Below are 576,716 nucleotides of genomic sequence, written 5' to 3'. Positions count from 1 at the left end.
TCACATTAGGTTTAAACAGCAAGGTGGCCTCAGTTTTGCCTATCTAGGAAATGGGCAAATCATACATTTCACAGACAAATTTAAAACAATTACCTGGGATCGAGTACCTCAAGAAGAGGTTTTATTTTCCTTATGGAAGAAAGAACCTTCAAGAAGTTTTGTTGTTGACTTCCATATATATATATATATATATATATATATATATATATATATATATATATATATTTTACTCAAGTTCAAAAGTTTAAACAGGTATAGGTTCTAATCCACAATCTAGCAACAATGATGAAGAAGAGAGAGAAAAAACCCCACATACAACATTTTGTTGTTTCCTGTCATTTTTCCCTTTTCCTGTCATTTTTCCCTTATTACCATCAATAACTATTTCTCAAACTATTCTTCCTCTACCATCAAAATAACTTATTTCCTAGAATCCTTCATTTTACTTACAACCTTTCTAATTCATGGGTATCTCTTCCCTGTCAAAGTGTATGGGGGGAGGAAAACATTTCTACCCACAAGGCACTACATACAAATTTAGTTGGCACTTACAATTGCCTCCCTTTATATACAGGTAAATGGGTAGAGTAGTTTCAAAAGTAATTTTGTTATTTTTGCCCCTTTGGCCACTGACAGAAAAACTAACTGTGCCAGGCTTTTATCTACAAGCAACAGCCAAAGGTTCAGGTCTAATCTAAACAAAAGGAACTCTAGTATCTTCTCCTGATTTCAAGATGTATGCTTAATACGTTTGTGCTAGATCTAGAGAACAAGGGGGGGGGAAACCAATCTCTTTCCCTTTTCTGTAATTCTGGCTCAACATGCAGTAACAAAACAAACAAACAAACAAACAAAAAAACAGAACCACGTCAAAAGAAACGTAACATTTACAAGATAAGAAATAACTGACAAATAATGAAAAGCAAAACTTATTCTAGACAAATATCCCCCCCTCTGTGAACATCTGCTATTGGGATTAATGTCAAACAGCAAGGGCTGAAATAAGAAATTATATTTAATAAGTTACAATCACATAACAGACAGCACAATAATTAGGAAAACACAGCCAATCCGTCTTTATATAAAACATAGTAAACCATAGGGATCACGTTAGACTTAAAGCATAAAACTGCTGCAGAGAAAACAATCATCCCACTGTTTAAACAGACTGGAGAAAACAATTTTAAGAAGCTTGAAAAGGAAGGGAGCTCCAAAGAAATAAAACGTTCCTCAATGGCAAGGACTGAGATAAGGAAGATATAAAACATTACATCAGGAAGGAAGATGCACACAAGTAATCTGTAGCAAGCAAGACAGACAAACACAAAAAAACCCTTAATAATCTAAATTCATATCAAATAAGGAGGAAGGGAAGGAGTTAACCCAGTACAGGAACAAAAGAAAAAGAAACCTCGACATTCTAAAAGGAATCGCTTAGTTCAAATCCTATACTTTCTATAAAAAAAAATGCTAAGAACTACTAAGAGGTGGGCAGCGCAGCTGATCCAAGCAGTTAAAAGAGGAAAAGGTAAAATCTGCATGATTTATGAACGACAGTAATGGAAGGAAAGTTCCCTTGAAAGCAAACCCACAGAAAAACTTTCATACATACACTCAAAAAAAAGCTATATGCATACAACCTCTCACTTGGGTACCCAACTCATACACATTTCTTTTATGCAAATCCTTCCTATTACCATTCTTACGTTCTTACTTCCCGGGAAAACACAAGCCTTACACACCTAGGAGTCTGACCCGTCCCTGGGCGTCCAGGTACGGCTGGTCTCGCACAATCAATGGCGTTTCCTTAGTCAATAACCGTTTCTCTTTCTCTTTTTCTCCTTTTCGCAAGCGCGTGACCGTTCCCCCCTGAGGGCCCCTCTCCTGGATCCTTCTCTTCCGTCTCAGCACTTGAATCGGAAGAGACTTGTTTCCGCGCCGGCCGAGGAGCCCCGCCTTCGGGGCTGGAAGGCGGCGCTGGCGCGGAAAGCATAATAGAACGACTTAAAATCATTCTTCTATCTGAGTCATCCTCAGAAAAATAACTTGGAGGGGGGGCCTCACCGGTCAAAGATCTGTCTTTCAGCATTGTAAAAACCCTGCAATCTCTGCACTCCCATCTGCCATAGGAGCCAGAAATGCAATTAATCTGAATGTTTTACCTCAATCCGCTCCCCTACTCCTCTTAAAGGAACGGGTTTAAAGGAGCCACTCTTTGGCTACCGTTCACCCGGTGCCAATACTGCAGTTACCCGCGGTCTCGCTACCGCACAGAGCTCAATCATCTTTCTCTTTTCAGGCCTCTCTTACGCACAGGCAAGTCCTCCTCTTGCCACAGCATACACATGATTCCCAAAGGGCTGTCCTTTACCGGCACACTCCCTTTATTTCCCATGACATCTGATAGCGGGTTTTCCTCAACTGTGCTTTATCCCCAAAATGTCAAAGCCGCCCGCTTTTATTGATAACCGAGAAAATTCTCTCGTGGCGCCTGTTATCAAATTAAGGGGTGCAATGGCAAAAAGGGGGTCCGCACAAGGGATCCCGGACGAGCCCCCAATTGTTAGGTCCAGACCCAACACGCAAGTCGCCCTGTCAACCCCAACTCGCTTATTACACCCGGGAAGAGTGCGGAGTTGAGTGCAAATGAACCCACTATCAGAGATCAAGTAACACGAGACAAAAACCTTTGCAAAGGGGACCCAATACTTACAAGCCGAAGCAGGCCAGCATGGGAACCTCGTTTATTGGTGTTCAAGGGTTTATATAGGCTTACCCCGAAGTTTACAATATCGGGTTCACGTCATAAAATACAAAAGAAGCAATTGCTAACTGTCATAGCTTTGGGGCATATGTAAGGAGGTAAAGGGGTACAGGGGGAAGGACAAAGTGGAAACATCAAGACTATCTCTTAGACTCTATGTCTGCATATTTCGCATGTCCTTGAGATAAGCACTATGCAGGAGCAGACAAAGGCAACTATTGAGGGGAGGCCCAGCTGCAACCGGGCGACCCTAAACTGGAGACAGACATGATATTACTACTGTTGGGGTTAAATTGAAATCCCCAGTGCTTGTAAAACTATAGTTCACTTGTCCTATCTAAACCAGCTTGGGCTTTATGGGAAATAGAACCAAAGTGGCCTTTATTTGACTTTTGAGATAAAATGTCGGTTTATTTCCTGGTGACCTGACCCTTACCTACATTCCAGTGGCTCGCATAATAAAAGCCGGTTTAAGCTGGACACGTCCCTACTATGCATTTCTGTATCACATTTATGCTTATAACCTTGCTTATTGTTACTAATGTGCCTTGCATAGGAATGTCAAACGCTGTTCCAATGTCCCACAAACCTTGACTTGTAAAACTCCTTTGATATGTAAGCAAAGTAATATCATGTCTGTCTCCAGTTTAGGGGGCGCCCGGTTGCAGCTGGGCCTCCCCTCAATAGTTGCCTTTGTCTGCTCCTGCATAGTGCTTATCTCAAGGACATGCGAAATATGCAGACATAGAGTCTAAGAGATAGTCTTGATGTTTCCACTTTGTCCTTCCCCCTGTACCCCTTTACCTCCTTACATATGCCCCAAAGCTATGACAGTTAGCAATTGCTTCTTTTGTATTTTATGACGTGAACCCGATATTGTAAACTTCGGGGTAAGCCTATATAAACCCTTGAACACCAATAAACGAGGTTCCCATGCTGGCCTGCTTCGGCTTGTAAGTATTGGGTCCCCTTTGCAAAGGTTTTTGTCTCGTGTTACTTGATCTCTGATAGTGGGTTCATTTGCACTCAACTCCGCACTCTTCCCGGGTGTAATAAGCGAGTTGGGGTTGACAGGGCGACTTGCGTGTTGGGTTTGGACCTAACAAAACTGTCACATATACCAATCAAGGATCTCATTCATCTGTTGTACCCAATTCAAATTGGGGACCCCAGGAAAGAGGAAACTACCGCCCTTTCTTGGCCCCTGGTTCCCATTGGGCTAATTTAGCTTAAACGGGGGGAGATAGAAGACCTGGGTTCAATAACTCCAGTAGCAATCACAGCAACTTTTCTCCCTCCCACCAAAGTAATGGCACTCCTCAGACCCTACAAGGGAATGAAGTGGTGGATTTTGGGGATCCCATCCATAATCCGCTTTGGAATACGCTTAGAAATTTGGGAGAAGATATGGAACAAAATCACAAGCAACCCACTGAAGTTTTGCTGAATGCTTTAAACAGGAGAACACAGGTACAGGCTCCAGCTATGGCCCCCTCCACCTCCTCTTCTCTTTCCACCGCCATTGCTCCTACTGCCACTATACAGCTTCGCTCGGAAGAGCAGAGGGAAGCCATACCAGATATCCACAATCAAGCATAGGGTTGCCCAGTTCCCGCTGCTCCATCCACAACTGTGTCTATGTTAGCACCAGCTTGATGAGGCAGAATGAATGCGGAGGCCACCATTTGGGAACTGGGAACGGTGGCCAGAAAACCAGGCTTGTTTTTTCCACACAAATCCAGCCTGCAAAAACCAGGAGACTTTAGTGCAAAATCTGTAGCCAGGGGGGAGGCAATTCTCTCCTAAAACAGTGTGTCATGGATCACAGTGTGAAACCCTCTTTGGCACAAAAGGAAAAGGTTTCTTTAACCAAAGAAGTTGAAATTCCAGAAACAGTTGAAACCAGGAGGACTCCAGTCTTTGAGCAAAGTCCTATTAATGTCCTGAAAGAGGAGCATACAAAAACATCTCCTGAAAGTGCTGGCCCTCGTTTAAATGCTTCAGATTTACTTGAAAACACACAAGATGTGCCCACTTCCATGAAAATAAATACTGATCTGAATGTTTCCCTTGGGTCTACTAAGTCACAGTCTCTTGTTAATGAGCATTCTTTTCCTAATGAACAATCTCTTGCTGGTAAACAGCCTTCAGTTCAAAACAAAACTCAAAGTATAGGGCTTCTAGCTTCAGGAACAGTCTGTCCAGAATTTGAATTTACTTTGAACATTAACACAAGTTGGCTTCCAAAACAGCAGCTGGTTTCTGATGCCATCTGAAATGGACGAGTTGAAAAGCCCTGCTTCCAACAGGGAGCTGGTTTCTTCAGTGTCACCCTCTCTGTGTGCAAATTCCGGCACTGATGCAAGTGTGTTATTGCATGCAGTCCCCGACAGGCTGAGTAACAGGGAACCCAGAGCAATTGCTCTGCAAAGAGGGTGTTCACCATTCTAGAAATGGAAGCACAATTGTATTTGGAATATTATATGCTGGTGCTACTAACTGTGCTTTGACTTGCATCTGCAGCAAGAGAAATCCAAAAGAGGAAGATCCCACACGTATCAGAATTAAGCACAAAATTAGGGAAAGGAATTTCTATCTCAGATTCAAATGCATTACACAAAAACGATTTGGACGCAAAAGCAGCAAAGGATCCTGTAAGCAAATCCAAGTCTAAGAAATGGGAAGATGCATGTAAGCCAATAAAGTCCGATGGTTACAGATACTGGATGACCCGTGGTAAGAAACAGGAAAAGTGCATTCAGATAGTGGGCAGACAAAGACACGAGGGTAAGACTTACAGAGAGACCAACAAAGATGTCTGCACTACTAAATATTTTGTTTATGTCCCGCTGAAGATACAAGTTCTTGTAACCAAGGAGTGGAAGGACAAACCACCTGACATGCTTTCTCCCTCCAGTTTTAGTTGTGTGCATGCATCCCAAATTCAGGACTTCATTGCCCAAGATGTAATATGGTATCCTTTAAGGATTGCCACTTCTGTCTGTTATTAAAGAATGTCTATGGCTACCAACATACAGTAAAGAGTTGCTGTTTCATCCCCATTCTTTATTTTTCATCAAGTAAATTGGGCACTGTTTAATGGTGCAATAAGCAAGCTTTCTTTTTCCAGTTTGTTAACACAAAGAAAAGGTTTGCCTAGTTTGTCTAAGCAAGTGATTAAAGGATATGACGATGTGAGAAGGGATTGCAGAGGCGTTCATGGAAGTGTTTTAAGCTTCCCTGTAGAGAGCCAGTGTAGTGTAGTGGTAAGGTGTTGGACTATGACCTGGGAGACCAGGGTTCGAATCCCCACACAGCCATGAAGCTCACTGGGTGACCTTGGGCCAGTCACTGCCTCTCAGCTTCAGAGGGAGGCAATGGTAAACCCCCTCTGAATACCGCTTACCATGAAAACCCTATTCATAGGGTTGCCATAAGTTGGGATTGGCTTGAAGGCAGTCCATTTCCATTTCATAGCAGGTAAAAGCATAGTGACATCACCTTTAATAAAGGGTGGCATGATGAATGAACCTGGTTCCCATTGGAAAGGGGTAGCTTTAAGATTGAGGCATACAGGATGTAGACAGAAGGTATGAGATACTTAGAAAAACAGTTAAAAGAATAAAGAGTCAGTTACTATTTGTGGTGGTTAAGGAATATCTTGGGGCAAATTAATTGATTAAGGTATTGAGAAAAGGAGAGTGTAAAGTTATCATATAGGCCAGAGATCAAAGCAAAGGGGGACATGAGGGTTTTACGCACACCCTTCCTACTTTGCTAGTCAGGGAACACTCAAAAGCACGGTCTAAAAGCACTGTGAGAAATTCTGCTTTCAACTTGTGAGAAGAGAGTGCTATAATCACTGTGACTGAAACATTGAAGGCCGCACTGTACATAGCAAGTTTGAAAAAGTAACAGATACCATGGACTGTGAAAAAGACAAATAATTGGGTGTCAGAACAAATTAAACCAGAACTATCATTAGAAGCTAAAATGATGAAACTGAGGTTATCATACTTTGGACACATCATGAGAAGACATGATTCACTAGAAAAGACAATAATGCTGGGATAAACAGAAGGGAGTAGAAAAAGAGGAAGACCAAACAAGAGATGGATTGATTCCATAAAGGAAGCCACAGACCTGAACTTACAAGATCTGAACAGGGTGGTTCATGACAGATGCTACTGGAGGTCGCTGATTCACAGGGTCGCCATAAGTCGTAATTGACTTGAAGGCACATAACAACAACAAAGTTATAAATGGGTTAGTGTATTAAGGATTAATGCTGCCATGCACCCAGTAATTTTGTAATGCTATTCTTCTCTTTTCTCTCAATAAATGAAAGCTTTGCTTTAGTCTGGTTTGGACCTGCATTTGTTGGGTTATACACAAACCATTTAGGCACATTTCAGGGCAAAGTGCTTGTTTTATCCCTAGCAAAAGAACCCCCTCCTCTCAAGGAGGTGTGTTGGGACACATGGGTGGCAGGTTCATACACTCAGGTTCCCAAAGACATGTGTCGTAACAAACTAGAGTTCCCAGGATTCTTGAGGGGAAGCCTCGTGCTTTAAAGGTATGGTGTGGTTGTGTCATACTATCCCCTACAGCAAGCAAGGGCAACCTCTGATCCTCAGCCTAATTTCAAAAACTCTCAGCAAGATAACAGTTCAGACCCCTGGCAAGACTAATCTATCATTCCACTACCCCTACCTCTGCAGCTCACTGGGCAGAGAGATAGGGAGGGGAGGGGGGAGAGAGGAGGTTTCCAAAAGAGTTGCTCAGCTACTATCCACACACACTTCGCCACTCTAATTATTCACTTTCACATTCTTCTGAAGAATTAGGTTTGTCTTAAGGCTTATTTATTAAACAGAGGTTCAGCTATTGAAGCAACTTTAGCATTTGCAGCCCTAGTACAAGGCGGAAGAGAGATGTCCTGGTGAGCAATTCAAGTTGCCTGAGTCTTCAGGCTAGCCAATCTCTGTCTCATGGAATGGAAGGTGTTTCACCTGAGAGATCATACAGCTGGGCTGCCCAAGGTCACACACTGACCAGCTGGCTGTGAAGCTGCACAGTCTGATGGGCTAGGTGGAGATGGCTGCTGCTCAGACAGACTCCATGACCATCAGCTACTTGACAGCTGTCCACAAGGGGCTTTGAGAGGCTGTGGCTTTAGCCAATGACATCGTGCCCCCCCCCTGTGATTGCAGTCATGCAATCAGTGCAAAGCATACATAGGAGTGGGAAGTGGAGATGTCTTTTATCATCAGTAGTGAATCACTAAAACAACAGAATAAAAGCTGCCAGAACCAAAGTAAAATCCCAGTGTTGGTAAACAATGAATTCCTCACAATGGAAATGCCTGCTTAGGTGATATTATGGACAATTATTGCATCAATTATTGCACTGGCTGCCCATTTGCTACCGGGCCAAGTTCAAGGTTCTAGTTTTGGTGTACAAAGCCCTATACAGCTCGGGACCAGGATACCTGAAAGACCCTCTTATCCCTTATATACCCAGTGGATCACTGCGCTCTGCAGGTGAGAGCCTCCTGCAGATACCATCTTATCAAGAGGTCCGTTCTGCACAACATAGGAAACGGACCTTTAGTGTGGTGGCACCTACTCTGTGGAATTTCCTCCCTTTGAATATTAGGCAGGCGCCATCTCTGCTATCTTTTCGGTGCCTTTTGAAGACTTTCCTCTTTCAACAAGCCTTTTAAGTTGAGACCTATCCCAGTCTGCATCTGTGTTGGATTTGGTTTTAATATGTTTTTTGTTTGTTTGTTTTAAACAATACATTTTTAACCCTTTTAAAAAGATTTTAAAAGCTTTTTGTAAAAAAATGTTTTTAAAGTTGTTTTGTTTTAGTGTATTTTAAGGTCTGTTTTTATGATGATTTGATGTGTTTTTAGCGCTTTTGTTTGCTGCCCTGGGCTCCTGCTGGGAGGAAGGGTGGGATATAAATCAAATCATCATCATCATCATCACCACCACATGATGGTTATAACAACAAAACCTTGCAACCGTTGCTGCAAACACATTGCAAGTGCTTCCTCTGCCTACCTGCACCATTTTGAATGTTCCGCCAACCCTACTTTGGTTTTTCCTTTAGACTCGAGGCTCTGCACTCGCCTACTCCAGGTATATTACAATGAATATTCCTATAAAAAAGACAAAGCCTCTTTCTTTCTTTCTTTCCAATATTTAATTTCCATTATGTTGGAATTGACATGTATTGAACATAACAGTGAAGTTGAAAGAAGGAGCGTTATATACCCACAGGAAAAGCCTTTCTTTGGAAAAGTCCAGAGTCTGCAAAAAGACTCACAGGGGAACTAGATGAAGTACACATTCAGATAGCATAGTTGCAACCCAGCTCAAGTTAACTTGGGCTACTACAACATAGCATACTGATAATTTGGATGCCATAATTGCCCCCTATATGATGTTCATTATTTCAGCTGGCTACAGCTGGCCTAATCTTCCTCACTCCTGCTGTGAGCTGTGATGGGTGAAAATTTCCAGTTTGCTGCTGATTCCTTCCGGGGGAGCCCAAGATGTTTTGCTGCCTGAGGCAAATGAAAATATTGTGCCCTTCCCACACTCCACCTATAGAAGCCAGCTGGACTGGCAGCTGAATTTTATTTCAACACAGGAAATGAGACTGCATATTCTACCACACCTGAGGGAAGCAGGTTAGTTTAGGGAGTGCAGGACAAACAGTGTAGAATGTACTGATGATGGGCTCAGGAGGAGAAGATGGCTGGAGGGGGCTTCCTCTGCTATTCCACAACATCCACTCTCTGAGACAGTCATTTCACTCTGGCTAATAGTACAGCTAGCCCTGGTGCCTTCAGCCTTTCTGTTTCTTCTCTTTGCCTCATGAGTCCTGGCCTCTGCAGGAGCTCTGAATGTATAACTGGCTCCCAAGTTCCCATTGCTATATATCAGAGGTGGAAAAACTGGTGGTGGCCCCTCAAATCTTATTCAACTCCAACTCCATTCAGCCCCAACCAGCATGAGCAATAGTCAGGGATGATGGGAGCTGTAGTCCAGCAACATTTGGAGGGCTACAGGCTCTCCACCCCTGCTCTATATAATCTTAACTGGGACCAAAACTTCTCAGAATTCTCTGCCCTTTCTTTGGTTAACATTGGGTTCCATCTTTCAGTCCCTAGTGGTACCCTCCAGATGCTTTGGACTAGAGTTATCGTCAGCCATAGCCAGCATGGCCAGTGGTCAGGGATGATGGGAGTTGTAATCTGGAGGATACCAGACTGGCTACCTCTGCCCTAGTAGGTAGGCCTGAATCTTAATGTGGCTTTCCCTTGCCATGATTTCTTCCTCATAGAAGGGGTATGTGCCTGAGTGAGTACAATGAGTGCTTATTGTCACATTTATTTATAAAACAAATGGGATACACTTGTGGGGAAAATTTATTACTAAAAACAAAATGCTTTAATTGATATGACAACTATAAATTCATCTTCAGTGAATGGTCAGTCAGATGGAAAATATTAAAACCTCTTCCACCTTCTGACCAACAGCTCAAATTCTGTGACCTGAATTTACAAGCAAGAGCTTCTGGATCTGATACTGCAGATGTCCATTCCAGATATCATTGGCATTTGTCAAAAGCTTACATGGGTCAGCATCATGAAAGTCAATGTTGTGAAAAAGCTGACAATGGCAAGAAGAGCATATGGAGCTATATCAAACTCTTTTATTCTTCCACGTAGCGATGTTGAAACTTCACTTGTGGGATCAAAATAAAATTGCAAAGGAATAATTCCAAGTTTCATGCTTAATTTTAGAGTCAGTCCTCAGATACAATATGCAATGTGTGCTTCTCAGTCAATCACAAAATTATTGTGAGCTGTCAATTTGATACAGTTGAACAGAAAACAAATGCAGTTCTCAGATTATTAGGAGTTGGATACTGGGAAGTACCAGTGCAGGGTGTTTCCAGGCTGTCTCTATTTGGCAAATGCAGGTGGTACAATTAAATCCACTTGATAGAATGGACTTTTTGCAACAGGGAAATGTATTGGAAAGTGGGGGATGACATTTGCTTGACACAATGTCATCCAGGGCCCGCTCCAGGTTTCTGGGGGCCCTGGGGCACAGGGTATCAGTGGGCACTTTCCTTCTCCCTTTCCTCCTCAAACTACATTCCTCCTCCCTTGTGGCCCCACTCCTTTCAAAGAAAACAAATCTTTGCCAATATTGCAACCCCCTCTTATAAAATATAAATACAAACTTTTGATTTATTTTAATTTGTTGGGGTAAATTTACCTATTTTGTAGGCCTCAGCTCCTAAGAATTTATTCTGGTGTACCATGTTAATGATAGGCAGATTATGTGGATAGTATCAGAGCCTGGGATCTTCCACAAAATGTACTGAGAAATAATTCTGATTTTTCACTGTTTCTGTTGGCTTCTCTACTTCACTGTTTTCACAGACAAAAAAGTGTGTGTGGAGAGATGAAGCCATCATTTCCTGTCATTTGCAAAGATCTTCAAATGCTTTAATGTTTTCACAGACAAAAAGGTGTGTGTGTAGGGGGGGAATGAATCCATCATTTCCTGTCATTTGCAAAGATTTTTGAACAAAGCACTTCAGATAAACATTTCATTCTCCACCAAGATTTTCTACTCACGTAGGCCAGCGGGCGGCCAGGTTGGGTCCCTCCTTAGGGTGGATGGGTAGCACTCCCTTCCATGATCCGCGGCAGCATTGGCTCCCAACCCTGCTGAGGATCACGAGAGGGAGCTCCATGATGCCCACCTGCATGGCCCACCTACCTCTCCCTTGATGTAAATGCTGGTTGCGCTACGCGCGCAAGCCTCCCATCAAACAAGATGGCAGCTGAGGTTTCCCTATGGGGCTAATGCCCCTGCCGCCATCTTGGTTGATGGCATGGATGTGCGCACATAGTCAGATCATTGGTCCGTCTAGCTTAGTAGTGTCTACACTGACTGGCAACAGCTCTCCAGAGTTTCAGGCAGGAGTCTTTCCCAGAAGGTCTCTCAGGTTCAGTCCCTGATGGCACCTCTCCTACCTGGAGATGGCATTGGGGATTGAACCTGAGGGACCTTCTGCATGCAAGGCAGATGCTGCAATGGCCCTTTCTCTGAACTCACCCCTTACTCAACTGTGCTGAGATATTAGGAGACATTCGCTTAGTAGCCCAACTACGCCCCTATCTGGACAGTGACGATCTCGCCTCAGTTGTTCACGCTCTGGTAACTTCTAGATTGGATTACTGTAATGCGCTCTACGTAGGGCTGCCCTTGAAGACAGTTCGGAAACTTCAGCTAGTGCAAAACGCAGCAGCCAGGTTGCTGACGAGGACCAATCGGTTCGCGCATATAACACCTGTCCTGGCCCGCTTGCACTGGCTACCTATTTGTTTCCGAGCCAGATTCAAGGTGTTGGTTTTGACCTATAAAGCCTTACACGGTGTGGGACCGCAATACCTTGTGGAACGCCTCTCCCGCTATGAACCTACCCATCCACTTCGTTCAGTATTTAAGGCCCTCCTCCGGGTACCAAATCATCAAGATGCCCGGAGGATTATTACTAGATCCAGGGCCTTGTCTGTAGTGGCCCCCGAATTGTGGAACAGCTTACCAGAGGAGATACGCCTGGCGCCTACGGTACTTTCTTTCAGGCGCCAGGTTAAGACCTGGCTATGCTCCCAGGCATTTTAATGTTTAATGTTCATGTTTAATGTTCATGTTTAATGTTCATGTTTTAAAATCTTGCTGCTATTTGTTATTGATTTTATTGTAATATTGTATTTTAACCTTGTACACCGCCCAGAGAGCTATTAGCTACGGGCAGTTTATAAATTAAATGAAATAAAAATAAATAAATAAATAAATTCTAGAATTAATCTTAAAACTCATTATTGCCATGTAGTACTGTTATATCAGAGCACCAGGGCAAGCGAAGGACAGAACAGTAGATTAAAGGCTGCCCTTTTAAGCAAATACGATTTTTTTAAAAGTTAAAATTCCCTTTCTCAAGAAAAAAGGCATTCACAATAATTCACCTACAATTCACCTATATGTTAAGAAGTGTGTCTACTGTACAAAAATGACACTAAAGGATACCTCCACATCACAGGGCTTGCATGCAGAGAAACCTTAAGATACTGCAGACCCATATAAACACAGATGCAAAGCAATACTCCAGTGTGCTTCAGTCCATCAGAAATCCTCATAAAAATGTCTAATAAGAGGAATCACCTTTAATGTCTAGTGCAGAATAAACATACAGCACTGGTGGAGATTTAATGCTATTGGTATTACTAATACAGAGTTTTGCATGAAGGACTAAAGAAAGGACCTTTCTAGGGACAAACTATTAGTCTCTGAACATGCTGTGTTCCAAGCATCATAAATGTACAAGTTTCCAAGTTAGAGACACATGATAACTAGGACCTCCTGCCAGACCTGGTTTCAAATCCCTGCTCAGCTATGAACCTTGCTGGGTGTCCTTGCGCCAGTAACTGTCTCTCAGTCTAACCGACCTCACAGGGGTGTTGAGAGGATAAAATGGGGAGACGAAAAACCATCTTTGAGCTCCTTAGAGAAAAAGCAAGATATCAATGAAAATAATAACAGGAGCTTCCCAGCTACAACTGGAGTGGTGGAGTGGTGGGGAGGCGGGGGGGGGGAGGGAAGAGAGAGGGAATTCATATACAAAAGCCCCAGGATAGACCTGAACAATGGTCTGTAAAAGGAGACTATTACCTTTTGCCTGTAAAAGGAGAGGGAAGCTCTTAACTCACACACTCTCTCTGATCAGTGGAACAAAGTGAATGAGGGGGTGGGAAGGCAATAATTAGTATGAAGTTAAGGCTGCAATCCAATGCATTTACCTGGGAGTAAGTCCCATTGAACCCAATGGACCTTACTTCTGAGTAAGCATTATTGGATTGCAGCCTAAGAAAACCAGGAAAGCCTTCTTACCTTCCTTCCAAACTCCACAGCCCACTCTTAGACTGCAATTCTAACTACATTTACCTGGGAGGAAGCCCTTTTGAATTCAACAGGACTTACTTCTGAGCAATTAGAATAGACATAGATAGGCTCTCTTCCAGCCCCATCCTCTCCTCAGCATTGCCTTGCTTCTGCTACTACAGGCCAGTAAGCTCCGCCCCTGCTCCCATGCCTGAAACTCAGGACAGGCGGGGCAGCTCCTTAGCAACCGTCCTGGCGCTTGTCTTCCCTGGCAGCAGAGCGGCTGAGCAGTTCAGAGTCTGTTGCTGTAGAGCTGGTGGGGGCTTGTCTGCACCACCACCCGTTGATTCCCTTCTCTGCTGTTGGCCTGCGTTTATCCCAGGAGAACCCCCTGGGGCCCTGTGAGATCTGGAGCCCTCAGGCCAGTATCTTACCCGGCCATGTGCTAGAGCACCAGGCCTGATATTATCTAACCTCCTCACAAACCAATCAGAATGAATGCTCAATACATAGCTGATGTTGCCCCTCGCAAACCAATCAGGAAGAATGCTCAAACTGATTGTCTCAAAGCTACCACATGTTAAGTTCTCATTTGGAATGCCATCTCCTATTTTGGTCACCAGTTTTGAAAAATTGTAAGGCAAACAATACATTTTAAGAGAATAAAAATGGTTTTCAAGAAGCATCACTTTCTATGTGTGCATTCATATTGTTTGTTCCAGAATCACATCTGATTGAACAGCTGCAGCAGGTTTTTGAAAAGATGAAAACATGCATAACCTGTTTACCAGAGGTGAAAGTGGAATGAGTGCATCTCTTCCTACAGTACATGCATCTGACTTGTTAATGACACCAGAGGCAGGGATAGAATGGGTATATGCTAGTGTGTCAAGAACCCTTTTCTCCTTAGCGTATTTTGTTTCACATTCAGTTAGTAATTCTGTACTGGGAGGAAATTATCCATTTTTATTGGCCTGACTCCTTTACGTTTTAAATTTCCCTTTGTTTAATTTTGCTTTCTGCTCATGGTACATATAACATGGATTATACAGGCTGATCTGTTGATAATGGAGCATCTTTGTCTTACAATTGAGGGCTGACAACTTGCAGACCATATCCTAGTTCTATATATTTTGAATATTTTTTTATTGTCTGACACTCATTCTGGAAAAGCCACAACTCTTTGCCTTTAATTCTTCAATCTCATGTACCAATTGATGACTTAGTAACTGCATGTCCTTGTACGCATGTGTTAGTTACACATGTACAGAAGGACAAATGTTTTCAGCCACGGGTAGATTGTATATACATTTACTATTGTTGTTGTTATTGTTGTTATTGTTCATTATTGTTGTTATTGTTATTGGTGTTATTATTGTTATTCTGCCCTTCCTCTCAGAAGGAGCCCAGGGTGGCAAACAAGCAACAAAGCACTAAAAACACCTATAAATCATCTTAAAACAAAACACCTTAAAACATATTTTTTAAAGTAAAGATCTTTTAAAACATCACAGATGCAGACTGAGATAAGGTCTGTACTTAAAAGGGTTGTTGAAAGAGGAAGATCTTCAGTAGGTTCTGAAAAGACAACAGAGGCGGCTTCTGTCTTACATTTAAGGGGAGGGAATTCCAAAGGGTAGGTGCCACAACACTAAAGGTCCACTTCCAATGTTGCATGGAATGGACCTCCTGAACAGAGGGTATCTGCAGGATGCCCTCACCTGCAGAATGCTGTGATTGACTGGGCATATCAGGGGGTAAGGTGATCTTTCAGGTATCATGGTTCCAAGCTGCATGGGGCTTTAAACACCAAAAAAAGCACACTGAACTTAGCCGAGTAGCCAGTTGAGAGTCAGTGTGGTGGAGTGGTTAGAGTGTTGGACTAGGACATAGGAGACCAGGATTCAAATCCCCACTCAACCATGAAGCTCACTTGGTAACCTTGGGCCAATCATTGCCTCTTAGCCTAACCTACCACACAGGGCTGTTGTGCGGATTAAATGAGTAGGGTGAGAGCCATGTATGCTACCTTGAGCTCCTTGGAGAAAATGTGAGATATAATGCATACATGATAAATACTCAGTGGGCAACCAGTGCAATTTTTTCAGCAGCGAAGTAACATGCTGGTGATGTCCTGCCCCAGTAAGCAGTCACGCCACTGCATTTTGCACCAGCTGTAGCTTCTGAACAAATCTCAAGGGCAGTCCCAGATAGAGTGCATTACAGTAATCCAGCCTGGAGGTTACCAGTGCACAGAGAACAGCAACTGTCTTACCAGCCAAAGTTGGTAAAAGGCACTCCTAGACACTGAGGTCATCCTGGACCTCTAGAGACAAAGAGAGATCCAGGAGCACCTCCAGACTATGAATCTGCTCTTTCAAAGGGACTATGACCTCATCCAAAGCAGGCAACTGACCAATTATCTGGACTCAGTAACCACCTACTCACAGCACCTCCATCTTGCTATGATTCAAAGTCTGTTTATTGACCCTCATCCAGCCCACCACCGAGTCCAGGCCTCTCCCAATTCAGACGTTACTGAGAAATAGAGCTGGGTGTCATCAGTGTACTGCTGACACACCTCACCCCAAATCTCCTGATGACTGCTGTCAATGGCTTTGTATAGATGTTAAACAGCACTGGAGACAAGATGGTACCCTGCGGCACCCCATGGTACAACTGTCAATGGGCCAAAAGATAATCACCCAATGCTATTATCTGAAATTGACCCTGGATATAGGATAGGAACCACTGTAAAACAGTGCCTTCAATACCCATCTCACCAAGTCAGTTCAGAAGGATTCCATGGTCAATAGGGTTGCCAGGCTCAGGGCCTGAGACTGATCCTGTATCTTTAGGAGAAGAGAAAGTCAGCCAAGTGCAGGTGTTCTTGCAACACTGTAATGGGAAAAACCACAAGGTGGAATTCTCCCTTCCCCCTGCACAATTTTTAAAGATACTTGTGGTCTTCCAAATGATGCTGGACTACTGACAATGTGTAGAACTGAATTAGAAAGGGAAATTAGGATGCAAATGCACATTGCTGAAAAAAGCAGTGTGGGTACTTGCATGAAAGTTAGAGAGAGAGAGAGAGAGAGAGAGAGATTTACTTGTTGTTTTGAAATCAGAAGATTGCCTTAGCACTTGGACACCAGGGATTACTTGGGCTGTTTGTTATGAACTCTATTGGGTCAGACATCCTGGCACTTTGATAACAAGATGGCTCTTATTATCTAGAAATATCCAGAAAAAAAGGAAGTGATGGAAGTCTGAGCCATCATAGGTTTCCTTGGACTTGTATGGTATGCACGTGATGCATGCTTTATGTTTTTCCTGCAGCCCTAACTAACCAAGATGGAAGGAAGGTAGGGTACACTGAGGGTGAGGAGCAGACCAAGCTAACTAGCAGTGGAACAACCTAGTGATCTGAGATGAGGCTTGCGCAGACCAGGATTGAGCAAACCAGGATGCAGAACTGAATAACTGTTTTAGATACGGTAACCTCAGGGAAGGGTTTTCCCTAGAAACAAGGTATCTAGAGTACCAGTGGTATTTAAAGAAGGGATTCCCTGTGCATATTTTGAGTGCAACTTCCTAACTCTGATGGATGCTAATGGATGTTAATGTTTGTACCAGTGGTTTCCAGTGCCTCAGGCAAGGCTCTTAAGTAAGCCAATTCAGGATGTGCCTTGGACTGATTAGTTGAAAAGTCAGGCAGAGAGGAAGATGTCTGCATTTTCTAGAGGTCTCACACTACTATGCATAACTGGGAACTGTACCTTCTTGTGGATTAATGTAAGTAGAGGTCAGTAAGACACTGCAGCTGTCTTGCCTTGCATGCCAAAGCTCTTGCTCTGCATACTTTTACAATTGGGTTGGAGATTTCAAGGTGCTAAGGATATCTGGTAAAATGACGGTAAGGCTGAGCTCCTTAGTAATAATCTCAGGCTTAGTGTCAAAGGTCAACATGCTGGTTTCTGGTCTATAGTCTGGAGAATACAGTGGCTCCTAAAACCTTCTGGCATTAGATGGCCTTCAGATCCTGGTGCCTTCTAAACACAAAACAAGTATTCCAGCTGCTAAACATTGGTCCAGGCTGAGCTGCAGGCAGTGACCAAAGACAATGCTGGAGGTCAAAGGCAAGGTAACAGAACTGAGCCCAAAGCAGAAATTAGCATCAAGGAACAACCCAGAAGTCTGGACAGAAGGACAGCTCAAAGCACCAACAGGAACATAACAGAGTGCAGGAAGACTTCATTGCTCTGGCAAGGCTTAACTGCATCTGGAAGCCCTTTTATTCAAATGGGTTTAATGGCCAGCCTGGGTAGGTGTAACCAGTCAAAGGCTTGAGTACACTTAACTGCCTAGGGAAATACTTCCACTTTCTGGCTCACCACATGTGGCAGCCACTGTCTGATATGAAAGCTCCCAGTCTGAGTCCTGACAGCATCCCATCAAACACCCCCATTTCCCCTCTCCAGGATCTCTGTCATGGTACTATGTGATGTTGTATTTATTTGTTTGTTTGCTTGTTTGTTTATATCCCACCCTTCTTCCCAGCAGGAGCCCAGGGCGGCAGGGTGTAGTTTTGTTCCAAGGGTCACTTTGGAAAATAAAAATGATAGTTGGAAGCCACTGCATCGAGTACCAGTACTTCTGCAAAACAGGAGTGGTGAAATCAGGAAAGCCAGGGACCAAATTCTGCCCTCCCCCCACCCCCCCTCCTCAAGATTTACAACTTTCAGATCAGCCTTACCTGTGATCTCCATAGCCCTCAGTAGGTAGGGCCCAAGATATCTAAAGCAGGTGTGGGGAACATTTGACCCCACCATATGTTGTTGAACTACAACACCCATCAGTCCCAGCAAGCATAGCCAATGGCCAGAGATGATGGGAGTTGCAGTTCAGCAACATCTGGAGGACCAAAGTTTCCCTGCACCTGATCTAAAGGATCACTCTCTCTCATACAAACCTGTTGTTAACTTAGATCATCATCAGAGCCCCCTCTATGGATGTTCTTTTTGGCCCGGAGGACATTTTAAATTTTGAGAGAGTGCTGGGGGCACCAGCCACAAAATGGCTGCCATGGGGTGTGTGGCATAACACAAAATGAGAGAGTAGTCATGGAGCCTTTCCCATAATGGTACTCCCATACTGGAAACCACTTGATAAATTGAATTTCTGCCTGTCATACAGCTGTTAAAGGCACAAGAACCATTTCCCCTCCAATTCTAAACCAAAGCCTAGGCTGCCATCCTGTACTCACTCACCTGGATGTGAATCCCATTAAACACAAATGTTTGTCTTGATGTTCATTATTTTTATTTTAAAAAACACAAAGAGACTTACTTCTGAGTTTACATGTATACCATTGTACTGTAAGTTAATTATACAGTGAGTTCTTAATAAGCCCATATTCTTTAGCTCCTGCACAGCAAGGGACATGCCTAAGCCTCTTTGCAAAGTTTTCACATTTGCCTTTTGGGGGAAGGGGATTTTTTAACATTCACCCACACTTACTGTGTTGTAGTATTGGCAGAAAATAATTTCTAGTCACTACCTGATCTCAGGTGAACCCAGCACAGGAAGGATGTATCCTGTTTGCTAGGAAAAAGCAAGGGCAAACTATAGAGATTCCAAGCACTTGAAGCAGGAAATGTACATTACAAAGGAGGGCGAAACACCAGGTCTTTAATATCCCAGGGATTCCTATTGCCTAGTGCCCAAACAACTTAATTATCAATCACAGCTCTGACTTTACGCATTGGCTAATAACACTGACAGGTGGGAGCAGCCAGACTGGTTCGTTTCACAGAAATTGCTTAGAGGGGTACCTGCACAATTTGCTTCATAACTTTCTTTCCAGGAGGGTTAGAGACTTACTTAAAAAAAACAAAACCTTAGATTCTGGGCTACCTGCTGGGTACGACAGCAAAGGCCATTATGGGTGCCTTGGCATCCACGGGCAATGAGTTGGCAATTCCTGCTTTAGAGTTAGGCAAGTGGTAACTGGTAATAGTGTCCTTCTGTAGTGGCATCATTGGTTGTCACATAGGCACTAGGTAATAATAATAATAATAAATTTTATTTTTCAGTCGCCTATCTGTCCGGGTTAGGGACACTCTAAGCGACGAACAACAAAAGTAAAAACAATACATATATATATCAACACAACCAAATTTAAGCTAAAAGACCATCCTTCAGTTCATATAACATACAATTAATCTGTCCCAATCTTGTAGGCCTGCCTGAATAGCCAGGTCTTTAAGGCTCGGCGAAAGCTTGACAAGGAGGGAGCATGTCTGAGATCAAAAGGGAGGGAGTTCCAGAGGGTGGGGGCCACAACAGAAAATGCCCTCTCTCTGGTCCACTCCAGCCTAGCTGTTCTCACCGGTGGGACCGAGAGAAGGTCTTGTGAGGCTGATCTCGTCAGGCGGCATAATCGGTGATTCTGGAGGCGTTCCTTCAGATATACTGGGCCGAAACCGTATAGGGTTTTATAGGTCAACACCAACACCTTGAATTGGGCCCGGTAGACAACTGGTAGCCAGTGAAGATCTAATAACACTGGGGTGATATGATCCCAGCGACGGTTATGCTTAATCAAGCGTGCCGCCGCATTCTGTACCAGCTGTAATTTCCAGACCGTTTTCAAGGGTAACCCCACGTAGAGCGCATTGCAGTAGTCTAAGCGAGAGGAGACCAGGGCATGTATCACTCGGGGGAGCAGATGAACAGGAAGGTAGGGTCGCAGTCTCTGTATCAGATGTAATTGATACCAGGCTGCCCGGCTCACTGCTGTAATCTGAGCCTCCATGGACAGCTGGGAGTCGAGAATGACCCCAAGACTGCGGACCTGGTCCTTCAGGGGTAGACTCACCCCATTAAGCACCAGGTCAGTAATTCCTAACCTTCTTTTATCTCCCACGAGTAACACCTCAGTCTTATCGGGGTTCAGCTTCAGCCTGTTCTCTCCCATCCATCCACTTACGGATTCCAGGCACTTGGACATGGTGTTCACAGCCAACTCTGGTGAGGACTTAAATGAGAGATAGAGCTGAGTGTCATCTGCATACTGATGACACTGCAACCCAAAACTCCTGATGATGGCCCCCAGCGGTTTCACATAGATGTTGAATAGCATGGGAGAGAGGATAGAGCCCTGTGGCACTCCACAATGAAGAGGCCAAGGGTCTGAAACCTCATCTCCCAATGCCACCCGTTGCTGCCTATCCGAGGTAGACACTATTTTGCCCTCTCTCCAACCTTGTTTAGTTTTATTTCCTGTTTTGGCTTTTTAGCATTTATTGAACAGTTGTTTATTGTTTGCTATCATCTTTTAAAATGTGTAAAGCTCTTTGATGGGAAAGTGGGATAGAAATATTTTAAACAGAGAATTTCATAAATACGAGTGTCTATTGGTTCTACATGACACATTAAAATACAACAAGGGCACAAACAACATATTCACCATGTAAAACTGATGAGGCACAATCAATTCCACATAAAAAATAACAAATGAATCAGTCCTAGATTCATAATCTTATTTAGCTCACTCCCCCCCCCGGTGCCTAAAGCAGCAAACATGACGTTATACTATTTTATCCTCATATATCATACCTCATGAGTTAGCTTTGGTTAATATTGGAAGCCCCTCAGTGTCATCTTTATGACTAAACTGGAATTTGAACACATGCCACTCCGGCCCATCTAATGCATTCTGTCCCTGTGCTATACTGAGATCTTCAAGAGGATGGAGTCATTTTCTTGGAGGGAGCATCCTCCTCCATCAAAGTTCTTGAAAGGAAATGGAAAGGATTATTGGAGTGAGACATCACCCCATCTTTTAGCACCTGGGGGTGTCCAATTTCTCCCTGCCACTGTCAATAACAAGGTTCTAAATCTGTCTCTTGGTTTTGTGGGGTGGGAGGATTTGCGTCAGTGGGTGACTTTTATAGCTGAGAGAATGGCAAGGGGGAGACTCCTGGAATGTGAAACAGCTGGTGCTTGAGTCATGGGCTAAAGAGGGCCTCCTTACTGGTAGTTTGGAGATGAGGAGCGGGCGGTATTTATTATAACCAGTTTTGGATACAAGGAAGGGATGAGTGGGTGGAATTGTCACCTTTTCTGGATGTCGGCAAAAGGCACTTGTCTGGAATTCACCTCTGTAGGTTTTCTGCAATGTTCACTTAGCTGGTGCCCCAAGGCAGGTCTGGTAGGCTGGGATGGGAAATGTGTGACAGACTTCCTTTCCTTCCCTGGCTTTTCCCACTGTCACTTTCTTTCAGAATCCATGAAGTCTGAGAAGGACTGTCCTAGGTGCATATTTCAAACATGTATCGAGGAATTCTATGGGACTGTGAAAGCCATTTATCTTTCCCACACCTACACCTACACACACATCTCAAAAGGCTGATTTCTCGGCACAGGTCCTCATTTGTCTGAAAAGTTCTTAAAAATAAACTAAAGCTATGCTACAAAGTGCCCAAAATTTACTCTAGATTTCCCCTTGATGTCAACCAATGTCTCTCATCTCAGCGGAAAGCTGTCAAGGGCCTTCATCTTTAATGACTCTGTAGAACTTCTTTCTTTCATTGTATGTGAGCTATGAGACTCCAAATGAAAGGAAGTACCTTAAGCTCTCATGTCGATGTGTTTGCTGTACATGAGGCAACTTTGGTATGTGGCCTGCAACGCAGCATCCTTAAAATGTGCATAATGGAGTTTTCTATTTATATAAGAAGCATGTTACTAGCACTTAGAGACAATGGCCCTGTGCAGAGGATTTGTCCTCACACACCTATTCCTTTCTCCTTGGCCTCACCCCCTCTGTCACCTTGTCCCAGTCATCTGGTCCCATTAGTCTGCACATGCTGGAGGAGAAACTCTGCAGCAGGAAACCTGCGATACTCAGGTAGGTTACACGGGTGATTCAGAACTCTACATGATAATGTGTAAGCACATCCCTACTCTTCCTTCCCCTGATATATTTGGCACTGAATGCCTGCCTGCATATGGCCAATATTGCCAAGAAAGAGAAGCAGAGTAAAACATTCAAGTGGTGAGGGACTGAACTTTTGATTTATTATTTAAGTAAATATTTCATGCTCTGGAAATTCTTAGTCCTTCTCTCATAACTCTACCTTCCTAGTACTTGCCCCTGCAAGTACCGATTCCCCGGGTGTTTCTGGACCATCTCTATTTTCAGGTGGGATTCAACCATGTACTGGCAAATTCTGGTCATGCAATTAAAGTGGATTCGGAGCTGTTGTGCAACAAACCCACTTTGCCAAAACAAAAACCAGACTTTTTTTCAAGTAGAAAAGCAATGGGAAAATGCACTGGAAAGTGTGTCATAACAGTTGCCTGACAGGATGTTGTGTAACCTCCTCACAAACAAATCTGAATGAATGCTCAGCGAATACAGATGCGGTCTAATCTCCCTGCACACTGCTCAGAATGAATGCTCAACGAACAAGTCCAAAGCAGCCCCAGTCTCCATGCTCTTCCCTTGCCTGATGTCCCTTAATTTGCATCATTCTATTCTGGTTGCATAAAGTGGGATCTCCTTAGTGCAGAATTTTGATTTCACATCTCTCCGTTGAGTGTGCACGGCCTAAGAACATAGCTTCAACTCCTTGTGTTGAAAGTTATACAGAGACTTGCTTTAAATGTCCATAGACCATTTCTTGCAACCAACAAAAAGTAAGCTGTGCTGTGCTTATAACGGCATTCTTCCCTCCTCTCCCCCCACCCCTGCCCCAAAGACTCACTGGGACGCTTTAAACCCCTCCTGCCCTTTCTCAGCAGCTGCCACATGCTCATCCACCTCATTAATTTTTAGTGGGCCTGGTCTTAACTCGATAGTGTAGCAAAGACCAAAGTATCCAGCTGGAATCAAGAATTGGCAAGAGAATAAAAGGATGTCTCTTCCAACTTGTGCTCCTACCCTCAGGCTGTTTTCTTTCCCTTCCAGCAGGTCTCATCTGGAGCTTCTGCACTCTGCGAGGAAGATAACAGGCACATGAGGAGGGCATGCTTTAAGTGAGAAAGAATTGGCATTCTTAATCTGTACTTTTTACTCTTGGCATCTGGCCACTTAGTACTTTGCTAAAGGGAGAGGGATGCCAGTTGGTGGGACAAGGAGAGAAACAGAAGCAGGGTTAGCGAATGTGGCGGTATCTCAAAAGAAAATTTAATTGGGCTGAAGAGTCATGAGAATTGAAGGTGGCTGCAAGAGGGGTTTCACCACCCAAGGGTACAAACTCATTTGTTTTTTCCTTTGTCCCAATATTATTTATTTATAAAAAATATTTGTATACCGCTATTTTCTTAAAAACACCAAAGCCGTTTACAACATGTTTAAAACAACCACCACCATAGAATTTAAAAATACACATTCAAAATACAATAAAGAGAAAGGTCAATTGTTGGGGGAAAAAAAGGAAAAAAAGGATGTTCTTAACTGCCTGCATAAGTCTGGTGAAACAGAAAGCTTTTGCAGGCTATTGTCATAGGAACATTGGAAGCTGGCTTAGACTGAGTCAGTCCCTTGGCTCATCTAGCTCAGTATAGAGTACACTGACAACCCCACCTGGAAATACTGGCATTGAACGTAGGGCCTTCTGCATGCAAAGCAGATGCACAACCCTCAGCTACAGCCCTTCCCCTGTTCAGACAGGTCTTGAAGAGTTGTGCAGCACCAGAAGACCCCCGCAAAGGGGTTTACCAGAGATGGCAGTGGGGGGAGTGTGCACAGCACAGGTAACAATGCCTCTTTCATTACATCTTTGCCTGTGGAAGGTCCCACCCTCTGCCTGTCTTCAGTCTGGGGCACACAAAACAGCACTGGCCTATTGAACATCCAGGTTGAAGGGGCCCTCCACCTCAAATAATCCTGTGGCTTGTCAGCAGCATAAGGAGGCAGTCACTTGCTCTCTCCCACTGCTCCTCTCAGCAAGCTCTTTACCCTTTCACTCCAATCTGTCCTGTGCATCTGTCATTCTGGCGCATGGAAGACAGCAACAGCATCAGCAAGGGAAAGCATGCACACCTTTGCTTTTTCCATGGTTTTTGAATGGCTGCACTTTTCACACTGCAGTGAAACAGAGGATACCAGCTGTTATTCACTCCATGTGGTGCCAGGTGGACATGAAAACCAGTCAGGCTGAGCTCCCTGTATTGAAGGAAGCAGCTGTTTGACTGAGCAGAAAGCTTCAGAGATAAGGGATCTATACTGTATGAGAACTTCTACCTAGCTATGTATCTACCTAGAGCCAATGTGGCGGAATAATCAGTATGTCAGACTAAAGCTGGAGATACACTTATTTATTATATTTATATCCCACCTTTCCTCCAAGGAGCTCAAGGGGGCGTACATGTTTTTTTCCCCTCTCAATTTTATCTTCACAACAACCTTGTGAGTTAGGTTAGTCTGAGAGACAGTGACTGTCCGAAAGTCACCATGTCAGCTTCATGGCTGAATGAGGATATGACCTCTGGTCTCCCAGGTCCTAGTTCAACATAACCACTACACCACACTGGTTGTCACTTGTGGTTGTACTGGTTTCAGTGTGTCTCCACCTCTGTTTTCTGAAACTGTGGGGACATGGTATTAGTCAAACTCTGCCCCTTTTTACTTCAAAACCTGGAAAACTGGAGATCGAGTGTATTTTACCTTCAAAAATGAGCAGCCATCAACCCTGTTGCCACTCCAGGTGTGTCCAATGGAAATGCTTTGCTATAGGCTCAGGCAAAGACAGGGATTTGCCCAATGCTTTGCTTGGGGGGCCCCTAAAAGGTGTGACATCAGCACTGGGGAAGGGAGGTATACAATATGTTTCAAACCACCATCAGACTCAAATCCACACACTTCCAGGAATCTCACTGGGCAATGTTGGAGCAGTCATAATAATGTTCATCCATGAAAGGCACACACATGCTTTCTGCTTAGTTTTTGGACATCTTTGTGAAAGGGTGCAAAACTGTTTGCAAGGAGGCAGTGTCTGCAGAAGAGGAAAGGCATCCCTTTTACTGAGGCAACCAAGCATTCTGTACTCCTAATCCAGTTGTGAAACATTGATTCACTGGAGTAGAATAGAGATATGCATTTCAGTGTGAATCTGAATATACATTCTCATCCCTGTTCTCACCCAGCTCATCTAATGGTGGTTGTTGTGGTTGTTGCTGTTATTACTATTATACCTAAATTGGAATTCCTCTCTTAGCTATATAGTATATGGTGTTTTATTTTTCAGGTAAATACAGCAAAGAGGGTCTGTGGCTGTAGCCTACAATGTGATCAAAGTAGAAAACAAATTCAAATTAAGTTCCATGGGAAGAGGAGAAAGAAAAAAGCACCGTGGTTGTGTGAAGAGCCTGGATGCATTGAGGTAGGATGCTGATAGAGAGCACGGAGACTGCAACAGAACACAAGAATGGAGACAATTCCATCTTCTTTTGGCACAGAGGTCTGTCTAGTTTAGGGGTAAGGCAATCTGTGGTCTTTCAGATGTTGCTTGACAACAAATTGGCCACAATGGCTGGGGCTGATGGGAGCTAAATGACACCCACAGGGCTACAGGCTCTCCACTTGTAATCTAATAAAGGCTCTTATCTACACAGAACCTGGGCCAAAACCTCTACTGTCTGGTTCATCCCTGAACAACAGAAATGAGCAGAAGGACATTTTAAAAAGGAGTCATGGCCACACATCGCATGAGCAGCCTCCATCCATCTGGACCTTCTGTGTGGAGGAGACAATCTGTGCAGGAAAGAGAACAGAAGTTGGAAAGGGGTGCCGGAAATTATTTAAAAGGGCAACCAGCTTTAACTAGTGGAATACTTTCACAGGAACAAGCAGCTCTATAAAGCACCTTCAGGTCTTTTGATTGAATTGGTCAACCAAAAATGACTGGATCACTTAGCAACAAAAAAGCATCTAATAGTCAACAGTAACTTTAAAAACAATCTAGCTTTTTCACTTCTTGTTTATGACAAGGATTTAAATCATATATGCAAAATCTTATGTATTTATTTATTTATCTGTAGTATTTATATCCTGCCATTCACCCAAAGGTTGCAGGGCTGGTCACAACACAATGCAATGTATAATAAATACAAAATACACAACTTAATTTTTTTTGTCAAAACCAATACTTCAATCAGTACAAAGTTAACACTTATATCTGAGAATGAAACAAAGCAGGAGCCCAAATCCTTCAAATTGATTGTGACCTTAGGTTGGAGCAAAGGAAGGTTGAGTTCTCCCTACACCTCCAACATTATTTTTGGAGGGGGGGCTATTTATAGGCGTTTTAAATGACAGCATTATTTCTCATGTGCTTCAGCTCTTAGAGTTGGATGGTTGTATGTCTAAGGCACCTTTCCCAACCAGTGTGCCTCCCGATGTTGTTGGACCACAACTCCCATCAGCCTCAGCCATTGGCAATGCTGGCTGTGGCTGATGGGAGTGATGGGAGTTGTGGTCCAAAAGCATCTGGAGGCACACTGGTTGGGAAAGGCTGGTAAGCATTTAAAAGCCTAACATTAGGAGAAACAGTTTGGTGAAAAGAACTCATTCTTATGTGAGAATCTTCTCACTATTTCTTCAAGTATATGATGATGAAGAACCTCCACTACATGTATAATTTGAAATGCAGAAGGCAGCATAGTGATAATTTAAAACATCTGCAATGCCTTTTGCACAATAATTCCCATTGCAAAGGGAAATGTGACCTTCCTTGCTAACATTAAGTATTAGTCTTGGACTGATTATTCTTTGATTCTTGGTGTGAAGGAATTAGACTTTGCTATCCTGGACTGTCAATATGGACTATGCCTTTTTATGGAATGCTGTATATCATAGAATAGTAGAGTTGTGCCTATATGGCCATCAAGTCCAACTCCCTGTGCAATGCAGGAACCCAAATCAAAGCATTCCCAACAGATGGCTGTCCAGCTGCCTCCTGAATGCCTCCAGTGTCAGACAGACCACTACCTCTATAGGTAATTGGTTCCATTGTTGTATGGCTCTAACAGTTAGGAAGTTTTTCATGATGTTCAGTTGAAATCTGGCTTCCTGCAACTTGAGCCCATTATTCCGTGTCCTGCACTTTGGGACGATCGAGAAGAGAACCCGGCCCTCCTCTGTGTGACAACTTTTCATGCACTGGAAGAGTGCTATCTGAAAGAGAACTGCCACCCCCACTAACACCACTTCCTCTTTCTTGGCAGTGCTGATAATGATAATGTTATTTGTTATTTAAATTAATTTTTGTAAATTGTATTGCTTTTATTGTATTTTTATACCTGTGTTTATTTTTCTTGTAAGCCACCTTGAGGGCCTTTGGCCAAAAGGCAGGGTATAAATAAAATTTAATCATCATCATCATCATCATCATCTCTTATCCAGGCTAAACATGCCCAGTTCTTTCAGTCTCTCCTCATAGGGCTTTGTTTCCAGTCCCCTGATCATCCTTGTTGCCCTCCTCTGAACCTGTTCCAGTTTGTCTGCATCCTTCTTGAAGTGCGGAGACCAGATTCAGTATTCAAGTTGAGGCCTAACCAGTGCTGAATAGAGGGGAACTAATACTTCATGCTATTTGGAAACTATACTTCTGTTAATGCAGCCTAATATAGCATTTGCCTTTTTTGCAGCCATATCGCACTGTTGGCTCATATTCAGCTTGTGATCAACAACAATTCCAAGATCCTTCTCACATGTCATATTGCTGAGCAAAGTATCCTCCATCTTATAACTGTGCATTTGGTTTCTTTTTCCTAAGTGTAGAACTTTGCGTTTATCCCTGTTGAATTTCGTTTTGTTGTTTTCAGCCCAATGCTCCAGCCTATCAAGGTCCTTTTGAATTTTGTTTCTGTCGTCCATAGTATTAGCTGTGCCCCCCAATATAATATTGGATTCCATGGTTTACTTGTTTGTTCATTGGGGATTATAACCTGTCCAAGTCACCTGGTCTGGCTGATTACATGACTAATAAGGGGCACAACTATCAAGGCAGTGTAGTTGCTATTGCATAGGTGTAGAAAGTCACATCCTAGTCTGGATTGTTAATGACTTCCTGTGACCTCCTGGGGTGGGGCATATAACTGACAAGGAGTTTTTATCAAGAAGTAGCCATCCTCCAGGTTTTTTTAGTTTATTTATTTATATCCCACCCTTCCTCCCAGCAGGAAGTTCAATGTGCGACTCCTGAAATAATGCTTTTAGGGCAAGATGGATCTCAGTGTGATAAGGAAAAGCTTGCTAAGCCTGGGAGATAGGCAAAAACCAAGAGGAAAGGCTGTTACTTGAGAGTAAGATTCTCCTAAGAACCTGGTGAGTTTAGGGAATGGATAGAGGATGCCATTTTAATCCAGAGACAGCTGTGAAGTAATAGGCTCAGCCAGTCTTATGTCACATAGAACCCACATCTTAAACAGGAAAAAAAAACTTAAATGGGCTGGAAAGGGAGCTTCAGAAGAAGTTGAGCTCAATAAAAGGTGAATGTAGCAGGAATAACAATCCAAGACCACAAAGAGTAGGAAGATACTGAAAACAGCTGACAGAAAGGATATGCTTTCCCTTTTCCTCACTGAGGCCTATCTCTAACTTCACAGAATTGATGAGATTTTACTTTTTCTTACATGATAATATATGCATCAGAATGCCAATACCTGAGTCTCTCAATCACAGATATATCCCTACATTTGCCATGGATATAGTCATGTGAAAGTTCAGTCACAAATATTTTACAGCAGCATTTGGACTGGGAGAGCCTGGCATCAGTAATTCATATTCTAGTAAGCTCAAGATTGGACTATATGTGGGGCTATCCTTGAAACTAGGCTGGAAGCTGCAACTGGTGCAGAATGCAGCAGCCAGGGTCTTTAAAGAGGCAGCAAAATGATATCACATATCAATCCTTACGGAACTGCACTGATTTGCACGGTTTGCTACCAGGCCCAATTCGAAGTTTTGGTATTGGTGTAGAAAGCCCTGAACCTAAGTACTTAAAGGAAAGCCTCTCCCAATGTCTGCTGAACCATGCCTTGAGATCTGCAGGGGAAGCCCTTATGGCCCCTTCAGTGATGTAGCTCACTGTGACATCAGGCAGAACCTTCTTGATTGCACCTTCCTGGTTGTGAAATTCCTTTCCTGTGCAGCTATTCTCACTGATAACTTTCTATCATCAAATTTAAGATGCAATTGTTCCCAAGCTTTGGGGAAAAGTCTCCTATCTGGAGTCCAATAATTAGCATTATGTTTGGACCATACTGGAATTATCTATGTAGTTTATATATGTGGTTTGAATAATTATTCCATGATATTGTTAGAAGAACAAGAAAACAGCAGCGATAACTGAGCTCTGTGTGAATCTTGGTTGAAGGAGCACCCTTTTCCCTGGATACAATAACATGGAGACTTGGGGTTTAGGAAAATAATAAAGCTTGAATTTATTATAGGAAATCCATACTTTAACAGAAAAGTTCCTAGTTCTAGATAACTAGAGTTGGAGACAGAAAGAGCCATGCTTGCTCTTTCATTTCAGTATGAGAGAGAACAAAGGAAAGATGTTGTCTCTCCCAAGAAGGGATGAAGAAGAAGGTTGGAGCAGGAAATGAGGTCAGCAACTCTAAGACTACCAGTTTACACCTGAAGGAAGGTCAGCACAGTTTAGGTCAGAATGACAGTCTAAGAAGGATGGAAGTTTTCCTTTTTATCTGCTCTGTCTCATGCAAACCCCCAGCAAACTGAGTTGCATCCCAACACTTTCAACAGATATAGTATATTTTATATTGTATCTTATTTGATTATTTTTGTATGCTACCCTAGGATTCTGTAGGATGAAGGGCATTTTAAAAATGAAATATCGTAATTCATCATCATCGTCAATACAACCTCAGGTATGGCCTACTTTCCTCTTTTTCTGCCTACAGGGGCAAAGTAAAAACAGCGGTGTTTAGAATGATGTTTGATTGGGGCACTCAGTGAAGTACTAATATCAAATGATTGTAGCTCATGCTTTTGTTGTGGTGTAATGCTGCTGCTGTTGTGCTTGTATTCCTCATTTTATTGGGTGTTTATGTTGCTTTAGTTGGCTGTTATACTTTAGATACAAGTTGTTAGCTCCCTTTAGGGTCCCATTACAGACAGAAGGGCAGGATATAACTAATAAAGACACAAATAAACAACTTTGAACAACAATAGTTCTGTTCAGATACTGTTAGAAATGGGATACGGTGGTGCATACAAGGTATTTTTCTGTGAAAATACTGTAAGGAAAATGGAAATGGACTGCCTTTGTTTCCGACTATGGTGACCTTATGAATAGGGTTTTCATGGTAAGTGGTATTCAGAGGGGGTTTACCATTGCCTCCCTCTGGGACTGAGAGGCAGTGACTGGCCCAAGGTCACCCAGTGAGCTTCATGGCTGTGTGGGGATTCGAACCCTGGTCTCCTTAACCACTACACCGCACTGGAGCTGTGTACATATGTCAGCTGAAAATAAGTTTCTTTGTAACTGTAACAATGTACATGTTATGTGCAAGCAGTGTACCAGGTTAAGGTAGAAAATCTTATAGAAAAATATACTTCAATGAAAGTATACTTCAAAAAAGATTGGTCTGGTGTGTTTTTTTAAAAGTAGGCCACTGATAAGGAACAGAAAAATGGGTTGATCATTAAAGAAAGTTATACTGTGCAGGTCAAAGAATATAGGAATAAAGTAAAAATTGTTAGAAGATAAAAGGACCTGGATTGATACCTAAAAACAATCACAGATGGCAAAATGTTTTGAAGTTATATTAATAAAAATAAAACATTAAACAGAATAAGTGAGGTAGCTCCATACTGAAAATGCAAAAGATAGCCTAGGTAGGACACAAAAACTTAATGCATTCTTTGGACTCAGATTTTTTTAATAAAAATATTGACAATGGTTATCATTGATGTAATAAAATTTGGAAGACAGTGGTGAAGCCATGGAGGTTAATGCATATCACAACGATGCATCCAGTCTTACAGATCATGGAGGATGACGCTCTCGATGGCTATTAGCCGTGATAGCTATAATGTATTACCTCTGGCATCAGGGCAGCAGTATGCCTCTACTCTGAATACCAGTTGTTGGGAAACACAAGCAGAAGAATGTTGTTGAGCACATACCCTAATTGTGGACTTCCCATAAGTATCTTATTAGCCACTATGGGGACAGAGCAATGAACTATTGCATTTTGGTCTGATCCAGCAGGAATCTGCTTGTGTCTTGCACATGCTTACTCGGAAGGCTGACTGAATTCATTGGGACTTACTCCCATAGCAAGTTGGGGTCGTAACCTACCCCTTAGAGGCTGCGGCCTTAATCAGCTTGTATCTTCAGGTTCAGAAACTCCTCTCCCTGTGGAAACATTAGGAGCATGTACAGTTATGAGAAATCTGAGAAAATCCAATGACTCTAGTAAGGTACCAGATGACTGGAAATTTGGTGCTGATATTTTAAGATAAAGAAGATAGTCTAAATGACTTCACAACTGAGAGTTTAAAATTAAACTTTAATATGTCAGGTCTGGTATGAATATTAAAGGAAAGAATAATTAAATTTATTACAGAAAATGGCAAAATGGATAGAGTGTAGCATATGATTACCAAAGGTAGGGCAAGCCAGATTAATCTGTTATCCTTCTTGGAGAGGATAATTTCTTCCTCTCTCTCCCCCTCTCTCTTTTGGTCCAAGGGAAATGCAGTTGATCTAATCAATTTAGATTTTAGCAAAGCATTTGATGCAAGGCCACGTGGGAAATTATTACTGAAATGGGGAATGTTGCATATTATGCATGCCATGGGGGAAAAAAAAAAGCAAGGAACTGGTTAAATGGAAGAAGCAAACATTTATGCTGAAAGGCAAAATCCTAGTTTCTTGAGAGATGAAACAAGTGGAAATTCTTATAAGGGCCCATATTACTGAACATACATTAGATGCTCAGGGAATGGCATTATGTTTATGATATCTGCTAATGATATTAAGCATTGAAGCACTGTCAATACAAATTAAGATCCTGTTGTTTAGGAGGTATTGAATGGCCTTGTGGCCCATTGGATGAATTTTAAAGAATGAAAGGTTTAGTGTTGCCCAGATACTAAATATTTTTGTTATCTGACATCTGATCTGGGCAAAATGAGAGATGAGGGTTTTAGTTAATTATGCAAGATGATTATACCAGAAAAACGCTGCGGTATTAGGCACTGCATTTCTGCATGATGGGGATGAATTCCATTGTACAAGACCTCATTGATGGTAATGCCATCCAGTTTAGACTGGAAGAAAAGAGACCAGCAGCACCAAAAAGCAAATGAGGCAAGGGAAGACCTCAAAATGGTGCTAAAAATCCAAACTGTATCAAAATGATATCGTCCTTATAAAAAAATGAAAAGTCCAACACATTTTGGTTGAAGGCAACTTTTTTCAGGGGCCATAAACAATTTGGGCTGGTCATTTAGAAGAAGAATTAATTTCAAAATATGAGCGTTTTTATAGAAGAGAAACTAGAATGATTGCAATAATGTTTCTTAAGAAGGAAAATCAAAAGAACTTGGTTAGTTTAGCTGAGTGTAAAACAGGCTGAGGGAGAATATAGCTGAAGGAGTGCTGTCTAAAATGCACTGGGGGTTATTGCAATAGAGATGGGGGAATAAGTGAGGTTAAAGGCAATTGCGGGTACAAAATAATTGTTAAAAGCCTGTCCAGGGTAGAGTTCTCAGACAGGTGGAATAAAGGGCACTGACTTTAGAGATGGGATAGGGCTCTCTCTGCCCATATGCATGTCTCCCTGATGATTCTGTCTGTGTTTAGCATGAGGAGCAGCTGAATTCCCAGAAGGTGGTTTTTGCAAGGTGGCTGCTGAATTCGGACATCACAGTGTCGGGGGAGGGCTGGGTGGTGAGATTGTTAGGATGTACAACTGTCCAGACCTCAAAACTAGGGAGTACAATCTGTAGTCATTTTTGTCTCACCCTAATTATTGCAATAGCCCAGGGCCTACCTGGAAGCACAAATGAATGAAGCAATAACTACAGACCTAATAGAAAATTTTTGTTCACCAACTGAGATTTAAACTTGGAGATAATAAAATGATACATGATAACATTTAAGGTAGATCCCAAACTCTTTATATCCACAATCCCTCCTTCACAAGAATAAAAATGCATTAGTTGTTGATAACAATAAAGTAATGCAGAACATCTCAGTACATCATATCACTATGCTAAGAGGAGAAAAAGAAGGGGGGTTGAGACAAGGGGAGCATCCATAACTTCAAGAAAAAAAATCTATTAATCAGGGAAATACTGAAAAATCTCTCTGTATCTATTCAGAATAGTCTATACTAGCCTTTTAAAATGTAATGCAAAAGAAAAACTTACCAGGCTTTAAAATATTTCCCAAAGAGATATGTAGGTAAGCAGCAGAGGCTGGTCTGTTACAGCTACTGGGGCTTAGCTCTGCCAAATGAAATGCCCAGCTTTTTTAAAAAAGTTTTCCTCTAAATCTCAAAGCCACACTCTTACCTGTCCTAAAGTCAAAATCCATTTCAACATAGAGAGTCCTGGATAATTTTCTGCCAATCTCCATGCTCTGACTAATCAGTTATCCACACCACTCAGCCAATCAAAATCCAAAAGTATTGCTATGACTAGGAGGTCCTTTGGAATGCTTTAAAAGAAATGGGGGTACCACAGCATCTGATTGTCCTGATGCACAACCTATACTCTGGACAAGAGGCTACTGTAAGGACAGAATATGGAGAAACCAATTGGTTCCCAATCGGAAAGGGTGTGAGACAGGGGTGTATTTTATCACCCTGTTTGTTTAATCTATACGCAGAACATATCATACGGAAAGTGGAATTGGACCAAGATGGAGATGTGAAAATTGGAGGGAGAAATATCAATAATTTCAGATATGCAGACAATACCATACTACTAGCAGAAACCAGTAATGATTTGAAACGAATGCTGATGAAAAAGCAGGACTACAGCTGAACGTTAAAAAGACTAAAGTAATGACAGCAGAAGATTTATGTAACTTTAAAGTTGACAATGAGGACATTGAACTTGTTAAGGATTATCAATACCTCGGCACAGTCATTAACCAAAATGGAGACAATAGTCAAGAAATCAGAAGAAGGCTAGGACAGGAGAGGGCAGCTATGAGCAAACTAGAAAAGGTCCTCAAATGCAAAGATGTATCACTGAACACTCAAGTCAGGATCATTCAGACCATGGTATTCCCAATCTCTATGTATGGATGTGAAAGCTGGACAGTGAAAAAAACGGATAAGAGAAAAATCAACTCATTTGGAATGTGGTGTTGGAGGAGAGCTTTGCGCGTACCATGGACTGCAAAAAAGACAAATGGGTGTCAGAACAAATTAAACCAGAACTATCACTAGAAGCTAAAATGATGAAACTGAGGTTATCATACTTTGGACACATCATGAGAAGACATGATTCACTAGAAAAGACAATAATGCTGGGGAAAACAGAAGAGAGTAGAAAAAGAGGAAGACCACACAAGAGATGGATTGATTCCATAAAGGAAGCCACAGACCTGAACTTACAAGATCTGAACAGGGTGATTCAAGACAGATGCTCTTGGAGGTCACTGATTCATAGGGTCACGATAAGTCGTAATCAACTTGAAGGCACATAACAACAACAGAGGAGGTCCCACCCATCAGCTGCCAGACAGAACCCCCACCCTTTTTAGTTTACCAGGCTGTGCACTCCTTTTAATGTATCTAACCTTCACTGGGCTACTTTTTGGGTAGCCCAGAGAGCTGTTCTGAGCATGTTCCTGACTCCAGGGCTGTTTCCTGCTAGACCACACCTCCAGACACTTTAAAGCACATTCTTTGTAGGCATGCAAGAGAAAGGTGTGGTTGTTAGTTGAGCAGCTTTTTCCCTATTTATTTGAATTTGGTGTGTGTGTGTGTGTGTGTGTGAGAGAGAGAGAGAGAGAGAGAGAGAGAGAGAGAGAGAAAGAGAGAGAGAGAGAGAGAGGTGGGCACAGCAGACACAGTGTAAGTCTCAATCTATCATAAATATATAGCTTTTACTTTTTATACTATTGCTTTTTTGTATATGAAGGATAGGAGGATTGGGAGGGCAATGGTGAACAGTGGAAAGCTTGCTTATGTGTTACAACTTACAACAGCTTGTGTTGCTGCCTGCCTTGTGCCGAGAGGAGATTAATACAGTCTCTAGATTGTGAATATTGTGGCACATACACACACCCATTGCTGCTGTGGTGCTGCTACATGCTGGGAGTTTGGGACCTGAGGACAGGTCTATTCAGCCTAAAAGGAGAGAGTCTGTTGTGTGTGAAGGCTGGAGATTCAAGTTCTCTCCCCGTCCCTGTTGCTGCTGAGCACAGGGTCCACCAGGCCATAGGCGGAAAGGATAGTCAGGTCTGTTCAGTTCTGGTGAGGTGAGTGAAGAAAGCTAGTTTAGAGGGAGAATCTCCTTTCTTTTGAGACCACCCTTGTGTATTAAAACCTGGTGTTGTGATAAAGCCATTCCCCTCCTGGGCTGTTCTGTGAACATTCACAGTTTGTAACTGAAGATGTAGGTGAGACCTGCTTGCTAGTTACCATGTTAAAGGCTGCAGACTACAGTTATTTGCCATGATGTGGAGAGTTGTTCTATAAATCTCTCCCCCAAGAATAACCTTCAGATTATCTGAGGGGAAACTCTGGATTACTTCACAAGGTCATAGGCATCACAATGGGGGATTCAAGTTTTCTGGAATTGCACTTCTCTAACAGTCAATGTATTTACACAAGAAATGTATTTACACAAGTGTAGTTTAGTTGCAGCCCGTCTGGATCATGCCTAGAAGCCACATGAATGCCACTGATAATGTGATACTTCAGACATTTCAGATCTATTACCATAATGTATTTGATGTTAGAGAGTCAGTGTAGTGTAGTGGTTAAGGTGTTGAACTACAACCTGGGAGACCAGGATTCGAATCCCCACACAGCCGTGAAGCTCACTGGGTGACCTTGGGCCAGTCACTGCCTCTCAGCCTCAGAGGAAGGCAATGGTAAACCCCCTCTGAATACCGCTTACCATGAAAACCCTATTCATAGGGTCACCATAAGTCGGAATCGACTTGAAGGCAGTCCATTTCCATTTGATGTTACTCCTAGGTAACTTATTTCTAGGGTATCTTGTATGTGATCTATGGAAATCCTAAGAAATCCTGGTTTGGCTGACTTTGTTTATTGTCAACTGTCTTGGAGTAAGGTGAAAAAAGGTTCCAGCAAAATCTGATTTCTATGCACACTTGCATAGGAGTAAGTTCTGTCTAACAAAGTGGGACTTACTTCTGAATAAACATCCATAGCTGGATGCTGCATGACGGTTCCCTTGCTGGGGAACATTGCTCAGACAATGGGAACATGAGCGGGAGAGCGTGTGTGTCTTCGTATAGGCATCTAGCAGGGAGCAGAATGGGCCTTTGGTCTGCTACAGCAGGGCTATTGGTACGTTTTTATGCTCAATGCTCTTTGGCCCCGCCCAAGCAGTCCCACCAAGTTCAGAGTCCACCAGTCACCACTGTAGTTTGGTAAGAAGGTATAAATATAAGATGACAATCTGATAATGGAAGCCACCCTTTATGGGTTGCCACTAATATTAGTTTTTATTATTTATTTTATTGTGTATTAAATTAATATCCTGCCCTTCTTTCCAAAAGGAGCCCCGGACGGCAATTGACAAAACAACAATAACATTTTAAAAACAATTCCAGTAGAGATGCACTTGAGGATAAAGGTGTCTAACAGGAAGAATGGAGAGAAATGCTAATATGCATTCATCATTTCTAAATTCTCTAGTAGCTATTTTGCTTCTGCACTACCTTAGCTAGGAAGTCTCCCAGAGGATTACACTGACCATATAGATGCTTTGAAGGCTGTTTGTTTAGGCAAAGATTTTTACGTGAGCATCTGATATGTGGAAAAGAAGAGAAGATTAACTGAGATTCTTTGTGATTCACCATAATACATGTGGGGCAGGAATGGAGAACCTATAGCCATCCAGATGCTGTCCAAATGCCATCCAGACAAGCTCCTATCATCATGTTAGCTGGGGCTGATGGTATCTGGAGTCCAGCAATATCTGGAGGGCCACAAGTTCCCCATTCCTGAGGACTCTAGGGTTTTAGAGCAAAGTTCTTGCTCCTAGTCTGTGTCCAACTACCAAAGCTCAGATATACAGCTGGCAGTATTCCATATGTCTAACTTTCAAACTCCATCTTCCTCTGCCTGCAAATTCTTAGGCAGCTCTAGCTCCACTTCATGAGTCTTATGGATTAGCTTGTAACTCCATCTGGGTGGACCAAAGACATACCTTTGGTGCCTTGTCAACAAGAAAGTAAAGGGAATAGGAAGATGTTAAGGGCAGAGCTTGGAAGTAACTCGTTATTTTTAACGAGTTACTTGTAATTTGTTACAATTTTAAATAACGAGTGGGTAATTCCATTACATTTGGCAAGTAACGGAACGACTAGTAATTTCCCTACTTTTCAGCTGCAACTTTAACGTTTCCACGTTAGGTTGCACGTTACTTGGGGGCGGGAACAAGGGGAAGACAGCTCCTGGCTGTGATTGGTTAACACAAGACATGTGCCTCACACTGATTGGACCTCTGCGCACTCTCTCTCTTCCCTCGTGATCTGTGCTAGGATGCACGAGGGAAGAGGTGAATAGGCAGGGCCTGCTAGCGTCTGAGAGGACAAAATGGACGCCGGAGGAAAAAGCCAGGGCAAGGACAACGGAGGAGAAGGCAGCAGCAGAATGGCGAAGAGCTGTGGAGGTGAGTGACGATGATTTGTGTGTGTGTGTGTGTGTGTGTGTGTGTGTGTGTGTGCCCCCCTGCGGCACCGTTCTCCCCCCCTGCCCTGCCCCCTGCGGCACCGTTCTGCCCCCCCACTGCCTCTCCTTGCCTCTGCCGCCCCCTCCATCAATCACAAGGCACTTCCAAAACTTCGGCCTTCTCTTCCTTCCCCCCCTTTTTGAACTCTCCCCCTTGTTCCCACGCATACTTGTGTGCTGTATTTATCCAGACAGAGCACTCCTGCCTTTTAAAATGCCGGCTAGCTTTTTATTGTATATTTATTTGAACTCCATCTTTCTTTTTATTTGTATTTTTGTCCTGTTTAATCACAAGACTGAATTGTATGTGGGACAAAAACTGTCTCAGTAATAATAATAATAAAAATAAAAAATCATTAGGCGTATAATAAATGGCTTAACGCTGATTTTTTTGTTCTTGGCAGAGATGAGGTGAGAAGTAGGATCCTTGCAGCTCCTCCTCTCAGTCCCCCAGCTCTCAAACTCATGTTCTGTGAGAAAGAGATTCCCAGTCCCAGAGAGAGACTGTTGACAATCTCTGCTAATATCTATACAAATGTACATAACATGCATCACCTGAACTCACATGATCTAGAGTTACCTTAGATCTTGCAAGATTTGCAAAAGAGAAGCAATAGGGTTTTATATTAGTTCTGATTGTCTATTGGGCTATCATAGTTTATATGTTTTTTTCATTTTCTATGGCAAAAACTCCAACTTCAGTGGAATTTATGTGATGTGTTCTAATCATTTGAATTTGGCTAATGAATGCTTTACTCTTTCATCAGAACTTTAGCAGTAGTACTAAAATATTAATAAAAAAGAAAAGGGAAAGAAAAAATACTTTACATACATCATTCAGCTGTATTGCTAATTATAGATATAGATATAAAAGATAAACGGCATTTTGTCAAAAGTATTTTTGTCTACATTTTATACCTCATCCTTGGTTTTCCAAGCTTGGCATGGAATGCTTCTCATACAGAATTAATTTGAAATGCTGCATATTTATTATCATAATCATCATATTCAAAATAAAAAATATATGTACCGCCTTCAAGTTGATTCCAACTTATGGTGACCCTATGAATAGGGTTTTCATGAGGCTGAGAGGCAGTGACTGGCCCAAGGTCACCCAGTGAGCTTCATGGCTATGTGGGGATTTGAACCCTAGTCTCATTTTGTTCTCACAACAACCCTGTGCGATAGTAGGTTAGACTGGCCCAGGCAGGGTTATTCAGTGAGCAAAAATGATGCAAATAGGATCTCTTTTAATTGTGCTATCGACCTGCTTACTTCCACTCTGACTGGGGGATCTTGCAGCATGGGGAAGAGATGGGGGCACATCACAGCTGAAGTTCACCCATATAGGAGCATTATCTCTTGTTTATTACAGAGACGCCTGTTGCAGGTTTTGCTGCTGAGAGCAGCAGTCAGTTAGTGCGGCCACTTGCGTCACAGCTTGTTGATCCTGAGGAGGCAAAACTAGAAAGTGAGGTTCAGAAAGGAGGCCCTGTGCACGAGGAGGAGGAGGGCATGAAGCAGTGCCAGTTGCCCACAGCCACATCTGCAGAACAGCAAGTACCATGGTTTGGCTTTGAGAAAGCTTGTACATTTGTGAGCCAGAGTGGGGAAAATGTTGTTGTATGATGCAATTACTGCCTTCCAAGGATCAAAAATCTGAGATCAGCTGTTTCCTCCTCATCCAATGTGAAGAAACATTTTGAGGTAAGCCTTTGTCATGCTGGTCCTCAAAGAGTGTCCATTGTCTATTTATGTTTAAATTGTGAAGTTCCTCTTCCATTTTTTCTTGGATTCATGCTTTGTTCTTCTTCCTCAGAGGGCACACCCTGAGAAGCTGAGAGCAATTGAAGAAGCAATAAAGGCAAGGAGACGTGGCCTTCCTGAACCAATGCATGACACCCCTCCTCCCAAAATGCTGAAGCAGCAGCAGACAACCCTTGAGAGGTGGGGATCTGGCAGGGAGCCTGTCACCCAGAGCAATCTCGACAGGAGAATCATTGATTTCATTGTAGAGGAGACATTACCACTTCAGACTGTGGACAAACCATCATTCATTAATCTGGTTCGCATTGGACTCCCCAAAGATCTCACCATCATATGTGCCAAGACTCTGAGAGACAGAATTGAGAAGAGAGCATGCCACATGAGAGAAACTCTTGCAAACCGAATGGGTGCTGTGGCATATATAGCAACCACTGCAGATTGTTGGACCAATGGCAAGAAGAGTTACTTTGGGGTAACAGCCCACTGGATCAACCCAACTACCCTGAAACGTGAGGTTGGGGCCTTGGCTTGTAAGCGTCTGAAGGGGCGCCATACATACGATGTCCTTTCAAAAGCACTGCATGATGTACATGTGCAGTACAGGATCCACAACAAAGTTATGTGCACTACTACAGACAATGGCTCCAACTTTGTGAAAGCATTCAGAGTTTTCATGGCCAAAGAACCAGTGGAAGCTGCAGGCACCAGTGATGATGATGGTGATAACCAGGAGGAGGAGGAGGCTGAGGTGGAGTTTGTGCCTATCTGTGAGATCCTGGACACAGGACCTGAGGCAGAGGAAGAAGCTGTAGACTCAGGAGAGGATTTTGTTTTACCACCACACCAGAGATGTGCTAGCCACACCCTCAACCTTGTGGCAACACAAGACATAGAGGCCATGCTTTCTGACTCCTCCAAAAGTAGTCTTCTTGGTCCTTTCAAGAAACAGTTTCGTTCCTTGATGGGAAAGTGCAGCAAGTTGTGGTCCAAGCAGAACCAGTCAGCCCAGATTGCTGAGTATATCCATGCGCAATGTGGTGTGTATCTGAAGGTACCGAATAAGACCAGGTGGAATTCCACCTTTGATGCGTTGAAGCAACTACATGAGCTCCTGTCAACTGTGCCACTAAAAATGCATGCCATAATGGACTGCTGCTCCTTGTCCAGGATCACAGCTGCTGAGATTGAAGTGGTACAGGAATACACAGAGATTATGGAGCCACTAGCCCAGTCCCTAGATATCCTGCAACGGGAGAACGGCATGTTCATGGGGTATTTGCTACCAACGCTCTGCAATCTGGACCGCAAGTTAGAAGGACTGGAAAACAAACCTGAGAGGTACACATACTGTTTTCAGCTGCTGAGAGGTGTGCGCGAAGCCCTAAGAAAGCGGTTTGCAGCTATCTGGGAGGACAAGAGGCTTCTTCTGGCAGCCTGCCTACACCCTCACTTCAAACTAGATTGGCTGGAATCGTGTCAGGCCACCACCCATACCAACAAGTAAGAACATTAGGGAAGCCCTTTGGGTGGATTACTCCAAGGGAAATGTTGTCTCAAGGGAGGCATCAGAGGGCTTAAGGTGGTAGGCAGGGGCTGGGCCTTTTCTTCCTGGGGCTCCTCATCACAACCTTGGGTTGCTGCAGGTAATCCTTAAGGGTCTGCTGTGCTGCCCCATGAGTGTGGTGACTTGGTCACCTTCCTACCTTCCATGTCATCATCCACAGGCTCAGGCTGGACCCTGAACCAGGGGACATGACAAGCATCAGGAAATGAAGAGCAGATGATGGTTTCCTAACATATATAATAAATAATAATAAACTTTAATTTATAGGCCGCCTATCTAGCCAGTGGCCACTCTAGGCGGCGTACAATAAAACATGATAAAATACAATAAACAATATAGCCAGTACAGTACAATGTAAAAATTACAGTATTTAGTAGATTGTTCATATTACAGTTCTAGAACTAGTTCACCTTGGAAGTCTCAAAGGTCGTAAAGGCCTGATGGAAAAGCCAAGTTTTCAGGCCCCGGCGAAATATATCTAGGGAAGGGGCATGTCGAAGATCCATTGGGAGGGAGTTCCAAATCGTGGGGGCTGCCACAGAAAAAGCCCTCTCTCGAGTCCTCACCAACCTAGCCACTTTAGTCGGCGGAACCGAGAGAAGGCCCTGAGTGGCAGATCTTGTAGGGAGGCACACTTTATGACGTTGGAGGCGCTCCTTCAGGTATACTGGGCCGAAACCGTATAGGGATTTAACATATCCTCTCTCTTTCTTAGATACACAATGGAAGCCTTGTTGAAAGCTGAAATAAAGATGGGTGTACTTAATGAGGACAGTGATCAGTCTTCAGATAAAGACCAGGAAGGAGATGACTTAGAAGATGACTTCTTTAACTTTCTGCCCCAGGGCAAGAAGTCAGCAGTGGACACTGCTGAGGAGGAACTGGTGAGGTACCTGAGGTCTCCCAGCAGGGAAGTGTCATCACTCCATGGCTTTCCACGTGTGCTGCGGTGTTTTTTGCAGCACAACACAGGCATGCCTTCAAGCGCCACAGTAGAACGCCTGTTCAGTACTGGTGGCAACGTAATGACTGTAAAAAGACATTCCTTGTCTGACATGCTCTTTGAGCATCTTGTTCTTTTGAGACATAACAGAAACATATTATAAAAGCATTTCAAGTGTAAAATTTGATTTCAAGAGTTGGGGTATCTTCATTGCTTGGGGGGATGTGAGATTCTGTTATGCCATTATGTTAATCTTATGGATACAATTTTTTATTCTACTACCCCCTGTGTGTGTGTGTTTATTTTTAATATTGTTTTAGGCTTCTTAGATGTGCAGCAGCCAAGGCCAGCACCTTGTTGGAGTTTTTTAAAAAAAGTAACTGAAATGTAATTGTAGTGATTACTTTTGAGAAAAAGTAAAGTAATCAGTTACTTTCAGAGCAATTGTAATTGTAACGGTAATTACTACTTTTTTTGGCCAAGTAATTGTAACTGTAATTTATTACTTTTTAAAAGTAATCTTCCAAGCTCTGGTTAAGGGTGAGGCAATTTACATAAAGAAAGGGATGAGCTGATGGAAAGAAAGCAGCAAGGGGGAGCATGAAGAAAGAGGAAAACAGGAAAAGTGGTACAGAACCATAGAGAAGAGAAATAGCTCTTTCATACCAGCTGTAAGGCTGGCAAGGAATCACCCACTCCAACAGAGAGCTCATGGGAATGTATAAGCAAGCAGAATACCTGGATGGAGGTCTTTCCCCACCTCTCTCCTATTTATGCCCTAGGCAACATTGACTGTAAATCCCCCTGGCCTGCCAGAAAGGAAACTTTCTCTGTCTGTGACTCAAACAGCAGCTGTTTCACATTCCAGGAATCTCCCCCTTCCATCTCCTTCAGCTATAAAAGTCACCCACTGACACAAATTCTCCCACCCCCCAAATCTGAAAGACAGTTTTAGAATCCTGTTATTGACAGTGACAAGGAAGAACTGGACACCCCCAAATGCTGGAGATGGGCTGTTGTCTGACTCCACTTATCCCATCCCTGCTCCACCAACAGAGGAAGGGAAATTGCCATGTCCCACTCCTGGAGCTGAAAAGATGAGATTCACTCAGAGGGAGAAAATGGTAGCCAGTGGAGGAGCAATGTGGAATGTATGGATTAATAGTGGGGAGCTGCCTGCTGCCCAGTGCTTGTTAAGGATGTTGCATAGCACTGTGCTCTGAGGAAAGGTACTGTGGATTTCTGGCTTTGTTGTTAGGCATGGATAAAGGGGCACATTTCTGGAGAGGGTTTGATGTTATTTGATGTAATAATATGTCCATGCTCTAGGATGGAGGCATTTTCAGAGAAGTGTTTGTTTTTATTTGCATAGAAACATTTATCCATTGAATGCATGTGCATTTCTCAAGGTGGCTTACAGTAGTTAAAATCAGATGACTGTATCCAGTGCTAGTCCCTATTGAAGTTAATGAACATTAACTCAGGTTCTTTCAGTGGGCCTACTCCAAGTATAACTTAGTTGGATCCAACCTGCAATATCCAACAAAACACAATGGAGGTAGGCGTAGCAGATTAAACAGAGTCTTCAGATAAAACATGATCTACCTGGCAAGGCAAAAGCCTGCCAGAATAATTTTATAAGGCTTCACTATCTGGCAGAAGACAACCAGAGAAAGGGGGCCACCAGTTCTCTTCCATAATGCTTGTCATGTAAACATCAAGTATATAGCAAGGGGATGCCACATAAAGTACCAATAAGAATAGCTAATCTAATGCATGGATAAAATGAAATTAGCAATAATAGCATAGCAGAATGGTAAGGAGAAAGGGGAACGGGTACTGTTTCCACAAACCTCCGTGCCTTGTTTGTGTTTAGATTGTCTCCTTTTGTGTTGAACCTTGTGTTTTCATTGATTGCCTGCAACCTTTGTGAAGACCTCCTGCTACTTTACTCTGTCTAGGAAGCTGAATCAGAGCTCCCTGAAGTCAATGGAAGCCCTTCAGGGGACTTTAGCTCACACTCCAAATCAATGCAGGTTCATTCTTTCCTCTTGAGTTTCCTGCTTCTCTCAAGTATTAGCATTACCCTGTGCTAGAAGAAATATTTGCTGTGAAGGTGAAATAAGTATGTTGTGGGTGGGTGGGAGCTTGGGGATTACTTCGCTGATTGAAAATCTTTAGAAAATCTTTTACACAGACGTTCAAACTAATTGTATCACCTTGAGGGAGGATGGGGAAAGATGATGTCCTAGCTTTGGAGCTGAGGTTTATCAGTCACCCACAAGGCCTTTGGCTAGTACAATAAATGTATGATGATGATGATTTTTTTAAAAAATAGCCTACAAGTACCTTATAAATCATGAGCTCTCTTGCCTTTTCCATATCTGTGTTTAGTGCATAAAATTCTCTGCTACTTATTTGTTGTTTGAAATCCCATATTATTTCCTTTCTTCTGTGCAGGGATATATGCAAATGTTGCATGCAATTCACCATTCAGGAATCCAAAAAGTTGTTTGTTTATTAATTTTTATCCTGCCCTTCCTCCCAGTAGGAGCTAGTTGTTCCAGTTGCTCCAGTGAGTCCAATATTAAATTCAAAATGAAATTCAAAATGGATTCCAGTGTACCGAAAAGAACAATTCATGAATAATATAGAATAGTATAAGACCTAGAAATAGGACTTGGCCTCTTTGTTAGCAAGACTCCTCTGTAGATATGTGTTTCTCATTCACATGTTCTAGCAGTCTTGTGAATTAGGATCTTAAGACATTGGCAATAGTGTTGGCATACAAATGCAGAATTAAAATATACACATTTAACACCTCAGTGGGGAATAGCTCAGTACCAATACATATCTATTGGCATCAATGGGGACAGCTCAATAACAATATGTGTGAGGGAATTAACTAAACAATCTTAATCATAACTAAATTCACACCCACACTTGACACACAACACATGAAGGAGCAAGCACACAAGGCATGAGAGGAGATGAGAGAGTTCAGCACAACTGAGGAAGACACACTAGCCTGCCCTTTCTTTCTGTCTGGGCTCACTTTGCAAACTAGGCCTCAGTCATGTGCAGCTGGGCAGAGAGGACCAGAGTATGGTTTCTTAAACAAATTGTTATGAGCATGGAATTGGATGATTTCTATGGGTCACCTTTCCAGCCTCTGATTTGGAATCCTATGCCATGGCTCTGCTAGCCAGATGAATCTCCTTTGTTAATCAAATGGAGTGGCCAGGTAAGATGATGGGCCTTTGATGGGCCTTTCGGTTGCCCCGGCAACTGGTGAAATGGGCCAGGAAGATCCTTTTGTTATTGAAACTCTTCAGGAGAGCATTCCTACCCCTTCCTGGAGCCTAGGAGAGTTTTGTGCTTGTAGTTTTAGTGTGTTCTAGAGAATGGCTAGGGCTGCAGGCACGCAGAGAGGCTATCCCTCTGCATCATGGCTATAGGATGCCCCTGCACCCAGATGGAAAGCTGAATATTGGACTGCTGATACCTTGAACCCCTCCATTGTTGAGCTCAGGTTGGAATGTGTGTAAATAAATAAACCATATTTCATAAAGAAACCGCAGTCTCTGCTGACCTTCTTCCCAAAGGAAACCAAACCCTGGATGGGCACAGGGACCCCCGAAATCTCACCGCTCGGAGATTGGGGGAGGCGCGCAACAATATTTACACACAGTCAAAGGCAGGCAGAGGGAGCAGATGTGGAGGCTAAAATCTGTAAGGAAAGGACCTCCAGAAGACAGGACAGAGAGTAAGATATACCTTTCCCAGCCCTGGTAGGCAATCTGGAAGTAGAACTGGAGCACCGTGAAACTTCTGGGTCAGGCAGGGAAACAGCAAATTCAGCAGGCAGGCCCTGAAATGGTTTCTTGGATCTCTGCTTTGGCTGGCAAAGGTCCAGGGGAAAGCAGGGAAAGTAGTGGAGCCCTGAAAAGAGCTTTTGTACCTGCTTCAACTAGTGGGGCCCTCTGTTTCAATAGACAGGGGTCCAGAGATAGTGAAGGAAAGACAGGGGAGTCAGAGCCTTGGTTCGCTAAGTGATTCAGCAAGTGATTTCAGCAAGTGATTTCAGCAGAGTGGAACAGGGTTATCAGGACCCATAACAGTGATTCAGCAGATTATTTTATAGTGGAACTGAGCAACCAGAACCCAGAATGGCTCCAGGAGTCCAGTTTTTGTACCTTTCTGGACAAAAGCCTCAAAGAAGAATGCAGAATTGATTAGATCAGGGAGGTGTTATTCCTCAATCTGCATACCTGTTATAAGTCTTATGGCTAGGGTAATGGGCTTTTCTTTTGTGAAGATAGCCGGGAGTATTCACTTTTTAGCTAGTAGAATTCCATTCAGGTTGCTATTGCCAACAACTTCTTTCCCAATGCTTTCTGGCAATAAATCGAAATCACGCCCAACTCTTGTATTGAAATTGCCCAAAAGGATAATTTTATCCTCCTTAGCTATCTCTGATAAGATGGTGTCCAGCTGGTTATAAAAAATTTCCTTGATGTCTTCATCAGCATCTATTGTTGGTGCATAAACACTTAGAATAGTTGCCATATGACTGGCAACATCCTGTCAATTGAGATGACAAACTTAACTCCTTCAGCTACTTTTCCCCTCAGGTCTCAAGCAGCCTATTTGCATAGTGAACCAAACTGAAGCCATTTTAAAAATCATATAGGCCATGCTGGGGTGGAGTGTCTCTCAGGTTTCTGGGCCAACATCTTCACTTTCAACCTTAGGTCTGTCTGTTTCCCTCTTCACATATTAGCACCCAGCTCTTTCTTCCATAGCAAAGCAAGATGCTGCAGTCAATTGTTGGTCTAGAAAATAGGCTACACCTCTCCCTCTACTTTATCAATAAGACTTTTCTACAACTGCAGTTATTTTTGTCTGAATATTGGGGGAGGGAGGAGAGATGGACTCTGGCAAGATAACACAATTCCCTCCTTTGCTTATACTAATATTTGCACTTCTATTGTTAATTTTTTTAAAATGCTTAAGTTATCCTGCAGGGGGCTACACTTTGCAGGGTAACACAGCCTTTGCCAACCTGGAGCCCTCTAGATGTTTTGGACTACAACTCTCATTAGCCCCAGTCAGCACTGGCAGGGGCTGATGCGAGTTGTAGTCAAAAACATCTGGAGGGCACCAGGCTGGCAAAGGCCAGGGTAACATAATTAAAACTGTAGCTACATCCAAATTACAGTTATACTCTCTACTATGCAAAGATATAAAAAAGGTCTGCTTGCTTTAGGACTAACGGGTTTAGTGAAAACTTTCAATCAGAAGTTTCTAAAGTGTCTCAGCACTTTCTGTCTTTTTCCTGATACTGTTCAATGTTGCTATTTCAGAGTTTGTCATTAAACTCTGTATAGTCCCTGGAATATTTTGATGATAAGAAATCTAGGCCACAAAGGCGTACAGAGGAAGAATATATTTGGTTTTGTTCTACATCTCCAATCCCTCTGTACAACCCGGTCAGCTGCAGTTCCCACATAACTATGGGACAAAAAAGTTATCCTCAGACTTTGTCAACATGAGGCTTGTGGAGTTTTTTTGCCCCTTCCATTTGCCCCCATCATCTCTGATACAGGGTCTTCCACAAATGGCAGGTTTTCTTTTGTCAGGAATTTATAATCTCCATGTATAAAAAACCATGTACAAAAAGTATGCATAAGGCCTACAATGCATGTGTGCTTGACAAAATGTGCAACACAATGAAATAGAGAGGTGCATGTTCATCACAAGTGATAGTGTACTTCATTTGTACATGTTTTCCCTTATTTGGAACTGATACCTGTTCGCCTATTTATCCTGGCATTTATTACCCACTTTTCCCCATCATCCAGAACATCCTAAAGTGTGGATTTACCCAAATACTATTCACACAAAAGTTCATGCTTTTGTTTCTAAGTGTAGCACAACCACACACACAGCTGCAGAGCATGGGAATCATTCTAGTGATATGCTGACAGAGATGTGCAAGTAAAAAGCAGCCCTTCAATCAGAAGTGTCTGACCTGTGGCCTTCCAGGTGCTCTTGAACTACAACTCCCATCATCCCTGGTCATTGGCCATGCTGGCAGAGGCTGATGGAAGTTGTAGTTCAGCAACACCTGGAGGGCCATAGGTTCTCCGTCCACAGCCTTGGACAGTGTTTTTTTTTTTAGCCAAGTGTTATACAAATCAAAATTATCTATCTTCTTCTAGTAAGTCATGGAATTGTGGAGAAAGGTATAGAACAAAAGAGGAGAGGGAATAAATGATCTCATGAACATTTACATTATTGACTAAATGAGAAATTAGTCAAATCATTAATCTAAGCAAAAAATTGCTGTGGACAGAAAAAGTGTAATCAATAATGTAAATGTGTGAGAGAGGCTTTGCATTGAGCAACAGGGGCTTTGTTTGTTTGTTTTAAAAATTGGAATATGGCAAAACTCATTGATTTTGCTGTGTAATGGGCACGTACAAGATCTGAGATGGCTCATTGTTCCAGTTGGTTACATAGACCAAACAGTTTGCATGGATTTCAACTTCATGTTCTTAATAGGATGGCCTGGTTCTCCACCAAACATTGCACAGAGAGCCATACCCTTTAGATTGAAATTGCACAATTTTTCCTAGAGTGCATGGAAAAGCAACCCTTATTGGGGACTAATGCAAAGGTCTCCAAAGTGGGAGCTATCAGAAGGAAACTGCCAGCAAGAGTTAACAGAAAGCTCTTCATTTACGGGACTGCTGTTTTGGAGTCCTCCCCCATGGGTGGATGTGCTGCAAAGGTTGGTTTTATTACTCTTCTGTTTTTCTTAATGAATCTTTAGTCAGAGAAACTAAAAATGGCAGCATTGAAGTTCATTAGTGGGAGGTGAGCCTCAAGCTTGATGTCAAAGTGCATCCTTAATGAGGTGCCTCACAACCACCTCCTTACACATTCATTGCCTCAGAGATACATTGCTGGTCAGTTCAGCCCAGTGATTTGCAGTCTTTGAGTAATAACAGATCATTAAAGCTCTCTGAAGTGTCTGATATTTCCATTATTGTTCAACTGCAGAGTCATTACCATGTAATAATCACTAATCCCTTCATTACCAGTTATTATTATTTTTATTATTATTATTTGTTAAATTTCTATACCGCCCGACTAGCATAGCTCTCTGGGCGGTGTACAACAGAGAAATAATACAACAAAGAAATATAAATATACACAGTATATAAGTAGCCAAACAATAATAATAAACAACAAACTAATGAAAACATCTCAATAAATATACAATTAAGCAATCCCCACACACTTCACAACAGTGTCTAACAAAAATATGCTGTAGTCCAAATAACAGCAAAAATGAATCTCCAAAATTAAATCTTGACCCCAAAAACAACTAAAAAACAACTAACCCCAGTAGTCTATAGACATCCCGAGCAGCAGGTTCACACGCACATACACACACACACGGTCTCTGGCCCCTTCAGCAGTTGCTGTTTTTGTAGCTGGAGAGAGACAGGGCCCTACCCTTCCAGGCCAGGTGGAAATTAGCCAGAAATGCAGGGAGCAGGTCTTGCAGAAACTCACACAGGTAGATGGTCTTTGGCCCCTTCAGCAGTTGCTGCTTTTGTAGCTGGAGAGGAACAGGGCCCCACCCTTCCAGGCCAGGTGGAAATTAGCCAGAAATGCAGGGAGCAGGTCTTGCAGAAACTCACACAGGTAGATGGTCTTTGGCCCCTTCAGCAGTTGCTGCTTTTGTAGCTGGAGAGGAACAGGGCCCCACCCTTCCAGGCCAGGTGGAAATTAGCCAGAAATGCAGGGAGCAGGTCTTGCAGAAACTCACACAGGTAGATGGTCTCTGGCCCCTTCAGCAGTTGCTGCTTTTGTAGCTGGAGAGGAACAGGGCCCCACCCCTCCAGGCCAGGTGGAAATTAGCCAGAAATGCAGGGAGCAGGTCTTGCAGAAACTCACACAGGTAGATGGTCTTTGGCCCCTTCAGCAGTTGCTGCTTTTGTAGCTGGAGAGGAACAGGGCCCCACCCCTCCAGGCCAGGTGGAAATTAGCCAGAAATGCAGGGAGCAGGTCTTGCAGAAACTCACACAGGTAGATGGTCTTTGGCCCCTTCAGCAGTTGCTGCTTTTGTAGCTGGAGAGGAACAGGGCCCCACCCCTCCAGGCCAGGTGGAAATTAGCCAGAAATGCAGGGAGCAGGTCTTGCAGAAACTCACACAGGTAGATGGTCTCTGGCCCCTTCAGCAGTTGCTGTTTTTGTAGCTGGAGAGGAACAGGGCCCCACCCCTCCAGGCCAGGTGGAAATTAGCCAGAAATGCAGGGAGCAGGTCTTGCAGAAACTCACACAGGTAGATGGTCTTTGGCCCCTTCAGCAGTTGCTGCTTTTGTAGCTGGAGAGAGACAGGGCCCCACCCTTCCAGGCCAGGTGGAAATCAGCCAGAAATGCAGGGAGCAGGTCTTGCAGAAACTCACACAGGTAGATGGTTATCTCTGCTCAATGGGTACTCAGCCATCCCCAAAGTTATAGTGCACTCCTCCTCCCCCCATTTGCTTTGCAGCAAATGTGCGTCCAAGCCCCATGGAAACAACTCCAGCCCACTGTTCTGGCATAGTTCTAAAGTAGGAAAAACCAAATCTGCCTCATTACTAATCTGGAAATGGCAATCTGCCCTAATAGTGTTCAGTTATAGTCTTCTGCTTGGGAAGAGAGCCCCATCGTTCGGCTTCTGAATCAGCCTACAGCCTTCATACCACTGCAGGTCCCTTTTGCCTGTTTTGATTCTTCTGTGAGGAATCCTCACAAACTAGCCCAGAGTGCCTACTGGGATGCCCATTCTATACTCTTCCACCATTTAGCTGGTCCTGAAGAGTCACCGGAATAGGCCTGTACCTACCCTCATGGCTAGGGTGGTCATGTGTCCTACTTGAGAGAGAAAAGTCCTCTATCTGACAGGCTGTTAGTTCTCTACTTGAAGGTACCCTCTGCTTGAAGTGCTTTGCCAGGTCCAAGTCTGGTTTAGAGATAAAGATCTATAATAAGGGAGAGGAGACCATCAACATTTAGCGCCTAGGAAGCAGAGTGAGCAAGCATACCATTCCTCTAATTACAGTCTGCACCACTGTGGTGAGACCTATGGTATTTCTATTTAAATCATATCTACTTCTGAATTTGCATTCGTACATATAAATCAGAATATGCACATTTTATGCAAACTGGCTACCTGTTCTGCCCTCTGGTTTGGTGGCACATATGTGGCTACCCTACTTTTGGCTCACAAATGGAATGCAATGTACCAAGCACACACATTGTGGGCTGCCAGATGGTTGACAACTCCTGCCCTGGCCCCATTTTTGCAATACCAGGCATGCAGGTAGCAAAAACGGGAGAAAGATAAGAAGCCAGTGGTGGGTGGGTGGCCATGCATGGCAAGTGGGCTGCATTTGGCTGGGGAGGCCATATGTTGTTCAGGTTTGCACTGGGAAACTGGTATGCAGTTGGACCTCCCCAATATTGAGAGGGGTACACACAATCATCATATCTTGTTTTGGTGTGTGATCAATTTTCTTCTGTAGTTCTGCATAAAATCTCTCCAATTCTTCTTCTGCATTTGCCATTGGAGCATAAACTTAGATGATGGTTATGTTAATAGGTTTCTCGTTTAATCTCATTGATATCACTTGCTCAGACCTTACCTTGTAGCTCCTAATTACTTATGTTACATCACTTCTCACTATTAAAGCAACCCTGTTTCTTCCTGATTTCTCATTTCCTGCATAAAATATTTTGCAGTTGCCTGATTGAAAATGACCCATTCCTGTCCATTTTAATTCACTCACGCCAAGTATTGTAATGTTGATACGTTCCATTTCTTGCTTGACAATTTCTACCCTTCCCTTATTCATGCTTCTCACATTCCATGTTCCTATTGTGTGTGTTGTACAACTTCGGACTCTCCTTTCACATCTGTGCACATCAGCCTCTGGGCTTCCTTTCGGCTTTGACCCAGCTGTGTCATTAGTCACAGCACTACTCGTACTTGTCCTTTGTACTTCCCCAGTAGCTTGGTGAGTGCCTTCTGACCTGGGGGTCTCATCTTCCAGCACTATCTCCTGTTGCATTTTGCATACTTTGTTCATAGGGTTTTCATGGTAAGAGGTATTCAGAGGTGGTTTACCATTGCCTTTCTCTGAGTTTGGATGCATCTTAGTCTGGTGTCTCAGCTTTGACCTTGGGTGCCCCTGCTAGGAGTCTAGCCTCGTGGTCTAGACTCCTGACGGCATTGCTCTCAGCTTCTACAACACTCTCAAACCCCCTCACCATGTTGAGGTGTGCATCCTAAAGGGGGACTGGCATCATGGGGGACTGGAGGAAGACTTACTGAATTCTGTGAAGCCAATAATTAGTTTCTTGCAAACACATTTTTTGAACAACCGAAAAGATGAATGTACACGTGGACATCACCAAATGGTTAATATAGGAATCATATTGATTATATAATTGGTAGCAGAAGATGAAGAAGTTCCATATTTTGTGCAAAAACAAGACCAGGAGCAGACTGCTGTACAGATCATGAACTCAAAGTATAGCTAAAGAAGAAGAACAAAGCAATCATAATGCCATAATATAATTTAAATAACATTGCAGAAGAATATAAAGATCAAATAAGGAACAGATTTGAGGCTTTAAACTTAGTTGAGAGAGAACCAGAAGAACTATGGAGTGAAGTCAAAGACATTATCAGGGAAGAATGCAAAAAGACAATACCTCTAGTTAAAAAGAGAGAAAGACCTCAATGAATGACTGAAGAAACTCTTAAAACGGTTAGGGAGAGAAGGAAAGTAAAAGCAAAAAGAGATAGAAACACAGTCAGAACCCTGAATGCAACAATACAGCGACTAGTACGTAGGGACAAAGAGAACTATTACAATAGTTATTGTATAGAAATAGAAGAGGGCAACAAAAAGGTCAGAACAAGAGCCCTATTCCAAAAGATTAGATAAATGAAAGGGAAATTTAAACCAAGAGTAGGGATGTTGAATAATCAACAGGGAAACACACTGACTGACCGAGATGAAATAAAAGGGAAAAAAGAGATGCCAGGATGACACATTCATTCACAGAGGAACCATATGATGAAGAACCAGAAATTTTAGAATGTGAGGTGAAAGCTGCTCTTAAAATACTTGGAAAAAACAAATCACCAGGAACAGATGGCATACCAATAGAGTTGCTACAAGCTACTGAGACTGAATCTGTCCAAATTTTGACAAAGATTTGTCAAGAAATATGGAAAACTAAACAATGGCCCACAGACTGGAAGTGTTGAATATCCCATTCTAAACAAAGGGGATCCCAGGGAATGCAGTACTTATCAAACTATTGCCTTAATATCCCATGCAAGTAAATAATGCTCAAGATTCTACAACAAAGGCTCTTACCATATATGGAGTGAGAAATGCCAGATGTCCAAGCTGGATTTAGAAAGAGAAGAGGCACCAGAGATCATATCACAAACATACATTGGATAATGGAACGGAGCAAGGAATTTCAGAAGGAAATCACCCTGTGCTTTATAGATTACAGCAAAGCCTTTGACTGTGTAGATCAGCCTTTCCCAACCAGTGTGCCTCCAGATGTGGTTGGACCACAACTCTCATCAGCCTCAGCCAGCATTGCCAATGATCAGGAAAGATGGGAATTGTGGTCCAACAACATCTGGAGGCACACTGGTTGGGAAAGGCTGGTGTAGATCATGAAAAACTATGGAATGCTTTAAAAGAAATGGAGGTGCCACAGCATCTGATTGTCCTGATGCGCAACCTATACTCTGGACAAGAGGCTACTGTAAGGACAGAATATGGAGAAACTGATTGGTTTTCCATCGGAAAGGGTGTGAGACGGGTGTATTTTATCACCTTATTTGTTTAATCTATACGCAGAACATATCATATGGAAAGCAGGATTGGACCAAGATGAAGGAGGTGCGAAAACTGGAGGGAGAAATAATGTAAGATATGCAGAGGATAACATACTACTAGGAGAAACTAGTAATGATTTGAAACGAATGCTGATGAAAGTTAAAGAGGAAAACACAAAAGCAGGACTACAGCTGAACATCAAAAAGACTAAAGTAATGACAACGGAAGATGTATGTAACTTTAAAGTTGGCAATGAGGACATTTAACTTGTCAAGGATTATCAATACCTCGGCACAGTCATTAACTAAAATGGAGACAATAGTCAAGAAATCAGAAGAAGGCTAGGACTGGGGAGGACAGCTATGAGAGAACTAGAAAAGGTCCTTAAATGCAAAGATGTATCACTGAACAGCGGATAAGAGAAAAATCAACTCATTTGAAATGTGGTGTTGGAGGAGAGCTTTGCACATACCATGGACTGTAAAAAAGACAAATAATCGGGTGTTAGAACAAATTAAACCAGAACTATCACTAGAAGTTAAATGATGAAACTGAGGTTATCATACTTTGGACGCATCATGAGAAGACATGATTCACTAGAAAAGACAATAATGCTGGGAAAAACAGAAGGGAGTAGAAAAAGAGGATGGCCAAACAAGAGATGGATTAATTACATAAAGGAAGCCACAGACCAAAGGAAGCCACAGACCTGAACTTACAAGATCTGAACAGGGTGGTTCATAACAGATGCTCTTGGAGGTCACTGATCAGAGGGTCGCCATTAGTCGTAATCGACTTGAAGGCACATAACAACAGCAACACACAAACCTGGAGGGAAGGAGGAAGGGAGCAAGATTGTGCTTGCTAGCCCCACCCATGCTATTGATGTGCCTGCTGGCCATTCTCACCAGCAGCCACATGCTCAGCATTAGGGTGTGAGTTCAGAGCTCCTCCACACAAGCCCAGGAACCCTGATTAGTCAAGGGAGCCCTGTGCACAAAGATCTGCATGCACATAGATTCCCTTCACACTAACTCTAAACATGCAGCCACTGGAGGAGATGGCCACTGGACACATTGGCATCAGGGTGGGGCTAGTAGGCATGATGTTTCTCCCTCCTCCACGCATTTGCTGTACATGTGGAGGAGAAGGTCTGAATAGACCTGTGGTTTAGCCTGCACATTTTATGGCACACAGAGTCAAACAGAATCCACCAGCCATCCTCCCAAACAGGGAGTTTGATAACCCTCTTGTTTATTCTGCTTGTCTGGATCTGTAAATAAAGAAGGAGGGGGTTGCCAAACACCTGGCATGACACACCACATAACCCAAGGGCTGCACTTAGTTTGGTGGGTCAAAAGTTGTGCAGGCCTGGATAATGTAAGGGGGTTGTAACTTCCTCACCATGAGGCCACCCCAGATTGCCAATCTCAAGCCTGTTTATCTGAGACCTTAGAGGATTGCATGCGGCAACCTCTCTTGGTATTTATCCAATTCCTTATTGTCTCTCTAATGTGACACTAGAACAACTGCCTAAGTGAAATCCATATGGGCTTTCTGTACTTCATTCCATTTAGTGGCTAGATCAGTGATTAGTTTAAGAAGGCTATGAGTAGGCTTTGGCCCAGCCTTTTAAAAAACATAAAGACCGTGTTACTCATTGGCTATGAAAAAAGCCTTCCACTTGAACATTTGCATTATTGACTGTGCTTTTTCTGTGGACAGCTATTTTCTGCTTAGGCTAATTGGTTCAACTAATTTCTTATTTAGTGCAAGCATATTATAGTTAGTCTCTAAACTCCTCGCCTTTACCTTTCTCCCCAGCCCTGAGACTTACTAAAGATTGATAACTTTTATTTGAAAAACACTCTTGCTTTAAAAAAATCCACATCTTTGGTACGTTCCAGACAGGCCTTCAGATTTACGTCAGTCTCGATGTTTCCATTATTCCATCTCTGTGCCTGGTCCACCTTCTTTTGAAAAGCCACTGGCTTCATGAAGTCAGACATATGAATAAGTTCAGACAGGTTCTTGGACAGGCCACACAAAGGCTGACAATGCCTTTTAGATTTTAGTCCTTCCATACCAGACACATGGGTGCAAAAGCATTTTATCTAGTATTAGGGGATGTTTGGTTTGCTGAGCTCATCCCAAAGGCTGGTAAATTACATGTAACCCCACATCCCCCAAACAGATGAAAGAAATCTAATAAATAAATATAGATCCTCATGCCCATTAAGACGCCTTTCAGCTTGTTGTCACCTTGACAACCTTCTGAGGGCTGTATTCCAGTGAAGAGCAGAGCCAGATGCAAAAGTGGGCAGAGCAACAAATGAAAACGTTACCTTTGTAATCTGTACACAATACTGCTAATTTGTACTCACTCACACACCCCTCTCTAGTCTCCATCCAGACAAGCAAAAGGCATTATCAGAGTTTATGTTCCAGCTGGCCAAAAATATTTGAGATATAAAGCAGGGCCAGTGGGAGGTTTGGCTTGGGGAGAGTTGTGAGAGCCAGACAGAGAGGCTTAGAGGGCCGCATTTGGCCTCCAGGCCTGAGTCCTCCCCCTGGTTTGGCTGCCTTCTGGGGCAAACTCCCAATTTCACCAGGAAGCCTGCCACTGATGTGCCTCAGCTATTCCTCACCCCAACAACCCACAGCTGGCTAGCTGTTCTCTCAGCTCTTAGTGAGCCTGCAGAAAGAACACCCATTGCTGCCAAATGGGATGAGTGAAGAGATGGGTGCTGTCACCTCAGAGTGAGGGAGTCCCATGGTGGTGGTAGCATCACTTGTGACTGAAAGCCTTCAGTGATATGTGACCATGAATTGCAGTCTTATACTTTCAGGCAGGCCTGTAGCCAGCCTAAACGTTTGGGGGGGACCCAAAAAGTATGGGGATTTTTTTTCTGTAATAAATTTATTTTGTGTGTGTAAAAAAAGAAAAAATTAGGGGGGGCAGAACAATTTTAGGGGGCAGGCCCCTCTAGCCACCCCCTCGGCTATGGCCTACTTGCAGGCTTCCTGTCAGCTGTGTGCCTGCTGTCATCTTGGAGGGCGTATGGGGAGGAGGAAAGAAAGGACTGTTTCCTGTGTATTCCTTGCTACAGCATTATGCCTAATGGCCAGCAGACCTCTGCAGGCTTCCTGTCAGTGTACCGTTTTCAACAAGATTTCTAGTGTGTGATCCCCTGTAGGATAGGAGTTGGCACTGCTGTACATCTGAAGTGCAGTGTGGCCAGGGGTATAGTTGCCGAGGCTCTCAGGGGGTCTTTTTTGGGAGCAGGGTTCCTATATCTCCAGCATCCTATGAGCCAATCAGCATGAAAGAAGTGTGTTCGCCACTAAGAAGAGTCTTCTAACATGCTTCCTTGTCCTTTCCTGCTGATTGGAGCTAATCAGAGCAAAAGAAGGTGACTGAGCCACACTCTTTTCAGTATCTAACACACTCCCTTTTCATGCTGATAAGCTCCTAGGGAAATCCGTTTGTTGGAGAAGACATTAACTAGGATAGAGAAGCAGAAAGCAGCATTCAAACCTTGCCAGGTTATTCTATAATTGTAGAAGGTTGTATAATCTTAGAAAGGAATGTGGCTGAGATTATCATGAAGGGACCCTGCCCTTCTGAATTTGCCGCTACACTACCAATGAACAGAAGCCAGAAGGCTGGCTTTTATGTTTGATTGGTTGTTCCTCATGCAGTTGTCCAAATCTGCAATATTTGCATAATTGGGCATTGCTCCATGAATTTCTTGAAATGCTGTACGAAGTTTTAAAAGGAATACCTAAGAGGATGACAGGCAAAACAAGAACAAAGACTCAGTTTTAATGGATTTCAGAGGGGAGGTTGAGTTAGTCTGTCATAGCAAAAAAACAATGGAGTGCTAAGGGAGTGGTCGAGGAAGTCTGGGGATAGCTTTTCTTTTTTAGCAGTAGAAGATCCACTGCTATGTAAACTTTGCCTTTTGCTTCTTGTTTTGCAAAGGAATAAATGGTCAGATATGTAGGCAGTTCAAACCCTACAATCTTGCCAAGTAAACTTGAGCTCTAGTAAGCTGCAGTATAAACAAGCCGCTAAGCCTCTCCAACTGAGAAGTCTGCCTTTGTTTTGCCTTGAGGCTTGAATAATTTTCTTCTTTAACCAGGGAGACTCACTGTCATGAAATCTGAGAATCCGTGTCCTGGAGGGCTGATTACTAAGGCTGGATTACACACTATGCCAAGTGCTATAGAAAAGGACCCCTGTGGTGACATTGCCCCTTCATCACACAATGAGAACAGCAGCCATTACTGGCCATCCATCCTAAATGCCCATCATTAAAAGGGACATTCAACATGGGTTCCCAGTATTTTAAAAACTTGTCCTGTTTGTGCTGTAACATATTTCATGGTCAACAACACCTGGAAAGGACTTTGCCGAACTCTACATACTCAATGTGGAGACATGTTCCTAGCGGAATATGACTTAGTAAATGGACCCCTTTTATATTTTAATTTGACTTTGAGTCTAGCCTGAGAGAAATTACTGGGATTGGAGAGAGCTAAAGGTGGAATGATAGAGCCATCTTTGTCCATGGTACACTTATGCTCTTATCCCACAACTGTTCTTTTTCATAGGCTTTGGAAGCTTTTGTTACGCCTCAAAACCCTGAAAAATCAGACTGACCAGAGATGACTGAGGGACAAAAGTAATGAATGTGTATATCACAGGAAATTACGCCCCTACCATATTATCTTTAATTCTGTTCGATATTATTGCCCCTCACTCATCTCTGTCATTTTTAGCCATTGTCCATCATTAGCCTGGTTTGCCCATCACATTAAACCATAGTTTTATTGTTGTTATGTGCCTTCAAGTTGACTATGGCTTATGGCGACCCTATGAATCAGTGACCTCCAAGAGCATCTGTTTAGTGCAAACAAGCAGCATTCGGCTAAAAAAAATCCTTGCTTCCTCGCCTGTTTTGCTGCACTGGGAGCAACAAACCACAGATCTTGGTTTCTCCTGTTGTTCAAACCTGGGTTTCATGGTTTGCTTCTCTCCAAATAAACTGCAAGCAGTAAACCAAGATTTACAAACCATCTGTCTGGGTCTAGACTACACAAAAAGTCAACACTTGTGGTCTGTTGCACCCAGGACAGCATGGCCAAGAGCAAGGGAGGAGTGAATGGGACCTGTCTAGCAGTATGCAGTGTACCAGCATGCTGCTAATTTGCTTTAAACCACAGAAAGATTAACTATGCTTTACTGTGACATGCCCCCTCTAGGATGCATACCTTAACATGGTGAGGGGATTTGAGAGTGCTGAAGAAGCTGAGAGCAATGCTGTCGGTAGGGGCACCCAAGGTGGAATGGTCAAAGTTGAGACACCAGACTAAGATGCATCCAAACTCAGAGGAAGGCAATGATAAACTACCTCTGAATACCTCTTACCACGAAAACCCTATGAACAGAGTATCCAAACTGAAACACAGATGCTATTGGAGGTCACTGATTCATAGGTCGCCATAAGTCGTAATCGACTTGAAGGCACAACAACAACAATGTGACATGAGAAAACCTTTGCCATGATCTCTGTGAGATATATTTATTCCTTTCTGTATGTTTCTGAGCCTTTCTGCAATAAGGTATTCTGAATTTCTTCATCATTTGGTGTTTAATGACCCTCTGTGCTTTTCCTTACACCCACCTCTGCAAGTTATTGAATTTATCTCCTCCACATATTTTCCCTTTTAGATTGGTGCTGCTACACTTTCATTCTTCCTCTGTGGCTCATTTCTTATTCAACCCATCTCAGGAGTTTGGCTTATTCACCAACAACCACCATTGTAAGCCCATGGACATTTTAATATTTCAACCTATAACTTGAGACCAATTCACATCACCAACATCGACCCTCAATATGTAGTGAATCTAGTGCCTGCTACACTATGTCTATAAGATGAAGTAGCCATAATAATATTTGTACACCATTTCTCCTAAATGCTTCATATACTGTGTCCTATCATGTAATCCCCTTGTAAGGCAGGCTAATATATTTATCCCTATATTGCATATGTGGAACTGAGTGATTGTTGTTGCCATTATTGTTTCATGGGTGAGGCAAGATTCGAATGGGGAATTTCACAGCTTATGCTCTCAATCGCTACATTTAATTATTGTCATTTGATTGTTCTACCCTGCATCCAGACTGCCATTCAGTGGAGCATAAGGTGAGTAATTCCCATCTCATTAAATGTTGATATAATATTCTGGAGCCGAGAGTCTAGATATTTGAAGCAACTTCACATGGGGCCATCCTTGCACTATGAATCTGCTTATAGGCTACTAGCTCTGAGGGAGCCCCAAAGCGGCACTGCTATGACTGTATGCTGGTGCACTTCTGCAGCTGCATTAGCATGAGGGGGAGAGTGGGTCACACTTACTATCCCTGCCACCTCTGTCACATCCTCCCAGCCCAGTCCACACACCTCTTACCTCTGTAAGGGTAAGTTCTGCAGCAGGGAGCCTGCTATAAGTGTTAAGGCTTCACACGCAATTTAGAACCCTGAAAGATCAAGGTATAGATAGCTCATATAGAGCCTACATCAGTACTGCTTATGTGCATGTACATTCTGTGAGAAGGTCTCACGAATGCATGGGGTCTGAGACTTAGCGGCACAATTCCACACCCCTTCTAAATGAGCATTGGCCATGGATATGTCATTTGTACAGGGCCTTTTCTTCAGGCTAATTTAAATTAACAAAGATTTGTCCATTACATTATAAGGTCCAATGTGGGTTCTATGCATAGACCTGGTACAAGCTGTTCTGATCAGACAGTTAATCAGACAGTAATTATTAGGATAACAACAGCACCTGATAGCCCCAGTTGAGACCAGTTCCTCAATCTCCTGCATTCTGTGCAAATGTGAATTGACAGCTCTAATGCAAAGACTTTCCTATAAAAATAATAATGAGGTCCTTTTGACTGTTTACAACATGCATCATCCATAAAGTCTACATTAGTGTTGTTTATTAAATTTTACTTGACATCCCTTATCGTTCCACCTTTTTTCTTCCCCATGATGATGATGATGATGACGACAACAACAACAATAATGATGATGTTCACTGAGAGATAGAGAATATTTCTATTATCCAACCAGGGACACCTAGTTTGCAACACCACTTTGAACAGCACTTGGATAAGCGTAGTCCCACTCTAATACTAAACCACTCAACCCAAAGAGCCATCACACAAACAAGATCTACCACCAGAGATAGTGCAGGTGATGCTAGAGGGGGGCGAGGTGAGCAGGCATGTAGTTCAACCCACTCCCATATCCATTGCTGAACCCTGTGGTTATTTGAAGGAAGTGCTTTTCTTTATCATCATCAATCAGTACAAATAAACACTAGTTCCCCAGGGGCTCAGCTTCACCTGTCAGTGAAAGAATTGGAGTGGGAGGACTTTGAAGCTGGAAAGTAACTGACCAGCTCCCTCTCAAACCAGTGACTTCCTGGTCTCCCCCATAGTTTGCCCCTCCTGTCCTTTCGTGGAGAGGATCAGTAACAGTCCTACCCCACCACCAGTCTTTGGTTTTTCCTTTTGTGGGGAAGCATCCTTTTGAGGCATAACGGGTCACTTTCAGTGTGGCCTACGCTTATTGCAGCAAGTACCTACATACCCTGCCTATGGGAGATGGGGGTAATTCCAGGGAAAGGTAGTGATGTGGGGGAAGCATTTGGGTGCAGGGGCAGCAACATTTTTATGGGCTTTAGACTGGCTTGTTGGAAGTTTTATTAAGGAATGATCTACTAGATTTGGGGATGTCACTTTTTTATTAGACACTCTAGTTAGCTGCCTTGAGCGATGTTTTGAAAGGTGGGGTTGGAATATGTACATAAAACTAACATGTGGGGGGGTTGAGCACCTACAAGATGGTGGCATAGGCTGGGAGCTCCTCAGATCCATCCATCTTTTTTTGCCCTAGACTGAGAGAAATGCTGTCGCAACAGGTCTATATATTACTGCTTCAGGAAGGGAATGCAACCAGGAGCATGATGACATGAAGAACACAGCCTGGAGTACTGCTTTAAGCCAGTAGGGAGGAATGCAATAACATATCCCGAAACACCTGGAGATGAGACAAATATGGCGTCTGCCTCTGATAAGGCTATGAATGGCTCACGAGTGGAGGAGGAAACAGAACTCTTGATGGTGATAGCAGCGGTGATAAAAGAAGAGATAGCTAAACAGTTCTGTTCACTTCAACAAGAGTTAATGTCTGGCTGGACAAACATACTAGAAAATAAATTGGGAGAACTGAAAACCAGACTGGACAGAATTGATGTAAAAACGACAACAATGAAGGAAAAAATAAAAGAGCAGGAAGATAAAATGTGAAAGTTGAAAAGGATGCAGCTAGACACTAAAATAAAGCTGGAAGACCTGGAAAATAGAAATAGACGCTCAAACTTTTGTTTTTGTGGGATAGAAGAAGAAGTGGAACAAGGGAGTGTTAAAAACTTCTTAGTAACATGGCTGACCTCTGTACTGTCTGACCTCTGGCTGAAGGAGGATGAGTTTGAATGGGTGCATAGGGCGTCGGGACTGAGAAGGAAAGAGGGACTGAGAGACATAATTGTTTGCTTTGCCAAATTGATGATGAAGGAGGAACTACTTAAACATATGAGAGAGGTTGGAGAACTAACATACAAGGAAACTGTAGTTTTAACGCTTCAGGATCTGTCCCCAGAGACCCTGCAACGGTGAAGAAAATTGAGACTATACATTCTGGTTCTACAAAAAGTGGAACTAAAATACTATTGGGGCTTCCCCTTTAAACTAATAGTTCCATTTAAGGGGACAACACACAGCAACAAACGTGAAGGAACTGAGTAATATTTTGAAAATCCTGCATTTAGAATCCCTAAGAGGAGCTGATAATGGGGAAGGGAACAATGAGGGAGAAAGGACAGAAGACCCCACTGGCGAAGACAACGAATGGGAGGTGGTTAGATGAAAGAAAATAAACAGAGAATGTCCAGGTAAGCGGAGAGGCGATATACTGTTTAACAACAACAACTACCTTGTCCACCAACATAATTTAAGAGAGATCTCAAACAGGAGACGATGAGCTAAATCACAGATGATGCACAGCATAGCCACCAGCACTTTTCTTGGACAAAAAAAAGGTTAATAGACTATAGTGTTCCCTTATAGCGCTATAGTCAGCCAGCCTTAACAAGTGGAGTGAGTATCGCAGAATAAGATAGACTGGGTAAAAAGCATGAGACTGTTCAATACTATATTATGGACCGAGAGGGTCTCCTGCCCTGCATGGTTGAGCTATGATATAATAGGTTGATTTATCTGCAGGAAGTGGTTGAGATTTAATTAAATGTTAATTTGTGTTAACATTGTACTATCTGATACCCTAAAGTTAAGAGAAGTTAGTCCCAAGATATTAAAAGAGAGAGAGAGAGAGTGGGTGTGATACTGCACACTTTTAAGGAAATTGCCACATATCAAGTTAGAGGTGTGGTGACGGAATAGGATATTGTTAGTAGGAGGGTGGGAGGGGGAGGGGGAATATAGGAAGTTATATTTTAGGAAAGATATCAATACAAGGGATAGATTGGTTATTTAAGAATGGGTAGTGAGATGAAAACTACCTCACTAAATATAAAAGGGATGGGCATGATAATGAAGCGTAGTAGGCCTCATAGATTAATACAGGAGTTGTGCCCCAGGATACTAATGCTGCAAGAAACACACAAGGGACAGTTAATGGAGGGATTCCTGAACAGTTGACACTGGAGACACAGTTTCAGGGCACAGGACTCTAATAAGGCCAGGGGAGTTATTATTCTCATTTACAACACAAGTCATTGGATTTTGAACCTAAGAGGACAGTAAAGGATGAAAGAAATATTGGGACAACAGTGCAAAGTCATGCTGGTCACATTTTGTACACCAAACGAAGGCCAAATGCCCTTCGTTTGAAAAATGTTTTAAAAATTATACAAATTCACAACAGCTGTGATAATTATGGGTGGAGATACCAGTCTTAACTTGCAAGGCATAGACCCACACAATTTGAAAATAGGGTCAGAGGAAGCCGCAATTAGGAAAGGAGGAAAGATGGCAGGGGAAAGGGACACAGCATATAGGAAGAAGGTGCACAATTTTATGACTCAATTGGCAGAGGGTGGACTGAATGAGGTCTAACCATTCAGACCTTCTGCCTGCAGGAAGAGGAACATTGCGCTGCCAGGGAGGGAGAGCCCCTCGTCATCTGCTGCTGCTGTGCTGCTTCCCTTGGCTGTCACCACCACCACCCTTCCTGCTGGACTACTGCTATTAACAGCTGCCACGCCCTGCAGGACCAAGTCCCAGGTACTCAGCCAGCTGTGGCTAACCTTTTCCACCTGTCCCTCCTTGGAGGGATATATAGGCTGGCTGGCTGAGAGGCCTGGGAGACCTTCTGCCTGCAGGAAGAGGAACATTGCGCTGCCTGGGAGGGAGAGCCTCTCGTCATCTGCTGCTGCTGTGCTGCTTCCCCTGGCTGTCACCACCACCACCCTTCCTGCTGGACTGCTGCTATTAACAGCTGCCATGCCCTGCAGGACCAGGTCCCAGCCTATTTCATTGTTGCCGCTGCACTGCGCGAGGAGAGTCTTCGGCGTGGGACATTGTCGCCGGACGTATGCTGTGTGGTGTGAATGAGATTGGTGTGTGTATGTATGTGAGTCTTTGCTTGTTTTAACTACACTTTAATTGTATTTTATTGTATTTTAATGCTATTTAATTATTTGTTCTGTTGAGTTTGCTATTTATTTCTATGTTTTTGTATTTTATGTTGCTGTTTTACTCTTATGTACACCGCCCAGAGAGCCTTTTGGCTTTGGGCGGTATAGAAATTAAATTAAATAAATAAATAAATAAATAAATAACACAGTACCCAGGGGACTTTAGTCATACTTTTTATTCAAGGCCCCATGGAATATTTTATTTGTTTGTTTATTTATTTATTTATTTATTTATTTATTTATTGCACTTGTATACTGCCCCATAGCCGAAGCTCTCTGGGTGGTTTACAACAATTTTCCCAGTTAGATTCAATCTCAGACTTGCTCTTAACAAATGTGAAACACATAGATATGGGAACTATTAAAGTCACATACCATGCCCCAATTTCAGTGGATCTAATAGAATCCCACATCTTCCCCCCTAATCTGGAGGCTACATCCCACTCTGCTGTTCTCTAATATGCAGTGCGATATGATTCAGAAAGCACTTGAGAACTATTTCAAGGATAATGAGGCAATGGAAATAGGGGAGGACAGCGGATGGGAAGCAATGAAAGCTTTCCTCAGGGGTTTGTATCAGTGAATGGAGTCACCTAAAATGGGTTAAACAACAGAGAGGATGTGAACCCAGTAAATATGAAGGAATACCAGGGAACTTTTAATTTGTCAAAATTGTCCCCAATAGAAAGAGACTCTCTAGAGGACCCAATATCTGAGGAGGAAGTAGCGATAAAGGCTTTAAAAGTATATAAAGCACCAGGACCTGATGGTTTTAGCAGTAACTTTTATAAAACATTCAAGGATATTTTGATACATCTAACCAAGCTAGTCAATACAATTGTAATAGGAGCCTGTCTACCTTCTACTTGGACTACTTCACATATCATCTTACTGTTGATACCAGGTAAACCTTCCACATCACCAGACTCATACGGATTGATATCCCTCATCAACACGGATTATAAATTCTTTGCCTTGGTGATGACGGAATGTTTTTAAAAAATGATTCTAATACTGGTACACAAAGATCAATATGGATTCATTCCAGAGAGATACAGTAGGGCCCCACTCATATGGCGGGTTAGGTTCCAGACCCCCTCCGAAAAGTGGAACATAGCATTTTTCCCCTTGCAAATGCATATAAAAGCCTCTGCCAGCTCCCTCGCTCGTCCTCCCCCTTGCTTGCTCGCCCTCTCCCCCCACCTCCCTGCTTGCTCGCTCACTCACCCTCATTATAGTGAGGGAATAGTGCTCCACTTCCGCAGCAGGCCTGCCCGCACCCGCTTGCTCGCCCTCCCCGAGTGAGGAGGGAGCCACTCTTTCTGGCGGTGACGGCTATGAAGGAAGTGAAGGAGCCTTCAGTGATCAGCCTCTGGGCAGAGAAGTGCTTGGCATCATCCGTCGGGAAGTGTGTCTGGATGCATGCCCGGGGTCACCCTTCCCCCAACCCCAAAGAAAACCACCATATTGGTGGAATGCCGAGAAGAGGGGCCCTACTGTACACTGCGGACCCTGTAAGGCGTGTGTTCAGTGTCAGGAATATGTGCAAAATAACTAAATATCCACTGGTTCTTTTGGCTTTAGGTATATATAAAGCCTTTAATAGTGTCAATTGGCAGTATCTACTAAATTCATTAGAAACTTTACAATTTGGCCCCAAATTCATTAAGGTCATGCAAAAGATATATTCACAATCCACAGCCATGATCAAATTTAATGGAATGGAATCCAGACCAATAGTAATACAAGCGGGAACCAGACAAGGATGCCCACTGTCCCCTTTGCTATTTACACTGGTAATGGAACTCCTAGCCAATAGATTATGGGCAAATCAGAAGATTAAGGCAGCTAGGGTGGAGAGAGAAGAACTTATCAGTTTGTATGCAAATGACATTATTCTTATGGTTACCAATCCAATGGAAGCACTCCTGTATATCAAGGAAGAATTAATTAAATTTGGAAAAGTGGCAGGTCTAACAGTTAATTTTTCAAAATCAGATTTACTTTGCTATAATATTCACTAATAGGCAAAAAAAAACCTTGCGGTTTAAGAGCGTACCTATAGACAACAGATATTTCTATCCAAATTTTAAAAGCAGGAAAATTGGGCAGCTATAGTGAATGCACCAGGGGAGCAGGAGACCTGACCTCCTCTCTGAGATATTGTACTGCCCTACAAATTTGTCAAAATGCAAACACAATTTGGATTGGACTTTCATAGTCCAATCCACTTCCTGTGTAGCTTGGAAGAATCTGGTGACATGTGCCTCTGTATTTTGTAAATTGTAAATTGTATTTTGGCATTATGATTCCTTTGTTCTTCTTCTTTAGCTTTACTCTGATTTTCAGTATTACCAGTTCATGATCTGTACTGCAGTCTGCTCCTGCCCTTGTTTTCGCAGAAAGTATGGAACTTCTCAATCTTCTGCTACCAATTATATAATCAATTTGATTCCTATATTGACCATTTGGTGATGTCCATATGTACAGTCGTCTTTTTGGTTGCTCAAAAAATGTGTTTGCAAGAAACTAATTATTGGCTTCACAGAATTTGATAAGTCTTTCCCATGCTACATTTCTGTCTCCTAAGCTCCATTTCCCCACAATTCCTAGTACTTCTCTGTTCCCTACTTTTGTATTCCAGTCCCACATGATGATCAGAACATCTTGTTTTGGTGTGTGATCAATTTCTTCCTGTACTTCTGTGTAAAATCTCTGATTCCTCTACTTCTGTGTTTGCCGTTGGAGCATAGGCTTGGATGATGGTTATGTTAATAGGTTTCCCGTTAAATTTCATTGATATCACTTGCTCAGACCTTGCATTATAGCTCCTAATTGCTTTTGCTTCATCACCTTTCACTATTAAGCAACCCCGTTTCTTCTTAATTTCTCATTTCCTGCGTAAAATATTTTATAGTTGCCTGACTGAAAGTGTCCCATTCCTGTCCATTTTAATTCACTCACGCCAAGTATTGTAATGTTGATACATTCCATTTCTTGCTTGACAGTTTCTAACTTTCCCTGGTTCATGCTTCACATTCCATGTTCCTATTGCGTACATCGTACAACTCTGGACTCTCCTTTCGCATCTGTGCACATCAGCCTCTGGGCTTCCTTCCGGCTTTGATCCAGTAGGATCATTGGTCACAGTGCTATTGGTGCTTGTCCTTTGTTCTTCCCCACTAGCTTATTGAGTGCCTTCTAACCTAGGGATCTCAGCTTCCAGCACTATCTCGTGTTGCATTTTGGACACTTTTTTCATAGAGTTTAAACAATAGCATCATCCATTAAAGAAATGGCTTTACAAATTGTGCAAAGATGGTACCTGACTCCTCTTCAACTGATACACATAACACACACAGGATCCCCAAATTGCTGGAGGGGTTGCAACGTCCCGGCCACATATCAGCATATGTAAAATTCTGGAACTTGATAGCAATTGAAATTCAAAAAATAACTGAACAAAATATACACCTCACAATGGAAGTGGGTTTACTGAATATGTTCATAGCAGACAATCGATCATCTCCCTGTACTTGTAAACTTTTTCTGCAGCAATCAGGACCTTAAGATGGAATGGTGCCCTGGACCGGACATTTTTCCATCGAATAAATCTGTTTGGGCTAAATGGACTCCTAAACTTGAGACAACGGCTAAGGAAACCTTACACTCAGATATAAATGGCTCTCTTCGTCAAAAAATAATAACAGAAGAAACTCAGGGGCTGAATATAATCGCACTCTTCCACGAATTGTTTATAGATCTACAAAAGAACCTTAATTCTACAGCCAAGGCATTAATTAATATTGGTCCTTTAAAATGCCCTTCACACCCCTGCTTTGACCATGAGTGTTATGCTATGAGATCTCTTTTAGTGGAAGAGTACAAAAGATATAGGACCTTACAGCTCACAGTGATCCCACAGGAATATATGGCCCTGAAGAGAAGATACAAATTGCTGATTAAAAGGAAGAAGAAACTTGCCCAAGTAGAACTTTGGAAAACTTTGATACAGGCCTCAAAAAGCAAGGATATTACCACCTTTTGGCGACTTGTTAATAAAGGATGGGCCATTAAAATGCCAATACCGGAATATCTTATCCCCGTGCAAACATGGGAGACATACTTCTATAGTATCTATACAAGAGGGCCGGGTTGCGAGCCCCCCCTAGGATCCACCTGAAAGATGCACCAGATTGGCCTCCCATTTCCTCAAAGGAAATAACTTAATTAATAGCACAGTTGAAAGAGGGCAAGGCCCCGGGGCCGGGTAACATACTGCCGGAAATATTCAAGCGATACTCGGAGTGGTGGGCACCTGTCCTAGCCACCTTATTTACGGCAATTGACCGTACGGCTGAAATTCCGGAAGACTGGGGCCTGGCTACCATAGTACCAATATTCAAACGTAGAGCATGCTCTGACCCCACTAATTATAGGCCAATCAGTCTTTTGAATACAATCAGTAAACTATATGCGCTACATCTTCTGGATAAACTCCAGACTTGGTTGGCTCAAGAGAACATCCTGGCCAACGAACAAGCGGGGTTTAGAGGAGAACGCTCCACAATAGATCACCTACTAGTTATTATCACCTGGTGGAGAAATATACATCAAAGAAGGGAAGATCGCTTTACACGGCCTTCATCGATTTCAAAAGTGCTTTTGACTCTATATCTAGAAACAAATTGTGGGGAAAACTTGAGTTAACAAATATGGATAGGCGCTTGCTAGTGTTGATACGATCATTGCACAAAAACACCAGAATACAAGTCAGATGTGATAATAAAGGTCATCTGACCAAACCAATTCCTTCATATACGGGAGTTAAGCAGGGATGTGTGTTAGCCCCCTCTCTATTTAATATGTATGTTAACTCCCTGGTTGGATCCTTGGTGCGAATCATATCCCAACCTCCTTCTCTGGCTAATAGATTGATTTCAATATTACTCTACACCGATTATGCGGTTCTACTATCATTAACACGCAGTGGATTACGTCGCCTGCTGCGCGCACTGGCAGAGCATTGCGCCAAGGACCAGTTAATTATTAATTATGACAAAACCAAAGTTCTGGTGTTTTCCAAAAGCAAGACAACATATAATTGGCAACTGAATGGATGGAAAATTGAGCAGGTTCCATCTTTTAGATACCTGGGGGTGATTTTTCAAGCCTCAGGCTCCCTGCGTCTCCATGTAAAGAATACTATGTTGGCCGCGAGTAGGACCATTAAAGCACTTCTATCCTTTTTCTATATGAAGGGTGGCCAACATATCCCTTTCTCCATCCAAGTGTTTGAGGTGAAGGTCATTGCACAAATGTTGTATGCCGCACAGATCCTGACCTTCCTAAAGGCAGCCCCATTTGAAACTATACAGACCAAATTCTTGAGGGCTGTCCTTGGGATTCCCCCATGTGTTCCAAATGAAATGGTTAGAATGGAAGTAGGCCTCCCTTCAATTGAAGTACGTATTTGGAAACTCAAGTTAAAGCTATGGCTAAAATTGCAATTCTTACCCATTGGTCTGGCGCCTCTAGTTCTACACGACACCTATATCTCAACCTGGCATAAGTCAATAATCAAGAAAGTGTCCTTGCTTGGCTTTTCGCCGGTTAATATCTCTAAACTAGGATTCGACAACGCATGGTCAAGCCTGTCCCAACATATAATGGACACAGAACTGCAAGCACACATTGCAGTGACAACCACTAAATCTGATGCTATTTCTTATGTTGGGGGTTTCACCCCTGCACAATATTTCACCACCTTGCCTACTGCTAGGCACAGGAAAGCTTTCACCATGGCAAGATTCGATGTGATGCTGTCAGTCTTACGCGAGGGTAGGTTCCGGGGGATTCCACGTTCAGAAAGATTGTGCCCATGCAGAAATGGAGAGATCGAGACAATATCTCATGTTCTATTATAGTGTCCTTTCTACCAAGATATCCGAACAGTAATCATCATTCCTATCATCCAACTGATACCTGGCTGTGATGCATTATATTATACAAGATACTTATTGCGAGATCACCATCCACAGGCTACATATGCTGTAGCTAAATTTTGTTCCTCGGCTATCATAATACGCAAAATGCAGCCTAGTTAAACCCCACACAAAAATTAGCTGATGGTTTTATTTTGTATATGTATGGTTTTATGATGCTTTGTATTGGCCTTCGGCAGCAATAATAATAATAATTATTATTATTATTATTATTATAGCGGACAATCGGGATATTAATTACAAAATGTTATTTGGATTCATGTTGATTGCAGCAAGAGCAATAATTGCATGAAACTAGAAAACACTGGAAGGCCTCACAGTGGACAAATGGTTCCACAACCTGTGGGAATTTGCTCTACTGGAAAAGTTGACTGTGAAGGAAAGAAAAAGAAACATACATTTGAAGCAGACATTTGAAGTAGCCTTTTATACTTTATTTTGCAACAGAAGAAAGGAAAAGTCCCAATCCCTTTTAGATCTTTATGGATCGCATAATACATTGTTGTTGTTGAATATAATGGAGGAAGTAATCACAACTGAAAGCGAAAGGGATATTTTATTTTGGGATAGGGAGGGGGGATGTTGTATTTGCATTTATGTACATTGTCAATTAGTTTTATTTACTTATTTATTTATTTATTTATTTTCTAACATATAAGACAAAGTTCACCCCTTCTCTCCCCTTCCCCAAGATATTTTTTCTTGTGGTCAAACATGCACAAGCAGAACCAAAATACTGAAACCACACATCTCTTGTCTTCTTAGCTCTACAGAAATAGGACTTTAATGTTGGAAAGATGATTTGCCCTTCCCACCTTCAGCTCTTTTCCTTCAAAGCCCCTCAGGGGAAAGCAGAGGAGAGGCAAAGAACAGCCAGAAAAGTTCGTGTTTCACAACATCATTTATGCCTTAACTTATACAATGGTCCTTAAACTTCATTGCTATTCTGTCTTGCTTATTCTAGGCAAGACCATCTACTGGGAGGACACTGGAGAGTTTTCAGTTCAAGTGTGCTATTTGTGGATGGCGGCTTTAGCATGTGGTAGAATCAACAACTCTGGCTCCTCAGCATTTTTCTCCATTATTTTCACTTTAAAGGTACATCATAATAACAGGGAGCACTGGTGGCACCTGAACTACAATTTAAGAATCACTGTCGTTTGTTAAGAACCACTGACTCATCTCTACTTGTCACTTGTGTCCAGATATTTGTGTTGAGCCACTCCAAAAACTCTGGTATCCAGCTCTAATTTTAGGCTCCTGAGTTGCAGAATCTCAAAAGATTAACCCCTATTCCTTTCTTACACTGTCAAACAGGTAACTGTTGGTGCTTCATCCATTCTGTTTCTCTGTTTTCCCTTTCCCTGCACTTAGAGGTTTCCCCATTGCATGCAGGCTTCCATTAAAGCCTACTGGATCGTCAGCACCTCCTCCTTGCTCCTTGTAGAGCAGGAATGGGGAGCCATTGGCCACTTGTTGTTGGACTCCAGCTTCCATCAGCCTCAACCAGCAGTGCCAATTGTCAGGGAGTTGTAATCCAGCAACATCTGAAGAATAAAAGGTATGGCAACAGTGAGATTCCCCACCTCCATCTCTTTCTGTCTTATCACTAGCAGATGCTCAAATCTCCCATCCTCGCAATCTCTCTCCCTAAGCAATTTTTTCCCCTAGGAGCCTGGCTTATTTCCAGTTTCCAAGCTCAGCTGGGAGAAAAGCAGACACAGAAGAGGGTTTGCAAGGGAGAAATAGTGTACAGTGGATGGGTGGAGCAGCTCCCTTTTGCCTGCCACTTCTCCCCTGCAAACAGCCCTGGGCCACAGCATTCACAGTAGGCAGCAAACACAAGATTTGGAATGCAATTTAGGCATTATGAGGCCAATCTTTTCAGAAGGCACTTGAAAGATACATTGAAGCAGGAAGGTACTTGGGAATCTATTAACTGCAGTGAAAATGTTGATTACAAAAAAGTGGTATGAACCTTCCCTTCCTCTGAAGGAATGGCTGCCTAAAACATGGAATCTGGCAGAAATGTCAAAGCTTACATAACATATTTGATTAAAAGATGGCAGTCAATTAGTAGATTTTTGGAGACTGAATGTTCCCCTTTTATTGACTGTCTGAAGAAAGGGTACAATTTAGAGGTCAACTGGAATAAAATTTTCTTCATTGCAAATAATTTTCTATATAGTTTGTGAAGATTGATGGCCTGTTTTCAAAGCTTTTTTATAAAGTTAAGAACTAAAAGCAAAACCTCTATTTGATGTCACACTTAGACTAATAAATATATTCCTTAACCCACTCTCTCTTATTCTTTCTCACATTGCACATTCTGAGGAGCAAACATGTAAATATCACATAAAAGCACATAAACCACCCATTCTATTCACTGCAGACCTCCCATTAGTTTTAATGAGCTGGACTGCATATTAGATTATATGCATACCTGAATTTCTGAGTGGTGAGAGATTTCATGGGTCCCAAGGACATATAGTGGAATGAAGGGCACTGGAGACTGGTGGCATTCTGTGGTATAAGGTTTATTTATACCATAGCCACACTGTGCATGTGATGGAAGGGCTCACAGTATTAACATTCCAGCAGATCCTGCCCTAGTAGCCTTCTACCCTAGCATTGGATTCTTGCAGAGAACAAATCAGGCCTTCTTCTCTGTGTCTTTCAGGCAGTCTCTTTTGTCTTTTTTCACACAGAGAGATATGTTGATGATATCAACTCTAGATGGGGGGGGAATGACACACACCCTTTCAGAAGGATCTCTAGCTATTTAGTTTTTGTGCCTGTACTTGGCCATCTCTTTAGCTATGCAAAGGCCCATTCTTTCAGCAAAAGGGTATCTGCCAGGCTAAGTGTGTCCATCTGGTTTGACCTCTTTAGCAGTCTCTTCCCTCCCTGCAGAATTCAATCCTAAAATATAAAATCACAGGGACTAGAGGGAACCCCAAAATCCCATTTAGTCTAATCCCAATCTCATTACACTATTAAAGTTCTTAGCCACTGTGCACCTGCAACACATGAAGCAAATATGCAATTGAAATACCGCCATTGGGTGTGGGGTGGGGTAGGATGCCAATAATCACTGCTGATCTGTGGAACTAGCCAAGATCTAGCACAGTCATTCCCAACCATACCAGATTGCTTACTAGTTGAAGCATTTATGAACTCCTGATTTTCAACAGCCTGGAAAACAATTGAGTCCTTCCGTGCACAACAGCTCCCTCTGTAAAATGACGTGTGTAGAAATGACTTGGAGGAAAAGGTGCTTAATGGCAGCTACCTTGCTCTCTAGAAGGCATTCCAAGCTCACCAGTAGCCTTTCTCAGAAGTATTCTACCTCAGACAATGCAGGAATTGCTGCCTTTTGCAAATGTGAGAACAACCAATGATTTCATCCAAAGATGCAATTATTTTGCGGGAGGAGAAGGAGAGGGGGAAAGCGCAGAGTAAAATCAATATGAATGTGCTAGGGAATCATCAAGAGGCTACGTAGATGAGAGCCATGTTTAGCCTACTATTAAGGGGAAGATCTAGGGACTCAGTGGAGGCTCCTCCCTTCCTGACCTCTTGGGGAACAGTAGGCAGGAGAGGTAGCCAGACATGGTGTGATCTTTCTCAGAGCTAGCCGTGGAGGAGATAAGAGAGGATTCTTATTCAAAACCTCTGTAGGCTGGTTGCTGGTCATTCTAAATGGGTAAGGGGATCTGAACCTGTGCCCCTACTCAGGCTTGTAGGGCAGAACAGGCTGCAAAGAGCCCGGCAAGTTTCACACACTCTTCTGTGAACAATTTCTCCAGCTAGGTAGGTTGGGGTACCATTGTCATCTGCTCTTCTAGCCAACCCCCACACACACACACACACGGGAAGCTCAGAGCACTGTCTGCCTCATCCCGTCCAGTCCTCTCCTCTCTACATGTACTAGCCTGCCCCTTCCTACTTTCTTCTATATGCCCTCCTAATCTGAATCTGTTTGTGGAAGCATTACATCAAACAATATTCTTGGATGTACATGTGGATCAAATCTAATAATTTCCATGCATGCACACTTTAAAAACTGTGAATTATCACATTTACTCCCCAGGGAGAGGGAAGAACATGATTCAGTGAATTACATCAGAACCTCTTCTTCTGTTTGTTTTTGAGTTTGGTTACACACAGAAACAATCACACACATGCACACACAATTTCCCCCGTGGCTGCATCTTAAGGAGTGCTTGCTCAAATGTCTTCCCATTTCTGTTACTGGCCCTAACCACTCCTCCCCCATCCCCAATAGCCTGTTTGTTGCTAATAGGCCTCAAGAGTGCTCCTGTTTTAATTCTGCCTCCATTGGTTCCTCTGTGCTTTGCCAACCTTAAGGATGAGAAGACAGAGCAGGACATAAGAAAACGGGGGACACAAACAATATGCTGGCATATTTCACATCTTACATGAGTGGGATACCTGTGCTGTCCCAATGTTTTAGACAACAACTACCATCATCCTTGGCCATTAGCAATCCTGGCTGGGGCTGATAGGAGGTGGAGTTCAATAACATCTCAAGGGCCAAAGGTTCCCTATCCTTGCATTAGTGAATTAAATTGCTGCATAGGACAGTCCTGCCTCTTCTCCTGACAAGCTCCAGAATCATCCATCACCTGGCCCAAACACTGAAGTGTTCTAGAGACATACCAGTGCTCCTGTCCCAGCCACCCCTTGTTCATGCAAAGTATGCTGAGAAAATGTAAGGTCTCAAAAGCTGGGTCCTGGCACTACCATGAGCAGAAAACAAAGGTGTAGGGAAGGGGTGCAAAATCTTTTTTGGGCTGCATGGACACATGGTCAACCCTCCAGGGACCACATGTCAAATGATGGTGAGTATTGAGGGGCCACAAAGAACCTTATGAGGGAGGCCATATGTGGTCCACGACCTGCTGGTTACCTACCTCTGGTGTAGGGCAGCGATGGTGGGAAGGAAAGAAGACCAGTTCACAGGCTAGTTGGAGAATCTTGTTAGGCCTTGGGATATATATTAATCCTTTCACTTTTCCTCTTCCTAATCTGCACTGCTTTGCCCGTTTCATGTATATCTGTTATGCCTTCACATTCACCTCCCATCCCATCATTGCTCTTCATAATTTACTTCACCCATCTGCACAAACTGCTTCTCTTAATTTGCCAACTTGGGCACCAATTGTACATTTGTTCTGCCAAAAGGGACTGTCTTTCTATTTATGCTGGGAAAGGGGTGGGGTGGGGGAGAGCAAACCACATGTAGCCTGCAAACGCCTGATGAGACCAGTAGCATACTGAAGTCTTTCCCCTCTCATACACCCACAATAATCCATGTTCTGTAAATGATACAGGAAAAAACAATAACAACAAAGTGCTAATGCCTTTAAACAAACCCTTTAGGACCAAGAGCTTCAAAAGTCACCCCTTTGGGGGGGGAGAGAAAGGGAGGGTGGCGACTGACAAAGCATTATCCTTATCCTTGGCGTTGTATAGAGGCATCCTTGTACAGGGATAGTACTTTCTGCAAGCCTGTAATGGCATCCCCCACCCCAACCTTGCAAAAGCACTAAAGCCCTGATTGAGAAAAAAGGCTAGGGATTAGACTGGAATCTATTTGAAATCAATGGAAAATCTCTCATTGACTTTAATGACCTTTGGATGAGACATGAAGAGAAGATCAAGGCTGGCCGGTGTAAAGTCAGTAAGCCCACATGGTGACTTTCCAAACTTTTAATGCCTTCAGCCACAGAGTCTGTGAGCTTAAATCTCTGAAGGCAAGCTCTTGATCCAAAAATAACACACCTTACAATGCAAAGATTTGATCCTGTAAACCTTTTTTTTTTACATCAATAATGGCTTGTGGGATCTGACTCTAGAACAAAGAAACCAGGAATGGAGAATAACAGCATGTAACCAATGTGCATTTAAGTTCCAAATGTGCCTTGAAATGTTTGGTTATCTTCTTTCACGTTGCAAAGGAGTAACGGGAATATGTATGTACAGGGAGCTACTGGTAATCTGACATGATAAAACCAAAAAGATCTGAATGGGGTGTAGGCAGTAGATTTTATTGGGGAGGAAAATATAGGTCTCAATGAATTTTGAGCAAAGTAGTCCTTCATCAGGAAAACATTCTTTCAAAGACTCTGCTTTGTTCTTGCTCCAAAAAGAATAGCTCTCAGTGTGTCTCCTACAAAAGGGCTACTCAGTGAAACAGACCAGCAGTGCACTCCTAACAATGTCTACGCAGAAGTAAGTCCTGTTGAAATCAATTGGGCTTATTCCCAGGTAATTGAAGCTTTTCTAAAGTTTGTCATGTCAATGCTGGCATCAAGTGTCATTGCAATTCCAGTTGCAATTGCATCTCAGATGTTTATCCTCTCTCCTGCCAAAAATTAAGGAGAGGAGTGTAATGTAGGCCTGCCTGTCACTTTAAGATTACCTAGTCACCCTACCTCTCCATCACCCCCAGGCACATTCTTCCCACCAAATTCTTTTTTCCCAAGTTCACAATTTACACTGCTGGGGGGAAAGCTGTTGTCTCACACCTTGGTACTCCCCTTCTTTCTGTCATTGCCACCTTGCTAGAAGTCATCCTCTAGCCCCTGGGCATTTCCCTGGCTGTGTGGCACTCCTTCTATTGGCTGGTTAAATGCCACCTGTTCATCAAGACCCACCTAGTTGACCATCATGACTGCTACTTTATGTGTGAGGAGATCATAAGCCTGTTTGTAAGTAGCTGCAATAGGATAGCTACACATGAACTGAAATGGAGGTTGGTAACAAGCGGGATACTGCAAGCTTGGTCCTGGGCCCAGTGGTCTTCAACATTTTTATTAATGACTTGGATGAGGAGATGTAGGGAATGCTTATCAACTATGCAGATGGGATAGCTAATACCCTGGAGGACAGAAACAAAATTCAGAGTGATCTTAATGGGCCGGAACATTGGGCTGAAAACAGAATGAAATTTAACAGGGATAAGTGGAAAGTTCTACACCTAGCAAAAAGAAACCAAATGCACAGTTATAAGATGGGGGGTAATTGGCTCAGCAATACTACATGCAAAAAAGATCTTGGCATTGTTGTTTACCATCTTATGAGCCAACAGTGCGATGTGGCTGCAAAAAAGGCAAATGCTATATTAGGCTGTATTAACAGAAGTATAGGTTCCAAATCATGTGAAGTACTAGTTCCCCTCTATTCAGCACTGGTTAGGCCTCATCTTGAGTACTGCATCTAGTTCTGGACACACTGCATTTTAAGAAGGATGCAGGCAAACTGGAACAGGTTCAGAGGAGGACAATAAGGACTGAAAACAAAGCCCTATGAGGAGAGACTGAAAGAACTGGGAATGTTTAGCCTTGAGAAGAGAAGATTGAGAGGAGGTATGATAGCACTGTTAAAGTACTTGAAAGGTTGTCACACAGAGGAGGGCCAGGATCTCTTCTTGATCATCTCAGAGCTCACAGAATAATGGGCTCAAGTTAAAGGAAGCCAGATTTCAGCTGAACATCAGAAAAAACGTCCTAATTGTTAGAGCTGTACAACAATAGAACCAATTATCTAGGGAGGTGGTGGACTCTCCACTACTGGAGGCATTCAAGAGGCAGCTGGACAGCCACCTGTCAGGTATGCTTTAAATTGGATTCCCGCATTGAGCAAGAGGTTGGACTCATGACGTTATAGGCCCCTTCCAACTCTATGATTCTATGATCATTTTGAAGTGACGCAACCAAATACACAGTATTCCAAATGTGGTTGCACCATAGATTTGTATAACAGCATTCCTAATGATCCCTAACAAAGAATTTTTTTCACAGCTACCACACACTAGGTCAATATTTTCATCCATCTATCCATCACTATCCTATGAGCTCTTTCCTGGTCAATCACCTGCTCAGTCACACGTTCACTGAATGCCAGAACATGGATATTGTAATGGCTGATTCAATCCTTGGGTTTGAAAGAATCCTTTCCTGTTGTTTGATTTTGCCGTATCAAGCAACCAGCTGAAATACTGTTATTTTATTACATTGCCTTAGAAAACCTTGGCCTTTGAACTACCTCCTATTTTCCCTTTAGCCTTTCTCAGAGAGAGAAGAAATATTTATTGAACTGCTATTGAATACTCAAAAATGCCAACATTTGCAACCATTTCAGACAGTCTAAGTTACTGAAAAAGGAAATAACCGTTCTATGAAATTAAATATTTGTAATGGTGAGTGGCTGAAGAGATTGACAACAGCTGCAGATTAAGAGGAAAAGAGAATAAGCTCTTCAGCTAGTGTAATTTACAGCTGTATACTTTGCAAGGTTACCCAGGAGTAAGTCCCACTAAAATAACAGGTCTTCCAAAAAGAGCTGCCATGCAGTGCACATTCCCTCAAGAGTACGTCCTGTTGAACTCATTGAGCCTTATTTCTAAGTAAATACACATAGCATCCAGCAGCACATGTGCACAGAACGGCAGCCTCACTGTCACTCAGTTGAAGTTAGAAACAAGAGTTGAATTCCTGATCTGTGTGAAGAAAGAGATAGTCTGAGTTAGGCACCTAATTGCTAATGACTTTTACAAAGATCTCCATAGCTCCCACATGGTAATGGCTGGGAACAGAGTTCACAGGGAATGGAGAACATAGAGTGGAAGAAAGAAATAGGCATGGGTGGATCTGTTAAGGAAATGTGCAAAGGTCATTGATTCCTCAGGAAAATGAACAGGAAAGAACCCTGAGGCTTTCTGGAGTGGCTTTCTTCAACCTAACCACTCATCCCTCACATTAGAGTTGAACAATGATGGGCAGAGGTGCCTCAACAGTGTTTTCCTTCACTGTGAATACTTCGGTAAGCAGGCTAGGCTCCTGCTTTCTTCTTCTAAAGAGCAGGTCAGACTTGGCAGAACTGTGTGTGTGGGATTACCTTTTCCCATCCTTTCTCACATAAAAGAAGAACTGAGACATTGTGGGGATCCCCTGTTTTCTAGTGCTAACAATGGGGTTAAGAAATCCACTAGTACAAACAAAGAGAGAGAACAAGCGCATGAAACGTTTGAAACCTAGCCTTCTCTTCTGAGTAGCAATGATTAACTCTTATTATTTAACTTTTCTGTTGCCCCCAATTTCAATTCAGTGACTTTGCATTTCTAAAAAAATTAAGCAGCGATGACCCTCCTTATCTCCTATCCTTTCTTGTCAGGGTGCTCTGATGTCCTCAGATCCTTTTCTTGAGAGGCTTGCTTCTTCCCCCCGTAAATACTTTGCTACGTGGGCACGTCATGGCGTAAACGGCAACAGGCTGGTCACCGGTGGAAAAATGCTTAAGGTGATATATTTTATTATCTGTGGGTTTAATGAAAGATTTCACTCATCAGGTTAATTGTCAATAGACACATGCACCACATGGAAAGCACCTGGGGTGGGTGGAATCATTCCAGTCTGTAGTTTCAGCCTATTATTTAGAGAGAAGTATCAGAATGTACTAACTATCCTTTGTTTTTAGTTCTTCTGTAGGTTATTGTAGGCCTTTTAACAGAGAAGAAAATGCTTTCTAAAATATGTCAGTATCTATTTCTGTCCCTTTACCACCAAATTAACATCATCGAAAGGTAGGCTACACACAAACCTATTATATCTTATTTTCCCTTTCACTCTCAGTAAACCCTCCCTTACTGCTTTACTTTGTGCTGTCTTCACTGTATTTGCCAGCTACTAGCCCCTGCTGAGCAAGTTGTTAGTCATTATCTCTGCCTCAGAATGCATATTTAATGCACTTGGAACAGGTTTTCCTGATATATATAAATTGTTCTTGAAGAAAATTATTTCTTGAGAATAAGAACTGTCATAGAAGAGTAATCCATTGGTTTTCTATACACATGTTATTTATCTATATACACTCTGTTTGTTAAAACATCTAGAAAATGAATGTCCTTGGCATGAAATGTAATTTCAAACGTAGTACTGACATGTCTAGATTTGACCCAGGGTAAAACAGATGCCAGGTCTTCCATATTCCTACAAAAATGTTGTCAATAAATAACCCTCATACTTTTTTTAATGCACAGTTAATTGGTTTTTCAATTTTTTCTACAGCAGTAACAAACATGAACAATGAAAGGAGGGGAAAACATAGCAGCAATGTCCAGTCATAATACCATTAAGAAAACCAGACATACGTTTTTGAAAAGAGAGAGAGAAGAGAAAGAAAAAATGAATAAAAATAAATAAATACATTGGGAGGGAAAGGGTCGGATAGAGAAGCGAAGGGATGGGAAGGGAAGGGAGGGAATCCGGCAGAGCCTCACATGGAGTACTGATCATGCAAACAGCTCCAATATCATCATCATAGTTTATAGAAATTAATTTGCCAAATTCATTGCCGAAATCCGCCATATAAAATGTTTTGGCGCGCCAATGAATTTCTCATTACCATCGCCTTCACCGGCCAAATTCAGTTCTTCTTAAAAATGAAAGCATTCGTAGTCAAGGTTACTTCAGCACCACTAAGAAATGAGTGGCTGGTTTTGCTAGCACTCTTCTTTGTAGAGACCTTCTGTGATTTGGGTAAGTGCATCTTGCTGTGGGGTGGTCCTGTATACAAGCATCAAACTTAACTAGCACATCGTTTTCATACATTTTATCCAAACTCTGCAGCTTTAGATGAGGTCACCAAAATCCTGAAATATGATTTTGAGGTGGAAGGGCCTTCAAAAAAAGCCCAGAACTTTAGATAATGTATCTAATGTGCAATTAACACCCAGAACAATGATCAAAATAGCGGTGTTTGGGGCAAGTTCTTATTCAAAAAATAATAGTGTTTTAGGGTGGAGACACACTGTTGTGCCAGTTCCAGTATGTCTCTAACTCTGTTTTGTGAAAATGGGGGCACACAAAGCTAGTCAAACTCCATCCCTTTTTACTCTAAACCTGGTCAGTTCAATGCCAGTGTAGTTTTTCTTTTTTTTAATCAACTTCAAACAGATTTTGCAACTGATTGGTAGATCAACCTGTTACCCTCCAGGTGAGGCCAATGGAAATGCTTTGCTGTAGTCTCAGGTAGAGACAATGACTGGCCCAACGTTTTTCTGTGGGTGGTCCTGAAAGGTCTAAAGTCAGCAGTGGGGGAGATATGTCCAGCCGAGGGCAGAATCACTTCAAATAGCAGTCAGAAAAAACATTCTTGCAGCTTTTGAAGTGACCATAGCCTTATATTTTAGTGTGCCCATAGCCTTATATTCCATTTTTCTGTATTTGAGATTTACTCAAATTTCTGATTGCTATGGGGCTATGCTTTAATGGCTAAATGAATAACCAATATATAAAAGAAGGAAGAAAATCACCAGCTGGATACTTTTGTGAAAAGCAGGACAACTTTTTACTGAACATTGAATGTATTATTGTTTACTATGCTTTGAAGAATTAGAAATACATTGTTATTATTATCATTATGATTTCTGGTTGAATATATTTTGTTGGGTGTAACACAGAAGGCTAGCTGTGTGATCACACAAATGTCATTCCACCTCTGTCAGATAATTATTGTCTATTAATAATTACTACAACTCCTGCTTTGTCAGTCCCTGTAATAATTATACTCCTATAATTAGCTAGATCCTGTAAGAAATCTCTTTCAAATTTATGCATATTTTTTCATACCCAGGAAGGATTTTGTTCCAATTCCTGAAGATCTTTCATAATTAATTCCCAGAAATAACGGATAGCTAGAGTTACAGGCCTGGTGGAATAAAAGCTGACTTTGATTAAAAAAAAGCATGTCTGTAAGATCAGTGTTTCTAAAATGGTATTTCAATCTAAGGGTTCTAATAAACTGAAAAAAGATCTACTCTTGTTATTATCAGTTTGTGTTTCAGAGGGGGACAAACAATAATCCTCTATTTAAAATATTATCTTCCATGTTGTTTGTTGTCCATTGGATGAGCTGTAACCTAAAGTCTCCTTGATTTCCACTGAGCTGACATCCTTGTTATATATCCTCTTCTCGTGTAGGAAAAGGCTGCTGATCTATATCTTTAAAAGTTACAAAAGGTGAAGTATTATAACTGTCTTTGTTGCTCTTATTTATGATGTATCCCAATCAATCCAGTCCAATCACCTGAGTCAACAAATTAATCCTTTTTTAATGGCAAACTTCTCCATATGTGTGGTGTAGTGGTTAAGGTGTTGGACTACAACCTGGGAGACCAGAGTTCGAATCCCCACACAGCCATGAAGCTCACTGGGTGACCTTGGGCCAGTCACGGCCTCTCAGCCTCATTGGGAGGAAATGGTAAACCCCCTCTGAATACTGCTTACCATTAAAACCCTATTCATAGGGTCGCCATAAGTCAGAATCGACTTGAAGGCAGTCCATTTCCATTTTCATACAAAGCATATACTCTTTTTGTTTATTCTCTCTCTTTGGAGTTTTAAATTATATATTTATTTATTCATTCATTCAATTTATATCATGCCCTTGCTCCCAGAAGGTGCTCAGGACGGCAAACAAAAAACACTGAAAACACTCTAAAACATCATAAAAACAGACTTTAAAATATATTAAAACCAAAACATCTTTAAAAATCTTTTTTAAAAAGCTTTTAAAAACATCTTAAAAAGCAGCTCCAACACAGATGCAGCCTGGGATAAGTCTCTACTTAAAAGGCTTGCTGAAAGAGTAAGATCTTCAATACGTGCCGAAAAGATAACAAGAGATTGTGCTCTGTCTAATATTTAAGGGGAGGAAATTCCAAAGGGTAGGCACCACTACACTAAAGGTCTGTTTCCTATGTTGTGCAGAATGGATGTTCTGATAACAGCGGCATCACTAGCAGGAGTGCGGGGGGGTGCAGACCTCCGGCGCACGCCCTCCCAGGTGCATGGACAGGGGTGGCTGGTCTTGCGTGTGTGTGCGCATGCACGCACGCACACGCACTCACCACGTGCTCCAGGCTGGCGGTGGGAGGCCTGTCCCGGCTTCACCGCCAGCGAGCGGGCACCTGTTTTTGGTCTCGCCCACCCGCATCTGAGGAGGAGTTGGCGCGGGGCAATGGCACAGGGCAGGGCGGCTCTGGGTGTCACCCCCCTCAGGGTGTCACCTGGGTGCGGTCCGCACCCTCCGCACCCCGGTAGCGACGCCCCTGCCTGATAAGATAGTATTTGCAGGAGGCCCTCACCTGCAAAGCACAGTGATCAACTGGGTATATAAGGGATAAGACGGTCTTTCGGGTATCCTGGTCCCATGCTGTATAGGGCTTTGTACACCAAAATCAGAACCTTGAACTCAGCCCAGTATCTGATCTTTTCTGATCTTTGGTTCCCTTTTTAAACTCATTTAATTCTATTTCCAGTTCTGATAATTTCTTATCCTGTTGAGCTTCAGTATCCCTTGTATTTTCCTGTCAACTGACAGTATTTTTCTCTCAGTTGTCACTTCCAAGTCTATGAGAAGTATCAATAATCAAAAATAATTAAATCTAAGGAACTCTTGTTGAGCACTTCATGCCATCTGCTCAGAAATTCCTCATTGGTTTTAAACATCCCTAGCTCTTTCTTCATTTGCATTCCTCTAGGGATATTTCAGATCTACTATACAGTGGAAGAGTGGAACTACATAAATCTAGTATAATTTTCTTTTCATGTAATCTTACAAACTCATTCCAGTCCTCTCTTGGGTTGGAGAAAATAAATGGATGACTTTGCTGTAATAATTCCACAACCAGGCAGTTGAACAGGGTTGAGAACTTATTGAAGCCAGAGCTAAGCTTCTTCTGGGACCCACCTGGGCCTAACTACCAGAAGTTTTAAGTCACTGCTTTGCCCATAAGGAACCGTGTCAACATTACTAAACCGTGTACTTAGGGAATATCCTTAAATTCCCAAATGACAACAAGAAATATATATCACAATGCAATAATTTGCCAAGATGCTCCTTAAAAAAAAAGGAAAACATTTTCACAAACTGTTTTCCCAACCTACAACAAGAAGACAAGGGGAAGGTGCACAAAAAGAACAATGGGGGAAAGAGGAATTTCTGGAATGATTTTTCTTTGTTCACCATATATTTGTGCTGACCTACCATTTGACCTTTCCATACCCACCAAACACTGCTTTCCCTTCATATTTTCCCCTGCCTGCATTTCTTACATCATACACAAAGGTCCTATTTGGTAAAAATATGACAACTGCTAAACAAATGTTTAAAATAATAATAGCTACCTAGGAATTGGGCCAGCTTGCACAAGGGTATACTTAAAGTTATGATCTAGTTTAGTCACTTGAAAAACACTTTCAAAGAAAGTGCACCACGAAGAAAATCGGTAATAAGGAGGAAAGTCAAAGAACTCTGATTTTTCAAAAATGTGAGTGTTGTCACTCATCTATTTGCATCCTTTCCTCCCTTCTCTCAAGGCAGATCTGTTTTCACAGTAAGGGTAAGATAAAGTGATTTTTCCAAGCCCAACCAATGAAGCTAACTTGTGAGCAAGGATCCCCTGCCCCATGTCAAAGCCCAATTAAACCGTGCTGGCTCATAGGCACACTAATCCATATCCTCCCCCCCCCAATGTGTCTTGATATATCTGTGATGCGAAATGGGTTTTTCTTTCTGGATTTTTCTAGGCTAAATAGTTAATGAATGAAAAAACAGGTGCAAATGAAGTGAAGGCTGGAGTACAGAAGGATTTCCGTTTGTCCAACAGAACTTCCCCTCCCCTACCTACATGCCCCGCATGCCATCCTCAGATCAGTCCAGAGTAGTGTTGCCAGGTCAGAAGCATCCCAAACCCTGAGACTTCAGGGGCGGGCCCTAGTGATGTCATTAAGCATGTTACATTAAGCACCAACCACAGTTGCTTGGAGAATACAGTTCAAACAAAAACATTTCTCTGCTTGGAAATTAAGATAGAAATCTTAGTAAAAGAGGAAGCCTGGGTAAAATGGAAATGCACTGCCTTCAAGTTGATCCCGACTTATGGCTACCCTATGAATAGGGTTTTCATGGTAAGCGGTATTCAGAGGGGGTAAGGAACATTTAATCTAGCCTAATTTCTTCTGGCAGGAAGGGTTTAAGTGCCCTCAAGCCAAGCCAGTCACCAGAAGGCCATTGTAGGAAGAAAGGAGCCTAGTATTGCAGAGATGTAAGATGGGAGCACTTGGGAGTAAAGATGGATGCCCCTGAAGACTGCAATTCTAAACACACTTACTAAGGGACTAAGCCCCATAGAATGCAATAAGACTTATTTCTGAGTATATATGGTTAGGATTGTGCTGTTGGTAAAGCTTGACTAGGATCCTCTGCAAAGATATCCATGTCCAAGTAGGGTTGGCAACCCCCTGCCTGGAATGCCCTGCCCCTATCTTTTCACATGGCTGATCCAAACATCTTTACAGATTTGACCCTTCACTTCAGAAAGAGGTTTGAGAAATGAGTAAGAGTAAGAAGATTCTCTAACCTTTTCTGTCTATGCTGTGGGCTGCTATAAACTCACTTTGACAGCCAACCCAATTCCAGTGAGTAATAATTGACAGAGAGAAAACACATATGGTTTGATCTACCTTCACAGGCAGCAGCTTAGGAACAACAACAATTGCAGCCACACTTCCCAGTAAGTGAATTCTCTTTTACCGCTTTTGAGCAAGAAACAAACCATCATGCAACCAACAAGGTGCATCATCAGTGAGTTTAAGGGGGTTCAGCGCATGGAACCACTGTTGTTGCTTCTATGGATGTAAGGGAGAGAGGATAAAGGTAAATGAAATGCATATAGAAAAAGAAAAGACAGTGATGATTTCCTAAATGCAATACCATACCAACCACCACAAGATTCCTAAGGCAGAAAACTCAGCATCCCACAACCAGTCAGGATTCATAACCAAAAACCAAAACTAAAAGCCAGTCATCCAAGGTCACAGAAATCCCTGTGCAGCACAACCTGACTCAGGGGCTGCAGTTAATGCAGAATGCTGTGACACAATTGCTGACGTGCATGAGACCCTATCAGCCCATAATACCTCTCCTCTGAAATCTGCACTGGTCGCTGATTCTTGTAAGAAATCAGTCCTTTAGTGTGGCAGCACCTACACTTTGGAACTCCAGAAATTGAATTTTGGACTTCTGCATGCAAAGTGTATGCGCTATCACTGAGCTACAGCCCTTCCCCTGTTAAAAAAAGTATCTTTAAAAATTGTTCTTTTCAATTCACTAATGAATGCACATCATACCTAGGACAGATCCACACCATTCATTTAAAGTACATTCAACACCCATTTGAAGCACATGAATCCCACCACAGAATCATGGGAATTGTAGTTTGTTAAGGGTGGTGGGAACTATAACTGCGAGGGGAAAACTACACTTCCTAGGATTATTTAGGGGAAGTCATGTGCTTTAAATGCGAATTGGAGGTGCTCTAAATGTATTGTGTGGATCTACTTAATAAACTTTGTCTGCATGTAAATCATTTTAATTATTTTTTTAATGGAAATGAGCTATAAAGTTTGTTGGGTGACTATGGACTACTCACCATCTCTCAGCCTGATCTGCCCTGCAGGATGAAAAAAACAGAGAGGAACCATGACCACTGTAAGGAAGAATGGCACACTTAAAATGCAGAGGAAATAATAATATACAACCATAGTGTGAAATTAGATACTTATCGGGACATAGTATGAAGAAGTATTTATATAAGCATGACTGTCTAAGATGTTTATTATTTACACAACCTGTAAAAATATTTATAGTGCAATCCTATGTTTGCTTACTCAGAAGCAAGTCCCAATGTATTCAATGGGGCTTACTCAGACAGGGAAGTGTGCACAGAACTGCAACCTCAAGTAATAAGGCACTCACGCAACCCAAAATTCAGAAACATGCCACTTTAAGCTGTTTTGCAACTGTTTTATGGTTATTGGATTTTAAAGGGGTTTATTCCTTATTGTGAGCTACCTCAGTTTCCAGTCATCAACCCTACCTTACAGTGTTACTGGGATGACTCCCCCCCCCCCCACACACACACACACACTGGAGATATATAAATACATACACCCCATATAATAGTTTATTGTCAAAACCAGTTGGGCATTGCAGAACATTTTTTTTAAAAAAATAAAATCAGTATTAGTTTCCTACATAATAAAAGCAGTGATACCTAGTAAGCCCTGCCTAATAGCTTTAAAAATAGGATTGGAGGAGGAGAGAAAGATTTACAACAAAAACACAGTCCTTTGCTATGTTCACTCAAAATCCCATTAATTTAAAGTACAATCCTAACCATGTCTACTCAAAAGTAAGTCCTATTGAATTCAATGGGGTTTACTCCGGGTATGTGGGATTAGCATTGCAGTTTTACTCCCAGAAAAGCAAGTATTGGATTGACTTCCGGGAAGGGTGACTTAGCCTGTGCCTGCTTTTGAGACGGGCTCCTGCCTCAAAAGAAGCTTATTCAGATATATCAGTCAGTTTTTTCTTTTTTTTTTGACTGATTAAACTTCTCCCGGGTAGGGAGAAACGAAGAGATTAACCTCAAAGCCTATTTTTGTTGGGACGACCAGATCTCATTAATTTATGGGACGAGGTCCAGCCGACGAAGGTGGGACGGATTTTCAACAGCAAGCTCTATCTGTTAAAGCGAACGTTCATCTTATCTTCTAAGAGAGAACGCACTAACAGGCAAGCACCCTTCTTTCTATATTTTTCTTTTACTTGACTTAAATTGTTGCTGTTTAAAAGAGATTTGCCAGATTGATCGGTTTTTGACATCTCACTGGGGAGCCGTAACTTCTCTCTGCTACGCACTAATTAATAGCTTATCTCTGTTTTTGTTGCAAAAAGCTGTCCTGGATTTGCATTCTAAAGATACACACAGAAGAGGGATTTCTATTCCAGATTTTTATTTTGAAAAATATTATACTGTTTTGAGACTACTCTCTTTTTGGTCTATTTTATTTTGACGAATCTGTTTCTTGACGATTGCCATTAATTGCTTCGATCCTGGGAACTGCATTTTGTTTACTTAACTATTGGAGAGATAAGGCTGTCTGCTCTGTTTATACTGTGATGTCACCAAGTTTGGAGTATTAACCCAATTGTTGCTGAAATAAGAAGTGGTTTTCCTATATTTTTCTTTTAAAATGGCAATTAAGAAAGTGGCTGAGAATCTGGAAATAACTATGTTTCAGAGAATAATGAATGAGATTGAGATAACGAAAATTGAATTGAGTAAAATGAAGCAGGAGATTAAAGATATAAGGGTCCCTGTGAGAGAGGTGACCCTGGAAGGGGTCCCTGTGAGAGAGGAGACCCCGGAGATTGGAATAGGGGTCCCTGTGAGAGAGGAGACCCTGGAGACTGGAATAGGGGTCCCTGTGAGAGAGGAGATCCCGGAGATTGGAACAAACGTGGAACAGGAACAAGATTTGGAGTCTATGGACTTTAGAAATAAAATCTATTGTTTGGAACTCAATGTTATCTCTGAAGAAATTAATGAAGATTCTAGAGATAAAGTTATCAATGGCATGGATTATTTTCTGGACTGGAATGATGTGATGGAGCCCAATATAGAGAAAATCTATGGAATTAACTGCAGCCATGTGACAATGGAAAAACTTTTAAGAGATGACCCAGTGTATTTTGAAAAAAAGAACAGAGATATGATTTTACAGCAGTATTTCAGCAACTTATTTAGAATGGATGGCAAGAAAATATTTGGGATAGAGGTAATTCCCATCAGACTCTTATTATATGACTATGGCTTTGACAGCAAGATTATTATGGAATACTGATAATGGAAGATTGGATATTGAAATTACTGGACTTAACAAGACTACTGAAGATGGAAGATGGAAAATGGAACTAATAGAGATAATAGAACAATGGCTACTGAAATTACTGAACCTAACAGATTCTGATGTGATGGATTAATTGAAATGTTTATTTTGACTATGGTTATGACAATAAGATTATCATAATTAGTAATGAGATGGATTAATCGATATGCTTATCTGGAAAAAAAAAATTGATAGATATATTTCTTAAAGAATTGAAACCTCTCTTTGACTTTTTGTGGAAAGAATAAAGTAATGTTTATGAGATTTGATGATTAAGTAAGATAACTACTGGAGGAAAGTGATTTTATAATATGACTTAAGAGACAGGATTGCTATATATTATAGACTTATAACTGATTTGATCTTTGACAAATGGGAAGTCAATATTTTACTTTTTATTTTATTTTATTTTTTTCTTCTTTTCTTTTTTTCTTTTTGTTTAACTATTTTTGATTTTGTTTTTTGTCTTTGAATGTTTTATGATTTTGTCTTGTATGTTTTATGAAAATCTGAATAAAAATTATTGGAAAAAAAAAAAAAAAAAAAAGCAAGTATTGGATTAAAGCTTCATATTGGGAAGGTTTTCACAACAGTGGCATTTTCAACAGCCCACGGAAATTTAAACTTCTTGGACTCCTGAACACAAGAGAGAAAAAGACTTTTGCTACTACTGAAAGCTATATACTTACTCAATTTATTTCAGATAGGCAAGAAAAAATGAGTTTTTTCGCTTTGCAATGGGGTCTAGGTACTGCCTGGAGGTCAACAAATCTCTTATCAATCACAACCCTGACTTCACTTATTAACTTACAAATGTGAAAAGGTGGGGTTAGAGCAGCCAGCTACAAGCTCATTTAACAGAAGTTGGGGTGGCTGGCTGGCGTTTTGGTGTGTTTTTCATGAACCAGACCACCTAGAAACTTAATATATTTTTTTAAATGAATGCTGAAAGTCTGGAAATTAAGGTGACTCACCTGGAGACCTGAAGAGAACCCCAAAAATCCAGAGTCTCCGGGTGAACACCAGAGACCTGGCAACCCTAATAGACTCCAATGATAATTTTCTTAAATTAATTAAAAATTAGCCATGTATGTTTTTAACTTTCAAACTCTAGAAGATGAAGGTCAGAGTATGGGGCAATATCAGTAATAGGATTACATGTACTCTGTGAACATGGCTGATTTTTAATTAATTTCAACAAATTATGAGACCACTGACAGAAAAAAGTCCAAGTGGGTCTGGGTTTTCCCCCCTCTGGTTTTACATTTTGAACTCTAGATTCTCTCTGAGTGTTTTGTGTATCATCATGCAAATGTAGAGGGTTGTTAAGCAAGTGTTTCTGACTTCAGGACTGTAAGGTTTGTAAGATTTTGTTTTGAAATAAGCTTATGGGAAGCAGCAGAATGGCATGTGGGTGTTTTCAATTTAACTTGGCAGAATGTGAAAAATCCATGCTGGCATGCATTCTTGTAGCTGTAAAATATGCATTTATATGCAAACCTACCAAATTTGCACTTCCTGAAACAATACGTGAACGTAACCCAGAGACATCCTTTGAAATTCTCACTTCTCCGGATTTTGCAGTGCAGTTCTCCAGCCAAGTAATGTGTATAAAAATGAGTATAATAGGTTAAATATGCATAAAAATATGTATATATATTAGTGAAACTAGCATGCAAAAATACATTACATCAGGAGAAAGTGCATTGCAAAATGTGTATGTTAGGCATAATTGCATATAAATATATGTATATTAGGATAAATTAGCATTAAAATACTGCTGAATTTTCATGAGACTTTTTTAAAAAAAACCATAAACTGATGTGGAAATGTGGAGAATGGAACATAAAAGAATGGAAAAATTAGAAATTGAGAGAAACTGAATTTGACAGGTTTGCCCATCCGTACCTGTGTGCCTTTTCTTTTTAGGCCACTCAAAGCCTCCTCAGCTGGTAAAACCTAATTTTGCAAGGATCCAGGTGCTGAATGCCAGGTAGCAGCAGCCATTAAAAAGACTACTGCAGTGAGGAAGAGCCATATAGCCAAAAGATGGAGCCCTCCATCCATTTCATGTTATTTTTTAAAAGTAAAAAGACAACTGCTTCCAGATTGTACTATACTTGTTTCCTTCCATTTATTGGAATGGAAGGACCTGGCCAAATTGGAGAGGGTCAATGTGGGCAAGTGAGACTGCGGCATTCCTCTCATGAGAATTCTGTCTGAGCTTGGAAGTAATCAAAAGGCAGAAGAGGAGTAGAGGGAAAAGAAAACTGTCATGTGCTGCTCGGAAGTAAGATGTGAGGCTTTTTATTGTTAGAGACTGCATATGCACAACATTTTATTCTAGAATCAAGGGAAGAAGAAAATAGACTTAGCATTCATCAAACTTGTTTTAACAGGTGGGCCCACCCCTTTTGATAATGTAACCCCCCTTTTATTAATTGCATCCCCCTTTTCTGATAGTTTGATTTTGATTCCCCCTTCCCCACTCACGTGTGGTGTTGGTGTGTTCAACAACAGGCTGAGACTGTTTTAAGCTCCCTCCACGAGATGCAAGACTTTCACCCACCCACCCATAGAGTCCACCCTGATATAGGAGGGCTGGACTCAGGGAGAGACTTACAGAGGAAACCTATTAATAAAAGGGGGTTACGTTGTCAAAAGGAGTGGGGCCACCTGTCAAAACAAGTTTGATGAATGCTATGTCTATTTTCTTCTAATGGACCCTTGACTTTTTATTTTTCTACCTAGGCCACACAAACATTCTAGACTTAATGCCATTTTTTTGCCCCTGAAAAGTGCTTATTGATGGACTGGCTTTATTCCTAAAATAAAAGCTCATTGCAGATTGCTTTCTGCATTAACCCACAATGTGTCCATTTGGAAATGTGTAGGTGATCCCAGCAATTGGGGGGGGGAGGTATTCACACTTGCCCAATGACGCTGTGAGTGGGCATATACCAAGGGAAGGGTTTTCAAACACATTTCAAGGAATTGCACCCACCTGTCTGGATGTCAGCATCTAGATTGAAAACAGCATGTTGAGGATGAGGATGAATGAGTCCATACTGAGAACTACATTTGAGTGCTACAAACGGGCGTGTACACATCTAGAAATAGGAGCAAATAGCACTGGAAGAGGTTGGGGATTAAGGCCTTTTGACTTGACTGATATCTCATCATCCCTAAACTCCCTTGTTCCACGAGGTGTTGGAAATTATTCTGCTTTTGTTTCTGACAAGTAGGAAATGTAGCACACTTCCAATACAGGGCTTTATTGGGTTTTTCTGCTCATTTCTTCAGACTATTTCTTGTTGTTATTCAGGCAAAACAACAACTGAACAAAGGTCTGTGAAGCTAAAACATGATTGAAATGGAGAGGAGGGGAAGTTTCAGTGTTTCTTTTACAGAACCATCATGCTGCCTCCCCCATTTCCCAGGCAGCCCAGGCAAAAAAGCCCTGGAGCTGCTCTGCTCTGTTTGGTGGATGTTCTGCTCAGCCAGGTTTGAGTGAAGCATTTCAAGTAGCAGAAGTACTCGGGGGGGGGGGGTTTGCAGGGTTCCACTCAGCCCTTGCTTGCGCTCTCTCACTCTCTGTCTCTCTCATAAAAAAATCATTACTTCTCCTCCTCCTGGGCAGCAAATATTAAAATAAGAAAAGCTACCAAACCAGAATCATAAAGCAATAATTAACATGACAACTGGAACAGGAGCCACACTGGAAAAGGGAATTAAAGAGCCATTTTTCCACTGAGTGTACTTGCCCAGCTGACACCCAGACAATGTCGCCTTTATGCTGATTCAAGTATACAGGTCCTGAGGTTGGAGTAGTCCTCTCACACAGCTGTTGTTTTTATCACCCTTGTTTTAAAGTGCCCCATGTGAATCGCCCATGTGAAAATTATGCCACAAGTCAAAACTTGTCCCACAAGCTGTGGTGGAGAATGTTGTAGTGGAGAATGTGATGGGGTGCCACCGTTCACTTGACCTCCAGTCAGTCACACTGCTGCTGCTTACCAGGAGGTAGAGGAGGAAGAGGTGGTGAGGTTGGGGCAGTGGAATGCCTCAGCAGCATCAATCCAGTGTTTCTGCTGGTGCATTTGTCCCACACCAACCTTGCCGCTCCACCTCTACCACCTGGTAAGCAATACCAGTGCAACCAACTTATAAGGTCAGGTGAATGGCGGTGGCCCACTGTACCCATCCACTACTGACCACTAGTAAAAGTAAAAGTGTGGCATAGTGGTTAGAGTGGACTAGGACCTGGGAAACCACAATTCAAATCCCATTCAGCCATAAAACTAACAGGGTGAACTGAACTGGTCAGTCTTCCAGCCTAACCTACCACACAGGGTTGTTGTGAAGATAAAAATGGGGAGGAGCAGAACCATGTACGCCACCTTGAGCTCTTTGGAGAAAAGATAGAATATAAACGTAATAAATAAATAAATAAATAATCCTCTCTAATTAGGGCTGTCATCTTTTTTTTCTTCCTGATCTTGCTTCTGTACTTTAAATAGTAGCTTGAGATGCAAAAATTAAGCAAACAATGCTTTATCTGGCGTGTATGTCAGTTGAAGGACATCTGCTTAATTTTTGCAGGTCAGGCAGAGTCAGTGAAAAAACTGGCAACTAGGAAGAAGCCTGGCTGGCTTTGCCTCACGTGCTGCTAAATAACCATGAAATCCTCTTGCTATAAAGATTTGTCAGCCAGCACTGCACAGATGGGAAGGAGACAATGCCACTTAGATGGTTCCTAGGCAAGGCTGTATCAGTAGCCCATTCCCCCCCCTCACTCCCATCATGAAGAGGCCCCTTGCAGTCAATGGTTGCAGAGGAGATGACCAATGCTAGGAGTCTAGGCTTTGCGGTCTAGCTATAGCAAAGTAAAGGATCCGTTTCTCCAGCTGGGCACTCCCAACTCTGTTTATTGTCACGAGTAAAACCAGCTTGCTTGTTCAAACAAGATATATTTGATTTAGGTATTTGACAGAAATTCCCTTCTCCTGGCCCTCTTTGAACAATATCAGAAATCTAAGATACAGTAGGGCCCCACTCATACAGCGGGTTACGTTCTGGACCCCCGCTGTAAAGCAGAACTCATTGAATAGAATGGTGCGTGATGCCCGAAAACTGCCGTAAAAGCGGAACAAGCGCTGTATGAGTGGGGCTTTCATCTAATTGCATCTAATTGAGACCACTGTATTAGCGAATCGCTGTAAAGCAAATCGCTGTAAAGCGGGGCCCTACTGTAGCTAGTTTCTGGCCTAGTTCTCCCTTCACCTCATAATGAATTACAATTCCCACAACCACAAGGATGTGCTGAGATCATTGGAGCAGTTGATCAGTGAAGAGTTCAATATACAATGCAGCTGTCACATGATGGCTTCACCACATCTCAACTTGCAGACAGTTGTTCACATCATCTTTGTCATCATTTAATTTCCCAAGATTTTTAAATCTTTCTTGACCTATTTGTTTTAAACTCCATTTTAACATAGAACATGTTGCTTCTTTATTTTTATTGCATTAATTTGCTATATTCTATTGTTTTGTTAAAATGGCTTACAAAAAAATTATACAACCATTCTTCCAGATTGAAGAGTGGGATATTAAATATTTCAAGCAAAATAAATATATTTAAACTGGAACAATGTTGTAAAATATTTTTAAAAATAGTTTTATATTGTTTTAAAATTTTAAATTGTGTTTTAAATTGTTTTTAAAAAGATGTGTTTTAAATTGTATTTGTTTTAATGTTTTTAGTTACTGTAAACCGCCCAGAGAGCTCCGGCTATGGGGCGGCATATAAGTACAATAAATAAATAAATAATAAATAAATCATTCAACTCAACCCACTTTCAGCAGCTCAGAAATGAGTGGCTGAGCTAGGCCTGTTTTCTTGTTCACTATTCTCTTAGTTAGCCTGGGAATCTACCCTACATTTTACAGGGCCTCCCACATCAAAAGTCCCCCAGCAGCCACATGGATTTGTATTTATTATATTCATACCCCATCCTATCCTGTAGGATGAGAAAAGCTTACAACCAAGTTCATCAATTGAACATTATATCTATCATTATAAGGTTGGCAAAATAACAATAATTAATTCCATTCCACTAGCACATCTCTTACCTCCGTATTCTCCTAGAATTCGGCTCTCTCAAAATGTACATAGTTCCAGTAATTACTCCCAACCTCCAGTTTTACACCTATGATGTTGTTTTTAATCTAAAAGAAGAAATAACCCTAAAATACACTCCCTCTTAAAAAGGTACAAGTGAAACTCTCAACAAAATGTTGCTATGTGGAGTGCTTCTGTTCTGGATACTCCATTCAACCCCCTCCCTCCTGATTATCCATGGTTTTATCCCAACAGCCAGTTAGCATTCCATGGTCACTGAGCAGTGGAGGCTGGTCCCTTGGGGTGAATGGGGCACTGCCCCACCAATCCTATTCTGCCCTCAGGCAGTCCCCACTTGCCTACCTTCTTACTTACATACCGGTCCAGGGGGTAGCCCTGGCTGTTATCTTTCTTCTCCTTAAGTCTCAGGGTTCCCTTGTAGTCCTCAGTAGGGAGGAGGATGGGGACAAAACTAGAATGAGTTGGCTCTGCCTACTGTTGACCTCCTCTGCCTTCTGCCCTACCAGTCCCAATGGGCACCAGCCACCAATGTCGCTGAGCATGCTCCATTGTCATTGGGCCTTCTGTGGAGGGCTCCTCTCTTAAGGATTTCCCCATAATTTTTTTTTAAATTCTGCAAACCTTGAGGTTTCTCTGAGCCTGCTGATACCTCCCTCATGTGTGGATGGTTTCATTTTGGCTACATAAGCAACAGCACTCACCTCTGAAAACTGGGAATAGAAGGAATTATATTTGGTCCCTCTGTTGCCTGCTATCAGAGGGAGGAACTCAATTTCATCTCGTAGAACAACAGCTAGTGGAGGAGATTGCAGTGGTGACGGATCATCCTGCTTGTTTATATATCTCATCCATCTTACGATGGAAAGATGGAAATAGCTATCAGTTTTGGTTCTCTCAGTCTCACAATTTTCTAATCTGAAATTCAGTTCTTCACATTTCTGCAAAATTTGCAATTTTTAAAAATAAAAATTCTCAAGAAAATTCTTCAGTGTTGTAGTGTGAATTTCTCCTAATAAACACATTTTGTATGCAGTTTTGACTAATGTACACATTTTACAAGCAGTTTCTCCAAGTATAATGCATTTTGTATGTTAGTTTCACTAACATATTCATTTTTATGCACAATTTCCCCTAATAGATGCATTTTTGTAAACTGGTTGGCTGGAGAACTGCATTGCAAAATTCGGATAAGTGCAAATTTCAAATGATGGCTGTGCTTCAGTTCTCATGTTGTTTCAGAAAGTACGAATTTGATAGATTCAACTTTAAATGAGGTCTTCTGTATCTTTAAAAGTTGTGCAGGGGAAAGGGAGAATCCCACCTTGTGGTTTTTCCCATTACAAGGTTGCAAGAACACCTGCACTTGCCTGACTTTCTCTTCTCCTAAAGATACAGGATCAGTCTCAGGCCCTGAACCTGGCAACCCTAATGAACAATATGATATATGTGAGAAGAAATAACCATAAGCACTCATAGAAAATAGGACATTCTAGTGAGGCAGCCAGCCTGCAGAGATGGGATTGGATGATATGTTGAAGAGTCCACCATGTGATGCACTCGCAAAAGCCCCATTGGGCTGGGCTCACAGGCAGTGCCGGATTTAGACTTGGTGGGGCCCTAATCTATATAAAGCTTGGAGGCCCTTTGTTAAAAAATTACACCATATATATATATATATATATATATTCAGTACACATAAAATTTTAAAAGCCCCCCCCAAAAATTCTGAAATTTTTTGAGGCCCCTGCGGATTGTGAGGCCCTAAGCTGTAGCTTGTTTAGCTTATGCCTAAAACCGGCACTGCTCACAGGGAAGTCACATGTGTGGCTAGATTGTTTCATTCCCAAGGAAGGCCACAGTCAGGGGCCCCCACTTTTGAGCACTGTTGTTGTTCAAACAGAAGAGCTGGAGAGAGATCATAACAAATCCTAAAAGGTGTTTAGAGAATTACGTCCCTTGAGAAAAAGTTAAGGGAAACCAGCATAATATTGAACCAGCAGGAAAAGGCAGCTAAAGGAACACATGAGAGCTAGCTAATATAAAGAGATCGATTCGCACAAGCTGAGGACAGAAAGAGAAGGAAAGGGGGAGGGGAAGAAAACTGGCTGAAGCAACACCTGGGAATGCTTAGGTTAAGTGTCCAAAATATCTGAGTTTTATCTTGAATTGGAGTAAGCAGTGGTAGTCATTGCCAAGCATGGCCTAGCTCACAGGAACACGGGAAATTGCTTTATGTTGAGTCAGAGACTCAAACGGGGTCCATTTTGGTCAGAATGGTCTACAGGGACTGGCAGCAGTGGTCTGGGATTTCAGGCAGGGTTTTCTCCTAGCCCTTCCTGGAGACGCTGGGGAATGAACCTTGGACCTTTTGCATGCAAGGCAGATGCTCCACCACTGAGCTATGGCCATCCCCAGTTGTTGTTCTAACAAAATTTTGAGAGGAGCACTTGGCTAGTCCAAACAGGCTTTTGTGTAGCACATTCTTTGAGATCAGCTGTGTTGTTGCTGATGGCTGGCAGGAGAAGGAGTCAAGAAGCCAAGGAGGAAGACCTTTTTATTCAGCCAGATCTTTTAAGTAAACTGTGAGCATTCACTGTTTTAGTGTGGTTTTTAATCTAAGCCGCAAATTGTTTTATTCGATCTCCACTTCTGCTGTGTTTTTATGTTTCAGTTGTTTTTAATTATTTGTATTTTTAACATTGAGGTCTGTTTTTACTTGTGTACGCTGCTCAGAGAATATTTACTGATGAGCAATAATTAACATTTAATAAATAATTTCTAGTCAGGGAATGGATGAAAAAAGAGAAAATCTTCAAAAGCCTGCGTGGGATACTTAGAAGGACACTGTGATTTCATTGCAGTGAAAGAACACTGGATCACCTTACAAATGTAAGAACCAGTGAATCCATGGGACTACTGCTGCAATCCTAAACACCCCACAGCAGAGATGGCTAACCCATGGCCCTCAGATGTTGCTGGACTACAACTCCCATTATCCCTGGCTATTGGCTAGGCTGGCTGGGGCTAATGGGAGTTGGAGTCCAACAACATCTGGAAGGCCACAGGTTCCCCATCTTTGCAATAGTGAATAAATCCCATTGAACTAAATGAGATTTCTTCATGAGCATTTATGTTCAGGATTGTGAAGTTAAGGCACTTAATTTTTACTGGATCATCATACCTAGTGTACCTCTCATGGGCAGGGGGTGTAGGATTTGGAGTCACAGTAGCTAGATTCAGGGGGATTCAACCAAACTAGAGCAGTCTTTGGTTATTGAATTTTATAACTAAGGCCAGCTCCAATGGGAGGTAAAGGTATAGGTGTCCCCGCACTTATAGTGCGAGTCGTTTCCGACTCTTAGGGTGATGTCTTGCGACAATTACTAGGCAGACTGTATATATGGGGTGGGATTGCCAGTTCCTTCCCCGGCCTTTCTTTACCCCCCAGCATATGCCAGTACTCATTTTACCGACCACAGATGGATGGAAGGCTGAGTGGATCTCAACCGCTTTTACCGTAGATTCGACTTCTTCCTTCCGTTGGAATCGAACTCTGGCCGTGAGCAGAGCTTTGTCTGCGTTACCGCCACTTACCACTTTGCGCCACAGCAGATCTTGCTCCAATGGAAGAACTGTTTTATTGGGGTTTAATTCATTTTTTTAATTGGTGGAACTATACATTTGGGATATTAGCCTGTGGAAGCAAGTGCCTTGGAAGTATGGCCAATATGTGTGCTTTTACATCTGGATGGATAGATTGTTCATCTGGGCATTTCCAGAATGCCCACACATTCACACACACACACACTGTGTGCAGAAATATGAGTGTAGATGAATGATGGTGGCTAGAAAAGTTGTGGGGAGGTTCTGAACCAGCTCAGCTAAAGTTGGTCACTATCAGGCCATACATGACATGCCCTGGCTTCTCTCCTCTCATTCCAGCGGCTGTCAGATGGTTTGCTTGTTCACAGAGACTGATTTCTGGAAATTCTGAGCAAGCTTAGCAGACATGCATTGTTTCCTTTTGCACACAATGTTAGGAACTTAACAGCCATGGCTGTGTACGTGTCCTGCTTAGCCAGCCAACTGTCATCAAATGCTGAAGTTTACCCTTTTGTTAAGAAGACACAGCAGTGGAATTTGTTGTCTTTATGAGGGACTTTGATGTTTTTACCAGCACTTGAAGAATTGTCCACAGCAGCTGTGAAATCAGGCTCGGAGGCATCTTTGCTATGGCATCACTGGGAGGATACCTTCACTGTGTCAATGTGACCAAACAGGAGGAGGCTCCGGAGGTTTGTGCCATGTTGTCTGTCTAGGAGCTGACATCAGAGTCATAAGGGAAAGTTAAGGGAACAGGCAGCCTGGCCTGGAATCTGAGATCACAATGATTGCCAATCATGATGAATCCAGAAGATCAGCAGCCATGAAGCATCCAGAGGGTAGGCAGAGAGGAAAGTAAATTAATAGACTGGCAACCATGCCTAGATCAGGAGGGCAAATATTTGAATATGTAATCCACTGATTCTCTTAGCTTGTCAGTCTTCTACAGAAGATGCCATTTCTCTTGTTGACATTTACTTTGTCCTCAACAGTACGGAGACCTGGAAAAAGAGGTTTCTTTACTCAAGGTGAGGTAACGTACAGGTGTGGTCACTGCAACTTGACTTGTCTTTATGCTTCTCATGCACGAGGAAGATTGTTACTTTGATGTAAAGGGCTACTGCTATAAGGCATGCCAAGCAAACAGCCAGCCTATAACCAGTGTAAATAATCCTAGCTCGAAAGGAAAAGGCAATCCAATCCAAAATTCAAACTTGATTTTTCTATTATGAGGGATATCTGTTGGCACTTGAGAACATGGGGATGTTCTCTAAGTATACAGTTTACTAATTTTGGCATAGACCCTACAGGGCAAAGCAGTTGCTTAGTTTCACTTCCCATTCTGTTTATTTGGTGTTGTTAGTTACGCCCAGGCAAAAATCAGAAGAAGCCTCATCTTGGCTCTAATAAAATTTTCAGCCCTGTCCCACTGGATGTTTGTAGAATTATTACATTTATTACATTTATAAATATGCAAACATGTTCAGGCAAACAAAATGACAGACTATCTATGCCATAGGAGGAGTGCAACAGCAAGAATAATTGATGTTCTCCTTGTAATTAAAATACATGCTGAGCACTCAGTCATCACCAACATTATTTCTCAAATGTTAAATATTGTAACAGGCATCTTTATTTGAAGATGGAAACAGATGACCATTGTTCCTGCAAATGCTCAGAAATCTGGGGATCAGGGGTGTAACTCTCTGCCCACACACCAAGTGATGACGCTCAGCTCATTTATGTATTGATTTTTAGCATTTTTAGGCCACTTTTCTGGATAAAGTCCTCTCAAAGTGGCATACACCACAAAACTGAAACCATTTAACATTATTAAAACTTTTACAATACAAACTTTTAAAATAAACAACATTTTAAAATATAAAAAAACTAGCATAAATAATTATAACAATCCAAAGCAAAAGAAAATGAATTAGTAATATGTCCAATAAAGTTGCATCAGTTAAAAGCTACTTGGAACACAGATCTTCAAATGCTTTTTGAGGACCAAGACCGAAGGATCCAGTAATACACTCCTTGGGAGGAAGGTCCACACAGTAGAAGCCACTGCAGAGAACACCCTGTCTCTGGTGACTACCAGCTAAAAGGGGTTCAGCAAGGAGGGCCTCAGTGCTTATCTAAGGCATGGGCAGGCGCAAGTAGTAGCAGCCAGTGTAGTGGGATGGTGTTGCCTTTCCGACAGCACTGAAGCTGACCAAGATGGGGGTGAGGTGGGGTGGCAGTGAGATTGGGGCTGCAAAGATGCATTGGCAGAGCAATTGGTGCATCTGCCGTTCTACCCGACTCCACCCCTGTCCAGGTAAGCTGCAGAGATACCGGTATCAGGTGGCTCTGAAGCTCTGTCCCACCAACTGATGGCTACTGAGCACAAGTAATTCTGAACCATTTGTGATGGTTAAAGCCACCAGAGGGAAGTTTAAAATGGCACCCACTTATACAAGAAGTGGTCATGGTCTGTTGCCACCTAGTGTTGTGACTGCAGCTAATAATGCAAGCTCCCTAATCTTTCTTGATCAGAACGTTAGAAGAATAAATAACTTTAGTACCTCGTGATTATGGGATAAGTTGAACTGCACTGAGTCTTCAAAGATGTGACCAGAGGCTCAGCTAGCAATACCATATGGAGAAGATTTCTTTACATATTAATGAAAAACCTTTTTGCATATGACAGCTCAATTTCCCTATGGAAAATATTTTGTCCACATTAGGGCACAAGCTTGGCTTCAACCCATTCAGTTCCAAACCTCCAAAGCACAAATTGCCTACTTTATCCCAATGGTGCAGAGTAGGTAACAATAACAGTTTAAAAACAAGTATACAGAATATCCAGTGGACAGCACATAAAAACCTATAACTAAGAAGTTCTATATCTCACTTGTCCACTGGCTTAAATTGCCACTATCACAAAACCTAAGCTTGAAATTGCCAGTTTCCCAGAAAAGTGAGTCCCCTAATCCTGGGGCAGCTGCCTTGTCTGTGGTGGGTTTTTTAAAAAAATATTTGGACTTGACATGTGCCATCTGGAATTGACACATGTAGTGCACTCAAGAGGATACACTTGGTGGTGAAGGGCTTTAGAGATCTAAATCACCTGGATCAAAGGAGATCAAAATGATTTGAGTCTCTAAAGCCCTTAACCACTAAGAGTATCGTTTTGAGTGTACTACATGTCTCAATTCCAGATGCTGAAAGCACACAAATCCTTCAGGAAGATAATATTACAAAAATTTAGCTGTAGGATCATTGGTATAATATATTCCATCCCAGTAATGACTTTTTCAAAACTTAAATCATTATATTCCACACCAGGGGCAAGCAGAAGATAACTGACGTTCACTGGTAGATCCGTTTCTAGTAGACCATATGGTTAGGGTTGCCAGGTCGGAACCATCCAAAAACCTGAGAAAATGGGGGCGGGCCCTAGTGACGTCATGGGGCGGGCCCTAGTGATGTCACGGGGCGGGCCCTAGTGATGTCACGGGGCGGGCCCTAGTGACATCACGGGGCGGGCCCTAGTGACGTCATGGGGCGGGCCCTAGTGACATCATGGGGCGGGCCCTAGTGACGTCACGGGGCAGGCCCTAGTTACATCATTAAACATGATACATTGTATCAACCACAGTTGCTTGGAGCATACCATTCAAAAAAAAATTATCTGATTGGAGATTAAAATAGAAATCTTACCTAAAATAGGGTGTTCCTAGGTCCATCTGAAGTGACAAGGTCATTCTTTCTCACAAGCTTAGGGTGATGCAAAATGGAAATGGACTGCCTTCAAGTTGATCCCAAATAGGGTCTTCATGGTAAGCAGTATTCAGATAGAGGTGGTTTACTATTGCCTTCCTCTGAGTCTGAGAGGCAGTGACTGGCCCAAGGTCACCCAGTGAGCTTCATGGCTGTGTGGAGATTCAAACCCTGGTCTGCCAGGTCACAGTTCAACACCTTTAGGGAACATTTAATCTAGCTTACTTGCTTCTGGCAAGAAGGGTTTACGTGCCCTCAGGCCAGGCCATTATTGGAAGAAAGGAGTTTAGTGTTGCAGAGATGTTAGATGGGAGCACAGATGGATGCCCCTGAAGGCAGCAACTGTAAACATGCTTATTAAGGAACTAAGCCCCATAGAACTCAATAGGACTTACTTCTGAGTAGATATGGTTGCAGCCATGTTAAACAAATTAAACCAGAACCATCACTAGAAGCTAAAATGATGAAACTGAGGTTATCATACTTTGGGCACATCATGAGAAGACGTGATTCACTAGAAAAGACAACAATGCTGGGAAAAACAGAAGGGAGTAGAAAAAGAGGAAGACCAAACAAGAGACGGATTGATTCCATAAAGGAAGCCACAGACCTGAACTTACAAGATCTGAACAGGGTGGTTCATGACAGATGCTCTTGGAGGTCGCTGATTCATAGGGTCGCCGTAAGTCGTAATCGACTTGAAGGCACATAACAACGCCTTCTTGCCTGCACTATCTAAAAGTAACGTTTGTAGGGATGAGAGAGCTGTTTTATGGCACCAACTATCCCAAATAAAAGGCACAATTCAAACCATGTCTGCTGCTACATACATGCTTTAATCTGCTAGCCCATAAGAGACTCCCATGAAAGCACTATAGTCCAGGAGGCCTCCACCTTAGAAAGTGCCCCCACTACATTCCAGATCAGTTCCAGCCTTGGGAGGGGACAACTATATTAATAGGTTGCTCATTGCTATTGTTGAGTGGCAGATGCCTACACAAAAGGCATCAATGTGCCAATTTTACAGTAGCATTAAGTTACTACAAACAAATAACGCAGCAGAGTTACAACACCAGGACTGCACACTGCACCCATGTTACTGCTCCCCATACTGGTGTCTCCAATAATCCCTTTAGCTGTTTAGAAGGCAGGTGGGTGTTCTCACTTGTAATCTGCATTTCAGAAGATCATTAGATCCAGAAGTGTAAGCTCCGAATCTTGCATTAAGATCCACAGACTACAAAAAAACATTCATTCATTCTATACCACGATTCAATCCACAGCCTAATCAATTTGGACAGATACTGAGATGGAAGGGGTATTTAAAAGCCTAAGTCTGTGGGAAAATTCTGCTAACGTCTGTATGCTGTAGTCCTTTAATCCAAATACTCTCTTAGTGCCATGGATATTAACTGAACTTGCTAAGCAAGTTACACCATGAAGTCTTTTCCCCTGCAAGAATGAGATTTTGTAGGAGGGGAGAAAAAATGACAGGAATTAAGAGATTTCGAGGGGCATGAAAAAAACTGTCATCTCCTACTGTGGCCAGGCTTATCTGTAAATACTTTTCCAATATATTTTTAATAGTACCTTTGTACAGAACAATAAATATCTTTTCAGCATTCTGGTTTTTTACCTCCAGAAAGGAGCAGCGTGGCGCCGATGGGCAGGAGCGGCCGTGATGGGGCTGAGGAGTCTGTGCGTGCGGTCGTTCCGAATCCGGTTGGGGAAAGAAGGACCGGTTTGAGGCCGGGTCGTTTGTAGGCCGTCACGCAGAGGGAGAGAGAGAGAGGGAGAGATTTGTCTTGAGTCTGCTGTATTTAGTGAAGCTTGAGTCTGCTGTATTTAGTGAGCGGCCTGCCAGCCTCAGCCGGTTCCCCTGCTCCAGAAAGGACGGCCGGCCGCTTCACTATACAGCAGACTCAAGCTTCACTAAATACAGCAGACTCAAGACAAATCTCTCTCTCTCTCTCTCTCTCTCTCTCCCCCTCTCTCTCCCCCTCTGCGCGACGGCCTACAAACGACCCAGCCTCAAACCGGCTCCTTCCACCAGCGGCCTTCTTCCCCCAACTGGATTCGGAACGACCGCACGCACAGACTCCTCAGCCCCATCGGCGCCACGCGGCTACAGCCTCCACTCACCACCCCCTCACCTGTACTTCTGTGGCCGGCAGGAGCAGCTAGGCTCTGCTGCACAGGGTGGTGGGGCGCGGCGGCGACTCAACTCCTCCTCCTCCTCCTCCTCCTCTCTCTCTCCAGTCCCTCCCTCAATTACAAAGGGCGGGAAGGCGGCCAGCCACAGCCTTCACGCATGCGTATGTCAATCACGCATGCGTGGCTGAGCGGCATGCTCAAAAGCCGGAGATTAGCCTCTTCAAAGGAATTATGGCTGGAGGCCGGAGATGGCCCCCTTTTCCCTGAAACTCCGGCAGAAAACCGGAGGCCTGGCATCCCTACATATGGTGCCTTCTGGTTGCTGGGATTCTTGCACAGAAATCTAGGCCTCAATCTGGTCCATCAAGAAACTTCTTGTGTTCTTAAGCACAGGATCAGGACCAGCCCAAGATATTTTTCTGTCTTCAGGCAAAGGACGAAATGGTACGCTCCCTCATTCTATGTACAGAACCTGGCTGGACTGGGAGTTGAATCTTATGTCAACTCTGGAAACATGAGGTCAGCAGGCTACCTTAGAAGGTGCAAGGCAGGCCATGTGTGGCACACAGAGCTCTCTCCTCCAACATCTTGCCATCATTCCCTTTGTCTTAGAGTCTGCCACCTCACCCTACCTAATGGTCGGGCCAGCCCTTCTCAGGATCACTTAACATGTTATTTATGCCTAGGGCTCTCTTGCCTTGATATTTTAAAATGCTTCAAGGGACAATGGGGATTTGAGTGAATTCCCCCTGAATTGATGTCAGATCACCCCTGTTCTGCACCAGCTGGAGTTTCCAAATAGTCTTCAAGATCAATCCCACGTATAGTGCCATAGCTCAGGGGAAGGGCCACAGACCAGTAAAAGAGCATGTAAAGAAGGTTCAGTCTTCTCTGGTAAAAAGAATCAAGGGGGAAAGGCCCCAACCTGAAGAACCACTGCCAGTCAGACTAGAATGGGTGGTGTTCAACTAAGCCCTACTCAGAGTAGACCCATTGAAGTAATGGGCTTGATTAATGGATTTACTCTGAGTAGACTTAGTTGACTACAATCCGTAATTAGGATAGATGGACCAAAGATTCAGCACAAGGCAGCTTCAGACTCCACATGTGTGCTGTGATTAGAATCTCCCTTTCTGTTTTTTAACTTAAAAGCAGCTGCAGAGAACCAGAAATTTGGTGAGAGAAGTGGCACAGTAGGAGCAGTGTGTTTAACCTTTTCCCCCTTATGCTGTTTCCACAATTCCTGAAGATGTGATTCGTTCTTCGAGGAGAAGAAAGACATACATAGTCCCTACCATGCTAATAGCCTTATAGGAAGGTAGTTTACATTGGGAAAATGGTGCAGGAGGAAAGAGTTGAAAATCCTTCCCCTTCTACAGGGGCCACGATCCCAAACAAACAAGTAGCTCCACACAGCAGCTTTGAAACGACAGCAACAAGAACAATAATGTAGAAGATCCTGATCACTGATCTCTCATCTCGCGTCCAGTTTTTGAGTCTTTGTAGCCAGATTGAAGCATTGGTATTCAGCTGGTAGAGGATCATGACTCACGACTGGAGTGGTTTTAAACACTTTTTAAAAAACAGATGGATGCAGGGGAGAACAGGAAAATCATAGAGAGAAGATATAATTTGGGGAAGCCTGCCTGACTCCATAAGGGCTGAAGAATAGACAGATGACTGACAGGTAAGTATTTATTTTGGCACCTTGGAACATTTGGCTAGGAATACCTTTTGAAATCAGCAGGATGACCCTTTCTAACTGCCAGCTTTGGACCTCTTGCAGTTTATTTATTTTATTTATGTATAAAAATATTTGTATACTGATATTTTGTTAAAAACATCAAAGCGGTTTACAACACGATAAAACAACCACCACCATAGAATAAAAACATTAAAAATACAAAAAAAACCAAAGGTCAACTGTTGCGAAAAAAGCATCTTCTGAATTGCCTGCAGAAGCCTGACAGAACAGAAAGGTTTTCTGCAGGCACTTAAAAGTTAAAACAGAAGGCTCCTGTCAAATCTCTGTTGGCAGAGCATTCCATAGAGCTGTGTTGATGACACTGAAGGATCAATTTCATGTCGATGTTAAATGAGCCTCATCAACTCGGGGGACAAGCAAGGCTGCTCCTACAGATGATCTCAGTGATCAAGCTGGGATATGAGGGTTCTGGCAGTCCCTAAGATACCCTGCACCTAAGTTGTTCAGGGCTTTGTAAATTAATACAAGGACCTTAAACCTGGCTCGGTAGTGGATGGGTAGCTAGTGCAGATGTTTTAAAAGTGGTGTCATATATTGTCGACCATGAGCTTCCATCAACAGTCTGGTTGCCATATTTTGCACCAGCTGGAGATTCCAAACCAGGGTCAAGGGCAGCCCCACATAGAGCACACTGCAGTAATCCAGCCTCAAGGTTACCAACACGTGGACTACAGACATCAGGCTATCCCTGTCCAGGAATGGCTGTAGCTGACAAACCAGACAAAGCTGGTAAAAGGCGCTCCTAGCCACAGAGGATACTTTGGCTTCTAATGACAAAGATGAATCCGGGAGTACTCCTAGGCTATGGGCCTGGTCCTTCAGAGGAAGTGCGACCCCAACTAGAACAGGTAACCTGCCTATCTTCCAGACATGCGAACCACCTATCCAAAGAGCCTCCATTTTCTGAGGATTCAAGCACAGTTTATTGGCCCTCATCCAGTCCACTACAGCATTCAAACACTGATCCAAGGCTTTCACACCCTCTCCTGATTCAGATGTTATGGAGAAATAGAGCTGCATGTCATCAGCATACTTGCTCCAAAACTCCTAATGGCCACTCCCAACAGCTTCATATAGATGTTGAATAGCACTGGGGAGACAGTAGTACCCTATGGAACCCCATAGCAAAGTGCCAAGGAGCCAAGGAACAGTCACCCAGTATTACTCTCTGGATGCGACCCTGAAGGTAATAGAGGAACCACCATAATACAGTGCCTCCAATCCCATCACACTGAGTCGGTCCAGGAGGATACCATAGTCAATGGTATCAAATGCTGCTGAGAGGTCGAGAAGAAGTAACAGGGTCGCGCTCCCCCTGTCTCTCATGATCAGGGCAACCAAGGCTGATTCTGTTCTGAAACCAGATCTGAATCCAGATTGTGATGGATCTAGATAACCAATCTCATACAGGAATACCTGCAATTGCTCTACAACCACCTTCTCCACCACCTTGGCCAAGAAAGGGGTGTTAGCAACTGGTCTATAGTTGTTACACTCCATTGGGTCCAGTGTGGGCTTTTAAAAAAGTGGACGCACTACTGCCTGTATAAAAGCAGCGAGCATCACATAAAGATGTGTTTACTATATCTGTGTCCCATTCAGTCATCCCAGTCCGGCTAGCTTTAATAAGCCAGGCTGGACAAGGATCTAATGAGCAGGTGGTCAGGCACACCACTGCAAGCATATTGTCCACATCACCAGGCTGCATTAACTGGAACTGATTCCACAACACTGAGTTCGAGGTTGCATTGGATACCTCGGCTGGAACTGCCACAATAGCAGCATCTAAATCACTGCAGAGCTCAGCAACTTTGTCTTCAAAGTGTTTTGCCGTTATAGCTGAACACCATGTGCTCCAGAGGTCTGCCCCCCCACCGAATCTGGAGTGACCAACCTCTGGACCACATGGAACAACTCAGCTGGAAGGCTCCTTGAGGTTGCAATGGAGGCTGCAAAGTAGGATCTCTTTGCTGCCCTCATCACCATGTGGTAGGCTCAATTGTGAGCCTCAACATGTGCTTAGTTGGCTCCGGAGGAAGAGCTATGCCACTTATGCTCTAACCTTCACAACTGATGCAATTGAGTTGAAGCAATCACTAAGGTTTCTCTGAAGATCTGTTGACTGAGCGGCCTTCAGTGTCCCTTTTAGGGAGGAAACCATGTCTCTGGGGTCTGCCCTGGTCAGAAAAGAAGATCAGAACCATGGGGAAGCCTGTGGGTCCCTCTCTCTGAAGACCCCCTCTGATTGGACACAGAGTACCTTACTGCTCGCACCTATCTCCACATCATTAATGAACAAGTTAAAAAGCCCAAGTCCCAATACTAATACTTGGGGGACTCCCATTTTCTACATTCCTCCATTGGGAGAATTGCCCATTTATTCCTATTCTCTGCTTCTTGTTTCCTAGCCAATTCCTGATCCATAAGTCTACCTCTCCTCTTGTTCCATGACTGCTACGCTTACTCAGGAGTTTTGGGTGAGACTTTCAAAACCTTTTGATAAATTAAGTACACTGGATCACTGACTGGTTCATTTTGATTTACGGTATATGCTCATTAACCCTCATAAAGGACTCTAAAAGGATAGTATGGCAGGACTTACCATTGCAGAAGCCACACTGGTTCTACTTCAGCAAGATTTGTTCTTCTATATGCTTGGTAATTCTGGGGGGTACTCAACTAAATAACTGCACAAGCAGAATGAACTCCACTTGCATGCCTTTTCCTCCTATCCTTCATCACACATGCCCTGCACCATCCCCAAATCTGCTTTGGAAGGTTGGGAGAAAATCCAGAACAAATTTAGAGGGCAGGGGAGGGGAGGGGAGGGGGATAACATTATGTTGTACAAAGAGAAATCCTTGCACTGATGGAACGTTCACCTAAGCACTACATTGAATACAACTGTCTATCTTTAGCAATGCTTCCCACCAGAACAAACATTAAGCTAACCAGCCTGTAATTTTCCAGATTCCTCCCTTCCCTTAGTTCTTACTTCTTGACACCACCCCCAGTGTCCCAGCTCCTTCCTTCATTTCTACTTTGCTTGCTTATTTATTTACATATTTAGATGCCACCTTCTTCACCATTCACACAGCCAACACATCAGCTCACAACAAAACTAAAAGCTCACAACAGAATAATAATTTACAGTTGAACACTAAGCAGTAATAAAACAGCCATCTTAAAAAGATGTAGATCCAAAACATCACAGCCATTACAAACAATGGCTTGACAGAATCCATTGGCATTTCCAGTTGATGTTAATTTGGAACACCACAGGCCACCAAGTCAGGGAGTGAGGCATGGAGGATCAGTAGCCAGTCCTTGCTACACAGGGGGGCTGTGTGTCCTACTTTACAGGTGAAAGTCCTCTATCTGAAGAGCTGTCAGTCCTCTATTCGAAGTTTACTTGAAGGCCTGCCTGGTCCAAATTCAGTTTAAAGTTAAAAAAACCATAAGAGCGGAGGGAGGGGCTTGAAGTTGCCCATCAATGCCTGGATAGTAGACTGAGCAGGCACAGAGATCACCTGGTCAACATCTTCCCCACTATGGTGAAACCTAGTGCGTTTCTATTTAAATGACAGCAATTGTTTATAATTTTGAAGCTATACATATAAGCATATGCACATTTTTATGAAAATCATTGTCCTCTTTTGTCCTTTTTTGGTGATGCATTTCCTTTTTGGGGGTGAGGTGTAAGTGGCCATCCTAGACAGATATAGTAAAACAATTTTAAAGGGGATGATGCCAGGGTTGAAAAGGCTGATGACCACAGACCCAGAGACATCTGCTTGTCTGTTAATTGTTTCCTGAAGTTGTCGATAATAGTATCACAAGCTCTATTAAACATTTCCTGACAATGGAGTTGTGTTTCACTATCAGTTTGCTTGTGACTGCCAGTCATGGACCTTTTGATCTATACTCAAGTTATCTGTATCTAAAGAAGGCTCAGGTCATTAACTTTTCACTAAGACACCTCACATAAGAAACATTTCGATAAGAGGATTTCTCTAACCTGTCATAATGTTAGTTCTGATCATGAATGGTCAGGGACCTGAGAGAAACTTCTCTTCATTTATTTATCCCTTATGTCCATCTATCTCCAACTACATCCTTGAATGTTTGTTTAGTGTGAGGAAATGATGCCCTGCTTCTATCAACAATTCCTGGATGTTGTTTGAATATCCTATTATGACCTGTTTACACAGTGGGACATGTTATTGCTGTTAATCATTGACAGACAGCAGCAGATTTCTCCAAGGATCATAACTGCTATATTTTCTCCAGCTGCTCTGATCACAAAAGTGGTTGCAGCTCTTACCACAGAGCAAGTTAAGCCAGTGTGATGACCTCCAGATATTGTTGGAATACAACCCACTTGGCCATGCTGACTAGGGCTATGGCAACTGTAGCCCACAGCAACTGAAGGGCACTACATTGGCTCCTCTTGCCATAGACCACCATTCCCCAGTTCACATGCCGTCTCTGTGATGATGTGTAAGTTAAAAAAAAAAAAACCCAGCTGCATACAGATGTGAATGATGAGAAGTTGGCATATAGGCCAGGATTCTCATATAAATTCCATGCAAAGGGGAAAGCTGGAGTCAGAGCCGGGTCCAGGTTTCTGGGGACCCTCGGACACAGGATATCAGTGGGCCCTTGTCCCCTCCCTTTCCTCCGCAAACCACATTGTGGCCCCACTCCTTTCAAAGAAAACAAATCTTTGCCAATATTGCAACCCCCTCTTATAAAATAAAAATACAAACTTTTGATTCATTTTAATTTGTTGGGGTAAATTTACTTACTTTGTAGGCCTCAGCTCCTAAGAATTTATTCTAGTTTACCATGTTAATGATAGACAGATTACATGGATAGTATCAGAGCCTGGGATTTTCCACAAAATGTACTGAGAAATAATTCTAATTTTTCACTGTTTCTGTTGGCTTCTCTACTGTTTTCACAGACAAAAAAGTGTGTGTGGAGAGATGAAGCCATCATTTCCTGTCATTTGCAAAGATCTTTGAAAAAAGCATTTCAAATAAACATTTCAATTCTCCACCAGGATTTTCTACTCATATAGGAAGCTGCCTTGTACTGCATCAGATCATTGGTCCATCTAGCCCAGTACTGTCTACACTGACTGGCAACAGCTCTCCAGGGTTTCAGGCAGGAGTCTCTCCCAGAAGGTCTCTCAGGTTTAGTCTCTGATGGCACCTCTCCTACCTGGAGATGCCACTGGGGACTGAACCTGAGGGACCTTCTGCATGCAAGATGTTGTTGGATTCCAACTCCCATCATCCCTGACCATTGCAGTTCATGGGGGTTGGAGTTCAACAACACCTGGAAGCCCATAGATTTGCTGTCCTTGCCTGAGTAAATATTTCTCAGAGCCTAGATAAAACTTTCCCATTGGTTTCAGTAAGCTTTGGATCACAATCACATTTCCTATAGGACTGCTCTGGGCATGTGGCTACATAGATGCTTTTGGATGCTTTTATGTGTGTAGACAGAAAAAATGTCTGCTGTTGTGCATTCCATGTGTGCATTATGCAAAGAATGCCCATGGCTCTATTTATAGACTTTCTGTCCTCTTTACATGATACGCCATGCCATCTGAAATTAAGTTATTCATCTGGCCAAGCTCCCCTATCTAAATAATGAAAGGGGAAAGAGAGTCTGGAGTAGTTCCATCATCAGTTAAATCTCTTTCCCATTCTCTTTCTCTGCCTTTGCTAAGCAAAACCAGGACCCAATGGGCTCACCTAGAGATGATAGTTTGTGAGTGACTTTCCAGCTTGCTTGCTTTGTTGTAAGAGTTATAGGTTGTTAATTATGCTTTCGGCAGCACATACGTGTTATTGCACTGCTGTAGGTTCATTTGGCTATGAGGAGGGACAGACCTGCTGATGAGAGAATGTTGCAAATTGAGATAATCAACTAAATAGAGATGACTGGGCTCCCAGGGGCAGTCTATGTTCCCATGCTTCCTCTTTGTGTCCTAACAAAAAGTGCTCTCCAAAGATCTATGTGATGGTTGATGCTGAACCCATGCATTAACCAGTGCTCTGAACAGCCAGATGGAACACACACACATGCACCCCTGGTCATACAAGTTAAATAATGCTTAATTCCATTTAGCCACCTGACCGGTTCTACTCCAAGCAGAGTGTTTGCACAGAAAGGCAAACAAGACGCTTTGTCGCCAAGGTATAATTCCCTTCCCATCAGCAAAGAACAATCCAGAGCCAGACTTATGCTCCCCTGCAGGATGTGCATGCTGCCATACTCATGAGAGGTAGAATGAATGGGATGTTATGTGATCTACATGCTAGACCAGCGTTTCCCAACTAGTGGGCCACCAGATGTTGTTGGACCACAATTCCCATCTTTCCTGACCATTGGCAATGCTGGCTGAGGCTGATGGGAGTTGTGGTCCAACAACATCTGGTGGCCCACTAGTTGGGAAAGGCTGTGCTAGACAGCGTTCTGCTGCACTGGGCATAAACCCCCAAAAAAGTACAGGGAGCCAGAAGCTGTCAAACCTCAGCAAGTTTTTGACACCGCTGGTTTGAACAGTTCCCTGCCATGCTACCAGTACAAGTTCTAGGGGGATACAGTGAGATTCAGGAAATGTGGCAAACTGAATAATTCCAAACTCTTTCACAATCTGCTGGGATGAACATGGACATATTCCTTCTGGCACATGTTATATTGTAGTTATATTATATTATATTGTAGGTACATTGTACATGTTATATTGTAGTTATATTGTAGAACAGAGTATCCAAAATGCAACATGAGATAGTGCTGGAAGATGAGGCCCCCAGGTTAGAAGGCACTCACCAAGCTACTGGGGAAGAACAAAGGACAAGTACGAGTAGTGCTGTGACTAATGACCAGGGGCGTCCCTACCGGGGTGCGGAGGTTCCCAGGCCTTCTGTGGCTGGGTGCCCCTCCGGCGCGCACCCTCCCAGGGGCATAGACAGGGTGGCTGGCCTCAAGTGCGTGCGCCCAGGCGCGCGCACGCAAGCCCAGCCACCTCGTCCATGCCCCTGGGAGGGCGCGCGCCGGAGGTCCGCACCCCCCCGCACTCCCACTAGTGACGCCACTGCTAATGACGCAACTGGGTCAAAGCTGAAAGGAAGCCCAGAGGCTGATGTGCACAGATGCAAAAGGAAAGTCCAGAGTTGTACGACGCACACAATAGGAACATGGAATGTGAGAAGCGTGAACCAGGGAAAATTAGAAATTGTCAAGCAAGAAATGGAACACATCAACATTACAATACTTGGCGTGAGTGAATTAAAATGGATGGGAATGGGACATTTTCAATCAGGCAACTACAAAATATTTTATGCAGAAAATGAGAAATTAAGAAGAAACACAGTTGCTTTAATAGTGAGAAGTGATGTAGCAAAAGCAATTAGGAGCTTCAATGCAAGGTCTGAGCTAGTGATATCAATGAGATTAAACAGGAAACCTATTAACATAACCATCATCCAAGTCTGTGCTCCAACAGCAAACGCAGAAGAAGAGGAATTGGAGAAAATTTACACAGAAGTACAGGAAGAAACTGATCACACACCAAAACATCATGGGGGACTGGAATGCGAAAGTAGGGAACAGAGAAGAACTAGGAATTGTGGGGAAATGGGGCTTAGGAGACAGAAATGAAGCAGAAATTGAATTCTGTGAAGCCAATAATTTGTTTCTTGCAAACACATTTTTTGAGCAACCAAAAAGATGACTGTACACATGGACATCACCAAATGGTCAATATAGGAATCAAATTGATTATATAATTGGTAGCAGAAGATGGAGAAGTTCCCTACTTTCTGCAAAAACAAGACCAGGAGCAGACTGCGGTACAGATCATGAACTGGTCGTATTGAAAATCAGAGTAAAGGTAAAGAAGACCAACAAAGCAATCATAATGCCAAAATACAATTTAAATAACATCCCAGAAGCATATAAAGATCAAATAAGGAACAGGTTTGAGGCTTTAAACCTAGTTGAGAGAGAAGAACTATGGAGTGAAGTCAGAGACATTATCAGGGAAGAATGCAAAAATACAATACCTCTTGTTAAAAAGAGAGAAAGACCTCAGTGGATGACTGAAGAAACTCTTAAAATGGTTAAAGAGAGAAGGAAAGCAAAAGCAAAAGAAGATACAAACACGATCAGAACCCTAAATGCAGCAATACATTGACTAGTATGTAGGGACAAAGAGAACTATTACAATAGTTATTGTATAGAAATAGAAGAGGACAACAAAAAGGGAAGAATAAGAGCCCTATTCCAAAAGATAAGAGAAATGAAAGGGAAATTTAAACCAAGGGTAGGCATGTTGAATAATCAACAGGGAAACACACTGACTGACCGCGATGGAATAAAAGGAACATGGAAGCAATAGACTGAGGAACTCTATAAAAGAGATGCCAGGCTGCTCTTAAAATACTTGGAAGAAACAAATCACCAGGAACAGATGGAATACCGATAGCGTTGCTACAAGCTACTGAGACGGAATCTGGCCAAATTTTGATGAACATTTGTCAAGAAATATGGAAATCTAAACAATGGCCCACAGACTGGAAGCGTTCAATATACATCCCAATTCCAAAGAAAGGGGATCCCAGGGAATGCAGTAATTACCTAACTATTGCCTTAATACCCCATGCAAGTAAAGTAATGCTCAAGTTCCTACAACAAAGGCTCTTACCATATATGGAGTGAGAAATGCCAGATGTCCAAGCTGGATTCAGAAAGGGAAGAGGCACCAGAGATCGTATTGCAAATGTTGGATAATGGAACGGAGCAAGGAATTTCAGAAGCAAATCACCCTGTGCTTTATAGTTTACAGTAAAGCCTTTGACTGTGTAGATCATGAAAAACTAAGAAATGGGGGTGCCACAGCATCTGATTGTCCTGATGCAGAACCTATACTCTGGACAAGAGGCTACTGTAAGGATAGAATATGGAGAAACCGATTGGTTCTCCATCTAAAAGGGTGTGAGACAGGTGTATGTTGTCACCTTATTTGTTTAGTCTATATGCAGAACATATCATACGGAAAGAGGGATTGGACCAAGATGAAGGAGGTGTGAAAATTGGAGGGAGAAATATCAATAATTTAAAGTATGCAGACGATACCATACTACTAGCAGAAACCAGTAATGATTTGAAATGAATAAAGAGGAAAGCACAAAAGCAGGACTACAGCTGAATGTCAAGAAGACTAAAATAATGACAACAGAGGATTTATGTAACTTTAAAGTTGACAATGAGGACATTGAACTTGTCAAGGATTATCAATACCTTGGCACAGTCATTAACCAAAATGGAGACAATAGTCAAGAGATCAGAAGGCTAGGACTGGGGAGGGCAGCTGTGAGAGAACTAGAAAAAGGTCCTCCAATGCAAAGATGTATCACTGAACACTCAAGTCAGGATCATTCAGACCATGGTATTCCCGATCTCTATGTATGGATGTGAAAGTTGGACAGTGAAAAAAGCGGATAAGAGAAAAATCAACTCATTTGAAATGTGATGTTGGAGGAGAGCTTTGTGCATACCATGGACTGCGAAAAAGACAAATAATTGGGTGTTAGAACAAATTAAACCAGAACTATCACTAGAAATTAAAATGATGAAACTGAGGTTATCATACTTTGGACACATCATGAGAAGACATGATTCACTAGAAAAGACAATAATGCTGGGAAAAACAGAAGGGAGTAGAAAAAGAGGAAGGCCAAACAAGAGATGGATTGATTCCATAAAGGAAGCCACAGACTTGAACTTACAAGATCTGAACAGGGTGGTTCATGACAGATGCTCTTGGAGGTCGCTGATTCATAGGGTCGCCATAAGTCGTAATTGACTTGAAGGCACATAACAACAACAACAACAATATTGTAGCCATGGAAGCTGCTGTAGCTGGAAGTAAATGTGGCAGAGGATGTTTCCCCAGATGACATGGACCTTTTAAAAAAAAATTTCTTTGCATTTCTAACATTTGTAGTTTGAATGTAAAACCTGAACTGGCTAGATTGCAGATTTCACTTTTCAAAAAATTGTTCTCTTCCACCTTCTTTACACCTTTATAATATCCATACAACCAAACAAGTAGCATGACAAAAGGCTCAAATGTATTATTAGAGTCATGTGTGAAATTGTTAGATAGTCAGCGAGCCCAGTTTTAAGCAGCAGAGACAGTGCCATTGCACCAAAGGTAAGCAGGAAGCTAACTACAGCAAGAACCCTGCCCCTGTAAAATATTTGGACAGACATCTTCCCATCTCTGCCCATATGCTGTCATTTTGCCTCCATTCCATTCTACTGCCTGCTCCTCCCTTCCTCCCATCATCCATCCATCTATTGTGTTAATTGACCCTTCAGTCCAGAATGTATTTGTGTTTTTAGCCCACCAGACAAATTAAAACTGACCATGTGACTGTCAGGACCCTTCCTGTCAGGATCCCACCTCACGTGCCACCTGCTAGGATCCCGCCTGTGGTCACCGCCTTGTCACGGTCCCACCTCAGGGTCCTGCTCTCAAAACGGTTCTCTCACCGGCTCTGGCAAAGATCTCTCAAGATCCCACTGCCAGGCAGCACCACTAGACACTCCCTGTAGAACAATATTGCCTTAGTCTCCTCCTGGCTTATTGCTACTTTGTGTCTGGGTGCACTTGCAGGCCACAACCCCCCTGTATCTTTGTGCCTATAAAGGTTACAGCCCTGGGTTGCTCTGGATACCTGATGATGTTACACTATCTCTTCACAGCTGCCACCAGCTGTCAGGACCCTTCCTGTCAGGATCCCACCTCAGGCGCCACAGGGAGTGTCTGGTGGTGCTGCCTAGCAGTGGGATCTTGAGGGGTCTTTGCTAGAGCCGGTGAGAGAACTGTTTAAAGACCAGGACCCTGAGGTGGGACCATGACAAGGCGGTGACCACAGGCGGGATCCTAGCAGGTGGCACCTGAGGTGGGATCCAGACCGGAAGGGTCCTGAGGGTGACCTTCCAACTTCCAAAAACAACTAGAAAGGTTTCCCCACCCCAAATACAGTGTGATATGCAAATGGCAAGTATATCCCAGGGTAACTATCCTTCTAAATACTGCAGGAGCACCAAGCCTTATCTGTGCCTGAGTCCCTATCTGCAATGGAAAGCAGCCAACAGTTCTTCCTTTGCTGTATCTCTAAGTTGTTTAGAGCAGGGACTATCTCTGACTTTTCATGTGCTTGTAAGAGCAGCATTTAGCACACGCAGGCTGTAAATTTGGCTGATTTGTCCATGTCACCATAATAAAAGCTAATGACATTAAGAAAAACTTTGTTAAGTGAATGAATTTACAATACACTGAAAATCAACAGTGGCTGCTATGTGAGGATGTCAAAAGTGCCATGCAAACATCAGTTAATTAAGTTAAACACCACCTTGTGTATTACAGGAGGGCATCATAAAGAGCGGGGAGGGGAAAGGGCTGATCTAGATTCTGCCCAGTGAATATGTGTCTCTGCTGATCTGAGCATGCAGTGAACACACTTCTTATTCTTTCCAGCCCCTTTGAAAATCAAAGGCAGGCAAAACACTCCCATCCGTAGCACAGGGTTCTTCTTTTTCTTCTTTTTACTAACAGCCAGCATTTTTCTTCCTCTAAAGAAAGTAAATAACTGTATGTAATAGCACTTTCCATCTCCAAATCACCATTCAAATGTTAATGTGTCCATAAGCAGTATTAATTTGTGGCTGAGGAACATTCAACCTACCTTGACTACAGTGAGGAAGTCTGATTGCTTAGAAAGCTTTTAGAGGTCTACCGTTTGGCTCCCATGTCACTGAGTTGGTGATGAAAGAAGCTTCTGTTAAGAACAGTGGCTGCACCAACCACTTTTACTAGGAAATGCATGTTGATAAATTATTTGCAAATGGCTACACATTTTGTGACTAGACTCTTTAGGACCTACAGAAGAGAAGGGTATGTGAGCCAGCGGGGAAAGCAGGGGCACGCCAGTGGTTTGCCAACACTGGCACATCTCCATTACAATCCTACATGTTCTGTTTCTTCACATGCTCCTTGTCCCTGTGCAACATCCATTATTATATATTATACTCAGTTAATGATACAAATGGACTTTCTCTTCTCAGGAGAACTGGACATTTCTTTCTAAGGCTGGCCTGGCCAAAGTTACACATTCCATACTTATATCAAGAGCAAGCTATTTCAATCCACTCTATGTGGGGATGCTTTCGAAGAGCATCTGGAAACTTTGGCTGGTTTCAAATGCAACTGTGAGACTTCTGATCTGAGCCAATTATTCAGAGCATGGCACTCCTCTTTTGTACCAGCTTCTTTTCTTCTAGGCTCAATTCAAAATTCAAAATGTTGGTTATTGCCTTTGAAGCCCTTAAGAGGGGATGGCTAACCTTTTTTTTTTTTTTTGCCCAAGGCTGCATTCACCCTTGGACAACCCTCTGGGGGCCACATGCCAATGATGGGTATTGCCAAAATGGTTTAACACAGGTACAGATTACAGCCTCCCCCTGTGCAGATCAGAGAGAAGGGGTTACTGCTCCTCTGCGCTCACCAAATGATTGATCTGATGACTGGGAAGGAGTCAGTTTGCGTCGCCATCAAGATGCTGGGCTCTATCCACCCCAGCCCTGTGCCTACTTGATTTTTTTTCTTTTTGCTGCCAACACCAAAATCAGTGGGGTCCTGTGGGGAACAGCAGAAAAATGTGCTGGGGGGGCTGGATCAGGCCCTCAAATTTGGAATTAGCTACTCTTGCCCTAAAGCTTTGGGACTAAAATACCTAAGGAATGATCTCCTGCTACATAAGCCTGTGTGCTGCTGTCTGAGATCATCTCGGGAGGACCTGTTGTGTATGCTGCTGCCATCTGAAGTTTGCTTGGCAGGAATGTGCAATAGGGCTGTTTCTGTTGCTGCAGTATGGCCTGCCCTAGGAGATCTGTTTGTCAGCCTTGCTCCCTGATGAGTTTTCACTTCAAGCTGAAGACCTCTCTGTTTCTGCAGGCCTTTGGCCTGCCATGGATTTGATTTGGATTAATTTTTCTCCCAGACTCACTGGTGTTGTTATATATTACCTGCAGCGTCCAATTTATTTTTTGCTTGTAAATGGCTGTTTTTATTGATTTGCTGATGTAGGCCACCTTGAGTGTCTTTAAGTGAAGAAGTGAAGAAAAAAGGTGGTATATAACATAAATATAAAATGGATTTTTTTTAATAATTCCTCATATAATAGGTCAGTAGCACCCCACAGGATCCCAAGAAAGGTATAAGTCCCTTGCCCCACAAAACTAAATGCTGATTGTAAAGCCAGAAGCCAATTGATGAAGCTGCAGTGGCTGCAGTGTTGTTTTAAAGTTTTTTATTTGCAAGTTCACTGTTGCTTAATTTGCTGCTGTACCCATTATTTATTGTTTTAATTGTCAAGTGATTCTGTAAGCCACCTTGGGGCACATGCAAAAGGCAGGATATAAATCTGTAAAATACAGTAGGGCCCCGCTTTACAGCACTTCGCTAATACAGCGGTCTGAATTAGACGCAATTAGACTAAAGCCCCACTCATACGACGCTTGTTCCGCTTTTACGGCGGTTTTCTGGCATCGTGCGCCATTCTATTCAATGGGTTCTGCTTCACAGTGGTTTTTACTTTACAGCGGGGGTCCAGAACGTAACCCGCAGTATGAGTGCGGCCCTACTGTATAAATAAGCAAGCAGAATTTCTGCCTTTCTGTCTTTTTCTGGTATGACAAGGGCTGCCAAAGAAAAGTGTTTAAATACAGCATTCCTTGAAGTTGTGATGCCTGAACTAAGTGCCATACATAATGTTTGAGTGTGGGGGTGATGTTCTAAAATGAAGGATGTTTCTGTTCAGAGGCTGTGATGTTCTGCAATAAGGAGCAATCCTTTGAAACAATGGATAAACTGCAGCGTGGTTTGCTCCTCTACAATACTACTGATGTTTTTATGTTCCTAAATACTATCCTTCTATGCTTCAGAGCACTCCTGACTATTAAATTGGTACAAATATCAAAGAAGCACACTTGGGACAATTGCTTGAAGCTTTAATGTTGTTGTAACTTTTCCTTGATAGAGTAAAACACTACCTAAAAATGAGGTTTCAATTTGCCAATTCCAAATGTATTTTTCTTTAAAAGGAAAAAAATCATGAGCCTAGTCACAGAAAAATCTAGCGAGCTGAGTTAACCTTCATGCCTTTTTCAGATCTTTTCCTCAAGATGAGAGTGGATGTTTTACTTCTGAAAATTATAAGCTTAATCACATGCAGTGGGTTTATAACCTCCAGGTAAACCATTCCAAGCTTCAGAATATTTTTTAAAACGTTGTTCAAACAACTTCCCCTCCCTTTTTTAATTTATTACTTTGAACTATTTACTGCTTGTTCTCAGGCTGGAAGGAAGTTGGGTTTTCCGTATATATAGTTTGAAGGAAACTTGGCCAGATAACTGATTTCTGAGTCATCTGACTGTGTGACCCTCTCCCCTTAGTAATTATCACTCATTAAAAATGGTCTGAAGCTTCCTGCCTCTGTCCAATCTCCCCTTTCCTGCTTGCACTCAGTTAACATCAAATAGATTGTTCTCACCCTGCAGATAGCCACCAGTTGTTTTTTAAAATGCACGTTTTTCATAATGTCAGCCTGATCTTACACATATTTACCCAGATGCCTGGTCTGCGCCTGCAAGAGCATAAGATGGGAATGAGCTGGAAGGATGGAGTGTACCACTGCAGACTGCAAGTGGGGGAAATCCAGTTTTAACTGTTCCTTCATGTAAAACAGGCAAACAAACAAGTACCCTCACTGGAAATATAAAAATTCTTGCAAACTACTATGCTGGTTTTCTATATGCAGGGAGTTTTTCTTTTTTAATATCACAGTATTTTTTAAAAAACGAGATTACCCATTTGCATCCTGAAATGGTATAGCCCATTCTATCGCCTTCACATTCTGTTGCCTCATTTAACTCTTATGTGTCCACTGGGCCGACTTCAGTTGACTTTCTTCCTAGTTAAAGGTGAGCATAATTCTGCACCTGTGCAGCACACAGCACAATGTTAAATATGTTTACTCAGAGGTAAGTCCAGCTGTGTTCAGACAGGTTTACTTGGTATAAAATATCTATGTGATAGCTGTCTTGAAAATACTTGGATTAGATTAACTGAGAACTGATTGACTCAACCCACGCTTCAAAGGATCGCAAGAAAGCAGTGAACTGAGATGTAGCAGACCAATGGTAAGGCCAGTTCCCACAGCCAAAGGGTCAACATGAGCTGTTTGCCACATCATCACCATGTGGAAATGGTTGTATGAAAAGACCAGAGCAACAGTAGAAAAATGACTTATTTGTATACTTATATGTAGAAAGGTTAGATTATATCATACCAGCACACATAGGAATCCTATGTTCCCACATGAAGGGTTATTCATGGAAAATGTTAAATTCTAATGCCTCTTAAATCTGTAGGATCAGCAGAGATTAGTGGATACAGAGGCTCACTGGGTGAACTTGGCCCATTCATTGTCTCAGCCTAACCTACCTCGCAGGGTAGTTGTACAGATAAAATGGAGGGATAAGAATATGTAAGCCCCCTTGAGCTGCTTGTGAGAAAGGTAGCATAGAAATGCAATAAATAAACAAACAATTTTGCCACAACCTATGTGACAATACCTAGATCTTATGTAGCAGGTTAAAAGGTACATTTTCAAGGTAGCTGAATATCCAAGATAGTTGGTGCCAACTGGAAAACTCCCAATTTCACTCCCACTCCTCATTGATAAAAGAATAATAACATCCCTTTCATTCTTTCATCTTTTGCAGGCTTTATCTGTAAAACTGCTCAAACCCTTTTTGGTAAAATCATTTTCAAAAAGTGGGAAATGGCTTATTTAATACATTTTTAAATTTTAAATTGTTCATTTAAATCTGTCTCTTTTTCATATTCACACACCCCAAGGGCAAAATTCAAACTCAGATAAACGAAGCAATACCTTTGGCACAAATCTCAGTGAGCCAGAGTATAACCTTTGTGCTGGGGAACCCATTTCCTAGTAAAATATGTGTGATTTTTTAAAAAAAAGAATGACTCTTACTAGAAATGTTTGCAGATAATCTCTTCCCTATATATCCCCCTGCATACACACAAACAGCTTTTGCCAACCTGGCACCCTCTAGAGTTTTGGACTATATTTCCCATCCATTCCAGCCCGCGCGGCCATGTGTCTGAGGCTGATGGGAGTGTAGTCTAAAAAATTTGGAGGGTGCCAGGTTGGCAAAGGCTGGAGTAGACAATACTGATGTAGATGGACAAACCTCTTATGAGGCAGCTTCTGATGTTTCTATGAAATGTATTTGGCAAGATACAGACACATAAGACTGTAATCCTATGTACACTTATGCATAAATCCATTGAACACAATGAGACTTACATCTGAATAAGCATGCATAGGATTGAGCTCCACATCAATGAAAACCAAAGGCTACAATTCCCTGGACACCTCCCTTTATTCTACATTGTTCTGTGTGTGCTTTGTTGTAATGAATGGAGATTATTCAGCAGGAGATGAATAAGTGAATTGCCCCATGGATATTAGGCCTGGGTTTTATCTTAATTTTCTAGATTTGCTTAACTAATTCCATATTTCACACTGCAGGGATGCCTGCTTGGATATAAGCTACAGCGAACTCAGTAGAACTTGCTTCCAATTAGTAAACATGCACAGGTTTGGGCTGTAACCTTGCTATAGATTAAAATTTTACACTTCCGTCCTGCGTAGTGTTAAATGTTTTGGATCATTGCATTTGTATATTTATTATTAGTGTTACTATTATTTGGAAGGATAGGTGACACATGAAAGAACCAAGGCTTGATGCCACACTGTTTCCATGCTTTGGTGCTAGGGCTGAAAGGCTTTACAGATCGACAGGTACCACTCAGTGAGATAGACAGGAAGGAGCAGATATTAGCTCTCAGGCTAGAACGAAGCTTGCCACTTTGTTGGATGAGGGAGGGGGGGAAATTGTGCTGTTATTTGCACTTTCACACCTATAAACCTTAGGTAATGGTAAGCCTCATATATGTAGCCACCTAGTGGTGGGAAGCAGACATTGCTGGCAGAATTGACGACACTGACTGATACTTAACACTATGTAGCTGGGTAGGGCTCATTTATCTGTTTCCTTGTAGAGGTTTTTGAGAAGCAGTTGAAGTCAAATTGATAAGGACAAAATTAATCAGCTTGTAACACTTGTGGTGTGCCTCAAGTACCAACTGCAGTTATTCAAAAACTACAGCTGCAAGTGGTGCAGTTAGGAAATTTTAGACTATGAGCGTCATAATCAGCAGTGGACAGAAGACAGATAGAAATCCACTGGTAGATCTCTGGGTGATTTGCAGATCAGCAAGGCCTTCTGACTCCCAATTGTTTAACATTAGCACCAACAAAAAGAGCACTCCTTCCCTTATCTAAATTAAGCTGCTGAGCTAAAGAAAGCTTGAAGGAAAACCAGGAGTGGATTTTTGTGTGGCAAAAGCTTGTGTGAGCTCAGCTCTAATACTGAAAACGAATTCCTGTGTCAAGCATTCACTGAAGATGGGCCTGTTCCTTAATTCTATGTTCCCCCAATCTCACTATTTTGCCCCTGGCTCCTCCAGTTGGCGGATTTTAGGACTCTAAGAAAAATAAAGTGGATCCTGCAAGCCTGAAATCTGCTCACCACTGGACTTTATGGGCACGCACGCACGCGCACACATATAGACACACTTTGATTGATTGATTGAATTGATTGAAACTTTATTTTTACCCCACCCTTTTTCCAAACTGGAACTCAGGGCAGCTTACAAATAGAACTACATGTAGTTAAAAACATAGAAAAACATACAATTAAAATACAATTAAACTATGCACAACCTTAAAACTGTAAAAGGCACTTAAAAATCTAAAAACAATTTTAAAAATACAAATAATAATATAAAACAATAAAACAAGCCTTGTAAAGCCCAATCCTAAACACCTTCTATCCCAAAAGCCTGTCGGAATAAAAAAGTCTTTACTTGCCGATGGAAGGATGGCAAGGAGGGGGCCATTCGTGCCTCCCTAGGAAGGGAGTTCCAGAACCTAGGAGCAGCCACCGAAAAGGCCCTATCTTGCGTCCCCACCAATCGCACTTTGGATGGTAAAGTGTGTTAGTTTACTTCAAAATGTAGAAAGCCAGCCCTGCTGCATTTGGGATCCTGTTGCTTAGTGGGGGCCTGGACTTCTGCCCCAAAGTCCTGTCAAAGTCCTGACCTGAGAGTAGGATTGCAGCCTTCATTGCTGTGCAGTCATAGAGTTTGTGGAAGCTGGTTGCTCTGATGTCAGTGGGGCAGTGAAACTACTCCGGGTTTTAGTCCAAACTTTCATGAAGCTGTGTTTTCAGCATCTTGGACAGCTCCTTGAAAGTTTGGAATAAAACCCAGAAAAGATTCACCTTCCCACTAACATTGGAGCCACCAGCCTCCACTGAAAACAGTGAGAACAGGATTGAGATTTTCCTTCATGTACAATTTTGCTCACTTTTTACAGTTCCTGAAAAAAAGTCAAACAAGGCCAATACTTGCGCTCCTTCAGAAAAACCAAACAAACAAACCATAAAGCATAGAAAGAATGCACCAGCTAGATGAAAAGGGGCTATGATAAGCAGGAGGCAGAATTGTTTGATAAGACCAGTTTATTCAGAGAATACTTGACATTATATGCAGAGGAACACAGTAATCCTAACCACACTTTGTAGAGGACAAAGTAGAGGTAAAGATTAGGGACTTTCTTCCCTTTTTAATAAATGAAACCCTAGAGGACTGGTTTTCATCTTTTCCCTATTTGGTAGTTTCACAGTTGAAGTTGCTGATGGTTGCAGACCAGGGACCCTGGGAGTGAAGCTGTCCTGTTGGGGCTTATTGGAGCATCAAAAGATTCCATGACCCCTGTGTGTTTGAAGAAACCAGGCTCTTGTTTAGATTGTTGCTTAAGGCTTCCTCGCCTGGTTTATTACTTCCAGTTACTGGGCCAAAGACAATAGTTAGGCGCACTCAGTTAGGTGCAGACCTCCCCCTCAAAGTTACAGCTCACTTTTGTGTCTCCCTCTCAGGCTTCTGTCTCCTCTGCCTCACAATGGAGCTATTTTCCTGGCCACAGTGTCTCTTCAGTTTAGCTCTTTATTATTTATTTATTATTACATTTATACCCAACTTTCTTCCAAGGAGCTCAAGGCGGTGTGCAAACATGGTTCTCTCCCTCCTAATTTTATCCTCACAACAATTCTGCAAGATAGTTGGACTGAGGGACAGTAGCTGGCCCAAGGTCACCCAGTGAACTTCATGGCTAAGTGGGGGTTTGAATTTTGTGGCCCTCCTCTTTCCAGTACTTACTTCTCCTGGCTCTAGCATGGCTAGCTTTTATTTACCACACCTCCCCCAGACATCCCACTCCTGCGAGTATGGGGCCATTGGTAGCTTCCAGACTACCTGCAACTGAATCCCATCCAAAAGTAGCAACAGCCTGGAAGTGCTCATCCTCTCATCTTCTGCCTCCTTTTTCTCCCTGTCTCACTCCACTTACTCTCTCTTGGACTCTTCTCCTTTGCCACCCCCAGCTAGGGTTGCCAGGTTCAGGGCCTGAGACTGATACTGTATCTTTAGGAGAAGAGAAAGTCATCCAAGTGCAGGTGTTCTTGGAACATTGTAATGGAAAAACCACAGGGTGGAATTCTCCCTTCCCCCTGCACAACTTTTAAAGATACAGACCACCTCATTACAGGGCTGCAAGAACACCTGCACTTGGCTGACTTTCTCTTCTCCTAAAGATACAGGATCAGTTTCAGGCCCTGAACCTGGCAACCCTACCCCAGCTGCCTTTCTCTCCTTCCTATTACTGCTTACAAACTCGTTGTCTGGCTCCATTCTTGTGGCCACATTCCAGTGATTTTGCTGGGCTACAGACCCCCTCTTGCTGTCTCTGCTGCCTTTTCCTGGCTCCCCCAGATCTAAGCCATCACTAGGCCAGGTGATCGCCCTGTATCCCACTGAGCCTCACTCACTGGGACCCAAACATATTTGGTTGCAATCCTAACCGTGTTTCTTCAGAAGCAAGTCCCACTGAATTCTATGGGGCTTACTCCAAGGTAAGTGGAGTTTGGAATACAGCCTAAGTCTCTGCATCACCCTGATAGCTTGCCAGAGGAGGCAAGGGCTATCTTGTTCTCTGCTGCACTTCAGTGCCACCCCTGTGGCTGGCCAGAGGGCAGTCGGCACTGGTAGGTACTAGCTTAGCAAGGGCCAAGTGATTCCAGAGGCTAACACCTTCCTGGTGGAACTGTAAGCTCTTACCTGACTGCCGTCCCTGCCTGGTTAATACCAGGTTTACCTCTAGTCTGCCATCCCTGACAAACAAGATACTAAGGCTGTAAACACACTAGTCACCAGAACATAGCGTTTCCATTAGCCACACCTGGAGGGGGAACGGGCTGATCTGCTAATCAGCTGCAAAATCTCTTGGAAGCTGAATTTTTAAAAAACCTCAAGTTGCTCCCACCAGGTTTTACAGTAAAAAGGGGCGGGGTTTGACTAGCCTTGCGTGCCCCTATTTTCAGGAGAGGTGGAGATGCACTGGAACTAGCAGAACAGTGAATATGTTTTTACCCTAAGGTGATTGTAAGAGACAAACTTTCCTTAAATGTGTCTTGTCTGTGGCTCTGGAATGACCACATGGATCTCTGTGTCAGGAGTGTGAAGTCAACATTCAGCATTGCTCTGATTTTATTATGACTGCCCCTTCAATTGTATGAGCCCTTTTCTTTCCACCAGGAGTTATTGTACACTTAATAACATGGCTATCATTTGCAAGAGATTAAGGCATATATGAATCGAAGTCTTATTAACAAACTCCTCCTGTAACAGGTCCCACACCATCAAGGTTGACTGATTCTCCATCAGTTACGGTCTTCATACCTTATGGTTTTATTTTCTTCTGATAGATTTTCATCCACTTTGATGAAAAATGTGTTTCTTCTCCAACCTTTTTTCAAACAATGTCCTAAATTGTATTTTATTATTGTAAACTGCTCTGGAACCTGTTTGGATGAATGTTAGCTTAAAAATTCAATAAATAAATGTAGAAATAAATGCTGCTGGCATCAGAACAAGCAGGACAATCTCTGTAAAAGCTTGATCAAAGCTGTTTCCTCCTTACAAGAACTCAGCACCTTTGTGGGTTAAGTTAATTAGAGTAAGCAAGAAATATTTTACAGCACTTATTAGAACTTAGAAGCATTATTGACCCACAACAGAAAGGTTTTCTAGCCTTAATATATGATGCTATGGACCCTGCTAATCCCTGTTTTTTGGTTTTAACATACCTTTGAGCTTGCATTCTTCATTGCTGTTGCATCCTAGTAATGGCTACCGGTTGTCTTGCGTGATCATCCATGATCCAAGTCTCTTTGCTTTTCTGTTCCCAGCTGATAGAGGAAAATGTTTATCTGTCCTTAAGATGTATGACCTTCAACTTTCATTCTATTGAATTTATGTCTGATTTTATTACTCCAGTTCTTCATAAGGTTATCCTGTTCATTCTGCAGAACTTCCTGGTGAATGTCTTGCCCTGGCTGTGCCCCTAGGTTGTCCTGGGTTAATTATCTTGATATCTGCTTTGTGCATGCAGGTGCTAAAGGAAATTGCAGCACTTTAATACTTCCCAAAGGGAGCCTCTGGTGATCAATCTCTGCATATAACATTGCAATGGTGAAAATTATTGTATGGGTTGCAAAGCAGTGAAAAATGATGTGTATTTCTGAAGAAGTGTGGAGAGTCTTGGATAAGATACAGTGTGACTTAGCTGTAGCAAGTGTGTGGGAGCAAAACAAGTTTACAAAGTGTAGTGGAGAAGAATGGAGCACTGGTTTTCTTGCCAATAGTTTAATAAAAGGTTCCCACATAAAAGGTTCCCCATTGCCCTGCAAACAAACAAGCCCAAGATCCAGGTATGTGAGTGCACGCCACATGGAGGGTAAAGACTGAGCAAGCTATTCATCCCCATTTAAATGAGACTATTTTCTCATAGCCCCAGGGAAGGAGGCAAGATCAATTGGCAAACAAATTTCTATTAAGTGCACTTGCTGGAAATGTTTATACGTTGTTTCTGAAAAATACTGAGTTTGCTGAAACTCCAGCCCAATGTTTAACAACTCGTGTTACATTAAATGCTGTATGTGTGCGTATTTGGGCACCTGCTGTGTTTAGCAGAACCTAGCATGCTACAGGCCTTCCTTCCTACCACCCATTTATTGGCATATGGCAAACCTATTTGGGGAAGGCAGGCAGATCATCTGGTTTCAAGCCAACACAAAAATAAAATATCTGTAGAAAGGCCACCAAATGCTTGTTCCAAATGAGACTAGAAACACAAGATGAAGAAATGAAAGAACTCTACAGTATATGTTTACTTCTAAGAAAAGAGCATCTTTCAGTCCATCTTATTCCATTTTCTAAGATTGAAAAATGAAATGGACTGCCTTCACGTCGATTCTGACTTATGGTGACCCTCTGAATAGGGTTTTCATGGTAAATGGTATTCAGAGGTGGTTTTACCATTGCCTTCCTCTGAGGCTGAGAGGCAGTGACTGGCCTAAGGTCACCCAGTGAGCTTCATGGCTGTGTGGGGATTCGAATCCTGGTTTCCCAGGTCATAGTCCAACACCTTAACCACTATACCACACTGGGTCTCATATTATTAACAATAGGCATTTCTAGACTGTTGCTATTTTGGGGTGGATTAAAGTAGATTTGGTATTTGTGCACAATAAACCTGCTCCCCCTCCCCAAATTGGAGTTTTTATACTGAGAAAAACTACAGGAGAACGCACTGGAAACTGTGGGATAACACTGGCTTAATGCAATGTCATTTAACCTCATTGTAAACAAACCAGAATGAATAATCCAATTTTGGGTGTTCAGGATACATGACCATTTATCTCATTGTATCCTCACAGCAGCCCCCACGAATTCAGTTAGTCAGAGGGACAGTAACTTGGCTGCCACTTCCAGAGGAGTAGTTGTCTTACTGTGTTGTAGCAAAAACAACAAGGATTCTGTGGCAGCACTTTAAAGATGAAGACCTTTATTATAGCATAAGCTGTTGCTGACTAGAGCACTTAATCAGGTTAATAAAGTGTTATCTTCAGCTAGCATTTATTTATTCAAAGCATTGATACTCTTCATTTCAGCCACACAAAAATCCACTCCTGGTCTCCTCCCCACCCCCCACCTCACCAGCTTTCTTAATTTGAGCAATATAATTGTTGGGGTATGTGTCATTTTCTGGCCTTGGTTAAACATTTGGAAGTTGGAGATCCTTGCTATCTATTTCAAGTCACTTGAAGATTTACCAGTAGATCCCAATCTACTTTCTGCCCACCCCTGATCTAGAAGATTCAACTATACAATGGGTAGCTTTTGGGACATGAGAGAAAAGACACCATCTTCTGCAATTAACTGTGCATGTAAATCATATGTACAAATAGTTACAGACTTATTCTCTCACTGTAGATCCTTGTGTAGCCAAAATAGCACCACCCCAACACAAGAGGGGGATATCAACAGGCTTGGGCAAACCCCAAAGTTTGGTATCAATATATGGACCTCATACATGTAAAGCACGTATTCTGCTGTTGGTAAAATGATTACTGGAACTGAGCAGATGAGGACCCTGAGACTGAATTTGATCAGACCTGGCTTATATTCAGGATATTTCATCACTACAAGCAGTCACATAGACACACAGAGAGAAATTCCAGATGAGAAGATGTGGTTAGGCTGTAGCTGCAGAAAGATGCATACTTACTTGGGAGGAAGTTCGCACTGAATTCAGCGGGATTTACCTTGCTGTTAATGTCCATAGAATTAGGCTATAAGGCTATTGTGATAAGAAGGACTTACTTTTGAGTAAATATACAAAGGATTGGGCTATATAGGTACAATCCTACATACAGACTGCTTAATTTGCATTGACTTTAAGCAGTTTAACAATGTGCAGAATTGCAGCTCAAGGGTCTATTCAGGTGTGCAGTGGACTTGTTAATTTTTAATGCTGGGCCTGTCAATCACCAGCATTTGGACACTGGGATATTACCTATCAATAAAAAGGTTCCTACCACTGGTATAAAATGATTGCAGAAATATCTGTACCTCTTTTTAACATGATACAACCTTTCATATGAAAAACCATGTGTAAAATTTGGAGGGTTAAAAACAGTGACTGATAGGAGGTGGAGTTGACTGCACCATGTCCTCATGACTATCAGTATTGTTCATGATTACTATTTACACAGTGTTCAAATCTCTTCACATACATCATCTAAGTACTCTTTTTATAGCAACCCTGTCAAGTAGCCAGTACTGTTATCCCAGTTTAGACTGGTGGTGGAAAAACTGACAAATGATGGCTTGTTTAAGGCCACCAGGTGAGGTTTTTCATGGATAAGCTGAAATTTGAACCAAGCACAAATCATCCAAGGATACTTGAAATTTGAACCAAGGATCAAATGGTTAGAGATAAAGTTTGCAACCTCAACCCAACAGGTACATGCATGGAATTAAGGCAGGTTGAACTAAAAGGACATTTCCAAGTGAAAGGTTCAGAATGGGATTGAAACTAAAGCACCAAAGGAATATGGGGTGCGGCGGGTACAATTCCCAGTCCTCAAGGCCTTCCTTTCTCTGGCGTCCCTTATACGTTGTACTCTTATCTTGCATGTCAGTGTGTGTGATATATGACGGATATGGCCTGCGGGTTGAATTTCCTTTTGTTTTGTGACAGTCCCTTACCCAGCCCCGCTTCAAATACATTTAACAAATGTTAAGCCAGCAGTAAAAGAGTGGGGAAACCGTATGTGTTTACTTCCTCAAGGAAATATATACTAGTGTGCTCTAACACACAAGCGAGCGTTAGAATTCATTCATCCACATCAGAGGGCGAAAATCCAGTCCTGGTCTTAACCGAGATTCCGTCAGCCAAGAAGACCTGCGCTTATTATGAGGTCTGGGCGATGCTGCTTTGCATTCTCTTAATTTACTAAAAGAATAAAACTAAAACAAACCCTGAACTGGAGCTGCGTGCGCACTGGAGCCGACTGTCGGCTCAAGGAGAGCTACAGTTTTGGGCGCACTCGGCCACTCAAACGGGAGGGACGGAGGCGGCTCAGAATTCAATGCCGACGTCCCCCAGAGCACAGCCTACCTAGACTTTGTCGTGAAATAATTCACAGTGAACGGTTCAGCGAGAGCAACATTTTCTGTGGGGTGGGGGAACGAAACTTGATCACAAGTACCTTTGAAGGCCGGCCACATGTGGGAAAAGACCCGAGGAAGACGAGGATTTTCGTGCCTACCGGAGTAGCCCCTTCTGGACAGGGCGAGACCCAGAAGTGGACTTTCGAGACGTACTATAGGAGAAGGATCAGACCTGGATTTTAACCCTACTGGGCGGGACTCTTCCCTAGCCACATTTGCTAGCTCATGCAAGTCACCCCCGCTTTAGCTTTCGAGTGGGCCTTTTTGAGGCGTGTTTGCGCACAGCACACCTGCTTACAGGCACATTTAGCACACTAGTGGCTTACCGAAAAGGCACCCAGCCCCTTCCATTGTGAACCTAGCAGGGAAACAATGTTTTCCCTCTCCCCGCTTCCCCCCTCTTTTCATCAAAGTGATTTTGTGTGTGTGTGCTGTCGGGTTAGCAGGGAGTAAAACTGCATCCCTCGAGGACGCGCGCGCAATCCAAAGGTGCATCCATCTCTCGCGCTACTGCTGCGGCTCGTTACCCTGGGCTGTCTTTCTTTCTGTCTGCCTTGCAATTTCCTCTCCTACCAGCAGCGAGCAGCAACTGGACGCGTGTGAGAGGAGGCGAGCGCGAGACGCGCGCGCAGTCGGCCACACAGGCTCGTGGCGCGAGAGAGCGCGTACGCGGGCACACACACATCGAGGGGAGGGGAAGGGCTCCAGAGGCTTGGTACGTTCCTGTGTGGACGAGAATCAGTCAGCGAGCCCAGGAGCGGGAGGGCGAGCCCCTGCCATTAGGCACCTCGTTCCAGTCATTCGCCTCCCTCCTCATGCCGGCGGCTCCCGCTCTTTCGCAGCCCGTCGCCTGGGTCTCCAACCTGTTTGTGGAGGTCACTCTTGGGCCACCAGCAGCCTGTGGCTTCTTCCCTTCATCGCCTCCTCGCAGCGTCTGAGGGTCTTTCCTCTGGAGACACGAGTCGGAGCTGGACAGTGACCGAGGAAGCAAGCCCCGGCGCCCCGCACGGTTTGGGACTTACAAGCCATCCATTACCGCCCCATCTCACACCCACCCACCCCGGAGGGATTTACTTTGTCAGGAGGAGCCCGCCGGCTGTGATAGCCGAAGAGATGTACCTAGACCCAGAGGCGAGCAAAGGTAAGCGCTACCCTCTCTCCCTTCCTTCTGCACGTTGGTCCGGGCAAGGGCCGGCTCCTTGTGTATGCAGTGCCCAGCGCTTACTCTGGACTGCAAGTGGGCAGAACCGCCGCCTTTGTGTATGCGTGCGTGCGTGCGTGTGTAAGAGAGAGAGGCAGGCAGGCGGAGGTCTTGGCGCTGCTCCGCTCACCTGAGGGAGAAGGAAGGAAGGAAGGATGCCTGTGGCTGATTTGGCAGGCAAATCGGGGGGGGGGTCGGCACTTCGCTAGGAGGCAAAGGAGGGCGGAAGCGTGTTTGCAGCTGCGGCTGCAAAGAACGAGGGCGGTGGCGGGAAGCGAATCCTGAGGCGATGAGGTCTCCTGTCCGAGCAAGCCGAGACCAGAGCTGTGGGGGGTTGCGCGAGCCGATGGGGTTGCACGGGGGGGGGGTTTCCAGGGCGCAGGGCTTTGGCGGACACAGCCTTGGTGGGAACTTCTTGCGAGAACCTCGCTGCCGCCTGCTGAGGAGGAGCCGAACCAGCCCCGCGGCTGGCTTCGCTTCCGGGGACTTGTAGAGCCTGAGGAGAGGGGGCAATTCGATGTGGGACTGTTGTCGCCTGTGTTTGCTGCGAGGGGAGGGAAAGCCAGGCCACGGAGGCGCCCCCGCGCGCTTCGCTTCCCACTGTCTAGGCTGCCTTTCCACGCCTTGGTCCTTTTCTCCTCCACCCCCCCCCCATTTCTGTTCCCTTCGTTCGGTCTTCTCCGGACTTTACGGAGTTTCTCAGCTGCCTGTAGTTTAGGCAAAAAGTCGCTCTCCGGCTGCCGCTTCTCTTCCTCGGTATGAGTCACTCGTCGCTGCCCTCAGAGCCGCCGCGACGGAGGAGGCACCTGCTGCTGCTCCTGCGAGAGAGAGCAGTGCAACCTGATCACAGTCGCGGCGGAGCCACTTCCCAGCGCCCTGCCGGGGCGGGATAAGAACGGCCCTGGCCGGCAGCAGCTCGTTTCTTCCAGCAACATGTTTGCTGCCGTCCTCGAACACTTGCTTTTCTGGAGGAAATGCAGCCGAGGTGGTTTGTTTTGCTGAGCTAAGGCTGTAAACATGCAGCTTTCATGAACCGTCAGTGTGCATAAATGCAGGCAACAGGTACATTTTTATTCTGGAATCGCTACCAAATCAGCCTTTGGTCCTGTATTCACAATAGATGTTAAAATCTCCCAGGCATGTGTGGCACCAAGACTATGGAAAGCCTGCACTTTCTCTGTTACCTTGTGTGTTTCCTGTGTGTGGGGAGGAGGCGTTTTAAGTAACAGCTTTGAATAAGCTCCTTATGATGTGGTATTGCCTTCAAAATCCTGGCGCTTGATCAGGGGATGACTTACTAGGATGCAACAAAATATCAAACCTGGAATGGTTATTTTCTTCCCTGGATGCTCTTGTTAATATACTGGCCTGATTTCTGAAAGTGTCATGCAACCATCTATGAATCCAGTTAAAACTTCTGGTTTATGTCAGCATGCAAAAAACCTAACCTCACTTGTAAAAGCTGCCTTTAATGGTTCATCCAGTTTAATGCAAGTCTCCCAGTTTGGCCAGTTTCTACTGTTCCAGAGGATTGGGCATTATTTCATTGTTACAAATGAGGCTTCTCCCTCATCTCCTCTGTGTAGTGGCTAAAACATGTGTATTTGATACACTCAGGTGGATAGATATGCCAGCACAGTGTAGTGGTTAGAGTGTCAGCTCAGGTTTAAGGGGGGCTTGGTTCAAATCCCCCTTCACCCACAAAGCACATTGGGTAATCTTGGGCCAGCCACTATCTCTTAGTCTAATCTACCTCATAGATGGATAAAAAGTGTGGGCATGGGAAGAGCTATGTATACCAGCTCCTTAGAGGAAAGGTGGGATATGAATGTAATAAATAGATTACCAAATGCTATGTATGGAACCTCCAGCGGCCAGGACACTATACCTCTGAATGGTTAGAACAAATGTGAGGGATGTTGACCATGCCATCTGCAAGCTTCCCAGATGCATCTGTCTCAGAGATGGGAAACCTTGCCCTCCCCCAATGTTGTTGGGCTCCAACTCCCATCAAGCATGGCCAATGATCAGGGATGATGGAAGTTGTAGTCCGGCTACAGGTTCCCCTAACATAACTGCTCACTGCTGGAAAATAATGCTGAGCTACATGGACCTCTGACTATTCCAAAAAGGCTTCTTTTATGCTCCCATTTAAAAATTACATTTGACAATTAGCCTTAGCAATATTTTGTGGCAAACATTACCAGAATCTAATTATACTGTGCCAGGAGTGTTTTATCATTTTGAAGGTGACAGTCTTTTTCTTTTGTTCAAGTGCAGGGTAGAAAGGACAACCAACATACATCAGCTAGAGTGTTTTATATATACCATTAGAATATTTTTTCACATTTTCCATCTTATTCTCACTAGTTTATTTTTCACAGCTGCATTATATGAAGCGGAGAAGTATATGAAGCTGCCTAGCACTGTCCACATTTCTTTGCTCATTAAAGAGCCAGTGTAGTGCAGTGATAAGAATATTGGACTAAGAGTGGGAAGACCCAGGTTCAAATCATCACTCAGCCATGAAGCTTATGGGGTGATTCTGAGCCAGTCACACTCTTTCAGCCTACCCAACCTTAATTAAAGGGATGGGGAGGGGATGTACACTGCCTTGAGCTCCCAGGAGGAAGGGTGAGATAGGAGTATACAGTAATAAATAAATGGCCACGGCTACTTCTACTATGGGGAGTTTTTGCTATGGAAATTTGAGACCCAGTGAAGGACTTCGAGCCTTTCATCCCCCCTGCCCTGCTCACTCACTTTCTTTCACTCTCATCATTAGCATCAAATAAACTCACGATGAACGGTCTCATTCCACTCTGCTTGCATTTCTGTGATTTTTTTCTTTACCATTCAGCTACATTAACAAGAGTATGCCCATATTATCTTTACCCTGCCCCCACCAATTACCAATTAGAAAGGGCGGACTCTGCCATAGCTGTTCCATGGCACTAACAAGCTCTGTACAAACCTTTTTCAATATGGGTGATTGGTCCCATCACTCTTCATCTGTGACCTTCATTGAATGCATGGGCAGCTATTACTTATTAAGAGCCATACTGTCAGGCTCATCAGAAGGCTAGATATAGCCTGACAAAGAAATTGCCATGTTGGGTCCAGCCCATAATGCCATTCTCAGCATTCTGTCTATCCACAGTGGCCACATACATACCTCCAGGGAAGTTCATGCATGTGATGTTTGTTCATCCTCAGCATTTGGTTGTCAGCAACTATGTTACTTTTTAAAATTTAGATTGTTTCTACATCCTAGCTTCCACACATTTTCTTTTAAAAAATACTTTATGTTGGCAGCTCTACAACTTCCCCACATTTCACTGACTGATAAAGTATTTCTCTGCCAGCATCCTTTTAAAAAACCAGCAACATATGCATGCATCCCCCACCTCACTCAGGCATATATCCAGAATCTTCTGCAGTAACAGAGAATATTCTGCACTTCCTAAATTACCAGTATGCTGTGTTCTTGCACTTTGTTTTAAAGAAGCTCTGTAACAGCACTCTTTATGCCAGGGGTCATCAGACATAATAGCACTGTAGGGGTCCTACTTTGTATCTTACTTATGGGTAAGGGCCACAACTCAGTGGTAGAATATCTGATTTGCATGCAGAAGATCCCTGGTTCAATCCCCAGCTTCTCCAGGTAACACTGAGAATGTTCCAGGCCTGTAGCCAGCCTAGATTCAGAAGGGGTACCAAAAAAAGTGTGTGGGGGGCAGATTTTTTCTGTAATAAATTTATTTTTGGAAAAAAATAGGGGGAGGAAAATTTGAGGGGGGGGGCTAGCCATGAAGCTTATGGGGTGATTCTGAGCCAGTCTCATTCTTTCAGCCTACCCAACCGTATATGCTACGGGTTTGGAATGGTCAACGTCTGAAACACTGGAGAGCCGCTGCTAATCAGGGTAGACAATACTGAGTTGGACTAATGGTCTGAATGAGTATAAAGCAGATTCCTATGTTCCTATTAGCATAATACTTAATCCAGAGCATCTTCACTCTTTCTGCATTTTATTCTGTGACACTTAGCATTGTACAACATTCCCAGTTTGATCATTATTTTCCAGATCCTTGGGCTCCCCTAAGAGTGGCTGTTTGCTAAGTTCCAGAGCATACTCTGTGGAAATGGCACTTTAGTCCTAAACGTGTTTATTCATAAATAATCCAATTTATTTCAGAGGAACATCCTTCCAGGAAAGTGTGCTCAGGGTCATAGTTTGAGTGTTACCTTAGCATAAAAAGAGCATGGGAAGGAAAACAGGGGAACAAAGTAACAGACATTCTATTCCCACCCTGCCCCTCCATTCAAAAAGATATACTGTTGATACTTATTGCACATTACTCCTTGAGAGCTTGGAAATTGCGCAGGAGTGAGTCAAAATTAAGATCAAATAATCTTCAGAAACATGCTACTCTACCATATAATGTGATCCAAATAAAAGAAATAATCTAAAACATCCTGTCAATACAGTTACTAAATTAGAAACCTGTAGGATACTAGATGACCTGGCCTATGCAGTGAAACCCCCAGCTGGTCTTTGGAGGAAATAATTGGCACATACAGGAGAGTACAAAAATCATAGGCTTAGAGAATATAGTCAGTGTGCCCTATGCATCACGCCACGCTCAGCAGAATTCCATATTATATGCTATGCTGTATTCTAAAGAACAACAAGAGAGGGTTGTGACATTGAAAGAATTTGAACCTTCTGTGTAGACACAAAGGTTCTCATTTTTTATGTGCCCCAACCCCCCTTTCTACAAATCCTTATTAGACCTGTACTCAGTTAGTACATGGGTGTTCTTATCACACCTCATACTTGAACACAAACCTTTCTATAGACTCTTAGCCTGTTCCATTAATTCTAGTCCTCTCAGGCATGCAGATTCCGTGGCTGCAACTGAAATGAATGGGTTCACTTGCATTTCCCAGAAATTGATTTAGCTGCCTTCAGGTCTTGGCAGATGGTTAGTGTTAGTATTATTAATTTAACTGCGCTCCTGTGCTCAGGAATACTTACATTTAATGTACAAGATTTGAGTGCTAGCAGTGTGGGTGCAATGCAAACAAAACAATGATACATTCCCTCCTCATTAGGAGAGGGGGAGGGCTTGACTGAAGTACTGGTAGCAGGAGGGAAGCTAACCTGTAGCACTCCAGAAGTAGTTGGACTCCAACTCCCATCAGCCCCAGCCAGCATGGCTTATGGTCAGGGATGATGGAAATTGTAATCCAGCAACATCTAGAGGGCCAGAGGTTTCCCACTCTTACACTGTAGCAACAAATAAGAGCACTGACGGACTTGATGGCAATGTAAAGTGGACTTGTGATGGTTCAGGAAAGGGTGTGAAAAGAATAGGGTGTAGAAAGGATTTAAAGGAGACAGAGTTGTTTGACTCAATAGATATAGAGAGGGACAGGGAATCCCATTGAAAAAAAATATAAGAAGGGGTGGGGAAGAACTAACAGCAGATTAATATATGATGGAGAAAAAGAAAGAAAATGGGGCTGTGGAAAGAAAGTGTTAAAATGTGGAAAGTAGGAGCTGGAAGCACATGCCACATTTAGTTCAGACTCCTCTTTTAGATTCTAAGGCTGTGAGCACACTAGTCACCCACAGCAAAGTGTTTCCATTGGCTACATTGGGAAGAGGAACAGGTTGATTTGATGATCAGTTCTGAACTCACTTTGAAGCGTTTTGTTTTTTTAAAACAAAAAAATGCACTTGAGCTGATCCTGGCAAGGTTTGATGAGCGCTGTGTGCCCCAATTTGCAGAAAATAGAGGTGGAGATATGCTGGAACCAGCACAACAGTGAGTGTGTCTCTTCCCTAAGATGACGCAGAATAAATGGTTAGAAAAAGAGATGGTAATAGCAGCAGCACTGCTGAACCGTATTCAAAGAACTTCTGCTTCAAATGGTGTCATTTTGGTGCCTGTGTGGTTTATAAACTGACTAGGGCCCCCTGGATAAAAGTCGGTGTGATGCACTATTAATTATGATTAAAAAGAGAAACAATGTAAAATGCAGATACCCAGCAACAGGGGGACATATGAAGTTAAATGAGAGGTAAAGGCTAGGGAGTAAAGAAACTTTTCAGATGTGCCTTGCGATTGTATCAAGAAGGGCTTTCCCCAAAGGTCCTCTTCAGAAGCCAAAGAGGATGCCAAGAAAGGCAGGTAATGGGACATCTGAACACTGAGCACAGGTTGCCATTAGGCAAACCACTGAACACTTTATAAAGTGGCTTGAACCAGGGGCATGCCAAATTCCAAAGTGAGCTGGAGACAGCAGGTTTAGATGGCTGGTTTGCCTTCACCACTGTGATGTGCAGGCTCCAAACAAGCAGTTAGCCATTTCCCCAAATGTTATGATGCACTCCTAAAGGGGCATGATTACTGTTTATTATGGATTAACTAACCTAGAATAAGCACTTCCTCCATGCAGTTGAAAATATTGCTTTGTCCTAGGGGGACCACAGATTATCAGTTTTCAAATAGTAACTTATCATGTTGGGTGTATGACCACTTGGTTCCTCAGTCCTTTGTGTCACCCTGCAAAGTAGTGTGGAAAAATCTATCACTGTCCTACTTTCCCAGAATCTTAATTAGGTGCCAAAACCTGGTCAAGCTCTTCTCTGCTAAGCAGGGTGATACTGATGGCTGATTTATCAAGTAGTTATATGCACAATGTGATAAATTATAAAAGAGTTTTCTGTGTCCATCCCTAAATTGCCATGACTGTGTGAACAAAAGTGGGGTTAAAGAGCAAACAATGTCTTCAGGGATTTTGAGGTTCCAGGGACAGGTGTATGTGTGCGTTAAGACTGCATAAGAACTGGGCTCACGCTGCACAGCACAGATTGCTCATCTGTCTGCAAGGGGCTGGGTCTGTGGCAGCTAGTTTTCAGGGATAGAGCATGAGAAGGTTTGCTGCCCCGCTGGTCCAGAAAATGATGAGTGGAGAAAAAAGGCAGCAAGACGGCATCCTGTGGCACGCCTGCTCCTATTCAAAGTTGCAGGCAATGGAGTTTGACAGCCTTACCTCAGGACCTCTCAAGGAGCCAGAGACTTCCTCTCTTTCATCCTTTGTTGCTTTCAGTGAACTTTTCACTATCAGAGGACGCCCCTCGGACTAAGACCGTATGGCCATTCCTTGCCAAGGCCATCATGCCCTCCACTTCAAGAGAGGGCCGATGGGCTCCAGAAGGCGGGGAGTCAGACTCTCCTTGCCATATAGTAAAGCCTCGTGTGCCCTGTCGCTGGCGGCTCCTGGCGAGCCTCTGGGATTTGCTCTCCCTTCCATTGCGGCCTCAAGAGTTGTCTGAGAAGACTCACTCGGCAACCGAAGTAATTGCCCCTCGAGAAAAGAGAAATAAATAACTTTTAACTCTCCCCGTTTACTTTTCGGGTGGAGGAAAGAGCAAGTGTGGCAAGGGAGGCCGAAACAGGAGATTGGGGAGGAAGGTGATCCTGAAGGCTCGGAGCCAGGTTGTTTAAAAATAAGATGAAACGACATCAAAAGTGTTGCACCAGCCCGGAGCCTTTGTATCCACAGAGCGGTCTAGCTCTAAAGTTACATGAACCACAGCTCGTTGCCATTCGGGGGGGGGGAGGAGTAGAAAAGACGCAGCGCCTAGGCAGCCGTCGCCACCACAGACAAAAGAGCGACCGTACGGGCCTTTCGGAAATTCTGCGCGGCTCCCTCGAGAAAAGACATTGCTATACTTGTGCGCGCGCACCGTCCCTCTCACTTCCCTTCGGAGCCTCTCCAGCCGTGGGCAAAATTAGCCGGCGTTGTAGGCACGGTATGATCGACCCACTTTCTCCCTCACTGAGTGGCACGCCCTCTGCCGCTCCCAACAGCTGCTACCTACGTGCTTTTTGGCAGTAGAGACGTTTTAGCCTTTCCTTTCACCCACACACGGTTGCTCGAAATTGGCTCCCGAGTGACCAGAGTGCTAGAGGCCCTCTCTCTCCATCATACTCCTTCCCTCTGCTTCCAGTTTCAATCCTGTTCTCTTGCATACGGTTATCTAGAGCTGATGATGGCGCACCTCAGTCCTTTTTTTATAGCTACGCCCTCTTGCTATGGTTACACCCCTCCTTCCGATTCCTGGCGGCTAAACTCATTCCTTGCTCCGCCCCATGGATCACCCGCCCAACACTACATTTATTTGGTGCTCCTCCTTCTTTATTTCGCTTCTCTGGACAACTCTACTTGAAGACAGAGAAAAGATATAGGCGAGCAGACCTTTTGTTTGGAGCTGAGCAGGAGGAAGCCTCTCGCCCGTGCCCGGATTTTCCGGAGTGAAATTGTTGCATCACGGAGACTGCTGCCTTTCCTTCTTGTCCCTTGTCTAGATGCCGCCCACTGGCTATAAAATTCCTCTAATGCTGCTGTCAGGTGCTAACTGTCTCCCGGAATAACTCTCACACCGCGTTTCCCCGCCCACCAGCCCCCTCCCTTGCCTAGAGGCAGGTGAGGTCAGGCTGCTGAAATTAAACCCGATTTCGGCTAGGAATGGGCAGCCCCCTCCTCCAGATAGAGCCTTCGATGTGGTGGGTGGGAACTGGAGATCAGATGGCTCACTCCCAATGGGGGGGCAGGGAGCCCAAGAAGTAGCTGGAGGATGTAGTTCCACGGTCTTATCCCACCTTTAGTAGGAGAAGGGTTTTTATAAGGGCAGGCAGCAAGGCTGCCCCTTAAGGGACTGTGTTCAGAAAGCAGAGAGCTAGGGAAATGGAGAAGCAGAAGTGGTAGGCTGGACCACTAGAAAGCTACTGACCAGCTTTGTAGACACCTCACTCTCCCCTTATAAAAAAATAATAAAGCAGGAGTTGTGAAGTCCCTTGATAGTGAGAGATAGCTGGTCCTTGTAGGGAAACAGGTGGATTGTTGTTAAGTTCCATGAGGGCTGCTCTTAAGGTCTTATGATGGTGGAGTCAGTTTCAGACATGTGCTGGGAATCTATGGACCACTTTCCGTCTACAGTGCTATATTTGGAGTGGAGGCTGGTCCATTGGGGCACTGTCCTCCAACCTCAGTCTGACCTCAGCCAGCCTTCACCTCCATGTCTTCTTACTTCCAACAAGTCCAGGGGGTAGCCCTGGCTGTCTGCTTCCTCATCCTCCTTAGTCTCAGTGTTGCTCTTGTAGAACTCAGCATGATGGAGACAAAACTAGAATTAATTGGCTCTGCCTGTCATTGGCTGTGGCTCAAGTTACTGCTGGGCTCCCTTCCTTCTGCCCCCCCCAGTCCCAAGGGGTACCAGCCACCACTGCATAGTTGAATAGCTTCAAGCATGAGAATGATTGGGGGGGGCAGGAATCATAATTGCCTTTACTTTGTGCCTGTCTCATATACAGTAGGATTTTTGCATCTCCTCCCCTAGAACATCTAATCACAGTTGTGGTCCTGCACCAACATTTCTTGTTGTAGCTCTGAGTCAGAGGAAGCCACGCACCACACTGAAGTGTAGACTTCAAAATATAGGCCTATTTCCCATTGTATGGATTAACGGGGAAGAGGTAGAGGGCCCTAAATGAAATCTGAAAGCTCCATTCATACTCTTTCACTGCACTACCCAATCTGAGGCAAATCAAGCCCTTGTAGTCTTCTTACAAAAGTTGCCAAAGGGGCTGACATAAAAGGCAAATCTCAGCAAGACTTTCCTTGCATGTCTTCTTACTTACAATCAGTCCAGGGGGTAGCCTTGGCTATGGTCCCAGGCTATGGTTTGAAGGCACATAAGGCCAGCTCCCTACTGAAGACAAGACGGGTCAGGTCTGGTCAGTGCCTGGATGGGAGACCACCTGGGAACCATATGTAAGCTGCCTTGAGTTTCAATAATGAAATAAATAAATAAATAATAGCCCTGGCTGTCAGCATCCTCAGGCTCAGTGTTGACCTTGCAGAACTCAGTAGGATAGCGAGGCATTGCCCCTTTCCACTCCCATAATTCAAGCAATGATGTTTCTCCAAGTGAGTTGGTCAGATGTGTGTATAAGATCCAGAATCTTCAATATCTTCAGAATCAGTAGAGAATCCCCACAGACCATCCTGTGTATGCAATAAATGTACAGATTAGTACATACACAACAAGGTGATAATCACATGAAAAAATTGGTGACATTAAAGCATACATTTGCCACAATTCCCTACCTGTGGTTGGATGAACCCTCTCTCTGTGTGTATGCCTGTGAAGTTTGAGCAAAATGTCCCAAAAACAGTTAAGCAGTTGTTTCCCCACTGCTATTCCTCCATTCATGCAGCCTCCTAAGATTGTTTTGGGCTGCTGTTGCTGCTAAACATTATTATACATGTTAATAATAAAGCTGCATGTAACTGCATGCACAATGCCTAGTTTGGACCTTAGTAGTCCTGTTCCTCGATGCTAGGGATTTTCTGTCAAAAGGCACTGTTACCTGCATTGGAAATAGGTCTGAACTCACGATGATCCCTGGCTCCAGCTTGGTTTCAGAATCAAGTACATGTTAAGAACAGGAGAGGTGGTAGCTTGGGTCAGCAAGATTAATGTGTGTATGGGCAATGCGATTGTGCTAGCTGACCCCAAAGGTGACAAGGAGCCCTGGGTGTATATAGCCTTTTTTGCCTTGTGCACCTTGGGCCTGTGCTTGCAACTTGAAACCATAGCTGCTGCAAAGCTTCTAGCCAAACATGGAGACAGTGTATGTTTAGTTGTGTACATATTGGGCCTGTCCTCTTTACCTCCATATACAAAGGCTGATGGTGGGGCCAGCCAGAGAGATTCTTCTGCATCTCCATGTCTTCAGGAAATGTGTGAAGGGAAGCATCAGTAGAAAGGTGTAGATAGCTATTTAATACACATAATATAGTGAAGTATAAGTGAATGCAATGGTTGAAATATAAGCTGGAATCCAAAGAGCTATTTTTGGCATGTTGAAAACATTTTGGACCCCCCCTTCAAATATCAGATCCCTAAGCCATATCACAGGGGAGGAGAACTTGTGGGGCTACAGATGCTGTTGGACTCCAGCTTGCAGCAAGAAGGAAATTATAATGAAGTGCAAGAAAAAGAGCAAATGAGCCAATCTGGTGCTGCTTATGTTGACACAAAGACGTGTGCTGGGTTGAGTGTAGAGATGGGAGAACCAGATTCAGCTCAATGAGTGACTTTGAGCAGAGCCACTATATTCATTGATCATCTCATGTAAGAAGATTCATGTGTGCCATTATGCAGTACCGGGCAATGTCTTCAGCCTGAAGACCAGGTGCTCCCCAGCCAAGATGCCCAGCTGCTGAAACTCCCATCTCCACATACCCATTGTGTTTGGCATCAAAAACTTTGGCTGTGAAGAGTCTGTCCCCCCCCTCCCTTCAGTTGAAAACATCTAGTAGGTACCCCTCTCACAGGGGAATGAGAAGTCATTCTGGAAGTTGTCTGTAAGGTAAACTTTCATTGCCTTATGGTAGAGGTGCCTGTCAGGTATAATGTAAAGGAGGTGGCTTGAAGCTTCCAGGTGGGGCTTGAGATAAACCATGTGCTGCTGGTTGGCTATCCCTCTTGTATGAAGGATTGTGCAAGTGTTTTCTCTGGCACAAGTAAATGGACTGACAAGCTAATGCACATAGTGACAATCATATTTGCATTCCTGCAAGCAGGGCCGGTGCTATCATTAGGCCAACTAGGCAGCCGCCTAGGGCGCAGACCTCAGAGGGGTGCAGTACTGACCTTTGAGGGGCACAGTTTTATACAGATTGGTTTTTTTTTTACCCTTGGAAAAAATGCAACTAAAATAAATTTAGCAGTTTCAAGTTTTGTGCTTTTCATTTTTTCTGCAAGACATCTGTTTTTGAAAATTGAAGTTAGCATTTTTGGGGGGGAGGGTGCAAGTAGTTAGCCTTGCCTAGGGTGCAAAATAGTCTGGCACCAGCACTGCCTGCAAGGGGAAAACCACATACTGTCCTTCATATATTACAACAGAGATTGTCATCACATAAAGAAAAGTAACAGATGAAATGTTTCTCGCAGCCAAAGTTACAAATTTAAATAAGATTAAGTACTTTCTGTGTTTGAATGTGCTATAGAAACAATTAACCATCATCTCAGGGTGAAGCTTAATAAATTTACTGCCTTGCTAAATTGTAAGGCTCCATAGGAATCGGCAACTAAAAGCAACCTCCACTTAGGCTGTCCTTATTTTTGTCACAGCTCCAGTCTAAGTTTTTGCGGCTCTCCTTAAATTCATACCCAGATCTGACAGCTTAAAAAAGCATGAGTCAGATTACTTCAAACCATAAGATTTAGATTTGTGTAACACTTTTTTCTTTTTAAAGATAAATGGTTCCATTATTTCCTTGGTTTGTGACCATGGCACATGCTGTAGACATGCTTTCTTTGTAACTATAAAAGGTGCACATTTTTGCTTCAAAAATTCAAGATTCTCATCCTCCAGTTCCAGAATCTGAAAAGTTCCTAAACCTCAAGACTTTGCATTTCAGAAGCACTATGGTTGTGGTAGAAAAGCACTGTGCAGACAGATGCTTCAATGGTCCAGGTCATCCTTACTTCAGAGGTGGGACACCTAGGCTTCATCAGTGGTAAACATTTGTGTCGGGATATTTATTTATTACCTTTGTGTCCCAACATTTCTGCTAGGAGCTCAGGGTGGTTAATCTGAGGGATGGTGACTACATAAGTGAGAATTTGAATTTGTGTCTCCCTAGTCCAGGTCCAGCACTGCATACTGTATCGCAGGATAGGATGCTCCTTGCTGATTTCATTTTCCCAAAGTGATGAATCTGGTGTTTAACCTTATTTCACCACATACCATGGTGGCCTCCGATAGCCTCTCTCCCCATTCCATCTGTTTCCTCTTTGTCCTGATTTATCCTCTTCTTGTTTCTTCCTCCGTGTGCCTTCCTGAGAGTCCTATCTGTAATCAGCTTGTTTAGGTTTGCAGGAATCAGGACAGACAGGCACCCAGGTGAGATTGCTACTGATGACGCAGAATCAGAAGGATGCAAGACAGGAGGGAGAGGTGACCTTGAGTTAAGTTAATCAAGTCTGAGTGGAAAGTGGCCAATCGCATACAAGCAGATAAAGTAGGACTAGTGCAGGAGTCTGAGGAGATGATGGAACAGGCATGAGAATGGTCGCTGTCTGTGAGGCACTGTTGCACCCACTCATTTTATTGTATTTTTACAGCAGCTACATCTGTGTTGGAGTATTATTAGCTTTTATTACTGCATGATATTTACATGACCAAAACTTGCAGCCATTAACAACAGTGATGATGATAATGATTCTGTTGTAAGGAAAGATGTTTCAAAAAACTTAAGGTGCTTATTTATCAATAGTAATAAATGTTTGTACACACAATACAGCTTAATTACCATGGATACCATTTCACTAGTTGGTATGTGTGTATGTGTTCATTTTTTAAAAAAACTCCTGTAGTTCCAGGGGAATTATTTCCATCCACATGCAGAAGCACATAATGACTACTCTGGAAAGCTACAACCCTGTTCACAGGTATCCATGTGTAACTTACACTGGCAGCAGGAGTAAAGTTTCAAAAGTCCTTTTTCAGTACAACCAAAGATCTTGAGTTAGAAACAGAGAGAGAAGGTATGCTAGCAACATACATATTTTTCATAGTCTGGCTGATACTGAACAAGAACAGGTTTACAGAACATAGAAACTACTCTTTGGAACTGGGAATAGATATCTGAGTCAGAAGTTCGGAGGAAGGTTGCCAGGCAGAGCAGCTGACCTTGCTCCTTATAGTATATAAGAGAGAGTGCAGAAGCGTTTTCCCTATCTCAAATTAACATCATGAGCATATGGAAATTATATTCATTCATTGTGAAGAACAGACATGAACAATAATTGCATTATGTGGTTGCCTAAGCACCTAAAGTTTGATGACCTAGGTGAGAAACAGAGTCACAAAGCAAGGGAATTACTTTGAAGCAGTGTTCTTAAAGCCTCATAACTGAGCTTTTAAGAACCTTGATTGTGTGATTGGCACAATGGTATGTGTGATGAGTGATCTGAGAAAGATAGGCTGAGCTATGCTCCAGGCTATTTCTGGGGACACATGTGGAACAAGGAACAGTTTGGTTTATGAGATTTATTCATTTTATATTTATATCTTGACTTTCTATGACAGACACACTCAAGGTGTCTTACAATGTTGAAATATAGGGTGATAGTCAATGCTAGTCCTACTCAGAGTAGACCCACTGAAGTTCATAAACATGACTTGCAGAGGCCTACTGGGATAATTGACTCCAGTAGGCTTTGTTGGTGGGCTCGTGTTGGGTCCATATCAGGTATTTTGGAGGAGTTTTAGCACGGAGGAACATGAGTGATGCCACCCCAATTTCAGTGATCATGGGTAGAGGAAAATATAGCCATGGGGATGTGGTGAATTACCATAGAAGATGAGGGCAAGGCTATCTGCGCCTTGTTCCTTGCTGCCGCTCCTCTCATGGATGGGTTCCGAGTTGCTCATCTGCTGTGCCCACTGGCCTGTGTGTGGTGTTGTTTAATGCCAGATTGGTACACAATAAGACCACTCTCATCCATGATTTGATTGTGGATGAAGGTGTTGATTTGGTGTGCATTACTGAGACCTGGGTGGGGGAGGAGTTGATCTGACCCAACTTTGCCCACCTGGATACTCGGTGCAACACCAGCACAGGCTGCAGGAACGGGGAGGAGAAGAGTTGCTGTGGTCTACAGAACTTCCATCTCTGTCACCAGGAAACCACTCTGTCTTGGAGTGGGCTGTGAGGGCCTGCATCTGATGTCAGGCCAAGGAGACAGTAAACTAGGGTTGCTGCTGGTGCATTGTCCACCCTGCTGCCTGGCAGCTTCTCTGACTGAGCTGGCAGAGGCTGTCTTGGCTGTGGTCCTGGAGGAGCCCAGAACGATAGTGCTGGGTGATTTCAATGTCCATGCTGAGGCTGTCTCTAGTGTTCCAGCTCGGGACTTCATGGCCTCCATGACGGCCATGGGGCTGTCTCAAGTTGTTACTGGCCCAACACATAGGGCAGGGCATATCCTCAACTTGGTTTTTGCTCCAGATGGAGGAAGGAGTGGTCTGGAGATGGGTGGTGGTGGATGTCACCCCATTGTCATGGTTAGATCACTTCCTGGTGAAGTTTAGACTTATGGCTCCGATCCTTCCCTGCAGGAGTGGTGGACACATTAAGATGGTCCGCCTCCGGAGCCTAATGGAATCCACTGGATTCCTGAATGCCCTGAGGGAGTTCCCAGTAGACAGAGCAGGTGACCGTGTTGAAGCCCTTGTCATGCTGTGGAACAGCGAGGCGCATCGGGCTCTTGACACAGTTGCCCCCAAGCACCTTCTCCAGCATTGTGGAGCCCAGCTTGCACCTTGGAACTAAGGAAAATGAAACAGGCTGGACGACGGCTACATTGCAAGTGGTGAAAGACGTGCTCTGAGGCTGATGGGGCATGAGTAAAACATCCTAACTGTGCCTAACTGTGTGGCGGTGAGGGTGGCGAAGAAGGCCCACTTCTCTGCCTCCATCGCATCCTCAAGTAGCCGTCTGGTGGAGCTTTTCCATATGTCAGGAGTCTGTTGACACTTTGAGGGTAAAGTTGCTCACCTCCGTAGCAGTCTTGATGCCCCCTCCACATCTACTGTAGTCCCAATGAGGTGTCCAGTGCAATGTCTACTGCAACTTCTTGGGAACGGTTTCAGTTGATGCGGCCTGATGATGTAGACAAGGTGCTTGCGATGATGCGGCCAGCAACGTGTCCTCTTGACCCTTGCCCTTTTTGTCTGACTGTGGATCCAGGGAGTAGTCAATGCATAATTGTGGGAGGGAGTGGTTCCAGCTGCCTTGAAAGAGGCGGTGATCCGACCACTCCTGAAAAAGCCCACCCTGGACCCATTGGTTTGTGACAACTACTGACCAGTTGCAAATACCCCCTTTTTATGAAAGGTGATTGAGAGGGTTGTGGCGCAGCAATTGCAAGTTCTCTTGGATGAAACAGATTATCTTGACCCATCCCAGTCTGGGTTCAGGCCTGGTTATGAGACTGAATCGGCCTTGGTCGCCCTGATGGATGACCTTTATCGGGAGAAGGACAGGGGGAGTGCGACCCTGTTAGTCTTACTTGATCTCTCAGTGGCTTTTGATACCATTCACCATTGGAGGCACTGTTTTACAGTGGTTCCGATCCTATCTCCAAGGTCGCTCTCAGAGAATAGCATTGGGTGACTTTCTTTCGGCCCCTTGGCAGTTGTGCTGTGGGGTGCCGCAGGGTACCATCTTGTCCCCCATGCTGTTTAACATCTAGATGAAGCCCTTGGGAGCAGTCATGAGGAGATTTGGGAAAGGTGTCAGCAGTATGCTGATGATACCCAGCTCTATTTCTCCGTAACATCTGAATCGGGAGAAGCCGTGCAAGCTCTGGACCGCTGCCTGGACTTGATGGTGGGCTGGATGATGGCCAATAAACTGAGTCTGAATCCTAGCAAGATGGAGGCACTGTGGGTTGGTGGTTCCTGAGCTCAGATAATTGGTCAGTTGCTTGCTTTGGATGGGGTCGTACTCCCTCAGAAAGAGCAGGTCCATAGTCTGGGGGTGCTACTGGATCCATCTTGTTGCTAGAGGCCCAGGTGACCTCCGTGGCTAGGAGTGCCTTTTACCAGCTTTGGCTGGTAAGACAGCTGCGGCCGTTTCTGGACTGGGATAGCCTGACCACTGTTGTCCACACACTGGTAACCTCTAGGCTGGATTACTGTAATGCACTCTATGTGGAGCTGCCCTTCAGGTTGGTCTGGAAGCTGCAGCTGGTACAAAGTGCAGCGGCGAGACTGCTCACTGGGGCAGGGTATCGCCAACATGTCACCCCGCTGCTGAAAGAACTGCACTGGGCCAAGTTCAAGGTTCTTGTTTTGGTGTACAAAGCTCTATACAGCTCAGGACCAGGATACCTGAAAGACCGTCTTACTCCTTATATACCCAGTTGATCACTGAGCTCTGCAGGTGAGGGCCTCCTGCAGATACCATCTTATCAGGAGGTTTGTTCTGCACAATATAGGAAACGGACCTTTAGTGTGGCGGCACCTACCCTTAGGAATTCCCTCCCCTTGAATATTAGGCAGGCGCCATCTCTGCTATCTTTTTGGCGCCTTTTGAAGACTTTCCTCTTTCAACAAGCCTTTTAAATTGAGACCTATCCTAATCTGCATCTGTGTTAGAATTGCTTGTTAATATGTGTTTTTTTAATAATATGTTTTTAACCTTTTTTTAAAAGATCTTTTTAAAGCTTTTAAAAATGTTTTTAACATTGTTTTGTTTTAATGTATTTTAAGGTCTGTTTTTATGATGTTTTAAAGTATTTTTAGCATTTCTGTTTGCCCCCACTGGGCTCCTGTTGGGAGGAAGGGTGGGATATAAATCAAATAATAAATAAATAAATAGACTAACCTGAAAGTGACTGGCATAAATGATCAAGGCTAGACCTGATTTCTCCATAAAAGGGCATAGCTGGCAAGCCAGTTGTAGTTGATAAAAGTCAACCTTGTCCACCGCTGTGATTTGTGGCTTGTGACAAATTGATCCAGGAGACCTCCACCACTACCATTAAGCCGCAAAGATTCTGCTCCGGGGGAGTGCAACCCCATCTAAAACAGCCTGGAAAAAAACTTCTAGGATAACTAGTACCGCTAGCCAACTGTACCCAAATGATTGTAGCAAATAGCCTACATGGGTTGTTTGTGTTTTCACAATTTGGACTCTGCCTTTAATCTTATTTCTGTGTAATTCTGTCCAAGCTTCAAAAGGAACAAGCATTTTTCTTAGTCTTATGGTGCTACACAGTGACTTCAGTAATTAAATAAGCCTGAATCCTTGGGGCTATAACAGGATACAAATCTGAAATAAATAAAGAAAAGTGAACAAATCAAAATCTGAACCACATGGTAGTAGGGGATCCATTTGGGAATAGCCAGGCAATGAGTACACACCTTTTCTTTTTCTACTGTGTCCTCAATACAGTAATTCATGCTCTCAATTACTTAAGTCTGTCTTTCAACAGGGTTCTCAGCAGTGATCCCCATGGCTTGCAGAAAACTCTCTACTCAGTAGGTCTGAGCTATTGTGAGTTTTTAACACCCACACTCAGTTCTTGACATTGGCTGAATAAAAAGTGCTGATTTGATTGCATTTGGTGTTTGAAACCCTAACAGTTCAGAGTTTGGTTAAGAGTAATTACCTTCTCTACCTCAACCTTATTGACATGGTATCTACTACAGTGCAATTTGACGTTATACTATGGCACCTTAGTGTGGATGGGCATAATGCCGTTCTAAGATGGGGAGCATAAACAATGTGAAATTAGTCATCTGCTAGGAAAGTCTTAGTGAATCTGTGGCTGTTAACTAGAGTCAGAATGGGCTATGGAAACCAGAATAGGCATTTATTCAGAGCAGTGCTTTGGGACATGAGCTCAGTCTTGCATCACTAAGATTTGGGCACTGCTCTGGGGTATACTGTTCAGTGTGAGAACGCAGTATTGCATCTTAAGTGTACCTGTTGTATGTGTGTTGATGCACAGTGGCCACTCAGTTTATTGGGACTATCCAAGCACAGAGGAAAGATGTGCTTGCTAGCCAGTCTTCCTTAGATATTTTTTGTTGCCATAGCATCAATTACTATTTGAGCAGAATCCAGCCATATTGATGGCTAAAGATCCTAATGTAAAGCAGAAGGGAGAGGTTATTAGGGTTGCCAGGTCAGAAGCATCCCAAAGCCTGAGATTTCAGGGGTGGGTACTAGTGATGTCATGGGGGCAGGTCATAGTGATATCATGGGGATGGCCCCTAGTGATGTCACAGGGGCGGGCCCAAGTGATGTCATTAAGCATGATACATTAAGCATCAACCACAGTTGCTTGGAGCATACAATTCAAACAAAAACATTTCTCTGGTTGGAAATTAAGACAGAAATCTTAGCTGAAAGATAGAGCCTGGGTAGGAAACATTTAATCTAGCCGACTTGATTCTAGCAAGAAGGATTTAAGTGCCCTCAGGCCAGGCCAGTTACCAGAAGGCCATCGTAGGAAGAAAGGAGCCTAGTGTTGTGGAGATGTTAGAGGGAGCACTCAGGAGCAAAGGTGGATGCCCCTGAAGGCTGCAATTTTAAACATACTAAGCCCCATAGAACTCAATAGGACTTACTTCTCAGTAAAGGTTTGGATTGTGCTGTTGGTAAAGCTTGACTAGGGATCCTCTGCAAAGATATCCATATCCAAGCAGGGTTGGCAACCCCCTGCCTGCAATGCCCTGCCTGCACCTTTCAACATGGCTGCTCCAAACCTCTTTACAGATTTGACCCTTCACTTCTGAAAGAGGTCTGAGAAATGAATGAGAGTAAGAAGATTCTCTACCCTTTTCTGTCTACCTTGTGGGCTGCTATAAACTCACTTTGACAGCCAATCCAATTCTAGTGAGTAATAACTGACAGAGAGAAAACACACATGGTTTGATTTACCTTCACAGATAGCAGCTTGGGAACAACAATTGCAGCTACACTACCCAGTATGTGAATTCTCTTGCCGCTATTGAGCAAGAAACAAACCATCATGCAACCAACAAGGTGCATCATCAGTGGGTTTATTCCTATGAGTAAGGCAGAAAGCATCCCACAACCAGTCAGGATTCCTAACCAAAACCAAAACTAAAATCCTGGCAGCCAGTCAGCCAAGGTCACAGAAATCCCCATGCAGCACAACCTGACCTGGGGCCCGAAGTTATTGCAGAATGCTGTGGCACGACTGCTGACAACAGTGCAATCCTATCAGCACATAATACCTCGGCTCCGAAATCTGCACTGGTTGCCGATTTGCTACCAGGCCAAGTTCAAGGTGTGCTTTCCATGCTACGGGTGCCACATAGTACTTGTTTTGCTCTTGTAAGAAATCAGTCTTTTAGTGTGGCAGCACCTACACTTTGGAGCTCCCTGCCTATTGACATTAGGCAGGCGCCTTCATTGTACTGTTTTCAGCACCTGCTAAAAACATTCTTGTTTAGGCAAGCCTATCCAGGCATGTAGAAGCTATTGCGTTTTTTATCTGTTTTTAACTCATTGTTGGTTTTATTATTTTGGATGTTTTTAAATACTTGTCTTTAACTGTTTTTGCCAATAATTTTATTGTTTTAATTCCTTCTGTAAACCCCTTTTAGGTTTTTTACAATAAAGTGGTATACAAATGTTGTAAATAAAATACATAAATAAATTTTGGAGTCACTGTGGCCCTTGGGTCTCTTTCCACTTTTAGGAACAAAGGAATCTACTTTATACCGACTCAGGCCATTTGATACCATCTAGCTGAGTACTGGTGACATGGACTAGCATTGGCTCTCCAGGATTCCAGAAAAGTCTTTTCCTGAAATTGAATTTTGGATCTTTGTTTGCAAAGCATATGCCCTACCACTGAGCTACAGCCCTTCCCCTGTTTAAAAAGTATCTTTTAACATTGTTCTTTTCAATTCACTAATGAATGCATACCATACCTAGGACAGATCCTCACCATTCATTTAAAGCACATTCAACACACATTTGAAGCACATGAATCACCACAGAATAATGGGAACTGTAGTTTGTTCAGGATGGTGGGAACTATAACTGTGAGGGGAAAACTACACTTCCCAGGATTATTTAGGGGAAGTCATGTGCCTTAAATGAAGAAATATTTATATAAGCATGACTGTCAAAGATGTTTATTATTTACACAACCTGTAAAGATATTTGTAGTAAACTGCAATCCTAAATTTGCTTACTCAGAAGCAAGTTCTGTGGGATTAGCATTGCAGCTTTAAAAGCAAGTACTGGATTAAAGCTTCATATTGGGAAGGTTTTCAAAACACTGTCATCTTCAACAGCCCAGGAAAATGTAAACTTGTTTAACTCATGAACGCAAGAGAATTTTAGCATGTGTTTTTAAATTGTTTTTTAAAAATGTGTTTTAAATTTGTATATTTGTTTTTAATGTTTTTAATTGTTGTAAACCGCCCAGAGAGCTTTGGCTATGGGGCGGTATACAAATGCAACCAATCCATCCATCCATCCATCCATCCATCCATCCATCCATCCATCCATCCATACATACATACATACATCCATCCATCCATCCATACATACATACATACATACATACTTTTGGTACTGGTGAGAGCTATATACTTACTCAGTTTATGAGATTTTCAGATAAGCTGGAAAAAACAATCATTTTCTACCTTTGCGATGGAGTCTAAATACTGCGTGGAGGCCCAGAAATCCCTTGTCAATCACAATCCTGACTTCACTTACTGGCTACAAACCTGGAAGGAAGGGTTTAGAGCAGCCAGCGAAGAGATCATCTCATGAAAGTTGTGGGGGGGTGGGGTGGCGGCTGACATTTTGGTGTATATCTCGGGAACCAGATCACCTAAAAACTTTTTTTTTTAACGAAAGCTCAGTGTCCAGAGATTAAGCTGACTCACCTGGAGACCTGGAGAGCACCCAGAAAAGCTGGAGTATCTGGCTGAAACCCAGACATCTGGTAACCCTAGAGGTGATAAAGGAACAAAAGTATAACAGTAAGGAAGTTAGACTGATATACATCTTGTCCATCAACTTTGGCTCCTAACGTACTGCCTTCCAAGGGAAACAGAAGCAGAGCTGGTTTAGACATCTGAATAGATGCTTTCCCCCCTGTTCATGTCTTTATGTATGGGATGATATAGAGAAATGTTTGGTTGAACAGAGCTGTGCATATGCTATAGACCAAAGCCATCTGCAGCCATTTCCATTATAGTAACATGCTGAATTGTGGTAAACTATGGTAACAGAAATCACTGATACTCAGTGTGGCTGTAGACTTGTGTAGCCCTGTTCATGTGATCCCATACATGGGGAAGGTTCACACAAGAGGGCAACCAAAGAACAAACCAACCATTTAACTAACTGAACTGGCATTCAGAATATCTGTGCTTGTATGAAAGTAAGAGCCTGCTGGATCAGGCCAATGGTCCATCTATTCCATCATCTGTTCTCACATTGGCTATTGGCCAACCAGATGTCCATGGGAAGTCTCCAAGCAGGACCTAGGTGCAAGAACACTCTCCCCTCCATTGGTTTCCAGCAACTGGTATTCAGAAGCATGCTGCATCTGACAGTGGAGGCAGAGCATTGCCATCATGGCTAGTAGCCATTAATGGCTTTATCCTCCATGTATTTGTCTATTCCTCTTTTATAGCCATCCAAGTTGGTGGCCATCACTGCCTTTTGTGGGAGTGAATTCCATAGTTCAGCTTTGTGTTCTGTGAAGAAGTATTTTTTTGTCTGTCCTGAATCTTCCAACATTCAGCTTTAGTGGATGTCCACGGGTTCTAGTGTTGTATGAGAGGGAGAAAAATGTTTCTGTATCCAATTTCTCATGCCATGGATAATTTTACACACATTCATTGCCCATTCTACATTTTCTGCTTTGTTTTTTCGCTTAGAACCACACAGTCATTCCATATGGTGAATGTGAATTATGATAAGGTAGGAGCAGAGAAACAGAGCACCTCCTCATTCAACTTCCCTACAATCTCTCACCATCAGATGGTTAATTCTAAAAAGAGAGATGTTGGGCCTGAAGTGTGTCCAAAAGCCAAGACCTTTACTTAGAAGCCCTGCTTTCTAATCCCAGATGCATAGGCGTTGGCTGTAGCTGCTGAGGGATGAGGGAAATGCATTTGGCATCAGCTCAAAGACATATTCTCATTGCTATTATTGGTGCATGTGTTCTAAGGATGTGTCCTAGCATTCAAAACAGGTTTAGGAGCTGAGGCCTAGTTCCAAATAGAAGTCCTGTCCTGGGTTAGATTTTCCTTGCATAAGAATCAGGAAGTGATTCATACCTTCTGATTATGATTCTTCTACTTTTTCTCTGTCACCATAAATGCATATAAATAATTGAAACCCTTGGAGGCAGAGTGGGAAAGTGACTTTGAATGCTGTTGAGGTGTGAAAGCTGGTCCAAGGCAGCCACCAGTCTTTGGCACTTCCTATCTCACATCCCAAAATACAGAAACTATTCAGAGGGTTGTTGCTGCAGAAGGACTTCACTCAAGAAGAAGCCTGAAAAGATGTTGTTAGCACAGGAAGCAATTGAGGTGGTGAAACTTGCTTTCCCCCTCCCACTGTGAAACATACAGAGGATTAGAGAACTGCTTTAAATGTTTAATGAGACTCTGACCGAGCAAAGCTGGAAGAACCACAATCAGAGAAACTGTTCTCTCATCTAGGGTCGCTGATTTTACACATATCTCGCTCCATGGCAGCACCAAAAGTCCTTCCCTCATGGGAATAAACACGTAAGGCCTACAGGAAGCAGGAATATTAATATTCATGATGCATGGAAGCTCCCCAATTGCACTTAGGTCTGCAAGGACACTAACAAATGGAGCCCTCTGTTGTTGTCCTGTTCTGAGGCAGCAGAGCTCACAGACACCCAGCGAGACCCAGGCTGCGGTCTGGGGTGATAGTGAGAACTACGATCGATAAGAAGATCAGGTCCAGTACGAAACATGCCAGCAGCGATAGGAGACTGAGTTCAAGAGAAACCAGAGGGTCAGAAACAAAGCATCTCTCTAGGCCAGTGGTTCCCAAACCTTTCCTCCCCATGTACCACTTGAAAATATATGAGGGCCTTGATGGACCACTTAATGATTCTTCTATCTGTTGTAGCACTTGTAATGTGTTGTGCTAGGTCCTGTGTGATTTTTAATTGTATTCTTGTTGCTTTGTTTATTTCTGATATTATATTTGATTGTATTACAAGTTGCATTCCCTACAATTCAAATTGTAATACAATATAAAAAATAAAGGAAGCAATAAAAATACAATTAAAAACTAATCTGAGTATTTAATATGGCCATGGTGCAGACCACCTGAATGGAGCTTGTGGACCACTGGTGGTCCATGGACCACAGTTTGGGAACCTCTGCTCTAGGCCCTCCCAGGCTTCAGCGTCTTGCTTGAGGTAGTGAGAGATCTTTAAAGGGGCAGCCTCAGTGGTGGAGGTTGGTCCATTAGGGCACCATTGCCCCACATATCTGAATCTGCCCTCAGCCAACCCCAACCTATCTTCCTTCCTACTAATAACCAGTCCTGGTCCTGGCCCTAGCTGTCTGCTTCCTCCTTTCAATTTTGACCATGTAAAACTCAGCAGGGAAGAGAATGGGGATAATGCTAGAATTAGTTGGCTCTGTGTGCTGTTGGCTCTGTCTACTGATGGCCTCTATGCCTTCCTCCTCAATGCTCAGGCCCAGTGCCAGCGAGCAGCCAGGTTGAGCACTGGCCAAGGGCCCTTGGTGCTGAGAGGGGCCCCTGCTGCTGGGACCGGGTAGGTGTAGCTCCTGCTTCACAATTCATGCTAGCATCAGGTCATGGAGTGTATGCCCTGTGACCCCATGCTGGCATGGATTACAGAGCAGCAGCCACTTTCCTAGGTAAACCCCTGCTACCACTGGTGCAGGCTGGCCACACAATTTCCTGTGGTGCTACGGTACCACATCAATGTGCTTTTTGTGCATGTTTGCCATCAACCAAGATGGCAGTGGGAGTATCAACACCCCTACGCGATCTCGGGTGATGGTAGGTATGCATGCGCAACATGCTAATCCGCGGACACAACCGGGCCTATTTAAGCCCCCTATGGTGGCAGCAGTACTGCCTCCACCTTCAAGGGCCCCTGCAGCTGGCCCTGTCAGTTCCCAGCAGTCTCATTGGGCACCAGCCACTACTGGGCAGTGTATAAGCCTGAAACAGAGCACATAATTAGTTCTCCATGACTAACTGCCTGCACCAGTGAGTGGGCTCTGAGAAGTGAGAGGTGTCTCACATAGAGGGGTTTGGTTCCTTGGAAGAGTTGCGCTCAGGAGGAGCTGCTTCTCAGGGTCCTAGTTCAAGGGCCAGAGCATCTGGTGTCTCCAGACTAGCATTCATGGGTTTGGTATCAGGGACTGGGTTTTACACCATGGGTGTGACCAGCTCATCTTTTTTGTTTGTGTCTTGGCTATTGATCCAGGCTGGGAATATAACAATTGCTGCTGCTGCTGTCCTACTCACTTCCAGGACTCTTTTACTCCCACACCTTTTACAATTGTTTTGTTTTTTGTAATTTTGTTTTTACCTATTGTTCAGTCTTGGGTGTCTTCAGACAGAAAGGGAGCATAAATAACAATTATTTTTATTATGTACTATAATTTAATACTGTCACCTGTAGTTTGATGATATAGAGCTTGGCATGGTGACATCAAGAGAACAATCTCTAGAGTGACTCTTTCCTCTTGCCCTTCTAAGGCACCACAGTGTAGCCTAGGATCACTTCTTAATGGCATTCTCAGCACACATTTCAACAGTCCCAGGACATGTGAGTGCTGAGTCAGATTACATGAACTTGCGCACATCCAGGAGAAAGGACAAATAATCTTTCCCCATATCAACATGAAGCAGTGTTCTGCCATAACATTGACTGGAGAACCATGTTGAAACTGAATGGATCCTACAGGTATTTGGCTGTTTTTACAACACGGTGAATGTTGGATGAGATTCAAGCATCTGTCTTGCTGGATGTGTGACAGCTGAGGGAGCAGCCAAACTTATGTTGTAGCCTTAAGAGTGGGTTCCATATGGATCTCCAGTATAAAAGATACCTTGCAATGGAAGTATATGGCTCCATCCTGAGTCTAAAGGGCTCACTATAGCAGATGTGGAAAAACTTTGGCCCTTAACTTGTCGCTGAACTATAACTCCTGTTATCTCTGGCCATTGCCCATGTTTGCTGGGCCTGATGGGAGTTGTAGTTTGGCAACACCTGGAGGGCCAAAGGTTCCCCACACCTGCCGTTTGAGCACTTCTAGACAACCTGTTTATGGAGCATTCATCCTGATTAGTTTGCAGGGAGATTAATTGATCACAATTTAATGAGCATTCATTCTGTTTTGTTTGTGGGGAGGTTAGATAATGTTGCATCAAAGCAAGTGTTATCCCACACTTTCCTGTGCATTTTCCTGTCACTTTGCTTATAACGAAAAGTCAACTCTTTTGGGTAAGTGGGTTTTCAATTATAATTCTGCAACCTGAATTTGAATCCCTACTGAAAATAGTGATATGCTCAAAGATGTGTCCTACTCAGAATAAACCCATTGAAGTTAGCAGACATCACTAACTTAGGTTTATTAAGTTTTGTGAGTTTACTCTGAGCTGAATACAATCCAAAGGCTGTAATCCTGTGCACACTCCATCATCTGCTGCCTGAGCCAGTTATCACACTGCATACTGGTAGGGCTGGCCTTAATGTGGATACTACTTGAAACAGTCCCTGCTCTGCTGCCACCATAATGTGTAGTGCTATTCCCTGTGCAATTATGAGTGGATGTATTTTTCACCACACACCAGGTGAGAACAGGGACTGGTGAGTGTGCTGAGTTGGGAGTATCAGCTGATTAAACTGTGATGCAGGGACTGGAAGAGTTTCATATGAATCAGATTTCATTGGGAATTAGCCCCAGAGTCTTCCACCCCTCCATACTATATCTCAATTTTGATATTATACAAATACACCAGCTTGTCACAAGCAAGTATGAGCCCTGGCACACCCCTTCCAACAAATAAAACCTTGCATCTCTCTCTCTCTCTCTCTCTCTCTCTGTGTGTGTGTGTATGATTAGTATGATTGATTCCAATTTATTATTTAAGCCAATGATCATCATGTCCACTATTCGGGAGACATTTAGTGTATGGAGCCAAAGGTGACCACTATGTAGGCAGCTAATGAAGTCACTTGGGGTGCAGTATTATTAGGTGCTAAGCCAATGAAGCAGTATGCAATCTAAGAGGTGCAATTTAGTTCAGCGAGTTGTATATCATCCAGGGGAACCATTTCAAAAAGGCAAGAAGAGAAATATTTCCTCTCCAGTGTTTCAGATCAAAAAGGGCTATTGTTTGGCATGTGTTCAGAACATTGCTACATTTATTATGAGGTATAAAAAGGAGCCCTAAACAAATGCTCTTATATTACACTCATTTTTGTAATTTAGAATACATTTAAGAGTTGGCTTTTAAATCTTGTGGAGATTCTTCCTCTTACTTCTAAATCTGAAATGGTGCCCTCAGCACCAGCATCCAACATGGCAAAGGATCCTGGTATCATATAGTATAGCTACTACACATACTGGCCCTATATGGTACAGATAGGTAGATATGTACAAGTAACTTTGTATTAGCGTCACTGTGTGTCTGGCTTCAGCTGGGCCTGGTTGTGATGTTCAAGCTCACCTATTGTATTCATGTAATGTTTGCATTCAGTTGGCCATTGCATAAATGTAAATGTTGCATTCACAGTGCATCAAGCTCCAAAATCTATAATGAAATATGAGCAAATTGAGCATGCAGTGCTAACAATACAAACAGTTACCCTTATTTCTGCTTACAACTTGTCTGCCTGTGTGTAGAACTGATCATTTAGTGTAGATTGGTTACCCATTAACATACGTTAATCATCTTGCCATACTAATAGTCAGATTGGATTTTTGCCGTTCTTCCAGTGCATGTTAATGAACTGAGTATGGAAATAAATTTGGGTTAGTGATTGTGTGTATTCACTCTGGTCAGGTGTGATGTCACAGAACCAGGTTGCTTGTTCCAGTGGAATTTTCTCTCTTTTCAATGAAGGCTCAGATCAGGGTATGACCATTGACAGCAGGGGTAGACAATCTTGTTCTGTTAAGAGCCTAATTTTTTTGGGGGGGGGTAATCTGTAGGGTCCCATGTGCCTGCAGTGGAGGGACTGTCTCCTTTTCTTTCTTTCTTTCTTTCTTTCTTTCTGTCTGTCTGTCTGTCTGTCTGTCCGTCTGTTCAGTGGGCTGCCAGGGGATGGACAGATTTGTAGAGGCATTTGAAATTAAGTCAAGGGCCACATGCATCCATAGGGCTACAGGTTTCCCACCCTTCATTTACAATATATAGGTCCAGAGGGATTTTTAAAAACTGAGTCAGTCTCTAAAACTGACAAACAGCAACTACCACTGCTCTTTTTGTTTATTTCATAGTCAGAACAGAACTGTGAGGTTCTGCTAATAGCCTAGTACTAGGTAGTAAGGCTGTGTGGGTTGGCCAGCTAATCCAGAATAATCTGTTAGAATCTTTACATTTAAAGTGGGAATATTTTAATTAAAACACAGAACACTGCAGGGCTTAGGCTGGAAAGCAAAAGAAAATTAAAATGCATTTCTAGATAATTTACTTTGCTTCTTACACCTGATCTTACTTCAAGCAAGCTTTGCTTACGCTTACTTTTCCAGAGATGATTTCAGGATCTGCAGTAGTTACCAGAGAGCAGATACACCTGGCAGGATCCCCTATCAGACAAATGATATATGGCATCCTGACTCCATTCAGGATGATTGCAGGGATCAAAGCAAGAATCAGAGTATATCTCTGTCTATATGTGTGCATTCTTCCAAAGAGCTCTGTATATAGCAAAAGGTGTGGAAGGAGAGAAGTCCTTACCCCTCAGGTCTCTAGACCAGGGATGGGGAACATGTGGTCCTCCAGATGTTGTTGTACTCCAACTCCCATTATTGCTGAGCATTGGCCATGTTAGCTGAGACAGATGGGACCTGGAGCCCAACAACATCTGGAGGGCTGTAAGTTCCCTGTCCATGCTTTAGATCCATATTGTGTGTCATTACTAATTACAAGTAAATATAAATGAACCAGTCATGGGTCTTCATTTGAAACAACAGTTTCCTGGTGAACTCCAACTGAACTCAGACAAGTAGACTGAAATATACAAATTCTTAATGGATTGCTAACTAGGAACATAATGGTCCAGCACAAGATTATTCACGAATGAAAGGAAAAACTTAACTAGTTTAGGCTGTCATGGAAAATGTGCAGTTTCACAACTCTTGCAGTTCTCTTACAGGAGTCCTATATGTTCTCTGCACACAGAAGGCACTGACCAATATGGCATTCTTGTGTCTAATACAATAGATTCCTAATATCATCATAATAGACTACATATCGGTGATAGGTGGTTGTTCTGAGGCAAAACAATCCTGTTTGTGCTGTGAACATAGGGCATTGGGGAATAGTCAATTGACTTGCAACTGTATCTTCTAGCTGAGTCCAGCTGCATGCTACAGACCTTTGGCCCATGATGTGTGTCCCATAGAGTTGGCAAAACTATCCCAGTGTACTTATGGAGATGTGGAATTTTGGCTGTAACACTCTGTGCATTGTCTATAGAACTCACTGTTGATTTTCTAATGATTTGCACCTTCATTCTCTACTCTTCATTGATGTTGTATGCCACTTAACAGCCTGAGAAATAGTCTGAGAATGGCCTTGTAAATAAAAACAAGAAGGGTGGATGGTGGACGCAAAGGAGAAAAGCAACGCTGTCACACTATCATGTTTTTGTTTTCCCAAGGCCGTATAGGCTTGGCCTCTTTAGGTAAGCCAAGCAGCTCTGAAAGTCCTTCTATGAACTTTTTTATTTCCCTCTACATTTCAGCTGTAAACCTGTGTCTCTCAATCCCACATCTTTCTTTATCCATATACTCTGAACTCCACTACTCTCTCTCTCTCTCTCTCTCTCTCTCTCTCTCTCTCTGTGCAATGCATCCACCTTCTTGGCTTGTTCCCTGCTAAGTACTTGCAAGTCCCTCTTATTAGTCCTGCCCAAATGAGATCTAAACTATAAGAAGCAATTCGAGGAAAGAATCAGAAACCATAGTTCAGGCAATTATGTGATAATCAGTCCTAAGGTAAAGTTTTCTCTGAATCTTTATTGAAAGGAGGGGCCCACATGAGGCCGTTTCCCTCCAATAATTCCACTTTGCCACACAGTATTTTTCACACTCAATATTTAGCGTAGGGCAATTTGTTAGGTATACAGCAATGAATAACCCTACTTTCAATGAGGAATAAATCTCACATATAGGGAGCAGATCCAGCTCAGTTATACACCTGTGAATATTTAAAAAGGAAAGAATTCTGGTTACTACCCTCCCAGGTGAATTACCCATTATTAAAAGTCATCTATAGCAATTACTCTGTGTAAATCAGCTGGGTTATATTCCCACTCTAGAGGTGTTCTTTTTTTGGGGGGGGGTTACCATTACATCTAGATAGACTTGTCCAAGACAATGTCTAATCCCTTTGTTTAATCCTGTTAATCTTTGGCTTCAGTGGTGAAGCAATCAGTTCTGCAAACTAATTATATGTTGTGTGAAGAAGTATTTTCTTGTATCAGTTCTGAATTTACCACTTTGCATTTCCATTTAATGTTAATCAACAGTTCTTTAGAAGGTGTTAAAAACCCTTATTAGGAACAGAGTCACTTTGAGGTAATAGCTGTAGCTGTTGAAGCTTTTTAAAGACCAAACAAAGTCACATGCAGAGAGAAAGGATAGAACAGCCAAGAAAAGAAGAGGCAGCTTCTGGCTTTCATGTTCGGAGTTGGTAACTGCTGGAGAAAAATCCCTGACAAAGCATGTATTGCACAAAACCTTAATAACCATTCAAAGTCCTAGCAAGGTCAGATTGAAGCATCATTTTCAAGTTGTCTTTTGGTCTCAGCAGTGTTGCAACAGGAAGTTTATACAGGCTATTGTATCCAGACTATTACTGAACCAAAAGCAAAAGGACAGGCAAAAGACAGACCATATGAGGTAGAAAAGAAGGAAATGGGACAGGAACCAGTTGACCAGGGGCTTAGTCTTGTGGCCATTTTAAGTACTGTGATGTAGCTTGACTGGATGCACTTTTGACTGTTTTTATCCTGGACATGTGAGCAAAGCATTCACATGATTGTCTTGATTCCAGATTTTCACTACTCTTCCTCGTTTTACAATGCCATCACTCAGTCCATTTAAAGATGGTTATGAAAGGATGCCTTATACTGAGTTAGACTCTTCTGACAGGCAGTGGCTCTTCAAACTATCAGGCAAAGGTCTTTTCCAGCCCTGTTAAGATCTTCTGTTTAACTAGACCTTAGATAGCTGGACTGAATCTGGGGCTTTCTATAACAAAGCAGGTGCTGTGGTCTTTTCTGTAAGGTACAGCATCGTGTTCCCATCCCCATCCTCCATGGCAACAGGGAAGATGCAAGGGTTTTAAATAATAGATTTCTCACACACCCAGGGTTGGTGCCAGAGGGCAGCCAGGTTGGGCCCTGGCCAGGGGCCCCTGAAGGGCCCCTGCTTAGGGTGGAAACACAGAGAAGAAGCTCCCAGACAGCACCCCAATGCAGACAGTGGGGTTCAATAAGTCCACCCACCGCACCTACCTCTCCTGTCAATGTGAATGCCGTGTGCACTGTGTGTGCGTGCTTGCCACCACCCAAGATGGTGTCAAGGGCTTTCCTAAGGGGCTGACACCCATGCTGCCATCTTGGTTGATGGCAGGCATGCGTGCTATGCAACATGTAATTCACACAACACGAGAGGTAGGTGGGGCATGCAGGTGGGCTTATTAGCCCCACATTGACTGTATCAGAGAAGTGTTGAGCTACAGCAGCATGGGTCCGGCTGGTGCCCATGGGCCCAATCATTCCTGGCACTGGCCCTGCACACACTAATGGCATTTGCTGGTCAGGCAGGGAAAGAGACTCATGATGTAATGGAACCATCTCAAAATGCTGTGTTGTATTAAATCAGTAGTCTTCAACCTTTTCAGACCCAGGATGCTCCTTCAACGCAAACATGCCTTTGGAGAGCCATTTCCTAATTTTCTACCATATAATGTATGGTGGTAGTACTGCTGTTGGAAGAACCCACCATAGATCAGGCTGCAACCTGGTAGTCGGTCCTGACTCACCAGTTGAAGGCCAATGTACTAAATGATATGGATGGTGTGTGATATGCATGAGTGTAAAGCTCACAGTGAGGGTGCTAACCTCCATGGTGATTGTAAAATTTAAACAGGTTTTGTTTTGTCATTTTGGATTGCAGACTCCTTAGAACAGCCTTTCCCAACCAGTGTGCCTCCAGATGCTGTTGGACCACAACTCCCATCAGCCTCAGCCAGCATTGCCAATGGTCAAGAAAGATGAGAATTGTGGTCCAACAACATCTGGAGGCATACTGGTTGGGAAAGGCTGCCTTAGAAAGTTTTCATTCGAAATCCATGCAGCATTAGGTGTGACTAGAGGCTGAAGATCCTACCATTATGAAAACAACTAATTTGGCATGCTCTTCTATTCTGTTCTGGCAGGTGGCATTTTTCAGATTCAAAAATGAGATGCCAATGGCCAAGGCAGTAGTCATGAAATGAAATATCTTTCATGTCTCTTGCAAAAACTTCCTTAGGGAAGCTGTCAAGTTTGCCTAGTAAAACATTGCTCTAAAAGCACAGGGGCATTGTCCAAACAAAGTTAACTTAGCAGAACAGAGATCTGAAGGATTACTAGAGTGACATAAGCAGAGACCTTGGTGGTGATCATTATGTTTCTCTGTTTAAATACTCTATGTGTGCTTTTGCATATATTTGTGTGCCCTCACTGAGAATCACATGCACACAAATACATGCCAACCAATTTTATTTAAGCTTTAGATAACCTGATAAACTTCTTTCACCTGTCATATGAGCAACATGGTCTTTCTCACCTCCTTATATTTACTAGTTAAACCCAGATCCCAAGCCCAGTACACTGTAGTGATTTCTGTTCAGCGAAATTAGCAATACTATTAAGGATATACATACAGAAGAATGAGTATGTGGAACAGTCAAAACATGAGCCATTTCTCTAATGAATGAACTGGTGGTTAGTGAATGCTTTGTCCAACCCATCAGAGTGAATATATTTTGGCCATCACCCTCAACTAGCCTTCATATAGGTTGGAACCATGTCTTATTAGAGTGTTGTGCTATGCTATGGATTATTTCCATTGGCTCTCAGCCTCAGTGTTTAATCTATGGTAGGGATGGACAGATCAACCTATTTCCATCCCATGCTAGTTTAACATGTGCTCAATCACAGGTATGTTCTGTCCTGTTTTTGCAGATTTAAAGAAAAGCAAAAAATATGCATGTAAATCGCGTGCATCTTCTATGAATTTCTTTTCCTAAAATATGCATTTTGGTATGCTTTTCAATGCATTTCCCCAATAACATATGCATTTTGTATGCATTTTTGAACAAAGCAAAATTCAGTTAAATGTGCAATGTGATTGATAGCTTTATTCCAATCTTTATATGAGTTTGGGAATGGTAAACTAGGTCAGTTTGCTTTAGAATGAGAACTAAATGAAATTCTGTTCCATCCCTAGTATATAGAGCACCAATGTGTTTTTACCATGTCACACCATCCAGTAAGCTTTGTTTCTCTTGTTCTTGTGCTCTGTGTTAGAGTTAGGGCTGGCAACCCATTTCCAGGGCAGGAGCTAGTAGTGGGCAGAAGAGAAGATTGCACGGCTTATAAGCCTACAGGAAAGTAGGGATGGGCTATAGCATAGAACCAAGTAGACAGGACATCTTATTCCTCAAAGGTTTGGCTGGCAATCATCATTGTAATAGTATCTGCATTGTTCTTGTTGCATTGTATTTTTATTGTATATTTTTTACTGGTTATTTCTTATGTAATTTTTTTTTTGTAATCTGTTTTAATATGTTGTTCACCACTTTGGGGGCCTTTTGGCCAAAAAGTGGTATATAAATAAACTAAAAACTAAAAACTAAACTATGTACTGGTCTGCCTCATTTCTACCACAGAAATGTGACTATGGACACTCCTTATATTAATAAAATTGTGCTGTCTGCAGCATCCTGTGTTACATATAGATGAATCGTGCAACATTGGAAATCAATGGCTGAACTGCATAAAAATGTTGCTGGTATGGAAAGGTAGCTGGTATGGCCAGCGTGGGGGGCGGGGGAGAGGCAAAACATCCACTAGAGATAAGCTGCCACTTCTTTGTCTGTGTTCAGCTGTAGGCATTTAGGTGGATTCAAGTCTAGTATAGTTTTTAAGATGGAATCCCAGAACCTAACAATTTTAGGGTCCAAAGGTACTCTTCGTCAGTTCTCTCCCCTGCCCTTTAGCAGCGCTAAGTTCAACAATGAGTGCCGTATCTACCTTCAATGGCTGATTGGTGCCTGAGAGCAACGCATAAGCAACTGCCTTTGGCTCTGGAAGTGTTATGACCCAGGACAGGGAGGGGCTTCAAGGAGGTGGACTCTGACTTTGATGACTGGGGTGATGACTTGAGGGAGGAGGGCATGTAGCACTCCCAGTTACCTGCCCCCCCCTGCTGAAGTGTAGCCTGAGCTGTCAGAGGCTGCTCCTTTGGACACTTCCCCTTCACCCATGCCTGAAGCGCCGCCTTGCCAACTTGTTGATCCCCAGCCAGGCACTCAGCTGCTTCCCACACCTGAACTGACTGTTAGTCCCCATCATTTGGACGGGGAAGTTGAGGTCCAGCCCCCTCGCCCCTTTCCCGGCAGCTTCAGTGGTGCAAAGAGCAATGGTCGGGGTTAAGGAGGAGCTGTCATTTACGCGCAAAAGAGAAACCTACTTAAGTGGGCGCTGAGGAGGGGGGAGTTGCTGTGTCAACGTCTGTGGCTGCGAAGACATCCTTCGTCAGTGTTAGAGAGGGAATTAGTTGCTAGAAAGCATAGTTAGATGAATGAGTAGAAAAGCTTTTGACATAACTGTAACCTTAATAAAAAGAGAGAAAACCTCACAGAACCGTGTGCATCTGCATCTCTCGGCTTCAGACAGGACAGTTTGATGCAGCCACATCCTTCTTCCTCTGACGCCACCATGACCAACAGCATGGAAGCAAGCGGCGGAGCAGGGGAGGACCTTCACCAAGCCATGCAAGCCGTGTTAACCAAAGTCCAGAGCCTTCAAACTGAAACCCAGTCTCTTCGAGCTGAGAATCAAGCCTTGCACCTTCAAATGACTCAGTGGTGATGCAGGGACTCCCCATGCAGGGAGGCGCCCAGCCCCAGCTGGCACCTTGAAGCAAGCCTTTGGTGGGAATGCCAGCCCACTATGGGGGAAAAGTCAAGCAATTCTCCATGTTCTTAGCCCAGTGTGAACTGTACATTCAAGTGTGACAGTCAGAATTCCCCAACAATGATGTGAAGGTGGCATTCATCATCAGCCTATTGGAGGAAGAGGCTGCCCAATGGGCCACTCCATTGCTGCTTCGAAACAATCCTGCCTTGACCCAGTATACTGCCTTCGTTAACACCATGGCCAAGATCTTCCAGGACCCCCAGCGCAAGGAAACAGTGTCCAGGTAACTGTGGCACCTGAAACAGGGAAAACACTCAGTTGGAACTTACACCAACTCTTTCCACATCCTGGCTCAAGAGACAGATTTCAGTGACCGTGCACCACCCCCAGACAGATGGACAGACAGAAAGAGTGAATGCTACTTTGGAGCAGTATCTTCATTGTTATGTAAATTACCAGCAAGACAATTGGGTGACTTTGTTGCCTTTGGCAGAGTTTGCATATAATAACTTTGTGCATGCCTCAACACAGCAGACTCTGTTCTTTGCCAACTTGGGATATCACCCGTGCACTTTTGCCCATCTCAGCACTATTCCGGCCGTACCAGTGGCGGCAGAGTTCGTGCAGGAACTGCAGGCAATGTAGCACTTGCTACAGGATGAGGGCTACCAAACTGAAGCTTAACCCAGACAAGACAGAGGCACTGAGTAGATGGTTCCTCTGTCCAGACAAGTGGTAGTCAACCTGTTCTGGAAGAGGTTGCACTTAAAGGATCATGTTCATAGTTTGGATGTGTTACTGTAATTAGAGTCACAAATAGCCTCTATTGTACAGATTGCCTTTTACCAGGATTGCCCCAGTCCTCAAAGTCAGAGTCCCCCTCCTTGAAACCCTGTTCTGGGTCATAATAACATTCCCCCTCCCATGCCGAAGTTCCCCCCACCCTGGGGGTTTGGGCTTGTCTGGATAAGCTTTATGAAACTCTCTCACCAAATACAGCATGTGCACATCAGTCATTGCCTCCCAAGATCATTCCTCTGGAGTGTACCCCAACCACTGGATCAAGTACCACCTCCCCCCTGATGGTTGATGGTCAGGAAGAGTATGAAGTGGAACAGATCCTTGTCAGCACCGAGGAAAGTTACAGGCAGGGCTTACATAGGTATCACTGTTTTTATTATGTTGGAAACTAATACTGATTTTATTTTTTTAATGTTCTGCAATGATCAACTGGTTTTGACAATAAACTATTATATGGGGCGTATGTATTTTTACATCTCCAATGTGTGTGTATATATGGGAATCTTTCCAACAACCCTGTGAAGCAGGGTTGCAGTCTGGAAACCAAGGCAGTTCACAATAAGAAATAAATCCCTTTAAAATCTTATAACCATACAAACAAGTATAAACAGTTGCAAAACAGCTTAAAGTGGCATGATTCTAAATTTAGGTTGTGTGACTGAAGTTGCTTATCACTTGAGGTTGCAGTTCTGTCCCTGTTTGAGTAAGCCCCACTGAATACACTGGGACTTGCTTCTGAATAAATAAACGTAGGATTGCACTATAAATATCTCTGCAGGTTGTGTAAATAATAAATATATTTGATAGTCATGCTTATACAAATATTTCTTCATTTATCATATTTTTGGGGTTTGGTTAGGAATCCTGACTGGTTGTGAGATGCTTAGTTTTCTGCCTTACTCATAGGAATCTTGTTGTGGTTGGTATGGTATTGCATTTAAGAAATCATCACTGTCTTTTGTTCTTCTTTTTCTGTTTGCATTTCCTTTACCTTTATCCTCACTCCCTTTCATCCATAGAAACAACAACAGTGGTTCCATGTGCTCCGCTCAACCTTCTTAAACCCACTGATGATTCACCTTGTTGTTTCTTGTCCAATAGTGGTAAAAGAGAATTCACATACTGGGCAGCGTGGCTGCAATTGGTGTTGTTCCTAAGCTACTGCCTATGAAGATAGAGCAAATCACGTGTGCTTTCTCTCTGTCAGTTATATTCACTGGAATTGGGTTGGCTGATAAAGTGAGTTTATAGCAGCCCACAGGGGAGACAGAAAAGGATAGAGAATCTTCTTACTCATTACTCAGACCTCTTTCTGAAGTGAAGGGTCAAATCTGTAAAGAAATGTGGATGTTAAAAGGTAGGGGCAGGGCATTCCAGGCAGAGGGTTGCCAACCCTACTTGGATATGGATATCTTTGCAGAGGATCCCTTGTCAAGCTTTACCAACAACACAATCTAAACCATATCTACAACAAATTTTATTTGCGGTCATAGACCCGACAGAGCAGCAGCAGACATAAAACAGGTAAAACATACAATAAGTAAAACAATAGTTAAAACCTTAAAAATCTAAAAGACCAGGATATGGTGCAGTAGAGGAGGAGGAGTTTGAGCACCTAATCTGGACAAAGTTAAGGAACTTGGCAACAGATTTGGTCATGAATTTATCAGAATCAGACAGCAGCAATTGCACATACCAGTCCAAAGACCTGCCGGGGAAACGATTAATTATAGGATAAATTAATCTATCACGTTCAGAACAATAGAATTTACAAACAAAAAATACATGGGCCAAAGATTCAACTTCATTAAGGGAGCATGGGCATAGACAATTTGCTAAGGGGATTCCTTGAAAACGGCCCTCTAAATTTTTTGGCGGAAAACAGTTAAATCTTGCTCTAGTGAATAGTAAACGGAATTTCGGAGTTGTCAGATTTGTCAGGTAAGCCGCATGAGCAGGAAATGAAAATTTCAAACTAAGGGACAAAGGAGAGCAAGCAGAGTTTGCTTTGGAGTTGGAGTATTGTAGATCCATGTCTTTAATGCGTTGCTCAATAGCCAGTTTAGCTGAATCCAGTCCCAAAGAGGCCAGGAGATCTAGAGAGAGGCCAAGGAGTTTTAATTTTTCCTGGAAAGTCTTGGACCAAGAACTCGTAAACGAGTCTTTCCAGATTAAATGCAAATATCCCATAGATGGGTCGGCAAAGGCCACCTTAATCCAAAACCTAAAGGCCAATAGCCAGGCCGTGCATTCGATAGAAGGAAGGCCTGCCTCCAGACGAAGGCCAGCGGCCGAGGCACATCTGGGCATACCAAAAATAGTTCTTAAAAAACAGGATAAAACCAATTCGACCTTGGCGTTAAAACCTGTAACCCAAACTGGAGCACCATAGAGAAGTTGGGTGAGAATCTTGGCCTGAAAAACCAGGATTGCCAGAGGGATAAGCCGCCCTCCCTTTGTAAAGAAAAAGCGTAGTATGGCCTTAGAAGTGTTTAACGCAGATAATACTGCAGAGCGGATATGGGCAGACCAAGAGATAGATGAGTGAAATAATACCCCCAAATATTTGAATTGTCTAACTTGCTCTAAGGGGTGGCCCATAACCCTCCAAGGATGAATTGACGTGCGTCGGGAAAAAACCATTATCTTAGATTTAGTAAAATTTATAGTCAAAAGATTTTCCTTGCAATAGATCATAAATATGCATATGAGGCGTCTCAGGCCTATGTTGGATATGGACATTAAGACAGCATCATCGGCATGTAAGAGGAGGGGGCATGTAGTGCCGGCTAACTTAGGGGAATGGAGATTTTTTGACTTACAACATTCACTTAAATCATTTAAAAATAGATTAAATAGAGTCGGAGCTAAAATACATCCTTGTCGGACCCCGCTAAAGGCCAGAATAGGTTTTGTCAGGGTACCATCGGGGCCACATCGGACCCTAAGCGGCGTGGTTTGATATAAACGGGTAATGAGGAAAAGCAGCCGTTTATCAATTGATGTTTGGTATAGCTTGGACCAGAGTTTACTGTGTGAGACTGAGTCAAAAGCCGCCTTAAGATCTATGAAAGCAGCCGATAAGCCGTTGCCATGGGGGCCAGAATATTTCTCGGCCAGGTGATGTAGTATAAGGCAGTGATGAATCGAGGATTTCCCCTTTCTAAAGCCAGCTTGCTCGGGTCCTAGAATATTCTCATCTTCGATCCATGACAGCAATCTGGCATTGAGAAAGCTGGCATATAATTTGCCCACACTAAACCATATCTACTGAGAAGTAAGTCCTACTGAGTTCTATGGGGCTTAGTCCCTTAATAAGTGTATTTAGGATAGCAGCTCTTCGAGGATATACATCTTTATTCCTGAGTGCTCCCATCTAACATCTCCACAACACTAGGCTCCTTTCTTCCTACAATGGCCTTCTGGTGCCTGGCCTGGCCTGGCCTGGCCTGAGGGCACTTGAACCCTTTTTGCCAGAAGCTAATTGGCTAGATTAAATGTTCCCTACCCAGGCTCCATCTTTTAGCTAAAATTTCTATCTCAATTTCCAATCAGATAAATGTTTTTGTATGAATTGTATGCGCAAAGCAACTGTGGTTGATGCTTAATGTATCATGCTTAATGACATCACTTGGACCCGCCCTGTGATGTCACTTGGACCCACCCTGTGACATCACTTGGACCTGCCCCATGATGTCACTTGGACCTGCCCCATGATGTCACTTGGGCCCGCCCCCAAAATCTCAGTGTTTGGGATGCTTCTGACCTGGCAACCCTACTTGGCACTCACATTCATGACTTTTTGAACTCATGTACAGACCTTTTCATTCTCTCAGGTTTTTAAATGTTGTTTTAACTTTTTAATATCATTTTAACATCTTTTATTGATACTAATTATTTGTTTCTCTGCTGTTATGATGATTGGTAGGTTTGCCCTATAAGATGTTTTAATTCTCTGCATCTTGGTTTTGATGTTAGTGCTGTAATTATGTTTGCGTGTGTGATTATTATTCTTTATTTTGACTGTTTTTTATTTTGTTTGAATAGTTTGTCCCCCAGAAAATCCCAGTTATGGGGCAACTCAGAAATATAACAAATAAGCAAACATATATGTCACCTAATGTTGTTAATTCTGATGAGTATTTTACATGATCACATATAATAATCGTTCCTTGTGGTGATTTTAAACTATAGTGTAGTTTGTCATTGAGTGTTTCCACAGCCAAAAGGTGCTTACATTTGAGCCAATGGTAGTATCATACAAAACAAATTATCACAGAATTGATACTACTTATGTATTTAACCTCTGTAAAGGGAGGATATCTGATTACCACCAGGAATATAACAACTGTTATAACTTACCTGATTGGCTCCTCTGCAAGTATATATGAAACTAATGGAGAATGTGTCATTCTCTACTGGTGACATGTTACTTTATGTATGAGATCAAGCAGTAGTTTCTGCTCATTTGCACTGCTTGTGCTAGCCTGTGCTTCTAGCTGCAGACTGTTTTTTTGTCAGTAACTCCTTCTGCATTTTAGCTCCTTCAGAAACTGAAATATTCTTTATGCCATCACTGGGCAGACTTTAGGCTTGCAGGATCTACTTTGTTTTTACTGGAACCCTGAGATTTGCTAAATGGAGCCGGGGACAGGAGAGATATACTTAGAAGTAAAGAAGTCTAAGCCCAGGAATTTATTATGAGTGCCAGAACTGAATGGAGTATGTAGTCCTTCCACATACAAATCAGCTCCTGTTTCATCCCCCCCCCAAAAAAAACTCTTTGTCAATTTCAACAATGTAATTTAGGGTGGGGAGCATCATTGTTGTTGTTGCCATTGTTAAATTACTAAGAGTCAGAAATCCTTCTGCTTTGCTTCATATCATCCAGAGATCTGTCAGTAGAACCCAAACTATCTTGTGCCCGCTTCTGCTTTAGACATTCTGTACCGAGTTTCTGAAGGTGGTTGATGTGCATATGATACGATACGTGTGACTGTCTGAGTCTGTAGTCTGTATATTCTGCAATCTTCAGCTCACAACCTGCTCTTTGAGCTGTCAAGGAGGAGCTATTGCAGGAGTGCTGCAGATCAGTGCACATGCATGACTGAATTCAAAATGCCAGTGATCTTACAGATCTTACAGTATTTGATTTTTGTAAAAAAACCCAAACATAAAGATCACCCCACAGTGAGTGGCTCGGGTTATGTGTCCTGCCACCTGTGCAGCCATGGGCATTCTGTATAGTCCTAAGGAGCCCAGTTGCCCCCCAGCTGGCAGTTGCAGACAAGGAAGGGGCTGGCTTGTACAGCTGTGGCAAGCTGAGCAGGCCCTAGCCAGCTGGGGAGGACTAGCCTCTGAGGGAGGCAATGGTAAACCCCCTCTGAATAACGCTTACCATGAAAACCCTATTCATAGGGTAGCCATAAGTCGGGGTCGACTTGAAGGCAGTCCATTTCCATTTTTTTCTACATTCCACATTTTGTGTTAAAAGGACAAAGCAAGACCATATGAAGTTGCCATGCAAGCTCAGCTTTATCACTCATCATGCCCTGTAAATGTTTAGAGAGGAGTGTTATAATTCTCAAACCCAGGGGAGCCAGTGTGGTGCCCTCCAAATGTTATTGGTCTACAACTCCTATCATGTCAGGTCATTGGCCATGTTGACTGTGCTGATGGAAGTTGTAGTCTAACAACATCCGTAGGGCACCACATTTGCTACTCTTGCTCAAACTATTCCTTTTGTTTGCCCTTGGCATGTCCCAGTAGGAGCTTTGCATGCCTCTGTTTTAATGCCATAGCACACAACCAGGAAGTGGAGAACTTGGCAGTATGTATGTAAATACTATTTTCAACTGGATTTTGCGAGGTTCAAATGAAGTACTATCTTGTAGAAGAAGTGGAGTTCAAATTAGACTTTCCCCCATTTGAAGCCTGCTGTCCATGCTGATTCCACCATACTCCTGGGATGGTGAACTATATGGCTTGTGAACCTCAAGTGCAATTGTTGCACCTGCCCAAGAGACTAGGGTACCTAACTGCAGACCAATGTTTTTATGGCTGGCAAAATTCTTCCTGATATTTAAACTAAATCTTTCCTCCACTCGTGTAGCCCCCCTCTCTTTCACACACACGCGACACACACACCATGACTACAAAGAACCTGGCTATCATTTTGTTTATAATGACCAGGGTATATTTGAAAGGTATTTTTGAATCCCCTCCTCAGCTTTCTATTTTCCAAATAGACCCAGGTCATTTGTTCCTTCCGCTGTTGCTCCCTTCCTTACTTAGAATCATCTTTGTATGTTGACTGTGTTCTAAATCCTTTGTTATCTCTATTGCTCTTCTCTGAGCACTCTGGGTAAATTTGTAGGGGAGTGTGTTTGGAGACCTAGGGCTGGAGGAAGAGGGTCTGTTTATTAATTTATGTGCAGAGATTGTCTCTTTTCCCTTCTGATTCAAGTGTAATACACATGCCTATATATGTGGATATATGTGTGTACATCACTCTTCCTGCTCTAGGAAAAGTTTGGCTCTATTGCAGGACCATACACTGCTTTTATGGATTTTGTTCTTTAAACAGGCTTTGGGAAGGGGCAGGGAGAGACTTCATTTTATCCTTTTCATCTCATTGCACAATAAAAGAGAGCCAGAAAGAATTCAGAGTAGGTTGCAACACTCTCTGCTGGTTGGGTATGCGAATATGCTGAGTCTGGCAGTATCATTACACCCCTTGGTGACACTGTAATCCATTCCATATACGTAGCTTTGACAGATTTTAATGAAGATTCTTTGGAATCACGTGTGTATAGCTGTAGGCTGTTTTACCTCCTGTTTGTATTGCACAGGCACTGAATCTTAAGAAGAGTTTAATTTCTGATATATGCTTAGCATACAGGAAGTGTTCTCTTCAAAATCTAGCTCTTAGCATAACCTGTACAACTGGCTCACAGTTTTTACCACCCTATCCGAGGGGGACAGTGCCCTATTTGATCTGAGAGTGTGCCACAGAACCTTTTGAGCCATCCCTCATGATTCTGGAATGCTTTCTTGGGGCATGTACATACTGTATGATAATGTGCAATTGGTGCTTGATGCAAGCACCTTTTTTGTGTGCTGTAGACACAACATCACCCCCATGTTATCCTTGTCCCACACAATTTGTTGATCTAAAATGCATTGCACTGGAAAGGTTATAATCAATTTTGTGCTGGATTATAACCTGTGCACTGCATACATGTGTATACAAAGAGAGCTTTCTCAGGTCACCTCCTACTGGGGCAGACCTACTGACGTTGCAGGGCTGTGCCACTCCCCCTCACCATGTTTCACTTGTGTATGAATGAAACAGGCAAAACAGGAAGCAAACTTATATATGTATAGTGAAATATATCCTGGTATATCAACACACCAGTTTCCAGCTCCTCTCATTCGAAAGACTGTGATTAAAAAAAGGTCTGTGGAAACACTAATTGAGGGAAGTGGAGTATGAAAACACACCCGCCTGTGTGTACAGACAACAGAGATAGCAGCTGCTGCTTTACATGACATTATCACATGAAGGCATGTACAATTGTACAAAAGTACACTGTAAAAAAACAACCAACCGCTATGAATTTCAAAGGCTATGTGTATACACAGCCTTGGTTTACTCTGGGAGCTGATTATGCAAAAAAAATGTTCAAGATCCTGGACTTGTGCACTGCTTCTAGCAGTGTTGACATCAGATTCTGGGGGCTAAGACGCACTCAGTAAACCGTTCTCTGAATGGAATGGACCAACCTTCTTGCTGCTGTCACCACTGCCCACTCACTTGCTGTCTCTCCCTCTGGCTGCAATCGTAGGAGATAGAGATGGAGCCACACCCTGCTTTGGCCTTACCACCTCTGATCTAGGGAGAATTGGAAGCCTGTGTACACTTTGAGTGGCATATTCAGAAGTGATACTCAGAAGATTTTGCAGAGACCTGTCTAAAACGGTTACCTGTAAAATGTGGTACAGCTTGTGGGTAGTGAGACCTTTTAAAACCCTGTCAACAAATCCCACAAAGAACCTCCTGAGCAGCTTCTCCAACGCCATTGTTCACACCAGAAGCCACATGCCCAAGCAGTTATTTACACAGATAAGCTCTGTAAATAATACTTGCATACTTTGTTCTTGTCAGTGAGCAGTGTTAACTATAGAACATAAATTCTTCAAGCTCCTACTCCAACTTCTTCCTAATTATTCCACAAAGTATCATTCAGCTCATTGATTATAGAAACGTTGATGTCCTTGGTCTCTGTCACATAAAAGACTTCTCTTAACACTTTTAGAGCCACCTCACATGCCATATCTTTGTCAGGCAAAAAATGTGTGCACCATAATTTGTGAAGCATGAACAAGTGTTGAATTTTGAAACAACTACATAGGTTAGGAACCTGAGTGGTAAAAGAAATATCTGTATGGCATTACACAACTGGTGGAATACACATTCAGATCCTATCTGTTTATGATGGTGTGGGGGCAGGAAAAATTTCTGTTTTAAATAACTGATGGAGATGTGGAAGGTTGACAAGGTCACTTTAATTTTATGTTTCAGGGATATAATGTTTAATATTTAATTTCATGTTCCAAAAATGGATAAATGAGCAGCAGGGGTGACAAAGATTCCCAAGCAACACACTATCGCCTTTCCTGTATTAATTCACCAGCCAGATACATAGTACAATCCAATGCATGTTTGCTGCCTTAGAAATAAATGACATTGAGTTCAATGGGGCTTACTCTTAAGTATAGACAGGATTGCAGCTGCAGAGGTTAGTCGTCGCCATCATTGAACTACTAGTCCAAACTGGCAGCTGAACCCTCAAAGCCTGCTCTTTAACCACACACTAACTTTATCTGATACCTCTGCAGGGATTATACAGCCACAAGAGTAGCTGTATACTATAGCCAGCATGGACTTTTTGCATTCCGCAATGTTAAATTAAAAATACCCCCATGCCATTCTAATGCTTCCCATAAGCTCATTTTAAAACAAAACCTTGCAACACATAATAGTCCTGAACTCAGAAACGCTTGCTTAACAACCCTCTAAATTTTCATGGTAATATGCAAAAGAGTCAGACAGAATTGAGAGTTCAAAGTGTAAAAAGAGAGAAAAAAACATAACCCTTTTGAACTTTTTTTCTGTCAGAGTTCTCATAATTTCTGTCAGAGTTCTCATAATTTGTTGAAATTAATTAAAAATCAGCCATGTTCACAGAGTACCTGTAATCCTATTGCTGACCTTGCCCCATACTCTGACCTTCATCTTCTGCAGTTTAAAAGTTAAAAAAAATGCCTGGCTGTTTTTTAATTAATTTAAGAAATTTTACCTTGAACTCAATGATAATGTCAGGCATGCTCAGTAAGAACCAACTACCAGTGTTCTAAAAGCCAGACTCACAGCTGATTGGCTTGGCTAATCAGGGGACCACACCAACATCAGACCTTCATTTCACTTTAGACAGTCATGGCTTTCCCCAAAGAATCCTGGGAAGTGTAGTTTGTAAAGGGTGCTGAGAGGAGACTCCTATTTCCCTGACAGAGCTCCAGTGGCCAGAGTGAAGCTCTGTGAGGGGAACAGGGTGTCTCCTAACAACTCTCAGCACCATTCACTAACTATCTTATTCTGATGCATGACCTTTGATGTTTTGATGAGACATTTTGATGTCTCATTTTGATGCACAATCCTTGATGCAGGTGTTAATATTTTTCTAGCCCTCCAGGAGATGATTTGTACAATGAAAGAAATAATTTATAGATGCTGAAAACCCTTGGCCATCTCAAAACTAAAGTACATGTGACCAAAGCTCTGCATCCCCACCAAGAAGAATTTCACCAACAAACGTGTCTTTCTTTTGAGAATTTTGGAGTTCAATATCATTCAAATTCATTATTTGATGGAGAAGGTTTTAAAAAGGGACATCTGAAAGGGGATTATTTGTACATTCTCCAGAATATGCTGAGAGTCTTGCTGCAACCCCTTGCTGCTGCCACCGGTGCTGGTATGCCGTGGCTCACCCTCATCCAGCAGGCGGCGGGTGCACCTTCTCTGAGAAGATCTACGTGGCCGCCAAATGGGGTGGGGGGTGCCGCTGCCACCGCCATTTACAATTACGGCGGTGGAATGGGGAACGACATCCAGGCCATGACCCACCCTGCTTCTGCAGGACCGGCTGGTGCTGGGGAAAGTTTACTCACATTTTGCCATCAGAGAAGCTGATCAGAAGTTCAGCTGAAGGTGTCGGACTTGCAAGCATAGAAGGAAAGAGAGAACCAACTCACAGCTTTGTTGGGGGCAACCTGTTTCTGCCACTCCAGGCGCCTGCACCACCCTGTATTTTTACTGGAAGTTGTAATAGCTGTTTTTAAAATAATGTTATCTGTTATTTAATTTTTGTAAATTGTATTGTTTTATTTATGTATTTCTGTACTTGTGTTTTTCTTGTAAGCTGCCTTGAAGGCCTTTTGGCCATAAGACTGGGTATAAATAAACTATAACAACAACAACAACAACTACACTTCCCAGGATTCTTTGAGAGAAGCCATGACTGTCTAAAGTGGAATAAAGGTCTGGTGTGGATGTGGCCAGGGACAGCTTTGGTCTAAATTTGGGTGGGTGGCTACATGTGCCTTCTGTAGAATATAAAGGTGGGGGAAATGCTGAAAAATAATGATACTGTTCACAATGTTTTCCTTTTGGAAAGGAAAGGGGCTTCCCCTCTGCCCAGTACCCACCCACCAAATCTCCTCCCCCTCCCTCCCATTCCTGCCCTCCTCCTCCCCTCCCTGTCTCTTACCCAGGTCAGTTTCACCTATCCTAAGCATCATTCACAGGAGTAAATCCCTTCAACTAAAAAAGCATGCAAATGATCAAACCCGCCCTCCCCTCCTCCTATCCCAGTCCTCTTGCCCTCTCCTTCCTCCCCCTCCCCTTCCAATCCCCTCCTTCCCCCTCCCTCTCCTCCTCCCCCATGGTCAGTTTTGCCTATCTGAAGTTTGATTGCATGGGAGTAAATCCCTTTGAACTCAATAAGCATGCAAATGATCAAGCCTGCCTTTCCCCTTCTTTCCCTCTCCTCTAATTTCTTCCTCCTCCCCTGCCCACTCTAGCCCTTTCTCCCTGCCCGCCATTGTCAGCCTTACCTATCCTAAGCATGATTGCATGGAAGTAAATCCCACTGAACTCAATAAGCATGCAAATGATCAAACCTACCCTCCTCCTACCCTCCCCCTCCTGCCTGCTCCCATTCCCCTCTTCCCCCTCCCCTCCCCATCCCTTGTGGTCAGTTTCACCTGTCCTAAGCATGATTGCATGGGAGTAAATCCCACTGAACTCAATAAGCATGCAAATGATAAAGCCATTCTCAGCAAACTTGCACAGATTCCCATTTCTTACCTCCCGCATTAAAAAGCAGAGAAATTAACTAATAACCAGAAAACCTTGCGGTTTAAGAATGTACTTATAGCTAACAGATATTACTATCAAACTTTAAAAAGCAGGGAAATTGGGCAGCTAATGTGAATGCACCAGGGGAGCAGGAGACCTGACCTCCTCTCTGAGATATTGGACTGCCCTACAAATTGGTCAAAATGCAAAAACAATTTGGGTCCAATCCACTTCCTGTGTAGCTTGGAAGAATTTCGTAACATGTGCCTCTGAGCATACGATGAGTGGTGGCAACACCTGCAATCAGCCCAAGTAATAGAAACAAGACATGTGTTGTGCTGATCTTGTTGTAGCAGGGAGGAAGCAACAATATCAAGGCAGTTGATAGAGGTCAGATAGTCACTTTAAATGTTTGATTTACTTTGCAATTTTAGTGAAGTTTCCTATAGTAAATTTCAGAGCTTGGAAAAGTTACTTTTTTGAACTACAACTCCCATCAGCCCCAGCCGGCATGGCCACTGGATTGGGCTGATGGGAGTTGTAGTTCAAAAAAGTAACTTTTCCAAGCTCTGTAAATTATTCTCTTTTGCTTCTCTTTCTGTGAATATGTAAAGTACAGCAACACATTGCAGCACTAAAAAACCTCCAAAAACAATTATGGAATAATGGCACTGACTATTTTGCAGAACAGTCTCCAATGGACATGAGGAGTATCTCAGTTTGCACAAGTTAAAACAGTGGGAGGTGAAATATATCCTAGCAAAATTCTAGGTGTGCTCTATGTTTTTAATTACCGTGCCCACCTTTCTTAAGTGGAGTGGTTTAAGCATAGCAGGCTGAAAACATGCATCTTGGGCAGGCCAAGTTTGTTTTTTCCAACAGCTAGAGTCATTGCTTAAGTAGCAACATATTGTAATCAGTCTGATTTTACATCAAACTGCAGTTTCAGATTCAACTTTTAATACACACAAAAAGAAATCGAACATAACCTCCAGTTTGATACACAAAAGGCTGTCTTCACCATCATATGACATTGAGCAATAAAATTGCTTTAATAAATGCTTTAATAAAAATAGATTTGACACAGATTTCTAGGATGAATAGTGAGAGAAATATAATTTTCTAGGTTAGATTTTCTGTAGAAACAGTAGTAACACAGGAAAGAAGCAAAGTAAGAAGAACACCAACAAACATACAAAAATATCATTCTCCATCTTTGGAGATGGCAGGTGTTACCACCACTCACCATAGGCACATGTTACCAAATTCTTCCAAGCTACACAGGAAGTGGATTGAGCTGTGAAACCCAAATTGTGTTTGCATTTTGACAAATCTGTAGGTCAGTCCAATATCTCAGAGAGGAGGTCAGGTCTCTTGCTCCCCTGGTGCATTCACTATAGATGCCCAATTTCCCTGCTTTTTAAAGTTTGATAGAAAGATCTGTTGGCTATAGGTACTTTCTTAAACAGCAAGGGTTTTTTTGCTATTATAATGTATAATTAGCTAGTAAAGGTTAATAAGTCAATTTACTATCCAATTTATTATGGGGTATCTATTAAGTGCTGTGGGATCTTTTTCTGGAAATAGCTACAGTAGCTACAGGGGAATGTTCTTCTGTGAAAGGACATTATTATTATTATTATTATTATTATTATTATTATTATTATTATTATTATTATTATTATTATTATTTATACCCGTCCCTTTTTCCAAACTGGAACTCAAGGCGGCTTCCAGATAAAAATAAGTACATATCATTAAGAACCTATAAAAATATAAAACATATAAACATATAAAATCAGCATTAAAACAGGATTAAACTATTAACATATTAAAACCAATTAGATATACTCTTAAAATACTGCAACCCAGTTTAGGAGCATACAAGTAAAACAATAACATACAGCATCCTCTTCAGTCACTACCCTTAAAACCTTCAGTTCAAAAGGCCTGCTGGAAGAAAAAAGTCTTTAGCTGTCGGCAGAAAGACTGCACAGAGGAGGCCATTCTTTCCTCCCTAGGGAGGGAGTTCCAGAGCCTAGGGGCAGCCATCGAAAAGGCCCTATCTCGTGTCCCCACCAGTCGCACTTGTGAAGGTGTTGGGATCGTGAGAAGGGTCTCCCCCGAAGATCTCAGGGCCCGGGCAGGTTCATATAGGGAGATACGGTCTGACAAATAGCCTGGACCTAAGCCGTATAGGGCTTTATAGGTCATAACCAGCACTTTGAATTGTGTCTGGAAACAGACTGGCAGCCAGTGGAGCTGTTGCAGCAGGGGAGTTGTATTGTCCCTGTAACCAGCTCCAGTTAACATTCTGGCTGCAGCTCGTTGCACCAACTGAAGTTTCCGAACAGTCTTCAAAGGCAGCCCCACGTAGAGTGCGTTACAGTAGTCTAAGCGGGATGTAACTAAGGCATGTGTCACCATAGCCAGATCAGACGACTCCAGGAACGGGCGCAGTTGGCGCACTAGTTTTAACTGTGCAAAAGCATTCCTGGCCACCGCAGAAACCTGGGGCTCCAGGTTTAAGGCTGAGTCCAGGAGCACACCCAAACTGTGAACCTGCGTCTTCAGGGGGAGTGTAACCCCATCCAGCACAGGCTGAACCCCTATTCCCTGATCCGCCTTTCGACTGACTAGGAGCACCTCTGTCTTGTCTGGATTAAGCTTCAGCTTGTTCACCCTCATCCAGTCCACCACTGCTATCAGACACTGGTGCCTGCAGGGAGAAGGAGAACATCGCCACCCAGGGAAGGAGAGCCTGCTGTTGCTGCTGCTGTTGGAACATCACCTCCACCACCCTTCCCAGTGGGACTGCTGCCTGGCAGACGTGCCTCCTGCAGGACCAGGTCCCAGGTACCCAGCCAGCTGTGACTAATTGCCATCACCTGTCCCTCTTTGGAGGGCTACATAAGCCGGCTGGCTGAGGTGGCCTGGGAGGCCCAGTGCCTGCAGGGAGAAGGAGAACATCGCCACCCAGGGAAGGAGAGCCTGCTGCTCTTGCTGCTGCTTTCTTTTTATTTATTTTATTTTATTTTTATTGTATTGTATTTTTATTCTATTATTTTTATTTTTATTTTTTATTGCTTTTAGGGAGTAGGCCTGCCTGTTGGCAAATAGAAGGGAGTGTGTTGTGTGTGAGTGTGTATGAATGTGTGAATGTGTGAATGTGAAAGTGGGGGAATTATATTGATTTAGTTTAATTTAAATTAATTTATTTTAACTAATTACAGCTGTTATTGGGTACGGAGGCGGGTCTCCGGACAAAATGGTTAGGGTGGGTGACCTGTTGACTGGCAGATAGGGATAGAGGCATGTGCAAGCCAGGGAGGGAAGTGGGGGGCCACGTTATAGGAAGTTTGGGCGGCAGGCGCTGGAAGGGTGCTATTGGCAGACCATGCCGGAATAGGGGAACACGGGATAGATGCATTATATCCATCCCATGTTCCGGGTCTGCTCAGAACCAGATGAAAACTGGGGGACGCAAGGTTCCTACCGACCTTCGACTGCTGTTATGTAATGCCAGGTCTGTGGCTCAGAAAACCTCACTCATTCATGATATGATCTTGGATGGGGGGGCAGACCTGGCATGCATTACGGAAACTTGGTTGGACGAAGCCTCTGCTCCCATTCTTGAGGCCATGTGTCCACCAGGTTTCCGTTATGCACAGCAGCCGAGGGTAGGAAGGCGGGGAGGGGGCGTGGCAGTCATATACCGAGAGTCCTTGGTTTTTGCCAGACCTCCTCTCCATAGGACTCAATTTGTTGATTGTATGTACTGGAGGTTGGGCCCGAAGGGCAGTTTAGGGATCCTGCTGGTGTACCGCCCACCCCGCTGCACAGCAGACTCCCTGGCCGAGGTGCTGGAGGTGGTCTCGGCTGTACGGGCATTGTCCCCAGAATTGTTAGTGCTGGGTGACTTTAACGTGCATGCCGAGGCCACTCTCACTGGAGCCCCTCGGGATTTCCTGGAAACCATGGCTTCCTGGGAAATGCACCTTAGTAATACTGGGCCCACCCATGTAGCCGGTCATGCTCTCGACCTTGTATTTGTCCTGGGAGAGGAGAGAAGTGGTCTGAAGTTGGGAGTGGTTCATTCCACCCCTGTGTCATGGTCAGATCACTACCTGGTAAACATGGACTTCTCGATGCCATGCCCCCTCCGCAGGGGTGAAGGACCTATTAGAATGGTCCGCCCCAGGCGCCTGATGGATCCGGATGGATTCCTGACTGCGCTAGGGGAATTGGAACCTGCTGAAGGTCGCCTGGTCGAAACCCTGGAGAAGGAGTGGAATGATGGGATCACCAGGGCATTAGACCGGGTGGCTCCGAAACGTCCTCTCCCCCTGAATAGAACTCAACTAGCACCATGGTATACACCGCGGTTGCGTAGTTTGAGACAGGAGGTGAGATGACTAGAGCGCCGGTGGCGGAAATCTCACTCTGAAGATGTCCGGACACAGGTTAGAGCAGCAGTAGCTGCCTACCAAGTGGCAATAAAGGCAGGAAAGAAGGCTTTCTTTGCTGCCTCTATTGCGTCTGCGGAGTGCTGTCCCAGGAGGCTGTTCCAGGTGGTCCAAAGCCTGGTCGGTCCAGTTGCTCAGGAACCCTTGGAACAGTCAAAGGCCTCCTGTGATATATTAGCAAAGCACTTCGCTGACAAAATCGAACACTTACGGAGCTCGATCCCGTGCGCCGTGGATACAGTGGATGAACCAGAGTTGGCCAGTTGCATGCCGGTAAGTTGGGATCGGTTTCAGCTTCTCCCTTCTGAGGATGTGGACAAGGTGCTTTCATCTGTGAAGCCTACCACTTGTCTAACTGATCCTTGCCCATCTCGTGCACAGAGAAATTGGGCGAGGGGATCAAGGCGGTGGTAAACGCTTCCTTGAAAGAGGGTGTGATGCCATCAGCCTTCAAGGAGGCAATTGTAAAGCCCATCCTGAAGAAGCCCTCCTTGGATCCCCAAGTTTTCAATAACTTCCGCCCAATTTCGAACCTACCATTTTTGGGCAAGGTCATTGAGCGAGTGGTGGCCAACCAGTTGTCAACACACCTGGATGAAACGGATTACTTGGATCCATACCAATCGGGTTTCAGGACTGATCACAGAACTGAAACAGCCTTGGTCGCTCTGGTAGATGATTTGAGGAGGGCATTAGATAGGGGAGAATTCACCTTTCTTGTCCTCCTCGATCTCTCAGCGGCTTTTGATACTGTCGACCACGGTATCCTTTTACATCGCCTGGAGGGATTGGGAATTGGAGGCACTGTATTACAGTGGTTCCATTCCTTTCTCTCCGATAGGTACCAACAAGTAGCATTGGGGGAGGAGGTTTCAGACCCTTGGCCTCTCAATTGTGGTGTGCCACAGGGCTCTATCCTCTCTCCCATGCTATTTAATATTTATATGAAGCCGCTGGGGACAATCATCAGGAGATTTGGGCTGCAGTGTCACCAATATGCAGATGACACTCAGCTCTATCTTTCGTTTAAATCTTCACCAGAGTCGGCTGTGGAGACCTTGTCCAAGTGCCTGGAATCCGTGAGTGGATGGATGGGAAGGAACAAGCTGAAGCTGAACCCCGATAAGACCGAGTTGCTACTTGTGGGGGACAAAAGAAGGTTGGGAGATGTTGACCTGAAGTTCAATGGGGTGAGTTTACTCCTGAAGGACCAGGTCCGCAGCCTTGGGGTTGTACTTGACTCCAGGCTGTCCATGGAGGCTCAGATTTCGGCAGTGAGCCGGGCAGCCTGGTATCAACTACACCTCATACGAAGGCTGCAACCCTACCTTCCTGCTCATCAGCTCCCCCTGGTAGTACACGCCCTGGTCACCTCTCGTTTGGACTACTGTAATGCGCTCTATGTGGGGTTACCCTTGAAAACGGTCCAGAAATTACAATTTATACAAAATGCGGCGGCTCGACCACTTACGAATAGTCGCCGCCGGGATCACATCACACCAGTGTTGTTCGATCTACACTGGCTTCCAGCTGTTTTCCGGGCCCAATTCAAGGTGTTGGTATTAACCTTTAAATCCCTATACGGTCTCGGCCCAGTTTATCTTACGGAGCGCCTTCAACGCCACCAATTATGCCGCCCGACAAGATCAGCCACTCAAGGCCTTCTCTCAATCCCGCCGACAAAAACAGCTAGATTGGCGGGTACAAGAGAGAGGGCATTCTCAGTGGTGGCCCCCACTCTCTGGAACTCCCTCCCACAAGATCTCCGGCACTCCTCTTCCCTAAATGTATTCCGTAAAGCCTTAAAGACCTGGCTCTTTCAACAGGCCTTTGGGATCTCCGGGGAAGGTTAATTACTGTGACTGAAATGCCTCCTACCCTGTTTTAATATTGTTGCTGCTGTATTATTCTCATACTGTTTTTTATTGTATTATTGTATTTTATCTCATTGTGTTTTAACTGTTTTGTACGTCGCCTAGAGTGGCCTTTGGCCAGATAGGCGACACAGAAATTAAATTTATTATTATTATTATTTATAGAACCGAGACAGTTTCCTTGGAATTAGGTGGAAAGGGGAAGTAGAGTTGGGTGTCATCTGCATACTGATGGCACCGAACCCCAAACCTCCAGACAACCTCTCCCAGCGGTTTCATGTAGATATTAAATAGCATGGGGGACAAAACTGAACCCTGAGGGACCCCACAGGCCAACGGCCAAGTAGTCGAACAGGAATCCCCCAGCACCACCTTCTGGGTTCGCCCCTCCAGGAAGGAACGGTGCCCCCAAGTCCCATCCCGGTAAGGCGACCCAGAAGGATACCATGGTCGATGGTATCGAAAGCCGCTGATAGGTCCAACAGAACCAACAGGGACACACTCCCCCTGTCCAGTTCTCTGCGTAGGTCATCTACCAAGGCGACCAAAGCTGTCTCTGTCCCATAACCAGGTCTGAAACCAGACTGAAATGGATCTAGATAATCCGTTTCATCCAGGAATCCCTGTAGTTGGGAGGCCACCACACGACATGGGATTGATGGCCATCTACAGACATTATTATCCTGGAGCATTGGGAGTACAGTGTAGTGGCCATTTCTTTATCTGCCCATTAGCAAAATTTCTTTTCCAATTCCAAGATGCTCTGTATTTCTTTTCTCAGTTGCCTCACTGTTTCCCAAGAAATCTGAATCCTGGCTGAACTTAACCGAATGCTTTCAATGAGGTTACCCTCTGGGAGAAGCAGCAGCAGTGAGTGTTGAGAAGCAAATGCAGGCTTGGGAGCAGGAGCATGGAAATATCCTCCATTTGCTTCTTTCACAGGAAGAACCGCAGGAGGCTGTTATATGGCCCAATTATTGTCTAATTATATAACACTAAGGGACAAGAGAACAATGCCATGTGCTGGTCTTAACTATTCATTGCTATTCTCTGCCCCGTGTGGCTAACTACAGAGCCTTCAAGCCCCCATTGGAGCCTCCAAGCAAAGATCAACTGGGTTTGTGATTCTGACTCATCCTGGGCTCTATTCTTCCCCCTCCCTGCCCATCCTGCTGTCCGCCAGCTCCCAAGAACATTGATGAGAGGCTCCGCAGTGACCCCTGGCATCCAGCAGCACTTTGAAAATCCTTTTGTGGTTTTCTTAAGTGAAAACTAAAAGGCACCACAAAGTAATGAAGCCTATGTGTGTGTGTGTTTCTGGAGAGGGAAGTGGCATTGTGGCCTGGTAACCATAGTGCCAAGGCCTCTCCTGATGGGTAATATGGGCAACGTAAAAGGCGCTCTAATGAACATTCTTTCTGCCTTAAAGCAGTGGGAAGCATTGCCTGCAGTTAATGCAGCTGCCTTGCTGTTCTTCCATCACCTCTCCTCCCTGTGTAGCACAGAGGGACTAGGCCTGGGCCAGTCAAGAGAGAGAAAGAGTACACAGGCAACATCCATTGGAATGCTGGCCTGAAGTGGGTTGCTCACTTATTAGCCTCATGGGAGGGGAAATGGGGTGGGTGGGTGTTTGTATTTTTCACAGACCCTTTGAGAGTTATAATCTTGGCAGGTTTCAGAGCTTCAGAGACAAAAACCTGGTCAATTCACAGAGATAAATCATGACACTTATTGTGCAAAGGGAACAATCTTCATAGGGATATGAGCTAGGATTTGTGTTGCAGAAGAGGAAGAGACCGGAATCATCATCATCATCATCATCATCAACTTATCCTTAAAATAACACTTTGAGTTGTTCTCTGCTATTTCCATTTTTCAGATGGGAAATTGAGACTGGATCACTTCTCCAAAGCCACTGTCTAAGCAGGAATTTTAACCTAGTACTTCATAGCCACTAGTCTATGTAGTCCACCAGTGATCTGCCTGTCACTTTTCCTCGTTTTGTTTAGTCATCAATCACTTTACCATACAATGCACTGAGGCAATGGTGACCTTATTTTATTTGGCTCCCAAGCTTCCTGAGGCTGCCCATTCTTCCATCTCATCAGAGTTCCTTCCTTCCTGTTCATTTGCTCCTTATTTTTTCTGGCTTTTAAATGTGTTTGCTCCCTCTTCTTTATAGTTTCAGAACAATTGGAAGGGACAATATTTTATTTGATAAAATTTCATAAATTTTATTTGATAGATATCATAGAACAATTGGCCATAGAACAACTGCATTTTTGGTAAATTAAAATGGTGGGTGGCCACTGTAGATGGGAGCTAAACTTGTCTCCCATTCAGAAATGGGACTGCCACCTGTCCAGTGCTAAAATGTCTGCCTATGGCCCAGCAAGGTAAGGCACTACAGCCAGGGGTGGACCAATGAGGGCTCTTTCTAAGCTGCTGGGGCCCTTAGACAGTGCCCAACCTGGCTGACCACTGATGCTGAGCCTGGGCTCCACCCATCATTGTCTCTGGTTCTGTTCACTACCATAGCCCCTGACATTACCCCCTCAAGGAATGAAGCCCTTGACAGAAAAATGTTGCCCTTCCCCTGCACTGAGGGATTTTTGTGAAGATTATCATATTGGCAGTGATGAAGCCTTTGGCAATGATTGGTTCAGTTGTCTGCCTGTCACAAAAAGAGCTGGTCAACTGAAGAACCTCTGGCAATGATTAGGTCACTGACCTGCTTGTCACAGAGGGGCAGGGCAGTTAGAAAGACACTGACAATGATTAGCTGAAGTTCGCACATAGTCTCACATATCCTTCATACACTAGCCAATCACCCACTCCCACTTTCATGAATGCTACATTTTCTTTCTTTGGGTCTGATTATATTGTCATTCCTTCATCTTGGCAAGATATGTTCCTTGTCCCCTTCTTCTAATACTTTTATGTAATATACACCATCACTTTATTTATTTATTTATTTATTACGTGTATATATCGCCCCATAGCTGAAGCTCTCTGGGCGGTTTACAGCAATTAAAAATAATAAAAACATACAAATTTTAAAACACAAAAAACAATTTAAAAACACAATTTTTTAAAAAAGAAATTTAAAAACACTTGTCATAATCTCAAGGATTCCACGCGTGATCCTCAAGAAGTTTAAGTTTTTCTAGACTTTGTATTTGCGTATGATGGAAAGCATGCTAAAGGGCTTGAAGGAAGTGAAGAAACAGCTGCCCAAATTCGTAAACTATTTCAACTCTCATTATTTTAAAAATCACTCTGGCAAGGGCTGACTCATTCTTCCTTGTCTGAGGGTAACAGTTTCAGAATAAGGACATTGAAGAATAAGAGTTTGGATTTTTGAAGGGTAAGAGTCATTCAGAATAGATTAGAGACTGAAGTGTAGATGATGATAATGGGGTTTCTACATTCTTTACTCATATGCATATGTTAATTCATTTGCTTTACACAAATGTAACACTTGTCCATTGAAGCTGAACTAAAACAATCAAAAAGTGTGCATGTGTGTGTGAAATGAGATTTTAACTATTTAACTATTCAGATGTCAACTCTTTTAGCCTAAATCTAGTGTTCACCAAATATAGCTGCTGTGCTCTTGAAAAGAATATGCAGATTTATGTTAACTACCTAAAACTAAAATATGCAGATTAGCAGTAGCCTTCCATATGATGGCATGAGGTTACTATGCAGCCCCCAGCATTGAATAAATATTGTCTACCTTTTCACCTTCAATTTGTACTTCTCATGTTCCCTTGTGTGTCTGTGTCTGCCACTCTCTTTTTCTGCCTTCTTCAGTTTTCACTGCTTCTATGACTGTTGCTTTATTCCACCTTTAAGCATGCACACTCAATCAGCCTTCTTTTGCTGGTGTCAGAGCTGTTGCTTGGGCCTTGTCTGGCCTGGAGTTGGGCGTCTTGTTTGATACTCAGCATGGGATGGCCTGCTCCATCTTCAGGAGAATGCTGCATGTCCCAACAATTCCCTTTGGTGAGCGCATGGCATACCCAGAGCTGTAGAACAAAGCTCTTTCTTTTGAAGTGTACCCCCCAGCTTTGGAGATGTATTTGAAGTTACCTGAGCTTTAATGACAGGTTTTTGAAATTGATCCAAACGGACAAACACAAGCTGATTCCATACTCTGTGAGTCTGTCCTTGTCAGCCTCTGTCTCCCTGTTGTTTCCTCAGCAGGCAAACTCCCCTGGGGTTTGAATGTCCTTTGCAAAGGTACATTCAAGTGGACAGCACCACATGAAAGGCTACTATCCTGCACAGGAAAGAGAAAATGTGTGCCTCTGGGATGGGACTTAATTAGCATCTTTGGGGACTTGTGCCCACAACTCAGGTTTGGTTCCACATTCAGAGTGGCCCAAGACAAACCACTTCAGTCCTGAATATGGTGGTAGTCTGTGCATGTTTTCTGGTGAGACGTTCATTGTGAGAGTAGCCTTCTGCAAAGAAAGCATTCCTCTGAGGGAGGCAGTTGCTTGGAAGTAAAATGTCTCCATCACACTCTGTATTTGTGATTGTAAATTAAAGTCGTCAAGCAGGAGTACTTTGCAAAATAATATGTACATTTGGTTTGTGTTATACATACATACTACTAATGTGTGTGCATGACAGAGAAAAATTAGTACCGCAATCCTATACATGTATACTTTGATTTCAATGGGATTTATTCCCAGGTAAGTGTGTATACTGTTGCAGCCTGAGAAAATAGATGTTTGAGGGCCTTAAATATTAAGTTTACCCATGCTGACTTATGCAATTGAATGTAACCTCTGTGTATGTGTGTTTGACTATGTTTATTCCTGAAAGGTATATTGCATACAGAGGTTTGGAAGGTTGTCCTAGGTGTGAGCATGTATGCCTAAGGTGAGGCCTTTCATATACAGTCATTCCTGGCTATATGAATTATTGTATAAATGATGTATACAATGTACAGACCAGTGAAGGAGGGGAGATTAAATTATTATTAGCCCATACTGAAATCTAACAGGTGGTGTTAGTTTGTGTGTGTGTGTGTGTGTGTCTGTATAAGTATATGTATATGAATTTGACACAAAAATGGGGAGCTTGTACTAGTTGTACCCATACAGTATATGGGATTCACCATTAACCATGTGCAACATGTGGTTGTTGTAGGCGTGTGCGTGTATAGATCATACAAGGATGGAATCCAAGAGTCGCATAGAACAGGAATAAGCCAGGCCAGGCAAGTTTCTTTTAAGAGTCTTTACTAGGCAAAGACATTAGACACAGTTCTCTTCACAGACAGTTTTTCCCCCACACTGAGTTTTTTCCAAGCATCCCACCTTATCAGGCTTCCCAGCCAGCTACTGACCTTGGCAAACCTGGTGCTCTGTTCTCACAGCTTAACCCTTCTGCTTCAGGTTTCACTCTCTTTGCAAAAAACCCTGTCTGTGAGTCTCACAGCATGCTTCACTGACCAACAGCCCCCACCTGAGACTCACAGATTACAAAACTTCATTGTTCATTATTACATTTCTACAATATTAACTTTTCATTACAATACATATCAGTACATGGTTTGTTTTCTTACAGTTTCTATTTACATTTTCAGTTCAGTTCTTGTTTCTTTATTTCTTTATTCACACAGGTTTTACAGAGTCATTTTATTTCACTTTTATTTGATAATACATTTATATATCATTCTTCAACACAAAACTTCCACATGAGATCCATTGTTTCTTTATCTATTGGTCCTTCTTTTTCCCATTCTACTGGATATTTATCTGTCTCATTATTCTGTTGTGTAACATTAAATGTGAGTCTCTGAGGTGGTTGACCCTTCGTTTTTCTTTCTGATCTCCTAACATTATCTATTTCCATTTCTTCCTCACTCTCTATTTTACTTGGACCTGCACCTGTGTCTGCACTTGTACTTGGCACTTCTGTATCTTGCATTGCCATGTCTTCACTTCTCAGCCTTTTTACAGTACGTTTGCCACCGTGTATTAGATCAGTCAATGCAGTTCTTAATGGAATTTGCTGCCCAAAAGGAACATCTGCTGCTTCCTGCTTGCTTGCACTATCAAGTATAACTGTTTGACTGTCTCTCCAAGGTTTATCTATCACCTTTATGCTTCTGCTTAACACTACTTGTTGTTTCTCAGGCAACCAAACTCTATAATATGAATTCTGAAATCCCAAAATGCGTCCTGCCTGAGCTCTTGCGCCTAATTTACCATGTCTTTTCTGTTTTGCAACATGTACCCAGCATTTTGCCCCAAAACGCTCTATGTGTTTCACCCTGGGCTTTCTTCCAGTCAATTTCTCATATGGAGACATGCCTATTGTTCTGTGCATGAGACGGTTCTGAATATAAACAGTGTACAGAATACATTCACCCCAATAAGTGTTATTCATATCTGCATCTGCTAGCATGGCTCTCATTGAATCCTGCAATGACCGGTTCCTCCTCTCTGCAGTTCCGTTGGAGGATGGGCTGAAGGGAGCAGTGAGACTCTGTATTATTCCCTTCTTTTCCAAATATGTTTTAAATGAATTACTGGTAAATTCTCCACCTTGATCTGTCTTGATATTTTTGATAACAACCCCATATTGTGTCTCTGTTCTCTGTATAAATGCCTTCAATTTCTCTTCTGCTTCACTTTTCTTTTTCAATAAGAACACATGTGTAAATCTGGAGAAATCATCCACAATCACTAAATAAAACCTTGCTCCACCTTTTGAGCACTGGAAAGGTCCAGCCAAATCCACATGAATGAGCTGATAGGGTTCAGTGGTCGTGCTTTCACAGCTCTTATTTACCGGAGTCACAGTCATTTTTGTTTTATAGCATACTTCACACTCATCCACATGCTCACAATGTGTTAATTTCAAATCTTGACTATGCTTTGGGGTGTTTTGTACCTTTTCGAAATGTGCGTGTGCTAATTTTCTGTGCCATTCATGTAAACAATTATCATGTTTATCTTTATTAACTCTTATCCAAGCACACATGGGTTTATCAAGATTGCACTCAACCATAAACATTTGGTTCTGTAATTTCCCTTGCATGCATATTTCACCATCCTTTCTCACAAAACATCTATCCCCTTCAAATGTAACTTTACAACCTATTTGAGCCAATTTTCTTACTGATAGAATGTTATATTTTAAACCAGAAACCAATAATACATCTGTTAATATAGTTCCCAAATTACTCAACCTGAGCGTGCCTTTCGCAATTGCATCCTGAGTCGATCCGTCAGCCAGATAAATCTTCTCCTGCGCCGGCTTTGAAGTGTAAAATAAACTAGAGTCTGTGATTAGGCAATTAGATGCTCCACTGTCAAGAAGCCACTTAGAGTTAATTAGTTTATTGTCCTCCTTAGTAACAAAGTTCACGCTTGTTCTCTGACTTCCAAAGTCCCTGTTATTTCTCTTCTTTAAACAATGTCTCTGTATATGTCCACGGGACCCACAAAAGTAACATATTTTATTCTCTTGCCTGCTTCTTTGATTTTGTTGTTGTACAGTCACAGTCTCTTTTAACTCTGTTTTCTTATTCTCTTGTCTTCTATTCCACTCTTGTTGAAGTTTCTGTTCTACAAAGTCCAAATTCAGATGTCCGTCTGGTAAGCTTTCCAGGCTTGAGACCGGGACATCCCATTTTTGATCAAATGAAGATAACAGGATATAGACCATCTGAATGTCACTATGATGTACTCCTCTATCTTGCAGCTCAGCATTTAATCTACGAAATTCAGCCAGATGCTCTGTCATAGTCACTTCATCTGTAAAACGCATCTGATAAAGTTTCCGTGCTAAACACAGCCTGCTCCCAGCAGTTTGCTGCACATGAGCGGCTCTTAGCTTCTCCCACATCTGATTAGCTGTCGGCTCATTACTCACCAGCAACAGTTGAGAATCAGACAGCCCCAGAGTAATAAAAGCCTTCGCTTTCTCGTCTTTCTTCAACCACGCTGCTGAAGGAGCTGCCGGAGGGGGGTTTTCTACAACATCATTCAACTCTTCTTTAATCAGAACTGCTCTCATTCTCCATTTCCAGCTGGAGTAGTTTACAGCATTCAGTCTCTCCATCGGCATCCCGGATAACAAGTTTACAGCCATGTTGTCCACTCTTACTTGCCTCTTACTTGCACTTTGTTTCTCTCAGCAACAACGTCACGTCAACGGCTCTCGAACCCGCTACCTCGTATGATAAGCTGGGCCCATAACCCCTGTTGGCGTGTGCGTGTATAGATCATACAAGGATGGAATCCAAGAGTCGCATAGAACAGGAATAAGCCAGGCCAGGCAAGTTTCTTGTAAGAGTCTTTACTAGGCAAAGACATTAGACACAGTTCTCTTCACAGACAGTTTTTCCCCCACACTGAGTTTTTTCCAAGCATCCCACCTTATCAGGCTTCCCAGCCAGCTACTGACCTTGGCAAACCTGGCGCTCTATTCTCACAGCTTAACCCTTCTGCTTCAGGTTTCACTCTCTTTGCAAAAAACCCTGTCTGTGAGTCTCACAGCATGCTTCACTGACCAACAGTTGTAGCAGAGTACATAAGAACATAAGAACATAAGAAGAGCCTGCTGGATCAGGCCAGTGGCCCATCTAGTCCAGCATCCTGTTCTCACAGTGGCCAACCAGGTGCCTGGGGGAAGCCCGCAAGCAGGACCCGAGTGCAAGAACACTCTCCCCTCCTGAGGCTTCCAGCAACTGGTTTTCAGAAGCATGCTGCCTCTGACTAGGGTGGCAGAGCACAGCCATCACAGCTAGTAGCCATTGAAAGCCCTGTCCTCCATGAATTTGTCTAATCTTCTTTTAAAGCCGTCCAAGCTGGTGGCCATTACTGCATCTTGTGGGAGCAAATTCCATAGTTTAACTATGCGCTGAGTAAAGAAGTACTTCCTTTTGTCTGTCCTGAATCTTCCAACATTCAGCTTCTTTGAATGTCCACGAGTTCTAGTATTATGAGAGAGGGAGAAGAACTTTTCTCTATCCACTTTCTCAATGCCATGCATAATTTTATACACTTCTATCATGTCTCCTCTGACCCGCCTTTTCTCTAAACTAAAAAGCCCCAAATGCTGCAACCTTTCCTCGTAAGGGAGTCGCTCCATCCCCTTGATCATTCTGGTTGCCCTCTTCTGAACCTTTTCCAACTCTATAATATCCTTTTTGAGATGAGGCGACCAGAACTGTACACAGTATTCCAAATGCGGCCGCACCATAGATTTATACAACGGCATTATGATATCGGCTGTTTTATTTTCAATACCTTTCCTAATTATCGCTAGCATGGAATTTGCTTTTTTCACAGCTGCCGCACACTGGGTCGACATTTTCATCGTGCTGTCCACTACAACCCCGAGGTCTCTCTCCTGGTCGGTCACCGCCAGTTCAGACCCCATGAGCGTATATGTGAAATTAAGATTTTTTGCTCCAATAGGCGTAATTTTACACTTGTTTATATTGAATTGCATTTGCCATTTTTCTGCCCATTCACTCAGTTTGGAGAGGTCTTTTTGGAGCTCTTCGCAATCCCTTTTTGTTTTAACAACCCTGAACAATTTAGTGTCATCAGCAAACTTGGCCACTTCACTGCTCACTCCTAATTCTAGGTCATTAATGAACAAGTTGAAAAGTACAGGTCCCAATACCGATCCTTGAGGGACTCCACTTTCTACAGCCCTCCATTGGGAGAACTGCCCGTTTATTCCTACTCTCTGCTTTCTGCTTCTTAACCAATTCCTTATCCACAAGAGGACCTCTCCTCTTATTCCATGACTGCTAAGCTCCCTCAGAAGCCTTTGGTGAGGTACCTTGTCAAACGCTTTTTGAAAGTCTAAGTACACTATGTCCACTAGATCACCTCTATCTATATGCTTGTTGACACTCTCAAAGAATTCTAATAGGTTACTGAGACAGGACTTTCCCTTGCAGAAGCCATGCTGGCTCTGCTTCAGCAAGGCTTGTTCTTCTATGTGCTTAGTTAATCTAGCTTTAATAATACTTTCTACCAGTTTTCCAGGGACAGAAGTTAAGCTAACTGGCCTGTAATTTCCGGGATCCCCTCTGGATCCCTTTTTGAAGATTGGCGTTACATTTGCCACTTTCCAGTCCTCAGGCACAGAGGAGGACCCAAGGGACAAGTTACATATTTTAGTTAGCAGATCAGCAATTTCACATTTGAGTTCTTTGAGAACTCTCGGGTGGATGCCATCCGGGCCCGGTGATTTGTCAGTTTTTATATTGTCCATTAAGCTTAGAACTTCCTCTCTTTTTACCACTATTTGTCTCAGTTCCTCAGAATCCCTTCCTGCAAATGTTAGTTCAGGTTCAGGGATCTGCCCTATATCTTCCACTGTGAAGACAGATGCAAAGAATTCATTTAGCTTCTCTGCAATCTCCTTATCGTTCTTTAGTACACCTTTGACTCCCTTATCATCCAAGGGTCCAATCGTCTCCCTAGATGGTCTCCTGCTTTGAATGTATTTATAGATTTTTTTGTTGTTGGTTTTTATGTTCTTAGCAATGTGCTCCTCAAATTCTTTTTTAGCATCCCTTATTGTCTTCTTGCATTTCTTTTGCCAGAGTTTGTGTTCTTTTTTATTTTCTTCATTCGGACAAGACTTCCATTTTTTGAAGGAAGACTTTTTGCCTCTAAGAGCTTCCTTGACTTTGCTCGTTAACCATGCTGGCATCTTCTTGGCCCTGGCGGTACCTTTTCTGATCTGCGGTATGCACTCCAGTTGAGCTTCTAATATAGTGTTTTTAAACAACTTCCAAGCATTTTCGAGTGATGTGACCCTCTGGACTTTGTTTTTCAGCTTTCTTTTTTTGTTGTTGTGTTAGGTGTGTGCATAAGGAAAACCCATCTGGCTATAAACTTGCCAGTGATTTGGAGGAACTGAAAGCACCATGCTCTAATTAGTGTGTTTATTTTTGGGTAGCTCAGTAAAGTCAACAGCAAGCAACTTGGAGCCTAGTGGTTTCGATTTCCCAGATGAGATTGCAGCTCTCTGTCTGTGTATAACTGCGACAAGTATGTTTACAGCAGCTGTGCAAGTTCAGGGCTTCAGTAATATGTATAATAGTGGGCATTAAGCAGGGGCAGAGGAAATTTGGCATTACCCTGTTCCTTAATCCCCTTTCCCCATTCATGCCTTCTTTCTTGCTATGTATATTACTGCAAATGCTGATGAATGGGTGCAGCACTATATGGGCTATCAGTGAAGGTCTGGCAATCAGCACATGAACCATGCATCATTTGCTATTTGTGACCAGCATTTGCACTGAAGGAAAGACTAGAAATGCAAGTCCAAGCAGAGCTCGGGTTACCTCTAAGGTTAGGAGGGCAGAAGGTCTAGACATTTCCGCTCTGGGTATTTAGCGGTTGCAATGTTTGGCTGGTTCTCCAGATATGTACTGACAAAGCTACATTCTCAGTGTCATGGACTAACAAGAGGAGGATTATTGGCATGGGGCAAGATTCTTATTACACGCTTACACCAGCAAATCAGCACAAAATCCATTGATGTTGGTAGGATTGAATCACTGTTGTTGGATTAGAAGAATCAGTGAGTCAGGAACCGTAGAGACAAAGGATGGAAAATCCTGGAGCTGCATCAGTATTATGTTAGCTTCTATTTGTGCTGCAGGTTTTCAGCCAAAAGATCATGAATAGTTGTCAGGAGAGAAAGTATTTCATTTTCTATCATCTGCTGCAGGGGTCATGCTTATTATTTGCATCTAGGAACCTGCTTTGACAGCTGTGCTCATCTGCTGTATGTTGTTTCCTATTATGCATTCTAAGTAGCAGAGCAGTTTAGAGCACTAACCTGGTGTCTATCAACATGATTTCCAGGCACATTATACAGCAGTAGCTGTGTGGTTAAAATATCTGGATTTTTCAGCTACGTTTATAGAGTCACAATTCTATTATGATGTCCTATTAGTATGGAATTTGGCATAGAAAATATACCTGGCAAAAGGTATAATCTGACCAGAAACTCAGAGAAATTAGGTGAAGAATGGCCATGTTTATAGCTGTATGTCCTATTGCAAATACTGGTGAATAGCTTTGGCACCACAGGAAGTCTTGATGTAAGTCTGTAAAGCAGTACATGAACTATGCTTCATTATTTGTTGTTATGTGCCTTCAAGTCAATTATAAGAGACTGTAAAAATGTGTTTACTATTTACATGGTGTGGAAATTAAATCAGGTGCTTTAATTTACAGTATGAATGCTCTTTTGGTGCATGAGTGAATTTGTAAACATTTTCATTCTTAAATGGAAAGTTTTTTGATCCTAGAATATGAACAGGTACCAAAGATTTTTTTTAACACAGCAAGGATGGAAAAGGGTATTTATGTGGGGCTGTGTATAGTTTTTACTTAACATTCTTGTATCATCCAGGCTACGCTGTTAAGCTACTGGAGGTGCGGGGATAGATGACTGAACCAACATGCTTTTCCAATTCAGACCTAGTGTGACTTTTGAAGCACAAGAACAGAAACAGGCAGTGATAAAATGTGACTTACAATAGTTTGACTATTCTGTACCTGTATCTCTAGTTAGTTAGCAACTGTTTATACTAGTTAGCAACTGTTTATACTCTTTATGGTTGCTGAATTTTAAAGGGATTTATTTCTTGTTGTGACCTGCCTTGGTTTTCAATTGGCAATGCTACCTCACAGGGTTGTTGGGAAGACTCCATATATACACACACATGAGATGTAAAAATACATAGACCCCATATAATAGTTTATTGTACAAATGAGTTGGTCATTGCAGGACATTTTTTAAAAAATCGGTATTAGTTTCTTACATAATAAAAGCAGTGATATCTATGTAAACCCTGCCTAATTGCTTTAAAATAGGATTGGAGAGGAAGAGAAAGATTTACAACACAAACACAGTTCTTTACTATGTTCACTCAAAAGTCCTATTGACTTTCAGCACAATCCTAACCATGTCTACTGAAAAGTAAGTCCTATTGAATTCAGTGGAGTTTACTCCAGGTATGTGGGATTAGCATTGTATCTTTACATCCAGAAAAGCAAGTATTGGATTAAAGCTTCATATTGGGAAGGTTTTCAAAACACAAGAGAATTTTAGCATGTGTTTTTAAATTGTTTTTTAAAAATGTGTTTTAAATTTATATATTTATTTTTAATGTTTTTAATTGTTGTAAACTGCCCAGAGAGCTTCGGCTATGGGGCGGTATACAAATGCAATAAATAAAACAAATAAATAAATAAAAAATAAAGATTGGCTTTGCCTTTGAAATTAACAATCAATTTGCCATCCTGCTATTGAAGTATTCTGGCAGACAAACAAAGCCAACCCTGATGGATTTGTTCCTAGCCATAAAGCTTATGGAAAACATCTGTTTGATATGTGCCTGCATTTCAGCTGCTATTGTTCCTTTCATGTGCCAAGCCACAGTAAGAAAAACCTGCTAAGGAAAAACATGTATTTTGAGCCTGCATGTTTGCTAGTCTTCCTAAACCACATCACCTATGGTAATGATATTTCTCTTGCGGGAAATGAAATTATTACTATAAATAACCCACTGTAGTCTATGATAACTGTCCTAAAGCTACATGGCTCTTGTAGTATGCCTACTTGTGTTGGTTTCTTTTAAAAAGATATGCTATGGAATTCCCCATGGCCTTTGCATCTGAAATCTCAAGCTGCTGATTGAAGTGAGTGAGAAGCTGTCTTTCTAATTTCTTCAGGGAATCCAGCTGCAACAATGAGCCATATAAACCTCTCTTGTTGCTAATTTGGTAATATAACTGCTCAATAGAAGAACTCTGTACCTTTACCTTACTGTTGAAGCTCTTATCATCTTGACTCATGACCATATGTATATAAATAATATTTATTTGCTTATTTTTCTGCACACTTGTTTATCCTTTGGTACTCTTCTGTTGTCTAATACATGGTTTAGATAAATTACTCCTGGTTTTGCCAGGGAGGAATTCAGTGGCTTGGCCTCATTCTTAGATATCTTTCCTCTTTGCCAGCTTAGCACTGCCATAGCTTCAGACAATATAGGACAAGGATAGCCAACATGGTGCCCTTCAGAAGTTCTGGACTACAACTCACATAATCCCCAACTATTGATCTGGGACCAGGGCTTATGGGAGTTGTAGTCCAATACATCTGGAAGGCACCACTTTGGCTACCACTGTTACGGGCTGAAAGAATGTGGTGCAAGTTGTAGGTACATGCTGCACCAAAACAGTTAGTCAACTTCAAGCAGTGGATCTAAGTTTCCAGGTGCTTGCATGGATCCCAGTACAAGCATCTAGTCATGAAACAGCTTTTCAAGAAAAAACACACCCACTGTTATTAAGGTTAAACTCACACATCAGATATTACTAGTCACCTCATAGTCAGCTTGATTTCCGAAACTGACCAAAACAAAGCATCACAGAGCAATCCTGCTTATATATATATATTTGGATGGGATGGGCAGGTGCCTGTCTGAGCTTTCTGCTGACATGAAGGGTGGCTTCAGCCAGAGAAGCAATAAAGCCACATTCAGGTGACTTTAACATCCACCCACACTTATTTTGTAGTAGTATTTGTAGAAAATAATTTCTTGGTATAACCTTGATCTCAGGTGAACCCAGCACAGGAAAAATGCATCCTGGTTGCTAGGAAAAAAAGAAGGGCAAACTGAAGAGGTTCCAAGGAATAGGAAAAAAGACAGAAGCAGGAAAGATGCACTAAAAGGAAGGGCATAAACACCATCTCTTTAGGACTCCAGGGATTCTTACTTCCTGTAGTCCAATCAATTCACTTAAATCAGTCACAGTTGTGCCTTCACTCATTGGCTAATAACACTGACAGGCAGAAACAGCCAGGCTGGCTCATTTCACACCAATTTATAAGGGTACCTGCACATTTTGCTACCTAATGTTTTTTCTAGGAAGGCTAGAGACATGCTTTTTTATTTAACTGAAAGCTCAGAATTGTGGTTACCTGCGGGGTGTGCCAGTGAAGGCCTTTGGGGCACCATGGTGCCCATGGGTGCTGGGTTGATAACCCCTGCTTTTTGGTGAGTATAGGATTGCACCCTTAATCATATGTCTCTATCTAATCTGTTTTTGAAAATAGCTATGGAAAATTGCTACATAAAAGTCTGATCCACATTGATAGAGAATAAGCAAATTTATGGAAAATTCAGTACCAAATACAAATTGGGTGGAATTCTAGCACATCCGTACTTGTTATATATGAAGAACTTTTAAAAATATTATTTGTGCATTGCTTGATTTCCTTTTATCAATTGATTTTTTGTTTAATTATGTCCAGTTATCAATTGACAATTTATTTTAATTTTCTTTTCTTTTTTGAAAGATTGAAGGTTATGAAATTTTCATTATTTCTTGTTGATTTTTGCTTTTGGTGTCTAGTTTAGATAAGAATTGCAGGTATCATAGTTCATTTACTGATTATTATTGGTTATTTATCTTTGCATTTTTAAAAGTATCTGTTATTTGAACCTGATTGTAGTATAGTATATTTCCATTTACAAATAAGAATTTTGGGCTAGTTCCTTGCTAATATCATTGACAACTTTTTATACATCTCCAATAAATCCAAAGTAGGGCCAGGTGAAAGACCTGGCAATCTAGAAAATGAAAATAAAATTATGTCTGATTTTAAATAAACAAGATGGATATTTATTTGTTTGTTTTAATAAAATTTAAGGACCACTTTTCACCACCAGAGTGGTCCCAAAGCTTTTTACAATGAAAATAAAAAACATAACCATAAAACAAAATACGTTTGAACATTAAAACCAGTAGCAGTGCAATAATACATATTGAACTATATTAAAACTTAAGAGCAGATTCTACCAAGCACCCCCTCCCCCGCCTCAAGCCTGGAAGAAGATGTGAATTTATATTAAACAACAGAAGGCCATCAGCGATGCAGCTATTAGTGCTTCAAAGTAAAATGGAGATTTGGCTCCTAGGTTGAGAAAGCCAGACCTCTGATGTGGGTGACCTCAGAATATATTGTAACTGAGCATGGGTGAACTTGTGGATCTTTAGATTCTGTGAATAATTATATTCACCACAGAGTTACACCATGCTTATTCACTCCAAATAGACCCAGAAGGAGGTCTGTTTAGCAGGCTCAAGAAGATAGTCAGCCATTTGGTTTTCCAAGATGTGTTTTGTTTTCTCATCTTTCACAATTACATGGTAGATAAGAACTTTCAAAGTTATTAGAAGAGGCAACTGGCCTTTCCTATCAACAAGACAACCTTCTTTATTCTTTAAATTGGCCCAATTTTCAGAATTGGGAGGGCGATATCCATATATAAGAACTGTAGATATGGAAACTATTTTTTAAAAATCTCTTGTCACAATGAAAGATACATATTTTATTCAACACTTCTGTTTTGAAAGATGACCTTCAATATTGTCAGAACAAAAGCTCCATAAGAATCAGCAATCTTGATTTTAAAATCTAGTGTTAAGTCTAGTGTTAACATTTGGTGATTAAAAACAATCTACTATTTTCTTCCTTAATGACATTGGGTGAAACATAACAATAAAAAAGTATCTGCTCTATATTCTCAAATAATGATGCAAGATATTCCAGCGATCCTCCAAAGTAGCATCAGATCCACTCTATTGCCCAGTTTGGCTATCATGCAAAACCATACAAAACAAACAAGCCATAATTAAGATTAACCCCTGTTGTTGGTCCAGACAACACAACAAGCTGTGTCTAAAGTAAACTGGAAGTGATGGCTTCTAATTTGCTCTTCATTCCCTATGTGCTCTGTTGACGTGAGGCAGAGTTTGGAAGCATTCACTTCTGATTTGGATTAAGCACATGTCATGTTGTGATGTTGTCTGAACCAGCAAACTGTGTTTAGTGTTAACTATAGTTTGTTTGAAACCAGCCAACATCCAACCATGGGTTGGCTTGCTGAAACAAACTGAAATCAGAAGCAAAAGCTTCCAGCCTCCTCTCACCAGGGGTGTAAAGGGGAGCAGAGAGCACAGGAGCCCAAAGCTTGTTACTACATGTTTTCATTATGCTAAATGATGATTTAGTGTGACATGTGAACACAGCCAATAACTTAAACTGAAACATGATTCCCATATCTTTGCAAACTTAGTGGGTGTGGCTAAACTATATTTGCCTTAAACCTTGTTTTGATTGTAATGTTTTGTTTGAGGAATCAGTAACTTAATGTAAATTTGACTGGAGCTGGTGGATCATGATTCTGGGATTAAGGCTGCTGAATTTGTGTCCTGGAATGTTTGGAAATAGAGTGGAAATGCCAGTCTAGGGATTTTTCAGTTTATTCAGTAATTATCTTTTAAGCTATCTGGAATACAGAAAGTGATCATTAAATTAACTGCTTTAGTTGAAGTTGGTGGCAAAATTCGGGTCGCAAATTACAGTATGTTTTTAAGTATGACTTTAGAGTCAAGTTCAAAGGCTTACTTTAAAGTTGTGCTCTACATAAATCTTGCACTGGGAATTTAATGGGCTCTACAGTGTCCTAGGTAGCAGCCTCTGTAAAGATGAACTTTTAAATTCTTGAACATATGAACATAGGAAGCTGTCTTGTACTGAGTCCATCTAGCAGTTCATCTAGCAGCTCAGTATTGTCTGGCAGCCACTATCCAGGGTTTCAGACTAGGGTGTTTCCCAGACCTGCCTGGAGGTGCCAGGAACTAAACCTTGAACCTTTTACATGGAAGGCATGCATTGACCCACTGAGCTGTCGTATAAAGCACATCTTCACTTACTCTTTTTGCTCTGCTTTGTAGTATTTCTGAACATTCTTGTATTATTTATGTGTGTGTGTGTGTATATACACTCACACACCAATATATTTTGTTTGCATATTCTTTTGTTGCTATGGCCTTTGGCTAATTTACAAACTACTACTATATCTATACTGCAACTCCCCTGACCTAAGGAAGAGGCTTCTCTATTCTTGCTAAAAATTTGACCTCAGGACAAAGCTAAGTGAGTTCTCTCTGGAAACCACATTCTTCCTGAGAGCATTTTTGAGCCATTGTGTTTTGGGCAGAGGTACACAATCATAGTTCAGTTTGTGGAACAGTCCAGCAGAAACCAAGAGTTTGCAGTGTGACCTCCATTTCAACTTGCCAGACACTGCCTCATGCCTGTAGCTTTTTCACTTTGGGCTATGATCTTGTCATTTATCATAAACTTAACAAGTGAAAGCCTCCCATCATGAGATCTCTAGGGGAAATTTGAGTGCTTCAAGAATTAGTACTGGTGCTTCAGGTGATAGCATTATTTTCCTGGCACTAATGTGCTTCCTTTTGCTTGAATTAGTGCTTGGAGTAATTCCCAAGAAGAGAACTAGCCACCAGGAGAACCTCGCTTTTATGGTCAGTCTTGTTCCTTAGGTCGACATTAACTCTGGAATCTTAGCTAAATACACATGCAGCTATCTGGTCATGAAAATTCCTCAGAGGCTTGGTTTATTGACTAAAAACTGTTTGAGCTGCTGTTTCGATTGTGCTTCACATGGAGTGGGTAGCATTTCACTGTTGGATCAATCATGTTCTGAGTTCCTATGAGATGCTCGCTCATTTTGTTCTTAGTTTAACTGCAGCCGGCAAGATGGCAGAGGAAGGGGCATATGGGACAATCACTATTGTATTTGTTGCTGTCTCCAAGAAATGAAGGTCTTGTCTACACTACAGTCTAGCTCAAATATTCAAGATGTTCCTTTGCAATGGGCATACAGAGCCTTTGCGTCTGGCTATCTGGTCTCTTTAAATGCTGCTAAAGTAAAAGAGAACCCTATGTTTACATAGCAGTGAACTATCCCATGCGAAAATGGGTCTTCCAGACATGAGTGGAGTGCTGAAGAACAGGACTTTGATTTCTTCCAAATGTTGAATTATGGAGGGAATTGCTCATTACAAATTTCCTAATGAGGTTTTGAGAGCCTGGGCTTTTGCATGTGAGATGTCCAAGGAAAAATGTAGTCTCTGTGCAAGCACCCACAAGCAACAGAAGCCAGAAGGAGAAACTGATGCTCTTTCAATGCTGCCAGCTCTTCAGAGCAAAAAAAAGACAGCCTCAAGTATAGTTCACAGCTGGAAGTGTGCTCTAAAGAGTGCTTCATATCTGCTGGACTTTTGGTGAATTTAGCATGCTTAAAAAATATTGAAACAGCAAGGGTCTTTACAACAACTTTATGAAGCAGGTCACTATGAATCTCATTTCTCAGTTCAAGGATGGAGATTAAAGAATACTGACTTGCCCAAGGTCACGAACAAATCCATGGCAGAGGTGGAACTTAATTTTACATCTGTCCAAGTGCAAGTCCAACTCTATAGCCATTAGACCTCCACATGTGTGGCTAAGAACCCTAGATTTCTAGCAGGTTTGAAAGGCCAATTTGCTTCTCTTTTCTGAACATCAGGCTTTGCTGGGGAAGGTGCCACAGGGGAAAGAGAGAGTGGGAAACAGGAATCTTGTATCCAATGTGAGCAGAAAGGAAAGTGGGATGAGATCAATGTGAACCTGAGATAAAAGGTTATTAGTATGACCAAAAGACCTGAGACTCCTTTCTGTCTGTTAGGATGGAAACAGCTATGCTGTCAGACAGGGAAATATTCTGGTTGAGGGGCCACAGGGGTTACCAATGTAGCACCTGTGGATTCCATGTTCTTCATTGGTACCCCAGGCACGGGGCTCAGGCTCTGAGCTTTCAGTTTTGAAAAAGTAAGTCTCTAGACCTCCTAGAAAGAAATTTATGAAACAAAATATGCAGATACCCTTCTAAGTGGTTTCTGTTCAAATGAGCCAGCTTGACAGCTCTTGCCTGTCAGTATTTTTAGCCAATGAGTGAAGTCACAACTGTGATTGGTTATTGAGTAGTTTGGACATGAGGCAATAGGAATCTTTGGGATCCTAAAAAGCTGCTGTTTCCATCTGTGCTTTAGTGGCCTTTTCCTGCTTCTCTCTTTTTTTCTAGTATGCATAGAATCTCCATAGTTTGCCCTTCATTTTTTTCCTAGCAACCTAGGAGCTAATGTCCAGGCACTGTACAATGGTGTATATGTCTACTTCAAAAGTACGTCTCTTGTGCTTCATGGGGCTTGTTTACAGGTAAGTGGATACAGTATGGCATCCTACTCTTTGGTTTAGGATTGGTACATGGAAAATTGAGTTCTTGTTCTTTTAGCAGCTGTATCTCCACAACAGGGCTTGGAAAAGTTACTTTTTTAAACTACAACTCCCATCAGCCCCAGCCAGCCTGGCCACTGGATTGGGCTGATGGGAGTTGTAGTCCAAAAAAGTAACTTTTCCAAGCTCTGCTCCACAATCAGGACCAGCAGGATATAGTTGAGTTCTAATGGTAAGTATGAGGGGGTTTGGGAGGGGCAGGGGGAGCAGCAATGACTGTAGTCTCTAATTTTGTGTTATGTCATGCCACCCATAGCAGCCATTTTATGTTATACCATACCCCCATGGTGGCATGTTGTGATTAATTATCACAACACTCTCCCAAAATTTGAAATGTGCCCACTGGTCCAAAAAGGTTGACCACCCCTGCCCTAGACAGTGATGCAGCTGAGGAAGAGAGGGAATGGTTTAATTTAGCAATGCAGAAATGCCTTCTAAGGGGGTGGGGGATGTTGGGAAGACAGGTGACCATTTTCACTTGAAGATGTAAGAAATACATGAGACTCCCTTTGGGGATGGTGGAATGGGGACTGGGGCAGGAAATGATTATCAGATAATGCCTTGGTCCTTGACAAGAGAGTGTATATGGAGTCTTAATCCATAGGGTAGAAAGAAGTACTAGGGGGCAAAATGAGCCAGGGTTTCAGATTACAACACAATTAATGGTGCTGATGAAAGAGGCAAATCTGTATCCCTGGTGGCAATGAAAGGGGCAGGAGTGAGAATCTAGTGTGTCCAATTAAAGAGTTAACGGTGTGCAGAAGACACCTGCCCTCTATGTCCCCATGGAAGAGGAAAAACAAATGAGCTTGTTTTAATAATCCCTCTGGCAAACATATACCAGTAGAGAGAAAAGAGTACCTGTCATCTGTGGCCTCACCCAGACTTTCCACATAGGAGGGAGAAAGGGGAGGGTGACGAAAGGGCTTGTGTCTGAGCGCATGTAAAACATTTTTTACTATGCCCTACATTTGCAAGCCCCCTCCTGCTGCAACAAGCTGGAAAAGCAAGTGAATGAAAAAGTGTGGGGACTGTAGCTGCCATTGCTTGCCTGAAGCTATTCCTTGGGTTGTGTGAGTGTGGAGACTCCCTGCTGCTCTCTGCATGGTCTTATGCAGGATGGTACTACGTATGGCTTGCTGCCCTTGTCACTCAACTCACGTCCCAAGCGGTCTCTCTCCTGCCTTTTCTGGAAATCCAAGAGGCCTAGTGACCTGTATTTCTGCCTTCAGACTGAGTTGTGGACATGTCATCTAAAACCCCATACTCCTCTATCAAGTGCATAGAAACAGGAAGATTAGCTGTTGGAATCTGCCCCAGAAACTGTAAGAGACAAATTATATTTTTAAGTATATAATAATATCACAGCAAGTGTTCCAAACTCTTCACTTATATAATCTTTCCCCAACTTGGTGCCCTCCAGCTGTTTTGGACGACAACTCCCACCTTCCTTAACCAGCATGGCCATGCTGGCTGAGGCTGATGGGAGTTGTAGTCCAAAACAGCTGGAGGGCACCAAGTTGGGCAAGACTGACTTGCATTATCTCAGTAATCCTTAAAACATCTCTGTAAAATGGGGGCATAATGTTACTGCCATATTACAGAGGCAGAGAAAACAGCAGCTTGTGTAAAGTCCTAATCAGTAAGTTTTGGCTGAGCAGAAGAGATTTGAACAAGGGGCATCATAGCCAGCACACTTTCCCACTGTGTGACTCACATGTTTATGGTCCATCATGAGCCCCACCCTTGAGCCATCACCATTTTTACCTTACTAGAAATGGTATTTCTATATTATTATAATCTGTACCATCATTTAACTGTCACACAACTCAGTGTACAAAGTTCATTGTACAATTGCCTCTTCTTGCAAGAGGCTCAGTGCAAAATAGATGATACCTTGAGCCCTTTGCTTTAAATCAGAAAAATAACATGAGCAACAGGTTGAAATGCCATATTTCACATTTTGTCTTTCTGCATCTTTTGGGGAGTTGTGGTCACACTGCCACACCATCACACTACTTGAAATATATTTTAGAAGATATTTTATAACTATGGGCCACAGATTCATTAATACATGATGACCTTGTACTGACTCTAAGCTTCCTTAGAGGGACTGTTACACCAAAAGATCTGTATTAAAAACAGAAACAAATAGTGCCTTCCCCCCCTCATACTAGCAATCTGCTAATGTGTCCACAATTATTAGGTGGCCATATAAGATACAGAGGCAGTGACCTCACTACCCTTTGATATGTTTCCACACTGCCCCTGCGGTCTGTCCACACCAGGGGACAGGGAGGGGGCTGGGATGTCTTCACTGATGTAAATTGCATGGTTGGTTTCCTCACCCCTCCACCCATCCCCAACTCTTTGTGGTGAAGCTTTCATCCCTCCAATCCCCCCCCCAAATCATCTTCATGCAGGTGGTCATCTGCAGCCACAAGCCTATACATCTTCCAGATACAATGGGATAGACAGATACACATACATACACACCTTCCCTACTCCACCACATCACCTTTATAAAAGCCAGCAATATTTTTGTGTGGTGAGCAACAGCTAGTGCAATCAATGCACTCGTGGGCAGAGAGGGAGAGGGTGTAGTTGGCAAGAGAGATGGGGGCAGCGGGGAGGGGCTGCTTGTGCATTCTGGGCTCCAAATTGTTCAGACCGTCCTACCTTCTGAGTAGGGTTGCCAGGTTCAGGGCCTGAGACTGATCATGTATCTTTAGGAGAAGAGAAAGTCAGCCAAGTGCAGGTGTTCTTGCAACACTGTCTTCTGTATCTTTAAAAGTTGTGCAGGTGGAAGGGAGAATTCCTTCTTGTGGTTTTTCCCATTACAGTGTTGCAAGAACACCTGCACTTGGCTGACTTTCTCTTCTCCTAAAGATACCGGATCAGTCTCAGGCCCTGAGCATGGGAACCCTACATCTGAGGCTTCTGCCTGGAGATAGTTCACAGCTTTGTTTCTCTTAGTGCTAGCACTTTAAATTATCAAAGTGAGTGAAAGGAGACATATCCCCCCCTTCATATTTGCAGAAGCTCTGATGGGCACAGGTAAGCATGGATTTCTCTCCCCCCCCCTTTTTTTTGTTTTAAGGTTGTAGTCCCTCACATTTACTTGGAAATAAGGCCAGCTGAAGTGAATTGAGACTTCAATTGCAATCCTAACCCACTTGGCAGAGAGGAAGCCTCATTGAATTCGATTGGACTTACTTCTAAGTAAACATGGTTAGGTTTGCAGCCTTAGTTCTGAATCAACAGGAAAGCAAAGGTAAAGGTGGCAGGCAATAAGCAGGTGGGTGGGTGAGATGCTCCACCATGATACACATCTCTGTTAACATCAAGACAGGGAAATGTTTCAATTGTACACATTTGGGATTCACTGTGTATTGAGTAAACCTAAGCCAGTGTGGTGTAGTGGTTAAGGTGCTGGACTACGACCTGGGAGACCAGGGTTCGAATCCCCACACAGCCATGAAGCTCTTTGGGTGACCTTGGGCCAGTCACTGCCTCTCAGCCTCAGAGGAAGGCAATGGTAACCCCCGTCTGAATACAGCTTACCATGAAAGCCCTATTCATAGGGTTGCCATAAGTTGGGATCGACTTGAAGGCAGTCCATTTCCATTTTCAAATTTCCTAAGTTGAAGTGAAGCTGGCTTAAGGAAAACTGCATCAAAACACACTATTTCAGAAGAAAGTATGTGATACCTGTGGAGCATGGGTAACTTCATGTATACACGGATTCAAAAAACGGGTGGGATGCACTGGAGCCAGAGTAAATGTGGTAAGCCTAAGACCCACACCCACCCCATACTTCTAAGGGCAGATAGCCCATTTGCATGATGAACCCAGTAATCCTTGGGTTCATTTTGAATCTGGGGGCATATGTGGAATACAGAGACCTTTCATTTCTTCCTAGCCCTTAGAGTTGTTGCCTAAGGCAATGATGGTACCAGTGTACTTGCATAAAGATAATTGTTGTTTTAAATTATTTATGTGTGTTGGTACAGAACATATAAAGTAGCATAAACACAGGTGTTTGAAGCACCCATATTCACAAATGAGAAGTTTCTCATGTACGTGGCACAGGCACACAAGTAAGCTAGATGATCAGAAATTTCTTTCCCAAATAACTGCTTTATTGCCTGTTCCCTGTTTGCAATAGTCTCTGCTGATACCCCATTTTCAATAGTCTTTGGGGCTGCCAGGAGCTCTGGAAGAAGATATATTGTTTAGCTTTGCTCTGTACCGAGCAAAGTTTAGCTGCTGTGCTTTGTTACTCCTGAGCTAGCACAGGTGTGAAGGATGTGAATTCACAGCATGCCAGCTGAAATCTAAAAATATACCCAGATTTATTGGGACAACCTTAACAAATAAGGAAGAGGAATTTAGAGGCCTAGAAGTAGGCGTGCAGCAGCCTCTAGGGCCTTCCAGCATTAAGACATGCTTTAAGTCAAGGCCAGCAGTGAGAAGCGGGCACATCTGTACTGAGGCAACATTTTATTTGAATTTCCCACACTGAAGAAGCAGGACAGCTTAACATATTGAACAGTCATACAGGCTCTAGCACTGCAACATCCAGTAGTCCCAAGAAGCATCGAGACGAATATGCATCTACTACAGTATAATCGGGAATGTCTTACTATGTTTTAAAATAGAGCAAAATTAAACTCAAAATAAGGTCATCTAAATCTGTAGCAAAAGTAAAACCTATGACCTGCGTAGATTATGCTAGTAGACATGTTCTGCATAATTTATTTTGCTCTTGCAAGTCATTGAAATGAACAAGGAGCTCTACGATGCATTGAATCACTGCCCCCTTGCCACTGGAAGCTTTGCTCAGCCACCCTTAAAAGGTCTAGAAACAAAACATTCAAGAAAAGATCTCTGAAAGTGGAATTATGCACCATTTAAAATGGAAATGTTGGCTTTTGCAGTGTATTCTTCTGTGAAAGTACCTGCAGTTACTATGTCATTTCTATTAAAAAGTTTTGTGTGCAAAATGTTTTTCCTTCCTGATGGAAAGAGCCAACCCAGGCATGACATGGGAGATCCATAAATAGAACCTCCCATAAATATTTAAATACTTTAATAGCAGACATAGGGAATGGGGGCAGGGGTGCAATATGGTTTGGGACCATGATGGTGGAGGAAGGGGGATGGATGTTGGATGGATGTTAACACTTTCTACATGCTGTTTTCTTGATGAAAATGCCCCCAAAGCGCCTTTTTGTTCTTCAAGGCAAAGCATACTGATACGCATATAATACCTCTCAGTTTTGCTTGCATGTGTTGGGAGTACCCTGTGTCTTTATTTTCCTTTAGATTGTTTCAACACTGTCAAGTAGGTGATTGCTAAGCTATTCCCATTTTATAGAAAGAGGCCTGAGGCTCCAAGAAGCTGCCTTTTACAAATACAGTCAGGCCCCGCTTATATGGCGGGTTCTGTTCTGGACCCCTGCCGTAAAGCGGAAAACGCCATAAAGCAGAACCCCATTGACTTTAATGGGCTGCATCGCGCGAAAATGATGCGAAAACGTCGCAAAAGGGGGAAAAACCCTTTAAAATTGAAAATGAAAGGCACCGCATCAGCGGAACGCCTTAAAGCGGAATGCCGTGATGCGGGGCCCTACTGTACTGGCCTTGTCCTTGCTAGGTCCAGCTGTGTACCCCTACTATACCATTTTATCCTGACATGGCAGTTCTCAAAGCAAGAGACCAGCCTCCTTCAGGAGATGCAAGTCTGATCTCTCTTCTTGCCTCCCGGCATGGCACAGCAGATAGAGCAAGTGCAGACTGCCATAGCTCCATATCCTTTGGTTATAGGGTTGCCAGGTCAGAAGCATCCGAAACCCTGAGATTTTGGGGGTGGGTCCAAGTGATGTCACGGGGTGGGTCCAAGTGATGTCATTAAGCATGATACATTAAGCATCAACCACAGTTGCTTTGCGCATACAATTCATACAAAAACATTTATCTGATTGGAAATTGAGATAGAAATTTTAGCTAAAAGATGGAGCCTGGGTAGGGAACATTTAATCTAGCCAATTAGCTTCTGGCAAAAAGGGTTCAAGTGCCCTCAGGCCAGGCCAGGCCAGGCACCAGAAGGCCATTGTAGGAAGAAAGGAGCCTAGTGTTGTGGAGATGTTAGATGGGAGCACTCAGGAATAAAGATGGATATCCCCGAAGAGCTGCTATTCTAAATACACTTATTAAGGGACTAACCCCCATAGAACTCAGTAGGACTTACTTCTCAGTAGATATGGTTTAGATTGTGTTGTTGGTAAAGCTTGACAAGGGATCCTCTGCAAAGATATCCATATCCAAGTAGGATTGGCAACCCTCTGCCTGCAATGCCCTGCCCCTACCTTTTAACATCCACATTTCTTTACAGATTTGACCCTTCACTTCAGAAAGAGGTCTGAGTAATGAGTAAGAAGATTCTCTATCCTTTTCTGTCTCCCCTGTGGGCTGCTATAAACTCACTTTATCAGCCAACCCAATTCCAGTGAATATAATTGACAGAGAGAAAGCACACGTGATTTGCTCTATCTTCATAGGCAGTAGCTTAGGAACAACACCAATTGCAGCCACGCTGCCCAGTATGTGAATTCTCTTTTACCACTATTGGACAAGAAACAAACAACAAGGTGAATCATCAGTGGGTTTAAGAAGGTTGAGCGGAGCACATGGAACCACTGTTGTTGCTTCTATGGATGAAAGGGAGTGAGGATAAAGGTAAATGAAATGCAAATAGAAAAAGAAGAACAAAAGACAGTGATGATTTCTTAAATGCAATACCATACTGTCGGAAGGCAGAGCTGGGGTCCCAATCCCGGGGAGCTGGATCCTGGAGAGGATCCTGGATCCTCAGAGCAAGAGGGGAAAGAGGGAGGGCTGCTCACAGCCGAAAAGCGGGGAGGCAGTTTACCATCAGCCCCTCCCCTATCCCCCATCCTGGAATCGGAAACTTCAGAAGAGGAGGGGGTGATGCTTCCCCCCTCACCGCGCACACGCAGACAGCTGAAAAGACAGGAGAGAAGGGGGGAAGGTGGGCAGTACCTGAGGGGCAGTTAAGGAGGAGCGAAAGATTGCGCGCCCGTTTGGCCCCTTCTTAAAGAACAGGCGGGAAGAAGTCCCTTGCTCTGTCAACTTTCTCCCAATGCCGCAGGACCTGTATCCCTGTATTGCTTCATGAGAAAACGCAGTCTTTGTTTGGACATTACCCTAATAAAACACGAATTAACTACAGCCGTTGGTCTGGTTCCTGAGTCACATCCTGGGCCTGACAGCTTGACAGAGCCACCTAAATCACCCTCAACGCTCTCTTCACTTGACTGGGACAAGATGTCAAAGGGAGCAGCGGGGGGGACGAACCCCACTTCTGAGACGGAAGAAGTGGAACTCTTGAGGACTAAGGTAGCTGATTTGCAGACGGATGTTCAAGCCCTGCTAGCAGCAGTCAAGGTGCTGAAGACGGATAATCAAACCTTGAAGGCCACGATAGACCAGATGCGAACAGCCCCTCCAGCTGCCGTAGTAAAGGTTCCCATTGGATTGCCCCCAAAATACGCGGGACAAAGTGATCAGTTGGCAACCTTCGTGGCTCAATGTGAGTTATATCTGGATGTCAGGCACACGGAATTTCCAGACGATGGGGCTAAAGTAGCTTTCGTGATTAGCCTCCTGGAGGGAGAAGCAGCAAAATGGGTGACTCCGTATCTCGTGAGAAAGGATACTGTCTTAGGAAGGTACAGAGGATTTATACAGGAGATGACCGAGATGTTTCAAGACCCGCAAAGGGCTGAAACAGTAGCGCGGCAACTAGGCGCTCTGAAGCAAGCTAAAGGGACTGTTTCCGAGTACACTAACGCTTTTAAAATTCTGTCCCAGGAAACTGGTTACAATGACGCCGCCCTGATATTTATGTAACGGAGTGGATTAAATGCTGAAATCCTGGATGAGTTGGCCAGGACCTCCCCCCCGCTGACCTACCAGGGCTCATCCGGCTATGCCTACAGATAGATCACCGGATAGAAGGAAGGCGCCTGGAAAGGAAGCAGGAGGTCCCGAGATACTCAGCCTTGGCATCCCGCAACAAGACCCTTCCCACTGCAGGGATGGCAGGTAATGCAACTGAGGGACAGGGAGGGGCTAGGCCAAGACTGTCTGAAGAAGAAAAGGAAAGACGACGCCGGGAACGTTTATGCTTTTATTGTTCAAAGCCGGGCCATGTGGCCAGAGACTGTGGACTGAAAGGGGGGAAAGCTGAGCCGTCGGGAAACTAGAACACCCAGTCCACGTGCAGGCCGGTGGACTGGGGGCAGCGTTGTATAAAGGCCCCCCAACGATCCAACCTCCCTCAAAGGGGGTGTTGGTCTTGCCTATTCGGATTACAACTTCCAGAGGAGTGGTGTTTAATTCCACTGCCTTAATTGACAGTGGAGCCTCCACAAATTTTATTGATGCAAAGTTAGTCAAGCGTCATGGAATTTCCCGGTGGAAACTGGACGCTCCCCTAGCTGTGGAGACTATCGATGGGAGACCCCTGAAGTCAGGAGGGGTGACACAAGCCACGGAGGAAGTGAAACTTCAAATCCCTGGGCACGAAGAGTTCATTTCGCTATACGTGTCAGATCTCTCGAACTTTGAGGTGATTCTGGGAATGCCCTGGCTAGCAAAGCATGAACCCAAAATAAGTTGGAAGGAGGCGGTGGTGTGGTTCACCTCACAGTATTGCCAGGAGAACTGTCAACCTGAAGGAATCAAGAACACCCTAGCGGGGGCAGTGCAAGAGATCGAGCAAGTGACCCTGCCGCCAAAGTATGAAGAATTCAAAGATGTGTTTGATGAAAAAGAGGCAGAGACTTTACCCCCCCACCGCCCTTACGACTGTGCGATTGACCTAGTGCCAGGAGCCAGCATCCCATCAGGGAGAATCTACTCTCTCACAGAGAATGAGAGGGAGGCCCTGAAGGAATTCCTGGATAAAAACCTGAGGCGAGGATTCATACGCCCCTCACAATCCCCTGCTGGAGCGCCACTATTGTTTGTGAAAAAGAAGGGGGGGAACTCAGACCCTGTAACGACTATCGCGCATTGAACCAGATCACCATCCCCAACAGCTACCCACTGCCCCTGATCTCAGAGTTGCTGGACCGACTGCGCTCTGCAAAAATCTTCACGAAGTTGGATTTGAGAGGAGCGTACAATCTGATCAGAATGAAGGAGGGAGATGAATGGAAAACAGGATTCTTGACCGCTTACGGACAGTATGAATACCTGGTCATGCCGTTTGGGCTTTGTGGAAGTCCAGGAATTTTTCAAAAATTCATGAACGACGTGTTTAGAGACTTGTTGGACACGTATGTAATCTGTTACTTAGATGATATCCTGGTGTTCTCAAAGAACCAGGAAGACCACGACCAGCATGTGAAGACGGTGTTGAAGAGACTGAGAGAAAATCACCTGTATGCTAAATTAGAGAAATGTGGATTTGACCTCAAGTCTCTAGACTTCCTTGGATATCGAATCTCAGCGGAAGGCGTGGAGATGGACCCAGGGAAAGTAAGCTGCATATTGGACTGGGGCCAACCTGTCACCAAAAAGGATGTACAACGGTTTTTGGGGTTTGCCAATTATTACAGAAAGTTCATTCCAGGGTTTTCCAAATTAACAGCTCCTCTGACTGACTGTTTAAGGGGGAAGAAGAAGTTTCAATGGACAGAGAACGCCACCGAGGCCTTTGAGGAGCTGAAGAGAAGGTTTGCTACTGAGCCCATTCTGCGCTTTGCTGATCCGAACCGCCCTTTCGTAGTGGAAGCAGATGCTTCAGATTTTGCCATCGGGGGGGTCCTGCTACAATTAGACTAAGAAGGGAAGGAGCTGCACCCCTGTGCGTACTTCTCTCTGAAGTTAAAGCCTGCAGAGAAGAACTACACAGTTTGGGAGAAGGAGCTGCTGGCCATCAAGGACTCTTTTGAAAACTGGAGACAATACCTAGAGGGGACCTCTCATCGAATTGAAGTGCGCTCCGACCACAAGAATCTTGAAAGCCTCCAAACCGCCAGAAAGCTGAACCAGAGACAGATAAGATGGTCCCAGTTCTTCACTAGGTTTAACTTCCAGATTACTTACCATGCCCAAGCCAAAAACCAGAGAGCGGATGCCTTATCCAGACAGCCACAATACAAAGAAAGTGAATCCGAGGACCAGCCTCAGTACGTAATCCCGCCAGAGAAATTAACGTTGGGAGTATGCCAGCCTTCATGGGAAGAGGAACTCAAAAAGGCACAACAAGAAGATGCAGACATGCTAAAATATCAGCAGGAGACGGGACAAGGTCAAGACTCAGAAGTAACCTTTCACTGGAGAAATGGACTGTTATGGTTCAAAACCGCCAGATATGTGCCAGAAGGGGAATTAAGGCTCAGAATCCTACGCCAGTGTCATGATTCCATCACAGCGGGACACTTTGGGATTTACAAGACCATTCAGAACGTGGCCAAGGACTTCTGGTGGCCTAAAATGCGTCGGGATATTGAGAGTTATGTAAAGTCCTGCTCTGTCTGTCTGCGGACAAAAACACAAACAGGGACACCAGCAGGACTGTTACAACCGTTGCCTGTCCCACACGAACCCTGGAAGGACCTCTCCATGGATTTTATAACTGATCTACCCAAGTCCCAAGGAATGACAGCCATCTTAGTAGTGGTGGATCTACTTACCAAAATGGCACACTTTCTTCCTTGTGCAGGGGCCTTAGAGGCTAAAGAAACGGCCAAGTTATTCATCAAAGAAGTCTACTGGTTGCATGGATTGCCAAACAGCGTAGTCTCAGACCGAGGAACTCAGTTCACAGCCAAATTTTGGAGAGCAATGTGGAAACAGTTGCAGACGGAATTAAAACTCTCCTCCGCCCATCACCCCCAGACAGATGGGCAGACGGAATGCTTGAACGCCGTTTTGGCAAGATATTTACGAAGTTATGTGTCCTATCAACAGACTGACTGGGTATCATATTTGCATTTTGCAGAGTTCGCCTACAACAATTCTCTGCACTCCAGCACTCAACAAACCCCGTTCTTTGCTAATTATGCATTCCATCCTAAAGTCTTTCCAAGCAGCTCAGAAGGAATGCTGGTACCGGCAGCTGAGAACTTCCTTAAGGAATTGCAAGCGGCGCAACAGACACTGAAACAGCAGTTAAACGAAGCCAAAACGGAGTACAAGCGAGTTGCTGACCTGCACAGGAAGGAGGGCCCCCCCCTTCAACCGGGAGACCAGGTATGGCTGTCCACCCGCTTCCTCCAGATGCCGGGCAAATGTACAAAATTACAAGACAAGAGGGTGGGTCCTTTCGAAATAGAAACTCAAATCAATCCCGTGGCGTACCGACTGAAGCTGCCTGACACGTTTAAAATACATCCTGTGTTCCATCGATCCCTCTTAACGAAAGCCGCCCCTCCCAGTGAGTTACGGTCGGAGGAACCTCCCAGAGCTCCACTCCTGGTAAATGAGCAGCTTGAGTTTGAAGTTGAGGAGATCTTAGATTCCAGGATCAGACGCCACAAGCTGCAGTACTTGATTCACTGGAAAGGCTATGGGGTGGCTGACAGATCATGGGAAGATGCAGCTGATGTGCATGCTCCAGAATTGGTAAAACTTTTCCATCAACGTTTTCCCCACCGTCCCAAGCCAGACAAGGGAAGGGGGGCACAGCCTGGGAGGGGGGATGGTGTCGGAAGGCAGAGCTGGGGTCCCAATCCCGGGGAGCTGGATCCCGGAGAGTTGGGAGAAGAGTATTCGGATGGATGGCAGAGGGAAGGGGGAGGAACTTCCCCCCTTTGGAGCGAAGACGAAACAGAGGAACTGCCAGTGATAAGGTCGCTTAGCAACGGGGAGCCTGAGCCCTCCCTGGACATTCTCACGCCTCCCCCTCTTTCAGGCTCAGAGCAAGAGGGGGAAGAGGGAGGGCTGCTCACAGCCGAAAAGCGGGGAGGCAGTTTACCATCAGCCCCTCCCCTATCCCCCATCCTGGAATCGGAAACTTCAGAAGAGGAGGGGGTGATGCTTCCCCCCTCACCGCGCACACGCAGACAGCTGAAAAGACAGGAGAGAAGGGGGGGAAGGTGGGCAGTACCTGAGGGGCAGTTAAGGAGGAGCGAAAGATTGCGCGCCCGTTTGGCCCCTTCTTAAAGAACAGGCGGGAAGAAGTCCCTTGCTCTGTCAACTTTCTCCCAATGCCGCAGGACCTGTATCCCTGTATTGCTTCATGAGAAAATGCAGTCTTTGTTTGGACATTACCCTAATAAAACACGAATTAACTACAGCCATTGGTCTGGTTCCTGAGTCACATCCTGGGCCTGACACATACCAACCACAACAAGATTCCTATGAGTAAGGCAGAAAACTAAGCATCTCACAACCAGTCAGGATTCCTAACCAAACCCCAAAAATATAATAAATGAAGAAATATTTGTATAAGCATGACTATCAAATATATTTATTATTGACACAACCTGTAAAGATATTTATAGCGCAATCCTACATATATTTATTCAGAAGCAAGTCCCAGTGTATTCAGTGGGGCTTACTCAAACAGGGACAGAACTACAACCTCAAGTGATAAGCAACTTCATTCACAAAACCCAAAATTCAGAATCATGCCACTTTAAGCTGTTTTGCAACTGTTTATATTTGTTTGTATGGTTATAAGATTTTAAAGGGATTTATTTCTTATTGTGAGTTGCCTTGGTTTCCAGACTGCAACCCTACTTCACAGGGTTGTTGGAAAGATTCCCATATACACACACACATTGGAGATGTAAAAATACATACACCCCATATGTTTATTATCAAGACCAGTTGATCATTGCAGAACATTAAAAAATAAAATCAGTATTAGTTTCCAACATAATAAAAACAGTGATACCCATGTAAGCCCTGCCTAATTGTTTAAAAAATAGGATTGGAGGGGGAGAGAAAGATATACAACACAAACACAATTCTTTCCTATGTTCACTCAAAAGTCCCATCAATTTACAGTACAATCCTAACCATGTCTACTCAAAAGGAAGTCCTATTGAATTCAATGGGGTTTACTTTGGGTATGTTTACTCTGGAAAATCATGTACTAGATGATGATGATGATGATTGCATTTATATACTGCCCCATAGCTGAAGCTCTCCGGGCGGTTTACAACAATTAAAAACAAGTATACAAATTTAAACCATGAAAACCCATAAAAACAGATAAACAAGTTAAAAACACATGTTCAAATGCTGTTAAAACGCCTGGGAGAAAAGAGGGTTAAAGCTTCAATTTGGGAAGTTTGCAAAACACTGCCCTCTTCAAAATTTAAACCTGTCTGACTCCTACACACAGGAGACAAAAAGACTGAAAGCTTATTTATTCAATCTGTGAGATGTTCAGAAAAGCAGGAAAAAGCATGTTTCTGAGTCTTGGGCCAGTCACTGCCTCTCAGCCTCAGCGGGAGGCAATGGTAAACCCCCTCTGAATACCTCGTACCATGAAAACGCCGTTCATAGGGTCACCATAAGAGTCGAATTGAAGGCAGACAATTCAATTTGACTCTACATTTTTGGCTTTATCATTCCTTGTCAATCACAACCCTGATTTCTTATTGGCTAAAAACCTGAAAGGGAGGGGATAAGAGCAGAACTTATAGCAACTACAAAGTTGTGGGTGGGTTGGCTGACGTTTTGGTGTGTATCTCTGGAATCAGACCACCTAGAAACTTAATTTTTTTTTTAAATGAAAGCTGAAAGTCCGGAGGTTAAGGTGAGTCAGCTGGAGAGCCAGTGGGAACCCCTCAAAACCAGAGTCTCAGGCTAAAAAACAGAGGCCTGGCAACCATATTTGGTTATGAGATGGGATGGGATATGCTTGCCACTTTAATTCTGGGGGAAGGAACTGGCAGAAAAATACAACGCAACAGGCACAAACTGTTCCTAAGTCTGGATCTGTGAAAGTTACTCCCAAAGAGGTGCAGCATGTTTTTGGGTGAGGGCGGGGGCTTCTGACTGGGATCATTATGGTACACTTTTAAAACCCTTTTTCTAAGTGGATTTTAATGTCTTTGCTCATGTACTCCCTAAACAATGAGAAATCATGAAACTTGGTGTACTCAAGGATAATGAAAAGAGGTGCCACATTTTAAATTGGCACTGGCCAAGATACAATAAGGGTTCATTAAGAAAAAATTATGTACGAATAAATTTATGTATGAATAAATGAATTTTTAAAATTACTTTCTTTTTTGTAATAGTTAAACAAACAATAAAAATGAAGCTGACAGTAGGTTGAGTAGGTTTGAATACACACTGCTGTATCTTTCTGAGTGTAGAGGAGCAGAGGCTGTTTGGGAAGATCTGCGCAGGAGAGCGTTTCTGGCTTCTGTGAGAGAGTTTGGAGAGGCTAAGAGATCTTTGCCTTGCTGCTGCTTTCCCCCATCCCCACTGGAACTCCCCAATGTTTCAAACTGGCTTAATCTAAATAACAGAGATTAGACAAAACATCACTTTATGAGTATATAGTCATCTACATAGCCTGTTGTGAGTAGAAAGCAGCATTATTTATTTTATTTTATTCGCTTGCTTTATTATTTTATGAGGTTTCTATATAAAGTTTGCATCTCTGCTATCCAGAATAAGCTATCGGTTAGATCTCCCACACTGTGGGAAATTATCTACTACTATCTACTTCCATTACCAGCACTGACTTATGCTGGTGACCCTTAAAGTGAAATCTTGCTGCTTCAGAAAATACCATGAAAAACATTTCTCTTGCAATTTAACCCATGCCAAGGGCTTAACCACTTCATCTATTTGTCCATAAGCATACTAAGTGTATTGTGAAGGACTTTGAGAAGTGAAAATATTCAGTGGCTATTTCAAAGCCTGTGGTGTCTCATTGTTCACCTTTGGGTAGAGAAAAAGAGTGTTTTTTTATTCCCTTGACTTTGTTGACTTGATGACAAGTGTTATAAAACAAATTGCAATGCTACGCATTTCAGTATTTACATGAGCTAAGGATCTTCAAGGCTTCCATTGGTATGACTGCCTGTTTCTAAGCCAGTGGCGTGTTGTTGCATATTGTCAGGTTATTGGTGACGTCTCTGTCACTTCTCTCTGAATTCAGGTAATTTTTCCTGCCTTCCCACCTAAGGGAAGGTTGCTCACTTTGCCCAGTAATCGTTCAGGTATGTCTTGACATTTTGAAAAGTAGCACAGAAAGTGCCCCTGAGTTTTAATCTCTTTCCTGTCACAGCAATTACTGAATTGTCCTTCACTTAGTTTCCATTGAGTTGAGTGTTCTCCCCAGCCGCCCCCTTCCCATTTCTTTTACCCAGTTTGTCATCCTGGTGTCTGTCAGTGATGAGGACCTGCCTTTATTCAATGCATCTTTTTGTCAAAAAGTAATATATGTAGAATGGAGTCTCTCTGTAAGGTCTTGAACACTCCTGATTCAAGAGTCCTTTTTCACCACCACCACCCCAAACATAATGTGCTCTAGGCATGTAGACTCAGCATTGGATTCTGAGCACAAAAGCCTGGATTAGCTATATTCAGTGCAATCCTGTGCATGTTAACTTGGAAGTAAATCCCACTGGGGACTTTGAAGTACGTGTGCATAAGATTGCTGCCTAATGATTTAACTATATACTGTTTTGTGCTCATTAACAGTATCTTTGTGCGTGTTTATAAATGTATACTTTGCACTGGTATTATGAGAGTGCAGAAATGAGTGTGCAGGCCATTTCAGATTCTTAGAGGATCTGTCCTGTCCTACATTTTCTTCCATACACGCTAAATAAACAAATAAATGGGTTTCCACACTCACCTGAACAGATGAGTAAGAGTGCTTCTGCATCGACTGTGTATTTGCACAAAATGTGGTTGTTATCCCACACTTTCTATTGCAATTTTCAAAACACAAAAGGTCTGATAAGAAAAGTGACAGAAAATTGCACTGCTGGGAAGTATAGTATAACAACCAAATGTTGGCAGTGCTATATAGCCTCCGCCCACTCATATCAGCATGAATGAACAGACTGTCTTGATTGAAGCTCCCTAAGACCTGGAAGAGCCACCTGACCACTGTCCCCATCAACAACCTGAAAGGGAGATCTTCACAATACAACAGAACAGCATGGCTCACAAGAAAACTAAAGCATGAACCCTGACAAACTGGGGCAATTACCTTAGAGCTTTCCAGCCTGACAAAGGTACTTGTCCTGTTTTTTGTAGTGGACTCCTTTAAAATTCCCTGCTGCTCAGAAAACAGCAGTTTCATCACACAACAGGGAGCCAGTAGCAGTAATTCAACTAGTGGGAAATTTTAACAAACTGTAAAGTTGGTTCACCATGATGAAAAGAGTGGCTGAACTGTTGAAGATTTGGGGAGTGTAATGAGGCGAAAGGAAGTAAACCTGACTGTGTGTGTGTATGTGTATGTGTTGGAGGGGTAAGCAGTTCTGACAAAGTTTGCACACTTGGTAACCCCTTGAAATTACTTCATGTGTGGTCTTCCTTGGTAGCTCTCAAATTGTGGTGAGCCAGTCATCTGTGCCTACTGTCATGTGCAGGATCAGGCTTTCACATGCTTGTTTGAGGCACCATACAAAAGAAGGACCGAGTGGGTGGTCCTGGCTGCACATGGCATAGGTAGATGTCTCACTAGGATAGACTATTTGCCATCTATCCCATGATTGTCTATTCTTACTGACAATGGCTGTTCAGGATCTCAGGCAGACAAGGGTATTGCCCATCGCTTTCTACATAAACCTTTTAACTGGCAATGACAGGTATTGAACCTGGGACCCTTTTTCATGTAAAACATGTACTCTGCCACTGCCTGAGCAATAATCTCTTTCCTAAAGACTACCAGTTTGCTATCAACAGGGAACTAATGTCTGCTGTCACTGATGAGGACCTTCATTTATTCAACGCATCTTGTTGTCAAAAAGAAATGTATGTGGGGTGGAGTTTCTGTGGTCAGTCTTGTACACTCCTGTTTTAAGAGTCCCTTTTCACCACTTTCCCTAAACATAATGTGCTCTAGGCATTTGGATTTAGCATAGGATTCTGAGCACTAAAGACTTGATTAACTATATGCAGTGCAATCCACTGCATGTTTGCTTGGGAGTTCCACTGTGTTCAATGGAGACTTACTCCCAGGCTCAATTTCAAGAGACCACCATATGCCCAACAGTAATTATTATTATTACTCACCCTTCACCCAGGGGTCCCAGGGCAGATTACAACAATTTTAAAACACATAATTAAAACAGTTAAAAGCAACCTATAGAACATCACAGAAAATAGGGTGGGTTCTGTGTTCTGCACTCTAGGATGATCAAGAAGAGATCCTGGCCCACCAAGATGTGGTGTCCAGAACTGGATGCAGTATTCAAGATGGGACCTAACCAGTGCCAAATAGAAGGGAACTAGTACTTCATGTGATTTGGAAACTATACTTCTGTTAATGCAGCGTAAAATAGCATTTGTCTTTCTTGCAGCCACATTGCACTGTTGGCTTATATTCAGCTGTGATCAACAACAATTTCAAGATCCTTCTCACATGTAGTATTGCTGAGCAAAGTATCCCCTGTCTTATAACTGTGCATTTGATTTCTTTTTCCTAGATGTAGAACTTTATACTTATCCCTGTTAAATTTCATCCTGTTGTTTTAAGTCCAATGCTCCAGCCTATCAAGATCACTTTGAATTTTGTTTCTATCCTCCAGGGTATTAGCTATTCCTCCCAAATTTGTATCATCTGCAAATCTGATAAGTATCATTGCACCTCCTCATGCAAGTCATTAATAAAAATGTTGAAGAGCATTGGGCCCAGGACCAAGCCCTGCAGTACTCCACTCGTTACCTTCCCCCCCTCATTTGAGAAGGAACCATTGATAAACACTCTTTGTGTACGATTCTGTAGCCAACCATGAATCCACCTGATAGTTCCATGCAGCCCACATTTAGCTAACTTGCTAATCAGAATATCATGGGGCATTTTGTCAAAAGCTTTGCTGAAGTCAAGATATGTTAATTCCACAGCATTCCCACAGTCTATCAGGGAGGTTACTCAATCAAAAAATTAGATAAAATTAGTCTGGTAGGATTTGTTCTTGACAAATTCATGTTGGCTTCTACTAATCGCTGCCATGTTTTCAAGGTGCTTACAGACTGACCACTTTATAATCTGCTCCAGAATTTACCCAGGGATTGATGTCAGGCTGACTGGTCTATAGTTTCCAAGATCCTTCTTTCTGAAGATGGGACATTAGCCCTCATCCAGTCATCTGGCACTTCACCTGTCCTCCATCATTTTGCAAAGATAATAAACAGCGGTTCTGAGAGTTTTAATAAATAATATAAAAAGCAAAGACAGCCATGTTGCCCCACAAGAAAAATTCAAAAAATCCACAAAAGGTCAATACTGTTATTTAGCCAACTAAAATGTCATAAAATGTCACCAAAAACTCATATAATATCTGTTCCCCTATCCATGCAGATCCAGAAACCAGCTATTACCCAGTCTGTCCTCAATCCTTAGGTAAAACATGCAGGTTTCTTGATTGGTAAACAGAAAAACAGAGTAACTAGGTAGTTCTTGTCTTAACAAAAGCAGATTTTAATGTTAGGTAGTGTGGTGACAGGTTGTTTGTTTGTTTTTAAATGTAAATAGAAGACAAATTGGCTAGCTTTATCTTGCAGATGGAGGGAATTTCCCTCATAGAATAAAGCTCCATTTTCAGGCAGGGACTCTTTTTTTCTCCAGCTCCTGTTTTCCACTTACCCAGGAACTATGCAGTTCACCCAAGGATGAACAGACCAAGGTAACATCTGGTCTTTGTATTTGGGTAGATAGGGAACAGCCATTGTATGTTTTCGCTTCCCAAGAGGCTTCAGTGTGACCTGATACCTGCAGGTATTGCCACCACTCACCATATGCTCAGAGGCACATGTTACCAAATAATTCCAAGCTACACAGGGAGTGGATTGGGCTGTGAAAGACCAACCCAAATTGTGTTTGCATTTTGACAAATTTGTAGCTCACTACAATATCTCAGAGAGGAGGTCAGGCCTCCTCTTCCCCTGGTGCATTCACTATAGCTGCCTAATTTCCCTGCTTTTAAAAGTGTTGTAGAAATATCTGTTGGCTATAGGTACGTTCTTAAACCGTAAGGGTTTTTTTGCGTATTAGTGAATTTGTCTGTTTTTTTAATCCGGGAGGTAAGAAATGGGATCCTGTGCAAGTTTGCTGAGAGAAGGGATTGATCACTTGCATGCTTATTGAACTTTTTACTCCCGCAATCATGCTTAGGATACGTGAAACTGACTACAGGGGAGGAGGAGGGAGGGCACAGGAGGAGGAGGGCAGGTTTGATAATTTGCCTGCTTATTGAGTTCAGTGGGATTTACTCCTATGCAGTCATTCTTAGGATAGGTGAACCTACCATGGGGGAGGGGGGAGGGGAGGGGAGGGGGAGGACGAGGAAGGTTGAAGGAGAGGAGGAGGGCAGAGGGAAAGGAGTGAGGATGGGAGCAGGCAGAAGGGGGAGGGGAGGTTTGATCATTTACATGCTTACTGAGTTCAATGGGATTTACTCCCCTGCAGTCATGCTTAGGATAGGTGAAACTGATCACAGGGGAGGAGGAGAAGGGGGAGATAGGACTGGAGGGGGGAGTGGAGGGGGAGGCGGTCATGAAGAAGGGAGGGATGGGGGAGAGGAGAGGGGAGAGAGAGTATGGGAAGGGGAGACGGGGAAGGGGAGAGGGAGGAGAAAAGCATGTTGGATCACTTATTTATTTATTTAAAATTTCTATCCTGCCCTTCTACCCCACAATGGGGCACTCAGGGCAGCTTAAAATAAAACAACACACATACATAATAAAATTATACAGTATAAAAACACAAGATAAAACAGTAAGTTAAAATACATAAAATACAATTATTTAAAATACATAAAATACAATAAAATACAATAAGCATATATATACAAACAAACCGAGAAACCTACATGTATATATACGAGTACATTTATTTATTTATTTATTGCGTTTGTATGCCGCCCCATAGGTGAAGCTCTCTGGGCGGTTTACAACAATTAAAAACATCAAAAACCAATATACAAATTTAAAAACACATTTTTAAAAACCAATTTAAAAACACATGCTAAAATGCCAGGTGCTGGTAAAAAAACACTGTTGGCGCCAGAACCTCATCAAAAAAATAATTCCATAATTTGGGGTCCACTACTGAGAAGGCCCTCTCCCTTGTTACCAGACTCCCAGCTTCCCTCTGAGGAGGCACCCAGAGGAGGGCCTTGGATTTTGAGTGTAGTGTACGGGTGGGTTCGTGTCGGGAGAGGCGTTCCATCACGTATTGTGGTACTAAGCCATGCAAGGCTTTATAGGTTAAAACCAGCACCTTGAATCAAACTCGGAAACATACAGGCAGCCAATGCAAGTGGGCCAGAATCAGTTTTATATGTTCGAACCATCTGGTCCCTGTTACCAATCTGGCTGCTGCATTTTGCACAAACTGCAGTTTCCGAACTGTCTTCAAAGGCAGCCCCACGTAGAGTGCATTGTAGTAATTAACTTGGGGGTTACCAGAGCATGGACAACTGAAGCCAGGTTATCCCTGTCCAGATAGGGGCATAGCTGGGCCACCAACTGAAGTTGGTAGAAGGCACTCCGTGCCACCGAGGCTACCTGAGCCTCAAGTGACAGAGATGGTTCTAGGAGAACTCCCAAGTTAAGAACCTGCTCCTTCAGGGGGAGTGCAACCCCATCCAGGACAGGTTGGACATCCGATACCATCCGGTCAGAAGAACCACCCATTAGCAGCATCTCAGTCTTGTCTGGATTGTCGCAGCCAGACACTGGTTCAGCACATTGACAGCCTCACCTGAAGAAGGTGAAAAGGAGAAACAGAGATGCATATCAGCATGCTGATGGCAATGCACTCCAGAGCTCCGGATGACCGCACCCAACGGTTTCATGTAGATGTTGAACAGCATGGGGGACAGAACTGACCCCTGTGGAACCCCATACTGGAGAGTCCAGGGTGCTGAGCAGTGTTACCCAAGCATCACCTTCTGGAGGCGACCCGCCAAGTAGGAGCGGAACCACCGCCATGCAGTCCCTCCCACTCCCAACTCAGCCAGTCTTCCCAGAAGGATACCATGGTCGATGGTATCGAAAGCCACTGAGAGATCAAGGAGAATCAACAGAGTCACACTCCCCCTGTCTCTCTCCCGACAGAGGTCATCATACAGGGTGACCAAGGCTGTTTCCATGCCAAAATTAGGCCTGAAACCCAACTGAAATGGATCCAGATCGGTCTCATCCAAGAGTGTCTGGAGCTAGCCTGCAACCACTCGTTCAAGGACCTTGCCCAGGAATGGAACATTTGCTACCGGCCTATAGTTACTAAGATTTTCTGGGTCCAGGGAGGATCTCTTCAGGAGTGGTCTCACTACCACCTCTTTCAAGCAGCCAGGGACCACCCCCTCTCGCAGAGAGGCATTATCACTTCCCTGGCCCAGCCAGCTGTTCCATCCCTGCTAGCTTTTATTAGCCAAGAAGGGCAAGGATCCAGCACAGAAGTGGTTGCATGAACCTGTCCAAGCACCTTGTCAATGTCCACAAGCTGTACCAACTGAAACTCATCCAAGAAATCAGGACAAGGCTGTGCTCTCGATACCCTGCTTGATTCATCTGCTATAACACTGGAGTCTAAGTTCTGGCGGATGCTAAAGATTTTATCCTGGAAGTGCCTAGCAAATTCATTACAGCGGGCCTCAGATGGTTCTACCATGTCCTTGGGGCCAGCTTGTAATAGCCCCCGGACAATTCTGAAGAGCTCCGCTGGGTGGCAGATAGATGATTTGATAGTGGCAGCAAAATAGTTTTTTTGCTGTCCTCACTGCCCCTAAATACAGCTTACCATAGGCACTTACCAATGTGTAATTGCATCCACCAGGAGTTCATCTCCATCTGCACTCAAGCTGTCTCCTATATTGTTTCATCGCTCTCAGCTCTGGGGTATACCATGGAGCCGTACGAGCTCTACACAGGAGAGGGCACTCAGGAGCAATCATGTCAACCGCCCGGGTCATTTCTGTATTCCACAGTTCAACCAGGGTTTCGATGGGAGCACCAGCCCTATCAGCCGGAAAACTCCCCAGAGCCCTTTGGAAACCATCTGGATCCTTTAGTCTCTGGGGGCGGACCAGCTTAATAGGTTCCCCAACCTTGCAGAGGGGGAAAGCCACTGTAAGTCTAAACCTCAGCAAGCAGTGATCTAGCCATGACAGAGGGACTGATGTAAGGCCCCCCGCATTCAGATCACCATCTCCATGTCCAGTTGCAAAAACCAAGTCTAGAGTATGCCCTGCTACATATGTTGGGCCAATGGCATGTTGGGACAGTGCCATGGTTGTCATGGAGACCATGAAATACTGAGCCGCCCCGGGAAACAATAGTAAAAACCACAAGATAAAAATTTAAAAATAAAAAATGTAGAGACAGTGTCAGACTCACCCCTGAGACCCTCTCTAAGGCTGTCTGGAACAAGATAGTTTTTACGAGTTTCCGGAAAACCATAATGTAGGGAGTAGAACAGGCTTCTTGAGGCAGTGAATTCCAAAACCTAGGAGCCACAACTGAAAAGCCTCTCTCATGTGTGCCTGTCAGTGTGACATCTTTAGTCCCAGGCATGCAGAGGAGACTAAAGGCAGATGATCTTAAATCCATAAGCAGGAGCATATGGGCGTGCTTACTGAGTTCAATAGGATTTACTCCTGTGCAATCATGCTTAGGATAGGTGAAACTGATCATGGGGGAGGGAGGGGGAAGAAAGGAGAGTGGGAGGAGGGAGGTGAGAGGGGAGGGGAAGAAGGGAGAGGGGAGGAAGGAGGGGAGGAGGGAGAGGAGGGAGGGAAGGGGAGGAGTGGAGGGGGAAGGAAGGGGAAGAGGAGGGGCTGAAGGGAGGGGATAGGAGGGAAGGAGAGGTTTTGATCATTTGCATGTTTATTGACTTCAGTGGGATTTTCTCCTGTGCAATTATGCTTAGGATATGTGATACTGACCTAGGGGAGGAAGGGTAGGGGTAGGGAGGAAGGAAGAGGAGATTGGGTGAGTGAGCACTGGACAGAGGGAAAGCCCCATTCCTTTCCAAAAGGAAAAAAATAACAGTATAATTATTTCCCCCTACCTTTTTATTCTACAGCAGACACATGAAGTCTCCCATCTAAATTTAAACCAAAGCTGTCTCTGGCCACACCCAGACTAGACATTTATTCCACTTTAAACAGTCATGGCTTCCCCCAAAGAATTCTGGGAAGTGTAGTTTGTGAAGGGTGCTGAGAGTTGTTAGGAGACTCCCTATTCCCCTCACAGAGCTACAATCCCCAAAATTCTCTGGGAAGAGGGACTAACTGTTAAACCACTCTGGCCATGACTGTTTAAAGTGGAATAAATATCTGTCATGGGTGTGGCCCCCTGATTAGCCAAGCCAAAATGTTGTTAGTCTGGCTTTTAGAACACTGGCAGCCTGCACTATCATAGGCTCCGATGTTAGTTTTCTTAAATTAATTAAAAATCAATCATGCACTTTTTAAATGTTTAAACTGCAGAAGATTAAGGTTAGAGTATGAGGCAATAAGATTACAGGTACTCTGTGAACATGGCTGATTTTTAATTAATTTCAACAAATTATGAGACCACTGACAGAAAAAATCCAACAGAGGTCTGGATTTGTTTACTTGTGTTTTAGACTTTGAATTCGGGATTCTCTCTGTGTGTTTTGTGTATCGCCATGAAAACTTGAAGGGTTGCTAAGCCAGCATTTCTGAGTTCAGGACTTTAAGTTTTGTAAGATTTTGTTTTGTAACTTATGAGAAGCAGCAGAATGGCATGGGGGGTATTTTCAATTTAACATGGCAGAATGGGAAAACTCCATGCTGGCTATAATATACACCCAGTCTTGTGGCTGTATAATATCAGTTGATTTCTATGGTGCTGCAGGATATGATTCAGTGCAGATTCTGAGATCTGTATCCATTATCTTGAAACTTTTGAGCACCTTGCATTTTCACTGGGATTATTTAAATGGTAGTTTTTCTGGGTCTAAGCTGGGGTTCTATGAAATGGAAATGGACTGCCCAAGTCGATCCCAACTTATGGCGACCCTATGAATAAGGATTTCATGGTAAGCAGTATTCAGAGGAGGTTTACCATTGCCTCCCTCCCCAGCTGGCTAGGGCCTGCTTCAGCTTGCCACAGCTGCACAAGCCAGCCCCATCCTTGTCCGCAACTGCCAGCTGGGGGGCAACTGGGCTCCTTGGGACTATGCAGCTTGCCCATGGCTGCACAGGTGGCAGGGCACGTAACCCCTGAGCCACTCACTGTGGGGTGATCTTTAGCTGGCCCTTGACACCCAGGAGACACGAGCAGGGATTTGAACTCACAGACTCTGGACTCCCAGCCACGCTCTCCTCCCCAAGCCGAATATGTTTTCTTTTTTTGCAGTGTCTGAGTTTGGTCTTCTAGTGCTTTGTGATGGTGGTAGTCCATGTTGCTTTGACTGACATAACAGCAGAATACCGATTAGCTGCAAGAATTAACGTAGTTCTGTTCAGCAGCGAATACTGGGCAAAATCCTTCCTATGTATACTTAATGCTTGTTTGCGGAACTGATTATACAGAGTCTCCCATCTGGTTTTGGCTTCTGTAGGAGCAAACTGGAAATCAGCCTTTGCCTCCAGGGGTTTGACAAGGGCTGCCAAATAGTTCACACAGTAGCTTGATCAGAGGGATGTATTAGTCTAGTGGTTTCTTTGTGGCAAAGGAGGCACGCTGAGTCTTCAGAAAAAAAACCAGGCATTTTTGTATATAATACGATGGCTAGAAATAAAGGCCATGTTTAAATTCATGTGTTCCACAAATAAGATAGTGGTGGTGGTTATTTCTGAATGGCTTTTTTTCTGAGAGTGAGCCAGTTCTTGTGTTGCACAGAATGGTGGATCCACAAAGCCTAAAAATGTATTGTGTAGTAGATGGTCTTAATAAACACAAAATAAAGGAAGAGGATACCTTTTTACTGGACCAGCTTTTGCTGATAAAGAAGCATACAAGTTCTTAAATTGCACAAAGCTCTTAATTGGTTTGCTAATTCTGTCTGTTGTTAACATTGTCACTAATAGGTTGGACACAACCAATTGTGTTTTGTGGGTTTTGTTTGTTTTTGATTTTTCAGAGAGCTGGAAGAGTTATTAAAGAGGTATCATGACCAGAGCACTCATTCCACTATCATATCTATTCACAGGTTTTGCAAGTTTTTATAGTGCTTCAGAAATCTGAAAAAACTATTTAGAAATCTGAAAAATCTATTTGACCTGAAACGTTAGTGGAACAAAAGAATTTACAATGTATACTCTTGGAAATTATGGCTTTATCTTCCCAATTTCACCTCTAAAAAGCCTTTGCCTGTTGCTAGCCTCAGCTATGTTTCCACTATGTTTGACGAAGATTTTGTGCTTTCATATTTGATTCAAATGTTGGCCTTATAAAATATATCATTTTACCTGCTCTGTATTTCTTTTTTTGTGGGACTAACATGGTTGTATAAGAAAGTTTGGAATTCTGTTTAGGAAGATGAGGTGATAATCAGGTTGTCTGTATGGAGCTGGCATTTTGAATAAGTTTCTGAACTAGTAGTTGAGGAGTCCAGGCACTCTTGGTGACTTCAAGAGTGGATTATTGCAATGCATCCTATGTGGGGCTTCCCGTGTGCTTGACCCAGAAACTGCAGTTAGTGTAGAATGCCGCAGCATGGATGCTGACAGGAATGAAACCCTGTTATCCTATAACACCCCTGCTCAGAGATCTGTACTGGTTGTTGATTTGTTACCAGGCGAAGTTCAAGGGGTTACTAATGGTAAATAAAGTCCGTAACAGCTTGGGACCAGTTTACTTGTGGAATTGCCTTACCCCATAAGTGCCCACTCAACCACTTGAATCGATGGAACTGGCACTGTTACAGGTGCCACATAATATTTGTTTTGCACTTGAAGGAATTATTCTTTTAGAGTGCACCTTTGGAAATCCCTGCCTGTTGACGTCCAGCAGGCACCTTCCCTGTATTCTTTTTCAGCGCTTGCTAAAACATTTCTGTTTAAGGAAGCCTATCCAGACCCATAGATACTGAAATCTATTAATCTCTTACTGCTGTTTTAATTGTTTTTAAAATGTTTTTGATTACTTGTTTTTAACCTTTTTAATGATAATTTGAATATTTCTTATAAAGTGCTTAAAGGTGGGCTTTAACCACTTAAAAGTGGGCTAAACAGTATATAAATTCTGTTAAATAAAGAAATAGTTTAAATCAATGTTGTTAATAGAGTTGTACTGATTTGCCCTATGTGAAAGTCCTGTTGTTCGTACATTGCAAAAGAACTCCACACAGTTCACCCAACCGAACTCCTGATATAACATCATATGGAGACCCACATCATGTGAACCAAGTCTTCCATGAATACAGCCATGGTTTCCCAGCAATGTATCCCACAATTGTTGCAGCACATTTTTCACCCGTCTTAAATCCCAGGGCTATAGCTACATCCACAAAAGGCTCAGTTCTCATGTTAAGGTTCTTTGTGGGGATGCACCATGGGGAACGTGTGATCTGGCCCTTAGTCTCAGATCTCTGTCAGATAGTACCTGCTGCTCTTTATGGGAACTGAAGCTGGAGACTGTTTTTAGCTTTGCTTTAAAGCCAGCTGCCCTGGAAATTCTTTAACTGAAGGTTGGAGTATTAATTTTAAAACAAACAATCTGCCCACTTGGATAGGCAGGATGTTTTTGATGCATTTTAGATGAAAGAATGGCTACATTCAGTCCCTGTCTCACTTGAAGGCTTCTGTCTTTGTCAGTGTCTTCTGATATTGATTCTTTGTCTTCTGAAACCTTATACCACCAGGCAAAATGGGATAAAACGAAGACAATATGGATACAAAAAACACCACTCATTTGTGACAAGAGTGCATTATTTTTATCTTTCAAATGCTAGAATGTTGAAGCATTTTTTAAAAAAAACTAGGGCAAACCTTTTCCCCTGATTTCACCTTGTGGCAATTTTGTATCAGCTGCTTATCAAGCACAGACAAATTTAGTCCCATGAGTAATGTGCTAATAAGCATTTGTATGGCAAGCATGGGCAAGGTGCTTCATTTTTCAGAGAGGGATCCAATTAGGTTCTCATGTGTTAAGTCATTATTGGTCAGAGACTCTATTATTCTTTCCTGGAGGGAATCTACTGCAGTTTCGCAGTACATACAGTAACCTGTGTGCATATTTTATCAGTATAGAGTATTCATATTGCAGCCACATATGTGGGATGAAGGCCATGTTGTCTTGGAAGCTGCACATTAACACAGAACAGTTCTTAAAGAGCTAGTGATTTGAATAACTGTTTGTTCACATGTGTATATTTGAGGCAGAGGTAATTGTAATTATCTTCTGGGGGGAAAAGCCCTGTATTTTTTTTAAGTGTTCACAGTGCACTTATATAATGTACAAGTGAAATCTCTGGTAGCCTTTTCATGGTTATTTAATTCATTGGAGAGAAACCTTTTGTTATGTTTGATATGTTTATGTGCGTTTATGTGTGTATTTGCACATCATGTAGAAAATTGTAACAAGGACATGTTGGTTTATGAACTTATGACATATAGAATCCCCAAAATGAAGCATAGCATTGCAGCAAATCTAAATAGAAAGCAAAAGAGTAAGAATGCAGCTAAACTGAACTCCATAATTCATAGAAAGATTTATGTCTTTTTTCTTAAGTTTTACTACACTTTCTTTGTTTGTTATGTGCAGTTGTTACAAGTAAATGTCTAGCTCTCAGAGGCCCAGTTCACACCATGCTTTAGTATAATGGGAGCCAGCCTGCCTAAACCTCAGGGTTACACACTCCCTCGTCCCCTCCTTCGTTATATGTGAGAGGAGTAGATTGTAAGCTTTCATTGTAGAACAGAACCACTGTTCTCCATGAAGTCAACCCTCAGAAGAAAGCAGTTCCCTGAATGCAAAATCTCACCTGACCCACACAGTCACTAAGTGCTGATTCGGATGCAACATTAAGCCAGAACATCTATGGTTTGTTTCCCTGCTATAGGAAAGGAAGAGTGAAGAAGACGAACTTCAATTGTGTGCACCCACATGCAATTTGTTTACAGTCTAATTTGCTTGTAGTTAATGCCCTTAGTGCTGTGTCCGAATGTGGCCAGATGTTCCACCAGCTCACTTTATGCATGACACAATGTTTGTGGAAACCTGCATGCGTTAACACTCCAGGTGTTATGTTTATTTTATTTATTATTTATTATTTTATTTATACTCCGCCCTTCCTTCCAGCAGGAGCCTAGGGCGGCAAACAGAAACACTAAAAACACTTTAAAACATCATAAAAAGACCTTAAAATACATTAAAACAAAACAACGTTAAAAACATTTTAAAAAAAGCTTTAAAAACATCTTTAAAACAAAAGGATTAAAGATATCAAAAGACATATTAAAAGCAATTCTAACACAGACGCAGACTGGGATAGGTCTCAACTTAAAAGGCTTGTTGGAAGAGGAAAGTCTTCAAAAGGCGCCGAAAAGATAGCAGAGATGGCGCCTGCCTAATATTTAAGGGAAGGGAATTCCTAAGGGTAGGTGCTGCCACACTAAAGGTCCATTTCCTATATTGTACAGAACGAACCTCCTGATAAGATGGTATCTGCAGGAGGCCCACACCTGCAGAGCACAGTGATCAGCTGGGTATATAAGGGGTAAGACCATCTTTCAGGTATCCTGGTCCCGAGCTGTATAGGGCTTTGTACACCAAAACTAGAACCTTGAACTTGGCCCAGTAGCAAATGGGCAGCCAGTGCAGTTTTTTCAGCAGCGGGGTGACATGATGAGGATACCCTGCCCCAGTGAGCAGTCTTGCTGCTGCACTTTGTACCAGCTGCAGCTTCCAGACCAACCTCAAGGGCAGCCCCACATAGAGCGCATTACAGTAATCCAGCCTAGAGGTTACCAGTGTGTGGACAACAGTGGTCAGGCTATCCCGGTCCAGAAACAGCCGCAGCTGTCTTATCAGCCAAAGCTGGTAAAAGGCACTCCTAGCCACAGAGGTCACCTGGGCCTCTAGCAACAAAGATGGATCCAGTAGCCCCCCCAGACTATGGACCTGCTCTTTCAGAGGGAATACGACCCCATCCAAAGCAGGCAACTGACCAATTATCCAAACTCGGGAACCACCAACCCACAGTGCCTCCATCTTGCTAGGATTCAGACTCAGTTTATTGGCCCTCATCCAGCCCACCACCGAGTCCAAGCACCGGTCCAGGGCTTGCACGGCCTCTCCCGATTCAGATGTTACAGAGAAATAGAGTTGGGTATCATCAGCATACTGCTGACACCTCGCTCCAAAGCTCCTGATGACTGCTCCCAAGGGCTTCATCTAGATGTTAAACAGCATGGGGGACAAGATGGTACCCTGTGGCACCCCACAGCACAACTGCCAGGGGGCTGAAAGACAGTCACCCAATGCTATTCTCTGAGAGTGACCTTGGAGATAGGATCAGAACCACTGTAAAAAAGTGCCTCCAATACCCATCTCATCAAGTCGGCCCAGAAGGATACCATTGTCAATGGTATCAAAAGCCACTGAGAGATCAAGTAAGAGTAACAGGCTCACACTTCCCTTGTCCTTCTCCCGATAAAGGTCATCCATCAGGGTGACCAAGGCCGATTTAATCCCATAACCAGGCCTGAACCCAGACTGGGATGGGTCAAGATCATCTGTTTCATCCAAGAGTATTTGCAATTGCTGCGCCACAACCCTCTCAATTACCTTCCCTAAAAAGGGGGTATTTGCAACTGGTCGGTAGTTGTCATAAACTAATGGGTCCAGGGTGGGCTTTTTCAGGAGTGATTGGATCACTGCCTCTTTCAAGGCGCCCGGAACCACTCCCTCTCGCAATGATGCGTTGACCACACTCTGGATCCACTCGGTCAAATCCCCTCGGCAAGCTTTGATAAGCCAAGAAAGGCATGGGTTGAGAAGACACGTTGCTGGCCACATCATCTCAAGCACCTTGTCCACATCATCAGGCCGCATCAACTGAAACCATTCCCAAGACGTTGCAGCAGACTTTGCACTGGACACCTCATTGAGGACGGCAGTAGATGTGGAGGGGGCATCAAGACTGCTACGGAGGCAAGCAACTTTACCCTCAAAGTGCCTAGCAAACAATTCACAGTGGGCCTCCGAAGGGTCTAAAACTCAATTTCCTGGAGTTGATGTCAACAGACTCCTGACAGTACGGAAAAGCTCCACTGGACAGCTACATGAGGATGCGATGGAGGCAGAGAAGTGGGCCTTCTTCGCCGCCCTCACCGCCACACAGTAGGCACAGTTATGATGTTTTACTCGTGCCCGATCAGCCTCACAGCCTGTTTCATTGCCCTTAGCTCACTGGTGTACCAAGGTGCAGACCTCACTCCACAATGCTGGAGAGGGCGCTTGGGGACAACCGTGTCAAGAGCCCAACGCGCTTCACTGTTCCACAGTGTGACAAGGGCTTCAACAGGGTCACCTGATCTATCTACTGGGAACTCCCCCAGGGCATTCAGGAATCCAGTGGATTCTATTAGGCTCCGGGGGCAGACCATCTTAATCTGTCCACCACCCCTGCAGGGAATGATCAGAGCCATAAGTCTGAACTTCACCAGGAAGTGATCTAACCATGACAATGGGGTGACATCCACCCCCCCATCTCCAGACCACCCCTTCCTCCATCTGGAGCAAAAACCAAGTTGAGGGTATGTCCTGCCCTATGCGTCGGGCCAGTGACAACTTGAGACAGCCCCATGGTCATCATGGAGGCCATGAAGTCCCGAGCTGGAACACTAGAGACAGCCTCAGCATGGACATTGAAATCACCCAGCAATATCGTTCTGGGCTCCTCCAGGCCCACAGCCAAGATGGCCTCCGTCAATCAATCAGAGAAGCTGCTGGGCAGCAGGATGGATGGTACACCAGCAGCAACCCTAGTTTACTGTCTCCTCGGCCCGACACTAGGTGCATGCCCTCACAGCCAGCTCCAACACAGAGTGGTTTCCTGGTGACAGATATGGACGTTCTGTAGACCACAGCAACTCCTCTCCCCCCCCCATCCATGTAGCCTGTGCTGGTGTTGCACTGAGTATGCAGGTGGGCAAAACTGGGTCAGATCAACTCCTCCCAGCTCACCCACCCAGGTCTCAGTAATGCACACCAAATTGGCACCTTCATCCACAATCAAATCATGGATGAGAGTGGTCTTATTGTGTACCAATCTGGCATTAAACAACAACACACACAGGCCAGTGGGCACAGCAGATGAGCAACTTGGAACCCATCCATGAGAGGAGCGGCAGCAAGGAACAAGGCGCAGATAGCCTTGCCCTCGTCTTCTATGGTAATTCACCACATCCCCATGGCTATATTTCCCTCTACCCATTATCACTGAAATTGGGGTGGCATCACCCTCCGTACTCCTCCTAAACACCTAATATGGACCCAAAATGAGCCCACCAACAAAGCCTGCCGGAGCCAATTATCCCAGAAGGCCTCTGCGAAAATTGGGAACAGTCATACCCATTCAAACTTTTTCACACAGGGCCCATCTACTCCTCCTCCTGTCTCACACCCAGGGAGGGCCAGCCTTCTGCCAGTTACAGACTTTCACTCTGAAGGCACCTGGTGACTTTCTCCTAGCATTTAGTTCACTGCACAGGCTCTCACCCTGCGCAGGAACCACACGCTTTCCCCACCACCAATCTCCTGTACATTGGTTTAACAGAAAATTAAAACAAACAAAAAATGAAGGTAATAGAAGAGGGTAGTGCCCTCGCCCTCAGGACTCCCTAAGGGGCTCCCCAAGGGCAGCCGAGCTTTTATGCCTCCTGACCCAGCCAGCAGCTGATGCAAGAGGCTGCAAGATTAACTGCAGCCTCTCTCTGGAGCAAGGGTCAGGCAGGGGGTCCCAGTCCTTACAGCACTTACCAGGGACTTCAGCTGTCTTGAGAGACAGCACCCCAAAGGAGCAAGCAGCAATCACCCAGATGCTCAGATACTCACTCCCAGGGCAGGTCTTCTTCAGTCCCCTAGTTCTGCAGCTGTTTATATAAAACCAGATCTCGAGGAGGGGGCAGGGAGCCCAGTCTGAAGCCCTGAAAAGCCTCTTTGGATCATAATCATCAGGTTTCTAGTGAGATTTGTAAAGTTCCCTCTATGGACTAATGCTTTATAAACTCGAAATAACTGAATAAATAGCAACACCACACTTCTATAGTTTCAGAATAAAGGCACAGAGAGGGGTAGGCAGGAGGAAGGAGGCAAATGCAGCAAAATTCCCGTCTTCTGTTTCCCAGTGGATGCCCTTTCCTTTCACCAAGCCTGTGGCAAGTATCTGGGTGGAGCAATAGACGAAACAGCATAAATTGGTTCAGCAACATGTTTAACGCACAGTCTCTTCTCTCTTCACCTTACCATGTTTTCCTCCTGAGTATCCAAAGGCCCCAGTAATTATGTGGGTTCTCTGGGGTTTTTAATTGTTTCCCCTAGAGGAACTGGTTGTCTTTAATCATCTTGTTGTTGTGTTGTTCTTGAGTTTGTGGGGGCGTCTGCCTCTGCATGGCTCTCTTCAGATGTGACCTGCCTGTGTATAACTGAGCTGGATTTTTATTCCCTGAGGATGTTTTCTCGCATAGCTTGCCAAAGAGAATTGTTGCCAATTTTATTCCAATTTGTGGCAGTTTTTCAGGTCATTTTACTTTTCTCTTTCGTGAAACCCAAGAATGTGGTTCCATAGAGAATTTTGAAAATAAAGCTCACCTGTACGCACCTCTGTTAGGTATGCTTAAAACCATGCTGACGGTAATACACCCTTAGCTGGAAACTTGTCTTTGCAGTCATACACACCCCACCATGCTAAATGCCGCCATTACTATACTGTATATCATTCTCAAAGCTGCAGGGTAGGGGGTCAGGCACATAAACTGCCTAAATACAGCTTTATTGGACCCATCCCAGAACATGTTTCCAAAGCCAGAGCTTAGCCTCAGAGTGTCAGAAATGGAATATTAATGGTTTGGGGGTTTTCTTTTGCATTGGTATCACCTGCTGAAAAGAGGATAACTTGCCTCAGCTACTCTTGTTCCTCTACAGGGAGAAAGAGGATGAAATACAAAACAGAATCCTTCTGAAACACAACCTGGTCCTACCTCAGTAGAGAAATATAGTATATCCCCCAGCTAGTTTTTGTTTAGTTTTGTTTTGTTTTTGTGTGACCAGGTCACTTTCACAGCTAGTAAAGTGGAAGGACCAGCTATAGTGCTTAATTGTTTTCACTAATGCTCATCTGATGGAGTTGCAGGCTTTGCAGTCTGCTCTAAAAGCTCCCCTAAACTCTAAAACTTGAGCCTCCAGTTTGTTTTTTGTTTCTGTGTGCAACAAGGCTGGAAAGTAACATCTCTGAGCATGTACTAAACACAGGCTGAATGTAAGCTGTGATTCTGTACAAATGAAGCAAAATCCAGAATTTAAGGAGCTGATTTCCACCTACTCAGACAATCTAATTTAGTATGTCAGGATTTCAGAGGGAAGTCTTTCCCATTCCTTCCTGGAGATGCCTGGGCTTGAACTGGGATTCATGTTGGAGGTGAACCCTTCCCTAAGTTCAACTTCTCTTGGCAAAAATGTGTAGCTGTACCATCTTGACATCCTGAAAATCTCAACATCGCTTTTAAAAAAAACCCAACCATGTTTCCAGCCTTTATGGCTGTGAAGATAAGAACTCAAAATATATAGACACTGTCTGGTGAAATTGCAGAAGCCTGAATCAGGCTGAAGATAGGGCCACTGTCAGGGACCAGGTATTGCCCATTTTCATGACTATCGGATGCAATATAAATTAGGCACAATCAGCAAATGTATGGAGATTTTCTTAAATTGCCTTACACAAATTTCACATTTCATCTTATGTGGGGGGTGAATAAAATGTGGATCACTTAGGTGCAAACCTTTGATTTTTAATTTTTTAAAAGAAGAGAATATGTGTGCAACATGTGCTGGGGAGTGGGGAGACCAAGGTTTTGATGCCTGAAGGAGCTTGTGCAAATCTGCATGCACGTACTACCCGCTGTGGTGGTAATTGCATGCACGGGAAAGCAAGAAGAAATGTGTCTAGGAAGACACAAAAAGTTTCAAGTAAATAGTTATTATCAATTCCCCTTTCTCCTCTCCCCCTCCATTTCTAGCCACCTGCTTGCAAAGATATCTGTAAGGATGAGTCTAAAGGAATGCAGGATGCTGTTTAAAGAAGCACTGAACAATGAAAGACAATTTTGAAAGGACATCTAGTTGGCTGTGAGTTGTACACTGTGGTAATGATGAGCAAATCCACTACTAAGCTTTTGCAGAACTAATGAAGCAGGTAATCCAGTCATCAATAGCAGGCAGTAAAAATGGAATTATATTCCATCAAAAGACCAAATAGCATTGAATACTGATGAAAGTGCTACAGGAAAATAATAGCTGTCTCATGCTGTTCAGCTTTTCTGCTGTTCCCCTGCCTCTTTCTGTTCCTCCCACCCTTTTCACTCACTTGCTCTTCCCTGTCCCTTTCTATTCCCCTCTCCTTGTGCCTCTGGATGACAGTGGCACTCTTTTGGGTCACTCAAGGACACTGCCTGTGTGTCTGTGCTAGAGACATATTGTGCACAGCAAATGGGGGTTCTTTGAAAAGAGGTCAAAAGCCTTGTGCAAGGAACCCTGGCAGGGATCTGACATTCACCTCCTATCACATTGCAGTAGGATCTGACCAGTGAGAAGCTCATAAGCTTCTTGGAAAAGCACAATAGTTATTCTTCTGGTTTTAAACAATTTTACTGTTTTCTCCTCCTATTTAACAATTAAGATCCACACATTAAATATTATACATTAATATGAACAGGTATGAACAAGCATTGGGATCCTTTATATATTAATATAATACATTTAGTATTCATATATTTTAGAGAAACATTATAACTATTAGGATGTACATTCTCCCTAATACCGCATATCAGTGTATGACAGTATCTGTTACTCTGCTGGGCTAATGGAAATTCTAATAAAAAATTCATATACACATATATATATATATACAGAGAGAGAGAGAGAGATGTGGGCACCCTTTAAATCAGGGGAAGGGAACTGGATCCAGCCATTGAGCCAGATCCTTATCTCCCCAACCCCCTCCCTGTGGGCCATGTTTGTCAGGACTTCAAAGCCCCATCTACCTGTCAGTCAGCTGATCATTGAGGCTTCAAAGCTCCACACACAGCTCTATGCAAGCACAGACAATCTAGCTTGAAGGGACTAAAGTGGCATAGAACCTGGCAAGAGCAGCTTCAGCTTCCACAACAATAGAGCCTGGACATGGAAAGACTTTATCTTGGCTAAGGGAGTGGGATTTTAGGCTTATGCCTGGGGCCTCACATCTCCAGAGTAAGCCATTTTAAAAAATCATATGCTACAAGTGCTCAGTAGCTTCATCTATTCAGGTTGGTTACCCCAGAAGGAGAAAAGTCACTGAAAAGAAGGTTAAATGATGCAGGGGTGTGTGTGTGAGAGAGAGTGGGGGGAGAGAGAGGAGGACTGAAGCTTCTCAACTCCACAGTCCTCATCAGCTGCCCAGGTAGCAGAGGAACCATTGAGGGTCTGGCATTACGATTAATTTTGCCTTGACTGAATGGACGTAGGGCTGTATTGCAGCCAACTAACCTAAATCATATCACCAGGCTGCCACTAAATCTGATGCCCAGGCACGCGGTAGCCTCTGTGAGCTCCCAGAGCCTCCTGTCTCTCACACTCACACTCTGATTCTGTCTGCTTCGGCAGATAAAAGAAATTTATTGAGAGAGTCAGAGAGGGAAGGGAAGAGAGAATAAACAAGTGCCTTATTTATCATGTGTGCTCCTCTCAACGTGTCCGCGTGCACAGTGCCTCTGCCAGAAGCAATTACTATCCAGGGCGAAAAAGCCCAAACTGATGAGAGGATCAGTTTGGTAAATGAATCATGGCATGGTGCTCTGAACCATACTCATGATCTGCCAGCCAAGAGGGCTGAGGTTGGGATTTCAGAGGCTCTGCAAAGAATGGGGCAGGATTGCACCAGCTAGCCACCACCATTAATAGTGCCTGCACTCTTGAAAGCCTCAGAATCTTTGGCTTTAAATAATATTTATTTAAAATATTTATAGGCCACCTTTAAGGGCAAAATCTCTCAGTATGACTTGCAAGACAAAGAACACACAACAAAACAGTGTCCCATTCACTCTGTCCATTACCTTATCACACAGACCTGCTGTGTTCTCGTCTTTGCCATTCTTCTTCTGCCCTGTCCCCCAGAACAGGGGACTGTTCTGTTGGAAGTGGGGCAAGAGCAACTCCTGTTTTGTTCTTTTGTTTATGTTCCAGAAGGGAGATAGAGTTAGGGTCTTCCAGATGGATAGGCTTGATTACCTTTACCTGTGATGCTCTGACTAACTTCCTTCCGTCGCTAGACTGATACGTCTTCAGGGAAGCTTACCTGCCCCTCCCCCTTCCGCCCTTTCCTCTCTTTCCTTCTCCGACTGTCCAGGAGAGAGGAGACACCTTTGTCTCGGCTCTCTCTCTCCTAGCCATGAGAGCAACTCCCAAGCCTGGGTGTTGCACCTCCAACTTAGTTAGTTAGTTAGAACTAGGTTTGCCTTTCTATCTACTATGTATTTCTATAAATAAAGTAGCTTTTCTTATTTCACTGAGTGTTAAGTCTCAGTGATCCTGATGCAGGGTAAAAGCCTGCTTTCTTAGGTAAACACACACACACACACACTGGCACACTTGCATTTCAGACTGCTGTTACTCTCTGCTGTGCATAACTAATTTAGCACCAGCAACAAGGGTTATGGGCCCAGCAAACTAAGTTGAATTGTAAGTTGTGGCTGGAATCTATAAAAGGCTAAGTGCTGTGTGTGATTTACAAAGGGGACTGTAAGTTATAAAGAAAAGCAGAACAAAAGATTTATTTATTTGTTATTTTATTTATACCCCACCCTTCCTTCCAGCAGGAGACCAGGGCGGCAAACAGAAACATTAAAAACACTTTAAAACATCATAAAAAGACCTTAAAATACATTAAAACAAAACGTTAAAAACATTTTTAAAAAAACTTTAAAAACATCTTTTAAAAAAGGGTTAAAGATATTAAAAGACATATTAAAAGCAATTCTGACACAGACGCAGACTGGGATAGGTCTCAACTTAAAAGGCTTGTTGGAAGAAGAAAGTCTTCAAAAGGCGCCAAAAAGAGCAGAGATGGCGCCTGCCTAATATTTAAAGGGAGGGAATTTCCACAAAAGATAGGAAAGGATGGCTGAAATATCAACGCTTGAGAGACGTATCCCAAGGCTTGAAAAGGATAATTATGCAGTGTGGAATTTGCAATTCACTGCACTCCTGGAAGGGGAAGATTTGAACAGAATTCTGACTGATCCTGAACCCTCGGCGGAGGATGAGACTGCTACAGCTTCCTGGAGACTTAAGCATGCAAAAGTGAAGTCTCTGCTTATTTCTGCACTATCAGATGAGGCACCAAATGTTTGCATAGGATGTAACAATGTAAAACAAATGTGGGAGAAACTACAAGAAGTATATGATAGAAAATCAAAGAACCACATAATGTATCTTTACAAGGAGTTGTTTTCTCTGAAGGAGTCTGCTGAGAGAGGCAGCCTGAATAAACACATAGAAAATTTTACAAGGTTAGTCGCTAAACTTGAGAGATGTGGCAAAGATCTAGATGATGAAATGAAAAAGGCACTACTTTTGAGCTCTTTTCATCAGCATCATAAATTAATTTCCTGTGTGCTAGAAAGTTCTGACCAAAACATGGGTATATCATATTTAAAAGACCAGGATTTTAAAAAAGACAGGAACTAGAAACTGTGTTGTAACAAGCAAATTTTACTATGGGCAGAAACAAACAAACAAAGGGTAGCAAATCCATGGAAGGGCACAGACAAACACAGCAACAGGGGTCTCATATGCAAAACTCCAAAGCAGACAGCAGTGAAGCCTGACTTTAAACAAAGGCAAGCTGAAGTGAGAGAAGCCCCTAGGCAGAGAATGTCAGGCTTAGGTGGGCAACACAGCCAGTTCCAGACAAGACTGTTAGGAGTTAAAGACAGAGTGAAGCCGGTAATTGACAGCACTTGGCAGAAACGCCCAAGGTCAGGCTGCAGCTGTAACTGATAAGTGAAGCAGCAATAAAAAGGCTTCAATGAGCACACAGAGGTGTGGGGGTAATAGGAAAGCATTATAGAGCTGGTTGGTAAGCAAGAGACGGAGCACGGTGTGAAAACAGTAAAGTTTTGTTTTCTTAAAGACTTGGCTGATGGTCTATTATTTCGGTCGGCGACTGGCACTGATAAGCAAGCTAAAACGCTACTGGACTCTACTGGTTATACTGGTAAATTGGTGCTGCACTCTACAGAGAAAGCCAGGAACAGAGGCTTCAAGTTACCATGTGTCTGATGAGAGGAAAGATGATTGCAAAAACAGATTTTTAATTGATTCAGGATCCACCTCTCATCTTGTAATTGATAAAAACCTGTTTAAAAGTTTTAAAAGTCACAAGCAAATGTATTGACAGCATCTGGACAAATATTCCTTTGTAAAGGAATTGGTACAATGGAATTGCTTTGCAAAATGCCAGATGGCCACAGACTATTTGAACTTAAAAACTGCCTATATGTTCCAGATTTTAAAGACAACCTAATAAGTGCTACTAAAATAATGGAATTGGGAGGTGAACTTTATATGAGTGGAGAATTTTGCAATGTTCTAGATGAAGGAGAAATATGTTGCACTGCAAAATTGAAAGATGGACTTTTACATTTAGAATACCTTGAAGCTATGCATAGAAATGTGATCAAGGAAACCTGTAACTCTGAATGTTTGCATATTTGGCATAGAAGAATGGGACATGCCAACTTTCCCAGAGTTACTGTCCTAGAAAAAGAGAATTTGGCAAGAGGCATTAAAATGGGGCAATGCAAATGTACACAGACATGCGAGTGCTGCATTAAGACCAAGAGTGTGAAACCAACATTTCCTAAGAAAAATGAGAGGAAAACCAAAAGGCCTCTAGAATTAATTCACACTGATCTTTGTGAATCAATGAAAGTGCCATCCCAGGGTGGAAATTTATACATGCTGACCTTTGTAGATGACTACTCCAGGTATACTACAATGTACCTGCTAAAAGAGAAAAGTCAAGTACTTCAAAAATTGAAAGACTATGTCAGAATTGTGTCCAACAAATTTGGCAGAATGCCATAGATCATAAGATCTGACAATGCAGGAGAATATGTGTCCATGGCTATGCAAGATTTTCTCCATGAGAAAGGCATAGAGCACCAGACTACAGTTGTCTACAACCCAGAACAAAATGGGGTTGCAGGACGCATGAACTGGACTCTTGGACAACTTATTAATTCCTTGTTGGAAGATGCACAGTTACCAAAGAAGTACTGGGGAGAAGCTGTGGTTACTGCCACCTACCTGCAAAACCGACTTTCTGCAGCTGTGACCAACAAAACACCATTTGAACTATGGCATGATAGGACACCAAGTGTGTCTCACCTTCGTGTATTTGGGTGCAAGGCGTTTGTGCACATCCCAAAACAAAAGAGATCAAAACTTGACAACACTGCCAGGGAAGTAATATTGATTGGATATTCTTCAACGCAGAAGGGATACAGAGTAATAGATCCCCAAACTGGCGAAGTTGAAGTATGCAGAGCTGTCCACTTTTATGAAGGAAAGTGTGCACACCGACCAGAAGGGGCACCACACCAAACAGATGACAGTGAAATGGAAGAAGAAGCTGAGTTATTCTTCCACCACAGAAGGTATAACAATAACATACCTGCAGAGGAAGGCGAGGAGTCTGAGCCACAAGGGGCAACTGAGCCAGAACAGGCATCAGAACCAGAAGGGGCTGTGATGTCCCTGTATATATAATACTATAAATATGGTAAGTGCGGGTTTATTAGAGTATATGTGGTAAGTATACTAAGTGAGAGGGGGGAGTACATGGGTTGGAAGGTTGGAGAATGTTGTATGATGGTATAAATGAGAGGATGACAGTTGAGAGGGGGTTCTTTTGGTTCTGAGGGTTGGAGGGTGGATTGGATTAGGTGGGTAGTGAGGCAGAATATTGATGACTTAGAAACATAAAGAGTAACGCATGTTATGAAACCACATACTTGTTGACTATACCTTTAAGTAATCTTGTTATTCCCTGTGTATATAAATAAATATTTCTTGGTTTACCAAAACGCCTGATCCTTGGCTGGGCTTTCACAGACCAGAAGGGTGGGCAGGACATATACAAAGGTTGGGAAACAGTATTGATGGTGGCAGCTGTGAAGAGATAGTGTAACGTCATCAGGTATCCGGAGCAACCCAGGGCTGTAATCTTTATAGGCACAAAGATACAGGGGGGTTGAGGCCTGTAAGTGCACCCAGACACAAAGTAGCAATAAGCCAGGAGGAGATGAAGGCACAGTCTCAAGGCAATATTGTTTACAGAGAGTCTCTGATGGTGCTGCCTAGCAGGGGGATCTTGAGAGATCTTTGCTAGAGCTGGTGAGAAAACCATTTTGAGAGCAGGACCCTGAGGTGGGACCGTGACAAGTTGGTGACCACAGGAGGGAACCTGACAAGGGCAGCCAAAGCACCAGCACCCAGACGCTCTGAATGCACCAACAGAGATGTACCAGCAGACAGATTTGCTTACCTTGTGAGAGATAAACTTCCAGAACCAGAGACCTAGAAAGAGATTGATGCCTTACCCAAAGCTGAAGCTGAAAGGTGGAAGCAGGCAGCCAAGAAAGAGCTGGAAGCTCTACACAAAAATAAAACTTGGACACTGACCAAGCTTCCTCAAGCTACAAGTGGAAATTCAAGAAAAAGCCAAATGCTAAAGGAAATGCTGAGAGATACAAGACAAGACATCAGAAAATGTTTGTATATCAGTACTGTTACCAAGCCAGATGTGGTGGTAGCAGTGGGATACCTGTGCTGAAAAACCAGCTCACCAACTAAAAGGGACTGGGAAGCAATCAAGGATGCAACAGACTCTTGGAGTCAGAAGGGGTGAGTTCACGCACCAAGCACATAGACGTGAAGAACCTACCTACTGCAGAGGACTACTGCAGATGGAGTATTGTCCAACAGAAGACATGACTGCAGACGCTCTCACGAAGGCGTTGGGCAAAGTCAGACATTGCAAGCTGCAAGACAAGATGAACCTCGTGGGCTGAACCAAACGCTCGTTGAAAAGGGGTGTTGGCAGTGGGGCAAGAGCAACTCCTGTTTTGTTCTTTTGTTTATGTTCCAGAAGGGAGGTAGAGTTAGGGTCCTCCAGATGGATAGGTTTGATTACCTTTACCTGTGATGCTCTGACTGACTTCCTTCCGTTGTTAGACTGATACGTCTTGGGGAAGTTTATCTGCCCCTCCTCCTTCCACCCTTTCCTCTCTTCTTCGACTGTCCGAGAAACAGGAGACACCTTTGTCTCTGCTGTCTCTCTCCTAGCCATGAGAGCAACTCCCAAGCCTGGGCGTTGCACCTCCAACTTAGTTTGTTAATTAGAACTAGGTATGCCTTTCTATCTACTATGTATTTCTATAAATAAAGTAGCTTTTCTTATTTTGCCAAGTCTTAAGTTTCAGTGATCCTGATGCAGGGTAAAAGCCTGCTTTCTTAGGTAAACGCGCACACACACTGGCACACTCGTATTTCAAACCGCTGTTACTCCGTGCTGTGCTTAACTAATTTAGCACCAGCAACATGTTCCACCCCAGAAGGGGATGAGATACTCTTTGCACATTCCATTTTTAGGTGTGTATGTAAAATATTTTAAGCATACACCTAAAAATGTGTAGTGTCACCAGGGCAAACACATGTCACAAATGCATGCATCATGCAGGCATAGGTAGCTCCTTCCTGAGTGTACACTCAGTGATAAACCTAGGTTTACTTCAATGTAATAAAATGTGGAATGGCCTTTATAGATGAAGATCCAGTAAGTATGCACTGATTGCATCACACTAGCATCAAAAGGCACATTGAGCTCTGTATTCCATGCTCTCCAGCCTCCAGGACCCTCTGCTCCCTTCTCTCTGGTATGACTTCATAAACATACAGAAATAATCACTTTTAAAATAATTGATAATGATGATGATCCACCTTTCAAGGGATTCAGGGTAGTGTATATGATTCTCCCCTTCCCCATTTCATCCTCACCAAAATCCTGAGAGGTAAGTTAGGCTGGGAGGCAGTGACTGGCCAAAAGTGGGCTGGTGAGCTTCATGGCTGAATGGGAATTTGAACCCTGGTCTCCCAGGCCCTAATCAAACTAATTACCCCACTATACTGACTTAATGTTGCACTCACCAAATAACTACGTTACCATTACATATCAAACACCATGACATAGAGCTTTCCTGTCTCCTGACAATTCCCCCAAATGTAGTACTTTTCAACAGAATCAGTTCACATGCTTTGTTGCCAGTCATCAGCTGACATACATACATGTGTGAATCAGCCCTTGCAGTTAGCTTTTGGCCATCTAAGGTTAATAGGAACAACCCAAACATGAGGACAAATGCACTAACATGTACCCTTCCCTGTTTTGCTTCTGCACAGCTTCCCTTTCTCTCTATGCTCTTTCCTTTGCTCTCTGATGTTATGTCACTTTTCAGTTTGCTCTGGAGACATTTATGGGCATATGCGACTGTCTGTGGCTTAGGAGGTCTGAAGTTGTTACTGTCTGTCCTTTGCTGCAAGGCTGCATGAGGGCAGCAAAATGTAGGCACCCTGTCTCTGCTAACAGCTGTTCACTGGCACAAGTCCCATTTTGACCCTGGCCAGAGCACTTCCAGGTGTTGCCTGTTTTCAGCTGGTGTAGACCTTTACAACACTTTGTTCCCAGAGATTCAGCTTCCATACTCCATGGCTCAGCCTTTCAAAACAACCTCTTCTGAGGATCTGTTTCTCTCTGGTGTTCCAGCTGGGGCTTCTAAGGCCAAGGCTATTTTTTTAACTCTTACCTTCCCAATAGGATTGTTAACAATCATAGAATCATAGAATAGTAGAGTTGGAAGGGGCCTATAAGGCCGTCAAGTCCAACTCCCTACTCAATGCAGGAATCCAAATCAACAACTCACTTTGTAACTCATTTTAAAGCCAGCTTTCAAACTGAAACAAGCAAATAACTATAAAAAAACTGCACCAATGTATATGTGTCTATCTGTATACATATATACAATGGCAGTGGCTGGTTTTCTTTTCCTGGAACATACAGAGAAAATGTAAGATGAACCCATTTATTAGCGAGCTTCTATTTGTCATAAAAGTGCACACATCTTTGTGAATTACACACTGTCTTGATTTTGATTTGTGTTAACCCAGCAATAGTTCTTTATGCCTAAAAAAATATTATTGGAATTGTTGGCAGCCTTTCAAGCTCTGATATATAATGTCCCTACTAGCACAAATGATCATTATTGAAACTAAAGGTTCGTCTACACTATAAATTATGCTATTTTTAAAAAACAATAATGTTCTGTGCTGTCATACTTTTCCAGGAATGCTGGCAACTGAACTCTTGTATAGCTGCTGAGATGTCTGTTAGCAATAGCTGAGCTCTCCTAATTCCATAATTCTCAGAGTTTTGAGGGGAGTAGGAACCACAGCAGTTAAAACAACTTCAGCTTGTTGTATAAGCTGAGAAAGTTTTCAGTGCAACAAAGAGTAGCATTTCTCTAAACCTGTGGCAGGAGATGCAAACACAAGTACATTTAAAATATTTATAGTGGTTAGAGTGCTGGACTTGGGCATGTCAGGACCTGGATTCAAATCTTACCCTGAGCTCATGTGGGAGTATTTATGACTTTGCCAGCCAACAACATGGACACATATTTTTCATCTCTAAGAAATATATAATTTTGTTCACTATTCCTTGCTTCCAGAACGTTCTGGACAGACAGAATCCTTTTCCTGTTTACTTGAAAAATGTTTCACTTTGTTCAGTTGCCTTACTTTTCAATAGGTGTATATAAGCTTACAGCCTTAGCGCAATCCTAACCCCCAATTTGCTGGCTACAGGAGTTTAGGATAAAGCAGAAGTGCTCTACCACCACTGAAGAGGCTCTGCATTGGTGGGTAGAGCCTCCACCCTGCTGGCCATTGGTGCACCCACAGGAAGTTCTGTGCGTATAAATCTACCACTGGCTGTGTTCCCAATGGTGGAAAGGGTGCAAAACAGATCAGTGTGGGGGCCGGTCAGAGGAGGCCTAAGATAAACTAAATTCAAAACTCCTGCATTTCCCTGAGAGGGCCCAGGAATCAGGCCCATCAACCACTCCTACCTGGACCTGGTGTTAATTTTTCTGCCGCTGCCCCCCCACCTCCCACACTGGCCAATGGAAAGCCAGTGAAAGCCAACAAATCTCTGGAAGTGGCAGATCATCTACTATTTCAATACCCCCCATTTAGGGTTAGCCATCAAATAAGTTATTTTGCTTTCTATCCGTGCAAAGAGAGAGCTAAACAGAAAACTGTTTTTTGTCTTTAAGCCAATAAACTTTCGCAGTCCATGTGGGCTATGTGGCCAAAAGATTTTGGATTTTTCTCCTAGATTGTATAAAGCTATTTAGCAGCAAAACAAAATGTTTTAATGGTTACAGTAAGCGGTTAATACACACTCTTGTTTGGGAAATATATAAATTTCAAAATGGGAAATATGTTCAGATCAATGATTTAAGATATCTTGATTTATTATATTGCATTACGAGTGGTTATGGTTCAAATTATTGATTACTTAAGGAGACCCATTGACAAAAAAAATTGAGAATCTCTGACATAGAACACAACAGAAGAAACATCCTCCTTTGACCTACAAGATAGCCCATCACATAAAATTATAAGGCTCACTTTATGCTACCCAGGCAGTAATGAATATAGTAAGCTATCTTTTACCAGGTTAGACCATTTGTTTGCTTATTGTCTTCTCTGAGTGGCAGCACAGATTTTTTCTAATTACCATTTTGCTCCTTGATCCCATTGAGAAGTGAGTTGTTTTTATCAGTTCCACTGAAAATACCAACAGTTCTTGGTTATGTGCATTCTTATGTGCATTATTATGAATGATATAAAATATTACAATAATATATTATATGCATATATGCTCCATGTTTCTTAAAGCAGTCAAAACAGAGATAGATGCAACAATACATATAACTGTATAAGAATACTTAAGTTTATTATGCTGTAGAAATATAGTAATGCATGGGACCTGATTATTGTATATTTATTATGTATAATATATGTTTTTCTCTGTGTGTGATTTTGCATATAATTAATCAGGCTTTTTAAAAAAGCAGGAGTGGCTCAGACAGAAGTTGGTACTCAGTGCAAGAGGCAGTCCAATGCAGGCAAAGTGCAATCAGGATGGAACTGTAAAGTTCCATCAGTAAATCTATTTAAAAATGATTCCTTCTTCATCTCTAATAATGATGGGCCCCCAATCTTTGCATGCCAGATGGTAAATGCACAGCCCTCTCCTCAGTTGCATCCTAATATGCAATATGCATATGCCCCACACTTTGCTTAAGAATTTTCTGTCCCGTTTCTGCATCAATCATATGGGTGGGTTGCTCCAATCAGATGTAAGTATTTTATAAAATTTGACACAAGGGATTATAATATGGGAAAGAGCAGCAAAGTTCAGGTCAAGAGTTGAGTCCTAATGTGTTGTAGTTCATAGGTTTATTTAGCAAAACATTAAGTACTATTTTTGTACTCTGAGCTTGTGCCAATGTCCAAAATGGACTCCATAGTATATGTATTTTTGTAGTGCTCTGTTTCATATATATTTTTGTAGTGCTCCATAGTATATATATATATATTGTTGTGCTCTGTTTTCACTCCAGCTCTACACAGTAGTGACTTGTGCAAGGCTACCTAGTAAGCTCTGAACCTGGATCTCCCATGTCCATGCTCAATACTCTATACTGTACACTGAACCTCACTGGACCTCAATAAGTTTCTGATTTTTCTCTCTCTGCTCAGCATCTCCCCCCCCATTCTGCTCTATTATCTTGGCATTTTATATGCCCACTTTCTCACTGCTGTTTTCCCACATTTATTTTCGTTGTTGGTACCACATGTTTCTCTAGTCTCTTTTTGATGCCTTGTGGACACCATTTCCCATTTGGGCTAGTGGACTCTGTGCCTTCATCATCATTAATGTGCTAGATTCATAGTGTGAAATGCTATACCACACACCTGATAGTCTGACAAGGTGCTACCAAATGGGGCAGTGTCCTCAATTATAAGCCCACCCATTTTTTGAATAAAATCTTGGTCCTAGTTTCTTCCAGAACTGGAATGGGGTCCAGTGGTAGGTGCTGGGGACCAGCATTTTCTCTAGCTAATAAACTAGCGCTAATTGACTGGAAAAATAATTTAGGATAAGGGTAACTGTTGGAATGTAGCTCTGCTACTGCTTGGTACTACTGTTTAATGCTCTTTAGCTGAGAAAGTAGGGCAGAGTCTAATGGGGGCAGACTCAGGGTGGGACTCAAGGACCTTTTATGGAAATAAAATTCTCATAGCTTCAGCCTTTAAAGTAGCCTGCTCCCCTTATCAAGATCTCTCTGGGGCATGAGTGTTGATTGCAGTGCCACAGAGAAGATTCCCATGGTAATTCCTGGTATCCAATCAACTGTTTTTGAAATGAGCCCATGGTTATACCTTTTGGAAAAAGTAAGATGGGAAAGGGTTGGCTGTGCTACATTTCCAGAAATTAACTATGATCAGTTTCTAACAGAGACTGAACATCCTGCTTATGGGATCATCTTGAGAGAAAAGTTGCTTGCTAAGCAGTCTCATCTAATTTTTCAAAAAAAAAATTCAAAATCTTGGGACTACTTCAAAAACATCTAAGAAACACCAAATGCCTCATGAGGGGTTAGCCTTCAATAGCTGAAAGTACTGCCAGTTGTCTGAGTCAAAGTATAGCGTGGGAAAGTTCTGTATTCTAGTCCAAACTTATGATTTTAAAGCTCTTCTGGAGAAGGAGAAATGATGAGCCCAGTGTCCAACTGTGGAAAGAGAGCTGCTACATCAGGGGTGGCCTTCCAGATTTTGTTGGTCTCCAACTTCCATCAACCCCAGCCAGCATGACCAATTGTCAAAGATGATGGGAGTTATAATCTAGTGATATATGGAGAGCCACTGTTTTCCCATTCCTGTGCTACATCATGTCAGGCTAAGGTAAACTTGCATGGGATGGCTATCCTTCTGTGTTACTAGTTTTAGTGCTGTTGTAGTTCAGCAGTGGAGTCCGGAGATGAAGAAGGACTGCAGGAGGGTCAAAGGACAAACAAAGAGGAGAGTGGAGGGAATAATGAATTTTAGGATGGGTCAAGTGGATGAAACCAAGAAGAGCTTTGGGTGGGGGGTAGTATAGATCTCAGAAGGATGATAGAACAAACATTTCCAAAGCAGATATATGGGAAGAAACCAGGCCAAAGGGTGATGGTGGTAGAAGAATCTTAGAAAGTATGTACATCAGGGATAGCAAACCTGTGGTCCTGCAGATGCTGTGGAATTCCACCTCAGGCAGCATGGCTAACGGTCAGATATGCTGGGAGTTGGAGTCCAACAACGTCTGCAAGGCCACAGGTTCCCTGTTCCTGCTATTCATACTTACCTGGCATATCCATCATCATTCATTCATCATTGTCGATCACTCGTGGCCGAGTAAGATTGTCTTCCAGGGTAAGGTCTTTAACAGTGGGTCCATAAGTGACTGTGGAGGCCAATTCTGGACCCACACAGCCTCCCACAGTGAGGACATAGGTTTCCAGATGGAAGATGGTCACTATGAGGATTTGCTTGACATGCCTTCCGCTTGGCTCATTTGTCCCTTTCGCCCTGTACCCGTGCTTCTTCAAAGTCCATAGCACCTTTGATAATGGCAGACCTCCAATTGGGACACTCATGGGCCAAGGCTTCCCAGTTCTCATGTTACATTTTTTAAGATTAGCTTTGAGAACATCTTTAAACTTCTTTTGCTGTCCACTGATATTCCGTTTTCCATCTTTACATTGGGAGTAAAGTAGCTGCTTTGGAAGATGGTGATCAGGCATTCGAACAACATGGTCGGTCCAGCAAAGTTGATGTTGGAGGATCATTGTTTCAACACTGGTGGTCTTTGCTTCTTCCAATATGCTAACATTAGTCCACCTATCTTCCCAAGTGATTTGCAGAATTTTCCTGAGGCAGCGTCGGTGGAATCTGGCACATATCCACCTGGCATACCCAAAGGCATATCCAGTTGAACTCCGTGGGACTTATTTCTGAGTAGATGTGCATAGGATTGCACTGTTAAACATGGTATTTAAGAGGCTATTTAAGCAAAAGTAATCATTGCATTGTTATCGAGCAGGAAACACCTAGGGAGGGAAATGGGTTTATAGGAATTAGCTGGAGGACCAAAATATTTGGAAACAGAGTATCGATTCCTTTCTTGCACTTCCTTGCCAAGTCACTTCCTCTCTATCTTTGATTTGTGTGAAAAGCAGGAACTGTGTCTCCCTGCTCATCCATTTATATGGATTCATGAATTCCATTCTGCCTTCTCTCTTTCTGTAGCTCACTCTCACTGTTACACCATGGGTTGGAATTCCCTACCAGCAAAACAGCATATCTTCTCTTACCTTCCTCTATCTCCACTATAACCCCTGCTTCTGTGCTGGTTTGCATAAGGGAATGGAAAAGGAAGCAGAGATATCTTTGGGCTTCAGAAGTACTTCATTGCAGGGAAATCTGAGACAGATTGCCTTTCTATGTCCTGCATTTATGTTGGTTGCTGTCTTTTGTGAAATGGGAGTAGCAGAATAATCTATGTACAGCCTTCAGAACAAATACATAAAACTTTGTGAAAGTTTACCGCACATTATATCTACATCTACACACACACACAAATCCACGTGGATTCACATATACACACACACACAAAGTGAAAGATTCAGCCTTTCGTAACATTTTCTGTTTCAAGATATTACATGTGTGCTTGCAATATGTTCCAAAACTTCAAAGCAGCCAATGGGAATATTAACCAGCATCTCATGGTCTAAAAGCACAGGGCTGCACCTGCCACATCATTATGCTGCTTCTGAGCTCATCTGTATGAAGGTGCTCAGGAAATCTGGGTCCTTTTTTTTTCTGGGTCATAACCCAATAAAGGCAGTAGAAAGCCTTGTAAACATAGCAATTCCTTAGTGATAAGTAATTAATTTGAAGAGCTCTTGCAGATCCAGGTTGTAACTTGGAACACATCCCACATTTATGTTAACTTGACTGAGTCACTAGCAGGGCTGTGGAGTCGGTACGCCAGACCTTCGACTCCGACTCCTCTATTTTTCTACTGTCCGACTCCGACTCCTTCATAAATGGCAAATGTATATTAACTAGTAATAACACATTTACTGTAGTAAAATAGTAGCACAAGGCATTTCATCACCACCACGTGAATCCAGAGCTTGGAAAAGTTACTTTTTTAAACTACAACTCCCATCAAAAAGTAACTTTTCCACGCTCTGGATTCACGTGGTGATGATGAAATGCCTTGTGCTACCATTTTACTACAGTAAATGTGTTATTACTAGTTAATATACATTTGCCATTTATGAAGGAGTCAGAGTCGGAGTTGGTACATTTCTAACGACTCAGACTCCACCCAAAATTGCTCCCTACTCTGACTCCACGACTCCGACTCCACAGCCCTGGTCACTAGGATGCTCCAGATTTGTTGAAATGCTCAAATCACAACAATTTGATGTCTATGGCACAAGGGAAGATGCATAACTCCATGAGTGAGCACAAATCTTGCATGTAGAAAGTCCACCATTCATTCCCAGCATCTTTATTATGAAAGATCTCAGGTAGCAGGACTGCGAAAGATACCTGCTGGAGGATCTTGGGAAGCAATGGATAGACGACTAATGTGGTCAGTCTGTCAGCTACTTATGTAACTCAAACAGTAGTGTGGCACCAGCTCTGCCAGCCAGTTTGCTATTTGCTTTCCTTGCTAGTATCCACCAAAGCTGAGAAATCATAACCTATGACTTGGTATATCTAATTAAAAAAGGCCGGTGTTATGATACCTCACAATACATTGTGGCACTAAACAGTTTATCCAGAGGTTATGTTATGTTTTATTTCTAGGCCACTTTTTGGCCAAAAAGGCCCCCAAGGTGGCTTACACACAAATAAAAAACACAAATACAAAATACAAATAAAAACAATACAATTTACAAAAAATCAAACTAACAAAATTATAGTATTTCTAAAAAGCATCAATAGCTATTCAAAAGCATTCATCTTCCTGGTAAAGTCCCCAGAAAAATGTCACTGAGAGCAGGGGTGAGGGGGCAAAGCAGGTGGGAAAGCTGCCCCTTGATGGTCCCAGCACAGGCTCACCCCTACAGCAGTTCCCAACTTACAGTTTTTTCCAGCTTGGAGTTGCAACAGGGATCCAACAAGGGCTTATGTCTACCCTGCCTGGCCTTTCTATATACTCATTAGGAGCATGCCTAATGTGGATGAAGCTAGGAATTCTTGCTTTAATTATACCACAAACAGGAAGCTGTCCAAATATGTGTACTTTGGGACATCTTCACATTGCAATTTTTTTTAGGTCTATACATCTAAAAAATTTATACACCTAAAAATATGAATGTGACAACTGTGTATGTAAACTTTGGGATAGACCATGGCTCTCTGTTGAACATATATGTATTGATAAATCTGGGTTTACCACCATGAAGCATCCCTTAATTATTTCCCATGTAATAGTGCACCTTGGTGCTTTCTCATAACTGGGAGTAATCAAGAACGCTAGAGCTACCTCTCACTATATCTTTAGTGATCTTCCTCTCCTTGTTGCTAGTAGGAATTGGACCCCTGTTTCTAACAGGAACACAAATGGCATCTGTACTAGGGTAATGGGGAGGTAACCCATCGAGGGTTAGCCAATATCTTCCCAGCTGACCTCTAATTTGCTTCAACTCCTCTTTAGCCAGGGGTTGCATTAGATCTTTGCAGTCCCCTGTAATTGATTTTTCTGTTAACGAACATCCTGGCCTTGGCCCCATTAATACCCATCTGGAGCTCATGGGAACAGGAACCTAACAAGAGGCAATCCAAGGCCAATTAGCACAGGTGGCCATGCAGCTCCATTAAGGTGGACTGCAGGGGACACTTTCCCACAGTTAGTGGACAGTAAGAGTCTAGGGAGCTAGGCAGTTAGCTTAGACTGAGCATTCCTGTCTGCATGCATTTACATGCATTCCTGCAGCTATAGAACCCTACACAGGTTAGACACTGGCTTCCTACTTTGAACCAGGCAGGAGACCGAGAAAATGTGACTATAGCACAATTGTGGGGCAAGGAAACAAGGAGTCAGATAGTTGGCAACTGCAATTTTTGTCATGGTCCATATTTGAGACGATGAGCCTTTAAGGCTCACTACTTTTAATTTCTCAATTAGAAAAAAATAATGCTAAGTGAGATAATAAGTGAATGACATGTCACGGCTGAGCTGAGATCACAGCTAGACTGAGCAGCCTTTAGGATTGAGGCAGGAGCCACAAAGCCACTGAAGAAAAAGCCTCGGGGGGAGGTGAGAGGCATGTGCCTTTGAGACAATGAAATGGGGGACAGCATTACTGAACCCTTCTTTTCGCTATCAATGTATGCTGCCTAAAAATCTTATAAATAATCATATTCTCTCTTCCAACTCTCAGAACTGAGCTTCCTGAGGGGCACTTCTGATACAAAACTAGCCCAACGTCAAAGCTTAGTGCAATACCGGTCACCCCTCCTCCCCTCAGCTGCAGTGTAGCACAAGACATGTGCTTCTCCATGCAGTTGCCAATAGAAGAGTGGAGCCAAATATGGGGGGGGTGACCACTGATTTCAAATGTGTGGTGTAGGCGTGAATATTTGTATTTTTTAGTGTATGAGTGATTGTGTGTGGGTGCAATATATGTGAGTGTGAGGGAACTTGCATGTGTGTGTATGGGAGGAAAGGAGGCAGTAATGTGCTACTGAGAGAGAAAGAGGGGAATATAAAATCATTTTGGATTCCAAAGTCACGGGAGCATTAAAGCCCTGAATTTAGCAAGCACTAGCCTACTCCTCTATGAAAACCAAGTAGGCTACCACTTGCAAATTCCTCCCTCCAGCATTTAAATATTAAAAGGCATCTCACAAGACAAGATGAATGAGTGATCTGTTTTCAGAAATTACTTTAAGTCAGCCATCCCCCCAACTGAGCCCAGTGTGACAGTTTGATTTCTGGTGCTGCTAAAAGACATAACAATCTCTCTTCATTCTACTGCAAATCCTCAGTAAAGTAGAGGAAGGATCAGTCTTTTGAGAGAAATATTATGAGAGAGCTCCATTCCACAGATGTTGAGGGGCAGGCATGAGAAATGCCGCTTTGTCCATTTGCCTACTAACACAATATTCAAGTTTTCTGCCAGGGCTCTCCTCAATCAGAGCAGTGCTGTGAGTGCTAGTTGTAAAGTAGCACTACAGATCCATCTCTCACCTGTCTTTCAACCATCTTTTAACTCATGTGTTCTGTGCTCCCCACTTAATCATCTCCGCTGTGATAGTGTCTTTGTTCTCACTACCAGAGCTTGAATCATTTCCTTGCTGTCCAGTGTATATTGGTGTTGCTGACCCTTGCACTTTATTTCTCAACTGCAACCAGAGGCCAAGATTGAGGTGTGACATACTTTGTATTATTATATGCCACCTATAAACTTTAAGCAATGTTCAGAGTTTGTTGGTAGGCTCACAGTCAAAGTCTATACATTCCTGCCTACTGTAGGTAATTCTCAGCACCATGGAGAGCACTCAGAAAGTCCATTACGGGTAAGAAAGAAACGTAAACATAAATGACTTTCAAATGAAGATGCAGTACCTGACTTATTATCAAGAGTGGCTGGCTGGGCTGGCAGACAAGAGGCTGGCAAGCCATCAGCTCAATACTTTTATTTTTATTTGTTACATTTATATCCTGCCTTTCCACCAAATGGTACTCATTTGCCATTCAGAGAGGGCTGTCAGCCAGATGAAAATTTCAGGAAGACACAACAGGGTTCCAGGCAAAGCAAAGCAGAACTTTGTGTGAGGCAAGGTGAGGTCAGACCAGATTTTCAGGAACCTGTAGATCAACTACACAGGAACATGGGAAGTTGCCATATACTGAGTCAAACCAGTCACTACTGGTCCAGCATATATCATTGGTGCGTGTGCTTCATATATTTATTCTGGGGAGTTCTTTGGACTTTCTGTTTTGTCATTTATTACCTAGATTATTATGTATTTTTTAGTGTGTGAATTCAGTGTGATTATGATGATGCTCCTCAGTTATATCCACATTTTCTTCAGTGGTAAGACTCCTTTTTTTGTTTTAGCCCCAGCTTTAGTTTGCCTTGTTTGGGTGTGTGTTATAATCACTATAAACCATTTAAACTGCTATAGCTGCCCTATGAACACACAGTAGAAGGTGTGTGCACACATATTCTCATTTCTTTCCCTAATGGCCAGCGGTAGCATCTACCGCCTTCTGATGTATTCACTGTACCACTTTACCTGGGGTAACTAAGTATGATGTACATATAACACTGAGAGTGGAGCTACATTGTACTCACAACATGGGGCTGCTGCTGAAAAAGGTATCCCTGTGTCATGTTATTCTCTTCTCCCTGGTAACATGTAGGATCATTTATTCCAGATTGTGATGCCATCAGATTGTGCATCTACCTGCCCATGACCTTCTCATTGGCTGGTGGGAGCAGAGGGATGCATAATTTTATGTTTTTACGTTACTGGGTAACAGTGCAATGCTAACCATGTCTACTCAGAAGTAAATGCTATTGAATTCAGTGGGGCTTACTCTCAGGTAAGTGAGGTTACAACAGATAGTCCTAGTCATCCTGTAACTCACAGAAGGCAGGCAGGAAGACAGCTCAACAAGATAATGCCATGTTCAGCAGCTTTGTTGCATGCAATGTGTAGTTCCAAATTTAATGCCTGCATAAGCAGAGCCTGTCAGTTCTTTCCACACAGAAGGAAGGATTCTTGCAATCATACTTATACTGAGATGGGCCGCAGACAGTTTCTTAGGATGTGGCTTCAACACAATGGGTGCTGCATCACTAATATGCAATCTATTTCTGAAGTGCTGTGCCATTTAAATTTTATGAAACCTGACAAATATTTATGCAAGGCATCCCAATTAGCGGATGGAATGCTAATCTAACCAAGACATACTCATGTCAGTAAGAACTGCAAAATAAGAAGCACAGTTCTTCCCAAAATATTAGCCTTGAAGCTGAGGAACATTATATTAGGCCATAGTCTGCTTAGACAATATATAGACTATTTCAAGAAAAGCTCTCTGGGTGCAAAAACAAGCTCTTCTCAATCATTACTGGGGGAGGGAACAAAGAAAAATGGTCTGCAACAATTTTTGTGTTCAATCCTATAAAACGTGGCGCAGATTTAAAGCATCCAATGTGACATTCTTGTTATGTCAGATGTGCCTTACCTTATATGAAGATATTTGCCTTTTAAATCAAGACTTGAATGGTTTGCTAACATGTTGCAAGAATGCACATTTGTTATTACCCTTCTTGCTGTGTTAAGCATAAGCTGAAGCACAGCAGCCACAAGCAACACAGCTGCCTTTACTTTGGTAATTGTTATTCCAGCCTAGTCTTGCAAAAATTGTCATGAAGAAGCACCAGTGTAGGAAACAAGCCTATTATCTAGCTCTCCCTTGGATAATATTGCTGCACTTGAGATCCGACACCTTGAGCACATCACTTTAGACTGGGTTATAACATTGCTATTCAAAGGGCTACCAATTAGTTTCCAGGCTCAATTCAAAGAGCTGGTTTTGACCTATAAAACCTTATGCAGCTCAGGACCCCAATACCTCAAGGACTGCCTCTCCCCATATGGCCAACCTGAACCCTAGGATCATCATTTATTTATTTATTTATTTATTTATTTATTTATTACATTTTTAGACCGCCCTATAGCAATAACCTCCCAGGGCGGTGTACAGCATAATAAAACAGATTAAAATACAAAAACACAATAAAACATAATTAAAAATGTTCAATTTTAAATTCAAATTTTAAAATTTTTTAAATGCCTGGGCGAAGAGGTAGGTCTTTACCTGGCGCCGAAAAGATAGCAAAGAAGGCGCCAGGCGTATCTCATCAGGGAGGGCATTCCATAGTTCGGGGGCCACCACTGAGAAGGCCCTAGCTCTAGTTATCGTTCTCCGTGCCTCCCTATGCATTGGGACACGGAGAAGGGCCTTCGACGTCGAGCGCAGCGACCGGGTAGGTACATAGCGGGAGAGGCGTTCCGCCAGGTATTGCGGTCCGATGCCGTTAAGGGCTTTATAGGTAAGAACCAACACTTTGAATCTGGCCCGGAAACATATTGGTAGCCAGTGCAGCTGGGCCAGGACAGGTGTTATATGATCAAATTTTTTTGTCCCAGTAAGAACTCTGGCCGCAGCATTCTGCACCAGCTGAAGTTTCCGAACCGTCTTCAGAGGTAACCCTACGTAGAGTGCATTACAGTAGTCCAATCTAGAGGTTACCAGAGCATGGATAACTGTGGCAAGGTTCTCCCTATCCAGATAGGGTCGTAGTTGGGCTACCAGCCGAAGCTGGTAGAACGCATTCCGTGCCACCGAGGCTACTTGAGCCTCCAGTGACAGGAGCGGATCTAATAAGACCCCCAAACTACGGACCTGCTCCTTTAGGGGGAGTGTAACCCCATCTAGGGCAGGTCGGACATCAACCATCTGGGCAGAGAGCCCCCCCACCAACAGCATCTCAGTCTTGTCAGGATTGAGTCTCAGTTTATTAGCTCTCATCCAGTCCATTATCGCGGCCAGGCAGTGGTTTAGTACATTAACAGCCTCACCTGAAGAAGATGAAAAGGAGAAGTAGAGCTGCGTATCATCAGCATATTGCTGGAAACGCACTCCAAATCTCCTAATGACCTCGCCCAGCGGCTTCATATAGATATTAAAGAGCATGGGGGACAGAACTGAACCCTGTGGGACCCCATATTGGAGTATCCAGGGACTCGAGTAATGCTCCCCAAGCACCAGCTTCTGGAGACGATTCCTGAGGTCATCAGAGGCCTTTCTTCATGAGGCCCCTCCACGGGAGGTTCAGAGGGTGACAGTGCAAGAAAGAGCCTTTTCAGCGGTGGCGCCATGGCTATGGAATGCTCTCCCCAGAGAGGCATGTTTGGTGCCATCTTTATCAGTCTTTAAGCACCAGGCAAAGATTTTTCTCTTTTCCCAAGCCTTTGGCCCTTGGTGTGTGGGGTCTTGGCTATTGGAGACCTCTTCTAGTGGGGCAGGACCTGTATACCTGCCCTTTATTTGTACTAATTGTGTTGGTTTTAACTGGTTTTTAATTGTCAGAAGTATTTTTAGGTTTTATTGACTTTGCTTTTAACTTGTTAATGTAAGTCACTGTGAGTTACTTTGGTGACAAAAGTGCCGTAGTAGTAGTAGTAGTAGTAGTAGTAGTAGTAGTAGTAGTAGTAGGAATAATAATAACACTAGCTACCTCTGATGTAGCATTTTACATGATTTTTTAAAGTCTGTGAAAAGTTGCTCTTTTGACATCACTGTTTCCTATGGCTATGTCCATCTGAACATACTTCCTTAGTGATCCCAGTCAAGTGACCCAAATAATGTCATTAACAGCCATTGCCACCCATTGCTTCTATTGCCCTGAAGGACAAAAAACCATCTGGAAGCAGATGGGGATGGTATTCAGCATATGCCTCAACACACAGCTCATAATTGGAGAACTGTAGCAAGAGCTCCTTGTACAATTTTTAGAATAAGCATGGATGTGCATTTCATTCTGTGATTCTGTGCATACACACATACAAACTGAAGACAATACTGCTGTAGAATTGACCTAGTCCCATCTCTTCAGGGGTGGGAGTGGGATCAAGTACTTTGCCAGTGAACCCTACATTTACATTTCTCTGGTTGCCATATTTAAGTTTTTGCAGAATTCTGAATATCTTAGCGAGGACTGCTCTGGAAGTCAGCAAGGAAGGAGAGAAAGCATGGACTTTACAAGATTAAGACAGAAACTCTTTATGTGTTTGTTTGTTATATCAGTCAGCCTATCCAACAACACTTGGTGCACAGATGTGCATCAGTGATTATTGCCTAGCTGTTAACCACATTGTACCTTAATTCCACTGTGGTACAATGGTAATAAGAACCTCTATACAATAATAAGAATTTCCTAGTAAAGAATTCCTAGGAAGGGAACTGAAAATAAAACAGCAAGCATTATGCCATTATAGAAACCACTAGTGAATGAGTGCATAATTCTGGCTGACATGCCTGGCACTCTTGTAAATGCCTTGCTCACTCTGTGATATGCACAGATGACTTGGATAGTTGACATGATCGCTCCTAAGTACCCTCTCTCGCTGAACAAAGCTTGTTCATTCTCTGGTTTTCCCAGGAGTTGGGATCATTGAAGCAGATGGTATGACAGCTAGCTTACAGATGGCAGAAAACTCACTGTGAATCCAGCCTAATACAGATCAGCTCAGAGCCTACTCTATGGCAGTGATGGAGCAAAGAAGCAATACTTCTTAATCACTGTTGCATCTTCCCAGTGCTATGCAGTGAACCTTTTTTGAATCGTACAGGGTTTCACCAGGACTGGTCAAACTGAAAATCTGTTGCCTGTCTTAACAACAATTGCACTGATTCCCAGATTGTTTCCATATGCACAGTTCACAGTGTTGATTCTTACCTTTGAAAGTCATTACGTACCTTGGGACCTGGGTACCTGACAGGCATCTTCCTTCTTCCTCTTCATAAGCATGCCCGAGATGATCAAGTATGATCATCCTCCTTGGAGGCCCTTCTCTGAGTCCCCACCTTCTAAAGTGGGGCATATGATGTCTGAAGAAAGGTTGTTTCCTGTTATGGTATCCTGGCCATGGAATGCTTTTCTCAGGGACTCACTAAGCACTGACTCTGGTCTCTATCCAGCAACAAGTGGTTTTATTTATTTATTTATTTGCTTGCTTGCTTGCGCCTTTTAATGTAAACTCTGAGATCTGCTTTTATGCTGGAGCTTTATTTGTTTTGCTTTGTTAATTGAGATAATACTGGTGCTGCTACTTTTAAATTATTAATGTTGTTTCTTTAAAAAACAAATGCTTTAAAATTGTACACTACTCAGAAAGTCTCCTGACTGAAGAATAATGTGTACATATTTATAATATATGAAAGAATCTCAGAAGGATATTGAAGAAGTATAGAAGGCACAGAAAAGGGAGACTTACAGCTTAATCTTGTATGTGTCTTTACTCAGAGGTAAGCCCCACCATGTTCAAAGGGACTTACTACACGCTCAGGTAAGTGGGTGCAGGATTGCAGCCTTAGGTAGCAACCCTGTACACCAGGAGCAGCCAATATGGTGCCCTCCACATGTTGTGGACTACTACTCTGATCAGTCCCAGCCAACATGGCCAATGGTCAGGGATGATGGGAGTTGGAGTCCAACAACACTGAGTCCAGCAACCACATTGGCTATCCTGCTATACACTCTTATCTGGGAGTAAGTCTCATTGAACTCAATGAAACTTATTTCTGAGGAAGGCTGTAATCCTATAGACATGGGAGGAGGTCCCACGGAAGTCAGTGGCATCTACTTCAGAGGAGACATGCACAGAATTGTGCTGTAAAATTATCAAGAGGCTAAAGCTTTTTCCTTTTGGAGCTGTGCCTTTTTTGTTTAGAAAAAAGATAAAAGGACATATAATGAAGGTTTATAAAAGTAGGAATGGCATGGATCTTGAATAGAGGGAAGTTTTCTTTCTCTTTCAAAACACTTGGGATAATTAATAGAAAACTGATTACCAATTGTTTAGGATGAACAAAAAGAGCATTTCTTCATGCAGTGTAAGGAATGTATTATCACAAGGTGTAGTGATTGGCCCCTGAGTTAGGACTGATTCACACATTTATCTACATAACTTGATAAATGCATTGCAATCTCTTCTTTTTTGGTGACTTGTAAATTACTGTGTGAATTGTCTAAAATATTACATTTAATGTGATGTGCGTTGTTTGTGGTGTTTGATCTGCAACGAATCTTTCACACAATAAAAATCATCATTTGTTATTGCATCATCAAGGTGTTAATATGCATTTATGAACTCCCTTTTAAATGAATTTAAGCAAGGGTTAGATCAGGAGTGGGGAACCTGAGGCCCTCCAGATATTTTTAGGCTCCAATTCCCATCAACTCCAGCCAGAATGGCCAGTGATCAGAGATGATGGGAGCAGAAGCCCAACAACATCTAGAGGAGCACAGGTTTCCCATTCCTGGGTTAGACAATCCATGGAAGATAGATTTATCATTGGCTATTAGCCATGAAAACGAAGAGACCAGTCCTATTCTAAGTCAGTAAACCTCAGACTACCAAATGTTGGGTATAAGCTAGGGTTGCCAGGCTCAGGACCTGAGACTGATCCTGTATCTTTAGGAGAAGAGAAAGTCAGCCAAGTGCAGGTGTTCTTGCAACACTGTAATGGGAAAAACCACAAGGTGGAATTCTCCCTTCCCCCTGCACAACTTTTAAAGATATAGAAGACCTCTTGGAGGCCGGGCCTGGCAACCAAGAGGTCTTCTGTATCTTTAAAAGTTGTTCAGGGGGAAGGAAGAATTCCACCTTGTGGTTTTTCCCATTACAGTGTTGCAAGAACACCTGCACTTATCTGTCTTTCTCTTCTCCTAAAGATACAGGATCAGTCACAGGCCCTGAACCTGGCAACCCAGTATAAACAGTAGGGAATGGCTATCTCTATCATGCCCTGCTCTTGACTCCTTCCCAGAGGTTTCTTGCTGGCCACTATTATAGAGAGAGTGCAGGATTAGATAGTTTGATCCAGCAAGGCAATTCCTATCTTCTTCATGCTTGGTCTCCAGAATTTTGCTTCTCTTATCTATCAGGTGGTATGTCTTTATGAACAGAGACTATTTCTTTGTAGGCATTTGGTTGCTTTGCTCTCAGTTTTGTACCATCTGCCCCTTTGTTACAGTTTTTCTCCTTATTAATCAGACCCAGAGGCAGAGCTTGCTAGAAACAGGATCTTAAGAAGAATGGCGAAAGCCTTGAGATTTGCTTCTCTCACACTCATAGTCATTTGTTTTCTCCTGCCTCTGTTCCCTGGAGAAAGGGCAAACTCCCCTTCCTTCAACACATGTATTGAGAATGAGGCACATAGTGTGCTTAATTTCATTCTGCTTTTGCTGTCCCAGACCCTTGGCCTTGCTCAGTGAGATGTGCAGGACAGGCATCACTTGCAAGCAGCATAAATGAGCCCACTGAAAAATTCCATTCAGTAGTCCACCTGATTTCCCCACTTAGGGTGAGACTAGATAATTGGGAGAAAAGGGTGGCTGGAGTTTTCATGTGATGATTTTTTTATACTTCAAAAATGAGTCTGCTGTTAGAATGTCAAGCTCTTTAAAACAGCTTGGACCCACTTCATTCTCCAAGCCTGTTGTCATATACTAAGCAGGTGTCTGCCCACAAGCTGCCCCCTTGCAGTGACACTGATAGAATCATAGAACCATAGAATAGTAGAATTATACCACCTTCTGTGATCTTCTGCCTCATTGAGCTATTAGATCTAGAAGATCTGGATTCCAGCCCAGGTGAGGTCCAGTGGGTGAGTGTGAGTGAAAGTGCTTTCTTGGTATTGATATCCCAGTTTTGGAATTGCCTTGCCAGCAAAACTTCTCTGGCACCTGTTTTAATGTCCTTTCACAGCCTTTGTTTTACTTTCCCAGAACTTTTAAATCTTCCTTTAGCTTTTAAATCAGTTTTAGCTCTTATGTTTTATTCTCTGCTCTTTGTTTTTGATCTTAACTTGGAGTTAATATTTAATATTTGGGATGTTGGTATGTTGCCAGGATGAGTGAGGTTCTCCATGGGCACAATCCACGATGGAAAGGAAAGGAATGTAGCTCAGTGGTAGAGCATCTGCTTTGCATGCAAAAGGTCCCAAGTTCAATCCCCGACATCTCCAGGTAGAGCTGGGAAAGACTCCTGTCTTGAAAACCTGGAGAGACACTGACAGTCAGAGTTTACAGTACTGAGCAGTACAGACCAAGGGTCTGACTCAGTATATGTTTTTGTCAGCTAAGGATTGTCTGTTAGCTTCTGGGCCAAGTTCAAGGTTCTAGTTTTGGTGTACAAAGCCCTATACAGGACCAGGATACCTGAAAGACTGTCTTATCCCTTATATACCCAGTCGAACACTGCGCTCTGCAGGTGAGGGCCTCCTGCAGATACCAGCTTATCAGGAGGTCCATTCTGCACAACATAGGAAACGGAACTGGTGGAGTGGCACCTACCCTTTGGAATTCCCTCACCTTAAATATTAGACAGGCACCATCTCTTGTTATCTTTTTGGCGCCTATTGAAGACCTTCCTCTTTCAACAAGCCTTCTAAGTAGAGGCCTTATCCCGGTCTGCGTCTGTGCTGGAATTGCTTTTTAAGATGTTTTTAAATATGTTCTTAAGATGTTTTGTTCTAACCTATTTTAAAGTCTTATTAAAAAAGATGTTTTAAAGTGTTTTTAGTGTTTTTGTTTGCCACCCTGGGTTCCTTCTGGGAAGACATAAATTTAATAAATAAATAATAAACATACCATGTGAATCCCATTCAGAGATACTTACCTGTCTCTGTTCCTCATCTATCCCACCCTACTCCACAAAAGGCCACTTGAAAACAAAAATCAGACCAAAGTTCAGAAACAGAAGCTACAGGGTATTAGGAGTTGCAATGATGTTAACAGATAGCACTGTTGCACAGTTGTATCACTATTCATTGTGGCTTCTGTGTTGTTCCATGTAGGTGACTGGGCAGACAGGCTTAGACTAAGGTTTCAGAGTTTTCCAAATCTTTTTTTTTTTTTGCTTACCTTACAAATACAAAAGGTTATAATTAATGTATAGGCTATGAATCAAGGTGTTTTTTCTGTACACACAATGATACTTGATACTGTTCAGCAGAAGGGAGATGCTAGCATAATAAGCTGTGCATTCGTGCCAGAAAAAGGGCTAAACGCTTAAAGGAATCTGTAAGGAGTTATGATTAAAGAATAAGAGCTGTTGCTTAACACCCTTATGCTGTGCTTGATTGTTACCTGTATCATATTTATTTGACTTTAAAGTTGTCTTTGACTTCTGGAAGCCAAGAAGAGTGAGATGAACCCTTTCTCGAGAAGCTATAATGTTCTTTCATTTGTCAGAAGATAGATCCAAAGAGGTCTACTGCTGAGACATCATATCCATTCTCTTGATGTTGACATTTTCAATGTTATGCTAGCCACATGGAAGCTGATTTTCTGTAGGTGGTTTCTGCATGGATAGGTTAACATTTAGGTGGCCCAGCCACATGTGTGTGTGGGGAGGTCATATTGTACCAGTCTTTTCCACAGAATTTGCACCCTTCTGGGTGGCAGTTCCATGGCTGTGACCAGTGTGTTTGGCCCTGCATTCATGTTGCTGAAGTCACTCATGGAAAGTCCAGCCTTGCAGAAGTCACTCATGGAAAAACAGCTTCACATGTCTAGGGGAAAGTTTAAAAGGGCTTGCAGCCCTAGTGACTGTGCAGGCAAAGGCTTTTGGCTTGCTGTCTTCCTAGATTACATTCCTCATAAGTAGGGGTAATCCTTCATTTGAGGTTTGCTGCTTGGCAACCTTTTTGCAGTCCATAGATCTTGCAAAGGCTCCTCTCTCCCCTCCTCCCCTCTCTCTCACACACCCAGAGTCAAACTCACATATAAACACATGATAGAATATACTTATGAAATTGATGCTCAGAAGTCAGTTTCACCTTTATTTGTTGACTGGAATTTTTGCTTTCACAACTATTGGCTGATATGACACTTCCCTTTTGAGCTTTTCTACTCTTAGCAGCTGAAAGATTCCAAAACAATTCACTCTCTAAGATGACTTCTCCCTCCTGGTTTGCTCTCTAGCCAGAGGATGTCCCTACCCTGTTGCCAAAAATATACTGGGGGGGGGGGAAGCATTCCTGACTATTTTAGACAAAATGTTATATATATTCTATTTCTAACAGTAGCAAAATATAAATAGCTGATATGCATTAGCAAAACATTAGACCTGATTTCAAAAATAGCATGGACCTGGTAACATTAAAGTGAATGATTGTTTTGAGTATCTACCATTAGGTTATTGCAGGGCTAAACTGAAGTTGCAAGGAGAAAGTAGGTGTACTGCAAGGTATTGTACTGATTTATAGAGTAGAAATATGTCTACAAGACATCTTGTCCATGTCTTGATGCATTGATTGATTGATTGATTGATTGATTAGATTTATATCCTGCCCTTCCTCCCAGTAGGAGCCCAGGGCAGCAAACAAAAGCACTAAAAACACTCTAAAACATTATAAAAACAGACTTTAAAATGTATTGCAACAAAACATCCTTAAAAGCATTGGTACCACGTTTGGTTGGTACCATTTACTCATCAGCCATCCCAGTGTATCGGTTCAGACTACTGAGTACCACATTCACAGAACAACAAGTACCTGTGGAGCAAGTAGTTCCAGATGATGATGATGATTCAATTTATTACCCACCTTTCATTAAAAGGTCCCAGGGCGGGTCACAACAATATAAAATACAATATTAAAAACAGTTTAAAACAAATTTTCAAACACATTTTAAAAAGTTTTAAATGAGGTGGCTCATGCAAGGAAAAAGGAGAAACAGAAGAAAGCAGAAAGAAATTCCAAATCAATCAGACCAAGGAACATTCCTTCTGAACTCCAAATGTGACAATCAGTTTGACCTTGAGCAGAAGCAAAACCCATCAATTGAATCCCAAGAAAATTGTTATTGGGATCAATCCCGTGGCACTCAATATCCTGTCTCTGATTGTGGCAGTCTGAAAATAAGTAGGAAGAAGAATCTATGAAATGGAGGACAGTTTCTTGATCAGTTGGGTCACAGATATCAGAACAGAAGTTGTGAGAATAGCACTTCCAGTCTGAAACCCTGGGGAGCTGCTGAACAGAGCTAGCTGGACCAATGGTCTGACTCAATGTAAGGCAGTTGCCTATGTCCCTAATATTCTATGAACCAGAAATTTGTAAATCAGTCTACTTCTCCTATTCTACTATTTGTCTTTTTAATTTCTACAAGAATTATGTGATCTTTTGGGATTGGGACAGTATTGTAGTATGTTGCTATGTGGGATGTACATCAAGTTGGGGACCCAGGGATGATAGTACATAATGCCAATAAAACAGCAATTCTTTTAAGCAATGGATTAATGCTAATAGGTTTTAGAGAAGATGTGTCTCACAGAGGGATTTGATAAAATAGGAAGCTCCCAATAATACAATTTAATCTTGTAGAAGAGAATTGCATATGATGATCCTGAGCATTCCCTGCTATGCAAATACATTAGATGGTACATTGTTCTTTTTTCCAATGGCTCCTTAGAGGCAACATGCATGACAACATGGGTGGGTGGGGGATTTCTCAAGATAATATTGAGAGAATGGAACAGGATTTCTATAAAAGCTAGGTTTCAGTTCTGACTCTGTGATTTTTTGAAGGTCTGACCCCTCATCATCTCTCTTGGCCTCTAATTTCTTGGCCTCAGGGACTATGGCATGTGTACATTGCTGGTCCTGATCTTGACTGGAGCCCCTAAGTTGCTGCTGAGGCATTATTACATAAGTAATAATTTTCCTCTGTGTATCCGTGTGCATTCATCATGTGACCATGTAATGAAAGAGGCTTGCATGGAAAACAGGGAAGCTGTTGAGGCCACAGAATGTCTTGAGGCTGATAAAAATCTAAATTCTGATGGTGGAGACTGCATTACAAAAGCAGAGAAGATACACCAAAAGAGCTCATCAACTCTTTGCTTACTGCTTGGCGGGTCAATGAACAACATTATTAATTCTGCTTTCGATCTCAGCTTGGCATTTTGGTTAGAAAAAATCTCTTCAGCACGATCCATTCAACCTAATGCTTGTGTTAAAAAGAAAAGGGAGGGAGGGAGGGAGAGAAGTCTAATTCAGGACCATGGACAGACCTCAGTTCCATTGTCCTCCTGCCCTAGAGACCAGCTACTGATCAGCACCACGGAGAGAGAGAGAGAGAGAGAGTGAGCCAGCTTTTATTGCCTCTCCTGTGCAGGCATGGACAGTTTTAGTGAACAGCCCTCACAGCAATTTATCAGGTTTCAGGTTATAAATGTTTAAAATTAAGGGATAGTCCCAATTCCCTTCTAGGCAACAGTTGCTATGTGTGTTTTATACAAAGTCTCATTATTACTGATCAAGAATTCTGTGTGTGTGTGTGTGTGTGTGTTTTCATTGTTTCTTTAGGAAGACAAATGGAGGCATCTATGTCTGGGGCATCAGTTACTGCAACAACCTCAGATACAATTATTACTATGAGGTGGTTCACTGTATTCCTTTGTCAGGCAGTTATTTCCATCAATGCACTTTCTGTGTGTGAAAAAAAACAGAAAAATCTGTTGAGATGCATCTTACAGATCATCAACAACAATGTTGAGGCATTTGAGCACTTAAGGCATTTGTCTTCTTTCGCTCCTCTGCCTCATCCTTTCTGGCAAATTGTGTATTCCCCTTCACCACCCAACACTTGACACCATATTATAATTACTATTTCTCCCATCTTCCTACTAACCCATGACACTCCCCTTATATATGGGCATAGGAATAACATGGCCAGTCCATATGCATTCTGAATCCATCTTGCCTTATCTCCTGGGGATCACTGGAGTTGATTTCCACTAAGTGTATGCCTGACTTTCAGGGCTGTCTGCACTGTTAAAAAAAATAAGTCTCCAGCCCAAGAGATAGGCCCTTGCTACAAATTCTTGTTGTTTGTTGGGGGGGGGGTTGGTTCATTCCAGATTGAAACTGCATCTCAGCTCTCTTCTGGAAATGAATCTTAACATTGCTTCTCTGTTAGCGATTACTCTTTTTCTCCAGTTCTCCCTTCCAGCACTGATGAAGCTGACAGATCCATTTATGGCCTCTATTTAGTGCCTTTAAAATACTTTCCTTTTTCAATTACATGCAGCATCTTTTTGCCTCTGATTTATGTTCAGTTCACAAAGGTGGTCATTTTCCTGTCCATTGAGAAGCTAGTGATGCAGAGATGAATGATTGGTGTGGGAGCTGAGAGTCAAGTGAAAGGCAGCCATAAGGATTAGATACTGATATCAGTAAGTGCAATTTGAGAGAGTTGGGGGTGGGGAGGTATTATCAGTGCGGCCTAATTTAGCTCTTTGGACCTGCTAATTAAAAGAAGAACCTTGGAATTGTAACCCTTGGAATATGAATGCACTGAAGAAGATGAGAAGATTGATAATGAAGGAAATGCACCCTATGGCTTGCAAATCATAAAATGCAGACAATGAGCATAAAATACCACTTCTTTATTCTGGGGCTGCTGAAATTTAAGTGTCTGTGTCCCATCCCAAATCCAGTCCTCTAGCACAGCCAATGCTTATCCCCTGCTATGCAGGACTTAATTTAAGTCAGGGCTGAACCCTGGGTTCTGCTTTCTCTACTAAGAGTTAGCCTTAGGATTTGTGAAGGAATAATAAGGGAGAAGAGCAATGAGTATATTCAGGGCCTTACTCACTGAGTAACCCCAACAATTTTTTTCAAGTATTGATTTTCATTTGGTATGTGATAATCCAAGTTTTCTTGAATTTTTAAGCCCTCCAATAAAACATTTAATAAAAACAATTTTACCCAAGTGGCAATTTTTATGAATGTACAGTATATGTATCCTCTGTTTCAATGCAACCCATCACCCACATTAGAAAATTGGAATAATACAAGAATAACACAATCCTATGTAGGTTTGAGGCTCGTATAGCACAGTGCGGAAGAGAGCTTGGCTGCGAGTCCAGAGTCTGTGAGTTCAAATCCCCGCTCATGTCTCCCGGTTGTCAAGGGCCAGCTAAAGATCACCCTCACAGTGAGTGGCTCAGGGGTTATGTGCCCGGTATCTGTGCAGCCGCAGGCAAGCTGCATAGTTCCAAGGTGCCCAGTTGCCTCCCAGCTGGCAGTTACGGACAAGGAAGGGGCTGGCTTGTGCAGCTGTGGCAAGCTGAGCAGGCCTTAGCTAGCTGCAGAGGACTAGAGGTATGCTACAGGCCTTTATCTGAAAGGAAAATGTAAGAGGATACAAACCTTGAAAGAAGGAAACCCAGCCCTCTGAATCCCACAATATCTCATGGAAGTCCAAAAATGAATTGATGGAGTCTTGTCTAAACTCTATGGGTGGGACATAGGTAGCATACCTGGCTGAAATCATGCCTCATGCTGTAATCATGCCTCAGTATGCACAGACAATGGCATTTGATACATAACCTAGCATCTTGTGCAGAATCTTGATAACTAACTTAAAAAAAAGTCTCTTGCCCTCACAAATGTGGGGTAAAACATGTTGACAATTTCTGGTTAAAGTCAAAAGCATTCACAGGTTTTCATGAATAGTTTGACAGGATCAAAAAGCATCCCCTTTAGTGATTTTTCAGTGACTACTTTGCAAGTATTCACATGTTAGAAAGATACGTTTTATTTTTTCCTTTTGAGCCTCTTTGAGCTTATCTCAGATAACAAAAAGTGGGATAGAAATTGTTAAATAAACATTGGCATTGCTGTGAATTGACTTTGCCCTTAGTGGCATCATATAGCCAGACCTGATTGGTTACATAATGTTGTGAAGTTACATCCTATTTATTGTGTTTACCATGTGAGACGAATCCAAGTTAAAACACAAAGAGAGAGACTATAATTAGAATAGGAAGATGTTGCCAAATAGTAATGGATAGGATGTTTATTCACTCTTTAAATTACAAAATACAGTGCTAGTGAGGGCATGAGGTGAACACACAGAACAGAAGCCTGCTGGAGCTCCTACTGCTAGGCCATTGAAGCCCCTGCCACACTGTTCAAACTAATGCAGCTCCCTGCCAGCTGCTGCCACACCACTCGAGCTCCTGCCATCATCATCAGCTGCCTGGACAGGTACTCCACAGCCAAGTTGGCACTCAGCTTGGCCATGGGACACCATTACTACGCCACTCGAGCACCCACCACCTCCATCTGCCTGACCAGGCACTAGGAGTGTAGCACTTGCTGCACTTCAAACAAAAAGAAAAAGCCAGCCGGGGGGGGGGGGAGGCTGCTAAGCCAAGTACTCTGTTGTCACCAGCATGCAGCCAGACTGGCTGACCGCTGAAGGACCAGACTGGGTAGCAGCCACCCACAGAGTGAGGCCGGGCCATGTGAGGAGAGGCCTTGTATAGGTCTTCCCCAAGTCTTGCCTGGGTCCCTCTTCTGCTGCTGGGAGCAAAATGACTTGGGCCAGCCATGACCTTGTTGTAAAGATGTGGAGATTGAGCTACCTATCAAGTGCTTGAGGAATGTGGTTCAGGCATCAGGTTGCCACCTCCTAACATTAAGTAAAGTTACAAGGGCAGGTGAGGCACCTGCTCTTCCTCACTCCTCTTCTTCACTGCTTTGAATTACCTTTTTTGCCATCAAGTTAGTGTCCCTTCCTGCTGAAAATATAGGTAGTGATGTTCCCTTTCAAGCTTTTCCTCCGGGGAGGGGGGGTGGTAAGAGAGAGAGAGATGAACCCCAGATCTCCTTGTTCTTCTTGCTCCTACTCTCATTTTTCTTTCTTGGGTTATTATCAAGGTACTAAAGGCTAGGTGGGGAGGTGGCAGTGTGACTGCCACTGGAACTGAGCCAACAGCACCAGGAGAACAGACGGGATCCATTGTCTCCATTTGGTTTCCATAATTTGAGCTGTATTTCAAAATGTCTTTTTTTCTCTTCTTTTCTTTCTTTTCTTCTGCTCCTTAGAAACATGCATAAAGATATTTTAAAATATCAATTTGGGAGCATTTTGTCTTTGGGGAACAACACCCCCTCACAAGCACACACACACATGCATGCACACACAAACCCTCCCCAAAGCTGCTCTGGGCAGAGAACATTACAACTAGCTCTTTCTGCCATTGTTCACTCCGCTGCGTGCCATATGGAACAATAGTGATAGCGGACTCCGACATCTGTCACCCAGACTGAAGGCTCCATTTCCAAAACTACCAAGCCATTATGTTCAGTAAAAGCAGCCAAGCATGCAGGTGGAAAATGCTGTTCGATGCCTCAGCATCAGAGATATAATGGGAGAATAGGCTGGAGGGAACATGGTGCCAACAGATGACTCTGGAAGCTTGACTAGATATGGGGTGGAGAGGGGTGGCAATGGCAGCTTTGGATAATGTACCTTTCTGAAAAGTTTGACTGTCCCAGTAAGAACAAGCAAGTGCTTTCTGTGTTGATGAAGTTGAAGTATGCCAATAGGTGATTCCTCAAAGAATATTTTTGGAAGTAGAAATGTCTCCCTAAAAGTATCAGAGAGCATTTTCTGTTTACTTGATTGGGTTAACAAAATCATGCCACTTCATTTGGGATTGTTTAATCCAGAATAAATAACATGCCGTGATACAGTTTATATAATTGTTAGTGTAGATTAGAATTGCTGCTCCGCACACATTAAGACTCATTGTCAAGGTCACTTAAGCTGTGTACAGGTATCTTCTCAGAGAAAAGGCAACTTGCCTTTACCCATGGTACATGCTTGTTTTTCCTGCTTTGATTGCTTTCTTCCAGGGAGTTGGTCCCCACTGCCCCATTTTATCCAAGTAAAATCCCTGTGAGACAATCACTGGCTTCATCCGTTGTGCTTCATGGCTGAGTCAGAAGTTGAACTTGGGTTTTCCCACTCCTAGCCTGACCTCTAACCATTATACCACACTTAGTCTCATTCCCCCTTGTTCACCATGACTGCAACATTATTTTGAAGATTTTCTTAAAGTGCAATCATATACATGTCAATTCAGAAGTAAGCCCCGTTGAGTTCAGTGGAGCTTACTCCCAGTTAACACAGTATACTATTGCATGCACCATAGTCTCCAAGCAGTGAGAAACTTCCAGGGGTTCCAGTGCTTACCCAGGATTCTGTTTTCTTAGAATGACAATCAGTGAAGACTGTGGTGTCTTTAAGATATATGGTTTTATTTACACATATATGCAACCTGAGCATAAGATGGAAGGGCCCACAGCATTAACGGATCTTGCTTCCCCACTAGACTTACAGGGAGGCACCCCAAAGCCATGGCCTTGGATTCAGCACAGAGAGCAAGGCTCTTTGTGATTAACAAAAAACACACAGGCTACCTCCTGGCCCTAGGATTGTTGTTGTTCCTATGGCAACATATCTGCTCTTGACCAAGCCTTTTGACATGTATATCAGGTACTTGACAGACTTGGCCAGAACCCATTACCTTAAAAAAAGGCACTGGTTTGACCAGTTCAATAGATTCCTTTATTACAAATTCCATCTCTACAGACAGGATTACAGGCTTGAAGGGTTTTTTAAAAAAAGGTTTAAAACATACTAAAAAGCAATTCCAACACAGACGCAGACTGGGATAAGGTCTCAGTCAGAGCACTGCATTCATTTCTGGGCAACCTTCAAAGGGCCACATCTCAGAGACAAAAGTGAGCGGAATGACAAATAAAAGTTTTACTTTTGAACAGCAGGGTAGTTTCTATAGAGATGGAAACACCACTGTCCTCTGTACAGACAAGGAAGAAACATTAGCAAAATCCAAGTACACCTTCCAGCCCAGCAAAAGCACTCACAGAGAGTGTGAAGCAGGGTCAGTAAAAGTTGTGGCTGGGTGAGAGTTCTTAGGAGCCAGGTAAAGAGGCCTGGAGGGCCAACCCCTGCTTAAATAGAAGATGGAATTTATCCTTGTCATGTCATCAAAGGGGAAATTTCACCTTGCCTGTTGCATCTGGCCATCCAAAATGGGAGTAGTTATCACATTTGATTGAACTCCACTTAAAAAAAAAATCATGTGCTGGAAGAAAAAATTAGGTGAGCCGCGTGTTCATAAACCTTGAGCAGAGCTTGGAAAAGTTACTTTTTTGAACTAAACTCCTATCAGCCCAATCCAGTAGCCATGCTGGCTGGGGCTGATGGGAGTTGTAGTTCAAAAAAGTAACTTTTCCAAGCTCTGACCTTGAGCCACTTGTTTGTGTGTGTGTGGGGGGGGGGGTTGAATACAGAAACGTTGCTACAATGCTGTGCCTACCAACTCTTGTATTCAATCTACCTCATGCCACTGGGATTTACCCATGAAAAACTGATGGAAGGATTGTATATCCTATTTTAATAACTCTTTAATAAGCTATGTAAGCACAAAAATAGTTATAAGTATGTTAAGGGTAACAAATGAACCTGTATTAAGCAGGCTTGTCTATTTATATTTATGTCGTTTATATCCCATCTTTCCTTTCAAATACTGAACTCTCAAGGCTGTTCACAATCTGAATATAGTGGCACTGTTTACATTCAGAAGATTACACTTTTTCGAGTAACAAATTAATCTGGAATAACGTCAACAGTTACCCCTCCATTCTCAATCACTGACAAGATTTACAATCACTACTTTATTGGCAGTGCAATCCTACATACGTCTACTTAGGAGAAATTCAGTGGGGCTACTTCTAGGTAAGTGGGTATAGAATTTTAGCTTGAAACATGCAAAAAGAGTGGGAAAATCAATTCGTTTACCACTTTTCCCTGACTGGATGTATGCAAAGATGTTTAGTATGCATTGCCAACTCTTGTTTAAACAATCTCTAGTACTTTCCCACTGTGTGTAACTGGAATAAGCCCTGGGACAGTGTGGAACATGAGAAAGCTCATGCTGCCAAGACAATATAAACCGCTTCATTGTTACCAGTAGGGGTCAGTTGGCTGCTGGATACTGAGAAGCCAAGCATGCAAGGCAGAGGAGTCCCTGGGAGTTTTTATTAGCAGCCAGTTTGATATTTGTAGTTAAAAACACTCTGCTAGGGGAGATACAGGTTACAAAATTTCCTTTTATAGCCCTGTTGCCTTAAATTAAAGGAACCAAGTATCTGTCCCTCTATTGTCCCTTGAGTCTTGTGCATGCTGCTGCTTCTCTTTCACTTCCCCTGCCCACAATGCATAGAGACAGGGACAGTTCCTTCTTTTGTAGCCTTGTTGATAGATGGCCTAGTTAATATGTGTCTCTCTCTAGTAGTTTACACTTAGCTTCATGAGGAGGAATTGGCCAATAACAAATGTCAGCCTGAACGATGGATATACATAAGCAGGAGCAAAGAAGAATAGCAGCTCCCACTGGAATCCCTCAAGTACAGAAGTATTAAAGAAGGTGCAGAAAAGCTTGTTGAAACAAAAATGTTTTCAGTTGTTTCCAGAGAGTGTAAGTAGTGAGTGTCCATCATATCTCAACAGGGTAGCCATACTAAAACCCTCTCTGAGCGATCATGGAGTGGGCTTCTGATATTTCAGCTTAAGTTCTAGATAAGGAGTGGAAAACTGTTATTGTTCTGTGAACCAGATTCTTATCTGGAGTGGTCCACCATGGTGGGCCAAATGTGACAGATAGATGGGACAACCCACTTGTCACTCACATGACATTATGACACAAGATGATTGACAGGTGGGTTGTCCTGCCCATCTGCCAAAATCCCTTGTGCAGCAGTTCTCAAGCACCCAACTGCCAGTTGGCTATTGAGCACTTGGGAATCCCAGCAAGCTGATGGACAGAAAAGCCAAATCCTGCTTTCCATGCCAGTGCACAACCAGGAGTGCACTTTAAGGCTCCTGTGTATTGGCAGCTGGTCTACCTGCTGCAAACTGGATGTCACACATGATGGCAGGTGTGGGGCACCTGGGCATGGTTCGGGGAAAATAGCCTCATGGGCCAAATTCCCCATACCTGGTCTAGATTCAAAATCTGAGTCTTCAGATTGGTACTGCCAACTACCTCAATTACCACATGAAAGCTCACTGGAGATACTTTCCCATTCCTGTGTATAAGGAACATTCTTAAGCCATTTCTGGAAAAGGGCCCAAGAGCTGTACACAACAGTAAGAACGAAATAGAACCAGGTGGCATCAAGATCAACTCTGTAGGGCAATAGTGTCTCTACCCAGGCTCTGGTAGAATACCTGTTAGCAGATGTACCTGTTTTAGAAAGGTGCCCCCCATCTCTCTCTTACACACACACACACACACACCCTGTGTATGGATTGCATGTGATTAAAGTTCAGGAGTGCCCATGTTTTTGGCCTGCACATTGACTATATACTGTACAATGCATACTTGAATGTCACATCCATGTACTGGTGCACAGATGTTCAGCCATATACTAATGGATTCTGAAAGTGAACCAGTGTTGATCAGTGAAGTCTTGTGAGGCTGTCTGCATGCTTCCCACAGAGAGCAATCATTTGCTTTTACAAAGTGAGGCTGTCCTCATTTTGATGTTTTTAGCCCTGTTAGATGGCTGTTCATTTATTTAAATGATGTACTGTTCATCAAAAAGCCCCATTAAAGATTCAAGCTCTCTATATGAAAGAGTGAAAGAGCTGCTCTTACTGCTCCCTTTTCCCTGCCACCATCGACCTGTGCAACCAGGCAGCCATCTTCTTTTCTGCTCAGCTATTGAAAGCTATGCCTGCCTATTAAAACAGAGCAAAACAAAGCACCCCTCATTCCCACATAGTATAACAAAGGTGGCATTCTGTCCAGACTATTCAAATGCCGTATGTCCCATGGATATTAGTTGACCCAACAATATGTCCAGCTTTGTAGATCCAAACCAAATCTCAGATGAGCAACATATTTTGTCTGGCATCCATACTACTAGTCCATGTCCTATGCCACCTTTCCAGTCTGATCCTGATTATTGTTATTGTTGTTATTGTTATTATTATTTAATTTGTTAGTTACCTCATACCCAGTGGTAGCTAGGTGACTTAAAACACATTTTAAAAATGCACAATATGAAATGATTTAAAAACATACAATATACAAAATTTAAAACCCAAACAAAAAGGACCAAGACAGCATACCAAGGCCAAAGTGAAAGGAAAGGTCTTTGTCTGGCAGCTAAAGATTAATAGAGAAGGTGCCAGGCGTGCCTCCCTCAGGAGAGCATTCACTGCTAGGGGGCCATCATTGAAAAAGCCCGCTCTCATGTTGCTACCCTCTGAGCCTCCCATGGAGGGGACACATGAAGAAGGGCCTCAGATGACCAATGCAGGGCCTTGGCTGTTCATATGGGAAGAGCAGTTCCTGGGATATTGAGGTCCTGAGCTGCATAAGGTTTTATAGGTCAAAACCAGCACTTCGAATTGAGACCAGAAACGAATGGGTAGGCAGTGCAGCCATGCCAGAATTGGGGTTGTATGTGTGGACCAACCTACCCTGATCAGCAATTAGCCATTGAGTTCTGCACTGGCTGAAGTTTTTGAACTGTCTTCAACATATTGCAGTAGTCTAGCCTAGAGGTTACCAGAATGTAGACAACAGAGGTTAAGCTATCCCTGTCCAAATATGGGCACAACTGGGCCACCAGTCAAACCTGGTGGAAGGCACTCTGCACCACTGAGGCCACTTGAGCCTCAACAATGGTAATGGATCCAAGAGCACCCCCACACTATGTACCTGCTCCTTCAAGATTGCATGTATGACTGCTCACACCCCTATATGTCAGTTTGTTCATGAGTGTCAAGCAAACAGAGCTAAATTCAGAATAATTTCAGTATGTTCTCTCTATGATGGGTGTATCAGTATGCCCTCATGTGATCACTGTCCTACAAATAAGTTGAAATATTCATAATTGCTGCCTAATCTGCCACTTGAGGGGAGTCGTGTGGGCATCGTCAGTGCAACCAGTGATCAGGAGTGTGAATATAATGTGCCTGTGAAAAGCAGTGACATCGCATCCTGTCAGTGCTACCATAAAGGTTAGGCTGGGCTCAGAGAAACACACCACACATACTTACAACAGAGTTGGCTCTGGTTCCAATAATTTCCCCCAACTTCCTGAGGATGAATCTAATCTTAGACATTGCGAGATGGGACTGGGATAATATTAACATCAAATTAAGATCACATCTCTTTGTACTACTCAAGGATCTTCCTAAACCATTATAATTGTGAACTGGGTTATGATGGACTTCTGATATCTAGATGGTCAACATACCCCAAACAGCTGTGAGACTACAGTTCTCTCCTACCATTCTTTAACAGGGTAACCCACTTCCTGGTTTTCTAACTGGGAAAATGAAAGATCAACACAGAAAAAAATAGGAAAGCTAAGGGAAGCTGTTTTCTCCAGAAACTCAGCAACACAATAAAAGCTGCATCTGTAATCTAGGAACAGCTCTTCTCTGGTTTGGAAACATAGCTACTAGGGTCATTAGTGTAATATAGAAGGCCCTTGGGAGGCCTGATCCCTCAGGACACTGGTTGGAGAAGTGTCGATATATTGTTTAACATCTAAAATGAATAGAGTCTACAGAAAGCTCAAGGGAGGAGGCAGATAGCCATGGGCTACACTCCACATGTCATGGCCAATCAGCTCTCGTTCCAAGTATCCCTGAAGGGCTTTGGGATGAGATAATGTTCAGAAGGTGACATTTCACCCTGAGCAGCAAAATGTTTACAACGTGGACTATGACAGCTTTCAAGATGGAAGGGTGCCCAGTTGTTTTATGGATTTGCAATTTCTTTCCATCCCTGCCTTAGCAGTGATGACCCTAACCCACCCTGTAGCTTACAATTTAGAAGAGAATCAAAGCAGGCTGAAGTCCTTAATTCTTTTATTCAGCAGTGAATCAAAGAGCGTAGGCAAAGTTTGCCTTGTCTAAACACTAGCAGTACTATATTCCTGAATGTCTTATTAGTGTGTACTTGAAACCACAGGGGGAATCCTGCATAAAGAAGTTCTCTTGCTCTCTATAGTAAGTGGCTAAAGTACTGCAAGAAATACCAAGCAAATGAGGGAGTTGTTTATATTGGGCCAAAGTTCAGAATGCTGGGTAAAATCTTTGAGTTATGCAGAAATCTTCAGGCATAGGTGTTCAAAATATAAACAGAAATATTAAAAATAAAGATGCTATTCAGTTACTGTTGATGTATTGAAGATGAGTTATTTTAAGCAGGGGTGGGCAGAAAGTATATTGTGATCCACCAAAAATTGGCCAGTAGTCTACCTGCTGCCTGCTCATTGCTGACATTCTGGTAAAGAATGCTGAGCCAGGTTGATAAACACCAGCAAGACACTTCTTATATTCTGACCCAAAAATACATACCTGGGATTATTAAGTACAGATGAGTTATGCCTATGAAGAGATCCTGAGTATACACTCTTGCTTTATACATTTAAAACTCATAGGTAGACCATGGAAATTATATTTTTTAAAAATTAGACAATTCAAAATTGAAGTCAATCCACCAGTGTTCTAAGGCAGTGTTCTAAGGCTTAGAGATTATGAGCTGTTCCACATTTTATGAAGATAGCAGGTACACACCTGTGTAACATACACTTACCACTTACTAGAATGGAACACCATTACAGATTGTGTTATGTTCTGCAAGGACTTGGTTGTTGTCATATGTTGGTGACATAACAATGCGGTATTCTATATGATGTTCAAAAACTTTATCTTTCTTGAGCATGTTTACATGCCACTGTGAACAGTGACTGGCCTCAAATCTCAGACGTATGTCACATTAAAAAGAAAAATAAATGAATCAGGTTACTTTCAAGCTCTAATAATAGCAAAGAAAATGGGCAAATTTGTAGATATTATGCGCTAAAGTTTTGGGGAAATCGTTTAGATTTGGGTGACCAAGGATGGGTCAGGAATAGGTTGCCCCTGACTGAATGTATGTTGAAGCAGGGACAGTGAATACTATGGTCATGGGGCTAGTTGTGAAAGTAGTTACAACATAGGATCTACACTAAAATTCATAGCTTAATCCTATGGGATTAAGGGAGTTGTTTATAGAGTTCTGTGTAAGATTCCAAGCATCAGCTTAAATGGATAACCCATTGTGTCAATGCTGCAAAGTAGGACCCAACCCAATCTCAGCTGCCATCAGTGTTGCTATAGGTATGATCACTCTCAGACCACGTGTGAAGCATCTTTGATGCACAAGAGGATGAAGAGATGATACAATAAATATGAGTAGGAAAGGGAGACCACCAGTAAGTATTTGAATGTGATCCAAAGAAGAATTGGAGTGGTACTGGATCTATAGCGCTGATTTAGTGACTTGGAATATATGCAATGGCAAGTGGAACAGTGGTAGATAAATCTGCTTCTCCTGACATAAATTAACTAGGGAATGTATTTTCTAGTATAAATTTTCACACTAGCAGCAATAAGCACAAACGTTTGTTTGCACCATAGTAGAAAGTACCCATTGGAATAGGACGAACTAGATTGTCTGTGCTGTCATGAGACACTGGTTTAGATAACAAGCTTTATATGGTCTATTATAAAGCTCCCAAAAAGGAGTGGTGGCAATCATAGAAGGTACAGGAAGGTACAGGGCATAGGAGTGAAATGAGCTCAGCTTTTTAAGGCAAATCTGAGGTTCACAAATTGCATTGGAAACCTGCAAGTTCACAGAGGTCTTCTGCCTACCAAGTAATTACCACTTACTAGAACAGCATTGCAGATTGTGTTATGTTCTGTAAGGACTTGATTATTATCATATGTTGGTGACATAACAAGGGGCAGTTTAAGAGTAGCATCTTGATCTCAGTGCTCTGTTGTTTCATTGCTGTCTGGAGGTGGAATCCTTTAGGAGAATACTTCATCACCTTATTGAGATTTCCCTTTTGCATCAACATCAGGCAAGTCAATTGTGTATGTTTTATGTCAGGACTGCTTGCTTCAGGCAACCTCTCTGATCCTACCTCTTCCAGTCCATTCTGTTCAGCTTGCTTTTACTAGTATATAAGGCTCATCCATGCTGGAAAGTAATCAGACAGCTAGAACCACTGTCTGCCTCCTCCATTCACGCCCTATCATTGACATTTCTGCTGTGGCTGGGGGGTATGCAATTGCAATTGGGTAGGATTATCCAAGTATGAGGCACCTCCATCATCAATGACTCGAATATAACCTTGTGCTAAGTGCCAGGTATTGTGACCAGGTTGTCAGTCAACCCTGCCTGGCTTTGTAGTCTTGTAATAGGGAGGGGTCCCAGGTACTAGAACTACAATGGATGAGGGAGGGAGGGAACCAGGCTTCCCCATAAGCTGCTCAGTGTTCGCCTGCCATGCTGATGGTCGACAGTCAGTTCATTACAGAATTCAAGTTTCCCAGGTAAGAACCTGATACAGACGGTGGTTTTACTAGGCAGCAAATGGGATCTGTAAGCAAAAGGGAAAACATTTAACATTTCAGGGGCTTACAACCATTACCCTCCCTCTAAAAGGGACATGACTACAACCGTTTAAAAATGTGCTGTTCATCAGTTCATTACCATCAAGGTTCAAATATTTGTAGCTTTCCTCACAGAATCCACCCCAGTAAGCTCTAGGAAAAAACTGCAGGGAACTTTATAACACATTGATTGCCCTTCTACTGTTACTATTCTTATGGAAAATTTCTGCCCTTTAACTAATAATTTTTATTCAGAGGTAGCAGCTGTCACTGCCAATGCTGTACAGAGTCACATAAATGTCTGACCCTTTTGTGAATTTCATTAAACTTTTGTTTCCATAAAAAGGCCTATGAGTGAATTAAATATTAACTCTCATTGTTTAATATTTATACTGTGGTAGTGCTTGGGGACTGCAATTGACACTGGAGAGTGTGGCCATACCAGGGTGACTTGCTAGACTTAGAGTCTAGGCAAACCAACTGTTGATTAGCTTCAACATGCTGATTAGAGTTAGAGTTAGGGCTGCAACAGAATATAGAACAGCCTTTCCTAAGTGGTGTGCCTCCAGATGTTGTTGGACCACAACTCCCATCAACCTCAGCCATTGGCAATGCTGGCTGAGGCTGATGGGAGTTGTGGTCCAACAACATCTGGAGGCACACTGGTTGGGAAAGGCTGATATAGAGGCTTCAGCCAACATCCAGGACCTCACTAATATTGACTTTACACATTAATTCCGCACTGATGAACTGATATATAAACAACTTGCATTTCCACTTTTCCATGCCACCTTAATATCCAAAATCAAACTTGTGCAAGAAAGATGCTACTATCTCCTGGTAAGGAGCACAGGACGGGGGGGAGGGACTTTTCTGTTTTTGTATTACTTTCCCTGTCCCTGTATTTCTGTGAGTCTTTACCAGTTGGACTTGGAACTGTAGCTGCCAGCAGGATAGCTGGGCAGTTGTTTTTTGCTCTTTAATGTTGAGGCATTGACTCTAAACACCTGTGACTTGGTGAGGCAGCTCCGAGAGCTGTTGGGGAGGGCCTGGCTAATCTACAACAGTGCAGCAGGCTGACCCCATTGGATTGACCCTGAAGACACCAAAGGGGATTGTTCCTTTGGGGTTCTTACAAGAGCAAGGTTGCCATCCTATTTAATTTTGTTTGTTTTTGTATCTGAGAAAATGACTAAAATATGATTGTCTATATTGGGGGGGTTTTGCCCATGCTTGTGTGTTAGTGGTCCCATGATTAGCCAGGGTGTGAGACTGGCTCAGTCCTGTGGGTTTGGTGCTGAGGGAGAGTTACGGAGAGTTTGGTTATTTCGCAGGTGAGAGCTGGGTGGTTGCTTGAACAAAGCTATTGCTACCTCTCTTGTTGTTACTGCCTGTTTTGAGATTATTGTGAGAACCTGGAGTGGTTGTGCATTCTGGTAGGGAGTGCTTGAATATGTGTTTAGGAGGGAGACAGGACAAAGAGGGTCCACAGATACCAGTTATCCCAGTGATTGGGCGGGAGGAAAAGGCATGGTCAGATGGGGAGTGTCAGAGGGAGGCTTACAGATGCTTGTATCCTGTCCCCTGCTCTGGCCTCCCTCTCATCCTTGGAATCACTGGAGGTTCATCCACTGTGCCCAATAGCCTGGTGTTATTGAATACCAGGTCTATTCATAATAAGACCATGGTGATCCACAATCATATCATAGATGCACAGACTGATTTGGTGTGCATAACCGAGACCTGGGTGGAGCAGCTGGGTGAGCCTGACCTGACATAGCTTTGCCCACTGGGTACTCAGTACACTGCTAATCCAGATTACAGGGTTTGGGGGTGGGGGAGGCATTGCCATATTTCATAGAAATTCATTCTCTCTGTCCAGGAAACGTCTCCACTTAGGAGCTGGCCTGGAGGGCCTGCATCTGGAGTGGGCCAACGGAGACAGGTTGAGGATGCTGTCAGTGTACTGTCCACCTTGCTTCCCAACAGAGGACCCAGGACTGTGGCCCTGGGTGACTTCAGTATCCATGCTGAGGTTGTTTCAGGGCCAGCTCAGGATCTTGTGGCCTCCACGGCAACCATGGGCTGTCCCAGACAGATACTGGCCCAATGAACAGAGCAGTGCATAGTCTTGATTTAATCTTTGCCCCTAGAGGGGAGAGGGGTGGTCTTGATATAGGGTGGTGGTTGTAACCACTTCTTGGTCAGACCACTTTTTGGTGTAGTTTGGCACCCTGCTGGGGTGGGGGACCAATTTGGATGGTCTGCCCCCAGGTACTAATGAAACCTTGTAGATTTCTGAATGATCTGGGGGATTTCTCTGTGGGCTAAGACTTCTACTTTTTCTTTCATCTAAGCTAGAGCCTATGTTTCCTGAACATATGAAAGGTCGTGAGTAAATATTCTGTATCTTTTTACCTAAGAAGGTTGTGTCTGCTGTTATTTGTGCCTAGGGAAAGGTGTGGACTTGGTTTATATTCTCACTCTGCTGCTTGCGTTTATATCTCTGCTAAGAAATAGGACCACGGAACTTAGTTCCTATTTCATTTTATATTTTTAAAAATACCAAACAGGTTATGGACCCAGAAATAGTTGAGAATTAAACCAGATTTTTCGGGTTTTATTTTGAGTATTTTGGCGTATTTTGTTTCTTCCTTTGTCCTATATCAGGCAATAGTTGTCATAATCTCAAGGATTCCACGCGTGATCCTCAAGAAGTTTAAGTTTTTCTAGACTTTGTATTTGCGTATGATGGAAAGCATGCTAAAGGGCTTGAAGGAAGTGAAGAAACAGCTGCCCAAATTCGTAAACTATTTCAACTCTCATTATTTTAAAAATCACTCTGGCAAGGGCTGACTCATTCTTCCTTGTCTGAGGGTAACAGTTTCAGAATAAGGACATTGAAGAATAAGAGTTTGGATTTTTGAAGGGTAAGAGTCATTCAGAATAGATTAGAGACTGAAGTGTAGATGATGATAATGGGGTTTCTACATTCTTTACTCATATGCATATGTTAATTCATTTGCTTTACACAAATGTAACACTTGTCCATTGAAGCTGAACTAAAACAATCAAAAAGTGTGCATGTGTGTGTGAAATGAGATTTTAACTATTTAACTATTCAGATGTCAACTCTTTTAGCCTAAATCTAGTGTTCACCAAATATAGCTGCTGTGCTCTTGAAAAGAATATGCAGATTTATGTTAACTACCTAAAACTAAAATATGCAGATTAGCAGTAGCCTTCCATATGATGGCATGAGGTTACTATGCAGCCCCCAGCATTGAATAAATATTGTCTACCTTTTCACCTTCAATTTGTACTTCTCATGTTCCCTTGTGTGTCTGTGTCTGCCACTCTCTTTTTCTGCCTTCTTCAGTTTTCACTGCTTCTATGACTGTTGCTTTATTCCACCTTTAAGCATGCACACTCAATCAGCCTTCTTTTGCTGGTGTCAGAGCTGTTGCTTGGGCCTTGTCTGGCCTGGAGTTGGGCGTCTTGTTTGATACTCAGCATGGGATGGCCTGCTCCATCTTCAGGAGAATGCTGCATGTCCCAACAATTCCCTTTGGTGAGCACATGGCATACCCAGAGCTGTAGAACAAAGCTCTTTCTTTTGAAGTGTACCCCCCAGCTTTGGAGATGTATTTGAAGTTACCTGAGCTTTAATGACAGGTTTTTGAAATTGATCCAAACAGACAAACACAAGCTGATTCCATACTCTGTGAGTCTGTCCTTGTCAGCCTCTGTCTCCCTGTTGTTTCCTCAGCAGGCAAACTCCCCTGGGGTTTGAATGTCCTTTGCAAAGGTGCATTCAAGTGGACAGCACCACAAGAAAGGCTACTATCCTGCACAGGAAAGAGAAAATGTGTGCCTCTGGGATGGGACTTAATTAGCATCTTTGGGGACTTGTGCCCACAACTCAGGTTTGGTTCCACATTCAGAGTGGCCCAAGACAAACCACTTCAGTCCTGAATATGGTGGTAGTCTGTGCATGTTTTCTGGTGAGACGTTCATTGTGAGAGTAGCCTTCTGCAAAGAAAGCATTCCTCTGAGGGAGGCAGTTGCTTGGAAGTAAAATGTCTCCATCACACTCTGTATTTGTGATTGTAAATTAAAGTCGTCAAGCAGGAGTACTTTGCAAAATGATATGTACATTTGGTTTGTGTTATACATACATACTACTAATGTGTGTGCATGACAGAGAAAAATTAGTACCGCAATCCTATACATGTATACTTTGATTTCAATGGGATTTATTCCCAGGTAAGTGTGTATACTGTTGCAGCCTGAGAAAATAGATGTTTGAGGGCCTTAAATATTAAGTTTACCCATGCTGACTTATGCAATTGAATATAACCTCTGTGTATGTGTGTTTGACTATGTTTATTCCTGAAAGGTATATTGCATACAGAGGTTTGGAAGGTTGTCCTAGGTGTGAGCATGTATGCCTAAGGTGAGGCCTTTCATATACAGTCATTCCTGGCTATATGAATTATTGTATAAATGATGTATACAATGTACAGACCAGTGAAGGAGAGGAGATTAAATTATTATTAGCCCATACTGAAATCTAACAGGTGGTGTTAGTTTGTGTGTGTGTGTGTGTGTGTCTGTATAAGTATATGTATATGAATTTGACACAAAAATTGGGAGCTTGTACTAGTTGTACCCATACAGTATATGGGATTCACCGTTAACCATGTGCAACATGTGGTTGTAGCAGAGTATACTGTTGTGTTAGGTGTGTGCATAAGGAAAACCCATCTGGCTATAAACTTGCCAGTGATTTGGAGGAACTGAAAGCACCATGCTCTAATTAGTGTGTTTATTTTTGGGTAGCTCAGTAAAGTCAACAGCAAGCAACTTGGAGCCTAGTGGTTTCTATTTCCCAGATGAGATTGCAGCTCTCTGTCTGTGTATAACTGCGACAAGTATGTTCACAGCAGCTGTGCAAGTTCAGGGCTTCAGTAATATGTATAATAGTGGGCATTAAGCAGGGGCAGAGGAAATTTGGCATTACCCTGTTCCTTAATCCCCTTTCCCCATTCATGCCTTCTTTCTTGCTATGTATATTACTGCAAATGCTGATGAATGGGTGCAGCACTATATGGGCTCTCAGTGAAGGTCTGGCAATCAGCACATGAACCATGCATCATTTGCTATTTGTGACCAGCATTTGCACTGAAGGAAAGACTAGAAATGCAAGTCCAAGCAGAGCTCGGGTTACCTCTAAGGTTAGGAGGGCAGAAGGTCTAGTCATTTCCGCTCTGGGTATTTAGCGGTTGCAATGTTTGGCTGGTTCTCCAGATATGTACTGACACAGCTACATTCTCAGTGTCATGGACTAACAAGAGGAGGATTATTGGCATGGGGCAAGATTCTTATTACACGCTTACACCAGCAAATCAGCACAAAATCCATTGATGTTGGTAGGATTGATCACTGTTGTTGGATTAGAAGAATCAGTGAGTCAGGAACCGTAGAGGCAAAGGATGGAAAATCCTGGAGCTGCATCAGTATTATGTTAGCTTCTATTTGTGCTGCAGGTTTTCAGCCAAAAGATCATGAATAGTTGTCAGGAGAGAAAGTATTTCATTTTCTATCATCTGCTGCAGGGGTCATGCTTATTATTTGCATCTAGGAACCTGCTTTGACAGCTGTGCTCATCTGCTGTATGTTGTTTCCTATTATACATTCTAAGTAGCAGAGCAGTTTAGAGCACTAACCTGGTGTCTATCAACATGATTTCCAGGCACATTATACAGCAGTAGCTGTGTGGTTAAAATATCTGGATTTTTCAGCTACGTTTATAGAGTCACAATTCTATTATGATGTCCTATTAGTATGGAATTTGGCATAGAAAATATACCTGGCAAAAGGTATAATCTGACCAAAACTCAGAGAAATTAAGTGAGGAATGGCCATGTTTATAGCTGTATGTCCTATTGCAAATACTGGTGAATAGCTTTGGCACCACAGGAAGTCTTGATGTAAGTCTGTAAAGCAGTACATGAACTATGCTTCATTATTTGTTGTTATGTGCCTTCAAGTCGATTATAAGAGACTGTAAAAATGTGTTTACTATTTACATGGTGTGGAAATTAAATCAGGTGCTTTAATTTACAGTATGAATGCTCTTTTGGTGCATGAGTGAATTTGTAAACATTTTCATTCTTAAATGGAAAGTTTTTTGATCCTAGAATATGAACAGGTACCAAAGATTTTTTTTAACACAGCAAGGATGGAAAAGGGTATTTATGTGGGGCTGTGTATAGTTTTTACTTAACATTCTTGTATCATCCAGGCTACGCTGTTAAGCTACTGGAGGTGCGGGGATAGATGACTGAACCAACATGCTTTTCCAATTCAGACCTAGTGTGACTTTTGAAGCACAAGAACAGAAACAGGCAGTGATAAAATGTGACTTACAATAGTTTGACTATTCTGTACCTGTATCTCTAGTTAGTTAGTAACTGTTTATACTAGTTAGCAACTGTTTATACTCTTTATGGTTGCTGAATTTTAAAGGGATTTATTTCTTGTTGTGACCTGCCTTGGTTTTCAATTGGCAATGCTACCTCACAGGGTTGTTGGGAAGACTCCATATATACACACACATGAGATGTAAAAATACATAGACCCCATATAATAGTTTATTGTACAAATGAGTTGGTCATTGCAGGACATTTAAAAAAAAATCGGTATTAGTTTCTTACATAATAAAAGCAGTGATATCTATGTAAACCCTGCCTAATTGCTTTAAAAATAGGATTGGAGAGGAAGAGAAAGATTTACAACACAAACACAGTTCTTTACTATGTTCACTCAAAAATCCTATTGACTTTCAGCACAATCCTAACCATGTCTACTGAAAAGTAAGTCCTATTGAATTCAATGGAGTTTACTCCGGGTATGTGGGATTAGCATTGTATCTTTACATCCAGAAAAGCAAGTATTGGATTAAAGCTTCATATTGGGAAGGTTTTCAAAACACGAGAGAATTTTAGCATGTGTTTTTAAATTGTTTTTTAAAAATGTGTTTTAAATTTGTATATTTATTTTTAATGTTTTTAATTGTTGTAAACCGCCCAGAGAGCTTCGGCTATGGGGCGGTATACAAATGCAATAAATAAATAATAATAATAATAATAATAAATAGTTTTAAAAGGAGACTTTTTTTTTTTTGCTGCTTTGACTTCCCTGAGTTGTTTAGCAAACCAAAGCTCTCATTAGACCAGGAAGAATGTATCAGCATAGCAATAAAGTTTTTGCCAGACAGCCGGAGCTGACTGCTGTTAACTTTGAACAATGGAAGAACAGAATTAAGATTATTTTGGGCGCAGAAAAGGCTCTTTACTGTATTGAAAACCCTAGACCAGAAAGGGATGACCAAGAAATAAGCGTTTAGGAATACAAGGATGCTTTTGCCAAAGCCATAATTTTTTATGCGCTTAAGGATGATCAACTGATCTATGTAACAGAGTGTAAAACTGCCAAGGAAATGCTAGACAAACTCCAAACAGCTTTTGGTTTTCAAAGTTTTAGATCCTAGACAATGTTGATTCACAAGATAATGAAGCTAAAACTAGAGACAAAGAAAGACTGTGAAAGGCATATCCCTTGTACTTATTTTCAACAAGTTAAAATTGACTGGGCTTGATTTTAATGACCAACAGAAGTTGGGTTTCCTTATGAGAACATTGGGAGAGAAATCTGAACTTTTATTTCTCTTTTAAACCATGATCATGAGATTCAATTTGAAGAAGCTCTTGCAAAGTTAAGAGAGAAATGTGTTGTCCAAAGGGATTCAAATGATAATGGCTCAAATTACATGGCTAGCAGGAAGGATAAAGGGAAGGGAAAAGCCCCTCCCAAGAACCAATCATAAATGCTGTTTTTCATGTGGGAGGCACTGTCACCTGGCTAGGGACTGTGACTCACCCAAAGTTCAACAGCCAATGGTAGCTCTCCAAGTTTTAAACAAAGAGAACAAAAGCAGCATGCTTTATCAAAGGATAAGCAGGGACCTCAGAGAGGAAGAAATTTCCTTTTACTGCATAAAGGTCTTGTAGCAAATAATTATAAGCAAAAATCAAACAATTGGATTTTAGACAGTGGATGTACAAACCGCAGTTGTTATAATGAAGATTTATTTGATGAAATAAATAGTGATACTAAAGGAAGAATCCAGACTGCCAACGGTCAATATATGAATATTAATGGATCTGGAACTATTGCTCTCAAGTGCCAGCTATCTAACCAAACCATAGAAAATGTAGCAGATCATGTTTTATTTGTTCCTGAATTGAGCTGCAATATGCTTAGAGTTTCTGCATTAGATAAAAAGGTATTTGCAATACATTTCCAGGATGGAAAGTGCACAGTGACCAAAGATGAGACATTGTTTGCACTAGCTTATGAAAATGATGGTGTTTATGAACTGAGTCTTACAGCTGAACAAGTAAACACAGCCATGGTGGACAAGGATGAGACCACCCTAGAACTTTGGCACAGGAGACTGGGACATCGCGATCCAAAGGCGATCCTACAGCTACAAAAGCAGAACCTTGCCACAGGTATCAAGGTAAACCAAGAGTACCATGATAAAGCAAGCAGGTGCGTAAATTGCATTGAGGAAAAGGGTGTTAGGCCCTCATTTCCACCAAGGACTGAAAAGAGAAGCACCAAGGTGCTAGATCTCATACACAGTGACCTCTTTGGACCATTTAATGTACCCTCACTTGGGAAGAATAGATATGTTCTAATTTTTGTGGATGATATTTCAAGGTACTGTGTGACTTATTGAAGGACAAGAGTCAAACACATGAGATGCTGAAGAAATACATCTCCATGGTGTCCACAAAATTTGAAAGGAGGTCGAAAGCTCTACAAAGTGACAACAGTGAACACAAAGTTTCCTGGAGGAACAAGGCATTTTGCACAGGAGGACTATCAGTCTTACTCCAGAGCAGAATGGGATTTCTGAAAGGAGACTTAGATCTCTTCTGGAAATGACAAAATGCATGACTGCTGATGCGGATCTACCCAAAAGATTGTGGGGTGACGCGATCGTGGCTGCAACGTATATCCAGAACAGATTGCCAACCAAGGGCACCACACACACCCCATTCCAATAGTAGCATGGCAGGATTTCAAACCTGGCACATATCAGAGTGTTTGGAAGCATTGCTTTTGCCTACATAGCAAAACAAGAGACAGATGCTAGAACAGAACAGACTATTTTAATTGGCTATGCTCCTGGTAGCAAAGGCTACAGAGTTATGAACCTAAAGACAGGTGAAGTCAGCACAAGACATGTTGTCTACTTTGATGAACGAAGTAGAGCTGACAAAAGAGGGACTGTGCTAGATTTCTCAGAAGAGCAAGGACACCATGTCCAATCTCTCATAGATATGCCAGTACCCACATATGAAATACCAGTGACATCACAGATATCTGCACAACCTGGCCCAAGCCTTGAGCAAGAGGAAGAGGCACAGACTGCAGAAAGTGATGACGAGGTTGAGAGAGGCACCGACACAGATGAGAATGACGAGATGACTGGACTGGAAGATGCTGCAGAGCCAGACCAGATCCCAGAACAAACTCCCAGATCCTCATCGAGAACCAACAAAGGTGTATCACCTCTACACCTGTCCTACCTCGCAAAGTTGGCAGTACCCAGAGAACCATCAACCTGGGAGGAGATCAAGCAGATGCCAGCATCCGAGGGCGCTCAGTGGAGAAAAGCCGCTCAAGAGGAGATGGATGCACTGCACAAGAATAAGACTTGGACCCTGACAGAACTTCCACCAGGCAAGAAAGCCTTAGGATGCAGATGGGTATTCAAGGTGAAGCAAGATGCAGGAGGAGAAATTGAATGCTACAAGGCAAGACTAGTTGCCATAGGTTTCCTGCAGAAATATGGAGAGGAGTATAATGCTAATTTTGCTCCTGTTGTCAAACATAGCACGATAAGAATGCTACTAGGTGTGGCAGCCTCCAAACAGATGCACGTCTGGCATCTCGGTGACAAGACTGCCTTTTTGCATGGAGAAATAACACAAGAGTTGTACATGCAGCAACCTCCAGGCTTCGTGAACCAGAAGCAAGCACATCTTGTGTGCAAACTTAAAAAGGGCCTGTATGGACTCAAGCAAGCTGCAAGGGCCTGGAATGAGAAACTGGATAAAATGCTCAAGGAGCTAGGCTTCAAGCAAGGTGAGGTAGACCAATGCCTGTACAACAGAAGCAAAGATGGACATTTGACATATATTCTGATTTATGTTGATGACTTGGTCGTGGCAACTCAAAGAGTTCAAGACTACAGAGAAATTGTACATCATTTAAACAAAGAAGTTGAAATCAAAGAGTTAGGCACTGCAACACACTACCTAGGCATCCAGATTGAAAGGGAAGCAGATGGCTCCTACCTACTCAACCAAAAGCAAAAGATTGTTGATCTTTTAGAGACTCTAGAACTCAGAGATGCCTATCCTGTAGCAACGGCCATGGCAACAGACTTTCTTAAAGACAATGATGTAGGTGAACATTTACCAAATAGTAACAAGTACAGAACAGCAATAGGGAAGCTTCTGTACTTAACAACAAACACCAGACCTGACATAGCAAGTGCAGTAGGGATCCTATGTAGGAAAACTAGCACACTGTCAGGCCCAGGATGTGACTCAGGAACCAGACCAACGGCTGTAGTTAATTCGTGTTTTATTAGGGTAATGTCCAAACAAAGACTGCGTTTTCTCATGAAGCAATACAGGGATACAGGTCCTGCGGCATTGGGAGAAAGTTGACAGAGCAAGGGACTTCTTCCCGCCTGTTCTTTAAGAAGGGGCCAAACGGGCGCGCAATCTTTCGCTCCTCCTTAACTGCCCCTCAGGTACTGCCCACCTTCCCCCCCTTCTCTCCTGTCTTTTCAGCTGTCTGCGTGTGCGCGGTGAGGGGGGAAGCATCACCCCCTCCTCTTCTGAAGTTTCCGATTCCAGGATGGGGGATAGGGGAGGGGCTGATGGTAAACTGCCTCCCCGCTTTTCGGCTGTGAGCAGCCCTCCCTCTTCCCCCTCTTGCTCTGAGCCTGAAAGAGGGGGAGGCGTGAGAATGTCCAGGGAGGGCTCAGGCTCCCCGTTGCTAAGCGACCTTATCACTGGCAGTTCCTCTGTTTCGTCTTCGCTCCAAAGGGGGGAAGTTCCTCCCCCTTCCCTCTGCCATCCATCCGAATACTCTTCTCCCAACTCTCCGGGATCCAGCTCCCCAGGATTGGGACCCCAACTCTGCCTTCCGACACCATCCCCCCTCCCAGGCTGTGCCCCCCTCCCCTTGTCTGGCTTGGGACGGTGGGGAAAACGTTGATGGAAAAGTTTTACCAATTCTGGAGCATGCACATCAGCTGCATCTTCCCATGATCTGTCAGCCACCCCATAGCCTTTCCAGTGAATCAAGTACTGCAGCTTGTGGCGTCTGATCCTGGAATCTAAGATCTCCTCAACTTCAAACTCAAGCTGCTCATTTACCAGGAGTGGAGCTCTGGGAGGTTCCTCCGACCGTAACTCACTGGGAGGGGCGGCTTTCGTTAAGAGGGATCGATGGAACACAGGATGTATTTTAAACGTGTCAGGCAGCTTCAGTCGGTACGCCACGGGATTGATTTGAGTTTCTATTTCGAAAGGACCCACCCTCTTGTCTTGTAATTTTGTACATTTGCCCGGCATCTGGAGGAAGCGGGTGGACAGCCATACCTGGTCTCCCGGTTGAAGGGGGGGGCCCTCCTTCCTGTGCAGGTCAGCAACTCACTTGTACTCCGTTTTGGCTTCGTTTAACTGCTGTTTCAGTGTCTGTTGCGCCGCTTGCAATTCCTTAAGGAAGTTCTCAGCTGCCGGTACCAGCATTCCTTCTGAGCTGCTTGGAAAGACTTTAGGATGGAATGCATAATTAGCAAAGAACGGGGTTTGTTGAGTGCTGGAGTGCAGAGAATTGTTGTAGGCGAACTCTGCAAAATGCAAATATGATACCCAGTCAGTCTGTTGATAGGACACATAACTTCGTAAATATCTTGCCAAAACGGCATTCAAGCATTCCGTCTGCCCATCTGTCTGGGGGTGATGGGCGGAGGAGAGTTTTAATTCCGTCTGCAACTGTTTCCACATTGCTCTCCAAAATTTGGCTGTGAACTGAGTTCCTCGGTCTGAGACTACGCTGTTTGGCAATCCATGCAACCGGTAGACTTCTTTGATGAATAACTTGGCCGTTTCTTTAGCCTCTAAGGCCCCTGCACAAGGAAGAAAGTGTGCCATTTTGGTAAGTAGATCCACCACTACTAAGATGGCTGTCATTCCTTGGGACTTGGGTAGATCAGTTATAAAATCCATGGAGAGGTCCTTCCAGGGTTCGTGTGGGACAGGCAACGGTTGTAACAGTCCTGCTGGTGTCCCTGTTTGTGTTTTTGTCCGCAGACAGACAGAGCAGGACTTTACATAACTCTCAATATCCCGACGCATTTTAGGCCACCAGAAGTCCTTGGCCACGTTCTGAATGGTCTTGTAAATCCCAAAGTGTCCCGCTGTGATGGAATCATGACACTGGCGTAGGATTCTGAGCCTTAATTCCCCTTCTGGCACATATCTGGCGGTTTTGAACCATAACAGTCCATTTCTCCAGTGAAAGGTTACTTCTGAGTCTTGACCTTGTCCCGTCTCCTGCTGATATTTTAGCATGTCTGCATCTTCTTGTTGTGCCTTTTTGAGTTCCTCTTCCCATGAAGGCTGGCATACTCCCAACGTTAATTTCTCTGGCGGGATTACGTACTGAGGCTGGTCCTCGGATTCACTTTCTTTGTATTGTGGCTGTCTGGATAAGGCATCCGCTCTCTGGTTTTTGGCTTGGGCATGGTAAGTAATCTGGAAGTTAAACCTAGTGAAGAACTGGGACCATCTTATCTGTCTCTGGTTCAGCTTTCTGGCGGTTTGGAGGCTTTCAAGATTCTTGTGGTCGGAGCGCACTTCAATTCGATGAGAGGTCCCCTCTAGGTATTGTCTCCAGTTTTCAAAAGAGTCCTTGATGGCCAGCAGCTCCTTCTCCCAAACTGTGTAGTTCTTCTCTGCAGGCTTTAACTTCAGAGAGAAGTACGCACAGGGGTGCAGCTCCTTCCCTTCTTGGTCTAATTGTAGCAGGACCCCCCCGATGGCAAAATCTGAAGCATCTGCTTCCACTACGAAAGGGCGGTTCGGATCAGCAAAGCGCAGAATGGGCTCAGTAGCAAACCTTCTCTTCAGCTCCTCAAAGGCCTCGGTGGCGTTCTCTGTCCATTGAAACTTCTTCTTCCCCCTTAAACAGTCAGTCAGAGGAGCTGTTAATTTGGAAAACCCTGGAATGAACTTTCTGTAATAATTGGCAAACCCCAAAAACCGTTGTACATCCTTTTTGGTGACAGGTTGGCCCCAGTCCAATATGCAGCTTACTTTCCCTGGGTCCATCTCCACGCCTTCCGCTGAGATTCGATATCCAAGGAAGTCTAGAGACTTGAGGTCAAATCCACATTTCTCTAATTTAGCATACAGGTGATTTTCTCTCAGTCTCTTCAACACCGTCTTCACATGCTGGTCGTGGTCTTCCTGGTTCTTTGAGAACACCAGGATATCATCTAAGTAACAGATTACATACGTGTCCAACAAGTCTCTAAACACGTCGTTCATGAATTTTTGAAAAATTCCTGGGCTTCCACAAAGCCCAAACGGCATGACCAGGTATTCATACTGTCCGTAAGCGGTCAAGAATCCTGTTTTCCATTCATCTCCCTCCTTCATTCTGATCAGATTGTACGCTCCTCTCAAATCCAACTTCGTGAAGATTTTTGCAGAGCGCAGTCGGTCCAGCAACTCTGAGATCAGGGGCAGCGGGTAGCTGTTGGGGATGGTGATCTGGTTCAATGCGCGATAGTCGTTACAGGGTCTGAGTTCCCCCCCTTCTTTTTCACAAACAATAGTGGCGCTCCAGCAGGGGATTGTGAGGGGCGTATGAATCCTCGCCTCAGGTTTTTATCCAGGAATTCCTTCAGGGCCTCCCTCTCATTCTCTGTGAGAGAGTAGATTCTCCCTGATGGGATGCTGGCTCCTGGCACTAGGTCAATCGCACAGTCGTAAGGGCGGTGGGGGGGTAAAGTCTCTGCCTCTTTTTCATCAAACACATCTTTGAATTCTTCATACTTTGGCGGCAGGGTCACTTGCTCGATCTCTTGCACTGCCCCCGCTAGGGTGTTCTTGATTTCTTCAGGTTGACAGTTCTCCTGGCAATACTGTGAGGTGAACCACACCACCGCCTCCTTCCAACTTATTTTGGGTTCATGCTTTGCTAGCCAGGGCATTCCCAGAATCACCTCAAAGTTCGAGAGATCTGACACGTATAGCGAAATGAACTCTTCGTGCCCAGGGATTTGAAGTTTCACTTCCTCCGTGGCTTGTGTCACCCCTCCTGACTTCAGGGGTCTCCCATCGATAGTCTCCACAGCTAGGGGAGCGTCCAGTTTCCACCGGGAAATTCCATGACGCTTGACTAACTTTGCATCAATAAATTTGTGGAGGCTCCACTGTCAATTAAGGCAGTGGAATTAAACACCACTCCTCTGGAAGTTGTAATCCGAATAGGCAAGACCAACACCCCCTTTGAGGGAGGTTGGATCGTTGGGGGGCCTTTATACAACGCTGCCCCCAGTCCACCGGCCTGCACATGGACTGGGTGTTCTAGTTTCCCGACGGCTCGGCTTTCCCCCCTTTCAGTCCACAGTCTCTGGCCACATGGCCCGGCTTTGAACAATAAAAGCATAAACGTTCCCGGCGTCGTCTTTCCTTTTCTTCTTCAGACAGTCTTGGCCTAGCCCCTCCCTGTCCCTCAGTTGCATTACCTGCCATCCCTGCAGTGGGAAGGGTCTTGTTGCGGGATGCCGAGGCTGAGTATCTCGGGACCTCCTGCTTCCTTTCCAGGCGCCTTCCTTCTATCCGGTGATCTATCTGTAGGCATAGCCGGATGAGCCCTGGTAGGTCAGCGGGGGGGAGGTCCTGGCCAACTCATCCAGGATTTCAGCATTTAATCCACTCCGGTACATAAATATCAGGGCGGCGTCATTGTAACCAGTTTCCTGGGACAGAATTTTAAAAGCGTTAGTGTACTCGGAAACAGTCCCTTTAGCTTGCTTCAGAGCGCCTAGTTGCCGCGCTACTGTTTCAGCCCTTTGCGGGTCTTGAAACATCTCGGTCATCTCCTGTATAAATCCTCTGTACCTTCCTAAGACAGTATCCTTTCTCACGAGATACGGAGTCACCCATTTTGCAGCTTCTCCCTCCAGGAGGCTAATCACGAAAGCTACTTTAGCCCCATCGTCTGGAAATTCCGTGTGCTGACATCCAGATATAACTCACATTGAGCCACGAAGGTTGCCAACTGATCACTTTGTCCCGCGTATTTTGGGGGCAATCCAATGGGAACCTTTACTACGGCAGCTGGAGGGGCTGTTCGCATCTGGTCTATCGTGGCCTTCAAGGTTTGATTATCCGTCTTCAGCGCCTTGACTGCTGCTAGCAGGGCTTGAACATCCGTCTGCAAATCAGCTACCTTAGTCCTCAAGAGTTCCACTTCTTCCGTCTCAGAAGTGGGGTTCGTCCCCCCCGCTGCTCCCTTTGACATCTTGTCCCAGTCAAGTGAAGAGAGCGTTGAGGGTGATTTAGGTGGCTCTGTCAAGCTGTCAGGCCCAGGATGTGACTCAGGAACCAGACCAACGGCTGTAGTTAATTCGTGTTTTATTAGGGTAATGTCCAAACAAAGACTGCGTTTTCTCATGAAGCAATACAGGGATACAGGTCCTGCGGCATTGGGAGAAAGTTGACAGAGCAAGGGACTTCTTCCCGCCTGTTCTTTAAGAAGGGGCCAAACGGGCGCGCAATCTTTCGCTCCTCCTTAACTGCCCCTCAGGTACTGCCCACCTTCCCCCCCTTCTCTCCTGTCTTTTCAGCTGTCTGCGTGTGCGCGGTGAGGGGGGAAGCATCACCCCCTCCTCTTCTGAAGTTTCCGATTCCAGGATGGGGGATAGGGGAGGGGCTGATGGTAAACTGCCTCCCCGCTTTTCGGCTGTGAGTAGCCCTCCCTCTTTCCCCTCTTGCTCTGAGCCTGAAAGAGGGGGAGGCGTGAGAATGTCCAGGGAGGGCTCAGGCTCCCCGTTGCTAAGCGACCTTATCACTGGCAGTTCCTCTGTTTCGTCTTCGCTCCAAAGGGGGGAAGTTCCTCCCCCTTCCCTCTGCCATCCATCCGAATACTCTTCTTCCAACTCTCTGGGATCCAGCTCCCCGGGATTGGGACCCCAGCTCTGCCTTCCAACACACACCCACACAAAAAGACTGGATTGCTGTCAAAAGGGTGGCTAGATACTTGAAAGGGACTATGGACCTTAAACTGAGATTGCCAGCTAATAGTGATCCAAAGCTTGTGTGCTACACTGATGCGGACTGGGCTGGAGACAGCTCAGACTCCAAGTCAACTAGTGGCTTCCTGTTTACGTATGGAGATGGACCTATCTCCTGGGCTAGTCACAAGCAAGACATAATAGCATTTTCTTCCACAGAATCTGAGTACATAGCTGCTGCAGAAGTGTGCAAAGAAGCCATTTGGCTTAACAGACTACTAAAGGATTTTGGAATAAGAGTGCAAAGACCAATCCAGATGATGGAAGACAACCAAAGTTGTATTAGACTTTCTCAGATTGAGAGAATCACTCCACACACTAAACATGTAGCAATAAAGTATCATATTGTCCGTGAGTTGACAGAAAAAGGATTCATCGAGATGAACTACTGTCCTACTAGAGAGATCAGCTGACATCTTGACAAAGCCATTGCCAAGAGACTGTTTCCAGAGACTTCATGTCAAAATGGGCCTGTTAGATTCTTGCATGCAAATTTGAGGAGGAGTGTAGGAATAGGCAAACTTGCATGTTCCCTTGTAAAAGTGAGATGTTCCCTTTAAGGGATATTTGGGGAAATATCCCATGTACCTGTTTACCATGATGTAACTTCCTGATGGGTGGGGTTAGTTACCTGGCTTCCTCCTCGTTTGTCCTGGGGATTTCTGAATAATCTCTATTACTGATCTCTTTACCTCTGGGAGAGGCCACATGGCAGATGCTCTCCTGGGAGCATCATTACCAAAGACTAAAATGGACTAAGACTTCTACTTTTTCTTTCATCTAAGCTAGAGCCTATGTTTCCTGAACATATGAAAGATCGTGAGTAAATATTCTTTATCTTTTTACCTAAGAAGGTTGTGTCTGCTGTTATTTGTGCCTAGGGGAAAGGTGTGGACTTGGTTTATATTCTCACTCTGCTGCTTGCATTTATATCACTGCTAAGAAATAGGACCATGAAACTTAGTTCCTATTTCATTTTATATTTTTTAAAATACCAAACACTTGTTGAGGCCTTGGTCTCGTTGTGGGATGGGGAGATGAGGAGAACTGTTGACATGATTGCTTCTGGGGGTCCTTTTCTATTTTCCAGGGCCTGCACTGCACCTTGGTTTGATCAATGGAGTTTTGGTCAGTGAAGCAGGCTGGGAGATGACTGTAGTGCAGATGGCGAAAAATTCACTCCAAAGCTGACCAAAAGCTTGTTAAATCACACAGTGCTGCCTACCAAGTGGTGCTGAAGGCATCCTTGGTGAGCCATCCAGCAGAGTTATTTCAGGTGGTCCAGAGGCTAACAGTACCAGAAGTGGTGGATGGCCCTCTGGAGCACTCAGGAACATGCTGTGAACAGCCAGCACATAAATCTAGTGTTTAAAAAAATTGCACTGCCTGCCTATATATTACCAAGCCATGTTCAAGGTTCTTTGAACCTTACATCAGTGGTACATGCTCTGGTAACCTCGCGTTTGGATTACTGCAATGCGCTCTACGTAGGGCTACCTCTGAAGACAGTTCGGAAGCTACAGCTAGTGCAAAATGCGGCAGCCAGACTGCTAACAAGGACCAAGCGGTCCGAGCATATAACACCTGTTCTGGCTCGCTTGCACTGGCTGCCAATATGCTTCCGGGCTAGATTCAAAGTGTTGGTATTAAGCTATAAAGCCTTATACGGTGCGAGACCACGATACTTGTTGGAACGCCTCTCCCGATATGAATCGGCCTGTACACTACGTTCTACTACGAAGGCCCTCCTCCAGGTTCCGACTCATAGAGAGGCCCAGAGGGTGGTGACAAGATCTAGGGCCTTCTCAGTGGTGGCCCCCGAACTGTGGAACAGTCTCCCCAAGGAGGTGCACTTGGCGCCGACGTTGTTTTCTTTTCGGCGCCAAGTTAAAACCTTCCTCTTCTCTGAAGCGTTTTAATTTAAGTTAATTTAATTTGTAAAATTTTGTTGTAATTGATTTTTGACTGTTTTTATATGTTTTGCTGTATCATATTGTGTGATTTTATTGTATTCTTTGTGTTCACCGCCCAGAGAGCTATTGCTAGTCGGGTGGTATAAAAGCCTAATAAATAAATAAATAAATAAATTACAAGGCCTTTAACAACTTGGGCTCATTATATCTTAAGGACCACCCGTTTCCTTACATCCCAGCCTGATCACTGAGATCTTTGGGGGAATCTCCATTGGTGGTCCCCTCCCCATGGCCAGTTGTGTAGCTCGTAATGATTGGAAGCCATGCATTCAGTATTGTGGGCCCAAGCCCATGGAACTCCCATCTGAAATTAGACAGGCACCCTCCTTGCTGAGGTTCAGGTGCATACTAAGACTTTAATGTTCCAGCAGGCATTTTAAGGTATGTTTGGTTTTTATGTTTGGTTTTATGATAATTTTTTCTGGTTTTACTGCTTCTTTTTTTGAGTGTGTACACTGCTTAGAAATGTGAATAATTAAGTGGTATATAAATGTCTTCAATTAATAAGTAAATAAAAGGCAATTGTGCATGCCATATTTGCAAAACCCCTGCCCACATGTCAAGCAACAACCACTGCTTGCTTAAAAGGAGTGCTGACTCTCCCAGGGTAAACTGAACTTTCCTAACAATGTTAGGAACTTGAACCACAAATACCTGCTTCGTGTGACATCCCGTGTGATGATGCTTCCTGAATATAAGAACATGTGCAATGTCAGATTACATGTTAGTTTCCAACTGGAAGTATTGCCAAAACAAATTTCTTGCTCTCACTTACATCCTCCCTCATAGCATCCTATGAATTGAGGGATTTGGTAAAGACAAAAAAAATTGCCAGGGTATTCATGGTGTGTGTAATATATGTAATCTGACTAGATTAGGTGATCCATCATTAGACCCATCACAGTCTGAATTAGGATAAACAGAATCCATCAGTGGTTCAGGGTTGTCTTGTAGGTGTCTCACCAAGCTACCTGCAATGTGGTGTAAGGAAAAAAGGCAGAGATAGTAGGGGCAATTTCTGGTGGGCTCCCCAAGTTACCAAGCCCTAAACAAAGCCAACTTCCATATGAATTTAGGAAGCTGCCTTATACTGAGTCAGACCAGTGGTCTATCTAGTTCAATATTGTCCACACTGAGTGACAGCAGCTTTCCAAGGTTTCAGACAGGAGTCCTTCCCAGCTGCACCTGGTGATGCTGAGGGACTGAACCTGGATTGAAAGTGGATGCTCTACCACTGAGCTGTGGACCTCCTCAATACCTTGGCCCTTACTTATTGTGAAATATTTGGGATGAAACCACAATGAGTACTTGATCTTCCACTACAATAAAGGATCCTTTTTGCTTCTTTGGAAGAGTAGAGCACTGATTATTATTATTTTGCCCGAGGTCTACCAAAGACCATACAGATAGTAATAGCCCTATTTCTAATGGAAGAAAAAGATATAACTTAAAGGAACCTTCTTGTTGTATTCATTGTAGATTTATGCATGCACGGAATATGTCACAGCCTGCATTTTATAGGCATAATACTCTGCTATACCCTATCCAATTACTAATAGTTTTATAATAATAATAACAATATTTTATTTATTGTTATTCCCCATGACCATCTGTCAGGGATGCTGTAGTTGCATCCTGTATTGCAGATCCTGCATTGAGCAAGGGTTGGAGTAGATGACCTCCAAGGTACCTTCCAACTCTCTTTGTCTATACTTTCTAAGCAACTAGAAAATAAGAAAAAAATCAAATACTTTATGGTGAGGAAGGAGGGGTATAAAGATTAATGCCTATAAATTTCTTACTTTCTTATCACAACAAAGGTCTAACCTGTCCGGACTTTACAGTGCAATGGCAGGATCATGAAAGGAGTGGGAGGGTCTGAGGGCAGATAGCTAGGAGTTGAGAGTATGAGAACAGGTGACAAAACATAGCAAGAGCCTTAGAAAACCAAAAGTACAATCTTAAAAGCAATCTGCCGCAACGGAAGCAGCTAACACAAAGAATACACAGAGTTGATGTGATTTATTTAAAAGGCTACTAAATGCAGTCCTATGCTTATCTAGTCAAAAGTCAGCCTGGTTGATTTAAGCAAGCAGAGTGCAAATTGATGTAAGTGCAGTAAACTGTTTATTTGCTTAGAACAGGTCGTTTTTGGTCTGAAGGCTGTATTCATCTTTGGCCAATCCTCCAGGGACTGCATGACAGTGGGAGGTGTAGCCAAAAGTAGGTGTGGCTCTCTCACACTCTCAGTCACATGTAATACACACACATACCACACATGGATGGGAACACAGCCCCCCTTCCTCAACTGATCCATGCAGATAGCTGAGAAGGAGGTGGCATTATTATCCCTCTCTGCACATCAAGTGCTCAATCTGATGACTGGGGAGATTGTAATTTGCATTTTCATCAGGGGGTTTACACCACCCTGCCCACCCCAGTACTGTTTGTACCCTATTTCTTTATTCTTTTTGCCTTTGTCATCAAAATCAATCAGGCCTTGGAGGGCATGAAAACAAAAAACTTCATTGGGTGGGTTAGATTAGGCCCTCGGACTGCCGGATGGCTACCCTTTGTTGCAGAGTATTTAATATCCTGTTCTCCAGTCCAGTCCCCAAGGGACTTAAAGAGCAACTTATATAGGAGATTTTAAACACTGGCAACAATAAAAACAGTAAAATTATGTTCTTGCCCTTTCTAAGGACATAACAACGAGAAGACCCCTAAACTCTCTTCTTCCTTCATCCAGAATCCTTCAAGGCCCTGTTAAATATGCCATTCCCCCCACACACACCGCTTTATTGTCCTCTCTTTTTCATATCACAGGAGAAGACAAGAAAGCCATGCCTGAAAGTACTTTCCAACACAGAAGCAATGCCTGCTGTCTTTTGTAACTGCTTTCTAATATTTTTTTATATTCACCAGTTATGCTGTGCAGACCCATGTCAGTGCTATACCTGACACATTATTATTTGCTTGCTTTCTCCCACCTCCTTGGTGCATTAAGGAAGAGTCCTTGGCTGTCCACAGTGACTTCTAGATTGTTTTTTAGGGAGGTTATAATTAACTCAAAGTCTATCCACATACGAAAAGTTTAAATTGTACTTAGCTATGAGCATTTTTTGTCTTCACCTGCCCATTGTGTCATTTGCTGTTGCCTTGTCCAGTTTCTGTACTATTCTAATTCTATTCTGTCCTTCCACAGTTCTTTCCTTGCTTCTGCTAACCTGACTCATTGGGTCAGCAGCAGCATTTGCCACCTCACTGCTCACACCTCTTGCAGACTATTAATAAATATCCTTGATGTTGTTTCTCAACTTGTGCAAAGTCATGTGTGTGTGCACAACACACAAATATACTGAAATTTATTTCTAAAAGTATTTCTATACAGCCCTCTTGCAAAACATCAGGCCAATACACAGCGACATAAAAACATATAAAAGCAAAACAAAAGCAACAATTAAAGTGGCTAGCTACTCAAGAGACATCTTAAACTAGGATTTAAGATTACTAGGAGCCAACACAGATTTATGAAGAACAAATCCTGCCAAACTAATCTCATCTCATTTTTGTATCGGGTAACCTCCCTTGTAGACTGTGGGAATGCTGTGGACATAATATGTTTCGACTTCAGCAAAGCTTTTGACAAAGTGCCCCATGATATTCTGATTAGCAAGCTAGCTAAATGTGGGCTGGATGGAACAACTATCAGGTGGATCCACAGCTGGCTCCAGAATTGTACTCAGAGTGCTTATCAATGGTACCTTCTCAAACTGGGTGGAAGTAACGAGTGGGGTACCACAGGGCTCGGTCCTGGGCCCAGTGCTCTTCAACATTTTTATTAAAGATTTGGATGAGGAGGTACAGAGCATGCTTATCAAATTTGCAGATGATACAAAAGTGGGGGCATAGCTAATACCGTGGAAGACAGAAACAAAATTCAAAGGGACCTTGATAGGCTGGAGCATTGGGCTGAAAACAACAGAATGAAATTCAACAGGGATAAATGCGAAGTTCTACACTTAGGAAAAAATACCCAAATGCACAGTTATAAGATGGGGGATACTTGGCTCAGCCATACGGCATGTGAGAAGGATCTTGGAATTGTCATTGATCACAAGCTGAATATGAGTCAACAGTGTGATGTGGCTGCAGAAAAGGTAAACACTATATTAGGCTGCATTAACAGAAGTATAGTTTCCAAATCGCGTGAAGTATTAGTTCCCCTCTATTCAGCACTGGTTAGGCCTCATCTTGAATACTGCATACAGTTCTGGTCTCTGCACTTCAAGAAGGATGCAGACAAACTGGAACAGTTTCAGAGGAGGGCAACAAGGATGATCAGGGGACTGGAAACCAAGCCCTATGAGGAGAGACTGAAGGAATTGGGCATGTTTAGCCTGGAGAAGAGAAGACTGAGGGGAGATATGATAGTACTCTTCAAGTACATGAAAGGTTGTCACACAGAGGAGGGCCGGGATCTCTTCTCAATCATCCCAGAGTGCAGGACATGGAATAATGGGCTCAAGTTGCAGGAAGCCAGATTTCAACTGGACATCAGGAAAAATGTCCTAACTGTTAGAGCCATACGACAATGGAACCAATTACCTAGAGAGGTGGTGGGCTCTCCGACACTAGAGGCATTCAAGAGGCAGCTAAACAGCCATCTGTCGGGAATGCTTTGATTTGGGTTCCTGCATTGAGCAGGGGGTTGGACTTGATGGCCTTATAGGCCCCTTCCAACTCTACTATTCTATGATTCTAAACAGCTGCATAGGTCTGTCAACAATAAAAGTCTTCAAGAGATACCTGAAAGACAAAAGCAAGGGTGCCTGCCGAATCTCAGATAGAAGAGTGCTCTGTAGAATTGGACTGGTGACACTAAATGGCCAACTTCTGGTTGAGGTCAGTTGGACCTCTGTAACATGGGGAACAACTAATAGAGCTCTAGATTATCTCAGTGATTAAGCTAGGATATAAGGGCTCAAGTGGTCCCTAAGGTATTCTGGACCCAAGTTGTTCACTTGTCACAGGAGCCTTGAACCTGGCCTGGTAGCATATGGGCAGCCAGTGCAGATATTTTATCAGAGGTGTCACATGCTATCAGCTGTCTGGCTGCTACATTCTACACCAGCTAGAACATCCAGACCAGGCCCAAGAGCAGTCCTACATAGAGCACATTGCAGTAATCCAGTCTTGAGGTTACCAATGCATGGACTAAGTTAACCTGATCCAGATACAGCTGCGTACTAGACAAAGCTGATAGAAGGCACTCCTAGCCACTGAGATCACTTGGACCAGTACCTGCTCCTTTAGCATACCTGTTCCTTTAGAGGGTGTGAAAACCCATCCAGAACAGGCAACTGGCCTATCTTCTGGGAACCACCTACCACAGAGCCTCTATCTTCAGATGATTCAAACTCAATTTATTGGCTGTCACCAGTCCACCACACCATCACTGGTCCAGAGCTTTTACAGCCTGGCATCATGCTCCAAACCTCCTGACAACCACTCCCAGTGGCTTCATATAGATGTTAAATGGAATTGGAGACAAAATAGTGCCCTGTGGAACCCCCTAGCACAGATGTTCAAAAAGCACTCCCCCAGTGCTACTCTCTGGACTCGACCATGCAGGTAGGAATGGAACCACTGTAGTACAGTGTCTCTGATACCCATCTCACATAGTCAATCCAGGAGGATACCATGGTCAATAGCATCAAAAATTGCAGAGAGATCCAGTATTGCAGTAATAGTAACTGATGCACATTTAAAATAATAATATTACAGGAAGGGCACTTTGTGCATAACATGTATACATAATTGCTTATAATATAAATTGTAAATAGATAATTGTTTATACTGTCAGGAACAAGTATTTCTCTGCCATAAGTATGAAATAAAAAGGCTGTTGTTTGTGCTGTCACATTCTTTCATCAAACAAAATCTGTTTGCTCTAGAGTAATGGTCTTCAAAATTTAAACCTTCAAGAAAGTCTTTCTACATTGATGCATTTAATGCTGTGTTTTGAAATTGTTATAACCTGTCCTGGGACCTTTGGGTGGAGAGCAGATAATAAATGTTAATAATAATCTATTACAGAATCACTGCAAGCTTGCCACAGTACCCCAGTGCATTCCTAAGGATTCTGGATGATGTTTTAAAATGCACATCAAGTCACCAGTTGGCATCCTTGGGCAGCTGTCGGAGCCCCAGCACCTTGGCACAGACCATCACCAACACCTGCCCTGGGACCCTCTTTTTTAAAAATTCTGATGCCCAGTGACAGCCAACCACTATTTGAATATCCCACAACACCAGCAACATAATATCACTCCAGGGCATTGTGGGAAATTGAAATGGCAGCCACATAGCATAGCTCAGAGAGGAGTGCCACCAGTACCTGAGCCCACCAAGGGGCACTCACATGTAGGAGCTCACCGAAGGGCACCGTGTCAGAACCTTCTCAAGCCTTGAGGTGGTCTTGGGTGCTTGCCTCTGGCCTCACTGTTACCCATTTGTACTAAGACCAGGGCTATAACAGCCCCAATGCTCTCCTGTGGCTGCGTTACAGGAAAAGATGTGTAATGTTGGACAAGTTGTCTTTCAGGGAAGCTTGTCCAGCATTATTTATCTTCTTGTTGAGGATCTCCTGACAGACTTCCTAAAAATCCAAGGTTCCCTGTTACAACATTTTGAATCCACCACTCCAGTGTATCCACAATAGCTTCATTCGTAAATGCTAAGCCATGGTTTATTAAATTCGTGTATTTGTGTTATGAGTGAACTGTGCCCAGATGCGTAGCTATGGCTTGTTTACTGCCAGCAAATGATGAACTGAAGCCATGGTTTGTTGTGAGCTTACAAATCTTGGTTTAATTATGGCTTAGCATTATGTCCGAACCCAGCACTCCTCTTTAGCCATGGGTTGTTTAACCACCCCACCCCAGATACTCACCAAGCTACAAAAGCAATAGGCAAGAGCAGCTGGAAAACAAGCCAGACTTTGGAGAAACATGCCATGGTTTGTTTGATCATCTATGGGACCACTCATGGTTACTTTGTGGTTTATTAAGCAAGCTATGGCTTAGCATTATGTGCAAGTCAATATTTTTTCTATGCCAAGATACTAAATGAAACCAAGCAGCACTGTACTGCTTGAGACTGTACCAATGTTACAGGACTGGCTCTGTTTTGAAATACTTATAGCTTCAAGTGAAGAGACACAGGAAGTAATATTGCCACTTTGTTGGTGATGGGGAGCCGAGAGGCCCAAGAGGCTGGCTTTTTGCTGTGATTATACTGATTTTAAACACTTTGAGTATATTAGCTACACCGTCCCTGTCCCCTTTTTCTTTTAAGACCTGATGCAAAGCCTGCAAAATCCATACATTCTGTTCACATACTCGTTTGGCACTATAATAGGTAGTACGAGTTCATGTTCTCATCCAGTTTTGGTCCTGTGTTAGGGCTGTTGCCTGTGGACAACTTGGCAAGCACAAGTTCTTGTGAGGGTCTGACATATGTTCTTCTTGCTTTGTTAGTAAGTGTTTCTGCAAGCTGCAGAGGCAGCATTCCCTGGTCCCTTCTCACAGTGGATGACCAATCTAGTAGTCTAAACGAATAGGCTGAGCAAATCTAAGGTCCTGGGGCAGTGTACTGGAAGTCAAATAAACCGGTGCATCTTAACCAGGCCAGGGCGATGGGCCTTATTCTACAGGTTTATTTTCACCTCTGTTTCAAAGTTTCCAGTTTACCTATCTAACAAAGCAATCCTATACTAATTCTCAAAGGTTCTCAAACTTTTTTCCTCCAGGGACCACTTGAAATGTTCTGAGTGTCTCAGTAGACCACTTCATAAACAACTTTGTTTCAATGCTGGTGTCTTCAGAACCAGCTCTGTATGATGAATGTAACAGGTCCTTAGTCAGGCTGCTGAGAATGGCCAATTTAACTCATACTTTTTTAGGGAAAAATTAGTAGGCTGCACCAGCATCTTACTATGAAAATCATGTTTCTTAAGCCATGGTCTTATTAGCCTGTTGGATAATCTGGCCATGGTCAACATGGGAGTGATCTCCATTTTCAGAAAAATAAATTAAGTACAGGGCCAAGTACAGACATTTTTGTCTGTTCCACAACCTCTCTGCAGGCCACATGAATTGAGTTCTTGGACCATTAGTGTCGATGGACCAATTTGAGAACCTCTGTTCTTAATTTCAACAGATGGGCAAGATATGCTACTATGCTGCTGGAGAGGCTGCTGTATCCTATACCTGCTCAGTCTGGGAGAGAAGGGAAAACCATACAGAACAAAAAAATAAAAATGGTATTGAAATGGCAGGCGCTCCCCTTCATCCTTGGAAAGACTGCAAGGGGCTGCCAGTCAGGGGCTGTGCTGGTGCCACCACACATGGAGGTAGCCAGTGAACTCTAGTCAATGGGGGGGAACACACACAACCGTACAATGTTATACACACTGCATAAGCACAAATGCTACAACACCCCCAGCCCATCAACCCCAGTGGTGTAGCTATTAATAAACCCACTATTGCCAGTCCTCAGGCATCCCTGCAGCAGAAGTTCAAATCTCCTTGTACTCCTCACAAGCACCATTTTGGAACACAATGCATAAAGGGAGAGTCCACATGACATAGCAGAAACGTAGCTCCCTGGGCACACACAGCCCTCCCAGGAAAATGGTTCTCCCTCCCAGGAAGAAAAAGACTCTTTTGCCAAGCAGCAGAAGGGAGGGATCAGGACAGATAACAAGGGCAGACTTAGCAACTTCCAGTGGCTCACTGCACAGAGCATGGGGCTGAGAAGTAAGATATAGCAGTTCAAGTCCCACCAGTGGGAAGGGTTGAATATGGCCTCACACACCTTTTACATGCTTGGCAAAATGGGGCCATGTCGGGGCAAAGAGGAGAGCTCCCAGAACTCAAACCCACTGTGCAACCTCCATGGAGCACTTCCCCAACCATTGAGTCCCAGTAGCAGACAGGGATCAAGCACCCCATGGGGTTTATCTTCCTTACACCAGCAGCCCCAACACCTAATCATAGATGCCTAGGCACAGCATTGGCAGCATGAGCCTTAGCTGGGTGAAAACCTTCTGTTTTTACCTTCAGGGGGTCCTGGGTTTGAATTCAGGTTACAATCCAACATTAGGAAGGACTAGGTACACCTAAGCCAATCAGGCAGAGTACTGCACGGACAAATAGCCTGGCTCCTATATAGGCCAAGTAGTCCTCTTGGCTCCTCTGGCAACCCTTGAGATCAATTCATACACCCACCCTCTGGTTTGCTCAGTAGACTGTCCCTTCCAGCTAGCTTCCTGGCAGGACTTACTGCCCTGAGCCTCCTCATCCTTCCTCTTCCATATCCCCAATCCCTCCCTTTCCCCCCCCCGTCTCCCACTGACTGCCTCCCACACCATGGCAGCAGCAATCACCCCACTTGTGTACCATGAGAGATGGGACAGTCTAGGGAACCTGAATGAGCAAAGAGTGGAGGGGCTGCTGTCCCTGAGCCCATCAAGGCTATTCACTCTCTTCAGAGTCCCATCTGAGGCCACTTGAAGTCAGATCTTACTAGGGTTTGGGAAAGGGATCTCTATCCATCCCTAGCTAGAAAGGAAGAACGCATGGAGTAGAGCCAAAACTTTATTGAGCAGTATCTGGAATGTAGTGAATCTTGAAAAGCAAAGGCATACATTTGCCCCAGCAAAGCTCCCATGCCTTGGATTGTGGCTGAACAGACAGCAACATAGCAGGTACAGCATCTCTTATGGCACCAGCTCCATGGGTTGGGTTGTATCCAATGTAGTGCCAAGTAAATGTCCCATGAGTGCAAGGATTGCCTCAAGTACAACAGGACTACCCGCCCTCTCCTTCCTCTTGCCCCCTAAATCTGTACTAAAGATATTACCCTAACCCTCTGGATCAGATTTGGGGAGGGCATGGGGCGTGCACAGGGGGAGGAGAGGAGAGGAAGTTCCTTTGTGCTAGCAGTAATCTTTGTGCTGATGGGATGAGGCAGTTGAACCCTCCCCCATCTGTTGGGAACACCATTACCTGTTGCATAATTGTGTACATGGATCTTGCAAGGGTGCAGGAGCCTGTCTGGAGCAAACACATCACCAAGCCCACAGAAGAACAGCTGGTAATATCCTGCTCAGTGCTTTTGGTCATGGGATGGGCTTCTCTCCTGGTTTGCACGGAATGAGGTATGGGATGGATCCTGTACTTATGGGAGATTGGCCTGTGGACAGATACAGAGAGCAACAAGCAATAGTCAGCAGCTGAAGCACATAGTCTCTGGACTGAGATGCACAGTGGGTGTTTTCGAGGGAGTGGTGCCACCTGAGTACTCAGCCAGAGTTCATGCCTCATGAGTGTACATCCCCTTTGGGGTTGTAGTGAAACACTGTGTGCAGTGGCTTTTGTTCTGTGATCCTGCCAAGCAACAGTGCTCATCAGTGTGTGACCAGCAGGGGCAATGGCTGGAGCAGAGTGGCTGCCAACAAAGAGCTTACTTCAGGGAGGGGGAGCGCCTCCCCTGTGCATTGGAGATGCTGCTCCCCACTGTAAGGTGGAAAAGTGTTACGGCAATATAGTTCAGACAAGCGGCAGTACTCACATATGGCACGTGGGGCAGCAGGAGAGGGGAAAGACGGGAGACAGTTCTACTTTGTAGCATGGATTCTCCTTTCCCTTGCTTAACTGGGTGAGATGTTCCGTCTATGCTGATAACCTCCAATTGTAGGAATGGAATGCGGATTGTTAGGTGTTTGTGGCTGGAGTCCTGAGGCAGAGTATTTGTAAGCATTCTAGGAAGAGGTGTTAGCAATCTGCTCAAGTTTTCTGAGGTCTGGATGTTTGTGTGAAGTGCACCCTTTTTGTGTAAAGTAAGGTTTCTACAGTTTCCCAGCACCAAACGTCTTCCTTGTGATCTCTAAGTGTGCCTGACATGGGGCCAGAGTGATATAGCCCCATGCTGCATGCCCTCTCATCTGAATTATGATCTCCCTCTATGGGGTTATATACTGATGGTGGTGTGCTGTGGTTGGGTGCTGAATCCTATGCTCTGTTGTGCTTCATGAAGGGCAGCTTCTCTCTTGCACCAGGTGTGAAGTCACACTTTAGTGGGGCAGAGCTATGGTTTGAAGTGGTATAGCATGCAGTTTAAGTGTGTACCACCCGTGGGCTGCCCACCCACAACCCCACCCCATTTTAGCTATTCCACTATATCATTGTTGGCAGAACAGGTCCACCAGCAGACTGTTCCTCCAGGATATCTGGCGAGAGCTCCACTGGAATGATGGTACCATATCTTTCTTTCCACCAGCATAGAGTTTATTATTATTATTATTATTGTTGTTGTTGTTGTTGTTGTTGTTGTTTTCTTCGACATCTACTACTAAAAATAGTGTCAAGGCGACTTACAGTATAAAAATACTATAAAATATGGATTATTTATATGCTGTCCTTCCCAGTGGGATATACACAAGCTAAATCAACACTGAAGCACTCTGCAGCTTTAACCTGTAGCTTGTGCAACCTGAGGAGACAGAGGATAGCTCTCTTGAGTAGCCTCTCCTTGTGAAGAGAATAGAGGCAGTTATCATCCAGACTAGGCAAATATATACAGCCCAAAATTTGACAGCCGTGGCATTTTTCTTCTATCAAGTTTAGTAAAGAATATGAATACTATACAAAATTGTTTTTCCTGTAAGAAAGAGTAAATATATTTCTATACAGAAAAAAGAGTGCACCTTTTGTTTTTTTTAAAAACAATCCAATCTAAACTTCTTGTGGGAGCTCCCCACACACCACTTTCTATCAGACCTTTGTTAACCAGAACATTCTCACTGTGGAAGTCTTAGTCAAGCCACCTTTTTGTTTCCTTTTGGATAAGCAAAACAATTTTGCGTTCTCATTGTTTTGTGTATTCCCAAAACATTATTGAAGCTCCTCTTTGTTAAATTCTTGAATGTTGCAGCAGAGCTATTCCAGGCAGCCGTCTTTGCCAAAACTCCAAGTACGTACATTGTAACAAAAGGATTTTCCTTTTCATCCAGGGATCTCACAAGGTTAGATGTAGCAGAGTTGCTAGAAAACATATCTTGTAACTGGCCTACTGTTATGGAGAGTGCCAGGCCTAGAGGCCCAAGTGGGTCTTGAACCAGTGCCATTGGTTTTTCTGGGAGACATTCCATTCCTTTCTTCCACTGATTTTTGGCAACAGCAGGCTGTCTGGAATTGTAGACTGTCTATTCTCTTCTGATTGGCCGTAGTTAATAGAATTAAACTCTAGATAGATTCCTACAAATATTTCCCCAAGTGATCTCCTTCCCTGCTTGGACAGGCACATGACAGTGCTGGACTCTTGCTTGTTCCTTCTGTCCTGCCCTCTCTTATTTTTGTCCCAGCTTTGTCTGGCTAGCCATTGCTTCCTTTTTGAGTTAAGACCTGATTCTGTAAAAATAACAGAAATGTTTGATGTTTTATGAATAGTTGTCAGGGATTCTGGAGCTTGAGGCTAGCACCTGTTCTGATATTGAGACCAGGTTTTGGGATCTGCCATGGATTGTGAACATTTATGCCTCAAGTCTTCTCCAGGAATAGAAGGGAATTAGGTTGCTGCTGTTGGCAGGCTATAGGAAGCCTCTGGGTTGGCCAGCCCTGGTATGAATCCTTCCTAGGAGCCTGTACTTCCACTCTTTACCTGGTACCTTCTGCCTGTTACGCTTCAGATTCTGTCTTCACCAGCTCAAGTCCCCAGCTCCAGCAGAAGCTGCTGAGTTCAGGAACAATCTCATGGTAAAAACCATAACCGCCAGGTTTAGATTTGGATGCAGTTGTTCATGGATCTAGTGCAGGCACCTGGCATGGTGGGGCAAATGTCAAAGTGCCAGCAGGGCCCAGTGCTGCTACTTCTGGGCTATCAGCCTTCCATTCATAAATAATAATAATAAATTTATTTTTGTTATCCACCTCTCACCTGGAATGCGGGTCCTGAGGCAGATTACACAGATTAAAAAATACGAAGCATACATAAAACTATACTGAGATTTAAAAATATAAAAACAGACCAAAAACCCATATATAAACAAATGCAAAAAATCCTTAAAACATCAACATAATGGCATAAAGGCTAGAAATTTAACCAAATGCTTGCATAAAAAGACGGGTCTTCAAAAGCTGTCTAAAAATGGGAAGAGAGGGGGTCTTCTTATCACTCAGGGGAGGGCATTCCATAATCTAGGGGTCACAACAGAAAAGGCTCTGTTGTAGGGTTGCCAGGTCAGAAGCATCCCAAAACCTGAGATTTGAGGGGCGGACCCTAGTGATGTCATGGAGGCGGGCCTGAGTGATGTAATGGAGGCAGGCCCAAGTGATATCACGGGGCGGGCCCGAGTGATGTCATTTAAGCATGATACATTAAGCATCAATCACAGTTGCTTGGAGCATACAATTAAAAAAAAATCTGATTGGAAATTGAAATAGAAATCTTAGCTAAAAGATGGAGCCTGGGTAGGGAACATTTAATCTAGCCTACTTGCTTTCAGCAAGAAGTGTTTAAGTGCCTTCAGGCCAGGCCACTCACCAGAAGGCCACTGTAGGGACAAAGGAGCCTAGTGTTGTGGAGAAGTTAGATGGGAGCATTGGGGAGTAAAGATGGATGCTCCTGAAGGCTACAATTCTAAACACATTTACTAAGGGATTAAGCTCCATAGAACTCAACAGGACTGACTTCTGAGTAGATATAGTTTGGATTGTGCTGTTGGTAAACCTTGACTAGGAATCCTCTGCAAAGACATCCATCTCCAAGCAGGGTTGGCAACCCCCTGCCTGGAATGCCCTGCCCTTTTAACGTGGCTGCTCCAAACATCTATACAGATTTGACCCTTCACTTCAGAAAGAGGTCTGAGAAATGAGTAAGAGTAAGAAGTATCTTTTAAAATTGTTCTTGTCAATTCACTCTTGAATGCACATCATACCTAGGGCAGATCCACACCATTCATTTAAAGCACATTCAACACCCATTTGAAGCACATGAATCCCACCACAGAATCATGGGAACTGCAGTTTGTTAAGAGTGGTGAGAACTATAACTGTGAGGGGGAAACGACATTTCCCAGGATTCTTTAGGGGAAGTCGTGCGCTTTAAATGCGAGTTGGATGTGCTTTAAACGTATTGTGTGAATCCACTTAATAAATTTTGACTGCATGTAAATTGTTTTAATTAATTTTTCAAAATGGAAATGAGCTATAAATTGTAGTGGGTGACCATGGGCTACTCACCATCTCTCAGCCTATCTGCCCCTCAGGATGAAGACAATGGAGAACCATGACCACCCCAACGCATACTTAAAATGTAGAGGAAGTCATAGTGTGAAATCGGATACTTATTGGGACACAGTATGACAAAATATTTATATAAGCATGACTATCAAATATGTTCATTATTTACACAACCTGTAAAGATATTTATAGTGCAATCCTATGTTTGTTTACTCAGAAGCAAGTCCCAATGTATTCAGTGGGGCTTACTCAACCAGGGAAAACTGTACCCTCAAGTGATAAGGAACTTGTTCTTTTAACAAGCCTTTTAAGTTGAGACCTTATCCCAGTCTGTGTCTGTGTTGGAATTGCTTTTTAATATGTTTTAAAACCCTTTCTTTAAAAAAAATGTTTTTAAAACTTTTACAAATGTTTTAAAAGATGTTTTGTTTTAATATATTTTAAAGTCTGTTTTTATTATTTTTAAAGTGTCTTTAGTGCTTTTGTTTGCCGCCCTGGGCTCCTACTGGGAGGAGGGTGGGATATAAATCAAATAATAAATAAATAAAGATAAATAAATAAACTTCATTCACCCAACCCAAAATTTGGAATCATGCCACTTTAAGCTGTTTTGCAACTGTTTATACTTGTTTTATGGTTATTGGTTTTTAAAGGGATTTATTTCTTATTGTGAGCTGCCTTGGTTTCCAATCATCAACCCTACCTCACAGGGTTGTTGGAAAGGCTCCATATACACACACACACGCACACACTTGCAGGTGTAAAAATACACCCCATATAATAGTTTAATGTCAAACCAGTTGGTCATTGAGGAACATTTTTTTTAAAAATCAGTATTAGTTTCCTACATAATAAAAACTGTGATACCTAGGTAAACCCTGCCTAATTGCTTTAAAAATAGGATTGGAGGGGGAGAGAAAGATTTACAACACAAACACAAGTCTGTGCTATGTTTACTCAAAAGTCCCATTAATTTACAGCACAATCCTAACCATGTCTACTCAAAAGTAAGTCCTAATGGAGTTCAATGGGGTTTACTCCAGGTACATTGAAAGCAAGTATTGGATTAAATACTTTCATATTTCATAGCCCAGGGTCTTACTCTTGCACACAAGAGAAAAAAACCCTTTAAGCCATATTACTTACGCAAACTGCAAAATCTCAAAGCCACCATTTTCTGACGTTGAAATTAAGCCTAGGCATGCCTGGATGAACAAGTCACAACCCTGGCTTCATTTATTGGCTACAATACTGAAAGGACGGGGTTAGAGCCAGAGCTTGGAAAAGTTACTTTTTAAAACTACAACTCCCATCAGCCCCAGCCAGCATGGCCACTGGTTTGGGCTGATGGGAGTTGTAGTTAGAGCTCGGAGCTGTTATAAAGATCTGTAAAACAGATTTAACAGTTGCGTGGGGGGGCGGTTGACATTTTGGTGTATATCTCAGGAACCAGACCACCTAGAAACTTAATTTTTTTTTAAATTGAAGCTGAGAGTCTGGAGATTAAGGGGTGCTAGCCGGAGAACCAGAGGGGACCCCCAAAAACCAGAGACCTGGTAACCCTACTCTGTTGAGAGTATTTGCCAGTTGGGCTTCAGATACAGTTAGCACTCACAACAGGCCCTCTTCCCTGGCTTTCGTGTGATGGGCATGACTAATGAGGGGAAGGTGGGCAGACAGATACCTAGGTCGCAAACCATTTAGAGCTTTAAAGGTCAAAACCAGCACCTTGAATTGTACGTGGAAGCAAACTGGGAACCAATGTAGCTATTTTAGCACAAGTGTAATATGCTCAAAGCAGCTCTTTCTAGTTAACATTTTGGCAGCCACATATTGAACTAGCTGAAGCTTCCAAGTAGTCTTCAAAGGCAGCCCCATGTAAAGCTCATTACAGTAATCCAAACATGAGGTGACTAGGGCATGGGTGAGGGTGGTCAGATCTGAGCATCCATTACCAATCAGGACATGCAGCATTGCCAAACATGCATGTGGGCGAACAGCTCCACTGGCAGCACTGAGCAGGAAGTGGAGGGAGCAGCCTGATGGTGGCATCAGTGACAGTTCTTGACCCACACGCATGTGCTAGCTAGCACAACTGTATTTAGGGGGCAGGACCAGATACCATATCATGGTGGCATCAGCCAATATTTGTGAGCTGGGAACTCCACCTGGCACCACAGCCTACCCACCATCAAGAAAGAGGTGACAGGTCGGCATCAGCAGAGGATGGCGCAATACTACCAGGGCGGTCCATAGAAGACAGTTTGCCCAGAGCCACCACAAACCGAAAGTTGGGTCTGACTGCTCATTGTCATAGCCTGGCTCTGACAACAGGTTAGCTTCATCTGGGATCAGGACTCTATTAAGAATTAGAGAGACCTAAGGGCTGAAAGCTCATGTGAGGCCCCCTTCCTTCTCTTCTCCATTAAGTGTACCATTTGTGAAAGTGGTGCCCTTCTCTGTATGAGACCCTTGCTAACTTAACATCTGTTCTGGGAAAACTGATGGGAAGCATTGTTATTACAAAGCATATAGAAGAGCAAGTCTTGCTGAAGCAGAACCAGCATGGCTTCTGCAACGTTAAGTCCTAGCTCACTAACCTATTAGATTCTTTGAGTGTCAACAAACATATAGATAGAAGTGATCAGTTGACACTGTGTACTTTCAAAAAGCTTTTGACAAAGTATCTCACCAATAAGGTTGCCAGGTCTCCAGTTTTCACCTGAAGCCTCCAGTTTTTGGGGGGTCCTCTCTAGGTCTCCTGGAATCTCTGGACTCTTTGCTTTTATTTTTTTTAAAAAATTAAGTTTCTGGGTTGTCTGATTCAAAAGATATAAACCAAAATGTCATCCCCCCCCACAACTTCTATTAGTTCTAGCTGCTCTAATTCCTGCCCTTTCAGGTTTTTAGCCAATAAGTGAAGTCAGGGTTGTGACTGACAAGATTTGCTGACCCCCAGGAAACAGCTAAACTCACAGTTTCCTTTTCCTGTTTGTCTCACATCAGGAATTCAGTAAATATATAGCTTTCAGCTATATATGGGACTTGCTTCTGAGTAAACATGCATAGGATTGCACTACAACAGAAGATCACAGCATGATCTTGGTAGGCATAAAAGTGTACATGCAGGGTTTTTTTAATTACTTGCAAAAATGGCACATACATTTTGTCTTTCAAATCATTTTTGAACAGAAGTTTTAAAAAGTGTACATGATGCAGAATTGTACTTTTCTAATTAAGGAGTCAGATTTAAATTTTACTGGACGGTTGAAGAGGGCAGTTTATTTCTTGTATTCATAACCTATTTGAAACCCTTCCCAATATGAAGCTTTTCTGGGAGTAAAATTGCAATGCTAATTCCACATACCAGGGAGTTAACCCCATTGAATTCAGTAGGACTTACTTTTGAGTAGACATTGTTAAGATTGAGCTGAAAATCAATGGGACTTTGTACATAGAAAAGGATTGTGTTGTAAATCTTTCACTCCCCCTTCAAACCTTTTTTTAAGCAGTTAGGCAGGGCTTACTTAGGTGTCACTGCTGTTATTTGGCAGGAAACTAGACTTTTTTAAAAAATGTTCTGCAGTGAACAACTGGTTTTGACAATAAACTATTATATGGGATGTATGTATTTTTACATCTCCAGTGTGTGTATATGAAATATTTCCAACAACCCTGTGAGGCAGAGTTGGAAACTAAGGCAGCTCACAAGAAATAAAGCCATTTAAAATCCACTAACCATAAAACAAGTATAAAACAGTTGAAAAACAGCTTAACATGGCATGATTCTAAATTTTGGATTGGGTGAGTGAAGTTCCTTATCATTGAATTGCAGTCCTGTGCAAGCTTCCCTGTCTGAGTAAGCCCCATTGAATACATTGGGACTTACTTCTGAGTAAACATGCATAGGATTGCACTATGAATATCTTTGCAGGTTGTGTAAATAATAAACATATTTGACATTCATGCTTATATAAATATTTCTTCATATTATGATTTGATATAATATGTCTGGATTCCTGAATGCCCTGGGGAAGTTCCCAGTAGATAGAGCAGGTGACCCTGTTGAAGCCCTTGTCACACTGTGGAACAGTGAGGTGCATTGGGCTCTCAACTTGTTTGCCCCCGAGCGCCCTCTCTGGCCCTGTGGAGCCTGGCTTGCACCTTGGTACATCAGTGAGCTATGGGCAATGAAACAGGCTGGACGACGGCTAGAGCGCAAGTGGCAAAAGACATGCTGTGAGGCTGATCAGGCACAAGAAAAACATCATAACCGTGCCTACTGTGTGGCGGTGAGGGCAGCGAAGGAGGCCCACTTCTCTGCCTCCATTGCATCCTCAAGTAGCCATCCGGTGGAGCTTTTCCGTATTGTCAGAGGTCTGTTGACATCAACTCCAGCAAATGGAGTCTTAGACCCTTCGGAGGCCCACTGTGAATTGTTTGCAAGGCACTTTGAGGGTAAAGTTGCTTGCCTCTGTAGCAATCTTGATGCCCCATCCACATCTACTGTAGTCCCCAATGAGGTGTCCAGTGCAACGTCTGCTGCAACTTCTTGGGAACGATTTCAGTTGATGTGGCCTGATGACGTGGACAAGGTGCTTGCAATCATGCGGCCAGCAACGTGTCCTTTTGACCCTTGCCCTTCTTGGCTTATTGGCTTATTAAAGCTTGCCGAGGCGGTCTGATCGAGTGGATCCAGGGTGTGGTCAATGCATCATTGCGAGAGGGAGTGGTTCCAGCCACCTTGAAAGAAGCAGTAATTTGACCACTCCTGAGAAAGCCCACCCTAGACCTATCGGTTTGTGACAACTACCGACCGGTTGCAAATACCCCCTTCTTAGGGAAGGTGATTGAGAGGGTTGTGGTGCAGCAGCTGCAAGTACTCTTGGATGAAACAGATTATCTTGACCCATCCCAGTCTGTGTTCAGGCCTGGTTATGGGACTGAATCGACATTGGTTGCCCTGATGGATGACCTTTATCGGGAGAAGGACAAGGGGAGTGTGACCCTATTGTTCTTACTTGATCTCTCAGCTGTTGATACAATTGACCATGGTATCCTTTTGGGCCGACTTGGTATTGGAGGCACTGTTTTACAGTGGTTCCGATCCTATCTCCAGGGTCGTTCTCAGAGAATAGCATTGGGTAACTGTCTTTTGGCCCCCTGGCAGTTGTGCTGTGGAGTGCCGCAGGGTACCATCTTGTCCCCCATGCTACTTAACATCTATATGAAGCCCTTGGGAGCAGTCATCAGGAGCTTTGGGGCGAGGTGTCAGCAGTATGCTGATGATATCCAGCTCTATTTCTCTGTAACATCTGAATCAGAAGAGGCCGTGCAAGCCCTGGACTGCTGCCTGGACTCGGTGGTGGACTAGATGAGGGCCAGTAAACTGAGTCTGAATCCTAGCAAGATGGAGGCGCTGTGGGTTGGTGGTTCCCGAGTTCGGATAATTGGTCAGTTGCCTGCTTTGGATGGGGTTGTGCTCCCTCTGAAAGAGCAGGTAAATAGTCTGGGGGTGCTCCTGGATCCATCTTTGTCGCTAGAGGCCTAGGTGACCTCAGTAGTTAGGAGTGCCTTTTACCAGCTTCGGCTGGTGAGACAGCTGCAGCCATTTCTGGACCAGGATAGCCTGACCACTGTTGTCAGCACACTGGTAACCTCTAGGCTGGATTACTGTAATGCGTTCTATGTGGGGCTGCCCTTGAGGTTGGTCTGGAAGCTGCAGCTGGTGCTAAATGCGGCGGCAAGACTGCTCACTGGAGCAGGGCATCGCCAATATGTCACCCCACTGCTGAAAGAATTGCACTGGCTGCCCATTTGCTACCGGGCCAACAAAGCCCTATGCAGCTCGGGACCAGGATAACTGAAAGACCATCTTACCCCTTATATACTCAGTTGATCACTGCGCTCTGCAGGTGAGGGCCTCCTGCAGATACCATCTTATCAAGAGGTCCGTTCTGCACAACATAGGAAATGGACCTTTAGTGTGGCAGCACCTACCCTGTGGAATTTCCTCCCTTTGAATATTAGGCAGGCACCATCTCTGCTATCTTTTTGGCGCCTTTTGAAGACTTTCCTCTTTCAACAAGCCTTTTAAGTTGAGACCTATCCCACTCTACATCTGTGTCAGAATTGTTTAATATGTTTTTAATAATGTTTTTAACCCTTTTTAAAAGTTTTTAATGTTTTTAATGCTGTTTTGTTTTAATGTATTTTAAGATCTGTTTTTATGATGTTTTTAAGTGTTTTAGTGCTTTGTTTGCCGCCCTGGGCTCCTGCTGGGAGGAAGGGTGGGATACAAATTAAATAAATAAAATAATAAATAAATAAATAAAATGTAACTGATTTCTCATCATGGTTGTAAATTATTATTTACAAATTATTATTTCCTCTACATTTTAAGTGTGCCCTTCTTCCTTGGGGTGCTCATGGTTCCCCTCTGTTGTTTTCATCCTGAGGGCCAGATTAGGCTGAGAAATGGTGAGTAGCCCATGGTCACCAAGTACACTTTGTAGCTGATTTCCATTTTAAAATTTAATTAAAATTATTTATATGCAGGCAAAGTTTATGAAGTAATGCAGATCCACATAATACATTTAAAGCACATCCAACTTGCATTTAAAGTGCATGACATCCCCCAAGGAAGGAATCCTGGGAGTGTAGTTACTCCCTCACAGTTATTGTTCCCACCACAACAAACTACAGTTCCCAGGATTCTGTGGTGGGATTCATGTGCTACAAATGTATGTTGAATGTGCTTTAAATGCATGGTGTGTGTCTGCCCTAGTATGCTGTGCATTCATTAGTGAACTGAAAAGAACAATTTTAAAAGATACATTTTGAAACAGGGCTGTAGCTCAGTGGTAGGGCATATACTTTGCATGCAAACGTCCAGATTTCAATCTCTGGAAGAGACTATTGCCTGGAATCCTGGAGAGCCAATGCTAGTCCATGTCATCAGTACTGAGCTAGATGGTGCCAAATGACCTGACTTAGTATAAAAGAGGAAAGAGACCCAAGAGCCACAGTGACTCCAAAATGTATTTATGTATTTTATTGTCTACTGCTTGATTGTAAAAAAACCTCAAAGCAGTTTATAGGAGGAAAACAATAAAATTATTGTCAAAAAGTTAGACAGGTATTTAAAAACATTCAAAATAAAACCAACAATGAGTTAAAAACAGATAAAAAACATAATAGCTTCTACATGCCTGGGTAGGCTTGCCTAAACAAAAATGTTTTTAGCATGTGCCAAAATGAATGGCGTCTCCCTAATGTCAATAGGCAGGGAGTTCCAAAGGGTAGGTTCTGGCACACTAAAAGATCAGTTTCTTACCAGAGCAGAACAAGTACTATGTGGCACCGATAACATGGAAAGCACACCTTGAACTTGGCCTGGTAGCAAATCGATAACCAGTACTGATTTCAGAGCAGAGGTATTATGTGCTGACAGGGTCTCACATGTTGGCAATTGTGCCACATCATTCTGCACTAACTGCAGCCCCCAGGTCAGTTTGTGCTGCCATGGGGATTTCTGTGATCTTGACTGACTGGCTGCCAGGATTTCTTTAGTTTTGGTTAACAAAGCTGACTGGTTGTGGGGTGCTGAGTTTTCTGTCTTACTCATAGGAATCTTGTGGTTGGTATAGTATTGCATTTAGGAAATCATCACTGTCTTGCTTTTCTTTTTCTATTTGCATTTCATTTACCTTTGACCTTACTCCCTTACATCCACAGAAGCAACAACAGTGGTTCCATGTGGTCAGCTCAACCCTCTTAAATCCACTGATGATGCATCTTGTTATTTGCATGATGGTTTATTTCTTGCCCAATAGTGGTAAAAGAGAATTCACATACTGGGAAGTGTGGCTTGAACTGCTGTTGTTCCCAAGCTACTGCTTATGAAGGTAGACCAAACCATGTGTGTTTTCTCTCTGTCGGTTATTACTTACTGGAATTGGTTTGGCTGTCAAAGTGAGTTTATTCCAGCCCACAGAGTAGGCAGGAAAGATTAACTTCTTAACTCTTACTTATTTCTCAAACCTCTCTCTGCAGTGGAGGGTCAAGTCTGTAAAGCTGTTTGGAGCAGACATGTTAAAAGGCAGGCAGAGCATTTCAGGCAGGTGGTTACCAACCTTCTTTGATATGGATATCGTTTTAGAGGATCCCTACTCAAGCCTTACCCACAGCACAGTCCTAACCATATCTACTCAGAAGTAAGTCCTGTTGAGTTCAATGGGGCTTAGTCTCTTATTGTTTAGAATTGCAGCCTTCAGGGGCATCCATTTTTACTCCTGAGTGTTCCCATCTAACATCTCCACAACACTAGGCTTTCTTCTTACAACAGCCTTCTGGTGACTGGACTGGCCTGAGGGCACTTAAACCCTTCTTTCCAGAAGGAAGAAAGCTAGATTAAATGTTCTTTATCCAGGCTCTCTAAGCAGGTCAGAAGGAATGATCCCGTCACTTTAGCTGGACCTGGAAACACCCTCATTTAGCTAAGATTTCTATCTTAATTTCCAATCAGATAAATGTTTTTGCTTAAGTGTTATGCTCCAAGCAACTGTGGTTGGATGCTTAATGTATCATGTTTAATGACATCACTAGGGCATGCCCCTGAAATCCCAGGGTTTGGGATGCTTCTGACCTGGTAACCCTACTCACCAAAGACTCCTCTAAACTGACTTGGCATAAGAAGAGAGGTTCTCTTGTGGATAAGGAACTGGTTAAATGACAGGAAGCAGACAGTAGGAATATACGGACAGTTCTCTGGATGGAGGGATATAGAAAGTGAAGTTCCTCAAGGATCAGTATTGGTATCTGTGTTTTTTAACTTGCTCATAAATGACATAGAGTTAGGGGTGAGCAGTGAGGTAGCCAAGTTTGCTGATGATATCAAATTGTTCAGGGTGGTTAAAACAGAAAGACATTGAGAAGAGGATCTCTCCAAACTGAGTGAATGGGCAGTTAAACGGCAAATGCAGTTCAATGTAAACAAGTGTAAAATGATGCACAGTGGGGCAAAACATCTTGATTTCACATATACGCTCATGGGGTCTGATATGGCAGTGACTGACTAGGTATGAGACCTTGGGGTCATAGTGGATAGCTCAATGAAGATGTCAACCCAATGTGTGGTAACTGTGGAAAAAAGCAAATTCCATGCTAAGGATCATTAGGAAAGGAACTGAAAATAACACTGCCAATTAGGGATGGAAGGATCTGTCAATTTTGGCACTCTCCATTTTTTATTTTTCCAGTCTTAAATGCTGTTCTCCGCATTTCTGCAGCAATTTGCATTTTTTAAAAAAATCCTCATGGAATTCTCCAGCATTTTAGTGAGAATATTTTCTACTAAACACATTTTTGTATGCAATTTTGACTAATATACATATTTTTGCAAGCAATTTCTCCTAATGTAATGCATTTTTGTATGATATTTTCACAAATATTTTCATTTTTGTGCACACTTTCCTTTAATATGTGCATTTTTGCAAACATTGCTTAGTTGGAGTACAACACTGCAAATTTCAGATAAGTGCAAATTTCAAAAGATGGCTGTGTTTCAGTTCTCATCTTGTTTTGGAAAGTGCAAATTTGATAAACTTAGCTTAAAATGCAAACTGAATCAAATTTCTCCCCCATTCCTACTGCCAATATCATAATTCCATTTTACAAATCTGTGATGCAACCACACTTGGAATACTGTGTACAGATCTGGCTAGTAGCCGTGATGGCTAGGTTCTGCCTCCACTTTGGGAGGCAGTATGTCTGAATACCAGTTGCTAGAAAGTGCAGGAGGGAAGAGTTCTCTTGCATTCAGGTCCTGTTTGTGGGCTTCCCATGGGCATCTGACTGGCCACTGTGAGAAGAGGATGCTGGAATAGATTGGCCATGGGCCCGATCCAGCTGATTCTTCTTATGTTCCTAATTGTTCCCATTACTTCCCCGCCTCTATTAGATAATGATAGTTTAGCACTTGCACAAACACAAAAACCTCTAAACACCCTTCCCTTTTCTTCTATATTTTACTTCCAACAGCATGTGTACAAGGAACTCAAGTCCTGCATCTGTTGTGATGGCAAGAAATCTAACTTGACAGCATTGACACTGGTGGAGATTGCTTTGGTATAACTGTGGGCAGGAAATTGTCCATTGGTTTGATTCAAGGGTGTATACATGTAAAAAAATTATATACCCATAATTCAGGTATATTGGATCAGAGTACTAAAGGAAATTAAAACTATAACAATGTATAGCATACCAGTTGATCTTTTGGTTATTTTATTGGGTCTGTTAGATGAGGTTATATGAAATGAATATCCTGCTGGTGGAAGCTAAAATAGCAACTACCAAGATCTGGCATACTGTTTAAACATCTATAAAATAATGGATTTCCAAAATTTGGCATTTTGTGCTGAGGACTGACTGCCTATCTCTTTCCTCTTCCCTTTAATCCCTTCCTTTCCCATTCTTCCCTTCATTACTGTATTGTCCATTTAAAAATATGAAAAATACAATTTTAGAAAACAAAATAAAACTGTTGGACATGTTGCACAAATGTCAAAACGCTCAACTGGTGACACTCGGAGAATGGAGACTAGAGAAAGAATTGCAAAGACAACACATCCAACACTAGAGCATATCTAGTATAAAAAACCTGGTTGAATGCAGTTCTCTCATCGTGACACATTTAAATGTTTTTTTCTTTTCTTTTAATAATGTTATTTGTTATTTAATTTTGAGAATTGCATTATTTTATTGATGTATGTATTGCTATATTCGTGTTTTTGTAAGCCGCCTAGAGGGCCTTTTGGCCATAAGGCGGGGTATAAATTTAATAAATAATAATAATAATAATTTATTCATTAATATACTGAATGAAAGTAGCATTTTTTCTTTAACTTATATGTTAATGTTATATGTTGCCCCTCCCCCAACTTAATTTTCATCACTTCCTCAGTAAGACAGCTTAAGCCCCTGGCCCCACAATAAGACATCCTGGCCTCTAAACACAGGCATTCAAGCCTCTGTATCCTCTTCTTAATTGCTGGTCTAAATAATCTGTTGTGAGATTTAGCTCCAGCTCCGGTTGTAATAGTTTTCTCTGCCCAGTGCTGATACAAAAGTCTCCGGTCTCTAATTGCCAACATCACCCGTAGCATCTTTTTAAACAGAGGAACACAACATTGGCCACCCTCCAGTGCCCTAGTAAAGCAGCTATTTTTAATGATAAATTACACCTTTTTTGTTACTGACCCTCTTACTTTGCTCCTGAAAACCTTCTGAAAAATACCATTTGGCCCCAGTGACTTATGAATGACACCAAGCTTATGGCTGAGGAGGCAGTTTCCTTCATGGTTGCCAAGAAGAATGACCCTTTGAGCAGATGTTTTTCCAGCTTAACCTGAGAGCAGCAGGTAGTTTTTAAAACGTATGCGTGCAAAGTTATTTTGGCTGTTTTAAGACACTTGACTGGAAGGGAAAAGGAGAGATATCTCCCCCCCCCCCAAGATATTTTTGCAGGGTTCAGATCATTCAGACTTGATTTTTATTTATAACTTCTCACTTTGCAGGAGGCTGGCTAGTTAGGGCTGGCTTTCATGAATGCTCAAGCTGAAGGCATTCAGAGCAGCAGGTATTTGGCCTCTTTGAACAAAATCAGGTCACACAGTCTAAAAAAGTAGCCGCGCAAACAGGCAAACAAGCCATTAATTCTTTCTCTTTTTGTCAGAAACTGGTTGTGTGAGCCAGAATAGATTCCATCACTTTTCTGCGTTGCAAATGTTGATCAAGCCAATTCAGTTAAAGAGGCGAGAGTTTACAAATGGAAGTTCAGGTAGATATAAAATTGGTCACAGCACTGTAAATTGTGTCCCTGTATTTTATTTCTACCTCTTCCCCTGAATGAACTATCTGTCAATTGCTACTTTGCATATATTTATAAAATGCTCACTACTGTCCCTGATATTGAGAATAAATTAAAATTCTGCCCACTCCCCCATAACTGTCTTGGGTAGCAATGTAGTCTGCAGCTCACAGAAAAAGAATCAAAACAGATGTGATCTGGGTTCAGATAATTTCAAAGCAAAGTATTGTGGTAGTCACAAATCTTCCATCTCGTTGGTTGGTAAAGTACTCGGAAATCTCTAATGCATGTTAGAAATGTAAGGTTTTGTTAGAGTGCAGATAACCCATTTTAGAAATTAGCTGTGGGACTTTCCACTAGCCATAGAAAGATCTGAAGGGATGGTTGTTTTGTAATGCAGTTTCCAATCATTTGCAAAGGGTGCAGCACATATGCCCCCTGCTGTCTTCTACTAATTTTAACTGTTGGCTTTTTTTTAATAATAGTACCGAACAAAAATAGCAGCTAACATAACACCATTCACTGGAAACATTACAGCACATCACAGATTTGAACTGAGATGCATTGCATGCCCTCAGGGGAAACATAGCCCGTTAAATGATGGGTGTCTTGTGAAATGGCCATGCATATCAACTCTTACAGCCTGAGACAGGCCCTACTGAATTGAATGGGACTTACTCTAAGGCAAGTGTTCATAGGATTGCAATCTAAGCCTCATTAAACTCAGTAGGACTTACTCCTGAGTACGGGCTGGTTCCTGAATATGGGCTGGTTCTTAAGCTATGGGAGATCAGGAGCCTGAAACTTTTTTGCATTGTGACAAAAAATCAAGACGTCGAAATACTGAGTGTGACAGGGCAATAGATGTTACATTTTTGTTAGCGGTCCTCTTATTTTGCTCCTGAAAGCCTTCTGACCTCTATGATAAATACCGTTTGGCCTAGGGTTGCCAGGTCTCTGGTTTTCACCCAGAGACTCCAGTTTTGGGGGGTCCTCTCCAGGTATGTCAGCCCAATCTCCAGACTCTTAGCTTTCACTTAAAAAAATTAAGTTTCTAGATGGTCTGGTTCAAGAGATATACAGCAAAATGTCAGCTGCCACCCCCACCCCCTGCAACTTCTGTTAGAAGTCGGCTGTTCTAATCTCCGCCCTTTCAGGTTTTTAGCCAATAAGTGAAGTCAGGGTTGTGACTGATGAGAGATTGGCTGACCTCCAGGCAATAGCTAGAAGCCATTGCAAATTCTGAAAACAGTTTCTTTTTCCTGCTTGTCTGCACATCAGAAGTTGAGAGAATGTATAACTTTAGCAGTAGCAATATTACCTTTCTACAATAATATAGCAGGAAATCTAGAACTGAAAATCACAGCAGGATCTTGGTAGGCATGCACAAACAGTAAACAATTTCAATTATGATTATAATAAAAGTATACATGCAGGTTTTTTAATTACTTGCAAAAATAGCATATTATACATTTTACCTTTCAAATAATTTTTGAACAGAAATTTGAAAAAGTGTACATGCTGCAGCATATGATGCCATAAGTTTAAATTTTCCTAGGCTGTTGAAGAAGGTTTATTTGTCTAATTCATAGCCTGTTGTGAAAACCTTCCCAACTCACTTTTCTGGGAGGAAAGCTGCAATACTAATTCCACATTCCTGGGAGTAAACCCCATTGAATTCAGTAGGACTTACTTTTGAGTAGACATTGGTTAGGATCATGTTGTGAATCAAAGGGACTTTTGAGTGAGCAAAGGATTGTGTTTGTGACATAAATCTTTCTCTCTCCCTCCAATCCTTTTTTTTGTAAGCAATTAGCCAGGGCTTACTTAAGAGTCACTGCTTTTATTTGGTAGGAAACGAATATTGATTTTTTAAAAAAAGTTCTGCAATGACCAATTGGTTTTGACAATAAACTATTATATGGGGTGTATGTATTTTTACATCTCTAGTGTGTATATGGAATCTTTCCAACAATCCTGTGAGGCAGAGTTGGAAACCAAGGCAGCTCACAATAAGAAATAAAGCCATTTAAAATCCAATAATCATGAAAAAAGTATAAAACAGCTTAAAGTAGCATGATTATGAATTTTGGGTTAGTTGAGTGATGTTCCTTATCATCTGAGGTTGCAGTCCTGTGCATGCTTCCCCGTTTGAGTAAGCCTCATTGAATATATTGGGACTTACTTCTGAGTAAACATGCATAGGATTGCACTATAAATATCTTTACAGGTTGTGTAAATAATAAACTTCTTTGACATGCATGCTTTTATAAATATTTCTTCATACTATGTCTCAATATGTATCGATTTTATACTATGGTTGTATATTATTATTTCCTCTAAATTTTAAGTGTGCCCTTCTTCCTTGGGGTGCTCATGGTTCCCCTTTGTTGTTTTCATCCTGAGGGCCAGATTAGGCTGAGAGATGGTGAGTAGCCCATGGTCACCAAGTAAACTTCGTAGCTGATTTCCAATTTAAAATTTAATTGAAATGATTTATATACAGGCAAAGTTTATGAAGTACTGCAGATCCACATAATACATTTAAAGCACATCCAACTCACATTTAAAGTGCATGACTTCCCCCAAATAATCTGGGAAGTGTAGTTGCTCCTTCACAGTTATAGTTCCCACCACAACAAACTACAGTTCCCAGGATTCTGTGGTGGGATTCATGTGCTTCAAATGTATGTTGAATGTGCTTTAAATGTATGGTGTGTGTCTGCCCTAGTATGCTGTGCATTCATTAGTGAATTGAAAAGAACAATTTTAAAATATACTTTTTTAAACAGGGGAATGATTGTAGCTTAGTGATAGGGCACATGCTTTGCATGCAAAGGTCCAAAATGATTCAGTGTCTGGAAAAGACTATTGCCTGAAAGCCCGATGTCATCAGTACTGAGCTAGATAGTACCAAATAGCCTGAGATGGTATAAGGCTGTTTCCTTAGTGGTAAAAGAGAATCCTTAGTGGTAAAAGAGAATTCACAATACTGGGAAGTGTGGCTTCAACTGCTGTTGTTCCCAAGCTACTGCTTGTGAAAGTAGACCAAACCATGTGTGTTTTCTCTCTGTCAATTATTACTCACTGGAATTGGGTTGGCTGTCAAAGTTAGTTTGTAGCAGCCCATATGGTAGACAGGAAAGGGTAGAGAATCTACTTAACTCTTACTCATTTCTCACATCTCTCTGCAGTGAAGGGTCAAGTCTATAAAGATGTTTGGAGCAGCCATGTTAAAAGGCAGGCAGGGCATTCCAGGCAGGGGGTTGCCAACCCTGCTTTGATTTTGATATCTTTGCAGAGGATCCCTAGTCAAGCCTCACAAACAGCCCAATCCTAACCATATCTACTCAGAAGTAAATCCTGTTGAGTTCTATGGGGCTTAGTCCCTTTGTAAGCGTGTTTAGAATTCCAGCTTTTGGGGGCATTCTTTACTCCTGAGTGCTCCCATCTAACATCTCCAAACAACCCTAGGCCCCCTTCTTTCTAAAATGCTTTCTGGTGACTGGTCTGGCCTGAGGGTACTTAAACCCTTCTTTCCAGAACCAAGTAGACTAGATTAAATGTTCCCTACCCATGATCCCTCAGGAGGTGAGAAGGAATGATCCTGTCACTTCAGCTGCACCTGGGAACACCCTCACTTAACTAAGATTTCTATCTTAATTTCCAATCAGAGATTTATTTTTTGAGTTGTATGCTCCAAGCAACTGTGGTTGATGCTTAATGACATTACTAGGGCTCGCCCTGTGACATCACTAGAGCCCACCTGTAATATCACTAGGGCCCACCCCCATGACATCAGACCACCCCTGGCATCACCAGGGGCCGCCCCTGAAATCTCAGGGTTTGGGATGCTTCTGACCTAGGAACCCTAATTTGGCTCCATGCCCTGCCGTTGATTTAGGACTGGGGCACTAAAATAGAAATAGCCAAAAAAAAAGTTACCACCTACTGCAGTCTTGCAAACGTATACTTTCCTGGTCATGAGGGCTAAATAAGAATTATCCCCAGGTGGCTGGAAAAATTAGTTTTTAAAAATGAGCCACACAGACAGTAAAAAATATTTGTGGGCTAGTAACTTTTGTGGAATTTATTTGCAGGGCTAGCATGATAGCTACATAAAATGCAGCCCTGCCCTTAGCACTCACAGCTCCCTCTTCTGTGGCTGTAGACAAACATATTGATGGCTTCCTCTTCAAAGCTTCTAAAATATTTTTTTTAAGTGTTATCTTTTAAAACAAGTTGCACAGAATCACAAGTCTTTACTAATGGGAGATCATGAAAGCCACAGCCACTTTGCTATGCGCCTCACCTCTTTCTGGTGTGTTGTGCTTGCTGTGCATTGCTTATAGTACATTTTGATCTGAGGATTTGCTCCTTCTAGCACTAAGACCATCATTGTGTAGCCACTTCTAACAGCCGTATTTTTTATGAGTTGAATTATTGGGTAGTCTCCAAGGGATAGATGGATGTTAAAATGACAAGATGCAAAGTAGGGCCGAACTCCTATGCCTATTAAATAACTAATTATGTAGAAGTGGGAATGTCAGAAAGTGCACCTTTTCTCAGCCTGGCACAAGCTGAACCTGCCACAATTCCCTCCTCTACGTAGCTATTAAAATGATATAAGTGCTGTCCTCTGTTGCATCTATCTCCTTAGTGGGTTTCAGTTAGTTTCCCTTTTCTTCCTTTTATTGCTATTTTTTTTTTAAAAAGTCTTTGCTAACTCAAAGATGCTGAGAAAGGTCCTTGTTTAAGATAAACAAAATGCTTAGTTTTAATCATGCGGAGGAGCAGTGTTCTGTTCAAATGACTGAGTTTCTGTACCTCATTTCATGCTGCCTCATGCTCAGCCCCAGGAGATGCAAGTGACTCCCCCTTTGCTCCCACTACCCCCGCAGAGTGTAATAAGCAAGGGCTTCCCCTCCCTGCTGTCTCCTTGGCAGTTAAATTACATAGCAGTCTCCTGCATTGCTACTAATTCTACTCCTTCTCTGAGCTGATGCCCGTAATTTACAGCATGGAGGAAAAGGCACTTCACACTTCCTGCCGATACAGGTGGGAACAATGGACCAGGCAACTGTGAGGCCAGTGGCACAAATCCTACAAACTTTCAGCAGTGCTTCAGAGAAAGAAAATATTTCCTGCTTGAGGCCTAACAGTCCTCATGATGCCTAGGAGCTTGTGGGATCTTTGAAGTATACTTGGTTCTGTATCTTCATTCTAAGAGTCATACAGTTCTCTATTTTGAAGGGCTGCCAAAGGACAATCCTTTATTTGAAGGTGTCCTCTAGTTGAGCACTATCCAGTCCAAGTCTGGTTTAAAGATAAGGAACCATAAAAAGAGAAAGTAGGAGTCTAGATGTTGCCAGTCAACACTCAGCAGCACCTGATCAGCAGGCAGAGTAGGCTCGCAATTCACCTGATGTCTTCCCCACTAAGGTGAGCACTATTGTAATTCTATTTAAATCATAGTAATTATTTCTAAATTTGCATCTATACTTATAAATTACCACATGCAGATTTAATGCAGTTTGTTGCATTCTTTTTCTCTTCTTTGTTGGTGATACATAACTGTCCACCCTACTTCTCTCTGATATCTCTTTTGACCATAATGTAGCCACGATGTTGTCTGCCCTTCCAAGCCATTTTTGAGCAGGAAACTGCCAAGGTCACAGATTTAGCTTGCCAAACCTTGGTTTTCTACAAATATGTGTGTATCAAATAGATATAGAATCTATACTTGTCAATTATCATCAATCAGATACCCCGGAGTTACTTTTTTTGTAATTGTTAAATTTCTAAAGAGCAAGTGCACTTCCTTCTTCCACCATAATGGCTCATATTTAATCCTTTTGTACAGTTTGAAATGGTAACTGAAACTACTTTAGATTGTTACATCTTCTTCAAGTGGTCTTGAACCAATCAATACCTGAAAATGAAGGTTTTCCTCCCATATATGGGTGTGATTTCTCCTTGAGAGATAATAGTGTTGGGAGTTAATTGTTTGGAATCCATCTCCCCTGAAGCTGTGAGCTGTATTTTGTTTTCTGAAAAATGAGACCTGCCTGCAAATACAGTAAAAATTTCCTGAAGAAACATTGTTATTAAGAATCTTGCCCTAACTACAGGGAAGGGCAGGCATCTCCACCTAGGTCTGTGAAAACCATAGAGAGCTGCGCCCAATATAGACACTACTAGTGAGCTAGATGGACAATTGATTTGACCCAGTATAAGGCAGCTTCCTATGTAAGTAACCATGTTATTTTGCATTTATTTTCTTATATTCCTTGTTTTGTGAGAAGCAGCAGAATGTAGTAGATAGAATGTCAAGTCCTGAGCAGTTATGAAGCTCTCAAGATGGGTGAGTCTTGGGCCAGTCACAATCTTTCAGTGCAACCTAGATATATTGTAAGGATAAAAATGGGGGACAACACCATGTATGACATGACACCATGAGCTGCTTTAATGTGGTGTATAGTGCAACAGTGTCTCAGTTCAGTGAGACTTACTCTCAGTTAAGGAAGTATAATATTCTGTTTTCTTTTCCTTAAGTAAATCTTTTCCTTTAAGATTATTTGATTTGCCTTGGATTCTTCAAAAAACTCTTGTCCAATGGTGATTGGTGCCCATTGGGATTGGAAGGCAGGGAGGCCAACAGTAGGTGGAACCAGAGCCAACATACTACTGAGAATTAAGAAGGAGGAAGGACACAGCCAGGGTTGTAAGTATGAAAGCAGAGGGGCTTGGAGGAATCATCATTACTGAGATTGGTGGTGCAGTGCCCCATTTGCCGTAATGAACCAGCCTCCACTGCCTGTGAGCTTTATTGCCACAAACCTGGATAGAATGTTCTTTAGGAAATTGAACACTAAAGCTGGGATTTGTTTGTCTTGGGCAAGTGTCTAGCTTTTGGGACATAAATATTTATTCTTTATTGATAATCATTTGGTACTGTTGCTTTTCTATAAAACACTCAGAGTAGTATACAGTGAAACAATAAAAGCATATAAAATCAATAAAACCAACATTAAATTGTTGAAAGCCAAATCAAACAGCATCACAATACATTTATTCAAAATGACAAACATATTTTCATCAGCCACCTAACTGAGGCCAGGCCACCCAGCAAGCTTTCCTGCGAAAGAGCTTTCCACAGCTGTAGCCTTGTAGGAGAAACTGCCGCTAAGAATCACAAGACCTCACAGTCATTGGTCTTGGTGCCCATATACATATGTGAGGATAGAGAGAGGTTTGAATGGAAGACATGCTCCCTCCCAGAACTGTACTGGGCCTACTGGGAGCTCTGTGCTGGATTAAGCACCAATGTGAAACTTGCTTCACAGGCTGGAGGTTGACATTAAAAGAGGCATGTGGCTGCCAGTAAAACAACAGCACTTGTTTCCTCCACCTCTCTCCCCAGTAACAAGTACAAAAACAAAATGTGAGAAGTGATGTCATTGCACTCATTCATGGCTGCTGCTTTTGGGTATGGGGAAACTCTGGACATGATGATATTTTCATTATCAATACTTTTTATGTTATTACACATAATGCTGCTGCTTTCAACATCATCCGTGTGTCTCCCTCTCCAGTAATGACGGGCCTCAATGCCTCTGGTGTGTTAAAAGGCGTCCCAAGGCTAGATCTGAGTGGAAGAATGATGTGTCAGCTAAATCTACTGGTTACAGCCACACCATACATTTAAAGGATATGGCTTCCCCAAAAGAATCCTGGGAACTGTAGTTTGTTAAGGGTGTTAGGAATTGTAGCTTAGTGAGGGGTAGAGTACAATTCCCAGGATTCTTTGGGGAAAGCCATGCTTCTTAAATGTGCTTTAAATGTATGGTGTGGATGTGACCAGAATCTACCATCTCTGCTTATAAAGCAACCGTAAGAGTGTGGAGAATTGGGCAAAGGGACTAAGCCGATATGACAGCTCTGAATGAAATATATAAATTATTAATACACAATTATTGCACAGATTAATTATAACACATATTGAGTGTTATTTATCTAGTGTCCCAAGTGAAAGTTACTGAATGTAGATGGCTGTGGAAAGGTTGTGAGATATATACCTATATATATATGTATTGAAATAGAATATAATCAATAATGGAAACAATCACAAAATTTTCTACCTAGGCCTCTAAGCCAGAGTCTTAAGCCCTTATTCCATTTAAACTAGGATTCCTGAGTTGTCCAGTTGGCAGCACAATAAACACCAACAATGTACTTAATAAGCAACAGTGTACTCCTCTCCTGCACTATGCGAGTAAAGCATAATTTATGGAGCAACCCACAAACTAATGCTCCACATTGCCATAGTTACGTAACTTTAATTTTAAATAGATTTGCATTGGTTTTTCAATATTTTTATGCAGGCTAACCTACCTACCCTAGCAATTTAATAATTCTTAAAAAATAAAAGCTTTATGTTAATATTGTGATTGTTTTAATCTGAAGAGCAGTTGTATGAATGTAAAACCTCACTTTTGTTTTATATTTCTTTCATGTGCTGTATGTTAAATGTTTTTAAAACTGAGCAACTGGTAGATAATAGAAGCTTTAGGAAACCCAGACTCTCTAACAACCAAAGATTACTCATTCCAAAAAGCCTTCAAAACAGAGGTATCTAAGGGCCTTCCAAACAATTGATTTATTGTGCAGTAAAACTTGATTGTTTCAGAGATCAAGATGTCTTTTCAAAATGTAATGCAGTAGTTGTGGTTGTGGGAAAATCACATTTCTCCACCATTATTGTGTTGGTGAGGAAATGTTGCATCAGTTGTACTGGTGAGTGCAGCTAGATAGTGCTTATGTAACTGAGAATGTGACAGCTTGTTTTCTCCCTTACTTGTGTTTTCTGGTCTTGGGAAACTTTTTAAATATATATTTGTACATATATATACCCCCCACACACGCACATACACTTTCCGATTGTTTGCACACTGAGAGTGTCCGTGCTGTACCATTCAAGTGTGACAATGTTCAGTAGACTTTCAACATGGGAATAAGAGGGTAGACCTCTGCAGGTCAGCCCTCTGCGTCACCACTCAGCCATCATATAATCTTCTTCTCTTCTCCTTTAGTTGTTTAACCCCTCCAGCATATATCTCTCCTGTGTTTTTTTTTAAGTGGAGTAGATCTTTAATGGAGCAAAGCTGTTCCCTTCCCACAATCCATTGCTGAGGAACTGGTAATTGTGCTCTTTCACATTGTGTAATTGAACTGGATGGGAATTATCGCTCATGTGTTGTGTTAAAATTCAGTGTGTAAGGGGGAGGTTGTCTGAAAAGGTCCCAAATGACATTATTTATTTATTTATTTATTTGATTTATATCCAGTCCTTCCTCCCAGCAGGAGCCCAATGGACATTTGTGATCCATTTGTGATTTAATTTATAATGAGGCCATAGTAAAGCTAGTGTTATGGAGATCCTTTAGCAAAGCTCTTCGATGATACGCCATCACTCAGGAGAAGACTCATCTCACAGATGAGCAAAGAAGTTATGGCTTGTTTCTCCAAAGTTTGGCCTGTTTTCCAGATTCTCTTGTCTTGTGCCTCTGACCTTTGGTGAATGTGTGGAATGGGATGGTCAAACAAACCAAGCAAGACTATTTGGTTCAGATATAATGCCAAACTATAGTTTAAAACAAGACACAGTTTATAAGCCAACAAACAAACCATGGCTTCACATTGCAGTTTGTTGCCAGGAAACAAACACTGATTGCATGTAACCACACTTGGGCTAAACAAACAATGGCTTAGTATTATGTGTGTGGTAGGAGTGACTAGTAATCAAAATTTGTGAGGCAAATCCAGCTGAATGCCAATCCATTACAAGGGGGCTGAATACTTTGGGTCACTGCAATTGCCCTAATAGATGGCAAACTGGAGGGTGAACAAAGAGGTGAAAATATAAATGATGAGAGAAAAATTCCGTTTAACACTTTTTCTCTTTTTCTTAATCATTGTATTTGTGAGCATCTGAGTATTTTTATAAATATGTAAGCTAGTTTGAATCTAACCCAAACTCCACAGGTTAATGACATTGCGTGCAGCGAAGTATTTTCTCCCATTAGCTGCATGATTGTTGCTTTTTCATTTAATTGGGCATCTTTTTCCTCATATCAACAAAATGTGGGAACACTTGATTTGCTCTGGCTGTACTATTCATTCTTTTTCAGACCTCATTTTGGTCCCCCTTTCTCATATTTATTTTAAATAAATGAAACAAAAATAATCCTTCAATTTTTGCTCTTAAGTAGGGCTTGCTATAAATTGGACTGGTTTTGATGCCCTTCTTACATTCCTTTCCTTTCCCAGCAATGTTTTTCTATGGAATTTAGACATTCAGCCTTATGTATAGGCAAATTGGGCTTACATGCATGGCCCTGCACTTTCAGATCAGAGGGCCCATTCATTTATTGCAACAGTGTGTTAGACATTAAAAAATGGCTCCCCTGTAATTCTGCTACACATCACCTTGGTAACATACAGAAGCTCAGATGCCATGGGATAATCCAAAATATGCCATTACTTTCCACACCAGTATCAGCAGCCAGAGGTGGGTAACTCAGATGCAGGATATAACTAATCTGATTAGGGTTACACAGACCAATCTCAGTTTCTGTATATTAACAAGACAAAGCGGAGCTGAATCATAGAGGTTTTCAAAGAGTACCATGCCACACCTTATGAAATAGTTGAGAAACCCCACATTTTGTTGAATGTGGAATATAAGAATCTGAATTCTGAGAAATTTAAAGGAGTCAGTAACGGAATATCATGTTTAGGATCAACTAATCTTCACAAAGCTGGAGGCTTTCTCCTCTTAGACGTTCAAAGTAAATTTGAGGTGGGGGTGCTGGGAAGAAGTTGCTGAGTATGGACATGGAGTCAAGCCCTTCTCTGAAGCTTGTTTCATTTTTAAAATTGCAGTGGAGTTGTTTACAGTTTTGGCTGAATTAGTACAGTGCCTTGGGACAAGAACCAATGGAAGCACTCCCTTTTTGACAACTATGACAACTTGTAATTTACACATATATGACCAGAGTATCAGTCAGAACTCACCTGTTTTAAATATTTGTCTTTGAAATTTGAGCAGTTTCAAATATTTGTCTATTGCAATGTGTACTTATGTGGAGAAATGCTGTCTATATGTCTGTTTGCGCTTCGTACTTTGAAAAAGATTTCTGTGGCCTCTGTTGAAGTCAGAGTATGACTCTCACAGTTTGAGGCCTGTGCTGTTACTGTGTTCCAGGCCTGTTTAGTAGATCACTTTTAGCATTTATAGACGGGCCCTGGATCAGGTAAATTCATTTTGATGTGGGAGACAACAGACTCTGATTGGCTGGAGCTTCTAGAGTGAAGAAAGGGTAGTTGGGTGTCATTTGGGGAAATCAGTTTTGAAAGAGGTGTGAGTAGGGTTGCCTTATTGCCCAGTTAGCCGGGTTTTACCCAGATTATAACCATGCTACATAGTGCCGTCTTAGCCCATTGGGTGGCCTGATTCCTAGCTTTTATTTCAAGAAAAGCAAGTCTGTAGCCCTTGTAGATCCAGACATAGAAGGCAAAATGTGAAGGCAGTTTTCTGCGCAATCATTTTGTGAGAAATCATTCTACTCCTGCCTTCCATTGTTCTTAGCCAATGAAGGACATCAAGAATTTTAGCCTGCCTGCCTATGCAGAATCTAGGCAGTTTAGAAAACTGCACATACAGTAGGGCCCCACTCATATGGTGGGTTACGTTCCGGACCCCCGCTGAAAAGCAGAACTCATTGAATAGAATGGTGCGCGACACCCAAAAACCACCGTAAAAGCGAAACAAGCACCATATGAGTGGGGCTTTAGTCTAATTGCATCTAATTGAGACTGCTACATTAGCGAAGTGCCGTAAAGCGAAGTGCTGTAAAGCGGGGCCCTACTGTACTCACTTGATCAGCAAGTGCAGCTCTGCCCCTTATCCAGGGAGTCTAGCTCACTTTCTGGTTGAGTGAGCAAGGAGAAGCAGCCTTCATCTCAATTGCCTCTGTGTTTCAGAGTATGTATTTTAAGTGGTGAATACAGTGGGAGGGTCTGTCTGCCATCATGAAGGATGGAAAAAAGGGGTTTGAATCCACCAAATACTCCCTTCCCCAAACAAATGCTAGATATAAAAGCAAACCTCTCTGTAGAAAAGGCTGTGTAAGTATTTGCATTTTTAGATCTACCTCCCCCCCTGTTAAATAGTGCTTAATCCCAAGTAAAGTTGTGTTGGAATGCAGCTTTGCTCACCCCGTTGCCTGGCAGAGCCTCTGTTCAGCAATTCAGAAAAGGCTAAAAAGTGTTTTTCAATACATATCCTTCTTAAAAATGGCTGGCAGACATTTTCCCACCAAAGATCACCCTACTTCATTTCCTCCCCAGGGATGGATGGATGTGTGTGTGTGTATATATATATATGGACAGACTACATATATATTCGCAGTGGGGGTGCAACCTTTCCCCCCCTTAAGACCAGTAGAAATGGAACAATCCATTTCTTACCATCCTGGGAAAAGTTACTCGCTTACTATGTGACATTTTTTTCTCTTGGTGCTACATGTCTGCCCCTGGCAGTGGCTGAGATTTTTGCCATTCCCATTGCTATGCCAGGTTCTTGGGGGAAAATGCAGGCTGGGACTTAACTCTTTTAGGGGACAGCAGCAACAGCATTATTCATGTAAGGCAGAAAATAGCTGGGTGGGTAAGGTACATCCCCCTTTCTCACTATAAATTGCCTGTCTAATGCTAGCACAGTTTGTCTGTTCTCTAGAATTCATTGAATATATATTTAAAATAAAAAGAAGTGCCAGCACTCAAGTCTCCATCAAATTCCAGCCATTATCAGGGAAGGCTGTGTTTCCCCTCCCCCTGATCTGGTATGTGAGAATCAGTGTACTAAATACACTTCTCACATGCTCAGACACTATTATTTCACATAGTACAGGGTAGTATCCTAGCAGTAATGACAGAGGTTCTGGGGTGAGCCTGGGACAAAATAAGCTCTTAACTGCTCTGTCATTTAAACAGTGATGTTGTCCTAAACAGTGTGATCTGATTTAGCATGTATGTTAGATTCATATTGAGTAAGCAGCACTTAAAAAGTAAATGGAAATGGACTGCCTTCAAGTTGATTCTGACTTATGGAAACCCTATGAATAGGGTTTTCATGGTAAGCGGTATTCAGAGGAGGTTTACCATTGCCTTCCTCTGAGTCTGAGAGGCAGTGACTGGCCCAAGGTCACCCATTGAGCTTCCTAGCTGTGTGTGGATTCGAATCCTGGTCTCCCAGGTCGTAGCCTAACACCTTAACCACTACACTGGCTCTCATACTTACAAAGTACCCCATGTTAATTTTGTCCCAATAAACTGAAATGAAAAATGATTGGTTTGTAGTGATCTTCTTCTGTACCCTCCTCTATGTGACAGCCCTTCAGGTACTTAAAGAGTGCAATCATGTCACCCCTCAGCCTTCTCTTCACCAGACTGAACATGCCAAGTTCCTTCAACCTTTCCTCATAAGACTTGTTCTCCATACCGGCTATCATCCTCGTCGCCCTCTTCTGAACCCGCTCTAACTTGTCTATGTCTTTCTTAAAATGAGGCACCCAGAACTGAATGCAGTATTCCAGATGAGGCCTGACTAATGCAGAATATAGTGGGACTATTACTTCCCTCGACCTGGAAACTATAGCTCTGTTTATGCAGCCCAAAACCGCGTTTGCCTTTTTTGCCGCAGCATCACACTGCTGGGTCATGTTCAACTTGCGATCCACTACAGTTCCAAGGTCCTTCTCACACACACTACTGCTAAGCCGGGTATTTCCCATCCTGTACCCGTGCATTTTGTTTTTGTGGCCTAAATGCAGAATCTTGCATTTGTCTTTATTGAATTTCATTTTATTAATTTCAGCCCAATTTTCTAGTCTATCCAGGTCCCTTTGGATTTTATTCCTGTCTTCCATTGTGTTAGCTATCCCTCCCAGTTTCGTATTATCTGCAAACTTCATAAGGCTTCCCTCCACCCCATCGTCTAAGTCATTGATAAAAATGTTGAAGACTATTGGCCCCAGGACAGAACCCTGTGGCACTCCACTCGAAACCTCCTTCCAGTCCGAAACAGAGCCACCGACGACCACTCTTTGAGTACGGTTTTCCAACCAGTTGTGAATCCACCTGACAGTATTTCCATGTAGTCCGCATTTGACTAGTTTGCTAACCAAAAGGTCGTGGGGGACTTTGTCAAACGCTTTGCTGAAATCTAGATAGATGACATCTACAGCATTTCCACCATCTACTAGGCTAGTGACCCGATCAAAAAAAGAGATGAGATTAGTTTGACAGGATTTTTTCTTGACAAACCCATGTTGGCTCCTTCTAATCACAGTATTGTCATCTAGATAGTTGCCAATGGACTCTTTTATTATCCGTTCTAATATCTTTCCCGGTATTGAAGTCAGACTGACCAGCCTGTAATTCCCCGGATCTTCTTTTTTACCCTTTTTAAAGAGCAGGACGACGTTTGCCCGTCTCCAGTCCTCCGGCACCTCTCCCATTCTCCAGGATTTCTCAAAGATGATGGCAAGAGGTTCCGAGAGTACATCCGCAAGTTCCTTCAATACTCTGGGATGCAGTTCATCAGGCCCTGGAGATTTGAACTCATTTATATTAACTAGGTATTTCCTGACTATCTTCTTATCAATCTTGAACTGCAATCCCGACCCCTTACTGAGATTGCTACCGATGCAAGGTTGCACACTGTTCCCTTTTTGGGAGAAAACGGAGGCAAAATAGGCATTGAGCAGTTCTGCCTTTTCCTTGTTATCTGTCAACATTTTGCCATCCTCATTGAGCAGCAGTCCCACCGTTTCCTTGGTCTTTCTCTTGCTTCGAACATATCTGAAAAACCCCTTTTTGTTGTTCCTCGCTTCCCTCGCCAGCCTCAGCTCATTCTGGGTTTTAGCTTTCCTTACGCTATTCCTGCAAGCCCGAGCCGCTCGTCGGTACTCTTCCTTGGTGATGCGTCCTTCCATTCTTTATGCATGCTCTTTTTTACTTTTACCTCCTCCACCAGTCTTCCGTGTAGCCACATTGGCTTTTTCCAATGTCTTCCGTTTTTCTTCCTCTTTGGAATTGTTTGCGATTGCGCTTTTTGTAATACGTTCTTCATGAACTCCCACACTTCTTGGGCTCCTTTTTTCTTTAGTCTATCTAGCCACGGGATCCTACCCATCATTTCCCTGAGCTTGCTAAAATCGGCTTTCCTGAAATCCAAGGTCTATATTTGACTATATTCTTCTTTGGCTTTCCCCAGAACCCCAAATTCCAGCATTACGTGGTCCCTTTCCTGCAAGGTACCGACCGCTTTAATTCTTGTGACCAATTCGTCTGTGTTAGTTAAGATCAGGTCCAGGATTGCCGATCCCCTTGTTCCTTCTTCTACTTTTTGAAAGATGAAATTATCAGCAAGGTATCAAAGTAATTAGGTAAGATTATTGACTGAACTGATAAGACTGAAATCTTGATTTCTGTCTGCATTACAGGTTGTAGTGGTGTGTTCATTCTGCATTTCCTAATGGTTGGCACAGACAACCTCATGGTCACAATGTTGCTTTTAATGTTTTGCTGGCTTTTTATTTAATGCTGGATGTTTCCACTGCTGCTCTGACCTGTTTTAGGCTTGTTTCTATTTTGTGTTTTTATTATTTTTTTGTATTTTATTATGTTTTATTTTATTATGTTTTATATTCATTGTGTATTCTTATTAACAGTGTAAGGGCAGGATATAAATAATCTAAATAATCTAAATAAATAAATAAATACTCCATAGTGTTGGAAACTAGAGTCTAGGCATTTAAGGTTGAAAATGTAAGTTTTTTTAAAAAATCCTCACCCTCTCCCAGTTTTGTGTGGTAATTATCAGGCACACAAGCAAAACAACTGGACAAGGCGACCATTAGCCTGTCTAATTTGCAAATTAGACAACCCAGATTTGTAGAACTGGAATATGGCAACCCTAGGTGTAAGGCAAAACCACAGGAAAATGAGGTGAAAATGGATAGCTGAGGCCTGAGTATTCAGCTATCCTTCCGTAATGTGATAGCTATGCTGGTGAAGATAGAAAGAAGGAAGTGTTGGCTGTGTTAGGCTAAGAGGCTACCCTGTATAAAGATTTTACCAGAAGAAGGTTATAATAAGCAGGTTAAAAGTCAGCTAAACTGCCAGAAGTACAACTGGAGGAGCTTTGGTGTCAGAGGCAAATTGTACCCTGTAGCTACTAGACCAGGTTGTGAGTGAATTTGGCTGAGGTGGAGGCTTAGGCCTTTTAGTCTTTACAAACGGTCATCAAGCACATTTAAGATCCTAGTTTGAATATCAGTATACACCCTTATGCACAAAATATCCGTTTAATAAACAATCTCAGTTAATAGTTTGACTCCAACACTGGAGGCAGAACAATCTTGTGCCTAAGACTATTATACCAAGCTACTAGGAGGTTTTAAAAGCATTCTAAGGGAATGAGTGGCAGTGGGAAAAGGTCACTTTGAAGAACTCGAGTTATTGTGACAGGGAGGTGAATAGACTTTGGAATATAAAAAAGAAGCACAAATATCTAAATGTGTATGTATAAAAAGTGGTACTGAAGGAACCCTTTCCCTATAACCTACCTTTATCCATTTTATAATGTAGGACTGTTGGGGGCTGTCGGGGTGGTGGAGGAAATATTGTGTCAGTACAGTTTCTTGGTTTTCAGTCCTGTCTGAAACTGTGAAGTAGACCTCCTCCTCTGGCAGAACACATTCAGTATAACTTCTGGGGCAATGCAATTTCAAGTTGCATTTTTGATCTAAAATGTCCATGGCTTCCATTTGGCATACTCACAGTGGAAAGAGTTGCTAAATCAATATGTGTTTTCAGTTTGATGGGAGGCTTTGATACAGCATTCACCAGCAGTCCTTGAAACTCTTATCATCAGCCCAGGATATTTACATATGTTTTTATTTTATTATTTATTTATTTTTACATTTATATCCAGCCCTTCCTCCCAAAAGGATCCTATATTCTATTGCTTAGTGCAAGATAGCTGAGTGAATTAAGAGAACTGAAGACAGAATTCTAGGTGAGCAATATCATTGATGTATGTAGCCACATTATAGTATTTATAACAATATTTATTACTTTTGGTTTCATCCTTTGCTTTTTTCCTTCCTCCTCCTGCTGTGCCTTAATAAAAAAGCCAATCCATTAGGTTTTTCATGATAATGCTTCACCTTTTTCCATGAAAGGTTACTGTTAATTTAGAACACAGAGTTGAGTCTGAGTGGTTCGAAACAGTCCTTTCAGTGTGCGTTACCTTGAATTTATATCTATTGAATTTCGTAGTCTATTGTGCTGCTTCATCAGCTGGATGGCCTAAATCATTCCAGGTAGCCTGTACGAAGTACAATATTTAACTAAATAAGTGATGCATCACCTGCCAATTTCACCACCTCACCTTTTTTTCCTTTCAGACCCTATCAAAGCAAAAGAACATTCCCAGTGGTAGTTAGGTAATTTTAGACTCTGGACTCGATGGTCTTATGGGGCGACTCTTTCTTTAGGTGGTAATGTGGATTTCTTCACTCGCTTGAAAATATAGTAAGCAAAGCCTGCTAATTTTTTGGGGGGGAGGGGGACACTCTGGCTCATTGGGACCCTGAACATCTGCCCCAAAGTCCTGGCCTGATGGCAACTCTGAGTATCACACACATTCCGTTGGTCCTTGTTTGACGCTTTACAGCAGAGTGAAAAGTTTTTTCATTATCATGGCATGGCTGTTGGCCTGGTTTTAGCTGTGGACCCCATCTTCTTTGTTTTGTGAATGCCTAGAATTATTGGACAGATTTTTCCTTGTCCCTTTCAGATTGCTTATTTTTAGTTCTGTTTTGCCTTCTGTGGCCAGAAACACTGGCAAGAGACAAATGTGAGTATGGGTGACCAGATGCCAGAGAAGAACCTCCTATACCGTTAGTACCTACACAGATGAGAGGGGATTTTGACAAGTGTTGCTCATCGTGCAGCAGTGAGAGAAGCTGCTCCTGCTGAAATGCCCTCTTCTGGTCACCTCTTGATTGTATTAAAGCCCTGCACTTCTTTGCTTCTGGTCATGTTATATACTGAAAAATCAGTAGTGCAATGGCAGAAGTGCAGGGTCCTTTCATGATCATCATGCCACACCCCCAGATTCACCATCTCATCTGCATTTATGGAATTAGAGAAGCAGAATAAAACTGCTATGTGCATAGGCTTCCCTCTGCTCAGTCTCTCTGTGCCCCTGGCTAAACATGGCCAAAAACATTTTGATTTAAGTATTCTGAAATGATGCCAAATGTGGGACTTGAATTTGGGAAACCAAGATACTTTGCCATAAATCTCTTTTCTCACTTACCCTAGGAACCCATCAGCATGAAAAGGGAGGTGTGTGTTAGCTACTGAGAAGAGTTTTCTCAGTGACTGATCCACCTCCTTTTTCTCTCATTGGCTCCAATCAGCACAAAAGGTCAAGGGAGCATGTTGTTAGCTAAGTGAGAAGACTGGTTCTCACACTCCCCTTTCATGCTGATTGGCTTGTACATAGGGACCCTGTTCCCAAAAATGTAAGAGGTCTATGATCCCCCCCCCCACATGACCCTGGATAACTATACCCCTGGTACTAACAGGTAATGGCAAAGAAATGCTGAAGTCCAGCATGTTGTATGCTAAAACTCTTGAAGGGACAACTGAATTTTCTCATTTTTATTCTAGAGATGGCAAAAAAACCAACATTATCTGGTGAGAAATTAATAAAGGAAATTGCTGCTGGAGAAGGGGTTTAAGCTGAAATGTATTGTGCTACCACAGAATCTCCTTATAACAAACTGTTTCCTAGCACCTATTGAGGTCCTTTTCACACTTGCTTCTGGTGTTGATGTTGTCTTCCATTTCTGAATTTGAAGTAGTTCCCTTCAGCTCTAAAGTCCTGTATTATTCAGATGTTCTTGACTAAATGACCACTGATTTTAGACCCCTACCATATGCTAAACCCCAGATTTAAATTCATTGTGCTCCATTTTCATTTGCTTCATTTTGTCTGGCTTGTAAGGAGAACAGCCCTTAACAATTGCTGGATCTATAATTTCAAAAAATAGGCAACATTCTGGTGCTATGATGATTGTTCTGTGGAGAGTCATGCAGCTGGAGTGTTATACTAATTATGTTCTATGGTTATGTGTGATGCTCTGCAGTAAGACTTGCCCTGCATAAGTTAGGGACCACTGCTGAATCCCTACATTACCAGCTGAGAGAGCAGAACTGAAAGTATTTGATCTCTCTGCCTGAGGTCTGGCCTGCCATTGAAACTGCTAATAATTGATAGTACTTGTTTCTTTTGTTTTCTACCCCACCATTTCTCCAGAGTTGGATTGGAGGATTTGGTGAACTGGGCCCTGTCTTTCTTTAACTTTTCATTGGTTTTTTTTGTGGCAGACCAGAACATTGATGGTTTAACTGGATGATGGGGGAAACCAAGGCAAAGAAATAGGGGAATGGTAGAAGGGCAAGCAGGAGTGAGGAGGAAGAGCAAAACTAAGAGCCTCAGCAGAGCCTTTCTAGGCACTGAAAAGACTTGAGGCACAGGCCCATGACCCAAATTTGCATATGTTCATACATATTTACAGATACAAATGCAGGCCTCTAAGCAAATTAAGATGGTGGATGGCTGAGGTCTCACCAGCACTGCACCTGGCAGCATACCCAGATGCCATGTAAGCAAAATAAAAAGAAGTTTTAAAAGGGGGAGAAGGGTAGAAGATCTGGGATGCAAAAGACCCAGAGCTCAGCCTCCTTGGGGCATCTCCTAACAACAACCCTGAGCCTCAACATAATACAGAAAGAAAGGAAAACCTGTTAATAAGTCTGCCAGCTTTTTGCAGCTTCCTTTTATAGGGGCCACCTGTACAGTTAACCTTTGTGTTTCTCTTCTCAGGGGCACCTTCTCGTGAAGTCCTCCTGGTCTCAGCCATCATCACCATCAGCCTTAGTGTCACTATTGTCCTGTGTGGGATCTGCCAGTGGTGTCAGCGCAAATTGGTAAGTCATAGCAATGTGCAATTAGCTATGCTGAAAGGGGAAACACAGAACAGGTGAAAAGACCTTTTTTTTTCCTGGGCAACCCAGCTGTTTAAAAGCTTCAGCATCTCCTTGGCTAGACTATGGGAGGCACAGGCTGCAAAGAAGGGTGCTTCTAGCAGGGAGAGTCAAACAGGAATTTAATTGCAATGCTGATTGATAATAATAGTGGTGTTTATACTGTGCCCCCTAGTCCCTGCTAAATGTTTGGGGCATAACACTAGCAATTAAAGTGGGACTGTAGATCTATTCCAACAACATAAATTAATGGATCAGGAGCTATATGTGGGGAGTAGGGTTGCCAGGTTCTTGGCCTGAGACTGATCCGGTATCTTTAGGAGAAGAGAAAGTCAGCCAAGTGCAGGTGTTCTTGCAACTCTGTAATGGGAAAAACCACAAGGTGGAATTTTCCCTCCCCCCTCCACAACTTTTAAAGATACAGAAGACCTCTTGGTTGCCAGGCCCGGCCTCCAAGAGGTCTTCTGTATCTTTAAAAGTTGTGGAGGGGGGAGGGAGAATTCTACCTTGTGGTTTTTCCCATTACAGAGTTGCAAGAACACCTGTACTTGGCTGACCTTCTCTTCTCCTAAAGATACAGGATCAGTCTCAGGCCATGGACCTGGCAACCCTAGTAGGGAGAGACCAAATCAAGTAAATGAAGGACTGAAAGGGGCAAGGATGGAAATGGGAGAAAAACAGGTGGAAAGCAGAAACAAGCAGATCATTGCTGATCCTCAAAGATGGGACATGAGGGAGAGGTAGCATGGCTAGATGCAGAAGAGAACAGGACTCCAGCACCTTTAATACCTGTGCAGAACAGGGAATTTCAGCAAGTGTAGTGTAGTAGGTATAGCTACACCTGCTGAAATTCCCTCTTCTGCACAGCTATAGCTATTAAAGGTGCAAGGGTCTTGTCCTCTTTTACTTCTGGCCACCCTAGCTAGAGATGAGGTAATGACAAACCTAGAAATCTGAAAGATCACACACACACACACACACACACACACACACACACACACACACACCTGCCTCCTGCAAAGTTAGCTAAAGACAAAGATAAAAAACATTTTCTCACAATGGACAGTGTCCCCATACTAAGCCAAGGGTAATGGGAAGTTGATACCTTTCCACAATGCTGTTGTTTTGTGAAACATACTGACAATACAAAAGCATGTCATGCTTAGACTCAAACAACACAATTCACAGAGTTCTGAGTGAGCTCCACCTTTTTTTTATTAAGATAATTAGCCTATTTAGGCTTCAAGTCTGGGCAGAGAAAGTGTATGCAGAAATAGGCTGCTTAACTGTTTCCTCTCCAATCCTTTCACAGCTCAAAATCACTCTTCTCAAGCTGTCTTTTTTGGTCACAAGAGGAAAAATACAAGGTCCTGTATCTTCTCCCTACCAAGGGTAAAGTAGCAGTTTCAGGAGGGTAATTGTGAAATGAAAAAGAAATAGAGAAGAAATGGTAAAGCAGCCTCTCTCTGTGCATCCTTCCTGTATTTAAATATGCAGCCTATCCAGGGTGATTTTTGGGTTGTTGTTTTTAAAAAAATACAATGGAAGAAAAAAATCTGGAATGCTGTGTAATATATATTTTGAGCCTCTCTGCTCACCAAAGGTCTACCATCATTATTATGGACTCAGTTTCTGCCCTCATGCTTCCCAAGAGGCAGGAAATGACATATGGCACTTATACGTGAACTGTCAAACAAAGTTTCAGCTACAGTTCCTGACTTCTTGCCCTCACCCACATATAGATAACAGCAGGAGAGTCCCTGAATGACATAGGTTGTCAATTATTCTTTGGTAGAAGGCCAATCCAAAGACAAAAGTAACACAAGTTTTTAAAGAAGAACATCCCCCAAAAGGACTTGCAACCAGTGGTACTGTAGAAATCAGTTTTAGCATTGAAAGCTTAGCAAATTTGAGCTGTAAAATTCTTCTTCAGGAATATTTTCTATCTTCCTTCCTTTAGTTCTTTCAAAGCAGAGTAGATGTAATTACTCTCCACTTTCTACATGCAAGTAGAGAGAAAGGGGGGGGTTGTATCACCCAGAGAACAAATGGTGGTATTTTGAATTGGAGAAAAGAAAGAAATCCTGGTGCTAATCTGGATCCATTTCAGTCTGGTTTCAGGCCTGGTTACAGGACAGAGACAGCTTTGGTCGCCTTGGTGGATGACCTTCGCAGAGAGCTGGACAGGGGGGGAGTGTGTCCCTGTTAGTTCTACTGGACCTCTCAGTGGCTTTCGATACCATCGACCATGGTATCCTTCTGGACCGCCTTGCTGGGATGGGACTTGGGGGCACTGTGTTACAATGGCTCCATTCCTTTCTGGAGGGATGAACTCAGAAGGTGGTTTTGGGGGACTCCTGTTCGACTCCTTAGCCGTTGACCTATGGGGTCCCTCAGGGTTCAGTTTTGTCCCCCATGTTGTTTAACATCTATATGAACCGCTGGGAGAGGTTGTCCGGGGGTTTGGGGTTCGGTGCCATCAGTATGCGGATGACACCCACCTCTATTTCTCCTTTCCACCTAAGGCCAAGGAAGCTGTCCTGGTCCTGAACCAGTGCCTGGCATCAGTGATGGACTGGATGAGGGCGAACAAATTGAAATTAAATCCAGACAAGACAGAGGTGCTCCTGGTCAGTCGAAGGGCAGATCAGGGAATAGGGATTCAGCCTGTGCTGGATGGGGTTACACTCCCCCTGAAGACACAGGTTCGCAGTTTGGGTGTGCTCATGGACTCAGCTCTGAATTTGGAGGCCCAGGTCTTGGCCATGGCCAGGAGTGCCTTTGCTCATTTAAGACTAGTGCGCCAGCTGCGCCCGTTCCTGGAAATGCCTGATTTGACTATGGTGATGCATGCCTTAGTTACATCCCGTTTAGACTACTGTAACGCACTCTACGTGGGGCTGCCTTTGAAGACTGTTCGGAAACTTAAACTGGTACAAAGAGCTGCAGCCAGAGTATTAACAGGGGCTGGTTACAGGGACCATACAACTCCCTTGTTACAACAGCTCCACTGGCTGCCAGTTTGTTTCCGGTCACAATTCAAAGTGCTGTTTTTGACCTTTAAAGCCCTATACGGCCCAGGTCCAGGCTATTTCTCAGACCGTATCTCCCTATACGAGCCTGCCCAGGCCCTGAGATCTTCAGGAGAGGCCCTTCTCTCAGTCCCAACACCCTCACAAGTACAATTGGTGGGGACGCGAGATAGGGCCTTTTCGGTGGCTGCTCCTAGGTTCTGGAACTCCCTTCCTAGGGAGGCACAAATGGCCCCCTCCTTGCCATCCTTCCGTCGGCAAGTAAAGACTTTTTTATTCCAACAGGCCTTTGGGATAGAAGGTGTTTAGAATTGGGCTTTACAAGGCTTGTTTTATTGTTTTACATTATTATCTGTATTATTTTAAATTGTTTTTAGATTTTTAAGTGCTTTTTACGGTTTTAAGGTTGTGCACAGTTTAATTGTATTTTAATTGTATGTTTTTCTATGTTTTTAATTACATGTAGTTTTATTTGTAAGCCGCCCTGAGTTCCAGTTTGGAAAAAGGGCGGGGTAAAAATAAAGTTTCATTCATTTCATTCATTCATTCAACTATAGCAGACACTTCAGAGGCAAAAAGATTTTTGGAATATATGCCTGGTTTAATTGGGATGGGGAGATTCTTTCATGGACCATGTAACTATCAGTTTGTGCCTTGAAACATAATGATTTGATTACCCAGACTCTGCTGGCACCTTCTCAGGGATCACAGACCATTTCCAAACACACTCCACACATGTGCACAAACACACACACAAATACAACCTGCAGAGATGACTGGCTCAGGTAAGTTTTTTGCATGGCCAACAAAATGCTGGGTTAAAGGACATGATACTTTTTCTGCTGAACTCTGTTTTGAGGCACACATCCAATATCTCTCCAAAATATGTCACACACTCCATTACTTCTCCGTTCACACTGGTTCATAAATAATTCTGCTAATGAAATCAGCTGCAATGTAAATTTCCTGTTAATTCTGATACCTATGCTGAACAGTCTACCAGTTTATTAAATTTTTCCAGAGTTAAGAAAGAAAGAGTTAAGACATTAACTATCATGGGAATAGCTGTGCTGAGTAACAGTTCTGGGCTATTGTGAACTTTAAGCAGCTCAATATGCAAAAACAAAAGAGGCTTCATGTTCAGCAAGATGTAGTAGTATTACTGGGCTGCAGTGAGTCAAGGCCACATGATGCAGCCACTTTGCTGAAGCTAAGCAGGTCAATATCCAGATGCCTGAGAAATGCCATCTTGATTTCCATGAAGAAAGAAAGGCAGAATATAAATGTTCTAAATTAAAAATATTTAGCGTAAATATAGAATGAGGTCTGTTCATGCACTACCAACATGTAAGCCACACACATCATATTCAAGCTGGAGTAGACTGCACTTCTCACCTCACCCTCCAACAACTGTGCATTGAGCCCCATTTCTGCGAGTCAACTTCTAAAGATGAGCAATTGCTTGTTCATAAGGGCTCCACACGGTCAGGACACTTGATCGCACGGGTTCCTGCTGTTCACACATACTATTTCCCTTGCAGACAAGTGCACTCAGTACATGGTTGTCAGAGGATGAAGCTAGCACAGCAACACAGAGCCAGAGCAAAAATTGCAGTCTCACTCTGGCTTGAAACTGTGACCACCTTACATGTGAGTAACACATGTTCTATTGAAGAAGCCGGACCACTATCTTCCAAGCCTTTCAGGGCATCCTACCACTCAAGGTAATCCCTTGTAGTGAAATGACTACCCAAATATTATCCTTTGTTGTGCAGGCAATCCAGATGTCTTCTCTCAAAATTGTCTTTCTGTTACATTTTTAATGTTACATGCACTCAAATCACAGTATTTTGTACCTTAGGAAATAGCAGTTCTCTTCCCAGGTAGCACAGTCATTGCTGTGACATGTATGGTAATAGTGGGTGACACACATCTACCCAAACTCATGCCTGCCATAAACTGTGACTTTTTATTATGAGTTTTAAAGTCATATTTTACATCACTCCCCTGCTGTATCACCGCAGCATAGGAACACTCGCCTAGCCTTTAAAAAATAGCGGAATGCTCCATGTTGTAATGTTGTTATGAGCATGTGGGGGGGGTTGGAATGGATGATTTCTGTGGGTCACCTTTCCAGCCTCTGATTTGGAATCCTATGCCCTGGGGGCTGGCTCTGCTAGCCAGATGAATCTCTTTTGTTAACCAAATAGATTGGCCAGGTAAGATAATGGGCCGATCAGTTGCCTAGCAACGGAGAGTGGGTTAGGAAGACCCCTTTTGTGATCGAAACTCTGTAGGAGAGCCTTCCCCTGACTTCTGGCAGCTAGGAGAAGGAGTGTGCTTGTAGCTTTGAGTGTGTTCTAGAGAATGGCTGGGGCTGCAGGCACGCAGAGAGGCTATCCCTTTGCATCATGGCTGTAGGATGCCCCTGCACCCAGATGGAAAAGCTGGATATTGGACTGCTGATGCATTGAACCCCTCCATTCTTCAGTTCAGGTTGGAATGTGTGTAAATAAATAAACCATATTTCATAAAGATACCGCAGTCTCCGCTGACCCTCTTCCCAAAGGAAACCAAACCTGGATGGGCGCAGGGACCCCTGAAATCTCACCACTCGGAGATTGGGGGAGGCGCACTGTGAGGATCCCACCTCAGACCTCCACCTGTCAGGTCCCTCCAATCAGGATCCTGGTTTTTATTTGTTCTCTCACCGGCTCTAGCACAGATCTCGCAAGATCCCACTGCTAGGCAGCACCACCAGCCACTCCCTGTTTCACAATATTGCCTTAAGACTTTGCCTTAGTCCCCTTCTGGCTTATTGTTACTTTGTGTCTGGGTGCACTTGCAGGCCACAACCCCCCTGTATCTTTGTGCCTATAAAGCATACAGCCCTGGGTTGCCCTGGATACTTGATGATACACTATCTCTTCACCGCTACCACCATTTGATACTGTTTCTGCACCTTGGTAATTACCCTGCCCTCCCTTCTGGTCTGTGTAAACCCCAGCCAAGGATCAGGCTTTTGGTAAACCAATAAAATATTTATTTATAAACACCAGGAAATAACAAGATTACTTATGGGATATTTAACAAGCGTATGGCTTCATATAGTGTCATTCTTTATGTTTCCAGTCATATATAATCTGCCTTAATACCAGCCAAATATAATCCAACCCACAACCAACTCCAACCCACAACAACCTACCAACCGACTCAACCAACAGAACCCTTTCTCAACTGTCATCCTTTCATTTATACCTTCAGCCACTCAAACACTCAGCCAATCACAATACAGCATTCTCCAGCATTCTAGCCCATGTACTCCCCCCTCTCACTCACTCACCACATTTACCCTACAAAACCTGCACTTACCATATTTACAGTAATCAAAATACAGGGGCATCACACGTGCAACAACGTGAATGGTAACAAGTGACACAGCTTCCCTGCCTCTAACTCGTTCAATTTTGTAACCTTTCCTTTAATGTTTCAGAGGCTGTCCTGCTGTATCATTCCAATGTGGGACTACTTACCTAGCGAATAACCAAACTTTTCATTTTCATTTTATTTTATATAGTTTATTTTATTAGCATGTTATTCATTTTTCATAAATGTAACATTTTCATAAGACCTGATATACTGTTAAAACAGCCAAGAAAATTGCAATGCACACCTAATCTAATTTATTTTTAATTTAAAAAGGAGAGGAGAACAGTAGCATCCGACCACAGCGAGCCTATCACTCTATTATCCATTAAGGGTAAAAAGAGATGCATGCTGGCTTTTTTTTTTTTTTAAAGGACACTTGTGAACAAATGCAAGTTTTGAAAAATATTTGTATACTGTCTTTCTACATTACTATACTCAAGGTAGATTATAACCCATAGAAATGACAAAATATACAACGAGAATCACATTGCCATCTTATAACAATTCTAAATATAACTAAAAATAATAACACCTAAGAATCCATTTTGCATGTAGCATTACAAGATAATGTCAACAGAATATCAGCAAACAACAAACAAAATCACCCACATCAATTCCAACAAATAATTACAATTTCAAAACAACATGCCAGAGACCCTGCAAAAAGAACAAAACATCTCTGTTCCATGGGACCTATCTACATGCAGCAGGGCAGCCAGCTATGCCACCCAAACCACTCCGATCCCAACAACACAGTGTAGTCCACTACATAGATTCAGGATCAAGATGATTTTGAGTTGGCACTACAGATCTTGGTGCCAGAGCATGAACGTCCCCATTTTTTTGGTCACAGGCTTAGCGCTACAGGCAAAGAGCAAAAAAACAAGAGACCTTGGGGCTCTTTCAGTTAATGCCTCTGGCTCTCAATTAATAAAACAACCTGTGGGGTGGGAGGGCCAAGACAGATAAACTCTGCTTCTAAGTCCAAATAGTTCCACTTTTGCCTTTCCACCACTGTATTTTATATCAAGCCCTTTTCCCCGAGGTGCCCAGGACAGCACATAGCAACCTTGTGAAGTAGGGTATGCCATCCAGTGAGCTTTGTGGCTCCGTGTGAGGTGAGCCTATCTCTCTCCAGTGGAAATCCAGCCTTTTATCTGTCTCACTACATTGGCTCCCTGGTGGTGGCAGACATTCACTGATCTAAATAATCCATCTGTAGCAGCTTGGTATCTCTTAAGTTCCAACATAAAAGCCACTTCAACGCTAGTGAAGGAAGAAAAGCAGCAGAAATCAAGATCGTCAGTAAAGGGTGAGAAGTTTGTACCTTTTCAGGAACCCATGTTTGCAAATAACTCTTTGCAAGACTAGGATGTTTGTGGGATTCAGATTCACCGCTACATAGACAGGTTAGATAATCAAAACCATGGCAAGTCAAAGCCAAAGACTTGCACCATTAACGGAGGCCTGGATTTTTCTGCAACTTCAAACTCCTTGACTAATTTCCATACTTGCAGTCAAAATAAAGATTCGATCAGAAATAGTCCAATGAAGCATACAGTCAAATGAATACATGCATACAGTCACTCCATTTGGTACGTTACTAAGCAACAGAGTGGCTAATCTGGTGCATGCTGTCTACCTCACAGAAAAGACCCATGTATTCCTTATAAGATCATAGGCTAGTAGAGTTGGAAGGGGCCTATAAGGCTATCGAGTCCAATCCCCTGCTCATTGCAGAAATCCAACTTAAAGCATTACCAACAAGTGGCTATCCAGCTGCCTCTTGAATGCCTCCAGTGCTGGAGAGCCCACCACCTCCCTAGATAATTGGTTCCATTGTTGTACTGCTCTAACAGTCAGGATGTTTTTCCTGATGTTCAGTTGAAATCTGGCTTCCTGCAACTTGAGCCCAATATTCCATGCCCTGCACTCTGGGACAATCAAGAAGAGAACTTGGCCCTCCTCTGTGTCACAACTTTCCAAGTACTTGAAGAGTACTATCATATCTCCCCTCAGTCTTCTCTTCCCAAGGCTAAATATGTCCAGTTCTTTCAGTCTCTCATAGGGCTTTGTTTCCAGTCCCCTGATCATCCTTGTTGCCTTCCTCTGAACCTGTTCCAGTTTATCTGCATCCTTCTTAAAATGTAGTGCCCAGAACTGCATACAATACTCACGATGAAGCCTAACCAGTGACGAATAGAGGGGAACTAGTACTTCAGCTGTTTGGAAACTATACTTCTGTTAATGCAGCCTAAAATAGCATGTGCCTTTTTTGTAGCCACATACCACTGTTGGCATATTCAGCTTGCGATCAACAACAATTCCAAGATCCTTCTCGCATGTAGTATTGCTGAGCCAAGTATTCCCCATCTTATAACTGTGTATTTGATTTCTTTTTCCTAGATGTAGAACTTTGTGCTTATGCCTATTAAGTTTCATTATGTTGTTTTCAGCTTAATGCTCCAGCCTATCAAGATCACTTTGAATGTTGTTTCTATCCTCCAGGGTATTAGCTATCCCTCCCAATTTTGCGTTGTCTGCAAAATTGACAAACATTCCCTGCATCCTCATCCAAGTCATTAAAAAAATGTTGAAGAGCACTGGGCCCTGAACTGATCCCTGCAGTACCCCACTCATTACCTCCCCCCCACTTTGAGAAGGAACCCTTGATAAGCACTTTGAGTACGAATCTGTAGCCAACTGTGGATCCATCTGATAGTTGCTCCATCCAGCCCACATTTAGCTAGCTTGTTAATCCAGCTCTTCTCTTCCTTCTCCTTTCCCTCTTCCCAACCCATACGATAGCTCGTGATTGCTTATCTAGAGAAGCACTTGGGTCAGTGTTATGGGCACATAATTGTCTCTTGGATGTTCCTGACCTAAGTTTTTAATCACAATATCTGGTTATCACTTTAATGTTCTGCTTCAGCTTGACGCCTCCAGCTTGTCTGTTTTAAAGTCAATGGCTTTTGACCATTTTTCAGTAGAATCAGGCTTCAAGAGATTATTTGACATTATCCAGTAGAATAAAGCTTCAGGAAATACACATGGCTTCCTCCACAACATTCAGGGAGCCAAGTCAGCTGATTAAGATCCCAGCACCGTAAAGAGGCCAGTAGATATATCTAGCTTCCAAAATTTGTGGTGGGTTACTTTCTGTTGTTACACCTTTAAACAGAGATGTGTCCTCAGCACTAATTTTGTTTTCAGCAGGGAGAAATATGCTTGTGAATAAAGCATTTAATGTTGGCATGATATTTTTGTTGCTATTTGGGTCACTTAAAGACAGATACAAATGAAACTTTGAAATGTGAAACCAATTGGTTAACCATTCCCAGAAAAGCATTTACTTGTTGTCTTCTCAGAGGAACTGTAGGTCTTCCGCATGCAATCAATTATTTCGTTAATGTGGATATTCTGGGCCAAACTAGATTATGATGTATATTTAAACCAGGTGCCCTCCAGATGTTTTGGACTACAACTCCCATAATCCCTGACCAGTGGTGATGCTGGCTCAGGCAGTTAGAAGTTGTAGTCCAAAATAATTGAAGGGCACCAGGTTGGTGAAGGCTGGTTTAAATGAGATGCAGCCAGTTGACCCTGCCAGTCAGAGTAGGCAATACTGGACTAGTTGCACAAATAGTCTAACCTGGTATAAGGGAACTTCTAACATTCCTATGAAGTATATAACAAAAATCTCTTCCTTAGCAGCAGCCATTATATCCCTAATTGAGGCAGGGGGCACTTGTTGTTAGGGATATATCAGTTACTGTAAAAAAAACAGCTAGACAGGCTGTAGGGCTGCAATCATAAACATACTTGCTAGGAAGTAAGCTCCATTTAACTCACTTGAACCTTCCATTTAAGCATAGTTAGGGTCAGGCTGTAGATGTAATCATATCTCATCCCATGTCTTGAATACAGGAAACTCCTTATATTGAACCAGACAATTGGTCTATCTAGCTTAGTATTGTCAACACTGACTGGCAGCAGCTTATCTAGGTTTTCAGAGAGAAGCCTTTTCAGCCTTATCTGGAGATTCCAGAGACTGAGCCTGGGATCTTTTGCTTGCAAAGCACGTGCTCTACCCACTGAGCTAATTTAACTGTAAAATGGAAAGGTTTAAGTCATATGTTTAGCTTTAAGGAAAACTGTCCTATCACATTCAAACCCCCAGCATACCCATGTCTTTCTCATAGATATTCATGTAATGTGGGAAGAGAACCTATAAATAAGGGGAGCAGCGATAAAAGATTCCCAGATTTCAGTACTAACATCAGTCCTCCCATCCTGCCTAAATGATTTATCTCCTGCGCCTGGTTAATTCATATGTTAGGGTTGAACTAGATGTTTGGCAGCAGACTCTGTCTGGGAACCTGGTCACTGCCCAACAGCTGAAAATTGGGAAGTGGGCACAGTTTGGAGGGGAGCAGTGGGCTTGCGAAGGGATGCTTAACCCTTCCTTCACCTGACACTTCTTCCCCCAACTGCAGCAAGCACAAATCTCCTTCTGTTGAGAGAGAGAGGTGCAAGAGAGAAGTGGCAGGTGTGGAAAGGGTTAAAGAAGCCTTCCTCCTCCTCCTCCTCCTCCTCCTCCTCCTCTTCTTTTTGCCATTTTCCTGCTCCAAATCAATCCCTTTCCCCACTGCTTTTCAGCTGTTCTGCAGCAGCCTAGGTTCCCAGAGCTGGGACTGCTACTGAACATCTAGTTTGTCCATCAGTTCATGGCTGGAAGCAAAAGAAGCAATATTTACAGAAAAATGCATGACGTGATTTAGAGGGTGTGTGTGTACATCTATTGCTGCTTTCCCCGTGATGTTTGTGAGCCACCTCCAATTCTTTGGATTTGGCATGTGGCGAGGCATCAGGAAGGGTTGTTGTGAATGTCATAAATGGCACTGAAGAAGTAACCCCAAGACCCAAGAGTGACAGGTTGTCTTGATCTGAGAATGTTCATAGGCTGAGGAAAAAATCAAGAATAAGCAGGGAGCAGAAGAGTGGAAACACCCAAATGTGAATTTTGAAAATTTGTGATGTTTCCCTTGCGGTACCTGAGAGAACAACCATCACAAAGCATCCTTTGTGCAGAGGCAGATTTAGGCACAGGTGATCTAAGTGACTGCTTGGGGCACTGGGGTAAGAAGTAGGGTGCCTAAACAATGGCTATCTATTCTATTGTCCAATCTGCACCTGAAACAAATATCACACAGTTTAGATGGCGTGAATAAATACAGATTTAGCAATACTAACAAATGTACCATCTTTTATGATAGGAATAAATTACACATGCAAATTGCACATCAATTGGACTACAAATGCAATTTAAAAATGAGTTATTCAAAAGTTGAACCAATGACACTACTCATCTAGGATGCCATTTCATCTAAGGATGACCCTGGTTATAGCAACATCTTACCCTATTTCCTCTGTTTCTGTATAGGGGAAATAAGATGAATCTTTAAAGGACACTACAAGAGGTAAAGGAATAGATATTTAGAGTTAATCTTGGATTCAGAAGAGAATCGCGGTATCACACCACCATTGTTTGGGTTTTACATGTAGAGGCACAAAGGAAAGCATAGAACGTTGTGCAAAGAGGCAAAAGGAGCATCCTTGGCAAGGATCCAGGGTTTGTGACTGAGCCGATGATGATCCTTGCTTTGTAACGGAGGGAGAGTTTGTTGATGGGGAATCCTGTCAGTGAATGAAGATGTTGCAGTCGATAAGAGCCTCTTGTTGAGTGACGCTTCATCATGGTTGGTTCAGCTTTTATTTAGCTTGTTAGAAGATGTGATTATTGTGTGTTTTGGTGGAAACTTTTGTGTGGCACGAAGAGAAGTTTTCAAAATAATCTATGTCCAAGTGAATATCAGCAGAGAGGATGGGGAAATAATGGTTTGCATGTTTTACTCCTATCTTTTGTTATTGATGTTACATTCTGCCGCCTTTTTCTTTTTACTGCAAAAATAGAAGCTTTTGATCTTAAATATAACCAGCTTTTGTGGTATTGCTTACTTTTTTCAATATTCTTATATATTTAAAGTACATTTTTATAACTTTTGTAACTCCAACCCTCCCCCTCTTTCCACGTCCCCTCCACTCCAGCTGCCTTTGTTCATCCTTGGAAGCCTTCCAACTGCATGCATGTGGCCCCAAACCCCCATTTCTGGCTTCTTAAAAACAGCATGGATCTTCCCCACACACAAACACATACCTTTTATGCTCAAATTGGGCTAAACTAATTAAAATAAAGATACAGATTGCAAATCCTGTCTTTGTAAATATGAGGATCACGATGGTGTGATAAACGGCTTAAGAAGTCTGTGAGGATCTATCCAGATGACCAGTTAATTGAGCATTCATCGTGATTTACACAAAGCCTTCATGGAGGATAGATTATATCAGGTTTTTATCGGACATTCATTCTGATTTGGTTCCAAAATGATTATACAGCAATGAGCATTTGTCCTGTATTCATCCTGATTTGTTTGTCGGGTGTTTATACATCTTTGTTCATCCTATACTTTTCAATGCACTTTCCAAACCACACAAAGTCTGGTTCTTTTTTAAAATGGATTTATTGTGCTAGAGCGACAGATCCCTTTAATGCAATTAACTGTGTAAATCTAAAGTTACGGTATGCGTGTAAATAATTCCCACAAAATTATAGTCTGGAGGCACCTTGAGCCTGAGAGTAAATCTTCCCTAAAATGCCTGATACAACAAAGGAGGGTAAAAGCAGTACTTTTGGGTAACTTCCAGGCTAGAGAATTTAGCAGGTAATTTTCCAGAGGGGAACAAGACTTGAAGGATGGGTAACTTTTGGAGAACATTGTATTTGCCAAGGAGGTTATTAAGAACATAAGAAGAGCCTGCTGGATCAGGCCTATGACCCATCTAGTCCAGCATCCTGTTCTTACAGTGGCCAACCAGTTGCCCATGAGAAGCCCACAAGCAGGACCTGCGTGCAAGAGCTCTCTCCCTTCCTGAGGTTTCCAGCAACTGGTATTCGGAAGCATACCGCCTCCGACTATGGAGGCAAAGCATAGCCATCATGGCTAGTAGCCATAGCCTTATCCTCTTTTAATGCCATTCAAGTTGGTGGCCATCACTGCCTCTTGTCGAAGTGAATGCCATCATTTAACTATGTGTTGTGTATAAAATTATGCATGGCATGGATAGAGAAAAGTTTTTCTCCCTCATAACACTAGAACTTGTGGAGATCCAATAAAGCTGAATGTTGGAAGATTCAGGACAGACAAAAGAAAGTAATTCTTTACACATCTGTCATGTCACTTCTGACTTGCCTTTTCTGTGAACTAAAAAGTCCCAAATGCTGCAACCTTTCCTTATAGGGGAATCATTCCCTCCCCTTGATCATTTTGGATGCCCTTTTCTGAATCTTTTCCAGCTCTACAATATCCTTTTTGAGGTGAGGCAACCAGGACTGTACACAGTATTGCCTGAGCTATGGTCTGCCTACCTTTGGATAATGGTAGAGGGACCTCTCCTGTGCTTTTTATGACCAGAATGAAAACTCACTCGGCAAATACAGGCTGCCCATGTCAAAATTAATCATAATCCATTTGATTTCATAACAGTATCCACTAAAACTTCCTGTATTATCTCATACTGCCCTCTTCAGTCTTGCCCCATGGACAGCTGAAAACAGCTCGGCAGTTGCTTTCTTGTGGTTATTTAAAAATAATTGCTTCTTTTTAAAAAATGAGTTGTCGTCCCCGTCCATACAGGTTTTATATTTTTAGCTCAGGAAGAATATTAGGCAATAGGTAACTTTTCAATATTTGCATATATTTAAATGAATTGCATATGCAAATATGGTTGCCTTGTTTTCTCTCTAGGAAAATTGGGTTCCCTTCCCATATGCCACTCACATTCATCCTATATCTCACAGCCTCTGTTAAGATGGTTTCAGACATGCATTTAGTGAATACAAATCTGGTTTTGCATGCATGGCACTCCCTACCACACATACAGGCACACATCTAAACAGAGTTCTGGTATCATGCCTCAATAGATACCGTGCAACTGAAAACGAAAAACACTGTGCAGCTGCTCTTCAGAATCCTGTAGCAATTCTGTACCCTTTTGCTTCTTAAATTGTTACTTCATTTTTTTATTGAGTTCTATGAATGCTAGGTACTCAACCTCTCCAGCACTAGAACACACATCTGCCCTGACTTTTTAAAGTAAAAAATTATTAAATAATTGTTCCCCACAGCAAGGCTATCCCATCTTCCCCTACAATAAGGGTAAACCCCATCCATTACTTGACAACACGTACTGGCACTGGATCATGTCTAATGTGACTACTGTAGAGCTAAGAATAAAATCCAATTTTTAAAAAATAATCAGATGAAAAATCCCTGAGCTGCCCCAGACACCCCACATGACTGGCATTCAGCTTCATGCTGTGGCTTGTTTTCTCTTGAAAAGAAATCTCTCTTGGCTCATCGAGGGATTCAAAACTGGGTCAAGTGCTTCAAAGATGGCTATATTTTTTCTCCCATTATCAACACCAAAAACGCATAGATAAAAATAAAACTCTGTGGTTTTCTCCTCCCTAAGCACAGGAATATAACACATTGAACCAGGATCAGTAATAATTAAAAGGAATAAATATGTCTGGTACTTAATTTGAAGCAGTGTCTCCATCTTAATGCAAACAGCAGCATTTCATCTTAGAGCCTTGCCACACACAGCCAACCACAGTTGCTTCCTTGACACCATTCTCCCTCCTCCCACAATCTATATTGGGACTGGCAGTCAACTTATATCTGGCAACTATCTCACTCCTACAGAAGAAATGAGGCCCAGCTTTCCAGATTCAGTCTGCTTTAGTTTGCCAATAACTTAGAGAAGAGTAGAGCTTGCGTGTGGAATACATTCATGAGTTAAGCAGCAGTGATGCCACGCTAATAAGTAAAGGAGCTCATCTGGGAGCCAAATTAATAAAAGTGGCTGCCACAGAGTGAGTGAAATGAACTGTCTAGTTCAGTTTCATTCCAGTGAATGGCACATACAAAAAAAGCACCTTCATGTTGACAGGAAAGACAACTTACTCCTTTGCTTCCTCCAAATGGAGTAGATAGTGATAAGTGGCTAAAGAAAAAAATAGATGCTGGCTGAGTGAATTACTTGCTTGACAGGTAGGGAAGCAACAAGGTAGCCATCTTCCCCAGAATTGACTCTGGTGTCTTCCCTTCTTGCTAAGAGACTGCTTCTGTTGTCTACTACTCACACCCTTTCATAGTTTTCCCTTTCACTTTGCTGAGAGTGTGGTGGGGATGGAAAGATCTGTCCATTTCAGTTCTCTCAGTTTCTCATTTTTCCAATCTTAAATTCTGTTCTTCCCATTTCTGCAGCAACTTGCATTTTTTAAAAAAATCCTTATGAAAATTCTCCAGCATTTTAGTGCAAATTTCTCCTAATAAACACATTTTTGTAGGCAGTTTTGACAAAGGTACACATTTTTTGCAAGCCATTTCTCATCTAATGCATTTTTGCATGTTGTTTTCATTCATGTATTAATTTTTATGCACAGTTTCCCCAATATATGAATTTTTGTCAATATTGTTTTGTTGACAAACTGCATCACAAAATTCTATTAAATGTGAATTTATATGGATAGCTGTGTTTTGGCTCTCATATTGATTCGGAAAGTGTGAATTTGATAAATTCTGCTTGAAATGAGTACTGAATCGAAATTCTCACCCATCTCTAGAGTGTGGGTAGCTTATTAATTATTTGCTCTTTACATTTACATCCTGCCTTTCCTCCATGGAGCTCAAAGCAGTGTACATGTTGTAGAGTATTGGCCCTCCAGGCTTGCCATACCAGGAACTGCTGAGTCAACCCCAGACTGTGGCAGTTTCAATTCCAGGCCTGCCTTACAAGCAGCACCATGCTGTGGACCTTGTTCTCTGTATATAATTCACTAATAGGAAAAAAAACCCTTGTGGTTTAAGAATGTACCTATAGCCAACAGATATTTCTATCAAACTTTAAAAAGCAGGGGAATTGGGCAGCTATAGTGAATGCACCAGGGGAGCAGGAGACCTGACCTCCTTTCTGAGATACTGTACTGCCCTACAAATTTGTCAAAATGCAAACACAATTTGGGTTGGTCTTTCACAGTCCAATCCACTTCCTGTGTAGCTTGGAACAATTTAGTAACGTGCCTCTGTGTATATGGTGAGTGGTGGTAATACCTGCCATCTCCAAAGATGGAGAATTATATTTCTGTATGATTGTTGGTGTTCTTACTTTGCTTCTTTCCTGTGTTACTAATGTTTCTACAGAGAATCTAAACTAGAAAATTTTATTTCCCTCATTATTCATCCTAGAAATCTGTGTCAAATTTATTTTTATTAATTTCAACGCCTTTTTATTGGTCAATGTCATATGATGGTGAAGACAGCTTTTTCTATTTCAAATTGGAGGTTATGTTCTATTTCTATTTTGAGTGCATTAACAGTGCATCCAAACTCAGAGGAAGGCAATGGTAAACCACCTCTGAATACCTCTTACCACGAAAACCCTATGAACAGAGTATGCAAAATGCAACACGAGATAGTGCTGGAAGATGAGACCCCCCAGGTCAGAACACACTCACCGAGCTACTGGGGAAGAACAAAAGACAAGTACGAGTAGCGCTGTGACTAATGACGAAGCTGGGTCAAAGCCGAAAGGAAGCCCAGAGGCTGATGCACACAGATGTGAAAGGAGAGTCCGGAGTTGTACGATGCACACAATAGGAACATGGAATGTGAGAAGCATGAACCAGGGAAAGTTAGAAATTGTCAAGCAAGAAATGAAGTGTATCACCATTACAATACTTGGCGTGAGTGAATTAAAATGGACGGGAATGGGACATTTTCAATCAAGCAATTACAAAATATTTTATGCAGGAAATGAGAAATCAAGAAGAAACGGGGTTGCTTTAATAATGAGAAGTGATGTAGCAAAAGCAATTAGGAGCTACAACGCAAGGTCTGAGCGAGTGATAGCAATGAGATTAAATGGGGAACCTATTAACATAACTATCATCCAAGTCTACGCTCCAATATCAAATGCAGAAGAAGAAGAATTGGAGAGATTTTATGCAGAAGTACAGGAGGAAATTGATCACACACCAAAACAAGATATGATGATAATCATGGGGGACTGGAATGCAAAAGTAGGGAGCAGAGAAGAACTAGGAATTGTGGGGAAATGGGGCTTAGGTGACAGAAATGAAGCAGGAGAAAGACTTATTGAATTCTGTGAAGCCAATGATTTGTTTCTTGCCAACACATTTTTTGAGCAACCAAAAAGACGACTGTACACGTGGACATCACCAGATGGTCAATATAGGAATCAAATTGATTATAGAGTTGGAAACAGAAGATGGAGAAGTTCCATACTTTCTGCAAAAACAAGACCAGGAGCAGACTGCGGTACAGATCATGAACTCATCGCATCGAAAATCAGAGTAAAGCTAAAGAAGAACAACAAAGCACTCATAACGCCAAAATACAATTTAAATAACATCCCAGAAGAATATAAAGATCAAATAAGGAACAGGTTTGAGGCTTTAAACTTAGTTGACAGAGAACCAGAAGAACTATGGACTGAAGTCAGGGACATTATCAGGGAAGAATGCAAAAAGGCAATACCTCTTGTTAAAAAGAGAGAAAGACCTCAATGGATGACTGAAGAAACTCTTAAAATGGTTAAAGAGAGAAGGAAAGCAAAAGGAGATAGAAACACGGTCAGAACCCTAAATGCAACTATACAACGACTAGTACGTAGGGACAAAGAAAACTATTACAATAGTTATTGTATAGAAATAGAAAAGGACAACAAAATGGGAAGAACAAGAGCCCTATTCCAAAAGATTAGAGAAATGAAAGGGAAATTTAAACTACAAGTAGGGATGTTGAATAATCAACAGGGGAACACACTGATTGACCGAGATGAAATAAAAGGAAGATGGAAGCAATACACTGAAGAACTCTATAAAAGAGATGACAGGATGACAGATTCATTCACGGAAGAACCATATGATGAAGAACCAGAAATTTTAGAATGTGAGGTGAAAGCTGCTCTTAAAATTCTTGGAAGAAACAAATCACCAGGAACAGATGGCATACCAATAGAGTTGCTACAAGCTACTGAGACTGAATCTGTCCAAATTTTGGCAAAACGTTGTCAACAAATATGGAAAACTAAACAATGGCCCACAGACTGGAAGTGTTCAATATATATCCCACTTCCAAAGAAAGGGGATCCCACAGAATGCAGTAATTACCGAACTATTGCCTTAATATCCCATGCAAATAAAGTAATGCTCAAGATTCTACAACAAAGGCTCTTACCATATATGAAGCGAGAAATGCCAGACGTCCAAGCTGGATTTAGAAAGGGAAGAGGCACCAGAGATCATATCGCAAACATACGTTGGATAATGGAACGGAGCAAGGAATTTCAGAAGAAAATCACCCTGTGCTTTATAACTATAGCAAAGCCTTTGACTGTGTAGATCATGAAAAACTATGGAATGCTTTAAAAGAAATGGAGGTGCCACAGCATCTGATTGTCCTGATGCGCAACCTATACTCTGGACAAGAGGCTACTGTAAGGACAGAATATGGAGAAACCGATTGGTTTCCCATCAGAAAGGGTGTGAGACAGGGGTGTATTTTATCACCCTATTTGTTTAATCTGTATGCAGAACATATCATACGGAAAGCAGGATTGGACCAAGATGAAGGAGGTGTCAAAATTGGAGGGAGAAACATCAATAATTTAAGATATGCAGACAATACCATACTCTTAGCAGAAACCAGTAATGATTTGAAACGAATGCTGATGAAAGTTAAAGAGAAAAGCACAAAAGCAGGACTACAGCTGAACGTCAAAAAGACTAAAGTAATAACAGAAGATTTATGTAACTTTACAGTTGACAATGAGGACATTGAACTTGTCAAGGATTATCAATACCTCAGCACAGTCATTAACCAAAATGGAGACAATAGTCAAGAAACAGAAAAAGGCTAGGACTGGGTAGGGCAGCTGTGAGAGAACTAGAAAAGGTTCTCAAATGCAAAGATGTATCGCTGAACACTAAAGTCAGGATCATTCATACCATGGTATTCCCGATCTCTATGTATGGATGTGAAAGTTGGACAGTGAAAAAGGATAAGAGAAAAATCAACTCATTTGAAATGTGGTGCTGGAGGAGAGCTTTGCTCATACCATGGACTGCGAAAAAGACAAATAATTGGGTGTTAGAACAAATTAAACCAGAACTATCACTTGAAGCTAAAATGATGAAACTGAGGTTATCATACTTTGGACACATCATGAGAAGACATGATTCTCTAGAAAAGACAATAATGCTGGGAAAAACAGCAGGGAGTAGAAAAAGAGGAAGGCCAAACAAGAGATGGATTGATTCCATAAAGGAAGCCACAGAGCTGAACTTACAAGATCTGAGCAGGGTGGTTCATGACAGATGCTCTTGGAGGTCGCTGATTCATAGGGTTGCCATAAGTTGTAATCGACTTGAAGGCACATAACAACAACAGTTGAATCTGAAACTGCAGTTTGATGTAAAATCAGACTGATTACAATATGTTGCTACTTCAGCAATGACTCTAGCTGTTCGAAAAAAGAGGATGTATGTTTTCAGCCTGCTATATTTAAACCACTTCATTTAAGGCAAGGTGGGCATGGTCAATTAAAAACACAGAGCACACCTAGAATTTTGCTAGAATATATTTCACCTCCCACTGTTTTATCTTGTGCAAATTGAGACACTCCTGAGGTTCTCTGGAGACTATTCTGCAGAAGTCAGTGCCATTATTCCACAATTATATTTTGAGTTTTTTTAGTGTACATTTTGCAAAGTGTTGCTGTACTTCACATATTCACAGAAATAGAAACAAAAGAAAATGATTTCCTATAGGAAACTTCACTAAAATTGCAAAGTAAATCAGACATATTTAAAGTGACCGTCTGAACTATATCAACTGTCTTAATAATGTTGCTTCCTCCCTGCTAAAACAAGATCAGCACAGCACGTCTTCTTTCTATTATTTGGGCTGACTGCAGGTGTTGCCACCACTCACCATATGCTCAGAGGCACGTTACCAAATTCTTCCAAGCTACACAGGAAGTGGATTGGACTGTGAAAGACCAACCCAAATTGTGTTTGCATTTTGACAAATTTGTAGGGCAGTACAATCTCTGAGAGGAGGTCAGGTCTCCTGCTCTCCTGGTGCTTTCGCTATAACTGCCCAATTCCCCTGCTTTTTAAAGTTTGATAGAAATATCTGTTGGCTATAGGTACATTCTTAAACCACAAGGGTTTTTTTCCCTATTAGTGAATTATACAGAGAACAAGGCCCACAGCACGGTGCTGCTTGCATGCTGTAACTACTCTATAAAAGAGCTTGCACACAGTGCCTCAGTGCAGTCTCTCCTGGATGTTTCTGAGGGGCTGACTCTGCATATGGCCCTGCATATGCTTGTAAAGAATAAAGGCGTACCTTTTTGCTTCAAGCCCGTGTCCTCAAATATTTTCTTTAACGACCCCCAGCAAAAGATCCCAATGGAGAAAGAATTCTCCTACAGTTATGCAGCCAGGCTGTAGTTTTACTTGGCAGCAAATGGCATTACAGAGTCAGAGAAGGTACTGTGTTACTCATTGTCTGTGGGCTGGACACTTTTGAACTAGCCCAGGCCCTCATAGCACCAGCAAAACTTGCTAATACATCTTATGAGGATATCCTGAATGCTTTACAAGGACATTTCTCTCCAAAACTGTCTGAAATAGCATAATGTAATTTTTTTCCTACAAATGAAAGCAGGGCCCAACAGAGAGTGTGTCACTGTATGTTGTTAAACTTAGACACATGGCGAAACACTGCAATTTCCCCAACCTTGAGGAGATGCTGCGTGATCGCCTGGTCTGTGGGTCGCATGATGAGGGCCTGCAAAAGCGTCTGTCTGCAAAAGGACAGCTCACGTTCAAGACTGCATTAGAGGAAGCTCTGGCTACCGAAGCAGCAGCAGCAAGCACCCGAGGAGTGAGCTTGGCAAGAAACTCACCCTGTTCAGAAACCCAGCTTGCTAAAGATTCAAATCAACAACTTCTAGAGATCCACAGGCTGCAGTGCAAATGCTCATCAATCAGAGTAGGTGCTGCAGGACCTCTGAGATCCAGACAAGTTTCTCCAGTGAAATGTAAGAGCTATGGTGGATCCCATGAACGGTGTGCATGCCGTTTCAGATGTGCACAGTGTTGGTATTGTCAAAAAGTTGGGCATATTGAGCGAGTATGCCAAGCCAAAGTGGAAGCAGCTGCCCGCAGAAGTGTAGTGGAAGGGAAAACACCATCAAGGACACGAAGTAGTACCACACACACTGTACAGAAGTTTTCCACATATGACAACGCAGAGGATGTGATTAACCACATCAAGCCAGGGTTGCAGTACTCTGCCAATGTGAGGAAGGTGAAGGTGACAGTCACCATCCAGGGCACTCCATGCACCATGAAAGTTGATTTGGGCTCAGGTTATGCTATCATCTCATCGGAAACCTACCAGCAAATATTTCCTTGTGGGGGCCCACAAATTGTCCCTTTCCACTCCAAACTTACTGATTACCAGGAAAATCAGGTTCCAATAAAGGGAGTCTATGAAGTTGAGGTACATTACCAAACTTTCCATGGAACTTTACAGTTATTGGTTGCTCAAGGGCATCGCACCAGTCTCCTTGGCTTAGACTGGTTTGAGCCATTGGACATTGCTCTCACGGAGGTCCAAGTGATGTTTCTGCTTATATTGTAAATATGGTAAGTGCTGTTTATATAGAAGATATATGGTAAGTAGAGTGAAAGAGGAGGGGGGAGTACATGAGCAGTAGAATGCTGGATGATTGGCTGAGCGTTTGAATGGCTGGGAGTATAAATGGAAGAATGACAGTTGAATCGAGGAGGTTGTGGTTGAGGTGGTGTCTTTGAGAGGCTGAGAGAGAGGTTGGAGGTTTGGAGGTGGTGGTGTTGAGAGTGAGTCGGAGTTCTGAGGCAATTAGTAAAAAGTCAAGTACCTAACAGAATATAGATGAAACCATACGCTTGTGAAACATTCCTTAAGTAATCTTGTTATTTCTGATATTTAATAAATACTTACTTGGTTTACCAAAGGCCTGATCCTTGGCTGGGGGAATATACAGACCAGAAGAGAGGGCAAGGTAATTACCAAGGCTGAACAGAAACTGTATCTAATGGTGGCAGCGGTGAAGGGAGATATTGTAACAAGTCAAGTATCCAGAGCAACCCAGAGTTGTATGCTTTAAAAATAAAGATACAAGGGGGTTGGGAACAGCATAGGCACACAGTCACAAAGTAACAAGCTATAGAGAGACTTAGGCAAAGTCTCTGGGAGTTTGGGTTACAGAAAGTGACTGGTGGTGCTGCCTAGCAGTGAGATCTAGTGAGATCTGTGCTAGAGCTGTAAAGGGGTAAGAAGAAAACCTGACGTTCCTGTCTGCTGATAGCCATAAGTGACAGCTTCACTGGTGGTGCTGGGGAAGGACGTCACAGTCCACCAGATTGGTTCATCATTATGGGATAGCATGCTAAATGATTTCAAAGCTGTTTTTGATAAAGGTCTTGGGAAATATAAGGGACCTCCTATTTTGTTGTTCTTGGATCCTACTGTGGCCCCCATCCGTATGAAACCCCGTTGTGTTCCTTTTGCACTGCAAGCAAAGATTGATGCTGAACTTGATCACCTCATAGAGCAAGGCATCTTGGAGCCAGTGACACATCTTACATGGGAGACACCCATTGTCACCCCATTGAAGGCCAATGGTGGCATCCGCATTTGTGGTGATTACAAGTGCACTATCAATAAAGCCCTACATCAGCATCCATATCAAATCCCAGTGGTGAATCATCTTTTGGCATCACTTCCACAAGGAAAAGTTTTTGCGAACTTTGACCTGACCCAGGCCTATCAGCAGCTGTCTGTTGATGATGCTACTGCCGATGCTCAGGCTATCACCATTCATTGTGGATCATTCAGAGTAAAACACCTCCGGTTTGGTGTTTCTGTGGCCCCTGGAATTTTTCAGAGCTTAATGGAGGACATTCTCAAAGGAGTACAAAATGCCATACCATATTTTGATGATGTCTTGGTTGCCCGCAACTCCATTGCTGAACTTGCCTCATGGGTGCGGGATGTACTGCACCTTGTTGCTGTTGCTGGTCAAGCATTAGAAATGTGTATTTGGTGTTCCCCAAATTGAATTCCTTGGCTACAGTATTGATGCCACTGGCATTTGGCCTACCCTGGAAAAATGTAAAGCAATTCATGAAGCTCCAGTGCCCCGTAATAAACAGGAACTCCAAGCCTTCTTGGGACTCTTGATTTTCTATTACGCCTTCTTGAAACATAAGGCTACAGCAGCAGAACCATTGTATCACCTTTTTGTCAAGCATGCTGCATGGCAGTGGACAGCCCAGCATGATAAGGCTTTCCATGACGTAAAACACCTGTTATCATCTGACAGTGTCTTGGTGCACTATGATGAATGGAAGCCCTTGATGCTCACGTGTGATGCATCTCTATATGGTATTGGGGCTGTCCTGAGCCACCAACCTGAGGACTCTCATGAGGTGCCTATCGCTTTCTACTCCAGAACAATGTCTTCAACAGAATGGAATTATGCCCAAATTGATAAGGAGGCCCTGACTATTGTGGCTAGCGTAAAAAAATTCCATGACTATGTCTGTGGTTGACCATTCACTATTGCTACTGATCACAAGCCATTATTAGGATTGTTTGCCCCTAACCAGCCGACACTACAAATATTATCTCCACGCATGTTGCGGTGGGCGATTTTCCTGAACGTGTATGATTACACATTGCAACATAGGTCTGGCAGGAGCATTGCCTATGCTGATGCTTTGAGCCACCTTCCTCTCCATTCTGCTGGGGTTGATGAAACCCCTCCACTGGACATGCTGTTGTTAGAGTCATTACCGGAACCACCCCTCCATGCTGGGAATATTGCCACTGCGTTGCCCAAGGACCAAGTTCTTCCCTGTGTTCTCAACTGGGTGTGAAGGGGATGGCTATTAGGGAAGCTTGAGGGGAAATTCAGATCATATGTATCCAAACAACATGAACTATCAGTGCACAAGTGTTGCCTCCTGTGGGAAAATAGCATTGTCATTCCTACTTTGTTGAGACATCAGGTGTTGGAGGCCCTACATGTCGGGCACCCTGGTATAGTGTGAATGAAGGCTCTGGGGCGCAGCTATGTATGGTGGCCCAAGATGGACAGCGAGATTGAAGAATGCATCGAGATGTGAGAAGTGTCAGGTTTCAAGACCAGCTCCACCACATGCCCCAGTGCACCCATGGGAATCAACAAAAACTCCATGGTCACAGCTTCATATCGACTTTGCAGGCCCCTTCCAGGGACAAACTTTCTTGATTGTTATTAATACATACTCCAAATGGTTAGAAGTGGTTCCAGCATCGTCAATGACATCTCATATTGTTATCAAGACTTTACGCAGGCTTTTCACAACACATGGGTTGCCAGACACCGTTGTTTCACACAATGGGGCCCAGTTCACATCTGCAGAATTCCACACATTCCCGGATAAAGGATTGATTTGGCATGTCACTTCAGCCCCTTTTCATCCAGCAACCAGTGGCCAGGCTGAGAGGATGGTCAGGACAACAAAGGATGCATTGAAACAGATTGTAGAAGGTGACTGACGCCTTGACACAACACATCACACCTTGTGCCACAACTGGAAGGAGCCCAGCCGAGCTATTAATGAACAGATGACTAACGACTCTGCTTGATCGTTTACATCCTGACTTGACCAGACAGACCAAGGTAGTCCGTTGCCGTTCAAGAACCTGCATGGGTGTTCACCCCAGGTGACCCTGTGTATGTCAGGAACTACGGTGCTAGTGAAACGTGGATTCCTGCCACTGTGACTCAAGCCACGGGCCCATTGTCCTACAGGGCTCAGATGGCCATGTGTTACGTCAGCATTTGGACCAGATGAGAGGACGAAGGCCATCTCCATCAGTTCTCTCTGAGGATGCTGGAAATACTGAAGTGGAAAGAGAAAATGAGCCAGTGGCTGCTCCTGATGCCGGAGAAGAGCAGTTGCACCTGCACTCTGACGTGGACCAGCATCAACCAGAGCCAAATGGGGAATTAGGGGATGCACTATCAACTTCAATGCAAAATTGTCATCGATCAACCTGCACCAGGGCTCGTCCCAAGTATCTTCAAGACTATGAGATCTAGGGGGGAGGGGTGCCTTACAAGTAGCACCATGCTGTGGGCCTTGTTCTCTGTATATAATTAGTTATAGTAAAGTTCTTGTTATTGTTTAGATCCTCTGTGTGGCCTCTTTCTTCATGATAATTTTCACATGGTTCCCCTCCCCCCATCTTTATTCTCACAATAATCCTGTGAGGTAGGTTAGTTTGAGAGGTAGTGACTGGTCCAATGTCACGAAGGTGAGTTTTATAGCTGAATGAAGATTTGAACCTAGATCTCTCCAGTCCAAATCCAACATACTAACCACTACACCATACTGACAGTGTAGCTCAGCTACAGGAGCAGCACGTCACTCTGACGTGATCAGCTGAATCCACATGACCTGGTTAGTGGTCCAACAAAAGCATCATGTGGTAGCCATTGAGTATGGTTTTGGAGGGGGAAGCATGAAAAGAAATTATTCTGTGAAAGACAGCCTTCCTAGTTGCTTGAGAATGTGTGTGAGGTTTCTGTATGAGGTGCACAGCCTTGTGCATTCTCACACACTTTTATGTACAATAATTTAATTTTCCTAAATTCCTGCCACCTACCCTTCAAAAGGCTTATCTAATTATTTCTTTTGTTTTTGGTCCCCTGTATGTGTACTATTACAGGGAAGAGGAGGAGGTGGAAGAAGGGGGGGCTGTCCAGGGATCGTGGGAGAGATGGAAATAATTACAAAAGAAAACATATATGCATGCTAGCCCCTCCCTATTTCTTGCCCTGTGCTGCCATTTCACATAAAGATGTGTCTGTGTGACATTTTCTAGGCACATTAGCAGCAGTGCACTTTTGTTGGGTGGGTGGGGGTGGGGGAAGAGAGGCAATTGTACTAGGAAGCCCAGTAGCAAAGACTGATTATACATACTGTGCTTCTGAGACAGGGTGCCACGCAGCAAAATGTTTTACTGCTGAGTGGCCTAAATGAAATCTCTTTCTCCCACTTTGCTTGTTCAAACCCTGATACATTATCTCTGCCTACAATCACAGAATTATCAAGTTGGAAGGGACCTTTGAGGTCATCTAGTCCAACTCCCTGCTCAGTGCAGGATTCCTTCTGAATCAGGAGAGGTGCTTGAGGTTTTGAACCAATGCTTGGTGGTGGTGATGGTCTGGATGTGGGCCAATAAATTGAGGGTGAATCCTGAAGAGACAGAGGTGTTGTGTCTAGAATTCTCATGTGCACGAAGTGGCTTGTTCTGGAAGGGTTTGCCTTCCCCTGAAAAGAGCAGATCTATAGCTTGGGAGTACTCCTGGATCCAACATTGTCACTAGAGGCTAGTCAGTGGCTAGGAGTGCCTATTTCCATCTCTGGCTGGTTGGCCAGCTTCAGCCCCTTTGGACAGAGATGACTTGACGACAATACTCCATGCTCTGATAACTTCCAGAAGAGATTATTGCGATGTGCAATATAGTCCAGCCTGTCACGGTCATTTTTAATCGTGATTCTGTCTTCTGTGATGTTAGCTATCCCTCCCAGCTGCGTGTCATCTTTAAATTTAATGATCATCCTCTCTACTCCCTCAGCCAAATCATTTATAGCAATGCTGAGCAGCTGGCCTAAAAGAGAGCCCTGTGCTTCTCCATTTGAGGCATCCCTCCAGGCACCTAGCATAGAGCCATTAATGAGCGCTCACTCATTGGGGATGGTTGTTCAACCAGCTGTGGCACCACCTTACAATAGTATTGATCAGCCCACATTTCACCATCTTTCAGCAAGGATGTCATGGCAGACTTTGTCAAATGCTTTGCTGAAATAATATATATATATATATATATATAAGGTGGTCCAATACTGTGCCTGTTTTATGAATGGTGGGTGGGAACTGCTGAAGCTGATAACAGTGGCTAGTCTAAAGCAGCATTCCTATGTGCATTGACTTGGGAATAAATTCCTTTGATCTCAGTAGGATTTACTTCTGAGTATACGTGCATAGGATTACTATGGACATGTCTTCATGACTAAAGTGATATTTGAACAAGGCAAACTGTGATTCAAAGCCAATTATAAAAGTACATTATATCTGTATACAATATACACTGAAAGGTTATTTGATTCATACCAGTCTTCATTGTTAGGGTTTTTATGCAATCTTCTCAGTCAATTCCAGGAAAACTTAGAGCATATGGGAATTTTGAGCAGAAACTTTGGTGGTTTCCATGCAAGAACGTCCAAACGAAAATTTGGTGATCTTCCAAAAACTGTTTTGAATTATACCTAGCTTGGCTAAAACCTTTAGTCAGTCTAAGAGGAAGGAAGATTATATCTAAGGCAGGTTTCTCTGTGGATGAGCTCCCACCTTCGACTTACCCATTCCTATTCCATTCTTTATCATATGATTAAGGGTCACATCTCTTCCCAAGCACTAAAGGGTCTCTTCCAAAATGAGAGAGTTAAAGCCAGCAGTTGACACCTATGCCACCTGTTTGGAGCCTCCCAGTGGGGTCAGGAGAAGTAGCTGAAGCAGAAGAAAAGTTCCAGATTGGGCAGTTGGTATAGATACACAATGGGAATTCAAGCAGCATAGAATTTTAATGGATTATTATGTTCTTCTGTCAAGCTAAATTTAGAATCAAACCCATGAAGGTGAAACCCTCTCACCTTCTGCCAAAATGTAGATGAAACATAAGCCATCTGTTCCCAGTCAGCTTCCATCTTGCTCATACTCTTGTCTTCAACATCAGATGTTGGCTTCCGAGGCAGGCTGGAATGAGAGGAACCCAGCATTCTCAACAGTGTCTGCCTGTTTAGCTGCTGCTTATTTCTCAGGTGAGACTACAGGTTCTTTCTTTCCTTAAAGTACAGTCCAAATTTGACTACAGCACATTGTGAAAACAACCTGCACTCCCATTTAGGAAATGCATTTTGCCCAAGCAGGAACGTGTAATTTTCTTTATGTACTGCCAGTTAAAGATTGGAAATAAGATGCAGCAACTGAGAGCAGGTGCCAAGCCTCCTTAGTCCCACCAAGTACTTTTAAAGACTAGAGCTTTTGAAATACTGACTAAAGATACATCACCCCTATTGCATTTTCTCAACCCATACTAGCAAGAATCACTCCATACTCTTCTATCCTTGGAGTTAATAAGTGCAAAGATCTGGCAGGTGCTGCATATTTGGATCTTCAGGAAGGTTTTGTACCAAACCCCTTCACCAAATTCTTCTAAGGAGATGTATTGATTGTCAGTCTTGTGTGTTGCCAATACCCCTCTCAAGTCCTCCTTGAACACAAGAGACTCCTTTAGTGCAGCATGCTTTTATGGAGAGGAAAGGTGAATTTCTCAGGGACTCAGTCAACAAGAAAGGGAGTAGATTGGGAAGCATTGTGAATAAGATAAAGTTGTAACTAATGTCGCAGCTGGAAGATCCCCTGCATGCTTTGGCAAGTTGAGCATTCCAGCTATGCACTTTATATATCTAAACAAGAAGAACTTTACTTAGTGGCTGGCACACATCAAGGCGTGGAAAGCAGCAGACAGATGGGAATATTGGTTTAAGATGGGCAAAGTGTGAAAAGGGAAGGGTTATAAAAAGGGGTTTCAGAGCTGTATTTGCAGTTGTGGGATTCTCATGCCATATGCACATTCTGGGGGTTCTCATTTAAGCCCCATTCATTTCAATCAGTTGTCTGCTAGAGGAAATTCCTAGTTGATTATGCTGTCTGTCAGTGACTAACACAGGTCTTTTCTGCTCAGGGAATTGCTGAGTGTAGCCCATAAAAACTGCTATTGAGTCATGCTGGCCTGATAGCACCATGTAGCTGGGTTATTGACCCAATTAGAGTCTGCAAGACACCCCCATTGTTAACAGTAGTTAGTATGTGTTTGTATTTTGAATCTAAAGGAGACTGAGGGCTCATTTACACTAGAGTTGAACTCTGTTTTAAAGACAAAGCTTTTTCCATCATGATGGGAGTTTAAAGATCACACTTCCTACCTTTCAGTAGCTGTTTTCTGTTCATACTGAAGGGAAGGAGTCAATCACGCAGCTTCCTAATGACCACACCCTCTTAAAATCAAACTATCACTTCCTCTAGTTACCTTGGCAACCGAGCATGCTCAGTTTGTTCCAGAGTAAGTTTCATAAAAAAAGAAAAAATCCTTAAGTTTGATTATTTGTATTTTCAGAATCCAGCAGAAATACAAATATTTGTTTGAACAATGTTATGCTTTTTTGTACAAGTAATGGGGGAAAGAAAAAAAAGCACCATTTGCAGCAGGCTTGCAAAACGGGAGCCAGCAGGAAATGACATAGCAAAGGGAGGAGAAGGGAGTGGCGTGGACTCACAAAAGCATCGGAGCTAAGCGTCTACAAACCCCTAGAGATAAGAAGCACAGACTTTTTTTCTTCCCTTTTCGTATTAAACTTGGATTTATTTGCTGCGGATTAGAAGCTAAAAGCACCGGGATGCTTTCCCTTTGCCTCCTACGTCATGTCATTGCTGCGAATTAAACAGGCATGCAAGTAGAAGCCATCTCATGTTAAATCGCCATGTGAACCGGCCCTGAGTCAGTCCAGAGCATCAAAAGGATTCTTTCCCTTTCATTGCCGTACCCTGAATTCCTCCAGGCCTCCCACGGAGCTGATTAGATTGCACAAGGCATGCAATTGTTGTTGCAGGATATAAACATGCAACTGTCTTTCCTGAAGCTCTTAATTTTTATTTATTTATTTATTTATTAAATTTATTAGTCGCCCATCTAGCTGGTTGTCCAGCCACTCTGGGCGACGTACAAGATACAAAAACAATACATTAAAACATTAAAATTTAAAACCATAACAGTAAAAACCTAACCCACCCCAAAAGCCTGCCTGAAGAGCTCTTAACCCAAACTTCTTCTGCAACTTGTCCTGTGCTCACCCTCCTTATCTATTTTACATTTGTTGCATGTGGTTAAGGCATCTTTCCTTGAGGACACCCTTCTATTGTAGGGATACTAGTGTTTTTCAACACCATATGAACTATGTTTCCTTTTAAAATACAGGTTATTTTAAAAGCCAAATTATGGAAGAGTGCCTTTGTTTTTCGCTAGAATGTCATAGAATGTCAGAATATCAGTTGACCCAGAATCTGAAACCATCAACTGCTGCTTCAGATAGTAGGAAGTTGCCTTTTGATTTGTAGGCTGAGATCATATACTACATCTGCTCACATGCACCTGTTCAGTTATTGGTCATCTATTTCGTAATGCAACTATGAATAGGTATACAGTATTTAGTCCTTTTATCAGCTTGGTTCGGGGCAAAGCATTGTTAGTGAATACCTAATTTGTTTATTTTCCTTTATGCTTGATCATGTGTCCATACTTTTTCCTAAATAAGTGGCTTTTGATAAACTACTTCTGAATTTGCCTGGATATTCAAGTATTCTGGCCCCATTTTTAGAAGTCTTGTACAACCACTGGTTTACTGTGCTGTGGTGGTCTAGAGCATAAAAAGGTGGAAGAGGTATGCCCTAACTAGGTAGTGCATATGAAGCTGCTTTATACTAATTCACACTATTGGTCCATCTAGCTCAGTATTGTCTACACTGACTGGCAGTGGCTCTCCAAGGTTTCAGACAAGGGTCTCTCCCTCCCCTGCTTGGAGGTACCAGGGATTGAGCCAGAGATGTTATAATGCAAAGCAAATGTTCTACCTCTGGGTTACAGTCCTTCCCAAAACTAAGAAAGTGGTATCATAAGTATTCATAGAACAGGGATATGCATGAATGTACACCTAGGGATGGGATCCATTGGCTGGTGCGCTTTGAAAATATTCTGTCTATCTGACTGGCAGTATTAATTTGAGTTCATTCTTTGTCTGCCCTCTGTTACTTTTACTGGTCTGATTTTTTCTCTCCCAAAATATCAATACTAACATTTTGAAAGGAAATATCAATGAAAGAAGAGGAATATCAATATCAAGTGAAAGAAAGTGGCTTCATTTTCTCCCCTGTGCCTAAAAGTGCAATCCAACTTACCTTTCCACCAGGCTGTGGTGAGTTGGATGTCTCAGAGCACCAGCCTCTGCTGGCCTCTGCCAGCAGCAGCCCTCTGCCATGGCTGAGATGTGGCCCCACCAGGAGCCAACCGGCACCGCTGGGGATTCACTGAGGATGGCCAGCCCAGCAGATGGAGGACCAGTGGAAACCCCCAAAATGGGGTATTCTGGAGGCATGGTGGAGGTGGAGGAACTGTGAGGGGGGGGGCTTACGTGAGATCCTCCTCGTGTTCAGAGCCCTCCCCTGGGTCCCTTGAAAATGCTGGCACAGTAAAACAATTTTTTAAATTCCCATTGTGGCCTATGGGGAGCACTTCCTGGGAGGCCTGTTTGTCAGAGCCAGCACTTCCCAGCTGGCTTGTGTGTACAGCAACCGCCAGAGCCAGCAGCTCCTGAGCAGGAGAAGAATCCCACAGAGCTTTCTGCTGGCTCCTCCTCCACCAGCGCCCCCTCCGCTAGCTTTCCAGCACTTGGATTCCTCTGCCCAGCTGGTCAGTTTTCATGTTAGTAAACACAGGTAGTGCCTAGAACCCTATTCCAAAAGATTAGAGAAGTGAAAGGGAAATTTAAACCATGAGTAGGGATGTTGAATAATCAACCAGGGAACATACTGACTGACCGAGATGAAATAAAAGGAAGATGGAAGCGATACACTGAAGAGCACTGTAAAAAAGATGCAAGGATGACAGATTCATCCAAGGAGGAACTGTATAATGAAGAACCAGAAATTTTAGAATGTAAGGTGAAAGCTGCTCGTAAAATACTTGGAAGAAACAAATCACCAGGAACAGATGGCATATCAGTAGAGATGATACAAGTTACTGAGACTGAATCTGTCCAAATTTTGACAAAACTTTGTCAACAAATATGGAAAAGAAAACAATGGCCCACAGACTGGAAGCATTCAATATATATCCCAATTCGAAAGAAAGGGGATCCCAGGGTATGCAGTAATTATCGAACTATTGCCTTAATATCCCATGTAAATAAAGTAATGCTCAAGATTCTACAACTATGGAGCAAGAAATGCCAGATGTCCATGCTGGATTTAGAAAAAAAGAGGTATCGGAGATCATATTGCAAATATAAGTTGGATAATAGAATGGAGCAAGGAATTTCAGAAGAAAATTGCCCTATGCTTTATAGATTACAGCAAAGCCTTGTTTGTGTAGATCATGAAAAACTATGGAATGCTTTCAAAGAAATGGGAGTGCCACAGCATCTGATTGTCCTGATGCACAACCTATACTCTGGACAAGAGGCTACTGTAAGGACAGAATATGGAGAAACCGGTTGGTTCCCAATCAGAAAGGGTGTGAGACAGGGGTGTATTTTATCACCCTATTTGTTTAATCTATATGCAGAATATATCATATGGAAAGCGAGATTGGAGCAAGATGGTGTGAAAATTGGAGGGAGAAATATCAATAATTTAAGAAATGCAGACAATACCATATTACTAGAAAAACCAGTAATGATTTGAAATGAATACTGTTGAAAGTTAAAGAGAAAAGCACAAAAGCAGGACTACAGTTGAACGTCAAGAAGACTAAAGTAATGACAACAGAAGATTTATGTAACTTTACAGTTGACAATGAGGACATTGAACTTGTCAAGGATTATCAATCTCTTGAGACAGTCATTAACCAAAATGGAGACAACAGTCAAGAAATCAAAAGATGGCTAGGACTGGGTAGGGCAGCTATGAGAGAACTAGAAAAGGTCCTCAAATGCAAAGATGTATTACTGAACTCTAAAGGCAGGATCATTCAGACCATGGTATTCCTGATCTCTATGTATGGATATGCAAGTTAGACAGTGAAAAAAGCGGAAATGGAAATGGACTGCTTTCAAGTCGACAGGGCCGGCTCTAGGCATGCCGGGGCCCTTGGGCGTCAGCTTGCCCTGGGCTCTGGCATGTGTGTGCGTGCACGTTCACGCAGCCCCCCTACCTGTCTCCTGTCATTTACTATTGCCATTAACCAAGATGGCGGCCACAGTTTCCCTAAGGGGATGAAGCCTCTGCTGCCATCCTTGTTGATGGCACGCGTGCATGCTATGCGCGCACATCTCTGCCATCAACTAAGATGCCGGCAGGGACTTCAGTACTTTAAGGAAACCGCAGCCGCCATCTTCATTAAGGGCAATACTAAAAGGCAGGAGACAGATAAGTAGGGGGCGTGGGGGGCTGCAGATCACAGCGGATCGTGGAAGGGGAGCGGAGGGGCCGCTGAGGGGCCCCCTGTTACCCTGTAGCTCCAGGGGCCCTCGGGCCAGTGCCCCACCTGGCCACCCTTTAGAACCGGCCCTGCAAGTCGATTCCGACTTATGGCAACCCAATGAATAGGGTTTTCATGGTAAGCGGTATTTAGAGGGGGTTTACCATTGCCTTCCTCTGAGGCTGAGAGGCAGTAACTGGCCCAAGGTCACCCAGTGAGCTTCATGGCTGTGTGGGGATTCGAACCCTGGTCTCCCAGGTCATAGTCCAACACCTTAACCACTACACCACACTGGCTGATAAGAGAAAAATCAACTCATTTGTAATGTGGTACTGGAGGAGAACTTTGCAGATACCATGGACTGCAAAAAAGACAAGTGGGTGTTAGAACAAATTAAACCAGAACTATCATTAGAAGCTAAAATGATGAAACTGAGGTTATCATACTTTGGACATGTAATGAGAAGACATGATTCACTAGAAAAGACAATAATGCTGGGAAAAACAGAAGGGAGTAGAAAAAGAGGAAAGCCAAGCAAAAGATGGATTGATTCCATAAAGGAAGCTATAGGCCTGAACTTACAAGATCTGAACAGTGTGGTTTATAACAGATGCTACTGGAGGTCGCTGATTCATAGGGTTGCCATAAATTGTAATCGACTTGAAGGCACGTAACAACAATAAACAAAAACTGGTTGTTTTCCTTTTGGAAAGGAAAAGAGAAAAGTAGCTTTCAGTGCCCCCCATCCCTCACCTCCTCCTCAGCTAGTCTAGAGTCCTTAACATGGGTGAGATTCTCTAGTCTCTAGGCTTGCCTCTAGTCTCCAGCATACCTTTGAGGAGAAGATTGGAAGCTTTTGCTTAATTGCAGCTTATTTTGTCATTAAAACCCAACAAACTGTGATTAATCTTTGCTGTGGTTTGTTTGAAACAAGCCAACTTCAAAACATGGTTTATGAAGCTGGGGTGTTAAAAACCCCACCATAGTTAAGATTAATCACAGTTTAGCTTTCAGGTGCAAGTGGATGCAAAGTTTCTGATCTCTTCCTTCCTGCCACACCAGAGGAGAGGGGAGAGTGCAAGAGGCTGGGGAAAGGTTAGGCTTGTTCCCATCACAATTAACCATAATTTATTGTGACACCTGAATATAGTTCCTTTCTGCAAGAGCTGTGATGACTACTTTTAAGCTGACGTTAGCTAAATAGATTTTTCAACTCCAGACCTTTGACCTGTCTGTCTACCTCTCCTGCCACTTCTTCACATTAGAACTTCTAGGCACAAGCAGATTTCTACTTTCTCATGAGACTTCCCTTTCCCCTCCTCTCCCCAGCAGACCCCCTCACATCCCCAGATCTGCTCTGGAGAGTCCTCTAATCTTCTATAGCAAATTTTCGGGCACATAGTTGGTTGCAGGAGGGGAGAATTCATTCCACAAATGCTCTCAATTTCACTGATGAATGGGCACCATTGGATATTACCTTCTGAGTTTTTTTCCAAAGGAGGAAAAGACATCCATTGCTTGTGTTCAAAAAATTCATGAACAACAGTAAGCAATGTAAGTGGGGTCCACTGTGAAACTCATTTATATTTTCCCTTGAATATTTGTTTTCTCTGGTGCTCTAGCTTGATGTTGCAGAGCCACAGTTATTCAGACATGTCTGCAGTTCATAACAAAGTTCAGCCAGTGAATCTGTAAACAATGCAAGCTGGGTGTTTTTGTTTTGGGGGGGGATTTTATTTTTATTTTTTTTGCGAAATCAGGAGTAAATTGATCCGAAGAGCTGAGTTTATGTGCTTACATATAGGTTGCTGTGGGCAATGATTACAGCTTCTGTGAATGTGACCATTTTGGACAGCGAGATTTAAAAGTTGTATCATTGCTCATCTGTTGTAGCACTGAATCATCATTTTGACTATAGCAGGTGGTTGCAGGAGTTAAATAATTCCAGTAACCTTTCCATTACAGTGTATTGTCTTCTCAAATCTAAGGAAGTTTTATTTCATTCATTCTTTAATGTTATACCCCACTTCCTTTCCCAATAGAAGCTCATATTTCATACATTTTTTAGTTTAAACAAATCCAACCCTACAGCCCAGCCCAAAGTGCCCTGAAATGCAGCTGAACATAATGACTGCACTATGTTTTGTTATGTATTGTGTTAAATCATTCAAAGTTTATTGTCAGGATTTATAACTTCCTGGAAGCTTCAAGTGCCTGCCTCTGAATATTAAATTCTCTACTGAGGTTTGCCACAAGGGCTCAAACATATAATAGATTCTGTAGTCTTCATACATAGCAGATTCCAGAAATCTGACTTTCCTGGTCATCTGAATGCACCAATTATCAAAAGTTTTGTGAGATTTCTTCCAGTACCCTAGACTCCCTGAAACAAACTGGAAGAAACCCCATTTCTGTTAGGTGCACATCAGGGCTATGACCTCAATGTGTCTAAGCAGCAAGCAACTGCTTTAAGTTGTCAGCCTTGCCTCAGAATCCCTTGACCCTATGTCCCCAAGCTCATTAGATTTTCTCAAAAATATTTTGCCTCTGTGGAGTTACAGTACCAAGTAAAGTGTTAACTACTTCCCATTATTTTAATATCTATTAAATCACACAACACAAGCTGAATATGATGAGCCAAAAGTGCGATATGGCTGCAAAAAAGGCACATGCTATTTTAGGCTGCATTAACAGAAGTATAGTTTCCAAATCACATGAAGTATTAGTTCTCCTCTATTCATCACTGGTTAGGCCACATCATGAGTACTGCATCCAGTTCTGGACACTGCATTTTAAGAAGGATGCAGACAAACTGGAACAGGTTCAGAGGAGGGCAACAAGGATGATCAGGGACTGGAAACAAAGCCCTATGAGGAGAGACTGAAAGAACTCAGCATGCTTAGCCTTGAGAAGAGAAGACTGAGGGGAGATATGATAGCACTGTTCAAGTAGTTGAAAGGTTGTCACACAGAGGAGGGCCAGGATCTCTTCTCGATTGTCCCAGAATGATGGGCTCAAGTTACGGAAGCCAAATTTCAGCAGAACATCAGGGAAAACTTCCTAATTGTTAGAGCAGTACGACAACAGAACCAATTAACTAGGGAGGTGATGGGCTCACCAACACTGGAGGCATTCAAGAGACAGCTAGACAGCCACCTGTCAGGTATGCTTTAAGTTGGATTCCTGCGTTGAGCAGAGGGTTGGACTTGATGGCTTTATAGGCCCCTTCTAACTCTGTTCTATGATTTAGAGTCCAGTTTATCTTAACAGAAAGATGTTTGTTAAGGAAAATAAAAGATGTGATAGGACAAGGTTAAAAAAAGGTTGCACAGATTTTTTAGGACAGTTTCTAGCGCAGTTGTTTAGATTATTAACACATAATGGGTTACATCAAATGTTAGTCATCCTCAGAATAGACACATTGAAATCAATATGTTATGTAAGTCCATTGATTTCAATGAGTCTACACTGAGTATGGCTAATGGATTTCACCCAGTTGAGTGGCTGAGGACCTTTTTGCATGGCATCAGTAATTGCTGCAGAAGCTGATACTGATGGGGAATTTTGGGGTCCAATGGGCCGGAGGCCCTCGAGGAAGTCGAAGACACAGGCTTGCAGCAAAGGTAGGCCTTCATTGATAAAGAGTGTACGCACGGTTAGTCTCCCATGATGTTTGGTGGGGCTCTGCACATGGCACTATTCGCCTGGGTATTTTATACATTCCAGGACAAAGACATTAGCATACCCCAATCAGGGGGCTACAACTAAGCATTACATAGAGGTTACACTGCATACATTATTCTCTAGCCAATCAGGTAATATTCAATACATTTTCATACTTAGCACATTTCTGCAGTGACCTAATACATTCCAGAGTAATCCTTAAGCCTTGGAGAGCACAGGGATGTTCTATACTAGTCCTGTTCCCCTTATCTTATCTCTTTGAGTCAAGCTGTACCAGCATACCATGCATACCAGTAACAAGCAGGGAAGACAGCACCAAGGAGAAAAAGATTTAGCTGGCTTGCTAAATAATTAACATATTATAAACCTTATACCTTTATGAAAGAATATATTTTGCTTACTGTTTGTATCTAAATAATTCCCCATTAATACTTCCATAAATGGTCAGGAGATGTGCCTAGGTAACTCTCTCTCTTGTGTTCTCTGTGTCCAAGTCCATCCCAGAGAGGCATGTCCTTATTCTTTTCTAAGCCTCCTGAAAATTCCTAAGGCTAGCTGACTAGCTCTTTCTTCACAGTGACGTGATGCCCTTTGTATTCCACTTAGCAGACAGCTCACCTAGTGCTCACAATATGCAGAACATTCTTAATTGGATTTAGTGCCACTTCATTTTCCTCACATATTAAGTTCTGTGTAAGAAGAAATATATATATTGTGAATTTTGTGAATGGATGTGCGCAGATTGTGTGCCATGGATGCATGGATCAAATAGTTTATACTTACAGCATCACCTTGATCAGCACACCTGTACCAGAAGATGTACTCATGCAACCCTTCATATTTAGGTTTTCCAACTCCAGTAACTGGTGTATTGTAGTGACTACGTATGTGAACTATAAGCCAGGAAGTCTCTGGTTCAAATGTCATCTTGATGATAAACTCACTTGATGGGCTTAAGCAAGTGAATATTCTTTCAGCCTCAGCCTCTCATCTGCAGTATGGGTCTTATTGTTTAGGATTACTGAGGCTGCATTCAGACATGGGGCTTACTGCGTTGGTATAACAGATTAAAATAATAGTGCTTCTGTCCTGATTTCTAAAATTCCTTTCACACTGCAGTACCTATTGCATTAAGGAACCATAGCTTTTTTGGCCGATATACTGGTATTTCATGCAACTGTCTTTCATGCTGCTGCAACCAACAGCACCTTGTCTTTATCCCGTTATACACATGTGCACTGTAGTTCCCCCATAATTCACTGCTTGAGTTAGTGTCTGGAACAGGAGTGTCTGTGGGAAAAGAAGGAAGGGAATCCTGCTATCCGTGCCTACACCAGAATACTGGCACAATTTCATCAGGCAAAAACCAAATTGGCACATGCCTAAAGGATGGGAATGCACTGCATGTAGGGATGCCTGTCATGTGATTTGTTGCAGCTAGCGCAACGTTCCCACAATATTCTGTGTTCCCAGGCTTGCAAACAGATTTTTTCTGGTATTATCATGAAAATTAGTACTAAATTTCTACTAGATTTCACTAGATTTCTGGTACTAGCATTTATGTCATGTGAAAGGTCAAATATAATGCACAAATTACCAGGTAAGAAATCATCAGAATAAAGTGCAGTGTGAAAGCAGCCTGAGGTTGTATGTGAAATGCTCTGAATTAAAACACCTTCCATACTCAAGGTTTTGGGCTATTGATGAAGATATGTGAGATTTCTAGGCCAGGGCATTTCTAGGCAAACACTTGTTTCAGCCCTTTTGGCCTCTAAAAACCTGAAACCTACTAAGATATTTCAGTGGAAAAGAGGGAGAAAGGGAGGTGGAGGTGGAGGAGAGATGAGACCTGAGTTTTCAGAAGGGAAAAGCAAAGTTCAGCATTAGCTAGGGCAGAGCTTGGAAGATTACTTTTAAAAAGTAATAAATTACAGTTACAATTACAATTGCTCTGAAAGTAACTGATTACTTTACTTTTTCTCAAAAGTAATCACTACAATTGCATTTTAGTTACTTTTTTTTAAAAATGCCTACAAGGTGCTGGCCTTGGCTGCTTCACATCTAAGTAGCCTAAAACAATATTAAAACTAAACACACACACACAGGGGGTAGTAGAAAGGTTCGAATCCCCACATAGCCATGAAGCTCACTGGGTGACCTTGGGCCAGTCACTGCCTCTCATGAAAACCCTATTCATAGGGTCACCATAAGTCGGAATCAACTTGAAGGCAGTACATTTATTTTTTATTTTGAAGATGATGATTATGATAATGCAGCATTTCAAATTAATTCTGTATGACAAGCATTCCATCCCAAGCTTGGAAAACCAAGGAGGAGGTATAAAATGTAGACAAAAATACTTTTGACAAAATGCCATTTATCCTTTATATCTATATCTATAATTAACAATACAGCTGAATGATGTATGTAAAGTATTTTTTCTCTTTCCCTTTTTTATTAGTATTTTAGTACTACTGCTAAAGTTCAGATGAAAGAATAAAGCATTCATTAGCCAAATTCAAATGATTAGAACACATCACATAAATTCCACTGAAGTTGGAGTTTTTGCCATAGAAAACGCAAAAAATACATACCCTATGATAGCCCAATAGACAATCAGAACTAATATAAAACCCTATTGCTTCTCATTTGCAAATGTTGCAAGATCTAAGGTAACTCTAGATCATGTGAGTTCAGGTGATGCATGTTATGTAAATTTGTATAGATATTAGCAGAGATTGTCAACAGTCTGAGATGTGTGTGTGCCAATGTGTGCGTTTACCTAAGTGGCAGGCTTTTACCCTGCACTGAGATCACTGAGACTTAAGACTTAGTAAAATAAGAAAAGCTATTTTATTTATAGAAATACATAGTAGATAGGAAAGGCATACCTAGTTCTAACTAACTTGGAGGTGCAACACTCAGGTTTGGGAGTTGCCCTCATGGCTCAGGAGGGAGAGAGCAGAGACAAAGGTGTCTCCTCTCTCTTAGATTACTTTATTGCTTAACTGCATTCTGTGTTTGCCTCTGTAATTCTCACTTTTTTTTACCCACTGTTTGAATGTCTTTTGGGAATGCCTACTGATTATTTGTTATCATTTTGGGCTGATTACCTTCAGCTATTATCTCACCAAAGTTGCATACACATGACAGATTTAAAGCACATTTCCACCACCACCCCAAAAAAGAATCCTGGGAACTGTAGTTTGTTACGGGTGCTGGGAATTGTAGCTCTGTGAGGAGTAAACTACAGTCCCCAAGATTCTTGGGGAAAAGCCATGTGCTTACATGTATGGTGTCTACTGGGAGACTCTTACGGATTGATTCTATACTCCCAGAAGTAAATCCTATTTACTGCTATGGGAATTACTTCCAAGTAAGTATGCTTGGAATTGCAACTTTTAGGTCATGCTTAATAGCCACCTTGTATCAAATTGAACAGTTTCCAATCAGATTTAAATACTAACCACTTAAACTGGTCAGAGTGTCATTCCCTCTATTTCTGAAGCTCAGGCTGGATGTGTTGTTGCTTATGTAGCCATGGTATCACCATCCATACCACACATAATAAGGAGTATTAGTGGGCAAGAGGGAACCCCAAGTGTTGCAGAATACAAAAAAGTGAGAGAGAAAACAGAAAGGGATGATTCCCAAAACAGCCCAAATGAGTACTGAGCATGCTGTGTTATGGAATGCTCAGTGGCTGTGTGAATGAGTGAGAGAAAGAGAGAGAGAGATGTCTCAGCTAACTGAAAATTATAGAACAGTAGAGTTGGAAGGAACCTTTAAGGTCATCGAGTCCACACCCCTGCTCAATGCAGAAATAAAAGTTAAAGCACACCTGACAGGTGGCTGTCCAGCTGCCTCTTGAATGCTTCCAATGTTGGAGAGCCCACCACTTCCCTAGGTAATTGGTTCCATTGTCATACTGCTCTAATGACTGACAGTCCTTTTTTGAGTGTTGAAAGGTGTTTCAAATAAAATTCTAACTTTTATAATAGTCCAGATTTTTTTAATGTCCATATGATGGGCAGGCTGGAAAGAAAAATGACTCACTAAGGCTACATCCACACCAGACATTTATTCCACTTTAAACAGTCATGATCTCAGAATCCTGGGAAGTGTAATTTGTGAAGGGTCCTGAGAGTTGTTAGGAGACCCCAATTCCCCCCACAGAACTCCAGTCACAGAATTGTCTGAGAAGAGGGGCTGACTGTTAAACCACTCTGGACATTGGAGCTCTGTCGGGAGAATAGGAGTCTCCTAATAACACTCAGCACCCGTCACAAACTACACTTGCCAGGATTCTTTGGGGGAAGTCACGACTGTTTAAAGTGGCATAAATGTCTGGCGTGGGTGTGGCCACAAGGTCATCCAGCGAGTTCATGGCTGTGGTAAGATATGAACTCAGAACGTCCCAGCTGCACCCAGCATGGAACTACACTTTCAGCAAATACCAGAAAACCAACTAAATGTGTGCTGTCAATGTGCAAAGCATTTGCTGGGGTGCATTTGGGTAGGTGAAGCAGGAGATAGATGGAAGGGGCTATTTTCCATGCCTGCCACTTTACCAGTGCAATGCCCCATATTTTTCCTTATTGACCTCCATCAGCTAGGGGAAAGTGGCCAGAGAAGGGGTTGCAGATAAAAAGTTTCAGCAGCAAATTACCCCCTCTCATCACTCCTCCCTAACAAAATGCCCCCCACATCAGTAGCAGACACCAGCAGGGAAGTTCTTTTTTGAGTTGTAATTCAGCTCTCATTCTGTTAATTCCCAAACTACACCAGTTGTCATTTTGACCTACATGCATAGGGAGAAAGACAGTGTAAAGGGTGTGCACAAGGGGGAGGGGATGACAAAGGATTTAGGACTTAAAGATTTAATATTCCATGAGTAGAAAAAAATACCCTATGCAAATGTCTATATTATTGCAGAAAAGTTCAGTTCTACATATGTTTGCCATCTTTTCCTCAAGCACAACTGTTTTTGAGATAATAGCCTTATTCTCTCTTGCCCTTCACCAAAAAGCCATGTTAGTTGTCCAGTATGTGAAATGACTGCAAGCAGGTGCAGCCCAAGACATTTTGCTACTTGAAGCAGAAGAGCAAATGGTGCCCTGCCCCCAAGTCAAGGTCATAGTACCATAGCTTGAAAAGTTATGTTGGCATTTGAGGCAGAAAAGCTCACAAGTACCTCTTCCTGACAGTAAATATACAACAACCAAAAATTAAAATAGCTAATAATTTGTTGCATGGTGCCCCAAATTAGTTGCTTGGGGTAGTCATCTCTTGCTGCCTAGTGTGAGTCGCTCTATGAGAGGCACATAACTGAAGCAAAACACACAAACAGAAGTATGAGACTGCACCTACCTCCTAGTCTCTTGCCAGTTCCCAATTTTCACCCTCTCTGGAGGGGTGCAAGGACAAGCTGAGGGGATGCAGAGAGGGTGCAAGGACAAGCGGAGGGGATGCAAAGAGGGTGCAAGGACAAGCGGAGGGGATGCAAACAGGGTGCAAGGACAAGCGGAGGGGATGCAAAGAAGGTGCAAGGACAAGCGGAGGGGATGCAAAGAGGGTGCAAGGACAAGCGGAGGGGGTGCAAAGAGGGTGCAAGGACAAGCAGAGGGGATGCAAAGAGGGTGCAAGGACAAGCGGAGGGGATGCAAAGAGGGTGCAAGGACAAGCGGAGGGGATGCAAAGAGGGTGCAAGGACAAGCGGAGGGGATGCAAAGAGGGTGCAAGGACAAGCGGAGGGGATGCAAAGAGGGTGCAAGGACAAGCGGAGGGGATGCAAAGAAAGTGCAAGGACAAGCGGAGGGGATGCAAAGAGGGTGCAAGGACAAGCGGAGGAGATGCGAGGACAAGCAGGGGGTGCCAGGAAGAGCAGAGGGGGCGGGCGAGCAGGCTGAGGGAGGCAGGACGAGCGGGGGGGCAGGGAGAGTAGGCTGGAAAGGGTAACACATACACTCACCTCCACAGCTCTTTACTTCCATTCTGCTGCTTCTGCCTTCTACTCCTCCTTGCCCTTCAGCGCTGTCTGACTCTCCACTTCCTCCCTCGTGACTCCACAGAGCACAAGGGAAGAGCTAAACAGCGCAGAAGCTCAGTTTGAGGCACATATCTTGCCTCCACCAATCACAGCAGCAGATGATTTCCCCTGCTTTCCCCCCCCCAGTAACGTCCAAATGTAATGCAAAAAAGTTACATTTGCAGCTCAAAAGTAATGAAATTACCACTCGTTCTGTTACATACAAAATGTAACGAAGTTACCCACTCGTTATGCAAAATTGTAACAAATTACAAGTAGTTTTAATTTTAATGTTATAGTTAATTAATTGTAACTTCTATTAATTTTGTCTTAATCTGTTTTTAATGTGTTTTTATACTTATATGTTGTAATCCACATTCGCTGGTTTTAAATGTGGTTTTATTCTGTTGTACACCGCCCTGAGAGCCTGTTGCTAAAGGGCGGTTTAAAAGTGCAATAAATAAATAAAAAATAAATAAATAACTCGTTATTTCTAACTTCCAAGCTCTGAGCTAGGGAGATGCTATGGTACCACAGTTCCATTATCCCCTCCTATCACCACAAGCAACTCTTCTTGAATTTAAGCACACCTATTTATTCTTAGCCTATTATTTGAAAACATAAAATACAGCTCAAACTTGTAAGCTATGCTAAAATGTATGTTAGTGTCCTAAAATGTTGCAACAATTTGGGAATAAGATGAACAGTACAATCCTATGCACAGAAGAGCAACTTAGTTCCACTGGGCTCAAAGGAGCTTCCTCCCTAGTAAGTGTGCATAAGAGTATAGCAGAACAGTCTGGACAGAGAGTCAATTGTAATATGAATATTTCTCACTGATCCTGTCAGAATCCTAGGCTCAGGATTAGGATAGCCATGTGTCTTACTTTACAGAAGATAGTCTTCCATTTGAATAGCTGGCTGTTGGATGACAGTCCTCTGTTTAAAGGCATCTGTTCTTTGAACAACTATCTGGTTCAATGGTTTAATGATAAAAAAAAACAGGGAGAGCTAGGACAGACTTGAAATTGTCTGTCAACAGACTGAGGAGGCACACAGGTCACATGATCAGCCATCCCCACTATGTTGAGATGTATTTCTATATAAATTACAGCATTTTTCCTAAATCTGTATCTATATGCATATACAAATTGGTGCCATCTTTTGCCCCCCACTTTTTAGTGATTCATTTCTCTTTTATGATATGTAAGTGGCCACTCTCTTCAAGATGCACATGTGGGCCTCAGAAACCTTGTGGATGTGTTACCACATTGTTGCTGGCAGTGAGTGTTAAGAAAATGAGGGTTTTCAGCTCCATATCAAGGATTAGAACTGGTGCAAAAGCCCTGAATAAAAACATAATAATGTAAAAAAAAAACCTCCATAGTGTCAATGGTTGTTAGGGCCATGGGCAACTGCACTTGAATCTGGACCTGGAGAATATGTGCCCTAGTTTAGGATCTCTGAAGCCTGTAGCTTGAGCAGAAGTGTAAGCAAGTAGAAGGCCCTGAGCAGGCAAACACACAATGCTAAATCATGGTATTTGTACTAGGCCCTGGCCAGGCCTTCATATTACCTGCCAATTTTATATTCTATTCCTGTTTGCACCTGAAGAGGACTTTGAGTCTTAAGTGTACACAGAATCCATAATAGGTCACTAGGATAGATCCTGAGATTTCCTGTTATAGCCATGGACTCTTTGAAAGTAGCTTTCCTAGATAATTCGTTAGTTGTGTTGTTTCCAATGAAATGACTGAGTTAGTTCTCCCAGCTCATTTGGGTTCCATTCCTCACATGGAGGCCTCTACACTGCTTATGCTTCACATCTAAAGTTCTACTGGCTTCTGATTCCTGGCCCTTCTAAATGGAATACTATCTCACCACACTTCCTCACCAGCCTTGTGCTATTCAAATCACTTTGCTCTTCAGTCCATCTTATCTTATTCCATCCTGGGGTCCCTCGAGACATTCCCTAATTTGATTTTGCTGCAACACAGACCTCTGTGGTTGTACTATTGCCCTTTCTGGTTGTAATTATTGCCCTTTCACATTTAATCCACAATCCAAGGAAGAAGGATGTGTCGCTTACATGTCTCAGCCCTTTGAGTTAAGCTGAAGTGCTCACTTTGTACCAGCAGACTTGCACCAAGAATAGCATGGAAACTGCCTCCCCTCTACACCTGTGTTTTCATCTGCTAATTGTTCACTAATTAGCATTAATTGTCTCTTGTCTGCCCTAGAATCATGAAGCACATTGAACCTGCTATCAGAAATCACAACCAAGTGACCTTATTATCGGGACCCAATTAAGAACAAAATGCTCACTTCATTATCTTATGACATTCTTTTGTTACTGTGAATTTAATTAATTAGAGTTCAATTAATCCTAAAATGGCCTGGCTTATTCCCCCCTGCTGGGGCTGTGGTAATAGGGAGGCAAGGAAGGCCTTTGAGACTGGCATTGGTTTCCCTTGAAGAACATGGACCAGCACCAAAGTCCCTACCTAGTTTCAAGGCGCCCATGCTAGAAATGCTGGCCTCTCTGCTTGTTTAGAAGACATAAAGTGTAAGGGAAAAATCATATAGTGTTATGATTGCCAGTTTGTAGGCAGAGTCTTTTCCTGTAACTTTAAAATTACCACTGCATCAGGAGATGAAGCAAGTGACTTTTTTCCCCATTTTCACCCATTCCTTAATCTAACCTCAGTCTCTTGCCTGCTGTGCTGAGGGTGGAGGCCAGACAGTTGAAAGGCCTGAGACAAGACAGGCAGGAGAAGCCAGTACTACTGCCTTCTCTTCCAATTCAACAGTAAAGGGGGAGTCTCTGGCTTGCAATGTGGCCACTCTATGAAAATTTTAACAGTATTACTAATTTAAATTAAAATAAATTCTTTTTAAAAACAAATATGTAAGCAGGCCTGGTGCTAGCACATGGCCAGATGGGGCACTGGATCTCACACAGGAGCCCAGGGGGCCCTCATGGGATAGGTGCAGGCCAGCAGCAGAGGAGGGAATCAGCATGCTGGGGAAGACAAGCGCCAGGATGGTTGCTAAGGAGCTGCCCCGCCTGTCCTGAGTTTCAGGCATGGGAGCAGGGGCGGAGCTTACTGGCCTGTAGTAGCAGAAGCAAGGCAATGCTGAGGAGAGGATGGGGCTGGAAGAGAGCCTATCTATGTCTATTCTAATTGCTCAGAAGTAAGTCCTGTTGAATTCAAAAGGGCTTTCAGGTAAATGTAGTTGACTGCAATCCAATGTCTACTCAGAAGTAAGCTCCATTGGGTTCAATGAGACTTACTCCCAGGTAAATGCATTGGATTGCAGTCTTAACTGCATAATAATTATTGCCTCCCCATGCCCTTGCTCGTTTGCCCCACTGATCTGATAGTGTGTGTGTATTAAGAGATTCCCTCTCCTTTTACAGGCAATCTTCCATTGTTCAGGTCTGTCCTGGGGCTTTTGTATATGAATTCCCTCTCCCCACCCATTGCCTCCCCACCACCCCAGTTGTAGCGGGGAAGCTCCTATTATTATTTTAATTTATATCTTGTTTTTTCTATAAGGAACTCAAAGATGATCCCCTCCCCATTTTATCCTCTCAACACCCCTGTGAGGTAGGTTAGACTGAGAGACAGTTACTGACCCAAGGACACCCAGCAAGCTTCATGGCTGAGCAGGGATTTGAAACCAGGTCTGCCAGAAGGTCCTAGTTATTATGTGTCTCTTTAACTTGGAAACCTGTACATTTATAATGCCTGGTGGTAACATGGCATGTTCAGAAACTAATAGTTTGTCCCTAGAAAGGCCCTTTTTTTAGTCCTTCGTACAAAACACTATATTAGTAGTACTAAGAGCATTAAATCTCCACCAGTGCTGTGTATTTATTCTGCACTAGACATCAAAGGTGATTCCTCTTATTAGACATTTTTATGAGGGTTTCTGATGGACTGAAGCACGCTGGAGTATTGCGTTGCATCTGTGTTTATATGGGTCTGCAGTATTTGAAGATTTCTCTGCATGCAAGCCCTGTGATGTGGAGGTATCCTTTGGTGTCATTTTTGTACAACTTACACACTTAGAATCATAGAGTTGGAAGGGGCCTTGTAGGCCATCGAGTCCAACCCCCTGCTCACAGCAGGAAATCCACAGCTAGAGCATCTCCCGCAGATAGCTGTCCAGCCTCTGCTTGAAGACATCCAGCGAAGGGGATCCCACCACCTCCCTAGGCAGTCGGTTCCATTGCCGAACCTCCCTTACTGTCAAGAAGTTCCTTCTAATGTCCAATCTGAATCTACGCTCCTGCAACTTAAAACCATTAGACCTAGTCCTACCCTCTGGGGCAGCAGAGAACAAATCTGTACCCTCCTCTATGTGACAGCCCTTCAGGTACTTAAAGAGTGCAATCATGTCACGCCTCAGCCTTCTCTTCACCAGACTGAACATGCCAAGTTCCTTCAACTTTTCCTCATAAGACTTGTTCTCCATACCGGCTATCATCCTCGTCGCCCTCTTCTGGACCCGCTCTAACTTGTCTATATCTTTCTTAAAATGAGGTGCCCAGAACTGAACGCAGTATTCCAGATGAGGCCTGACCAATGCAGAATATAGTGGGACTATTACTTCCCTTTGGAAGGTCCCTTTGGATTTTATTCCTGTCTTCCATTGTGTTAGCTATCCTTCCCAGTTTCGTATCATCCGCAAACTTCATAAGGCTTCCCTCCACCCCATCGTCTAAGTCATTGATAAAAATGTTGAAGAGTATCGGCCCAAGGACAGAACCCTGTGGCACTCCACTCGAGACCTCCTTCCAGTCCGAAGCAGAGCCACCGACGACCACTCTTTGAGTACGGTTTTCCAACCAGTTGTGAATCCACCTGACAGTATTTCCATGTAGTCCGCATTTGACCAGTTTGCTAATCAAAAGGTCGTGGGGGACTTTGTCAAACACTTTGCTGAAATCTAGGTAGATGACATCTACAGCATTTCCACCATCTACTAAGCTAGTGACCCGATCAAAAAAAGAGATGAGATTAGTTTGACAGGATTTTTTCTTGACAAACCCATTCTGGCTTCTTCTAATCACAGCATTGTCATCTAGATAGTTGCCAATGGACTCTTTTATTATCCGTTCTAATATCTTTCCGGTATTGAAGTCAGACTGACCGGCCTGTAATTCCCCGGATCTTCTATTTTACCCTTTTTAAAGAGCAGGACGACGTTTGCCCGTCTCCAATCCTCCGGCACCTCTCCCGTTCTCCAGGATTTCTCAAAGATGATGGCAAGAGGTTCCGAGAGTACATCCGCAAGTTCCTTCAATACTCTGGGATGCAGTTCATCAGGCCCTGGAGATTTGAACTCATTTATATTAACTAGGTATTTCCTGACTATCTCCTTATCAATCTTGAACTGCAATCCCGACCCCTTACTGAGATTGCTACCGATGCAAGGTTGCACACTGTTCCCTTTTTGGGAGAAAACGGAGGCAAAATAGGTGTTGAGCAGTTCTGCCTTTTCCTTGTTATCTGTCAACATTTTGCCATCCTCATTGAGCAGCAGTCCCACCGTTTCCTTGGTCTTTCTCTTGCTTCGAACATATCTGAAAAACCCCTTTTTGTTGTTCTTCGCTTCCCTCGCCAGCCTCAGCTCATTCTGGGTTTTAGCTTTCCTTACGCTATTCCTGCAAGCCCGAGCCGCTCGTCGGTACTCTTCCTTGGTGATGCGTCCTTCCTTCCATTCTTTATACATGCTCTTTGTTACTTTTACTTCCTCCACCAGTCTTCCGTGTAGCCACATTGGCTTTTTCCGATGTCTTCCATTTTTCTTCCTCTTTGGAATTGTTTGCGATTGCGCTTTTTGTAATACGTTCTTCATTAACTCCCATGCGTCTTGGGCTCCTTTTTTCTTTAGTCTATCTAGCCACGGGATCCTACCCATCATTTCCCTGAGCTTGCTAAAATCGGCTTTCCTGAAATCCAAGGTCCATGTTTGACTATATTCTTCTTTGGCTTTCCCCAGAATCACGAATTCCAGCATTACGTGGTCACTTTCCCCCAAGGTACCGACCGCTTTAATTCCCGTGACCAATTCGTCCATGTTAGTTAAGATCAGGTCCAGGATTGCTGATCCCCTTGTTCCTTCTTCTACTTTTTGAAAGAGGAAATTATCAGCAAGGCCCATCAGGAATTTGTTGGAGGCTTTGTGCTTCGCAGAGTTTGTCTCCCAGCAGATATCCAGGTAGTTGAAGTCCCCCATCACTACTACTTCTTGCCTCCTTGAGATTTCGGAGATTTGTTTGAGAAAGGCCTCATCTACCACCTCTTCCTGGCCAGGGGGTCTGTAGTAGACACCTACTACCATGTCGGTTTTATTTGTTTCTCCATTTATTTTTACCCAAATGGTCTCTACTGGACCCCTTTGTTCACTCTCTAGGATTTCCATAGAGATGTATTGGTCTTTGACGTATAACGCTACTCCCCCTCCTTTTCTGTTGCTTCTATTCTTTCTGTAGAGTTTATATCCTTGAATGGCTATATTCCAATCATGGGAGTCATCCCACCAAGTTTCTGTTATCCCTATGAAATCATATTTGCCTTGATGCACTAAGACTTCAAGCTCCCCTTGCTTGTTTCCCAAGCTCCGCGCATTGGTATATAGACAGCAGAAGTCTCTTTTGTCCCGATTGGATTCCTCCGTTAATATACCCTGAGCTTTGCCGTGCCTCCCTTTCTCCCTCCCAGTGTCTGCTGTACCCTTCAAATCGTTGCGTTTACAACCCGCTGTCTTTGGATCGGTATTTAAGCTATCATCTCCATCCCCCAGAGGCTTTAGTTTAAAGCCCTCTTGATGAGTTTTGCCATACTTCTGCCAAAGAGATTCTTCCCAGTCCTCGTGAGGTGCAGCCCATCTCCTGCCAACAGTCCCCCCTCCAAGAAGCTTAGACCATGGTCCCAGAATCCAAACCTTTCCTGTCGACACCATCTGCGTAACCAGTCGTTGACCTGCAGTATCTTCCTTTCCCTTTGTAGTCCTCTATCCTTCACGGGAAGAATTGACAAGAAGACCACCTGCGCCCCCAAATGCTTGACCTTCCTACCCAGAGCCTCATAGTCCGAGGTGATCTGTTCCAAGGTGTTTCTGGCCGTGTCGTTTGTGCCCACATGGATGAGGAGAAAGGGGTACCTATCTTGTTTCCCAATGAGCCTCAGCAGGTTGTCAGCGACGTCCCGGATGCGCGCCCCAGGGAGACAACAGACTTCCCGATTCATTTTGTACGGCTGGCATACTGGCGCCTCTACCCCCCTGAGCAACGAGTCTCCAACTACTAGTACCCTCCTCTTTTTGCCGCGAGCGGTGGTTGCATCAGCCTCCTTCTTCTGGGGTGTGGAGTCTTCCTTTGCAGTCAGTGTCTCTTGATGCAGTTGAGTTTGTTTAGGCTCTTCAGGGGTGCTGACTGCTGAGAGACGCTGAAAGCGATTTGTTAGTTGCAGCAGTTCTGACTCCCTCCTGTTTTTCCTTGCCCTTACAGTGACAGTCGTCCACCAGGATTTGTTGCTGTTGCAGTCCTGTTCTTCCTTGTCACTTTCTTCCTGTACTTTGTGTCGCTCCCTTAATTCCTCTTGTGTTCTATCGAGGAAGTCCTCATCTTCTCTGATAAGTCGCAGGGTGTCTATGTGTTGCTGCAGCCCCCTAACCTTTTCTTCTAGGAGCGCCACCAATCTGCACTTGCTGCAAGTGTAATCGCATCTGGTTTCCATTAAGAAGACGAACATAGTGCACACGTTGCAGATGACAACAACTGTTTGATCCTCCTCCATTTTTTTATTTAAATTTGTGCGCCATGAGGCGCGCGCCGCCGAGCCTGATGGGAAAGAAAGTATGCAGATGAGCTGCTTACCTCACCAGAGCTCCGCCTCCTCTCTTGGTCAGCTGCCTCCCAAGTCTCTCAGGTCTTTCAGGGTCAGGAATCCTGAGTCCCTTCTGCCTTGCAGTGAGTGGTGCCGCCGAGCCTCACCAGAGCTCCGCCTCCTCTCTTGGTCAGCTGCCTCCCAAGTCTCTCAGGTCTTCTCATCATATAGGTGAATTGTAGCTGAAATATTGTGAATGCCTTTTTTTCTTGAGAAAGGGAATTTTAACTTTTAAAAATTAGTATTTGCTTAAAAGAGCAGTCTTTAATCTACTGACTTGTCCTTGGCTTGCCCTGGTGCTCTGATATAATGGTGCCACGTGGCAATAAGGGGTTACAAGATTAATTCTAGAATGCCTCCTAATATCTCAGCACAGTTGAGTAAGGTGTGAGTTCAGAGAAAGGGCCATTGCAGCATCTGCCTTGCATGCAGAAGGTCCCTCAGGTTCAATCCCCAATGCCATCTCCAGGTAGGAGAGGTGCCATCAGGGACTGAACCTGAGAGACCTTCTGGAAAAGACTCCTGCCTGAAACTCTGGAGAGCTGTTGCCAGTCAGTGTAGACAGTACTGGGCTAGATGGACCAATGATCTGAGTCAGTATAAGGCAGCTTCCTATGTGAGTAGAAAATCCTGGTGGAGAATTGAAATGTTTATTTAAAGTGCTTTTTTCAGATCTTTGCAAATGACACGAAAGGATGGATTCATCCCCGCACACACACTTTTTTTGTCTGTGAAAACAGTAAAGTAGAGAAGCCAACAGCAACAACAAAAAATGAGAATTATTTCTCAGTACAGTTTGTGGAAGATCCCAGACTCTGATACTATCCATAGAATCTGCCTATCATTAACATGGTAAACCAGAATAAATTCTTAGAAGCTGAAGCCTACAAAATAGATAAATTTACCCCAACAAATTAAAATAAATCAAGTTTGTATTTTTGTTATAACAGAGTTGCAATACTGGCGAAGGTTTGTTTTCTTTGAAAGGAGTGGGGTCACAAGGGAGGAGGAATGTGGTTTGAGGAGGAAAGGGAGGGGACAAGGGCCCACTGATACCCTGTGCCCGAGGGCCCCCAGAAACCTGGAGCCGGTCCTGCATAGAAGCCACCCTGACACATGACAAAATCAGGATAATAATAAAACACAAACTTTAGAACTAACAACCTAAGAATGTGAGATAGTGGGCTCACACAAAACAAAAGTTGTTCTTGTCTCTCACCCACTCTAATAAATTGACCCTTTCATCTAAAAATACTAAGCAGGCATCATTGGGGGGGGGGAAATCCTGGATGATTTAGCAGATTGCCTATTGGTTGCTTAAGAATTAGTCATGCATAGATATTCATCATTACTTATATTGTAGGATCAATTGCTTTAAATAGTAAATGGGAAATTGTGTGACAGACAAAGCTACACATATCTAGGACTTCAAGTTTCTGCTTGGCCATGGACTCCCATTGTGAATCTGAGCATATCCTTAAACATGTTTCTATTCACATCAGCAGAAATAAAAAACTTTCTGTTGTTTAAAAAAGTGCCAAATGCTTTCACAACTGCCCAGTTACCATCCTGACCTTTATAAAGAATGCCATATGTCAATATCAGTGAACCAAACAATCTTGTTCTGTTTTATTTTATTTTATTTCTATTTATTTATTATTTGATTTATATCCCGCCCTTCCTCCCAACAGAAGCCCAGGGCGGCAAGCAGGAGCAATGCACTTTTAAAAAAGAACACTTTGATCAGCTTGGAGCCTTTAACTTTGATTATGTCCCTTAGCTAATAAATACCACTTTACAGGAACCCTGTGCTGAGGGGAAGTGTGTGGTTAGAAATACCCTACAGGGTTTGGAGAAAGTTACAGTAATAAAATATAAAGAGAACACATTCCTTCTAGGGGATAGATAATTAAATTCCAGTGGCCTGATTTTTGGAAGTCAAAGGCACTCAGCAGTTCCCATTGATTTCATTGTGAACTATGATTAGTCATCTCCACTGAAAGTCAGCCTTCTTCTAATTTTGATTCCTCAATATGGCCTTCTATTACTTAACCCCAGAGACCCACATGTTACCTTGCGATTATATCCCTAATGCACAATGCAGGAACTCTAGTTTTGTTGAAGGCAGAGGCTGATGGATTGGAACATAGAGTTGTCAGATCTGATGCTCCACACAGATTACTGTCTAACTGACAGTACTGAAAATCTAGTTTAGTAGATATATATAGAAGCTTCTAGCCATCTTCCTCCCCTCAAAAAAAAACTTTGATTGCACAAAAATGCTAAAATAATATCAAATGCTATACCAGAGTAGATCATGACTCTGGCCTGCTGTACACATAATACTAAGCTACACCAAGCCTTAGCACGAACAAGCCATCATGCAGGTGCACAGTTTGAAAACTGCGGCCACCTCTCCTCCCCTACTGCTACTTCTATTGTGTGCCAAGAGCTAAGCCATGGTGTGGCTTAACATTATATGCGAACCCAGGCTCATGTTTTGTTTTGCTCCAAACAAGCCATGAGCTGTAACCATGGTTTGTTCTTTGTTTACCTATCGTGGGAGACAAACCATGAGTGTAGGTTTGCAGATCATGCTCAGCCAAACCATAGCTTAGCTGGTGGTAGAACAGCAGCAGCAGTGAGGGAAGAGCAAAGCAGCCAAAATTTTCTATGCACTAGCCTGCTTGCTTGTTCATGCATAGCCAGGGTATGTAATCATCCAGGATCTTGGGGGGGAGGGTCTTAGACCCTTAACCTTTTTGAGAGTATGGTCCTAGCAGCGTCCCTATGTCTCCAGCATCCTACAAGCCAATGAGAAGAGCCTTCTCACATGTCAGCCACTGAGAAGAGCCTTCTAACATGCTTCCTTGTCCTATATTGATGATTGGAGCCTATCAGGGTGACAGGAGGCAAGTCAAACACTGAGAAGACTCTTCTCAGTAGCTAACACTCTCCTCTTTCATGCTTATTGGCTCCTAGGGATGTTGCGTGAGAAGTCATTAACACGGATCTCATTTGCAACCGCACAGCAAAAAAAAAGGAGCGGAGGGGATGTGCCTGTGACTAACATGAAGGGATCCTTCACTTCTGGATTTGCCACTACACTACTGTGTAACTTAACTGTGGTTTGGCTTAGTGTTACATTTGAACAAGGCCTATTAAAAGTATACAAATGCAAATATCATATATGGAGTATATGTTTTAACTATTCCAATTTAATTATTTTTAAATGAACCAACACAAGGACATGCAAATAAACACTACCAGAGAAAAGAAAACCAGTGCAAAGATCTGGAGATAATTATACAACCCAATCCTGGTCAACAAATACACCCATTGCATTATTTAATTCAGGGTTAATATTTTTGCTTCACTATGATAAAAAGGGGGGTACAGGTAGAGGGAGAGAAAAAATTGTGTTACCGGTATCTAATCTGGTTAGATCTCAATACTGAAATTGAAAAAGGCTTACAACCTGTTCTTATCTGCCCCAGGAGAGATGCTTCTAGCACTTTTACATATCGTAGAAATTTTCCAAGAGTAGCACGAAAAGGGAGGTTTGACCAGCATCTTCACATCTGTTTCTGGATACTTTGAAGTGGGACTTTGAGCTGATTCATTCTGATATCCATGTAAAGCAATAGATTAAGTTGGGTATGCTTTAACTTGAATACCTGCACTGAGGAAGGGATTAGATTCATTGGCCTTATAGGACACTTCCAATTCTATTATTCTGTGATTCTGTAAAGTAAAGAATGCAACTGGATAATTCTGGTTTTTATTTTTGTCTGCTGCCCTTTGTATTTTAGATTGTATATTTTGTTATATGTTTCCACTTGTAAAATTGTCATAGTAATTCAATAAGCCTGTTTTGAAAATTAAAGAAAGAAAATAAAAAGGGGGGAACTTCAGCTTCCAGGGTCAATTTAAAGACATGTTACTTTAGTAAATATTTTAAAAGTTAAGGCTTAAATGGTGAGAGAATAGGTGACTGGGTGACAGGAGCCAGAGGATGTATTTATTTATTTATTTTATATCCTGCCTTTCTTCCCAAAGGGAGCCTATTATTAACAACTTGCACCCTTCCCCGCTGTGCTGTTAAATTCATTCTTCATCAACTCTGATTCTGGAAAACCTGGCATTATGCTAGCCCAGGACATTTTTGTGATGTGTGAAACTGTTGCTTGGTAATTGCCACACTGGTTCCTTCCATGCTTATATCACGCTTTGGAATCTATTGATCATTAACAAGGCTCACTACTTTTTTGTATTGCTACAGTCTTTTTGTATTTTGTATTTCTAGCATTTTTGCACATTCCTGTGTTTTCTATTCTCGTTAGATATCCTGTATACAGTTCTGGTTGTATCATTTGCTGCCCCTACTTTGACTTGGTAAATGCTTCCTCATCTGCTTAGCAGGATTTATATGCAAAGAGGAAATGCATGTGGAATTATAGCACTAAATAAGACTGTATTTCAGCCTTCAGCTTTCGCTGTAGCAGAGATAAGACTCCTCTATAACTAGCGTCCGTGTGCAGAGGACAGAAGAGTATTTTCTCATACCAAAAACTTCTGTGGAGATCACCCCCAAATTACAGTCTCTTTATACAAATATTCTACATGCAAATGGACAAAAGTTGGCCTTTTGTGCCTCTGGATAATAATCACATGCAGTGCCACTGCAAGAGAGAAAAGGGGAAGAGGTCCTACCTTGACCTCTTGCTATCCCCTTAAGAAGCAAAACCTTTCCTCCTACCAGATAAATACGTATCCTCATCAGAGCTTAGAAGCGATTAGTTACAAAAAATGAATTACTTGTAATTTATTACTTTTTTGAAGAATGAGTGGGTAGTTTCTTTACATTTTGATTGCAATAGAACGAGGAGTAATTTTATTACTTTTGAGGAGTAATTGTAATGTTTCCAGCATTACTTTTGGGTATTACTGGGGGGAGGGAGCAGAGGAAGTCTTCTGCTCCTCTGATTCATGGATGAAAATTATGTGCATCAAACTGGGCTTCTGCGCAGTGTCACTCTTCCCTCATGCTCTGTGGGTGTTTAGGAGGTGACGAGGGAGGAGGCGGAGAACGAGATGAGGGTGGAGTGGACAAAATGTTTAAAAAATGTACGGTGGTGGAGAAGAACGGAGTGAGGGAGAAAGGAGCTGGAGGGCAAGGACATGGATGAAGGAGAAGGAGGCAGCAGCCCAATGGAGAATTGTGGAGGTGAAAGATGACAACATGTGTGTGTTTGTGTGTGTTAATACTGTGTTTGCACTTGGCACATGAAGCAGCCTCCGCCACCCTCCCTGGCTACTTTGCTGCATTTGCAGTGTTTTAACTTTTTTGCACCCCAGGGAAAAATGTTTGCTTGGGTAGGTGTGCCTTAGTTGGTGGCAGGGTCCAGGAGGTGGTTGAGTGAGAGAGATGATGCTGGCTGGCTGAAGAGTGGGGTGTGTGTGTGTTGCACTTTGGTTTGACGTCCAAAGATCTAAGTGGGGGCCTTTGCCTCCCTCCCCGCCTCTCTTTCTAGTGGAGAGACCACCACTGCTATCTTATGGATACATAGCATTATTTGTCCATGTGCATTTATTTTTAATGCTGTTTTATGCTACTTAGGTTGCAGCAGCCAACGCCAGCACCTTATAGGCATTTTAGGGTTGGTTTGTTTTTAAGTAACTTAACTGTAATTGTAGTGATTACTTTTGAGTAATAGTAAAGTAATCAATTCCTTTCAGAATGATTGTAATTTTAATGGTAATGTATTCCTTTTTGGGGCCATGTAACAGTAATTGTAATTTATTCCTTTTTAAAAGCAATCTTCCAAACTCTGATCCTCACCTTCTCTTTTCCATTTAATTACAGGGCAAACGTTATAAAAGCTCCTTGGAGACAGTGGGAACTCCAGATTCCAGCCGAGGTCGCAGTGAAAAGAAAGCCATTAAGTAAGTCCCAGGAAGGATTGTTGGAGCGAATGGACTGGAGGTGCTTGGATCACAACCACTGCATAATGAAGATACTCCGTGGAGATGTGTTGGCTGTTATGCCTTCATGTAACCCTTTACTTGAAAAACTGGGCACCTGCATTTATCCTCACTGCAGTAGTCCTAAGCACATATCTCTCATCTCCTCCACTAACACATTGCTCTAGTCCTAAACATGTATGTATGCACACCACTGCAGTAGCAGCCAGTGTGGTGGTTAGAGATGGCCACCCTTCTAACACCAGCAACTCTGCAGCTTTCCTGAGCAGGATGGGGTGAGGCAGGATCTGCCAAAGTCAGGGCTGCACAGATGCACTGGCGGAAGGCCCAGAATAGCTCCACCAGTGTGTCCCTACAGGCCCAAGCTCACCATCACTTTGCCTTGCCCCATCCCCATCTAGGTAAGCCTTAGTGGGGCCGCCAGTGCTGAGATGGCTACTTCATGGCTCCACCACACCAGCCACTACAGCATCACTACACATTCAAGTACTGATGCTGCTACAGTTTGTGGAGTTGTTCTTGTATTTTCATAAATAACCTGCTCTTGTGCATACACCCTTATATTTTCTACACTAGTCCGAAATGCTCTGGCATACCTTCAAATATTTCTTTCCAACATTCATCAGAATAATACTGTTTCTATTGTTACTCTGAATTTTTACCCTGCCTAAATAATGCTGTCCTCTTTATCATTTACTCTCTCACCATGGTACTCTGACACTTCCAGGCATATCTCTGCATCCCAAAGCTCAAGTCTTCAAAAGCTATCCCTCAAAAAGGAAATCTATCCCTATTACATCTCTGCTATCCTTCCCTTTCCCCTCTCCCCCACAACATTTATTATTTTATCTCTTCTTTGACATTTCTCCAGGGCATTCCCTGTATTTCAATACATTTCAGATTCTCTCTCCTTCCCTACACGTGACATCAACAGATACAGGGATTGCCCAAGAGATCAGTAACAAACTGCAATGTTGCCTTATGTATAACCAGCCACACTTGGGGTTGTATTCAACTATGTTCTACTCAGAGTGGACTCATTGAAATTAATGAACCTGTTAGTTCTATTAATTTCAATGGGTCTACTTTGACCATTGAATCCCATCCTAGATATATACCAGTCAGAAGGAGAGTTCAACCTTTCTTCTGTCTCTGGGCAAATGATAAAAACCTGCATGGAAAAACAAGCCATTGGTATTTTCTTTCTCTAAGACTTTGGATAGAGATACACTGTTCTGCCATTTCCAGTGCATCGTCACCTCTCTTTTTTGAAAACAGAGGCACATGACACTAGTCAAACCCAGGCCCTTTTTACTGTAAAACCTCTAGGTGACTAGTATGCTCACAGCCTTAGCTGTAAACACACTAGTCTCCTTAGGCTGTAAACACACTAGTCGTCAGATCAAAGTGTTTCCATTAGCCATACATGGAGGGAGAATAGGTTGATCTGCTGATCAGTTGTGAAATCTCTTTGAAGCTGGATTAAAAAAAAATAAACACTTAAGTTGCTCCCACCAGGTTTTACAGTAAAAAGGGGTAGGGTTTGACTAGCATCATGTGCCCCTGTTTTCAGAAAAGAGAGGTAGAGAAGTACTGGAACCAGCAGAACAGTAAATGTGTTTCTACCCTTAGTCACAGGCCTGTCTGTAGTGCCAAAGTTTGTAAAATCCTCCTGGCCCCCTTTCAGGGGTGAGAAGAAAATTACAGTGGTTTGTATGCAACATAGTGCTAGGGAGATCATTCTGTCAGCACAAGCATTTCTGCCCGACAGAACTATCTCCACTCTCCTCCCCCTGCACCTGTTCTGGGTGTTTTCCTGACCCTCTTGAACAGATTTGGGGAGGAGGGGGAAGGTCCTGCTGTACCAGTGGGAATCTTTGCACTGGCTTCTGCTAGTGCAGAAGTTAGTTAAATACTGCTCTATGTACATTGATTCCTGAGCATCAATACCAAAACGCCCATAATTTCAGATTGTGGCAATCAGTTCTAGTAGAATGTGTGGCCGGCTGCATAATCTGCTTTTGAGCTAAAAAAATAAATAAATCCATTCCTCTGAAACAACTCCAAGCCACTGTGGTCTGTGGACTGATTCCAGGTTCCTTTGCAGCTGTGTGTATTCACACAAAGAAATGACTTGGTAATGAGTTGTGCGTGCAGTAGTGAACTGGCACAGAAGAGTCGGCAGTGGGACAAACTGCAAATGGCATATTTGTCCATGTCACTATGATTTAAGCCCCTCTGGGTTTTTTTCTGTTGCCTGGAAATATTCCCTAGGAGGAAGTTGGGGGTTAAGCCAAGTACCACATTCCCACCAATTGTCTGTTGTTCTTCCTTAGCCTGCTGTGAAAGGGTTGTGCCTACATTTTATTCTTCCTAGCTTTGAGATGACATGCTAGGACCTGCCCTTCTCTAGAAATACTTCTGGGTGTCTTTCTTCTCATTGCCCTATGTAAAGCATAGCTTTTCCCAACTTTGCTCTATAAGAAGTTGAGTTCATGCTATTTACTTGAATGTCTCTCCCTATTCATTATGTTTCCTTGGGACCTTTAGGATAAATATTGTTGAGGACTCAACTCCATTTTGTTTGAAGGATAACAGAGCATAAGGAGAGAGAATGCTTACCTTTCCCCACCCTTTTCTTCTTTAGTAATGTACGTTTACTTAACATTTTTTAGATATACCCAGTCTGTATTTGTAACCTGACCCTTGGATGATGTTAAAATTATATGTTACTATTCCCCAAAAATGTTTAAAATGTTTCTGGCTTGTTGGCAGGAGATGATTCTGCTCAGTTACTTAAGCTGGACTTCCTAATTCCAAATAGATACTCCTTTTTCTCCCTAAAGGGCTTGGTGGGTTCAGGGCTATAACACCCAACCAAAGGTATTCTATGTAATGAAGAAGACTTGTAACCTGATCTGACAAATGTTTACTTCGAATTACTCCCAAATAAGTGGCATAGGATTAAAGTCTGCCAGTGCAATCCTATGCATGTTTACTTAGAAGATCCACTGTTTCCAGTGGGACTTACTCTCTAGTAAGTGTGTTTAGGATTGTAACTGTAGTTACCCAGTGCTGGACTCAGAGGTTTCTCTTAAAAGCAAGGCAGTAGCACATGCAGGGCTGGCACCAGGCATAACTGGGCCCTTAGGCACCAGCCTGCTCCGAGCCTGCAGAGCCATAGCCCAACACCCACCCAACCCAATACAGGCATCATGGGGCTAATAAGCCCACCCACATGCCCCACCTACCTCTTGTGTTGTGTGAATGATGTATACATGTAGCGTGCATGCCTGCCATCAATCAAGATGGCAGTGGGGGCATTAGCCCCTTAGAAAAGCCCCTGCTGCCCTCTTGGGTAATGGCAAGCAGGTGCACACAGTGTGCACAACATTCACACTGACATGAGAGGTAGGTGCTGTATGTGTACAGGCTTAATGAAGCCTGCCCTGTCTGTAGTTGGTGGGTGCCTGGGAGCTCCCACTCTGCGATCTGCGGCAGGGTTGGGTTGCAGGATCACAGAATGGGATCGCCACCATCCTTAAGGAGCGGCCCTTCAGGGGCCCCTTGGACAGGTCTCAACCTGGTCACCCTCTGACGCCAGCCCTGAGCACATGAAGATGATGTGGCAAACAATGTGTTGGTATAAAACTTTAAATAGTTAGGTTAATCCCTTGACTCACCAATGCAGCTTACTCATACCTCAGTTGAATATGGGTCTACATTTATCGCCTCCCTTTCTTTCATATTGCAACAATAACTTAGGATGAGTTGAGATTATATGACCATTCTGCATAGGAATACATCACAATGAAGTGACATTTCTCCATCATGCTCCCATGATTACATTTTAGGTGCACTCCCATATGTGCTGATATTTCTTCTCATCTTCAGGAATGATTAAAAACTCACACTTCCTGAGAGCATGTTTAAGTATCAGTTTTGTAACATGGCTGGTGTTTTGCCTTCCAGTATGAACATACAACTAACCCTCAGTTCCTCCTGCCATCTGCCTATGCGATTGCCAAGTCAAATACAGTAAAGGATACTGTGGAGTTTGGGCATTTATTTCATGGAGTTCAGTGGTGAAGCTGAGATGTTTTGAAACAAGGGAACTTGATTACATCCCGCAGAACTATGTTGATCTGGTAAAAGGAGTGTTCCCTCAAAAGTATGCATATAGTACTTTCTTCCCTGTCTTTCCTCCTGCTGGGTGCTAAGAAGCCCACGAGTGATGATACTGAGGGCCAAACTACACATTAGGCTAAATGTGTAGCATTAAGTTACATCTATGATTTTTTCCCCTTTATTGAATGAGCATAGGATGAGCGGGTGATTGTCATCAGGACCACAGGATACAGAGGGGGGAAGTTTATTATTTTCTTCTCCAGTCATGGTCTGGGGAATCTGCTCCCTACATGCTGCTATGAAGCTTAGGAGGAAAAGCTCCCAATGTTGCTCCATACAAGGTCCATTTTCATCCAGACTGTGGTGGAGAGGGGAGGTACAGACCTCTCCTTCCCACACACTGTAGTCATTGAGGACCCTGCAGCATTAATTAAATAAAGAAAAAACAGTCATTGGTGCTTACTATGCAGTTAAAGTATCAGCTAGTTTGGCCCCCAAACAGATGGATTGGTGACATTTCTGTATGTTTGTGTGCATTTGTGTTGTGCATGCATTTTTATGTGATTCTTCATATATGTGTGTACAGTATGTAAATGTGTGCTGCATTTCATATGTGTGTGTGAATGGGTGTGTGTGTGTGTGCACAGGCATACATGTAGGTAGGTAGATGTTGCGTCCCTGGATACATGGGCCCATCAGCAGTTTGGGTCTCTGCCTTCCATACCAGATGTATTGAATATGGAACTCTGAGGCCATGTCCTTTGATCATAAATGTGTGACACTGACTGTTGCTCCCTAGCATCTTTCGAACCTGGCAGGATGTGTGTATTCTGCAGTCATTGGATGACTATGCCTATAGATGGGTCAAGATCAATACAAAGCAACAGCACTTTTTTCCTGCAGAGGAAACTGCCAGTATACATAGGAATATTTTACATTTTATATCTGCAACATTGGACTTTTGCACAGCCCCATTCCAGCATTACAAGAGGCCTCTATGACACCTCTGATCCCAAGCTCAGCAAGGCAAGTAATGTGAGGAATGAGGCTGGCAGAGATGCACAATGGAGAGGCTGGCTTCTCTGCTTTCCCACTGCCTTGTAACACTTTTCTTTGTGTTTCCATTCTCTATGAATGAATCTTGAATTCAAGCAATTCCAAATTGTTGCTATTTGGGGATGGGATTCAATCACATAATTATACCCAGGAAATAGTGGCTGCACAGTTATAGTTGATTGGGACATTTGTACAACAAACCCACTTCCCCAAAAGATCAGACTTTTTGCAGTACGGAAAGTGATGGGAAATGCACTGGAAAGTGTGGGATAACCCTTGCTTTGACACAACAGTTGTCCAATCTCCCTGCAAACAAATCAAGATGAATGCTCAATAAATAGGTCATCTGGAAGCACCCTTCCTTGAAGAAATGCAGCTGCCCTTTATCCCAGGTTTTTCATCTTCCCCCTCTTATGCATCTCAAGAGGCCAGTGGGAAGACTTTTCATCCACAAGCAAAGGAAGGGCAAGAACAGATAATGAGCAGTGAAGGGGCTGAGTGCAGGAACAAACCTTTGGTCTGGAAGGAACCTTTGATATCTCTAATAAATTTACCAAAGAACCACTTGACTTCAAAGGCTATTGTTGTCAGATCTCATATATTGTGAATCAAATGTTAGGTAGCCATTTGAGCCTCTCTAAAATCAGGAGGAGATGGTTTAATCAGGCTCTAGCTTCTGGAGTCTAGCAGATCACAAACTGGGAGTCATGACCTATTTAGAGAATATTGCCAGTGCACAGCCTCCAGCCCAAGACAGATCACCCTCCCTGGCTCCTTCTGCACAACTGAGCAGAAGATCCATGAAAGGACACACCACATCCCTCAGGCTAGGTAAGGCTTTCTTCTTGATGGCAATCATCTAGAGTCATCTTTATTATTACTGTGCATGCTCCAGGCACATCCTGGCAGGCATTGGAAAAGGATTCAGAGGTCAAACCCTGGTCAAATTAATTCTCTCCTGTAGCCATTTTCTTTAATATGGCTGGGACTAAATCCCACCGTTTTTACACCACAACACATACACCACCCTGCTATACACTTGGCAGAGATAATCTGAATAACATTCTAATCCAGCAGATAGGAACCATCTTGGTGAGTCCCTCTCCCTAACCTGACACCCAAGGTTTTTTCCTGCTTGAGTTGGGTTCTTGCTGCTTCTCTGTTTTTATATTTATCTCCAATCTGATGGACACATATGCACAGAGAACTGCTTGGAAGAGATTTCATTCACTCCCTCAAGCAGCAGCAGTGGGTCCAGCCAATGTTTTGAGACTGAGACAGAAATTTCCACTATTTTTTTTTTAATGCTGCCATTGTGCTAGGTTCTGTTGCAGCTTCTCCACAAGGCTCCATATTGAGGGTCACAGTAGGGATGAAGGGACTGGCCAAAGGATGAAAAATGAGTAGTACATGCAAAACAACAGTTATCCTTCCCAAGAGGCAAAATGGGGGCCTGAGAAGGCAAGGTGTAAGGCCATCTGATGTAAACTTCTTTAACCTGCACTCCATCTCTCTTCCCCTCTCTCTTTTTCTCTCCACCAGATTCTGGAGGTGCCTGTTCCTGTCTTTCTTCAGTTCTACCTCCTGTTCCCATCTCTCCCTTCCTGTGTGTGTTTGTGTACGTGTGTGTACATACACATGTGGGTGTGAGGCACAGAGCTTACCTTCCGCAGGAGGAGAAATCATCAGTCTAACCTTGCTGTTTCTCATTTGGGTTATTTTTTTTCCTCCTTCCTCCCCTTGCAGGAATTTAGATTCTCTCTTTTGTATTTCCCTTTTTTTTTTCCTCCCCTCATCACCGGCTGATGTAGTGATCTAGACAGAGACTTTTGGAATAACAATGACAACACAGTGCAGCAGAAATGGAGCTCCTACCCTCCCAAGGAGTTTATACTAAACATATCACCTTACGCCCCATATGGTGATCCACGACTTTCCCTCAAGTGAGTCTCTCTTTAACTGATATGATCATATATAGTGAGTATATGCACACCCTTCTTTCCCTCCTGATGTCCCCTTCCCCTTCCCCTTCTTCCCTGCTCTACCGCTTCCTCTCACACTCCACCCCCTCCCCATGGACAAATGGCCATGGAGACGAGCAACCCCTCCTGCCTTCCCTCCCTCCCCCCCTTCCCTCCCTTTAATTCAGTGGTTCCCAACTACTGGCATCTGCACTGGTACTTGTTATGTCAGGCTTGTGTGTTTGCTGCCCTGGGTTCCCCCTATTCTCTATGGCTCAAATCTTGGTCCCAGTGAAGCGTGTTTTACTGGATTCACTGGCATCAGGTCAAGCTCCTGCCTATTAACTTCTGGGATAGGCCTTATGACCAAGTGGCTGGCTTCCCTACTTGGGTTTGGACCCAATAGGTGCATTGTGGCTTCAGCCAACCAAAATGGAAGCAGCGGCAGGCACTGGCCAATAGGCCCAAAGCCTTAGAGCCTGACCACACAAACCACTGCAGTCCTGTTGTTTTGGAGGGCCTTGGCTCAGGCGTTCGGCTTGCTAGGCTTGTACGGTGCTCCCAATGGGTTGAGAACCACTGCCTTAAGCAACTCACTAAGAGAGGCCGGCACCTTTCCCTCCCTGCACCCCTGGTTCCTTTGGCTCTCCTACCCCTCATCCCCTACATTCTCTGCAGCGCAGGACGGGGTTGCCCGTTTTGGTCACCCTCTCAGCGTGTTCTCTGCATCCGCACTGTGTGGTAATGGTGATGGTAGTGGTAAGCTCTCTCACTAACATGGCTTTTCTCTCCCTTCGCCTGCACAGTACCTCTCCCAATGGTCTTATCCATTGTTCAATCCTTCGTTGTCTATGGAATAAAATAACTTTGGCTGCAATCATAACCTCACAAGCAAATCAGGGCTGCCTGCTGTCTTTGCCTGGGACAAAGGCTCTCCTTGGCCCTTTCTTTTGCAGTGCTGATGTCTCTCTTTCTCTTTGTCTGTCTGTCTGTCACTTGTCTGTCTGTCTCTCTCTCTTTCTCTCTCTCTCTCTTTCCCCCCCTCCCCTTTGCGTGACCTCCTTCTCCCTGCCGCCTGCCACCTTCCTTTCCTGACATACCGCAGTGGCTCCTTGTTGTCCAGTGGAAAGTTGGCTGCTTCAGCCACAGCGGGATTGGCAGGGGAGCGAGAAGGACGCCATGGGGAGAGGCCACAGCTCCGAGAGGACGGCATGAAGAGCAGTGTGTCTGCCCACAGCGAGCCCAGCATTGGGAAGGCGGGGAGAGGCCGATGGCAAACGGTGCAGAGCCACCTAGCAGCAGGGAAGCTCAGCCTATCCAAGTGAGTGAGAGTCCATCACAGGCCTGACCTGGCCTCAAGGCCCAGAAGTCATTGCAGCTAGGAACGGGAGTGGTGGCGGTGGAGATAGTGGTGGCAAAGGGTGGGGAGAAACCAAACCCAGCTGCCGTCTTTGTGCTGGATGCAAGCAGAGCACAGGAAAGCATAACTTATGTACGTGGCACCCTGATGCTGTGGTCAGCTGTGTGCTGGGATTAATGAGAAAAGTTCTGTTACGCAGAGGTAGAGGGCTGTATTATGCATGCACACTCCCAGATTTTATCTGAAGGTATCCCTGAGTGTATGCGTGTGTGCGCACACGCATGCATAAATAAATAAATCACCATCTGGAAAAGTATTTCACTTTGAGCAAGTGTTCTCACTATCCAACCCCTTGATTAGCCAACTTATACTACTAACAGTTCCTACCAGCAGGTTTAAATTCTTAAAAAAGGCGAAGTATAAAGGGACGGGGGGGGGGAGAGAGGAGGAGGAAAGGCAGACGTGAGGAGCTTAAAGGCTCAGGAGAAGAGAGGTATGACTCTTCTAGGACCTCTTTACCCTGGCCGTTGACACCTGACACGTATATTTTTAGGACCCATCCTATCTGGGGATTTTAAATTGTTTTTAATGTATTTTTAAATTGTTTTAACCCGCCCTGGGACCTTTGGTGAAGGGCAGGCAATTGATGATGATAGTAACTTTTGTGTAGATCAGAGCTTCACACTGGGTCAAGCTAGAGGTCTGATCATCTGCAGCAGTAGCTGCACTACTAGATGCTTCTTCTGAGTAAATGAACTGTGAACTACAAGGCAATTTCTAAGTGAACTCTCCAGAAGTGTGAGTCCAGTATGTGATTCATTCCATACCTTTTTCTCACTCAAAGATGCTTTCAGTGTCCTGAGCAGAATCCCATAACTGTCTTTACTAGTGGGCTTATCTTCCATTAAGTTTCTAAATCTTTTGATTCTACTCAATGAGGATTCCTATGTGGCTGCTCAAAACTGCTGTGGACTAAGGAAATGACTGGTAGTCCATTTGTCCTGTCTGCCACCCTATTCTTCATACCTAAAGAATTGAAACATATTGAAAATATGTTGTCAGCCACAGACCAAAAGACTGATGACTAATTCATATGTAGATTAGTCCTAGACACTGAAGCATTTCCTGATTAAATAAAGTTTTCATTGTGGAGTAAACTGATCTGTCATACATCCCTCATAATGAAGGTTCTTGTGACTGATTGTCCCTGTATCTGGCATGTGTGTGTTTTTGTGATGGAGCACTACTTTGCTTTGTCTGTCTGAGATAGCCCATTTGTCTGCTTGCACAATAGCCGAGATAGGAACTGGAAGTGGGATAAGGTACTATCCGCAGGTATACCAGAGGGAGTGTTCCTGCAGCCCTGGGACTGCTTCCCACACTCCAGTAACGCTTGACGGAAATTTATATATTCTGCTTGTTACTGGCCTAGAAGAGCCAATTTTAGTTTCCTGTTACTGAGAGCTTGAAAAGTGGACTAATTTAGGATTTGATTGAAATGAGGTCACTGCATGTGGAGAAGGAAGTGGCTGGGACAGGCCTATTTCTGCCTTGTGCTGACAGGAGGTGGGGTCAGCTTAGGGACTCAGTACTCTGTCCAAGCACGCGCATTGGTAGCAGATGCATGCAGAGCTACCTGAATAATTTTCCAAGGTAAAAAAAAAGGGAGTTGGGCTCTTTGTTTATACAGGTTTTCACAATTCCTTTTCTTTCCTCTCTCTCTCTCTCTCTCTCTCTCTCTCTCTCTCTCTCTCTCTCTCTCTCTCTCACACACACACACACACACACACACACACACACACACACACACACTCCACAATACAAAAAGATACCACCACTTTGCCATTACATCCCTGGCATCAGTACTTCTGCTGCTTTTGGTGGAAGTGGCTTTCAGCTCAGGCCAGCAGCAAGTAAGGAGTCTTGAATCTTTTTGCTATGAGGTCCTGGTTTCCATGCTTCCTTGGTTAAATCTAAGGACCGGGTTAGTTTTACCGTTTACACAGAGTGGCCTGTGAATATTTTGGAGCTGTCAGCCCCATCTTAACCCTGGGAGAGCAGCAGGGCTTGGGGAGAAGCAGAGCTGGAAAACAATAAGGCTGGTGGGTGATCAGCTGCCTGTGCACCTCTCTCCTCCTGTCACATCTTCATCCATCTGCCTTGAGACCCTAACGGTTATACCTTCAACAGCCTGTTTTCTCAGCCACCCTGTTATATTCTTATGCATGCTTCATCATGTGTTTTCCACATCCCCTTCCTGCGCACTCATTTCCCATACCTAAGTCCAGCTTTGGTTTTAACTACAGGCAGGGCTGTTCATTAATGGTGTTTAAAAATTGAAAATAAAAAGGGAGGAAAACAAATTTTCTATTATGGAAACACAAATCATGTGTTCATGTGAATCGGTGCCCTGGATGCAACTTTGCACTCTGTATTTGAACTCACCACTTAGATTTCTGCAAAAGCTAGAATTTGGGACAAGAGCAGATGTGATGTTATGTAACTGAGGGTTTGATGGGTATAGGAAGATGATGGGCAGTCATAAGGGGTGGGTGGGAAACTAGACATTCAGGGCACTGAAGCGCTGTCCCCCAATAATACGTGAGCTTTTAATTGTAATGCCACAAACATAATATGTCTAAAACATTTCTAAGCAAATGAAGGAAAAGGGCCATAGTTCAGTTGGTAGAGCACATGTTTAGTGTGCAGAAGGTAGCTTCTATCTGAAACCCTGGAGAGCTAGATGAAACAAAGGGATGACTCTGTATAAGGCAGCTTCTAAAGTTCCCAAGATATTTTCAGGAATCTAAGTCCTGCAGAATGTATCAAAATACATAACTGAATTTTGCAAGTGCAGAAAATGAACAGCCCTGGCCATGGGGCCCTTTTTGTGACTACCTGCATGTTTCCCTCCTGTGTTTTCATCTGACAATGTAATCAGCCGTGGCTGTTCTTCTCAGGTCTTTGGTTTAATGTTTAGCCGTTTTCTGCATCATGTTTCTGAGTGTGTGCTCAATCACCTGTTCTACATGGTTAGCTGTGGGGCTCTGTCATGTCTTTTTGACAATGATCTGCACTTCTTGTGTCGTCTTTCAAGCCATACGTTCTGTCCTGTGCTTCATTGCCCACAGGCTACAGATCATGCCTACAAGTGTCTCTCTCATATGTACAGAGGTGTGGCCAGTCACCATACATCAGGGATAGCCAACATGGTGCCCTCCCGATGTTGTTTGACTACAACTCCCATCATCCCTGACCTTTGGCCATGCTGGCTGGGGCAGATGCAGGTTGTAGTCTAACAACATCAGGAGGGCACGACATTGGCTACTGCTGCAGTAAAGCATAGCCACACCTGAAAACAGTGATAGTTCTACCAACACGAGACTAACTACTGTATCTTCCATCACTCTTGGGAGGATGGAGGAAACCTCACTATGGTGTACTTCAGTGCCGATTTTGAGGGCAAAACAAGACCTACATCTTTAAATGCAGGTCACACTGAACAGCCAAGAAGTATACGAAGGCAATTTCAAGCGGAGACACAGCAGGTGTGAGACCAACATGCTAAGTACTTTCTCTGCCTGTCCCCCTCCCTCACCTGTCACCGTGCAACCTGCCTCCCAGCTTCCTTTTTCCTAGCTGTGGTATGAGACCAGAATTAAACAGAGATAGGAGGAAAATGGCCTGGGGAGATGTGGGGGAGCAGTGGTAGATGGGAAGATGCAAAAATAGTATAGAGTTCCTGCACTTTTAATAATTGGGCAGAAGGGGTAGTTTCAGCTGGTATAGCTTGTATGACATTCCCTAGGCTGCACAACTATTTAAAGTGCAGGAGTCCCGTCTTCTTTCACATCTGACCACCCTAAGCAGTAGGTGGAGGAAAAATTCAGCACTCCATTCCCCCCCACCTCTTCTTCACTTGAAATCATGTGTGTGTGCACACGCATGCATACACAGAAACATATGCATGCACAGAGTGTTATAGCTCTTTGGCAGTGATGCATGTTTGAAAACAGAGGGCTGCAACCTTCAAATTTAGTTCCTTTCTCAAGCAGTTTCCCAAATTTCACTGAAAATTTCCTTGTGAAGGAAGACAATAGGGCACCTTTCAGGGACATAAATACTGGGAGGTCATCTATGCCTGGCCTAACAAACCCCAGACCTAACACATTACTATCATAATCAGTAAAACTGCCTCAGTTCTAGGGTTGCCACCTTTTTAAGGACAGGCTTGTGTGTCTTTCACTGCTGCATGATAGGCCAAAAATGCAAAACCTGAAGCCTTCTTTGGCACAATAGCAGGAAAAGCTACAGCTATTGCATCTCTGGCTATTTGCCAGCTGTTAAAGGCATAGAATTCTGTCCATAAAAGTCGGCAACACTATCCACTATAACTGTATGCTCTGGAAAACAAGGCTGCGTGAACTCAAGAGAAGAGTAGGAAGATGGTAAAGCCTCACTAAAAGAAAAAGAAAAAACCTGAGCCCTGGAGCATGCCACCAGTTTGGCCATCAGTGTCCATGACACCATTCCCAGGTTTGTTAATTCAGACACAGCCAATGGGGAAAGTGGTTGTTAGGTGTGCCGCATGTCACAGGCAGCAGCCGGGGCACCAGGGGATTTTCCTTCACAAAGCATCCTAATTAGTTCTGAAGTGAGGGTTGGTGTTCTGAGTCTCCATAAAAGCTAAGGAGCAGAAAAAGGAGAAGTCACTTCATAAGCGATCTCATACTGAGCTCAAGGATTGATGAGCATCTGTGGGGCCAGGAAGGCCACAAAATGGCTACAGGGCAGGGGCTCCATGCTGCTGGAGACTCAGAGGTGGGACTGCAACCTCCAAGGACAGTTTGTTGCTTCCAAAGGTGTCTGGCAGAGAGAGTGCTGTGTTGGGGCATCTTCTGTCTAACTCTCTGCTTTTCCTTCCTCCAATTTTGCCCTTTTACCTTCTCCTTTTTCTCCTTTCCCTCGCCCTTCACCTCCCTAAGTTTTGAGGATTCCACCATGTCCACAGCCACTACCCTTGAGTATATCCCCGCCTCAGCAGGAGACCCGAAATGCCAGCGCCCACGCACCCTCTTGCGCCAGCAGAGTCTCCAACAGCCACTCAGCCAGCACCAGAAACCCAACCACAGCCAGCCCACCACCAGCCAGAGCTTGGGTCACCTGCAGTCTCACACCACTTCCTCCACCAGTGGCAACCCCCGGGGCTGTCGGAGTGGGCAGTCACGGCAAGGGACCTCTGCTGGCTCCAAGCACAGAACAGCTGGTGGCCGCAGCCGCTCCAACCCTGGGAGCTGGGACCATGTGGTGGGACAGATTCGGAACCGAGGCTTGGATATGAAATCTTTCCTGTAAGTTTTCATGCTCTTTTCTCTCACTGTGTCTTGCACTTGTGTGTTGCTCTGTTAGGTTTGTGCCCATTGTTGAGGCTGGCAGTCGGCACCCCTGGAGGCTGTGGTTTATGCAATGCAGTCAGCTCTTGGTGTAATGCAGCTAGCACCTCACTAACTGCAAAGTCGGCAGTTTGTTTGCCTACTCCTTTGCCAGGAGCAAAGAGCCTTCTCCCCTTAGATTCCACAAACTGCATCGTTTCACAGCCAGATTCTAATCTTCTAATTGGGTTCAGTTCACATTTTAATGTCAAGCTGCCTAATTTGCACTTCCTGAAATAATATGTGATCTTAAACGCAGCTGTCCTTCAAAATTTGCACATCTCTGAATTTTGCAATGTAACTCTGCAGCAAATGTGCATATTAGGGGAAAGTGTTCATACATTGGTAAAAGTAACACAGAGAAATGCAATATATTAGGAAAAATTGCTTCTGAAACTATGTATATTAGGAGAACTGTACACTAAACTGTTGATGATTTTCATGAGGACTTTTTTTAAAAAAATCAGAAATGGATGTGGAAATGTGTCAAACTGAATTTAAGATTGGAAAGAAATGAAACTGAGAAACCAGAAATGGGCTGATTTGTCTATCCCTAATCTTCTGGTATGAGGGAGGTGAGAAGTACTATCTCAGCCCAAAGGAGGCCTCTTCCTATTTGTACATGAGGGCCTTTTTCTTAATCCTTCCTTGTTGGAATTCTTCTAGTAGTTTGCTTTGTTTAGTTCCTCAGCTTTCTAATAACATACAGTGGAATCTTAAACTGTAGCATTAGCTATCTCCATTTAACAACCAAAGATACAGCAGTGTGATTGTTATCCTCTTTGAAAATAAGAACATTTGATGTTATTTGTTTCTTGTCCTGCAGTCACTTCTGCCATGACACAGCCTTGACCCATGTCCTCTTAGCTTTTGGCACAGTGTACCTGAAATGGCATAATTTGAATATGGGGAATCCAGTCTCAGTATAAGGGCTGGATTAAAATACCTACTAATTTCTTCCAGTCCACAAGTCTGCTAGTGGATTCTTGTAACCAAGGAGTATAGGTTTCTACATCAGTTGACCAATGGTGGCGGGTGGCATAAAATCAGGTATGAATACATCACATCTCTAAATGTTCAAATAGAAATTGTAAGATGAACCCATGGCCATTGTAAGAGTTTCATGGCTGAGCAGGGATTTGAGCCTGATTTACCCGCATCCAAACCTAACACACTGCCCCCGGCACAAATTTTGTCTCTTTTAGAGAAAAAGCAGACTAGTAGGGTGAAGGAAAAAATTCTTTTTCCTTGCACTGAGGTTTTCTTTAGATCACTGCAAAGCTGACAAACCCTCATAGAAATAGGTGACGCTTCAGTTCCCCTTCACAAACAGAGGTATGGTCTTTTTATCCATTAAATCCTTGCCTATCAGCCCTTCAGATCCTCCTTGCTGTGATCTGTAAAGGCAGCTTTGTCAGAGCAGTTTGAAGTGTGTGATTTTGAATCTGTCTTAAATACTTCCCCTGTTGGTTACAGCTTCTAAATTCCAAGCACCAAGGGCTAAGCTGAAGCTGTCACTGTCACCTTATCTACGAGTAATGCCACTTATTTCCTTGGGAGAGGGGGATTGTGATGCCTTCCTTTGCCTTAATGTTAGCCAATATTTGTCCATGCTTACAGTAATTTTTCCAATTAGCCTTTTCTCTGAATGGTACATAGGTAAATTTTAAGCCTCACATAGAGCATTATGCTCTTCAGTTGCTAGGTGTTTTTCAGCATACCTAAGAAACTTGTGATAAGAATTTGGCAGGAGAGTTGTAGTGGGTCAGACACTGCCACAGGAGAACTTGGAAGATTGTAAGATTCCCAGCTCAACTTCAAATTTCCCTGTGGCCCCATATATACAACCACATACCATTAGCAGTAAGATAATTTATTTTGAATGGCACTCGTGCTGTTTTCATGTTCTTCATGGGTTTCTGTTTCTAAATCAAGGAAGTTATAAGTCTACAAATCATACAGAGTAACAGCAGTGGAATACTACTCAGATGGTAATCTGAGGCAATGCTTATGATTGTGTAACAGTCATAAATGAGGCTACTGAGAGAGAATTAGTTTTCCTTTTACTTTAGCACTCTGAGCTGTGATATTTAAATGGAGCCCAAACCAGGCTAATCTCAATAGATTTTGTGCTGCTTCCTCAGCCCAAATGGGGTGACTGCCATCATTTTATCAATAACTCTGAGGTGGGCAAAAGTACCATGCTATATGAAACAGGAATAAACTTGGGGTTGATGGAGCCTTAGCACTTCTTCTAAGTTTATAGCTTAGAGGAGTTTCCTGGCTTAACTGGCCCCTGTTTGAAAGCATTTATTTATAGAAACACAATAATGATAAGTCTAACATGAGTAATACTGGAATAAAGTGAGCCAAATGAATATTTTTTATTTAAAAGTTTAATTTAACGCATATGGAATAAAGTAAAAGAAAATAAGATTTTTTTAAAAACAGAAAAGTACATAGAAAACTGATAGACTGCTAAAGATATTTTGCTGAGAAGCAATACGTAAAAGTTTAGGTACTAGTTTCCATTGGTTCAGATGTCCATAATTAGGATCAAGCAGGCTAAGCCAGAGCCTCAAAGAAAGGTCCAACGTGGCTTTAAGCACACAACAAAGTTGTCAAGGACGAAGTGCAATCCTAACCATGTCAACTCAGAAGTCAATCCTGTTGAATTCATTGGGGCTTACTCCCAGAAAAGTGGGGTTAGATTGCAGCCTTAGTGTCCTATTTACCTCACAATGTAGGATTTGGAACCTCATTTGAAATGAAAGCTCCTCAGTGCTTTTGCATTTGCAGGTACTTTGGCATAAAAGAAGCATATGAGTAAATGTACGTTCAAGAAAAAGATTGGATGGGGTTGTCTAGTTAACAAAAATGAAATTATGGCTGCACATGAGGTCCAAATAACTAGGCAAAAGCCCTTATGTGGCAACTCCTTTATAGAAGTTGATGCTAGATATGATATAAAATCAGCAGTATGTTGGTACTTTACCACTAGTAGTAGGAAAGCAGCTTTGATCATAGAAACATTCTCTTAAGCTCACAGGAACAGTATCAGGTGCTTGTAACTGCTCTAGTCTTTGGTCATATATACATTCCCAACCAGCGTTAATCAACAGTAGTTGTATTCAGCTGTCAAACTGCTGTTGTGCCTGTGGCATCTGTGCAGCATAGAAATTAATGTGTGTCTTAATGGTATTTTCATCATTATTTGTATTTTTGGATGTTGTTTGGTTCTTTTATTGTTTGTTTGTTTTGTTTTCTTGATTTATTGTATTTATTGTATTTATATATTGCTTGTTTTTTATCTTTTTGTACACCGCCCAGAGAGCCTTCGGGCTTAGGGCGGTATATAAATTAAATTAAATAAATAAATAAATAAATAAATTAGAAACAATTCAGAAAAAAAGCTATGACTATGAGGATGGCACCTGTTTTGGAAGGCAAATAATATGAGGAAAGGCTAAAGTCACCGGATATATTTAGCCTAGTGAAAAGATTAGGGAGAGGGGGGCAAGGTATTCAAAAGAATATCAGAAGGAATTGGGAGCTGCTCAGAAGATTCAGGGAAGATAGGACAGTATGCAATAGGCTTTAGTTGTAGGCAATATTTAGATAAAACGTTGGTGAAACTATAAGAGCAGCTGAGTGGTCGAATATGAGCTGCTTAGGGAGGCTGTAGAATTTTATTCCATGGAGGTTTTTAGGGAACAGCTTGGTAGCACCTGTCAGAGCAGGGAATTGTTAAGCAGGGGCTATATGGTGTTTGTTCTTGCTCTATTTTAATAATTGTGCAAAATATGCCTCAATGCATTACATGTGAAGTAGAAGTAGCAACTGTTCTTCCTTCTTGTTTTGTGGCACTGGCAAACATACTGTAGATGCTATCTAACTCTGAACCCTAGGAAGCCGATTTGGGGAGAAAACATTTGTTCTAAGCTGCCCTAGGAGGCTTGTCCCCCTCCCCTTCTTCCCTGGGTGAGATTTTTATTTATTTATTTATTTATATCCCATCCTTCCTCCCAATAGGAGCAGCCAATCTGCAGCCCAACTTGAGCTGGGAGTAGAAAGCTTGTTTTGGATTGCACTGACATATGCATAGATGGGGCTGCACTGAAATGCTTTGGTCAAAGATCTCCAATTGTAGTTTGCAGTGCTTGATTTGTGGATGCATAAATAATATTGCAGTCTTCAGCTGAAAACTACAGACCACAATGATTATCATGATTTAATAAGGATCTATATATTGGCTCTGTTTATACATCACATTAAACTATAGCGTAAAAGATTCGATGGTTTAACTTGAACAAGTAGCATTTGGGTGCACATTTACCACTCATGACTTGTTTAGGGAAAATGAGCCATGAGCCCAGGTTTGGACTACACTTGTGCAGCTGCAACAGCAGCAGGGGAGGAGAACTGCAGGAACGGTAAACTATAATTCACATTAAAAATAGTTTGTTTTAAACTATGTCTTAATGTGACATACGATGCAAGCCACATTCTATAATTGTGCTTAGACTTGGCATGTAATAAAGGTTTCCTTGGGATGGTTCTTGCTGAAACCTAACTTCTAACAGATTCCCATATTTCTCCACCTGGCTATACTGGCTAATAACTCTTGGGGCTGTTTATTTTATCTATTTATTTACAATCTATGTAGGCTATGCCATAACAAAACTTTCTCTGGGCAGCTCACAAAATAAAATAATCATGTAACGAACAATACAATACAACAAAAATACAGTTAAGATTAAAATGCAGTATTGAAACAATATCAGTTAAGATCAGCAGAAGCACCCAGTGTAGTGGGGCAGTGACATGCCACTGCCCTCCCAACGGCAATGTTGTTGCCACTTAGCAGGACAGTGCAGGGGTAGAGCAAGGCGGCAGCATGGTCCAAGAAAATAGAGAGCAGAGAATAAAAATCTGCAAAATTCAAACAGGGTTTAAAGCAGTGGTGGGGAACCTCCAGGCCACAGGCTTAATTAGGTCATCCAGGTTACCCATTTAGTCCATTTCGAGAAAGTCTTGCCCACTTGTCCTACACATTGTATCGTATATAACATTAGGTGTGGAGTAGCTAAAGACACAGCTCCTTGCTAAAAGTGGGGTTTGCAGGCACCGCTGTCACCTGATTGATGGCAGCTGCAAAGCCCTGTGCCTTTTCAAGTGCCAACAATCACAGCGGTGCTTGCAAAGGCACAGGGCTTCGCAGTGCTGACAGCCAACCATCTGTAGATGCTGTGCCTTTGCTTTATGGTTTGATTTGAAACCACATAGGCAAAGGAAAATGGATCACCTGACATCAATGTGACATCAAGGCAGCTCTGTCCACCTGTAAAAGTATAAAGTTACAACCCAATTTCAAAGGGCGCTAGAATAATAAAGGCCTGGTGCTAAAAAGACATTAGAGAAGGTACCAGGTGTGGGTCTCTCTGGAGATGATATTCCACAGCTGTGGTACAACATCTGAAAGACCTTGTCACTCATTTTCTCCTCTTACTCTGTAAATGTGACCTGTAGCAAACTCACTTCCTTGGGTCATCTGAACCTATTTGCTCTGTTTACACCAGCCTTTCCTAACTAGTGGGCCACCAGATGTTGTTGGACCACATTTCCCATCTTTCCTGACCTTTGGCAATGCTGGCTGAGGCTGATGGGAGTTGTGGTTCAACAACACCTGGTGGCCCACTAGTTGGGAAAGGCTGGTTTACACCATTATGGTGTCTCACTGTGGCACAAGTGGTCCAGATTATGTGGGTTGATCACTGTTTGGGCTGCTATATAGATGGTCCTGTCTTTTGGAAAGGAGCCTAAAAGTTCGGGGGGAGCACAAAAAAAGTAGAGGAGCAGAAAAAAAGGTAATGAATTTAATTATTTGTTAGAAAATCAGAGGGGTGCCAGAAAAAAATTAGGACGCAAGCTCCCTTAGCCCCCCGCCCGCTTCAGAACACTGCCTGTGATGAGGTGATTGAAAATATGCAAGTTTTCATAGGTCCCCATGAGCACCATGCTATGCAGTGTCCAAGGAAACAACATGGGTGTTTGTTGGAACCCTCCCAATATGGTTCAAAGGTAGAAGAGTCTTCCTTTGGGTGGGGGGATATAAGACCTGTGTTCTGTTGAAGTTCCTCACCTTGAAGAAAATACTGAATGTGGACAAGAAGGAAGGGAATAGAGTCAGGGTTGCAAAGGAAAGGAGTCTAGCTAAAGTAGGAGTGTCTGCTCTTGTGACAAATCCATGAGGTAGACAGACATCAGACATGGAACAGCCTGTATTGTTGGGTTGAACCAAATGGTGTTTTAAATGTCCCTCAGCCATATTCTGTGCATTTGCCTGAACATAAGGATGTTGAAATCGTGGATGTGGGTAGGTGCGTGCATGCAAACCCCACCTACCATTGTTCCTGTGCCAGTCAGCCCCACCCGCTCAGTCCCCAATCTTCTCATGTTGAGTAGAGAAGGTCTGTAGGATGCTTTCACAGAAATGTCCATGGGACCAGGAATTCTGCTTTATCAGGATTCCCAGTCACACAGAGGATTCTATTCAAGTTCAAGCAAATACAAGTAAAAGTACCTTGCAGACCTCCCCCACTCAACATGGAAGGAAGGTTGGGGACCGAGTTGGTGAGCCAACTCACACAGGAACTTTGGTGAGTGGAGCTTTGGTGCACATCCCTGCCCATTCAACAGTTTGAATGTTCACATGTGAATGCTTAAGCACAGGAATAGTTAGACCTGGCTTCCTGAATGGAACAGATACTTGATACAATAGGTGATTAAGATCTGACAGAGGACAGAAATGATTCTTTAACAAAAGGCATTACTAAGCAATCAGAGATAGGGCTCTAGTTTAGGTTTCCCATCTCAAGATGAATGGATGGACTTGGGAAACAACAATTAAGGAGCAAGAGTCAATGAGGTCAAAGTCTGTGACCTTATTTGGAACATGAGTGCCAAGTGCAAAACAAGGGTTCCATGTGCAATACAATGGTGGCAGATGCTATTCCTACAAGATGCAAATGCTTGTTGATTTAATTGTTGGTGGATCAGTGCCACTCAGAAGGAGGCTTTTGTTCTTGCCAAAATTAGTAAGACCTAACAGAGGTGTGTGCTTGTGTTAAAAATTGGCAAATAGAATACTGGAATCATAGCATAGTATGGTTGGAAGGGGCCTATAAAGCCATCTATACAAATGCAATCAATCAATCAATCAATCTAGTCCAGCACGCTGCTTGAATGCAAGAATCTTAAAGCATATCCAACAGGTGGCTGTCCAGCTGCCTCTTAAATACCTCCAGTACTGGAGAGCCCAACACTCCCTTAGTAATTGGTTCCATTGTCGTACTGCTCTAACAGTTAGGAAGTTTTTCCTTATGTTCGGTTGAAATCTGGCTTCCTGTAAATTGAGCCCATTACTCCATGTCCTGCACTCTGGGATGATCAAGAAAAGATCCTGGCCCTCCTCTATGTGGCAACCTTTCAAGTACTTGAAGAGTGCTATCATATCTTCCCTCAATCTTCTCAAGGCTAAACATGCTCAGTTCTTTCAGTCTCTCCTCATATGGCTTTGTTTTGAGTCCCCTTATGATCCTTGTTGCCCTCCTCTGAACGTGTTCCAGTTTGTCTGCATCCTTCTTAAAGTGTGGTATCCAGAACTGGATGCAGTACTCAAAATGAGGTCTAACCAGTGCTGAATAGAAGGGAACTAGTACTTTACACGATTTGGAAATGATACTACTGTTAATGGAGCCTAAAATAGAATTTGCCATTTTTGCAGCCATATTGCACTTCTCGCATGTAGTATTGCTGAGCCAAGTATCCCCCATCTTATAACTATGTATTTGGGGTTTTTTTTGCTTAGGTGTAGAACTTTATACTTATCCCTCTTAAATTGCATTCTGTTGTTTTCAGCCCAGTGCTCCAGCCTATCAAGATCACTTTGAATTTTGTTTCTATTCTCCAGGATATTAACTATTCCTCAGACTTTTGTATCATCTGCAAATTTGACAACCATTCCCTCCACTTCCTCATCCAAGTCATTAATAAAAATGTTGAAGAACACTGGGGCCAGGACCGAGCTCTGCAGTACTCCATTTGTTATTTCCCCCCACTTTGAGAAATAATCATTGATAAGCACTCTTTGAGTATGATTCTGTGGCCAACTGTGAATCTACCTGATAGTTGTTCTATCCAGCCCACATTTAGTTAGCTTGCTAATCAGAATACTATGGGGCACTTTGTCAAAAGCTTTGCTGAAGTCAAGATATATTATGTCGACAGCATTCCCACAGTCTCCCATAGGGAAGTTACCCAATAAAAAAATGAAATAAGATTAATGTAGAGGATTTGTTCTTGACAAATTCATGTAGGCTTCCAGTAATTACTGCATTGTTTTCAAAGTGCTTACAGACTTACAGCTTTATTATCTGCTGTAGAATTTTCCCAGGGATTGATGTCAGGCTGACTGGTCTGTAGTTCCCAGATATTACTCGTTTTTGTCCTTTTTGAAGATAGGGACAACATTAGCCCTCCTCCTGTCATCCAGCACGTCACCCATCCTCCATGATTTCTCAAAGATAATAGACAGCGGTTCTGAGAGTTCTTCAACTGGTTCCTAGTTGAAGGTGCATAATTAAGCATTGTTGTTCATACAGAGTTCTCAAATCTCTCAATCCCATGCATACAACCTGTTGGAAGTGTGGCAAGAAGAACTCCTATTTGATTCTCTCTGCATTAGATTAGCCCACTTAAGGTAAGGTAAACTTTTCTGTTGTGCTTGCAAACAGTCCTGCACTCATTGCAGTCACCTGCTGAGCTAAGCTAAAGGAGTAAAGTAGTTCCAGGGCATGTATAGAGTGCCAGCTGAGCTGAGCTTATCAGTAACATGTTGGACTAAATGACTTTTGAGTTTATTCCATTTTGGTCCAGAATTGTGTAAATGTGCCACATGTTCTTTAATTTTACACACCTTCCTGTCGAGTAATATTGGCACCACAGAATATGCCCTAGTTTAAAACGGAAAGATATTCATATGCAGCTTCATAGACTTCTTCTCTCTTTGTTGGTGTGATTCCTGATTTATAAATGAGTTTCATTTTATCTGGACATCTTTGTTTGCACAACATTTAGTTATTGCAGCCTTAATTGGCTGAAAAAGTACCCCTAGAATAAAAACAAGCTGATCAACCCAATTGTTCTTTCTTAAGAAGCCACTGCCTTTTAGTACCACCACTCCTCCCACCCCCAGAAAATCCATTAGCTTTATTTTGTTTTGTTTTTAAACATCTTGTTTTTACATCCCTCTTTGCTTTTTAATACAAATGCATTTTTTAACCCCCAGAGCCTGTGGAAGGCTGCAATAACAAGGCTGTGTCATCCGTTCAAAGTAGCATGGAGGACTCTGTGGGTGAAAACGTTCACTGTCTGAAGCAAGGATCACAGCATTGCCTCCACTTTTTGTTTAGAATTTAAGTGTTAAAAAGTTATAAAAAAGAAAAGCAGGCCATATAGAACAAAGGCAAGGAACCAGATCTTGACATCCACAATCAGTGCAACTCCAACTTTAGAATTAGGCTGTATACACACCAGGGGGTTAATATGCACATGAGTCACACAAATGCAATTTTTTCATACATGCTTTTGTGCACTTTTATGCACACATGAGTGCTTTCAATTGAAATGTATCTTGATGTTTCCTGTGGTGCTTGATGGGGCATGTTTGCACTGTTATGTCTTTTTCCCTTCTCTCAATTACTACTTTCCCCCCCTCCAGAAGTTTTGGAAACCTGAGGTCCATTATGGGCATATGTTGTATGCACAGTTATTTGTTTACCTGTGCACCCACACCTTTTTCTTTTATTGTTTTGTCCTTGGAATAGTGCAATAACAAACTTTCAACAAAGCCAAACTTTCAAGCATACGTCACAGTGGGCAAAATGGCAATTTTGTGTTTTATTTTTTGAAATACATCTTTTTAATTTACAGATTTGTGCAAAACAGTAGTTTCAAAAATAAAAAACATATGTATGCATCGCACCCGGCTCCACCAGGCAGAAAGCCAGCTGCCCACCAAAGAGAGCTTCAGCAGGGGAAAGAGTAGCAAGCAGAGGCACTTCTCAATGCAGAAAGCCACTGTGTGTCTTGGAGAAGAACATAAACAGTATGTTTCACTCACAAACACACATGACCAAAGCAGAACAGAGAGAGGAATTTGGAGGCATTGTTTTTCTTCCCCCCCTCTTTTCTTTTCCCACCTCTTCTACCTGCAAGAGCCATTTTTACTTTTAATACTGCTGTTTTGCACAAGAGCAGTTCTGTACAAAACATCTGTTTGTTTTTCAAAAAATTAAACTACTACAAACATGCCTTCAGCAACAACTGGTGGAACTAGGCATGCCTCATCCTTTCCTTTGGGCTCATGAAAACAAAATGGCTAGGCTGTGGTCAAATGATAAGCAAACGGAAGGAGGGAGTGTGGTAATAGGCAGCACTGAGCAAAATGTCACACAAATGTTAAAAAAACAAAAAGAGTCACACAATGCACTTCATTGTGTCCACACTCAGGTAACATGTAATTTTATTTTTCCCTTTACAACATTATCTGCGGATTGGAAAAATCCAAATTAAATGAAAAAGTGCAGGCTGTCATTTGGATGAGGTTGACTTGGGGTGCATCGAATCCACTTTAAACTGTTGTGAGCACATACCTATAGTTTATCCATTACAAAACCAGTGGCATGTATAACCATCCCTTTCTTCAATATAAACTGATGGAACAGGTCCTAATCAGATTATTAATTGAATGATTTCAGATTTTGTAACAAAAATGATACAAAACAGAAGCAAGTAGCTAAATCTTCTGGTTCCTAAGGAGATGATTCTCTGAGGTGTTAGTTTTTCTGTAAAAATCAGGTCTCAAACTTTGGTCAGTCACCCGGTGATGGCTGGTGGCTGCATGTCAGTGGGGGAGTAGAATCCCCTCTGGATTACAGTCTGAACTTTCACGGAGCTGTCCAAGGTGCTGCAACTTCTGACATGGAGCCATCGGCTTCCGCTGCAGTCACTGACTTTGCATTGGAGTCTGCTTAGTTAGCTGATCAGCTGTGATGATTACCTTCACTGCAATGAGCAAGAAAATTAGAGGTTTTCTTGAAGATGCAATCTTTATAATAGTTTAATACAAATTATCTGGGGATTTTCTGGCACCTGAGCCCTAATAATTGTTGGAAGTGGGGCAAGAGCAACTCCTGTTTTCTTCTTTTGTTTAAGCTCCAGGGGGAAGATAGAGCTAGGGTTCTCCAGATGGATAGGCTTTGTTTAGCTGACCAGGAGAGAGGAGACTCCCTTTGTCTCTGCTCTCTCTCCAAGCATGGGGCTGACTCCTACACCTGGGAGTTATGCCTCCAACTTAGCTAGTTAGTTAGAACTAGGTATGCCTTTTCTATCTACTGTGTATTTCTATAAATAAAGTAGCTTTTCTTATTTTACTAAGTCTCCAGTCTCAGTGATGCTGTTGCAGGGTAAAAGCCTTCTTTCTTAGGCAAACGCACGCACACGCTGGCACACTCGCATTTCAACTGCTGCTACTCTCTGCTTGCTGTGGTGCTGCTTTTAAACAAAATTAAGCAACACAACTACACACAGCGCAACAATAATAGCACAAATCTTAGACAACATCAATGGCCCAGAGGCTTAGCCTTTACCACAAAGCCACTAGCTATGAAAATAGGTACTGTTATGGCTCCCATTTGTTCAGCATATATTAGACATCTGGCTAAAGATAAGATGCCACTTCAAGAGCATTAAATAAGATCTAGACAATACCATAAAGGTGAGACTTCTGAGGTAGAATCACAGATTTTAAATGACAAGCAATGTACCCATTGACACCTTATGCACCGAAGCTGAGTGGGTTGCTGGGCAGATACAGCTGTTTGGATTATTCAGTGGTGCTGGTAATATTCACTAAATAGGGTTGGAGAATCGGTAAAAATATAGCCGAGTTTAGCTGGGTGTAGCTTGCTCATCTTTGCTGTGCCAAGTGAATGTGTGTGGTTTACCTGAGAGGAAGCAAGTTTTAACCTTTCTTTGAATCACTGAGACTTTAGACTTGATTTCAAAATAAGAAATACTAGTTTATTAATAGAAATACGTCCTTGATAGGAAAGGCTCACATTATAGCTAACTAGCTAGGTTGGAGGCACAAGGCCCAGGCTTGGTCATTGCCCCCATGCTTCAGGGGAGAGAGACAAAGGGAAGATGCCCCCCCATTGGCTGGTCTGAGAAGAAAGGAGAGGATGGAAGTGAGGTGAGCTCCCTAAGTGTTTTAGTTTACAATGGAAGGAAGATAGGTAGAGGAACACAGATAAGGATAGGCAGTCTAGCCAGCTGGAGGACCCTCTCTCTACCTCCCCTTAGGAATGCAAAGAGAACCAAACAGGAGTTGCTCTTGCCACACTTCCAACAAATAGTTCAGACTAGGTAGAGCAATTTATTTACTTGCTTGCTTAATTTATATCCTGCCCTTCCTCCTAGAAGGAGCCCAGGGCAGCAAACAAAAACACTAAAAGCATTCTAAAACATCTTAAAAACAAAATACTTTAAAACAAAAAACTTTAAAAACATCTTAAAAAGCAATTCCAGCAGAGACACAGACTGGGATAAGGTCTCCACTTAAAAGGCTTTTTGAAAGAGGAAGGTCTTCAAAAAGTGCCAAAGAGATAACAAAGATGGTGCCTGTCTACTATTGAAAGGGAGGGGATTCCAAAGTGTTGGGGCCACAACACTAAAGGACCGCTTCCCATGTTATGCAGAATGGACCTCCTGATAAGATGGTATCTGCAGGAGGCCTTCACCTGCAGAGGGCAATGATCAACTGGGTATAAAAGTGGTAAAACGATCTTTCAGCTTTCCTGGTCCCAAACTACATAGGGCTTTGTACACCAAAACTAGAACCTTGAACTTGAACCCATAGCTAATGGGCAGTCACTGCAATTCTTTCAGTAGCAGGGTAATTTGACAATACTCTGCTCCAGTGAGTAGTTGCACTGCCACATTTTGCACCAGCTTCAGCTTCCAGACCAACCGCAAGGGTAGCCCCACATAGAGCACATTACAGTAATCCAGCCTGGAGGTCCAGTGCATAGATAACAGTGATCAAGCTATCCTCGTCCAGAAACAGCTGTAGCTGTCTTACCAGCTGAAACTGGTAAAAGGCACTCCTAGCCACTGAGGTCACCTAGGCCTCTAATGACAAAGATGGTTCCAGGAGCACCCCCAGATTACAACCCAGCTCTTTCAGAGGGCTTATAACTGCATCTAAAGCAAGCAGCTGACCAATTATCTAAACTCGGGAACCACCAACCCAGAGCGCCTCCATCTTACTAAGATTCAGGCAGTTTATTGGCCCTCATTCAGCCCACCACCAAGTCCAGGCACCGGTCCAGGGCTTGCATGGACTGTTGCAATTCAGATGTTACAGAGAAATAGAGGTTAAGTATCATCAGTGCCAAGAAGCTGCGGTAGACATTGCACTGGACACCTCACTGGGGACTACAATAGATGTAGATGGGGCATCAAGATTACTACGGAGGCAAGCAGCTTTACCTTCAACGTGCCTTGCAAATAATTCACAGTGGGCTTCCAAAGGGTCTAAAACTCCATTTCCTGGAGTTGATGTCAACAGACCCCTGATAAAACAAAAAAGCTCCACTGGACGGCTGCTTGAGGATATGATGGAGGCAGATAAGGGGGCCTTCTCTATTCTCACTGCTACACAGTAGGTGAAGTTATGATGTTTTACTCATGTCTGATCAGCCCCATAGCATGTCTTTAGCCACTTGTATTCTAGCCATCATCCAGCCTGTTTCATTGCCCTTGGTTCACTGGTGTACCAAGGTGTAAACCGGGCTTCACAATGCTAGGGAGGGCACTCAGGGGCAACCATGTTATGAGCCCGATGTGTCTCATTGTTCCACAGTATATCAAGGGCTTCAACAGGGTCACCTGCTCTGTGTACTGGAAACTCCCCAGTATAGGGTGTTCAGGAATCCAGTGGCAGACCATCTTAATCTGTCCACCACCCTACAGGGGAGAAATTGGAGCCTAAATTTACAAGATCTGAACATGGTGGTTTATAACAAATGCTGTTGGAGGTCACTGATTCACAGGGTCACCATAAGTCGAAATCAACTTGAAGGCACATAACAAAGTCTAAACTTCACCAGGAAGTGGTCTTACCATGACAATGGGGTGACATCCATACATCTCCATCTCCACACCACCCTTTCCTTCATCTGGAGCAAAAACCAAATCGAGGGTGTGCCCTGTCCTATGTGTTGGACTGGTGACAACTTGAGACAGTCCTGTTGTCATGGAGGCCATGAAGTCCCAAGCTGGAACACTAGAGGCAGCCTCAGCATGGACATTGAAATCACCAAGGACTGTTGTTCTGGGCTCCTCCAATCCCACAGCCGAGACGGCCTTTGCCAGCTTGGTCAGAGAAGCTGCTGGGCAGCAGAGTTGGCAGTGCCCCAACAGCAACCCTACTTTACTGTCTCCTTGGCCTGACACCAGATGCAGGCCCTCACAGCCAGCTCCAAGACAGAGTGGTTTCCTTGTGACAGCGATGGAAGTTCTGTAGACCACAGCTATCCCCACCCATCCCTGAAGCCTGTGCTGGTATTACCCCAAGTATCCAGGAGGGCAAAGCTGGGTCAGGTAAACTCCCAGGTCTCAGCAATGCACACCAAATCAGCACCCTCATCCATGATCAAATCTGTGGTCTTATTATGTACTGATTTGGTGTTAAACAACAGCACACACAGGCCAGTGTGCCCAGCAGATGAGCAACTGGAAACCCATCCATGGTTTGGGTCAAGGCATAGATAGCCTTGTCCTCATCTTCCACGGTAGTCCCATCACTACACCTCCCTCTACCAATGATCACTGAAACTTGCTTGGTCAACACCAGACTGCTTCGCCCCAAGGCAAGCAGGGCAAGTTTTCTTGAGATTCTTCTTCCTTCCCTTGGTAAGTTTGTGTGGTACTCTTTATGCATATGCAGTTCACATTCACAGTACATATCTGATGTATGCTTTCTCCTGTACGAGTGGGACACTTTCCCCCCTTCCCCCCAAAAAACAACCTTGGCATTTTAAAGTCAACCTTGCCAATTGGTTCACTGTAGATGAGGAAGGATGGTACCTGCATAGAATGAGCCAATCAGCAGAAGGAACCACTATTCTGAATTTATCACACCCATCTGCTAGGCAGGTGTCACTGAAGAGTGACACTGTCACTGAAGAGTGACACTGTCACATAAATGTGATTGTCACCCTTGTAGAACAGAAGGCGGCAATGACTGCATGGTGGCTGGCACCGAACAGTGCCTACAAAACAATGTTTAAGCTATTTATAGCAGATGGTTCATTGGTCTACACAGCTTTCTCTGAAGTCCAGTGAAGTGATCTGTGAGCAATTGTCAGGCTTTATTGTAAAGCCAAGGAACACCGACTTGGTGAGGGGTTTACAAAGCAAGGTTTCTCAGTGCGCTACAGACGCTGATAGCACTCTCATGTGCATCCTGTCTCCCCCATAGTCACATTGTATCACTTTAGATTCAGAATGTAGGCAGAGGCCTCACATTTGAAAGTTTTGTCATGTAAATATAATATACTTAAAGGAGGATTAGAGTCTTGCCTTCACCCTGACATACCAGTTTTCTGCAGAAAGACTTTGAGAAGGAGAAACACAAACATACGATCCACCATGTGTATTCAGGAGGGCTGTACCATTTGGTATCACACCAAGAGAGCTATAACATGTAAATGTGCTTCCTTCAAGTTGATTCCGACTTATGGCGACCCTATGAATAGGGTTTCCGTGGTAAGCGGTATTCAGAGGTGGTTTACCATTGCCTTCCTGTGAGGCCTAGAAGCAGTGACTGGCCCAAGGTCACCCAGTGCGCTTCATGGCTGTGTGGGGATTCGAACCCTGGTTTCCCAGGTCATAGTCCAACATTCTAACCACTACACCACACTGGCTGTACCATATGGTATTTTTGAATATGTAACTCATTTAGGTGCCAGGTTTTGTAAGCCGCTTAGAGGTTTTAACAATCAAGCGGTATATGAATTTTGTTAAATAAATAAATAAAATAAGAGCATCTCACAAAATGAACTCTAGTCCATGAAAGTTAATGCCATGTGTATTAGTCTTTGAAGTGCACAAGACTCTGCTGTTTTTGCTGCAACAGACTGACACAACTACAGTACCGTCTGAAAATTATTAGACGGAATGCCCTTGACCAGCAATTTGGGGGAGGGGGGTACAGTGGTTCTGTAACGGAGAGAATAGATGGCAAAATGTTATCTTGCTTGATTGCAAAATCATTTAACCTAAATACACAAGGGATGAGCAGCTAGTAGACTCTACCATTTTCCTTTCAACCTTCACAAATGAAGGTTCAAAGCAGAGAGGTGGGTCTGCATCTCATACTACCCTGTAAAGGTCATCTAGTAGAGATGACAGAAATGAAAGTCTGTCCCCTTCAGTCTGAAATTTGCAGGGTTTATTTGCAGGGTGTAATCAAACAAGCTTCCGTACTACTTTTCACCTCACAAAACAGTGTGCAGTCAGTAAAATATCTTGAAAAATAAATAAAACAATATAAACCCATTACATTTAACAATAAATATGGACTAAAACCAGCACTAGACAAACAGTCTCTAGTTTAAATCCAACATCAGGCAAATTCCTGAAGCAAGAAGCAATAACCCTATGGATGAACAATCTTACAGTGCAATCCTATATACGTGTATTCAAATGCATATGCCATTGACTTAGTTTAAATTATTCAGTTTACACATCACATAAAAGGAAGTTCTGAAGCAATTTGCAAAGATAATATTGCCTAATGCCAGAAGGATGACAAAGTCAGCACCAGGCGAGCTTCCCTGGAGAGAGCATTCCATTAGTGGGGGACTACCACAGAAAAGGCCCATTCTGTCATTGCCTTCTTCCAAACATATCTTGGAGGCTGCAATCCTATACAGACTTTACTCCAAAGTCCCACTGAGTTCAGTGAAACTTTCTTCTGTGTAGACATGCAAAGGATTGCACTGTTAATATCAGAACATACTTAGGAAAATCATAACATACACAACAGAATTAACATAGTTACGAAGTGTGAAACAGAAATAGGATAAAAAACATACTTAATAAAGCTGAAGAATAAATCGATATAAAAACATTCTGGTCACTGATCAATAAACTCCAACTAAAATGGCTGGATATATATATATATATATATATATATATATATATATATATATATATATATTTAAAGTGTTAACCTGGCATCTAAATGAAATTCTCCCTAGGGAGAGCATTCCATGAATGGGATGCTACCACTGAAAAGGCCTTTTCCCCAGTTACCAGCTACCTCACCTCTGAAGGCAGGGCACAGAGATAAGGGCTTGGTTATCTAGGGTAAATCTAGGGTAGATTTATAATCACTTTATTTCTTTACTACTTTCTCAAATTTATAACACTTAAGTGGTTCACCACAGCATATAAAAATTAATGTCACCCTAATATCCATATAAACAAAAAATCAAAACAATAAAACATCAATATCAAAATACTGCAATTAATTAATAATCCAGTTACTAGTAAGAACAACATGATGCACTTTCTGGCCTTGGTGTATGACAGCAGCAGAGTAACCCCTTAAAAGTGCTGCAGAGGGAGCAGGTCCAGACCTCAGCCACAGATGTTGGCAAGAACAGGATGGTCCACTCTCTGATCTAGATGGTAAGTGGCAGGTAGCAATATTTTCCTGCCTGGTGATGGTAATATGGTATGGCTGCATAGAAGAAATCAGTCTTTCAGATATCCCAGTTGGAAGCCATTGAAATCTGCATTAGTACAACTGTTGTTTATGGTAATCAGTAATCCTTATCTGTCTGGATCTAAATATATGGTAGGATCACAGCTACTACACATGGCAGTTTAAAGTGGATTCAACCAGAGGCCCACTGTAGACAAGCACACAGGAATTGGGCCTTTAGTGTTGTGGCACCTACCCTTTGGACCTCTCCTTAAATATTAAACAGGTACTGTCTCTGTTGTCTTTTCGGTGCCTGCTGAAGATCTTCCTGTTTCAACAAGCCTTTTAAGTAGAGATGTTATCTTAGTCCACATCTGTGTTGGAATTGTTTTAAAGATGTTTTTCAAGATTTTTGTTTTTATTTTTTTAAACATGTTTTGTTTTACACATGTTTTATAGATTTTTTAGTGTTTTGTCATTTGATTGCCACCATGGGCTCCTCCTGGGAGGAAGGGCAGGATATAACTTGTTAATACAACAACAACAACAACAACAATCTATAAGTAGTTTATTTGCAGTAGCATCCATTTGAATATCTGGGCAGTGTTAAATTAGATTATTCTGAGTCCCACCCCATATTATATCCATCTGTTGCAGAAATTAAGATCTCCTTGAATCCCAAAAACAGTCACTAAAATAAGCTGCTACATTTCTGGGATGCTGAATGAAAGCTGAAGATCATCTTGTCCAGCCCCTGCACAGAGCCAGGTTTTACAAATCTCAATAGTCTCAACTGTTATTCTCATTCAGACCACAGTGTGAAAAGCAAAGATAATAGACCAGTGTGCATCATGCCAGCTGTGTTTGCATGATGAAGTGAAGTTGCATAAAGCAAAATGTTCTTTTCAGAAGGCAGGGGAGGGGGAGCAGACTTGTGAAATCTCCTTGTGAAAACTACTCTTATGCATGCTCAGCTCAGACCTCCTGAAAAACGAAGACAATATTATCTCAGCAAAACTAATCCTTATACTCAGTTTTACTTCCATTTATTCATCTCATTTCCTGACTGTAGCAAGTTAATTGCAATCAGTCTATCCAGAAATTTCAGGGTATGTTCTAGTTATCAAATAGAAGGGTCCTGTTGATGTTGGTGACAATCAGAAGACACATTATTTATTACATTTTTGCTCTACCTTTTCTCCAAAGAGCTAAGGGCAGTATAGTGACACACACCCCTTTTATCCTCACAACCACCATGTAACATAGTTTAGGCTGAGCAATCAGGTTTGGCCCCAGGCATGCCAGGGCCCTTGGGCACCAGCCTGCCCCAGGCCCTGGCACACACACGAACGCATGCCCCACCTACCTACCTTTCCCTTGGTTATACTGCCTATGCTGTGCACGCATACCTACCATCAACCAAAATGGCAGCCGAGGCTTCCCTAAGGCGCTGATGCCTCTGCCGCCGTCTTGGTTGATGGCACGTGTACATACTACATGCACGCATCCCTGTCATCAAACAAGATGGTGGCAGGGGCATTAGCCCCTTAGGGAAACCTTGGCCACCATCTTGATTGATGGCAGACTTGCCTGCAGCACAACCAGCATTTACATCAAGGGAGAGGTAGGTGGAATATGCAGGCGGGTGTCGCAGGCCTGCACGGCAGTAGGATACATGCCTGGGAGCTCCCTCTTGCGGTCTGTGGCAGGGTCGGGAGCCAACACTGCCGCAGATCACACAAGGGAGCTCTACTCACCCTAAGGAGGGCCCCTTCAGGGTCTGACCTGGCTGCCCTGTGAGTGACAGTGACTGGCCCAAGGCCATGCAGTAAGTTTGGTAGTTGAACATGTATTTGAACCTGAGACTCAAACACAATGCTGTCCCTGCTGCAGATGTTTTAGTCGAATTAGTATTGGAGGTGGACTTTGAACCATTCTTTTCTTTATTTTTATTTTAAAATTTATTGTTGCACCACTCTTTTCAGTCAAACAAGGCTCCCAGAGCAGCTTGCAGATCAATAAAACAAGACAGTCCCTGGTGGAAGGCCTACAATCTAAAAGATATGACACAAAAGAAAGATGGATTGAGAGGGAGGAAGAAATAAGCAAACTTAAGTCTCAGTTCTTAGTTACAAGTTCTGATGAACAGCTGGGAGAGAAACTGCTTGAGGAAAGTTGGATCCCACACTGGTCTCTCAGGTGCACTGATGGCCCTCCAGTCCCATCTCTCCTTGTGCTATAGCCTGATAGAATAGTTGCTGACAGATGACTGTGAATGGAGGATCCTGGCTTTTCTGCAGATATAATGGTAGCCATGCATCTCTTCTCCTTCTCCCTCTGCTGTTCCCTGCATGTTCTACATGAACATAGGAGTATGAAGGAAAAGTCTTATTCTCTTATCATTGTCGTCTGTATGGTTTTAGTTGGAATGAGCTACAGTGAGAAGGTGAGAGAATGAACCATGGGTTACTTAGCAATGGTAGGGAGGGAATGGGTGCTGGTCACACCAGTGGCTTCATACTTGAAGGGCAGTTCATTTCTAGGAATGATACAAATCAGGCCACATTCTACAAGCCAGAGCACACATTATAATCATCATAATGATGCCATACATGTAGTAATCATCACTGTCTCTAATAAACTCCGGTGGTGAGTGCTGATAGGATTGGAACCAAAAGGGGGACACTGGGAAACAAGAGAGGAGGTATTAGGAAGCTCTGGGCGGAGCGACCCTAAGGTTTGCAAAAGTACCAAAAAAAACCCTCTTTCAAAAAATCTAAGAAGGCAAAAAACAGCCGAATGAGGACTGGGCATGACCAGTAGTTATGGAATCTTGACTACCAGTTGGAAAAGGACAGAAAGGAGGGGATGGACTGGAATATCCTGGGGGAGAGCAGGCCTGACTGGAACCCTGAACAAATACACTGCGGACTTCATATAGTACTGTTAGAAGATGAGGATACACTGCAACATGTTGCAGATCTCACTGGTCACTGCCTATAATAGTGAACTCAGCTGATGAGTGCCAAAAGGAGAAACAAGAGGAAGATATCTGCATGCTTGAGAGAATCCCATTCTTCAAAAGTACAAAACCTTTACACAAAAAGAAGGCAATGCCCTCCTCAAAAAAAAACCCCAGTGAGAACTGGCCATGTTCAGTTGCCAAAGAATTATGCCCAGGGGAACAGAATGGAGAATGCTGGTGGGATGCATGTCCATCTGTCTGCACAATGACCAGGAGGACTCCACACCTCAACATTTACTGCTGGTCCCACTTGTTCCCTGTAATAGTAAACTCAGATGGTTGGGTGCTTCTCCGTTTGAAAGCAAAACCGGCTGCTTAAAAATAAAGTAGTGGCTTCTGCTCTGGGGATGTCATTGGTCCACAGAGGTACATAAGTTTGTGGATTTTTTTAAAAGACAAAACATTGGTGGCAGTTAAGCTTGGAGAAAGAGAAAACAAAGAACTGACAAACTCTATCCCTATTTAAGTATTATGCCTGAACAAGGAATATCCGCATGTGTGGGGGACATGGACCAATGGATTTTGGCTCTGTCCTCAGCATCCCCATGCACATTGGATCTATCCCTGACTTCCCACTTTGAGCATGAAAATCTGAAAGGGGCTTCTAAGCAAATTCAGTTCCCTGATAATCATGGGAAGGTTTCTAAGTGTATTCAGTTCTAAGCACATAACATCTGAACAAGACTTGTATAAATGTATGCCAGTCAAGCCTACAGCAGACATGGAATGTTTGTGCAAGTTGAAGAGGGTGGAGGAAGAGAAGAAATTGATTTGCTCAGGCCCTGACAGCTTATAGTGTCCTGGAGGGAAGAAGGAGGTGCTTTTCCCATTTCCAGAATGATGTGCTCCTTGGATCCTGCTATAAAGCATAAAGTACTCAGGTTTGGGACTGGTAGTTCTCTAGTGCTATGTAGCACAGCAGGGGAAAGCCTAGTGCATGTGAAGAAAATGGCTCCTTCCTGAGGTTGAAGTGGAGTCATGAACAGGAGCACTCCTCTTAGGAGGTAGGGATACACCATAGCATTTTGTTGTAGATCCCACTTGCCCATTCTAAACATTATAGGGATTGGAGGAAGAATTTGCCACAGGAGTTCCCTTTTGTTATGAGAATGTGTGGACTAGCTCAAAAAGTTGCAAAATATTACTATGAGCCTGTACACACTTTTTTCAGTGAGAGAACGTCTCGTTGAATTGAGTGACACTTGTTTTCGCTTTGTAATCATGTAGGGCTTATGTGGAACAGAGAGAGTAGAGAGGCAGGGGGATATAAAAGGAGTGACGAGGAAGGAGTTTTACAATGTAATCCTAACCCTGTCTACTCAGAAGTGTCCTACTGAATTCAGTAGGACTTACTCCCAGGTAAGTGGGGTTAGGATTACAGCCATGGTCAGGAGCAGGAGAGTGGCCAACTTTTAGCATACTATCACAGCTGAAGGACTTCAGTTCTTAAGCACTTCTTCCACTTTTCATCATTTTGGCTGTCATGGATTATTTCTGTCAGTGTTAAAGCTTCCACAGAAGCTTCTTCCTGTTTACAGACTAGGCAAATCAAATGAGGCACGGATAGACTTAGTCTTTACTCAAGGTCAGACTGTAAGCCAGTAGCAGGATTTGAGCCAGAACACAGCAAGCTTCAGCTGGCCTTGTATTTTAATATTGAAGCCATGCTCCCTGTCTGATTACTATCAAAGGACCTGTTTATTAGACATCCTTCAATCTTTGGGGAGAAAGGAAAGAACAGATAATGATGTTCCTGCCCTGATATATTTGGTTTCAGCATGCTGTTTGGCCTGTCACAATTCCTGCTATTTCTTGCTCTCTCTCATTCCGCAAACAGTGTGCTTATCTGATCTCCCCCACCCACCCCTTACATGCAGCTGAACAGCTTCAAATCTAATTACACAGAATCCCTGCCCAGAGCTTTTCCCCCAGCACCTTTTCCAGTCTTCTGAGTGCACTGACCCATTCTGAATTGAGAGATGGAAAAGGTTTCACAAGGCGTGATAAGTAGCAATGCACGCATGCCAGAGAGTGGGCACGTCACACTTCGTTGGGAGAGGCACAGCACTTGAACTGCTGTGGTCGTGGCACTGTTTGTTGTTTGCACCACCCTCAACAGCCTGGAGGCACATAGCACAGCTGCCTTCAAAAAAGACCAAAAAAGAAAGCTTTCTTGCTCAGAACTGAAAATCCCTCCTCATTAGAGATGAGCACAGAGCTGACAAGGGCCATGCTTCAAAGTGGCCGCCTGTGCCCTCTTGGTGGGATTTCACACTGCCATGACATCACTTGGTGTAATAGTAGATTAAATTCACCTGAGGATTTGAGCTTGTTTCTCCATTATGCGCTGCAGGATGGATTGGGAAAATGGAATTCTACCAGAAAGCTGTAATTGTAACAGTCATTGCCAATTTGCTATATAAATTAATTCCCTTAGGGATTCTTCTTATTCAGTACTAGTCCACTTTCAAAGCTGGCGTTAGATAAATGCCCCAGCCCATTTACCTTGCTGCTTACAATACAGAATTTATGCACCATTCAGTATACATATAGCAGCAAAACAACAACCGTGCAATTGTTTCACATTATTTTCTATAGCTACACTTGTCCAAAATCAATCATCTGCAACCATTCATTGTTACTAATCACCCCACAATTCCAGTGACTTCCATATTCAGTAATAGCTCATATAGTCTCCTGGTGCAAAGCCAGCCTGCTGTTAGTTGCTGATAACCTCACTACATCTAATGGCTGTAAAAACTATCTAGCAAACTAACATTCTGTATAACTCATCAGTAAATTGTTCAGTTATTTGTGCAACACTGCTTTTTCAAGCAAGTCTTCCTGCAGCCAGCTTTGGTTTCAAAGCATAATTAACAAATAACAGCAATTAGATCACTAACCTCCATCCCTTGTACCTAACCTCAGAATCATCCAATAGTAAGCCACAATCAGTGTTAATGATGTACATATCACAAAGTTACCAGGCACTCCTGCCTTCTACAGCAAACTTTAGGCATGCTTCATCTCGTAAAGTGTTATCTTTGCTCACCTTTGTGCCTTGCATAGCAGTAGCGTCAAAGGTTAGTGCCTGAGTGTAGTACGTGGAATCACTACTTAGTGTGGAGGGGAAGTATCCACATGACTGTCTTTCTGTGTTAGACATCCATTGTTTTATTGTTAGACTAACTGATAATGGTGGTCTATTTTGAAGTTCATATTCATGTGGGCTATGGATGAATGGATGCCTTTGGAGGCTGTTCTATGCAAAAAGAAGCCACGATGGCAACTTTGCTTTGTCTCCAGGACATCTGCGCATGTAGACATTCAAAGGGCACAGTCCTGTGCAGCTCCTCCTACACAGGATCCTTGTGAATTATCTGCTCCCTGTTCTCTCTGGCCTCCGAATCTTGCCCAGGAAGCCTGTGTATTTCATGTGTGCTTTTACAGCTGATAGATATTAAACTCTCTTTTCATTGTAGTACTATCATACTGTTTTCTTGCCAGTTTCATTTCTTATGCTTTGTTCCTCTTTTTCTCTTTCCTGTCTGTCTTTCGAAATCTGTGTCCTGCTCACTGAACCTGGGGCCTCATCGCTCCCCTGGCTGGATCACCTCTGGACAGGGAAGGCCGTATGGTGGTGTTGTCCCTTGTTTTGGGGCTTTCAGAACAGGACGACTTTGCCAATATACCTGATCTACAAACCACTGGAAACCAGCAGAACCAGAACTCTCAGGGGGACAAGAGGTATGAGTAGGAGTCGGGGGCTCAGCAGCAGCAGCAAACAGCAAGAGGAATGAAAGCCTCATGAGGAGGCTTCCATCATGGCCCATGAGAATTGGAAGGCTGCTGCAGGAGATCAAGGAATCCCCTAAGTTGGGCCTGGTGCAACATCTAAGCCAGACTCGCAACATCCTTCCCTCCTGCTTGTAACCTCATTTCCTCCCTGATTGAAAATGGCAATTTCTTTCCCAAGTGCATACTTTGGTGGGAGTACATCCTCATATAAACCCTTCCCTTCCTACATCTCTACATCTCCATCCAGTTCCTTTTCCCTTCCTTTCCAGCCCCAATAAACTGTGGGTGAAGGAAAGTGCAGGGTTGGGCCAATACATTTTTCTGCCTGAGGCAAATGACACCCCCTCCCCCCTCTCCAAGTTGAAGTGCATAATACCCAAGGCCAAACAACAACTGAAACAGATAATTCCATAAGCATGTCTCTGCCTCCTTGACAGTAAAAAAAATTCAGCAATAATAAATTAAACAACTAACCATTTGCTCTCGCACCACCTACTGAAATTCTCTCTTCTGCACAACAATTAAAGATGCAAGAGCTCAGTTCTCCATTGCATCTGGCCATGATGTGGAGTTTGTGCATATATCTTATTAAAAGCATTTTCCCTGGGGGCAGGTGGGGGACTCGTAGGGTTGCCAGGTTCTTGGCCTGAGACTGATCCTGTATCTTTAGGAGAAGAGAAAGTCAGCCAAGTGCAGGTGTTCTTGCAATATTGTAATGGGAAAACCCACAAGGTGGAATTCTCCTTTCCACCTGCACAACTTTTAAAGACACAGAAGACCTCTTGGAGGCCGGGCCTGGCAACCAAGAGGTCTTCTGTATCTTTAAAAGTTGTGCAGAGGGAAGGGAGAATTCCACCTTGTGGTTTTTCTCATTACAGTGTTGCAAGAACACCTGCACTTGGCTGACTTTCTCTTCTCCTAAAGATACAGGATCAGTCTCAGGTCATGGACCTGGCAACCCTATGGGCAAGAGGGAAGACATCTAGTCTCCTACGTTCAGCAGTGAACTTCATAATGGTCTTTCTGGCCATGTTCTCAACTTTGTTAAAAGAGAAATCCTATGCATGTTTACTCAGAAGTATGTCTCACTGAGTTGGTGGGGTTACTTTTTTCCTAGTAAGTGTAGTTAGGATTGCAGCCTAAGGCAGTAATCCTGTGCACACTTACCTGGAAGTGAGCCCCAACACAGTGGAACTTTCTTCTCAGTGAACCTGCATGGGATTGTGCTGCAAATCTCTCTCACCCACAATAGAATCCATGATACCAAAAAGGGCATGAGTTGAATTTTACAGGTTTAGTTTCAGGTTAGACGGTATGCTCTGCAAACATGGAGAAGGTGAATATTTCTCAATTGCTACCCAAATGTGAAAATATTTGAATTCTAGGATTTGTACATTCAAGAGATAGCAAGAAACTGCCCAGTTGGGTCTCGGGAAACATAGTCTCTTGTGCTGAGACATGCAATATCACCTTGGAATTTCCTGCTCTTGCATGCTAGATCAACTCTCATAGGAACAAGGCAGTTCCCCTCAGTCACAATGCTGAGGGAATTCTTCTCAGCAATCCCGTAGCTAAAATGTTCCTATTCATCAAGACTTTCCCATGAGTGTCGCAAAGTGATTGGGGTATTTCATGATAGTCACGAAGACAGCTGGTCCATAAATCATGGAACAAACAAAAACCATCTCCGGAATGTATCACTGCTGCTGCCAAGCCCAGCCACATGAGATATTTGCCCTAACCCCATGGCTACCAATATGCCATTTGTGCTACACCACACTATGATGATCAGGCCTTGCTGCCAGTTCTGGAATTTAGCATTAGGATAACTAATACACCAAGGACCCTGATCATAATATGGCTTATCCCAAACCACCTGTGTACAGCACATCCTTCTGAAGATGCAATAGGTACGTTAACACTCCCAGTTTAGAGCTACACTGAAGATCTGTAGGTTGCTCCCATTGAACCAAGAATAGTGTCTCCTTCCTTGCTTTTCCCTTCCCATGCACTCTCTCACTTGACTAATGGAATCTAACAGGGTCATACTGTGTGACTCACAAAATAGTCCCTGGGAGGGGAACTGCCTAGCTAGAGGCAGAGGCCTCAAACAGTTCCACGTGTATGTTAAATTCCATCTTTTAAGGAGAGGAGGTGTGAAGGAGAAGATTTCACATGATCAGTGTATTAATTAACTGGCACCATTCCCGCCTGAAGACTATTTTTAACTTGCTGTGGCTATATTTCACTACATATTTTAACACTTCCCATTTGATCATCCAATTGCTTAGTTCATCCTTGCTTTGTCAATCTGCAATTTTAAATAGTAGCAGGTGGATAAAGAATCCCTTTAGGCCACAGCAGTCAAGTGGGAGAGGAAGTACCTTATACTGGCACATGTCCACTCTGTACGCCTCCCATCTGGAAAACTCCTCTACCTCCTACATAATCAAGCTGCCCCAGGCCCAGCTTAGTAAGGACACTCACTGTTGTTACAACTATAGTTTCAGTAAAGAGAAATCCACACGGTTATTGTATCCATCACATAACATTTCCCTAACTCCAAGATGGTCACAGACACTATATCTGTAGGAGAAGTTTTTCAGGGATTCGCTCTGAAGACCATTTCCTATTTCACTACATCAACAGATTGGAGGAATCCCACTGAGAAAGAGCTGTATTTTTATAAGCTTAATTCAAAACAAACATGGGAAAATGAAGGCTCTCCATTTTGCCCAAAGCAGGGTGTTGTTTAGAGTCTTCTCTGTCTATTGGAGACCTTGGCCCTCACCGTGTATCACTATTTGGTGCCTTTAGTTGCACTGAAGGAAGACTATTGTCAACCCTAATTGCCACACCAGGGAGGGGATTTTCATCAGGAGGGTACATGGGGTAGTCCCTCCCCAGCTGCAAGCTCCCCTTTCAAAAAGAAAAAAAAATACTCCCTGGGCAGCAACTGCGGTTAGGAAATCCTCCCATTGGCTCCAAAGGGAAACTTTTTCAAGTCTAATTGCTGCACTGGAAGGCTGGGCAAGGAGTTGTGGGTTAGATGGGGAGGCCCCCAGGTCACATCCGTCCTACAGGCCACCAGTTCCCCATTCCTGTTTTAGTACAGGAATGCAGAGAATATTGTATGCCCAGACTTCCAAGCATCATGTAACTTCACACAGCTGCAATGGGGAGGTGTTTGGCATGAGAGAGCTGAAAAATCAGAGCTCATCCTTTTATTATTATTATTATTTACACAAACATTTACTTGAGTTTTAAGAAGTTTCTCAAAAAATGGCATTATTAATGTATATTGTGGACATGACACACTGGGAAGCTAATGCTGCATGAGGTTGCCAATGCATAAGCTGAGAACTATAACATAACCCAGCAATTTGTACACATGTTCTGATACAAGGGTATGAATCTCTGCATAAAACATAATGTCATGCCTTGAGAATGTTTGGGCCGCTTCATATATAGATCCCATAGGGATGTCTGTTGAAATATGAAGCAGTATATATGTTAAAGGAAATGTAAGTTGAGCTGTTAATGTGCATAATAACCCACCATTGTGCACATTTACTAGGCCTCATGAAGAATGTGCACATTAACCTTCCATTAAGAGAGAATTGTGCACATTTCCCAGTCAAGATACATACGTAATCTGAACGGTCTGTTTTGACAGCTTTCACAATCCCAACACTAGAGGCATAGACATTGATTCAGTTCACTTTGCTACCATTAGGTAAAAAGGCATTGATTTTCATTTGTCCTCTGGACTGGTCAAGGTGCACTCAGACAAGGAGAAGCAATAAGTAGGCCCTTGAAAGTTTCCGGCATCGTATCTGTAACCATGCCAGTTTGTAGCTTCTAACCACTCACTAAACCTAGCGTTTCCACCACCCAATACAACCATTTCTGGGACATTTCTGCCTTGAGGACCAAATTAGATGTTAAACGCATGATCACATTTGTGTATCTGTACATGAAAAAAGCAGCTATGGGGGGTCAAACCGGGAGGGGTTAAAAAAACCTCTTCTCCTGTGCTGTTTTCCTGACAAAAAATCCCTACCACCACAACCACCAATGCCAAAGCTGATATTTGCCCCAGAAGGGAAACTGCTACTTGAGCTCCCAGGACAAGTAGCAACTTCAGGAGGTAATTTTCATCAGGAAAACAGCACAAGGGTAAGTTAAAGGCCCATCTATTCACACCATGCCCCTGATCTGTATCAGAGCCGCACATGGCTATTGTTTTGTTTTTTAAAAAAGATAGGCAAATGTGATTACACATTTACTGTATCATCTATTTTAAGCCTAAATCTTTGGGAACCCATCTTGGAACACATTCTCAGATTTTCTTGATAACATCTTTATGGGCAAGGTGATTAAAGATGTAATCCTAACCTTACTTACCTGAGAGTAAGCCCTATTGAATTAAATAGGGCTGATTTCTGAGTAGGCATAGTTAGGATTGCGCTCTGAGGCTTGTTTGTATGGGCACAAATCCATAGGTCCATTGTACACTGACTGTAGATTGACTTGAATCATTCTAGATTTCAGCACATGGTGAGGTGGCCTTGTAGTTGTTTCACCATGCACACAACTCACAATCCCACCTTGCATGTTGGTACAATAATTGTGGGTTGAGTGGCGGGACATGCTGTGAAGCAGTTACACAAGTGCTCCACTGTGTGCCAAAATCTGTAATTATCAACATGCTTTGTTAGTCATGTGAATTGATCTTTGGTTACAACAGCAATTATTAGCAAGGCAGGAAGTGTTCTCCTGGTCTATCTATATGAATAGGGGAAGACATAGTGCAATCAGTTTAATCTGAATATGTCCTCATGTCCTAATTGAGCAAACAACTTAATGGGGGAATTCTGGTGCCATAGGTCTGGTTAGACAAGGAAAGCTTCTAACCCTAAATGTTGTGCAGAGTTCATAAAAGTCTTGCAGCAGAATTGATGGGGATGTTAGGAGATCTGATCTGTTCATTTGTCTGTGCTTCAGGAGCTCAGCATATCTCACAGCTCCCTATTTTTTATATTTGAAAACATAACTATCTGAATCAGGAAAAGTCATGGTGACCGCCTGCCTTGTCTTGTTTCCCTGTGAGGCCTTGATGGAGGTTCAGGAAAACAACTTCCCACATCTTGGTTTGGTCCCCCACATCTCCTTGGTAATGCATTCAGCTCTGATCACATGGTGCTCCTCCCCTGATCACACAATTTCTTTCCAAACCAGTGTGCTCTCCCACTCTCTGGAGGCTGATAATGAGGGAAAGAATGATCACAGCTTAATGTATTACAAAGCCTCTTGGGATGGAACCATGGGGGGTGTCTTGGTGACTACAACCGTTCTCAGTAATATCTGAATTACTGAGACATCAGTCTCAAGTTCTGTATCTTCCCACTTGCTCCCTTTCCTGCCTTCCTTGTGGAAGCATGTCTCTACCTGTTCCTTCCTCACCTGCGTCCAACTTCTGCACATTCACTATACTGCTGCTATATCTTCCTACTCAGAGCTTGGAAAAGTTACTTTTTTGAACTACAACTCCCATCAGACCCAGCCAGCATGGGCACTGAATTGGGCTGATGGGAGTTGTAGTTCAAAAAAGTAACTTTTCCAAGCTCTGTTCCTACTCCTCTCCTCCACATTTTCCTGTATCTTACTGTTCACCTTCCCTGCCTGCCTGGCCTATGGAATGTTGATGGTTGTAAAGTGATTGCAAAGGGGCTTGTGATGCAGTCTTTTGGGGCTTGCTATGGGGGGCAGGTTTATGGTTGCATTCAAATCCTTTTTACCTCCTCTGCCCAGCAATCTTGTTTGGAGTGATCATATGAAGTTCTCATCCCATACCCCAGTGTAATATCTCCTCCTCCTCCCTCTCCTTGCACTTTCTCCTCTTCCTTCTTCTAGCCTTGCTGCTCTTGTTGCTGCCTGGCCTTTCCCCATTGTCAGCCTTGGCCAGTCCAGTGCCTTGTCCTGTGGGTGTGGTGGCTGTTTGTTCCTTACTAATCTTTGTCATGTATGTTGTGTGTGTGTGTGCGCGTGCGTTTCTCTCCTGCTACACTTTTCTCCACCCAGTTTCTGTTCTATCACGACTCAGGAGGCACCTTGCAGATCCTGGGATGGAAGACAGTCTCTCTTTTCAGTCTTTCTTTCTCTCTCTGCCTGTCCTGTGACTTCTGCATCACTTACCAACTCCCAGACAGCTTTGCAGCTGATCCAGTATTCTGGGTTTGCAAAAAATAACTCTGGATTTGTCATAACTTCTGACAGTCACACACACATTCACTCTCACTTTATTTATAACCTTTGTTTTTGCCTTCAGCTATTCTTGTCTCCTTTATCCATGCATGCATGTGCCAGTCCGTATGTCAGTATACAACCAGCATCTTTGTATGTGTCAGTGCTTCAGAGTGTAACTAATTATATCTAGAATCTTCCACTACCTGAGAGTGTGTGTCTTAGTCTATCCTTCTGCACGAGCCTAAAGTTGCCTGTGTATGTTGATGAACTATTTCTGTGTGTATTGCTCTATTTCCTGATGGGTATCCATATGTCTGGCTCTTGTGTGTGGTCTGCATGTCAGTGTGCCTGAAGATGTGCATGTGATGAGCCATTGCATTCGTTCATCAGCACATGCTGGTCCATCTCTTTGTGGTTATTATATCATTTGTGATATGTCAAGAGGTATCTGTATATAATCAATGTATTTGAGTTTTCCCTTTGGTCAACGTCTCTTTGATATTCTTGGTCTGCCTTTGAAGAATTTGTCTCTGTGTTTTTCTTAGGCTGCCCTCCCACGCGCACATCCTATAGAAAACGTCAGTGAGTGAGGTCCAGCTGACCAAATTTAAGCTGGAAACTACCCATTATTGGCTGATTGAAAATTACAGGTGTCAGCCTTATCATTGAAGACTCTTCTCTGTGTATTTGGAAACCTTGTTTTTTCCGAGTTCCTTCCTAAATACATGAAGAGAGCTTCCACATTTATTTATTTATTTATTTATTTTATTAAATTTATATACCGCCCGACTAGCAATAGTTAAAGGAGGGACTGTAGTTTGGTGGTAGAACCCACACTTTGCATGTGGTCCCAGGTTCAATCGCTGACATTTCCAGTTCAAAGAATCAGGTAGCAGGTGATGGGAAACACCTTTCTCTGCCTGAGGCCCTGGAAAGCCACTGCCAGTCAGAGTAAACAATATTGGGATAGATGGATGAACAGTCTGACCTGGCATAAGGCAACTTTCTGTGTCTTTTCAAACCTTCAAATGAATGCACATAGATTGGGGGCAGAATCTGCTACCACAGAGGCATTCCACACACATACACTCATGTACACGCAGACACATTAATTGTACATGCTAATAATATGTGGACAAGGATAGAATGACAAGCTTATGGGTAGGGTGTGTTTTTTTTAAAACCCCTTTTCACATGTTACATTGATACATGGGATGGGGAGTGATACTGCTTGTTCTGTCTCTGCTCCTGAGCTCCACACATTCATCTGACTGTCTGTAAAGAACCCACACATGGGGCAGTTCTGTCCCCATAGTTGGGAACTCTGAGGAAATGGAGACGGCAGATCATTCTTGCTCCTACCCTCCACATGTTCAGTGTAACACATAAAAATCTCCTTTTTGTATCTGTAAGTACTTCTTTGTAGTGCTTTTTTATTATCTGTTGTCTCTACAGTGCAGTCTACAAAGTTATTTCCAATTTTTCCCTCATAATCTCTTGGAGAGATAGTGACTGTCTCAGAACTACCCCATGAGCTTTATGGCAGAGTTGGGATTGGAACCCAATTCAAACACAACATTCTCATAGCTATGGCATGAACAACCTTGCCTTACTTCTAGCAGCCTACAGAAGTATATCTCCTTTACCTCCTGTTCCTTTCTGTAAGGGGTGGAGGTAACAAGCTCTCTACTTGCAGCCCAAAACCTCAGTCTCTGCTCCTACTAGGATGCAAATGGACTGTCTCCCGTTATGATGATCATAACTTTGTCATAACTGCCGGGAAATTAACACACAGCTGCATTGAAAGCTTGTTTCTGAGACAAATACTTACGCTGCAACCCCCCAGCAGTTCAAGCTACTCACAAACATACATCTCCCCCCCCCCAAAAAAAGCTGAATTCCACACTAAAAACGAAGGACAGAAGTTGGTGTTTTTCGGTTCATCATCTTCTTCACATAGACAAATTTAGCTGGATCTGGAAAGGTACCAATTCCCCAGCTTGCTATACTTGTACCCACAGTCAATGTAACATGGAGTTGTCACTGATTTATATGCCAGGGGATTGAATACCACATTTTTCTTGAGCCCGTCCAAACAGGTGTTGTATGTACTCTCCTCTGTATCTTTGTATATCACTTTTTGCCTGTGTTGTGTGCCCACTGCCCATCAGTCTGTACTACCAGCAGTCTCCAAGTGCATCCATTGCCATAATATTTCTGTGGGCCATGAGCAAGTTTATGTCTCTCCTCCTGTATGTGCCCTTTCCAGCATTCTGGAAATTCTATTTCACACCAGCTCCTGTCTCTTCCTCCCAGCTCACTTCCTCCTGAGGGTGTTCACCTCCTTATGCTAGGTGTAGCAATTTGCCTACCTTACAATTCTGAGATTCCATATTCTTATGAATGCTGCAAATACACATAAGGAGATAATTGATCTGCTTGTGACAGTCTTGTTACATTGGTATGATAGACCACTGAAACAGCACATACCAGGCTTGGATCTTCTGGTGAGCTTGTAAGACCCTTCCTGAGAATAGGGGTCAGGGGGGAGCATGGTGGAGAGGGAGACCATTCAAATTAGGATGCACAGGTGGATTGCAAACACCTGTAAAAGTCAGGGATAAATGCAGCCATAAGAACATAAGAAAAGCCTGCTGGATCAGGCCAGTGGTCCATCTAGTCCAGCATCCTGTTCTCACAGTGGCCAACCAGGTGCCTGGGGGAAGCCCACAAGCAGGACCCAAGTGCAAGAACACTCTCCCCTCCTGAGGCTTCCGGCAACTGGTTTTCAGAAGCATGCTGCCTCTGACTAGGGTGGCAGAGCACAGCCATCATGGCTAGTAGCCATTGATAGCCCTGTCCTCCATGAATTTGTCTAATCTTCTTTTAAAGCCATCCAAGCTGGTGGCCATTACTGCATCTTGTGGGAGCAAATTCCATAGTTTGACTATGCGCTGAGTAAAGAAGTACTTCCTTTTGTCTGTCCTGAATCTTCCAACATTCAGCTTCTTTGAATGTGCACGAGTTCTAGTATTATGAGAGAGGGAAAAGAACTTTTCTCTATCCACTTTCTCAATGCCATGCATAATTTTATACACTTCTATCATGTCTCCTCTGACCCACCTTTTCTCTAAACTAAAAAGCCCCAAATGCTGCAACCTTTCCTCGTAAGGGAGTCGCTCCATCCCCTTGATCATTCTGGTTGCCCTCTTCTGAACCTTTTCCAACTCTATAATATCCTTTTTGAGATGAGGCGACCAGAACTGTACACAGTATTCCAAATGCGGCCGCACCATAGATTTATACAACGGCATTATGATATCGGCTGTTTTACTTTGGTATGATAGACCACTGAAACACTGAGACCACTGACCCCTATTCTCATGAAGGGTCTTACAAGCTCACCAGAAGATCCAAGCCTGATATGTGCTGTTTCATGGAAATATGAGTGGAATGTTTCACTGACAGGACCCTAGAGGAAAGCAAATGCTTCCTTAGGTTACTTATAGCAATGCCATTTTGGGGACACAAAGGAAGCCAATGAATAAAGGGGATTTCCAGAGGCACTATGATTTGACAATTTCCCTCTGTATGGTAGAGGTAACTTGAAAAGCAGCTGCTGCTGTGTTATTATTGCCAAGATAAAATGGCACTGTGGGGCATAAAAAATGTATGATTAACCAAAATAGCATTGCCCAAACCTATATGGTAAAATATGGGATGCTGTGGAATTACTTAACTGGTGCTAACGTTTGGACTAAATACCTAGCCTGACACAGACAATCTGCCAGGATTCTGCTGTTTTGCTGGGACCTTGTGAGGCATCCCTTTGGCACCCAGCACTCAGGTTCCCCAGGTGCTCTGCATACACTGAGGCTGGCAGAGAAAGCATCTGGCCATATGTCATTTCAGAAATTGCCTGTCAAGGAAAGCAAACAAAGGTGGTTGCCTTTTGTTGAAAGGGGATGTTTGTATTTGGAGAAGGTTAATGGACTGGAGAGACAGGAAGAGAGTTTGCAGCAAGTATCAGCACAGATTCAGTCTGCAACCCTCATGAAGCTTTAGCACTCCCTGTCTGGCTCAGTCCCATGTGCATTGAGGATTGGCATAACATAGAGGTAATATCCAATCACTCAAGGTGAAAGATGGGTAGTACCATATGGGGTCTTGGAGATGGGGGAACATCTAGCCAAATGGAAGAAGCAATGATCATCACAAAACCAGAACCAGGGGGAGACCCTGAGCAAGAATGACACAACATGGTGGGTATTTTGTTTATTTATAGAGTGCCATGAAATCAATCTGCAACATAAAAAGAGGACAGACCCCCCCACTCGGGGTGATGGTGGTTAACAATCTAAGTGTCAGTAGAGGACAGGGAGAGGCAAGAGAAGGGTCAGAAGAAAGGACAATTCCTGAGTCCAAAAGAGCAAAATAAACAGTGAAGAAGCAAGAGTCAGTCAAGCTAGCTTAGGATCCTACAGGGTTAAGTGGGAAATTACATAAATGAAATGGGTAATCAGATTAGGTGGCTGTTTTTTAAAAATGCCTCTGTAGTACTGGAAGTTTAGCCCTCAATTCTCTAGTGGTCCTGTCACAACATATGTTTTCTCCCCATCTTGAATATTGTATTTCTACTGTCTCCAAAGCATAGCATAATGGGTTTCTCCTCTCTCCCCCAGGTTGCCCTCTGGAGGCAAAGTGGTGAACACAGCTCCTGTGGCAGGGCAGACACAACACGAAGAGTTTGACCATAAAACAGAGCCTCGCTCATCTGTCTCAGACCTTGTAAACTCCCTGACCAGTGAGATGCTGATGGTGAGTGCTGTCAGGTTTCCCCACTATAATAATAATTCACAGTATGCATCCCTGTAAAGATTGGAGAAAGAAAGGTTTCCATTCTGGATGAGGCATATCCATATTCCTTTTCTCTATTGCAAAAGTGCCTCCTTCTGGAAGAGGGAGGGGCTGGATATAATCAAAATGAAACAAAGGTATATATTGGGGGTGTGGGTGTTTTAAATTAATTCAGCCTCCACTCCCCAATCAGTGAACAAGGAGACCAAGACTTGAATCCAGTCTTAGTTCTTGTCCTGTCCTACACAGATTTCTTTGGAATCAGAACGGTTTATTTGCAACATTTGTATACCACCCATTAACAGTGAATTCTCTAAGAGCTGTACAATTTTTAAAAAACACCATAAAATATAAAAATACAACATTTTAAAAAGCCTGAGTGGTATAATAGAGTGCTGAACTAGGATTTGGGGGACCGGGATTCAAATCCCCATTCAGCTCTGAAGCTCGTTGGGTGACCTTGGGCCAGTCACTGCCTCTCAGCCTAATGTACCTCACAAGGTTGCTGTGAGGAAGAAATGGAAGGGGAGATCTATGTATGCCACCTTGAGCTCCTTGGAGGAAAAATAGGATATACATGTAATAAATAAAATTAAAAAACAAATTAAAATTACATCAATATAAAACCAGCAGCAGGGAAACAACAGTGACCAAGATCTAAACAGTATTACAACATGTTTTTAAAACTAAAAAGTCTGGAAATATAAACAAGGATTCACCTGGTGCCCAAAAGACTGTAATGTAGGTACCAGGCAAGCCTCTCTGGGGAAAGCATTCCACATCCAGGATGCTGCTGTCCCTAGACATCATGCGCCCAAGTGATCATCCATGAAAAGGCTCTCTCCCTAGCGATCATCCATCTCATCGGAGAAGTGCCTCTGAAGATGATTTTAGGATCCAGACAGGTACACATGGGAGGAGACAATCCTTCAGGTAACCTGGCTCCAAGCCATTTAGGCATTAAAGATTAATACCAGCACTTTCAGAAACAGACTAGAAGCCTGGGAGGATGCCAAAGCACTGGATGTAGAATGGTCATATTGGCCAGCCTCTGTTAACAATCTTGCTGCCCTGTTTTGAGCCACCTGAACTTTCCAGTCCATTTTCAAAGGCAGCCCAGGTATATCACATTATAGTAATCCAAAGAAGAGGTTATTGGAACATGAATAAGTGTAGCTGGGCTATTTGAATTTCAAACTATATGTGATGCAGGAGATCCATGATTTGATCACCCGTAGTTGTGTATTACCCTTAAACTGCTGCTGAGGTTCCAGATTTGACTTGGGAAACAGTACCTTTACACCATTTCCCCCCATCTTCACCCATCTTCACCCACCCCCTTTAGAGCTGCTTTTAGCTCTGCAGGACAGGGGGACATACACTCTGAAGAAACACAGACATACTTATGAGGTTGATCTCCCAGTTTTGTGATTAAACCATCCCAACACCAGCCATTCTGTTTTGATCCAGGGCTACATGGTATTTTAATTCCCTAGACCTTGGGGCTCCCTTTGCTTTGCATCAACAGGGCTGGCCAGCTTCTGATATTTGCCCAGGTCTAATAAAAGGAAACAAACTTTCCAGGACTATGCAACATGGCTGGTTGTATGTCAGATGAAAGCAGAGGAATAGCAATCAAAACTCAAGTCTGTTTTAAAGATTGCTAGCTGCACACCAAATCCATTATTAAAATCTCTGGTCAATAAGCAACTATATTTCAAACCTATTAGGGTGAGTTCATGTATTGATTTCAAGTAATCAAAAAAGAAAAAGACTGTTACCTTCCTGCTTGTTTTTCATTTATAGATACTTGCCTAGCATAGGAGGCAATGATCCATTATAAACCGATCCATAAAGGTATATTTACACATTCTGGTTACTGAGTAATAGATACACTTATCGCACCGTGACCTCCCTATATCACCACACTTTTGACCTCAGAGGTCAAAGAAAGATCTACTCTGGGCTGCTCTTGGTATCTTGAAAGTGTTTCTTTATATATTGACTCTAGCTCTCGCTATCCATTCCATGTCTCCTCCACTCCCATTGGGTCTCCCTGTTTCTAGCATCCCCACTCTCTCCACCCCCTTCCCATTGGATTGTTCTTGTTTGCTGGGAGTTATTAATGAGATAGCCTGCAAAGAGCACAGCAGGTGTAGAACTGCCTCCTAGAGCCATTAAATCGCAAGCACAGTTCATCTGTGGGATGCAGCCATACCTGGATGAGGAGGAGGACCCTGAGACAAGGAGTCGAAGAGGGTCCCGTCACACACATGGAATATTAACTTGTAAACTTTTGCCTTCATAAATAAATCAAGCTTAGGTCATGTGTTCCTTTCTTTGCACTCTGCACCCATTTTAGACAAAAAGTAAATGTATCTGCATGAGGATTTTAGTATGTAGGTCAACATATGTTTGCATTTTTTAATGAATTAATCCTTTGATTGTTTTTGTAGCCAGACCTCTGGCAATGATTAGGAGTTAGAAAAAGGTTGAAATATTAGCTTGCTTTGTCTTCCCATGCTGGTAGTTTTCTTTGAAAGGGGGGTATCGTGTTTGGGGCTTTTTGGTTTAGGGGGGAGAAGCAACTAACATTGCAATCCTGCTTAAGCTATGCCTGCTGAAGGGGCCAGAGGATTTGGAGGAAGCTCTGCTATATTTGCAGGATACAAGATGCACTGCTACACTGGTGGAACACACCACATACGCTGGTGGGACACTGCCAGTGCAATTGCTGTGGTGGCAAAGATACACCAGTAGTATGGCTAAAATGAGGTTGAGTTGTGGGGCATGTGGGGGCAGCAACAGGTTTATGCCATATCCTATGCTCTTCCATGCCCATGCCCCCATCAGTGACACAACTGTACACCACCTGCAGACCTGGTGGAAGAAATTTCTTTCCCGTTGATTTAAGTGGAAGGGGAAAACTTTAAAATAGCCAGCCCCACATCGACAACTGCCCTATCCACATCACCATGACAGAGCATAGTGCATGGTTTACCTCTTCACTCAATCGCAGATCATAACTCAGATGATAGGATGTGCAGCATGTCTAATCTCTCTGGCCCCACATAGAGCTCACAAAGGAGAATTCCGGTGAGGGGAACTATGGAGAAAGGGCACTTTGCACAAAACAGCCTATGTCTAGGTCACACACACAGTGATTTGAACACATTGCTAACACTTCTCTGCCTAGAACCCTTACAGGAACTTCACCTTGGGACTCTAGGCATAAACAGCAGTAACCTCCGCCCCTCCACTTGGCAATGCTAGAACAGAGCACACCACACAGGTAAGCAAAGGGGGGGGGACCATGCTACAAAGTGTAACTGCTACAACTATCTCCTATGTCTCCTCACTACCACCTTACTATACATTAGGGGAAGGGATTCTTTTAAGTCAAGGGCCAAAAATGGTTGGAAGTCCACCTGCTGACGGTGAGCAGCGCCAAAGCCAAAAAATAGTGGTGACACCCTTTTTCTCCCTCTTTCTCCCCTTCATAACCTATTTCTCATACACAAGAATTCCCACCCATCCATTCACACACAGAAACAAGCATGTACCCCATTCATCCACCATCTAGTTATTTTCTCTTCCATTCATTTTCTTTCTCGCATACACGCCATCTGTTCATCCATCCATCAACACACTCCCCTGTCCATGCACACACCCCTGTGGTCCCTGACCCTGTGTGCAAGCTCCTTTCTCTTGCCCACCTTTGAACATTCCTGGCTCACTCTCATAGCCAAACTCTCTTTTGTCCTGTTACATCATTTTCTCCTTCTGATTCTCTCTCTCTCCCTCTTTTTTTTTTATCTTGGCAGGCCTTCCCCATCCCACATTTCAGTCCTTCACTCTTTGCACCTTTCCCCAGTTGGGTTCGTCGTTCTCCCTTTGAAGAGAAAGAGACCAACAAAGAGGTAGGCAGGCAGGCAAGCTCCCCATGGAGCATAGTGGCTAGAGTATCTTCCCTAATGATGCTACTCCACTCTGCCTGTCACACTCTGTGATAGGGATGGAAGGACTGATCAATTTTAGTTCTCTTAGTTTCTCATTTTTCCAATCTTTCTGTGCCAACTTGTGATTTTAAAAAATCTTCATGAAAATTCTTCAGCATTTTAGTACTAATTTCTTCTAACACATTTTTGAATGCAGTTTTGACTAATGTACACATTTTTGCAAGCAATTTCTTCAAATGAAATACATTTTTGTATGTTATTTCCCCATATATATTCATTTTTGTGCACATTTCCCCTAATATATGCATTTTGTAAAAAAAGTATTAGTGAACTGCATCACAAAATTCACATAAGGGTGAATTTTGAAGGATGGCTGTGCTTCAGTTCTCATATTTTTTCAGAAAGTGTGAATTTGATAGATTTGGCTTTATGTGCAAACTGAATCAAATTTCTCCCTCATCCCTACCTCCAAGCTTGCATATGCACCTGCCTGACTGCCAGTCTCTCTCTCTCTCTCTCTCTCTCTCTCCCTCTCTCTCTCCCTCTCCCTCTCCCTCTCCCTCTCCCTCTCTCCACCGCCACCGCCACCCCCATGGTGGCTAGATGGCTGCAAACCAGATGAAACTACAGCACGGCCAAATAGGAGGAAGCAAATGGATGAGAGACCGCAGGCCAGATTGATCCAGGCCTGATCCCCACCTAGGGTTGCCAGGTTCACTCCCTGAGACTGATCCTGTATCTTTAGGAGAAAAGAAAGTCAGCCAAGTGCAGGTGTTCTTGCAACAGTGTAATGGGAAACACCACAAGATGGAATTCTCCCTCCTCCCTGCACAACTTTTAAAGATACAGAAGACCTCTTGGAGGCTGGGTCTGGCAACCAAGAGGACTTCTGTATCTTTAAAAGTTGTGCAGTGGGAAGGGAGAATTCCACCTTGTGGTTTTTCCTGTTACAGGGCTGCAAGAACACCTGCACTTGACTGACTTTCTTTTCTCCTAAAGATACAGGATCAGGATCAGGGATTGAACCTGGCAACCCTATCCCCACCCCTGTAATACTAGGTCTTGTCTGAACAAAATTGCTGTAACACCCTTCCCCTTCAGCAGTGGGGACCAGCGTCTCCCACTCATGGGAGGCACTCATCCTCACAAACAGGTAAGCTTTTGTTGGCAAAGGCCAGACATTCCACTCCAATGATTGCCACTGCTGGCCAAATACTGCTGGCCACTTTTGACTTGCAGGATTACAGCTCAGATTTATGGAGCAGAGCAAGCTGTCCCTGCCTGCCCTGCCCCCACATAGTTCCACTGCAATCCACAAGGGGGATGTATACTCTCAGTTACTGCAGTCTTTCCCTCCCCAATATGGGGGCGGGAGGCGGGAAACTGAGACATGAGCACATGATGAGCACTCAGGTCGCACTATTCCATCTTTCTCATTCTCTCACAAACACCATCCAAGTCCAAGGACTGTGTGCTCCAGCTGCTGAATTTGGTGTGCTTTGTCTGTCTCCCCTTGCTCTCTCACAGATGCAGGATCCAACTCGCACTCCATTCTGCAGACCAACAGGGAAGTCTACCTCATGACCAACAACAGTGACTAGAGTACTCCCAACTGTTCCTCTATGGATTTTCAACTTACTTGCTCCAGGCAGGCTCCTGCATTGTTCCAAGCCCTTGCAAGGTCCATGACAGACAGTTATGCAACAGGTGAAGGTGTTTCTAACTTGGAGCTGGCATCATGAGGGACACTGTGTCTGCTACCCTGCTATTTGTCAAGCCACACTCCAAGGCAACCCCCCACATATGTCTTTCCCTTTCAGGATCTCCTCCATCCTGGATGCTGATTAATAAAGACAGTGATTTTGCCACATGTGCTGTGTCTTTGTTGCAAAGAGGCATTAGATAGGGATGCCTTCCCTTCTCCCTGTAGGATCTGGCTTCAGCTGGCTTCAGGAAGCGACCCTTAAGGGGGGACCTGGGAGTTTCATGGGCTCAAGGCAGTGGACTGCCTACTGTCTGCCCACTTAGGTTACCTGGCCATGAGGGGACAGGCCTCTCAGGGTGCACAAGTGGCATGAGTACTACTGCAGGAATATGCAGAGACTGTGACAGCCTGTGGCTTTTGCAGAACAAGCCCAGTGCCATCTAGAAGAACATTAGTGCATTTGCTTGTTTCTCAAGCTGGTTTACAAATCCATGTACATCACTTGATAACTAAACACACATTGATTTGCAGTTCTTAATTATGTTGAAAAAATAGACTTCACTCACATCAGACACGGGCAATGTGGTGTCATGTGCTTCCCTCTTGTGGTAAAACTGGGAAGAGCTACACTACACGCAAGATGCCCTTGTGATCACAGGGGCCTTGTGATGCCTACCTGAATATTCCAGTTCTTTAAGATGCATGTAGTGCAGGATTGTGGCGCATGATGATATATAGGCAGAATTCATGCAATTTCCTGCCTGTATGAATTTTGTAAAGCATTAATGGAGGATAAGGCTATTGATGGCTACTCGCTGTGATGGCTATGTTCTACCTTCACTGTCAGAGGCAGTATGCCTCAGAATACCAGTTGCAAGTGGGGAGAGTGCTCTTGCACCCAGGTCCTGCTTTCAGGCTTCTCGTAGGCATCTGGTTGGCCACTGTGTGAACAGGACCATTGGCCTGATCCAGCAGACTCTTGTTATGTTCTTTTCATATGTTCACACACTGCAAATACATCCTAGGAAGCACTGCCCACTAGTGTGGATGGAAAACATCGAGATAAATTTCAGAGATATAAAATTGAAAGAATTAACGTGTAGACTAGGGATGCGCTAGTATTCCACCCCATTCAGATTTGGTACAGAATTTTTCATTAAGTCTCTTATTCTCTATTGTTGTAGATCAGATTTTTATATAGTGATTTTCCACAGCTATTTTCAAAATGTTCTCTAAAATATTAATATTAAGAACAAAACTTTTATTGATATTTTTGGGAGGGGAAAAAACTGATTGAAAAAAGCATCTGATAACAGACAAATCACAGACTTGAATCAATGATGGCCTGTTAGGTGACAGAATGCTTTTGAAGCGGCACCAACCAACAGAGCCCATCCCTAATGTGGACAAAAGCACACACGGAAACAGCAACCCAGGTACGCAGCTCTATTGTGGATACAGTCTACGCTTGAAAGATTGCAGTGCATAACACCTTCCAGAGGAGGGCAGCACAAAGCTTTGCTGGGAAAGGCAGAGGGGGGATATGAGGAAGCATGTTTCCAGGGATTTACCATGATGGGATGGTGAGGGCCTTGATGGAAGAGTTCACTGAAGGAGAGGGATGTCTGTTACTTTTTGTATGTGTTCGTGCATAAGTCTGCTCTGTCCATTTCTGCATAAATATGAGTGTTTTTTAAAATATGCATAAATATTTGCATTTAAATGTTTTTTAAAAAAAACATTTTTCTTTGTTATTTATGTATTTATTTTAGGCATTTCTATATCAACTGCATCCTCTTGGCAGTTCACAATTTAAAATCAATAAAATACAATCAATAGTTCTAAAAACATCAATATATTAAAATAACAAAATACACACTTCTGTTGAAATACACATTTAAAAACATGTTTTGATGTGTTCTTTGAGCCACTAACCACATCAGAACATTCAGGAACTGCAAAAGCCAGCAGACAACTTAGGTTCCCATCTGCACGTTTGTCCAAGAGGTGTGTTCAGTTCATATAAGAATTTACAAAGTGTAAAGTCCTCAAGCATCTCTACACAAGGACTTCCTGGACTGGGCCAGTCCCTTGAGGAGAGTGTAGCTTTGGAACCCACATAGGGATGAGACAGATACAGCAATGATGTGGAGAGGTTCCGAGATAGGCTATAACTCAGTCACATTAAACCATAGGTGCAAAGCACTGTGCGCAACTTGTAGTTGGGCAAATATTGCAAAGGGGCTTTGCAGGCACTGCCGTCAGCTGATTGGCAGTGCCTACAAACCCCTTTCATCCAAGCCCCACCTTTGCCTGCCCCTCATTTGATGTTATATGTTCCCCACCCCTATTCTAAAGCAATCCAATATAAACAACAAAAATGTTTTTTTTTAATCTGAGGATGTTTCCAGACCGTCAGTATTTTGTAGGAGGGATCCAAGTACATACCAGAACTAGGTTTGTGCAATCAAGGAGGATTAAAGTGTTCTGTTGCAGTTGCACAACAAATCAATTTCTTTAAAAACGTGGACTTTTTGCCATTTGGAAAGTGATGGGGAAATGTACTAAAAATCATGGAATGAATTATTAACAGGAAGACATGTAAATATCCTGCAAGCAAATCAGGATGAATGCTCATTGTCATATAACTACCCCATAAACAATTCAGAATGAATGCTCAAAAAAGACTTGATGTAAGCTTTGTGCTAGCAAATCACTAATCACTGTGTAAGCTTTGTGCTAGCAAATCTGGATGAATGCTGAATAAACAGGACATTTGGAGAAACCCTAAATGCTATAATCACATTTGTTACATATTTGTAGCAAGTCCCCAAAGACCTGATGAAATAAAAATGCCTTAGCCTATGTTATGAAAGTAGTCTCCCCATGGACCTCATAGGGGAGAGCATTGCACAGGTGGGGTGCACTGTCTATCTGTAACAGGGAAGGCTCCAGTGGAGGATCTTTTTTGTCTGTGGAATTGAGGTATAACTGAAGATCCTAATGCCTGTTCAGGGCCCAGACTATGCATGATTATATATAACTAAGTTCAACACCAGAACTTGTGTTTAGTACAGAAACAAACTGGCAGCCAATAAAATGTTCTTAATACAGGAATAAGAAGTATCTTATTGTGACTAGTACCAGTTAATACAGGTGTAGGGAACTTTTGGCCTTCCAGATATTGCTGAACTACAACTCCCATCACTCCAGTCAGCATGGCCTATGGCCCGACATGGTGGGAGTTGTAGTTCAGCAACATCTGGACAGCTACAGGTTCCCCACACCTGAGCTAATACTTATGATGCAGCATTTTGGATTAGCTGAAGTTTCCAAATTGTCTTCAAATAAATGGCCCTGTGAGGAAGCTTGTAGATCTAAATTCACTTTCACTACCACCAAAGATGTCCAGATTGTTTTGTAGTATCCTCTGCAGTTAACAGGCTCCCTAATGCATTTCTCCTGCAATCAGCCTCTTTCCAAGAACTATGACCCTTCTTGTTTTAAATAGCCTGAGTGAAGGATATTCAACCTTTTTCTGGGCATAGAATCTGTAGAATGTCTCTCCTGTTAATACAACTCTCATCCCCTTGCCCTTTGCCTCCTTTTCCCATCCATCCTTAAGCTTCATATTATTAAAGTACTTGTGGATGGTGATGCTCTTGGCTGTACTGTGAGAGGCACATAGGTGGAATGGGGCAGAATGCTATTACTCAAGCTGGAACATGCCCAGAGTGCCAGTACTAAACAATGCACAACACAATCCAGTTTGATTTTGTAGTATTTCATTCAAGAGGTGTTGTAAGCTGAACACATTATCCAGCTCAACAGCACATCTCAAGTTGTGACGAGCAGCAGAAAGACAGCAAAAAAATAAAAATAAAATATTACCTTTGTGCTTTGAGGAAATAGGGGGAAACCATGCATTTGATCCTTCACTAATAGAATACAAACACGATTGTCTTCAGGAAATAAGCACTTGTTTATTTTCACAGCAGATAGTGGGGTTCTGCACTTTAAGATCTTAGGGTCTGTTCTGTAGCCAGAAAGCTTGTCTTCTGGCAACTGGAATACATTGGAGCCAGCCTAGCGTAGTGGTTAGAATGTCAGACGAAAGTCTGAGACCAGTGTTCAAAATCCCCACTCAGTCATGAAGCTCACTGGGTGACCTTGGGCCAGTTACTATATCTTAGCCTAGCCTATCTCACATGATTGTTGTGGAGATAAATAGGGAGGAAGAGAACCATGTATGCTACCTTTAAAAAAAAGTTTTTTATTAAAGTATTCAGAATTAATCCACAACACTTCTACACATGTTGTCATGTGCCTCCAAGTCAACTACGACTTATGGTGACCCTATGAATCAGCAACCTCCAAGAGCATCTGTCATGAACCACCCTGTTCAGATCTTGTAGGTTCAGGTCTGTGGCTTCCTTTATGGAATCAATCTATCTCTTGTTTGGCCTTCCTCTTTTTCTACTCCCTTCTGTTTTTCCCAGCATTATTATCTTTTCTAATAATCATGTCTTCTCATTATGTGACCAAAGTTTGATAACCTCAATCATTTTAGCTTCTAGTGATAGTTCTGGTTTAATTTGTTCTAATACCCAAATATTTGTCTTTCATGGTATGCACAGAGCTCTCCTCCAACACTACATTTCAAATTAGTTGATTTTTCTCTTACCCACTTTTTTCACTGTCCAACTTTCACATCCATACATAGAGATCAGGAATACCATGGTCTGAATGATCCTGACTTTGGTGTTCAGTGATACATCTTTGCACTGGAGGACCTTTTCCAGTTCTCTCACAGCTGCCCTACCCAGTACTAGCCTTCTTCTGATTGCTTGACTATTGTCTCCATTTTGGTTAATGACTGTACCAAGGTATTGATAATCCTTGACAAGTTCAGTGTCCTCATTGTCAACTGTAAAGTTACACAAATCTTCTGTTGTCATTACTTTAGTCTTTTTGACATTCAGCTGTAGTCCTGCTTTTGTGCTTTCCTCTTTAACTTACATCAGAATTCGTTTCAAATCATTACTGGTTTCTGCTAGTAGTATGGTATCGTCTGCATATCTTTCATTATTGATATTTCTCCCTCCAATTTTCACACCTCCTTCATTTTGGTCCAATCCTTTCCGTATGATATGTACTGCGAATAGATTAAATAAATAGGCTGATAAAATACACCTGTCTCACACCCTTGCCGATGGGAAACCAATCGGCTTCTCCATATTCTGTCCTTACAGTAGCCTCTTGTCCACAGTATAAGTTGCGCATCAGGACAATCAGATGCTGTGACACCCCCATTTCTTTTAAAGCATTCCATAGTTTTTCATGATATATACAGTCAAAGGCTTTGCTGTAATCTATAAAGCACAGGGTGATTTTCTTCTGAAATTCCTTGGTCCGTTCCATTATCCAACGTATGTTTACAATATGATCTCTGGTGCCTCTTCCCTTTTTAAATCCAGTTTGGACGTCCAGCATTTCTTGCTCCATATATGGTAAGATCCTTTGTTGTAGAATCTTGAGCATTACTTTACTTGCATGGGATTAAACCAATAATTACTGCATTCCCTGGGATCCGCTTTCTTTGGAATTGGGATATATATGGAACACTTCCAGTCTGTGGGCCATTGTTTCGTTTTCCATATTGACAGATTTTTGTCAAAATTTGGACAGATTCAGTCTCAGTAGCTTGTAGCAACTCTATTGGTATGCCATCTATTCCTGGTGATTTGTTTCTTCCAAGTATTTTACGAGCAGCTTTCACCTCGCATTCTAAAATTTCTGGTTCTTCATCATACGTGAATGAATCTGTCATCCTTGCATCTCTTTTATAGAGTTCTCCAGTGTATTGCTTCCATCTTCCTTTTATTTCATCTCGGTCAGTCAGTGTGTTCCCCTGTTGATTATTCAACATCCCTACTCTTGGTTTAAATTTCCCTTTCATTTCTCTAATATTTTGGAACAGGGTTCTTCTACCCTTTTTGTTGTCCTCTTCTATTTCTATATAGTAACTATTGTAATAGTTCTCTTTGTCCCTACGTACTAGTCGCTGTATTGTTGCATTTAGGGTTCTGATTGTTGCTGTCTCCTTTTGCTTTTACTTTCCTTCTGTCCTTAACCATTTTAAGAGTTTCTTCAGTCATTCATTGAGGTCTTTCTCTCTTTTTAACTAGAGGTATTGTCTTTTTGCATTCTTCCCTGATAACGTCTCTGACTTCATTCTATAGTTCTTCTGGTTCTCAAACCTGTTCCTTATTTGATCTTTATATGCTTCTGGGATGTTACTTAAATTGTATTTTGGCATTATGATTGCTTTGTTGGTCTTCTTTAGCTTTACAGTACTCTGATTTTCAATACGACCAGTTCATGATGTGTACCACAGTCTGCTCTTGGTCTTGTTTTTGCAGAAAGTATGGGACTTCTCCATCTTCTGCTACCAATTATATAATCAATTTGGTTCCTATATTGACCATTTGGTGATGTCCATGTGTACAGTCGTCTTTTCAGTTGCTCAAAAAATGTGTTCACAAGAAACAAATTATTGGCTTCACAGAATTCAATAAGTCTTTCTCCTGCTTCATTTTTGTCTCCTAGGCCCCATTTCCCCACAATTCCTAATTCTTCTCTGTTCCCTACTTTTGCATTCCAATCTCCCATGATTATCAGCACATCTTGTTTTGGTGTGTGATCAATTTCTTCCTGTACTTCTGCATAAAAACTCTCCAATTCCTCTTCTTCTGCGTTTGCCATTGGAGCATAGACTTGGATGATGGTTATGTTGATAGGTTTCCCGTTTAATCTCATTGATATAACTCACTCAGACCTTGCATTGTAGCTCTTAATTGCTCTTGCTACATCACTTCTCACTATTAAAGCAACCCCATTTCTTCTTAATTTCTCATTTCCTGCATAAAATATTTTGTAGTTGCCTGATTGAAAATGTCCCATTCCCGTCCATTTTAGTTCGCTCACACCAAGTATTGTAATGTTGATGCATTCCATTTCTTGCTTGACAATTTCTAAATTTCCCTGGTTCATGCTTCTCACATTCCATGTTCCTATTGTGTGCGTTGTACAACTCCAGACTCTCCTTACGCATCTGTGCGCATCAGCCTCTGGGCTTCCTTTCAGCTTTGACCCAGCTGCGTCATTAGTCACAGCGATACTCGTACTTGTCCTTTGTTCTTCCCCAGTAGCTCGGTGAGTGCCATCTGACCTGGGGGTCTCATCTTCCAGCACTATCTCGTGTTGCATTTTGCATACTCTGTTCATAGGGTTTTCGTGGTAAGAGGTATTCAGAGGTGGTTTACCATTGCCTTTCTCTGAGTTTGGATGCATCTTCGTCTGGTGTCTCAGCTTTGACCTTGGGTGCCCCTGCTAGGAGTCTAGCCTCGTGGTCTAGACTCCTGACGGCATTGCTCTCAGCTTCTACAACACTCTCAAACCCCCTCACCTCATTAAGGTGTGCATCCTAGAAGGGGACTTCTACACATAAAGAAACAAATAAACAAAACCATTAACAAAAATGTACTACATATCAGCCCATGTGTTGATATGAACATACAAACAAAGATTTTGAGCAAGATGAGGTTATAAAATACTTACCAGGAGCAGAACAAAAACAAAAACAGTGAACTATAACCACAAATATTTTGGGAGCAAAACATATCAGAAAGATGTATGCGCTTCAGAAGGTTTTACCAATCCACCTTGCTCTGAAGTGAATGCTGTAAGAGGAAGCCATATATTTTCAAATGTATCCCATGATTTTGCTCCCATTCCACTCTTATTAGATTCCATTCAACTTCTCTACTACAGCTAGACACCATTCCTTCAACCACCATGTAAGCTACCTTGAGCTCCTTGGTGGAAAGGCAGGATATAAATGCAATAATGTAATGTAATCATGCAGCTTTCCATGCACTAAGCAAATTTATGTCAGGCGTTCCTAGGGAAGGGCAGGAAGAGACATTGGTCCCTGCTTCCCCCCCCCCCCGTGCTCCCACTTAATTCCATAATCTCCAAGGTAAAAATACAGGCATTCTTATGGACTTGGACCATTCATTTCCTAACACCAAGGATCACTGCCTGAGCATAGCATATCCCACCATTACCTCCACACTCAGCTGTTCTGCCAGAGCCATTACTCATTAGCTTGGAGCTAAGGTAGAACAAGGTGCTTTCCAGATTGCTCATAATGTGGAAGCTTTAAAATTGTTGTCCTATATGGATAAGGTAATTCCTTCAAATGCATACAAATTTACTCATTTGGCCAACAATGACAAGTGAGCTTTAAGCAAAAAGATAAGCATATGTCTGCCTGTGTGTGTGTTTTCAAGCCCAGATCAAGTTACAACTGCTCAGGTGGATCTAGGACAGCAAAATGGAATGCAACAGAGTGGGTCCTTCCTCCCACTTTGGTGCATGCATGTAGCAAGCAGGCTGGAGTGTTTGTAACGTTTCTAGCTTCACCCCAGAGCACAATCCCACAACTGGAATGGGAGGCACCTCTGCTGCATTTTGTTTCTCTGCCTTGCATCTCTCAAGCTCTCTGGGTCAGGACCTGACAGCCCTGTGGAAGCCACAGTTAATGGCAAGGCCAGGCCTACAACAAAAGACATCCCAAGCAAGGAGCATCATTGGTGATCCCTCCATTTGTTCCACTGTTTATTACCTTGTTTCTTATTGCATTTGTAGCCCATTTAGTGACTGCACAATTTACATGCATGATTTATCTCTGTCACATCAGATGATAAATTTCTATATTTGGATCTGTAAATCTGTACTTTTTCACACTATATGAACTGTTTGTAATATTTGTTTCAACTATTGAGTGGATAGCTGATTGAGTAGATAGCCCATGTTAGGCACCCAGCCTTTGAGCCCAATGTCACAAACAGTTGTCCCTGGGTTGCCTGTCCCTAAATGTGGCCCTGGTTAGTGACACAGGAATTACTCAAGCTTTGTTATTGCACCCTATAGTAATTGCATCACCATAAAACCTCTCTAGAGGTACAGGACTTTGCACAGTCTCTCCCCAGGACACTGATATTCAGCATCTCAAAAAGAAGGGGGGTAGGGCGAGAAAATGAATTAAGCATGTGCTCTGAGGAAAGACGTTCTCTGTACCCACCCTGCTGCCCCTTTAGATGAAGCTTATGTATCTGAGTGACTAATGCAAAAGTGGATCTAGGAGTCATTTTTCTTTGTGATCCAAAAAAAAAATTGTTTTCCTCTTTGATTATCAAAACCTTGGGTTAACTTCTCCTGTTTCCTGTTTATCAGCCCTTCCAGGACTCTAATAAACATCCACCATCCCTAATCTTGTCTGAGACCAAGTACCACTAACTTAACTGCTTTTGGGCTCATTCCTTTTTCAAGGTCCATCCATACTCATCCACAACAGACAAAGGCACCCATGAACTGTTGCACTGGAAAAAAGGCAGTCCATGTTGTCACTTTGCTCTCTAAGAGGTGGCTTTGGTAATGTTCAGGCAGGCTGTCAGGAAGGATTTATCAAACTGATCCTCCCAGTACTGCCAGAGTGAGCACATGGATCAGAGCCAGGAGCCATTTGAGAGATACCAATGGCAGGAAGGAAGGCTGATCTTTTCTGACAGCTCCCTGGAATTCACCAAAGCCGCAGGCAAGAAACCCAAGAGATACTATTTATTCACCTAAAATGAGAGGGATGTCTCCTGCTTTAGGGAAGGTGTGAAAGGTGCAAGCCTAGTGGGGGTTGTGTAACAGCTAACTGTAGATGCATTTTTTCTACATCAGACCATGAGAACATCGACGAGAGCTGGATAATCCACCTGCTCCTTAGCTTCTCTTACTCTCTGCAGCCCAAAGTACATCTTACAGGGAGAAGTGTGATGAGTGCTGCCAATCCACATCTCTCCAGTAACATATACTGGGGGGAATACATGTGAACTATGTAATCATATTAGGGTTTGTTTGTACTTTCCTCCCACTTCACAGTAAGCAGCAGCTAATGAAATAGAATGTGAGGTGGACAAATATTAATGATGTTCAACATTTCCAGACATCGCTTTTTTTAAAATCTACATGTCTTTGTTTTTATTATTATTATTATTATTATTATTATTACTATTATTACTATTATTACTATTATTATTACTATTATTATTATCCCACCATTCCAGTAGGAACCTGGGGCAGCAAACAAAAGCACTAAAAGCACTCTAAAGCATCATAAAAAAACTTGAACATATATTAAAACAAAACATCCTTCAAAACATACTAAAACTAAACATCTTTAAAAAAGTCTTTTTTAAAAAAAACTTTAAAAACATATTAAAAAGCAATGCCAACACAGATGCAGAATGGAACAAGGTTTCTATTTAAAAGGTTTGTTGAAAGAGAAAGGTCTTCAGTAGATGCCAAAAAGATAACAGGGATGGCGCCCTGTTGGTGCTCATTGGTGCTCGTGATTAGGGTTGCCATATTCCAGTTCCACAAATCCGGGCAGGTTAATTTGCATAGTATGTAAAGTATTTGCATATTATGCAAATATTTGCATATTAATATTTGGATTGTCCAGTTGTTTTGTTTTTGTGCCTAGGAATTACCACCAAAAGCTGGGGAAAGATGTGAGAAATCTTTTTTTTAAAAGCAACATTTTCAGCATTAAATGCCTAGACTCTAGTTTCCAACACTATGGAGTATTTATTAAGAGAATTTATATCCTGCCCTTTTGCTGTTAAAAACAGAGCTCAGCACAGCTTACAAATATAATAAAAACAATAAAAATACACAATCAATATAAAAACATAATAAAAACACAAAATAGCAACAAACAAGTAAGTCAGGGCAGCAGTACGGTTAACTATATACGATATATTTCAAAGATGTGGTGGGTGGAGAAAAACAAGAAGCCAAAATGTTAGGAAAAGGAGTCTTTCACACCACATGCTCAGTTCTAAATACTGTTGCAGCAAGTTTTACAAGTTCCTCCAGTATTCCACTGGTGCAGGCACTCAGACATTCAAAGTATCTGTATGTTTCTTAGGTTTTATAAAAGCAGAGCTTTGCTTAACTCAAAATTTCTTCTCCCTTTGATCAACCACATCTACACAGGTTCCACCTCCATACTCAAAATGAAACTAGGCCTGGAAGTGTGCAACAACCCCACACATACATTGCTAATTAGATTATCAATGCCAGGATGTCTGTCTTATCAACTACTCTCCTGCTCCCCCCCCCCCCCGGGCATCATGAAAGACCCAGTCCTGGGCTCAGAAACAAAATAAATATCTGGTCCTCTTCAAAGTATTGATAAGCCTCTTGTTTTAATTGAAATAATAATTATAAATTATTGTTCTTATCACTAATGGGAGTTAATTATCTTGCATATGCTGTTGTTGCTTCTATGGCTGTAACGGAGTGAGGTTAAAGATAAGTGAAATGCAAATAGGAAAAAAAACATAGAAGGCAGTAACACTTTCCTAAATGCAATACCATACCAACCACAACAAGATTCCTATGAGTAAGGCAGAAAACTCAGCATCCCACAACCAGTCAGGATTCCTAACCAAAAACCAAAAATATGATAAATGAAGAAATATTTATATAAGCATGACTATCAAATATATTTATTATTTACACAAACTGTAAAGATATTTATAGTAAAATCCTAGGTTTATTAATTCAGAAGCAAGTTCCAGTGTATTCATTGGGGCTTACTCAAACAGGGACAGAAATGCAACCTCAAGTGATAAGCAACTTCATTTACACAACCCAAAATTCAGAATCATGCCACTTTACGCTGTTTTGCAACTGTTTATACTTGTTTTTATGGTTATTGGATTTTAAATGGCTTTATTTCTTGTTGTGAGCTGCCTTTGTTTCCAACCCTACCTCACAGGGGTGTTGGAAAGACTCCATACACACACACGCACACACTGCAGATGTATAAATACATACAGCCCATATAATAGTTTATTGTCAAACCAGTTGGTCATTGCAGAAAAATCAGTATTAGTTTTAAAAAAATCAGGATTACTTTCCTACAGAATAAAAACTGTAATACCTAAGTAAGCCCTGCCTACTTGCTTTAAAATAGGACAGGAGAAGGGGGCAGAAAGAGTTAGAACACAAACACAATTCTTTTTTACATTCACTCCAAAGTCCCATTGATTTTGAGCACATTCATAACCATGTCTACTCAAAAGTAAGTCCTATTGAATTCAATGGGATTTACTCTGGGCATATGGGATTAGCATTGCTTTTACAAAAAGCAAGCATTGGGAAGGTTTTCAAAACACTGCCCAAGATCTGACTCCTGCACACAAGAGGAAAAAAAACTGAAATGTATATACTTACCCAATTTATGAGATTTTCAGATAAACGGGGTGAAACCACCATTTTGTTGCCTCAGGTCAATGAAACTGAAACACAATGCCTGACTGGCTGCAATCCTGAACAGGCGGGGTTAAAGCTAGGAAGTGCTGTAGTACTGTATACAGTACTGTTTAAAGAAAGATTTAACAGTCGGGGAGGCTGACGTTTTTATGCATATCTTGAGAACCGGACCACCTAGAAACTTAATTTTTTAAAAAATTAAAGCTGAGAATCCAGGCCACCTAAGGGGCTAGCCGGGCGCCGGGTGGCATGCATCGAATCCGGGTAAAACCCAGCTAACCAGGCAATATGGCAACCCTACTCATGATGCTATCAGGGTACTTATATCTGACCCTGCTTTCAATACTTTTTGCACCTGCAAAGGTTTTGGGGTGGTCATACGGCTTCATTTCCAACAGTGCATACCCTGCAACATCCTGCTGAAAACCCCTAACTTTTCATACCACAAATGTTCTGGAGTTTTTTGGTCCTGCATTTGTTGTGCTACTGCATCTTCGGGCAGCAATAATGTATCACAGAACAATGAATAAATCAGAATAAATCTGCCACTAATGCACTATTATTGTGTCAAGAACATGTTAGAAAATCTCCCTGCCGTAAAATACCAGTCTGGAGAGGCCCCAACTGAGTGTGTGGTACTTCAGAAAAGGCCCTACACAATATCTCAGTCCCAATCAAGCACAGTTCTGAGAAAAAGGAATAAGAACATAAGAACATAAGAAGAGCCTGCTGGATCAGGCCAGTGGCCCATCTAGTCCAGCATCCTGTTCTCACAGTGGCCAACCAGGTGCCTGGGGGAAGCCCGCAAGCAGGACCCGAGTGCAAGAACACTCTCCCCTCCTGAGGCTTCCGGCAACTGGTTTTCAGAAGCATGCTGCCTCTGACTAGGGTGACACAGCACAGCCATCACGGCTAGTAGCCATTGATAGCCCTGTCCTCCATGAATTTGTCTAATCTTCTTTTAAAGCCGTCCAAGCTGGTGGCCATTACTGCATCTTGTGGGAGCAAATTCCATAGTTTAACTATGCGCTGAGTAAAGAAGTACTTCCTTTTGTCTGTCCTGAATCTTCCAACATTCAGCTTCTTTGAATGTCCACGAGTTCTAGTATTATGAGAGAGGGAGAAGAACTTTTCTCTATCCACTTTCTCAATGCCATGCATAATTTTATACACTTCTATCATGTCTCCTCTGACCCGCCTTTTCTCTAAACTAAAAAGCCCCAAATGCTGCAACCTTTCCTCGGAAGGGAGTCGCTCCATCCCCTTGATCATTCTGGTTGCCCTCTTCTGAACCTTTTCCAACTCTATAATATCCTTTTTGAGATGAGGCGACCAGAACTGTACACAGTATTCCAAATGCGGCCGCACCATAGATTTATACAACGGCATTATGATATCGGCTGTTTTATTTTCAATACCTTTCCTAATTATCGCTAGCATGGAATTTGCCTTTTTCACAGCTGCCGCACACTGGGTCGACATTTTCATCGTGCTGTCCACTACAACCCCGAGGTCTCTCTCCTGGTTGGTCACCGCCAGTTCAGACCCCATGAGCGTATATGTGAAATTAAGATTTTTTGCTCCAATATGCATAATTTTACACTTGTTTATATTGAATTGCATTTGCCATTTTTCCACCCATTCACTCAGTTTGGAGATATCTTTTTGGAGCTCTTCACAATCCCTTTTTGTTTTAACAACCCTGAACAATTTAGTGTCCTCAGCAAACTTGGCCACTTCACTGCTCACTCCTAATTCTAGGTCATTAATGAACAAGTTGAAAAGTACAGGTCCCAATACCGATCCTTGAGGGACTCCACTTTCTACAGCCCTCCATTGGGAGAACTGTCCGTTTATTCCTACTCTCTGCTTTCTGCTTCTTAACCAGTTTCTTATCCACAAGAGGACCTCTCCTCTTATTCCATGACTGCTAAGCTTCCTCAGAAGTCTTTGGTGAGGTACCTTGTCAAACGCTTTTTGAAAGTCTAAGTACACTATGTCCACTGGATCACCTCTATCTATATGCTTGTTGACACTCTCAAAGAATTCTAATAGGTTACTGAGACAGGACTTTCCCTTGCAGATGCCATGCTGGCTCTGCTTCAGCAAGGCTTGTTCTTCTATGTGCTTAGTTAATCTAGCTTTAATAATACTTTCTACCAGTTTTCCAGGGACAGAAGTTAAGCTAACTGGCCTGTAATTTCCAGGATCCCCTCTGGATCCCTTTTTGAAGATTGGCGTTACATTTGCCACTTTCCAGTCCTCAGGCACGGAGGAGGACCCGAGGGACAAGTTACATATTTTAGTTAGCAGATCAGCAATTTCACATTTGAGTTCTTTGAGAACTCTCGGGTGGATGCCATCCGGGCCCGGTGATTTGTCAGTTTTTATATTGTCCATTAAGCCTAGAACTTCCTCTCTCGTTACCACTATTTGTCTCAGTTCCTCAGAATCCCTTCCTGCAAATGTTAGTTCAGGGTCAGGGATCTGCCCTATATCTTCCACTGTGAAGACAGATGCAAAGAATTCATTTAGCTTCTCTGCAATCTCCTTATCGTTCTTTAGTACACCTTTGACTCCCTTATCATCCAAGGGTCCAATCGTCTCCCTAGATGGTCTCCTGCTTTGAATGTATTTATAGAATTTTTTGTTGTTGTTTTTTATGTTCTTAGCAATGTGCTCCTCAAATTCTTTTTTAGCATCCCTTATTGTCTTCTTGCATTTCTTTTGCCAGAGTTTGTGTTCTTTTTTATTTTCTTCATTCGGACAAGACTTCCATTTTCTGAAGGAAGACTTTTTGCCTCTAAGAGCTTCCTTGACTTTGCTCGTTAACCATGCTGGCATCTTCTTGGCCCTGGCGGTACCTTTTCTGATCTGCGGTATGCACTCCAGTTGAGCTTCTAATATAGTGTTTTTAAACAACTTCCAAGCATTTTCGAGTGATGTGACCCTCTGGACTTTGTTTTTCAGCTTTCTTTTTACCAATCCCCTCATTTTTGTGAAGTTTCCTCTTTTGAAGTCAAATGTGACCGTGTTGGATTTTCTTGGCAATTGGCCATTTACATGTATGTTTAATTTAATAGCACTGTGGTCACTGCTCCCAATCGGTTCAACAACACTTACATCTCGCACCAGGTCCCGGTCCCCACTGAGGATTAAGTCCAGGGTTGCCATCCCTCTGGTCGGTTCCATGACCAACTGGTCTAGGGAATAGTCATTTAGAATATCTAGAAACTTTGCTTCTTTGTCATGACTGGAACACATATGCGGCCAGTCTATGTCCGGGTAGTTGAAGTCACCCATTACTACCACATTTCCTAGTTTGGATGCTTCCTCAATTTCATATCTCATCTCAAGGTCTCATCTCAAGGTCAATTGTTGTTGTTGTTTTATTGTTGTTGTTAATTTATTTATTTATTTATTATATGATTTATATCCTGCCCTTCCTCCCAGCAGAACCCCAGGGCAGCAAACAAAAGCACTAAAAACACTTTAAAACATCATAAAAACAGACTTTAAAATACATTAAAACAAAACATCTTTAAAGACATTTTTTTAAAGCTTTGAAGGCATCTTAAAAAAAAGTTTAAAACATATTAAGAAAGGTTTAAAAACATATTAAAAAGTAATTCCAACACAGACGCAGACTGGGATAAGGTCTCAACTTAAAAGGCTTGTTGAAAGAGGAAGGTCTTCAATAGGCGCCAAAAAGATAACAGAGATGGCGCCTGTCTAATATTTAAGGGTAGGGAATTCCACAGGGTAAGTACTGCCACACTAAAGGTCTGTTTCCTATGTTGTGAAGAATGGACCTCTTGATAAGATGGTATCTGCAGGAGGCCCTCATCTGCAGAGCGCAGTGATCGACTGGGTATATAAGGGATAAGACGGTCTTTCAGGTATCCTGGTCCCAAGGTATATAGGGCTTTGTACACCAAAACTAGAACCTTGAACTTGACCTGGTAGCAAATGGGCAGCCAGTGCAGTTCTTTCAGCAGCAGGGTTACATTTTGGCAATACCCTGCCCCAGTGAGCAGTCTCGCCGCCACATTTTGCACCAGCTGCAGCTTCCGGACCAACCTAAAGGGCAGCCCCACATAGAACACATTACAGTAATCCAGCCTGGTGGTTACCAGTGTATGGACAACTGTGGTCAGGCTATCCCAGTCCAGAAAGAGCTGCAGCTGTCTTACCAGCTGAAGCTGGTAAAAGGCACTCCTAGCCATTGAGGTCATCTGGGCCTCTAGTGACAAAGATGGATCCAGGAGCACCCCAAGCCTACAGACCTGCTCTTTCAGAGGGAGTACAACCCCATTCAAAGCAGGCAATTGACCAATTATCTGAACTCGTGAACCTCCAACCTACAGTGCCTCCGCCTTGCTAAGATTCAGACTCAGTTTATTGGACCTCATCCAGTCCACCACCGAGTCCAGGCAGCGGTCCAGGGCTTGCACGGACTCTCCCCATTCAGATGTTACAGAGAAACAGAGCTGGGTATCATCAGCGTACTGCTGACACCTTGCCCCAAATCTCCTGTTGACTGCTCCCAAGGGCTTCATATAGATGTTAAACAGCATGGGGGACAAGATGGTACCCTGCGGCACCCCACAGCACAATTGCCCGGGGACCGAAAGACAATCACTCAATGCTATTCTCTGAAAACAATCCTGGACATGGGATTGGAACCACTGTAAAACAATGCCTCTGATACTCATCTCACCAAATTGGCCCAGAAGGATACCATGGTCAATGGTATCGAAATCTGCCAAGAGATCAAGCAAGAATAACAGGGTCACACTTCTCCTGTCCTCCCAATTGAGGTAATCCATCAGGGCGACCAAGGCCGATTCAGTCCCATAACCAGGCCTGAACCCAGACTGGGATGGGTCAAGATAATCTGTTTCATCCAAGAGTACTTGCAGTTGCTGCACTACAACCCTGTCAATCGCCTTCCCTAAACGGGGTATTTGTGGCCGGGCAGTAGTTGTCACAAACCAATGAGTCCAGGGTGGGCTTTTTCAGTCGGATCACCTCCTCTTTCAGGGCAGCTGGAACCATTCCCTCCTGCAATGACGCATTGACTGCACCCTGGATCCACTCGGTCAAACCCCCTCGGCAAGCTTTAATAAGCCAAGAAGGGCAAGGGTCGAGAGGGCACATTGCTGGCCGCATAAACTGAAACCGATCCCAAGAAGTTGCAGCAGACGTTGCACTGGACACCTCACTTGGGACTACAGTAGATGTGGGTGGGGCATCAAGATTGCTACAGAGGCAAGCAACTTTACCCTCAAAGTGCCTTGCAAACAATTCACAGTAGGCCTCCGAAGGGTCTAAGTCTCCATTTCCTGGAGTTGATGTCAACAGATCCCTGACAATATGGAAAAGCTCCACTGGATGGCTACTTGAGGATGCAATAGTGGCACAGAAGTGGACCTTTGCCACCCTGACCGCCACACAGCAGGCATGGTTATGATGTTTTACTCATACACAGTCAGCTTCACAGCATGTCTTTTGCCGCTTGCACTCTAGCCATCCTCCAGCCTGTTTCATTGCCCTTAGCTCACTGGTGTACAAAGGTGCTAACAGGGCTCCACAATGTCAGAGAGGGTGCTCAGAGCCTTGTCACGCCTCGCTGCTCCACAGCGTGACAAAGGCTTCAACAGGGTCACCTGATCTATCTACTGGGAACTCTCCCAGGACATTCAAGAATCCAGTGGATTCCATTAGTCTCCAAGGGTGGACCATCTTAATCTGTCCACCACCCCTGCAGGGGAGGATCAGAGCCATAAGTCTAAACTTCACCTGGAAGTGATCTGACCATGACAATGGGGTGACATCCCCCCCCGATCTCCGGACCACCTCTTCCTCCATCTGGAGCAAAAACCAAGTCGCGGGTGTGTCCTGCCCTATGCGTCAGGCCAGTGACAACTTGAATCAGCCCCATGGTTGTCATGGAGGCCATGAAGTCCTGAGCTGGAACAATAGAGGCAGCCTCAGCATGGACAAAGAAATCATCCAGAACAATTGTTCTGGGCTCCTCCAATCCCACAGCTGAGACAGCTCGATCAGAGAAGCTCCTGGGCAGCAGAGTGGACAGTACACCAGCAGCAACCCTAGTTTACTGTCTCCATGACCCGACACCAGGTGCAGGCCCTCACAGCCAGCTCCAAGACAGTGGTTTCCTGGTAATGGAGAAGGAAGTTCTGTAGACCACAGCAACTCCTCCCCCCTGTCCCTGCAGCCTGTGCTGGTGTTGCACTGAGTATCCAGTGGGCAAAGCTGGGTCAGATCGACTCCTCCCAGCTCACCCACCCAAGTCTTGGTAATGTACACGAAATCAGCACCTTCATCCATGATCAGATCATGGATGAATGTGGTCTTATTATGTACCAATCTCGCATTAATACACCACACCCAGGCCAGTGGGCAAAGCAGATGAGCAACGAGGAACCCATCCATCTGTAATGTTTATCTGTAACATATATTTTGGACCTGAGTCATTGGTCTCCTCAGCACTTTTTGTCCCACATATTGCATATAGAGTTCCACTGTCAATGGTCTCTTCAGTTGATAGTGATGTAACTGATGTTCCAATAGTTTTTGAATGTACAAAGGTTGCCCTTTTTCTCAAAAAGCTGATTTAACTCTTCTGGAGTGTTGCTCTTGATGTATAGTATGAAGTTCCTTCAAACCTCTAACAGTACCGCAAAATCATTAAGATTGGAAAGTGGGGCATTTAAGACGAACCAAGAGAAGTCTCAGTAACCCAGGGAGAAACATTCAGACGTAATGAAACCATGTAACTACTTGAGAATGCACTATGTATTAAATATGGGGATAAACATACAGAAGTATGTATGGGCATATAATTATTATTTGAATGAGAAAACGTTGCACTCAATTTATAATTGTCCCATATTAATAACTGACAGAGCAATCCAAACCCCCTTTGTGCCGGTCTAGGGGTAGGGGGTGGAAATGAAAGGAGGTGTCCCACCGTCCACCCAGTCTCCACCAGCCTCCCACTGCCTGTAGAGTGACATTAGTGCCCCAGTGCAGATCTTCCCCTTCTGCCTGCTGAAAGTGTGGGCAGACAGGAGTGCCGCTTCCAGGATCCCTGCTAGCATAAGCCGATGGAAAGCCTAAAATGGGGTGTTCCAAGGGCAAGGATGAGCTGAGTTGGCCAATGATCCTTTGTATCTGGACAGTATCTGGTGAAGATTAGCCCATTAGAAGGATGGTGAGAAGGGCCTCCAGTAGTCGGGGCTTGGTGCACTGCAGCATATGACATGAGCAGAAAGGTCTCATAGGGAATTAGTGATTTAGCAGGTCATTCCTCCTGTCCATTTGTTAATGTTTCATTTTTCTTACTAATGTAAAGGAGGGAACCTGTTCCTCCTTGCAGTGCTCAACAAAATAAGCATTCTGGGCTTTGCCGACAAATCTACGATTCACATTCCTACCATAAGGGGCTTCTCAAACCATCTCTCTACATCTGCGTTTGCCAGCACAGTCCCAGTTTCTTGAAGTCTCTTTTTGCAACAGTGTGCCCGCAACACCAGTGGAGATGGTGTGCAGTTGGGTGCCTCCTCTTCTCATGCTTCAGTTCTTCAACATTTCCAGACATCTAATAGACTAGGAGGCAGCAGTCTATTTCTTCTGAATAGTTCCAGCCATCTTTGAAGCTTAAAGAGCCTTTTCATGTATTAAAGGGAAATGGATTGAGGGGTCTTACATTCCCTTCAGGAAAGAGGGAAACCACCCTCAGCCATGAGCAAAAGACCTAGAACAGGCCAGAACATCCAGCCCAGTTGATGTGGGTAGCCAGTGAGAGAGGTCAGATCAGGACTGCACCAGCTGTGCCTCATCCATCCTGCCCTCCCACATCTGCCTCTCCAAAGTATTGGAGTACCAGCGCTCCTTCCTTCCTTCCTTCCTTCCTTCCTTCCTTCCTTCCTTCCTTCCTTCCTTCCTTCCTTCCTTCCTTCCTTCCTTCCTTTTCTTTCTTTGCTGCCCAGGCCAGCCATTTTGTGCTGGCACTCATGGTACTTTTATCAAGATATGAGTACCAGCACCTCATTTTTTACCAAAAAAGGGCAGTGGTCAGTCTTCCTATTACCTCCATAATGCAGATAATGTCTTCCTTAAGATTTCTCAGTGAGTTCATGGCAGAGATGAGATTTGATTGGGCATTCAACTCACTTCTTGGGCTTTCGGGCCCAATTGATGGTAGAACCATGTTTGTCACATTTCCACCACATTGGTCATCTATAAAGTGGGAGGGCACTTTAACAATGAAAGAGCATATGGGAGGGGAGTGTTGAACCCTCCCTCTCCCATGGCTTGCCTCCCCTCATTTCATTGTTTCACCCTCTTTTTTCTTGCACACACTCCTTGTTCTTTTTGCAGGGATGGGGAACCTGTGGCCCTCCAGATGCTTTTAGACTCCAGCTCCCATCAGCCCTAGCCAGCATGTCCATTAGTCAGGGATGATGGGAGTTATAGTCCAACAACATATGGAAAGCAACAGATTTCCCATTGCACTGTTAAGGGAAGACCCAACCCTGCTTTATATGTGAATGGAGCAGACACATGAATTTGGTCTTCAGCCTCTACATTTTTTAAAAATAATAAAGCAAAACTTACAGCATGGTTCACATACTAGATATGCTGAGAGTGTGGAGTGGCAATTGCAATGGTAGTTTAGGACTGGGAAGATGCAGGCTAAAATCCTCACTTAGCCATGAAACTCTTGAGTGACATTGTACAATTGTCTCTCAGTAAAGCCTACATCACAGGGTTGTAGCAACTTGACTCCTGGAAGGAGCTGAAAGATATTTGGAATAGATGTAAGTCTCTAATTGCCCATCCTTCCCCTGCCATGACCCTGAGAACTCCCCTTTTGGGAGGACTTACCCACTATAAGTTCCACCAGCTGAGCCCTGACTGAGCCAGCATATCCCCGGGTGAGTCAAGGTGAGGGAGCAGCGGCGTCTCTAGCCGGAGTGCAGGAGGGTGCGGACCTCCGGTGCACGCCCTCCCAGGGGCATGGACGAGGTGGCTGGGTTTGTGTGCACGCGCATGTGTGCGCGCACTCAAGGCCAGCCACCCCATGGGAGGGTGCATGCCGGAGGGGCACCCAGCCAGAGAAGGCCTGGGAATGCCGGCGCGCCTCCCTCGCCCCACCGACGCTGCTCCCAGTCTCGCCCGCCCGCCACCTGCCTCCGAGGAGGAGTTGGAGCAGCCTTGCCAGGCAACGGCGCGGGGTGGGGCGGCTCTGGGTGTCACCCCCCTCATGATGACACCCAGGTGCTGGCCGCACCCTCCGCACCCCGGTAGTGATGCCCCTGTGAGGGAGTAATGCCAGCTCTGCCAAGACAGCCCAAGATCTACCTATTCCAAACTTGCTCATTGCAGCAGATCTTGGATTTGGATTGCACTGTTAAACTCCTCAAGAGAAATAAAAAGTTTTAAGGTTCTTCCAAAGGCCTGTTTAATGGTGATCAAATGCCATTCAGTTGCAAGGGAATTCTATAAGTGAGGGGCCACCACTGAAAAGGTTCTGTCTCTCATCCCTACCTGTCTGACTGAAGCTAATCCACTGAGGCTGATCCCAACATACATGCAGATACATACAGGTGAAGGAAGTCCTTCAGATAACTTGACCCGAAACTCTTTAGGGCTTTGAAGAGCAACACCAGCACTTTGAACTGGGTCTGGAAACTCAGTGGCAATTGGTGCAGAATCAGGGTCACATGTTCCAACCCCCTTCCCCCCCCTCAGGCAGCCATATTCTGCACCAGCTGACTGTCTACAGCAGCATGCTTTTGTTTGCCTTTGGATGCTGCACACGCATTCAGGAGCCTTTGAAAACAATAGCAGCAGAGGGTTAAAGTATTTCAGATTCAAGGCAAGCTGCCCAAAGGGGTGAGATTTAAAATTGGAAATTGTTGACCTTATTGTGGGAGTCAACACAGACATTTAGGTTTCTTATGTACCGTGGATTGCAGTCTCCCTTAGATGCTATAACTTTCAACATGCCCTTAGTTAAACTCATCAAACATAAAGCATTTTATGGTGGGGGGAACTTTCCCTGTTCTAGTCTCTTCTTATAAACCTTGGGATTCTAGGCCTCCTGTGCTGGAGCATCATGGAGCCAGACTGAAGGGGAAAGTTAGCTATATTTATTTTCTTGTATGATGTTTTTATCCCATTTTTCAGACAAATATCATCTCCCAAAACAGAGATAGGTGAATGCTAACATATACTTCTAAAATTGTCTTCATTGGTCATGAGTTAATAAAACAGGCTGAAACTATGCTGTTAATAAGGTGTGGGTAATTGTGTATTGGGCTTGTCATCTGTGTGCTGCAGCATCCAGAATTTAGGACTAGATTCAGTACAGAATTCAAAGTAACCACTTAGAAGTCTTCTGTCAAATAAGTGGTAATTAATTTTGTAAAAGTAATAAATTCACACCTTCCCTGAAATTACAGTTTGGTTTTCTTCATTTTCTCATCTGTAAAACATTGATCAATTTCAAAGGGTTGTGCGGGCAGATACAATGAAGACTGTGATGTCCTTTGCCAGTCAAGCATGCTGTAACAAAAAGTACTACAACTGGCATTCCAAAACCGCCTGTTTTAGCCCTTCTTGTTATATACAAAGAATAGGATGGAAAACTGAGACCGTTCTGTATGTGTCTTTGCATGGAGACATGCACACCCATACCATACATTTAAAGCACTCTTAGACCACTTTTACCATCATGGAGAATCCTGGGAACTGTAGTTTGTGAAGGGTATTAAGAACTGCAGCCCTGTGAGGTCAGCACCCTTCACAAACTACAGTTCCCAGGATTCTCCGTGATGGTAAAAGTGGTCTAAGAGTGCTTTAAATGTAGGTTGCTTCCATGCTCCAGCTGTTTAGCATTGCTGAACCATTGCTTTCCTGTAGTTATAAGAGGAATTAAAACTGAATTTCCATACAAGCATGAAAATAAAGCATTCTGTTATCCAAAAATGTTCTTCCCCATGGGTAAGATACTTCTATGTTTGCTCACCAGTAAGTCCCATTCAACAGTGCACCTTTCCTATGCTAATTATGTGAAGTTGTTTATGTTTTTTAAACTGTTTTAATTAAGTGTTTTTAAATTGTTGTAACCTGCGCTGGGATCTCTGGATGAAGTGCAGGTAAAAATAAGATGCTACCCGTTTGATGGTCCTGCCTGTTTTATTGATCAAAGCTGGGGGATCTCTTTGCCTCTTGAATAGCTGCTTAATTGTCACAGTGTCACTTTCTGGGGCATGGGGAGCTTTAATTGCAGGTTTCCTTTATTTTTTTTTATTTTCTGTTTTATAGCAAAATAGTAGTACTTCGTTATTTAAAATTAAACAAATTGGAGGAAATCAGTAATAAAAACCTCCACTTTCCTACCTTTGAGAGTGGGGTGATTAAGATAAGCTATTCAAGGAGAATGTAAGAGAGTATTCAAAAAACAAACTAGCCATAACCAACAGGAAGGAATAAAAAGGACAGGACCGGCAAAAAGGAAACTTTTAATTACATCACAGGAGCCCTGAAAAAACAATCTCTTTTTGCCAATCCATACTGGATAAGCTGGCTCTACAATTGCATTTTATTGCCAAGGAATCGCGAGCAATCAAGTCTAAACAAACATAGGAGAGCAACACAAAAAACAATGGACTGCAATAATTTGACAGTGGTGTCCACTAAATTGGAGAGCCAGTGTGGTGTAGTGGTTAAGGTATTGGACTACAACCTGGGAGACCAGGGTTTGAATCCCCTCACAGCCATGAAGCTCATTGGGTGACCTTGGGCAGTCACTGCCTCTCAGCCTCAGAAGAAGGCAATGGTAAACCCCCTTTGAATACCGCTTACCATGAAAACTCTTCATAGGGTCACCATAAGTTGGAATCAACTTGAAGGCAGTCCACTAAATTGTCTGTAAAAAAGTGAGTGGACAAAAGGTGGCAATTCTAGAGAAGAGTTAGCATGAAAGCAATTATATGCAGCTCTTTGCCTTCCTTGCTCTTTCAGGCAAGCTGTATATATTTTAAGGGTTCCACTTACTTTGCATATTTTCTGAAATCCTTACCATATTTGTTTGTGTGGACTAAATGCAGAAGGGCTGTTTCATTCACCATTGTATTTTCAGTTTTCCAATTATTTAGAATGATTTTTTGTAAGACTAATCAGAATGTTGATGTCTTGTGTGTTTATCTGTTGAATCTGGAATGTTTCTTTATTAGGCTGTTCTCTGACACACATACACACACTCCTCCTGGAGCCAGCTAAACTGTAAGAAAGCTTTTGGTCTTGAACTGGAGAGAGAAAGCCACAGATTCCTATGCAAGACCAACATGGGAATAATTTCTCAGTGTAACTACTGACCTGACGGCCTGAATGCAATTAAATTATTAAATATTAAGAAAGGCTTAATTAGCATTAGCAATAAAACAGAACATGAAGAGCACAGATTGAGTGGGAATGAACTGCTAGAGGACTGAAACTCATGGACCTCTGAGAATTGAATTCAGGAAGGAGCAGTCTGTGCCATTCAGAGACAAAAGTCTGTAGCAACAGTGCTACAAGCTGTTCATTTTATGCGAAGTAGCAGCACACAAACATGCAGACGTGGTATTTCCCAGCCACACTACCGAAACGTGGACATTTGAAAATGGAGAAGCTATATAGGTTCGCTCATGACTAGACAAGGGGAAACAGGAAAGTGCTGAGGGTAAAGGAGGTGCTCCTTCTGAGTCAGCATTTGGAGGTTTATTGTGAAGGCATGAACTATGTAGAAGCTGGAAGGTGAGATGTATACCAAGGAGGCTGGAGCACTGATGATAACAATGGGGTGAGGTGTTTCTGAGATGGGTGGCTTCACTCTCTACTAACAAGGAGCAGAGTAATGCTGTTTTCAGTAGAATACCTATTTCCTCTCCCTCAGACTTGCTCTCTGTTAGGCCTATGATTAAATAAATCTTGTTCTAACAATGCCCCCCCCCTGCTGCCGCCCTCTCTGCAGTAATTTCCCAAAGCCCTTTCCCTTCATACACTCCCTTACATTGGATAAATGATTTTTAAAGTGCTGTTTCTCACCTGAGAACAGCAGACAGTCTGAAAAAGCCTCAAGCTCTCTGAAGGGAAGAGGCACAGGGATTCTCTTTCCCCATTGGAGTCACTGGCTAAGACGAAGTGGATTGTAAACGAAAATGTTCTCTAAGAGTAACAACATAAATCCTTTACAGGTAATAAATAAACCATGAGAAATTATCACCAATTAATCTGAACCTCGCTTAGCAAATGCCTTTGGGTTTCTCACGTTTAAAAATTGCCAGATGTAGAAGATGAGCCACCTTCTGTCCCAGACTTTCATAGCTGCCTCTTTCTGTTTTCCCTTGTGCCACAGCTCTCCCCTGGGTCTGAGGATGATGAGGGACATGACAGCTCTAGCCGAGAGAACCTGGGCCGGATCCAGTTTAGTGTTGGCTACAATTTCCAGGAATCCACCCTGACTGTGAAAATATTGAAAGCTCAGGAGCTGCCAGCCAAGGATTTCAGTGGCACAAGTGACCCTTTTGTCAAAATTTACCTCCTACCAGATAAAAAACATAAGCTGGAGACAAAGGTCAAAAGGAAGAACTTAAACCCACACTGGAATGAGACCTTTCTCTTTGAAGGTAGGTGAAATGGTCTAGGTGTAGAGTGCCCATTAAAGAGGCCAAGGATTTGCTCTGGCTTCAGACAAGTTCCTTAATGAATCTGCCCTGTGTCTCAGTTCTACACCTATAAAGAGCAGCCATGTTTCCCTTCATTCCCTGCCAGTAAGAAAATTCTGCTCCAAATTCTGCCACTGGCCCTGGGATTGCAAAGTAGAATCGTGCTCTGGCCCCATTAATCAAAAAATGGTGGCTGGGGTATGTGAGTGTGTGTTTGGGGGCTGTTTTTTTCATTTGTTTATTTTTTGTATTCCTCTTTCAACAAGGCTTTTAAGCAGAGACCTCATCCTGGCTATTCAGGCAGGCCTATAAGAACGTTGGGGTGGATTAGTTTTTCTTGATCTTTTAATTACTGTTTTTGATGTTAGATTAATTTGATGAATGTGTTGATTGTATATTGTATACTGTATATTTTATTTTATGTAAGTCGCCTAGAGTGTCCGTTAAGTCGGACAGATAGGCGACTAACAAATAAATTTTTATTATTTATTATTATTATTATTCGTTGTCTGAATGCAAAGACAACCAATATTGTTGATGGCAAAGAGTGAAAATGCTGTTGTGCAGAATACTTGTAGCCAAAGAGGAAAGAAGGTGTGCCAGAATAAAGCAGAGCATTAGCCCGTTTAATGCAGTGCTTCTGCCTTCTGCTAACAGTTGGGGTCAGTTCACACCATAGGCTGGAAATGCATAGACTGTTAGCTTTGAAAGCCACTCATCATGCAGTGAGTCATCACGCTAATGTCACAGAGGCTTCCAAGAATACAGTGTTGACATGAGGATTCCACATGGTCAGGATAATCTATGTAAAGAGAAACCTGCCAACCCCATCACATGAAGGAGCCATGCACATCTAATGAGAACAGCCGTGCAATTGTCATGCACTGTCTGCAGTGCTACTAGATTAGGGTCACCTCCCATGTTGCTGCATTTTATTCATGGATATGCATCTGAAAGTAAGTTTTCTTCCCAAAAATTATAAGGTGGGAGAGAGTATATCTATGACTATTTATGAATGGGACTCAGACATGTCTTAGAGTGTGAGAGGAGCTTAAAATGCTTATTAATTTTTCTTGTTCTCATGAGTAAATGTAGTTATAAATATTTCCTACGGGTGATTTTTTGACATGGAAGCATCATGTGGGTACACTCCACAAGGAGCAGGAAAATATTTGGGATGAAGGGAATTGCAAGACATTTTTCTCCAAACATTTAGTCTAAAGGTCAGTGCATCTTTCATGTGGTGCCCACTTTCACATAAATAAACAAGGAGGTGGTTTTCAGCAGATAATCAGTTTTGACCAACAATGAATTTCAGACTGCACTAGTTCCTTGCACTATTTTCAGAGAAAGATCACACAAGAATGAGAGGATGCAGACATATCCTAAAGTAAATTGTGATCTGTCAAGTTTGGCAACACATCATACCATGGTCTATGTCTTCCATTTGATCTGTTTGTGCTACATACGATATAAGTCTTCTGTTTTATCTACTGTCTTGCCTCCTGCCAAATCAGATCATGCCCCTAGTCCATCACATTTATTACCCAACCTCAGGGGAATGGCCAGAGCCTTACGTTGCCATAGAGAGGCCAAAAGCCTTCACTAGTGATGTAAGTAACAATGATGGATAAGGGCTGGGATTCCTTCCTGGCCCTTACAGCAGCCAGTCAGTTTCCTGAAGCATCAGGTTTGATTAATGGATTATTATTCATTCATCTGTAATACCTACAAATGTTATTCAAGGCTACAAGATTTCCCAGAAGCATGGATGTCTTCATCTATGTATGGCCTGGACCAATCATGACCCCTTACCCATTGGCAATCTGAATACAGTAATAGATGCTGCCTAATGTAGAAAAGACCTGCATATCCAACAGAATGGCTGTTTTTATCTAAATTTAGGGTTTCATTTGGGCTCTCTTTACAGTAGTTGCCTGTGTATACTCTCTCAGCTATTAATCTGCTCATTTGCTTTTGACAGGTTTCCCATATGAGAAAGTGGTTCAGCGGGTGCTCTATCTACAGGTTCTGGATTATGATCGGTTCAGTAGGAATGATCCCATTGGGGAAGTGTCTATTCCCCTCAACAAAGTGGATCTGACGCAGATGCAGACATTCTGGAAAGACCTAAAGCCCTGCAGTGATGGGAGTGTAAGATGCTTGCTCTGTTTTGAAACAGAGAGCTGATCAAGAATGTCCGAGGTTGACCCGGTGCATGTGTTACAGGCTGGCCATATAGCTACAGTAGCCTCTGTCTACTAGCATGGCCAGAGGGTTCCAGTGCTTCTGCAATAATTGTCTTCAGGAGATACAGGACTACTATGGCCCTGATAAGCCATCGCCCATATTTCTTAATAACCATATTTAACTGCAAAGAATATTAAGGCCCTAAAGGCCTTGGAGCACAGCAAAAACAAAGTTCTTAAGCATAGTCATGAGTGCCATTTAGGGAGGGCAGGAGAAGCGGTATTACACACACTTCTGTACACACACACACACACACACACACCCCTTCATGTTTCTGATTATTTCTCAGGAACAATATGTGTCTAGACAGTTCACTGGTTGTACACAGTAAAATATTACTGTTGTAATCAATCAAATGGGTCCATACATGCCAGAGGCACAAAACCCTTTGCTTCCCAAACAGAACAAAAAAGTTACTGTCCTGTGTGGATAACATAGTTATTGTGCTCTTAAAATACACTTTTTTACAAAATTTCTTGAATATATCTAAGAGCAGGACTTATAAAATCTTGCTAGAAATCTTGCCACCTTCCCCCCAAAACCCCATGGTCTCCCTTTCTACTTCACTGAAACCCAAAATGGCACCCATGAGCATGGCCAGAACAGCTTTGTCTACCCAGGTGTATGCATTTTTTTAACCTCAACCAATGTGAACACAAGCCTGATTTAAGCAATGACTTTAGCCAGTTCCAGGCAATTTCCCCCATGGTGGAGGTGTATTTTGTGTAAGGGCGGGGGAGAAATTTGATTCAGTTTACGTTTGCACTTTTCAAAACAATACTTGAACTGAACTGCCTAATTCGCACTTTTTCAAAAAATGTATCATCCTTCAAAATTTGCACTTCTCTGAATTTTACAACGCAATTCTCCTGGCAAGTAATCTGTACAAGAATGCAAATACTAGGGTAATATATGCACTATTATATAATAGTAAAAGTAACATACAAAAATGCATTATATTAGTAAAAATGTGCTTTCCAAAAATGTGTATGTTAGGAGAAATTCCCACTAAAATGCTGATGAATTTTCATGAGGTCTTCAAAAAAAAAAAAGCAAAATGATGTGTAATTGTGGAGAACTGAACTTTAGAATGGAAAAATGAGAAATCAGAAAAACCAAAACTAGCAGTCATCCCCCCAACCCCCCCCAAAAAAACTAACAGTCAACTGATTAGCTCCTGAACTGTGTTTGAGTGATTTTAGTCCCAAGTATAGTCAGTGTTTACAGTGGGCATCAATGATGTACAATGTTGCACAAAAATTCCTCTGTCTCTACCAATTCTTCTCTGCAGGGAAGACGAGGAGAGCTGCTCCTATCCCTTTGCTACAACCCTTCTGCTAACTCTATTGTTGTGAATATTATCAAAGCTCAGAATCTTAAAGCCATGGACATTGGGGGAACATCAGGTATTGGATTCCAGCTCTTCTTATACAGTGGCAAATAGGCCTAAAGCAAACCACAAATGACCATTTTCTTACAGGTTTTTGCATTTACCAGGTTCAAGTAAACCTGGATCCTATCAGCAGCTCACCCTTAGCATGTGCGGGGGCTGGGGCAAAAGCATAGTTGGGGGGCCCCCACATTTGCTCCAGGTCACTTCTTGGTCTTGGCCGAGTCGCCGTAGGTGCACAGGCACCAGTCCCGGAACTGCCAGCCCAGCTCGCCGTCCCCGGGGCAGCTACCACTCGCTGACCTCAGCAGGAGCGGCTGTGGCAGCGGCGGCTTTGGCATGGCAGGCGGGCATGCGAGCGAGCCCCTGTCCCGGGCAGAGAAAAAGAGAGTGCACGAGTGCTGCGCCCTGCCTGGTGTGGCGAAGGTGAGCAGGCAGGGAGGGAGGAGCTGGCTGGTGAGCAGATCGCCAAGCACGGGGGGCCCCCAAAGCATGGAGCCCGGGGCAACTGACCCGCTTCCCGGTGCCTAGGGGTGGCTCTGCCTATCAGAACCTCTTTGATAGTCAAGTGTTGACTATCATAGGAGCCTGTCATAATTTATGTCCATCATCTCCAGCTGATAAAGAGTTGAAGGAATAAATGCCTTCAACCTGACCAGCTTCACCTCAGGAATCCCTGTCTCACTGGGGGGAAAGGCTACCATAGCCTACTTCACAAACAACCAGGGCAGCGTGCAGACAAAGATCCTCATTCAATTGCTTCTGATCAATGCCAGAGGAGTTCTAGAACAATGGTTCTTAAACTGTGGCACACTTTTAGGCAGTCCTCAAGCCTGCACTGAAAATTAGAAGGAAATGCTGAGGAGATGGGATTTTTTAAAAGTTTGTGTCACATGCTGAAAAGACAACTCACTTTTCAGTTTAAGTTTTAAATTTTAAATAGAAAAGTTCTTCACCTTTTGCATGGTCTTAGGACACATGATTGAGCCTTCTTGCTGAAGCTAAGCAGGTCTGGGTTTGACAGTTGCATGGGTGGGAGTCTGCCTGGGAACCCCATGTACACCAACTTGTGTTCACTATGAGAAGAAAGGTGGGATACAAATGTAATAAAACAAGTAACAATTTAACAGTGTAAATGTCTGTAATGCAGGGGTGGGGAACCTGAGGCCAGGGGCCAAATATGGCCCTCCAGGCCTCTCTCCCTCTGGCCTTGGAATCAGAGCTGACTTATCCATGAGGCACAGTAGGCACAGTGCCTAAGACCCACAATACTTCTAGGGGCCCACGGAAATGTTTTAATTTCTTTTAAAATCAGAAGAAAAAAATGAATTTTTAGTGTCAAAGAAAATATTTTAATTTTTTTCTCACTTCAGAAAAAAATGAAATTTTTAGGGCCCATGAAAATCTATTAAATTTTGCCTAAAACAGAAAAAAAATGTCAAAGTATTTAAAGTTATATCAAAAATAATTTTTAATATTGATATTATTATGGAGGAAGGCGCCCACGAAGGCAAAAGTGCCTAGGGCCCACGAAAGTCATAATGCGGCCCTGCTAGGAACCTTCCCCAAGCCAACCCGCTCACCAGCCCTGGTTCACACTCTCCTTGAGTGTTTTTGCCTGGCTGAGATTTGCCCTTGAACTCTGATAATGCCCCTTGCAAGGATAATGGATGGATGGATAAATGGATGATAGAAGGGGGTGTGTGAGCATGTGTAAAATCCAGCCTAATGTACCTAAGTAAAACTTACATTCACTGTTTTGCCCATTTTTGCCTCTGACCTCACCACAGCCATACACATGGGTCACCTCTACGTATACCTGTGGCTTCGTTGAGTCCTGGTCAGAGAGGACAAATACTGAAGTTCAGTTTTTAATATGGAAATCTTTCAAGTATTTTCCTCACGGGGACATAAAGTAACACAATGGGGTGGCTTCAAAGAACAAGGACATCAGAATAATAGTATAAGTAATGAAATTTAAAACAACTAGAAGTTCTAGAAAGTTTCTTTGCCTTAGCATGGGATGGAGATTTCCCTTATTATGATCTGTACCAAAAGAGCAACTGCCTTAGTCTTTCATGCAGCTTGTAATAGGAGGAAGATAAACAGATTTGTTAGTTTGCTTGTTTAGCTAACTAGTTAGCTCACCTTTCACCATAAAGATTTCAGAGTGGGATACCATCATAAAAATGTAAAAATACAATATCATGCAATATAATAAAATGCTATCACAAGGTGGTGTGATTGAATTACATTTTGTTGCTCATGTATTTTATCCCACTACTGCAGACTAAATATTTCATACATAAGGCTATCTAATTACATTGCAACTATTGAGTAGCAAAAACTTGTTTGCTTACTCTTCTGCATGAAGGAGGACTTCCTTTTACTAGTGAAGAGGTAGGCTCCCTGTCCTGGAAAGCTCTAGAACAGTGGTTCCCAAAACTTTTTCCCCCCTACAGACCACTTGAAAATTGCTGATGATCTTGGCAAACAACTTAATGATCTTTTTGCCTGTTGTAGCAATTTTAATTTGCTGTGCTAGGTGCTGTCTGATTTTTAATTGTATTTTTATTGCTTCTCTTGGATTCCATAGAATTCAAATTGTAACAGAACAAAATACAATATAAAAAAGCAATAAAAATGCAATTAAATCAATATGAATATTTAATATGGATATCCCACTGACCACTGGTGGAATCCCTGCTCTAGAAGTAGCCGAAGGGAAAATCAGAAATCTTGGCTTTGCTTTTGAAGCACTTCATAAGCAGTGCTATGTTGGAATGTGATGATTAAAGAATGATGGGAACTCTGGTTAAGAATAAACTCCTGAACCTGAGGGGGCTGGTTGTATAAGCAAGCAGACTAGAGACTATGCAGCTGCTAGGTGTAACAGACTGGCATGACTTTGCCACAACTAAGAGTTAGCAAATGCTAGTCTTGCCTGGTATTTGGGGCCACAAGCACTTAAAACAGAGGATAGCATAGTTTGTTTTTCAATATTGGGAAAGTGATTATAACTGGGTATTAACAGAAATAACTAAGTCAATTATCTCTCTAAATGAATTTCGCTTGAAAAGAAGTTGTGATGCACGTGAGTCTCTGGGATAGATCTTTGAATATGGGATGGTTTGGAATGGGACATTAATAAGCTGTGCATTTTCCCACATGGAAGGCAAGTGAATAGCTGGACCTTTCTCTAAAAATAGAACCGAACCCTGTAATTTGATATAGATGCTTCTTAGTGAAAATAGAAAGAAATGCTACAGTGTTAACCAGTCTTATAAGATCTGGAGCCCAAGTACTGGGGTGTTAATTCTTGGCACCTCCATGGGCCTCCCCTCTACAGTAAATAATGTTCCAGTGATCATGTCCTCTTTTTCCTGTGTCAGACCCCTACGTGAAGGTGTGGCTGATGTACAAAGACAAGCGGGTGGAAAAGAAGAAGACAGTAGTGATGAAGCGGTGCCTGAACCCTGTCTTTAACGAGTCCTTCATCTTCGACATCCCCACAGAGAAACTGAGGGAAACTACCATTATCATCACTGTCATGGATAAGGACAAGCTCAGCCGGAATGATGTCATTGGAAAGGTAAGTCATCCTCCCAGACAAGAAGCTTCTGGGGTCCTGTACTAGGCCTTTTCAGCCTGGGCAGAGTTGGTCAGTGGGCAGAATGTGAATGAGCTCTGTCAACAGGGACGTTCCCCAGCTTACACTTATAACCAGACACATAGTTCAGCAACTCATGCTAATCCCACTTAAGTTACGGTGTTCAAGAACGTGCATAAGTAGCCACAGTTGTTGCTGGAGATGTCACAAGCAAATATAAAAATCATACGCAAGTCTGCAATAGGATAAAAGCATCCAAATAAGAGCAGACTGTGATAATTAACTGATCAGCATACATGGATGCATCTTTATCATCATAAAAATGAAGTAAGTCAAGACCAGGTTTGAATATGAAAAGAAATGGTTAAGGAATTACCAAGCTGTGGTCTCCCCATTCTGTTCTAAGCTGGCGCCTTAGGAGGGCTTGCTGTGTGGCCTTTTCTCCAGGCAGGCCATTCCTAAAGAGGGCCAGCAATGGAGGAGTTTGTTCCTATTTCTGTGCTTCCTTCTTTACAGATTTGTCCATAACAAGTAGATTAAAAGTATTTACATCTTCTACCTGATCTTGTGAGAAACTTGAAAGGGAATATTGAGATTTTTCCCCCACCAGAGTCTGGCATGTTCTCCCACCATTTAGTAAAGTCAGCAGAAATGAAAAATCAGCACAAGAGTGGGGAGGATGCGTGCTTGCCCATCAGGATTTGAGGTTTACATTCCTTACTGTTCCTCCTCAATGGTGCTCCTGAATGCAGATGTCTGTTTATTAGTATTATTAATTAGCACCAATACAATGTACAGCACTGTATGTAGTAGCACTGGCACACGCATTAGCCAAAGAAGGCATGTCCCTTCCTCCCAGGAGTTTGCAAGCTAAATGTCTACAGTGTGAGGTATGACAAGAGGAGGAGAGAGATGGGAAAGTGAAAAAGAACAAGGGACGAATATGAGGAAATGTAGTTAACACATACTGATGCTTCCTTTCAGTTGGGGATGAGAATGAAGCCAAAGGCCTTGCAGATTGGATGTGCAGAGAGAGAGAAAGAGAGAGATGGAGTTGGCACCACATAGGAGTTCTGGGAGAAAGTTCAAGGCAGGAGGTTCATCAGAGGAGTCTGGGCATAGTCATTTAAGAAAGCAGGAGGCTTTCAAGCTGTTGAAGGTGGTACATATGGAAGAGTGAAAGCTGCAGGCAGAGATATAAAGAAAAACACAGGCAGAAAGATAACTGTTGGGGGACGGGTGGCAAGAAGAGGCCTCTCACTTCCTTGAAGTTTCAACCATCCTAGAAAAATTGAAGATTTCATACAAGTATAGAATGCTGAGGCCAGAGGTAGTTATATAAAAGTCTGTGTGCAGGTCTGCTTCTCTCCAAGGGGCGAACTACCAGCTACGTGCAAATGTATATGGCCAGCAGGAAGAAGGTTAAGTACCCCCTCCTTTTTCACCACCACTTCTCTGCTCTGAATTGCAGCCTCCTCCTGAGGGTGTTTTTCATTTTAAAAAATGAAATGAAATTGGGGCTCAATTATATGCATTGCTGTGGAACGTGCAATTTTCCCTGAAGCAAGATCAATTGTTTTGAAACAGTTCCTGACAGATGTTTGTCTAACACTTTCACTTTTGGAAATGGGAATGTGAAAAGCAGTGGCTGATCAATCAATGTGTGTTTGCCAGCATGATTTTTGGTTGCTCTAGCGTTTCATTGCCGCTGGTTTTCTTCATCAAGGATTTCAGCTATATTGCCTCAGAACAGCATGTTCCTTATGAACTATTGAGAAAGAAGCACCTAAGTATACAGGTGGATATATCATCAGCACAATCTTGTCTGGATCTAAAGATCTGGATTCAGAACCCAAAATCAGTAGTCAAAAAACTGAAGTGCCTTGATCCACACCTTCATGGGCACTCAGATGCTAATCATTTTCTCTCACAGGCTACATTCACATACCATACATTTATTCCACTATTATTCCATTTTAAACAGTCATGGCTTCCCTCAAAGAAACCTAAAAAAATGTAGTTTGTGAAGGGTGCTGAGAGTTGTTATGCAACCCCTGTCCCCCTCATTAATTTACAATTCTTAGAGTTCCCTGGGAAGAGGGTCTGGCTGTTAAACCACCCTGGCAATTGGAGTTCTGTAAGCAGAACAGGAGTCTCCTCTCAGCACCCTTCACAAACTACACTTCCCAGGATTCTTTGGGGGAAACCATGACTGTTTAAAGTGGAATAATAGTGGATTGAATGTATGCATGAATGTGGCCAGTAAATCTGTTTTATTCTCATTTCACTGGAGAGAGAGCTGATTCCCCCTACACAAATGAATAAACATGCAAATAACTCCTTCCTTTGAAACAAATGAAGAAACTGTTCTGGCCTGGGGTCTTTTTGCAAGGCATACTTACATGGAAGGGTCTGCAAGAGAAAGTCCCTTGAAACTGGGGAGGGGGGAACCATAAAGAATTTCCTGATAAAGAATTTATTTTGAAATCTGATGGACATTTTTTTAAAAAAGACTTCATTTTTTTTCTAAAATAAACTGCTCAACTTATCACCAAGATTAAACTTGTCTCTTTTTTTAACTTTTTGCCTTTTTCATGCTGCCTTCCCACATACACACACACACACTCCCCCCCCCTTGCTTAGGCAGTGTTGTTCCCTGTATGCATTTGACCTTATGTATCTCGAATACAGTGATAGATCCAGGGAAGATGCTGTAATTATGATAAATTGTGCAAATTAAATAAATTATCATATCCACTTTGCATGATTTATTCTTGTGGCAAATTTTGCAAGGTTTGCAAATTTTATTTTATCAAGATGTAACATATTGGAAAAGATACTAGCATAGGGCACTGGGACAAAATAGAAAATGGAGATCACAAAGAAGGGATGCAGAATGAGGAAACCTTGTTCTTTAGCCAATGGAAATACCACCATGCTCTTTCAGGTTTGTTTTTTTTAATCATTATTTTTAAACTTGTACCATTTCTAGATCTGTCAGGCACTTTAAAAATAATAGATTCTATGTTGATAATGAGGCCTATAAATGTGTTTTCAAAAAAAGGCAACATTACAATTCTTACAGTTCTTTACTAGCTACCTGGTTCTGCATTAAGAATCTAAATCCTATTGTCTGGTTCCCCAGAGTAGGGCAGCAGTTAAATTCTAGATGATGAATATGTAGAATTTATTGCATCATCCCTATGCATGTTCTCTAACTTGTTTACAACCAACACAGATCACCACATAGGATCTGCCTTGTATGTCAATATTATTCACATAAGGAGATTCAAGAAGATTTTGGTAATTTCTAAACCTGGCTGACAGCCTCATGTGGCTGAGGGTGGATGGCCAGTGGGCATGAGGCCATTCTCACACACACATGGGGAAGACATATGCAGGGAGATGACGGCTGGGAGGGAACATGATTTACATATTACAAGGACAGCCAGTATGCAGGGACGATCTTCCCCAGCACCTTAACACTCCCTGCAGCCTGCCAAACAGCTGTGTAGTGGGCTTGAGAGGTGTGTGCTATTTACATGGGAAGGACAGTGGATGGGAATCACTCTGTGCACCATCCTCCCCAATTCAGTTCTGCTTCCCCACTTTATGAAACAGCTGGGAAGGAGTACAATTTAAATGCAGAATGTGCATGGCAATTTACATGTGGAATTCAGTCAGCGAGTGACTTGGGCTTCACCCACACTGAAGGTCTGCAAGGGTCATATATGTAAGCCACAGGTTGCCCCTATGTGTTTCAAAGAAAGACTAAATTAACCAAGGTTCACATGTGTGCTTAATCCAGATTTGCTGCCACCACCCCAACAAATATTTAAATCTAGGTGGATTGGCGATACCTGGTTAATACAAATCAGGAGGATTGTGTCTGTGTACCCATTTCTTATTCAACACAGAAGTCTTTCTAATGGAACTGTTGTACCAAGCAGATAAGCCTTACTGGCACTTTACAAACAAGGGCTGCATAAAAAAATTACTCTGCTGTGCAATCAGTTCTAGCTTAATTTATCCTCTAACAATGCAATCCTATATATGCCTACTCAAAAGTAAGCCTCAATAAATTGGATGGGATTATTCTCAGTTAAGTGTGTATCAGACTGCAGCCTAAATTACAGGAAATGTTCTAACCTGGAACATGCAAGATGTAGTTGGCCTCCACGTTAATGTCTCCAACTATTTTAGCTATCAACTAGAATAGTGCGAGAAATAAGTTCTATGCTATGTACACAATCTTTCTTTCCTTTGAAACATTTCTGCTATCCTCATTTCTCTGGAGTACAGAACTTGCGTAGGATAAACTTGAATCTAATGAAACTATTTATAGTGAGGTATAAAATGAAAGTCTTGGATAATTGCAGAGCACTGGTGTATGCGGGCAGTAGTGAAACAGCTTTCAATGAAACTTCTGGGAGAGAGAGGGGGAGTACAGGATGATGTTGGTCTGGTAATCTTACCATTTTTACTCAGCAGAAGTCTTCCATTGGCTTTGGTGGGGCTGTCTGATTCTGGGCCTACTTCTATTCTTCTATTAATGGGTTCACACTGAGCAAATTAAGCTGACTTACACTGACTCAGTCCATCAAGCTCACTATGACAAGCAGCAGTTCTTCGATGACCCAGGCAAGGTCTTCCACATCACCTACTACCTCAGATGTTAGGATAGAAACTGGGGGTTGTCTTCAATGTAGCATTAAACAGATTGTTCCATCTGCGCAAGGATTTCTCCTTGCACAATGGAACAATCTTCCCCTCTCCTGTGCCCCGTAAATCTGTTCTAGTGGCTTCCATTGCTAAAAGTGGATTGGGACATGGCAAGGCATATGTGGGATGATTTGGGTGTTTGACAATCACAAAACCTCACACCCCGCTCCTTTACCAGATGTCATTCTACACCAATTTTCAACTTGGTCAACTCTCCTTTGTAATTTGGCTTTTCCTTGGCGTATATCATTTTAGCTCAATTAACCTCAGAGAATATGGAATACAAGTTTGTACCAGCTGGAGACCTGGCCTCTGGTTTAGAAATGCAAGATTACATATACCACTTTGAAATAAATTAAGCAGTTCTAAATCTGATTTACATTAAATATATGTAATTCTATTCCTATTAATGTAGTGATGACAAATTGATGCAGTGATCTTGTTGTTATATCTCTGTGCTGCAGAGAATCAATTATTCCATATTACAGGATTTTATTAAAACAAGCAACATGTATATTAAATTAAAATCAGCATAATGTCAATCCACCATCAAGAGGATGAGAATTTAAACACAGCAAAATTGTTTAGCAAAAAAAAGGGGGGTCTTGGTACCTCAGTTTCCTAAAGAATGAAAGCAGCTGCTTTTATGCTTGATGCACATGCCACACATACTTGCTTGCCACCCATTCATAATTTTTATGGATTGTTCCTGTTTGGAAAGCTTTGTCCACAGTTAAGTAGAAAATCAGCTGTGTGCATAGTCTTCCTATATTTTAGGCTGCCATGAATTAGATCTCCTAAGAAATGAACTCTCAAAGGACAATAGTGAATTACTAATGATCAACAATCATTAACAAGATGATTAACAAGAGATGGATTGATTCCATAAAGGAAGCCACAGACCTGAACCTACAAGATCTGAACAGGGCGGTTCACGACAGATGCTCTTGGAGGTCACTGATTCATACGGTCGCCATAAGTCGTAATTGACTTGAAGGCACATAACAACAAAATGATTAACATACTGAATCTTTTTTAAAAAAACAAAACATTTTTTTAATGCCCCATCATTTTTTTTAATCATTTTTTTATCCAAACATAGCTGTTGGGTGGAGAGAAGAGTAAGCAGAGGCTTGGCTCAGATTCTGGTGAGGTCACAGCAGAACTGAAGTTAAATTTCCATCTTGTCTTTGTTGTGGGAGAGAGGAGGAGAGCAGAGTTCCTGCAGATTATTTAGTCTTTTGGTTACTAAAGGATCAAGCAAATAAGGCAGGGATGGGGACCACCTAGCCTACAGGCCAAATTTGGCCATTTTCCTCCAACAACTCCCATCTGCCTCACCCATGACACCATAAGTGATCTCTGGTGTGGAGCAGGTAGAGTCATGGCTGGATTGGCTGCACAGCTCAATTGCACAGCCAATCCTTGCGGAAAGCATAGGGCTGACAAAGCCCCTTGTGCTGAGGTTCCCAAGCACCTTCAGGCTCATGGGAAGCGCTGCACAAGGGACTTTGGCAGGTAGGCAGGACAATCCACCTGTCAGTCATTTGATGTCATAATGATGTCAGGTGACTGATGGGTGGGTTGTCCTGCCCAATGGTCAAAGTTGGCCAATGTGGGTGGGAACAGATAATGATCTGGTCTGTTGGGCTAAAAAAGTACCTCATCCCTGAAATGAAAAATCCAACTAGAAGAGAACTTGCCAACAAGTTTCAGGCAGCTGCGGCCTAAGGTTCAGAATAGCTCACCGGGCGCAACCTCTGCAGCAGCAACGTGATCATAAGGAATGATTGAATAATTGCCATTATTGTGTAACCTCCAATCAAGTTATTAAGTCACATTACTTTGAGTGAGAGTCAGGAGGCTCCATTAGTGAATCTGAAAGAGAAGTTTTGGCTGTCAGTGCGGGGGAGAAGCTGACACATGCATCCTCCATGCAGCAATATAGAAAGCCAAGGGATAAAAATAACCAGAACTACACAGAGGGATTAACACTTGTTTGCATTGCCATGTAACTAATTTTGACACCTTCAACGCATTTGTTCAGCAGAGGAATGAAGGGTGGCAGCTGGTGTGGGTGAAAAGCTCCATCAAACAAAGCTATGCTGTTAGTTTCGCACTGGCAGATGCAAATCCCAAGGTGGTTTAATGGGACTCAATGACTGGAGATGTCTCTCTCTATGAGAAACCTCCTGTCCAAGTTGGAATATGGGGCTTTTGTATTCAGTAGCTGCTTGGGTTGCATTACACAGTCACATGGATGAAGCTGCTCTCTGAAATGTGTCACCAGACAGTAGTATTATTAGGAACCAACTACAGCCATTTCTGGATGAGGATAGCTGGGCTACAGTTATCTGCACACTAGCAACCTCCCAGCTGGATTATTGAAATGTGCTTTATATGGATCTGCCCATGAGGAATATCCAGAGACTGCAACTAGTGCAGAAAGCAGACTGCTAACTGACATATCTGCATGAGGCTGTATTACACTAGAGCTGCACTGGCTACCTGCTTGTCACTGGGCCAAATTCAAGCTGTTAGTATTGAGGTACAAAGCCCCAAATGGTTTAGGACTGGGTATTTGAAGCAGCATCTCTCACCGTATAATCCTGCTCAGGCTTTGAGGTCAGCTGGGGAGGTTCTGGTAGTGCCATGGTTGTAGGAGCTTAGGAAATCTGTGACTCAACTTCTGATCAATAGCATCCCAGTTATGGAACACCTCCCCTCTGAGCTTTGCCTGGCACAAACTTTAGTTATTTTTTTGCACCAGCCGATGACTTGCCTCTTCTGAAAGGGCCATCATGTGCTCATAGATCAAGACAGCTGTGTGTTAATATATATATTGTTGTTTTTATTGTTTATTGAGTTCTACATTGTTGTAGCCTGCACAGAAAAAAAAAAGTGTGATTATGAAGAGTGGGATGCAATTTCAATAAATAAATAAATAAATAAATAAAGTAATTCCTCAAACTCAGTGGATATTAGAAACATCTCTCTGACCTTTTCAATTGGGGTTCTCAGTCTATTCTGCATGGCCCTTCCTATAAGGGGAAGAGCCTGTGGTCCTTCCAGATGTTGTTGGACTCTGACTCCCAGCAGCCCCAACCAGCATGGCCAATGGTCAAATATGATGGGAGCTGTAATTCAACAACATCTGGAGGGCCACAGATTGTCCCACTTCTACAGGAGGTCTTCTATTACAGCCCCCACCAAGCAACCCTGATTAACTACTTTTTTGTCCCCTTCATTTTTTCAGCCTGATTTTCTCAAGTTACTGTAGGCAGCTTCAAGTCAAAGTTCTCCCTAGTAAAGGAAATGGAATGCCTCTTGCTTCCTATTTATTGCTTCTTACAGCTGCTTCACACAGCATCAAGGTTCTACCAGGGCCTTCACATGCATTTGTGTCCTTTCAGGCATGCAAATCTGATCATGCAAGGTCATGCCCTGGGAAAACACCATTAGCTGTGGCTCCCTATGTTTGTATGTATATGTTTATTTATTGTATCTTCAAACAACATTTAATATGCTTTTCACAAAAGTAACTTCTCATATCACCTTGCAATATAAAGTTGTTATCTATTTTTAAAATAAATGATGCTGGGACGGTGGGCAGGAAATGGGAGCGAAGTGTTGAAGGACAAAACTCTGTGTGCTACAAGGCCTACCCTGTGCCTCCTACACTAGCCTGCTGCTTTCAGGCATGCGGAGGGATGCTGTCCTGCCACCAGTGTTGAAATAAGATTTCACTGCTAGTCTCGTCAGATTCAGTGCGTGGGATGGGAGGGGCACCATCTTGTCCTTTACCTCAGGCAGCAACAAATATTTGGCCCTAATGAAATCCATAAAATGTAGAGTTGAGCTGAAAGTTCTCAAAATGCTTTTTTGGCTTGAATATGGAGGTGAAAAATCCACAGCCACCTGTTCAAATAATCCTTTGACTGCTTTCCCTCACTGCTAGCCACCGTCAGCACCACCCCGGCAAAATTCTTTCCATTCCTACCTAGACAAGAAGCATTTGCTTCCTTCTTCTGCCTTCGCTTTGATGTCATTGTCCTGAAAGCAAATCAGAGTGAGGACAGGAGCCAGAAACAATGCTTGCTGCCCTCACTGCCATCAGTAAAGCCAAATTGGACTTGACAATGGAGATGCATGAATGCAACGCCAACATTTTATTAATTTATTTGTGCTAAAAACAGCTGCAGGGGAGGGATTAAGATCATGGCTGCTATGTGAGAGACAGAGGCTGATCCTTCTGCACCATAATTCTAACCCAAATCACACAGTGAGGGAAACTTAGAGGTGCTATTAATAAACACACAGAGACAGATGCAATACAGGTGCTGCTATCTGCAGCGAATAGTAGTTCTTCGAAGACAGGGATGGAGAAGCTGCATTAGAAAATCTCCCTGCAGTAAAATACCAGTCTGGAGAGGCCCCACCTGAGTGTGTGCTACTTCAGAAAAGGCCCTACACAATATCTCAGTCCCAATCAAGCACAGTTCTGAGAAAAAGGAATTGTTGTCATTCTTGTTTTATTGTTGTTGTTAATTAATTAATTTATTTATTATATGATTTATATCCTGCCCTTCCTCCCAGCAGAAGCCCAGGGCAGCAAACAAAAGCACTAAAAACACTTTAAAACATCATAAAAACAGACTTTAAAATACATTAAAACAAAACATCTTTAAAGACATTTTTTTAAAGCTTTGAAGGAATCTTAAAAAAAAGTTTAAAACATATTAAGAAAGGTTTAAAAACATATTAAAAAGTAATTCCAACGCAGACTGGGATAAGGTCTCAACTTAAAAGGCTTGTTGAAAGAGGAAGGTCTTCAATAGGCGCCAAAAAGATAACAGAGATGGCGCCTATCTAATATTTAAGGGTAGGGAATTCCACAGGGTAAGTACCACCACACTAAAGGTCCGTTTCCTATGTTGTGAAGAACGAGCCTCCTGATAAGATGGTATCTGCAGGAGGCCCTCATCTGCAGAGCGCAGTGATCGACTGGGCATATAAGGGATAAGACGGTCTTTCAGGTATCCTGGTCCCAAGCTATATAGGGTTTTGTACACCAAAACTAGAACCTTGAACTTGACCTGGTAGCAAATGGGCAGTCAGTGCAGTTCTTTCAGCAGCAGGGTTACATTTTGGCAATACCCTGCCCCAGTGAGCAGTCTTGGTGCTACATTTTGCACCAGCTGCAGCTTCTGGACCAACCTGAAGGGCAGCCCCACATACAGCACATTACAGTAATCCAGCCTGGAGGTTACCAGTGTATGGACAACTGTGGTCAGGCTATCCCAGTCCAGAAAGAGCTGCAGCTGTCTTACCAGCTGAAGCTGGTAAAAGGCACTCCTAGCCATTGAGGTCGCCTGGGCCTCTAGTGACAAAGATGGATCCAGGAGCACCCCCAGCCTACAGACCTGCTCTTTCAGAGGGAGTACAACCCCATTCAAAGCAGGCAACTGACCAATTATCTGAACTTGCGAACCTCCAACCTACAGTGCCTCCGTCTTGCTTAGATTCAGACTCAGTTTATTGGCCCTCATCCAGCCCACCACCGAGTCCAGCAGCGGTCCAGGGCTTGCACAGCCTCTCCCCATTCAGATGTTACAGAGAAATAGAGCTGGGTATCGTCAGCGTACTGCTGACACCTTGCCCCAAATCTCCTGATGACCACTCCCAAGGGCTTCATCTAGATGTTAAACAGCATGGGGGACAAGATGGTACCCTGCAGCATCCCACAGCACAACTGTCAGGGGGGCGAAAGATAATCACCCAATGCTATTCTTTGAAAATGACCTTGGAGATAGGATCGGAACCACTGTAAAACAGTACCTTCAATACCCATCTCACCAAGTTGGCCCAGAAGGATACCATGGTCGATGGTATCAAAAGCCACTGAGAGATCAAGTAAGACTAATAAGGTCACACTCCCCCTGTACTTCTCCCGATAAAAGTCATCCATCAGGGCGACTAAGGCCGATTCAGTCCTATAACCAGGCCTGAACCCAGATTGGAATGGGTCAAGATAATCTGTTTCATCCAAGAGTACTTGCAATTTATTATTATTATTATTATTATTATTATTATTATTATTATTATTATTATTATTATTGCCCACTCTTCACCCAAATGTCCCAAGGCGGGTTACAACAGTTTTAAAACACATAATTAAAAACAGTTAAAAGCAACCTCAGCAACATCACAGAAAATAAGGCAGGCCCTAAAAATATGTATCTCAGGTGTTGAAGGCCAGGGTAAAGAGGTGCGTCTTCAGCATTTGCAGAAGTTTTACAACGAAGTTGGCAGACACACCTTGGTGGGTAGGGAGTTCCACAGCTTAGGGGCTGCCACAGAGAATGCCCTCTCCTGGGCTGCCCTCCCTGAACTTCCCAAAGGGCCCCTCTTCTGATCTCAGTGCCTGAGAAGGTCTGTAGGGAAGGAGGTGGTCTTTCAGATATTTGGGACCTAAGTTGTTTAAGCTTTAAACACTAATATGAGCACCTTGAACTGGGCCCGGAAACAAACTGGCAACCAATGTAGCTGTTTTTAAACGGGTTATATGAGTTCTAAAGGGAACCCCAGCCAGTAATCTGGCTGCTGCATTTTGGACCAGTTGAAGTTTCTGAGTCATCTTCAAAGGCACTCTCACATAGAGCGCATTGCAATAATCCAATCTGAAAGTTATCAGAGCATGGAGTACTGTGGCCAAGTCATCTCAGTCCAGAAGGGGCAAAAGCTGGCAAACCAGCCAGAGTAAGAAAAATGCACTTCTAGCCATGTTACAAAGTACCCCTAAAATCCTGCTTTTGCTATATGAATGGTAGCCTGCAAGAAGGAAAGTTCTGTTTTGACCTGGAGGGGCAAGGAGAGAGCATCCATTACAGTAATTCAGGCTGGGCGCATTCAAGCAAGCTGAGTTGCAACACCTCCTGCTAAATCCATTGACTGCTCTCACCTTCACTCTAAATCTTTGCCATCCTCTCTTATCACTTGTAAATTTAAATTTAAATAAAAGAATATCAGACTCCTTCTGGAAGTGTTAATTCAAGATATGATCACTTAAAATGTCACTTCTTCTTTCTCCCCACTTCACTCAGTAAGTAATCAAAACATTCAGTGGCATGAGGCTAACACAAGAAAATCCCAAAAGATATGCCTTCTTTATGCTACATTAAATTTTACCTTTGTAGTCCCTGTAGTACCACTCCCTATATATATGTATATATGTATATATGTGTGTATATATATATTATATTTTATATATTTTAATTTATTTTAATGTTTTTGTGATTTTACTATTTACAATTTTATTATGTATGTGTTTGGTTTTATTTTTGTAAGCCGCCCTGAATGCCCTGTTATAGGGTAGAAGGGCAGGATAGAAATATTTTAAAATAAATAAATAAACTAAAAATATGTTAAATTGCTTTTCCCCCACTCACCTCGACAGAAGAATAAACTAGGCATTTTTGGAAGCCATTTCTCAGAGATTTAGAACTAACTCTGCCTGGCTGGTACCATTCAAAAACCTTTCACGCCCAATCACTGCCAGGAATACAGGAGTTGAAATCTTTTGATTCTGTTTTAATTGTTTATTTATTTATTATTTGATTTATATCCAGCCCTTCCTCCCGGCAGGAGCCCACGGCAGCAATTGTTAAGCCCAAGTGGAGCATAAAAGGTGGTTTTTTTTTCATCTCAGCTTTTCAGGAATCTTTTAGATAAAAAAAAACACCCCATTTCTCTGCATAGGATTTCTCCTGTGGAGTTCCTTCTCCCCATCTCCATCCCTTCCCATTACTGAAGAGGAACCCTCAAATCTGATGCATCAAGGAGCCCATTGTTCAGAAACCAAGTCACACCCTTCAGCTCTGGCAAGCTGATCAGCTGGCCCAAATCTCATGGCCTCCCTATCTTCTGCTTTCAAGATTGATCAGGTCCCTATTTCTTGGGGAGACCTGCTCACTTTCTTCAATTCTTTTTTCTTGGCTGTCTCAATCAAGGCCGAATTATCCATGGTGCAGTTGGAACAACTGCACCAGGGCCATGCCTGCAAGAGGGCCCAGACTCTGAGCTTTCATTTTTAAAAAAGTAAGTCAATCTGCCTTATATTAAGGATGTTAGGAAGCAAAATGTGCAGACAGATGAACCAGCCTTGCTTTTCCTGCCTTTTCAGTGGTTTTAGTCAATGAGTGAAGTCAGAGCTATGATTGACAAATCAATAGTTTCCACACCTGGATACAGAAACCCCTAGGTCTTAAAGAGCAGCTATTTACCCCTTCCCTTTAGTTTCTGTTTCCTAGTCTATCGCTGTAGTTTATCCATACCCAACAGCAGTAGTCAGTCATGTCCAAGAACACTATGTACATTTATAATTAATATAAATGTAAATGTACTGCCTTCAAGTCGATCCTGACTTATGGTGACCCTATTAATAGGGTTTTCATGGTAAGCGGTATTCAGAGGTGGTTTTTCCATTGCCTTCCTCTGAGGCTGAGAGGCAGTGTCTGGTCCAAGGTCACCCAGGGAGCTTCATGGCTGTGTGGGGATTCGAACCCTGGTCTCCCAGGTCTTAGTCCAACACTCTAACCACTACACCAAGCTGGCCCTCATAATTAATATAGTACAGCCTTATTTATCCTAAAGGTCACCCCCCCCCCCGAAAAAAGCAATCTAATAAATGAGGAGAAAGTTTGGTGGTTTCGGGATAGGAAGTGACTTATAACGTTCTGTGTGAACAAAGTTAAGAGTTTGGCTAAATTTAACCGGAACAGGGTTAAACTTTGCACACTGAGGTTTGTGTTTGACTTCTGCACAAAGTGACAATGGTGAGACGTGTGTGTAAAAGAGATGGGTGATTTTTAAAACATTTAAGGTTTTATTATTGATTATGATTTGTCTTATTGATCTTTGGAAGCCACTTTGGAAGCCTTTTTGGCTGAAGAGTGGGGAAAAACGCTTTAGGGTTTTTTTTCTGTCAGCAGTATAGTATGCAAAATAAAAACACTGCTGCTTCAGAACAGTGGAGTTTGCCTGGTTTCTTGAAGCAATGAGGTGTGTTCACAGGTTAGTAAAAAAAAAAATACTCAACAAACCAGAACCAATATTGTTTTAAAAGCAATGGTGGGTGTGGAGGGTCCCTCTGAATAGAAGAACAACCACAGTGGATGAAACCAAAGGTCCACATGGTCTAGCATTAGGGATGGGTGAGAATTTTGATTCAGTTCACATTTCAAGCAGAATTTATCAAATTACCACTTTCTGAATCATTATGAGAACAAAAACACAGCTATCCTTAGAAATTCGCACTTACTAGAATTTTGTGGTGCAGTTCATCAACAAAACAATATTTACAAAAATCCATGCCGCTTCCCTGTAAAGTATAAATTAGCACGACAAGAGGCCTCAGATTCAATCTCTAACACCAATAATGGAAAGAACATCAAGCAGCAGCAGGCCTGAGAAACACTGACAGTCACCCATGGCAATGCTGGGCTACATGTGTCCTAAGTGTCTTTCAGTGTGAAGCAGCTCCTGTTCCTAACTAAAATGGAAGTTGTGAAGGAAGACAGCAGTGTCAAAGGAGCAATGTGTAGGAGTTGGAGCCCTGGCTCCAGAGCCAGCCCAAGACAGTTTGCTACCTCAGGCAAAAGACAAGATAGCACCTTGCCCCTAATTTCATGTACAAAAGCCAATCAGACCAGCAGGTGAATCTTAGTCGGCACTGTTTATGGGACAGCACTCTCCCCTGCACCTGAGAGCAACAGGCTATAGCAGGGCAGGACATGTGGCACACACAGTTTTTTCTACTCCCTGACTCTCAGTATGGGCTGCCTGAGGTGAACGACTCACTCTGCCTCATGGCAGGGCTAGCCCTGCCGGTGCCTTTTGCATTGAGCTCTGGATCTTCTGTCACTTACCCTCCCCCTTTTTAAACGACTTCGTCATCATCAACAACAACTTTGCTTATAGGGCTGCTAGATGCACAGTGCTAGTGAGTCCCCAGCCACCCACCATCTTAATTTGCCCAGAGACATCCAGACAAATAAATCAGAATGTGCACATTCGTGTCATGGTCCTGTGCCCCAAGTTCTTAAAGTGCCTAGCAATGTCCCTAATAACATTATCAACCACCACCAGCAGTCCATAATACTCAGCAAACAACCAGTACTTTTTTAGAACATGAAGTCTGTTGATGAAATTTTACATATTGACGAATCAGGGGGCCTGTTTTTACAGACATTTTCCCCAATGCTTTTCTTCCATGTGCTTGTGCACACCAGAGAAAAGAATTGTGTGAACTGGCAGTGCACCAGTACACACAAGCAAGCAATTTCCATGATCGTGGCAGGTCCAACAAAATTGCTGCTGTGATTGTGGAAACTCTGCTGGGTGTAACCATAATCACAGGGTGATTGGGAGTGATTAAACAAAGAAAAGCACCCAAGGAAATGTCAGGGTGCAGTGGTCCTTGCTGAGTGTCTGTAAATTTAAACCTCTGGGACAGCCCCATGCTCTCTGGGTGACTTCTGCACTCTGCAATCTCTAACCACCACTTTTCACGCATGGTGCCACCCCCTCTACATTTGGAATACTTAGTATGGGCACATTGCATATGCCAGTAGTTACATCTCCACACTGGACACAGAACCAAACTAAATGTGACAGAAACACCACTGTGGTCCATGAGTCTTCCTTATTCATGTAAGAAGCTGGGTGTGAGGGTCTAATTTTAATGTCCATAGGGACACACAGATGAGAGGAGCTGAACCCTCTCCAGTCTTACCTCCCCATGGCCCCATCAACACTTTCCCCTCAACGTGGCTTACTTCCAGCGTTGGAGCTGGAGTAAGAGAAAAGTGCCTGCAGTGACAAGTCATGAGGAGGTTACATGGGTGCTGGATTCAGGTTCCCTCACCTATTACACCCTTTTTGATGTAAAAATCAGACATGCAGACCCAATCTATATATAAATGAGGCACAGATACATAAACAAAGACTGCCCCTGTCACATCTGGTTTATCCATTAGGGTTGGAAGGATTGATTCTGATATGATATGGGCAGTTCGAAATATTATGAATGTGAAACAAGCCATTGGCTTGTGAAGGATATAGGAAAGCAATGAGGACCAAAGTGGAGGCAGGGGGAAGATGGAATTAACAAAGCTTTAGAAGAGCAAACGGGAAACCAAAAAGCGTGGGAGGGGATGAAGAAAATAAATAAGAGGATTGAATAGAATCAGCATTTGCTGAAGGAGTAAATGCCAGAAAAGGTTGCGACTGGGAGATTTCCATGCACTGAAGGCAAGAAAAGTCACCCCTTCTGCATTCTGACCTGTGTGTGATTTGTTTCCCATCCCTACTAGATCTACCTGTCATGGAAGAGTGGCCCAGGTGAAGTGAAGCACTGGAAGGATATGATCGCACACCCCCGGCAGGCAGTGGCACAGTGGCACCAGCTGAAGGCCTGAGAGGGAGAAGCCAAGGACTCGCTCTGGGTTTCAATGCACCAAGTCAACATTTATTGGCCACACTCTCACTACTTTATGCACAACAGCTGCACCTAGGTCTCCCCCGAGGGAAAAGCTTGGGAATGACCATAGGCTAAGGGTGCGAACCTGCAACATGTACTAAACTCTGGGAAAGTGGTATCGGTGCCCAATGTGCTGGTTCAGTATGCAGCAGCATCAGGAGCATTGTTAATACCCAACCTCCTGCTTTAGCCTTTCCTTCAGACTCCTTATGTAGAAGAGAGAGAGAGAGAGAGAGAGAGAGAGAGAGAGAGAGAGAGAGAGACCAGAGCAGATCAGCCCTCCAGCTGACGGTGGCCTCAGCACTGAATTGTTTGAGTTTACAGTGTAGCAATGGCACTGGCATGATGGGAGGAGAGGGGTCTGCTGCTGCCATACAAGACTTCCTATGAGTTCTTCCAGCCAAAGGCTAATTGGGATGGCACCCTATTCCGCCATGAGAAAGCTGGCCCCTGCCAGTGGCTGCACTGACCTAAAAGGTGGCATGGCAAGGAGATCACTTGCTCTGTTTCAATGAGGTTGCTTTGTTATAATTCAATAAAACTTGTAAGAGTAATAAGAATAATATAAATAATAATGCTGGCTAGATCTTTGTCCTAGCTGGGCCTCTCAGAAAAAAGGGGAGAGGAGCCATGAAGCTCCCATAGCCCCCTGTGTGTGTTGTGTGTGTGTTGTAACTATGCGTGCAGGGCATTTGTGTGTCACTTGTGTTCTCTTTCTCTCTCAGTCCTAGATAAATTGTTTCTCTGAGGGAGTTTGACTTAACTGCCCAGCAAGAATTGATGGAGAGCTTATGCCATGTGGGAAAGAGGGAGTAACAGATTTCAGAGCTTTGATTCAGGCGAACCGTGAGAGGCGAGGAAGCCATTTTCTTAACTACACTAGAACCCACAAAGCACATGTTCCAAGCTGAAGTGTCATTGTAGCACTAGGGGGAGCTTAACTTTTAATTGTCCCTTTTGCTTGGCAGAAGTAAAGGAGACATGCTGATCAGTCCCAAATTGTCTGGGGTAAGCAATTCAAACTGACCCCTTTCAACATCCCATCACCCTTGTCACACAGGGCCCTAAGCGGTTCATCTGTTTTCTCTACTCAGCCAGGCACGAGCATCCTACCCACTCCAATCTGTCATGGAACAAATCTGACTTCCCCCATCTTGATTCCAAAGCTTGTTTTCACTCAACCCATAGCAGCCCTTCCATTGGAAACAAGCAAACATCTGTATAATTTCCAGCTAATCACCTTCCCACTTTCTGTACTCTCCTACAGCTCTGCTAATGGAAACTGACATCTTACTTGGAATTCACATATCCGAAATGTAGATTATGCCAAGAGAAGCCACCACTTTCCTAAAGTGAGTATGAGTAGTTGAATACAACTTTGGGTTGTATTCAACAAAGTCCTACTCAGAGTAGAGACCTGTTGAAATTAATGAATTTCCATTAACCATGTGTAAACTTCAATGGATCTACTCTGAGTAGGGTTAGCACTGACTACTACCCTTTATGTTGGCAAAATAATCCGGTTCTCTAGTTAGAATTATTGCATGGATTGTCTATGCAATAACTCCAACTTAGATCTTGGATTTCATAGAATCATAGAATAGTAGAGTTGGAAGGGGCCTCCTATAAGGCCATCAAGTCCAACCCCCTGCGCAATGCAGGAATTCTCTTTGTCCTTGGTGCAATGTGTCACTTCTCTGCTTTTTCTTCCTCATTGCCTGATATAATATCAAGGAACATTCTCCTAGACATTTAGCCAAAACAGCAAAGGAAAGCATCTCAAGGCTTGACAGGTGGACAGGTCTGTGAGAGCTGTGGAACACTGACAAAAAAAAGTCGTGCCTGATTTCAGCTCTGATCTAGAACTTTATCTCAGTCTTCCCACATTCTTCTTGCAATCAGAGAACAAGGATTAATCTACAGAACCCTTTGTGAATGTGTTAAAGGCAACATGATTTTTTTCAGTGATTTGGTGAGCATGTTGTGGTTAATCTTATAAATAATATTTGATAAGTGCTCTAATCACAACTTGCATCCTGAGATGAGTCCAACCAGTTTTTTGGACCACTTCCCCCAACCACTCTGCACATGCTTTCTTGCCCCAAAGACTGGAATGCACTGTAGAAGAGGTCCATCTGCATGATTCAACATGAGCTTGCCACTCAGTCTTGCACTCCACTGCAATCCTTCCTCATGTGTGTGGTGGGCAGTGATGTGAATGTAACAAAACACTCATATAATCCATTTGTCATGCCGAAGACCCAAGCTACAAGTAGAAAATGACACTGGGGAACATTTGCAGAACGGGTTTGTGCAGATGGAGCCTCAATCTGAAGATGTGTTGAAATATTTAGAGCATTCATTCAACATTTTAAAAAATCACTTGTGATACATTTTTGGCTTCTAGATGTCATACATGATTGTGTGCAAGGCCAGCCCAAGACATTTTGCTGCCTCAGACAAAGGAGGAGATGGTACCTCTCCCCATTCCATATCCAGAAGCTGACTGAACTGTCACTTGGGATAGTGTCCTCCACCGTACCAGATGCAGCAAGCTAGTTTGGGGGGGCAGAACGAACATGTCATGTAATATTAACAGCTCTGTACTCCAACAGAAGAGAATGGCTAGGGGGCTTAGGAGGAACAGCTACAGGGTTGCTACTGGCAGCCCTGGCACCAACAAGGGGCCAGGTTGGGCATAGGCTTGAGGGCCCCTATGGCTCAGAAGGGCCCTTCCGAAATCTATAGGCTGGGAGGGTGGAGCTCCACAATCCACTCCAACATTGGATCACGGAGTGTGGTTTGTGGTTTGCAGTAAGGGGTTGACACACCCACCCCATCTTCAATGATGGCAGGCATGTGCACATAGTGTGCTGGCACACTGACAAGGCAGTGCAGGAGGCAGGGTAGCCTGTGCCAGCTACATCAGGGGATATTGTCTGGGAGGGTGGAGCTCCCGCTGTACAATCTGCTCCAGCGTTGGGTCACAGGATGTGATTTGAGGCCTGGGATAAGGGGTTGACGCTCCTGCTGCTGTCTCGGGTGATGGCAAGTATGTGCATGCAGCATGCTAGCACGCTGATGTGGCAATGCAGGAGGAAGGGCAGCCAGGCCTATTTAAGCCCATGCTGGCTGCAGGAGGGGTATTGGGGACATCACAACCCTGTTCTAAAGTCTGACATCTGATGCCCAAGGGCTCACACATGCCTGGTGCTGGCCCTGGCTATTGCGGCCTCCCTGTATCTGCCACCAGAAGTGGTAATCTCCGTTTGCTTAATGGTAGGGGTTGCATTGGTTGTGTGAATCAGACCTGAATTTGCATTCCCAGATTGCAGTCAGGACACACAGGCTATTGGCACACCACTTGTATCTCTAGAGTAGGGCAAGCTTGCTTGATCAAAAGGCCCAGGAAGCTGTAGTGTCTCTGTCTCTTTTCACCTCCTCAGGATATCAACCAATCATCTGCCTAGCAGCTGATTCATCCCTCCCAATGCTCCCACCCCATCAGCTCCATAAATATAAATAGGCGTACAGAGGCCTATTTGTAAGGCCTGACATTTTGACAGGGCTGGCCCTACCCTTAGGCAAGTAGAGGCAGATTTGGGAGTACCACGAAAAGGTAGCAAACTGTAAATGGTCGGATTTGTTTGTATATTCTGTTTTTGAGTTTATAGTTTGATAGTATTTAAGGAAGACCATAGACCAGGACTAGACAACTTGCTGCCCTCCAGACATTGTTGGACTCCAGTTCCCAGCACCTCTAACCATTAACCATGCTGGCTGGGGTTGATAGGAGCTGGAGTCCAACAATATCTGGAGGGCACCACATTGCCCACTCCTGCCATTGACGTACCTTCTCATAACACCAAAAATGGATAATATCTTGTCATCCTCTGCTTGTATTCCAACGTTCTTTAAACATTGCCCATTCCTATTCAAATCTATTTCTTGGGGGAGTCCTTCATTAGACCACCTAAGATCCAAGTGATTCTGTTCAAAGTTGCCAGTTCCTATAGTTTAATGAATCATTCCCTTAAGCAGGGACATTAGTTTTCCCTCCCCAGTATTTCCAGAAGGAAGACTTTCATTTTCATATCTGAAAAACTAATACCAAGCAAGGTATTCAGTTTGCATTGCCAACTGGTACTACAAACCAGGACAAGATTATATAAGGTAGTGGTTCCCCAACTTTGTTCCCCAATGGACCACTTGAAAATTGCCAAGGGTCTTGGTGGACCACTTAATAATGCTAGTCCTACTCACAGTAGACCCACTGAAGTTAAAGGACATGACTGACTTAGGTTCATTCATTTGAATAGGTCTGCTTTGAGTAGTTCTTAGTTGAATACAATGCAACATTTTTTGACCTGTAGTAATCAGAATATGCTGTGCTAGATGCCTCATGATTTTTAATTGTATTTTTTCTTTTATCTATCTACCTATCTACCTATCTATCTATCTATCTATCTATCTATCTATCTATCTATCTATCTATCTATCTATCTATCTATCTATCTATCTATCTGTCTGTCTGTCTGTCTGTCTGTCTGTCTATCTATCATTGTATTACAATCTGAATTCCATGGAATTCTATAGAATTCAAATAGTAATTGTTCTTCATAAACATGCCATGGACCACCTGAATGAAGCTCACAGACCACTGGTGGTCCATGGAACACTGTTTGGGAACCCCTGATATAAGGGAACTAGAACAATGTTTCATAAAAGTTCCACCAAATGCATTACTATGGATGAAGACTAAAGAAAGAAAATTAGAGATGGGGTCCAGTATCTTCCCAGTTTTATGGAAGATAAGGGATAAATGTAAAAATAATTTGTGCTCATCAACCTCCCCAGTTGCTTCTGTTTTTATTTCATCCATAGTTTGACAAAAATGTTGTGATAGGCCTATTCCCTAACTGGCAGTCAGGAGGAACTGAGAAATTTGCTGATCTCCAATAACCAAAAGAAGCCCATTGGTCAAATTTATTTATTTGTTTATTTATTTATTGTACTTATATACCGCCCCATAGCTGAAGCTCTCTGAGGCAAAGCTTGAGATACATAGGAGCCATATTGCATGAATATTTCAGATTAGAGACTTAAACAATTGGATCAAAATGTATAGAGAAGGATCAAGGAAAGTAACTGTGAAAAATTAGTACAGCAAAACAAAACAAAAGTCTCAAATAGAGCAAATTATTTTTCATACGGGAGAAGATACTCAGGTGGATTATGTTACAGGAAGCGGTGATTAAGGCAACTATCATAACAGATACATCAAAATACATTTGAGGTAATATTAACTAATATCCAGCATTTTTAACTTTGATAGACAATTCAGTGAAATTATGCACAACATTTTATTTAACTCCACTTAGAATTTGTAATACCAGTAATGATAACTGTTGGAAAAGCAGATCAGTTACCACAGATTTCATTCAGTGTCTGTGGAACCGTCCTGAAGGAAAAAAATCTGGCAGGAAATCGTATCTAATATAAGAAACATTTTGAAACACCCTGTTCAGCTAAACCCAAAAAATATTTCCATTCATTTATTTGAAAGACACAGTCCTTCAAAACAGGGAGAACCTGTTATTTAATATGATTCTAACAGCTAAAATCTTATATGTAAAAGTGTATTACTGTGTTTTGGCTACTATGGAGAGTACCATTTGGATGTTGTGAAAGCCCATGGAAAAACCCGGGAAAAATATATTTTTCAAAAAATTGAGGGGAAAAACAGGGAAAAATATGGTTCCCCGCCCCCTAATTTTTCCAGATTTCTTTTGTCAGGCCTTCATGTCTCTAGCCAACATTTCTTAAGCCATCTTTGCACACAAGAGCAGCTATCACTGCTGCCTAGATCGATTCCTCATGATCTTTTTCTGCATATGGCCCAGTCCCTATTACCAGAGGCTGCTGGATGACCTTCTCTGCTAATGTGAGGACCAGATGGACTCTTTGCCAGTCACTTTACCAGCCACCCTTCATTTTATTTTTTGCTCAGGCTGCCCATGTCACAGGCCCTTCATTTACCCTTGCAGAGCACAAAGCTAGCAAGCATTGTCTGGTTTCAAATGAGAGGTTGTTGCATGGTTGGTTGTCTTTTGCCAGTCAATAAATTGCTCACTTGATATGCACTCCGAGGCCTTGAGATGATATATGGGGTAGTCAGTCAACAATATCAGTCCCCTTCTCATCAAGAACCATAGCAGATGAGATATAGATTCACTAATAGGCAAAAAAACCTTGCAGTTTAAGAATGTACCTACAGCCCACAGATATTTCCATCAAACTTTAAAAAGCAGGGAAATTGGGCAGCTATAGTGAATGCACCAGGGATATTGTATTGCCCTACAAATTTGTCGAAATTCGAACACAATTTGGGTTGGTCTTTCACAGTCCAATCCACGTGCTGTGTAGCTTGGAAGAATATGGTAACATGTGCCTCTGCGCAGCATATGGTGAGTGGTGGCAACACCTGCCATCTCCAAAGATGGAGAATTATATTTTTGTATGTTTGTTGGTGTCCTTCTTACTTTGCTTCTTTCCTGTGTTACTATTGTTTCTACAGAGAATCTAATCTAGAAAATTTTATTTCCCTCATTATTCATCCTAGAAACCTGTGTCAAATTTATTTTTATTAATTTCAAAGCCTTTTTATTGGTCAATGTCATATGATGGTGAAGACAGCCTTTTGTGTTTCAAATTGGAGGTTATGTTCCATTTCTATTTTGGGTGCGTTAACAGTTAAAACTGAAACTGTAGTTTGATGTAAAATCAGACTGATTACAATATGTTGCTATTTAAGCAATTACTCTAGCTGTTGGAAAAAGCAAACTTGGCCTGCCCAAGATGCATGTTTTCAGCCTACTATGTTTAAACTATTTCATTTAAGGAAAGGTGGGCATGGTCAATCAAAAATATAGAGCAAACCTAGAATTTTGCTAGAGTATATTTCACCTCCCACTGTTTTATCTTGTGCAAACTGAGACACTCCTGATGTCCACTGGAGACTATTCTGCAGAATAGCCAGTGCCATTATTCCACAGTTGTTTTTGGAGTTTTTTAGTGTATATTTTGCAACGTGTTGCTGTGCTTCACATATTAACAGAACAGAAGCAAAAGAAAATGATTTACTATAGGAAACTTCACTAAAATTGCAGAGTAAATCAAACATATTTAAAGTGACTATATCAACTGTATCTTAATAGTGTTGCTTTCTCCCTGCTAAAACAAGATCAGCACAGCACATGTCTTCTTTCTATTATTTGGGCTGATTGCCGGTATTGCCACCACTCACCGTATGCTCAGAGGCACATGTTACCAAATTCTTCCAAGCTACACTGGAAGTGGATTGGACTGTGAAAGACCAACCCAAATTGTGTTTGCATTTTGACAAATGTGTAGATCAGTACAATATCTCAGCGAGGAGGTCAGGTCTCCTGCTACCCTGGTGCATTCACTATAGCTGCCTAATGTCCCTGCTTTTTAAAGTTTGATAGAAATGTCTGTGGGCTATAGGTACGTTCTTAAACTGCAAAGTTTTTTGCCTATTAGTGAATTTATCTGCTTTTTAATGCGGAAGGTAAGAAATGGGATCCTGTGCAAGTTTGCTGAGAATGGATTGATAAGTTGCATGCTTATTGAACTCAGTAGAGTTCAGTGGGATTTACTGCTCTGAAATCATGCTTAGGATAGGTGAAACTGACCACAGGGGATGGGGAGGGGAGGAGGAGGAGGAGGAGGGAGGGGAGGAAGGGGAGGAGGGAGGGGAGCAGGCAAGGGGGGAGGGTAGGAGAAGGGCAGTTTTGATCATTTGAATGTTTGAGTTCAATGGGATTTACTCCCATGCAACCATTCTTAGGGATAGGTAAAACTGACTTGGGGGGAGGGCGGAGGGCTGGAGTGGGTGGGGAGGAGGAAAAGGAAGAGAGGAGGAGGAGGGGAGGAAAAGGAGAGGAGAGGGGAAGGAAAGAAAAGGCAGGTCTGATCATTTGCATGCTTATTGAATTCAAAGGGATTTCTTCCCATGCAATCTAGGTTAGGATAGGTAAAATTGACCATGGGGGAGGAGGAGGGGAAATGGAGAGGAAAGGGAAGGAGAAAGTGGAAGGAGGGCTTGGAAGGGGAGGGGCAAAGGAAGGAGGAGGGAGGGGGCAAAAGAGAGGTGATGGGAGGAAGGAGGAGGAGAGGGCAGGTTTGATCATTTGCATGCTTATTAAATTCAGTTGGGATTTACTCCTGTACAACCATGCTTAAGATAGGTAAAACTGACCACAGGGAGGAGGGGGGTGGAGGAAGGGGCAAAGGAAGGGGGAGGGAAGGGGCAAGAAGGAGAGGATGGGAGGGAGGAGAAAAGGAGTGTGGGTTTGATCATGTGCATACTTTTTGAGTTCAATGGGATTTATTTCTGTGCAATCATGTTTAGGATAAGTGAAACTGACCTGGGGAAAGGGCAGGGAGGGGGGAAAGGGGGGGAGGAGATTGGGTGGGCGGGCACTGGGCAGAGGAGAAGCCCCTTTCCTTTCCAAAAGGAGAACATTGTGAACAGTATAATTGGTTTTCAGCATTTCCCCCATCTTTTTATTCTACAGCAGGCACATGTAGCCTGCCACCCAAATTTAGACCAAAGCTGTCCCTGGCCACATCCACACCAGACCTTTATTTCACTTTAGACAGTCATGGCTTCTCCCAAAGAATCCTGGGAAGTGTAGGTAATGAAAGGTGCTGAGAGTTGCTAGGAGTCACCCTGTTCCTCTCACAAAGCTTCAGTCAGAGTGGCTGACTGTTAAACCAGTCTGGCCACTGGAGCTCTGTCAGGGGAATAGGCGTCTCCTCCCAGCACCCTTCACAAACTACACTTCCCAGGATTCTTTGAAACTGTGACTGCCTCAAGTGAAATCAAAGTCTGGCGTGGGTGTGGCTCCCTGATTAGCCAAGCCCAGCAGTTGCAAGTCTGGCTTTTAGAACACTGACTGTTGGTTCTTACTGAGCATGCCTGACATTACCATTGAGTTCAAGCCAAAATTTCTTAAATTAATTAAAAAACAGCCAGACATTTTTTTAACTTTTAAACTGCAGAAGATGAAGGTCAGAGTATGGGGCAAGGTCTAACAGGATTACAGGTACTCAGTGAACATGGCTGATTTTTAATTAATTTCAACAGATTATGAGAACTTTGACAGAAAAAAAGTCCAAAAGGGGTCTAGAGGTTTTTTTCTCTCTTTTTACACTTTGAACTCTCGATTCTCTCTGTTTTGTGTGTCGCCATGAAAATGTAGAGAAGCGTTTCTGAGTTCAGGACTATAAGTTTTGTAAGGTTTTGGTTTTTGAAATGAGCTTATGGGAAGCATCAGAATGGCATGGGGGTGGTATTTTCAATTTAACATTGCAGTATGTGAAAAACCCATGCTGGCTATAGTATACAGCCATTCATGTGGCTGTATAATAATAGCCAGGAAGATACAAGCATGCTAAATACCCACTAGGTGGCACTAATGTTCTATTAACACTACATTACTGGAAGTTGTACACATACTACACCCACTGGCTTAGCTTGAGAAATTCCTCTGCAGGACCTGAATGCCCCAATTGACAGTAGTTTTGACAGCCAATGCAAGACTTTTTACACATGCATACACTGACAGGGATATTTATGGATGGCTATTAATGTCAGTACTATTTTGCCAGCACAGCCAGGTTTGGGGAAAATTAGGCATTTTCTAGGTGAATTATTGGATAGTAGAAGAATTATTGGATAGTAGTAGCAGTGGGGTGGATACAGAAGCCATTTGAGATGGCAGTACCTACAAAAAATGCTGGCATAGGTGGATAAATGGATAGCAGGAATCTTGGGGTTTCCAAGCTATGGGAAGTGGCAGTGGAGTAAACCAGACCTAAAAGTATAGGTTGCAGGGATTGAGAATGAGTGCTGGATTTCATGCAAAATTGCAGTGATGTGAGTCAGTCACTAAGGCTGCAATCCAATAAGTCAACTCAAAACTAAGCTCCATTGGGTTCAGTGGCACTTACTCCCAGGTAAGTGTATTGGATTGCAGCCTAATTGACTAATTTTTGGTTGAAAGACTGGGATGGTGAAGATATACCTGCCTGCCACTTATTTCCAGGCAAATCCATCTGAGCAGTGCTAATATGAGTACATTAGAATGGAATCTTGTCCATCAATTCAACCCTTTCAATTCCCCACTATTCCCCCACACACATATACACACAGCCCACCTTCTTTTTCCAGCCTCCTCCAAATGCTCAGGTCCCCATGTCTTGACTGTTCATACTTACCATTTCCCCCTCCTCTTCTGACCTTCATGTTTTTAACTTCTTCCCAGTAAAAAGCCTTTTCCAGCTGTTGCCCTTCCAGTAGACTGAATGAACCCCCCAGGTAATGAAGTTCACAACCCTGCTTGGTTGAAGTTCTTCTGCAGCCATCTTTTTCAACGGCACATTGCCACTTGATGCTACTTGGGTCAAATGGGAGAGATCCTGCCACCTATAAACAAGTGAATGGGTTATGAAAGTTTCTTCCTCCTCCAAAGCTTTGTACAAGTCCAGCAAGGCCATTGTACAGAGGAAACAATCATACAGCTCCAAACAGGGCATTCAACACCTTCCTTCTGTCCTGGTTCATTAATCCTGTGGAGTGTGAGCCAAACTTCCAGCACTCAGAAACATTCCAGCATTCAGCTTTTTCCTCCAGGCAGTTCACCAGTAGGTCTGTTCTCTCAAGAAGGTTTACTGTGATAATATGTATAATAGTCATGGGGAGGGGGGATTTAAGGGGATTAATTTTGTTGACTTGGTCAGTGTGTTGCAGTATTTTTTTTCTATAAGATGTACAGATGCCTAAATGATATTTCTGGTCGGCACATTTTTATACACGTAAGTAACAGTACATTGCTAAGAATGAAGGAAGCCTGCAGGAATAAGAGAAAAGCCTGAAACAGTTGGGTGTAAGTTTGGCAAAAATCAGGGACGTTATAGGAAAGGCTGAGTTGTGGTCTGGTTTTTGCTTTTCCCCCCTATGGCATTTCTTGGCATCTTCTCAGCTGGGCAGGCTTTTTTAAAAAATGAAAGCCCTGAGAACATTTTTATAAATTACTTTGTTCCATTGTTTGTACGAAAGGGCAGAAGAAGAAGAAAGAGACAGTGAGACATGATTTAGCAACTGACGTTTGTTTACTAGGTAACATCTTAATGGAGAAATAGAACCAAATTGTATTGGGAAGGGCCTGCGTTTTATTTTTGTGCCCCACCTGTACAGCTGTCAGCCAATCAGATGCAAATATAAATAAATAGTTGGATCTCAAAACAATAAGGTTTTTAATGCCAAAGCAAATAGAGAAATACACAATGACCTATTTCAGTATTTTATCAGCTCTGTGTTTCAAGACACTGCAAGAGCCTTTTTCTCAGCAGCTTCCTGAGTCTGCAGGGAAATAATTGTTACGTCCATCAAGCTATTTGTTATTAGTAATGTTAATTATTTATTAATGGCTTCTTCTATGGCTAGTAAATTGTGCCCAATTTAATTTTGATGCCATCTTGCATCTTTTGTGTTTTGTAAAGATTTTACCAGGTGATCTGCAAAAATGCATCAGTTGTTTGTGGTATGTTATTTAGTGTGAGCAACAGGTCATCTAATTCACAAACCATTATTCCCTCTCTTTGACTGAAGAACTAAAGTGCTTTTATTTAGAACAAAATCCTTCCATAGTCTGATGTGTGTTTGCAAAACAAAATGTTCTAAAATTCTCAACGCTTTTGAGAGTTGCTAGTGTTTTCATGTACACTTGGCTTGCCCCAAATAATCACAAACTGCAGGGCTATATAAATCACAACAAAGCGAATTTGGATCTTCCACATCAGGAGAAGCTCACAAGCGTCATTAACTAGTTCGTCATGACATTACAGATCCTCAGTGACATTACAAATTCTGCTCTGTGATTACCACTGAAAAGTATACGAAGCAATGGAAACAGTACACTGACAATTATGGGTGGCAGGTGTTCAGTTAATGGAGGGGGTAGTCACACAGTGGTCATAATAGCAGATAACATGGTGGGATGTTTTCCATATCAGCAAAAAGCCTCCTTGGAATTTTAGACAGTTGAGTAATCCTGATAAATTTACATGCCATGCTTAAATAATGGGCTGGAAAAAGTCTTTGTTAGATCTGCCCAACTTGAAATTCACCAAGCTGAACGCAGCTCACTAGTTCTTTGTTGTGATTTGCCATATTCCTGATAACCCGCTGACCAACCCTTGACCTTGATTTATCAAGCACCCGGTGGGGCACCACCCATTTCTGGTGAGCTGTGTTTGGCCTGCTGGATTATAGGTAAGCCAGGCCTGATATAAACATTCACAGAGCCCAAAAGGCACATATAGTTCCCCACTTCGATGTAAAGGTCCAGTTTTATAACAACAGTGACAAGCTTCTTCCAGACTGTCATTATGCCTACCACAGAGAAGCCAGAAGTTTTATACTGGGAGAAGCTAAATTCCCCTTCTTTCCCACAAGCAAGATTTTATATTGGTTTTAATTGTATTATTTTGGAGGTGTTTACTGTTGCTTGTAGCTCTATGAATTGCTATGATGTTTTTCTCTTACGAACAGCAGTCTAGAATTATTTGAAAATAAAAGACATCTCACAATGATTTTAGCCTTATACTGAGCACCTGTGCCAAGACCCTGTTTCCCCTCTGCCTTCAGCCCAACTGTGATATACAAAGTTTCCAGTGAAATTACAATTCCTCCTCTACATCCATCCATAAGCTAGAAGTGGAAAGCAGGAGCAACCAGCTGCTGCTCTAGTTTTACCTCATATAGACAAGGTAAACACCAGGAAGTTACTACAACCCCCTGTACTTAGAATATTTCATGTCCAAAACAGAGACAATGACACTTGCATCCCAAGGTTCTTTGTTATTATTGTTCTTGTTTTGTCTGATAATGATCATGGAGCAATGCGAGGTTCTTGGATCAAAGAGCAATACAGTAGTAACTTCTGAAGCAAGGGCACCCATTCATTGCTACCACATCAGCCCCAGAGTAGAACAGATTATATGCAACAAGGACATCTCCATGTTGAGTTCTCCTCCTCTCCCATGTAACATTTAGCATCATGCACTGTGTGTTAGGTCATCTTGTCCACTTTACTGTCCTTTCACCTTATTGACTGGTGGAAAGCAGAGAATCCAATAACCTGATGACATCACAAAGTGGGGCAAGGGGAAGAGAGCTCAGCACATGGAGGATGCCATTTTTGGCAGCATACCAGTCTTACATGAATTGTGGAGGTCTACTTTGAAGGTGCATGTGGATATTGTGAGAATTAATGGTTGCTATGGCTTCAGAAGGTTTGGTGACTTGTTCTGCAATCCAATCCTGTCCTCACCAGATAGCTAATGAGGCTTCCAGCTGTATGCAGAGTTGTTACTGGTGTGTGTTTTATGCAAAAAAGCTTACCAGTGATGAAAGCCTTCTAAAGTGCTTGGACAATCTTCTCAAATCCAATCAAGTAAAACACCATAAAATACTCATATTTTCATTTTTAAAAACCAGACGAGGCCAAGACATATAAACCTGGTAGTACATGAGAGGAAGCAGAATTAAACTTGTTTCATGTTGCCAATTGTGAGGCGTCCTTCCCTGGCTCTCCCTGTCAGGTTCCTACCTGCGCGTGGCTACTGCCTGTCACTAGGCACCACCAGGGACTCCACCAGTCCGGACTGTCCTTTTTTATTGTTTCTCTCCTCGCTCTAGCACAGATCTCAACAGATCCCCCTGCTAGGCAACCACCAGTCACGTCCTAATACTAGTATTCCCAGAGACTCTGAATACTGGTATTGTTATTCTCTTCACCGCTGCCACCATTTGTTACAGTTCCCCTTCAGCCTTGGTCATTACCTTACCCTCCCTTCTGGTCTGTGAAACCCCAGCCAAGGATCAGGCCTTTGGTAAACCAAATTAAGTATTTATTAAAGATAACAAAGCTAACAAGATTAACAAGATTTCTTCATAAGGCACATAAGCATATGGTTTACTCAATACTAATCCGAACTCCACCCCCCTCCTTCTCCACTCTCTCCTGGCAAACCACTCTCTCAAACCCCACCAAGCAACCCACTCAGTTCTCCTCCCCCCTGATTCCACTCTCACTCTTCCTTTTATACGTTCAGCCATTTTAAACACTCAGCCAATCATCTCGCATTCTACTGCCCATTCACTCCCCCTCCTCTTTCACTACTTACCATATATCTTCTAAACAACCAACACTTAACATATATACATTAATATAGGAACATCACACCAATCAATGGCAAAGGTGGCACTGATTGGTTGACAACAGGGTGACTTGGTGAGTGGCTTGGTCAGAGAATTGGGGCCCTACAAATCTACAGGAGATAATGTGTTTATGTGTATATATAGATACAAATACACAGCCACACTCACCTTACTGGAGAATTGGCCAGCACCTGGTTGGCTCTGCTACAAAGTAACTTTATGGGCTAGTCATCTAACTTCTCATTGCTTCAGTTTGCCCACCTGTACAATGGTGATAATAATGCTTCCCTACCTCACAGGGGATGTTGTGAGGCTTTCAAAATCAGGGCCTAGAATGTGTTAAATAAAACCTCACTGTAGAAGAAGTCACCATTGAAGTCTACTGGAACTTCATGGGACAGAAAGTTCATCAGTCTGTGTAAAAGTATCCCAAACTGCTAAGATAGCCTTTGATTAAAGGTGCTATTACTGACATGCAAAGTATTATTATCACTGATAACAAACTGCACCGTTGCTCCAGCCTGCCTCCCTGTGAAGTATTTCTACCCTTTCACCCACCACCTCTCCCCCAAACCAGAAGTGGTTTCTTTTGTACAACTGGAATTTCAAGACTTGTGTGTTCATTTTTAATTCTAGAGCTCTTAGCTGTATCTTGTTCAGGTATCTCTTCTTCATGTGATGATAACCATTTAACATAGTGTGTGCAAACAGAAAAAAAGGTGAAAAATATGACTACACTGTAGACAACTTCTTTACTAGCAGTGAAAGTGGCAGTCCAGCTAGACTCCTCTGCCGCCTTCTTCCTATTGTGTTTGGAGATGTTTAAAAACTCATGGAGCAGACATATTTTATAAGAAAAACCTGATAAAACACTCCAGAAAAAAAAAGATGGGAAACTATTACTCCTGCTACTACTATTACTCCTAAGCCAGTGTGATTTCACCATCACTGATGTCTACAAGGTAGGAGTGTTTTCTTTGAAGAACCATATTTTTGGAGAACCAGGACCCTTGTTTTGTAGAGGAGGCCTCCTGGTCTAAATAATAAAGGATAGTAAAATGACACAACATTTGACTTTCTCTTTCTGTTATTTAAAAAAAAAAGAGGGAGAACACCTTCCTAATGGGTTCTAAAAGTCTGGGTGGGCAACTGTCTCATTGATATTGTGTTTGCTAGGTGGGAGTTTAGTTCCACACGTCAAAAGCCCCTATTGGATATTCCCAACAAGGGCACAGTTCTTTTAATCCACATTCCTATACCACTGTGAACATCTATGAAAAATATAAAGACTTCTGGGGCTGTGTGTTTTCCTCACTGGCACCTCCACCCCACCCACCAACACTCATCCAGAAATATCTTGCTTTAGAGCAACAAGGCATGCAACAAAGACCAGTACCAATTTATAGAATCATAGACTTGTAGAGTTGAAAGGGGCCTATAAGGCCATCAAGTCCACCCCCTGCTCAATGCAGGAGCCCAAATTAAAGCATCCCTAACAGATGGCTGTCCAGCTGCCTCTTGAAGGCCTCCAGTGTTGGAGAGCCCACCATATCCCTAAGTAATTGGTTCTATTGTATTCCTCCAACAGACAGGAAGTTTTTCCTGATGTTCAGTCGAAATCTGGCTTCCTGTACCTTGAGCCCATTATTCCATGTCCTGCACTCTGGGATGATCGAGAAGAGATCCTGGCCCTCCTCTGTGTGACAATCTTCCAAGGTTTGCAAGTGTACAGACTAAAACAAGCATCTTGGTCAATACAGAGTGACAAATTGATTCTCCCTCTTTCCCCTTTTAGAGTGAAAAAAATGTACTTGTCCTTTTGCAATAATGGCCCATAATTCAGAGGGTTTTGTACCTGGCCAGAACTAGGGATGAATGGATTAATCTATTTCCAATTCCTGTCACTTTCAGTCATAAATGCAGTCCATCCCCTTTCTGCATTAAACATTGGATTAAAAAAAACAACACAAAAATTCACATTTAAATAACTACTGTTCAATGTATTTTCTCACAAAATAAGCTTTTCTAAACATATTTTCTCAAAATTTGTATTTCTAAACATCAAGGCTGCAAACAGGTGGTCCATGGGAGGGTTTTTTAAAATCTCAGAGAACAAAGACAGACATCTACCCTTAGAGAGGGAGATCCAACCCCATAAGCCTTCTCCATGAAGCTTCAGAAAAGTCTACAGTTGGTGCTCCTCAAAGGCTGGAGATCCAACACTGGAGAGGACAAAAAGGGTGTGTGTCAGAAACAGCAGATAGACTAAGCCAGCTGTGGAGCTGGCATGGTTTAGTTTCTTCCTCTCTCATTGGAACCCATGCAAGAAAATTAAAAAACAAATAAACCCATGCCATCACATATACAAAAAAGTAGGGGGAATGCCCCATCACCACTGCCTTCCTGCCAGTAGGAGCCCAGCAGGGCAGAGGAAAAGGTGGCTCTCTACCTGCAGTTCACCCTCCCCCAACCTCTTTGGATTGCTCTGTCCATGCAGTTTCCCAACCAAACTGTGTTCAAAAATACATATATCTGGAGAAAGTGTGCATAAAAATACACTTGCATAAGCAGTATAAAATGCATTATATTAGGGGAAATTGCAGGCAAAATGTGCATATTAGTCATATGCATATTAGAGTATGCACAAACGTGCATATTTGGAAAAATTCACACTAAAATGCTGATGGGACTTCATTTTTTTAAAAAAAGTCAAATTGCTGCAGAAATGTAGAGAACAATTTATAACTAGGAAAATTATAGAAACTAAAACTAACAAATTTGTCCATCCCTAACTAGAACTGAACCCAGAACTCAAAATTAAGTCTGGGTTAGAAGGAGATTCCTGGGCAAAATGTGGATGTTTCCAGTTCCAGTCTCACTTTCATATAATTTGTATAGTGGCCTTAGAAGAGCAGCAGCCAGCAGCGCCATCCAGCCTGCCCTGGGAAGTTTGCCACTTCTGCATAACTGATCTACTCTGAACAAGAGATGGCTTTCATTCAGTCATCCCAATGCCAAATAAGGAACATGGCATTTTGCAGTTCTGAACATTTTTTGCACCAGGGGGTTGATGGATTAACTGAAATACATTGATGTGCCAACAATCCTAGCACTTCATTTCCAGTTCCTCCAGTCAGCAGCACCTAGGTTACTGGCTCCTAGATGGGGGAAGAATGGTCTTTCAAAATATCAAAACACCTAGATTGCTGGCTGTGGATCTTGTGCCAAGTTCTATAGAGATCCAAACCTTAATGCTGCCACAGCTATTGGCAGAAGGTTTCAAGTGTATGACCCATCCATGGTGTGGACACAAGAAGCTGCCCTAAAACAACTGTTTGGTGATCACAGCCCAGCTAGTGGTATTAAGGGTGACTTGATCCCTCACCACACAGAAAGGAAGTTGTCATGAAAGCTAATGAGTTCTGCGTCCAGGTGCATGTAGGGTTAGAGCTATGGTTGGGGAAGTGAGGAGACACATCCTAGCTCAAAGTGCACAGTCTTTCCTTGTGAGAACTGTTGTTTTTCCTTGTCATCAGTCACTTGAACTGCAAACACCATTCCACCACTCACACCCACCCACACCCACACATCACTCTCAAAGATACAACAAACTAAACTTTGCTCATGATAGCTTCTCAAGGTTTGGTCACTATCATGGGCTGTTTCTGATTTAAGCTCTTATTTGCTGCCAAGAGGAGCAGATTGAAATGACAGGATGTTCCAAGGAATTATGTCCCCATCTACACAAGCCCATGTCATAGTGTCAAGAACAGATGATTTCCCAGGGGGTGGTCTTGAAAACAGTGGCAGCTTTCCAGAGAGCCATGACAGCCTCAGAAACGTGGTTAACCACTCAGAAATGTGACCCAAAGTCACATGTTTTATGGAGCACAGGTAGAACATACAGAACAATACATTAAGAAGAGAAGTGCACCTATTGTTGATAGATGAAAAGCCAGTGAAGAGGATGATGAGATAATTATGGTTTATTATGACATCTGCGCAGCACACATTAAGCCAAAATTAATCTGCTCTGACAGCATCTATGAGAAAAGGTAAAATATCAAGAGAGACTTCTTCAGAGCAAGGCACAGGTGAATGAAAACGTACTGTTCCTCTACAAGCAATGGAAGCGAGTAGCTGATGGGAAAGAGTCCCAGTTTGCTCACTAAAAATCCTCAGGGAGGTACCAAATACCCAGGAGGAAATGAGTAACAGTATCTGCAATTGAAAATTACCATATGATACAGCATGGGTGATGAAGTGGCTGGGAATGAACAATGCAAATACATTGCGGGCATTTTGCCTTTGACACAACCTTGGCTGATGGCCCAGTGCTGTGAGGTCAAGACAGAGAAGCAAGAAGGGGGTAAAGAAATAGATGGGGATAACAGTGGAAGGTTCAGAATAATATAGACTCTAAAACAGAATTGATGGTTTACAACTGATATGTTTATAACAAATTGCTAACCTTAAGATGGGAGGGAGGGAGAGACTGGAACATGTGTGGAATGGAAGAGACTGAACTAGGGCTTCCATTATTGAAGGAGTGCCCTTTATTTACAGAGCTCCCTTTCCTTTTCCACGCCTCCCTCCATCTCCCTAACCCCATATGCCTGTTGTGTTATTAGCTTGCATTCGGTGCCCATTCGCCTTTTTTGAAAACGGGCCCTAAGGAAAAGTGTGCAGAGCAAGCCAGGTAAGGCTGCAATACACTGCTCAATGACCTGGGAGTAAACCCCACTGAACTCAGTGGGATTTGATTCTGAGTAAGCATATGTAGGATTATCTGCAGGAAGCTTTATGCAAATATGGATTGAAATGCAGAATTTGGATTGACTGATTATGGGCAGAAGCAATCAAGGAATTTGCATGATGAAAAAAAGAACACAGACCTTCTCTCCCAAAAAAGGGAAATGTGAAAAAGATCTAGTCCCACCAAGGTCCTGAAGCTTCACGGCCTCCAAAATGGCAAAAGCACAGAAAGCATAGCCTAAGGGATTGCTCTGGGCAAGCTCTTGACCTAGACAGGGAGTTGGGCATACTTGTGAAACAGCAGCCTGATGGCAACAAGTTTTGATTTATAGCTTGTGTTAAGAATGCAAAACCAATAGTTCATATTCCACTCAAATCTCTCCAGGGGGGGTCTTATTATGTTCCCATAGCTAGATTTATTTTATTCATCCTTGTTTTAAAAGCTGGAATCCTGACACTGCAGTCTGCAGTTATGAACTGAAAATATCATCATGTACCTGCCCTGCCAAGCCAGTGATTTTTACTCTTTTGCTGTACTGCAGTTTCCTTGTAGCTGTGTAGAGATAACCATGAAAATGTTACAACTGATTGGGGGAGGGCAGGAAATGTGCTGCCTTTCCATCTGGTCCATCACATTTATGTTCTCCAACAGCTAGCTACCTCTGTCTGGATACTGGATCACAAGGGCAAGATACAATAGATATAATCCTCAAAGCCATAGCTCAAGAATAATGCTAACATTTTGCAGGCAGAACACTGCTGATTCAATCCTTGGCATTTCCACTTAAAAGGATTTATGATAGTATGGGTAGGAAACAACTGGAAGAATCAAAACCACTTAGAGTAAGACAATGGGCAGATCCATTGTTTAACACACAGCCAGCACACAGCCAGCGTGGTGCAGTGTTGGATGAGGACTAGGGTTCAAATCCCCACTCTGCCATGAAGCTTGCTGGGTGACCTTGGGCCAGTCACTGCTGAACCTACCTTACAGGGTTGGTGTGATGGAGAAGGCAGAGAACCATGTATGCCATTGAGCTCCTTGGAGGAAAGGTGAGATATAAATGAAATGAAATAAATAATTTTAAAGCACTTGACTTCCCCCAAAGAATTCTGGGAATGGTGGTTTTCCCTTACAGAGCTACAACTTCCCAGCTGCCTTAACAAACTACAATTCCCATGATCTGGCTGGATGAACCTGTGACCCTACCCTAACTTTAAAGAAGTCCTATGCCAGTGGTGATGGGATGATGAAACTGAAATAATAGTCCTGCCTCTGGAGGAGTCATTACGATTTGTAATCTGGAACAGACTCCTTTGCTCACTCTTTGGCACGGAGAGAATGAACAATTAGTTTAAAATGACTCATATTAGTTTAAAATATGAAAGAATTAACCTTGAGAAGAGAGGACTGAGGAGAGATATGACAGCACTCTTCAAGTACTTGAAAGGTTGTCACACAGAGGAGGGCCAACTTCTCTTCCCGATCATCCCAGAGTGCAGGACACGGGATAATGGGCTCAAATTACAGAATGCTAAATTTCGACTGAACAGCAGGAAATATTTCTTAACTTTTAGAGCAGTATGACAGTGAAACCAATTACCTAGGGAGGTGGTGAGCTCTCCAACACTGGAGGCCTTCAAGAGGCAGCTGGACATCCAGCTATCAGATATGCTTTAAGTTGGATTCCTGCGTTGAGCAGGTACCTTATAGGCCCCTTCAAATTCTACTATTCTATGATTCACAAATGTATTAATATAACTATGGTGAACCAATGACTGTGTACATTTTTTAAAAGTTCCTTAAGGTTCCCCATTTGGAATGTTATCCTTGCCATTGTGCATTTGAAAGCTTCTTTCTTCTTGCTTGTAAAATCTCTTATTTATTTATTTATTATTTGATTTATATCCCGCCCTTCCTCCCAGCAGGAGCCCAGGGTGGAATATAAAGCTCCTCTTGAAGCTCTCCAGGTTGTAACTGCTGGTATAACTCGTATTAAAATATCTAAACTATAAGGCTGTGTACACACAGCAGTTTAAAGTAGATCTGATTCATCCCAGGTGTGCATGTTTTTCATGTCAACTACACAACATTGTCCTCTTTCAAATGGAAGCCCATAATTTGACCCCATTTAATTTGGATTTTCCTGATCTATAGATAATGTGGTAAGGGGGGGAAATCCAACATAAAATCATGATCCCCAGCTGAGGAGGTACTAAAGTGCATTGTGGGGGGGGTTAACGTGTGTGGTGACATTTTACTGGGTGCCATCTATCACCCCCCCTTTCCATTGGTGAGGTGATTCTTGGTGGGCTGCCAGTGGGGCCAGGCAAGACACACGTTTGTGTGTTTTTCATTAATGTGCTGTTTTGTGCAGGTCTGGTATATTGGAAAGCTTGTATCTCAAAAAGAAACAAAAATGGCCGCACACACTGGTAAACAAATACCTGCACACTTGCCTACAATTGACCTCAGGTTTCTGGAACTCAAAGAAGGTAGGCAGGTCCTAATTGAAGGGAGAGGACAGCAACACACTGTCTGAATGCATCCCATCAAGCACTGCCCAATAGTGTGGATGGGGAAACATTGAGATAGAGTTCAGTTGAAAGCACTCAAGTGTGGATGAACGTGCTCAAAAGTACACATGGAAAACTTGGATCTGTGTGACCTACATGCACATTAACACTCTGGTGTGTACACAGCCTTAGTTTCCTGTCTGGAAATAGAATGTTTTATAATGATGTCCTCAGACAACCTTCCTAGGTAGGCTGTACCTGCACAGAGGCCGTGGAAAACCAAATCTTAGATTTCCTGGTTAAGTACAGAGAATATAGTCTATGCGTCAATTAAGGGGAAGACAAGAAAAGTGTCTTAACCTCTATTGTGAGAGAATGAAAATGGATTGATGGAGAACTTTATTTACACTTCAGCAACTTGCTGATAATTTCTGTGGGGCCATGATGGGCTGGGTGAACAGATAACCTATTCACCAGGAGCTTTTGAGAGTTTTGCACTGACTGCGAGTCAGAGGATTTGCATACTTTCTCAGAGGTAGAAGCAAGAGTTCAGGAAAAACTGAATTTTTGAATCTGAGGTCCCTGTTCAAAAATCAGTTTGACCAGTGATGACAGCAGGAAAATGGTGGTGATGGTATTACAATGAGGCAAGTAATTATACCACTGCATGCAACACTGCTCAGTTGCACATCTTCATTTTGCCCAACTATTGCATGGCTGGGAAAGATGTATCCTTGAGAAGAGGAAAAGCCAAAACAAGTTAGAGCAGACAATTGTGACTGAATGAGCCAATGATTCAACTCAGGACATTGTTCAAAACTTAAGAGGTTTACTGCAAATATTTATGGATCATTAGGGCAATATGTCCTAGACCAACTTTATCCAATGCCACCTCCTGGGAATAGGTAAGACACCTCTACTTTTAGTCTCCATGTTAGATTAGCAAATCTTGCCTTTGAAACAGAACTGCAAGAGGCTTATGCTTCTTTCTCTGATAGCTGGGCACAGATGGTCCACTGACTTCAACAGACTTATGCCATCTGAAGAATACTCCTGTTTGTATTCTCTCCTTGCAAAGAGCAGCCATGGTCATTTTGTATCAATATATTACATTTAAAATAGCCAATATGACTCAGCACTCATGGAGGACAGGGCTATCAATGGCTACTAGCTGTGATGGCTGTGCTCTGCCACCCTAGTCAGAGGCAGCATGCTTCTGAAAACCAGTTGCTGGAAGCCTCAGGAGGGGAGAGTGTTCTTGCACTCGGGTCCTGCTTGCGGGCTTCCCCCAGGCACCTGGTTGGCCACTGTGAGAACAGGATGCTGGACTAGATGGGCCACTGGCCTGATCCAGCAGGCTCTTCTTATGTTCTTATGTTCACTCTTTATATTGCAAACTCCTCCCCTCCACTTCTAACAAAAAATGTACATCTCTGAAGGGTTTCCTGAAAGGAAAAAGTAACAACTTGTGCAACTCCCTCTCTTTCCGTCATCTTGGTAGCTTTGTTTACCCAGATCCCTTCCGAACCAGGTTTTTCCTCAGAGAAAGACTTCCTTTCTGCTGAGCAGCCCTGGGAGTGCAGTCAGAAAGAGCAGATGGAAACATGCATTGATACTAAAATAAGATACGAAGCATATCATGCCAGCAATCAAAGAACATTTCACTTTTTTCATTATTTTTTACAAGAAACCCAGTGTTGACAGCCCCAGATGTTCAAGTACACAACCAGTTTAAGATTTGTATGAAATGACTCCCTCAAATGGACAGCAGCAAAGCTATCTATGATCTATCTAATCAGAGTTCTTTGGAGGCTTGTCAATGTGATCAGTTATCATGGAATGAAGCCTGTTGAAGTCTAACTAGAATTCAATCTTTTGGTGTGTGTATTTAAAAAACACAAGCTCACAAGGTGCAATGCACTGAAAGAACAACCTTAGTCAAGGTTGGAGGGGGAGGGCTTGCTTCTCTCCTCACTCATCCCAGAATTAGTGGTCATGAACACCAAGGATGCCCACCTGACAGAAGAGATCTGGTCACCAAAGCAATTTCATGTGATCTGTGGCAGCCTTATCAAATTGTAATCAAGCAGTGGTAGAAAATTGACCCCCCCATCTCATCAGAAAGGAAACATTGATGTCAAAAGTTGTGAGACAGAGATGCCCCACCCTTTAACATAATCTCTCTCTGAGTTTTGTATGGACCAGCTCAATTGTACCTGAGCATACAGACTTTGTAATTGTGAAGGTGTTAATAGTGGCTTGTACCAATCTAATGATAAAGCCTGATCTTCAGTGAGGATACATTGCTGTGGTGTCATATCCTCAGGGGCCCTGAGGTTTTTCTACGTGAGATGGAATGAGAAAAGGGTTATACCCTACAGAGACAGGTAGCTCAGCTAGACACAGCATATAACATGGATATAAGAGTGAAAGGGAAAGCAAGAGTAAAAATAGTAATAATTTTAATGGTGGCTGGATGGTCCAGCTCTGAGACAAAGAACATACTCAAGAGGCCACTCTGTGCAATATACACCTAGCCACACTTGATCATGAAGCAGTGCACATTCATCTAGATTTAACAATCTTTGTACACCCAACTCACATCAGAATATCACCAACACAGATATTGAATGTGGAAAGAAGCCTAGAGGCAATCATCCTGACAGAATCTGGCACAAGGTTGGGACAGAAAACAGGGGATCCAAAAAAAGAAGAAAATAATAGCATTGCTGAGAGAGAGGGGGTAGGCACGCTAACAGCAAAAGTGAGTCACTCTGGAATAAGATGCTGAGACTAGCATGGATACTTACAGCTTTGCTACATGAGCTCTGTAGGTACCCTGACATCTAATACAGTGGACTCCAAAGTCCATCAGAGGAAGAGATCTGTGCTGCTGAAACAAGCCATGTTGAGACAACTAAGAATATAAAAAATGGGACCCTCAAACACCCACAGCTAAATGGGAATTCTACTGCATAAACACAGTAGGAGTGCTGCCAACTTCCAATTTGATAATAAGCTTCCCAACATGTTCTTTTCATCCCAATGCCTCACCGGTGTGTGCATGATTTTGAGAGGTTCTTGATATTTGGGGATGGAGAAAATTGTAAAAAATGCTAGAGCAGGGCAGAAGAACCTCCCTCCCAAAGTGAATCTAGGTGCTCAAAAAGAAGTATTATTTTAGCATTCTTCCACTGATGTGTTTTTAAAAATTACTCAAACTCTTTCCTACTGGGAGAAAGGGTGAGATATAAATCTAATAAATAAAATAAATAAACTCGGGGGGGGAGCTTGGAAGTCCCATTTTTGACTTAACAATTATTGCATGCTAGGTACAGATAATGCCAATGATGAGAGTTCAAGGTCCTGTGAATTCGGCAATTCCTGACATTTCCACATAATTAAAAATATTTCACTGACCATAAATGTCAAGCAATATGAACCAGCAGTTTGTGGTCAGCAGGAAGGATCTAGCAGTTTCATCAATATTCTTGGATAGAAAGAGTCTGTGCGCATGAATGAGCCTGAAAAAGCAGTTCATGAATAAACCTCCCCTAAAATGCCCACCCAACCATTCTTCAAACAAATACAAATCGACCCCCCCATGCTTCTCTACCTGCTCACAACATTGTTTGGCCTTAGCTTCTCACAAGTACTCACCAATACCTCAATTGCAAGCAAAAAACTCCACATTCCAATGCAACATAATGCAAGAGGCTTGTTTGTAACCAAAGCGACGCTAGTCTGCTTGATCTGCGGGTCAAATTCAGAGCTTATTTGTGGAGCATTTGAAATTGCCTATGCACAATCCTTAAGGCAGTGGACTGACTGCACAGCAATGCAGAAGAGACTATCAAGGTCATTCAAGGAATAGTAATTATATTCATTAAAATAGATATAGCACTTTCAAAATGTTCAAAGGACTTAACATACTTTTATTTACATATATTTTATTATTCTCGTAAGGCACTCTGTGCATTTTGCTTGGATAAAAAAATAAAGTGAATATAAATTATCATCTTGTAGTCCCTACAATGACCTTGAAAAAGAGGTCAGCATTATTATCCCCCTCTTACAGGCACAGAGGAAGCGGCTTCACCCGATTCCTAACTCAAGCTTTCCAGTCACCATGTTACACCAGCTCTCGATTGTCCAAATCTCTGGAAAACCCAGCACTGACATTTACACCATAGGTGGTGCTGGAGCTAAACAGGTTTCAACTCTGAGCACAGCTGTGTATAGCTCAACACTTTTGAGTATTTCTTGGAGAAGTGACATACAAGTTTGACCTTTATTTCTTAAAAACATTGTTATGTAAACAAATTTAGGTATGTAGCAAACTTTGGGGAGCTGGATAAGGTGAGCTGACTGAAATTAAATCCAGGCATGATAAGAAAGAGTGGAGGGCCTTGTGACTTGGATGGAATTTGGACTCCAATCAAGGATGATCTTCAGTCCCTTCTTGACAGTCAGGCTCATAGCCTTTAGGCGCTCCGGATTCATTTCTCCAAGTCTAGACACTCAAGTTGCAGCCATGAATGGTTTCCTTCAGATCCCGTCACCTTTTCTTTTAGGCGCAGACCAGAATTCATACTTCACAATTTTTATTTGAGGCTGCTGTAATGTGTTCTCTGTGGGTCAGTCCGCAAAAGCAATACAGAAGCTTCAATTGGTTGAAAACCATTTCATTCCACTTTCTGATGGAGATTACTCACTGAAAGCATATGACACCCAGGATCCAGCATCAGCACCAGCTCTTTACTGCCTTTCAGACTAAATGTAGGCTACAATCCTATACACACTTTCCTGAGATTAAGTCCCACTGAATTCAAATGGGGTTTATGTCCCAGTAATGTATAGGATCACACTGTTAATGTGTTAGTTAGGACTTATAAAGCCCTAAACAGACTAGGTCCAACATACCTGATCAACTGCCTCCATCCCTGTTTCATCACAACTTCAAAGACTGTTCAGGAGCACCCTCATTCACAACACTCACAAAGAGGTGTTCTTAGTGGCTGCACTTTAACTGTGGAATACCCTTCCCCTGGAGACTTAATAGGGCCTGAGTGAGCATGCTCTCAAAGCAGGGCAAGTTATTTCAATTTAACTTGGCTTTCAGTGGCCAGGGAAAGCAAGTGAGGGTTGTTTTAAAAACTGAATTGGGTTTAATGATTTTATTATTTTTCTGTGCCTCAAGTGCAGACTATAGTTGCTTCCACGCTAACCGTAAACTCTGGAATTGCCATCCTTGGTTAACTCGCTTTTTAAACAGAATTCAGACACTGCTGCCAACCCATTGCATTCTCCTCTTCTCTGTGGACCTGATTTGCATCAATTTGCCCCAGACCTAATTTGTGATATTCTACATTTTTAAAAGGACAATAAAATAACTCAACACTGGCTTTCTCTGTGGACAAGTAAAGCACTATTGAGATTTTTAGGAATTTTAATCAGAAGCTTCTTGCTTGCAGCTTTTGCCTGTAATTGCTTCCTCTTCAGCGCGGTTAGGGCATTACTGATTAATTGCTGTTTCATTAATCAGTTCCTATTCCCCACCAGTCAACATTTTAAATATTATTTTTATCCCATTCATTTTTCTTTCACTTTTTAAACCACAAAATAGCAATTAATCAGTAATCTCAAGGGTCATGATGAAAAGAAAACAATTAGAGGTCAAAGCTACAATGGGGAAGCTTCTAATTAAAGTTGCAGGTGATCTTTGCATAGTAAGTCTTACTTCTGAGTAAACACAATAGGAGGGTCTTCACCATAGGGATGGGCATTGCAGTTAATATAGCACTATATTAAGCGCCATGAGTAATGATTGTTTTAATTCTGTTTCCAGCTAATCTCAGAAAAGCACCATTAAATGGGCCTAGTATGGGAACAAGCTATAAATCAAGCATACATTAACCCCAATAACATTGAGTTGAAGAATAATAAAACATGCACTGATTTCAAAGAAGTTGTCAGAAATGCATTTCTTTTTTGCTAATTAGTTTTATCATGAATATACTCAGTTGTTATCCAATGTAAGGGCCATGCCAACTTGTTGGGAAAGCTGTTGTACCTTTCCCCATCGCATTTTCCATAACTAACCTTCTCATACCTCTCAATGCTTAGCGAACAAGGGAACCTTGGTCAAAGATGGACTGTCCTTAACACTAAGAGGAATGTTTGTGGTATGCTGCCAATATGTGCTTCTTTCAAGTCCTCTAGAATACTGCATAACATCCTAGAAAGGAAACTTATTAGCTACAAGGACATAATGTTACAATGAAGTGAACAGCAGGGCCTTTCACTCTCAAAAGTAATCTGTATCTCTCAAACACTGAAATGGAGCCCATTGTCATGAGAAACTTGAGCTGAACGGGCTTCCAAATGTTGTGATGGGGACTATTCAGCACTGCAGGCTCATTGGTAATTACTTCTAAGTGAGAATCAAAGGTGGTTATCACAATAAAAAAAGACTCAAGTGCTTAGCCTCTTAATGAAAGAAAAAAGTTTGGGAAACACTGACCTAGTTGGGATGGAATGTGTAAAGCTCAACCTGGTTCTTGCCAAGCTTGCAGTCAGTCATGACAAAATGCAAAGCAAGAGTTCAAACAGAAGCCTATTCACACAATTGGCACCACTTCTGCAGTACACTCTATGATGCTAAAAATGGATCTGGATTCTGACAATAATTGCCAGTAATTCAGTGGAGTGCAATTATGAACAGCACCACATGGCTATCAGGTGGAAACTGCATATGAAGTTCCCAGGTGCGTGATGACCAAAGATCTATCTCAAACAGACTTCTCAAAAAATAGGGTAATCATGTGGCTAGACTAATAAGAGTGTGAAAACATTTTGTATGAATCACTTATCTGTAACCAATCCAAAAGGAAGGTGTGATACTGATATTCTGCATGCAATCTCTTTGCACAACTTTCCAAATAAAAAGAATCCTTTCCCACTCCATCAGAAACTTCAAAACGAGATGTGGGTGGGGTGGTATATATAGGGGGGGAAAGAGATGGCAGAAGTAGCATAATGCAACCTGCCAACAGAACAGGAATAAACTGTAATAAAACAGGAGACACAGCATCAGTGTCCATTACTACTTTGAAATTCATCCAAGACAAAGATGTTAACTTTGATAGTGCATAGAGAGCCAAGCCATGCCATGCCAATGTAGACATTGAGGTTGAGGCAGAATGAAGTGGAACCAGTCCAGAGAGAGAGTGAATGCAGCTGACAAAGAAGCGTGTACTGGAGAAGAAAGGAAGGAAAGCTATGCAGGGGAAGAGAAGGGGGAGAGCACAGAGATATCAGGGAGAAGCAGGAAGACAGAAAGAGGGAAGGGGGTTGCAAAAGATCAGAAACAGGCAGAGGAAAGACTGCTTTTTAATATAGATTTCTCTCAACATGAATGCCTGAGAAACTTGCTTCCTTTCACCAGGTGTTATAATTTTGTTCACAACACTCTTTAAAAATAGCCTCCAATCCCGCCCAGCAGCTTTGGTCTCCTGTTTTTGGAGCAATCTCCCTGAGAATTTGTGCCCCTGTCCACCCATTCCTCCTTCCTCGCTCTCCCTTCTTTCATATGCTTTTATTGCTTAGATTTAATACAAATCTAGCCCGAGAGGCCCCCACAAAAAGGAACCAGCCGCCTTCCAAGACAGGGGAAAAGTCCTGTGGCTGCCACCCTTCTAACCCAAGACCCCCAACAAGTCTGCAGTGGCCCAGGTCATACCAGTTTCGCTTCTGTGTCCTTTTAAGGGAATAAAAAGTCAGGAAAAGCAGCAGGGCAACGCACAAGGCTCCTTTCCCACCATACAAAGCGTGGAGGCAAAGCTCTGTCCTGGACGGAGAGCTCTCTGCACAAACAAAGGCTTCACATGAGCTTCTCAAACCTGACAGCCGGAAGGAGCAGTCCAGGGGAGGCTTCTCTCCAAGTCTAATTCCAGTAGTAGGATAAAAATTCCTGGGATGAAAGAAGATGTCACATTCACATTCTCAACTCTGCAATATTCCAGGGCTCAGAGTTCAAGGTGGGTGAGGGTAGGGGGGCTGAGGGGGAAAACAAGATGGCTTTATCCTGACTTGTTGTCGAGGCTCATTGTAGCATGCCAGACAACTAGAAAGAGGATTGCCCACACTACAGGAAAGTCACTTCAAATCTTCGCAGAATCCTGCAGAAAGCCCAAAGAGGTGATTACTGCCCAGACAGAGGTGGGTTACACTTTTTTACCATGATGTGACCATTACCCATGCGTTGTCTCGGGGTCAAGAGGACTAGCATTTCAAAGATTTGGTAGAAGTAAATTATCCAGCATGAGAATAATTTGCCCCCACCTCCCACCTCATCCCTTGCACTTTAGGATTAGATGCTCACAAACTACCCACAGATTATTACAGTTTATATGGGCTAAGACTGCCCATGGTTCCACAAAGAAAAAAAGACAGCAAGCCTTCTGATGAGTTACTGTCCTGTCTTCTTTACAAGGGATCACCATGGTCAACAGTTGCCCATCACCCTGCCTTGGAGATGGTGGCTCCTGAGGGCAGTGTATGCTCATCTCCTAATTCCCTGTGAGGCAGTTGTAGATACAAAAGCTTAATAATATCCACCAGCTTTTTTTTGAGGAGCAGCCATGTTATCACTGTAGCTATTTCATGTCTCCTCTGGAGAGCATTCCAGAGCAGAGTAACTACCCTCTCCATCATCCAACATGGAAGAATCATTTTTCATATTGGCCTGCAGAACTTCAGACTCGTTCTCCTCCTGCTCTTCCTCTTCCTGCTCCCGAAGGGCCTGGAGACGTTCCTCCCGAGCCTCCAGAAACTCCTGAGCCCCCTCCCCCACCACAAGGACAGTGTCGGCCACTTTGGGTGGGGCTTCCACCGGGTTGTGGTCATAGGAGAAGAGCCGAAGCCTCCGCAGGTGGCTCAGGTCAGGGAATTCTGTCAGCTTGTTGCGGTCAAGGTCAAGGATGTGAAGCTGGGTCATGTGAAGCAAAGACTTTGGGAACTCCCCAAAGCGGTTCCCATACAGCCAGAGCCCACGTAGTCCCCTCATGCGTGGCAGGCCACTGGGCAGTGTCTTGAGCCGGTTGTCCCCCATCTGCAGGGACTGCAGTCCAGGCATCTGGAGCAAGACCCGGGGGAAGTGGTACAAGTAGTTGCTCTCGATCCACAAGCAACGGAGGGTTGTGAGCTGGCAGAATTCCTCCGGAAGGCCAAAGAGGCGGTTGCTGCCCAGGTACAGGCGGGTCAAGTGGGGCAGGCGGCACAGGGCCTCAGGCACTTCCTCCAGCTTGTTAAAGTCCAGGGCCAGGATGCGCAGCTCCTGCAGCCCTTCTATTTCTTCAGGCAGCTCTGTTATCCCTGTGCCACTGATGTAGAGCTTCTGCAGGGTGCTCAGGGCACACACCGGCAAGGGCAGCCTCTTCAAGTAGCGCCCAGAGAGCTCCAGCATCTGATCCCCACCGCTCAACTGCTCTTCCGCAGCTGATGGCAGCCGCTCCTCCCGGCCCGAGGACCCACCACTGCCCATCCTCATAGCCAAGGCAGGCTGCTGGCAGGACGAAGGCCACCGCCTCTGCCCAGTGGGCTCCAGGAAGACATGGCCACCGCCTAGGCCCCTGCCCACGAGACTGGCCTCCCGGGGTTCGGACCAGAGCTCGCTGGATGAGGATTCCCCCTGCCAGGGCTGGAGCTGATGCTGTCTCCAGCTCCTCCTCTTCCCCCAATGAGCCTCCCTGACCCAGGAGACTGGCCTCCTCAGGTCAGCCCTGCTGGCTCTAGAGCCAGATGGTGGCCCGTGGAGATGGCACCTGTGCCCCTTGGATCCCGAGGGCGAGAGAGGAGCTCCTTGCTGGGCATGGAACAGACGAGGCTCCGGGGCTTCTGCCTGCTTGCCTGGCTGCTTCCCAGCCCACCTTTTCTCCCCGAGGGCTCCTGGGACCTGCGAGCCGTTCCCGCTCCCGTCCACAGCAGAGACCCCCTCGGGTGGTGGCCCCCTCGCGTGTCGGTCCAGACTCCAGACGGGCGCTGACCTCAGCCTCCCGGCTTCTCGCTCCGGGGCTCCCTGCTAGGTCTGAGCTCGGCTCCCACACACGAGCCGGGCGCCTAGCGACTTGTCTCCATGGAAACCCCCACGCGGGATCACCCGCCTATAGCAGAGCCGGATGGCTCCGACGGGGCGGACTATGCGCACGTTCTGCCCTCCCCCGTTTCGCGCACGCACCTCCTCCCCTCGTCCGTCCACTCCGCCCCACGTCGTAGGACCCGCCCCCTACAGATTGTAGAGTTTTAAACCGACCCAGCTAACTAAACCGGGGTGGGCGGAGGCGAGAGAGGAGGAAGCCGCGCCCCTTGATTCAGGCCCGCGTGCCTTCGCTGTTCGAAGAAGGAAGCGGTTCACGTTCGGGCTTCTTTAGCGGTCCCTGGAATGGCTGGCCCCGCCCTCTCTCACCAGCGCCTGATGACCCAGTCACACTCTTACCACCGCAGCAGCAGGAGCGACGGTCTCGTCCCGGCTCTACACCCTCTTCTGTCCTCTGCTCTCCTCGTCCCCCCCTTCAAGTTTTCTCCGGCTCCGATATAGGTAGCATAGCATCCTCCAGCCTCACAAGTGGTTCCTCTCCCTTTAAACAGCTGCGTTAACAGGTAGAAATTCAACAGGTGTAGGTTTGTTGTTGTTTTCCTCTGACCTAAAGAAAGGCCGGGGAAGGAACTGGCAATCCCACCCCATACTTACGGTCTGCCTAGTAAACGTCGCAAGACGTCACCCTAAGAGTCGGAAACGACTCGCACTATAAGTGCGGGGACACCTTTACCTTTGGAGATTCAGTGATCGGGGAAAGATTTGCCGGTTCCGTTTCTGTATGTAGCACAGAAAGGCACAGAAACCCTGAAGGAGAAGAGGGCCAGGTGACCGTTCGGGGATGAGGGAGGATGAGGAGTTAGGGACTGAAGTAGGAACAAGGAAAAGCGTTAGTGGGAAGAAGCAACAACCATCTGATTCCCCCTCAGTACCCAAGCTCCATTTTGCAAAGCAAAAATACCTTTGCACTAAGAGTACTGACACAAATTCCCTACGTTGTTCTGAAAAATAGTATATATGAAGGAAGTCACACAAGTGAAGTGCAGTGCTCAGTCATGAGAACCCCTGGTTGGAATGTGTACACTCTAGAAGTTTTAACTTACTCTTGCTGATTGTATAAACTATTCCCACTACCATCCCCAACTAATGGTTGAACCATTTAATTTTGGCTTACATCATAACATAGGCATAGTTACCACTGGTAATATAAAGAAAAGAGGGTCAATAACTAGAAACTGTGAGGAAAATCTGAAGAGATTATGCCTTTCTTTGAAGAGCTTGACCCTTCCAACATTAAAGAAAGGACTACTCTCCACATTTTACAGCTGAGGAGTTGAGAGCCTACTCTTACAACTGCTTATTGTGTGGTGTCCAGTGCCTGCAATGACTTCCAGCCATGGTGCTTTGTGTCAAAGTGGTGGTATGCCACAACACCACATGGGGAACTCTGCATGAATGGGCTTTTGAGGCACTTCTGGCACAAGTAGGTTTTTTTAGTCCTTCAATAGTTTGTTAAAAGCCCATCCATATAGACTTCTTGTGTACATACAACATCAGCCTTCATATGACTACATTAATGTGTAGCATCTACTGCTGAAGTCAATGCGTGCAAGATATACAACACTAGAAGTAGTTGGGGACAAACTGTAATAAAAGTGCAACTATTGTATCAAGTGGTATGTCTTTGACCCTGCCTCTGAGTAACAAAAAAAAAATAGTTTTGTTTAGAAAACACTGGATTTCATTAGCTTCCACATAGCAGTAGTCTGTGGACCAAGAGCTGAATAGTCACATTCCGGCAGCAGAAAACTGGATTGTTAAATTGGTGAATTGGCTTCAACCATCTTGCTGACATCATATTTCCAAGCTGCCACATAGAACTGATTGAAAACAATCCACACACTTACATTGTTCAGAATAATAATAAAGACTGGTTTCCAGTATGGTGCACAGACTAGCAATAGCATCCCAAATCTCTTCCCTAAGACAGATGCCTCCCCTTGAATGAAGCTATAAGATAAAGAAACATTCACACTAAATAAGATATTAAAGCATGAGTTCCAGGAGTAAAGAATAGGAAATCACCACCTGATGTGCTATAGAAGCTTAATAACATGAGCCCTGCTGGATTATGATGATGATGATTGATGATTTCCTGCCCTTCCTCCTGAAGGATCAGACCAAGATCCATTAGCCTAGCACCCTATTTTCACAGTAGACCAATCAGATACCTATGGAAAGCCCACAAGCAAGACAGAACTCTCCCCTCTTTTGATTTCCAACAAGTGGTATCCAGAAGCATACTGCCACTGAAGGTAACACAGTCATCAATTTCCTGACCAAAAGCCTCTGTGGTGTGAAAAAAAACCTTTCGGTTACTTCAGGAAAAAAAAAAAAAGTACTGCATCTGCTAATATGCATGAATTACAACTTACATCCATAAATTAGAGGCTAACATTTATGGTACATGAACATGCCGCAGTTGAGACAAACAAGGCTACTTCAGTTCCTGGTCCAGCTGCCATAGAAATGAGCCATTCTTTCTCCTTTGACTTTACTGGCAGGCAGATCAGAGCCTCAGAATTCTATACACAGAGAGGTTGCTTAGCACAATCAGTTCAACACTTCCCTGATACCCAGTAACTTGTCTCAATGTATCCCCATTGGTAGGTTAGTTATTTCAGTACCAACTCCCCCTCAGTCTTATATATATCCGTCATGAGTGACACTCGTTCTGAATTAGTCTCGCTCCAGATGGTTGTAAAGGTGATGGGGATTCTTTTTCCAGAGTTATATGCAGACTTCTCTGTCTTCTGCAGAGTCAGTTACCAGCTGATGTTGCAGATCCATATACTCCTTTTAAACGTGAACATTGCCTCTAGTATGGCAGAGGCCATAGCTCAGTGGTAGAGCATCTGCCTCTCATGTAAAAAGTCCAAGGTTCAATCCCCGGCATCTCCATGGGGCTGGGAGAGACTTCTGCCTAAAACCCGGGAGAGCTGCTGCCGGTCAGTGTAGACAATATTGAGCTAGATGGGCCTATGGTCTAACTCAGTATAAGGCAGCTTCCTATGTATGGCTTACCATGAAATAGTGGCCCATTTTTCAGGAAATTGTCTCTATCACCACCCAATATATATACAGGGTTGTAGAAATGTGGAAGACACACCTCCTCATCCACCAACAACCGTGTAGAACAAAACACCGTTTGGGACAAGAACCCCCTACTCATTCAAGGATGAAGGCAAGTAACTGCATGGACTGCTTATCTTCAGAAAATTCAACTAATCCATCTGGGGAAATAGAAACACAGATATTCAGTAGGAGGGAGAAAGCTCAGACAGCAAATGAGATGTGTAAGAGAATAGCATGGCAGAGAGTGCAGTTCTGCAGGGTGTATGCAAAGATGGAGAAGGTAGGATTATGGAAGAAGGAGGAGATGATCCTTGTGTACAGAACTCTGCTAGTCATGTGCTGGCTGACAAATAAGAGGATGACGTTGAGAGCAAAAAGTCCCCAAACCCCAAAATGTAGAAATAATCAAATAGCAGAAGGAAACAGAAGATGAGACTCTAGAGTTAAGACCACATATCTTCATCAGGAAAGGAAAGAGGTGGCATTAGATAGCAATCTAAAAAAATTCAAAAAAGTTAAAAATCTAAGAATAATTGAGAAGAAGACTTGGAACAAAGAACCCAAAGAAAGGAAACATTTTATTGGCATCCAAAGCCATCAACATAATGGAAACATTTGCTTGCAATATTACACCACGAGGCTGCACAAAGATCCAGATAGTACCCTTAATGAAGAAAGGGTTGTTTTAAGTAAAAGTGCTTTCTTCGTGCTTTCTTTGCCCATTCCAAAAATGTTTTTGTTAAGCTAGCCCTTGAACGCTGTATACCCATGTGCAAAAACCAGCCATTGCTTTTGCCCCATTTTTTAACCATCTTTGCATGAGATTCCTTCATTATCAGGCAACATGTTACTGCATTCCATGCACCAACTAAGTTCAAGAGGAGTTCTGTCTAGGTCCTAGGACAACAACATAGGGTTTGCTGGGGTGAATGGTAGAGCCATCCAGTTTGAGGAAGAGATCAGACATGTCATCGCATTCCAAGGCACAGTGGGAAACTGATCTGATGCCAGATATCCTTACACTGAACATGAAGCTGCTGTGTGTGTGGTACACTCAGAGAAGTATTTTCCCCCCAGTGCTGGAGCAGACTGTGCCACCAGCTCATGAAATATGGACTAAGAGTGAAAACTCATCCACAGAGAGAAATGTGAGAAATGGAAGAAGGAAGACAGTACACTGTGACTCCTATTAATACTGGACAGAAAACTGAGAACAAGAGCTGAAATGGTGTACATTGCACCTGAATGAGAAGAGAAATCAGGTGTCAGTTCCATGCTGAAAAGGAGGAGGGAAGTGGAGTTCAAATAACCCTGCGCACATGATGATGCGGGTGTGTGTGAATTGTCTTTGCTATTCCAGGCTACAGAAGAAATACGCTTTTCATATGGGTCACACAATGAAAGTATACAGGGAATTCCAGCTCTGCATGCACCTCCCACCACTTCACACCATACAATGCTCCCCCAACTTTGTGAATGTTTACTGCACAATGTATGAAAGCAGCCATATCCAACTGACTATGTAGGTGGGTGAATTTATGTATCAGCACAAAGGGGCATATGGGAACCTTTGGTATATGGTATTATATCACACTCTGCAGGGGAGAAGGGATCCTACTGTTTCTGTGCTCTGTGAGTGTGTGTGTGTATGTTTGTGTTTCTAACTCATACTAAGACCAGGAAGATAAAATATCCTTGCTGCCACAAGGCAAATATGCTGAGAATAACATACTATTGGTACTGGTATGGGGACATTGTACCAGATCTGAGTCACACAACCTTGATTGCACTACATAGTTGGGAACTGAAGGCATCCGGTGTAGACACAGCAGCATTGGTGGAACAGGAGAGTGCAACAGGAAGATGTCTTGCAAAACAAAATGGATGGGATAGTTATCCCAGATACTGATCTTGCCTACTGATTCTGGGAAAGGAAGGATGGGCACACAAGTACACAAGTGTTGAGAAGTTTGGAAGAAGAGGAGAAAATGTGGTTTCTGATTTAGAGCATCTATATGTTTTGATTTGCCTTGCATCTGCCACTTGAACACTAAGCAGGTCTGATGATCACATGAGGCCTCACTGTGGCCATTTGACCCAAATCTTTTTGCTTCTTCCCCTAACTCTTCATGAAAGTCATATCCATCTGTACTACCAGGGTTTTTTCTGTTTCCAATCCCACTAGACATAATCAGCAAGAAACATTTTAATTTATTTAAAACAACAGAACATTTGACAATAAAATATAATTGATGTGATAGCACTATCACTGTTGCTCCTTCCTTAGCATGTGGGATATTGGCCTGAGCAGTGAAGATATCACAGTGTGGTCCAGTTCAGAACGGGCTGCAAAGAGGCAGGAAGATTAAGATGGACTAAGTAACCACTTTAATAAGAAGGAAGAGGGTAAATGCGGAGAGGCAGAGAACATGGAACTGAAAACTGTCCCCATTTGACTTTCCCAGTAACACTGACCAATGGCAAATTTACAGGACATTTCTAGATACGGAAGGAGTATTATGTTCCATGACACTTTTCAGGGAGAAATAAGGTACTGAAGCTGTCTTTATGTTTCCCTGAAACACACCCATAAAGCCTAAGACGTTTCCAGACTGCCACTATTTTCAAGTGGGATTCAATCAAATTCAGGTTGTGCAATTTTAGTTGATTGGGGAGGACTTGCGCATGAAACCGGCTTCCCCAAAATATCAGATGTTTTGCAACAAGGAAAGCAATGGGACAATGCACTGGAAAGTGGGATAACACTTGCTTTGATGCAATGCTATCTACCTTCCCACAAACAAGTCAGGATGAGTGCTCAATAAACAGGTTTCCTAGAAGCACCCTTAGATTAGACCCAAGAGGCTGTAGACCCCATTTTCAAACAGTGGCTGAATCAAACAAAGCATAACACGAAGCATTGCCCTGTCTTTGTTAATGTCTCTCAGATACTCGACGCTACCAGCCTACTGCCCTAAGATGCAATGAGCCATGTCACTTACTTAGTTGGGCACAGTTCTCTGATGGAAAGCAGCAAACCGGCGATCATGGGGAGAGTCACGATAGAATGGATCAACTGTTGTAATTGTTCTGAAATTTAAGAGGGTGCAAGCATTACAAAATAAAGGTCAGTTGGAGGTAGGGATGGAGGAGAAATTCAGTTCAGTCCACATTTAAAACCAAATGTATCACATTCACACTTTCCAAAACAATATGAGAACCGAAACACAGCCGTCCATCAAAATTCATACTTATCCAAATTTTGCAATGAAGTTATCTAACCAACCAATGCTTACAAAAATGCAATTATTAGGGGAAAGAGTGTAGAAAAGTGAATAGGGAAAATAACATCCAAACATGCATTATATTATGAGAAATTGCTGGTAAAAATGTGTACATTAGTCAAAACTGCCTACAAAAATATGTTTATTAGGAGAAATTTGGACTAAAATGCTAAAGACTTTTCATGAGGAATTTTTTCAAAAATTGCAAATTGCTGCAGAATTTAAGATTGGAAAAATGAGAAACTGAGAGAACCGAAATTGACAGTTCCTTCCATCCCTAGATGGAGGTAAGATAGGAGAGGGAGATGGGCACTGAAAGTGGCAGGATAAAGGAAGGGCAGAGAGGAACAGCTAAAAAAAATCCAGGGTTACCTGCCAACATGAGGATGGACAGTTCTCAAGGTTTCTGTAGCATTGGGGTCAGTGCCTAAGCCACTGGTATGGTTGTTGGTGGCAAAACCACCTGCCTGATGAGGCTGGATCCCTCCACGTGTCCAGCCTTCCCTGTCCAGTCCCTTTGGAATGTTTTCATAAAACCTGGCACAGGGAAAGGATGAATTATTGCATGCCTAGCTGAAAAATCAGGTGTATATATCTTGCAGGATCCTACAGAAACTGCAGCTCTACAAATATCCATTTCTGTACATACCATCCACACAAATATTAGACCCAGCAGCTGCACAAACCTTTGCTGTCCCAATGCTTCCGCCACGTATCCACAAAGGCCCTGTGTGGGACAAGCTAGGCCTACACAGATAAAAGATCTGCAAGGCCTATGTGCAGATCAGAGAATGGTGTCTTAACAACAAACGCAGCCTGGGAATGCTACTCTCCTGATACGGGTGCTCAGCCGGTACCAAACTCACTTGGAATTATAGCTAGTCAGGAACCTGTTAGGCAGATCTGGATCATATGCAGGTGTCACATAGCTGAGGTTATTGAGGCTGAATCCTGTTGGCTCCTATATGGAGAGGACCATGGAAAAAAATAAGGGCCTAGTACCATAGGAGCAGAGCACAGTGCCCTGTAGATTATGAAGCCGTATGGTTTTGTGATTGTAGTTCAGGCGTACCTTGTTACCCACATATTCCCGACCTAGAAGATTGGTCTGTGTCTGAGGTTGCTGCTGAAGTCCTTGGAACTGAGAGTGGCTCAAGGGCCCAGGTACCTCTGCATCTGGTGGAGCTCCCTGTGGAAGTGGAAGATTGTGAGTGAAGGAGCCATTGTAGGCGGTGGAGGGTGCCTTAGGGTGAATGGGACACAGCCACATCAACCTTAGCCAGTCTCCACTTGCCTATCTTCTTAATTACAACCAGTCCAGGGGGTGGTGCTGGCTGTCATCTTCCTCCTCTTTAAGTCTCTGTGTTGCCCTTGCAGACCCCAGCAGGGAGGAGGAGAATGAGTTGGCTGTGCCTGTCATTGGCTTTGGCTCCACTTACTGTTGACCTCCCAGGCCTTCCCCCCTACCAATCCCAATGGGCACCATCCACCACAGGTTGTGGGAGTTGCTGAGGAAAAAGGAGGCAACAAGGAAGACAGGGATCAGGATGGAGACGGTGGTCTGTGAATAAGAGAGAATACAAGAAAAAGAAGAGTGTTAAAGAGCCCACTGATAGTAGTAAGAGGAACAAGTAGAGACTCAGGGAAGGCTTCTGTTTGCAGATTCTGGCACGGGAAGACAAATCCCAGAGAAAGCAAGAAAAGAGACTAAAGAGAAAAATAGGTCATGTCACATAGAGGTACATCAAAATGCAGACAAAATGAAATAAGAGGTGCTGGCAGGGAAAGAGCTGTGGAGACATAAGAGAACAGTGAGGGGAAATGGTGTAACTTGGGAAACAAAAGGCAGCAGGAATATATGGAGGAAAGCAGGATGGAAGGTATTTTGCTGAGAAGGGAATGTGACTTACGGGAGTACGGCCAAGATTCTGCCGACTGAATCCAGACCCCCTCTCAGAACCCTTGGAAAGGACTGGTAGAAACTCATCACCCTGTCAGGGGGAACATATTACAGGTGGGTACAGTGCATGCACAAAGAGAGGGAAATGCAGGAGGGGAAGAACGGCACATGGCAGGCAAAGCATATCCCTTCATCTGTCCTTAGAGGTCTCAGCAGCAGCACCAACGCTTATTCCAGATGGTCTCCTTACGTGTGGAAGGGACGATGGCAGGTAATCTGTCTTCATAATGCTGACTCCAGGAATGCTGTCCTGCAAAGCAGAAGACAAGCTCTGAGGCCCAGAGAGAGGAAAGTAGGCCAGATGGAGCAGCTGTTCTATCTTGGAGAGGAGACATGCCTCCCCTCAGTGGCCTTATGAGCAACTAGTTCAGCCTTCCCAAATGCTGTGGCTGCTGGGAGTATAGTCCAAAACATCTGGAGGTCACCAGGTTGGAGAAGGCTGAAGTAATGGTATTTGGTCCTTTAATTGCGTGGAGCCACCTTCCTGCTATGGTGAAGCCCATGGGCTGCACTTTGACATTCATAGTTAAAAGTACAGAGAAACTAGAATTGGTTCCCAGGCCACATTCACACTGTACATTTATTCCACTATTATTCCATTTTAAACAGCCATGGTTTCCTCCAAAGAATTCTGGGAAGTGTAGTTTGTGAAGGATACTGAGAGTTGTTAGGAAAGCCATAGTCCCCTTACAGGCCGGCAATTCCCAGAGTTCTCTGGGGAAAAGGACGGACTGTTTAACTACGTGGAGAATTGTAGCTGTGTGAGGAGAATAGGGGTCTCCTAGCAACTCTCAGCACCCTTCACAAACTACACTTCCCAGGATTCTTTGGCGGAAACCATGACTGTTTAAAGTGGAATAATAGTGGAATAAATGTACAGTGTGAATGTGAGTTGAAAGCAAAGTGCCTACAAGAACAGGACTCATTTATAGAAAAATGGGGCCTGAAACAAAATGCTGTAGTGTGAAATGCTCCTGTTCAGTGTTCCAGCCAGTCAGTCACACCCTTCACCAGGATACCCCATTGCATTCCTCCCACCCACCTCAACAGTCAGCAAGCATTTCATGCCTAGGGAGCATGCTTTGTCCTCTATGTGCTGTTTTTTGTAATTCTGCAAAACCTGGGGTCCTGCCAAGCCTGCCAGTACCTCTCTTTTGCATGTGGATGGTGCCATCTTTATAGGGCACTCAGGAAAGGAGTTCACAGTATGTAGAACCATATTCTGAGACCCACCATTTAGGAACATACCTCTCATGTGTCCTGTGATTTGGGATGGATAACATATCTTTGGTGAGGACTTGAGAGTTGTGAGATAGGAGCACAAGGGTCTTTTCAATCCCATTCAGGTAACAAGACAACTTAGACACACATACTAAAGCAAGTGTGGAATGTCTGTAACAATGAGGAGCTATAACATGGCAGGTATGGGCCAAAAAAGACGTGGCATCTTTAGCTCTGGTGTGCAAGATTTATTTAAAAATAAATAGCTAGCATGCTTGCTGTTTGAAATAGGAGGGAGGAAAACTCCCATTGGCACTATTCCAGATAGGACCACAGAGGGGGCAAAAGGTTAAAGCCCTCTTTTCCCCATGTCAACAGCTAATCCACCTTGGGCCTTCCCTGCTTACTGTAATGGCTATTAATTTTTTGTTTTCAAAAAAAGTCTTGCATACCAGAGCGAAAGATGTGAATGCCAACACATGTAGCTTGGCGCTGTGTTTCCCAGTCGTGTCACATAAGAACGATATAAGAAGAGCCCTGCTGGGTCAGGGCAAATGCCCATCTGACAGAGTATCCGGTCCATGGTAGCCATCCAGGTGCCTCTGGGAAGCCCAAAAGTAGGGCATGAGTGCAACAACACTCTCCTGACTTATGATTCCCACCAACTGGCACAACAAAGGCACAGTGTCTCCAACATGGGAGGTAGAACATAGCCATCATGGCTAGTAGCCATGGATAGCCCTATCCTCCATGAATTTGCCTAACCCTCTGGTTAAAGCCATCCAAGTTGGAGGCCATTGTTACATCTTGTGGGAGTGAATTCTCTAGTAAATGAGGAGGGCAGGGTTCAGGAGAGACAAACTGTCCAAACCAACAAGCCATTACAATAGCGCAAGGACACCCTGTTTTGCTAGGACCCTACTTTGTAGCCTGCTTAATGTTTAATCTGGCCCTTGGCAAGAGCAGTGGCATATACAGAGTTCACTGGGAGAACCTGAAAAGTGGGCCTGTCCATAATGGGGTTAGCCAGGCAGCCTTCAGTGAATCCTGTCTCTTCCTTGGCTCCAATTGTTTTCTTTTGCAGGACATCTGTAAGGAGAGGGGGGAAAAGAGACAAATGAAGTGATAACATGGGCACGCTGAAAAAAGGAGGCAGAAGGCTTCTGTAAATTGCAGAGGTGACCCAACACAGTGCAATGACTAGCCAGCAAACTAATGGTTAATTTGCTGCACAGTTGTCATTCCCCTCCATTGTTCCTGGGGAAGGCAGAGGACATGGTATAAGACAAGTTGTTGAAAGCTATAGCTTTATTTTACCACCAATATTCAAGCATGAAAAGGTGGGTCAAACTATAAAGATTCCACTCTGACCGGCAGCAACATACCCAGCAATTCCATCTCTCAAGAGAATAACTCACACTCACATCTCTGTTTCCCCCATTGTATTGCACTTTCCAACTGAGCTGCCAGCCAGGCCACTGCACCACATCTCTTTTGCTCCTGCTCTTGTCTGTGTGGCCACCACCTGCTGTCACTGCATGTTGACTGATTCCTTTCATGCCTGGCTACCGTGGGAGCATTGCTGGCAAATGGCATTGCGATTGGTGAGCAGTAGGAGAGTGGCTGTGGGAGTGGCCCCCAGGACTGCTACATTAGCATTTGTTTATTTATTTATTTTATTTATTTCATTAAACTTATAGACCGCCCCATAGCCGAAGCTCTCTGGGCGGTTCACAAGAACAAGTAAACATCAAAAATACAATAAACATGTAACAATATAAAACACATTAAAATTTAAAATATTAAAAAGATTAAAACAATGTCAGCGCATACTAAACATATTAAAATGCCTGGGCAAAGAGGAAAGTTTTAACCTGGCGCCGAAAAGATAGTAACGTTGGTGCCAGGCGTATCTCCTCTGGGAGGTTGTTCCACAGTTCGGGGGCCACCGCAGAAAAAGCCCTTTTCCGCGTTGCCACCCTCCGAGCTTCCCTATACGTAGGAACTCAGAGGAGGGTCTTTGATGATGAGCGTAGTGTACGGGCAGGTTCATATCGGGGAAGGCGTTCCAACAGGTATTGTGGTCCTGTGCCATGTAGGGCTTTGTAGGTTAAAACCAGCACTTTGAACCGGGCCCGGAAACAAATAGGCAGCCGGTGCAGACGGGCCAGAATCGGTGTTATATGGTCGGACCGTCTGGTCCCTGTTAATAGTCTGGCCGCTGCATTCTGCACAAGCTGCAGTTTCTGAACCGTCTTCAGAGGCAGCCCCATGTAGAGCGCATTGCAGTAATCTAATTTCGAGGTTACCAGCGCATGAACTACTGAAGCGAGGTTCTCTCTGTCCAGATTTGTTTCTACTTGGGCTTTCTGCTTTGCTGCCAGGAGAGCATAAAATCTTGATTGCCTGGGTTATGCCGGTGCAAGTGCTGGCATAACAGCTACCCATGTAGCAGGACTATTCGGCTGGGCTGCTTGCCTCTCCCAATACAGTCTCAATGCATTATGCGAGCTATATAACCTATATGAGGGGAAGTCATCAGTTTCAATAAAAGGAGAGCCCTCTTGGATCAAACCAAAGGTTCATCTAGTCCAGCATCCTGTTGTCCACAGTGGTCAACTAGGGATGGAAATATATGTCAGTATTGGTTCTCTCCCTTTCTCATTTTTCCAGTCTTAAATTAAGTTCTCCCCCTTTCTGCAGCAATTTGCAATTAAAAAAAAAATCCTCATGAAAATTCCCCAACATCTTAGTGTGAATTTATTCTAATAAACACATTTTTGTAAGCAGTTTTAACAAAGGTACACATTTTTTGCAAGCCACTTCTTGTTATCTAATGCATTTTTGCTTGTTATTTTTACCCCCGTTTTCATTTTTATGCACACTTTCCCCTCATATATGCATTTTTGTAAATTTTGTTTAGTTGGTGAACTGCATCACAACATTCTAATAAATGCACAGGATGGCTGTGTTTCGGTTCTCATACTGATTCGGAAAGTGCGAATTTAATACATTCTGCTTAAAATGCGAACTGTATCAAAATTCTCACCCATCCCTATGGCCAACCCAATATCGCTGGAAAGCCCACAAGCAGGACATGAGGGCAATTGCACCCTTCTGCTGATGTTTCCCAGTGACTGGCATTCAGAGTAACACTTTCTTTGATCCTGGAGGTAACACATAGCCATCATGACTACTAGCCATTCGGAGCCTTATCTTTTTCTGATAGCCTTATTCTCCACACAATATGTTTTCAAATATACTCAATGAATAATAATATAATATTTGGAAGTCCTATTAAATTCAGTGGGGATTGCTGTCAGGATGGTGGAGTTAGGATTTCAGCCTTATTCTTCTTCTGTAAAGTCTATGTCCCTGTATTAATAAGAGATGGCCACTGTACTAAAAATAATGATGGCGATATTACCTTCAGTATCAAAGGCAGTATACCACTACATACCATTTTCTGGGGATCATGAGTGGGAGATTGATGTTCATGTCCTTCATGTGGGCTTCCTGTAGGCACCTGGTTGGCCACTCTGCAAGAATTAGTCTAGGCTGCGCCAGACTAGAAAGGCCTTTGGTCTGACTTAGCAAGGCTCTTATAAAAATAATAATCCATGCAACTGACTAGAAAAGAAGGCCTCTGAACTGCAAGATTCCAAAGCAGAAATCAAGAGTTCACAGAAACGTTATTTGGGAAAGCAGCATGGATTTTTTTCCACTGTCACCTTAAATGTGAATGTATTTTCAGACAAGAGAGTGACTTGTGCTTTGATATCTGTAACATGTAATGTGACAAGCTGTCCCAAGAACTTCAAGTCAGCACAGAACTTTCTTATGATGTTATATAACAAAAGATTTAACACTCTTAGATTATCTAATCTCCAGTTCCCAGTTATGTGAAAAAAACTGCCTTTCATCATAAAATATATTTAACCCCCCAAGTGGCAGAAGAAGGCTTGAATGTCAGAGTCCCCACTAGAAGTAAGAGGCAAAAAACAAAAATCCCAATTTGCATTTTAATCTCAAAATTTCTGTCATGAGTTTTGAATGCTTGTGGGTGGCAATATTGATATATGGAACTTTTTTTTTTTAAGAATTACAGCTGGGAGTTATTTGTGATTTGGATTTGGTCCAGACTACTGCTTTCACTCCATAAATATGAATTTAAGAGAACTTTAAATTCAAAGAACAGGGAGGCGAGATTCAGAGGGGGAAGAATGACATATTGCAGCATTACATAAAAACAGAATAAGAAAACAGAAGAAAATATTTCCCAGGATGCTACCTTTGTGAAGATGGTACTACTGTATATTATAGATGATCTATTTATAAAAGTGAAGTCCACAATAGAGCGCAGATCTAAGTACACTTAGTTCTCCAATAGATTGTGGTCAGCCTGTTTTGAATCAAATTGAGTCTGTTCTTCATGCTACTTTAAAAAAAAGGGGGGGGGGGAGGACTGGCTAACTCCTGAAAGCCATGCTGTGCTTGGATACAAAATCAAGCATCTAGTTTGAATGAGTAATAGACACAATTGGTTTCTTAACAGAACTGTGGACTACAAGACTCCTAAGAGCAGAGATGGAGAATGTAAGGCCCTCCAGTTGTTGGACTCTAATTCCCATCAGCCCCGGACAGCATGGCCAAAGGTCAGAATGATGGGAGTTGTAGCCTGACAACATCTCGAGGAACCACATGTTGCCCATCCTTGCCTCAGAGGCTTCAGGCTTGACTGGCTCCATCAGATAGCCAGCTGCATGTGTTGTTCAATCAGAACAAGCAATGTTTGTGTTTAGACATGGGCATAACTCACCAGTCATCACTTCCCTAATAAATGTCACACAAGAAAGATGAGAAACATTTTTTCCAATTCCGTCAATACTTTGAAAGGTAATGTCTGACAGCCTAATGATCGCCGTCTAAGATCTAACTACATCTCTCAGAACTGGGTAGGCAATATTGCTGCCAGCAGCTGGCTCCCTCTCTCTTCCTCCCCCATCCCTCTAGAATGATTAAAGATACTGTACTATTTGAAAAAATCCATGATACTGGCTGGTCAAAGTGTTATAGATAAGCAGACACAGATCCCTTTTTGAATGAGTGGAGTGTCAGTATCATGGCAGAGGATGGAGCTCTGGGTCAACCACTACGAACTATACCTGGTTGTCCTGGAATGTTGAAGTGGAACTTTGAGCCATACTCTGTGGACATGTAGTGAGGTCCCTAGACAAAAACAAACATAGCAGAGAGTAAGACCAAGCGCTTCAGAGTCCAGAAGGAGCCTCCTGCTTGCCCTGCCAGTAGATTTTCCAACTCACTGTCCCACATCCAACCCACTTCCCTGTTTAAGGGCAAACCAGTTATTCTTGGGGTTCTGGCATTCAGCTTTCCAAAATTCTGCTCCCTCAAATGACTTTGTTCTTTCTCCCTTGCTGCCCCTTATGCATGGAATTCCCTCCCAGAATTCCTCTGTGTGATGCCACCTCTCTCTTCTTCCTGCCAACCTCTCCTCCAAGCCCATGTTTTCTTTGAAGCCTTTGGCACAACCTCTTACTTCCCATACTCTGCTGTAAGAAAGACTTCAGTATGTGCAACTGAAATCTCATATTCTTCCCATATTTACTGTAACCAAATTTCCTTCCCCAGTGTCTGTTTTCCCTCCTCGTGTCAGTGGTGGACTGGGGGTAACACAGCGCCAGCACTTTTTTCAGAGTGGGTGATTAGGTTTTCTGCAGGAGTGCCATGGTAATTGACGGGGGCCCTTGCTGTGGAAAGTGAATGAGGTAATAACGGGGCTTTCAAACTCCACTACCGTTTATGACAGATTAGCGTCAAAGAAATGAGAGAATGAGAAAAATAATCAAGCAGAGGCTGGGTGGTTCTTTTCTTTGATGGGTTTCCTATGCCATGCTAGCAGTTTAAATGGTAACACTTCTTTGCAAGATTTTTTGCATTTCTAATTAAAAGCTAAAGGTTGCATTTCAGCTGGCTGAATATATTTTGTTGTAAAAGCTGAAAGTATTTCACAAGCTGACCCTATGCACCAGGAACAAGCATCACTGAGGTCAATGGAGCTTACTCCAGGCAGCCATGCATTGGACTGCAATCATGCTACATGGCAGATTAAGGATGTGAACACAGATCTCTCCAGCCAAATGCCAACATGCTAACTCCTACAGCAATCCCTTATCAGTTCACTAGTCTGTCAGCTGATCCTAATAAATTAGGTAATGCTGCTCTTTAGACTTTCCTTGGGGGTCATAATAAGCATCTGCACATCAAAATTTATCACTACACTACAGACTGTAAGCCTCTCAGGCCAGGGATTTCTCCTGTCATGCTTTGTAAAGCACTCTGTGTACATGGATGGTGATATGTAAACAAGCAAACAGACAACACTAGATTTTATTCTATCACATTTTTGTTCCTTTTCCATACATATCATCGTAGGATGACATCATGCTCAGTCATTCTTGTTCATAACTCAGTGATTGAAATGTTGAGTGATGACTTGTAGGTGTGAAACAACCATCACAGATCAAAGACAGAGCTTTCCTAACTAGCTCACATCACTGCAGAAACAAAACTTTTCAATGGAGACAGTTCACACCTTGCAAGTCATCAAGTGATGACACAGGCATATGTGAATCAATCTTTAGATCAGGAGTGTATAGTGGGGAATTTGGGGATAAAATTGGATCATAATGAAGTGCTTCCTATTTTGAAGGATACTTGTTCTGCAGTGACCTAGGGAAGTCAAACTTTTCCTCAGTTCAAAGACTGTATGCTAATGTATTGGCTGGTTGTGAGCAACAGTACCAGGGGTGTAGTTGTCCAGGGTCTCAGGGGGTCTTAAACCCTTTACTTTTGTGGTAACAGGGTCCCAGCAGGGGCCCTGTGTCTCCAGCATCCTATGAGCCAATCAGCATGAAAGGAGGGTGTCTTAGCCACTGAGAAAAATCTTCTAACATGCTTCCTTGACCTTTCCTGCTGATTGGAGCCAATCAAAATGAAAGGAGGGTGAGTCAGCCACTGAGAAGAGTCTTCTCATAAGCTAACACTCTCCCCTTTCATGCTTATTGTCTCCTAAAGATGTCTAATGTGGGAGAAAGCAAGGATCTCATTAACAAGGATCCCATTCTCAACCCTGCAGAAAAAAAGAGGGAGCGTGGCTATGACTAACATGAAGGAATGCTGCACTTCTGAATTTGCCACTATACTGCTGAGCAGTACTGCCACCATTTAAAAATATTTTCTCTCTGCTGGAGATTGTCAGGCAAGCAGAAGTAGAAAGTGGAGGGGGGAGCCATGCAGAAAGTAGAAGTCCTTTTTATTTTACTGCACCCAGAGGTGAATGTAAGAAGAGCCTCCTGGATCAGACCAACGTTCCATCTAGTCCAGCATCCTAGTCTCACAGTGGCCAACCAGACGCCTATGAGCAGCCCACAAGTACGGCCTGAATGCAACAGCACTCTCTGCAATTGTGACTCCCAGCAAGTGGTATACTTATACTAGGGACAGTACAGACCCATCATGACTAACAGTAGCCATTGATAGCCTTACCCTCCATGAATTTGTCCAGTCTCCTTGTAAAGCTGTCTAAATTGGTGGCCATCACTACATCTGTTGTTGTTTAATTGTTTTGTTTGCTGCCCTAGTCTCATTTGGGACGAAGGGCGGAATATACATTTAATAAATAATATGTCTTGTAGGAGCAAGTTCCATATGTTTGTCCTGAACCTCTCAAGATTCATAGCTTCATTTAATGGCCCTGGGTTCTAATAGACACTCTACACTGTGCACAATTTTATACACCTTCTCTGTTCATGTGGTACATCAACTACAGTCAAACTCACGTGTCTGGCATTTTCCACATTGACAGAACCTTTTCCAAGTAACTTGTGGAGGTCAGGGGTATGTTTAGGCTCCAACCCAGTCACAGATTGTGCTCCCTGGTCTGCTGTGTCAAAATGGACTTTCTTGACCTGCAAAATCAAGCCCAGCTTGCAACTTAGATAAATAAGGGTGAATAGCAAAAAATATGGTGGAACAGAGGCAATTCTGTTCAGAGCTATAGTGGGGAAAGGAGAGAAAAGAAAACAGAGCAGAGAATTGCCTAGATAACATTTTGTATTCATCCCCTTCTTCGAGATGGTGTGGAGGGATCTTCATGGCTGAGCCCTTGATCACAGCTCTAATTAAAACATTAAGAAGCCAATGAGGCCAATCAGGGAAGCCACAAGACTTCATGCTCCCATGTCTCATTCATTTCTTCATTTTCCTACCCACTCCAAGCAAAATAAGGAGAATTGCATCTTATATGTTTCAAATAGAATAAAGGTTTTAATCTTTCCTGCTGCAGCAAATGCTTTGAAAAACATGATTATAGGGTTTTTCTGAAATCCCACTACACAGAAGGCAAATCAAAAGAGACACACTTTGCTTTTAATATTCACATGATTGTAAAGCAATTCCATAATTATTGAGGTCTTGGGTTTGGCAAATACTAGGGCTCAGTCCTACCGCCCTTCTGAGGTCTGGATAAAATATAAGCAGTAGCACGCCTCACATAGCTAAACTGCTCTTAACGCAATGTTTGGCTTTAAAAATGATCCTTTTATGTTACAGCCTTGTTCATATGTCCTTTTTCTGCCACAGCTTGTTCCACATGGAATATTAGGCAGGTCACAATCATATTAACATGCACCCACATAAATCAGCAGCATCTCTCATTAGTTCCATCCAGCTCTTAATGAGCACAATAGATTAATGAGTTCCAGTGCGCTGCATGCAGAACTGCCAACTGGACATTATTTTACTGATCTGACTAGTGAAAACATATTGTGGCAATTAAACAGTATAGGCTTCTGAAAATCCTATACTCATCTGTTCCAACAATGATGATGATTTGGATAGAAACTCTGGACTATCAGGCTTCACCCATGATGATCATGTCCCATGTTCTGTGACTCAGAAATATCTACTCTGACTCTCAAATGGTGCAAGTGGCCTTCTAACACTGATAATTATACATTTCAGCTTCCTATCTGTATTCCAAACTTTAATATACTTTGTGCCTGACAGACAGACAGACAGACAGATAGATAGATACTGTATTTTTGTAAGCCATCATGCATAGGGATGGAGCGTGGTGGCAGGGCGGCAGGAAAGCAAGGTGAGCAAGTAAGGAAAGCAAGGATGGCAGGTGGGTGGGTGTGTCGGGGGGCAGTGGGCATCAACAGCACGAGAGGCAGATAAGCAGTTGAGGTGGGGTAGTGGCAGCAGCAGCAGCAGCAGCCTGGACAGCCGGGAGGCTGGTAAGCTGCCTTAACGGAGCAGTGGCAAGTGCCTGGGGGGCTATTTTGGGAGGTAGCTGGGAGGCTATTTTAGGAGTTGGCTGTGTGGGTGTGTTTTGGAGTGCCAGTGTATGTGTTTGGAAGTCCCTGGCTGGTGAGCAGAGGGGGGGGGTTGGCAAGTGAAACAAGCAGGCACCAGAGCCTCCCTAATATGTGTGCGTATGAAGTTATATCACATTAATAACATAATCCTATGGGTGTTTACTCTGAAGCAAATTCTACTGTGTTTAATGGGACTAGTAAGTATTGAAAACTGAGCATTGCGGGGCTTAATTCTGAATAAACATCAACATGTCCAGGATTATGCTACAGACACTAACTTCTACCTGGCCACTTGACCCATCAATATGTCACTCCTCTTGACATTTTATATTTCCAAAGCTCTGTCCATTTTGAACCCTCTCATCAGATCGCAGTTTACCCATCCTTGCTGTTGTGCTCCCTCATGGCAATAAGACTGTTAGATCTCATGGTTGGAGAAAGAGAAGCTGGGGAATGGAATAGCTCCTAAATGCCCAGAAAGCTGAGAATTTAGTCCTACAAAACATCCCCCCCCCTCCACACATGCCCATCTCCAATTTTGTGTTAGACGTCTGTCAGCATTTGAGCAACATTCAAAATGGTGGGGATCCTGTCAGGGTTCAGTTCTGGTCAGACCTGGAACCTGAGGTCTAAGAGGAGGAGAAGGAGGAGTGGGTGCATTACTCATCCACAGCAATCTACACACTTCCAGTGGCCATGAAGAGTGGTTGGATCTGGACATCCCTGACCCAGGACTGGAGGTTGACATACCAGCTGCCTGGGTTTCTTGCTGGCTCTCAGACACACACACACAAATCTCCCCCAGGGCCACAGGAGCAGAGGAAATAGCAAACCTGGTGGGAGATATAGCTGCTGCCAAAATGCCCGGCTAGCTGCACAAAAAGCTATTGGAGAAGGGACCAAAGCTTGGAAGTAATGAGTTACAAAAAACAAATTACTTGTGATTCATTACTTTTTTGAGGAACAAGTGGATAATTCCTTTCCATTTTGATTGTAATAGAACTAAGAGTAATTCTATTACTTTTGAGGAGTAATTGTAATGTTTCCAGCATTACTTTTGGGCATTTGGGGGGGGGGGAAGCAGGGGAAGTCTTCTGCTCTTCTGATTTGAAGAAAATCATGTGCCTCAAAACTGGGCTTCTGTGCAGCATCGCTCTTCCCTCATGTTCTGTGGGTAGGAGGCGATGAGGGAGGAGATGGAGAGTGAGACATGGGTGGAGTGGAGAAAACAATTGTTTAAGAAAATGGACAGTGGTGGAGACGAATGAAGTGGAGGGAGAAAGGAGAGGGAGGGCAAGAACAAGGATAAAGGAGGAGGCAGCAGCCGAATGGAGATAAAGAACTGTGGAGGTGAAAGATGACAACATGTGTGTGTGTGTGTGTGTGTGTGTGTGAGAGAGAGAGAGAGAGAGAGAGAGAGAGAGAGAGAGAGAGAGAGAGAATACTGTGTTTGCACTTGGCACACAAAGTGGCCTCCACTGCTCTCCCTGGCTACTTTGCTGCATTTGTAGTGTTTTAACTTTTTTGCATCTCGGGAAAATCTTTGTTTGGGTGGGAGCAGGGCAGGTCCAGGTCCGGGAGGTGGTTAAGTGAGAGAGATTATGCTGGCTGGCTGAGAATGTCTGTGTGGGGGGGGGGGTTGCACTTGGTTTGACATGCAAAGATCTGAGCAGTGACCCCTCCCTCCCTCCCATCTCCCTTACCAGTGGAGAGACCACCATTGCTATCTTATGGATAAAAAGGATTATTAGACTACCTCTCTGTGTGTATGTTTATTTTTAATGTTGTGACTTAGGTGTGCAGCAGCCAAGGCCAGCACCTTGTAGGCACTCTAGTGTTTTTTTAAGTAACTTAAGCATAATTGTAGTTATTATTATTTATTAAATTTATATACCGCCCCATAGCTGAAGCTCTCTGGGCGGTTTACAGCAATTAAGACAATAAAAACAAACATACAAATTTTAAAAGACAAAAAACAATTTAAAAAACACAATTAAAAAAATTAAAAAGAATTTAAAAACACATGCTAAAATGCCTGGGAGAAGAGGAAAGTCTTGACCTGGCACCAAAAAGATAACAGTGTTAGCACCAGGCGCACCTCATCAGGGAGATCATTCCATAATTAAGGGGCCATCACTGAGAAGGCCCTCTCCCTTGTTGTCAGACTCCCAGCTTCCCTCCGTGGAGGCACCCAGAGGAGGGCCTTAGAAGTTGAGTGTAGTGTACTGGTGGGTTCATGTCAGGAGAGGCAGTCCATCAGGTATTGTGGTCCTAAGCCATGTAAGGCTTTATAGGTTAAAACCAGCACCTTGAATTGAGCTTGGAAACATACAGGCAGCCAATGCAAGTGGGCCAGAATCAGATTTATATGTTCGGACCATCTGGTCCCTGTTAGCAATCTGGCCGCTGCATTTTGCACAAGCTGCAGCTTCCGAACTGTCTTGAAAGGCAGCCCCACACACAGCGCATTGCAGTAATCTAGTTTGGAGGTTACCAGAGCATGGACAACTGACGCCAGGCTATCCCTGTCCAGATTGGAGCATAGCTGGGCCACCAACCGAAGTTGGTAGAAGGCACTCCATGCCACCAAGGCTACCTGAGCCTCAAGTGACAGAGATGGTTCTAGGAGAACCCCCAAGCTACAGACCTGCTCCTTCAGGGGGAGTGCAACCCCATCCAGGACAGGTTGGACATCCACCATCCAGTCAGAAGAACCACCCACTAGCAGCATCTCAGTCTTGTCTGGATTGAGCCTCAGTCTATTAGCCCTCATCCAGTCCATTGTCACACCCAGGCACTGGTTCAGCACGTTGACAGCCTCACCTGAAGAAGATGAAAAGGAGAAATAGAGCTGCGTGTCATCAGCATACTGATGGCAACGCACTCCAAAGCTCCAGATGACCGCACCCAACGGTTTCATGTAGATGTTGAACAGCATGGGGGACAGAACTGACCCCTGCAGAACCCCATACTGGAGAGTCCAGGGTGCCGAGTAATGTTCCCCAAGCACCACCTTCTGGATATGACCTGCCAAGTAGGAGTGAACCACCGCCATGCAGTACCTCCTATTCTCAACTCAGCCAGTCTTCCCAGAAGGATACCATGGTTGATGGTATCGAAAGCCGCTGAGAGATCAAGGAGAATCAACAGAGTCACACTCCCCCTGTCTCTCTCCCGACAGAGGTCATCATACAGGGCGACCAAGGCTGTTTCCGTGCCAAAACCAGGCCTGAAACCCGACTGAAATGGATCCAGATAATCGGTCTCATCCAAGAGTGTCTGGTGCTGACCTGCCACAACTCATTCAAGGACCTTGCCCAGGAATGGAACATTTGCTACCGGCCTAAAGTTATTAAGATTTTCTGGGTCCAGGGAGGATCTCTTCAGCAGTGGTCTCACTACCGCCTCTTTCAGGCTATAACTTTTAAGTAACAGTAGATAATCAATTCCTTTCAGAACAATTGTAATTGTAATGGTAATTTATTCCTTTTTGGGGCCATGTAATTGTAATGTATTCCTTTTTGAAAGTAATCTTCCAAGCTCTGGAAGGGACCGCCCACCTGGGCCTTGCTGAGAGCCAGGAAGGGGTGGAGCCTCCACCTCCAATGCAAGCTCTGGCTCTGAGCCGCTTCATTGCTGAAGTGCCAAACTCCAGCCTTCCTGAACTGAGGAAACAGACAAAGCCTACGCCATTAACGTTAGCATTTTACAGCATATTCACAACAATCTACAATGCAGAGCCAAAGCCTAGATTTGAGATACTTACATCTTTAGTGGTGGGAAAAGAAAGGGGCTTTTCCCGGACATATCCACTTCCTGGCTGGTACAGGCTCCAAGGAAGAGGATATTTCCCATCTGGGAGCTCAAGAGGTTGGAAGTGCTTAGTAGATGTTGATTCATAATTGTCCTGAAGGAGCTTCCTAGTTTAGGAGAAAGAATAAGCATGAGGGACGTACAAAGCATCTGACAGTGGCCACGTTCAGGTATAATGCTAAGCCATAGTTTGTTTTAACCATGGTTTGTTGGAGGAGGCAGGATCTACATTGGAGATAAGCAAAGAAACCAAAGTTAGTTGACTTAATGTTGGTCTGTTGTCCCACCATCTCCTCTGTGAATATCTGGCTATTTATCCCAAATCCTTTTGTGGTGGTCAAAGACAGGCACAGTCTTGCTGTCTTACATTGCCCAGGTGTAGAAACAGGGCAGAGAACATAAACACTCTCCGCCTGAGAGATCATCACTGTCAGTACACCCCAAACCACACACAGTCCTAAAGCTTCCCTACCTTCCCCCATTTTCTAGACATAGCCCATGGAGGGTTGCTGCCATAAAAAAAAATCTCACTGCAAGACTTCTGCCAGCAGTCCAATAGGCAACTGGTCATCATCAGTGAAAGGATACGTGAAAATTCTCCATTTAGCCACTGAGCACCAGCTGCAAGAGAAATCCTCCCACCATCATTTCAGTTTTACATATCACACAGCAAACCCAGATGGCTTTTACCCCATTTCTTCCTTTGACCTGCGAGTTAGTACCCAACTCCCCAGCTGTAAGCCATTCACAATTAACTCTTTCTACAGATATGTTTGTATTGGCAAGCAGCAGACTCTGCAGAATGCTAGAACACCCCCCCCAGACTTGTGTTTTATTGTGGGTGTATTGTTCAACATGTCCTTGACACAATAATAGTGCTTTAGTGGTGGATTTATTATTTTAATAGCTATTCTGTGATGCTTCCACATTATTGCTGTCCAGAGGGGCTATAGCAAGACACCAAACACACACCCAGCCCAAAAAATTAATTATACAAAAAGACATGGGGTTTTAGCAGGAAGTTACAGGATATGCACTGACTGGAAATGAAGCAGTATGACTGCCCCCAAACCTTTGCAGGCACAAATGGTTCTCAAAGTGAGATTGTGTATGATTGCCTCAAGAGCATCATGAGCACAAATCTTCATGAATGCTCAGTTTAAAAAAGGACATTGGGAAGGGCCCCTAAACACAACTGAAGTCAGACCCAGTTGAAGAATTCACAAGGACCAATCCCTCACACAAATATACACACAGTCGGAGTAAGAGCAAACTCCTGGAGAAAGCAAGGCTGCTTCTGAGCCGGTTGACATGAGGGTGGCTTAGCTTGGATTGCTTTTGGTGCCATCCTCATTCAGTCCAGGTGTGCTTGTTAAAGGTGGCTTTGCTAGCCCAGATGTTTCAGAATTATGTGTTTAGGTCTGCCTGGCTGGCATTGGAGACATCTGTCATGATCACTGATGCTTGTCTGGAGCACCAACTCCACCACCTGCAGTATACCTGGTGTGACATCTATCCAGGAGGATGCTGGCTAGCTTTTCATGATTCTGCCCCATAGCATTTTTAGCGAGTGATGGCTTCCTTTGTTTTTTAAAAGAGTGACAGTCTTCTCACACCACTGGTGAGCTGAATGCTTCCCCCCCCCCATTTAAATACTACCTCATGTGGTACATATTCTGGTGTTCCTTTGAGAACTTTGAACTGATCTGTAGATCAACAAAGGCCTTAATCTCTTCCTTGCTCCAGTACCTGGTTAAGAAAGCTGCTTCCTTGGACAGAATCCTACCCTAACATGGGATTTGAACTAGGCTATGTGCAGGCATCTTAGAACTGTGCTGCAACTGGTTTCTACCTCCTAAACTGAGAAGTTAGTCCAGGCAACCAAAAAGAGCCCTGTCCTTAGCTCTTCCGATCACCCGAGCTGCATTCATTGCCGCTATCATGGGGAGATACCATTTACAATTTCCTTACCATGAACTTTGTTTTTGTGCTTTATGGGAGAATGAGTATGGCAAAAGCAAGTAGAAGCATATCACTGACTCAGAAGAGACCTGAGTTATGTTCCACAGACTCCCTCAGTCTGGTGCCCTCCAGGTGTCTTGGACTACAGCTCCAATAAGCCACAGCCAGCATGGCCAATCTTCTACAGTAATGAAAGCTGGCATCCAAAACACCTTGAGTGCACTAGGTTGGGGAAGATTATGTGGGTGGCATGCAAAACAAAAGGCCATTTCTTCACCCTGAACCATCCCAATTAATTTCCACAAAGCATGAGATCAATACGTACCCCACAGCTGGATTGTCTAACTTGTCTAGACTTGGCTTATATTGGACAACAGGCCGGTAATTGCTTTTGTATCCTGCTCCAGAGTGGATACCAGTTCGAGGACGAAACCCTGCCTGACCTGGCAAACAAAAGGGAGACAGGTTTGTCTGTTTATTTACTAACTGTAGTCATACACCACTGTTCTGCCAATGCAAGACAGTATACGATTTAAAATAATGGCTTACTACCAGGAGGGCAACCTCCAGTCTGTGGTGCAATTTTGGCCCTCAAGGCTGTTTTTGTTAAACCACACCCACCTATCAATCAGATGACATCACCTCAATGGGGGGTTTGATTGGCACAATCAATCCCTGCACTGAACAGGATTGAAACAGTCCATCAGCTGATAGCAATAGGTTTGAACTCCCCACCTATCTCCCCTCTGCCCACAGCTGCCAACTGACAAATGGGCAGGACCATCCGCCTGACATCATTATGTCAGATGATTGACATGTGGGTGGTCCTACTCGCCTGCCAAAGTTGGCCTGCGGGGTGGGAGGACCACTGGACCAAAAAGGTTCCCCCACCCCTGCTTACTATCTAATTGATACGAGAAGAAGGAAAGAGAGATGGGGATGGACAAGGGGAAAAAAAACTAATTTGGGCACCAACAGGAGTTATATAATGATCAGATGGGATGATTAATGTAGTAGATAGTCTTGGGAGGGGAGAAGCTACATGGCAGTTGACCTCCACGCCAGCCAAGTCAGTAGAGGGGCCTTGTGGTCTCCCTCTGAAGCAGCCAGGTGGAATGGGCTACAAATGGAGGCAGTCCTGAGGGGAAAAGAACCAAATGATAGTTTGTCCCAGTCCCATGTCCCAGGCCAATGGAGGGCTCCTCACCTCTCTCCCTAACACAGCCAGGTAGAATAGCTCCAGATGGAAGCTACTGTGCAAGAACAGAAGGCAAATGGCAATTGGTCCCTGCCAAGCTCATGGAGGGGCCTTCTCTATCATTTCTCACTCTGATACAGTCAGGTGGAATAGCCACTGGATGAAGAAGTTCTGGAGGATGGAAATGTCATGAAGAATTAAAACCTCATGAAGAAGAAACATGCTGGCGGGAGTGGGGGCTGGGGCTTCTGCTGGAACACCATTATAACCTTTTATGCTTTGGTCTATGATGCTCTCTACATTTTAAATTGGGGCTGGGAAGCTTGTGGGCCTCCAGACCAGATGTAGTTGGACTACCACTCCCATCCTCTCAGAACGTGGGCCAAGCAAGCTGGGGCTGATAGGAGTCCAACATCTGGAGGGCCACAGGTTCTTCATTCCTGGTTTACATAAAGTCACTTGAAACCATGCTTCTCAATTCCTGGCTGTGGCAAGGATTTCTTAGATTACTTATTTATTTATTAACTGTATATCCTGCCCCTCCTCCCAGAAGGAGCCCTGGGCAGCAAACAAAAACAAGTAAGATGATATACGTCCAATTGGTGGCATCCCTCTTGCATTTGTTCCAGCATACTCATATCTGCACTGCTGTCAAAGATAGCTGCAGTATTGACATCATAGGAAACAGCAGAAGTGGAACATGCATGGGCCTGACATATGTGATGTCTGTTGTTTAGACTGGGGCACATTTTATTGTATTTTGCTTTTCCTAGTTGAGACAAAGTAGGAGCATACAATTGTACAGACAATGCTTATTACAAGAAGCAAGATACAAAACCTGAAACTGTCCAGACAGCCTCTCTCGTGTGAATACACACGACTGAGGGTTCCTATGTTCTTCCCGTTGTCCGTTGGCTATTCAGAATCCTTATATGTCAGATGTCACATTCACCTAAGCTTACACAGTTTCACAACAGCAGTCATCTGAACAGGCAGGCTAAGGTTGGAGCTCCCACCTAAAACTTTGTAAGCTTAGGTGAACACGACGTTTCAACCCCTTAACACAACTCCTGTACATCTATGCTGGGGAGAAAAGATGCATCTCTAGTTTGGGCGCTCCAAGCAATTCTTGCAATGCATGGAAAGCAAACCTAAGAGGTGCTAGCCATAAGCAAACTTCCTAGAAAATTCAATTGAACTCAGTGGCACTTATATCTGAGCAAACGTGTTTAGGATTGAGCTGCTCATTCGGGTGCATTGAGATGTAATGTCCTAAAGAGCCTCTTGCTTGCATATGTCCCTTCCTTTGCTCATGCACTTCAACTAATACCTTCCAATTCTTGTTTGCAGCAAACCATAGTTTGCCATTTCATCCAAACAAGCAAACTATGGTTTGTGCTTGCCTGAAAACTAGGATCACACCAACCCTGATTTTCAGTTCAGCACAAATCATAGTTCTCCATTTCATTTGCATGGGCAAAGCAAGGCTTGCCACAAAGAAGGATCAAAAGTTACCACCTGTGGCACATGACAGGAGCTTGAAGCTCATTCTTGAAACAACAAACTATGGACTGGGACAACCAGCTATCATTTTGGGAGGCTGACACTTTCTCTGGTCTGGTATGACCATACTAGCCATAGGTAAGATAAATTCCTCCCCATACTGATAAGCTCCTTACCATAAGCTGTGCCATAGCTGGTGCAGTAGAATTTCATGGGGTCCATACCTCCACCAGAGCTTGTTTTTACATAGGAAGAAACAACTCCCAGAGGGAGACGCCCCATCTTCTCTGAGGATACAGAGACTGATTTTCTGATGAAAGATTTTCCTGGAGAAATAGAGATTGAAGAAGATTGGCCACTAATCATTCTGGATAGCAGGAATGTGGCTCAGCCTCTGGAGAAAGAAATTGGATTAACCTGAGGAAACTGTTCACCTGCACGGTGTGCATGTCTCCTTAGAAACAGTGAAGTCACACACAGCATTGTGATGTCATAGCAAACTCATGATTTATTTATCTTTAAAAGGAGCTAATGAATAAACTGGTTCATTTGCAGTCCTACAGGTAGTACAGCACGGTCAGGTCTTAGACATTTCCTATTGATTGCTGTTCGACTGTGGCCCAAGTGAAGCAACTCCTTCCACAAAAGAATGGACCAGAATATACCATTTTACCAGCAGGATGAAAAAAATATTCTAGAGAGAGGCCTTACTGTTATATTTTGATTGGTCAGTAGAGGTACCCAAGGCAAGCCCTACTGAAATGAAGAACTGTACATGAGGATGGTAGCAGTCTTCATTTCACGGAGGCTTCTGGAGAAAGCTTCCAGGTGGAACTGAAACAATGAAAACCAGGTTAGAATTTCAGGGACCTTCCAGTCCTTTCTGGGGAAAAATATATATACTTATTTCTATAAATCAGGGGCCAAGATATGTCAGGCACCCACTATCTGTATCTTCCGGAAACAACTGAATACATTTTGTTTGGATAAGCTTTTCCAGTTGGATGAAAAGATCTCTGTCATAGATGTCCATTTTGTATTTTTTTAAAAATCTATCTACAGTTATTTTTGGTATTGTTTTAAAACTATTTTAGCTGCTCTTATTATAGATTTGTAAATTGCCTTGACACACATGTGGAAGGCAATTCATAAATAAACAAATGAAATAAGGAATCTCCCGCTGTAACCTCTGGTGTGTGGCCAGGCAGAGATTTCTGGGGGGGGGGGATGTGTGCAACCACCTGAAGCCCTGCATCCAGTGCTGGTGGCCTTGGCTGGCAACCCCATTGCTTGGACAGTCCTGCTGCTTCCCGCCCAGCAAGGCTTCCTGAGAAAGGCAGGGAGGGAAAAGGTGGAGATGACTGAAAAAATGTTGTATAAGATGCCTCCTGCTTTGATTATGTATGTTGCTCACACCATTTTATTGTGTTTTTAAACAGGTCACATTGGGTTTTATGAGCTGCCTTGAGTGATGACACAATAGGACAGAAAATTCATTACTTGTTGCCTTTCACCACCCCTTTTGTCAAGGAAACTGAGGACCCTCTCCAACCCAATCATTCTCCTGCTGTCATTCCTCAGTGACTGATATTCAGAGGCATGCTGCTTCTGGTCCTGAAGACAGAATATAGTCATCATGACTAGCAGCACATGATAATTATCCTCTGTGAATTTATTTCATACCTCTTTAAAGCCATCAAGGTTGGGAGCTGTCACTGCCATCTTATGATAGTGAATTTTATAGTCTGACTATGCATTTGTAAAGACATGTTATACTTCATTTTCTAAATGAAGAATCCTCAAATGTTGTAACCATTCCTCATACGGATCATGCTGGCTGCCCTTTTGCAAGTCTTTTCCAGCTCTACTATATCTGCTTTAAGACACGACAACCAGAAATGTACACAGTATTTTAAGTGTGGACACACCATGGATTTCTCTAAAGATGTTACATTTATTTTCAATTCCTTTCCTAATGACACCAAACATGGAATTAGCTTTTCCCTCCAGCTGCCGCACGCTCAGTCAACATTTTTATTGAGTTGTCTACAAGCACCCCAACATCCCTAGCCTGGTTGGCCACCACCAGTACAGATCCCATCAGCATATAGGAGAAGTTAGAATGTTTTTCCCTAATGTACCTCACATTACAATGATGCTGAACCCCATTTTAATGCCTATTCCTCCAGTTTGGAGAGATCCCATCAGAACTATTCACAATCCCGTTTTTATCACCCTGAATAATTTGATGTCATTAGAATTTTTTATTGCTGCAGGAAACACTAGTGTACACACAAAATGTGTGCATGTACACATGTGGGAAGCCAGCAATTAAAATGTGTACTTCTGCACATTTTGACCCCTTATATTGGGTTGTGTGCACAGTGTGGGGGCAAGACCTAAACAAGGTCTTAAACCACATTCCTTCTTAACTAGATTCTCCCAAAACTGCTACTAGCAAGTGCCCCCAGCCATTTATCTAAGCTTTAATGCTTCCAAAGCTCTGAGTGCACAAAAAAAAGAACTGCACTTAAGTACAGGAGCATAGTTCAATGGCAGACCAGATGTTTTGTGTACATACGTTCCTAAGTTCAGTCCCTGAGAGGTCCACCCAAAAAGGCCTTAGGGTTGCAAAGTCCTTGGATAGCCACAGCCAGTCAGAAAGTACTGTGGCAGAAAGTTTGTGAGGCACCAGCTTCTCCCTCATCCAAAGCTAAATCCACCATGGACAGCATCCATCAACCCAATTTCACCTTGGTGAGAATGGCATGTTCTTACCTGTCCCAGCCAAGGCACTGATTGCTGGTAGATGGTAGCAAGTAGAACCTGGTGATGCCCCAAAGGACTGAACCACTTGCTTATTTAAGGAATTGAAGTTGGGAACTTGATGGAAGAATGCAGAGAGCTGAGGTCTAACAGCAGGTATCCTAGCAACAGGCACCTAGCAACTAACCTAACAACA

General features: G+C 42.9%; 4 protein-coding genes across 10 annotated transcripts; 2 read left to right on the top strand and 2 right to left on the bottom strand.

The window, feature by feature from the left end:
- Positions 1 to 40,937: 40,937 nt before the first annotated feature.
- On the top strand, positions 40,938 to 45,043 carry LOC133377969 (uncharacterized). The gene is made up of 3 exons (XM_061612756.1): positions 40,938 to 41,940; positions 42,720 to 42,762; positions 44,909 to 45,043. The coding sequence occupies exons 1-3, from the start codon at positions 41,060 to 41,062 to the stop codon at positions 45,041 to 45,043; spliced, it is 1,059 nt and encodes a 352-aa protein (XP_061468740.1). The 5' UTR covers positions 40,938 to 41,059.
- An 87,966-nt stretch (positions 45,044 to 133,009) lies between these two features.
- On the top strand, positions 133,010 to 515,930 carry SYT7 (synaptotagmin 7). 7 transcript variants are annotated; one of them, XM_061609819.1, is made up of 13 exons: positions 133,010 to 134,452; positions 351,782 to 351,885; positions 409,453 to 409,532; positions 416,567 to 416,698; positions 417,822 to 418,037; positions 423,062 to 423,427; positions 447,997 to 448,119; positions 459,102 to 459,237; positions 490,775 to 491,045; positions 493,069 to 493,238; positions 494,626 to 494,740; positions 498,117 to 498,316; positions 514,429 to 515,930. In XM_061609819.1, the coding sequence occupies exons 1-13, from the start codon at positions 134,425 to 134,427 to the stop codon at positions 514,531 to 514,533; spliced, it is 2,046 nt and encodes a 681-aa protein (XP_061465803.1). In that variant the 5' UTR covers positions 133,010 to 134,424; the 3' UTR covers positions 514,534 to 515,930. The 7 variants fall into 7 exon arrangements, with proteins under 7 accessions (XP_061465803.1, XP_061465798.1, XP_061465797.1 ...); XM_061609814.1 differs by lacking the exons at positions 417,822 to 418,037; positions 514,429 to 515,930 and adding an exon at positions 499,319 to 499,735 and having other exon boundaries at positions 133,011 to 134,452; XM_061609813.1 differs by lacking the exon at positions 417,822 to 418,037 and having other exon boundaries at positions 133,013 to 134,452.
- A 24,212-nt stretch (positions 515,931 to 540,142) lies between these two features.
- Positions 540,143 to 546,378, bottom strand: LRRC10B (leucine rich repeat containing 10B). Its single transcript, XM_061609811.1, has one exon. The coding sequence runs from the start codon at positions 545,726 to 545,728 to the stop codon at positions 544,841 to 544,843; it is 888 nt and encodes a 295-aa protein (XP_061465795.1). The 5' UTR covers positions 545,729 to 546,378; the 3' UTR covers positions 540,143 to 544,840.
- Positions 546,379 to 551,683: 5,305 nt separating this feature from the next.
- Positions 551,684 to 574,120, bottom strand: SAXO4 (stabilizer of axonemal microtubules 4). The gene is made up of 13 exons (XM_061613061.1): positions 573,931 to 574,120; positions 571,379 to 571,496; positions 569,045 to 569,198; positions 563,737 to 563,865; positions 561,040 to 561,103; positions 556,869 to 556,963; positions 554,844 to 554,903; positions 554,612 to 554,684; positions 553,766 to 553,878; positions 553,560 to 553,654; positions 553,066 to 553,230; positions 552,412 to 552,499; positions 551,684 to 551,755 (listed from the first exon to the last, which is right to left on the bottom strand). The coding sequence occupies exons 1-12, from the start codon at positions 574,118 to 574,120 to the stop codon at positions 552,412 to 552,414; spliced, it is 1,344 nt and encodes a 447-aa protein (XP_061469045.1). The 3' UTR covers positions 551,684 to 551,755.
- Positions 574,121 to 576,716: the final 2,596 nt, after the last annotated feature.

The sequence above is a fragment of the Rhineura floridana genome, chromosome 2 (assembly GCF_030035675.1).
Source record: "Rhineura floridana isolate rRhiFlo1 chromosome 2, rRhiFlo1.hap2, whole genome shotgun sequence".
NCBI classification, from domain to species: Eukaryota; Metazoa; Chordata; class Lepidosauria; order Squamata; family Rhineuridae; genus Rhineura; species Rhineura floridana.
This window is presented reverse-complemented; position numbering and strand designations above follow the sequence as displayed.

Coding starts and splice junctions, on each gene's coding strand:
- LOC133377969 (XM_061612756.1), top strand. CDS start 41,060: ATGTGCACTACTACAGACAATGGCTCCAACTTTGTGAAAGCATTCAGA. Junction 41,941..42,719: donor GCCACCACCCATACCAACAA/GTAAGAACATTA, acceptor TCTCTTTCTTAG/ATACACAATGGAAGCCTTGT. Junction 42,763..44,908: donor AAGCTGAAATAAAGATGGGT/GTACTTAATGAG, acceptor TACTCTGTCTAG/GAAGCTGAATCAGAGCTCCC.
- SYT7 (XM_061609819.1), top strand. CDS start 134,425: ATGTACCTAGACCCAGAGGCGAGCAAAG. Junction 351,886..409,452: donor AGTGGTGTCAGCGCAAATTG/GTAAGTCATAGC, acceptor ATTTAATTACAG/GGCAAACGTTATAAAAGCTC. Junction 448,120..459,101: donor AACTCTCAGGGGGACAAGAG/GTATGAGTAGGA, acceptor TCTCTCCCCCAG/GTTGCCCTCTGGAGGCAAAG.
- LRRC10B (XM_061609811.1), bottom strand. CDS start 545,728: ATGAGGATGGGCAGTGGTGGGTCCTCGGGCCGGGAGGAGCGGCTGCCA.
- SAXO4 (XM_061613061.1), bottom strand. CDS start 574,120: ATGATTAGTGGCCAATCTTCTTCAATCTCTATTTCTCCAGGAAAATCT. Junction 563,866..569,044: donor CTTTTCCCACCACTAAAGAT/GTAAGTATCTCA, acceptor TTGATTTTGCAG/GTCAAGAAAGTCCATTTTGA. Junction 556,964..561,039: donor CAACATTCCAGGACAACCAG/GTATAGTTCGTA, acceptor CTCTCCTTACAG/ATGTCCTGCAAAAGAAAACA.